The sequence below is a fragment of the Manduca sexta genome, chromosome 17, assembly GCF_014839805.1.
Source record: "Manduca sexta isolate Smith_Timp_Sample1 chromosome 17, JHU_Msex_v1.0, whole genome shotgun sequence".
Classification (NCBI taxonomy): Eukaryota; Metazoa; Arthropoda; class Insecta; order Lepidoptera; family Sphingidae; genus Manduca; species Manduca sexta.
Window position 1 is genome coordinate 14,487,572 of NC_051131.1, and position 498,744 is coordinate 14,986,315.

Consider the following 498,744-nt stretch of genomic DNA (forward strand, 5'->3'; position numbering starts at 1 on the left):
TTAGTATGTTTGTGTCGTGTTGTTCGTTTATAACTAGCCATTGTTTATTGATGGTAGGGTCGACCTTAGGGACTATTATGATATAAATCGTTATTAACGAAATATTATGTATCTTAATACGCAGAAGAGATTGTATTTGTGAACTTGTTATTTTATGAAACTACTACTTGGTTTTTGAAAATTCTTTCACAAATTATAATTATAAGATCTTTCATTATAGAAACAGACTTATATCCGTGCGGAGCTTACACTCATATAGTTTATGTAATATAGAATAGTTTTGAGTCAATGTAGGATTTGAAGTGGTATTTAACGGTACTCTCTAATTCCAGATGCAATAACCGCGATCGCCGCGCAGCGAGGGCGGCTAGTTATCCGCACGATCGCTCTCAAATTGCGGTCACCATTATGTTGAACTATCACTCCATTACGGTGGGCAGGGCTAGGAGCAAGACATTCATTTACAGTTTCTAAATGACACCAGAACTTTACGTAATGTAAGGTTTGCTTATCTAAGTTTTAAATCAGGAATTTCTTTATTATTACCCTTCTAGAGTTAACTCCGAATTTCATGATTTTCGACGTGTATTGTTAACTAATAAGACAACAATAAGCAGTTTTTGACACACATAGAGCTCCTATAGAGTGCGACAGGATACGAACAAGTTGTTCTATTAACCTCGGCTATCAGTACAGATCCTTTGTGTCGTGGTGAGTATACACGACCGTCGAGGAGTGACGCCGCACTACTCATCAACGGAACGCTTGTTGTTGATAACGGGCTCTTGTGTGGAAGCGCTCTACATGTCTGAGTTCCCAGTGGGGCTGTTGTATGAAATTGTTTAAATGTTGGTCTAGTTGCAATTAATTGTGAAACGGGAGCATGCAGTTGAGACAATGTGAGTTTTTCGATCTCTGAGTTGTTACTTACATAGTTGGAACGGAGATAAATTCGGTTTAATGTATTTTAATAGATTATATTTGCACAGAATACAACTTCGAGACTACGCAAGCTAATAACGCGATGGATTTTTATGCTACATAGTGTATATTTAAAATTAAATTGTCTCAGGCCAACAAGAGCGTTCTGATGCCAGTCGTGAGATAGGCCGGTATAGTTATGACAATTATCGAGAGTTGTCGAGCCTCTTAAATTATCGATATTGTATTTAGACCATACTGTATTTATCTAGTACATTGTAGTCACTTCTGTATCAGAATAAAAAGGCATATGTTATAAAAATCTATAACTTATCAATGAGTTTGTTAAGGAAGGTAAGGATCTGTTATGTCGACGTGTTCTACGATCTCATCATTTGCAAATTACCTCGTGATATAATATCGCACCGTCGCTGCTACGTAGGTCAACGACTCTGCTTTCATTCACCACTATTGGAGCTAAGATTTAGAGCCACTCGTGCGCAGCTAATGCGCCGTCGGTAATAGCGCCGAGTTAAATCACTACGCTGACATACTGACTCAAAATCATTTTCTCACGGCAAACGTTCTCACATTAAAACTGGGCCTCAAAGAATAGAAAAGAATACTGAATTTAGTAAGTATTAATTGGATTGAGTAAGGAAACTCTATTGAACCCGAGGGTTAAGAGTATTTACCTATGAGGAGATCATTTTTCGTACAAAAGAGTCCGGCTCTTGCTGGCATCACCGGCTTATCATTTCTTCTGCCAAACAGCAATGTTGTGAGTGAGTTTGTAGGATATTTTAGCTCAGAATAACTCCGAAGAGACTTAACATCTAGTATTGCACGCGTAGTAATTCGATTTAAAATTCTTATGGTAATGCTATTGTTCATGAAAATAATAACGATTATTATCAGACGCGTTACTTCCTCGCATAATAACAGAATAGACATTAACGCGCGGCTTACATTACATAGTATGAATTGTTCGCGCATCGTCCGTGCATTACGTAATGCACGTGTGCAACTTTGCGTTATCGACATGCATACGGAGCATTCGAAAATATATTGCAACTAGGCGACGCTCGCGGTTTCGCCGGCGTGAAAAGCCTTTCCCCCCACGGAAGTTACAAACACACTGTAGTGATTTGGAATGCCACTTGTATAATGCCAGTGACATCTATTTAAAAAATATTATTAAAAAGACGGAAAAGGCTGTAAAATTTCAGTAAATCACTGATAGTTACAGCAAATTGATTTGTCTACATAAATCTTTGAGCGTGACTGAAAAACTTACAAGTGTATTGTATTTTATTGTGTTGGCAGACCGGCACGTTAAGCAATTTATAGCTTCCAATCATTCAAATGTGCCTGTAAACGTCTGCTAAGGCAATTAAATTGGCATCAAATTGGCGTCTACATTCAAAGTATTTTTACTTTTTAATTTTACGGTATTTTTTGTAGAAAAAGTTAACGATGTAATTTATATGCATTTAGAACAATATAAATGCCGCCTGCGCTATAAAAACATTCTGAGGAAAATAGTTCATGTGTTTTACGAGATGATGTAGCCAAAGGTTGCGTTCTTATTTATTATTAAATATAAAAGACAAAAGAAATGAAAAAATGAAAACGTAGACCATATAACTGTACGCGAAAATTCATCCAAATTGATTTAGCCGTTTGTGATTGCTTTAACAAACATGTAAACATGCAATCATTTACACAAACTTTCACATTTGTAATAACAGTGGGATTAAAATATTTATTATAAACCCGAGTGAAGCATTACTTTTTACGAACATTTACAAGTGGCTACCCGCACTTAATGTTCTACATATTTCAACATTGGGATCTCGTTACACTGTTTATACAAGATTTATTTTTGTAATGTTACGTGATGTTTGTGTAGGACAGCGTCTCGATGACCGAATTGCGTATAAAAATACTATGTAGTTTGCTTCCGTAAGCGTTTTGAGCCGTGTAGTTTTGAATGCAGATATAGGGAATATAATTTTGTTTGTTTAATTTTTTTAAAGAGTAAGTCTGGCTTAATGTTAAGTTATTATAACGACCAACGAATATTCACAACGTCAGCGGAATCGTGGGTTGCTGATCAATGACACAATTATAATTATGGTTCCGTTTTGGATAATGACTTGAAATGACACAATCAGGGTATAATAGTTAGCGCTGCGCAGAGACAGAAGCAACAGTGTCGAGATAGCACCACGGCGTTACGCTCTCTCTAACTCATGAGAAATTGGTCTTTAAATACCCAGTACTAGTTACAATATTCTTCACATAAGAAACAATAGGTAGCAGGCGGGCACTGACCTACGCAATATCCACCCAAGTTGACTGCCGCATTCGAGACGTACAACCTAGTGATTTGTACATTTCCATTTTTAATCACCTATTTATAATTTATTTTCCATTGTCTATTCTTTATTGGTTTACTCAATTATTATTAACACAAGTACAGAAGCGCGTCTGTAAAGAGACAAAGGGCGCACTAGTGTGTGATTCATGAGTCATGAGTCCCAGCTACGTGACCGCGGGTTTGTTTAACTGATAATGCAATACGCGACCTCTCTGTCCTCCGGCGAGAACCACGAATTATATTTTACCCTTATGTTTTATGATGTTATTCAATTTCAATATCTTTCTTTTATGAGACTATAGTCGACTCACCCGGCTTCGTCCCGGTAGCTAAGTATATTTATCCCCACAGTAAATATCTACATTTTTTTTCGTATCAGTCTATATAGCTTTCCAATTATTACATTATATGTGACTATTTCTCAAAAATTCAGATGGGTATAGTAAGATTTCACTAAAAGATAGACATATGCCATTGCTGACTTTTCTGCGGACATACATGACCTGAGCTCGTCGGTCATCTGACAGTAAACATTACAAGCATATCTGGTACCTCGCATTTAAATCAGTCTATTAATCTAAGCCGTAAACGGGACTGTTAACTTGCCTTTAGAAGCCGGTATAAATTTTATAAATATTACATAGCGGCGATGTATAAACGAGTCCACCCTTTACGGCCGTGCATGTGACGTGACTCAGAGAGCTGTTTCGTACTCGCTCCTAAATATATAGGGCGAGTAACGTAAACACCAAAAAATAGAATAGTTTTATATTTCAATAGTAATAACCGGACGGGACAGGTCCGGACTGGGAGGCGCTCGCTACCATTCCACATGCACTGAGAACAAAAAGTAAAGTGTGTTAGTGTGGTGCGGTTATGAGTCGTATGTGAAAAATCATTTAGTCTATACTCTAACTCGGAAATATAATTATACATACTTTGTTTTCAAATTAGGGTATAGTACTGGTCAGTGTATATGATTCATTAGCTTTCGTAGAGCGTCATGACTTGCCAATTATGTGGAGTTTTGTTCCAGACTTGGCGATTCACCCTTATTATTTGCCAATTTTTTTTAAAAAAAGTAGTCGAATCAATTGCTTTATTCTTAAAGATAAGATTATAATAATTAAGTATCGATGAGCTAATAATAGAAATCGCCTAAAATTATGGTAATTTGTTTTTAATCCAAAAAATTATCGCGCCCACGAAACTCATCAAATAGGACCTTTTTCAAGAAAACCATAAATTAATATTGTATTGTTTACAATGAATGGACATCCTCGCGTCAGATGGTTACGGCACCAAGATATTATTGTTTTGATATTTCATATTCTGGAAATTGAAATGTCTTCTTCGATGTTATTTTTAAAATGGCATAAGCATATTTCAATTCTATATTCAATCATATTGTACCGACTATTACCATAAATGTGAAAGATTCTAAAGCTGTCCAGATGTTCGTTAGCTAATAACGCATGAATCGCAGAATGTCCTTTAATACAATTAGGCACATATAATAAACATTCAGTCCTGGATTAATAGAGATAGATTACTTCTCATCTTAAAACATAGGTTGTTTAACTGATAATGCAATACGCGACCTCTCTGTCCTCCGGCGAGAACCACGAATTATATTTTACCCTTATGTTTTATGATGTTATTCAATTTCAATATCTTTCTTTTATGAGACTATAGTCGACTCACCCGGCTTCGTCCCGGTAGCTAAGTATATTTATCCCCACAGTAAATATCTACATTTTTTTTCGTATCAGTCTATATAGCTTTCCAATTATTACATTATATGTGACTATTTCTCAAAAATTCAGATGGGTATAGTAAGATTTCACTAAAAGATAGACATATGCCATTGCTGACTTTTCTGCGGACATACATGACCTGAGCTCGTCGGTCATCTGACAGTAAACATTACAAGCATATCTGGTACCTCGCATTTAAATCAGTCTATTAATCTAAGCCGTAAACGGGACTGTTAACTTGCCTTTAGAAGCCGGTATAAATTTTATAAATATTACATAGCGGCGATGTATAAACGAGTCCACCCTTTACGGCCGTGCATGTGACGTGACTCAGAGAGCTGTTTCGTACTCGCTCCTAAATATGTAGGGCGAGTAACGTAAACACCAAAAAATAGAATAGTTTTATATTTCAATAGTAATAACCGGACGGGACAGGTCCGGACTGGGACGCGCTCGCTACCATTCCACATGCACTGAGAACAAAAAGTAAAGTGTGTTAGTGTGGTGCGGTTATGAGTCGTATGTGAAAAATCATTTAGTCTATACTCTAACTCGGAAATATAATTATACATACTTTGTTTTCAAATTAGGGTATAGTACTGGTCAGTGTATATGATTCATTAGCTTTCGTAGAGCGTCATGACTTGCCAATTATATGGAGTTTTGTCCCAGACTTGCCGATTCACCCTTATTATTTTCCAATTTTTTTAAAAAAAAGAAGTCGAATCAATTACTTTATTCTTAAAGATAAGGTTATAATAATTCAGTATCGATGAGCTAATAATAGAAATCGCCTAAAATTATGGTAATTTGTTTTTAATCCAAAAAATTATCGCGTCCACGAAACTCATCAAATAGGACCTTTTTCAAGAAAACCATAAATTAATATTGTATTGTTTAAAATGAATGGACATCCTCGCGTCAGATAGTTACGGCACCAAGATATTATTGTTTTGATATTTCATATTCTGGAAATTGAAATGTCTTCTTCGATGTTATTTTTAAAATGGCATAAGCATATTTCAATTCTATGTTCAATCATATTGTACCGACTATTACCATAAATGTGAAAGATTCTAAAGCTGTCCAGATGTTCGTTAGCTAATAACGCATGAATCGCAGAATGTCCTTTAATACAATTAGGCACATATAATAAACATTCAGTCCTGGATTGATAGAGATAGATTACTTCTCATCTTAAAACATAGGTCGTATAAACATTAGATAATTATAACGGAGTGGAAGTACACAATGACAATGTAATTCAACGTGAAGTTGTGAAGCACAGTTAATGTGATAAACAGCCGAATATGATACTAATGTTTCAGGTCAAGGGCTTTGCAGCGGTGTTTGAAATTGAAAGTTATAGGTGGCGTTTTGTTACCGTCTAATGTCTATGTACCTTCAGCCGAGATTTGCACCGCAATCCTCTATTATAAACTATGAATGGTCGAGCGCAGTGGAATACCAACCAATACTTTGTAATTCAAGTTGTTGGATAGTGTTTCTGCTGTTTATAATATGTATGTACTGAAGTTGTAGTTCAAAACTCCTTGTGAAATGCCTTATTGTTCTCCGTAGATTTGTTTAAAAACAGTTACAAAGCAAATATCGTTGCGAACAGCTCTGACTGCGTCCGCGTGTGCTAGTTGTGCATTCGAGCCGAGGAGCCGAGTGTGTACGAGCGGTACATGTACTACACGTGAACTGTATTTACATATAGTTGTGACATGGACAACGTTCGGACGGTAATGATGGTATGTAGCTCCTATGAATTACTACTTACTACCAGAGTAGTGAGAATATTAAGCACATGTCATTTCATTTCATTTTATTTCAATTAGTTACCGAATTGACAATAATTTGCTAAATAGAAACATTTTGTTGAAAATTACAGTTTGGTTATCTTTTTGGCATTAATCAAATCAATTTACATGTAACACCGACGGGACTGTTAGCTCATTTGTCTGAGAATGTAAAGAGCTGTACCTATCTTAGTAATCCAAAGCAAATCCCTCGCAAAACACCTCAATCATGAAATCAATTAATATAGCGAAGAAAATCACGCCAACCGCAACATCAAAACCCCCTCTGCTGGTTACAAACAATAATGAGAAAGCTTCTAAACCGACGTGTTCCTAGCTCCGACGTTTCAAGTGTTTAATGGTTTCCAATGTAATTATCTGTCGGCGGCTGGGGAACAGCAGGGACGCAAGAGGAGGGGAGTGCCGGGTAGTGGCGGAAAGTGGCGAAGTGGCGAGTGACGAGTGGCGAGTGACGAGTGGCGGAGAGTGGCGGAGCCGGAAGCGAGGTAAGGGCGTTTCGATGAAAGCTACACACGGTCGACGACCCGCCAAGTACACAGCTGCCGAGATATACAGAAGGGTTATAGTAATTTCAATAGGAATGATTATAATTATTACTTTTCTTTGTGAGGATATTGAATAGTTATTGTTTTAGCGAGATAAGTAATGAAAAACTCTACAGCAATTTAATTTTTTCAATGTGTATTAGTACATAATATATTAAAAATAAAACAATGCTATTAAAAATACATATTTTTACATTCATATATAATATATATCTTTGAACAATACGGACTGAGCCCTCTGTCCCACGATGTGTTGTAGTTATCTATCATCACCAGTCCGTATGCACGTAAACACCTCGAGACGAGCTCGCAGCTTCCGCGCCTTTGTGTCGACTGACTGACGAATTGCTCCCAATCGTCCGCCGCACCGGATGGAGACGTCGCTTTTGTAACATTCTCAATGGGGATTACTCTTATGTGTCTTGAATTAGTTTCATAGCGTTTGTTGACTAGTGTGACACAAGGAAAGACAGTATCTAGGCTAGAACTAATAAGTAACATGTGCTGGTACATGATGAAAAATCTGTCAGAGTGGGTCGCTCCGGGTCGCATTCCATGGCCACTTAGTGTACGTTTAGCAAGTCTGGCTTGGCATATTTGGACATGACCGACATTACACTTAAAATACGCAAACTTAAAATAGATAACATCATATAATACCTACATATTTACCAGTAATTCCAAATTTACCAGATATCTTCATATTAACAAACGCCTATTGACGTTACGCCCCATTACCACAGTCCAAGTTAAAGTATCTAATGTTCCCGCAGCCATCCATCAAGCATTTATCAAGGGTATCCGTCATCGCTTGCCACCCGCGTGCGGGCCGATTGCTTTCCACCCTCTTAAAACGTGGGTAAGTTGGACATGATCGATTGGGGACGTGAGTGTGGATATTTTTAAACCATTGCCAACCTCCATACCTCATTTCCCACGTTAGGCCAGTCTTTTAATACCATTATGTTTTAATAACATTTTTTTGATGCGTCAACAAAGTATCTTGTGTACAATTTTTTGTTGTTGTTTTTGTGTATAACATTTAGAACACTAAACCCCGGATGAGGCCGAAAAAGATCACAAAACGTCTTTATGTCCGTAAACGAACTAGACGAACAAACTAACCAGGTACATACATATAAACTAAACTAGACGTCGTAGAAACTAGCTAGAGGGATGGACTGATATATCTTTGCTGTGGCATGGTTTAACTCTGTAGGTTTATTAGGATTTATCACTAGTAAATCACGTACTAACAATTCCTGGGATATTATGCTTGTCCTGCTTGCCCTTAGCTCAATCAGCAATCCAATTTCCGGTCGGCGCAAAACACTTTTCCAAGCATGTTACAGAACCTATTTTGAATAGTGTGTACGCGCCTTCTTTGCCATTATGGAAGTATAAATGCGATGGTGACCACTTTCAATAAAATAATCTGGCTCGTTTCCGATGCCATAAATCTGACCATTACTATTATAAACTGTCTATAAATAGTCGCAACGTCATAGAAAGCAATCGAGTAACAGCTCATAACACGTGTTGGATGTAGAGGCATTTTATGAAGTGCTCACTTGCGGGGTGGTCATTATTTTTGTACAGATAGGCACTTGACGAGTGCGCATGCGTCACGGCGTGACGGCGTCGCGGCGCCGGCGCCCGCGCCACTCCACCGACTCCAAGATACGGGAATCTGGGTTACGCATCTATTGGTTATTGACCTGCTTCTAGCTTACAAAATAGTTGAGTGTTCCCAGAAACTGTCCATTAGGAGGGTTTAAGTGGACATCATGTGCGAGCAACTAGTCGGGGTGCGGCCTCACTTCTAAAACGACCAACATAGATCGTCGAAGGTATTTCACTGCTTAATAAAATTATAAAAATGCAAAAGTTTGTGAAAATGTTACGGTGTTGAGAGATTTGTTAGAAGTAAAGGCAAAAAAAGCAGAACGGATTTGGATTAAATTTGGCATACGGATAGACCTTATCTTGGATTAATACGCAGGCTGCTTTTATCCCGGTAATTTATTCCCGTGGAAAATCATGATAATTTATTATCAGATTTTATAAATAGATAATTAACGTTGACGTTATATTATGTCGTTTTAGTTATTTAGAAAGTTTTGTAGTGGGAATAGATTTTTAAGCGGGGGATACCGCGACTAACTCCTAGTGTGTAATATTTTAAATCTATGACAGATCAAGCCTTTTGTTACAATACTATTTATAGTAGATTTATATGTCATCAATCGTATCAACTGAGTCAATATATTTTATTTGTCCATTGTTTATACTACCTATAAATTTGAATTGTATTTCTTAATCGATAATAACTCTGGATTCATTTAATGGTTACATACATATTTTTTGAAGGAGACATGTATGAGTGTATGGAGTTGATCCGATTAGATGCCACCTCATTGTATATGTAATTCTTGTGCTAAGTAGCACTGTGATGTATTATTGCATTTTGTTAGAAAGGGGATCGCCAGCCTAATTCGTAACTACAAGACCTATCCGATTCCCAGTGCGATGAGGAAAGTTCATTACCACGTAGAACTTCATTACCCAAAGTTCTGTGATGAGCACGGATCCTTGTCATCAAACGAGTTATCTGCTCGTCTCGTCATTCAGTTGTGTAAAATTGAAGTTTACACGAAGTTATCACTCATTTCTTTAGCATATTGCTTGTTCAAGGATCGCATTTTGGAAATCCATTCACAAGTAATCAAGAAAGTTTAACATCAAACAGACATAATATAACGAAATAACAAAGAACGCATGTCAGTATGCGTTCACATGCGTGCACAGTCAAACAAACACTGGATTCGTTCCATAAATATTACAATTATATCCTTTGCTACTCAATTCTTTACGGCAGCACGCAAGAGAACCAAATGGAGACTGAGCTGTCAGGTTCAGCTCAAGGCACACACCTCTCATAAGGTACGATGATATATTTAAATTGAATGTTCGATATAAACTTTAATGGCAAAGGAAAGCTTATTAATGTGCATATCTCCGTACATATTTTAAAGTTATGTTAAATCTACTACCCATCGATGTCCTGCCGGCCTGGGTGGAATATTGTTAACGTGCTAGATGAAAGGCCCGCCATCACAGGACGTTCGTTTGCAGTAGTGGAACAAATTAATAGTGATCTAATATTATTATCACATGATCCTTAACTAAAATATTAAATTTGATATTGTAAGAAAACGATCTCTTTGTTCCAATGATTAGTCGTATTTCGCGTAGGTATAATCGGAGCTGCCTTGAGCCTCGTACCGAATGACTGCGCAGTGAGTCAGCCTGCGGAGTGTGGACCGCCGATAGAACACTGCAGGCACAGTTTTATGTGCGAGTTAATGTTATGATCGCAATAAACCACCACTACTAATAGGAAGCACTTATTATGGTTTATTGGAAATTCAAAGGCAACGTCATGCGTCTGTGGCGTTGTTGCTATTTCTAGGGATCTAGTGTTGAGATTTCGAGTACTGAGCTTAGAAAGTAATCGAAATATATTTAATCGAGGATTCTGGAGGCTCAAACCCTGTCCCTTACCTATTTGATTAATATCATTGCGAAATAAAGGTAGATTACTGTTTCACTTAGATTAGCCGAACTTCATCGCTTGATATCATAAAATGCGTGCCACTGCGGATCCTGGCTTACAGGAGTTGCAGAGACGGGTATGAGGGCGCGATAGTCTCTCAGCCCCTTAACTACTCCCTATCACCTTTCTTTAAGAATCATAACGCATAGATGCTTCTGCTATTGTATGTGGTTATGGTCGGTGGTGATCATTTAATACTAAGTGAAGCACTCACACATTTGTCGGCTGTACTATCAAAAAGATATACAGAAAAGTTAAGCATAAAGGCACATAAAGGTTATGGTTACTGGGCATAACGAGACTTAAAATAAAGTAAAATGTATGAGAATGAAAAACACAGCTATACGATGAAGTATTTTAAATAAACGAAATTTATTGAGGTAAGTAGTTTATAAGAAAATTGGTATCAGACAACAACAGATTAAATGAAATTCATGAGGAAAATCACGTAAAAAGATTGACACTGGACGGGTCAAATTACAATGATATTATACATGTAAATTTATGGCCAGGTTCCCTGAAGTCGTATTGTCAAGCCAATATAAAAATACCCGCTACAGACGTCGTAAAAGGTAAGCGAGTCTCGGTTTTTCCTTGAAACAATAATGGGTGTACGAAAACATTCCACTGTCTGCTTTTAAAAGAGTTTTATCGCTATGTGTCTAGATAACACGTTGTCTTGTGGTTTATCATCAGTTTCATTTAACGAGCTTGTAGTCAACTATGATTTAAGGGCCACAGGTTAGAAGAAAAATTGGATGTAGCCTTTAAAGATGAATTTGTTCCTCACTCAACGGTTGTCTATGACATGTATATGATCGAAATCCCTAATAGATCGGCGGGGGAAGATGGCAAAATGCGCGCCCCCACCTTGTAAATGTTATTTAACACCGAAATGTGCAAGTAACATATTACGTTTCTTTTCATTTTCTTAAGAACGAAATACTTATTTAAATTTTTCTGGTCCTTCATTTTCCTTTCATGTATTCACGTCTTTGTTGTTAAGTTTATATGCTAATCAAATCTAATAATCTGTAGTTTAATAGTTGTCGCTTTCTCTTTGAGCTTCAAACTTTCTATCACAAGGCCTGTAGGTTTACATGTTCAAAAAAAATAATCATAATCATTCTTTGCTTAGCTGTCGTTGGGTAAAAATATACGGCGAAAGAGATTCCTGAGACGTGTTGGAATGAGTCTGAACTCAGTAGTTTGTCTCACAAGTGGTATGTTGGAACAAGTTGTGTTGTCGATAACGGATGTGTTGTCAATGATGTAATGTGGGACAACTCGCGGCGCTTCTCGGAGATTAGGGTTGCCAGTGTTATATTGGATATCTAAAATATTTGTTTAGTTTATTATAGAGAATGTCATCCCTAATAATATAACAGTTTTGTTGTCTATGGCTGACAAATAAAAATATATATGGTTGTTGTCTCTGGATCACGCGTTGAGTACAACGTAGTTTTATTTTAAATAACAGGTTATGGGCCCAGACCCCATAAAAGAATTCGTTTTTAGTAGTGAAGTGTTGAATAATGGCAGGAAATTACTCTGTAAACGTCCCAAAATTAAAGGGGCGTGAGAATTATGATGACTGGGCGTTTGCAGTCGAAAATTTTCTCATCGTGGAAGGAGTCGACTTGTCTAGTGACCAGGAACTAGATGCATTAAGTGACAAAAAAGCCAGAGCAAAGATGGTTTTGACCATCGATCCATCCCTTTACGTCCACATCAAAGGCGAAAACACGGTGAAAAGTACGTGGAATAAACTAAAGTCGTTATTCGATGACACCGGTTACGCACGCAAAATCAGCTTATTGAGGACCCTAATTTCAATTCGCTTAGAAACAAGTGAGTCGATGACGGCATACGTAACGCAATTAGTTGATACGGCACAGAAATTAAAAAGTACCGGTTTCGAAATAAATGAAGAATGGGTCGGCTCATTGCTTTTGGCGGGACTTCCGGAGAAATTTAGCCCAATGATCATGGCCATTGAACACTCAGGCATGAGTATTAGTGCAGATGCTATTAAATCGAAGTTATTGGACATGAGTACAGATTTAGAGGTTAAATCAGAAAAAGCATTTGTGGCTAAAAACTTTCAAAATAGAAATGTTGGCAGCACTAAAACAAGTTCAAAATATCGTGGCAACAATGGCGGCAACATAAGTAACGAAATACAGCCGTCAGTCAGTGTTAACGGAAACGTCAAACAGCATAAATTAATCCGTTGCTACAAATGTAAAAAGATTGGGCATTATAAAAATCAGTGTCCAGAAGAAAATAAGCCGAAAACGAATGCATTTAGTGCAGTGTTTTTGACCAGTGAATTTAGCCAAAGCGATTGGTACGTAGATTCAGGTGCGAGTACTCATTTAGTATCTAATGCAAACATGTTGTCCAATGTTTCGTACGAACCCACAACGAAACAGATTATTGTGGCAAATAAGTCAATCGTGGATGTCATATGTTCTGGTGACTTACAAATTACGACTGCAGTTGGAAATAAGCAGTATGAAATAAGTGTAAACAATGTTTTATGTGTGCCGGTTCTCACCACAAACTTATTGTCAGTGAGCAGAATTATATTGAGTGGCAACAGAGTGGTATTCAATAAGCAAGGATGTTTTATTTACAACTCTAAAAACATCTGTATAGGTGAAGCAAAGTTAGAAAATGAAGTTTACAGATTAAACACAGTGAAGTCTCAACAACTACTAGCAGCAACAGTGACAACTTCAAGTACAATATGGCACAGAAGGCTAGGTCATATCAATGCTAATGACCTAAATAAAATGAAAAATGGATTAGTTGAGGGTATGTCATTTCAAGACAAAATGGACAGACCAGACAAATCCAACTGTACAGTATGCTGCGAGGGCAAACAGGCGAGGCTACCTTTCCCTCTGAGTGCAAGCAAAAGTCAAGAAGTGTTGGAATTGATTCACACTGACTTGTGCGGACCCATGGAGAATAAGTCACTTGGACATAATACATATTTTCTCATATTTGTAGATGACTATAGTAGAATGTGTTTTGTATACTTTCTGCAGTCAAAACACCAGACATTTAAGTGCTTCAGAGAGTTCCAGCAATTAGTTGAAAATCAGCAATCAAAGAAAATAAAAGCTTTGAGGTCGGATAATGGTGGTGAATTCTGTTCTAGTGAAATGGAAAGTCACTTGAAAGGTTATGGTATAGTGCATCAGAAGTCAATTGCGTATACCCCAGAACAAAATGGATTATCCGAAAGATATAATCGTTCAATAATAGAGAAAGCACGCTGCCTTTTATTTGATGCTCAGCTTGATAAAAGTTTTTGGGCAGAGGCAGTGAATACTGCAGTATATCTGAAGAATAGGTTACCAGCATCTGCACTAGGCTGCAATACAACCCCCTATGAAAAATGGACTGGTAAAAAGCCAGATCTAAGTCATTTAAGAATTTTTGGTAGTTCAGCAATGGTACACATCCCAAAGCAAAAGCGCAAAAAGTGGGATAAGAAAGCAACACAAATGTTACTGGTTGGATATTCTGAAAACACTAAAGGTTATCGTTTATATGATCCAGATAGTCAGGAAATAGTTATAGCCAGAGACGTGATCATCATGGAGAAAGTTAATGAAAATTTGACAAAGACAATAACACAGGATAATCAGGAACTGAATCCAGAAATTAGTGTCATTTCAGAGGAAAATCAGTCAAGTAGCACAGATGTTGAGGATGACAGTGTTGAGAGTGATGACATCAATGATGTGACATATGTTCCCAGTGAGTCTGTTAGTGAGAGTGATAGCTTCTATGAGACCGATAATGCAGATGATGTAACACAGGAGACTTTGCAGTTGCCAAAGCGTGTTAGACGTCAACCAGACTATTTTGGTTTTGGTGGTATGGCGTGTATGCAAGATGTTGGTGATCTGACTCTTGAGGAGGCTCTGAGAGGGCGAGAGCGGCAGCAGTGGCTGGTGGCGGTGCAGGAGGAGTTAAGAAGCTTTAATGAAAATGATGCTTGGGAACTTGTAGATGCTCCTGATAATGGAACTATAGTGCAGTGCAAGTGGGTGTTGCGAAAAAAATATGATAGTGACAATAAAGTGCGTTATCGTGCTAGACTTGTAGCTAAGGGCTTTTCTCAAAAAAAGGGTGTAGACTACACTGAGACTTTTTCCCCTGTAGTACGACATACAACCCTCCGATTATTATTTTCATTGTCAGTGAAGTTAAAGCTAACTGTAAGTCATTTAGATGTTAAAACTGCCTTCCTAAATGGCAATTTAGAGGAGACAATTTACATGCAAAAACCAGATTGTTTTGATTGTAATGTAAACAGTAATAAAGTCTTAAAATTGAAAAAGGCCATTTATGGCCTCAAGCAGGCTTCCAGAGCCTGGAATAAAAAGGTTGATGTATGTTTACAAGATAATGGATATAAAAAGTCACAATTAGAACCGTGTATGTATATTAAAAATATTGATAAATGTAAAACCATTGTAACAGTCTACGTTGATGACTTTTTTATATTTTCAAATGATAAAACTGAGGTTAAAAGGCTTAAAGAAGTATTAGCAAGTCAATTTAATATTAAAGATTTAGGAATAGTAAAACAGTGTTTAGGAATGAATGTAAATTTCAGTGAAAAAGAGTGTTCTGTTACTCTAAATCAAGAGAATTATATTGATTTATTGTTAGAAAGATTTCAAATGACAGAGTGTAAAACTATTGATACTCCAATGGATTGTAAATTAAATATAAACAAAGGTACTGATATTAATAACTTACCTTACCAACAGTTGATTGGTAGTCTCATGTATTTATCTGTCTTAACCAGACCAGATATAACATTTTGTGTTAATTATTTAAGTCAGTTTAATACTTGCCATACATATGAGCATTGGGGATATGCAAAAAGAGTGCTTAGGTATTTAAAGAAAACAAAAAGCTTTGGTATTAGTTATTTTAAAGATGGCAATTCAGAAATTAAAGGTTTTGTAGATGCTGACTGGGCTAACAATAAAATTGATAGACGGTCATATACTGGATATTGTTTTGTCTTGTCCAATGGTGTAATTTCTTGGGAATGTAAAAAACAGAAAACTATAGCTTTATCTAGCACTGAAGCTGAATATATGGGAATGTCTGAAGCATGTAAAGAGGCATTATATCTGAGAAATTTACAATTTGAAATTACCAATAATATGTATACTGTTACTTTATATAATGACAACCAGAGTGCCCAAAGATTATCTGAAAATCCATTGTTTCACAAGAATTCTAAACACATAGATGTAAAGTATCACTTCTGTAGAGAATGTGTTGCAAATAAAATTGTTAAGTTTCAGTATATGCAGACATCTGAAATGCCAGCCGATGTTTTCACCAAGGCTTTGTGTGCTAAAAAGCATTACATCTTTATAAAATCATTGGGTTTGAATTCAAGTAGTGTTGTTTAAGAATTTTAAAGTAATTTTAGATATAGTGAGGGTGTTATATTGGATATCTAAAATATTTGTTTAGTTTATTATAGAGAATGTCATCCCTAATAATATAACAGTTTTGTTGTCTATGGCTGACAAATAAAAATATATATGGTTGTTGTCTCTGGATCACGCGTTGAGTACAACGTAGTTTTATTTTAAATAACAGCCAGATGTTCAAAATCGTAGAAATTGCATTGTGTGTTTTATTTATATATATATAAAAATGAATCCCTATTTCCCTTGGTCTAGCCATCACGCGTGAACGGCTGGACCGATTTCACTATTTTTTTTGTTCGTGTTTGTTATCGTCAGGAGAAGGTTCTTAAGAAAGAAAAAATTCAAAAAATTGCGCGGAATAATAGAAAATTTTAGAAACATTAATTTTATATAACTGTCAATTGTTTGAAATAACTGTCAGCGATTGACAGAATGCGCGCTGCAAATTCATAGTTAAAACGGGACAACGTCTGTTGGGTCAGCTAGTAATTAATATACTTAGTTTATTTTATAAAAATACATATTAAAAGAGCAACCAAAAATCATTAGCATAATAAATACCTCTCTCTAATAATTTATCTCTCTAACACCCACGATACAACAATATCGTATCGTGGGTGTTAGGGATACTTTCTATTACAACATCTATAACATATATTTGTTGAATAAAAATGTTTATAGGCTTTAATTTATATCATATATTACACAAACAACCCTTTGCCTCGCTGCAGGAATCGAACCCGCGGCCGTTCGATTCATAGGCGACTGATCCTCTGCACGGAGGTAGTTAGTTATACATTCACATAATTTCTTATGTTAACACGAATATTAGACTTTAAAATAAATCATTTTTACGGACCTTATTTTTAAAATATTAAAAAATTGCAATTAAAATTATCATAAACTGTGTAATTTTATTAACATTATCTGGCAACACTGTTTAATGAGGCGCCTTCCTCGGCGGCGCGTACAGGCGCGCGTCTGTCCGTGTGCCGATAAGGATGTCTACACGCACTCGTAACTGTACTACTGCGATACCGGCGCTACATAAACACGTACATGTTAATAACATATCAGATACATAATTATAAGGTCCGTTTGTAACGGGAAAGTTGAACTGCACCTTTTAGAGTCGTAGGCACGTAATGAATATTTCGTAATGAATATATATATCAGTTATTGAGTTCGCTAGAGCGTTGTTTATATTTTTTATCCCTATTTAAGGAACAGTCGCTGTGCAACTAATGGCAAATACAGCGTATAAACTCCCGTATTGCTATAGAAGCTAAAAGTGTGATGCCACCTTTGAAGAATAGGAAAAGTATTGCGAATTGGGAAAGCACTCGTAGCACTATCAGCTCTTCAGACTGCCACGTTTTAACGTTTATTTTCGCTACGCTTTGAAACGTCAATGAAATATCTTATTTTCTATAGAAAAGAGGTTAATGCTATATTTCGTGAACGAACGATGGATACATTAACATCAGAGCAATATGTTTAGTGAGAAAGCTTCTGGAAAACAATTCCGTATTTTTCCTGTGCATATATTTTCGTAGCGTGTAATGGAACAGTATGTTTTTTGTAACTCGTTGTTCGAGAGTAACGTCTGTTTATTGTACTGAGTTAAAATTCTCGGTGCATTCTCATAGCTCGCTAGATAAGGGTAGTGCATACTGTAGCACGTCCCGTGTGGGATGCGGGATCGGCTCTGAGTGATTTTTGATCGCGAGATGCTATATTGAGTAGTGACGTACTTGTACAGTTAGAGAGTAATTTGCGAACGATATTTTAGTAATTTTCATATTATAGCTTGTTGGTAATATTGGGTTTTCATGAGCTTGGTAGCGATTCAGTATTTTGACTCGTAACACTTCGAGCAAAGAGTCAATCCATAGTCTCTGCCTACTCCAATAGGATAGAGACGATACTATGTAACATTTCATGTCCCGCAACTCGCTCGCGATTCGGCCCGTTTACACATTCCTTACTGTACGTGGTCTCACTGGCGAACAAGTGCCGACACATTGATGTTTTTACTCGCGCGTCGCACCTAATTACATAAATAATATTTACTAGCGACTCTCGCAAACATACGTACGTTATTACAGTTTTAGTTATTAATAATATTATATGTGAAATTCCTAGACAGAGCAGTTAACTTTCGTTATTATATCCTCGAGTTTGTAATGTTGGACTTTCAGTGGAAGATTATTTCACAGAATTGCAATGTTACGGTTTAAAATATGGCAGTTTGTGCCCTCGTTATATGATATTGTATATTTTTTTCTGATAAGATAGCATCTTTTTTCTGCTGTATAGATTTGGTCCAGGTCAGGCCTTTAATTCCAGAATTTAAACCGATATCGTCATTCTGAGACATCAGTTAACTCCATCGGTATTTTGCAACTTTGACTCTCAAATTAGATGTAAGTAAGAAAGTAACAAAACAGTAAATCTAATGTTTTCAGCAGATTAATGCCGTATTAGTAGCTTATGAGAGGTTACATTGCTTCCATGAGGAAATGTAAAGTCTCAGAAGCAATGTTTCTCAGACGGTGTGTATGTTTGGCGCGGCACGTAGCAGCAGCGCGGTGGAGAAACAGACGGTTCATACGTGCCGCTCAACTCCTATCCTAATGCACTTTGTTGAGTAGATGCATGTGGCGCGAGCTACGTGTACTACCCACTCGAGTTATCCGCTAGAGTGACGTAGATGCTAGAGTCTTCGGAGACATTACTGAGCGTTTGCAATACAACACCATTTTACGGATCGCAGTCCCCAGCTCAAACAGTTTACGCTGTAAACAAAATTGTCTATAATGCGCACACTACAAGAAGTTCTAGATATCCGTTCTCTACGTTTACATAAGCCACGGTCTAGACTACGTGGTTATGTAACATACATTTGGCATTTGTGTTGCGTACACTCCGATCCTCAGCCAGTGTCTGACGTCACGGGAGCAATTATCTACCGCTCTCGTCTACACATATTTTACAGAAAACAAATTTATTTCGCGCCTGTTTAGTTTACAAGAGAGTTCTGCGTTTTGTTCGGCGGAGTTTATACAGCGGTCGGTGAAGAACTAATTTGTTGACGAGTTTACTACATTCAACATAAATATAAAATAAATCAGTCGACTGACTGATTGACGGATCGGTTCTTGAATGAAGATGATCTAACTCGGTGAAGTAGCATTTTTGACGAGCAAGTACTAGTCAGACGGTAGGTAACTGTTTGTAAACAGTAACTACGCCTAGAACTTGATAATGGTTTAACGGCTGCCATAAATCCCAGTTACGTTGATTCCATATAATTCTAATTCTATTCTATTAAAATTAATGAAATTTTATAGTGTGCATATTTATTGGTGTATATTAAACATGATAATGAAACCTGCACTGAAATACGTTTATACATTTTTACAAAATGCACAAAGTTATTAATAGACGGATGACAGCCAGATTCTACTGATTTGTTACGCATACTATAGAAGACATGGATTATGAAAGTTGTCCGTATTCGATGGGTCATGAATAAATACGGATGTTTTATTACAAAATAATGTGAAATTATATGCGTCATAGTAGGTAAAAAAGAGATATGGAGACACTCATGTTGCAATGATGCCTAGCGGGTTTTTCCGACGCTTTGTCCAATAATACACCTTATGAAAGTCATTATTTCTCAATATTCATAACTATTATACCATAAACATATTTTAACATGGATTAACTCGGTAGGTAACCCATTTTATCGACTCCACTCAGGATTAACCTTATTATAGGTACGGTTTGATGTAAATTCAGAGGGAATTATTCAAAATCTAAATTGTAAACATGAATAATAAAATAATTTTTATTTTTCTAAATAGTTTGTGGAAACTTTTATGGATAATGTAACTCTATATTTTTTTCTTCATTATTACGAAAATATACATATATCCGAAATTTTAAATATAAAATCATGACATAAATTCACGTCACCTGCGATTCTTTAAAATGTGACATCGGTGACAGTGATCAATTACCATCGTGCGACCCACTTTGCGTACTTTTAGTTGCAAGAAAGCATTTAATATTCACTTTTTAATCAGATACTATTTTTCAAATCAGAATTCCAGTCCGCGTCACAATAATTTATTTGAACTACAAGAAAAATATGTCAGAACATTAAAATGATTAAGATATACACGCGACCATAAATACTTGACGCTACACGTCGCGCGGTAAAAACAACGACATGTGAAATGATTTGTAAAGAGACCGAAATAGCCGCGATGTATCGGCGCGTCAAATCGCACGTTTATTTAACGCTACTGTCGCAGCTGGAATGCGTTCCAGCGTTACGAGTTTGGTATCTTCTATTATCATGAGCGCCATAGAATATGGTAACTTTACCGTCAGCCGGGCGGGTCATCAAAAAGATTTCAGTTCATAAGTACTGAGTCCAACTTCATTGCGATTCCTTTACGTTTGCAGGCAGAAGTCATTTGCCGTTACAGGTAACGCAATAGGACGATGACTGGTGTTATGGGAAATTAATGATATACGAAAATAGTTTTCGTCAAAAAATTTCAAAATCGACTTTGGCATCACGTGTATGAAATTGCTCGCCTAAAGCGAAAAATAAAAATCAGACTGGCGCGCGGCGAAGCGATGGACATTGTTCGATTTTGGCTCCAGAGCACGCGTTTCGTTAATGACGTGTGCATTAACTGGTGCTAAACGTTAGCTCTGGCGCTGAAAATATTGAGAAAACACTAGTACATATCTGAAAGCTCGAGCTCAAAAATTTCGTTTATACTATGGAGTTAAAGGCATGTACTACACGCATTAGTTAGTGTAGAAGATGAGAAGCTTAAACTTAATAGAGAAGAGTCTTATGGCAATAAAACAAGGCTTATATAAGTGTTATTATCAATTGAACATATCGTATTTTATGTAAAAATCTGAAAGAGATATTATTTCTGCATCGTTTATCGCAGGTGTTCGGAAGTCGGCTATAAAACGTTTGTTAATTTTCGCGTTTCAAACACATTTCTGAATCTGAATAAACATGAATACTAATTTCAAAGAATGTTTATTCGGATAGTTTATAACCGAGCGTTTTATTTTTGCAGATTGATTTATGATGTTATTCTTAAGAATTACAAATAACTGTAAACATAAAACCGCGGTTTCGGCTCTTGAGAACAATACTATCCTTCCCAATGATGTATACCATCTATTTCGTACCCCACCATTTCTGAATTAACAGCGACCAATTTATATTTTTAATTCAAAAGATATCAGTATTAAAAATCATATTCCTGAACAAACTCACATCAAGATTGTAGAGACTTGCACTTATAATATATGAACTGATCGTACCCGATTTCGCTGTTGCCCAAGGATGCCATTACGAACGTGATATAAAAGTTTCTCAATAAATTAAAATATATTTTTATTCTACAGTTAGAACAGTATGATAAACAGATAGTATATTTCAGTTTACGTAACATTAAATCGTGTTCCGTAACGATGATAAATGGCATCCAGTGCTGTCCAATCGTCGACGCGCGAACTATTTATACAAATACGCGACACATAGCAGACGCTTTCAAAGTCTTTACCAAGGTCCTCTGTTTGAATCTGTATCTTTTTTTATGTTACAAGATGAGAGCAAGATGTTTCATGTCAAAACTCTTGGCTCGGTGTCCTTGTTATTGGAATAGTGCTTGGATTGTGGTAAAGTACGATAACACCTCAGTACCTTAGTGCGGTATCGTCGTAGCATGATAGTATTACGAGAGACAAAATATGTTTTATTATAAAATAGGTACATTTGATTTTAGGTAGGCACGGCAAAGTGATCACTGCATGTGATTTTAGTTTATAAGTTATAAAATCAACTTTATAATTAATATTGAACCTCCTTCAATGGTACATATGTTAAAACAATCACAGGAGAGTAAAAAATTGCAATTTAGTTTACTAATTACTTGGTTGACATACATATTTCAGTTATTTACCTAACTATTGAACCGCCTGGTAAAAATTCTCCGTGACCAATATGAAAGTATATTTTTTCAAATCGGTTAATAGATCACAGAGTTCTAAAGAAATAAACATTAGAATTGACAAACTCCTCCGTTTTTTGAAGTCGGTTATATGACAGCATCGAGCAGTGTCTCTCGATGGTCGGCAACACTAACCGTCTGTTAATTACTTCTACTCAATGACTCCCGCTTTGAAAAAACCATACGTGTATTAAATAATAGTATTTAAATGTAAACTCAGTAACGTTTGCAATATTGTAGATTCAATACACGAGCGGCGTGGCGGGTAACAACAGTTCGTGCTATGTACATAAGGCTAGCTGTTTCCTAGAATGTGTCCGCGTCGAGTTGCTATACTAGCACTCCGGGAAGGTAACCCGAAGCTAACGGTGTGGCTAACAACCTCGCTTTATGTCCACATCCAACTTAAGACGCCATTGGATGCTTAATAAAATTTTGACGAACTGAGCAGCTATGGAGATTCTAAGACGATTATACTAGCGCGAAGTTATTTGATCTTTATCGTATTAATTGTATTTTTACTTACTATGTAAAAAAAATGTATGCTTCTTTCTTCAGTTGTCCTTGACGCACTTTACTCGGGACTATTCATTTTTCAAGTATTTTGAAGAAAGGTCAGGATTTGGGTTGGTTCTTGCGACCGGCTCCCTAGCTAAATGCAGTGTCTTGACAAATCCTCGCGAGCTAAAACTCGAGCCCACGACTTCCCGATAGAAATACTAATGGACATAAAAATAATGGATTGAGTCACGAATTTCAATTTCTAAACTGACTAATACCTACTACCATGAGTCCTGTAAATGAGCTATGACTGGTTTGTAAAACTGAACCGTATTGTATACACAAACTTTAAGTATTGATATGCAGTGATTACTAGTATTATGGTGAAATATAAAGACATAAATGACATTCCTTAACATCAATAAATCAAGATGTAGGACAACAAATCACCGATTCGCATTAAAAATGATTAGCCGATGAGTTCGGCCTCACAACCGCGCACCATCGACATTACGATGCAATCACGCGTAATCACACTATCATTACGGACAATCAGCGCGGAATTAACACTGGCTTTAACAACGCACTTCCAATATGTATCCGAAGGTATACAGTGTGGCAAGACTTTTTTATTTGGACAATATCTTTTTGATTCCCCTCTATCTAAGGAAGATAGGGTAATTAATCTCCAAAATGGCCTTAGTCTGAACTTTGAAAAACAATTAAGGAACAGGCTGAAATCCAGTGCGATTCTTATAAATCACTATTGTGACGAAGAGAATAATTCTCTGACTGATATTCTTCAATTAATGCCATTAAGCAGATGAACTGCGCGATCTCAAGAGTCCTGCCTAGTGTTCACTGATTTTCCCTGACGAGGTTCCGTGATTCATCTCTCTAAAGTTTATAATTTAACTCATCCTCAAAATAACTTTAACTCAATCTATATTAAAATATTGTTTATCCAAACTAAATATATAGCCAAGGACAACTATCTCTATAAATGATAAGATTGAAGTGTCTGTCTGCGATATAAAATAAATAGTATTACTAGTTGAAACTAACGGAAACTATCACAAGTGTTTTGTATATGGTGTCTTTGGTGAGTTCGTTCAGGCTATTATCTTAAACGGTTCAACCGGTCTAGACTTTCATAGATCGATAGATTATTATTAGAAGATATTTTTTATTCAGGGAAAATTATCGATCCCATGTAAAAAAAATTAAATGCTGATAGAAATTTCCAGGGACTTAAAATACAATACAAAAATATTGATTTACACAACATCGTGACATGAATAAATTACAAGCCAAATAAAGAAATAATAGTAAAAGTACACTCAAACACTAGTACAGTGTACAGATATAAAAACAAAAATAATTATTAATACAAGCAAGAATTGCAGAAGAACTAGTATGCTTGCTATGTATGTTATACTTCAGCATAAGGTGTCGGCGAGCAACGACAGTGCTTTAGTTATATTTACTTTATTATTATATTGCAATACAAATATATTATGTTCTCTTTACATCTGTTTATTAATTAGGGCCAAATATAATACTAATGACAATTATTCCAGTAAATAATTATCAACAGAGTGAGACCGAGAGCAAAAGCTAGTGTATAATGAAAAGTATTTGCGGAACTGTTCCCTCGAGCCTCGAGCGCTAAGGTCAAGCGTGCGTGGAATTAGGCGCAGTACGTGTGAAGGATGGCGACAATACCGCGGAAAATATTGATAACTATGATGTAAACAACTTCAACCTTACGATATACGCTTATGGTGTTATTTAAGGATGAAATTAGAAAACACGTCATGATGGAGCTTGTGTATGGGGGACTAGGTGCAGGATACATTTTGTATCTTGGATTGCTACAATATACGTACTGAAAAGTGCTTGTAACTCATTCTGACGAGGATCGTATGGGGATCGGCTGGTGTTCAGTAAAACTCTTATAAGTAAATAAAAACTAAGTTTAAAAAGGTATAAAACCTTTATTACCTTTATGAATTACCAACTTATATTAAGAAGTTCTTACCTTAATTTTGCCATTTTTGGGTAAGTATCCAGAGATATTTGGAGACAAATGGTTTGAGTGCGGTCGCTTCGCCCGACAAATTAGAAACGCGTCTATAAATAAAGTTCGTAGATAAATCATTAGTATCTGGAGGAACGAGCCCGGCCACAGTGGAAACGTCATAGTTACACAACTCCGCAGATCTGGTCACAAAAACGGTTTAGTTGACTATTAAAGTGTCTGTAAATTTAGTTTTTATAGCACGCCATTATATCCGATATAATATTATGTATCCGATATTTTTTGTACAACAGAGTGACTTGAGAGCTCGCGTAATGGAAGTGCTATGGAAAGAAATAACAATACTATGAACTTTAAATGATGATGCACTAAAGATGTACTGGTCTTTATGTTAATTGTCAAGGCTTTAATCATTTCCTATATTTACGCAAATGTATGACGTTGAAATAGAACTATTTTTCGGGTATATACATCGGATATATTATAATTTTATCCCGACGTTTGAAGACTTTGCAGCCTTCATGGTCACGCAGGGAACAGTTTTATTTCAAGGATTTAAATGTCCAGTAATTATATTGAATGGTGTCACCAATACTCTACAAAACAATAGACTACTGAACTCTACTGTTGGTGGTAAAAATAGTCCAAGCGGTAGTAGTTATGCAGACTGATGTAAAAGAGTAAACATGAGAACTACTATTAACTTGTTAGTTGCTCTTTAGTTAATGCAAACATCACTCGATCTATAATGTAAAAAATCGAATATTATTCCACACATAATTTATTCATATGAACGAAAATGAAACTTGATAAAAATAATATTGTTTTACACTTGTCGGCTCCACCCAGTCTGATCAAAATAAAACAAGTAAAACCATTAATGAATAACATAATGTAAGTGATATGTATTATGTGATTTTAAATGAAGACTAAATGCTGATAATAAATTCGCTCGCATATACGTCACACAAAGAGAATATTAGTCCGTAATCAGGGAACATCTGTCGAGGCGTCGTAAGCACCCGATGATTGGCAAGCGCTTACTTACACGCTTAACGTCTTTAATCCCGTGAAATGTGCCAATAAAACGGGATCAGATCACCGCAACCGGAGCACATCTCAGGACTCACCTATATTAATGGAGGAAATAGGGTTGCCACTTACACTTGTGTCTTTATTGTAAACTGACCTCAGTAGACAATTTTATGATATAAGGGCACAAGAAAATCGTTGAAATTTGAAATTATATTATTTAATGGTTATGTTTAAAGTTTGAAGCTGACGAAAAACCCGGCTGAACTTCCTCTTTCAGAGAAGTTGCGTTTGGGGTTCAGCTGGTTGGTATGCATCAAGTAAAATAAACCAAAATAATTGTCACGATAATAATCCGGTGCAATTTACCCATGAAGACTATGCCCTACATTTAATTTGAAATAAAACTAAACTCAGCAGAAACTACAAGAGAATTCCACGGGCTTTAGCAAACACCTTACACCGCACGCGAGATCCAATAAACGTAGAAATCTTAAATTAACATAAAATCCATTCCATTATTCAGTAAGTAAGGCGCTGAGAGCACTTTTAAAAGTCGAATACAATCAAGTTGGAAATGAATCTACTGGAGTATATAACGATTGGCAGCCCTAACGGCGCGGGGTGAGGCGAGGCGAGATGCGGGAGGTGTGGCGAGACGAGGCAAGGCAATAAATCCCGCGCTCGGATTAAACTAAACTTCGCTACTTATTGATGGCAGACATTTATCTACAGTCTTGTAAACACGTGTGCACACTGCACGTCGTACGCTGCCGACCCACCGCGCGCCATCCATACATCAGCTGGAACAACTTTACCTATTACCGTTGAGATAATAGAGAAAAACCGTTGTTTTATACCCGTAATGCTGTGAGGAGACAAGCTTAGCAAAAGTAAACAAAAATTATTTCACAAAATAAAACTCATCAAGTTCATGAGACCATACTTAAGGTAAGGATTTAGACACAATAGGGGACCGGACAGGTATTACCAAAAAATCTGAAATTCAGTTTGAAGTAAAGTTTGTAATATTAAAAATATTATCTCATATTTGTTTTTGTAAAAGAGTTGTGATTTGTATTTTTAAATCAATAAATAAAATACAATAATTATAATATTTTTAGTCTATTCTTTACGGCAAATGAAACACCAATCACGGCGCATGACGTCACACGTGGGTAAAATGTAAACAAACAGACGTCATCTGGATGTTATACCGCGTTGTGTTATTTTAATGCTTTAAATGTGTTTTTTGACACAGAACTGCTCTAATAATCACTTTGATGTAAGTAAATAAAAATAGTGTTTCGGTTTAAAATAAATCGATGAATATTTCAATTAATTAAATCATTTGTACACCCAGGAGGTTATGGTTATGAGATGTATTTATTTATGTTTTAGCTGCCACATGATATGGAATAGAATATTTATTTATATAGAATTCTGGTTGTTACACAGTAACCTGAGATTGCCTGAGATTAACACGGTCTATGCAGTGTTGCCAGATCATAATTTCTCTTTACCCCAGGATTATTTGGAATTTAAAATTTTACCCTTAAACCAATCATAAATAATTCGGTACTTTTTTTTTCTATATCTTTATCTATGCAGACGCCACTTCTTTCTTCACTTCCACTTCAATAATTATTTATTTAATTATCTCATTTTATTAGGAACAACTAGCTGTACACGAAAATTGTATTGAATAAATAATTATAATTGTTTCATGGCCTACAATTTTTGTAGGAAACATCATTCTCTAAGCTCAATATTTATTACAGTACCGTGAAACAATAGCTTTAATACCTTAACTCGTAGAATTACCCCAAAAATTACCAAAAAAAAATACCCTGCTAATTCAGTTTTCCCCTAAATCTAGGGTAAATAACCCTAATCTGGCATTATTGAATCACTGTTCAAATGACAACACTTGTCAAGTTGCTTTATCCACGTATGACGTCACACGGGACGAAATGACATAATGTAGCGTTTGCGCGGGAATTATAGCTATTTAACATTTAGGCATGGTTTTATGTAGTTTTTAAGCTTTATTTGTGCAAAATACTATTTTTCTTGGCTATTTATATCCACAATGATCAATTTAAAACACCTTCTGAAAATTGGTCCGGTCCCCTATTGCTAAAAAACTAAAATGTGAGTCGACCGCTTAAGGTGTGAAATGATTATTACTTTTTTTCTGTAACTTTTCGCATTTAAATGTAAAGATTGAATATCATCATCACCATCATAATCAGATCCATGAAGCCCACTACAGATTTGGAAATGAACCTATCAAAAGCCACCTGCTTCCAGTGTGTACTTGTAATTTTTATCAAGTCGTCTGTCTAGGTGGATGTCCGACTATGTGTTTTGCAGGTACTACGTAGTCTCCACTCGAGAACCTTTTTCTTTATATTATGGTTTTACGTTTACGAGAAATACTATTTTTATTATGGTTAAATTATTTTCACTCGTTATTATTTTCGACAGTAAAAAATATTATATTCTAAATTGTATAAGTTGCAAAACCACGGCATATCATTATTTTTTGTCACGTTTCGCTTCGAGTACCTACAAATAGTCGCGTAACTACATATTTTTTCCTTCTCATACAAAAATATTTCAAGAACCATTATGAGAAATTGAATAGTCAGCATTGTATTTTTTATTTCGGAAAGAACATGAAGTTTTAAATTTAGAATATATACACTTTGGAACTGACGCATCAATTTGTATGCTATGGGCGGTGTCCATAATGGCAGCAAGAATTAAGACGACAGCTCCGCGAATGCTTAATGAGTGTGGGGGTTCAACTCTCGCGAAGCACATTATCTATTAACTCTGCTTGTTTAAGGCAATTTGCATCTTATCAGCGTTAACTCTAAAAGTAAATTTTATCACAGTCAAGATATTCATACAGACTATAATTGAAAGTGTCTAGACGTGAAAGCATGCGTAGGTGGGTCGCAGGCTAATTTATAGAAAAATGACATTCGGCGTGTCCTATCATGGAAATCGGATAGAACCGATCATAAATAATCAACTTATTTACCTAGAAAGAGAAATCACGCAATTAAAAGCCTAACTCAATATAAATATAAAATAAAAATAATTAAGTCTTTTTTAATTCGCGTTAAAATAAGTGAATGAATGTCTATTTGTTGTAACATTTTTATGTTCCCAACGCTACAATAAATCGCATGAGTTCACCCAGTCAGTGTAGACGTGACCCATGACGAATGGATGATTTGTTTGTTACGCACTAATGACGGTTAATTGTATGTTTGTCAGTAATCGAGTTCGCGGAATGATTGCCGCTACTAACAACGAAATTTATTAATAAACTGGAGATAGGTTAATACTTTTGTCTGAGTGATAATGGCTGGTGCAAAAACAACGCGTTTTGAACAATTATTAGCAATTTTGCAAAGCGTTAAAATTGTAAACAAATTAAAAATTGTTAGGTATTATTTGAATATTTTATTTTTACTATCAGTTAACAATGCTAGTGGAGCGGTGGATAATATGTTGATCATTAGGAAAGGAATGGAAATTGAGAATAGAGGAGAGTGTCACAAGGAACTAAATGCATACATCCATATTGAGCATGTGGCGTCTTTACTCAACGTACGGGCGTGCTTTCTTGAAGTCAGTCCATTACTATCGCCGTAGCGTAATTTCCACACAGTATGTGTTGTTTTTGCGGCTTGTGCCGCTATCCCTTTGAGGATAAACCCGTAAACTAATTTGTTATTGCGGGTATCGGAAAACTCCATCTTTCGTATTGTAACAATTTCAAGGAATGGGAAACGCTTACCTACTGAGCTAGATGTTCTTGTCTCATGTAGTTAGTTCCAGCTTCTCGCCTTTCCAATACGCACTGCGGTCTAGGCCGCGGCAATAAAATGTAATAACTAGCATTTTAACACGTTTCCCGCACGATACAGTTAACTAAACACGGTTATATGGTCAAACGTAACCTCGACACGATCGAACAATAAAATTAGTATGAGGCCGTAAAGTCCAGTTTAAAATACGATTCAATTTGTGTGAAAAAATGACCTTAACATACATAACGGATATAACTTTTTATGAGATCAAAATATGTAAAATATATGGCGTTGTTTAAAGTAGGTACTTTTATACAAACCCAGAATTAGTACGGCTGTTTTTTTATAATGTTACTCACGGAATATGTTATTATTTCGTTAGCTATAACCAGATAATAGTACACTAGATACTGAAACTTAGGTACAAATTCATGATAAACGGCTGAATGATGAAATTAGGTAGTTTGTTTGTTTTTTTGTTTGGATATGGTAAGACGCTGTACTATTTTAAGCATTTTAATATTCGTATTATATACACACGCAGAGATAAGAGAGCCCTAGAGTTCTAACATGCATTATTATGCGGAGTGTTAAAAATACCACATTAAAAAATTTTGCTCTTGGTTAAAAGAAACGAGATCAAAGATTTCTATCGCAATATAAATTAACATCATTCAAACTTAGTTTCAAGTCTGATCGTGAAAAGTCGGTTTGACAAGTTCTTTTTTTATTCAAAGCTGAATATTGTGATAATGGAAACTTATTTCGTTATTCTTTTATATATCCCAAGAGATTTTCTTACACCCACACAGACGTATTTATAAGCTCCATTGTCCCAAATGGGATAGGGATAGACATGTTTATGTTCCGTCGTGATTATTTCCGTCCCGTGATGTTATATGGAACTAAATTATGATTATCACACGAATTCTTATTTCAAGCAAGCAATTCAATTTCAAGCAGGTCTTTTTTATAATTGAGAATCTATCACGGTTCACGTTCCGACAACGTATGAATGCAAACGAATCTTTATCCATTGTGGTCCAAGTTGTAGTTAGTGATTAGACCAATCAAGACATTATCGTGTCCGACTTAATATCTAGGTTTTAAAGCTGCATTCTACATCAACAAGCTAGTTTCACAAGAATGTGGCATGTGCTCTAGTGGTCCAGTTTGAAATCTAAATAAAAATTCCTTTGAAATTTTTCGAATTATAAATGCCAGCGGGCCGCTGTTTACTTTGTTTTATCAATAGACACAAGCTGTGTTTTATCCAGACTAGATAAAGTGTAGTAACAGATCTCTATATGCGATAGTCCGTCGAGATAGATACCAACCCCTATACTTATCATTCACTTCGCCAAGCAGCATCATGTAAGCACTGTAATTGTATTCCCGTTTAAAGGACATTGTATGTAGTGTAATAACTGGACAACAAAAGCTTTAATACATATCTCAAGGTGACGAGCACGGTGCAATGACATGCTTTGTTTTGTTATTTTCAAGTTCAGAAGATGTTATTACTATTATTGTTACCGCCGTACTCTTTACCATCAGACAACCAGTTTTAAACACATACTCTAATTAAATATTTCTGCAGCACATAGTGTATAATAATATTAAATTATAAAATTAATTACTTTCCTTAAGAATCTATTATTCTTGAAGAAAGCAATTAATACAATAGCGTTCATATTTTAGAAATAACACACAAGCTGGAAAATTGGTATCTATTTTAACAACCAAGAGTTTATTTTATGCCCCCATTACGTAATAAACTAATTAATATATAATGCATTGTTATTATATGAACTACCTGAGATGTTAAATAAAATAATCTAACTAGAACGTAAATAATGAATATTAGTTTAAAAATAACTTTAGACTTTAACTGTTTTTCAATCAACCTGAGCCCTAACTCTTTCTCTTTGTCACTCTCGCTACTATAGCCTAGAGAGAGTTAAAAGCTTCTAAAATTAATTTGCTCTAAAAGTATTGTAGTGAGAATGAGTTTGTAATGAAGCCGGCGCGGCGTTACAATACGGCGCAAACAAGAAAATTAAAAAGTAATTGGCAGTTTATTTAGCTTTCTTTAACCGGACGAGATGAGTGTTATTCTTGGCACTGTTAATTAAAATCTGTTTGTTTATTTCGCTATGTTTTCGCCTGCGACTCCAATCGTGTTTTGACATTCGGTCCGAAAACAGAAGTAAACAATTTTTGTTTTTGAGACATTTTTTATTAAAGCTAATGTATTTTGTTTGCTGCCTAGACATGTAGGAAGCTTATAGATGTTTTTTTTTCTTGAGCTAACAGTTTAAATATAACCTAGCGGAAGGGACTGTAAAATTTGATCGCATCACACATTTGAATTTCTGATGTGTGTTCAATGTGGATTAGCTAAATACGAATATCATTATAAAAATAAAAAAAATAGTCGCCTGAGTTTTTTTACAAGCATTTATCAGACCTCCATATCAGTTCTAGGACAAAATAAATGAACTAGACGCGTAACGTCTTTTAATCGTAAAGGTGGACCGTGCTCTGTACCCAGCTCCGAGACGATGTAATATGAATGGCTGTTAATCATAATTTAAATTCTTTATTGTAGCAAGGCTTTTCATAAGCCTGTTATTTTATTTAAGATGTTTTAATTTAACCAGTTCGAAGTAAAGAGGCGTGCAATGTTAACTATTTGTGTGTAACCTTATCCTTATATTTATACTCGATCCCTCTTGTGGATGAGTCAATGAAATTCCCCGAATCGGGTATATTGTGTTGAAGGCCTTAATTGCGTCCCTTTATCGCGACAAATTAGGGGTGAAGTTGCTCGATTGCGCTCCACTAACTAAATTGATTATGACGAAACTTTACCCATCTAAATTACGAAATAAAGTTTGATAACTTTTAATTCTTGTATTGATTTGCTAAGGGAAACACAAACTTATGTTAGAGTAATGAAGAATCACAAATCGCACCTTTATATCCGAACATGTAGGCAGAGGTGCAAGTAGGGCCTCCATTTTTCGCCTCTGAGTTCCGTCCTGTGATGTGGTATCGGACACAAATACAAGACTCCAGGCCTTTGTACCGACTACAGATCCTAACATGGGGACCTCAGAGTGGTGACATATGTTCAAGCAATACAACTACGCCATCGGGTAATTAACAAGTTTTATGTTGTTGTAAATTTAATGGCATTTTTGTATTCCAACTATTCTGATATTTGTTACCGGGTTTTATATAAAGTTCTAGTGTAAGTATTTTAGGAGAAACAACTAAGGTATTTTTTTCTCTAAAAACGCCATCGATTGTATGAATAGCAAGATAGTGACAAGACACTGCGCTTCTCACCTTAAATATAAGCATTAATTTGACATAATAACCGGTAATTCGCTGTATATATCAGCTTTCACATCAGAACATAACGGTGGTTACTCATTGCTACTTGTAACAGATAAAATCAGTAGTGTACCGAGGCGGATTCTGACACATGACATAGTATCAAGTAATAAAATAGTAAATATTATTGACAAACTTATTACCATTTAACACATAATTATATTCTTACTTTGTGTCTATTCCGAGAGCCAAGTATTTCTCCGGGGCCTCGGTAAAAGCCGCTAAGCTGGTTGTAAAACAAATAAAATGTTTTATCTGGGCTCCGAATGTATAGGTATTAATTTGATACCTACATTTTTGTGGTGTTATGCCATCACTTTAATTGGAGATTTTAGAAATGACTCTTTTAACTGACGCAAATTAATCTTTGCCTATTTTATATAAAAAATGATTTTGGATTGGCGTAATGATGCAAATATTCATTTAAACCTTGCGAAGACATTTGCCGCAATCAGAGATCTAATAATTTTATTGTTAACTCTATTGTTAGAATTATAATATTATATACGATTGATGTGTACGTATTTGTTTATTTAATGTTAAATATCAAAGTTTCAAGGAATAATTAAAACTTTTACAAACCTAATGTTATTATATTAATGTACATTAAACAGCGGCGATGAAAATACATCACAGATGTGGACGATAAGAATAACACGACTTGTACCAACAAAATAAAACAGACATCGTTTTATACAACTCAATGAGCAGACGAGGACGTTTGTCTGATTGTGCGATTGCTGAGCAGTACAACACACAAGCCGGCATAATTGTGTCGACTGCCGAGGGGTAATCTCTATCGACAATCGATACTCTGTCTGGACTGTATTCCACGTACCATCAGACACAGTAGGGTCATTTTGGCACGACCGTAATTATACCGAGTCATTTTGACATTGCGTTACTAAATGAAACCACATACTCGTCTTCCTGAAAAGGTGAACCTTTGCTGATATTGTGCCAAAAATCATCCATTAATAACGAATATTTTTACGAAAAATCCTAGTCTTAGTTGTCTGATTTTTTGATCATTTTGTAGTTTAATGCGAATATTACGTGTCCATGGGTGTATTTATGACTGAAAGTATGATGTTGCCACTGCAACGAATTATCTTAGAGTAGTAGTAATGGCTTTAGGGCGCGTAAAATTGAAATTACTTTTTATTTTGTTCGAAACTTACAGGTTTTTTATTTTACATCTACTATCTATTTTGAAATAGATAAGTATGTAGTTTTATTTAGTAATGTGATGTAAAAATGACTCTGCATAAACACCATCACGATGTACTGCACCGCACTCCTCCTGGGATATTAATTGTACAATCTTATTGTGCACGATAATAACACTGGCCACAATTATTTTTAGTATTCTTCTAAGCGGTAAAACCTTGTTGTGGGCACTGTATGAATAGATTAATGTGCGGCCTCACCCAGGGATACCACATTGTAGATAATTCTAAACAAGCAGCTTAGCTGTTGCGCTTCGTGCAGTCAGTGACGTAACTTTTCTTTTTTCCTTTACCCATAAGTACCTCAGTTTATTGTAAATTATGTTGTTCACCACCCAACCAGCCCACAAATGTATGTTTTTCTTTCTTTCTATGTAACTACAGTCCTCATACATTTTCGCTAGTAATCTCTTCACATGTCTTCTACCTCCTCTGTTGGTATCAGTTCGCGCTTGTGATCTATTCATGTGATTTTATTATTTGTTATCTCTTCTCTTATGCTGATTTTCTTTTACATAAAAATATGCTTATACTACGAACGAACTTATTATCAATAAATTCGTCTGAAATTAAATATACTGTAAAATTTTAAATTAACTTTTGTAAAAGACTTCTTTATTCTGTGAGTTAATCATGTATGCATTGAGGCAATAACCTTGCATTAATGCGTTTCACACTAATGTCTATTGATATTGCCATTTTCCAATGGCATCTATTTTTATGCAATTCCTTCAAGATAGTTACCAATATTTAGCACGTATAATGATACAATAGTAGGGTTGTGTACAAATGTACTGAAGTTTATAATAGGTGGTAACTGTTTACCATCAGACGAGTTGCCAGCTCGTTTAATATGCGTGATAAAGGAATAACAAGATAAAACAGATAGATGTGATTTTAATTTTAAATATTTCGCTGCACGAGCACACAGTGCTTTGTCATTTTTATATCTGTGTGACATGGCTACTATTGATGGACACTAGTTGCACATCTGGTCACGTTGACCATTTGCTCAAATTATTATTTAATTATAAAATAATAATAATTTAATCATCATCAAATGTTATTTCCAAGCACAATTAAACAAATAAAAAATGCATTTTGTTCGAAATTGACCTTTCGCCACGCAAATGGATTCCCTGTCGCTAATAAGAAAATTATCATAATGAACTTAATGGAAATAGAAGGCTATTGCTTATAGAACCTTGTACCAGATCGTTAAGGCGCGATTCCGAAAGCGGCTGCAGAGTACACTAAAACTAAACGAGTGCGAAAAGAGTTGTTTAGTAGTAGCTCTCGATGATAAATATTTAATTTAGTAAAGTAGTGACAGTTGTCACATTACTCTCAGGAAAAGAAATGTTTGCTGCAATCGTGTTTAGAATATATTATAAGAAACTTGCATCGCAATTAAGATGCGCATCGCTAAACGTCTCACCCGTATTCCGGGGAATGCATAGTAACTAGACACGAGGAATAGACTCACAAATAATGGACATTCAAATGAGTTTGGACACGGATTGATTGGTTTAATTAGTGGACGCTTAACATATTTCTTATGCAGGCGCCATGATTTGTAATTCATAGTACTGGTGGTATATTTATGGCTTTTAGACTTTCGTGGCGCTTGCTGTTGGGCAAGGGATTACTCTTACCATTGCTTAGCGGCAGCGTACTTTGGTTATGAACCTAGTGATGTCGTGGCCAATAGAAACGATTCGCAAAAAGGCCAGCATCAAGTATACACTTGTGGAATAGAAAAACTAGTTTGTGATTACGATACGTGCGGGATATGATAAAAAGTAAGTTGTTCGATCACGGAGCAACAATGTTCGTTAAGCTCGAGTAGCCGTAGGTGCATTAGTTATTTTGCCTACACCTTCAGAGGATAAAAGCGTGAATGTATGTACGAAGGCACGTAGACATTTACACAAACCAGTTTGTTTGCGAGCTGTGTTTAGTTACAAGTGAACAAAAACACGCTTCTCGGAACATCCATCCATAGTTGAAAACGCAATTCTCCCGGTATAGTCGGACGGGTGTGGGAATGTACCGCGCCGGCCGCGGTCTAGCATCGTAATTATGTACAGGTTTCTGCAGCTTTGTACGATGGTATATAAAACATGTTTTTTTTATCTTAACTAAAAAAAGTAACTACATACATAACACAGTGATGGTACGACGGTCGCCGGAATTTTAACAGCTTATTCTATCAATTACACATCAATTAACTCATCGGAACGGGCTAATAATATGTTTATTTCACCATGATGTGTACGTTCGATGATACATATTTCGTCGGATATAACATAAATGTGGGACGTTGCTACTAGCTCTTACTTCAATTAAAATAAACATAATGTATTTAAAATCAACTGACTCTTTACTTCTTACAATATTATACAATTCAAAGAAGCTGATTACGGTTAGATCTATCGAAATGTCGGGAAAAAATTCAAATATAAGTAAATCGGACTAACTGTACTATTGTTAAACAAATTTCTTTAATAAAGCACGCTTCGTTCTAATAAGCTCCGGCGACCACATCCTGGATATTAGACGGTTCGAACGGAAGCGAAAGATTAAGAGAAGAGAGCACGAGATTAACTCAATTATCAGTAGTAACGGAGCGGGCGGTGAACCCGGTGCGAAGCCTCAGCGAATAGTTAAATCTACAACATCCTCAATTAAGTTGTCTGGAATAACGGTGAGCAGCATCTAGCCACAGAAAACCTGTCTACAGCGCACGCGGAACAGAAAGGTTCGCGGATATTTTCCTTTCAACCTTGAAATTTACTAAATATAATGGAATAAACTGTCACTAACTAGTCAATATCTGCGCTTTTGGTAATCATGTCTCTATAACATTGTACAAAACTACATCAAAAGTAAAAATAAAAAGGAATTATTAAATATATAGTAAGTAGTTCAAATATTTATTTTTGATAAGTGAAAAGTACAAGTCAAAAAATAACATGTCAGAATGAGCAGCTATAGTGAGCTTTCATCGGCCAGTCATCTGTCGAGTACAGAACACGGTCGGAACCTACTCGTACACTCTCACAAGTCAAGATATATTAAAATCAATGTAAATTGCTTGTACTAAACTCCAAAAATATAATCACATTTAGGACTGTCAAAACCAAACCATGTTAAACCTATACGTAAGGGATATTTCGCTGACGTTCGATAAATACCTGTCACAGGCATACTCGAAAACATCCAAGTTTCGTAATATTATAAATAGAAAGTTTGTAAAGACATTGCACAGAGTAAAGTAGGTACGATGACAAAAATTTACAGCCAGTCGGGAATAATTCTAATCATACGTAATGGTCTCAGAACTACAATGCACAAGCTAACGGCGAAATTTAACGTCGCAGTTTCGATTCCCAAATCCCATACCAAGACAATCACAAATATTTCCCGGCTCTGAGGGTTATGAGGCAGAACATTTATTATTTACACGCTAACTCTTTTTATCCTCGAGAAAGTAGTTAGAAACACAACTGCCACCTAATGCACTTAACGTCCAATTTTATATGCAACATGATAGAGAGCTTGCCTATCGCTATATGTTGCGCAAATACCAATCCTGAGAACTCAGAAGTGTCCCTTAAAAGTAATAAAGCCGCCAATATTATACGTAGTAACCCTTCTATAAACAATATATTTTATGTTAAGATTTACCTGTTGTACCAAAGACGGGCTTCCGGTACAGCCGGCATAACCGGCAACACCGGCAACCTCCCGGCCAAACCGATAACTCGTTATCGATACACGGCCGCAATCAAGTTAACTGCACTTAACAGCGGCCCGACTGCGGGGTATTTACGTTAGAGTACTCGGCAGTTAGGCGATAGTTTATGCGTAAGTATTATGGCTAAGCGTTGTGAATGTGTGTAGATTTGTTTTAAACATCATTTGAATACCATTATACATGAACGGGCTGTTGGCTTCGTGTTAAGCGCCGCGCTGAATATAAACAGTGGCAACACTACTCACAACTTCAAAATATTATGATAAATTACTGTGCAGCTTATGAGTAACGTGACTTTTGGTAAATCTAAGCAATGAAGCGCATTTAAATAGTGCATTTATCACCTTGTAAAGTTCGACAAACATTTAGATGTTTTGTACAGCTCTAATTCTAAAAACTTCTTTACTATTAGGAAGCTATTTCACTGAGATGAAAGGCTGCTTTTATTTCAAGAATGAACTTTAACGGATGTGGCGCAGTGTGCAAAGCTATAAAGTATAAAGCCCATAATGATGATAGGCCTGATTAAATTACCTCGTTGATTACATATATGAATGTATGTATGAGCGTTGTTTCTGATTATCATGACTTTGAATAAAATTCCCATAGAGCATAACATTATGCTCTATGAATGATGTATGCTAAATGTATGTTTAATACGCGACTTATTACCTGTACATAAAAACCAATCATAGTGTGGTCATTTACAATAATATACAATGGTAAAGGTTGTTTGTTTGTGGGTTATTGAGGCAGTGTTGTTTTTGAATTATTGGACTGATTCAACGCACGCATAGAGAACTATGTTTCTGGGCAACATCGAAAATCTGCTCTTATTAAATACGTTAATAGGGTGGAACCCGTTAATGTCATTTTTACATAGCAGAACCGCGGGTCAAAACTAGTAACTAATAAAAATACATGTTTACTAAGTGATTAACTAAAATATACTTGTCTAGATACAGCGTTGTTCCATAGAGTCTGTCGACTTTTTCAGCATATTGAGTTACATTATTTACATACGCCGATCTTAATACTTAACTCTGATACATTAAATGTAAAATTTTATAAAACTCAGTAATTGTATTGATTAAAATATCGTTTAAAGTAAAACTCATCAGAATTGAACATAGCAAACGTAGACAATGCGATGTGTCCTCCCAAGACGAACTCTCACCGACGCCAGACCCGCCATCTAGACGAGTATAGTATCGTCAAAGGTAATTATCGATGCGCGACGCCTGGCTTCATTTCCTGTGTTTGAAATATGCGTGCCGCGCGTCTAACAGTAACATAATACTATGGAAATCATATATTAATTAGATGTTCTACAGCGAACCGATCGTGACGGCGTTTAGAAATTATGCACCCTATCAATAAACATGTTTAATCAATGGTTAAGTAATTATATACAAGTCTTTTTATTAATGTTCGCATAAATGATTTCCGCTAGACAGGCTAATGTATATAGCATTCAGTTGATTGTATCCATTTATTTGAGAGAATAGTTGGCAATGTGACTTCGTCTATTGACTGTTTTGGTCGTCTTATATTAGAGAATAAGTAGCTTTCACAAAAAAATTGCGAAACAGGCATTGCTTGTTGTGGCTTTGTCTTGAAATTATTTACCGTAAGAAAGCAAGCGAGTTTATATGCAGAATTTACTTAGGTTTTTCTATAGAACTCGCGTAAAATATAAAGAAAACGACAGGTGTTACTTTATTGGTAATCTACGCGTGTCGCCAGCTTGTAGTGCGGATATTCAAGCTCGTCGGTTATTACTTTCGCGCCGCGAATTCCTCCGTCAGCTATAAGGTGATGACAATTACACTACACGCACATCACAAAAAGGCCATTAAACGAAACGTAGTAAAGGATTAATCGGCATGACGTCACATTGCAGGTCCATTGTTTGTCCGACCGAGCGCTGATTTCACTTTTACTGCCGGCCCCCGCGCTGTGCTGTGATGTAATCACGTTTTATGGTCCCAAGCCATTACGTGGCTACAATGGCTCAATTAATTTTCGGCTTTTATATCACACTAAAAATGAATATCAATATTATACGATTGACGAGAAGGAAACCATTTATCTGGTGGTAAGCGTCAATTTATGACCCTACTGGTCATAAATTGACATCAACAACTTTCATACAACAAGGAGAAAATACATTATAATCAGCATGGAGATAGTTTGTGATCCTGTGAAGGACATAGGCTACTTTCTATCCTGGGAAATATATATATAGCAGGAATTTTATTAACGTAAAATTCTTGCACGCAGGCGAAGCCGCGAGCAAAAGCCGGTGTTGTATTATATACTAAACAAATACATCAGTGTGTGGCTAGAACTTTATGTACTGTTGTGTTATTATAATTCCCTCACTATTCTATAAATTTCGAAGCGACCGCTTGATATGAAATGTAATCAAACCATTGCAGCGTTACTTTGAACTCGGCATGCGACTTCTAATTTTATCGCTTTGACGTCAATAGGGGGCGCCGCGAACCTTGGGACCAGAGGCTGAGTTATTACACTGCCCACCCCCGTTTATATTTAGAGTATTTTATAATCTAGTTTAACTTTTTAAACTGTTTTTTTAAGGAATCAAACACAATTGCTGTTTAACAGTGTCAAACTATTATTTTATTATTGTTTGTTCGTTACAAGTGTACCTGTGAATATTGATACATCTTTATTAGATAAGCACACAAGAACAGTACTATACTAAAAAAACTGAACCAATGTTTGTTATGTGTAAACTGTTAATGTTCCTATGTATAATAAACAAATAAATAAATATATACGTAATGTGGTTTATATCACAAATTAATTTTTCAAATTCTTATCTTACCATCTTAATTACCAATAGATTGTTTATTTTAAATGGGCACAGAGTTATAATACATAGTACATAAGTGTAGGGAGTATAACCACGCATCATTAAACCCGAGGCTTTGTGTTCTTTGACACTTGCCTGAATTACTTGATGGATAACGGGCCACGCTGGTTCGTGTCAAATTAACTAAATAAGTTTTCCTTATTTCGCTGGTAATAATAAATCAGTTACAGTTTTGTGTCATAAAACAAGTTGGAATACCCGCAACCTGATTTAACATTCGAATCCCGTGTGCAATAAATATGTAGGTACTTGCAAACAAAAGCGAGACAATTAGAGTAGTGGGCGTGGCGGGGAGTAGCGGGGTGCAGCGAGCCGGAAACACCATGCATTATTCAGTGCTGCTGAAAGCTGAAATTTGCGCGTTGTCACGGCACTGTGGCAAAGGTTTGGAATAGAGGTGACAATGAAGAATTACAGGTGATACATATTGTTCGTTTGGAGTAAGCAAATATACTAACGACTCATTCATTGCGGACCAATGTAGTGAAGAAATAAGTGCGTGCTCTACGATATTATTAAGCGGAGGAAACATAATTTAGGTATCTACAATTAATATCAATAACCTCATTGTTTCAAAGTGCTCCCCCATACTAATCCCTGACGGAATTGTTTTTTCTTTAATGCCAATGGCGCAGCTATTCTTTTCCCGTGTCATGCTAGTGGCTGTAGATGGTAGACAAATTACTTGACCCAGTTATCTCGTTCGGTTGCTCGTCAAAAAATTAAAAAGGTATTCATTGTATGCTTTATTAAACAGTATCATATTATTTAATGAAATTGTTTGTAAACGTCGCGATGAAACCCCCGCAAGAGCCGGCTTGTCGCATGGACTGCACACTATCACATCGCATATGCAAACCATTAGCATGCATGCACGCTCCATGCTGTGTGTCTGCGGCGCTTCCAACGCCATTGTTATGGGAACATGTAATTAATATTACTAACGGTATGGAGTTAAGGATGTTGGTGGGGGGTAACCTAACAATAATTTATCTGTTTCTATATTATATATTTTTTGTAATTACATTTTTTATTTACTCATATCAATTAAACTACATAAATATGATGAGTGAAATGGAAACATATTTTATAACGTCGTGTAATCCGCATAGTTTTATCACCTTAATGAATTTCGCGTAGTTACTGGACATGTTTTAAATCCACACAAAACTTTGATACAACTATAAATATTAATATGTTGTTGACAAGGAAGATATTAAGTAAATCACCGGATACGTCATGTAGGACATTTTAACTAATTTATTATTGCAGGAAAAAACTATCGGCACTATTCAAAGGTACGTTAAAACAATTACGATTAATTTTGTTTACGTCCCAGCGCCATTAGTATGCCGCATACGAGGTTTGTAGCAGTTTTACGACTAGACACTAATTCTAATCTTCCTTATAGACACTTGTTGACGAAAACACTCGCACCTGGTAAACGGAACTCGATTATAAAAGTATGACATAAATGCGATCTCATAAACATATTTTAATGATAAGAATTTCGAGAACAACTTCGTCTAAAATTGGACCTTATTTATGCAATAGCAACGAAGAATACGAAAATCTTAAGACAAACTGACCAAAGGCAATAATAATCAAACAATAAATAATAAATGCCCCCACAACCTAAATCTGCCCCGCATTTATTTATAAAAGGAAAAATAAAATTTCTCTGCGTACAGTATACTGGCTCGTATGTGGCTCACGTCGGCTGCAGGAAGCGGCGTTAGCATTCAGCTGCCGTGCACTAATTGACCAGGAATATGTGCATTACCACTTAAACAATTTGTTTGCAGTCGTCAATCACTCTGTTTTATTACTGGTATTGTTTTGTTTCCCTTTTATATGTGCAAAGAAAACATAATATATTAATCAGCAAGGACACATTGAGACAGGTTTTGTATCTTCATATGAATGATGAGACAAGAGGTGCCAGTGCTTTGAATTTCTTTAAACCGCCTGGAAAAACTACTAAAATCTAAAGAATAATTTAATATAACAGGTATATACTGTTTACCAATTTCGGAGTCGGTGTCTAATCTACATTAATAAAGCCCAATAACTACACAACGAATAATGCGATTTGAAATTAGCAACTATACTTGTGCACTGCTGATAAATAGGTAACGACAAATCGTCTCGATCTATCTAGATAAGTACGGTACTCCCATAGCAACTATTACTAATGATTGTATAGTGATATTACAGTATACGCAAAATTTACTTGAGCCCGATTTCTTGAAAAACGTTTCCTTGGCAAAATTCCCTTGTAACCTTAGCAGTGCGTAATTCCTTCCCGCCTCCTCAGAACATTACAAAACTACGGCTCTTTGTGGAAGCTATGTCTATCTTATCGAAGAAACTATCAAATAAAACGCTTTGATCCAAGTACAATTACCGGAATAGTTGACGGGCGATTTCGGTTAATGATATTAATTAAATATTACTCAAGGATAATTGGGTCAAAGGATCGAACCTTCATTAAATTAATAGACATCTTTTAGTTATAAGTTGGAAGTGACAGCTTAGCTTGACGTGGTACTCACGACATTATCTCTTCTCCCTTGTGAAGACAGGACTTTTGTTTTAAACGGACAAGGAAAAATGATCCTACTGCATATAATGTGAAGCTAAATACGATGGGATCCAAATAGTGTCGACCGACGAGAGGTGATTATGCCTCGGACGATACGACTATTAAGTTCATTTGTAGATATAAATAATTTTTAGTAACTGATAAATATTTCCTGTGTCTTTCACAGAGAAAAATAAAAGGCAAAGCACGGTTCCAATGAAATTGCGAGGATTGCATCTCTCGATATCGCAGCATGTGCACGTACTGGCATTGCTCACGTAATATAAATCTCTATCCTTCAAGGGGTAGATGCCATTACTTTGTTTATGACTTAATTTCCAGTGTTTTATTATAATGTACTTAATTTATATAGTTTTTTTACAATTTTATTAATAATTAACCTTATCATTGTTATTTTGTAATAAACCCAAATTATAATATGTATGAAGGAAGTAAGTAACATTTTGTAACCGCGCTTAACAACTATTTGTTATTATTTGATAGATATTGTTTAGTAATAGTTTCCTCACTGTTTCGCAGAACGGTTAATAACTAGAAACGATTTCGAAATGGAATTGCTGTGAAATAATGGAATTTGAAATGTGGGAAATGGATATGAATAATATATTTATTTCGGATTGACAAACACAAGTTATAATCGCCAACGGCTCATCACGTAATTGCGATAGACAAAGATAACGCTTTACAACCGTACCTAGCCGAAGATCTCGCTCTTGTGTCCGACGTGCCAAATCAAATGCCTGTACCTGTACTTGTTTTCGAATCAGAAATTCGTAATAATTTTTGTTCGAATCCAGGACACTATGCTTTTACTACCTAATTACTCTGCTACCAGATCACCGGGATGAGCGTTACAAAAAAGTAACAAAAACGTGACGTTACGTATTAAAAGATGCAAGGACCGTGTTCTCTACAAAGTGAAGCAATGGCACGTACCGAGTAGTCCAGATGGCTAAAAATCGGGTAGAAATCTATACTAACCCAGGTTTACCTTCATGTTATTTACTGATACACATTCTCATAAAAGATACATTATAAGTTTGGAATAATCATAAAATATGTAAACTAAAAGCTATGCAGTATGGACTGATCTTTTTTTGTCTTAAATTTTTTCAGATTTGAGACAATATTTTAAATGCATGTCGAATATGGAGTAGCTGGTCTTAAAATTTAGGCCAATCTTTTATGCACCTTGTGTAGAGTTGTCACATTTTGGGCGACATTGCGTTGCAGTGGGAAATGATTGTAACTTTTTTCAAAATAATATATTTGATGCGTAAATCTAAATTCAAGGATATTAATGAACGCCATAATCTGTTGACGAAAAATTTGTGTTCTTTAACAGCTTTAGTTTACAAAATTAATATTACTTGTAACCTACAATTATATTTGTAGGCAAACCAATGTATTGGGACCACTTAAATTATAACAACGATAACTTTAATAGGTTACGCAAATGAAAGGGTAAATAACTATTCCATCAAAATTTGGCTCGAGAGATTCTGTTAAGCCTTAATTAATTTTCACGATATTCTAACAGTCTGCGTTTGATAACGTGTATTCACGTCATTTCAGTGGCATTATTAATTATTAAATTGATTGTAATTTATCTACATACCAATCTCGGCTCGGGTAAAGCGACTCTGCTTCAGTTTGAATATCGACTGACGAGTGGTGTTTATCCCCCACCAGTCAATGCGATTATACCAATCTGTTTGGAACCGAATATATACAAATTTCAGTATTAAACAGACCAAGGTAGACCACAGTTTCGAGTTTTGCACCTTCTGTGTATTTATATCCAGGCGGATATAAATATTCTATCACTGCGAAATCAAAGCTAACAACAATAAACACAAATGTAACCTACAAAAGTTAGAGTTGAGTGTCCTGGTGATCGACCTTCCACTCAATACGTTCATGTCAATAACATAACATAACTGTGGGGATTGGACCTTTCACCTGAAGATAAAGGCAGAGGCCTCACAAGTGCACATTTCGGCAAACTTACATGAATCCCACCATTGGCGGCAAGCCTACTACCATATGCTATACATAGGTTTAACACTCGCAGGCATACACATATTACGCCTTATCTCCAAAGGAGTAAGCAGCTGTGTGACTAGGGCACTTACTTTTCGCCATATGAACCGGAAGGCATGACCCATGAAGTGGTCGGAGCAAGCCTATTGCCATATCGGATACAAATTGGAGACTCTGGGTTGTTACTACGTAAAAAATCCAATATCACTTTATTGAACCCGGGACTTGAGAGGTATCGTACCGCGCACGCAATATACATAACTATGCCACCAAGGTAGTCTACATTTATACCTACATATGAACAATGAGGCCCACTAATAATTCATTAATCTCCTTAAATCAACGTAATAAATAATTGAGCGGTGATGTAACCGGTGATCGATGGGTCACGCACTGAGCGCCATCGGCTGCGGGCCATTGCGGCCGATCGAGCTAATTCGACTTGTATTAATTGTTACATTGCGGAGAGGCACACCGTCTGTCTGCAATGTCATGCTACATTCCAAGGATGAAGGGTATTTAAATTAAGTTGAATGGATATCAATGCTTATCCTGTAGTTTCTATTTATACTATATTATGTAGATAAATTACTTCATCATTTTATGCACTATTTTTGCAGGATTTGAAAACTAAAGTTCTGTCTTATTAAAAAATGTATTTAGTGTTTGAACTTTGAGCCCAACTTTTGCGAGTACCTCCTGATGGTATGTATTACACCTGATAAGAATTCTGAAGCCTTAAATTTCCAATTTGTTATGCCCTTTCTTATAAATCTGCACCACACAAATTATGTTACGGGTGCTCAATGTTCATATACCATTTATTGACCTATTTGTTTGTGATGACCTTGTATAAGACAACAATTTGACGATCTACATTTCACGGCCGAATGAAATGGATTGTTATGCCATTCACATACCTTCGTCATTGTTGGCTGAGTTTTAATTTACATGCGTGCGTGAATCTTGATGCGAACTGAAATTCTTGAAGGCCAATGAACGAGTGATCTGTGTCCAACACCGCTCATGACCACTGCGGAAATATGGTTATATTGATGACACGCTATAAGGAAATTATTTGAAAATATTTTTGGACCTCTTTTATTTGTAACTAGCTTCCGCTCGCAGCTTCGCCCGCGTGGATTTCGGACTTCAAAAATGGAGCCAGTCGCGAACGTTCGAGAATGTTCGTTTTACGAAGTTACTCGCTAGGTGATTCGCTAGCCTCTAGGTGCCAAGCAAGCCGCCTGCCTGTGCGTTCGCGACCTTATATATATACAAAAATAATCCTTATAGCATGATTCACGCATGATGGCTTATTATTAGCGTATTTCATGTATAACTTTGGTGTTTCTATACCGATTTCTATGATTCTTTTTTATGGAATATTTAATTAATAATGTTAACTTTTATAATTAGGGATGACTGAGAGTGTTATAAACGTAAGAGTAGACAAATATAATGAGAATGCTTCGAACTGCTAAGCTATCGGGAGTTACACGTGTTATTGTGAGTCAACCATAAAAGATAGTCATATGCTGTGGTTGGATATTTTTTACATAATTTTAAGGAGAACATTTCCGTCATACATGATTTCTGTGTAGCTTTAACCATTAAGCTTGCACACGCGACGGAAGCTTAAAAAAATGCAGTAACTTCTCCCGTTTTCCCAACATTTCCCTTCACTGCTCTGCTCCTATTAATTGTAGCGTGATGAAAAGTATACTATAACCAGCACAGGAGTATGACAAATAATTGTACCAAGTTTCGTTAAAATCCGTCGAGTAGTTTTTGTTTCTATAACGGTTATACAGACAGACAGACAGACAGACAGACAGACAAAAATTTTACTAATCGCATTTTTGGCATCAGTGTCGATCCCTAATCACCCCCTGATAGTTATTATTTTGGAAATATATTTCATGTACAGAATTGACCTCTCTACAGATTTATTATAAGTATAGATTATTATTTATAGCCAAAGGTAATACAAGGTCGCACTTGATGGCAAGTGCTCACCAACGTGGATGAATTTATAGAACACAATAATGTTGTTATACCCGCATACGAGAAGTACATACTAACAAATGTACAAATGACACCTGAAACCACAATTACCATAAAATACTTATCCTTAATAAGACATTAACAAACATGAAAGATCATTAATACATAAAATGTTTAAGGACCAGCGAGCAATATGAAAGTGCGTGTGTTTGCGTGCGCGTGGTGACGTCGCGTGCGCCAAATGTGGCCTCGCGCTGGCCTTCGCACCGTGTTTATTTGATATTCCTTGAGTTTATTAACAAGTTTCCGTTGGTAGCCCGCGGCTGCTCTTTGGAGCCTACACAAAGGCACGTCTTAAGGTCTGTTTACATCTTTACCCATACTTGACTTACCGAACCGAAAATGTACAGTCAGCCACACAGTTGCTGAACAAATACGAAATTTTAAAACGCTTTTACACATAAACTTCAATGGAAATATTATTTTTTATTTAACTAAAATAATTCACCATTTGATGATTATTTTAGTGAAGAAAAACGATGGTTAAAAAGGACACAAAAGTTTAAAGGCGATTTGAAATTTAGAATTAGTTCAGCTACTTTCGTAGCTGACTGTAAACTTTAAGTTAACAAATAAAACCGGTAGTATATTCTTTCCCTAGTAGAAAGTTTACACAATTTAATTGAAGATAGATTCCTTCAATTAAATCTATTACTCATCCGTAAAGCTCCAATAAAACAGAACAGACAAGAAATTATTATCGTTCATATTAATTTAAAGTGTTGGTAAAATACTCGCCGTGGTCTTATTTTAACAATACATGGGTCCGTCTCGGCCCGGTCCCTGCACGGTAGTGTGAGATCGGATCTTACTAACTTCTCCAGATCGAGCTCGTGCCCAACACTGTCAGTTACACTCACACTAATCTTGGCCGAAATTATGTAAGTCACGTCGTTTCATGTTTAAGCTGTTAGGAAATTGTAAAGGGAATTTTATTTGTAGCTCTATCAGCGCTTGCTTCTAGTTAAATACTTTGTAATATTGAAAAAAGAAAGCCAATTTTTTTTAAATAAAATTACAATATATATTGGCAAATAATTTATTATCATTTAAATTTGATTATAATTTTATAAATCGAAAGTAATATCTAGAGTAATAACAGAATTAACTATTCTGTTTCGTAAGGTTTTCATTAATGCCTTACAGTATATTAGTGCTTTCGCAAAATAAAAGTGCAGAAATTGTAAATATTTCAGGCAATCAACATCATATCACGTGACACACTTACTCCATTACACAGTCTAAGCTATTACTGAATATAGACAGACCTACATAACTATAAAATTCCTTCAGAATCGTGAATGTATGTCGAGTGGAGGCGCGTGGGAGGTGGTGGAGGGTCCTGCACCGGATCTTCAAGTTATCTCGTTATATTTGCTCTTCATCTTTTGTGTGCGGGTAAACGGAACCCGAACTAATAAGAGATCCGCAAAGTGTGGACGGGATTGATTTGATAGAGGACCCGTATAACAACGAATTATTCCGAAATAAAAAAATATTTTTCTGATTTTATCACGGTCAGCCTTTATGGTTAAGGGGCGTTCTGTGAGGGTTGGAATGTCTCCGAAATGTCGAGAGAAAGTCATAATATAAAAACCCGCGATAAGATTTGTAAAATAGTTTTATTTATTTATTTAATTAAAAAAAGTTTTATTTCGATGTCCAATATTCGCGTAAACATAAGAAAACATATTATCTATTATTTAGATATTGTTATAAAAGGTTGCCTTGCACTCGTGACTACACTCAAATGATAGTTCAATAGGGACGTCTTTATATGCGTGCCAAATATTATCAATACAATTATCTGAATATCCATAATTTTCAATTAATATTAGTTCGAAAGAAGGATTCTTATGAAAATTGAAAATGAAAATGTCAATCGGCTAACTATCTATCTACCGAAATACGAGCCCCTAACCAAGCAACGTTTAAAGTTGTAGAGCACGTCCAGCGGGACCCTGAGTCGTGTTTATCCCGTATGTTTGCCTTCGTCCGCGGTACAGGGCCGGGGTCTGTGTGCCCACGATCAAGTGCACGACACACTACGCACCGCGAATTACGTTTTGGGGGGAGCTTTATTTTTTTAAGGTGTTGATTGGACTTAACTTCAGGTGAAACTTGATTGTTGTGTTTACGTTGGTGTATACGAAGTACATTTGCATATGCGATAGTAAATACGTGCGTGCGTGTAGTGCGAAAGATTCGAGTAATCGAGTTTGGGGGCCGATCCGTCCGCTCGTCCCATGTAATCTAATATCGGGAAATACTATCGGAAAGAGACTATTTTTAGTGAATGATAGAGACCATCTGCAAGATTCATTCATAATTTAATGTACGTAAATTCATGTCTTTACTCCCGAAGAGGTAGCTAGATTTGCAAGATACAACGAGTGCCCTAACTATTAGCCCAATCATAAAGTTACTGATTAGACATCAGTGACGTAGACGTCATCCCCATAGCATCACGAAATCAAGACAATTAAAGAAATATGATATTTATGTGGGAATGGAACGTTAGTGTGATGCTTGGAATGAAATGTAAAGTGTGTGAGCGAGAAAAAAGAAGAGGTGTAAATGACAGATGAATGTTGGAAAACTGAAGACGTAAAGGAGAAAAAATATATAAAGAAATGCAATTAATTTAAAAAGCGAAATTTTATTTTGGAACAAATCCCACAATTTTGGGGGATCGTTCTAAAAATTAAAAGGGCAAACGACGAAAAACAGAAGACGTAAACGAAGAAAACCAGAAGACGCAAACTAAGAAACAGAAGACGACGATCACAAAACGGGCTCAATCTGCACAATACCGCGTGTCACTTTAGAAGGCACCATGTCTGAACCAAGAAACGAATCCAGCACGATGTTCCAGCTAGTTGAAGGAAATATTACAAAATCATGCGGCGACGATAAAACATATTCGTCAGGGAAATGGGCACTTGACATTGAAGAGAACGCTGAAATCTTCGGATGGTCTGATCAGCAACGACTTACCATGGCGCGTCGGTCGCTAACGGGAACCGCAGCCTTGTGGTTACGCAGCGAAAAGATACACAAGACATTCGATGAGTTAAAAACTGCAGTATTAAAAGAGTTTCCCGACATTATTAATGTCAAAGAGATGCACGAAATGATGTCTTCACGAAAGAAAAGACGTGATGAGACATATTACCAATATATGTTGACTATGAAGGAACTCGGTAAACGCGCAAAATTCCCCGATTACGTCAGTATTCAATATATAATTGATGGAATAGTTGATAACCCCGTAAATAAGACTATTTTATACGGTGTGACCACATATCCTGCGTTGAAAGAAAAACTTACAATATACGAGAATATAAAAAAAGCTCAGTTATCTATTAATAAAGAATCATCATCAAGATCATCATACACAGCGCAAAAACCGGGAAGCAGCACGCTCAAACGCTTTTATAATTGCGGTGATCTAAGTCATGAAGCTTCTGCCTGTGCTACTGGGATAAAATGCTTCAGATGCAACCAATTTGGCCATATTAGTCAGCACTGTACCCAAAATGGCGGACAAGGAGTCTTTAAGAAAACATTCGTAATTCGTGAACCATCGAGTGCGATCGGTAGACACGAACAACAACGTAATGTTGGCAATAAAGTCGAACTGCAGCGGAAAATGCCGAATGATGTTCCGAAGACTCAATCACGACAAGTTTACTACAACTCGGCTCAAGACGGCGCTACTAACAACATTACTGAGGAAGAAATTTACGTTGCTACGATAAACAACACGATGACAGCGCGATGTTCTGATGTTGAGAGCACTGACAACGAGGCTACGACAATTGGTCGGAACGATGACATGATGTCAAATAAGAATGACACCACATTATTTAATGAGTTTGGCGTTTACGATGTAAACAAACAATCTGGTAAATCTGTGGGACCTGCGAAACCATTTAAGAAGGTGATTTTCTCCGGCAAAACGGGAAATGCTCTTATAGACTCGGGTTGTGATGTGAATTTAATGTCTGATACTTTTTATAATGAACTTGGTATAACAGATTATGATATAAACAATAATATAACATTGACCGGGTTAGGCTCTTCTAAAGTGCAATCATATGGTGCTGTAAAGTTGAATATTGTAATTGACGGTTCTAAATATGCTAATGTTACGTTTTATGTTATCTCTAAGGAAACTATGCCATTTGAAATTATATTAGGTAATGATTTTTTGAAAAACACTGTAATGTTTATGAAAGATTGTTCTGTATGGTTGATGCCCAAAGACGATGAGTGGTGGAGATGTTTAATGAGTCATATACAGAATTCAACTATAAGAAAGAGCGTACAGCATTTGGTGAGTACTTTTTTTTTTTTCGCGGAGTAAGTCCCTTATTACTACCGTTCAGTCTTCGCGGGGGGTGACTGAGCGGTTATGTTGGGGTAACCGTTGCCTTACGACCCGACAATTGAAACAGCCCGGGACCCTCGGGCGGCGGTCGGGCCGAGTCCCTAACCAATGAACCTAACCTAAGTCCCTACGCAACGGCCTACCAACTAAAACTCCGCGTTGACCCTCTTCGGCGCATAAGGGACGACTGCGGGCTTCCCCGAGACAGCAGGTCCGGGTCTTCGTCCGCGGCCGCCCCTGCGCGGTGCCGCCTTGCGGCCCGTCTCCTAAATGTGGGGGCGCCTAAGCCCCTCGCACCGAAGGACGCTCTCAGCGTCAACGGCAGCATGGGGTCAACGCCACACTGCCGTCCATCCCGGGGTCAACCGAAAAATGTGCAAGAAATGCACAAAAATGCACTAGGGCGGACAGCCCCCTGCTGCCCGCCGACGACCCCCTTCGTGGCCCCTATAAGTCGCCTCTTACGACAGGCAGGGGTTTACCGTGGTGGTATTCTCCAAACGCCCCCATTCCACAGGGCGGATTTGGTGAGTACCTACCATCCCCAACAAGTTAAAGAAGCCCCAATTCAAATGAAGATTATTATGAAGGATGATGTCCATGTACGATTTAATCCACGACGGATTTCACGTAGCGAGAAATTAAAAGTTGAGAAACAAGTGCATGAATGGTTAGAAAATGACAATTTACGCAAAGCTCAGGAAAAGGATGTTGCTGTGAGAGCTATCAGTACAATTATAAAAGAAAATCCCTACCAGGACTATTTGATTGATAATGGATAGATGAAAGAGGTTTGATAATATTAGTTTAATTTGTTTCAGGTTTGTTATATTATGAAGTGTTAAGCGTTTATTTAGTTCAGTGATTTTACAAAAAGTTTAAGTTAGGTTTTTACTTTTTGTTTAAATGTTATAATTAGTATAGTTTCTAGAGTTTGAAGTTTATGTTCGAAGTAATAGTGAAGATGTTGATGTTTTATTTAATTTGTATTATAATTTATTTCTTAGTTATAATTTGTAGGTATGCCTGAGGACAGTCATGATGTCAGGACGGCCGAATGTGGGAATGGAACGTTAGTGTGATGCTTGGAATGAAATGTAAAGTGTGTGAGCGAGAAAAAAGAAGAGGTGTAAATGACAGATGAATGTTGGAAAACTGAAGACGTAAAGGAGAAAAAATATATAAAGAAATGCAATTAATTTAAAAAGCGAAATTTTATTTTGGAACAAATCTCACATTTATTACAAAGATTAATTACAATTTTTTAAATAAATATTTACCCTACTTTGTACGAGTTTATAAACATTGAACATCAAACCATTTAAAGGATATACGAAAGTTGGAAAAATTTAAATTACTCCCAAATAGAGATGAAACGAAAGAAAAAATCCAATTACGAAAAATTTACTTCTGTGGAAGCTTTAATGAGTTTCGTAGTAATTCTTGTGTTTAGAAGTCGCGATGGCGAGCGGTCGTTGGAGCCTGCCGTCTGCCACATCGCTCAATTACCGGAAAGTACGTGGACTTCTCTTGAACTAATTTCTTTGTTGTAATGCGGTAACAATCGGAAATTTGAAAGAATTAGGTTTTCAATTCTTTTCACTTGGGCTTTATAAGACTTAAATGTTATATCTCAGGTTGACTAGCGCAGTGGATAGCATTACTTTTTTACCATTCTGTATGGTGTTGCTTCTGTTTTTGCATGGTCTAATAGCTTACCATCAGGTGAGCAGCATGATTGGCTCGTTATTCTACTGCACAACAGAAAAGGTTGTGTCAGGGTACATCATACGCCTGAAACAAAGCTTCGCGTAGAGTGGGTGCAATAGTTCCATCACTTCTTATAGCTGCGGTAAATTTGTATGTTGATACAATTTTCTATTCGAAATATGACTCGTAGGCATTTGCTAAATTTAACTTTGCGATGTCTATTTTCTGCGCAAACTGCATCTAAATGTTTAATTATGCCGTGGTTGTTTACTAAATCAGTCTAGTGTGAAATAATGTGTCGTCTCGCATTATAATACCAGTACGGGCGCATACTTCATCGGAATTTCATAGTGTAGGCGATTATTTTGACACATCATGACCTAATCTAAGATAAATGCCAAGGGAATAGGCATCTCGTCTCTCGCGTATGTCGTCATAATATTATAATGAAGACAATATAATATTTCTCGGCGTCTAGACCTTTTAGAAACAACATGAAAGAGAATGTTCCTATGACTTAAAACATTTCATGATGGTTAGGGATGTTTTATCTTTGAATATCTGTTTTTGAATTAATTCCCTGATTGTTTTAAGCTAGGTTTTATCTAGCTAGGTATTAAGGTCTTCCCAAGTGAGGTGGTAAGACGAACTAGTCTGTTTCTCGCACTAAGCAAAATGTTCAAGAAATTCGTTATCCTGAAGAGGAAAATAAATACTTACTTTTGGATATTTTGAAAATTAGAAACCCAGTAGATGTCGTACTATAATTACATGGCGTTATCAGCCAACACTTAAATCAATAAGCAATTTTTCAAAATTGTTTCTTCATCCTTAAATCCCTGTTATATATTTTCCCTATTTGCCACTAGCAGTGACCTAGTTTCAAGGGTTGTATGAATTTGAATTAGTAATGTACTGGCATTATTTTTTCGTTATGCGCTTTATTTTACGTGGGATAAAATAGAAGCAGGAAATACTACGTTTTTGCATAGAATATAAACATTCCCTCTTATTTTTATAACCTATTCATGACACCGACAGGGTCGTATTTTCGCCTATTATCAGTTCAAAGTGGCGATAGCCTAGTTGGGTGTGGAACGGACTGCCAAGACGAATGTCCGCAGGTTCAAATCCCAAGGGCACACACCTCTGACTTTTCTAAAAAAAAAATCATGTGTGTATTCTTTATGAATTTATCGTTCGCTTTAACGGTGAAGGAAAACATCGTGAGGAAACCTGCACATCTGAGAAGTTTTCTATAGGAATTTCGAAGGTGTGTGAAGTCTACCAATCCGCACTAGGCCAGCGTGGTGGACTAAGGCCTAATCCCTCTCAGTAGTAGAGGAGGCCCGTGCTCAGCAGTGGGCAAGTATATAATACAGGGCTGATATTATTTATTATTATTATCAGTTCAACTGTGCGTTTTTCTGGTGGCCAGAAGCCTGAGAATAACACAAATTATCTGTTAGTGCCACTTTCACACCAGGCTCAAAAGTGTGTTTTTTATACATGTACAAATATTCACAAATATTCCTGTAGAAAGTACATTGTACAGTCCTGTAGCCATCCAACCTTCGATACTACTGCTTTTAATACCCCGAAGCACTACCCCCCCCCCCTCTCCTAGCCCTCTAAACCACTAACTTTAAACTCCTGTCTCTCGTCCAGCTTTGTTGTGCTTTACCTTGATGCTAGTCTAAAATCAGGAATTTTATATAGTGTAATTTATTTATAGTTTTAGATAAAATTCTAGTTATTATGGTAAAACGCATGCAGGTCACGGATATATTTTGTACCCCTATGAATAGCAACTTACATGTGATAATAACCACGTCGCAGTTTCAAAGAAATGCCATTCGGGGTAATCTGGTAGGTCATCAAAAAATTACTTAATGTCTTTAATTGCTTGCCGACTTTTTAACAGGTGTGATGGGCACTTCGCCGAGCCAAGACAAAAAATACTGTACACGTTCAGTAATTTCTCTGTTTTGCAAATTGAGCGGATCTAAGTAGGTTTCACGCTGTTTTAAAAATGTCTAAACCATCAATTCTCTGTAATCTGGGTTACCTTTGTTTTGCTTTATAGCATATTTTGCCAGAACAAACGTAACACAAAACAAATATTTACATTTTAATAACATAAAATTTATATTGATATCAAAACATAATTTATTAAAAACTAACCTATTTACACACACCCGTACACACATAAACTGACGCCGCGCCGTTGCCCGCTATTTCCGAAATGATAGGCAGAGGTGCAAATGGTGCCCGCCATTTGGTACATTTACGTTGTCCCTAGTAATATTTTAAGTCTAACGCAACATCGGGTCGAACTTTTAAACCAGGATTCTTACCGCTTAGATAGGTATATCAGTTTTATCTATTTGTATCACCGATCAGTGCTAATACTATTACATTCATTATTACAGCTTTATGGAGTTGCTGCTCTATGTAAACTGTTCTCAGTTAAAATCTAGCGAACGCTCTACTCGCCAGAATAACAGTTCTATAAAAAATACAAAAATATTTATCAAAAACACTATCCGTTTTTTCCACATTACATCAACAGTTTTTTTCTAACAAATATCTCACAATTTCTAAGAATGTGTTGATAAACGTTATTCCACGACGGATATTCCGACGTCGAGTTAAAATATAATAGTCATAATTGACATAAATACCGACTCGCCATGAGAAACTGGGCTAGTAAACATGCGTGACTGAAAACATTTTTCTCAGGAAGTTTTCAACTGAGAAGCAAATCATTTTTAATCAGGCGTAGGACGAAAATGATCACTTCATTATTATTCTATTCAAGAGTCAGCGTAAAGTGCGATAAGCCCGTCTACTGTATCTCTTTCTACCTGCAAGAGTACATTTAAAAGACAAAATAAGCTAGTACTGAAGTTCGTTATACCCTGAGACTAATATATTAACAAAATAATATTATGCTAGAGAAATATAAGATTTGCACAGCAGATTCTTGTGCAGACAAAATGCTAGGTATCGAACTGTATGCAAAAATGAACTGGTATAATGCTGAAAGATGTAAAAGCTCTAGTTTTTTTACTACTATCGAAAAGCTATAATTAGAGAAAAAACATACTAAATAACAAAAAGATGTTTGTTTTTCCTCTGTTATAAATCTAAGAAAATATTTAGAATATTTATAATATTTTAAATTAACGTGTCTGTTGGTGTAAAACAGTGGATAAATAAATGAGTAGCCGCTAGAGGGTCAGTGATACGGCAGTAACTCACTCGCGACACGTCACCTCACACATTTCATCTCAGAGGCGACTCCACAGAATATATTGTTAGAAAAATATTATAAGTATAATTATTTCCTTAATATTAAGCTTTCCGACATTATTATTTAAAGCTTCCCGAAATATATTATTCACTTCATAGTCAATGATCGGAGGACGTAAATACCCGCACGTAAAGAGTAATAGTTGATGTTTCTAATTAATGTAGAGGAAAAATGGAAATTACTGTTGATCCTTTGTGATCTCTGAAGTGGAGAAATGGAAAAGTAAGTCAGTGTCTCGCGTTTCGGGATCAGCCTGTGTATATTCCGTTTGAAACAGGCTGTCATAATTGAACTATTAACAATGGATAATCATCCCTCGTCACACGTCACCCAATCTGTCCTCCACTGCGCTTACCGTCAGGGGCAGTGGAACCACATTTCCGGACCTGGATAAAAAAAATATACTATAGGTACTAGGCAATGGCAATTCTATTATTACTAGAGCTGTAGGTACTATTTTGCTCATAACGAACACTTTTAAGGTTAAAGTAGTGTTTGTTAGTTAGTTTGTATTATTTCTTTAATACAAAAATTATCTAACAGTTTAGTAACCGAATACCACGATCTCAAAGTAACCTGTCCAAATATACGTAGCTAGTAACACCTTGGTTGTGACGTCACGGTGCCCGCGGTATCGTCTATTCCGGGACGTGTATATTTCGTTTCATTAACTTTATTCGCGCGGGTATTAATCGCCGCGGTTGATACGTGAAATAACAAGAGATGTATCTGTTTTTAATAATGTTAACGTTATATTGATGTCTCTTTTGAATTAATATAAAGGTTCAAGTGTTATGTGTTTATTATATATTCGGGTATGTTACTCAATAAATGTGAACACAGCTAGCTATATTTGAAGATTAGGTAGATTTTTTTGTCTATCCAAAGATAATCTACAGTAGCTGTTAAAATGATTCAGTTGCGACATGTTAATAAACATTGTTTCCTTTATAGGTATTACTAAAGCAAAACAATGTTGATTTATCAAAAGAAAATGAATAAAGAGCCTCGAATATAAACTAGTAATTAATATTGTTTTTATAAAGAAATTTCAGGCGCGTGGGCGCAAACGTGGACTGAAAAAACTAGCCATATTTAATTCCGTGGGAGGAAAAAGGAATTTGTTCTTAATCTAGACCACGCAAAGTTTTATTTAGGCAAATTAATTCTAGACGTAGGAGGCTAGACGGTGTGTTGAGTTTTATTAGCTATTGTTCTTAGCGGAGAGTGATATTATTGACTTAATGTATTTATATTGCGTAGGTATGTAGTTTATGAGGGTTTGTGAATATTATAAATAATGTCAACCAATTACTGAAGATAAAAGAGTCAATTGTATTATCAGCAATCGCCTAGAGAAAGTAAACGGACTGCTCAAACGAAAGGGTAGAATTAGTAACTATTGCATGAGAGTGTTCTACGTTCACCTCTAGTTTAGATGTTACGTCTCATGTCTTATTATATAAATTGCAATGTTTTAAACCTAAACTCATTTGTTCATAACCAATATGCGCTACGTACAATGTCTCTACAGCGATACGCAATAATGCTTACTATCCATATCTTAAAAAAGATAAGACGTTAGCTATACAGTCTGATTGGTTTGTCACCCACCTCTGGCTATAGACATTAAAGAAAACAAAACACTAAATATCGTTCCAGTTAACCATAATTTGTCTCCGAGGTTGGTCGCGGGCTAACGGTGTCGTCACGGAGGTACCCCGCCAGCCAGAGCGTGAACATACTCAGAGTGTGAACTGCAGACGTCGTCAAATCTAGAACGGTGAGTTCAAGGTGATTTTCTGCCAGATGCATCAGAGCATGGCTGTGCAGATGTGATTTAAATCTTTTATTTATACACGTTCACGCCTTTTTATTTTTGAACCGGCAGACCTAGGTGCAACTAGTACCCGTACATTTCGCGGGGCTTGTCTAGCCGCCTTATGTGCATATGAGACACCGTGTATGACGCTATCGAGCAATTCAATTGCATAGTATACTTTATTAACATATTATATAATACATAATTTAGATTTCTTAAGAATTAACCCCAAAAAGTCCAACCATGATACCACTAAACCAATGATCAGACTCTTATATTTTTCATTAAATTTATTCTCCATATAACACGATTATTATAAGCTAACATCTATATTAATCGAGTTAATTAATTGAGTGTAATCTGCGACGCGTCCGGTGCGCAGGCTGGCGCGGCGCGGCGTCCGGCCCGCGATCGTGCGGCTCTCGCGTCTGCCAATTAACCCGGATTAACTCTCATCCACCGGTATTTAGACCTGCAGCCGATGTCCCGTTGATGGGGCGGCTTATATAGATATGTAAAATAAAATGAACAATATAACTTATAATTGACTCTCTTCTTGCTCGAGTGTAAATGTAAGGTTTTGGATTTTAGTTGGTTAGGATTGGAATTAATACCCGATTTACGTCAGCTGGTATCACATCCTAGGAGAGATATTGAAAGGTCTATAATTAGCTCGATTCAATTATCTCACGTGTGAGAATATGTAGACACATATTCTACATCTACTAGTTGCGCCTTAACCCAGTTCTTCGGGGATACAGAGCGATTATCTGAATGCACGTATATAGCTTTCTATTTTCCAAATATGCTAGATTTTATAACGTTTCTAATTTTAATGCACCATTTAAATGTTTATAAGTACTTTGAGTCTTATTACAACCAGCTTCCGTGCGGTTGACAGCAATACAATAACAACTTAACAAAAGAGTTCGCGAGTGACAGCTATTTATCGCTTCTGCCCGCATTGTTATAAAGCTCAGTTTACCAACAGATATATATTAGTTTTAAGTAATGACGTCATAATCTAAGAAATGTAGGATGAGATGGTAATGGTACTATTATGCGCTAAGAGAATTCATCGTAACGGCAACATCCCACTTTTAGTTAGCAATATACTCACACACACGCCACATTCGCACTAAACTACAAAGTGATACAAAAATCATAAAAGTGAAACTGGGATTTTTGGTAAAAATATTCGTTATACATGGATGATTTTTGTCACAATGTTAACAATAAATATGAGTATTTGGTTTAATTTATTAATGCAATGTCAAAATGAGTATAATAGTAATGACTGTCATGAGACTTCAAGTGTTGCGACTGTATTTGGTAAACTTCCTATGTGTACTAAATGTACTTAGCGTTAGATGTCTGACGAAAACTGGGGTCTTTATATTTAATTATTACCCTGTGGGCTATACCGCCAGATACTTATAATGTTACATTAATTATTTAAGGTGGTTTGGGCATTTGGAGAGTATGGATGATAGGAGACTGACAAAGAAGATATTATAAGTCGAATGCGGAGGGAAGTGCCGGTAGAGGTCGACTGCACCGAACATTCGAGTGTCAGATATCTGACATTGTTAGTAAAAGCCAGTTCAAAAGTACCCTGAACCGGCGGGAATGCATGATAAGATTGATGTAGGTGGAGGAAGTGAGAGAAGTATGCCAGAATCGTGCATTCTTTTCTTTTTAAACCAAGTAATTAATAAAATCCGTGAAAAATATAAATGTCTACAGAAAATATTAAAAATAATGACCTAAGTAAAGTCGGATGTACGTCCGCCTTTAAACAGGAATTATTGTGATGGAAACACATAAAAGAGACGTAATGGATATTGGTACTAAAAGATGCGTCGCACAAAGTAGACTGATCGGCGGAAACTCTACCGTCTAACAGATTTCATAAAATAAGAAGATTTATTTCTAACCAACTAACTTTCTCTCGCGGGTCTACCTGCATACGCATTTCCTAAACGAAAAGGTGTTCTAATTGTATGTGATTTTGTTATTGCTAACTTTTGTGAATTAAAAAATATTTATTATCTGTGATTATAATCATTTTGGTTACGTATGATTTTTACTTGTTTTAAGTGTAGAGGAAGGCAGTAATTGACTGCTACTGCTGTGACTGGTAAGTGTCACAGCTGTTAACAGCGCGTAAACAGTAGCTCAGGCAGAAATTTGAATTTTAAATCGATATCGATCGGTACAATTTTAAATCTTACATTGAATGCTTTTACTTTATAATCGTCAATGTTATGACTATGAAACGTGCCATTTACCCGTCTCGTCAATCACAACGTTGCCACAAAATAAAAGGCAGATACAATTAATAACGAAGCCCCCATTGATATTTGATACGAACATCCAGCGCAGTTAACGAGCGCGCCACAGCTCGTCAAAACACATGTGTACAAACGGTCAAGTGGAAAGTAAACATGTGTTGTGACGTCACTTACAATTAATGTGTTCCCTATACACTCTCGAGAACTTGAAAGATACGGCATATCTTTGATTAAGAATGTTATTTACATTAAGATACTAATTTTTGTTCACGACTTCGGCCGCGTGAATAAGATATTCCGGGATAAAAGTCCCAATTTATATCTTCCCGGGGTAAAAAGGTACATACATTTAAAGTTAACCTTTAGCAATTAATTGATAAAATTTGTATTCAAGTGCATGCAGAAGTTTTTGAGTGATGCGAGTGCAACCATGCAAACAAAAATTCTAACAACTGTTGTTGTGAATTCTATTGAAATCTACTCGTTGTGGATTCTGTTGCTCTAATAAGAACCCCTATTAGGTTTTTTGTTACAATTTTATTATATGTAATTTGCAGGGTTGGATAACTGAGATGCAGAAAGCTAATTATTGATAATCTTTGGTAGAATTCGGTAAAGATGTTGTTAGAAGAGGCATCTAATTGAGACGATACAATATATATTTTGGACCCGCATTATTTGGAAAGCTACCATTCGCAGTGTAAAAACCCACCGTAAACATAATATCATGGCTTGTTATGATGAATCTAGTTGGATTCGACCGACATATAACCAGTAAATACCTATGGATCATCATTTTATTTTCTGCTGTTCTATACGCGTCAAATACAGTTAAGTCACTTTGTCTTATAAAGATACCTTCAATATACCCTATTTAATATTGCACTGTTGATCAGAATAATCTATCTGCACATAATGAATTTACAGGACTCCAAATTCTTTTTTAGGAAAATTATACAAACTAAATCCTATTTTTTCATTTTTACATGAGTTATTTATTGCTTAAGTTGGCATGTTTGCGCTAGTTCGTAAATCCTGTAAGCCAATGGTTTTCAAACTTTTCGTCCCCACACTAAAACCTTTTAAATTATTATTTATGTACTAACTACAGTTTAGTTGGTTGATTTTTTTAATGACTGAAATTTAAATGTTTTATCAATTACTAATATTCTGGATTCCATTCCTAACTTACAAAGTATACAAATAGATGTTTAAAGAAAATATGAAAACGTGGCTGCTTGTAATGTATGTATGACTGCTAAGTTAGATTTCCATGTTCGAGCCCCGGAATAAGACCAATATTTGTATCATTCGTAAATATTAAATCGCCAAGTTGCTTGTTAAGCTGATTCGCACGAGACAAGAGGAATAATATAATGTAAAAAATACAATAAGTTATTAAAAATGGCTAATTCGAAAGAATTAGAATATAAGAATTCTTTTATGTATAATAGTCACGACACCTTGAGAACTGCCGACCTAAACCTGAAAGTAATTTGGTTTAAGAAGACGTGCGCAGGGAGCATTCCCGAGGGAATCATTGAGTTATGACAACACAGGGATGTAAAGTTCATTTTATTAACGCTCGCGAGATCGTAATCTACGCATACAAATATCTTTACCTTGTACGATTTTATTTTAAAATTTATTACCTGGTGTGAGACGTGATGCTTGTATTTTTATAGGAGGTCGGCAAACGGGTAAATGGGTCACGTGTTAGATATGATCATCGCACCTCATAAACATTCTCAACACTAGAGGAATCGTGAACGCTTTGCAGGGGCTTGGGGTACGAATAACTTGTTCTATGAGGATCTTAACGATATGTTTATGGTTAACCCAATGCCTAATTTTTATGACTTGCCTTACATGGTCGGACGAGATACTTCTAATAATATATGGCAACTGCCAAGGTAATAGTGTATCTTGTTGGTTATTTTATTTAGATTATTCTTACTGTAATTATGTGTCAGGAAAATTAAAACTTTCTATTTATACATGTACTATATTATATAAAACCGTATAAGTAATATTTGGTTTGTTGGAATCACCGAAATCTCAATACTGATAACATAACCTACAGAGATAAAGTTATCTTGATAACGTCTAGTCGCGTGGGAGATGTACTACGGCGATGTTGCGAATTGCGTGGGTTTTGGTGCTGGTGGTAGTGTGTGATGGGAGTAGGGTGCTGGTGGTGTCTCCTGTGCCGAGCCGCACTCATGCTGTACTTACTGACTCACTGGTGGAGATTCTGCTAAATGCTGGACATGAGGTAGGATTTGGCCACATAAAAATGTGGCCTGGGGAGTGACTGTACCTGGTGGTACAAAATACCGTCCAGGTAGATGGAAGCCAGTGAGAGATGTCGCTTTTCTCTATTTTTTTTACTTAGATCATAATGGGTTCATCTTGGCACTTGACATGGCACATTTTTTATTTCTTAGATAATAGGTGCTAGGTACTTTCCTATTTAGATTACCTTATGAAATATTTTTATAATTCAAGTATGGATATTGTTAACTTAGAATTTGACTATGAATACTTTTAAAGAAAATTTTAAGTATTTTGAAAACAGTAACACCATTCCGGTAAAATATTTTATCTCTAATTTATAGGAAGAAATGAGTTGAATCATCTCAGCTTCAAAGATCGTTAATATTATCTAGTTGAAGATCTGTACGTTTTACATTAATTAATATTCCAACGGACGCACAGCTATCTAGTCTATTCCACACTGATTGACTAACGAAGATAAAGTTCCGATAGCCATGGAATAATTTGTATTTTAATTGTAGAATAGTAAAGAAAATATTATGCAGACGTGTTATACAAATACACTATCTCTTCTCTGATTGCTATTATTTTCTTTGTAAGCCTACAAAGCATCCACATTGGGTAATGTGGGTATTTATGAACGACCAACTTGCATATCCATAAATATATGTTTTAAAATAAACCATCGAAGTCAGATGTATAACACTTTTCAGTGAACATATTTTTCAAACTATAGAATATGACAATTAATATAATAGAATTAAAAACTTGAAGAGGCATTTTTTCCAACATTAATGTTTTATGCGCTCACATCTGCACCCCGAGGGATTAGTTAGAGTGGCAGCTATTGTACCCACGGCTCAACGAGGTTATTTCCCTCTCATTATATAAAACACTATTGTGATTGCCTACCTAGAGATTCAACATAGCACCTCCGCCGCTCCGGTACCTTGGGACCTCACATTTTATACTGCGACTAATAAAGTTTAGCATCATGTGTGCCCATGACATGACAGCAAGCCTATCGGTATATCGGGTAGAATATTTATTCCGAGAAAACCCGTTTTTTTTATAATTAAAACGAATATGTAAACATTAATTTATTTCTATGTAAAATTTCCACAGTTTAACGTTCATTAAACTAAGAAGGCGATGTTATATAAATTTTATAGTCAATGAAAAGGGAATACATTTAAAGTCGACAAAGTGTTCAACAGGAAAATACATTATTAATATCATTGTAATGCCATTACGTCGTTCTTGGAACATTAGGGATCTAAACTGGGAGATATTAAAACAATTTAATTGGGAAGCATCCCCTTTCAAGGTTGTTTAGTACGGAAGTGAAAATGTAAATGGAAAATAAATGCCTATAAGAGTTGAAACGTTCATAGCTGAGAATTTGAATTCATTTCGTTCAAATTATATGAAAGAAAAGAGAATAAAATAAAGAGCAATGAATGAAAGATAGTTAGAAAGGAAGGCGGTATTCAGCCGTCGGCATTCTATATAAAGGAATCTATCGGAGTAGGCATTAGCGGTTTATTTTCAAGGAACTGTTGTGGTCCGGTTGGAAGATTACTGATATTAGTATTATGTTACTGGGCAGCATGTAACTTAACTTTGAAACTCCTATCAAGGTGACGATTGCGGTGCACATAGCAACCCATAGTTTGAATTGTAATATATTATTTAATGATTGCTTATATTTACGCGAATGTTAGAGATCGAAATAAACCTAGTTATCAGATTTTATTGTGGTTATTTGTATTATATTTTTGTCCTGACGTTTCGAAAGCTTACAGACCTCATTGCCACGGAGAGGACTGAAGTATTGGTCGTCCGAAAAGTCAAACTTACAATATCTACCTACATTATACATTTTTTTTTAATATTATACAGTCGTTCGAGACGTCGGGAGAATAACAAAAAAATAAACTATTTTCAAAAACCAAAATATAATTTAACATGACCGATATAACGGGGACTAATTTTGGAGTCAATGACTAATAAATATATGAACGAAAATAATGTTTAATTTTAATTAGCCACCGACACCAAAATAGGTAGCCTGTACATAGGTTGTGTTAAAGTATTTTAGGTTTTTAGGAAAAAATAGCATATCTAAAATATGATCCTTTATTTTATTAAAGGTGACGTATGTATCGAATTACTCTAAGCTGAAGAGTAGCGAACGACTCATTTGCATCAACATCAGCTCAGTGGACCATGAAGATACAGGTAAGACTTTAAGAGAGACTATATAAGTAAATATGTAATGTTTGCCATTTAACAATATTTAAGTGGCCTTCACGTGTGGTCAGAAGAAATATAAATAATGAGGAAATGAAAGGGGATTGACAGTGCGAAACACTACAGCTCAATTGACACTTTACTGTGTTTTTCTGTAAGACCGTGTACCAACCAAATTAAATCAGCTTTCATGCTACAACAAGGTTTGCAGTACATTTCTACAACTTTTTGGCGTATACATGTTGAAGCCCTCAAATTAGGAAAACACTTCTACATACAGTCATTAGCCACACGCCTCCACGTCTCCAGGGTTTTATTGCAACACAAAATTTCCCAATTACACGGCACGTTGGCCCCATACAGCGGACAATACCGCCCATAACAAACTCGGATCGTATTTTAATGATATTCCAGGTGTCCTGTAGGGAGAGAGTTAATTTCGAGAACAAAGCCTTCCACAATCAAGTACCTTTTATTTGCGTTAAATGGATTTTATTGAAAGTTTGGTTTAGGGTGAAATATACCGAAATTGAAATTAATTCCAAGTAAACTATAAACAAAGTCACTTCAATTTATGTTTTTTATTTTATTTTTATATTACAGCTATAAAATTATTACAAATTCTTTTTTTAGATGTAGTGAATTCGGGAACACTAAGTCTGATGCAAGATCAGCCGCCTTATCAATTGCTAGAGGAGGGTGTGGAACACGCACAACGTCTTCTACGTCATCAGTTGGTCCAGAATCTACTGTTAGATACTAACGTTGGTTATGATGCAGTCGTTGCCGAGTGGTACTACAGTGGTCTTTTGGCACCGTGAGTAGAATATTATTATTCTTCGATTTCTTTTTGATTTCTTTATCAAAGTTGAAAAATCTTAGCTCAATAAGATGTTTTGCGTTTTTGACTTTAGGATATTGAATATTGCACTGTAGTACATGGGCTAAACGTTTTATTCCAATTTTTGTCTTCAGGTTAGCAGCTCTATACGAGTGCCCATTAATATGGTACAGCACTTTAGACCCCAACTGGATGACATTGCAGCTGGTGCATGGGCAAACAAATCCGGCATATGCCGTCGACTTCCAAGCAAGGAATGTCGCATCTCCGCCCTATACCATAACTTCAAGATTGCAAAGGCTGGGGCGGCAAATATATATGTCTGCGAGGATGTTGTAAGTTTGAGAGCTTTTAATATCATTTTAATAATAATAATAATAATAATTTATATAGTATTAAAAATTTATTTTAATAATTCAATCTTATACATATATGTTTGGTAGAATAAAAGCAACAACTTTAAAAATTCATTACGTACATCGTACCTCCACAAGAACAAGTACTAGGAGCGTAGGAGGTAAGTATTAACATTCAACAGTTCTTAATAATAAAGTCTGCTATTTAATTCTATTAAATATTTTGGTATCTAATTGTAAACATGCACACACAATGCGAAGCAGCTTTTGTTATATTTTGTTAGTCTCTGCACGTCACTGAATATTAAATTATAGGAATTCTGTCTGCTTCGAGGATTTATATCATCTACTGCTTTAAATAAATGTTTGTACCTAAAAGCGAATATACATGTTTTATAAATATAAATATTCTTGGGAGCTATTTCACAAAAACATTTGTATAAAGGCAGTTTCTGATATTGATGTTCTTTAGATATTTAAGTTTCATCTGAAGTTGTACCTATGTTTTTGTGAGTAGTTTATTTATTTTCAGCTACACAATGCATTATGTAGAAACTCCAATATACGACGAGCTATACCGTCCTCTTTTGAAACTTCATGATCGAATACCATCAGATTATGAGTCGCTCGTCTACAATGGTTCGTTGTTGTTAGTCAACTCGCATCCTCTTGTGGGACAGACCTTGCCATTGCCTGCTAATGTGAAGTATGTTGGTGGACACCACTTAGAGGAACCCACAAAGCCACTCCCACAGGTTTGACTCCTGAAAGTAGCATTTGTATCTATGTTATAGTTATACAATTACTGTGCTGATCATATAAATCAAAATACTCAAACACTTAGTATAATTCAATCTTCAGAAATTGCAAGCCATACTGGACAGCGCCAAACATGGAGTAATACTATTCAGCTTACGATCGCACGCGAGGAGCCAGGACTTGATTCATCACGTAAAATATCAGCTGCTGCAGATGTTCGAGCAACTGGAACAGACCGTCATCTGGACTATTGACAAGAAGCTGGACAACTTGCCCGAGAATGTGTTCACCTTCAGATGGGTGCCGCAAACCAGCATATTGAGTAAGAAAAAAATAGAAAGAAAGAAAATTCGTTTATTTCGGTAACTCACACTAAACATAAATTATAAGTAGTAACAGTAATTATATCTAATTATAGTAATTTAAATTAGGAGACAAAAATTATGATAGACGTATCCGTTTTATTAAAGATCCCATAATTTACTTACTGGTTTAGTATTTTTCTTCATACGGCTACCAGAAAAGTACTTCATTCAAATCACTAGTTTTAAATAATATTTAATGATGTTTTCTCCAGATCACTCGAACACGATACTTTTTATCAACAACGGAGGATTAACTTCTCTCATAGAAGCCACTTACTACGGAGTTCCAGTGATCGGTATCCCACTCGTTGGAGACCAGTTCGTTAATATCGACTTGGCGCAGGCCAGAGACAGGGCTATTATAGTTAATTATTCTGAATACCTGGCCTATACTTTGAAAAGTGCTATCAATGAAATTCTTGGGAATAACAGGTTAGTCGCAAAATTTCATATTTATTGGACGCTTGTCGTTTAACGGTCTTTTATTCTGTCAAAAGATCTTAGGGTTTAAGCATGACTTTACAATGGGCAATGACAAAATATTTTACATATTAAAGGCTCAAATTTGAATCGAAATTGCTGTATATTTTGCATTCACTTTAACTTATTTAACTTTGTTAGAAAACGAATTTGTGAATATTATTTTATTATTGAAACTTTAAATATTGTTAAACCTACCATAAATTATTACTTCTTTTTTTTCTCCTTATTAATGTGTAGTTAATTACTGAACCTATTTTAGTTCAACTATTACATTCCATTCTAGCTACCGGATCAACGCAAAAGCAGGTGCTGAATTATTCCAGAACAGAATAGCAACTCCTCAACAAGAGTTACTCTACTACATCAATCTGGTAATCAGCACGAAAGGAGCCTCTCACCTACGCTCAAGGGCTCTCGAACTCTCTACCGTACAGCGATTGTATCTAGACGTCGTAATATTACTATTATTAGTGCTATGGTTCCTTTCAAAAGTTTTAAAAGTAATTCAAGTCCACATGAAAGCGGAAGATGAAGACAAGAAAAATAACTAGGATAAAATTAACCCAGTCAGTTTTATTTGCAGCACGAAAAACCCGCCTTACCGGCGTTATATTCACAGAGAAATGAAGAATGAAGGAAATTCTAATATGAACTCTATAGTGTGGCGTGAAATTAGTACGATTGTTGAAAGCCTCGATACGTTAATTCTTTTTTTAAAATTTGCAATATTTCTAGCGTTAGATCATTACGGTGACCGCACACACCATCTATCACTTGCGGACTTACTGTTATGAAAATGTTTTAGTTTTATTTCTATATGCGTTGAATGTTTTGAAAGTCTGTCAGCGTGTATTGTAAATAAATAAAATATGAAATTTACTTTATTTCTCTCGAGATGAATGAAGACATAAAACAAAATTACAAACAGTTTGCTGAATGTATACAAGGAAGTTATAAATATTCAACGAAAATATTGATGCAATGTGGTTACACTAACAATGGAGTTACTGAACTTCCAAAATTAACTCCTTTTCTTCGATATGAAGTCATTTATAGCCTAAAGCAAATGCATGTAGTGGTACCGTGATACGCGCTAGTACTAGTTGGCAGGTCTTGTATATAGAAGTCTCTTTGGGAAGATAGTACGTTTTGTCTATTTATGTCGTGATGTGTGATATAAGTACATAATATGTTCCGATTTAAGGAAAAATGTTAAACACTCCTATGAATCAATTTTTCTTTGTAAAAATGGTTATTATTATAAGCGACTTTTAAAGATTTCGTCAGCTCCTATGCTGTTATAATTTATATAATTAAGATCACCCGCTTTTTAACCAATTTGTTAGTGCCCACATTCAAAAGAGATGCCGGCAGACAATATGTCATCTTTCTCAGGAAACATTAAATGAGGAAAACGTTTATTACATGATTTATGTAAAGACTCATTCGAGATTGTTCTCCAAATTATAATTACAAACCCGTTGACAATTTTATGAAGACTAATAACCATAATAACTTATTAATTAAAGTATAGTGTAAAATAACAAATTCCATCTAAGCTCAGTGCATCATTTTAAGTTGTCGTTTATGGTGTCAAATGACAGGTGACAATCAACTTTGGCATCACGTCAGTGCTGTTGGTAAATAAACACGCGTACGAGTGCTGTGCATGCTAATGAAGTGTTTTGGAGCCGAGGCCTTGGTGGCACGCTGCCATATCCTCCACAATCGAAAGTGATACAATATGGTTACGCAACGGCATGCCAAATGGTGTAATAGTAAGTGCCGGATCTATCTAAATTGAGAACGTCATCGTTGAATTTCTTTTATGCGGGTCCGTTGAAGGGACTCCACTACACCTGATGTCTTGTGGAGTGGCGTCCAGTAACGACTAGAACTACAAGGTGTAATATATTTAAATTGCTACATGAAAGAAGGAATTTAATATAATTAGGTACTATATTTTTGATTAAAACAGTTTTTCTAGATCAGTACCAATTTTTTTTATTACAAGTGTTTAGTAGGTAGTAGTAGTTAATATTGATTTTTTGTTTGGTTTCCGATAGCAGCGTGCCCTTCATGAACACACGTGTTCAAGTCAAAAAGCACGAGATGGACAAGCTGAAATAATGTAATTTATAGTTTATGTCGATTCTGGTTAATTTTACGAAAAAGCTTTACCTACCTTCTTATGCAGTCAGATTAAAATAGATCATGTACCAAATCGTGTAGAAATCTACTCTGTATGTATACTAGTTTTTTTCGCAACTCGACTCACGTAACAGTACGAAACCTCAATCCTCACACATCAAAATCTACGTACCCTGTCAATAAACCAACGAAAATAATATTATCTTAAATCAATATTTTCTTCCTTATAGAGAATGAATCACAACAGCAAAACAAATTCGCGGAATAATGCGTATGTGATGAGTTATTAGGAAAGTTGGCGTGTTATTTAACTGCGCCAGGCGAGTCCCACGGGAACTCGCACGCGAGTTTCCTCATACCGGCCGAGTGACCAGCCGTGTCTATGCACTGCACGTACAATGGCCATGCATCTATTTTCTTATGATTGATATTATTGACACCCTGTGACTGCAGCCAGGCAGGAATATTAATAAGTTCTAGTACTTATGTAATAGTAAGTTCTGGTTCTAGAATCTAAATTTAGTTTATTAGTAGGTATGTAAGTTTGTGAAAACGCAGGTTTGTCGGAGTGAACCATCGAGCGGATTTGTATGAAATTTGTCTGTATACGAACATGTCCTGGATCAATATACTTATAGACTGTTTACCTTTAGTAACAACGTCGCACTGCCCCATATGCATTTCATTACAGGACAGAACTTTCACGCAGCTACAAACCAACGCAACATAATAAAATTTTCAAGTGTATACTGCAGACAGCAACAAATAAAAAGTGTAACTTGCCATTTCTCAAACAAGGTCGATGGCATGAAAGAGTGCGAGTGACGTCCGCGCCGGGAGTGAACCCACGCCGAACCAGTGCAAGGTCGGGGCCGCTGTTTAATTGGCGTATTGTTACCGCCGACGAGCCACTCGGATAATTTAGAGTTTATTGACAGTAATGTCTTGGACATTTTTTATTTTGATTGTCGTGGGTGTGTTAAATCTGTAGTGTGTTCATTTAATAACGTCTCTGGAATAAGTATAATACTCCGCGACATACACGAAAAGTTCTCGTTTCAATCGCCTACCTGTTCAGGAGAGTATGTGCGTGTTTCATATTATAATACTATAGTTACTAGACATTCACGTCGCGCGCAACGAATATAAAGCTTAAATATCTATTTTTAAAATAATATAATGTTTAGGGAAGTAAATGTCTCGAAAACTGATGCGCGGTCCGTTCGCTCATAAACATCATACATCAATACGATCTGTACTTGTCATACAAAGATCATTAATGTAAGTGCGTTCGCCACTTAGTACGTTGAATCATAATGTGTAGCATCGTCTTGCCTTCAAGGCATATTATAATGTCAAGTGATAAAAAGCAAATTCAAATAAGAACAAAGCAATGTCTGCTTACAACTTTGAATCGCAAATATCGGCAAGCCGCGGTGCGGTTATTAAACTCGGCTCAAAAAGGCTTAAAAAGAGTAACGTGAGCCCGCTAAACCCTTAATTGTAATTCAATAGGCATTAGAAATTCACGGTAAAGTAGAGACTAATTAGAAACACAAATGGCAGAAAGGCAAAATTATGCTGTATTATGCAAACAAATATATACAACTCCTTTCTACTCCCCTCCACGTCTGAGTATTAACCTCCAGCTGACGATAATAAAAACTTCTGTTCATAATTTAGCTTTCTAGTAGTGTATTTATACACCTTTTCAATTTATGTCATAATATACAAATTTTAAAACTCATCCGCTATAGGTACTAGCACAAAAAGAGGCATTAGATATAGAGGCATCACATATTAGAATATAACGTATATTAATTAGTCTCGCATAAAGGTCATTCCATCAACGAAGACGCGCCGTATGCTGCTCATGGACATTTTAAGCGATTAGGGCAAGTAGCGGGGCGCATCTTCGTGGATGAAATGATCTATACGTAATACATATAACACCATACATAGCTGATTTAACTTGGAACATATTCGCTTACTAAAATATTGCGTTAAAACCTACTTTCATGAATAAAGTTGTTAGGCGGGAAAAATAGTTCTCGAAAGGGACGAGGCTGTCTGTGGCCTAAAAGTTAGCGCAAAGTTAACCATTTGCGTGACACGAAACCAAACGAAGCGTGAAAGTTATAGACCAGTTTATTTATAGCCTCTATAATTTATTCAGCATCCATTAATAGTTTTAGGTTCTATAATGGAATATAGAGAAAATGGTAAAGGGTTTAAAACTTATGACTAAATTATAATATTTTCTGCTTAAATTAGTTTTTTCACTTCCCTTGCAGGGTGAATGACCGAGAAATTAAAACGTATGTAATGTGGGATAAAATATTCCCAGGATAGGAATGAACCTGTTATTATATAAAACATAAATAGGTACAGACTACAGACACACACGTATAAAACTGATAATACCTACCACTTACCTTGTCAACGTGCGGAGTTGCAGGATTCACACTTCATAATCTACATATAGATCAATTCTGCCAGAAAGCGTAAATGGAGGCAAAGGTATAAATTTAGAGGTTATTAAAATATTTACAAAAGTTAACACAGCACAAAAGCAGTCGGATACGCACATATTTAAGCTTAGATGCTCATCAATAAACATAATTAGACAATGTTCTAACTTGTGCCTAATTATTGTTTTATTTTACTATTTTCTTCGAAACGAAATACTTGGAAGTGAAAGGCAAAACACCGTTTAGAGTAATCTCAAATTTAAAATGCTTATTGGTGCGAATCTTTTTGTAAACAGATATGTATATCACCATAACACTCGCTATCAACAGAGTTCACCACAACGTTAATCGTCAAAAAAGGACACGACACACCGAGATAAAAAATGGAATTTAAAAAAGAACAGCGACTGAAGCAAACGTTATGACTCGGTTACTTAACAAAGGTATGAAACTTTTAAAACTGATTTAATGTCTACCTTAATTTTGTTCAATAACTACATAATAAATGTATGTATTTCGCACAAGGAATTTTTATTAACCCTAACTTTTACTAATTCGCGGTTTGCTCACTTTATTCTTACCGACTGGAAAGGCTAAAGAAGTTTAGATCATACAGCCGGTGATTGTTTGGAAAGTAATTTTTATATTAATTTAAAATTATTTAATACGTTTGTACAATAATTAAAATATAATTTTCTGATTCTGTTTTGAAACAAATTACAGTAACTTTATCTACATGTTTTTGACAAAAAAAAAATTGTAGCATTTAACGTGCAATGTGGGGCCGTCGTCGCCGCTGTAACATCATTTCCCTACAGATGCTAAGTGCATGCTTTGCTTAGTAGCAAATTCCTGTATTTAAAATTTTGCGACAAAAAAAACAAACCAGATATTTAACGGGCAATGAAATTCTAATTAAATAGATTTAACTAATATTTGATAGATAAAGTTGCTTACATCCTAATATAAACTTTTGAAAACAATATTTTTCGTAGTGTTAAATGTAGTTTATTGTTACATATTTTTATTGGTACAGTAAACGAGGGTTTTTCTTTATATGCAAAATTTTGTGATTTTCCCATTTTTCAAAAGATAATCAGATTTTTTTTGTATTTCAAACGTGACAGAACGATTTTTTTTTAATTATAGGATAATACCGAAAGTACATTTTCAAAACAAGGTACTATCTAATTACATAATTTTGATTATTATTTGCATTATAATTTTATTTTCCAGTCAATGTTTCCAATAATTTTGAGGTATAATTTTAATTCGGAACTGGCAACACCAGTCCATTGTTTTCATTGGGTCGTTGATAAATTTTATAGTTTTTTTTTGTAAGTGATTTTTGAGTTTAACATTGAAATACAAAAGAGATGAGTGAAATTATGACTTGTGATTGTTTAAAGTGTGTGAAAGTTGTGATTAGCGAGAATAAGGTAAATTTGTGAGTTTATGAAAAATAATAACTTTCAACTACCTGAAGAATGGCCCGATATGTATGCCTGACTTGAAAAAACTTACAAGGTATTTAGACCAGTATCCAAAACTCATTGGCGTGTGAGATGCTCATATGCGAATAAGTACTTATTAAGTTGTATTGTTACTGTTACACGTTTTCTCGAACGAGACAAATGTTTAGAATATTTATAATTAAGGATAATGATTTTTGTAAACAATGGGTGCTATCAAAACATTTTAATTCACAAAAACATATTATGAATGCATTAATTTCTTTTCATAATTTCAGTAAACATCAAATAACCTCATTATTTCATAAATTAAGAAGGTACAGTGAGTATGTGACGAAGTTTCTAAACAAGCCGTGCTTGTTGAAACTATAATAAACGTAATGATTTTATTTTTTATAAGATTAATTGATAATTGATATAGTATAGTGTAGTTTGTCATTTAGCACTAGAAAAACTTCCTTTAAGAGGTGGCAATAGGTCAATTAGTCTTTAAATGAAGGTACCTTATTTGTAAGTTGCATAGTTAGTTGTATTGCGTGTGCGGTACGTCCACCACTCCGAGGCCCGGTGTTGAATCCCTGGACCGGCAAAGTGATATTTTTTTCTAATACACATTTTATGTTTAACGTATTTGCGATATTTTTTTGTACTGCCTTGGCTTGTCCTTATTCACAACAGCACGCCACTGCTTTTTATCCAGGTCATTTATTCTCGTAGATAGGTAGTTTTTGATTTTTAATAGAGATTGCGTTGGCGTCGAACGGATCGTGCTCTGGATCACTACAGTCATAATATAGATTGTTTTCCAACTTTTTATCATGGAATATCACACACTGGTTTCTTTAAACTTGTCGAGTATAAAATATCATTGAATAATATATTTCTGCCAGAAATAACTAAGGTCCTTATATTAATTTGAGTTAATATAACTCGACGTCGGTGAGTTGAGTCGATATTGCGAGAAAAATGTTTTGCGACTACACCTTTCCCAAAACATCATAAAATAATACTTTTTATTGAATAAATCTTCTTACTTTTCATGAATACTATATTGAACAGCATTCGACAGAGACCTAGAAAATTGACTGAGTGTAAAGCGGAGCCCAAACACGTGGAAACGGCGATTGTCAACAATTTGGAGCGACGATCAGTGGCGCTGGTATGCTGCAGCGCTGTATTGTGTGCTCTTAGAAATATCGATAGTTTTTATCGTCTACACCGAATGGAGCAGCTGGTTGGGCGACTAGTATTGTCTCGCAAAAATGAAGTGGGAATTTTTCTATGGCATAACGTACGATCTACAAACTTTTTTAATGACCGAAAACCCACCTGGATTCCTTTATTTATGAGTGAGAAAAAAAGGACACGATTTTTCCGATTTGGTCCTGTTGAAATTTCTAAGCACAGTAGATCATCGCTACAGCGCTTCATGATGCATGTAGTATTGTAAAAGTGCTCAAGAAATGCACATCTTATTCCTTTCAAATCTACGTTAGTAAATTACAGTGGTATAATTACTAAACCGCTATTTGTGATTATTATTTTTTTCATCGGGCCGAGTTATGCTAGGACCACAAGTTTGAAACTAGCTGCAAATAACGAACTATCGCGTTTCTTCAGACTACGCACCAAAGTATAGATGCATTTCAAATCCCAACTCGGAAGCATGAATCACAAAAGTATAATATAAGGCGCATGAAGTAAATACGACGCATGAAATATATAGGGTGTGTAAGGTATACAAGGCATGTGAAACATATAGGTATTAGGTACTTCAGTGAAATCTAAATATGTGCGTATCGAGAAATTGTAATTTGTGAACCGTCCGCAATAAAGTATTGAAAGGTGGTAAGGCGCAAACTTTACTGATTGTACATCGCTGTGACACTTTAGACACTGGAGTTCAGTAGCGCTTAATGATGCTGCAGCGCCGCACAGTTTAGTGACTGCTTCGACGTAGCATGTAAAATGTAAACAATGCAACTGGCGCAGTGGACCGCGAGAGCTTTTACTATTGCCGAGTGGGCTATGTTGAAACAGGCAGCGGTAGTGGAACAAACAAATGCGGAAGTATTTTCAGAAATTGTTAAAATAATTACTTATATTAATTATGTAGCATGTACGGACCGGACGATCAGATGGTATGTATATTGACCTCATACTATTTGGTTTTTCCAAAATCGTTCTAATTGAACCCGGTCTCCCCTACTCATTGCCACTTGCTCAATAGTTTTAGTCTCCTGTAAGAAGATTAAAAGTAATATTGCTCCACCTAATCATTCGTAAAGTCGCTCGCAGCTTCTCACATAATCTGAAGCCAATCTTACGCCGCAGAATTCAAATATTTGCATGATATACGATTAACCACAAACATCGATGCAATATATTTGGATCAAACGAACGATCTGAATTCCATGAAAATATCTGTATCATTGTTTTAAATTATACTATTTAGGATTTGGCAACCGCATGAACGTCCATTTTATATTATATTGAAAATATGTGGGTTTTGGCGCACCATCGACATAGATTTATTCTTATTTGCTAGATTTTGTAGATCTAGATTATACGTGTTTTCTATTATTGCGTATTTGTTTAGATTTGGAATTGAGGAATACGCACGCATTAAAATCTAAATCTCTAAAAGCGTAGATAGGAGTATAGCGTAATTCGTTGAGGATGTTGATGATATACCGCGGATAATGCTCCGAACATCAAAATAAAATCACGTGTTTCTCAAATGATAATCTCTAATCTTGTAGATAAATAGCATATACACAAAAACATCGAAGAAAGGAAAAGCCTCGTAACCTGATATTGTTTCGTAATAGTAGTTCAAAGACTTGGTCGTCACGAGAGTTGCTCAACGATTAATCGTAATTATATGTTTTATTTCGGAACACAAAGAACATATATGATGGTATCGTATTACGCACTGCAATTTATTTTTATATCGTAATGAAATGTTTGAAACGTAAACACATGAAACTTGTGTGACGTCGAAAATATGTTTCAGGCGACATAATTTCTTGGGCTTTATTCGAGACTGTAAAACGGAATATTTCTCCACGCACGACCTATAAAATGTAATTAAATCTGAATCCCACGCATTTTAAGGAACAAGTAAACTAAACTTAACGTGACAGTACAGATACATAGATATAATATTGCGGATGTACACATAAGAAATTACAGATGTTTGTACCAAGTTACGTGAAAAGTATTGTCAGAATTATATGAATATATTGAAATGGCTGCTGAATTGTTTATTAAATAATTAGGTATTTGAATGTTACTAGGAACTCAACTAAAGCTCGATTGCGGTGCAACTGGCTATGAAACGTGCTGTTGTGGGTTGTAAATTGGAGGTGCTCAAGCATTAATTGTCGTCTTCAAATATGTCGAAAGTAATTTAGATATCACTGATAGACGATGAGATTTATATTAGTGAAGAAATTGTGTACCGCAACGCAGCGTCGCGTTATGTTTCGCGTTGGTGGTGTAAACAGAGCAGTATTTATTTTCCATTTTGCTCCCAACGGGCTGAACAACTCCATCATGTTTTTTTAAGCACATTTGAATGCATTTTCTAGCGTGTACACTGGTTTTATAGCCACGTGTATGTGTTTTCAGGGTTGCCTTTATAGCTGTTCTGTATTTCTCCGCATCAGACAGTTGTCGGTTTTTGATGTCGTAATATTATTTGGTTGTGACAAAATTACAATTTAATAAGGTTTTTTTTGAAATATTTAACAGTAAATAATTTGAACACTCGAGTATACAAAGCCCTAGTTAGCTTTAACACCGTGATTTCTTTCTTAGTGTGGGGTCAGGACTATATGTGAGTATTCTTGCTTATTGATGTATATGAACCTATATTAAAAAGTTATGAAATGATGAGAGGGTAACTCAGCGGTAAGCCGTACGCATACAAAACCAATTTTTTTTAATAAATAGCACTACATAATCTTATGTTTATACAGCATCATATCACGAGGCGTAGATCCCGGTGGTTAGCATGCCTTTTCTTAGATAGTAACACGCAGTACTCCGAATTCTTGTTATATGAATACCCGGTGATACACTAGTTACAATGTTCTCAAACCAAACACTGTTTTCACGTAGCTTGGCTAATAAATAGACGAAACAGCGGTAATCAAGAAATAAACTTTCAGCCAAGATACAGTTAATATGTAAGCATATTGCCTCACGAACTTATTGGAAAGGGATAAAAGTTGATAGACTTCACAAAGCAGAATGAAGCTATTACTCGTTTGATCCCGATCCCCGTATAATCTGTGCAATGGGTCGCACATGACATGACGCCTCGTTCCGGGTCACGGAGCGCGCTCACTTTTGACCTACGCTACGCCGCGCCGCGCCGTTAGTGTCGCGAGTGGAGTTTTCAGTCATTCATTCTTCATTCTTAATTACCTATTTATTAAACTGTTTTTAATGCATTACTTTAGATACAGGCTATTGATAATTCGGCGTTTCTATCCCAAAGTAGAATCAGTATAAATTATTTTATTACGTTTTAACGTTTGAATTGATGCGGTGCGTGGTGCGATGCGCGCGGGCCAAATATGAGTCGCTGGGTAGGAAAAGGTGATGTTAACCAGCTTAATCAAAACGGCCTACATTCAGAATTACAGAGATACGATCTAGATTAAGTTTAAAGAATTAATTTGTAAGACCTACATCTGAATTGCCTTTAATAAAAAAGTATTTTTATCCATTGTTAAAAATAAATCGGTATTTAATCCTTTATTTGGCTAATTGCAAAACTTATATTTAGACAGAGGTCTTTACAATTCTAAACCCGTGTTATACTTAATTTAATATCGCCGCCTTGTTGAAACTATACAAAACGCGCGATACATTAAAACGCTTTTCCATATAATATTAGTAGTAAACGCGCGTAGAACATTTATCACTTAAAATGGTCTATAATTGTATAGTACTTTCGCTCACTGCAAACTATAATGTGGCCAATATAGGTGTGAGTTATTTTATTCTTCATATACTTGGAGACGCCGCAAGTACAAACAAACCCATTTGTCTCAAATTATAAAGCACATCAAAGTAATTCGGTAACTGATCCGCGTTCGTGCGACGCAGATTACAGCGTTTTATCGGAGACTGATTTTTACCAAAGTCTTAGAAAGTCTGATTTATATTAAATGTATATTATGAATGTTACATTAGTAGTGAGTTAGTTTGTGTGATTAAGTCTTTATAATCCAAAATTATTGTCTCATTAAGAAAACCGGTAAACAAGGAAATTAATCCTTGAGGAGGCTGATGATAAATGATCATACTCACTTATGGATAGGTCACGAAAACCAGCGGGTGTATGGCTGATTAACAAAATTAATGATGCTTAGGCTCAAGAGGGATTCTTTCATTATAAAATAGTTTTTCTGCGGCACACAGGCATTCACGCCTTTTAACTAAAGTTTGATCGATAGAGCCTAGAGGTAACGAAACCATTAACTCTTCACCAACGTTATATACTGTTCAACGATGTGACGCAGGATATTATTATTTTTACCATAATAGCCATATTGAAGCTGTTGCTTGAACGTGAGCCAATGTTGGCTATTTTTTAGAGCTTCGATAATTTATTTAACGGCCTATGTTCTGTTTCACTGACATTAGTGTTACCGATATATCAGTCGCGTGCAGTAGGCCTTACAGGAGGGGGTCGATGACTCGGCCAACCTTCACGCCGCGCCGCGTGAAGGCCGGCAGAGTTCATTCACACAAGGACCGCAGTCCGTTAACGTTTCCGTAACACGTAAAGGAGACGCGTTTTATGACATTCTTACTTTAGATGAACACATCTTGCTAATAAAATTGAAATTTATTTCACTTCGGCATACAGATCTGATTTTTATTGGATTATTTCCGACCCGAATTTACTCAGTCATAAAGTAGTTTTTGCAAATGCAAATGTATCTCGTATGGGAAAGCTTATATCCATACGTAAAAATTGTCGCTTTGTCGATCACTGAGCAGTTTAGGGCTTACAAATAGTTGTGTAACAGTTTATGATCAGTAGGACAGCGGCAGTGAATTTACAAGACAAACAATATCCAAAAACTCCCAACGTCTCCAATCACATGGTAGTATCGTGGTAATGCAAAGTTCTGGGTAGTATTGCTATTATTTATATCTATAAACTATCTACCGAGAGAAGTATGTCAGAATCGTACAAAGTGGCACTCCATAGTCTCTACTTATTCCTATAAGATAGAGGCGTGATGTATGTATGTAAACTATCAAGTTGTAGAGTTGATACTCTACAACTTGATAGTTGTTGCTAGAATATTTACACAGTATCAGAAAAAAATATTGTGAGGAAATTGCAACAACTGTATTATGGGTACCTATATAAATGTACGTATAATTCGTTACGCAGCCATATTGTTTAGAATCGTGATGGAACTATAACAGAAGGCTGTCGTGTTGTTACGGAGGTATGTGGATGTATGCATGAAGAATAAATTAGACGATCCTGCGGGCGCCGACCGCCTTAAACAGACATCTTTTTATCCAATCCGATTAGGAGTCGAGCTCTTAGTTTGATCAACGTATGTCCATAAACAATAGCAATAAGAATTTAAATAAAAAAAAACTTTACAGTACTGCATTGATCTCGTCAAAACTATCTTTTTTACATTGGCACAGTTACTCTAATGTACCTTATGGTTACTAGAGTGGCGTTTTATATCATTTGTACGGTGTGGTGGTTGCTTTTCGGGCGGATACACGTGTCCTACTAATATTCCATAGTACCTACCTTGTAACTCCTAGGTTTTATGAAACTTTTATACCGCTGCTCTTTTTTATGAATAACTACTCTATTAGTGTGTATAGTGTTAAAAATCATATAATAGATTCAGTATGAACTCGTAACAATTATTTCCCCGAATAAAAACCAGTCCGGAGCATTTAGGTATAATGTAGCATTAATAAAATAATCAGAATCAACCAATTCAGAATCGGGTGCGTGGATAAGCTCCCACATTTAAACTCACAAACTTTACCTTCTAATATAATAACTACCAAATAACGCATAAAATATACATAAAGTCCCCAAACATACTTAAACTGACATCTACCAAAAACACACTCATAAAAGGTATAAATAATTATATATCCTACTTTATCCCCACATAAAGGAAAGGAGGGAATCTAGTTTATACTCCATAAACTCCCGCAACTAAGAATAAAGGTTACGGCTTAGCACTGCGGTTATAAAAACTGAATTAATTTGTTTACGCTAATGAATCGAGATGTCGGAGGCGTGAGAGCAAACAAGACGATAGTAAACGTCGCTACTGATTTATAGCGTCGCGCTTTTGATCTACGCTCTGCGACTGATAGTCGTGCTGGCGTGTTTTTGACGTTGTCGTTTTGTCGCATAATATAATTACGTTAGGTGTTGAAGTGTTACATTATGATAATACTTTTTGTGGGCTTGGCAGTGACTTTATTGCATATGGTGTTAACCGAAGTGAAGCCCAAGGAAGATGTCATCCTGCAAAAGACTAAACTCCCAAGTATCCTTTGACGCTCGGTACAATTATTCCGGCCGGCCTAATTGCGTTTGCACGCATCAATTCTCTGAAAATATACATATACTGACATATAAGTATGCCTTTAACCCCGAAAGGTTAAACAGAGGCTAAACAAGACGTGAGTTTATTAAATTATTGTTCGAATTGGTAAATTAGTTAGCGAACTTTGAAATTGCACTCGAAACCTTACAAATCATACCTCAAGTATTCGAGCACTTACGATAATGAAACAAAAACTTTTAAGCCATCAAATTGAATAGGCAAAACAATCAGTTTAGTTTCAAATTAGGTTTTTTGTTTTCCAAACTAATTGTAATAGTAGTGTAATTCGAGTCGGTCCAGTTTATTTGTTACGAGTACGTGCGGTTTCTCATTTCACAACATCAAATAGTCATTATTCAGCATTGTGCCAGTTCGAAATATTGCATATTCAGACAAATATACTATTTCACGCGTCCGGGTCTGCCTAGAACTTTACTAAATATTTTTCTATGTAGTAAAAAAATAATATGTAATGACGGTAACGTAATTTTCCTATCGATTGCTTATGTTAATGTTATTAAAACATGGATAATAACTACTCTGTAAGATAATGTTGAGCTAGCTAGCTTCGACAGGGATGGTATGTCGTCATCCCAATATAAATGAAAAATTATAGTGCTACAATTGCATGCGATCGCTAAACTTGCTGGAGGTTTATAGCAAGGCGTCCGTGATTCTTTTGAACAATATTTTCTTACCACAAAATATATTTTTGGAATTTCTGTTAATGAAATTAATAATATCATTTTCTAATTTTTGGGTTTTTATTTAAATATTTTGTAATGCCGCCAAAGCTTACATTATGTCGCCCTTATACATTTTTATTTCTCTTTGAAGTTAAACTTCAGAGAGATCAGATGTCGCGGCAAATATCATTTTGGTACCACGGCAACAAGTGTATCGAAGATTTACCTTATTCGAGAATTTACCTTATTTATTTTACTTCGGGCCGATAACATACGAACACTGAGGTCTATAAGGCAAAAGCCGATAGAATAAAAAAGAATATTTTTATTTCACGAGTTTATTTTATTCAAAAATGAGCCAATGTACTCAATGTCTTTATCTTATTCTAAAGTGAGGTTGACGTGTCATATGTATTGCTTAAAATGTGATCAGCTGTTTGTCCATTAACCATGTTTGGACGATCAAATCCAAACTATTTTCGAAAAAAAAACACATAAAACTTTGTCCGATGAGGGCATTGTACACTGGATATTCTAGTCCACTATATACGGAGACGTGTGTGCAGTAAAAGATGGGATATTGAAAAAAATATTATTATTTAAAAACATTCAAAATTTAAATTTGTAATACGGTCAACAGTTTCAGACATTACAATAGGTAAATAATTATTTTTGTTTATTTTAAAATATATGCTTAGCATGAAGTTTAGAAAGCATGAAAGCGAATGTATTTTCGCCAAAACAATGCTGTTTTACTGACCCGGGGGCAGAGAGTGTGACGGCTTCCTGCCACGTTCGCTTTCTAAATACTCGCTAGCGCAGGGCACACGGATCATCGAGCCTAGTCTACTGTTGATATAGTCAGAAGAACGTCATTTTACTATAATAATGTGCTATTGATGATGTTTTCCCAGTCTATTTTGGCCACGGGGACTGTTAGAGATGGACAGGCATATTCAATTCAGCTTAAGACGGGTTATATTTGTTATTATGTTCTTTGATGCACTCTTACTTTACTTTATAGCATATTTATTTATGAAAGAACGCATTTTAGGAACGACGATACCCCCCGACGTAATTATAATTAATGGCCACAAATGTCCTATTACGAGGTGCTTTTACTAAATTGTGCACACACTATCAACAACGTATTTGCTTTAGTCGAAATCTTAAGAAAAAACATACACATATCTGTATCATATGTATTACTTTATGTATTATAACGCGGGTTTGCTAGCTTGTTGGTTTTGTTTAAGCATATATACGTGCACACACACTTACGCCTTTTATTCCCGAAGGCAGAAGTGCAACTGGTGCTGCCATTCTGGCGTGTATATTCCGTCCCATGTTGTTAGATATTTTATAATAATTTTCTTATTGCTATGAAGATAAATGATATTTCGCACGTTCGTCCGCAGTTCCCGTAGCGTCCGTGCGGGAATGTAAACTGCGCTGGGATATCGCCCATACTACTCAGCTCACAATATCCGGTGCCACCGGTGCGTTTCGTGTAAACGGTCACGCGAACTCGTGATGGTCCACTTCCGCAATACGATGTTATGTGATGAGAGGTTTAATTCTTAGTGTGTATGCATGAGATTCTTTAAGGGTGGGGTTTCGACCCTCGTTCGACCCTCATTGATAGTGAATTTGATGTCATGTCAGTTAAACTATGTTATAGATATCTCAGAGCAGGTAAGATAATTATAGAAATATTAATATAAAAGCTAGTACGTATCTCTACATGTATTGAATTATATCATGTCTAACATAGGAAAAGTAATTGTTAAAATAACACGCAGAGAAGAATTATTTTGATTTACATAAAACTGGGTAATATTTTTTACATTATTTCGTTCATTCCTTAAATAGCTATATATGTATAGTCCACACAATTATGCCGCTCAATTCCCTTAATATTAAAATAAACAACTTAGAAGAGAGCTGTTTTCCTCCGTGCGGCGACACAATTAGAACTCGAGAGTGCCTCCAGTGCTTTGAACCCGTTGTTATTACGCGGTTTGTTCCTACTTTTGGATAAATATATTTCTTCAGTATTAACGAATAGGTGCTAATAATGGTAACAGGCCGTACAGAAATAGGAAACGCGATCGTGTTCTACAGTAGAAGCTGCTGTAAAATAGATCAAAATAATATCAAAGAAGGGACGGATTATAGGAGAGGTTCGGGGGCTCGATGAACCCTAACAAAGATTGTGAAAGGTAAAAGATGTCAGACCGTCCACAAATTCTATTACAAAAAAAAGAATGTTCAATTATTTGTACTTATGAATCGAGTAGGTAACTTGCAGACTATGAGTAATCCTTATTATAATATCAACATAATATTATAATATGCAACAAGATTTTTAAACACATTAGAATCTACTTAAAGGTCTTTGGTATAGTTGATAACGATTTCGCTTTCGCATAAAGCTTTCACAAGTTTAACGTCCAAATATGGTACCTACCAGTGTACCAAACTTTCACTATTTGCTTCGCAATTTCTATACTGTGCTGTGAAGGAATGTTAAACTTAAATAAATAACATTCTCATAATATAAGGACATGTAATTTATCTTCTATTTTTATTGTATCATAATGTGAGTGCATACAATTTGAATTCACATAAATCCCTCGTGATTGCTGTAACAATAGATAGTATAAAAGTTAAATTATAGCTTAAAAAAAAAAAATGGAGTAATTTGGGGCGAGTCAGACTATTTAACGGTACATCCATCTGACAATAAGAAAAAGAGACAAATATTTCTTTTCGCCTACTAGAGGTTCATACTTGAGATGACATTATAGCAGTCGCAACTTAATATTATACCTAAAGTTTTATGTGGCTGAGTGTATTTTCCTTTACAGGTCGCATTATTCCCCCCACAATACATTTCAAGTTCGTCCCTGCAATATGTTCCAGTACAAATCATTTCCTGTGTGCTAATTTTACTAGTTCAAAGAACTAATAACAGTGTTTACATTGTGTTATGGGCATGCAGTGTTTCGAAATAGATTAATTGTTTCGACGTTATGTATTTTAGCAAGCCAGTTGTGAAAACATGATAGCAGTCAGCCAATTTCTGATGCGAAACCGACAGAAACTGGGATATGAGAGTTCACTGTTGATTTTGAAAATGTATTACATCCAAAAATTGGGTCTTTCGTGTTTGGGAAAGCACACACACACACACACAGAAAACTCACGCCTTAAACCCCTGAAGAATTAGGCAAAGGCGTATCTTGTACAACCACTTTCCACTATGTGGACCTAAATAAATCTGGCCACATATATATCACTAAATACTAGATAGATAAATTATCTATTTGAGTTTCTAAACAATATGATTTCTTGTATCCCCGTTTGAGGACATTATAGCCAGTGTTTTATTGGGCATTATGAATATCAAATCTGTTTTAGATGTACAGTGTTTTTGCTATGCACAGCTTATAAATAAATACAGATTTGAGTTTTGTTTCAGTACTGTTTACGTATTGAGTATCTTGCAAGTTTTACAATTCAACAATTGAATTAGAAACATCATTCAAATCAGTAATGGTATCAGATAATGTTTGTTTATTGCATCTAGATTTAGGTAATCAGAATTTCCTCTTGGAGCCAACTAAATAACATTTAACAACACGGTTTCATTGCTACAAATACGATTCACAGTTTATTAGTATTATTTCGTGAATAACCTTAGACCATTCTAATTTCCTAATCCATTTATTACTTGATTTATTTTCATTTACTATCTAGATTTCCTGCCTAGCAGGGCTTTGTGCTGGGTGTCATTAAAGCGTTGATCCTGGCTTAGTAGCATTGCAGTGCCGTGTGTGGGCGTGATAATCTGTTTATTCTCTAGCTCGTGGATTTCTTGATGACCTTTGTACCGCAATAGAGAATAAGGCGGCAGTAAAACAAAATGCCGCGAGTTGATTTCATATACAAGATAGATTTAATATACACATTACACATTCGTACGCAAGTGCAAAGTAATTGGTATTGATTTTACTAACGATATATTCATACGATGATTTCTCATTATTTTCATACAAATAGAATTTTAAGAAAAGGTATAAGTATAAAAAATTACAAATCGCTCCTGCTAATGGAACAGTCGCCTAAGCCATAAACTATTTACAGGTAGTTCTCGACTTAAAAGAGTTGTTCCATCGTTTTACATTTTTAGAACAGAAGCTTCGAAGAATTTCTTTCAATTTCACTATTTACGCAAATCAGTAACTAGATTCAGTCACATGCTAACTATGGGGCAATGGGCAGCTCTAAGCGCTCTGACGTCAAACGGATGAATGGGATACAAACATTAGATGGATGGATCTTCTTACATTGTATGGAAGTATTCATTTCGTTTGCACGTTTATATTGGTCAATGTACATTAGATGATATCTGAGTAATTGGTACAGTAGTCAACAATATTTGTATGTATTATAGAATATTAAGTTCAATTAAAGAGTATGTACCATAGCTAAGTCGGTAACACGATGTCCCATAGATAAGGTGACTTTTTCAAAGTCGAAGCTAACCGAATATGATATCTTCTAGTAAATATCACATAATGGTATGATACTTACTGCTGTATATTTTATATCTTTATATAGCTTTATGTGTTATATTAACTGCCGAGTACTGTAATTACGGGTAAACATTTTGAGAACCTGAACGAGAACCTTCTACAGAGAGTTATGTTTTTTTTTAATTAGTTTCACATGATCTTCCTATTATTCCTTTATACTAGTAAGAACGGGCTGTGGTGAACTCAGAAAAAACACAATACGAAATTTGCGTCGTCTTTCGCTGTTTTAGTTCTTAGCTCATAAATTATTCGCGAGTACATGGATTGATAAGTCTGCATAGTTCAAGCAATATGTATCGTCTCGTTAGTCGACAGTTTGGACTACCCAGCTTTTACCACAAAATCCAGTGCAATCATTTTACTGCACTAAAATGTAAAAAAATTACTAAATTCCGGGTGAATACCGACTATAGATTATAATATCAAAGAAAGCTTGATCCGATTACTTTTTTAATGGAAAACCGTGTTGAAATGTTTGGATAAAATATGTTGGAACTAAATGCATAAATAGCCGAATGAAATTTTCTGAAATTTACAACGTAAACTAATTTCTGAATTAACATTAGACATAACCTAATTTTGTTTCCGAAAATGTACATATGGGATATTTATTCTGGAGAGACGTACGCGGACGAAACCGCTAGGATAACTAGCAGGTAATAAAATGTTTAGTTTAGCATTAGAAAGCTAGCACTAACAGAAGTATTACCACACATCACTGTGGCCTAATTAACGACTTCCTGTGCCATAAACATTTTGAGTTACACCGACCTTGCTCAGTGGCGGACGGCGGTTGCAGATCGGATGTGACGTAAAACGTTGCGGATTCAATTTCAACATGTCGGCATATTTAAATATCGTACAATGTTGCTTTAGGTATAAGAATGCTGTAACTATTCATTTATATAGAGTGGTGTTGTGATGGTGTTACCTTTTTGCCTACACTCCACTGAAATGTAGAGCCGCAATACAGTTTTTAACGCTGTGGTAGATTGGACTTGACCTTTATGATGGGCTTGCTTATCTGGCTTATTTCCGTTGAGATCGGATTATTAAAAATAACTATATTAGTACCTCCAAAAATATATTTTTTATCGCTAAATTTAAGTTCAAGGACAACCTTGAGAGGTGTCCTTCGATTAGAATGTCCGTAATGGAAAAAAGATGGATATGCCCCCGTAAGTGGAATAGGGACCCTAACCATATTTTTCTATTACAATGGATATCTACGTAAGGCGTAGGCATAATATCTCGTTTTGTTATTAACCAATAAAGGCCGTCTTCATTCCAGCAATTTTCGGAATAACGACGCATCATTGCAATTATAATATTTGTATTATAATAATTAAGTACTTGCCTACTTCTCCTTGGCTGGATAAAAAAAACGATAGATCCATATGCATGAATATTAGGTCATTATTAAAGATTAAATACATTTTAAAATAAGGATGTTACTGTAAAAAAGGATATGGACTGGATCTATTAGTGAATTATTAACGAATATTTATCCAGTTTTTGCATGGTATTCATAAAAAGTGTGTATTTGGCGTAAAACCAGCCTCAAAAGCCAAAAAGCATAATATAAATCAGCCGAACACGCCATCAAATTTATGTTAAGAGTTTCCCGGCGCGGTTACATTCTTGGTTATATTTTATGCTAATTTTATTTCTTTTGCCGTATGCTGAGGGTAGCCAACACGACGGATGCGTATTAGTTACCTCTAAACATTATTTGGCATGAAATCTTTTTGCAAGTACCAGTGGCGTTACTACACAGCACAGGGCCCGTCGCAAATTAATTAATTGGAGTCCTTCCTACCATGTAAAATCTGTACCGGCGAACTTTTTATATGACGATACGAGCATTTCGCTTGCGTGATACGACTGTCCATAAACAGCAGCAACACCATACTGAACTGAATTACAAAGTGCTGCCTGGCATATCCCTGCTCTCATCCTAAGACGTGGGATGAAGTCTTATAATGCATAAGTTCAGTAATTACACTGGCTACAAAATCCTTCAAATGGGAAAATAATAGCTCATGCCTCCCTCTGCTTGGCGGTAGAGATAGACATTGCAGTAGTACCTACCTAGATTGCCCCTCGCATACGAGAGATCTACCACTACAGCATTAATTGTCTGACTTTGGTCGGTTAGTTTGATTGTATTAAAATTTATTATCGCATAAAGAACTCGCCTGAAATAGGTTACAGCTTTGGTGTTGAATATCATTATAATATGATTACAATATCACCCCTGTGTTATATATTGTCCCACCGCTGGGCACGGGCCTCCTCTACTATTGAGAGGGTTTAGGCCTTATTCAGTTACGCTGGCTTAATGCGGACTGGCAGACTTCAAATATCCGAAATTACTATGGAGAAGTTTTCATGTATGTTTGTTTACCCTCGAGTTTCGAGATTTTCCTTCACCGTTAAAACAAAAGATAATCAATAAAGAATACACACATAACTATAATAAAAAGTTAGAGGTGCGTGCCCTAGTGTTTGAATCTGCTGAAATTAATTTCCATTGCACTCCCAACTAGGCTATCGCCGCTCTCGTTATATATCACAGTTACATATACTTAGTCTGGCCATAAATACTGTTACACTTAATTATAAAAAAATATTACATTTGAATTTCGAATCTGTCATTTTTATACGATTGTTCATTGTGTTTTCTCATTTTGGCGCCAATACATTGTAAAATATTTTGCGATATTAAAATGGTGTGGGGTGATAAAGAGAACCGAATCGCTGTGATAGCATTACACAAAGTAGGTATGGAGCCAAATGCAATTTTTAAAACTCTCCATACACTTGGTATTAGTAAAATGTTTGTGTACCGGGCTATTAATAGGTACAATGAGACCTCCTCTGTTTGTGACAGAAAAGATCTGGCCGTCCACGTAGTGTTCGTACGAAAAAGGTGGTCAAAGCAGTAAGGGAAAGAATTCGAAGAAATCCTGTCCGAAAGCAAAAGATTTTATCTCGGGAAATGAAGATAGCACCTAGAACCATGTCGCGTATTTTAAAAGATGACTTAGGACTTGCAGCCTATAAGAGACGCACTGGCCATTTCTTAACTGATAATTTAAAGAAGAATAGGGTGGTAAAATCGAAACAACTACTGAAGCGGTACGCAAAGGGAGGTCACAGAAAAATTTTGTTTACGGATGAGAAAATTTTTACAATTGAGCAACATTTTAACAAACAAAATGACCGTATTTATGCTCAAAGCTCTAAGGAAGCTTCCCAATTAGTCGACAGAGTGCAACGTGGACATTATCCGACTTCAGTGATGGTTTGGTGGGGTGTTAGCTATGAAGGAGTGACTGAGCCATATTTTTGTGAAAAAGGTATCAAAACATCGGCACAAGTGTATCAAGATACCATTCTTGAGAAGGTAGTTAAGCCCCTTAACATCACCATGTTCAATAACCAAGTATGGTCCTTCCAGCAAGACTCGGCGCCGGGTCATAAAGCTCGGTCCACGCAGTCTTGGTTGGAATCGAACGTTTCGGACTTCATCAGAGCTGAAGACTGGCCGTCGTCTAGTCCCGATCTTAATCCGCTGGATTATGATTTGTGGTCAGTTTTAGAGAGTACAGCTTGCTCTAAACGCCATGATAATTTGGAGTCCCTAAAACAATCTATACGATTGGCAGTGAAGAATTTTCCCATGGAAAGAGTGCGTGCTTCTATTGATAACTGGCCTCATCGTTTAAAGGACTGTATTGCAGCCAATGGAGACCACTTCGAATAAGCTTTTTATATTTTTAATTGTTTTATATTTATGTATTAAACTGACACACTGTAAAAGTAATAAATGTTATTTGCAGTTAACAATTTTCTTTTTTCTTTATTACAATATTTATGGCAAGACTAGGTAATAGTCAACGAAAATACTTTAAAGTCAAAAATAGCCTTTAATAATTTCCATTTTTTTCCGAAAAGTACCTCAAAGTTCAACCACCGTAATTCCTCTGGCATACTGAGCGATTATGATAGATCGCATACCATCAGCCGCTAGTTACCCCGTCAACAGGTCAAAGGCAATTAGCGTGACACGTGACGTCACGGCGCGTGTTTGTAAACACGGGACGCGGACGTGACGGGGCCGTTGTCTGTAACAATAATATTTACACTCGATTGCAGTTGAATGGTGGCATCGTTATGGAAGACATTGGTAATTAGGAGCGTCGTTTATAAACTTTAGAGTTGTATGAAGCATTGGTGCGCATAAATCTACAACTTTTGGTGGATTTCAATAAACGATTCCAATTTGATTCTTGTACCAATCCGGAGAATGAAGTAATCGAAATGAGTCACATGTAAGCATGTTCAAAAAACTTTTCTCTGATTGGTCCATTTTCACGATCGATAGCGCAAAAGAACGATTAGGTTCCTTTATTGAAATCGGCAGTATATTAAATGTAAAAGTTTGTAAAGATTTTTGTGTTTACTCAAAGTTTAAGCGTATAAAGCGTCAATGGATTTGCACCGTTTATACGTCAACCTACACCAGGAACCAAGGAGGAATATTCTTCCAAACACAACCTTCTAAGATTATTTCATTTACTAATCCACATGTGTTCGTATCATGCTCGTGCATCGCTAATCAGATTCTGTGAGATCAGTGGTCAGTATTCAGTAACAACGCTTCCATTCACCGACGCTATAATTGCACTAAACAGCACTCGGATCTTCTCATTATCAACATTATAATTAGATTATCTAACAGAATCTTTTTCTGGTATGTTCAGATTATAAGAGTGCTGAATATGTAGACGACTTTTTATCAAATTATACATTATAATAATATTGTATTGCCAGTAAAATAATTCGGGCACGTAAGTAATATGCCAAATATTGTATATGTATCTTTCTTTGGGATTCATTTCGCTTAACATTAGGTACAGTGAAGCCATTTTGCCGAACCCCAAAAAAACAAAAACATAGTTGGGTCATAAAAATATCGCTAAAAATGGGCACTCGAATAGATAAAACCGATCCTAGCATGTTACACGTGATATTGTTTATTTTATAAATAATGGCACGTTAATCATTAAAGTTCGCCATCCTTGCTCTACAGTAACACCAGATAAATGTAACTGCTTCTGTATCAATAATACCTTACATATCTACTAGCTACTTTACTACATATTTAGATTTTTCTGCTCAGTCTCAGCCCGGAGTCAGGAATTTGTGCCCGATATGGCGATAGGCTCGCCCCCTATCATATCATGGGACGAAACACACTTAGCGAAAAGTGGGTGTCCTGGTTGCGCCTCTGCATACCCCTTCGGGGATAAATGCGTGATGTTGTGTGTGTGTGTGTACTTTACTCCAGCATCCAGAGCCAAAATATTTGCGGTTGATACATATATTTTTGTTCGAAACGATCCTGTGGCTTCGAGCTTTCCTTTCATCAAGAAACTAAATATCGTATAAACATTACATTTTATAATATAACCCGATATTGAGATTGGATCGTCTGTTATTTCAAACTATAGATTTACAATTTATAGAGTATCTCAAGGTTAATTTAAAAAAAAAAACACATACCAGTTATTATTTTATTTAATAGCATAAAGGTAAAAACACTTTATTGTCTCATCTCTGCATCACCCAAAAATCGACTATTAGAAAATATCTCAAGCATTAAGTCCACCTATATACATCTACTGTATATAAAGTTTGAATAAATAGAGGTCAATCGGAGAACGTTGTACTTACAATTACAGGGTATAAAACTGAGATAGGTAGGTACCTACGGGTAGGATACCTTACAGGTACTTACCTATCTCAGTTTTTTAAAGCAAATTTCATCAAAATCCATTCGGCTCTCTCATAAATTTCCACCGCAACTTAACCAACATTTACATGCCCTAAGAAAACATTATGGACTTTATTATATCAATTTAGTTATTAGTGTTACTCATTAGCGTGCCTAACTCTATTATGAGCGGCCCGAGCGCATCCGCTGCGGTCGCCAGCAATTTGCTCACATTATTATATTCAATATACATTTAATGTAATTACTCGAGTTATTAACAGAATGTGCACCTGACAACTTCATTATATTATCTTTTACTATATCCCAAACGACGATATGAAATTGCTTTCCACAATGCAGAAGACAATCAAATTAATATAATAATTATAACTAGAGTTGGTAATTATCGTCTCGATTGCAGTCCAATATTTTGTAATTAAATATTGTGTTTCAGATCTATGTAGTGCGATCAAAGTATCTAGTATTTAATACCTATCGTACCTATAAGATTTGTATCAGTATTGTCGAAATTGTATTCCGTGGTGTACCTATCTATAGAAAAAATATACAGACACTATCAAAAAACTTATTTAAACACGGATAATTTGGAACCGCAAACGTGTCCCATCAATATTTATAAATCAATATCTTGTTCGCGCGAATACGATAATTGAATTAGATATTTAACAAAATTTACTCGTCATTGTAATAAATTATTTCTTTACATGTGGACATCAAAAATAAGTTTTATATTTATAAAAGTAATATAAGCACCTACCTACATACATCAAGTTCTTATTGATATAAATCTTAATACGCTGGTGTACTTTAATACATATGATGAAGTCAGTCTTTATATGCGTAGTTTGTAATTACTCAACGAGGTTGCCTGAGCACTTATACTAATATAATGAATGCCCAAGTTTCGATGTTTGTTACTCAATCTCTTTAAAACAACTGAATGGAACTGGTTGAAATTTGGCAGAATAATAAATTAGAGTATGGGATAGAATATAGGCTACTTTTTGCCCCGAGAAAATGTACTTATTATAACAAAAGTTTATTCCGGAAAATCTTCACTTTGATATTCGAGCACTTCTCGGATAAACTGCTATATAAATGCATTTGGAGGAACTTTATCACACATATAGACCCACTCTTGGATTAGCACATTGTCCCGTTTTTATTCCATAATCACAATTATATTTCTTATTGAAATTAAACTACTTTTTGGATTTTATCGCGGTCTTTTATATTGTAGTTTTCTTCTGACGTTTCAAAGACTTTGCAGCCTTCATGGTCACGGGGGAGTGTCACGGTCAGGTGTTGTTCATCCGCAAAGTCAGTTACAATATCTACCTACATTTTACAATGTCTCTGGCATGAAGAGCGCAACATCATGTTAAACAGTATGCAAATAACATCTGGGGTTGTATACTACATGGACCTTGTTGAGACTAGACGGAATTTCCGTGCTTTCCGGCGTTTTTGCCATGCCTATTGTAATCAAATCTAACAGCTCATGTGATAGGACCCTTTCATTTAATTTTATCCGTGGTGCTTTATAACTAGCTTATCTAGTTGTAAACGTCCCTATCCTTGAGGTTAAATCGCCTCCTTACATCATGATTTTGTCACCCGCATTGCTCTGGAGGGAAGTGGACAATTAATATTTCCAACTCCTCCCTATTTTTTCTATTTGATTAATTTCGTTGCGGGATAATGACATATTAGTTTTCCCTGAGACTCGCCGAGCTTCACTGCTCGGTGTCACAAAATGCGTGCCACTGCTGATCCTGGCTTACAGGAGTTGTAGTGGTGGGTGTGAGGGCGGGAAAGTCTCTACATTTTACAATTATACAACTTTTTAAAATTCTAAATTTATTTATTTGAATATGCGTATTACACCGACATACAAGACTCAGCTGACACTGAACAGAAAATAAAATACGCCTTCAAGATATTTGATATACATTTTGTTCTGAGAATTTCGCATAATTATTATAATAGGACAAGTACACTCGAGGACAGACGTCTCCAAAACTACATCTCAAAACACCTTATTACAAGTTTTCGCCTAAACTGTGATACTTTACGTAAACAGACACCACGAACACGTAAGCTGAAGATAATCGCTCGTTATTAACTTAGTTTGTAAGTTATTCGGCAGACGCTGGAACTCGGAACAACTTTTACTTTGTTCTTCTCAAACGTCTCGATGTAATATTGTTTATGAGGGTTGGAGGTACACAGTAACACACTACACACGCTAGTTGGTATAGTAATTGGCAGTAAATATTTCAGTTTATGGCATAGAGCTAGAAAAGAGAGTCGGCAAATAAAAGGAAACATCATTTTTATAGACGTATTTATAAATGTTATGACTTATAAAGATAACATATAAATCGATTGTGGTATTCTCTGATTAGTAAAGTTTAATTAGAAAGTCTAATAAAAAAAAACTTGTTCACATAGAATTATATTTCTATGAGACAGTGGTTACATTTATGATTCACATTGGTGTTCAATAAAATATTGCAAATGTGTCTTTTGATATTGTTTCCATTAGCCTGTCAATTATTCGCAATTTTATTACAATATGACAAATATATTAGAGTTAACTGGTCGAATTTAACGAAATAAATTTTAAAACCGTCGCGTCAATTCGCCTTGAAGAAAGGACAAGGAAATAATTATGTAAAATAGGGCCTACTTTACGCTCGAACCTTCATTTTTATTTGGCTCGCATCCAATCTGCACCGGCGAGAAAAAATAAATGTTCTAGGAAGTCATTTTAATAATATTGTATGACTAATATCAAATACTTGTATCATTAAGGATAGTGTTTGTTATAGCTTGAGTTGGTCACTACTTACTATTTCCCCAGTTTGCGAGACTCTGTATGTAGACACAGCTATCACTAATTCCTATTTCTCAGCTCTCACGATGACTAAAGTGGTTTATCTATATGCCAAATATCATCTAATGGCCGATTGCATGTAAAGGATCTTAATCACTGCCGACGGGTTTACAGCGATAGTGTACCGATCAGAATAAAGTAATTTTGACATATAGTACGTACTACGTACTCACATAACTTGTTTTGATTGTTTCGTGCAGCGGTTTATGCGTTTATTTTCTACGCAGCACTGCCTATCTATTGCCTAGTCAATTCCGTCAGTAGCAAAAGGCAATCTCCATAGTACACAGCATAGAATCCCAAAGAAGAACACCCGCCTTCTTTAATTCTCACCGCATTTCTGATTAACGTTTTAAAATATATCTAAATTCCCTTTGTTCAATTTCTTTGATGAAACTTTAATTTAACTTAATGCCTTCGGCTTCATTGGTTTCCAATTCATTTATTATGTAATCGAATAACTAACTTACCGACGAAGGAACTCGCTTTACGAAATAAATCTATTGGAAATATTACCCATTATTACATTTGAAATAGCGATTGCTCAAACGAAATCAAGAAACTTTTCTAAGTCGTTCAAAGTATAATGAAACATAATATTTATTGTAATAAGATAACAGAGGTTTCTTTGTTTACAAAACACAGATTTTTATTCTCATTGCCTTTTCAATGTTTAATATGAAATATAAACATTAGTTTGATGTTTTCAATCTCAGGCCACATGGCGATATTCAAAACAAAGGAAGCACCTGTTGCATTAACAAATAGAAACTGTAAACGTGCTGCCATCTAGTGTCCTTACTTTACAAGTTTTACAAGGATGTTTAAAGATGTGTGTTACTACATAGTTTTAACTAAATACGGTAGATGGCGTAGCTAAAGCATTCAAAAGATTATAAAAAAAATCATAAATAAAAATATGAGATAGTGAAATAGTAATTTAGTGTCTTTGTTATATATTAATTTTATCCGAAAAATTAAAGAAGTTATTTGAAAATTCTATTAAAGCGTCATCTGTTGTACTTTTAATTAAACTGTAATATATTTCATAGACTAAGTTTGATATCAAAATATTTTAACACAAAAGCACTAGATGGCGGCACTAGTATATTGTAATGCATTGGGTGAAAGAATATGACAGTAGGTATTAATATTATTTGTTAAAAATATTTATTTCCGTAACTTTGAAATAAAATATTCTCTCGTAAACTTACAATAGCGAAATATTAAATATGTTATCTAGACGGCGTAGGCGGTGTTTAACCAACCTTGACCGAGTGGAATGGTGGGCGTCCATAGAATATGTCAGGAGTGGCAGAATACTGGTTACAAATCATTTTGCCTTTATTATTCTGACCGCTGGAAGAAACAACTTTAAGTAATCAAACAAAAAGATTTCAGATGAAGAGAAAATCAGAAGTTGTCAATATTTACGTTCACTTTAAAGTTTGAATATTATGAACACGTAACAAATAAATTCGCTTTTAGATAAGGCTCATACTCTTTAAATAACAACTTATAAGTAAGAAATTACTCAATAATAAAAACGTAATCCCAGGTAAGTACTTGGGTACTCAATACTTATCTATTTTCAGCCTTCCGCCTACAGGTATCTACTCTGTGGCAAGTTTTCAGTCGTCATGGCGACGCGCGACGACACCGGCCGTTGACCTCGGAGCGCCGCCCAGCGCCGCCCGCCCTGCGATATTTGTAAACAATTAAGCGAAAATGATGTGTTATGTACCCTTAAGTGTTACCAAACATTCCTTCAGTAAAATAATATGAACTTACAGTTATAGTGAATGATGAAAAATGTGCTTCAAGTCAGTATGGTGGTAATTGGATTGTGAAAGTGTGAGGAGGCAGACAGGGGGACTCGCGGTACGTTCATTAATATGATAATCCACGGCAGACGACTTGCTTTTATACTCTTTTTGGATTTATGGTTTATGCGTTGCTCTTTTAGCCGGTGGAAGGTAAGTATTTCGCGAAAGTAAGTTTTCCTTCATTCATAGGGTTTGAAAGACTTTTCATATTGTCCAGATGCGTTATTGTACAGGTTCCGGTTTCCGTACTGTTGTAATGCTGTTTGGATTCCGGATTTCTACTATTTTTAGCTTGGTGGGAATGTTTATAGACCTAGCATAATTATTTTAAAAGTTTGTCATATGAAATCTCCTTTGGTATTAGTAATTTTAGTCTACGAATGATGGTTGAAGATAACAGGAACTTGATCAAATCTGGCTATTTCTGCCGCCAAATTGCAATACGCGTGATGTTGTTTTAGTTTGGAAGACGTTGCAGAATTTTATTATATTATGTGGTTTATTTCTTTTCACATTTTTATTGCTTCGTCAGCCAAATTCCGATCGTAAAAATTAAACCAGATTCTTGCGGCTACGGCGTTGGCAAAGTGTGTTGCACTAATTTCACCGTGTAGGGTAAGGGGGATGAGAAGATAGACATATTGTCTTATGTTACAAGATAAAGAGAGCTCACGGTAGACTGTAGTGGTATTTTATACCTGATTATTTAATTTTAGTACAAGTAATTGCATGTTTTATAGAAAAGCGAGTAAATGGCTCGCCTTCTGGTGAGACATCTCTTCACTCATCTCATTTACAAATCGATAATGCGTAGGGCGAGGTGTAACTATCCAGTATATACAAAAGTGAACTGTGAAATGAAATCTTGCATGATGGGCGACAATATTGCTGTAACTTTGGGCACTTAAGTGTTCTTATAGTTGAAAATATTTTTTTTCGTATTTTAAAATAAAACAAAACAAACACACATCACGCCTTTCTCCCCGATGGGTCAGGCAGGGTTGTAACCAGGGCAACCACGTTCGCCATGTGCTCTATGATCCGATAGGGCCGAGCCTATTGCGATATCTGATATCGGACATATTTTTCGTATTTAATGAGATATTAATTTAGATAATCCATAAGTACACCTCCTGCAAGTAGTGCAATATATTTATAGCCTGGAATTCTCAATAACGTCTAATAATAAAGGAATGTCCCGAAACAGTTTAGTTTCCTTGTTCGTGCGCAGCAATACTAAATAAAGTTTGGTAATAGCCATCCTCCCATGTGACATAAACAGTTTCCACAAGTAGGTATTAAATCTATAAATAATTTTCGCAAAAGCTATGATACAAATTTATATAGATTTTAGTGGAAGCAAACAAGTATGGGTAATAATGATGGAGGATACGAAGTAATAGGACATTCATATGCGACTGCGTCTGGGAAGAAACTAGGTACCAAACTGTCTATTTCTGACGCCAAGCCGCATTGTGCAAGGACTGTTGTATTCAGATTTATATATGTCTTAATGTTTAGGGGTGACGAGCGCAGTACTCGGTTCATACACACACATAGTTCCTTGTATCTCCGAAAGGCAACTGCAACTTATAGAGGCGGAACTGGTGCACCCACATTCTGCCGCGTGTATTCCGCCCCATGATGTGATAGGTGGCGAGTCCATTGCCACATCGGGCACAAATTCCAAACTCCGAGATTATATTGAGTAGGAAAACCCAATATCTCTTCCCGACCCGGGGATAGAACCTAAAAACCCAGCACTGCAGTTGTACCATAATAGAACTACGCCAACGAGGCAGTCTGTTTAACGCAATGCTTTGTAATTCAATTCAAATGATATCGTCAAGATTTCCGCTGTAACTAATTTTGAAATCTTAATATTCTTGTAACTATATAAATTCTTTTAAAAATAACAGACATCGTTGCTTCCATTTCCCAAAAAGCTAGTTTCATCGCTGTTGCTAACGCGTCGGGAGCACATCAAAAGATATATTTTATTATTGTTTCCCGGTAGGCGCGCCTTTCCTCTTATATGGATTAAAGTGTTTTATTAATAGAATATCGTTTATACATCCTACGTTAAAGTATGTTTAATTAAACTTAAATTTACGTGCTGTATTCTAAGATGTATCTAGCGTTTCAACTTGAATGCCCACATTTCGAGAAGCTTACATATTATTGTAACTTATATAATATGTTCCATGATTTAAGATAGTCCGAGCGTGTCGGTCATTATATTATAATATTCAAAATACAATACCGAAGAAGTAACCCTTGTTTTTCTAAACTGAAAATTTACACAAGCAGTCGATAGGACTGACATGTTTAATCAAAAACCTCACAATTCAGAGTTCAAATAACCTGTACAAACTAGACCAATAAACAGTAAATGGCATAAACAACTGACTTTAGCACAAAATATTAATTAATTAATAAGTAGATGTTACGGGCGGTAGTTGGTGATCGATCGGCCGCGCCCGCGCGTCCCCACGGCGTTCGGAGTGAGCACTCGCCACTCGGACAGTGTGTTTAGCGATAACAGCGCGGCTTGACACGCGATGTTTAGTTTGCGAACGACCTTACGCGATCGTGTTGATAAAAAAGACTTTACTTGAGTATGTCTAACTTTGGGACTCCCACAGGTAGAGTTAATTGAATATGTAGTATGTTTATGAATGCAATTAGATAATATATTTACGTAATTACTGACAACTCAATAAAACGCGAGCACTTATGACATCGATTGGCTTTTTCAAACACTGGAATTTTTGCATATTATAATCTTCACATAATTACCTTTTGCTCGCGTCTCCGCGCGCGTTCATCCAGTTCAAAAATAAAAGTATCCTAAAGCATTTAGGAGTGTGTAGCTTTTTATTAGTGAACGAATTCAAAATCGGTTTCTGGTTTATCCATTCCAAACATACAAAGAATCAAATTTATTTTGCATAATATAGTTAAGATAATGTTTGATACATAGAGATGCCTAGAGCGGTTTGTATACTGAATAAATTATTTATATTTGAAAAAAAAACACACACACATGAATTGAGGACCTCTTCCTGCTTTGGAAGTAGGATCAAAAGGTCCGTACGATTATGGATTTTTGTTAAATTCCAGGTAGCAAATTATTCCAAGTTTTTTTATTCGCACGACAAATTGACTTTGTTGCACCTGACGCTAGACACCGCAGTCTAATTGAAATATCGATCGGAGAGGAATCGCCGCAATTGTGCCATTCTGCCTAATTGATACTTCCACTTGCTGAATATCATTTTATTCTCAGTTGCAAGTTTTTCATGATACAATTACTGGTTAGGGGTTTTATAGAATCTATTAGTACTGGGTTTTGTGTAAAGCTGAGAGTTTGTTTATAAGCACTAATGAAGTGTTAGTCTAAATGATCTGAATATTGTTTCAATAATAGGTTTTTATTGTTAAAATAATAAAACTCATTGAGTACTATAAGATAGTTTTTGTTCCTAAAACTTTACTATTGTAGATACGGGTCGCAAGTAAAAATGAATGCTAATATTTATAAAAAAAGTTCACCCAAGGATGATTGTACGTCATAGCGACTGCTTATTCAAAAGACTAAAGAAATTAGTAAGTGCGTTGCAAATATGAAAACGAAAAGGGAGGTTAAAGGTTAGGTAGAGATAAGAGCCTTCTGCAGTCACTGACTATGCAAGACGTAGTTCGTCTGTATAAAAAGGTTTGAGGAAAGCAGCGGTATCATATGGCACATTAATTATACTTTTCCAGAACAATTCACGACGTATGTGTTATTGTTTTCGTAACGTTTTTAAAAATAATATATTTAATAATTACATCTTTTTTAGTCATCATGAAATAACAATTTTCGTATTTACATAGTAAAACGTCTCAAAACGATCGAAATTGACACCAAACCTTTTGTAATAATCTCATCAGTAATATTAACTAGGAAGTTCAGTGTTATAGTAAAATAAACATTCAATCATGTTTTCCTTATTTTTGCTTCACTTTAAGCATATAATATTTAAAATTCACATCACGTTAACAGGACTATGCAGTAGCTGTCAATACTTGAATTCAATTCCCCATAAAGTCGTTCTGGGAGCATTAACATTTTAATAACCTACACACATCGACCCCTGCCTAACAAACCTCTGTTAATTTGTTTGCGCATCACGTAAAAATGTCTTTACTGATTTTGATATAGGCACTTTAATTGTTAGGCGACATGCCAGTAAATGTAATTAAACCTTTTAAATAGGTAGTAAATAGTATGTTACAAACAAGGGCGGATCCAGAGAGGGAGGGGTAGTCATTGAGTTGATCACCCCCCACCCCGGACTGGTATAGGTGAGTACTGATAATTTTTTAATGACTATTTGATACATGTATTTAACAAAATAAATATTTTCTATTAAAGCTAATACACGCGAATAACATAACATGCTAGTATTTAATTTATGTTCACAGGAAAATTTACTGCATTATTGCATTAAAAATATTTATCTTTTAGTAATAACAAAACTATTTCTTTTATAATCACGTTTCTTTTTGTAATAAATTTGCAGTCTGTCGTTACCTCGACTATATGATACCCGCTGATTTTAAAGTGGGATTCGCCCTTGGTTACAAATACTTTTGACGAGTCAAACCGTAAAATTTAACCATACTCGTATATTATTGCATTATTTAGCATAAGGTCGATTTTTAAATACTTATTTGTCGTGGAATACATAAAAACCACGCGGAGGCTTTCACAAGCATAATTACTATATAATATAATAACGGGCATTTCTGTCGCTCGGCTTTAAAAGCATGAATAGTGAACAGGCCCGGCCGGGGCGCGACGCTACTGTTTCATTATACCGACGCGACGTGGAGACTGGAGAGCCTAACTTTGTTATTGCGTTTCACGTGGTTAATGTCGGAGAGCATTCATGCGATGTACGGGTGTATACAGGTTTTATCCTACATCATTACTCTACTGAGCGGATATTACACATATGTATAAATACATTTTAGTACTAACATAATGTCGACGATATATATAGAGGACGTAGCTCGTAGAACTGAGAACAGATGGAGCAAACAATTCTGGAGTTAAGACCACGTACTGCCAAGCTCAGTGTTAGACTAGCACTTATAAGGACAGAGAACAAAAGCTCAAGATCATGATGTTATGATAATGAAATGTTGCGCCTCTTAACGATCGCCAAAATTGTACCGGCCTGTATAACTAGATTTACCCCGTTTTTATTTTATTTGTTTATTAACCGTTATTTGGTACTTTAAAAAGAATAATACAATTTCTTGGTACAAGACAATTCATTAAATCGTTTCGATTCTTGTTCCAGTCGTCTACAATACACCCCTCGTAAGCTGCAGGTAGTCGTCACAAGCAGATAGACAGGTGGTGAAAACAAAAAGCCGAATACAAAAGCAAATACAGATACAGGCTTAATTAGTGCGTATTGTTTAACCATCTGGTAATACTTGTTTAGTTGGTAAAAATAAAAATGTACTTAGTAGGTACATAATATTGTACTGAAACGTAATTATAAATAGTAATAATATCAGACCGCAATTATGTACTGTCCCACTGCTAGGCATGGGCTTCCTCTACTGCTGAGTGGGATTAGGCCTTAGTCGACCACGCTGGCCTAGTGCGGATTGGTAGACTTCAGACAGCCTCAAAATTCCTATATAGAACTCAGGTATACAGGTTTCATTACCGTTAAAGCAAGTGGTAATTCGCAAATAATTGAATTTTAGATAAATCAGATGTGTGTGCCGTTGTTGTTTGAACCTGCAGACATTCGTCTCAGCAGCTCGTTCTACACCCAGTTAGGCTATCGCCGCTCAGCGTTACTGAAACGTGATAAACAAGTTTTATTTTTGCATCTTTACCATGCGATATAAATAAATGGTTCAAGTACGTATTTTAATATAAACAGATATTTTTAACTCATCACTGAGCAGCAACTGGGCTTTTACGCATTTCTACTCAGCATGTAAGGCTCAGATAAGGTCGGTTACGTAAGAGGATAGTTTATCGGCCGGTGTGCTGTCGACTGATAACGATAGCCTTTGTGTTGTGTCTCGTGCTGATGAGGTCAAGTCTACGGCCAACAAGCCCTTTCATTACAAGTTCCGTGCATTGGTATATCATACGATATAAAATACGAACAGTGGTAGACGCTTCCACTGATGAACGGAGAAAAATTTGTGCATTAGCTTTTGCTCGCCGGTCTGAGAGCATGAAAGTTTTCCTATATTTCTATGGGGTAGTGTAAACGGTCGGGCTATTTTATCTTCATGAAATTAGTATGAAATGGTACTGTGGCCTTACCGTTTCTTCCCTATCCTATCTCTCTATCTTGCCTGATATAGTAATTACGTCATGTTGGTGACACAATCACACAAAAACAGCAGTAATACCGCCCAGTACTTTGAATATTAATCCTGATTCTTTTCGGTGTTGATTGAAGTATAGACTACAGTAATTATTATTATGTCGGCTATTGATAGGCTATTGTTATTTTTATTCTACAGTTTGTCTATCTTAAAAGGAATGTTAGAAACAATAGTTTATTTGTTGTTTTTAATCCCTGAATTGTTCTAAGGTTTTACCTTTTTTTGGTGGATTTTTAACTTTACTTTTATATTGCAATTGTTAGAGCAATGGCGTGGTAGTTTAGTATAATATTCGAAGATTTTTTGTTTCTCATGATATCTAGACTAGAGCCCACGCTGATTATAGATCATCAACAAAGTCAAAATTAGTTATCAGCATCCAGAAGACTGGCTTCCTTGTTTTATGATATAAAAACCTAGTATCGGCTTGAAAACCTAGACTCAGTTGTTAATGTGACTGACAGAATGAACTAACAATGGAGCGTTGACCTACATTAATCACACTGCACACACTAGGTACTCGCCCGGCGTGCGTTACAATACATATTATTTTTAGAATTTATTCAAAATACATTAAAATATATATTATAGGTACAAAGTAAATTCACTTACTTTTAAAATGAAAATTTTTTTTCGGATTTGATCGTTTTGTTATATTATAAGTAATTTTTCCCGACGTTTCGAAGACTTTGCAGCCTATGAAGGCTGAGGCTGAACCATGAGGTCACGTGGCGGACTGAGGTTGGTCGTCCGAAAAGTAAATTCGCGTAAAAATAAGACATCGTCACGAATTTTTATCAATTTTTGATTATAAAACTAAACTCAATGTAATAATTATTGGAGAAAGTGTATCACATTCCATCATCACCTACTTTAATTAGTTATAGTCCATTCAAAGATGCCCAGACGCATAGAATACGTACAAATTGAACAGGAGTTAAATAATAAATTATTATCAGAAACTGATGCATGTATTACCGTTCGAAGTTTCAACGCGATCAAACAATATACGATCGAATAAATACGAACGAACAAACATAAGAGTTGTGAAGTGATTTGTGTCCGAGAGATCGCTCACCGCACAGAGAACACGTCGTCGGTTAACCGCAGAACAGCTGGCGGGGTATATCACTATACTGAGCTAATACAATGTAGCGTTCTAAGAAATATGATTATATTGAGGTGGAAGTCATGTTATAAAGATTATTTACAGCCTAAATGAACTGGGGTACTACTGCCTGCCAGAAAATCTAAGTGAAGCGACAGGTTGCTGTTGCGTTTTGTGTGACGGTTAAGATCTGTCCTCTTCAAAAAGGTGTTATTTCCTCAAAATATGAAGTCGGCGGCACATATCCTGAACAATATACCTACTTCCGACAGGCACAGAAATACGCAATGTTTTCCTTTAGTCGTCATATGTTTTAGATAACCTTATTTGTTTTTCTAATATTTGCTTCATCGTAGTAATGTTAGACTAAGAAACAGACGGCTCAAGAAAATGTTAAAAATTATAAAAAGCCGTGTGACACTTTTAACAATGTAACCGAATATTTTTTTAAATACTGCTTGTTTTCCTGTTAAACTATATTATGTACGTGCTATTAGGCACGTGCATCTAAATCCGTGTTGTTTAATCAATGATGCTCAACATCAATGATATTTATGGTACTGGTATTGTCCAGTTTTGCTCGTGGCGAAACTGCGTGAACGTCCTGCGCGGATTAAATATCTGACTATGAACTTTCCGTGAATAACAAACTTATATGTTTATTCGAAACATAGTGATACATTTCATCCAAATACCTACGTTCAACAGTAATAAACACCCAAACTTTAATTAGTAAGGTAAACAATTATTACGAAAAAAACTAGGTGTAATGGTCTTATCATTACTATAATCAAGAATCAATCTGAGTTCGGTGTTTCTGCTCCGATAGCCCTGCATTATAAACAAAAGGGCATGTCATCGTAATACTGCTCGTGTGAGCGATAAGTGATAACGCCAAGGAAACTGGTCAGTCGTATCGCGGCTCTCCGGACGGTAACACCCGCTTTCGTTGAGCGTCGGGCGCGTCTCGCAGTCGGCCCTCGCGCTCGGACACGTGTGGTTAGTGTTTTTATGGCTCGGATTTATCAGGTAACTTATTACCTTATTTGATAACCAGGTATTTATCCTTTTTAGTTTCGTGAATTTCCAGAATCAGTCGATTTTAAGGACAACGGGACATAATATTAACATAGAACTAAAAACATTAAATTAACAAATAAAATTTGCAAATAATTTAAGATAAATTTAATCATAAATTATTTTATTAACAAAACAATGTTTAATTTTTATTGGACATCGACTCCAAATTGGTAACCAGTATATAGGTAAAGTTAAATTATTTTTTGGATTTTAGTGGATTTTGAAGGCGGTTTTATTTTTTGTTATAATGTTTTGATATTTTGCTTTTTTGTGTTAGTAATAATTATGAGACCAAACGGCAAACGCCCTTTCAAACATAAAAAGAATTTACTAAATCAGTTGATGCCTCTTCGAGTAACTCCTTGCTGTTAAGGAGTTGTACCTTCCATCATCAGCTCAGCTATATAACATGATGATTACCATACACAAGTACTTAAGTTACCTCATAACATTTACGAAAAACGATGTGTAGGCCTATAAAATTTGAGGGTTGCCCTCGATTTCTCCAAGATCCAATCATCAGATCCTGACTTGATGACTATGGGACCACTTCAGAAGTATCTCCTTGCGAATAAAAAAGAATTTTGAAAATCGCTCTACAAATGGCGGAGTAATCGCGTAACAAACCCACAAAAATAAAACATCGAATTGAGAACCTCCTCCTTTTTCGCAGTCGGTTAACAAACTTCGGCTTAAACATAAAATATAAAACAATGTTTCTTACGAATTAAATTGTTTAAATGCTACTTAACATCTAGAAACGACAATTTTATAAACATTTTCTATTTTGTAATATTGTTTTTTGTAAATAAAAGGGGTGAATAACTGAAAGCTCGACGTCAACTTATACTAAGTTACCTAAAGATCCGTTGAACCCACCTTTACATGTTCTTAGAAATTAAACATTGGTTTAAACAATAGATAATTTAGACGATGTAGTGCTTAGGATATTCAATTTCCTTTTCTGTTTATTTTTATAATGTAATTAATATTATACCTATTTGTCTCTGTTATTTGTTGTTATAGGTACTGTTAATCAGTCAGTTCTGGAAATTTTATAATGTAAATCGGATTTCCAAAGCCCAGTAATAAAGTACGATAATAATTATGCATGTTGGGTATTTGATAACCGGTGGGTGGTCCCGCTCCGGGCCATGACTTTACATCAAAAACAGATAAATGCGCTTCATCACTGTCATATTATAGACGAAGATGTTTTGAGGGATTTGAATCTGAAGTGTATAAAGATCTCGTGCGCGACAGTTTCTCTGCGTAGGTTATAGTTTTTAACCGACTTCAAAAAAAGGAGGAGGTTATCAATTCGACGTGTTTTTTTCTTTTTTTGTATTAATTATTTAGCAATTTTAATTAGGCACCGACTCCAAAATGTGTATCCAATATATACCTGTTATGTGAAATTATTTTTGGTTTTGAGTGGTTTTTGAAGGCGGTTTAATTTTTTGTTAAAATTATTTTTATTATAAACTAATGGATCACGTAAGAATATACTACTTCGGTCAAGTCGTCCCATGCAGTAGACAAACATGACAGACACGTGTTTCTACTACTTATTTATTGTTTAGAACAGTCAAGCTCTTGGCAAGCACTATTGTGTTGTTGAAGGGTTACAAGTAGAAAAAACGTTGGTCATCATCATCAACACATGATGTCCACTGCTGAACATAAACCTTCCATTAAAATCGGGTAGAGTCAATAGCCAATGATAATAAATGATCTCCGTCCATAATCAACTTATTAAACATAATCAAGGCGTTGCTGACATTTAAGTTTCCTAAAATTTACATAATGCGTAGAAAAGGACTCGTTTTTAAGATAATATTTGTGGTTAGCCAAGAATGTTGATCAAACATTTAGAACGAATCAAAATTTACGTCGTAATGACGTAGTGAAATAACCAGTTTAACAAGTTGTATGTCTAGATTTTAATGTACATATAATTCTCAATAATTAAGATTTAATTACATTGTATTAATATCATATTAATGTTATAGTCCACGCGATAACATAAGATTTGTACAGACAAAAAGCTATCAGCGGTGAATATGTGAAATCGATTATTATATTTTTTTCGGTTAAATGTAGTGAATGAATGAATGAAGTAGTACTATTCTATAGTATTAGTATTTTCGTAAATATTTAAGAGTCTACATACTACTCTCCTAGTTTCAGTAGATTAACTTCAGCATTCTATCAAATCTGTTAACATTAGTATGGTTAGTACCATAGTGGTACTGTACTGCACCACAGTACACGGGGTTTGATTGCTATATTGTCACTTATTTTCCGCGTAAAATAAACTATAATCTGGAACATCGGAAACAACGTTATGTTCAAACCGCAATCCCGACCTGAAACGTAAAAACCAATTACTTAAATAGAGCAGGATCAGGTGCGTAATGATATTGCAGATTACAAAACCACAACATCAATTACAGAGGTAATATCCCACGAGATAATTGTTTTCCTGTAAATTCATTGGGTTGTAACGTCAATTCCTCGTTCGCGATTTCAAATTCCTGTTAATTAATTAATTTTATCTTCAACCTTACCGGTATGCAGAGGTGATGACGACATATCCTGAAACTGGAATTACGTGCGGGGCTTTGTTAAATAATAAATAGGTTACCTGATAGATAAGAACTATACACAATTCCGGATAATCGTGGTTGTGTTGCCGACGTTCAAGGAAAATAGTAGAATTTAGGTCTGTAGGGTTGCTTATGATTTTTGATATCTCTTTTTAAGGAGTCTGGATATCTTAGATCTAAATTATCAAATGAATAGACTGCCTCGATGGCGTAGTTGTTTTACCGTAAAACTGCAGTGAAGTCTTGGATTCGATCCGGGTTAGAAAAATTGATATTAGGTTTTTCCATACAATATTAGCCTGAAGTGTAGAATTTGTACCCGATATGGCGATTTGCTGGCACTCTATTACATTATGGAATGGAATATGTACATGGCTTAAAGTGAATGCACCAGTTGCCAGTCTGCCTACACCTTCGAGGATAAAAAAAAGCCGTGAGTGTGTGAATGTATATCTAAATTAAAATCTAACATTACTTCTATCACAGATCTAAAGATCAAATGGGAGTATTTTACTTCCCAAGAAACTGTGAGAGTAAATTAAAACTAAAATCCGCGCTAAAATTCGAAACATTGTTTTGATTCGATGTCTAATATGCTCTTAAACACAAGACATCATTATCAAATAAAAGTATCAAGACCACAAATTGATTAATCAAATGCAATTTTTATAGTTAACAAACAAATAGCATAGCTTTGTATGTATAACGGGGTTTAATTGTTTACATTATCAGCTGTTTTGCTTATCGTCTTGCTGATAAGGGATTGATAACTCCTAGTACGTGTGCGTTTGAAGAAAAAGGAATTTTAATGCGGTCGATGTTCATTGTAATGAATTATTATTGCCTTTTTAGTTTGTTTTAGTGATACGATTTGTGCTAACTCAAGAGGAGACGTAATATAAAATTTTAGTTCAGTTCAGTCATCTGTTATAAGTATTTTTTTATTATAAGTGCAATGGTATGTGTTAATTTAGAATCGAATATAAGCTTACAGTAAAGGTACACGAAAACGCTTATATAATGAAATTAACAACTAAATAACTTTATGAGCATTACGCGAGGCCTTATTCTCAATGACAGTGTAAACCCGGAACCTCTCAGAGCACTGCATGGCACTGCACATTGCTCGTCACTCCGAGACATTCGATGTTAAAGATAGTTCGGGACAGGCTGCAGACCGCAGCCGCAGGGAGCAGACTCTGCGTCGTACGACTCGGTTTGGGCTCGTAACTTCTGCTTAGTAACTGCACTTAAGCCTTCTGCTTAGTAACTGCAGCGTTTTAACCAAGACCCCAAGCAATTTATGACTCGACTTGTACTTGCACTACCCCGTACTTAGTATATTAAGGCCATTGACCTCACTCATAAATATGACAGTATGTTAAGTAATTAACCAACTAGATAGGGCGTGCGAGACGTCCCGATGGCCTACATAATTATGACAGTTAGTAATCGTTGTAGTTTGTCGTACAGGTCGTACCCCGGCTCCTTTGTACGAATTATATCCTTAATTAGACGAATCGAATGTACGCGCTAATGTGACGGCGAATCATGTTAAATTAAGGACGATGGCAGGAAAAAACATAGGTTTTTAAAGTTTTAGGTTTTCCTGTTTGTTATTTGGGCATACCGATTCTCACGTCCGATTTAAATTCATAATATATAATCGATGTAAATATTGACGCAATTAAATTTCGTAGAAGCATAATGTTATTTGAATGTTATTCATGGTAATTATAAAGTTACGATTAAGTTTCTTTGTAAAATTATTATTTTTTACTGCTTTAGTTGCGTAGTTGCACTGCGGAACAACTGTTGTATTGAGGTTTCAGGTTCAATCCCTATGGCGGGCAAAATCGATTGAAACAATGTTTTCCGACTTAAGGTAATATTATTATAATTTAAGACTTGTCTAGCTGTGTATTTACTTTCATATGATACCATAAAAAGATTTCTGCTTTTACTTTTAACAAACATCCTAGTATTATCACAAACTTTATGATTTTGTAATACATATTGTTAGACTTAAATATTATTTGATACATTTATAAAATACAATTTGTACAGTACTTATGAACTTTTTATCTAAGAAACCTTTTATAATACTCGTTTCTAATCAGCTCAGCCCTGATCTATAAAAGGGTCGTGCAGAACTAGACCTTTGTGGTCAATGATTGCTTTAATGACAAGGAAAAAATATGCAATTAATACATTAAGTATTGTGGCATGTGAGTTTATGTTTGTTAGTAACAATAACCTATTATACACCTTTGTTTTACATATAATTGCGACATGTATTGTCATGTTTGATATGCAAAATTTTATATTATACTAGATGTTGCTCGCGGCTTTGTCCGCAGGTAAAGCATTTTCTGGTACCATAATTAATCCCTTAGACATTAGCCATCCATAGCGTCATTATATTGCATAAATGGGCTAAGCAACGGAGTTCCTTTTGGGCGCCAATTATAATATTTTTTTACGAATTATACCAAAACAAAAATATCCTCAATAAAGAAGGCATAAAACTAAAAACAAACAATATTATCCCAGAATATCACTATTTATGGACACTGCGTGACATCGCGGCGCATCAAGTGTCGCGTGTCCGCGTGACGCACGGGTCAACAACACACTCTATTAACGAGCACAGCGTGGGCACTGTCCCCCGCCGGCCCCCCAGTCCGGTCCCACCACACCACTTAACCTGTTGTTTCATAACGCGATATCAATGACGTGTAATGGTAGCTTTTGGCTTTTAAGGGTTATTTTTCAAACACCAATTTGCACCTGTCCAATAGTGAAGAAAAAACAAAATAAAGTCTACCTGCGTATCTTCTTCTTCTTTGTCGTTTACTCTTGACAGAGCGGTCGTGGTCATCGTTTCATGTGTTGGTGGCAAGCTTCACAATACGCCGCCACTCTATATACATACTAATATAACTGTAATATACATCGCCGTGTATACACTGTAATAAAACCTGCATGTACAAAATACTGCATGGAGTTGCACTACGCTCGTCGAACATTCAACGTTCAGTAATTAGACTGCTTATATTTGCAAACAGAAACACAAGAGCGCTTGTAAACTCCATGGAAGTTGAAAAATCCCAATGTAATCTCATGCATTCGAAATATTTACGATCTAGTAATGGTTACATGATCTAAATAAAACTGTTTGCAGATTTTATCTAGATTTTTATTTAATTATGACGTTTCCAACATTGCACTCTTCATCGTCACTAGTCGGAGTTAGGAGATGGTCGTCGCAAATGTTAGTGTCATATTACCTTCGTTTTAAAATTATAAAAAAACGTAAAACGTGAGACATTGACGGCCGATGTACGGAGATAGATTTGCTTTTGGAGTAAAAATAAAATAAAAAGTGAAAATATCCGCAAAGTATTTTTATTTCAATGAAACATTCAAGTAGATATTAAAATAATTAATGCACACGATATTTAATGCAGTTCATGAATTCCCAAGTTACATGTGAACTAAATTTGATAAATACGGAAGAATGTTACCGAGGCGGCTGAGGACTGGATAATATTGACGCCTATACTTGCATTATTGATTTCCCCCTACGTGAATATACTACTGCAATTTTCAGACAGAAAGAGCATTTTGTCCTTTAGTTATGAAATAGCTCATGCCATACCGATTCATTATAATGGCATGATAATGAATGATTCATGTAATCTTCCAAAACATATATTTTTATGTAGGTGTATATTTTATAAATCAATGATTGAATCTTTCCTCGATTTATCGTAAAACATATTTCTTTAAACATAGATAAGTAATTAATATAAAAAATTACAGTAAGACTACCGCGCTGCGTCCTTGATTCATTAAGTATATATTTTCGATAAAATAATATAACCCAAAATAACTTTTATTATTTAATTGTGCCAAAACAATTGGGCGAGAGACATTCTTAAGTGGTCCTAATATAAACAGGCATGTTAAAATCTCAAACACAAAAGGAATATAGAACCACTGAAGAATGCACCAAATGAAATGTTATAAGGAAGAAGCGACGCGCGCTATGTTATTTATCTCCAGAAATAACTTTACATCTTCCCGTTATAGAGTCGCTATTATCTGTATCTTAGTAAGGTTATAAATGAGAAAGTTTGGAAAGATGTTTCTATATTAAATTAGGATGGTTCTTAGAAGTAAAACCAGAAACCACTGGATGGATTTGGATCAATATTTAATAGGTACTGCCCGCGAGATTGATTTTTCACAGAATAAAGGCCTCTGTACCAACGCGAAATTTGATAAAATACAGCAAACAGAAAGGTATAGTATTGGTCTACCGTTACGCAAAATAAATGCTCACATTTACAATACGTACTAGGATAGCATAATCTTTTGCAATCCACTTTTGAATATCATTGTAATGGTAACCCATAAACATATAAAATGTAAAGACGTACTCGTGACGTTGTGAGAGCACCCGTCGGACGGGAATGCTAAATGGATCAAAAATCTCAAGGTCAAGGTCGAGGCCAGCTGTAGCAATACACTGTTTATGCCCCACTTAGCGAACCATATGCTTGTATTTATAGGTACTCAAACCAATGCTTTACAAACGAAAGGATGTTTGTAATAGGCAAGTAAATGGGCGAGTCGATGAAAGTAGGCAGCTGTTGGTTCTAGTTGGATAGACAATATGGTAATATTAATATAGTATACAATATACCATATAATATAATTTCTTTATCGTAGTAGAATAAGAAATAGGCGTATTGTAATTTGTCAATATTGTTATTAAATGAAAGAATACGGGCTGTAATTCACTATCACTGCATATAATATTTATAGTTCTCCATACTTACTGGTGACACGTGTTATATTTTCCTACATTTAATTTATAGTCGCTATGTATCTGTTACCAACGGTGATGTTACTAGCAAATTACACATGAACACTGGTTTTCCGCGTTAAAAATAGAAATACTATAAATTAATAATAATTTACTTAGTATTTCACTACTAACCACAATACCATAGCTAAGTGAGGATGTTTTGTATTTATAGATCAGGTATAGAATGCAGTAGGTGGTAGATCCTGTGCGGGAGTCAGCGGAATTATCAAATATATTTCAGTGATTTAGTTTCCTAATTTAAAAGGATAAAATATTAGAGTTTTATATCTGCCATCCTGATTCTTTGCCATGATGGAGTTACTAACTCTAACTAATGTCTTAACTATGGCATTAGTCATATAATCCACGCTAAGTTAATTATCCACTTAACGCCACAATATATTAAGGTTTATCATCTCGGTAATATCTGACAATGATAGCGCAATGCTCAGTGTTTTGAGATTTGAAACTAGATGTTTTTTTGCTAGTACCGTAAACATTTTTCATCACTCGACATTGAATAATAAATACGATGACATGAAATTTTGTCTCTATTTGGGATTGGACACTCGGTTTCGTTTTAGTTAATCGCTGACCCCTCTTCCAGTAACGGGGCCACCAGTGTTATAACATTGCAGTCATTCTATAAAAATTAGCCAGTCATTAAAAAAATCTGGTCAGTTTTAGTTTGTGCCGAAAATAGAAATAGTGAGTGCGTGTGGCGCGTGCGTGCTGCGCGCCCCGACGGCGTGCTAATGTAGGTACGAGAGATTTATTACTACTTTATGGAGTTTATTTATGTATATTTTCATTACAATGTATTCATATTAGGTGTGAGGTTTGTTTTATCGGAAGTGGCTTCACTGCACCTGATGTTAAGAGAAGTGAAGCCTTTAGATAGTGCCGACCGGCAAAAGATAAAAGGATCCCCGTGGCGTCGATTTGTGGAGTTTGTTTCTTCTCAAAATGCGATAAGAGCTTTTCGTTGTATCTGCTACAAATTATAATACTTAGAAATATATATTTTTCCGTTCGCAAACTTCAATTTCGCGGAATAGATACCAGTAGTAGTAATGCCATTAAAATAAATGGTCAGATTTACGTATAATTAATGACTCATATATTTACAAACATGCTGACCTTGGCACAACCTTCCGCTGACCGAGTTTCCCTACAAAGGTGATGAGTAACATCCCCCAAGGTCCTCGGATGCACACCACCCCAAAATATAATTCAAATCCTGTTGAATGATTGGCACGCTCGTATCGCGATCATCTCGGCTGACAGACGGCGAGACGGCACCGGCCGTATATAGCGACCCACCACCGCGCATAATAAGCAATGCGTGGGCTAATTACTGATTAATATCCTGGAGCGGAAGAATACCGTTAAGTTACATCATTACACGCTATTTATTCGCGTTATGAATAATGATGCGTGTGTCCAGACAGTTCGACGGCTGTATATGGGTGCTGAGCGTTATTAGTTATAGAACGTATGTACGTACGTTGGGGTTCCGTAGCTTGTAACTATGGGTCGTCTAATACGACGCACGGTCACATGGGGAGCTATGGAGGGTGCTTTGCTTGGTGTTTCTTTACGCGATCAAATTTCAAAAGAGAAGATTCTCAAAAGAAAGTAATTAGCAAGGAAAAGTGGCAGTGAGCGGGGCACGTAGTTCGCAAAACTGACGGCAAATGAGGAAAAAAGTCTCGAGTGAAGACCACGTACTGGCAAGTACAAGTACCGTGTTCATTTGCAAGATGGACAAAGGACTTGATAAAGGTTGTAGGAACACGCCGAATACAGGCGATCAGACTGTGTATATCTGGTTTCAAACAGACTATGTGAAAGATTAGTAATCGATTAAAAAATAATGTCTATGTGTTCCATACCCACATGGCCCTCTCTCTAGTTTCGGTGCTTAGCCATGTAACATGTCTGTACAATAATATAATGGTAATGTGCATGAATCACAATAAACAAATAATAATCAATAAGCCCATCATTATTTTATAGACCGGCACGTTTGTATCGACTGGCGAGTGATAATTATCATTTTCGTCAGTCGTTACTTTGTCTGGCGCCCCCTCTACTTACTATTCTGTCCATTGGGGTTACTTTGCCGCGCCCATATGTAGAAAAACACTGGCATTCAAGTATAGTCTATCTACTAATAAGTCGATGTAAAAAAATCAATGATATCTATTTATGACAAATATTTGTGATGCGAGACAGACAATGGACTGACTTTGTAAGTTCACGTTGCTTTTGGTTGCGGAACTCCAAAAGGTGTGTTATTTTAGGTCGCCTAATAGTCGTGTTTGTGGGTTCATTGACTAATTAATATGTCATCAAGTGTTAAATACACGTTTATAATATGCGAATCAGTTGTCTAGTCTACGCTACACAATGAACTGTTTTATGTTAATTTAGTAAGTCCTAGTGCGGAAAATGAAATGTGCAAGCGAAGTCTGTCAAATAATATCACTATCAGTTTTGAGTGATATATTTTTATTCAAATTTATTTTTATCGTTAAACCAATATTTTTATAACTCTTAATGTTTTGTATCGTACATGTTATTTTGGTGAAACGGAACGTAATGAAAGAACGTGCGATATAACGCATGTTTGCGGAGTTTTGTAGAGTGGTGTATACAGTGACGTCACACGGTGGGTCCGAAAATGGCTGCTGTATAAATAAATCGGTATAGCATTTTTCATAATTTAGTTGAAGACAGTGGCATCACGTGACACTTCATATTTTGTATAATTTAAACAATAAACAATGTATTTATATATGTACTTAATATAATATTTATGTTTCCTATTAGGAATTAGTTAACAGGTTAAACATATTTCCCTGTAATTAGGCTTATTGACGGAGATATAAACTTAATATCAGTCATATAAATTTACTACTACAACCAGCTGCCATCCGAAATTCGGGAAAAGTACCCGGGACCACTCTCATTTAACACTTAAACCTCTGCGTTACGAAGATTCAGAATTCAGAAGCGATAGTCATAGACAATGGATGCATTGATAAGCATCGTTTGACACTTACAAAAGGCGTACGCTTTGAATTGTGTGAGGTGTTGGCACTTGGGTGGCAATATCAACATATCGCACCCTTAGATCTAAAGTGACCTAACTCAAAAGTTATATATTTCCTGATTTTGGTAAAAAACGACATTCCAGAGCATGCTCTATAATCCTATGACGAGATAAAGACAAAAATATATACAATAGAAACATAGATTCTTACTTTCGATGACCGCCCAATTCACTGCCTTCTTAATTGTTTTCAAATCTTTTTTTGTTCCCCCAAATCGTTCTTTTTTAGGTCGTCTTACGTACTAGTTGTATGTACAGTGATGCAATTACGTTTTAATTAGGTCACCATAGTACTAAGGGTGTGATATATACATGTTAAGTTATCGGCTACTCAAGAGTTGCACCACAATCTTACGGACACCCGACGGAAAGCTTTACTACATATTTGAGGGTTTATATTCATTTCCCTGCCCTTGCAAAAGGTCGGCAACGTACTTACGATTTCTCCACCATGAAGAAGGGTCCTTTTAATACTTATTTTATATACACACTCACGTATTATATCAAAATTTCTTGTTATGTCGAGTTGCTCTTACGAGTTCACGTGTATGTGTCAGACGAGGTCCCGTCGATTCGACACGTATTGCACTAGCGTGATGGATTAGGTCTATCAACTATAACATGTGCGTTAAAAAAACCTATATCGAGATAGATTTCGTATAATAAAATAGAAGATAAGTAACAAATTATAGTAAATAATGTTATTTTTATATAAGTAGATCATTGTATAAAGGCAGCTACAGCGATAGGCTCATCACTCATCTTCATTAAATCAAGGGATGGAGTATATAAGCTCGGTAAAATATAGTTGCTAATTCTAACTAATTAACCTTTCGGGAGTAAAGCCGTACCATTTGTTTGTGAAATATCTGTCTGTTATTTCAAAATGGAAGCTATCCATACCTCGTATGTTTATTTCCACGGCATAAAATCTAAATACTCATTCCAGAAGCAACAGAAAGACAGACTTCAAGATAAATTTTAAATCAGGAAATATATTTACGCAGGTAAAATTAAAAGACCTATTTGGCTTACTATAACGCAATGAGTTATAAATAATAAGTAGAGCAGATACGTTTGTCTGTTTTATCATAATAATTATAAACTAGACCACACATCTATTTAATGGGTTTTCCCAGATGTACTATGACAATAGAATTAAGGATAATACTTGTATATATAATGTTATTGTCAAAGGAGGATGTTTAGCCTTCCTGCGGAATGACTAGGCGTCTGCTAGTATCATCCATACTCTATTGTACTTTGAAGAACGAATTTTGGCAAAAAAGTTTATTTCCAGTCTTATGAAGACTTTATTTACGTGTTTCTTTAAGCTTTATTATATAACTTTGAGCTGATATAATTTAAAAAATACATACCACCTAAACTACTGTAGGATAACATTCAAAAACTTTCGATTCTTGGAGGAGTAAGTCCGGGAAGTATAAGAATGGTAGAATATTTAACTTAACAACAACAATACTATAGATGAGCCTCTAATAAGGACAGATAATGCATAAATAATAAACATCCAATTAAATACAAATATAGCCGACAAACAAACAGATACTGCGACAAATGCAGCACGTGCGAGCTTGCATAATACAGTTTTCCGCATGCTATAATTACATAATTTATAATGACCTTCTAACTTTTGGTTTCGATCACTCCAATTGCGACTCGCGAAAGGTAACCATTTCTTATGAATCGACATTCTATATGGACTCTACTCCGCTTACCTTACGGCTTACTCAGGTGTAATGGGACTTCTTTGCGAGTCCGTGTATAACATGTGAAAACAAGTACTTATTCGCCTCCTTACTGTTTTCAATAAACGAATCTAATCGCTTTGTCGACCAATGCGGAATTGGACCAATCGATACAAAGTATTTTGACGTTCTTACAAATTTTGACATGTTTTCTTTTTGGGATTAAGATTAAGATTGAGATCGTTTATTGTAAACGGCCGTGAATCAGTAGCCACCTTTTCGCAAAATATTTTAATGTGGGGTCGGTGCAATATTTTGGGCACTGCAGGAACAATTTTGGCTTAGTTTGTACACAGCTCACGTAATTGAAGAATAATGTGAAGAAACTTTTCGGTAGGTCGGCATAATGGTGACGAGTGTCGACAGTTAGAAGCACCTCTCGTTGGCAGAATCATTCTTGAATTTGACTGCATTCTTGAATTTGACTGCATTCTTCCGTGCTCGAATAAAAGTATCGCTATGAGCTTACGTATCTATCCAAATAAAAAATTTCAATTATATATAAATAAATCTTCAATATTGTTATAAACCGCAGACAATAATCGAACTTCCTTTAATACTGGAATTCCTAATTAAACTGTAGAGGTAAAATAAATTAATATCTTTTCCCGTTGATTCGCTATATAACAGGACACAACTAATATTTCGTCTCACAGTTACAGAAACCATGAGTTTGGATAGGCGATGACAGAGGTCCAATACCATGGCACCTGACGCTGAAGATTGCGAGGCTGCCCTCAACCCTAAGGCTCCCAGTGTACCGGTACATGGCAGTAGGATCCTACCCCAAAGTCCACCCGCCGCTTACGGCTGGACTGAGAATGAGGCTGAACCGAGCAGTCCAGGGGAGAATCGAAGGTTACTCCCGACGGTAGAGACCAAAACCAAACCACGACTCCAAGATGGATTGACTCTGGGAGTGCACGGACATAAGAAGCATACCAAGTGTCCTCAAATACAGAAGAATGTTAAGAAGAAGAAATCGAATTTTCAGAAGAGGAAGGAGAAGTTAGTGGCCTTACTGAAACCACCGCGTTTTATTACCTCCATGATTTTTGTTATGGTAAGTAAGTAATTAAAATAATGTAATTTAAAACAATTTTAGCGTAATATATGGTTTTTTGTCCAGTATCTCTGAACATTCTCTCCTTAATGTTTAAATTTTACTTTTTCTAAGGTTCTCCGCAGACTTTCATCACCATCGCTTTGTTTAGGTTTGATGCTATGTAGTAATGCAGTGTAGGTGAACTCGATTGCATTCCGATTTCAAGGATTATTTAGCGACAGCATTTTTGGAGTTCTTAGCCATATTTAATGTGTCAGAGTATCAAAAGCATCCCATTTATTAGGATTATGTTTGACGCAGATATCGATCCATTTCTTGGCATCCGCGGAGTTCCGTCGGCTACTGGAGTGGTCTCCTGGCTCGTGGTGGAGTGAACCGTGGCGCCTCCTCACATACGGGTTCGTGCACGCTAACAACGGTCACCTGGCGCTCAATGCACTCGTCGCTCTTGCTGTAAGTATATTTTAAGCAAGGTTTTAATTTTAAATTTTAGCTTGTAACTTTGGTATTTTATTATGGACTTATTATTATATCAATCAGAGATGTAGATAATTTGCTATGTTCGAATATAAGTTGCAATATTGTAGTTTCATGTAAGTAGTTATATTTAAATCTTAAATGATAGCGTCCGGGATGCGCAAGCTAGTGGACGGTCCAATTTGTTATGAATGTTTTGTGCGTGTGACCTTTTTTTCTAAATGAGAATGATGGACACCTTAAAGTCTAGGGTTAATGTCTTATAAAACTCACACAATTCGCAATATATTGCGTTTAAGACATGTAGTAGCGACCTCACGTACACTATGTCGTAGTGTGCACTCGAATACTTGGCAACATTGTTACCGAGTGTCTGCCGGCAGGTGGGCTGGCGGCTGGAGAGCGAGCAGGGGTGGTGGCGCGTGGTGTGCGTGTGGGGCGGCGGCGTGGCGGCGGGCGCGCTGGGCGCGGGCGCGCTGCAGCCGAGCGTGCGCGTGGTGGGCGCCTCGGCCGCCGTGTACGCGCTGCTCACCGCGCACCTGCCCAACGTGTGTCTCAGGCATGTACCTATCGTCGACGGGAACTAGACCGTGCTCGCGACTCTGTGAATCTTCCCGGAATACTAAATACAATGTACGATGATTATATTCAAATAATAAATTATTTATAGTTATCGCGTACATATCTGAGAACCATATGTAACAAACCACTCTCTTTCAATTAACTCTATTAAATTGTAATAATTTTCAGTGCGCATAGTCATACTATTCAATTATTGTTTATTGTTGTTGGATTTATTTTTTTTTTCCTTCCCTGAATTAATTATTTATTGATTAAGTGTTATTGTATATTTGTACGAAACGACCTGTATATTACACAAAGCATTGTGTGATCACCTACGGCTTAATCAATAATTTTCTTATTTAAATGACCGATATAAATAAGTACGTAGCATTCATTTTTTTTCTACACAATTTCATATAAACTTTAAAATGTATAGAGAAGTAATATAATCTGATGTGTTTAGATTTGGACACATCCCATTGTGGTGGTTCCGACCGCTGTCGGTGCTGGTGCTGGGCGCGTCGGAGGGGTGCTGGGCGCTGCTGCGCTCGTCGGAGTCCTTCAACAACTCTCTGCCGCGGTCTCACGTGCGCTCGTACGATCACGTCGCGTGGTCGGCGCACTCGCTGGGAGCCGCTGTGGGCATACCGCTTGCGTTCCTCGTTTTCACTGGTGAGTTTTGTATTTAGCGCCATCTGTTATTGATAACTAAAATCTGAACAGCGAAAGTAGAGCCACTTTTAATTTTATTCATAAAAAAAAATTGTACAAAAATTATAGGTAATTTCATAAAAAGGCAATCCAATACGAAAATATTTAATGGCGAATCGTATAAACAAATTTTAATTGAATGAGGTTTTTAGAAATCTAATCAAAATGTTTTTTCTAGGTGAAAACGATGGAAAACGCCACATAGTCTGTTGCCGAGTAGCCTCCGTAATCTTGTTGGCGTCTGGTACGGTGCTGGCACTGGTATACTATACATATCTGTATAACATCATGAAGTATTGACAGACCTGAATATCATCGTCGAAAAAGTCTGAAGTTCTGCAACAAACGCTTACGAGTTAATATAAATAAAAATATAAGTCGTTAAACCAAACCCCAACAACGACATGAAAGTTAGTGAAAGGCATGGGTTTTAGTTTTATAACTTATATTTTTACTTTTAGCTCTTATATATTATAATCGTAATTCTCACGATACCACGCCTAAAATCAAAAGTTAGATTTACCAGGCGATAGCCAATAATAACATAATATTAATACCAAGAAATTTTAAATCTATTTAGCGAAATTGGTATTTTACTAGTGGATTTTTTACTCAAAAGATGTCTCCCAATCTGTAAATAATTATACAAAATGTTTCTTTAGATATTGAAACTACCATGACAATTGACAACGATTATTCTCTAAATATAAGTAATACGAAAAATCTTGTATGTACCAGCTTGTGCATCATTAGTTCTTTTTTTTTATTCAGTCGTATTCATTGTTATTATTCATTGGCGTTATAATAATATCTTGTTCAGTATGCTGTAGGACAAAGCAACTTCAACGATATCTAGACTCAGTAAATTTATCAATCCGATGTAACAAGCTATCAAAATGATATCCTTTTACTGCCGTATGCAAGGAGAGATAATCCTTTTTTGTGTTCTAAATCCCATCCCATGACATCAATAATTGATAACTCAAATGATTTCATGGTTTATTAGCCTGACATTGCGCATGAGGCGCCATCAGCAAGCCTACTATCTAAGTCTAATATAAACCAAAAGTGCAATTGATCGTTTCCGTCCTCCGATCGCGAACGAGTAGCGTATCTTTTGATGGTTTTACACTTTACATCTAGCACTCTATAAGTACAAATGTGATTCACTGTTTTGTACATTAGGATAGGTTTTCGAGAGATACCACAAAGGGATGACATTTGACGTCAAAGCACATTTTGGGCCACAGGTCCTAATTTCTCATTTTTACTATTAAAACTAATGATAACGTAATTAAAAGATCGGTTCTAATACGTACACGTGTAACGAAGAATAGGATTATATTTCAACTCTAACTTAGATTAATTTGATTTCTGTGAAATCGTTTCTTCATGTTTTGTATCAAAACTATTTATTGGCTAGTGACTTACTTTCAACTATGTGTTGTCAATGTGCATTATTACATAATTAGTGACGCAATTTGTACACGATTTAATTGTCATAATATTGTTTCAAAACGTATTCATGATACACCAAAAATTATGTACCTTAATGAATAATGTCCTTTGTTTTCCATCGAACAATTCTGAATTTGAAATGTTCCACTACAAATGGCAGCGAAATGTCAATATTCAGAAAAGGATTTCAAAGCTAGTCACTACTAACGAGGCTGACATGAGGTGCCTAGATCTTTAGATTAGTATACTGCAAAATCTAGCAATCTAGTCATTTTTTATGACAAAAGAACTAGGTTAATGCTAATAGATAACGCTTCATAACTAGATATAAGTTTATGAATAATTATAATATATACTCTCGTACCTAACTGTGTGCCATAGGACTTCTAATCAATATATTTCACAAAAACTTGCAGATGATATAAGTAATATAATATTTTACATAATTTAAGGAGTTAGTAAGTGTTGTGTTAATTTTGAAGGTAATGTGCAAGAGATGGAAATCAAACGCGACATGGATGAGAACCATTATTTAAGTTCTATGGAAATTAATACAAAAGTATATTAAAATAAAAAATGGTGTCTGCAAGTTTCATTGAAAAATACGATTTTTTAACAATAAGTATCAATTTTGTAACGCATATCAGTCTAATGTTGTAAAAAGCGCCATCTATGAATTGTATCTTAAATGACATATTTCTACTTTCAAGACATGAAATTAAATTGTTGTTTTTACTACATTTTGTTTTTTTACGACCTACCTTACATTTATTTAATTTAATGGTGGACAATAAAACAATTAGTATAATATTCCTTACTGTTTATTTTAATAATCTAAAATACGAAATAATATATTATTCATACGGGTAAGTTCTAGGTATTATAATAAGTAAGGATGTAATTGTTTTAAATAAAATTACAAATCTATAAACTTGTCTATGTTGAGTAGCGAGTCTATATTTATTCATGTATGAGATCATATATCTGCTGTTCAGGATTTCAGCAGACAACGGGCTTTTATGTTTTATTCTTTTATTTTGTTATACACTAGACGCCCAGTAAAATTGTCTTCTTAAGTGAGGATCAAATATTCAGAATTGAGGCAGTAGTATTCCATATTGTCTCAGCGCTACATTTATTCACACTTTGAATATAGAGCACTTCTGCATAGTCACCGCTATTTCTTTATAAGCTTTGTTAACTCTGCTTTTTGACAAAACGGAATTGAAACTAAGAAAATGATTGAAATTAATGGCAAAATTCTGGGTCAATTCGAGTACGTTATATAATTCTTGGTAAAGGATAATAACTGGGCCGTTAAAAAAAATCCTCGTCTGCTAAACCCCTTGATAAATATTATATTGTTAGTTTGCATCTGTAAATTCATCAAGTTTATAATAATGCCATCTAGCGGAAAATCGTAGCATAACCTAAAACATATTTATTTTCTAAAATAACTTTACAATCAGACTTTCTCTATGACAATTTAGATTCCTAGATTGTATGTGAGCTTTTGTAGCACACTAATCTCGTTTATTTATGTAATCATTGTAGCATAATTGTCGTAAACAAACAATTCCACGTTCCTTAAATCTTCATGTCCTTCTTATTTTCTAAACTCGGGAATCTATACACTTCATCATAGAGAACTGCCACATGATCTTATTCTATTCTCTACAAGAAATGCTTTAAATCTACGTAACGGCATACAATCACACATTCAAATATGGCTCAGAAGTATCTCAGCATTCTAAACATTTTCTATCATACACACTCTGTACATAAATGCATTGTTTCCAAATACTAGAAAGGGATGGCGAACTATTTGATGATAATAATATTTAGAACCAGAACTCAAATCTGTACTGACATAAATATGTAAAATACATTTGCATGGATCTTAGTTACAATAAAAAAAGTTAAAAATCGTACTTGAAAGTTTATATATGCACGTGGCTATGCTGGTTTTATGGCATTCATTATTCCTAGTTCGGCATTCAAGTGCTAGGGATCCGTTGGCCTAACAGTCTTATCAACTACAACATAATTTACATCGCCGATTATAATCAGTTGAGTTACGTTAACCAATTTTTTCACACAAAACCTATTCACACGTTCCGGAACACTGTCAACATAATCAGTTTTAAAATTTTACATCAGCTATGTAAATTAAATCTAGTTTTAAAGTGACATGTCAATATCGTTTTTTCCACTTAAAATTCATGTTACCTTCAGCACTTTAAAGGTTTGCATTGCACTCCTAATTCCGTACACCAACACTCCTGACATGGAGTTGAAAGCTCAGCTATAATTCGTCCAACCCGATACATCCTTCCGTATATATTGCACCCTGCTAATTTCAGAAGTCCAGCCCCGATACCGAGATTAGGCGGACTGGGCGCTTCCTTAACTTGGTCTATTTGCACCTTGACTTCTGGGATTTTGGTGGGCGCCTGTGTAGTCTTAACAATCGGCCTCATGGTGACTGGTTGCCGAGTAGTTTTGATGGCACTTGTCTCACCAAGAAGAAGATGGTCAATCCTATTAATAGGCACTTTATTGGGAGGAGGAATTAACGGACCTGGTGGTAAAGGTATGAATGGAACCAAAGTTGGTTTCGACGGTCTTCTAGTTGTAGTCGCAATTGGCTTTGTTGGTACCGGTTTGACCGTTGGTTTTATTGTAGCTACGGTAGTTGTTTCGTAGTTGTCGCTTAGAAGTAATTTTAAAACGCTTCCGAAAGAAAATCCTTCATCGTCCTCATCTTCGTCATATTCTTGGGAGTGGTTGAGTGTTTGATTGGATTTCTCAGAAGTTGCTTCTGTAGTTAATGTGAGATTAGTTTCCGATATATTTGTGGTGGTTGACATCGATACGTTTGAAGTTTTGTGAACGTTGTTTTGAACATTAATAGGGTTCTTAGAACCTATTTGTACTTTATCTTCCACTTTAATACTAGGAAGTGTCATATTGATTATAGTTGTGTTATAACTAGGTGTATCCACTTTGAGTGTTAAAGAAATATTTTCCGTCTTCACAACGGTGTTATTTTTGTTGCTTTTTTCTACTGTAGTTGATGCTACTGGCGATGTTTTCGTTACTGAAATGACATTCATAAACATGAAGTTTTATAACTAGCATAGTTTTAATCCTTTGTTTATTTTTATGTTTTATATTATCCAAAAAATCATATTGAAATTATTAAAATTATATTATGATCTTCAAATTCTCAGATAATTACCTTCCTCGCAAATCAGTTCTCCGCAGCACTCATCATTAGCCTGAATAACAGGAGCTCTATGACATCCCTCAGGAGTAGGGCAATCTATGGGCACGCAGAGGAGTCTGCCCCAAGTGCAGTCACAGCGAGTACATCCTACCACTGCATTCTCACCTTCTGCTACGCGCTGCCCGTCTGGTGATACGCACTCACCTGTATATAGTAAAATCTGTTTATAGTTATGATACAAAGGTATAAACCATTTTTTTTTTAGTTGAGGCCTTCGACTCGTTAGACGCCTATAAAATTGTAATGTTGAATAGGAGTATTTAATGCCTAACAGATTCAGAAAAAGAAATATCTATTAGCTTTGTCGCGCATCTAATATGAAATATCTAGAAAAGAAAAATGCATTAACTAAATATTATGATTGGCCTTAGAATTTTAGAATTACATAGTGTACCTTTGACAATATCCAACTGCATAGAAGTTGTAAGATGTGGTACCGCTGGTGCTGGAGGTGTATTTGCGTATACTGCGTAGTAATCATCGATTATGCCAGGGTCTTTAGGCATGAAGCCGCCTGAAATAAAAATAGAACATTTTCTTTTATCATTAGTAAAACATTACTTAACGTTGATTTATTTATGCAGTGACATCTAAGTTAACTTTAATATGAGCTATAAATTTTAACTGCAGGTACTCGATACTAAATAAAATATTTACCCTCAGTTTCAACAGGTGGTGAAAATAAATTAACAGCCGGCATTTCGACACTGAACGTAGTGCTCGTTGTTGGAGGCTTGGTCACCTCTTTCACTTCAGAAACACGGTTTCCTAAGGATGCACCAACAGTGTACTCCAAATCATTATGACTAGCGAACCCAGACGCCATGTCGTGGGTCAAGCTAGGATATTGCGTGTTCTTATTAGAAATGAATACTGGATATTGAGTGGGATCGTAAACACCTTCCCTTCTTGAGGCGTATTGGCTTTCTTTTTGATTTACATTGGGATAGTACACTGGGAATTTGTCTTCTCTTTCTAGTAGAGGATAGGTTAGAGTTTCTTTTGGAGCTTTTTCGTCCACTACAGCGTCGGCGGCCACAAATGGGATGATCCTGAAACATAGTTAGTTTTATTTTATTACTAAAGATATAATGATCTATTCTTACTGGATAGTTTTACTTTTTGAAATAATGATATTATGTTCAAAAAATATTCTAGTCCAGAAGCTAGCAATTACAATTTGTTACTTTTAGCTGTAAGATAAATTATTGTAAGTACAGGGTATCACTTACTTTAAATTAGGCAGGGACGGTGGCAAAGTTGGCTCAGTGTAATCATAATCATAATCTCCTTTCGTCTTCTTCGAAGTGTTGGGAACATCTGCTACAATACCAGGCTTTGAAACAGTGACCAATGGTGGCTTAGTCGACAGACTTGTATTGGTCATCAAAGAACTCGTGACGTTTATAGTAAATGATTCATTTTCATCAAACACATTGATGTTCCTGTCAGTAATTATATCATTGGGAGAGTACGTATGATCTAAATTCTCTATATTAACTATCGGTACTCTTGGTTGAACATCCATTGCTGCTTTTACAGAGTCTTCAAAGCTTATATTCCTTGGTAGAGAAGTAGAGGATATCTCCGCAGTACAATTGATCGTTCCATTTATAATCACTTTCATAGTTTCGTCGGGTTGATCTGTTGCCATTTCCGTTGTCGTTTCTTGTGTCGTAGTTACCCTGGTAGTTGGAGATTGTGTTGTAACATTTTCAATTGGTTTTTGGCTGGAGCTTGGCGGTGGATCGTTCGTCTTCCTTTTCACTTTAGTTGTGGCCACAAGACTATTAGTTAATGAGGTTGTTGGTGTATTTTTAGTTGCTACAATTTGGGTAGTTGTTGTTTCCTGTTTAGTTGATTTCGAGGACTGGAAAGCTCGGTTTTCAATCTTTGTAGTAAATGCATTGTTGTGTTTGTGATAACCAGGACCTGAAATATTTTATATACGAAATTTTTAAACATTATATGGACATTGCTTTTACAATTATTATTATTGTATTATTAGTCAGTCCTGTACATCAACGCGGAGCTAAAGGTTTGTTATTATGTTAAAAAATATGCTTCTAATTTCAAGACGAAATAAAACATGCTTTCAATACCTTCATCATGCTGGCAGCGGTACTGGTGCGGACAGCACTCTCCCGGTCGCAACAGTGGCTCACAGCCCAGCAGTGGAGGAGCACATGCCAGGGGTTGGCACCGCACAGACCCTCGCAGACAGAAGCAACTAGTGCAGTTGGCAGTAGTTGTCTCTGTCACCACTCTATCTCCTTCTGCTACCCATATGCCATTGACTTCGCAATCTGCAATGATTTCAATAGTTTGGTAAATTAGTGTATATTTTCAGTTCATCTTTTTTACCATAACCTCGACAAATAAGCATGTCAATTGACAGTAACTAATCTTCAGTATCCAAGACCATGCGCCATGGACACATTGCCGAAAGCATCATTCAAGGTAGAAGTTCTAATTAATTAACCATGTTACTTTTTTTATCTGACCAAATCAAGTAAAGCTATTTCTTCATAACTATAAAACGATCGTATTACCATGCCGGCGATCGTGCTGCTTCACATCATCATGCCGGCAATAATACCGCGTGGGGCAGCACGCGCCCGGCGCCGCTCGAGCAGTGCACCCTTGCGGCGGCGGCAAGCACTTGGGCGTCACGCACCGCCGTGCCCCTTGGAGACAGAAGCATGCCTCGCAGGCCGACGCGGCTCGCATCGCAGACCCCGCCGCGAACACCGACCCGCCCTCCACGCACGCTGGGAACACTCCAATGCCATCAGCCGTCAGATACGACTCCTCCTTCCACCGACTCTTTAAAAGTAACTTACCATGAGCGATGGACGATGGTGTCGCGATGTCGGATAAGTCTTCTGCAAAACGTACCTTTGCAACGTTGTCTAAAGAATTTATGCCATCTGCAAAAGAAAATTTGCGATTACGGCCTTTTTAAACGATCGATTCAAATCGCTGATATCATTGTGTTTCCGGCCTCAAGTATAGGCTATTCTCGTGATGGCTCATAATTTTTTCACATCAACTCACCAGTACATTGTAATTCTGGACAGCATCCATCCTTTCTGTGCACCACTTGACATCGATCAGGTGGGGGGTCTGGTAGGGGGGCGCAGGCTCGTCGTCGGCAAGATAAGGCGCCGCGCACACACACGCAAAGTAGACATGCCGACCGCGAGCTGGATACCATCTCGCCTTCCGTGTACCAGCGCCCGTCGTACAGGCATCCTGGTGGTAGCGCTGGAGGAGAAATATTTGAGTTTCCAGTTAATTTAGTAACGCAAGAATGGTAGGTGTTAGGTAAGGGAAGAAGATAATATAAACGGGAATGATTATTTAGCAGTTTGTTGTCTTAAATTTCTTATAATATATAAACGTTGACTATATTATTTAGAAATTAAATAGAAACCTCTCAGATAACTAGAGGTATACAAACAAACGTTTGACAGCAAATGCTCCAAGCTTATCGACAGCTTTCATTATTACCATTCAGTGTCTAATCTTATTCTTCTAGTTTCCTTACTATCTAACCCTTACAACTTACCTAACGCTCTAATGCTCCTTCCGTGATGGACAGATTTCAAACTTACACCATTTGACACTCCTGAAAACGTATGGATAATTAGAATATTGACCAAAAGGACAGTAGTAATAATCGACGTTAAACACAAAGGATCACCATAAGTCCAGAACCCTTATTATAACTTACATAAAATTTGTGACAGTTCTGTTTGTATTGCTTTTTATCCTTTGGATAAATGGACCGTAATATTGTTTATCGCTAAAATTAATATTTTTTTCCAAATATTATTTGGATTACAAACTAAAAGTCCGCTAGTTGTTATAAAAATATGACTTAGAGATGTTGAAGGTAATGTCGTCATATTATAACTCAAAATTAATACAATTTTCACAAGTTACTAACGATAGTCGCTGGGGCTGAGATCATCCATAGTATTTAGACCAACGGCTAACCGTCGCGTGGTGACGTCATCCAACCGGTTACTGACAATAAGATCATCTCACAGTTCACTCGCGCGGACACTCAATAAAAACCGACAACGAGATGACAATGGTCTGATAACACCAGGTGATGCGTCACGGGTGATATCTTAGCATTAAAAACTTCTTTGCGTTGAAAGTGCATCAAAACCGCTTGCTTTCCTTATTCTTCTATATACATACTACGATGGAAAAATCGTCCTACGACTGAACCATTGTACTCTCAAGGGGTAGTCTATAAGGAGTATATTTCACAAGCTTTTAAATTACATTTAACAAAATAACAGTGCGCAAGGCTACCATTCATTATAGTAAACAAATTCAAACATAAAAAATCATGTTCAATTTTTTGAGTCAAACATTTGATTCCAATTCGAAAATCGAATCCCGAAATAATGGTTCACGAGTATAGTATCATTAAAGTGAGGAGTGAAGTGGTAGAAGTACTAAAATCCATATAATGTACTTATATAAGCCAATTAGAATAATAACAAATTCATGGATAAAATAAAATCTTATTGTAAAAAACGTAGCGTAAAATTCTTGAAATAAAATAACGCATATTAAAGTAATTAAACCAATAAAAACGGTGTGTTTATAAAAAAATCTACACTTGATTTAAAACTTATTTAACACACTTACACGTCTGTTTAATTATTTTTTGTACAAAGTATTAAGTAACCTTCTCTTTATGGGAACGATTAAAAAATTAACCAGGGTTCAGGCAACGCCTAGAACTTAGAAATATAAAACACTACACACAATTACTTACTTTATCTCTTTCATTCTGCCTTCCTTCATTTGAAAGCTATATAAGAACACAGTTTATTCGAGCCAAAGTCTTTGGACACCGCGCTAATAACGTTTATTACTACTTAATGTTAACAATAGCTGTAACTACATCGATTACCTGATATGCGTTAACAATTAAAATACACATGCATATAAAAACCATCTTGGTACTACAAATCATGTGTTTGGAAACCGAAGTACAATCTCGAGCGGGATCTCAGACGAGACAATGGCGGTTCAGTTCCCCGCGGGGTCATCGCTTGCGCGGCGGAAGTCCATCGATTCCCAGGGTGCCTATTGTCTTCATGTAACTGGACCTGTCGACTAACTGCTGTTCAAGTTTTAAGTCGTTTAATGTTTACTGAGTTTGCTCAAACCAGAGAATTTATTTGTGTAGTTTTTTTTTTTATTATTTCTTCACGACTAATTGCTTACAAAAATTACATTAAACTTATTGATTGATAAATAAATATGTTTAATGTGTTTCAGATAATACAATATCAATGTTGTATCTGTTGCCTCTAGATATTCAATCTGCCTTCTGGGAAGCATACTAACTAAACGTATCGCTCATCATGCATTTATAAGCTTATCTCTATCACGTGAGACAACATTTCTGACAAATTGTGAATATGTTTCACCTCTATCTATCCTTATAAATGGAATGTAGCGTGATGTATGCCTTTGCCTATATATCGTAGTTCATGTTAAAGCTTGTTTTATGTTTATAGGCTTTAAAGGTTTTCTTGTGTGAATTTATTTTATGTGTAACTGTTTAATCTAGGTGTGAATTCCATCGGTAAGCGATCACGTTTAGAGAATAAAGAATTGGCTGTATGTGCTTTGTATAAAATGATGTTGTACATAAACGTCAGTTGTTTTAACAACGCATTGTTTACGTAGCAATGAAGTAAAAAAATAGCACGATGTTTAGTTACTTCTATGTATATGTCTCTCCAATATCAATAATTTGATTTTTTACGTACTGAGTAAAGTGTATCGGCGTGAGTACTGCGAGCGTGTCAGCTTTTGGTAATGTAACTATTCGTACTCGAGCAACATATTTAAGAAAATATTATTGTGTGACCTGTTTACTTAGAGTCCGCATAAAGTAGCCACGCGGCCCGGTCCGGATGCGGAGCGCGATCTGTCATGGCGACCTCTGCTTAAAACATGGTATAACAATTGGTACTCATTGATAATGCTAGTACTGCCTAGCAGGTACGTTATTAGGTATTACTACTTTCAAAAAGCGGTGATATCCAGTTGAGCGTGGAACGGACCGCCAAGACGAATGTCCGCAGGTTCAAATCCCAAGGGCACACACCTCTGACTTTTCTAAAATCATGTGTGTATTCTTTGTGGATTTATCGTTCGCTTTAACGGTGAAGGAAAACATCGTGAGGAAACCTGCACATCTGAGAAGTTCTCTATAGGAATTTCGAAGGTGTGTGTAGTCTACCAATCCGCACTAGGCCCGCGTGGTGGACTAAGGCCCAATCCCTCAGTAGTAGAGGAGGCCCGTGCTCAGCAGTGGGCACGTATATAATACAGGGCTGGTATTATTATTACTTTCTACAATTATAACGTACTAGTAAGTTAAGGATTGCCACCAAGCGTAAATCTTGCTTATCTCTCTGCTCAGATGTAGAGAGGAACTAAAGTGGCTATTTTTAGGCTAAATAAGGTTCATTTTTGCCAACCAGCATACGTCAGCGGGTTCGTCATTAGTCAATTTCCCTCCAAACAAAACGATTTCACGAGCAAATCGTTACTTTTTAATTTCGCATTTCATTGCCAGGTATACGAGAAAGTAGGCAATTAACTTTTTAACATATGTGGGAAGGGGTCAAGTAAACAATGAATTTATGACTCGCTTGGGAAAAATATAAAGAGTTCACGCGGTCACTCGCGTTACAGTAAGCATGTTTAAAAACTGCGAGAGTATCCGTTAAATGGAGGCGACGTGAATTGGTTCAGTGACGTCTCCTTTGTAATATAATTGGCACTCGGCAGAGATAGCAATGAAAGGGGAAATATTGTTCTTAACATACACGGTACAGAATTTTCGAAGATTATTGTCCAAAAAAAAGTTAGATACGTTTTGCGTTACGTTTTAGTTTATCTAGCGATACTTATCACTTTTTAATTATGGAGATATTTTGTCGGTCTTTATTCAAAAATCCCGTATTTTTTTTATCATAGGGAAAACTACCGACTTTTGCATCATGATAAATTTATTATTATATATAATTCGGTGATTTCCTAGAATGTATTCTAAAACTCAGTGATTTGAGATGTATTTATTCAAAGGTCCGCTCCTAATTAGTTCCGAGAGGTATTCTGCATACATCCAGCCCACGCACATTAGCGCCAACGTGACTAGAGGTCAGGGGACCACCCACGCGACCTCAGACCACGACTGTTCACTCATTACTAACTTCACTATACAAATAGCAAAAACAAAGACGATGAGAGTGGTGGTAAGTTCTTTATACTAAATGCATTAAGTTACTGGTGATTGCCTTGGTGGTGTAGTAGTATTGCGTGCGCGGGCTAAGGTCCTGGGTTCACATCCCGGTTCGGGCAAGGTGATATTGGGCGTTTCTACTTAGTATCAGCCCGTAGTCTGAAATATGACCCAGATATTACGATAGGGGATTCATCATAGGATGGACCGCATAGGCGAAACGTGGGTGCCTTAGTGCACCTCTGTCTACCCCTTCGGAGATGAAGGCGTGATACGTGGGCATATATCAAGGTACTTATTGTAAATGTGGATAAATCTCTATTCAGGTGGACAAGTGAAGAATACCCTGATACCTGAATGCATGAGCAGATTAATGAAAGTAGATGAAACAAAATAATACTCTTAGATTCCTCTTCGAACCTTGATATTTTTATTGACAATTTAAATATCGTTACGTCTTTTCTAAGTCATTTTAGCTTATAGTGAAAATCACTGTATTTTATAGTTATCATTGTTTGATAGATACCTATCTATGAGTATAAATCTTTTTTATTTTATTTTATTATTTTGTTTTTCTTTATTTGCTCGTTGCGTTTAAAACTATTATTATATTTGCAACTAACCTAAATTTTTCATTATTCTTAAGTAAATAGTTGTATTGATTAGTTTTAATGCTTTATTACAATCTTTATAATCAAACATCGAAATCGTGCGCAGAAGTAATCCATAGTTTACCTACTTCTATAGGATACAAGCGCCATATTGAATAAGTTTAAAAAATCTTTTCTTCTTTACACACAAGCACAATTTTGTTTTTTTAAACGTCTTAAATCAACTTCTGCTTCTGAGTAGAAGCAATCATACGTAGAAAACTCACACGAGTTATTTCCCACCTGAAATTCGACCCTGACCTCCGCAATCCAGATCAACATGATAGGCAACCATTAGAGTAATCATCGTCCAAGTTGCAAATTCCTCGCCGTCGGGGTGTATCTAATGTATCCCACATTAGCCGCCACATTCCGTGACATCTAACCGTGAGAAACGCAACTAGACTATCGAATGACGCGATGCTCTCGCGGTTTCTACTGTCCGATTCTAATATGTGGTTACATATTTTAATATTGATAATATTAAATTACTTGAAGGAAAGTACTACACGACATCTGTCACTGAACACTATAAATATATAAAAAAAAACTTTTAGGTTCCTGTCTCCAAGATTGATAAAGGCTTTTTCTAAGCTCATATCATATTGCTTTTCATACGTTACGCTTAGGTTTTTTTTGGCGAGTATATTGTATAGGATTTTACTTTCATTGGCATGTGAACTTTTGATAGAATAAAATAAGTTAAATTTTATACTAAAGGCTACTACTAGAGTCAGACAAAATGTAAACTATATTTTGTAGGAGTGTTATTTATAGAAAAGTATTTTAAAAATATGAGAAGTGAGTAAATACCAACGAAAGCAGACGTATGGAGCGACGTAGCCGCAAAAATACGACGAAGGTCCTTAAAAAAGGATTAAAAAAGGACTATTATTGCGCGCTATACTGGGATCTTCTCTCTAAAACAGAGTAAATCATAATGGCCAGTAAATCTACCGACTTCACGCACTTGCACGCTATTGACAAAACACAATATACACAAAAGGCTTCAACCTATAATTCGCAAACCAACTCTTCCAGAGCATACCCAATAGCGAATAAACTATACAATAATCATTTACTATTGATTTAACATTTGATTCACGTCACGTACGTAAAAACTGTCAACATTAAAAACCATTGAAAGTTTTTCTCCGAGTATAAAGGCATTATACTTGGAACAAACGGCACTCGGCACGCATTAGCATTCACGATTCCGGTTCCACGAGCAAACACGAGTCTCTCATTCACCTCCGTACACTGCGCAGCAAATATTCAGCACATAACGCTCGATCAGCGAACATTTTACTACAAAACCTTGTTTGGCTGGTGTATAGCGGGCTTACATTATCATAATATTTAAATATTATAGAGCAAAAGGTTCGATTGACTTTTGACTCGGCTAATAATAGAAACATTATAAACATTTCTTTACTTTACGCGAATGTTAGACATAAAATAAAACTAGTTTTAGAATTTTATCGCGGTTTGTTATATTTTTATTTTTTCCCGACGACAATAAAATCCAAAACATTTTTTTTTTAATGAAAATATTCCTTTTTATGATCAATGCCCTACACAGGAATGTGACTGCAGTACAAAAACCTTTGTTCATTTCTGCCGGCAGTTATGTGCAACTGACGTGTTCCGGTTTGAAGATAATTATAGCTGTTCCACACTGAGCATTATGAGATGTAACATCTGATGACTCGGGCTGATAGAGATCTGCGGTTGCACAAAATGCATTTAAATGGTGTGACTAAGACTAGAGGTATTACCATTACTAATGGGTAGTTATAGTACACACTCACTCTTCTCTCTCTGCAGAAAAACTGCAGACAAATTTAATTCGAAATTTAAAATCAAATGAAATGTTAATTCGGGATCTGAATTTCAAAGCCGATCTGTAGGCGTGCGTCTCGTGTTACGCGGAGACTTTGTCATGGAAATGTCCTGTGTATTGTCACCGCTCCAGTGACACAGTGATGGTGGAAAGTGGCGCTAATGTGGCCTTATTACTTAATGAGGACTGCGTGTGGGCAGATCTGTGAGACAACCTTCAGCTGTTAGAGTCAAAACTAGTTAATAATAATTTGCTTTAATCACTTCCAATCTATTGTGGAGATAGTTGGAAACAGGAAGGTTTTGGGAAAAGTTTTCTGGTTAGATGACTAATAGTTGTGTTGGGTTATCGAATCGATTCGTGTTGGGTTATCAAATCGATTTGACATTTGAGTTCCCTTTTGTTCTGAGAATGTAGCGATTTTTTTTTATTTTGTCATGAGATGGATTTTACATGTGCTTGAAGTGGATGAGGCGCCACACATTTGCTTAATCTTCCGGTAGTAAAGACGCGAGTTTATGATAAAAAATTAAAAGCACTATAAAAAGAAATTACTAATATTAACCACCATTCAACCATCTTAAATAAAAGTAATTCGAAACTTGAATCCGAAACATAATTAATACCTGTCCTGATAATAACTCAAAGATTTTTTGAAAACCAAACCGGCTCTTTGAACAAAGATGGCTGATTTGCACATAATAGACGTAAAGAAGTCATAATTACACATGATTGTACTACGCGACGCTTTTATAGAACTATAGCATACTAATTATTACCCGGCCCTTTGGTCGTGGAGTTTGGTTTATAAAAATAAAAAAAAACGTAGCCTGTGTTCTTTCTTGGAGTTTAAGCTTACTAAGTACCTAATTTCATTAAAAACCTTCAGTGGTTTATCCAATAAAATGCAACAGATCAAATAGTTACTTTCACATTAATTATACTAACATGAAATATGTATAGAAAAAACGAAGCTATTTCTTTTTATAAAGTAAAAAATTATCTCACCCCAATTCAATAAAAAAAATAATAATAATATAGGTTCAAACAAAAGCATTATTATAAAAGAATACTCCCTAAACCTACTTTGTAACTTTTATGTTGATTGTGACATACAGATCTCAAATAATAACCTCGGATACTTTAAGAATACAGTTTATGAATAAGTCAGAATAAACCCGGGTAATATATTGATAGAATATTAGAAACCGTTAGACAAAAGAATATTGTCTAATTAACATAAACTTTACTGATACTTTCAACCAATAGTATTAAAGACATTTTTAAGAAAGAAAACGTTGGCAGCGTGTATCGGCTTTTATGTTACGTGCTTAAAAGAGTTCACGTCTGCGATTCGCATAAGTTCTACAATAATTTTCAATTAACATTTTTGTTAAAGTGGTATTCACGTGATAGTTTATTGTTATATGTTTCAGAGACCCCATATTTAAGTAACTGCTAGAGATGGGTCTGATCGCAGGCGGTTTTTCCACATATGGGCACGCCTTAATAAGAGCAATTATGCGCCATTTTAAATGTTATAAAATTACTTATTTATGCCATTATTAAAAAATGAAGTACCCATTATAAATATCTTTTAAAAGTTAAACTCAATTAAAGTGTGTGTTTTTGCAATAAAGGCTTGACTTTTTATGTTTTACTGGGCTAATTGTCGAAACTTCTGGATCGCTTATGAGAGGACTTTATTTGGTAGTCTACGCGTATTATACTTTAAACTAGTTGTATTTTTATATTGAGATTGGAATTATATAATAAAAATGAGATGTAAAACTAAGAGCCGTGACAGGTACGGTTTAAAATAATTTCAAATTTTCTTCTTCTAAGTGATGTCATCCCACTTGGAGCATTAAAATTTTAAAAAGTGAAACAGAAATGATTTGGCACAATACATACGGCCAACCGCCTTACAGGCTTTATCCGTATCCGGAGGAGTATTGATTCCAAAATAGTTATACTTTTTAGTCATTATTATTTTTATAATTGATATGAATCTTTCCTCCAATATTACAATATTGAATAACATACGCTGTAATTGGTTTCATATTTCGATGTGTTTTAACTCAGTAAAGAACTTCCACACAAGCTCAACCTTTAAACAAAGTTAATACCGGTATATTTATCACGTATTGCATTTAATTTCACGAACCTACAAACCATTGCCGAGGTCAGATGTCAAGATGCATTCATGCGCGCGTTGAACTCTTTTGTTCAAAACTCTACATGACAGAATATAACGTTTATAAGAATATAACGTTTGTGACACAAAAAAGTTAAGTGTTACAGGTTTCAGTCTACCTGCGCGCCAGACGATGAAAAAAGAAAACGGTTAATTGTTAACTCCTTTTGTACTACGAATTGAATCACAACAATAACAAAAGAACAGTGACCCTTCAGTTAACATTACAATAAATATGATAGTTCATTCGTGGTAAAAAAAAGGCAAAATCTTTTTAATTATATTAACCTTGAACTTGTCTTAAAAAACAAGTATTGAAAGATGAAAAATTACGACAGCACGGCTGCGTTTACAGTTAAAGTGGCTCTTTTAAAGTAATAGCTGTTGAAATTACTGAAACAATTAGCGTAATGCGAGCCATTAAAAAAATTCGGCAAAAAGTATTTGTTTAAAGATTGAAAATATTATTATTTATATTTACTATGTAATAATAATATGAATATTGTATTATTGCAAAACTTATAAGTAGAGTATTTACTGAAAATATGCAGGTAAATTAATTTTTGTTGCAAAGTGAAGTTAATTAGGTGTTAAAAAGTGCAAATCTCTGTTGCTAAACCTAAAATTATTTTAGTGCGTCATATTACATTTTGCCTCGAATTTTTTTATTTTAATTGCCTTGCTGCATTGTTTGTTAATTTTTTTTTTCCTTTAAACGCAATATTTTACATATTTAGGTGTATTCCCTAATTAAGTGTGCGAAAATTGTATACAATTTTATGGCTCTATACAGTAGGTGATGTTATAAATCTGTTTTTGAACAAAAACCTTTTATTCAAATTATAATATAAACCGTAAATTGTTTTTATGTAAAGTGTCCTGATGCAATATTTCAAGTTTTGTATGTAAAGTGTCTTGTGAAAAACCCATCATAAACGCTTGTAAATCCTATGTCATAAAAATAAGGCTTTATTCGACATTCATCTACATATAATGAATAAATTATTGTCTATTAGTTATAGTTATACAGTACAGTTACTTGCCCAATAGTTAAATATTTTAAAGCGTACATATAGAATATGTTGTTAGTGATAAGGTTTTATTATAAAAATAACAATATAACGTACATACGTAGTACATATTATTGCAACGTACTACAATATGATCTTATTTTTTAAAAATAGCAGCAGCTAATTACTTCATGACCCTTTAGTTAAAAAATGGAGTTTTGAAAACTTTGCCTTAAAGGGATCAGTTGTCATCGGGCATAAGATTAAATAAATCCATTGACTTAAATCTTTCGATATTCTAAAACATATTTTAAATACCTCAATAGCCTTGAAATCAAAACCCAAAAAAAAACAATACAAACAAAATCGCACAAACGAATCTTCCACAACGAACCAATAAATTCGGTGTTCGGTTTAACAATCCGAAAAGGCAATAAAAATATAATGGACTGTTCGATGATCCTTCGCGAGCAGGCACGGAGCGAGGAACCCATTCGAACTTTAGGCTTAAATAAAGGCAAACCAGTGACTTAAAATAGACTGAAAAAAATAATAGTCTTGTGAATTAATATTTACTTTTAAATAGTTTAAATTAACAAAGATGTAGCTCTATGTGATACGTAGAGCCAATGCAAAAAACGCTTGATACAAATAAAATGCTTATTATACTCTAATTTATTAATTTGCCTATATAAAGCTCCGTTAACTACACTACACAGTTTGAGCTCTGTATATAAGTATATAGAGCGAATTTACAAAATCACTATTTGACGCATGGTCCTAGCTTCGTGCCCGCGGGGTCGTCGACCGAGATTTGCATGGAGGCAGGACCTGCGCGCGCGAGGAGGCACACCGGCAGCACGAGCCAAGCGAGCGCGGGCGACATGTCGCGGCGACGCGCAGCACTGCACTGACGGCACAGCCTGCGTCGGCGACTCTGCATAGAGCTTTGAGAGCGTTTTAGTGCGTGAAAATTTGAGTCAAGTTCAAAAATTGACATTATGTACTTTGTAACGTAGTGTGGCTTCAATACAAACTAAATAAAATTAACTTCGGTGAATAATTTATTTTGTAATCTTCCACCACTAATATAGCGGTGTGGTAGAGATTTATTTGGCTTGACAATTCTCAGGTATTTACCTACTACTATTGTTTAAATGATGTTTCAGTTTATGTAGTCCATTGAAGTTTATGCTTTTTCAAAGTCGCACAGATATTAGCTATCTTAACTACAATGTCAAATAACTACTGCATCGTTATACTAATACAATAATTTTATTTTCAAGTATTAAACAAAATTAATACGTACATTGTCATTTCTACCGATTCTTTAGTCTTGGTTACGCCCAAATCGCCCATCGGCAAACTTGACAAACGAGCTTCCTCGGCGAGCTTTTAGCGCGATTTATCGCTCACGTGCGTCGCGATTGCGATTATCGTATCGGCATCGCACATAAATCAGATGCGGATATGATAACCCTCACCCGCAGAGGTGATAGATTAAGTGCCGTGTTATGTACTGGAGTCAAGCGTTTGGATATTATACAAAACTACCGTATTCCTTTAGGTTGGTTCATTCTCCTGCGTGCTATTATACGGTCTCTCAGATTTGGGTTTTTAAATAGTAACTTTGTTTTTACACCGGAAAACTTTATTATAAACTTTTTACGAAATAGCAAATTTGAAATAGAAAAGGCGAATGTTTAGTCCGGCGGATAGTAAAAGACTGACTGAGCAATCCAATTGGAATGCATGAGAAATACTGAAAGTGCTGATGGATGCAATTGTCAGCGTTGCAACGCATATAACAGTAAGGGTATAACTGCGAATACTCTACACCTGGTTAAGAATATGAAGTCTGTTTATCACATACTTTGGGAATGTAGTCTCTAGCATGATGAACGCAACATCATGTTAAATAGTATTCCAATAACATCCGGGGTTGTATACGACATAGACCTTGTAGAGACTAGATGGAATTCCCGTGCATTCCAGTGTTTTAGCCATGCCTGTTATTTGAATTAAATCTATCAGCTCATATGATAGAGCCCTTTCATTTTATTTTATCTCTGGTGCTTTACGACTAGCTTATCTAGTTGTGAAGGTCCCTATCCTTGAGGTTAAAATGCCTTCTTATTTCATTGTGTCTCCAGCTTTGCTATGGAGGAAAGTGGACAGGTAATATTTCCTACTCCTCCCTATCTTTCTATTTGATTTATTTCGATGCGGGGTAATGACAAATTTGTTTTCCCTGAGACTCGCCGATTTTCACCTTTTGTGTTATAAAAATCGTGCCACTGCTGATCCTGGCTTACAGGAGTTGTAGTGGTGGGTGTGATAAACATCGAGAGCCGCAATATCTATCTGTATTTGGGCAGGATAAGTCTCTCTTTGTCACCCCTGAATAAATAGTAAGCCGACAGATAATTTTATGGGGGTTTTTGTTGTCCAGCTAGTAACATTAAAACTACATACAAATAGAAAATACATACTCATAGTTAAGTTAGGATATAATTTTAACATAAAATATTTCTCGAGCGCAACGTATAATGTTCCGGATACCGATTCCGAATTCATTTAACTACTTTCAATAGTTTACTAAAACGGAGTGTCGTTGTATCAAATCTAAGAGGCTAAATCGCCGCACAGCGATCGTGTTCTGGGCTCTTGTTGTCATATTTCAAACTGGTTTAAGCTGGTCTGCTTATCATAAGAATGTGTGTGAAATGTTTTTTATATTACAGATATATATTATTATGTCATATCTATGAGCTGATGTTTAAATCATCAATAGAGCCTTTAGCTTAAACTATACTAATGTTATAAAGAAAAGTTTATTTTTATATGTTTGTTTACAACGTAGAATAGGGCTCCCTGACCTTACTATAATATATTTTCCTTAACCCTTTGACGACTGAAAAAAATCCACGTTAAGTTGGCTGAACGCGTGGTATTTCCGATGCCATGAGTGTGTAGCACTTAGCACTAGAGCCGACAGTGCGTCTGCCCGCGCGCCAATAAAACAGCGCAATGTAAACGACGTTATTTTGCCTTTTTTGTGCATTTAAGTCCAATGGGTATTTATATTGCATTTTCCTTCTTACCGACTAACCGTTTCTACATTCCACGTACGAATTCATGTATAAGGATTTATTGGTGACTTCATTTATGTCAGGCGTCTTGGAAAACGTAATAAAATGTAAATAAATGGGAAATTATTGTTTTTCAAGGTTTTCTATGTCTGAACGGGTCATTAGTATCTCACATTACCCCGATAAACAATTTATCAATATTATTAAAATATAATTAGAAATTATAATACTTTAATTATTCGTGCAAAGAATGTAATAAAATGTACCAGAACTAAAATTACTTTATTAAAATAATTATCAGTTTGCTTTGTCCCATGTAGGATGGACCTTAGTGATTCAACCCTGTGGTCGGCTGATTACATTAATCTCTCAAGGCGAATTTATGCTGAATCATCGGGTTGGTATTATGTTTATGTATCTTCTGACTCGCCCTTAGTCTTAGATCAATAAACTAATTAATAATTGTATAGTACCCAAGTACTAATTTACCATTATCAAGGCCGAAGAGTCGGACTCTGTCCTACGCTACAGACCTTTCGTCGTATCAGGAACTGCGAAAGACTTCCTCAAAACCCGATACTATTCCAATAACACTAACATCAAACAACACAAAATAAGGAAATTAAGCTTAATAAAGGTCTTTTCACAGCCAGTCTTTATTGAAACTAAAGTAGCTAATGACAAGTGGCAGAGCAGCGCGTTACATTGTTGTGGAGTGAACGACCAGCGCCGCGGCAGCTGTGCCGAACCATGCTCGGTAGTTATCCACCATTTTTGCGCCGCCATCGGTATGTAACAAGCGCGTGCTTAATGCAGACCACGCCGACTACGGACCTCTGGTAAAAACATGCATAAATTACTTAATATTGACTGTATTGATGGGTTGGAAGATAAATGAGCGTGGGCAGTGTAGTTCGATTCTCAGATTGTGCAGTGTGTTCCGAATCAAAAAGCTCGGTGTTGGAATTCACGCGTGAGAAAAAAAATTAAAAATAAATTATAACGATTGGCATGTTTAATATCTGTGGTGCCATGAGGCAGATAAGTTTTGTATAATGTAGGAACTCTAGATAAGTCTCTGTCTAGCACCTAATTTTTCAGGAGTAATTATATATAAATACGATATAAATGAAATGCTCATCCCTTACTTACATAGGAGTCGCTCACTGTAATACGTGTGTGAAAATATTTCTAAGTAGGAACAAAGACTTTGTTTGCCTTTTCTGCCAACACCAACGTATCATATTGTGTTCCGATTTGGAACTTTTACACCCAGATTACTAGGCATTTTACATCTAACTTGACATCTAAAATGTCAAGGAGACGAACGCACTGTAAGAAGAGAGTAAAATTGGTGTTTAATGCAGGCATAGAACTTGGCGCCTCACAATCTTCCCACCATTGTTTACAAATGCCTCACTTTGATCAAGTAGACAATAGGAAATTTTTCTAAAGCTTCCATTACTCGCGGCAGAATCATTCGGAAATGACGTCACTGTACTCATCCGCCTTTCACGTCCGTTTATATTCCCCGAAAGTATATCTGTTTGTCATATGTTTATTAGTTATGAACGCGCGTGCTTTGATGTTGATTTTTAATGTACACGTTAATTTCGAATGTACCATAATTTCACATAGAACATAGGGTTTGTTGTTACCTTCACAACTTGTAATTAAGCTAAGTATTCCAGTGTGTCACAGAATTTTGGAGTCCTTTTTAAGTTTTTCCTTTTTGTGTGGCAATACTAGGTTTAAGCTCAGACCTAGTTTAATTTCTAGGGAAAAATCCAGCCCATTAAAACATCTACATTGCACTGATTCCACGCTTCCTGTGTCGTAGATAACAACTACAAAGGACAGACCCACAAAATTTAGAGCGAAAAAAAATATTTGTGGATTGCATAAATAAATTTCATAGCTAAACAATCTCCATAGAGTAACACCCAGTACACCATTGATATTTCCAAGCAAATTTAAGATTCTAAAAAATAACTGCGTATGTTTTTTTAAATTGAATCGTAATTTAGAATACATGTAACCGTAAACATAAAAAATACAAAAAATATCTTGTATAAAAAGGTGAAAATAAATCAGTAGTGGCCGTGTGTAATTAAGTATGTGTCGATAATTAACTCTGTTCCAGGGAGAAGACGTGGACGCGCGCAGCGGCGCTCTGGACGCGGCAAAAAGCGCGCGCTCCCAGGCACCGGCGACCGGCACCGGACGGCATAGCACGATACATTATAAAAGCGACGTGGGTGGAAATATTTTTGTTTAAACACATCTATATTTTGATATTTACTGGCGGTAGGATATTTGTATCACTAAATAAGTGCCTCGCGTGCTGGGATCACCTGTATATATCCGATTCTAAACATATTGGAATAATTGTATAGGACTGGTGAAGGGACATCTTATCTCTTCAAGCGACATTTTATCTGAAAACTACTTAATTTATAAACAGGAAATAAAATCTTGCCTGCCTCAATAAAGTAGTTTCGAATGTAAACCATTAACTCTTAATAGGTGTGGCTCGATGCTATATTTTAAGGGAAGTTATCGTGTTCTGAAATATATCAGTATATTGTGGAGGTACATTACTACACACTATACTGGGCTGTCTGCAGCATTTTTCTAATTGCCTTAATAGGCAAACGAGCAAGTGGTCCACCTGGTGGTAAGCAGTATCCGTCGCCCCTGGACTAAAGCAATGCCAAAAGATTACTTACCGAGAAATGAGCAATATTTTTATACCTCGTTTGAAGGACAACGCATCATAACGCTCTGGAACCACCGATGCAGGAAATTCATCCCCGGGTATGAGAAATTTCCTCCTAACTGCTGAACTTCGCAATTATTTTCCCCAAGTAACGTCTGTATTGTATCGCACTCGCCGTCAACAATGTAGCAGCGTCAAAATAGTCGAATGCCACGGCGTGTAACCAAACACAATTATATAATTTATAGCAATCAATTCTATTTTGAGACAACGTGGCATACCGCGCTACAATGTTGGAGCTGGCGGAATTTCAGCCCTGCGCGAGGCGTTGGCGGGAATGCGCAATGTAAATACATTTGCAAATTGACTTTTTTTGACATAGTCTTTTGTTGGTGAGAATAACTATTCCCTCGGGTAATGTTTTTGAAAAAGAGTTGTGTTTTTACCCTACATTAAAGAGAAACAGAATTAGTTAAAAAAGGAGGTAAAAATGTGTGATGTTTTCATGATTTACAAACTTATTACGACTTCTAATGTTAAGGAGTAATATAGGAACAGAACCTTATATTAATAGATTAAAAACAATGGTCATTTCACACTCTTTCAATACACTGATTCTACTTTACGATTTTATTTTATGTACTACATAATAGATTTGGTCATTTATTTATGTTTTGATATAATAATACGATATACCAGTAAGCCGCTTGTTAATCGAAGTTCCAGTACGATGTTGTCCAATGTCAAGGGCCCAAATTTTACATGAATACCCTTCAGCCTAAAGGAATAATGTTCGTAAATATATTGGAAGGTCGTATTAATACTGACAATACAAAATGGTAAATCTCTCGTATACGGGGTTCTATATGTTGTAGGTGCTTTGTCTAACTCTGTCCAAGATGTAAGCATCCTTACATCCAAACTGGAACGACATTGATGCGGATGTATAACACTAGTGTTGCCGCTATTGCCCGTCGGAAACCTATGTGATCGGTCACCTGGCACATTGTCTACTCCCCGGTTCAAAATTTATAGATAAGTAAATACATAATTAATTTCGATATTTTTTCTGTTTGTATTCACTGTTTTATTATTTTTCTCGAATATTAATACACATATAGGTACCCAAGACTCGCACAAGATAGAGAAGAGTGGCGTGACAAAGAAGAGGCCTCTACTCAGCAGTGGGTGGATACGGGCTGATTAGATAGATAGATTAGATAGGTACCTACGTATTTCTTATTATACCTATCTATATCGTGTCCGAGTTTTCTGTGGGAAAACAATACACTTTGAAAACGTGATTTTATCCAATGATATTATCCTTACTATCTCCAAGACTGAAGTTGTAATACGTTTACACTATAGAAGTATTTGTGAATTATCGAGGGCATCAGGGCTCCGTACACGAGTGAAAGCGTGTTACCAATAAGTTACGCTAACAGATTAGCGCGTTGTTTGTCATGCGGGTTGTTATGAAGTCTCGTTTAGTTGTTACGCAGTGTGCTTTCAATGTGGAAAAATGCGACACGACTCCGTGTCGTTTTAATGGGATTGGTTGAGAGACTAATACGTGACTGGCTCATTGGTCTCTCGATCAACCATAAATATCAAAATTAAATATAGATGTACGAGTTGCATCTTTTTGGGACATCCTAAAGGGAGAAGTATTTTTTTCTTTTGACTTTCTCATCATTCTAGATGACTTTACATTAATTTTAAAAGGCTAAAGTTTAAAAACAAACACCATAATTCAGACGCCTGATATCATACAAATTGGTATTTAAATCTTACGGCCAACGTAAAACCTGCTACGAGATGCAGAGGTTTAAAATTGATGGTACCATAGATTTTTTTTCTTTTGGTCCGATTTTCGTAGTTACTATTAACCATCGGGCCTCTATGGAAATCTCACATATATTTTCTCAATCCCGGCTCAATGACGGTTCATCCTTAGAGGCTACCACAGTTCTGCATTACCGCAAATTAAATGCTACATAGCGTGTAGTCCCATAATATGTTCATAATTACTGGCCGAACTACCACGAGTTACTTCCCTACCCACCCCTTTCTGTATAAGTGCTTAAGCTAGTGTACGTAAGTTTTTCCATACATCAAATAGTTTGTTATAGATCAGGTTAAATGGCCGACGATTACGGAAATAGTAAACATTTTAAAACGTCATAAAATGTTAACCGTTGAGTGTAACTGCTGCTGCGTTCATGAGTTTACTGTAAAATGGACCCGGTTTATGGGTATAATTAATTTTAAAGTAGTTGTACTAATAAAATAAATTGACGTTCAGTGAATAATTTTAACGCTAAATATTAGAGTGACAGATAGATGATCTTGTCTTAAAAAAATATATTTTACTAGGCTTACGTAGATTTATTATAATACTAGTTTCCGCCCGCAGCTTCGCCCGCGTGGATTTCGGGTTTCAAAAATGGAGAAGGTGCTCAATTTGTCGGGATGTTTTTTTAATTTATGGTGGTATGCAGTTGGTCCGATTGTCCGGTCAGGGTCTGATGATGGGATCCTGGTGAAATCGAAGGAACTTTTAACCATTAAGGTTGCACACGAAATGACGGAAGCTTAAAAATGGAGTAACTTCTCCCGTTTTCCCAACATTTTCCATCACTGCTATGCTCCTATTAATTGTAGCGTGATGAAAAGTATACTATAACCAGCTCAGGAGTATGAAAAATAATTGTACCAAGTTAAGTTAAAATCCGTCGAGTAGTTTTTGTTTCTATAACGGTTATACAGACAGACACAAAAATTTTACTAATTGTATTTTTGGCATCAGTATCGATCCCTAATCACCCCCAGTTATTTTGGAAATATATTTCATGTACAGAATTGACCTCTCTACAGATTTATTATAAGTATAGATATGCAAAAGTAGCTCAAAAATTGTCCATAACGAAAACATGCATTTTAAAGTAAAACAAAAGAAATAATATCGTGAAGTCAACCAAATAACTAATGATATATTAAATTTTGTGACTGTTCAATTTAGTCGGGTCCGCGATATCACTTTTGTTGAGTTTCAGAACGCGACATTACATTATTATATTCTGTGCTCCAACGCACACTGCTTTGATGTTAGGAACACACCTACATTGCTTAGACAACAGTGAACTTTATACAATAGCAATAAAGCTCAAATTGACTCTACGTATTAGTTAGAAAACGTTTGTATGGGAAATAGAAAAATGCTGTTTTGAGGATTTTCCCGGCAATTATTCGAATTTTTCTCACCTTTTAAACCTTCCCTAGACCTCCACGAATAATTCAAGACCAAGATAAGATAAATCCGTTCAGCCGTTCTCGAGTTTTAGCGAGACTAACGAACAGCAATTCATTTTTATATATATAGATTACGCGGTTATTATATGTTGTTGCTGTTAAGCATTGGCTTGCTCCATTACTGGGTGGGCTTAGGTCTATGCACTTTCCACTAATCATCTCAATTAATTTAATACATAAAATAACCTAGCAGATCTCTACAGTACGAGAGCTTTGTCTATTTATTCTTATAAACTATCTGTGTTTACAAGTACCTTATAACTACCATGCAGTACGTTACAGACAAGCGCAACACAAACCACCAATAGCGATCTCGTCTCATTTAGTTTCATAAATAGCCCGCATGACCAAACCATCCTCGCTCTAATCTACGCACGCGAGTGTCAATACTCAAACATACCTCTAGGTTTTTCCGTAAACGTTGGGACGACGTGACAATTAATACCATACGTTTTTATACAAGTTTTTATATAAATTAAGCTCATTACCGGGAGCGTCGGCGAACACCGTTAGTTCCTAGACCGCGACACTGGCGCGAGAATAAGCATTCTAACTGTCAATTAACCAATTAAATGAGGGACAAGAAACGCGCGCCGCTCACCCATCCGCAGTAGGGTTGTCACGTGTTAATAAATATATGTACTCAATAAATTAACCTGACCGATGATTTGGAAGATTTGGAAGGGTTTCACATAACACCTACACCCGGAAATATTTATGATGAACACGTGTTATGTCAGTGCAAGAATCGAATGCGTATTGTTTCATAACGTGCCCGCTGTTATTATGAAAGTATTTCTTAAATATATAGCGCACTCTTAATAAAATAATGACCTATTCCAAAATTGTTAATTTGTGGCAATCGCCAAAAAGCTCATTTCTCTTTACGATCTTTAAGGTTTTACGTTGCTATAAAATTGAATTTATTAAAGATAGTTCAAAAATGAAACCTATAGCATGAAAAAAAGAGGAAAACGTCGCAAACGGAAGTCCACTAAGTCGACATCCGTGTGCTAAAGTCCATCTATACCGTACCGCATAGGCATTGATGTATTGTTATATTCCGCTTGAAACAGTAAACTCACTGAGGATATACAACTCTACATCTAATATGTCAGGGTGCCTGTTTTGTTATATTGCTTCTATATTATAGCCATGCAAAAACATCAGTCGCCATCGAGTTGTGTGACAACCCTACGGTAGTGCGACGTAATTAAACGTCATTTAACATTGCCTCGGCTAGCGATACGCTTACGTAAATTCGCATATTTCACTAAACTGTTTGTTTACTTTAAAATTAAGTGTTTTGGTTTAATCATAATGTTTATTCTGATCGTTAACAGTTATTAGAATGTGAGGTTAATAACTTCACCGAATTAAAATTATTCAAACCCTCAGTAAGGAATCGAAAATTTACTAAAGTAAGTGGGCATATTTAATAATTCAGATGCAAGGTATCATTAATCTCTTCGTTAACATTAACCGTGTTTTTAAAACACCTGGTCAATATCAAACAAAACGGAAACATAAAAAAGTATTATCTAGATATGAATTAATGAACTGATCTTAAATTTAAATTAGATTTTGACCGCGACTCTACTCGTGTCATTTTTGGAAGGAACTTTGCAATCTGTATTTTGTCGAAAAATAGACTGTATTTTAGACCTGAAGACCTAAAGCATTCATATAATAAATTTCTTCTTAACCTATTGGTTTTTGCATATATTCTACAAATGTAAACTTAGATATAGAAATACCGTCCTATGCGTTTACTGATACTAAGGTTAATAAAATTACAAAAGCAAAATAACGAATATAAATTATATAACAATAGTATACATATAATATGTCAAATCTATTAAATAAATACTTTAATATTTAAATATGTATAAACTATGTTAATAAACTATGTTATAATATTATTATTATTTTATTAAAAACAGAAGTAATATCATCTACTAAATATACCTAGGTATTAAGACTTTATGCTCTTATGTATACTATATGATTGCCCTAGCTATTGTTTATATCAAATCTGATTTTCTAGACTTGGCCAATTATAACATCTTATTGAGATGCTTAAATATTTTTTACCTCGAATAACACATCGATACTATTGCCATCTTACAAACATATATGTAAATACATTGCATTTCAATGTACTTCTTTTCCCAAGAAACTTGCCATTCACGTAGTTTAAGTAACGATTAAGAGATGGCGCTAGCTGATCGAATTTAAAAAAAATCATTTATTCATAAATTTAATTGTACGTTTTTTATTAACAACGTGATACATTTACTTTGGTAAATCATTTTTATTCAAACTTTTCTCAGCTTAGCTAACTGTAATACACTAATTGCCCCCTGACTATATTTTTAGTAATTTAAATGTATCTATTTATTTACTAATTAATAATATCTTAGTTGCTCTTAAATTCAAAGTTCCTAGTGCAATTTTTGATGAAATTGCATGACCTCTAACAAAAGTATTAGACTCACAATATGTTACAAATATGTAACAATATCTAATTGTCTTTAGTTTCACAAGGCGAGGCGAAATTCTTAATATTTTGATAATTCAATCCTTCTAGCTGAGAAAAACTTAGCACATTCTTTAACGTACACCTAGATACTAAAATAAAGAAAATTGCAGATTCCATTTCAATTCTCAAGAAATAATTAAAATTAAATTAGGACGTGTGAATGTGTGAATTGAAATAGGTATTATAAAATATAGTTACTCACTGCATGTCGCAAACCGTAATTTATTTTTATATCAGGTAAGGAAAAAGGGAGATTTTAAGTAAGAACTGGACCTTCAGAGAGGGTACATGTCGCGCAGGCATCCGGTCGTAAAATCTGCCAAGTCTTTTTAGTAATGATGTATTGCGACGGCATTAGAATTTCCAATCTAATGATTTATATTTCCACTTTTGCCCTTTTGGATAGATATACTCCATTCTGGATGAAACTGGAATAACCAGTAAAATTCAGATATTATCTCGCTGTTTAACTTGAAGTGACATCTTGGTGCAAAACAAGATTGCAGTTTTATAACAACTGATACCATCCGGAACCGAGACATTTTCTGACAATCTTGTTAATTAAGAGTTTCGCAGAAGTATGTCATTTTTAGAGTGGATTATAATTATTTCTAAAGTTAAATCTCTTTTCTACAATTCTCTGTGGTATTATGCTGAGTAAGAAGAACTGTAAGGCAAGTCTTTGCACGAAGACGAAATATGTTTGGCATGTCTTCTGCCGGCACTTGCACTGATCACAACACGACTAGTAATACCTCTAAAAACTTTTCATCGAACACTAATTTACTTACCCGATAAAGTCGTCTTTCTACTGCACTTATACTCATAGAAATCTTTAAAATATTAAGAAAATCCGTAAATTGTAAAAGCCAAGTAGCATTGTATAAGGTAAACGATAAACATTTCGCCACATATTTTGACACAAACTACTCTTGAAGTGATTATGAAACATTTTTCTTATAAATAAGATATGCACTTTACCGCGAATGTAACAAATAAACATATTTCCTCAAGGTCTCATCTACAGGTATAAATTACGCAGAAATTTATTTTAGTGCCATCTATTAGTGTTTCATAGAATCACTGTAAAGTACAACTTTTAATGTGTTTTAAATTAATTACAAGAGCTTATTTATTTGTTATATTTTGTTAGCATCCGACTAACAACTACTAAAATTGCCACCATAAAGACTTGTTTCGTAAATTCGATTATAAATCTGGTAAGATAGATCTGCCAATCAGCGTAGCAGACATAATTCTTGCGACCAATAAGGGACAAAATATAATACCAGTATTATATTATTTAGGAAATAAATTAATTTACGTAATTTCCTCAGTGTATAACAGATGATATAAATTAATAATTTTAAAGTATTGCGTATATCTAGCCTTGAATCATAATGAGCCCACTGATGCTAGGTCATCCATCCGCACTTAATATTCCTCCAGTGTTCAAGTTCAAATGATTCATAATTTAATTAATTTATTAGTGAAGCAATAATGTCATAATACTGCGGAGGCCTCAAATATTATAGTTTCAAACACGGACGTTCAAGGGGCACCACATTTGTATTTGATTTTTTGCGTATGCTATGAAGGGCCTTAACATACTCAAACCTATATTAATATGTAAAGCTGAAGAGTTTGTTTGTTCGAGCGCGCTGATTTCAGGAATCAATTAACCAATAAAAAAGTCACTAATAGGAAGCTATATTACTCCTGAGCGCTTTAACCTAGCTTTTTATCTTCGGCAAATGGAGTCTTTAAACCAAAAAAATATTTTTCAATCGGGCGATGCTGCGAGCACAGGTTAGTATGTAATAAGTTGTAAGTACATCTGAGGCTTTATTGCTACAAAACTTGCAATGTGACAGAGTATAGTTCGGATAAACGCACTCATTTGTGATGCTCTCCATGTATCTTACACAGGGTTCTAATTAGCTGCGCTATCAATTTAAAGTTGCGGTAGTGATGTTAGGGTTTGCACGTAGGTGTACTTACCATAATGGGAGTAAACCGTTTGGCTGGTCACTCAATATAAAAAAATAAACATATTACGGCTTTATCCCCGAAAAGATAGGTGCAACAAGGGCACCCACTTTCCGCCATGTTTTCTACCCCATGTTGTGACCAGAGGCTATATTAGGCATCAATTACAGACTTAGGGCTGATACTGAGCAGAAAACCCAACATCACTGCCCGACCAAGAATTCGAAGACGGGATCTCAGATCAATGTCGTACCGCGCACACAATATAAATACGCCACTAACACAATCATTAAATATGGCTACAAACAGAAAAATCTTGCTGCCGTGTCTTTTCTTCCATTTGGATACATCGAGCCTGGTCACAATGACAGTTGACCATGACAGAGCGGGCGTCCCTGATCGAGTAGCGTACTTTCTCCCTCGTAATACGCTATAAATTGATTATTCAGGCTGTCGCTGCGCCTGCGCAACGATCGCGTAACACTTGGCCCGTTCTATCACACGTGTCGTAGGATGGATTTAGGTTGGGGGATAAGGGCCCCGTAATGTAAAAAAAATCCACAAAGAAGTCCATGCTTTTTATGCTTTATATTGAGCATTGGAAACCTCTTTCTCTCTTCGTCTGGGTATTGTTGGACATACCTACATACTTTATAATGTCCTTTTTCTCGCCATTTTTATGATAACACTTAGTTATTCTATATATAAATTATAACATATCTTTTGAATAAAAACAAAATTGTTGTAAAATTATTATAAAATAATATCTTTTGTACCAAAAAACACTTGGAACACTGAAAATCAGAGCGGATAATATATCTTTGTATAATATAACCATAAAATATTTTCTGAATCCGTCCGTGACTCGTGTCAGCCCTAAATTTTCGTGAAGTCGATGTATCGATTGTAAACAGTCGATTTTAAAACACTTTATTGCGTGCTAAGAATATATGCATACAAAACTGTAAAATTTCTATATGGTAGTTATGTGTATAGATGTTTTATACTTTTTCGCGAAAGGGGTTTCACAAATGACTTTCTGATTTCGAAATTTATATACCCTGAATAATATAAATGTAGTAATCCGTTTATTGGTTTATCCTTTCACACAGCCTCGTCAGCACAAAAAAAAATCGATTTACTTCCAACGAAATGTTCCTGCCGGAAAATAATATCAGTAAAATTATTTGGTAAAAATAACTTATAACATATTCTCTGCGATTAAAATGGACAACAATACCCGTCTAATTCAAATGTTTCCAAATCTTGGCTTTGAACCCATTTCCATATTTTAAAAATATATCGTTGAAAACCCAAAAACAAGTTTCGAATACAGATAGAATCGAGAATTAATGTTATAAATTGGTCATAAATATTTATGGGAATATATAACGACTGTTACTTTTATGTTCGAGTTCATTGCTTCTTGTTCAAGGAATTGTTTGTCGTTAAAATTGCAATTAATGGCGATCTAAATTGATGAACGCCGTTTAGTATCGTAAAATAGATTTTCCGATAATAGCTCTAGTTTACTCGGGTGAGTAGCAAATATATCCACACTGTGTTGTTATAGCGGAAAATCTGTCAAAATTATCTAAAGTCTCTCGGTGTCTTCTTAGGCGCCGCAAAAAGGTTATAGATAGAATTTCACTACTGTAAACCTTTCATGGCGTCTAATAAGAGGCTGAAATAAGTTCGACGGCTGTTAACAAGACCTCTGATTAGACAACATGATGAGTGGAAACAATATGTTTATTTAATTTAAGATCTTTGTACACTTTAATAATCAGCGGGTCAATTACCAACACAACTTCAATGGAGTGTATAAAACGGTGAAAATTGCTTAATACGTGCATTGTTTCGCGTTTTTTAAACTCAAGAGCATTCATCTTGACACAGTTGCGCGTGACGAAATATTTTAAAATCAACGGCCGAATATGCCGTCTTGAGAGCGCTACTGGGCTCTTTAGCGAGGGCGGAGAGCGGCAGAAGGCATGTTTGTAAACGTAATTACGTCTACTCATGTGTGTAAATATATTTATCTTAAACTGAGGTAGCGTGAAATGTAAGAAGCCTTTAATTTTTCTTGGATGTTTGTATGTGACAAATATGTACATTGTAAATATTTTTTGTTAATGGGGCTTCAATCGATATTTCTACAATTCTCGACCTATTGTAGTGTGTTTAATTGAATTAATTCAATACATAGTAGGAGTTTCTCGAAGAACAAGATTTACCTGGGCCCGATATTGCGTGTGTTGTTTAGCATTTATTGGGTAGGAAATTGGATTAAAAAACGTTTGTTAGCATGTCTCTACCACAATTATTCTTACCAATTAAATCCTACTAATATTATAAACTAAGACAGATTATGAAAAAGCTTCGATATATCTTGAAAATTATCGCTAAATCTCAAAAATTTATGAAATTAATGGTTTAACAAATAAAGTATTTTTTTATCGCGGAAAACGCAATAAAGCGTTTAACACCGATTGTAGACCAAGAGCTAAGCTAATTTAGCTTAGTTCGCATAGCTGAGAAAATTTCACATAGAATCGGTTATTTTACATAGTTTGCGATCACACAAGCATAAAATAAATTTCTGCTATGTGAGCTAACCTACACTGATTGAACTAAGTTTCGACTTGAAACCCATATTATTCCAAGAGGGAACTATCACGTAGGCAAAGTCAAATGCTGAACTTGATAATTAATATAAATAAAGCTGCAAAAAACCATTATCTACAAAAACTACAAGGTCCCATTATGTAAATGAACTCATCCAAAACATATTAAATACGAATATATTCGTTATGTTGACATAGTGTCGCTGTCGAGGACAGGTGGAACCGGATGCTGCCGAAGTCTCGGCTGTTGACCCGCCATGACAGTTTGGCAGTTTTATTCGAATATGGAAAATATTTATCCGAACTGGATAATATGACTATAATGTAGTGGACATTACTCCGAAGGCAAAAAACGGAATATCCAAATCCCATTTTTTTTTTTTGGAGAACCAGTCAAATCATAATCATACTTTCAGTCACAAATATGTACACACTTGCACACGTCATATATACTAAACTACAAAATTATCAAAAAGTAAGAAAACTAAAACCGGGATTTTTGGCGAAAATATTTGATATTTATAAATGATTTAGCAGATGTAGAGACGAAAATATGGTTTAATTTGTGTAATATAAAAATGATCCTCTATAGTTTGCAGGGAGAACTGATGACTTCTATAACATATAGCAGGGGAAGGAAACTCCACGCAAAAACCAAACTTTACAATAACACGACTAGACGTGTGACATAACAATACCTAATAATATATATAAACGCACGTCACGTTCTGTTACGCCATGTTGGATCGTATTTTATAAAGCCGGTGACCCGTGAAACTTGATTTAACGACATTTTTATTTGTTTTAAACTTCTTGAATATTATTTAGAGAATAGTGGCCAGTATTTTTAAAAATTTCTAATTATGAGGATCCATTATATTCTCTTATTCTTAACTAAGTGATGGTGGGGATTTCGTTCCTGTAATTTTTTTGTCAATATATCCATGGGCACCGCCAAGATTAGTTTTAGGGAGGTGCATTTGCATCTACGCACTACACTATATGCATTAAGTTTCTTTTTTTTCTAATTCAAATCGCGCAGGTTTATGAAGATGCTTTATCATAATACAACCTCTGTGATCGATAGTTCCCATTGTTGCCGATTTATTCAGTGACTTATATTTTTTGTTATTTATTTTTGGGTAGGGAGGATGCACGTGCACCTCTTTGCATCTCCCTCTCGGCGACCATGAGTATATCGAATATTCTGTATAGTTCTCTGTCCTAAACACATATAATATTATTATACACGATTTAATGTAAATCTATGTTAAACATCTAAATTCTTTAAGCGTTAAAGCGTTTACTTCTAACAACATCCGTACATTTACTTATCAATAATTTTCATATAATATAAAAAACTCTAGAATAAATTCGTACGAAACAGTATTATAAAAATGTGTTACAAGAGCCGCATCGTTCCACCCTCACGCCAATACAAATATTTGGATGATCTATGAATATTCATGTCTAGATATGATGCATTTACTAAAACAGAAATCGAACTACTCCCCCTACCGCGGCCTACATATCCACGCCACTGCAATGTAATATATTCCCAACTGCGACCAATTTAATAACGGGAAATAGAAACAAAAAGCCACATGAATAAAATATGTATTACCAAACGGAGCACGTGCGTAGTTCCTACGACTGTTTTTGCACAAACCACTTTCATACCCCAGTTCTATGACCTCGGCTTTATAGGAAGTAAGAGGCGATGAACCCGTGCCACAGCCGCCCTTCTGAGTTTCAGAATATCGATACTTATGTAACAAATCTTGCGGTTTTATTGTTATGATTTGTCAGATCTCTGAGGTAACAGTTCATTGTTTATAAAAACCGGCAATGCCTCTATATAATTCGAAGGAACGTGGAAATAATATTCTGAGTTTGTTCAGTGAATCCATTTATTTACAAACTGACATTTCACTATAAAACAAAATATTATCTAAAGAACAACCTGCCAGCCAGTACTATTACAACCTCGAAAGTACTTTTGGATGTTTGTGGTCCTTGATTACTAAAATGGGAATAATCAAATTTGTTTAATAGCGTCTGAGACTTCTAACACTGCCTTGTTTATGCCGCCAAGCAGGGTTTTGCAAACACTATTTTATTCCAATTTGTAGGATTTTGAAGCTAATTGGCAATTACTGTATTTTGAGACTTCAAATCTCAGGGTGATGAACGTAATAGCAGTGTCCTTCATTTATAAAATTTTGAAATTATTGCTTCTGTTTGGTATGACTGCGTCGGCAGCTTAATTGTACAGTGTGAGGTCTCGGGTTCGGACGAAGTGATATTGGGTTTTTCTACACAATATCAGTCTGGATTCTAAAATTTACATGTGTCCGATATAACAAACAGCTCGCCTCCTATCACATAATGGCATGGAAATACGCACGGCGAAAAGTGGAAGCACCAGTTGCACCTCTGCCTATCCCTTAGAGGATAAAAGGCGTGAGTTTGTATGTGCTACTGTTTATAACCAGTAAAAACATTCAAGACGAAGAAACCCATCTAACATATTTAAAGAACGTACTTTTAAAACATCTTTTGCTGTGATAATCGGATTACATACAATATACACGTTACCTCATAATATACAAGTACGTAACACTGTTTCTTTTATTTGATGACCTAGTTGGGTTATTGAAGATGTCCAATCTAGACATTAAACAGTTTTTTAGTGTACGAGACCACATCTAATGGTACTCGTGTCTCAAGTGAATGTCTATTGAGAGAACATCTTTCGACAGTTCATGTTATGCAAATGTTAATATATTTTTATAGTAGTAGCTTTTACTTGTCATACTGCCTGACTGCCTTTTTTATAAAATTAGAGTAATTATAATTTTAATGATAATACTAAGGATCGGATTGCTTTTCATGTGTTAAAACAAATATATAAATCCAAAAAAGTGGCTGTAAAGGTCTTACGTAATTCTAAAAACATTTTAAAATTAACTTTCATATTTGCTATTCAGAATCTATATTGTAGATACGATATTTTTTTATATTTGTAGAAACAAAAATATCCCCAAAGATGATAAAGATACATTTTAACTCGTTGTTAGACCGAGAGCCTATTACAACTTATTAATGAAGAATGTTTCACAATGTCTTAGTAAACAAGAATTGTCGAATAGAATAAAGCGTGACCAAATATAAAAGTCGAACTCTCGAGTAAGTTGTGAGTGCATTCAGCATTAACTGTCTTATTCTTTAACTGGCGGATAAAACTACTTGGATATTGTGTGAATCGAGCTCTTGACCAAATTGCCATCCGCGAGACGGCATAGGAAGATTTCCTATCTAATGCTACAAATGCTCTTATCCCAAATCATAAGACTGCAATCTAATTCAATTCTTTTTTTTTTCGCCAATGTTAAAATACAGTCTCTATCGGCGAAGATCTTTGTTGCGTTTGTTATATATTACGTGTAATCCACAATACTAGAAATGCAGATGTCTTGCAATGATAAGCATAACACTGGATGAGTTTTTACTGAGTTCTGATTGATGTTGATAGAGTTTTTATGCGTGACGACTATCATCATGCAAATAACGGTCTCGGCATTCAGTTATAAAAGCGGGTTATTTATTTCCATCATTGATAAACACAATGTTTTAGGTACCGGAAAATTCACTATTATACGATTTTTACCTTTTTGCTTGATTCATCATTGGGAAGGAAACATTTGCCATATCAAGTAATTTAATAATATAGTTGTCTACTGACTATTCTTTTGTTTATTCGTGGCAAAATCGTGCCTCTTCCACTTTAGAGGAGGGATAGTCGCGCTAGACTCAGCGGCGTTGCGGACCTGTTGTAAAATTACTACTAGCTTAGGTCCGTAAAACCGAACTTTCATTGACGTTCTAAAAATCTGTATATGTTTATACATAGAATACGATCCCGGTAATTCTAATAGATCTGAATTGCTGTCAAAAGTCACGTTTGGGGCACATGAGGTCCCCAAATTTCGTCATACATTAACTTATGTCAACGTAATATGAAAGTGTATGAATATTCAGATCTAATACACGTAACGCATCTAATGTATCATCTTGCAACTCTTGCGCAACACATCTACTTCCCATACAATTCGGTGACGCAACTATACACACAAACAACCGACTTTGTAAAACTGGTATAATTTTAAATAATATTTTATTTACAAAAGTATCAAAATGTTCATTATCACATTCAACTTATTGTACTGCATTAACAATAACTTAACGAATTAGAGCTTGTGAGGCTCAGATTTATAAATACAACTTCGGTCAAATTCCATTAAAAAAGACCGTTCGATTTATATCTGTTTTACGTATTTCTTTTACGAAAGTGACTTCATGGAGTAAAACACTGTTTTCGATTTTCGAAAAAGAACTTCGTAAATTAGATACAATTCATTGTTTTTTGGATTGGAATTAAGGTTTAGTCGAAACGGACTTTATAAAACTGAACCTCAAATTAGCAAGGACAGTAGATCAAGATTTGTTCAAATTTCAATAACAGAAGATACAAAAACTATACAACAGTTAGCTAATATAGCTTCCATTGGATTTAGCTCCTTTATAATCTAACTTCTCTTCTGTTCACATCTTTGCCGCTGCTAACTCTTAACCAAGCTTCTCCCTTAAACTCCATTTAGTGTTTTCCGATCTGGTCAATTTGGCCCTGGAGGTTGTTAATGACCTCTGAAGGGAACTGGTCTCCGAGGATCTCGTACAGGTTGATCCTTTGGTTGGCGGGGATGGACTGGTAGGCGGCTAGCTCGATGCCTTCTTGTACCTGGTGGAAGATATCATTATTGGATTACATTATGAATTATAACAATAATATTGGTATTTATATTCAGGCAATAAAAAAAATATTATTCAATCATTTTACGTGGTCTAATAAATCATAGCGAACACACAAATCTTTTACTAATAGCTAAGGACGATTTTGAACTTTAATAAGTGTGGCAAGTAATTTTTATTATATTTTACGCTTTAGTTTTATAGCTACGCCTAAGATCTCATAATGATTCACAAAAGTGAGTGTTTTATCACGCTTACATACTCGTAATAAAAAAAACGCAATCTAATTATCATTGCCATAGTTATTCAATCAAGCTCTAAGAGTTTAGAAGGTAATAAATCAACAGAAATTTTGATTAGCACCAAAGTCAGAGATATGAAAACCAATTGTGAGAGACGAACCTTCTGGATGACAGCATCCTTGGGGATGAGGTGTGTGTTCTGTGCCTGTTTGATGGCCTCGTTGGTGTAGGCAGCACCTTCACGCTGGGGAGCCGCAGCCACCGCAGCCACCACCACCAAGAAGCACAGTACTGAGGTCTGCATTGTGGTTTATGAGATTCCTGAGAAAAAAGAACATAATTTTAACATCAATATACTTAGGGTTCTCGGAGGAAAGTATTTTTTATTTTCATTAATAAGGTTTGTAGGTTGTGGAGCAATAATATAGATCACGCAGTTCTTAAGACCGTTATTGAAAAGCAGAACGTTGCACTACAAGTTTGACATTGAATTCGCTGCCTTCAGATATTTATTACAAGTTATGCCATGTATTTGTAGCTTAGGATGTAATGAGACACCATATTCTTGGTGTCAATTGTGGTCCTTTCTTCACAAATATATTGAGAAACTAGTTTTGTTATTAGGGATAGGGATAATGATGTTTAGATATGAAAATAATAATTAATCAAACCGCAAAATGTCCAAATTGAAAACTTAAGAGAATAAAAACATCAAACAGCAATAAATATGATATGCAAAATTTTAGGCTGATATTTATATATTCAGTAAATTTAAACAATTGCAGATTTTTTTTATTTTCGTAGTTTATTTCCGAATAAAATAAATTGTTATCGACTTTCAGAATCGCAAGTGACAGAAAAGTACTTATTTGTTATAGACCTCATCCCAAAACTCAGCTGAAAATATCTCAAACATCGATCTGCGCTCAACTGATAATCGTTACTCAATACTATGTTTGTTTTCTAATGTATTAAATAACTAAGCATTAGAATGCCCATTCACATCTTGATACAACGAATTAAATTAGATACAATGTCCCAACCGCGTAAACGTGTAGTTACGTAAACGCGATGGGTATCGTTTCCTATTGCGCTCGAAAGTGCGCTAACGAGATATCACACAAACTCACACATTTCACTTGCAAGGATGTGGATTTTTTACGCAAACAAAACTTGCCCTGTCATAATCAACAAATATCTATTTTTCACGAAAATATTCGAAGTCTTATTTGAAACTGCTATTTCAGCTACGGTTTGGCGCGCTGTTTAAAATTAATTATACATAAGTGTTCGTAAAAATTTATTCACGAAATTAACTTATCGTATTTATCACTTGAGAGATACACACGTAAAATATTGCAAATTTCTTACGAACACTTACGTTACGGCTCGAGACCTTAAATCGGATTGATATCGTTGTGTGAATCACGAATCACTGAACCGTTAAATCTATAAAATCCACTAAAGCAGTACTTACAAGTACTTGCACACACAATCACTCACACGAAGTCACGGGACTCAGGTTGTACCTCACCTGTTAGTATGCGCAGGAGTGTGGCGCGCGGAGCCGAGTGTGCTGATATAGCTACTCCCCCGCCCCGCACCGCGCCACTTTCACCCATGCGCCTGCGCAACCATCCTGACAATCTACGGGCCATGAAACTCACTTATCACTAATTGTTAGCTTTCGTAACTAAGCTTTTGTTAATGTTTTGACCTATGACCGTAAGGTTAAAGTAATATAGTAAAATTTTAGTATAATAGAAATGTTATTAAGCCTTAATGGTTGTTGGCAAATAATATGTCATTGAACAGATTTCATTACTATAAAATGAATTTTGAAAAACATGAGAATGGAACAAGAAACTATAAAAATTACAATATTCAACTCGCACGTACCTAACTCTCAATTTAAAGAGGCAAAGAGAACCGAGAAACCCTTAGGGCCTATTTGATTATTCGGACTAACTCAAAAATACCAACTTTGATAGATCTATGTTTAGGTCTAACCTATCCATAGAAGGATTATGACATCACGCACGAGGAATCACGAAAGACTCGTTACCACACATCCGAATTTTAAAACAAATAGGAATCCGACAATTGTCTCAAATTGTCAATAAAAACATCAAAGAATTTAAACAAAAATCACATTGACGCAACACTGTCCTACTATTACAAAAAGCTGTTTCTTTGACCTCAATTATGAAGTTCTTGTGAATATGCTTTAATAATCTGTCATTTTGATTACTTTCAAATTGTGTAACATGATGACTACTGGGTTAGAGCGATAGTATACATTGAAGAGTTACAAATATACGGGTGAGACATCGATATATATGTACCACGTAGGTTAGATAAAAAAATATATTTAGTCCGCTTCACTGATAACTTTGGCACTGAAAATGCTATAAGGGTAAGTTGCTGCTAATTATAAAAAAATGATTTTCTTTTTTAAGTGATTCTTCCACAATGTCTAGAAAGCCCATGAAACAAAAGTAAATCTTTATTGTAATTCTAGTCAGTCCTATAATGATTTTATATAATTTACTATTTGCTCCATTCGCGTTATAGCTCATCATCAACATAAAACGTTACCAATTCCCCACAAAAAATAATGTAGCGTTTGTTTAGTAATAAAATAATTTTCACATTCTGAGTAAAAATTAGCGAGTTTAAACAAAAAATGCAAACTCTTGAACTTTAGTATAGATTAACTTACCATCTACTTATTCATATTATAAGGAAATCCTAAAAAAAACAAGTAGCATAGGCATACAATACATTATACTCCAAGTAACATATTACGAGCTTAGAGGATTATAAACATCTAATTGCCTTTCTCTCAGCCTCGCTAATTTCGTGGCCACACCAGCAATAGGATTAAATGCCATTCGAAATGACGAGCCATCGTAAAAAAAACCATAGCACACATACGTGAATGATACTTCTAATTCCATAATTAGAGATATTCGTGTATTGACGAAGTCCAAGTCGTTCGCCCGATGTTACATCTCCCCATGAATAGCAGTAATGTCATATAGAACTTTGAATTACAAAGTATTGTTTTATTTACTGCGCTCTTCGCCATATGACATCAGACTCTTATTTAATTATTGATCCTTAATTAAAAAGATCTTTCACAAATCGAGAGTTGGGAATTTTCAATAATTGCCAATCACGATAGCCAGTACGCAAGCCAAAGTTTGGTTTAGTAGGGTTAAATGATAAAGGGTGATTCGGGCTCAATTAAATTTATTAAAATCACCTATTAATTAAGTTTTTATTAAGACTAAGACTTATAACTATAAGGGGTAATTTATGTATAAATTACCCCTTATAGTTATAACGACTTAATCCAAAATGCAGTCTCTTGATTGTAGTACATAATGAGTTAGGATAGCAATCTGCATCGAGCTTAATTAAAATAGAAACATTTTATAACATTTCTAAAGAATATAACAAGATTTCAACAGACGCATAACAAAAATGTACATATAATCTAAAACAATTAATAAATCTATGATTCTGAAGGCATGAATTAATGTAAGTAAAAAAATAAATGAAAGGAAGAATTTATTGCGGTTGATAGATGGAACATGCGTGAGGTATCGAGTGATGCGGATACTGGTGTGTAATTTGATTTACGATGTCACGGTGAAAGGGATAATCATAAAAATATTAGAATTGATGCCACAACGCAATGTGCGAACGTTGCGAAGTTATCTGCGAAGATAGCACAGCAATAAGGAACATAATAAAGAACTAAAATTACATTCACTAAATAAACAACACGTGACTATAGCTCCAGTTACATTAGTAATTACTTGACTGAAACTAATTTAAAGATACATTCGATGTTATAGGGTTAAAGGAAATTGGGCCTAATAAAAGTTTTATGAATTTATTTTAATACGTTACATATGTGATGGTACTAGACAACATTTTAATACTGAGCAATGCAATAAATACGAGATTTGTTTTCCTTATATGCTATCTATTGATGATACGATTTCGATATTCACAGACAAATTTACCTATTGATAATTACACTGAATATGCAATATTAAAAATTGGTACATCTAAATTTGGTTAAATACTGAATTTTTGGTTAAGCGGCGATAGCCCAGTTGGGTGTGGAACGGACTGCCAAGACGAATGTCCGCAGGTTCAAATCCCAACGGCACACACCTCTGACTTTTCTAAAAATCACGTATGTATTCTTTGTGAATTTATCGTTCGCTTTAACGGTGAAGGAAAACATCGTGAGGAAACCTGCACACCTGAGAAGTTCTCTATAGGAATTTCGAAGATGTGTGAAGTCTACCAATCCGCACTAGGCCAGCGTGGTGGACTAAGGCCTAATCCCTCTCAGTAGTAGAGGAGGCCCGTGCTCAGCAGTGGGCAAGTATATAATACAGGGCTGATATTGTTATTATTATTACTGAATTTTAACCCCGATTAATTTAAACAATTAAATGTTGCAAGCTCATGAAAAAACATTTGTCGAATTATTCGTTCCCTGCTTGCGAGGCAAAAATACTCCACAAGGTTTACAGGTTAACCTACTATTCTTATTCCATCCAGAATATTCTAGAATGTCGGTCAGTTCCCACGTTATCTAAGCGATTATGCAAGCGACCCTTATATCATCCTTACGTTGGAACTACAATCTCTTGGCCCGACGAGCCGCTGCAATATTACTTTCATGACGTAAGCTCAGCCGAAATTTAGGTAGTCTAAATCGTTGCTAGCTGCAAGCGTATCTGTTTTTTTATAAGTGTATACTAGCTAAATTATCATCTCTCTACTCTCTGAGATCCTATAAGGTAAGCAGATCACTCTATTCGTTGATAATCGCTGCAAAATCTGAAACTTGGTTTCTTATTCTTGCTGATAGTGCTCCGTTGAAGACTCAAACCAATTGCCTTTCCTGAGTCATTGAAATGTTTATTATTAATGTTTATTCAAAGAAATTTCTAGAGACTTTCCCGTCTTCACACCCACCACTACTACTCCTGTAAGCCAGGTTCAGCAGTGAAGCTCGGCGAGTCTCACTAAAGATGTTTCCCAACCTCTTTGTAAATTTAAAGCACTTGCCACCCTCGCCCCTTCTACTTAAAGGCCCGCATCCCCTGGTAATGCTCATTGAAATTTTGGATCTACAATCATCATCATCATCCTACAAATATTGCTCTGAACGAATCATTACTCCTCAGTTCTATCAGGTAATCAACTAAAGAATGTAATAGGGATTTTGGAATGCCTGATGATAACCAGTTTATCTCGAAGTTAGCCAGGTTAAATCGGATTTCTCTAGAAAATGTGATTTCACGGTCATTAATTAGCTTTAAAATGCGGGGCGCGTCGAAGAAACTTGAATATTTAGTTTCATTCATGAATTTGAGGAAATCAAGACGAACGCGCGACACACAGGCGCCGATATATTTATAGCTTTTATCTGAGTTTTAATAAGTCTATAAAAGTCCTATTACTGGGCAAAACATCTCCCATTTCGTCAACAGCACGTACTTTTTCTTTTATTCTGATACGGCGAAGTGATACAAGTGGACTAGACCTTATGGGAAAGATCTCTACATCCAAACAAAACAATGTCTTTATTGTTCGTAAATTCCGTCAATGAGATAAAATTTTACCAAGCGATGATCTACTATGACTCGAATATAAATTTAAAAAAAATGATTTAGAATGTAACGAGACAAGCTAGCAACTTATTGTACCCAATATTATGCTCGTAACTTCTTGCCCATCTTTTGTTGATTTGAGCAACAGAACTATTCACAAACAATACGCGGGGGTCACGACCCGCCCCCTGGAAATTGAGGAAGACATTACTTCCACGACAACACGTCATAAATATTTACAGATAATGTTCACTTCACATTGCACATACTTAGAATACACAATACTTGTAACACTGAGCCTGAATTCTCTCAAATAAGTATTGTATACTAGTGAGGAAATATGTTTTCAAGAGTTTACAGATTTTTTATTTAGACGGCAAGGATTATAATTTGACATGAACATTTATTTTATTTAGCAAAATACGCCAACAAGCATACTTTTTATTAAGACGGCAAGAATTTGACATGATAAATTATTTTATTTTGCAAAATACGCCAACAAATGTAATAGCATGAGTGCACTGCTAGCCTTGAAGAAAAAGAATAGGTATTAGAGAAGTAGGAGGGGCGTGTTTTAGACTTCAAACATTATGAGTACTACACAGTTAAAATATGATTACAGATCTTAGTCGATGACCACTGACCCTAGAATACAGGCTCGAATCACTGTATCTACGATCACGATGCAATCATATTACTTAAATAAAATAATATCTGTCCAACCAAAAAACAGAATTCGAAAAGTCTACGCACCTCACCCTTCGGATTGCCTAACAAGGATTAAAAGTTAAAAACATTTGCAACACATCCTTATTGAAGTCGTATTATGGAGCAGGTCGAATCCTTCGTACTTTCACACAACTTTCAGACACAACTTGGCGGCGGTCAGTGCAGTATAATTTACCTAACTGACGCCACTTTCAACTTTTTTGCATATTGGATTAATCTATTAGGAATTTATTAAAATTCTATTACGACTTTCATATTGTATTCCTATATTAATGCAATTATGTTTGGTTAATAATCTTGACATCGTGTTATATTGGATAGTTTGACGAACTTTCTTTCTAGCACTGAATAAATTAAACAGTAGAAAAGTTTCCTGTAGAGCAGTTAGTCTTTCTAGGCTGCGGTTTTTATTTCACCGCAATCATTTTTGTTATATCTGAACGATAAACGTTGTTAAATGCAGTATAGGGATTTGAAATATAAAACTATGATATTGCTTTTATTTTTAGACAATCTTCGCGTTTAACACAACACGAGTGCCTTGATGGTCTCATCACGAAGTTTCAATATTCAGCAAAACTAAAAAATATCATGTATCCACGATATCGAATAATATTTTGTAATTTCATATATAACCTTCGAGCAGGTTCTAAACATAAAGTAAACACTGCATCTTGGATTTATTGCAGGCAATGTGCAGGGCAGTTGCATCATCGAGACAGCGTCGCGCGACCTCTGGCCTGACCCCTCCTATTTCACACTAGAAAGGAAGGAACTTTGCGAATTTACACATCAATATTTATGACTATTTGCCTACTATCTGGTGTGCAAATTGCTTGTTATATAGTTGTAAAAAATAGACACATTGTTTCGTAGGCACGAGAAATTTAATTCTTTACGGGACAAAAATTCGGTTCTTTGATTCAAAAGTAGTGTAATGGGACATAGGTAAAATGTTTTGAAATCGATTCCATATTTATTAATATGAGTTATTTCTAAAAACACATATATAAATTGTCCCTGATTGAAAGGTCGCCTTTTTCACATTATAGAGAAGAAAAAGTCGTCGAGTCATGAGTTCACTAGTTGAGTTTCTGCTGCCTCTCTAGAGATAAAAAAAGAAAGATAGATTCTACATATTCTACATATCTATATATGTATATTCTACATATTTTTTATCAATATCGTTAATTAAAGAAACTGAATAAAGTTTATTTTCATTAATAGTAACTAGACTGAATAAGTCAAAGAAGGAATTAAGACAGTAACTACCTATTTATTATTCCATCAGTGCAATATTTTTCGGCAGCATGTGTTGGAGAGAATGCATCAAATTTCCTCATGTTATTGCATCTCACCGCATCATTAAACAAGTGGGCCGATGAATCCGCAATGCAACGATTTGAACTTTAAACATATTTAGATATTAGGGTGTTATTTGTAAATTTTCTGTGCATTCTGAGTAGTCAGAGATACAACTAGACCAGTCATGGTTCGCCGAGTCTGTATTAGTCCCATGGTTGTAATTGTATCAACAATGTTTTATGCACTATGATTTTGTTTGCGTTTCTATCGATAGTGTATTCCGTCATTTATGTTATTTAATTTCAAAATGTATTTATTACACTAAAACAAACCAGTTGGTTCGTTGTCACTAAACACGTCGTAAGTAGAATTCATTAGGTTATTCAGACGCATAGTGCCTACATACAAGTAAATGTTTTCTTTCTTTCTTCTTAGTGTAACGACATATTGGAAACATTCTAATCTGGACAACTGTAAAAATATATTTTTAATCAACTTTATTACTAAAACGACTCCGTACGCAATGATTAATCAACCCGCTTCGAGGCAAACGTCGTGGGTTCTATCCCCGCACATAGACATTCTTTTGAAGTCGTAGTTATGCTGTTCTCACCAAAAACTTAAAATCTTACACATCGTATATCAATGAGTAGTTTAACGAACGATTAACTTACTATGTAGGTCAAGAAGCCCTTATAAGGTCCGACGGTTCGTTGCGACCTCCGCCGGCCTTTTAGGGGACCTAATACGGACCTCTTACAAAACTAAATCGATAGTAGGACTCATCGCAAAGAGAATGCTTAGTCAACTGAATATTATTGCATCTCGAATGATCTACACATAAAACGGTTAATGCTGTTTTTATATTAATTTGTTGATATGAGTTTCAATATTATGTTAGCAAAGCACCGGTAAACATTTATGCGATATAAAGAAAGAAAATATAAGATATTATGACGGGAAGGGTGCAAATAATATTCGGCGTTGAGTAGTCATTGGATTTTTTATATGTCGTCATGGAGATGATTTTTTAAATGGAACGCCAACGCCATCTTATAGCGTTCGACAGAATCTTCGCTACACAGCGCAATGAAGATGTCAGACGGCATCAAGAAGGCCAGAAGCCTAGCAGTAAAATAAAAATAACAAGCCTATGAAAAATTAGCAATTCAGCTGGTTTAGATCAAGTGATCGAATAATATTATTGGATACTAGTTTTGTGGGTGCGTGGAGACTGTCTCGCGTTCCGTATTTTGTGTTGTTGGAACTATAATTATTTTAGGACAAAAACTACAACTACTAAAACCTGACTTCGGTTATTGTGATTCGACATATCCCCACATATGTCCACGATACTTAGTAGTAACAAGCTATGGAGGACTATAACGAACATACACCGTGCCTTCCGTTATATATATGTAGTTCCTAAGCGTAGATAAGTAACTAGTAACTTAAATTGTTATTTTTTATCATTATAATATTGCAACCTTAATTATCCTTTATACAACACTTCCAATCGTCATCAGATGTTACACTGTATAATCATTATTATTTTATTACTTACATTCATTTAATAAATTCACAAAATAAACTAAGTTTATTAAAACTGTGCACTTAAATTTTTTATGACCTGAACAGCGTCTGCTGCATTGAGCGCCATCAGCTATTCATTTTCCTAACTATATTAATTTTCTATCCAAGCAATAGATGGCGCTATATAAAATAACTTTTAGGGTATAAAGAAACCTTAAAATAATTGTGTTTCTTTTTGCACTTTAATAACATGTCGAGCATGGCGCACGCCTTATGGTTAGCGATACGCTCGCCCATAAACATCTTATATTACTTCTTACTCTCAATAATACTATAAATGTAAATGTTTAGAAGATGATATTTGGCACTCCGGAGACCATGTCCTAAATTAACATATTATTATAAGCTATTTTTTCTCGACAATTTACACCCTCGAGAAATATTAAAAATTTTTAAGTAGATGGAGAATCCTTTGTACAAATAGCGATATAATCGCTACAATTAATCAGTGATTATTGTAGATTTTCACATGGAAGTAGCTACGAGACACCCAGTAATATAATAATACGATACCATACAGAACTGAATACATAAATATTGTTTGTGTGAATGTCAACAACGAAGCAGCAACAATGTCGCTTCTACCCTATAAATAGGTGTAAAAGGGAAGCAAATATAATTACTCGATATGATGAGACTTAAAACATCTCAGAAAGACATGCGCAATACAGTGCTACAGCCTTTTGTAATTAAAATTTTGCGTAGAGTTGCTATTGCCCATGCCTTCTACTGCAGTTGTATCGCTTACCATCATAATGGCATTCGCCTTTATGTGCGGCGGTCTATAGACAATAGCGTAGACTGAGTACGGAGCAGACGAACTCTCGCATATAAAAATCCTAAAAGTCATCATCATAGGGATAGTAGTGTGAGTTATTGGCGATGTAATTTGCTTGGAAAATGCCTAAATTACTCGATTGTTCCAAAAAAGAAGTTACGAATGATGTGTTTATCAAATGTTATAATAATACAAGTTAAAGTATTTTATAATAAAGGATAAATTCAATTCAATTTAAAAATTCGCGACTTCATTATACTTATTTATTTAAAAAATTATGTAAATACAATCACCATATCATATTAATGCACTGGTTAGTAAATTTTGTTGCAGACGGGGACTCATAAATAAGAAAACCGTTTATCAGTCTAGGTTTCTTTTATTTGTAAAAAAACAATAATAATAAAATAATACAGTGAGCACATGCGCTTATTGCCCGGGAAAAGAATGCGGTCTTCCGGAGCAATAGGCAGCACCTTACACGAGTCACAACTCAACGAACCGACTGCAGGCAGCTCGAGGCACTGGACCGGAGACGGGGCCAAACCGAAACATAACTCAATACCAAACACGTCACGTGTGCAATAAATAAACTATGTGCAATCACATATATTCTAATCCCACTAGGTCTAAGCGCTTCCTAACGTTCGCATTTCTTAATTACCAAATTCGTTTTTGTACCAATTTTGTTGTCTCTTGCGGCTGTGCGACCGCACGCTGCCGAGTTCTCTCACGGCGACTAAAGGAACTAAACCTATGGAATGTCTACGGCTGCGTTTGTCATGCTCTTGTTAAAAGCTAGCAGTAATGGCAACGTGGCTGAGGAGCGCGAGCGGCCGCCCGCGCCGTCACATGACTAGCTTGGTTGCTTACACCGACCACTTACAAATCTCTCACTAAAATAAATAAACTTACACTAACAAGGGTCTAACCGTAATTTGACACAATGCGACGCGTTGCGCCCTCATATTACTATAAATAATTTGTCCAGCTACTAAATTGAATTCGACCGCGTTGTGTCGGACGTCTACTTACATTACAATATACACTATGCTCGCCGCCGCAGCGGACAATTGACGACGAATACGATATTCAGATAGGGTTCACTAACTAATAGTCTCTAAGTTTAACCTATAGTTTCAAGAACGAAACTTATTATCTAAATGCTGATAGCTGAGGTTCCATCGACAACGTTGCGGGCCGCTCACTTTGTGCTTAGAGTAGCGTTCGCCGGGTTGTCCATTCTCTCTACCTCGAGGGTGGTGACGTCAGGTGCCACCGTCTCTGCTTCGCTTGAGGAAGCATTGCCCTCTGTCGTCATCTCGGCTGAGAACGATATCGGCGTATCTTCAAGCGAGTCCGATATTGGTTTGTCATTGCTCTTCTTCATAACAACCTTGGTTGGTCGGCGGTTGATAGTCGGCACGTAAGACTGGGTGATAATCTCTATATCTTTTTTCTCCGTCTTATTTTCCGGCATATCGTCAGATACGTTGTCGATTATCGGTCTACGTGTCGTTGGCTCAATCTTATCATTGGGAGGTGGAGAGTCTGTAATGTTGTCGGTATCATCGCCATCGCCTTCGATCTCGACTACTTTTTGCTTGTTCACGGCGTTCTTATTTTTTACTGGCACTTCTGTGATAGAGTTCTGGTTTGAATTGCTGTTCTTGCTTTTGTATCCAGCATTCACGGGTATCAACTCTTCAGAATCAGCAATGCTAGTGACGCCAGTAACATGAACTACGCCTGGCGAGTCTGTATGATCGTTTATAGATGCTACATCGCTCACTAAATTGATCAAATCTTTTAGAAGATTGGTTTTATTTTCTTCGGCAGATGCTTCAATAATTGGTGCATGTTTCTCTGAGTCACCGGAAATTTTAATGAGTTCTACGGAATCGGTCGCTGTCTCCATAGATCCTAATGGTGTGAGAATAAACTCGGTAGTCTCAACATTTTCAAACATATTGTTGTCGCCTGAAACGGCTCGAGATACAGTGATAACTTCAGATCCTGTAGGTGATATTCTCGAACTGGTCATCAACGGATCTGTGGTTGACGCACTTTTGTCTTTAACAGCCTCGGTCTCATGAGGTTTCTGGTCACTGGTTTCAATAGGTAAAGAACTGAGTTCGGTCTGAGAGGTCACTTCAGTGGCGATATTGGATTTAGCAATCGAGCTATTTGTCTGTTCCTGATCTGCAATGCTCGATCCGTAGTCAGTAGTCGTAATTAATTTGTGTGTAGTAGTATCAATTTCCGCGGAAGACATAGTAGGTGATTGCTCTTCAGACGCCTGCGTAGGTTTCTCAGTTGCATTATCATCTACTTTCCTACTGTTTTCAGAACCCAGAATCGTCGATATAGACGCAGGTTCATCTGTAGTCGTGTCTAACTCTGATTCTAAATCGTGGGCTATATAAGCGGGAACACCAAGTAATTCAATGGGGATGGCAGATCGTAAATTGAGCATTGGATTATCTTTAGGACTTGTAAATTCTGTACTGTCTACTTTTAACGTGCTGACTTCAGCTGATGTTTCAGGTATTTTTACCGTAGTCACGGTTGTGTCGGGTAGGTCTTTCTGCGTGGTTGATAAAGGTTCTTCCACTTTTGGCTCGGTTGGCACAACATTTGGAATCATCATTTCGTGGGGAGGAATATGATCACTGTCGGCAGAAGGTTCTGGAACGATATCTTCCCCGTGATTACTGAGCACAGAGAAATCATCCGGCAACGGCGGGAAGGCTGGATTGTGGTCGAAAAGCGATGTGTCCTCTTCTTCCATCACTGGAGATTTGGTGGTGGTAGCAACAGGCATAGGGTCGGGTCCCATTGAAGGTACGCCCATAGTTGCAATTATAGGCCCATTTGAAGGATAAATTTCGCTGTTAATGGAATCTTGTGTAGAGAAACTTATTTTTGAAGGGGGCATGTCAGCCAAATCTTTGTTTGAAGTATCTGCTTTAGATTCTTCGAAAGCAGGTGAAGCATGAACTTCAGTAATTGTTGGTGTTTCAATTTTTACTTCACTTTCAGATTTTACGCTTTTCTCAGATGTGGCCTCTCGCGGTATAAGAGGGGATTTAGATGATGAATATTCCGCAACGTCAATACTGGGTGATGGAAGGATCTCTTTGATCTTGACATCGGTGATCACTGGAATTTCAGACACTGGCGTTATTTCCTTGATGGTGATTTCTTGTTTAATGTTCTCTTTTGGTGATTGTACAGGGCTGTTCTTGACTTCATCGGTGGTCGACAAATGTGGAGGTAGCGATGATATACCGGGAAGGACCGTTACACCTGAAATGTTTATTAAAAAGATATTATTACATGTAATATGTAATTAAAGGCATTTGGAAGATTTATATATTAAGGTAGGGTAACAAATCAAAATTAATTATAATCATTCGAAGCGAAGAAATTAAGCACAGCTATTTTTTGACACCACTAATAGCACAACATTTTTTTAAGGAATCTTATACTAATTCACTAAGTGTCCCAAATAAAACCTCACCTCTAACTGGACAGTTGTCATATTCCGGACAGCACCTGCCCGGCACGAGCCTGGGGCTGCAGTCGTCTCGCACGAAGCAGGCGATGGTCCTGCAGACCACCTCCCCTCCCTGGCAGTAGCATACGCGGCAGGGGTCCGCGGGGTCCACCAACTTCTCACCGTTGCTGTACACGCGACCTTCTTGCTCACATTCTGGAAAAGGAATACCACCAGTTGCATTATTTTTTACATTACTTGTCATTTTCCTGTTTTTAGTTATAGTGTAAAATTTTGTTACATGATGTGTAAAGTTGTAATTATTGCTCTATAATTTTGAACCTATTGATATATTTTGTTTAAAAAAGCTATTAAACTGGTCCCTATGATTTGTTTTTGTTAGTAGGTAGGATATAGTTTATATCCGCCCGGATAGCGACCACCGTACACAAGGTGTCGCCGCTATAATGGCCCACGTAAGTGTGTCGCGTTCCGGGATCAACTTGTGTATATTCGATTCCAATAGGCCGGCATAATTGTGTCGACTGTCAAGGGTTAATTATCTCTCATCAGTCGACATTATATTGGAACCGACTCCACCTACCATCAGATGCGGTGGGGTCGCATAGCCGAACCCGAATAAAAAAAATATTAGTAAATCAGCTTTTCCTTTTGTTTCTAAATCGTACATCTTCAATCTAATAAATTATCTTTGTAAAGACTAGGCTATATCTACTAGACCATACTAACTTGTAATTATATGTGGATAAAATCTTTACAAATATAATTACGTCTATTAGTATAATTGGTCCATTGTAGTCTTCCGTCTCTATGTTATATGAAGACTATATATATTTTCTATTTCCCAGTTCAAGAGTATTGGATACATTAAATAGCCGACTACGTAACAAACACGTATCGTATACATATCTCAATATATCTATACATATGTAGCTATATCATGTAAGATAAATCATAATATACCCTTTACCCATCAAAGTTCCGCAGAGAGATAACTGGGGAACCTAATAAGATAATTTTACACTTATTTAGAATAGAGTAAATTCTCTGTACTATGCAACAATGAATTTGTTCACACCTATAAGCAATCTTGTCATTTCTTTTTGCGTCATAACTCTATCCATCTTTTCTATTCTTATCCATCCATTAAATCTGTAAGATCCTATAATTACGAAACTTTTCCTTACCACATTGATAAGTGGGACAGCAGTGATCAGGTCGGTGCAACGCCTTGCAGCCAGGCCTGGGCTCACACTGCTGCTTCTCGCACTGGACTCCGCCGTTGGAACACTTGCATTTCTCGCAAGGGTCCGTGCCTGGGAAGTCGTCTCCGGGGAGGTACACCACGTCCCCGAGAGCACAGCTTCCTGGAAACCAAATCAACATCGATTAGTAGATTCAATACGAACTTTTATATATATTTTTAGATATGTAGCAAGGACGCTAATAGCCAGTATGGGGTTAGCGGATCACCTGATGTCTAGAGGTCTCCACTGGTAATAACTTATTTAAAAAAAACTAATTATTTTCTTAGGTGGACCAATAAGAATTCGATCCATTCTGCCTAATCGTTTGATATGCCTATGTGACTGCCATGATGTGACTGATTCGGATTATAGACAACGAAAACTCTATTAAAGACTTCATTGCTCCTCTATAATGACCTTCCCTTATATACAATTTGAAGGAAAATTTATTTCTTAAAATAAATGTTTTATACACTTCACAAATAGTTTTAGATGATTAGTTAGAATGCGGTCGAATTTATTTGGAGTTAATCCAAAACCATTCTTGAAGGCTATTATTGCCAAATTGCAGATAAATTGCAATAGATACTCGATATAACATTTTGCCTGCAGAACTGGTGTTCATATCCCGGTATCATAAAATACGTGCCACAGCTCATCCTGGCTTACAGGATCTGTAGTGGGAGCTGAAAGAGCGGGAAAATCTGTACCCCAGTAGAAGTTATGGTTCAGAATCCTAATTAATCATTGCTTGGTGCCTTTCTTTTATCTTAAAACAACTTAAAAACAGACACAAATCTGATTAACATAGTCAATTAGTAAAATTGTATTAAACTGTAATGGTTATCAAGCAGTCTATAACTTATCTACTTATTTGCTCACGCATTGTATAACAATAAAAACAGACTTCGATACCTATTCTAGAATAAAGTTAACGGATAGTAGTCAACATCTCTATACTTTTAATATATTAGAGGAAAAATAACACAAAGATATTCTACGCGCACGGAATCACTAGCGATATATAGGAAAGGTTACGATGATATTTTTCGTTGGGAAGTTCAAAGAAATCAATAAATGTACCGTGAGCGGTTATTGCATACTGAATGCGCCAATTTGGAGCGCATCGCGTGTTCAACTATCGTAAATTATGAACGATTTCACCACCACAATACCACGAGCTCCAAGCTCTGCGGCCCCCCTTAAATTGCTATCAGTTTCCTATTTCGTTACGTCACTAGGTTTATTTTAAAGAAAGATTATAGTAGGTAACGTCATCTGAAGCATTGTAAGGATAAAATTTTGTATGATTATTAATATTACTTAAAGGTTTTTAATAAGTTAAATCAAGGAGTTTGAGTATTTTGAAACTTAAAATTAATTCTGAGTAACATAAATGATTAAGTGTGGGGTCAGCCTATTTATCATTAGGCTGTCATTGAAAGAATGAATAAAATAAACTTTATTCCATGCGCATTCAGGTCGCTCTAAAAGGGCTGCTGGCAGCCGCTTGGTAGCTGACGGATAATAAATGTTGTGGACTATCGCCTAAAAATTTACTAATTTCGTTATTAAATTACAATGTTAATATCTAAATATGTGTAGCAAACTCAGTAAACAGTCGGCTGCTTGCTTGATATTTCTATTTGTCTGTACAAATGGTACCACAAAGTTAATAAAACACATTCGCATTTCAACGACGGTTGTACCGCTGTTTCCGCAAAACATTGTTCAGCGAAGTTTGTCTTGATTTAGAAAGGCTCCCCTTTTTTCCCCACCCTCTTTTTCCCTCCCAAACCCCCCGTTTACCTGCCTGCCTACCCGATTCGGTTGTTACGGTTCCAAACAATATTTCGTAATTTATATTTATTATTTATCTTCTAAGTGATGTATGTCGCTTACTAATATTGCTACATGAGAATTGAAAATTGTAAATCTTATTAGTATGAACTATAGAAAAGACAATAAAATACTATAACTGGATAGGTACTGAAACGTTAAACGTAACAAAAAAGCTTTTGTATAGCAACCCATTCAAATAATTAAAGTTATATAATACGTAAACAACATGTTTTTCTTATACAGTTTAAATTATTTACAAATTAAAATGTTTCGATCACATTAATGTTTGTATATCCTAAGATTCCTTTGCCGTCTCTACGTGATAAAAATTTAACTAATATCGACCGCGGCAAAACTAATATTTTAACTAATTCAATATTTAAAAGTACATGTTAATTCTTCCCATATTTTGTTCTTTAAATTCACAAATTCTATTTTATTTTATAATATCTGCTTTTTAAGATTAGTTAATTTATGCATCGTCCAAGACGAAGCAGTTTGTTTTGTTTCAAGAACTTTATTCAGACCGCCTAAGCTGAATCAACCGTCTAAACAAACTGTCTCTTGAGATCCATTGCGACTCACATATTCCAAAGGAGTCCGTCAGCCTTTTCCAGACCATATTTCATAATAAAATCTAGACGATTCCCATCCCAAGGTATATGGATTGGAAATGTCGCAGAAAGTGTTGCAAGGCCTGGGATTCTATTTGAGGACTTTTCAGTTCGTAGCCCATATACACAGCTACTTAGCATAAAAAGGGAGTAATATTAATAAATTAAAATATTAAAAAGGTTACCTTCTTTTAATCCCATGTCGACGCTGGTCACATTCGGGAGAGGTCCCACGGGTCCTGAAACAAACAAAGAGAGGTCAAAAACGGTCCGAATGGTAATTTATTTACACGAGGCGATTTGGAAATGAATAAATTTAAAAATTATTATCCATGAACCCCTTTTTATTCAACAGAATGATGCAAATATCGCTCGTCTGATGGTAAGCATCAGAATATCAACAGCAACAATACTCTAAAATTTAGAAGTACAAAAAGCAGCATGCTACTGTACTGTGCTCGCACTCACCACTTTACTCAATTATTTTATAGTCTTATTGTTATTCCGTGTTTTATCTTGTCGTAGTAATAATAATTTTAGCTATGACAGACGAATACATTATTTAGGTAGTAGATGTTAAGTCTCTCATTCTAATTATACTGCCTCTAACAAGGATTTTCAATTGATTTTAAATCTTAATCCACCCTTTTTAGAACAACGTATAATCAACAACGCAGTATCCGTTTACATCCCTCCCCAAGGCTCGCTTTAAGCGAGGGCCACTCGAGAAGGAGAGGCGAGATGTCGAACTCTACTAATTAATACAGAGGATTTTCGTTCGTTTTTTGCGAGTGTGCCTTTGTAATAAATCGCGCTGTTCATGGCGCGTTTCTTGTGTTTGAGAGTATCGTATTTTTTAACTTTCGATTGGTTGTATATTGATTTTTTTATGTCTAAGGTGATTGTTTTGAATTAGATTTTTATTTTATAGGTAAGTGACTATTCACATGAAAAAAAACCCATAATGGTTCGTATCTTCCTTTAATTGTTCCACTATCAGGCGATGAACTCAGGCCGGTATAATCCTGCTGATCATAGACAAAAGAGTTCTTGCTGGTCTTCATTAAATTATAGCATACCTATCATGATGTTTAATATTCACTTGTATCAACACGAAAACGTTATCAACAATTGTAATCGCTATGCCGGCCGATTCTATTCCCAAGCTGGTACGTGTCTAGTATTATTGACGTACTTACATAACTGCCGCAGTTATCTATAACATTTGCTTCCACTCACAATTTACTTTCATTGCTTTCAAAAACGAGTCACGTCCGACAATTTGTACGACATTCGTTACGACGTCGCAATAAACGTCATTAGACAAATTATAACTAGCGCTGGCAGGTGACATTTTTATTATATAAAATGATGAGTGGAGGATAAAAGACCCATCGCAATTAATTTGCCGGCTTTTTATTCTATAATAGATTTCCAAGTATTTCAAAGACTGAGCTCGCTGGCCTTACGCAGTAATATTCCACATTGTCTATTGATTAGTAAAGACTTCGCTGGTGAAAGACATTCAATGCGTAACTTATCGAGGCAGAAAAGTTTGCAAACATGCAGGTCAATTTAATCACAAACGCCAAACAGCAAATAAAGTAATAGTAGGCGGTTTTACGTCTCTCTCTAATTGGTCAAAATCGAAATACGTTTTTGTGATGTTAGGGAATAAATTGTAAGTTTTAACTATGCCTCCAATTAGACAAATTAATGAATCGCACTTGGAACAAAACATTCGTTTAGTATGAATCACAGAAGTCGTAGCGTGAAGTCCGCGCCTTGTTTGAGGGCCGCCCTACCCAGCATTTCTCTGATTTATATCCAGTTTCAGATCTCGTTAATATTTTTTTACGTATTTCCCTTTTCTGATAGCGTTCTGGCAATTCTTTGTGTAGAGTGTAGCTTTGTAAATTTAAAATTATTAATGTTTTTTGACTTGTTTTTTTCATAAGCCACGATGAGCACACACTTTCTTATCCTGCTCAACGTAGGGTCGGCGCGACACTATTACTTATATAAAGAGAAAATTCGCGAGCTCACTATTACAAGTTTCTATGTTAATTTTAACTTACATGCAAAACTAAAATTATTAATCTTTATGTTGGTAAAAATTTGAAAAAACAAATCACGGTTTTCCTTTTATTTATCTTTCAGGATTATTTTGGAAATTATTACTGAAAATGGCTTATATCATGTGATATATGTAATTCAATTTGCACATCACATGACAAAGAATCTTGTACTATGGATTTGTTTACTTATCTTTTAATATTTCCTTTTGATAGTTTACATTATTAAACCTATCACATAACCGTCCTCTCCATGGTGGAAATTAATTTATTTTGCTCTGTAATGTGTAGCCAATGAGTTACATGCTCGATCAAGCGGTGATATTGGCTTGACGTAGAGGTTACGGATATATAACAAATCATTCCATACGACATACATTTTATTACAATATTATATTGTTATTAAATTTGTCATGGTTGCCATTTTTTATAACGACGCTCACGATATGCTAAGCGTCACGAACACGTCAGGGTCGGATGATTTTATTATTTAGAAAAATATTTTTAACCATTATCGAATACCGAAATTAATGGCATTAGTCTCGCTTTCTATTAAATAATATTTGACATAGCTGGTGCCATGTGGATATGTTACATCTTTGCCTACCCTTGAAAATGTAAAAAGGCGTGGTGCGTGCTTTTTATTTGCTATGTTAATAATCACATCTGGTTAGAAATAAAGACAATGACTTCACGATTTCTAAATATCAACACATATGGAAATCGCACATGAAGGAGGAATGAGTATACAAATCTGCGCTGTGTGCGCGACGCCTCACTGAATAAACACGACACAAACTCGCCCATGATGCTCATGTCTGCTGCATTAGCTATGGTAACTTGGTTTCTTTAATCCAACAACCTTTAATGTCCCTTACTGAAATTGAACGATGAGGAGTACAATAAGGTATCCGACAGCAAAATATGTGGTGCCAGGCTAGGTTTTACAACCCGAAGTTCGCAAAAATTTACGAATAATTATACTCAATAACCTATAAATTATTGTATGATACTAAAAACTGTGTATAAATAATTTTATTTTTAAAAGAAGGTATTGACTTTAATGATTTAAATATCGTTAAATAGTGGCTTAAATGTCAAACACAAAAACTAAAATCAATTATAATCAATAGCGAACCAAACAAACAATACTTAGCTATTGTATCGATCTCACGAACAAACATTAACCGACCTTGCCGTTTCGCTAATATTTGCGTTATGTTTGACAAAGTACCGACCACAAACGCACCGGGCCGTGTTTGTGCCAATATTTGCTCCAATGTTATAAAGTTTCGCGATGGGTGTGTAATTGACGTGTGGGATGTTTTGAAGTGAATGACATTAGATGACAGTTGCAAGGGAGTGTGGTAGTCTCTTGTACCCACCGCGTTATACTGTCCCGGTTTGAACGTTGTAGTTAGGGGATATAGGCTCACAAAATAGAAGTTGAAACGTTTTAAACATTATCAGCAGAAAGCCCGGTTTCTAACAAAGCTCACAATGCGTTTTTGGTATTTTTTGTGTTTGATGCAAAAACGTACTACGATTTTCTATCATTATTATATTTACATCTTACAATGTGGAGTGATATTTTCCAATTTGAATTTTCCGTTTTATTTTATATTATTATAAGTATAGATAATATTTACATGAAACGATTTTATGAAGTTCTAAAAATTATTTGGACTTCAAGGGCTCCGATACCTTACCATGATTAATACAAATCATATTAGTTTCATCCACAATAAGTGCTAATAACTTTATCTACAGGGTTCATAATCTGTTTCCAACCAATTTTGTCTAGTGATTGATGAAAGTAACCCATGGAAGAAACACAGCGGCGGTGAGAGCCCACCGTGGAGTAATGGAATGTAACGACCCGTGACTGATCGATAACCAGCTACTGCGACTCACCGTGAAATCCTAAATCGATGGCGAGAAATAACTGCGCATAATATCAATAAAGTCGGTAGCAATACCCATTATTTACATTGGTAATATGAAAATGTGTTCCACAATTATGTTCTACATATTAAGTGTCAATTAAAGTCAACATTTGCTTGCAGGCATTAGTAACGCAGTTAAATCGAAAACCATACAATTTACACAACATCAAAATCTTATCTTGGCTTTGTTTAATTAAACGACAATACATATTTTGCTTGAATTATAATATTAAAATACTATATAGAGACTACTCGTTCATTTGCTGCAAAGCCTTAGTTTGAAGGAGTCCTACGTCCAGCAGTGGACAAAGATATAGGCTGATGATGATGGTAATGAAGCGCTAGGGCCTAGTGCATACTTTTATCCGAATTTGAAGAACCCTTTACAATGCATCCTATAATGTATGTGCTATATACGATATCTTATGTGTTTGCATGTTTAATTGATAACATGTTTCAACCAACTTATGGTGCAGCCAATTGTTAATTGTTATGTATTTAAAATGTTCATGCTGTGACAGCCTGTAATTGAAACAGCACTGCAGAAATTACTTACCGAATTCTTAAAAAAAAAACTATGTAAAGTGTATGTTTTGTTGGCTGTACAAATAAACCATTGTTGTAACCATTGGGCTAATAACTATCATAATAGTATCACGAAAACCGTGGGCGAGTGTGGTTCTGGGCAGAGGATAATCCTCAACGCGTAAGTTAGTCGAAGCGGTGCTATTGTAAGTCTTAAACAACTCCCACTCAATAATTATTGGTCAATTGAAATTATGAAACTCAAAGTCTCCGAACGACAAGTGCAACAAATTTTTATACGATATTTAGTAAGTCAAACTATTGTTACTGTTTCTAGATAGTCGAGATGTTTAGAATCAAACGAGCCACTAGCTAGTAGCTATAAATCTCCAGTAATCCAATCAGGCAGAAGAATTGTAGTTATCCGTTTGTATAAAAAGTAATAAATCCTCGCAATTGGCGTCATTCCGATTAAAATGAATGCGCAGTTTTATGTCATGTTCGTAAGTATACGCACCTTTAGCATACAAATTGTTCCCATAAATATTTTAAAGAATACCGAGTGCTCATACGTTTTTTTGCCCGAGGAACCTGATTGATTTATTCAGAGGACAATAAGGTGTAAAATATCATACAGCAATGCTATTATATGTGCGACTAGTTTTCAAAACCTTAATGATAAATCCAGCCCCGTATTATTTACTGCCCACTCCTGAGCAGTGAGCACGGACCTCATCTACTACTAAGAGGATTTAGGTCTTAGTCCATCACGCTGGTTTAGTGCGGGCTGGCAGACTACACATACCTTCGAAACTCTTTTTTTGGATAATTCTCAGGAATGCAGGTACGGACTACCATGACCGTTATCCATAAGTTCAAAACCCAAGGCAATATCTGATTTTTTGAATTCAATTATCGCTCGCTTTAACTGTGAAGAAAAACATCGTGAAACCTACCCATCTGAGAAATCAAAATCTTATTCCAGGCAAAATGTGTTAGAAGACTACAATTTTTTTCTCTTAGGATTCAAAGTTAATACCACCCAGTCTAGTATACACACTGTCACTAGATCAAAGATTTTATAATTCTTAGTATTTAAATAAGCTTCCATTAAAATAACGCTCTAACTCTACTAACAATCCCAAATAGGGTCAAATTTAACAATCCAGTTTAAAGGCCTAAATAGCTGTCTAATTAGCACCTAATTACGACGAGGTGAGAGGTGACGACCCCGACCGCGAAGGCTTCGCTAGGCGGTCGACCTGTATGTAGGGCGGGCGGACTTTCCATTTCATTGAACGGATAAAGGTCGATGAACCGCCCAATTTACCTATCCGGGTTATCAGGTTGTACAGGTATTGGGGTTGATAAAGGTTTTGCCTTAATATGTTTTCGACTGTATGATAGTATGCTATAAATAATAAATACTATATTATATAGTTATTTAAGTTATTTTGTCAGTGTTCTTGTTGACCACAAAATAAGAAGAGATTTAATAGTTTGTAGTACTAGCAATTAATCCCTTCTTTCTACATCTTTGACCTTATTATCTTAATAGTAAGGTCATCCATTATATTTATTTTAATTAATCAACGCAATGGGCCACCTGACACAGTTTTCAGTGAATAAATGTCGCGGCAAGAGTGCCGTCCACGAGATTTAATTAGAAGTGGCTCGGAGGCTGCGCGGGTGCGAAGTACCGGCTAATGATCACTCTCAAGACAGAGCTAAAAATAAGCAGCCTTGTGTCGAGGCAGAGATGTGTGGAGTCAGGACATGAATACGTCATTAATAGTGTAGTACACCTACTAAGTTACTATACTTTTAATGACGTGGTTACTAGGTAAGTTACTGGTTCATCATAATAAACCAGATGAGTAAATTGAAGACACTCAGCAGACATACTTCTGCCTAAAATGATAAGTGGTTCCCGTATGAAAGAACAAATGAATATTAAATTTGACTGCAGGAAGAAATTAATTAAATTAATTGAAGCGAAGGTTGTTTGTCAGGATCGTGCGAAGTACCAATCCATAGACTGGGCCATAGAGGTTGCAAATATGACAATAAGTGTGTACATAGAAGAAATTCTATAGTACAGTTTAATGTACATAACTACGATCATTATTGCTTAGCTTTCATCATCATAATCAGCTGCAGGATGTCCATTGTTGAACAGAGGCCTTCTTAGGGCAACTAAGATTTCCAGATCGACCTATCAGAAGCAGCCCGCATCTAGCGACCTCCTGACACATTTATTAGGCCATCTTATATATTATATCAATATAACAATAATTATCTTAAGTATGCTTAGCTTTAGTTAGCTAAAATTCAAAGCACATCTCCGCAAATCACTAATATCGAGACAAAAACAAAACGTTATTGAATATAATTCCAATCTAATTCAAAACATTTTGTCGTATCATAACACGGAACATTCCAATGCACGATGATTAACCCGTTCGGAATGAACTGGAAAGCAAACAGACAGACAGATGCGGAAATATCGTACGTGCCTGTTGAGTGTGGCGCGAGTTGGGAGCGACACGACTATTATTTTAGAATCTATGGGGCCATGTTTGACATGGTATTGGCTTTTTTAATTATTATTCTACCTATATTATAATACTGCTTTACTTTCATTATATTTAACTGACTATAACTATAAATACTGCAGATATAATTTCGACCAAAGAGAAAAATTTCGTTCCATACATTTAAATATTTCATAGAATAAAAAATTTCGTCCCCAGTAAACCTGACCGACAAAGACGTTCTTATATTTTTGATTCTTATACGAAAATTTATTCCTAGGATTAAGTAAAAATGGTTTTGATACGTGCTTATTACTAATGGAATCCTACCGCTGCCAACCTCGAGCGAAGAACTAGACATTAAGAATTAAAACGAGTTAAAGTCCCGATAGATCTTACTAATTATTCAAAACGCAACAGCAAATGTCATTTCTCGTAGGCTTTTTTGTAAAACTCCACCAACTGCGCAAGCCTATCTAAGCTAGAGACAATTAAAGATCTAAAGCGTTGCTCTGCTACTTGAACTCAACGGGTACTAATTCTTAATGTAAACGCATTATGTTATATATTTGTGGCACACACCCTGGTCATTGTTAACATCCAGGGAATGCAAACAATACGCGTGTAGATAGCGACAGCCCGCCAACGTCGGCACAATGTGAGCTCATAGCAAATTATATTGTACAGCTTTTTGATACCGAATACTTCAGATAGGTAATAGAAGAATGATACGCTCAACGCTTATTGTTAAGTGATTCTCATCTTATCTTATATTATATTATAAACGCGAAATTTCGTGTAAATGTTTGCTAGAAGTAATCGCGAAAATAGTTAAACGAATTTATATGTAATTTGGCACACGGATAGACCATGTTTTAGATTAACATATGGACTACATTTTATATTTATATTTTTTTTTTTTATAATTTGCGCCCGTGGAAAACATTTGAAATTTTTTATCTGATTTTTCATTATATACTTATAGCGCTGGCATGACACAGATGGCAGCATGGATTCAGTCTATGTTGTAGTTCTCAGCCCCCCTGACCCTCCCCCCCCCCTGACCACGAAGGCTGTAAAGTCTTCGGAACGTCGGAAGAAAACCAAAATATTAAAACCGCGATAAAATCCGAAAGATAGTTTAATTTTAATGTCTAACATTCGCATTAACATAAGAAATCATGGATCGCTGTACTGATTTAGGAACTTTTATAGAGTGAAAGGCTTAGTATGGGTTTAATTTTTTTATTCCCCTAAAATATTGCAAAGTATATTATTACCGTCCGTGCATAATATCATGGACAGTCAAGAAACCTCGTTAAAGACAGATTATAATTATGAAGAAAAGTTTTGTTAAGCGAAAACCAACAGACAACTTTAACAAAATGATGTAACTTTATCATTGTTATAAAAAGTCACACAATGATGACGATACGATGATTGAACACAAATAGAACAATTAAATGTAATGACTGAATTCTATCAGGTCTTCAGAAGTTTAAGATAAAAACTAAAATGTAAAAGAAAATCCGGTGCCTAACAAGGCCCAACATCTATGTTTTGCTTTTTTTGTATTTCAGTGCAAAAACATATTACTATGGTTTGTCCGTTCTTTTATTAAAAAAAATTATAATAAATGTTGCAATTTAATCAACGATTTTTTATAATTTTTTTAAACAAATCTTAAAATTAGTTCGGCCTTCAATTATTTTGTTACCTTAGTCAAAATCTTATCACCTATATTCAACACCCTGTACATACAGTTTTCGTAGCACTCTACGATAAAAAAATTGAATTCATGGCACTGCTAAAAACTCTAGAATTTTTCCTGCCACAATTACCCAATAGTTTTCATTGATATGACAGATGGCCCGACCTTGCCCACGGAGTTTCCTTCCTCATCCAGCCTTCACCGAGTTACGTTTATAGCCTCGCCGATAAAACTAATCAACGTTTCATAGCCCGTTAATTTAGCTCCATATAATCATATACTTAAGGTCGATATTATTGTTACGATATATCTATACTAATATAATGATGCAGATTTTTTTTGTTTGCCAGGTTAATCTCTGAAATTACTAATCACTTCATAAATGGGATTATAGGAATTGTAAAGCTGTATCTTTGATGAAATGGCTGTACAATGCTTTTATCCTGGAAATAGACTTTAATATAGATGAAGCCACGAGCTGAAGGTAGTTTTAGGTTAATTGGAGAAAAACAATTTAGTGATCACCAGCCACAAAATCTTGAGAACTATTATATCTATAGATCTGTTTTTCGATTCATCATTAAAGATCCCATAAGATATTTCACGGGAAATTAGTCTGAAACGGGTTAAGACTGTCATTTTGAAAATAGGTCACTAGTTAACGCCAAGAACAAATTAAAGAAGTAAAGTTTGTGTATTTCAAAGAGGGTATTTGGTAATCCGATTAAAATTATTTTACTACTCATTAGTTACAGTTCCTGGTAACGATAGCTATATTTGATTTCTTTACTGGGAAAATAAAGATAGAGACCCGCGGTCTAACGCAGACCTAAAGTAAATATACCTATTTTGCAGGCGGAGCAAACAACGGTCGTAGGAAGGGATATGTGTTTTTTCATCGAGCGCAACAAAGTAGCTTCACTGTCAACCAGCGAGAAATAAAAACATCCCCAAGCTAGCTTAGCTATCCAGATTATTAAGTCGGCCTGCTAAATATTCGATTGGACCTTACATCACATACCATCAGGTGCAGTGAGTGCAATTTACCACGTACGTTTAAAAAAATATATATTCTACACACTCCACATGAAGGACCATAATTTGTAGGAAAGAAACTTATACCGGCAAACTATTCCATAGCTTAATGGCGCAACATTAGTACAAGACTTATGGTGTAAAGCATGGAGCAGTCCGAGGAAGGGCTCCGCGTGCCACCGATCGATGAGACACCCTCGCCAGCCGTGCTGCCTCATGCCGCCTTGCACCACTGATAACATTAGCAAAAAAACAAGTTATTAGGTAAAGGTTACCTTGTTGTTTTATGAGTAAATAGAACATACTCATGTATTTGTATTCGAATGGTGAGGAGACATTATTAGTGTATTAAATGTCTATCCGTGATGATAGGGCACAGTTATTGTTATATTTCGATCTACCTGAGAAAGGCTTAACTTTGATTGAATGAAAACTATAACCTACATCGATGCCTCTAAAAGTACAAAATTTGGCATTTGTGGTTTTTACACGTTAGAATTTATTTAAATTGAATCTATAGCTGTAAGTTGAGTAAGAGGAAAAAAAATTAAATAAATCTTCATAAAAGCCACCACCTGGCCATTACCATAATGTTTGATAACCAACAGGATGTGACGGACTTAAAAAGAATTTTTAACGTTTCCGTACAAATTTATGATAATTATTTACTCATAAGCAATAATATTATACAAATATTTGGACCCTTAACCTCTGACACACAGATAGGCACGTGAGGCATTGCCATATCCTATAACGGTATAATCAGAGCTAAAAATAAACTTAATTTCAAACTACATTTTTCATCTTGCATGCTACAGTGGATATATACTAGACTTAAGAACATCGAAGAAGGTTAAGTCGGTTGATAATCACAAAAATGATTACAACTAGTCTTCTTATATGAACACCGGTAGATACCGAAAAGATACGCCGGAATCAATAAAATTCGCGACTTTGACCTATTAAGAACAAAGCACTTCTCTAGTAGAAAGGTACCCCTACTAACTCTCAAAATACCAGGTCAGTATAAACCGTAGCAACACTACCCAGAACATTATTACCAAGCACGTCTGTGCTCTCTGCTAGACATTAACCGTCTCTGGTCCAATAATTACACTTCAATGTCCTTCAGGCCGCAACACCGAGACAAGGACCCAGACACGCGTTCTGTAGACCTAGTAAATTAATCATACAGCCATTACTAGACACGTAAGCGTCATTTGTATCTGCGACACAGTTCTGCGAACGACGTATGTCAATACCCAGCACGAGCGGCTCGCAGATAGTACAAACAGGCAGAATACACGTTTTGCCCATTACGCCGTGTCAAAATACCGAAACGCTAAGTTATGTGCCAGGGAGGGACTGACGATTCATCCTGAGGGCATCGATGTCCCACCTGATTCTTCCTTTCGAATAATAAAATTTATATATCTTTTCAAAGCGATTTCGCATAATGTGCACTTTTTATCTTTAATTATACAGTTATGCTTATTTTTTATTAAAATTTTGTCCCCAAACTTTAAAAGGGCATTCACTGGCAAATAAACATTTTTTATAGTCAGTAATAAAATTTTACGTAAATAACTAAATTTAAACAACATCAAAAGACGCTAAAAACAAAAATAAAATATAAATATCTGTTTTAGACTGTCTTGTGCTATATTTCGCTGTCACTCAGACAACCTTCCATGTACGATTGGAAAATTGTATCACAAAGTAACAAAATAGCCACGTACTAGAAAGCATTTAGTGACAGCACTTTCATTTCATACTCAACTACACTTTCGTTCGCTATAAGGCATGGAGTTCGAGGGACAGTCACGAAACGTTGTCATGGACCCTTATCATATTAAAAGTGAGATCTAACGAAAGACGTTGAATACTTAGTAATTGGGCTTGTTCCTTTTTATTTCTCATCTTGTTTTGTAATATTAATCTAAGTTTACAACAATATCTCTAAATAATAATAATAATAGTTTATTTCAGACCCAAGATCCATCAAGAGTGGATAGTGACGTATTTAAAGTTTGTCGACATTTTTTTCTGCTTCATTAGGCGATAGGGGTGAGAAGTTAGGGTGGCTAGAGCAATATGATTTATAAAAAAAAAGGAAAACTGGAGTATTTTCTAAAACAAACACACTTTAAGATTTTATTAAGATCCCAATCTCACACCCCAAACCCATGCCACCAAAGTAATATTAAATCACGTCAAAAGAATATGAAATATAATTGCAACTTATCAGTTTTGAGTTTTTTATAACAAACTTCGTTACGATTCTTTTTATCTTAAATCGGGGCACGATATCTCTGAATTGTGTACATGTTTGTCTTTTTTTTTCTGCAAACTCTTTTCTTATGTAGCAAATAAAACGTTTTTATAATTTTCCCCCTTTAAACGGCCTGAGTACGTCCCCGGCACGTCGCGGAGCGTCGCAGAAAGCTCTCTGACAAGACGTAGCGATACAGTATTTCACATTTGTACGTTACGCCACCGGGGAATCGCTAATGACTTCCTTATGTATCAGTTTCTTCACAGCTGGTTAAAAGTAGGCGATAATCTTCCTAAGATATTCTAATACCAGTATTAAGGAAAAATAATTAAAGAACTATTCTTACTATTTAATGATTCAAAAAGATTTTACAAACTTCGATTAAAGTTTGAGACAACTCGGTATTTTTTGGAGGAACATAGAGATTAAACGATTCCATTGTTGAGTATGTAATGAATGACAATAATATTTTTTTGTCTATTCTTCAGACTGACGTCAGTGAGATTCGACCTAGATCGCCAAATAATTATATTATTCTATATTGGCTAAAAAGTCCGGCATCATAAAATTTCACCAGGTTTTTTCATCACTATGCAGTAAGTATACAAAAATGTCTTACTATGTAAATGTACCGCATTGTTGTATCAGAATACTGCACGTTACCATAAAATAATAAGATCCCATTCGCTTTTCAAACATTCATCCACACCGCACTAGACCACAAATGAAGTAGTAACTCTAGTCTATGGGTATGCAATTCCCATGGCTACTAGACACCGGCATGGCGGGGAGGGAATGGGAGGGGACGCGCGGGGGGTCGACCGCCGGACGGACAGCATTCCGTGCGTGACTCAGCCGGACGCGCCAATGTATGTAGGGGGCAGTTTGTTCCCGCGGTTTACGCGGATTTAAATTACGAGGTTTCGATATACGCGAATGATACGATTACGGCTGAGATGAACTGGAGTAATTACATATAAAGTATTGCACATCGCATTACAATAATTACAAAGTTTCGTAAGGTATTTATTTACCTTGGCTACAATTTCTTTCAAAGAGGAACACAATAGGTTCAATTCCGTAGATTCATTTTATTTATAAATTGATTATTATCATTATTATGACAACGTTATTCTTTGTCAAAAGTCATTTACTGGCTATAACAATACCTACATAATATGAGACGTTGATACCAATTCTTTGGCATTGAAATAGTTTTGGGTTAGTAGGTAATCTAGTAATCAGTTTATGAATTCATGGCACAATTTAGATTGTTTTTATACTCACCTAAACGAATATTATACAATAGTGATTGTTTGAATTAATACAATAATAATTCTTGGTGTTTGTATAGTATCCATATCTAAGTGCGCATAAATCTCAATTACTCAACTTACAACGGTTTCCTCTTACACCTCCCTTTATTCCCTTTCAATTTTTGCAGAACTATATCATAGTTTCGCCAACCAACTACATAAAAACCTAGAAAATAGGGTAATCCCAACCTCAGAAAGAACCCAAATCCAAACACTACCACTAGACCAAAAAGGCGACAACTGAAACTCCATATTAACTCATACTTTACAGAGATATCAACACTGTCAATAAGTAAATTCCTTGCCAAATATAACGGTAACTGACCGCTACGTACTGCAGCGCGTCCTCGACCCGCACACATCTCGCTATCTTGTGATTGCCTTATCGACACCGATGAATACTCGTCTCACGTTATATCTTGGTTTAATGTGGTGAGGAGCCCAGTGGCGAAGTGTCCACACAATCAGATTCCTACCTTCTCTTTTAGGTTTATTTATGTTTGTCTTAGTTTCTGTGTTCTAGTAAATTGGCAGCCATATGTTAAAGAAAGCAATTTTTTATTCCTTTAGGTTACCTTTTGAAAAATTTCACCCTTCGCCAGTGGAGGAGCCAGAGTTAATGAGTAGGCATTGACACTTTGTACATAGCTTTGATAGTCATGAAACAAGCACATCAAGTTACAAGGAAATTAGTAGACACGCAATATCTAAACATATACTTAATATTTGAAAGTACTGACTAGACCGAGTTGCTGCCACTGTCCTGTAGTATACTAATGTGTAACAGCCGTTTGCTGTTAAGATTTTCGAAGACGCAGACAATGCCTTTTCTCTTGATTTTATTCCTCTTTTTTATCGTCAGCAGTGTATTCATCATTCTTTCATATTATAAGGCAATCCAGTTACTCATTTCCTAGTTCATATTATAAAAAAAAATAACGAATATTAATAATATTTAAAAGCAGTAGACAGAGGCTAACTATTTCTATTTTTCATGATCTCTAAATATTTAAAACTTCATCTATTTCCAATAACTCTTCACACATCCTCGTCAGTTTGGGCAAAAGTACCTAAAAGGAGGTCCAATGGCAAATAATATACCACCAACGACATGATCCAACGTAAATTAAGGTTATGTAAGCACAAGTTCAAATATTTATGCAAGTTGAGTAAAGTATTTTATCACTTCGCGAAATGGAAAGAATATTCCCGAATCAAAATAGTATGACGTCAATACAAAAGGCTTATAAACATATTATTCATTAATAAACATAAGTACTCTACGTTTTTGTAATTTTATATTCATTTAACAGCTAATACACTTGCTGTTTCAAATCATGAAACATCTATAAGCTCGTTGAAACACGGGTAACATATTTTGTCCCAACAGACCGGCATAATTGTGTCGACTGTCGAGGGGTAATCATGTCTCGTCAGTCGACATTCTATTCGACCCCACACCATTTATTGCAGTGGTCCCGGTGAAGTGGTTTCACTTTACCGCACGCTTATAAAAAAACATGGGGGAATTAGTTGAGCGTCTGTCGAAAGCTTAGGTTTTGACAGACGGCGCAATTTTCTCGCCAAAGTTGTCCCATCTAAAAACAATGGCCAGGCAATTCTTGCCCGTATTGGCAAGCGAAACTCGCCTTAAGATGTTCGCCGTAGGAAAGTCGCTCTGTCTAAATAAGATATTGTAGCATAAAAGCTCATGTTATGTACATATGTTTGAAAATATTTGTGAACAAAGAAGTAAAGATTTTATTATTGACTAGCTTCCGCTCGCAGCTTCGCCCGCGTGGATTTCGGACTTCAAAAATGGAGCCGGTCGCGAACGTTCGAGAATGTTCTACTCGCTAGGTGATTCGCTAGCCTCTAGGTGCCAAGCAAGCCGCCTGCCTATGCGTTCGCGACCTTATATATATACAAAAATAATCCTTATAGCATGATTCAGTATTCACGCATGATAGCTTATTATTAGCGTATTTCATGTATAACTTTGGTGTTTCTATACCGATTTCTATGATTCTTTTTTATGGAATATTTAATTAATAATGTTAATTTTTTAATTAGGGATGCCTGAGAGTGTTATAACCGTAAGAGTAGACAAATATAATGAGAAAGCTTCGAACTGCTAAGCTATCGGGAGTTACACGTGTTATTGTGAGTCAACCATAAAAGATAGACATAAGCTGTCGTGGGATATTTTTTACATAATTTTAAGGAGAACATTTCCGTCATACATGATTTCTGTGTAGCTTTAACCATTAAGGTTGCACACACGACGGAAGCTTAAAAAATGGAGTAACTTCTCCCGTTTTCTCAACATTTCCCTTCACTGCTCTGCTCCTATTAATTGTAGCGTGATGAAAAGTATACTATAACCAGCACAGGAGTATGACAAATAATTGTACCAAGTTTCGTTAAAATCCGTCGAGTAGTTTTTGTTTCTGTAACGGTTATACAGACAGACAGACAGACAGACAGACAGACAGACAGACAGACAGATAGACAGACAGACAGACAGACAAAAATTTTACTAATTGCATTTTTGGCATCAGTATCGATCCCTAATCACCCCCTGATAGTTATTTTGGAAATATATTTCATGTACAGAATTGACCTCTCTACAGATTTATTATAAGTATAGATATAGATGTTAGAATATTCATCAGAGTAATTATATTGTACAATTATTATTGCTACACACATTAGGCCTTTATGGCCGTAGGGCTAGGCAAAGATACAACTAATGTGTTATCTATTTTTTAGCCATGTATATTCCGTCCCATGATGTAATAGGGGCGAGTCTATCACCATATCGAGCATTAATTCTAGACTGAAGTAGATACTAAGTAGAAAAATCCATTATCACTACCCGGCCCGGGATTTGAAGGCGAGACTTTACAGCGGTGTCGTACCGCGCATCAAATACAACTCCGTCCTCGAAGCAGTCTATTTAGAATAATTTTTATAGTATAGTTATAAACTGACAAGGTAAACGGTATACGACAAAACTAGTCCATCCTTTAATGTTTTTGTTAAAAGTATAAACTTAATCTAGATGAAAGTATTTTAGTTCAATCTAACTATAAATGCAGAGAAGATTGAACTACTTTTTCTAAATAAATCTTAACATAATTCATCTTAATAAAGATATTATCTTGACATCACAATTACTTGGAGGTAAAATATTGACACGATTGCCTTGAACTTGTGCTGATGAATTACAAACGATCTAGATCTTGAATGTAATTAGATCGATATCAAAACGATGATAGACTTCGGGGTCGAATTACACGGATAATTTTTATTATTGTGAAGTTTATTTATAATCTTTAATACGAGTTCTCCAATTTTAAAAATAGCGTATATGGTCATTTTTGTAGAGCAAATAAAAAAGCACATAGCGAGGCCGCTATTTTTACCTTTTGTTTTCTTTTATGTGATTTAAACATAGATATATATTATGTACTACATAACAGATGTCGCGTTCCGAACACTTTACTTATACACTATTTAAAGCGCTTTAGCGCATAAGTTTTGTTAGACGATGTTTTAGTGCTGCAGCGAACTTTACTTCTAACTCCAGATTTTGAACAAATACTTTATATGACCGTTCGTGTCTATAGAATATAAGGCAATGGTTTTTAAATATTTCTTACGATATAGAGCATAAGTAACATGTTTTGTTTATTTTTTGGTAAGTCCGTATTACGACTTACCGCCATTCTGAATAAACGATCGCTCTTTTCGATCAATTAAAAAAATTGACCAATCAGAATATAACTTTTTGATATGCTTACAAATGAGTAGTTATGATTGGTTCATTGTCGGAATTAGATTGAAGATTGAGTTTGGGATCATTTATTGAAAATGGCTGTTAAATAAATAAACAAGATACTTTATTTATCACGAAGGCGAACAAAACTGCAGTTATGATACGTCAAAACAATTTGTAAAAATAATTATTATTGTTTCTAAATAACACTCAAGATAACTTATATAACAACGGACATTTTAAATTAGGAATAAAATTCATAAGGAATACAAGGCATAAGGTAAAACAAATGAACGAGCTCGTCTTTTCAGCCGGTAACGGATCCAGAATCTATACTATTATATAAAGCTGAAGAGTTTGTTTGTTTGTTTGTTTGTTTGTTTGTTTGAACGCGCTAATCTCAGGAACTACCGATCCAAACCGAAAAATTCTTTTTACGTTGGATAGCCCTTTGTTCGTGGAGTGCTATAGGCTATATATCATCACGCTATACCCAATAGGAGCGGGGCAGTAATGGCTAATCTCAGGAACTACCGGTCCAAACTGAAAAATTCTTTTTGCGTTGGATAGCCCTTTGTTTGTGGAGTGCTATAGGCTATATATCATCACGCTATACCCAATAGGAGCGGAGCAGTAATGGCTAATCTCAGGAACTACCGATCCAAACTGAAAAATTCTTTTTGCGTTGGATAGCCCTTTGTTCGTGGAGTGCTATAGGCTATATATCATCACGCTATACCCAATAGGAGCGGAGCAGTAAAAGCTTATCTCAGGAACTACCGGTCCAAACTGAAAAATTCTTTTTGCGTTGGATAGCTCTTTGTTCGCGGAGTGCTATAGGCTATATATCATCACGCTATACCTAAAAGGAGCGGAGCAGTAATGGCTAATCTCAGAAACTACCGGTTCGAACTAAAAAAATTTTTTTGTGTTGAATAGCCCTTTGTTTTTGGAGTGCTCAAAGTTATATATCATCACGCTATGACCAATAGGAGCGGAGCAGTAATGGCTAATCTCAGGATCTACCGGTTCGAACTAAAAATATTTTTTTGTGTTGAATAGCCCTTTGTTTTTGGAGTGCTCTAAGTTATATATCATCACGCTATGACCAATAGGAGCGGAGCAGTAATGAAACATGTTGCAAACACGGGGACAATTTATTGGTTTTGAGAGCTTCCGTTGCGTGCGCTGCGTAAACGGTTAAAGTTATGCAACAATGATGTATGACGGGATTGTTCCTCTTAAAAAGTTCTATAAAAATATATTATAAAACAAAGTCCCCCGCTGCATCCGTCTGCCTGAACGTCTTAAACTCAAAAACTACCCAACGTATTAAGATGAAATTTGGTATGGAGTCAGTTTGAGACCCTGGGAAGAACATAGGCTCCCGGGAAACCACTACTTTTATAACGGAAAACTTTAGCCTGAAAAACTTTATAACGCGGGCGGAGCCGCGGGCAAAAGCTAGTCTATTATAAATCACACAGACCGACACACTCGTTTACGTTCGTTCCCACATTTAAAGTGAAACATTACATCTAAACAATCCGTGCAACTTATTAGCAAAGAAATGACAATACGACGTGCAAATTTTATCACGAACTTTCTTTCACCGTAACGTTTAGTTTCGACAAGCTCATTGGCACCCAGCGCAGGAACAGAACTCACGACTGCGTTAGAATGTGCGTGTTGCATTAATAACCAATCAATGCTTTACGCTTTACAATATAAAAGAATTTCTCTTACTTAATCAGTTTTCCCACGGTCGTGCGTTTATTGTTGAGTAGGTTTTTCGCGCGGCTCTGCTCGTGAAAGTGTTTTAAAGTAATGAAAGACTCGATGTATTTTCCGGGATGAGAAGATATGGCTATCGATGCGTCTGTACGTGTGGCGAATTTTTAAGGAGAAGCAACGTTGCTCTATAGTTATTTTTTGAACTAAAAAGATGACAGTCAATTCGCACGTAAGAGCTATTATTGTATTTAAACAGAAACGACTTTCTGAAATTTTTAAACGCAATACTATATTTCTTTCTACTCCACATTACCTTATTAGTTAATAATCTATACTAATATTATAAAACTGAAGAATTTGTTTGAATGCCTAAACTTAGAAACTATTTCAATGATTTTGAACATTATTCTCTTATGGGAATCTACATTACTTCTGAGTACTTTAGGCTACTTTTCATCCCCGTAAAATATTTATCCCGGAAAAAGTTTTTCACGTTGGCGGAGCCGCGGGCAAAAGCTAGTACATACAACTAATGCATAATTCTATCAAACATCAAGGGACTTAACGTTTCTTAGTACTTTGACTGTTTATCAGATCCAGTGTCATTGTCAGGACAAATCGGCAGTTATAAACTGCTAAACGATGCTACATGCTATACAATATGCAGCTGCGGTTTCGGGAAGGCCCGAAATAAACCGCTTAGGATTTCAGAGGCGGCCATCTACGTGACGTGCATTTTGTCACTTCCGCGGCGCGCGATGCAGGCTTTGTTGTCGGGCGATGCATTAAGGTCTTCGCACACTGATATAGGCGGTGTATGCTTGCTTTGATGTCGCAACTGCCAGAGGTTCCGTGTTTTGTATAGTTTCGTCAGTGAGTGCGTGTGCGCAGTTATTGTTGATGGCAACTTTAGAATCGTACTTGATGTTTGCCGGCAACTAAACACTGCAATTCAATGACCGTACTGTTCAATGATGATGAATCGACAACGCTATATTTCCCATGCTCGCCTAAATCAACATATAGCGATAAGATGCTATTAAATCTGTAGTGGTGTGCCCCCAACCTTATTCTGATATTATAAAGAATGTAATAAGAGTTATTTGTATAAGCGGTCACATATCTCCATTATTCTCCCGCAATGTGCAATAAACAGCTGGGTACACTTCACTGTTTACTTTGACGTGTCATTAGCATGAGATGTGACTTTATTTATTAAGATGACATAAGCTTACGCCTGTATCTGAACTGATAGGCAGAAGTACAACGAGTTGCTAGCAAATAGAAATGTAGAAACTATTTTCAAATACCGTTTCGATTTATGCCTCATATTTATGAGAGATTTTTAAAGATTTGCTGCCTCGGTGGCATAGTTGTATGGCGTGCATGGTACGACACCGCTCTGGAGTCCTGGGTTCGAATTCTATTTCGGGCAAGTGATATTGAGTTTTCGTACTTAATATGAGCCCGGACTGGAATTTGTGTCCGATATATGGCGATAGGCTCGCTCCGTGTCACATTATGATAGAGTGCACACAGACTAAAAATCGGTGCCCAGGTTGAATCTTTGTCTGCCCCTTCGAGGATAAAGGCGTGATGTGTGTGTATCTTCAAAACTACAAAAACAACACGTACGACTTTGTAGAGTTTATCGAAACTTTGATCTAAACTGATAACACTCATTACCATAATAGGTTAACTATTTCAGGCACTTACAGCTTAAAAATAGCCTCATCAGCTATAAAATTAAGCGCAAATAGACACCATAAAAGTCTTACACACTAATGAAACCGCAATAAAAATAGAGCTCAAGCAAAAACTAGATTTATCGGGTGCCCGATGATCTCACCGACCTTCGATTAGACTGTGAATCACGGTAGAGGAGATGTACCACGTTTTTCCATTTACGCCCGGCATTTACGAGCGCAGACGACCGTTTTTATCGTAATAGAACATCCGGTTTAATAGTCGGTCAGATTTTCTATACGATTTTACGCGGATTGAAAATTTTTCTGGACTTGTCTTTCATACCTGAATGGACGTAATGAGTCTATATGAGGTCATTTGACATTGCTTTAATAAATGAAACCACGTACTCGTCTTCCTCTGCTAACTATGTGCCAAATCATTTTATGAATAGCGAATATTTTCACCATACATACTTGATTCACTTTTCAGATTTTTTTATATGGTATTTCTGACAGTATGTTGCTGCTGCAATGAATTCTCTTAGAGTTGTAGTGTAGGAGAATGGCGAAATTTTCCGAAAGGGGACCTGACACAACATATTTATTTATTTATTATATATTTATTATACATATAGGTACGAATAAGCATAACTGCAGTCTTCAAATCTTTCCAATGATAATTAGATTCTAGAGAAATTCTACATAAAGAAAAGCCGCAAGAGTCGGCTATATGGACCCTGCGCCACTGGTAGGCATTAACCCATCACTTGACTGTCAGCTTTCAAGAGGTTGCAGGTCGCCCTTTCGACAGGACTTTAATGACAAGAAATTAGGTCTCTTTTGTTAATCAATTTAGCAGCCGGACAATCTATGGGCGTGTAAAATAAAATGTAATTTTCTGATATTTATTTTATTCTGTATATGCGTTCTTTTGTAACTTATTTATCACTATAACTTCCTATTCCCATCTTCCATCTCATCATCAAGATTTGATTAATTGGTGTTGACATTTTTGTTGCGTTGATCGTGAATATTTTTTTTCATAGTCAGATTTATGTAATGTAAACTCATTCTTTCCTTCTCCTTTAATATCAGATTAAATTCGCGAAAGTCATTCAATTACCAATTCTTAGCTAATTCTTTCCGATTATGGTCGTTTGCGCGCAACGTGAGCGTTGGACGGCGTGCTAAGAAATGGACTATCTTGAGTCTGAATCGCTCGCCTGTACTTTGAATAAAACATACGTTTTATGGCCGTATTTCCCCTCTTTTAGGGTAATATAAGATCAGGATTTACAGCGTCTCGTTTAAAGAAATGTTGAACGGTTTTGGTAAATTGTTACATTTAAATATTCCTGAGCTCTGGTATTTTAGAAAACTTATCCTATATATTTTTGTTCGAAAAGATATTTTCCGTCCAAATTATACAGTCTTCAGAATTCAAAAACTACTTCGTATCTAAAATCAAGGAATTGTAAAAAAATATTAGCGCACGTAGTTCAAATATAAGTTTCCCAAATTATTCTACCTTATTTTGAATTGGCTCCAGCCTATATAAAGCATCTCGCACTTCATATTTCTCATGTTAAACGATATCTATATAACTATAAATACGTATAATCTATAATCAATCGCGTCACTATTTTTCTAACGGTATTTATGTAAGTACAGAGAGCAGCATAAATAAGATTAAGTTGAGAGTAGAAATGTTTATGCATGCTATGACATCTATTACTACATACATCAGTCTGAATTAATGTCTGTCCGTATCGGGAAAATCCTACACATTTCCATTACATAACATTATGTAAACATCTTACTTAGATTACAATATTTATAGCTTACAGTAGAGGAGCAGGTAGGCCCTGATGGTAAGTGACAAGAACTGCCACAATCTCTGACATTGTAGCCAGTGGAACTATGGGACATAATAAGATTTAACATCTCATATCTCAGGATGGCGAGCGCAGTGGAATACTAATAATACAGATGCAATTGGCATATTAAATCCGTCACTCCTGATTTAATAAAGACTCCTTCCATAACACGTTAGATAAAAAAAATCATTTTCTCCATAATTTCACGGACCTTCCAAGATATAAGCTAGTCCATCGGTGTCTGTAAGGCGTAAATAAGTGCAACGAGTATCCAAAGATCACTAATTAATCCTAATCACATAATATTCTAAAAACGAAAACCGAAATATAATAGACGGTAAATATAAAAATAAAATGCCACGAGAAAACGCTGGTACAAATGGAAAACAAACAAATCACGTTTATAGGTAAAGATGCATCTGTCATTTAGTTTTATTACTTAGTTAGCGCTTCTAAAGAAATGGAGAACAAAAGATGTATGATAATTGAGCAATACGCGGGCCGTAAAATGTATTGAATTGTACGAATAAACGTGTATTGCATTCCGCGCTGTCATTCTGCTTACATTGTATTTTCTAATCAGTTTTATGTACTGACGTATTGTAGCGCATAAGATCACACTTCCGCGCAAAAAGTAAACAGAATAGCAAACCTTTCTATCACATGTATGTACATACATATAAAGGAGCGAGCTCCTAAACAAAACAAGTTAAAAAACAAAAAAAAATGTATAACAAGCTCCCCTCAAAATTATCCCTTAGTAAGGAATAACGTTACGTATTATAATTGACGATTTTAAGAATCAATAAAGTCGATTAAGTTTTCCGGTTAGCGTGTACAAACAAAAATTGATTTACAATATTAGTTAGGTTACGACACATTTGAGGACCCGTCTAATGTTAAAATCGTTTCATAAAAATATGTAAATAAAAACCGTTGACTAAATTAAAACATATCACTACACATTATCATAAAATGTAATAATTACAGAATTTTTAAAAAAATTTAGTATATTTTTACATTGCAATACAAAGAATAAACTACAAACATAGATGCTGGGCCTTGTTAGGAACCAGGCTTCTGCGGTCATACTACCTTGCACGTTAATATTTTTAAAAAAGTACTCACCAGCCCGACACGTCGCGACAAAAAGCGAAGTCGCGAGCGACATCCAGAACGCAGCCGACGCCGCGCCACCTCTATACCTGCAACAAACCAACAACACATTAGCGACACGTGCCGATACGATTACTACAAATATTTCCATACATAAATCTTTGATTTCCTATACAGAAAACTTTAATTAGCATAAAATACTACGTTACGCGCATTCATTATTAGCGAGAGAACGTTTTTAGCGATAAGACGCGTTATAGTACTAATGTTATACTCATTGCATATAGTCAACTTTTGCTGTATTTATTTTAATAATTTAAGTAGAAGATTCTCTGTCGTTATGCCAAGGAGCTATTGTCAACAGTTTGACTTCGTTTTGTCCGACGTTTGGTCCCATCTCAAGTAACGTAAAGTGTGAATTTTTAAAATTAAATTGACTGTTTTCCTGATATGGTGATAGGCCCTCGCTCTATCAAATCTACTTACCTATCATCATCATCATCTACAATCTATAGGATGGTTATGATCCTGCTATTGAGAAGGTATATTATGCCACTTTGATGGTCTTAACGAGTCGCATCGAAATTCGAGCCGCAAAAAAAGAAAAAGCGTGATAAATTTTAGATGCACTAATTTCACCTCAGTGTAACCTCACGTGAATCAGACTTGCATAACAAGTTCTCTAGAATCAATAAATATTTTTGCAAAAACGACTTTCAAACATAATTTCATAATTCAAAAAACAATTAATATAATAAGTATAAAATAAATAAGTAATATAAAAACATAATCAACGTAAAACAAAGAAGCTTTGAATACACGTCGTAATGGCACAGAGTAAAAAACAAAATCATCGCAGAAATAAAACGTGGAGTGCGGCCGATGACCTCAGCATCCCTAGATCAGTCATTTTATAGAAACCAGTTCGGATTCCATCCCGAGGGAACGAAAACAAAAAATATGATGAAATGATTGATCTTTTTATGATGAAAATGACTGCATTGGTTAGCAAAACAAATAAGTTCTAATAATAGACTGCAACAGCGTCTGTAGTGGAGTTTCTTATGCGAGCCTCCTTTTTCTATTTTTGTAAATAATGTGCAACCACTGTCTACACTTTGACGGACGTAATCAATTAGACGTCATAAAGTAACATCTTTTAATTCCATGGTGTTTATCAGCAAGCATCCTTCTTGCACGAACATTTTCATTAACAACTAGAAACTATTCCGCCCCCGGATCCATCCCTACAACTTTGTAGACCAGAATGCATAGCAGCACACTTTTGTAAAACCAAGCGGTGAAGATCAGCGAATCTCTAAAAGAAGATGCAAATGACTAAAAGACAATGATAAATTGATATGAAACCCCGTTCCCGAGGTGAATCTCCGTCACAAAACCAAAAGTAAGACACCGGGTATGTAACCCGAAATTGAATGATAAATGGCAGCGTCCCCGATCTTGGTCATTGAGGAATAATGCCGCAATAAGGGAGTCGCTGGCGGACATTTGGAGCGCGCCGCCACCCGCACCTCCGGCAGTTATTTATCAATCGCCCACCAAACGTACTCAATAGAATAATCGGCACTTACTAGGGTCGCCAATGAGGTTGTGACACGATTGGATTATATTTTCGGATGGTGCACGAGATGGGACACGTGTCTTTCCTAAGCTATTGGACTGTTACATTTATATAACTAAAATCGGCTAACTAGAAAGATCAGGTATTAGTACCGCCATAACTACAGCGTTTTGTTATAACAGAAAAATAGCAAAATAGCAAGAAGAAGGTAAGGGGGTTTCAAGGCTCAAATTACCTGAAGTAAAGTATATTGCGCAGTTATAGGAATTAGGACTAAAGGGAGAATTAGGGTACCAGTAATTGGACCCAAGAAGTTCATGATGGTACCATGACATTGTCAGATAAATATCATACACTAACTGAGAGAAATTTCAAATATTTTCGTATTTGATACACTATTATAAAAGTAAATAATTTATTTAATTTACCAGTACCTATTTGCAAAATCGTCTAAATCCTAACTTAAGTAAGTATGCAATATAACTTCCAATTGTATATTCCAATCAAAATAATCCAGGAAAACAGCACTTAAAACAAAGATTGAAATAAACTCTTATAAAAGTAATCATCCGCCTTTAATAACAAAATGATTCCGTGCAAATACGAACAACTGTAAGCTTCTTATAGCCGACGACAGACTTCCTCTTAATGCTCCGACGGGCAGACAATTCACATTAACGAGCCTTTGTGGGTGAAGTACCAACTCGTAAACTTTTCAATCAAATAAATGCAGACGCAGAAAACAGCCGCGAATCAAGAGCTGGATTCAAACGTTAGAGTATTCATAAGAAGGTTCGTTAATATCGCAATTTGAGTCAGTTAAATAGTAATAAACACGTACAACTAAGTCAAATTAGGGCAAATGTTTCTTAAACTGGTTGTACCTAAATACAACATAAAATGTTTTAAAAGTAAATGTTAAATGATTCAAACAGAAAATAATAACATTAAATATTAGTAATGATAAAAATATCGAGTACAGAAATACTGCATTAATTAAACACTGGGCGAAAGCTTGCCTGAACTTGGTTTGGAATATATCATCATCATCTTCCTGACATGACATCTTCCTGTCTTGACACATAAATTTTACTTCATTGATGGCAAGTGCAATTCCGTACAAATGCCAACGATCGCAATACTTGTAGGTCAGGTTATTGTGACCTCACAGGTGATGTTACAAGCATAAAACTAGGACAACTTAAAATATGTCAATATTTGGATGGTGAGCGCCAACCCTGCTCATCCAGGAGACAGTGGGCCGTGTGAAAGTGCCCTTTGGGCTGGTTCCAAGCATTTCGCGTTGCATGGCGTTCTACATGACTCAGACAATATATTGTTAAGGATACATTACTTAATCCTAATCAGATCCAATTCAGCATATCACGGATATAATATGCTGAGTTGTATTGGCTATACAAATCTGCTCCTATTTCCATAGCACAGTAATTAACATCAGGAAATTCAAATCCAAAAGCCACATCCCACACGCCAAACATTTCTAATTCCCAACGAACAGGATTCTAAATGTAATTAAACACCGATTATTCAATCAACGTCAATTATGATAGATTCTGATAGAATCTAGAAAGTTGAACGACAATATTATTTGACCGGAGAAACGAGGCAACACTTGAGTCGAGAGGAATATTTCCAATGCATGATTTCCAGTCGTCAGAACTGTCATAACTATTTACAAGGACCCGAGGTTAATAAACGCGACAGTTATAATTAATACTGTTGAAGAAAGTGTTGATTAGAGAAGTTATTAATTAATATCAAAACATTTCGAGGAAGTACAACGATTTAACGGTTATTAAATATGAAGAGATAAAGAGGAAAAATTTATCATATTTAGTCCGTAGGGGAAGCAGTCATTCACCTGATGGTAACCGCCGTGACTGCTAATAAACATGAAGAAATTCAATGTCAAACTCACTAAATAAGTTGTCAACACCCGGAATTTCCTTAATAATTCAAAATTATTAAAATTACAAGTTACTTTTAATTATCAAAATCCTGAAGTACTGCGCTGCGCCTCTTGTCTTATCCACTATACGAAGAACCATCGACCATAAATATAGTCTTAAACAATAAATATTAGGCCCAGATCTTCCCTTCCAAATCCATTCACCTTAAATTCCTTTAGTCTAAAATCCCGTTCATTTGTTGAGCTTGTTGAAATTACGATAACAATTGAAGAGGTACTTATGACCAGGTGCTAAGCTCTCCAGCACGTACCTCTACTCTGTGAATGCTTTTTCTAAGGATACTTCATTGAGTCATTGGCATTGAATATCGAAATTTCTTTGATATAACCTTCAAAGTATAAAGTACAATATTTATCTATGACTATTATTAGGTCGCGGTTGCGCCTGCGTGAAAGGTTTTCCGATATTAAAGTCCCGTTATATATTTTCCAATTGCTGTACTAAAAATCACACAATAAAAAAATATTTGATTTATACTTTATATTCATTGATGTAATGATTGATAATTTATGCAAATAATTTAATTCAGACGCCACTTCCAGCCGGATACGAAAGTAAATGACTAACAAAAAACGGCGCCTCTTGCTAATATAAACATAGGAATAAATATTGCGTAATTATATATATATAACGTTATGGTATAGTCTCACAAGTGGCTGGTCGGGCCGACCCGCGAAAGACACGATGCGCACGCAACCATGCCACAACGTTTTTAAACCTCCTGCCGAAAATATTCATATTTCATTAGCCATTTTTAATATAGATTCAAAAAGACTGTTACGAAAATCTTTATGAGGTTATTATCGATTTTAGAAAAGAACATAATCGTTTTACGAAACAGCTATGCGTGACACATACATCCTGACAATTTTTTTACTTTACTTTAGAAATAAGGCAAACTGAAGTGTCATTGCTACTATTACTATATCATTGTTCTTGCTAGTTGTACCCGACGAATTTGTATTTTGGATAATGTGTTTTCGTTTTAGGGTCCTCACTAAAGGCTGTGCCTAGTGTGAGGACCACTAGAAACTTTTAATATTCTTTTATTAATGCTTTTATAAATTGCTGTAATAAAAAAATCAATAAAAAAATATAAAATCTATGACTCGTTGCACATTATCCTGCATTATCAAGTTGCACCTATAATAGCCATAAAATACTTAGAAGTCCTTATAATATCTTTCTCGGTACCCATAGATTTCTTAATAGATACCTTACAGTCTGTATCCTGCGGACGTCATAATATTCTGCTAATTCTAAAAATAGTCTAAGGTGGGTAGCAGCCATTCTGCTACCTTACGAGCTATTTTATCACATTTTAACCGGTAAATAACAAAATACGTTATTATTCACGGTGCAGTGCGCTTGGTGTTGCCAGATGTCCAGTTTTTGGCGGAATTTCCCGTTTTATAATAAGCAGGGCGCGTCTGCACATCCTCGAACGGTTACCAAAACTCAACAATTTATAAGGCATTTAAATATGTAATATTGAATAAAGAACAATAATGATGTGGCCCAGAATATACTTTATTCGACTTCAAATTGAATGCGGATCCTAACCTTTATAGTGTTGTAACAAGTATCTTAATAAATAAGTATAATAGATTACGATTTAGAGAGGATCTAATATACTGATATTTTGGACAGTCTCACTTTTATTGGATTATGTCATTTGGAAAACGACATTTTGCACTTGATAATAATTATGACTTAATTATTATATTGAGACTGCCTCGGTGGCGTAGTTGTATTGCCCGTCCGGTACAATAGCGCTCTGAGGTCCTGGGTTCGAATCCCGGGTCGGGCAAAGTGATATTTGGGTTTTTCTGCTCAGTATCAGCCCGGAGTCTGGAATTTGTGCCCGATATGGCGATAGGCTCGCCCCCTATCACATCATGGGACGGAACATACTTGGCGAAAAGTGGGTGCCCTAGTTGCGCCTCTGCATACCCCTTCGGGGATAAAATGCGTGATGTTATGTATGTATTATGTATGTATGTAATAATTATCAAGACTTTGATTGACCTTGATTTGATTTGAGAAAGACCACTTTAATTTGTTCTCGACAAGTACTATTACTGCATTTTATAAAAATGACTAGATCCCTGCTTATAAAAGTCGGAATGGAGCGTGTAAAACATGATATTCATATATTATTCATATATCTCTGGCAACACTAAGCAATGCTCACGCGCTGCATGATTCATTAGATTTATTGCCCCGCGTCACATTAATGTCAATAAATAGCAGATATCGGTCACCTATTGTTTCAGTTTTTATGATACAGGGGCTTTAAGGTTAATTTTGTATATTGTTTACAATTCAAAAGCATTTTACCGTGCTATAATGTAATACGGATCATAGGGTTTTTTCCTAGCAAATAATTACATCAGATTTAATAGCAAATAACCAGGTACTTCTCTTAGTAATATTTGTTATAAAAGATCATGCTCTTCTTGAAAGGATTATTTCAAGCTGAAAAGCAGTAAATTCTTAGTGTAATGTCGACTGACAACGCATTCATTCCGTTTATAAATAATATCTAATAAATCTATGAAAATATTATCCTCAATAGTGAAAGTGGCGTTATGCGTCCATCAGACCAAAAACACGTAAACAAACAGAACTATTCGATTACGCTTACATTTCGGATTATGCAAATAAATGCATAACTATGCTAATAGGCTCCACTTACCTGGCCATTAACACACGAATATTTTCATTTGTTACAACAAATATATGACAAAAACGATACCGTTAAACTTTTTTTATTGCCTTTCAATTTGTAATCTATATCAGTTGGTTGTTAATGTCTTTATCGATTTCGAATATTCAAATAAGTAGGTATATTTTCATATTGTCGTATTTGTCAATTTCTATATTCATTATTAATTCAAATTATTTCCTTATATATTTAGTATTTTACTAATTAACATATTTATTTAGCCGAAAGGCTTATTTAAAGTGCATATTTAATACGCGAACGTGTTACAAATCTCAGCATCCAGACGCGACATGTCAAACGACAGAATCTCGTCTCAAGATCAGAACAAACAAAAAAACTCAAATGCCGAAATGGTCAGCGACCATCCGAAGCGGTGCAGTGTCGGACGTTGACCCAATAACGAAAGAAAAAAATAATTCCAACAGATAGCGGTTTTGGCGCCAACCAACATAATGGCGGACAAAATGGCGTTTGAAAATACAATTCTGCTTTGACGCGTATTTTACTTGAGTATTGTAATAGATTTTTTTACTATTCAGTGACGAGCAGTTTGCATGACGAGTGCCACACCTCCGAATGGCAACAATTTGTATTGTGTAACTAAAAAGCATGGCACTGCAGCAGCGCATGTCACCTGTGCCATGTTAACTTCTAATACCCAATAATAACGCGAAAATATATAATAGGAATCTAATGACACCATAGACCAAGAAGAGGAAACGAAAGAGATAAACGGTTCATGCTATTAGTGGATAGAGAATGTGTAAACTGTAAACTTATAGAAAAAAATAACATGTATTGGTCTAAATAATTTTGTGTCTTCCCAGAGTGGTGAAATTTCGAGTAATCATAACGTTTAATATCTTTTCTCGAAGCTCTTCTTCGTATACCAAGTATGGGTTTTAAGAATTTGACATGTAAATTACCTCTAAAACTTGACCCAGATAATTAATTAATATCACTAACTGTATGTCGACATTTTATAAACGAACTAAATTCCACTCAATATTAAATTGATCACAGACTGATAAGTCATCTTGTGGGTTTTAAAAGTTGCGTGGTAAGTCGCGCAAGTCTCCTAGTTGATTTAGATTAGTGTTAGCGTATATGCAAAGTCCTAAGTTCCAGTCCCTAGTCAGGAAAGATTTAGTGTTAAATTATATAACACGTTTCGTTCGAGAAATGTTCCCTTAAAGGGAGTGAAGTCAGGCATGAGGCCGGTCATAAACATGAATCAAAAGGCCTCAAACCTTTCTGGAATATGGTTAGCCACGTTGCACCGACAGGCAGAACCGCAAGCAAAAACAAGTTAAATATAATTTAAATAAAATGCATAACTCATTAGGCCCAGTAAATGACGTCAAGAATCCACGATCGTGTACATCCGGCTGCTGATTCAGGAGTTAGTCAGACATTAGCAATCAAAGGATTTAGGCATGAAGCGTGCAAGTAATTGCGATTACATCCATTTTGTTTTTAGCGGGATGTTTCTGGGAAGTAACACCTCGAGATTCGATGAGCACGATTTTTATATTAAATTTATAAAATATTATTTGAATAAGTAATATTACCGCAGCAGATTTTTTGTTCGCATTTATTTGCGACAGGTTCAAGTGATGATTTTAAAATTTAAGGCTCTTTTTCATCTTCAACTTATCCCACTGCATTTTACAGGTACATTATAGGAAGATTTAGCCTTATTTTTACTATCTACGTGCTGCCTCTGTTTGTGGAATTTAATTAATAAGAAAATTATATTATCAATATTGTTACAACTACTCGATCTACGAATCCATCTTAACCCCTTCCAGTCTATATCTCTTGACACGGTGCACCTAGTAATCTAGGTCTATTTGCGATTTGTTTTAAACTCCTTTGCAATCTTCAATTCGAGCCATGAAGGCTCTTAAAAACCCCTGCTACCAGGATAAAGAGCAATATGATTTTATTTTTTTATAGGAACATTAGGCTAACTATTATGTGGGTCACCTAATATAAAGTTTTAACAGATCATAAACAATCACAATACCAGAGGCATTAATTATAATGTGTTGACGGCTTTTGAGGTAGGAAGAACAATCTCTGTTGCTTTTTCATTTCTAAGCATACGATGTCAGTAAAAGAAATTAGTTTCATATTATACATGACGTGGTTTTTATCTTCTTTGTCAGACTATAATTACATATAGTTGTAATATCAAAATATATCCGACCACTTTGCTATGATCCGCCATGTTCGCTTAACACCAGCTATCCAGTCGCAAGCCCTACTGTAAGGATGCGCTCGGGTTTCTAGTTTTTTCTGAGCTAACGAGTTAAACTAGTTCTCAGATATTTGCGCGTTCTCCCTACATGGCCTGCGCTGGTACTATGCTTTATTAAACGTGTTTTACTGCGTGGTTAGATAGTGTCTTATATTTGCTACTTGGATTAATTTCAGGTCTGATTGGTTGAGTGATTAATGTCCGGTGCGATTCTGAGAACGAATATAAAAAATGTGTGCGAATTTGAACACATCTAATTATATTGTCACGCATTCATCCACTGTGCGTGGTAAAATGTCATTATGAGTAATATGTCACTAAAAACACGCGAACTGTTAGATCCTGAATAAAAACCTTCAGCGTCATAAATGACAATTTAAGTGAAATTAAAAAATGAAAAACATTTCTTCCTCAATAATAAGGTCCATACACACATACTATATAAAAATGTAATATGTGGTCTATTACCCATTTACTCGTGTGTCTATATTCTGGCATGCAGCAAAGAATCTAATATCAGGGACGTAATATTAGTAGAACGGATTGGGCAACACATTACGCGGAGTTTCGTCGCACTAGTGACTACAACAATTGGAGCAATACTGAAGCCGATAAATAACTCGCACACGCCGAGTTACTATGTCTTATTGTTTATGCAACTGCACACTTTGCTAGCAAGGAATCGAAAGGGCACACATCTCTGACTTTTCTAATGTTATGTATTCTTTGTGAATTAACGCTTAACAGTGAAGGAAAATATCGCGAGAAAACCTGCATACTTGAGAAGTTCTATAAGAATTTCGACGGTATCTGAAATCAATCCGCACTAAGCCAGCGTGGATCTGCCAATCCTCACTAGGTCAGTGTAATGGACTAAGGCCTAATCCCTTTCTGTAAGAAAGGAAGCAAGTACCCAGCAGCAAGATAGTATATAATATAGGGCTGATATAATCACATTATAATTGATTAAAATATTTATTGACTTGTATAATTTACGTGTACCCTGTCCACCTGTCTTGCTGACAACCTGTTGGTTTGTCATCTCATACGTGCCGCAGACATCGTATCTCGGACCGCATGCGACTATCGCGCGTCGTTGCCTTTCTCTCGTATTTTTAACTGTTATAAATTACAGTAACCATTTCATAACGGATTATACAATATCTGATAAATAACATACATACTAGTTTTTACTCGTGACTACACGCGTTGAAGTCTTTTAATTGAATAAAAAACCAACCACTATTCTTAGATGAAGAGTATCCTAAAGCATTCTGATCATTGTCATATTCTTCCTGTAAACTAAATTTATTCAAAAATAATGTCATTATAATAATCATCTCAAATTTTTTGTAAGATAAATTAATTTAGCCATTATTCCCAAATGGGTAGACAGAGGCACAACCGGTGCATTATATGCGGAAATATTCTTAGCCCAGGTCTCATAACAATAAACCTAATCACGGTTCATACTTTAATTACGTGCATGACCTATGAAACATTGTCATAATATTAACACAAGACGATCACAAAATTCCCCATAACTTCTGTGTACAATCAACCACAAAAGTATCTGAACATATTCAAAACTTCAAATCGCCTGTACAGTAAATTTAATTGACATATTTTTTTTCTTCGTGCGCAATAAAGTAAAAAACAAATTATATTTATAAAAAAAATGTTAAGACCACAAAAATATGAAGTTTTGAATAACTTCAGCTACTTATGGTTGCACGTAATATATTTCTTTATTGAGAATACAATATTTGAACACAATTTATAAATTTGATAATAGACACGATCTAGAGAACTATGATATTATACAAACAAGGATTACATTGCAGTGTTACAAAACATAAAGGAATTTTGCTCGGAGAAAGGTTGTTAACCGTTTGCTTGAAACAATGTTGTTGATTGATATGAGCTAAGTTGCGTGGCGCTAGTGTGCCAGTGAACCAAATATGAAATAACCAAACATAGAATTGTTGATTTAAAAAAACTACAGAAAAGCATTAAGAAATAAATATGAGAATATAACAAAATATAAAACATTGAGAATAAATAATTTTTAACTTAAAAATAAAACAACTCTCATTTTAAAATGTAAAACAGGTACAATTTTTTTTTTGCAATTTGGTGAATATCTGCCACATATATCATAATAATATTATCATAGTATGTAATTTCATTAAAAGTAATTGCGCTATCGCGTTACCTTATAATATATCGTGTTTGAACTATTATAAATCTCTCATATTTAAATCAATGCAAAAATTATTAACAATTAAATAAATAAAGATCGCATTAATATCGAAAATTAATGATAATATTATGTATTAAACGCCTACATGATGATACGTTGTTGATGGCTCCAATAGATGGCGCTGGTCCAATTTGAAACTGGCTATCGTTTCGTTGCAAGCAATGTATGAGATGTTCCTTGCTTCACGATGTATTATGGTCGAAATTTGTTTGTATCCATATCCATCATATATTATTTTCAAGTGGTCGGTCTTCGTTACATAAAGACAAATTTTTGTAAACGCCCCAACCTTATTGGGCTCTGGGGTGTTGAATTCCGGTCAAGCCTTTTTGCGATTCCTCACCTCAAAAAACTTCGGAATCAAATGTTCCCATAGAGTCCATAGGTTATTATAAACAACAGGTTCATTAAATCTGTGAATGCAGTACTTAATATCTCCAAAAAATATGGAGGGTCTAAGTCAGTCTTTACTGTCCCATTTAAAAAATCTAGTGTGTACCTACTGAGTACTGTGACCTTTCAATCGATTTTAAGAAGAGCAGCATTATAGTTTCTAGTTCGTTTTCACGTTTTCTACTTTTATTATACATTTTTGCAGTTCAAAATACAAGTTGTGGAAATTTTAGAAGTAATTTTCATATTTGTCTCTATTAACAACCATAGAGGATAGTCTAAGTTTTAAATGTTTGGCACGGCGTGCGCTGCGATCGCTTTACTATATAAATATATAATAAAGTGCATTTATAAATATATAGTAATGCTCCCCCACCATACAATTCGTAGATAGCCAATACACCAAAACAAACACGAGTAAAGAGCCCAGGTCGCGCCCTCTACCGTTATTGTCAAGCAATGGTGAGGAATTTCGCGCTGACGCTGCATCGTTGCAGCCTGCCCATGCAAGCCTAGGTCGAGGCGTTGCCCTGCCGGCCTTCAGCAATTAGGCGCTATGCATTCCACTATTAATATGAGCTGTTTATGCACGCTATATTAATTCAAAGACGGTTAGTATTTCAGATAATTTTCTTATATAAGACTGGCATCTAAATTAAATACTTACTATGAGAAACTCCTAGGCTATCCACGAACAGTACTAAAACATACAAAACTTGGGATTACAGCACTGTACAAAGCGCTGCGCTACTGTCAAAATATCGACATGAGATGTGATTAGCCACAATATCCTTCCAAACTAACTTCGCTCCAGAAATAAGTGTGTTTATACAATCCTTTTACGACACCATACAGTGATAGTAGGCACCCACCAATACGAACCGTCACAAACGTAAGAGCCACCTTGCAAACATAACGTTGATTGAAACGTATCGGCAAAAAAAGTCCAAAGAGAAGAGATGTTTGATGGCCCTCCCCGAAATGTTAGGATGTAGACACAGGTGTGTGCCAATAACCCAGTTAGTGTACTGTACTACTATAAAAAGTAAACACAACCCAATGGCAACACATATTCCATATATAAATACATGGCTGTTTTCACACATAACGCTCTTATCTCCGAAGGTGTAAGCAGATGTGCAACCAGGGTACTTTTTGCCGTGTATCTCCCGTCTCATAAAGTGATAAGGGGAGAGTTTATTGCCATATCGAGTACAAATTCTAGATTCCGTACTAATACTGAGCTGTAGCTGAGCCCAATATCATGTTGCCCCATTTTTGATAATATAAAATTATTCAAATACTCTATTAATATTATTGGTACTCAAATATTGTAAGATAAATGGACAACCCACTCCACACAAGCAGAACCCGTTCTCAATAATATATTCTTAATAACCTGAATACAAGTCCTTAGATAGTACAGCTAAATAAATAAACATAATGGCACCTTCTAAACAGGCCATATGAAGTCCACTGCGGCACTGTACCACAGGATTTGATTAAATCCTTGTCAATGATCTATTGTATAGACAATAAATGACTTTGTAATTCGCTTACGCGTTGCATCCTTTCGCCACAAGCCTCACCGACCTTGCCTCTCCCCGACTCGAATGCACAATAAGTCGTGAAGTCATCTCTCTATAAAACATAGATGCAGATTAATGCACGAAAAAACGCGGAATCGCGCCGATTCCCACCATTCTGCCGGTGTGGCTCGCTGTCATACTAATGAGCTAGCTTAAATATTTAGTTGGAATTTGCCCGAGTTTGCTCACGTGGCTGTTGTGATAAATTTTAGATGAATATATGGCTTCGAGTATTAATCGTTAACGCTAATAGAAAACCTAAAAAAATTTATAATAATATCAGCCCTGTATTATATACTGTCCACCGACTGAGACGCGCCTCTTTTACTGCTGAGAGGGATTAGGTCTTAGTCCACCACGCTGGCTTAATGCGGGTTGGTAGACTTCACACACACTCTAAATTTCTATAGAGAACTTCTCATGTACGCAGGTTTCCTCACAATGGTTTCCTTCCCCATAGAATACAGACATCATTTAGAAAAGTCAGGGGTGCATGCCCTTGGGTTTTGAACCTGTGGACATTCGTCTCGGCAGTCCGTTCCACAACCTACTAGATATCATCGCTTTTTAATGATTATCCCTCGACAGTCGACACAATTATGCATATTAGGCATATTCGAAATATATTTTCAACTCCTGGCGGAAAGCTATTTAATATATTACTACAGAGTGGACAGCGACCATACGCGATGAACTGCCTCTGAACTATGCATCAGATTTCTTAGAATAACAACCACTGAGCATTATCTTGCAGATTTTTATAATTTTAAATTGAGGGTGACGTACATTTAACATTCAATTGAGGCGTTTGCCATCGTACATAAGGTTCATTGTGTTTAATTATGTTTCAATAAAGTGAAATTAGGTTGAAGGCAGCTGTCGTTATATCGGGCGACGTCGTTTTAAATCAATTGAGTACACTCTCCTTGATGAATTTATCGCTCGTTCTCAAATTTAGCGAGTTAAAGGACAATAACCCAGATTCAGTTTCTTACCAATTAACTTTTTGAAAGAAAGTTTTATTATTGAACACTAACAGTATAACGTGCACATAGTATCATAACAGCGAGAACAAATACATAAAACTAGAAATAAAAAATTATACGCATTGTGCCAACAATGAGAACCCTCAATCATCATCTAGCAGTTTGATACCACAGTGCCGATTTTAAAAACAAAATATAAACGCGAATACAAACAAAACATAAATATCAAGTTCAACTCAGATACAAGAAAAAAAAGCAGCTCGAAATGTGTTTTTATTTGTTGAACTACCATCTATTTTCTTTTCTTATTCTTATTCCTTACATCTAATATTAAAAAGAGACCTTGAGTTGGAGTCCGAGTTTACACAATATATTATGATCCTCTAACACGATTAGAGATAAGACAATGATTAGGTTAATTAATAGATAGCGCATGCGCATAAGCGAGCGTCTTTTTGGCCTCTTGATTCATTACTTCAAAAAAAACTTTGTTATGGACGTTACGTCATTTAATTTGTTTAGTGTTAATTTTCAAGTATTTGTACTTCTTTGTTATTACAACAAATAAAGTGATTTCCTAGTTCACTTTTTTACTAAGGCGGAAACATAATTCCATCAAACATTATTATATTAAGCAACGTAATATGTTAGTAATTATTTACAATAGTATAATTTAATTTTATCCACTAATAAATGCATAAGTTAACTGGTCAAACGTAAGGAAGTTTACTTTTATATGATTGACAAATATTGTTAGATAAATCTATTTTTGAACAAAGTAATGTAATTTATAAGTTAAAATATAATTTACGTTGCCCTATCACAATTCTTACTTGTAATAAAATTATTGGTATTTACAAAAACTTCGCTTCACGTGCTGAAACTTACATTGAAATCCGTTCAGCCATTTTACGGGAAAGAAATTATGAAACTTTATTAAGTTATATATCAAACTATGTTTTATATCATCATCGGCTTTTAACAGTCCATTGCTGGACATAGTTCCATACAATACTCTCCATTTCTCCCTATGTTCAGCTTGTCGCATGTTTATATGGTAACCTATACTATTATATAAACTACTAGCCTTTGCTCGCAGTTTCTCCCGCGTGGAGGAGTTTTCCGAGATAAAAATCTTGTTATATATTTTCCCGGGAGCCTTATAACCTTCCTAGAGTCCTAAACTATATCCATACTAAATTTTATATAAATCCGTTAAGTAGATTTTGAGAAAATCGATAACATACAGACAGACAGAAACGGGGACTTTGTTTTATAATATGTATAGATTATGACAATACAGAATGGTACTACGAAACCTATACAAACCTCAAACGATTCCAAGACCTCAATTAAATTCAAGACTGTAAACAATGAAATTAACTCATCGAGCACGGAAGAGGAAAATACACGAAACATGACAGTCGGTACAGACAGACCGACGAACGGCCTTCGTTCTAAACACTGCGTGAATTACAAATGAGACCAAACTACCGACCGCCATCGGCAGATCGGCGGCGATGACACGAGCCTCAGGAATTTGAGATTTATGATTAAAACACGGAAAATACGTCTTGGATTTTAAATCTTATTAAATTTATGGTCAATTGTTAGATTTTTCGTAGGTTTAGTTTAAAAATGTAAATTTGACTCTCGGTAGAGCAACACGTAAAGCTAAAAAGAAATATATATCCGGTCTATATTTTCGAGATATACACAAATAAAAAAAGAAATGTAAAAATATAACATGAAACATCCATGGTGGTGGATAATATATTGAAAAGATTAACAGATGCCAGACAAGATGTGCTTTGCGCCGATTTTCAACTACTGTCGGGAAGTTACTCGATATACTACTACAGAGTGGACAGCGACCATACGCGATGAACTGCCTCGGACCTCGAAGCAGAACCATGGGCAACAGTATATGTACATAGTATATGTACATATTCCTTCCCTCTGATATTCCATAAACCACTTCACGGGGCTGATTGCGGCGTGCTAACTCGATAAACCGCAGACCGCGACAATTGTCCACCAGACCACGTTCATAACACCAGCTCGCGTTACACACGCTTGTGTAATACAGGAAAGCCTCCTTACATAATAGACAATCATGTTCAAACTTAAACATATTTTATATTTTTTCAAATGGTAAAGTGTGAGTATTGAATTCCCCTCTGACAATTGTTCGTAAAACTAAGTTAGATATAAATTATTGTTGGAGTACAACGAATCCGAAGGTGGTAGTAGAATCTCATGCACCTCAGCACGTTTATCATCACCCTTTTTGCTTACAATATAGCGCTGGAGCTCTATATACGGCAAAAAAAAAGTTAGTGTTTCCTGAGACTCGCCGAGCTTTACCAAGCGGTGTCAAAAAACTGCCACTGGCGGTCCTTGCCTACAGAAGTGACAGTGGCGGGCTTGTTCAAGATAGTCTCATTTGCTATCAAACCACTTTAACTAGTTCAGAACTAATCATTTTGTACAAAAGCCCCACTACAAATGCGCAGTTAGAAATAAAACCCTGAACCTCTCAGTCCTTATACGCTACCGCTAGACCAAGAGGGCAATTAACGACGTTACTAATAGTGCCAAATATTCAGCTGGCATGTAGCAACCATGTTTGACATGCCTCGTGAGCCCGCGCCGTGAGCCGAATACACCACCTTACTCCTTGACGGTTATATAACTTGATTCTATATTCGACACTCGATTCGTTTGCAATCCCTTTTTTCCCTTGCGTCTCGTTAAATCCCGTTTCGAGACATCTTCGGAATGTATAATGAAAATACTGACTCTATTGTTGCAAATACGTAAGCAGGTAAGATAAGTAAATTGGTTAACAATTCAATTGATTAAAATAATTTCATATATTTGACATAATATGAAGTGACCATAAATATTAAGTAAAGAAAAGGCTGAAAAATAATTAAAACTTTACTTAAATTTCGCCCGAGGTATAAAGGTATTTAATAACAAATAGCATATATAACAAAAAGGGAAAAAACGAACAGTATAAGTTTCTAGGAAACTTTATACAAGTGTTATTTCTAGGCTGCACCTCAAAACACCTACGCAAACTAATAAGGCAGCAAGACGAAACTAATATTATAGAATTATAAATTGTGATGATTAATTTATCACACCATAAACAATATAGTCTAACTCCTTTTCTACACGTCTATGTCCATAAGTACAAAATCAAAACATTCCTTTAACTAATTTCAGCAATATCGAGTATTTAATCTTTTTTTATCCTAATACTTCAAAACGCGAAGTTATGTCGTCTAGTTGTTGGCATCCGTCACACTTAAATAAACCTTAAAATACAGTTACAAAATACTACTCTAGAAATTACCATGGACCCCGGCTGATTCCGCCACAAGACTCGAAACAATAGCTCATATTTTGATGGTGCAGACTAAAGTGACAATGGCCGGTTCTTAACCATGAGCTCTATCCATTTAGATGTAAATATCAACCCATCAAACAAGATAATTCTAATATTTAAAGAGGAAAACCCGTTATGAGTCACCGGTGCTCCACGTGACCCACATGCGAAGGTGGTTGTCAACGAATTTCGTTCGTCATCTGTGATGGTTCGCGTGATAAACAGTAATTATCATTCTTAGTGTGTCTCCATTATTCTGAACGGACCGTCCTGATTTTTTGAGCGTCGAAGGTTGTCACACACAGGCCTTGTCCATCGCTAAGATGATCAAACGATGTCAGTAGGTGACGTGGTTTCCACAAAAGTATCAAGTATACGATCAAAGACGACCCTAGAACATCTCATCTTTCGACATAACATAGTTTGCAGGAATGACAGCCAATTAGTGTACTACGAAGGAGATATATTCAGGATAACATATATGATCGAAGTATCAGATTTTCTCAAATATATAATAAGTATTAAAATCCAGTAAATTATGAAGTTTTTGCTCTTTACGTAGCTATTTTTCTCTAAAGTGTCCTGTTATCATGATATATTGATTTATTACTCAAGCTAGGCTCAACAGATTGCGAGCTGTAAGAATGCAAATGATTACAAGCAGAAATGCTTTGCAGGCGCACCCAAATACCTAATCAAATCGGCAGAATTAGTTCATTGTGTCAATCGATTGCCATTTTGTTACATCGATAAATTGTGATTTATCGGTAATATACTGAAATTTCGAAACGTTGCCGCCATCTTGAAAATATGTTCCATCGACCCCGATGCTCGGTTCATAGCATTACATATTTTTACTGTTATTGCTTAGGTTTCCTTTTTTGAAACACTATAAAATTCATCATGCTTTGAGATATGAAGTAACTTATGCATAAAGCTTTTTCGTAAAAGCTTTTATTGATATATAAAATATTTTACTAAAGTATGAAATGGACTCAATCTATAATACATCTTACGTTCATCGTTTTATTTTACTAGTAATAGAAAATAGTGCAGAGATCAACACTTGAGGCCAAACGTAGACGTTTTCCTTTTTAAAGAAATTCGGTGTTACCTATATTTTGTTTTACTTTTATACCTCAACATTTATATCTCTCGTCAAATTGTATATTCTTGTCTTTCATAAATTCATTACTCCAATATAATTTTCTAAACACACTTTTTGGTACCGCTTAACTTTACTCATAAACTAATAGTTAATTACTGTCAACATCGTAAATCAGGCGCAAATTCGATGACATAACCGACAGCACCTAACTGTAATCAAAATTGCCTTGTAACGCAGAGGCTCGCCTTGTCAACATAACACTCATCGGTAAATCATTGGGACGGACCTACTAATTGGCCATTGAAACAACTAGCAATTAGCAACCAGTCGCAGTCGCCGTAACATTTATCTGGGCTCCGCTAAACGTCGCGTAAGAGTTAACAAGATTTCGACCTTCAATCGAGGACTGTGATATAATTTTTCGTTGACACATAATAGTGAATTTTGAGCGAGGGTCAAGGGTAAATGTAACTTGTATTGTTATCAACAATGATGTGCGATTGGTCCGAAATTAAAAATAGTTTCAGGAATAATTGCTTATTATAATATTATTGAAATAATTATTTTTTTGTCTGACATTACCAAACCAATTCCTAACTTCGTCTGTCATCCAGTCTTCTCTCTTTCATCTCGCTCAAACGCTTTACGTTCCATTCTATGTATCTCACTAACGTTTCATTCCTAGAATGATTTATTTAGCATCAAGTAATTGAGGCAGAATTTATTTATATCAATTAAAAAAAATGTCTAACGAGAAGTGGCGGAAACAGATGGAGTCGGTATTTCTCTACTAATGGCAGATCTTAGGTTAGTTTATACTTTATAGATCTAACATACTATCGAGACTCATACGAGAAGCAAAAAAAGATATATCAAAACTCACAAATAATCAATGACCGATTCAGTATCACTATCCTTTTAAAATATCACTGCTGGGTAATTCACAGTCCTCATAACTTTCTATTAGAGCGTTGTTCGTTGTAAAAGTCAATGTTAAATCCAAAAGAAGAACAAATACTCAGTTATCAAATTCTACGAAATGGCCACAAACACACAATATGACTAAATATTTACATAATGAAATAGATGCTAAGAATATTACAAAATGTACATTTAAAACTTCTAAGAAATAATGTTATTCTACGATATGTGGATATTTAAACGCACCATCAAATTTTAAAAAGTTTGAGGAATATGTGACCGTAAAATAAATAGGATATAAAAGCGGTCAACAAATTGTTTGGGATTATGAAGTTAGCTAGTTTTGGCAACAATAAGATATTGTCTATGCCTAGTTATACAGCAAACCGTCACACATCCTCCTGATCTCACACAAACATGAAACTTATGACGCATCAACTACGAAGGACTTCACCGCAACACCCTAACCCGAAACAAATACGAATGGTACAAATATTTATCTTAGCGGGGAACAAAACCGCAGCCACCCATTTCACTTCCCTTCACTTCCCATTTCGCTTCAGAAACTGTCTGTGAAAGGCTTAGAATTTTATTTTAATTCTATTATATTCTTCAAAAGAGAATTGAAAGGTTAAAAAGTTCTTTAGAGATTTTATTGTTACAAAAAGATAAGTATTGCAAATATTGTTTTGAATTCATCTACACCATGGCCTACTCATACCCGAAAAGAAATTTCATTACACTCTCAGCGCAAAAAACCAATATGCACGATAGTAAATAGGCTTCAGATGAAAAACCGTTTGTAGTGCAGTGGGTGACCGAGTTAGTAAAAAGTAATTGGAAAAGATGGCGGTCCCGAGCGAGAGGCTGTGGGCACTTTCACGAGAGGGCAGCCGTCGTCCGCACTGTATTGTATAACGGCATTCCGAATACAGGGTGCTTCTGTTTTGTGGCCGGTTATATAGGCTATATATATACATGGTGTTTATTGTACAAGCCTTCTTCAAGCTTTGTACAGCATTGATATCAGCGGATAAGTCAAGAGTATCATAATGAATCTACTAATAGCAACAGTCCTGCGTCATACTGCACACGCAGTTTATTATAATCAGACGAGCAACCTGTTCAATGTCCATCTCGTTATTCATTATACAAAAAATGCTATTGCTCCAACCGACAAATAATGACTAATCAAAAGGCAAATAAAAACCAAAGACAGATCTGTTGTTTTTTGTGCCGAGTGATTTAACATACCAATTTATTTGCGTCAATCAGTGGCAACACGGCTCATCGTAACGGCATTGTTCTAGATGCGCAATTGTCGGTGGTTTTTTTTGTATTTGAACTGTCGAATGCGTAGTTTAGATCATGTATAACGACATGTTGGGGCGTAGAAGGTCCACACGGCTATGAATTTCAAGAAATTACGTGTCTTTTTAATAGTTTTACATACCAGCAAGATGATTTTTCCGAAACTTTAAATTCTTCCTACTAAATTTGATTTAATCATAACACTAAACCCGGCACTAAGTATAGTGTGGGTAATAGTGGCAAAGGGTGATTTTTTTAAAAAAAAAACCCGAGAGAAAAATATATACGCAGCCACTTTAACAGAAAACAAAAAATAAGGCAAACGTTAATAAAACTAAACGGAAAGCCGGTAGGAATCAGTTGTATGGACACATCGCCACTGGTGGGTAGTTAAAATATAACAACCAACTTGATTCATTGCATCCAACAATCGCCACAATTTATCAGGCCTGTTTTACTAGGTGTGCGTAAATGACAACACGATATTACAGAACTAGCTATTATATATAAGAGAGTTTTTGCAATAAGTATCCAGTAGAGTACAAAATATATCCAGAACTCTCCAACGCGGCTCTTGACGAACAAACCCTCGTCCTGAGAGGTATCTTACAACCGATAACGGTGCGCAACTATTTGTTCCTACACCATGTCTAAATAGTAATTGTGGGGGAACACGTGACGGCTTGTCCGTGACCGACTCGATAATTGCATTGTTTTTATAACGTGCTAATGGTTTTTATAAAGATGCTACGCAGTCTATCGGTATTCGTCTATGTATTCCCCGCGGTTCCAAATAAGAAATCAGCAAGGTTTTTGTAACAGAAAACAGCAGCGAATGGGCCACAAGGGTATGTCTGTCGTTTAGAAACAATCACACGGACAGAATAATTGTGGATGCTTTACCACTTAGAGAAGGATGATTGGAATCCACGTGGAAACGATATTATTGTAGAAAATAAAGCGTTCTCGTGTATAATGTTATAATGATTTATATGGAGTTTGTAGCAAAAAATGTTCTAATCTATTATTTATGTGTTTAACAAGTGATGGGTAAAGCAGGAAATGTTAGCTTGTACATATTTAATTTGTAATAGATTTTTATTCCATTGTATAACGAGACGACAAGCAGTCTTATAATAATGGTAAGAAGTTGTAAACTCAATAAAAAGCCGCAGAACTTTTTAATTTATAATAAATATTATTATAAACATTTTGCTATAAACACATTCATAATAATTTAATAAAAGCATATATCCCTAAAATAGTAGGTAGAGAGGCTATCTACTCGCCGAGATATTTGTTACATATTTCATGTTTAAATGCAAAAAAGTATGAGTAAAGCAGGATAATACAATATGATAGACAATACATTTTGAATTAAGCATGTTAGTTTAATTTTTTAATCCGCTTTATACCTCACTACTGTACAATTAAATGATGAAATGAAAAGATTGCTCGTATGACAAGCTCCATGTTTTTTCTAATGTAATATTTGGTCTTCTCTCTCTTACCAAGTACCTACAATACTAATAAATACAACCCATACCCCTACAATAAATATCCTAATAATATTGACAATATACTTTTCAAGCATTAAATATAAGGGCTAGGATTTTACAAGCGGAAACAATATTAGGAATGGCCCTCAATAATCCTATTATTTGACAAAACCACAATAATGTTTTGGAAAATAGATTAATAGCAGGTGGTTTATATTTTACGCACGAGACTGTCTCGGCAAGGCCTAGGTAGGCTAATCTTATTGCCAAACCTCGGTATGCAAACACTGATATAATATACCGGTTTGAGGCATAATGCTTGACATCTTAACTTGCCTCAGTAGCAAACACAGCGTAAAGCTTGGTAGAATTTAGGATCTACGTATTTAATTCAATGTATCGTGATAATGTAAGACAAGACGGGACGCTACCAAAGGAGCAAGCTACTTATCTTATTCATATAAAAGCAGTCGAACAATTTCGGAGGTCAAATAATAACATACGATTGAAACTGTGTCGTCGGGTCACAGCTGCGCGCGCGCTCCGCGCTGTCTGCCGCCTCACTATAATACGTACACGTCTATTGTATGGAGATTTGGTATTATTAAGTGGTTTGAAATAACTCGTATTTTATTGAAGATTCTTGTAGTGATTGAAAACTGACTTCCATTAAATAAATACACTTCATTTTTATTAATTTTGGAATAAAAAACTAACTTTTTTTGTGTTATATGGAGTTCCGTTACTGGTTTAATCGTCCAGATAAACAAACCAAACATTAGACAAATAAATGTTGTATGTGTTTACAGTTCGATGGGAAGCCTTTGATTTGAAATTGGATACAAAGACAAGTCTGTTTTATTTGTATAAAATTAAAAATAAATTGACAGCTGATCAATAATCTAAAACAGAAAAATGACTAGACAGCGAGTAATGGCGAGTAAAAGTATGTCGTGAGTAATGAGGCAGGAGTAACGGACTAGAGGCTACTGTACAATGGACATAATATAGTGTCTACTACAATGTGAATGTCCATTGCATTCACGAACAGACTGTGAGCCGGTATCGTCGGTTCTGACTCGAGTAATTAACAAATTGCGAAGCTTTCATATCGTAAAACACTGTTTAAATAATACATAATCAACCTTTACTAGTACCTACACCCTTCTTTTAAGGGATTGAGATTGTATTTATGTACAACGATTACTTAATATTATATGATTCATCTCTCTGATTACGAGCTTACAGGATAAAAAAAATAAAATTTATGATATGAAAAATGGTCTAATAGCATATCTGCTTACCTTCAAAACCATAAACTTATGAAGTAAATATTGTTTTACTTAGTAGCGTTTACATATTGTAATAACACACTAAACAGATTTATTGATGGCAATGGTTTGTGTTTGGGCTTACACCTGATAACCTGCCCCGATTCCGCTTTATAGCTACATCGGTCTTTCGAATGTACGATTTAGGCTCTCCAAGCCTTGCTTTAAACGACCACGCTGAGGACGCCACCTAGTGAGGCATGTACCTCAGCTTAGGACAGTTGTTGGGAGAAGACAGACTTCATCAATTAAGGATTTTAATTAAGAGTTATATATTGACGACGTCGGCAATGGCATCGGCTCACGGGCTGGTACTGTCTAGATCGAACCATCGGAGACCGCGACATGGCCTTCGATGGCAAGGATGGTAATGACAATGCTAGCATTTTATAATGTTAGTATAAGAGGCTGAGAGAAGATGGTGATTGTTCTATCGCGAATTCTACCGACCTTATACCCCAGGGACGAAGAAGAAAAGTCTAAACAAGAGGAGATATACGTCCACTAGAGGACTGATTACCTTAAATTAGGTAGATATTACTATAAAACACGAGATCAATAGATATTCATGTATCCACATGGATGTATTTTCAAACACATTCCACCAATTTCTCACGGCTATAATACTATTTCATTCATATTTTCGAATTGTATAAACGTAGTATACATTATATTGTATATATTTGGACTGTATAATTAGCTAAACTGTACACGTACAATAGTTTCTATCATAATATAAATTAAAAAAAAATTGGAGACCGTTTAATATGACCGCTGGCTTAGTGAAGATTGACAGACTTTACATACCCTCAAAATTCTTAAAGAGTACATCTCGGGTATGCAGGTATCTTCACAATGTTTTCCTGCGCCATTTAAGCAATAAATAAAGTGAGAAAAAAAACAAAGTACTTCAAAACACATCCATGTTCGAACCGCGACAACTGTAGATAACAATAACAACAGCCACCATAGAACCATATGTTTATAAACGTTTTTAGTCTGTAATTATTGAATAGACACAAAGAATCTGAGTGTTAGAGGGGACAAATTTATTTGACAGGCTTTTTAAGGAGTTCTCCCGCGTTTAAAGGCTTTAAATACACCGATTTTTTTTTCTGATCACTTGTGCAGGATTCAAAGTGACAGAGAAAGTGTGCTAATTTCCAACAAACATCCTCATAAGAGTCTAAAATTATAATACTAGTAAATTGTATTATGGTTGACAAAACAGAAACCTTACTCTCCTGCTTGCCTTTCGACATAAAAGGCGTGACTTCACGTACCTACATTGCCAGATTTAAAAATGAAGGCACTAAATCCACGAATATGGAAAACAGTTGTAACCGACAAGATGTTTGCTTTACCTCGACGCGTAATGTACGACCGCGTAATGAATTACTGTTATACTTTCTCTTGTGTAACATTATTGCAAAATACAAGATTTGCTATCTGTTCCATCTGCAGTCTGGTAGACGCCACTTGCAGCCTCAGTAGCTGAGGAAACGATTATTTTATCTTGATATGCTAAACGATCTCTTATGCTGAATATAGTAAGTAGTATTTTTATTGACTTTAAGTCAACTAAAAAGTGTATAAATGTTATTCTTTCTAAGTTCTTTCGAGTTATTTTTTTACATAAGCAGCTTTTGGCCGCGTGAAAAAACTTTACTTGTATGTATTTTCCCGGTATAAAAGTAGCCAAAAGTACTCAAGAGTAATGTAGAGTCCTATTAATGAAAGAATTTTACAAAATTATTTCCAAGAATTAACCTATAAACAAACAAACTCATACTTTTCCTCTTTTAAATATTACTATAGATGAACAACAGCGACAACCACTAAACTAGTTTTCGTCCTTTCTCTACTAAAATATAACGTATCCCTTAGTAGTAAAACATTTCACACGACCCTCCCAAATTACTTTCTCAGAGTTACCTTCCTAAATGACATTATATCTTGGAACTCGCTTGCTCTAATTGGATATAACGTAAGTGGGGAATAGTGGAGTACAGTATACTTTACCCGACTGGATAAAGAACCCTGTACATGTGAAAACACTGCCTTAGTGGTTCAACCCACGTCACACTTCGGGGTCAACCGGTGTACAAGAGAAGGCCAACATAATTTTAGCGACTGAGGGACGGCACCCATTAGTAAATTATATTATTTAAACTTTTGAATTGATAGTCTCTGTAGACATACCTTTGTACAGCACGAATAGACAAAACAATGAAGAAGTAACAGTTTACTATGGCATCTCGTATGTTAATTGAAATATCCTGAAGCAAAAATATTCTCCATTATTCTTATTCGTGAAATCTCTACTTATTTTTTGTAGACCATCCATGATTCTTCTAGTATTGTGAAATTGAAATAAATCGGAACCCAAAAGACCAGCTGCCAGACTTCAAGACACAGTAAGCTCATTTAGCGTAGACCGGACCACCGACAGCTAAAATAAAAAAAAACTCTATAATTGTAAAACGTAGATCTAAAAATGAAAAAAAAAATGTATAATCGTAAAACGTAGGTAGATATTGTATTGAATTTTCGGATGACCAACACTTCAGTCTGTGACCATGAAGGCTGCAGTCTTCAAAGCGTCAGAAGAAAATTATAATATAAAAATCGCAATAAAATCCGCAAAACAGTTTTATTTCGATGTCTAACATTCACGTAAACATAAGAAATCATTAGTATTGTGGAATGTGGGTGTTCATATTTTAAGATCATTAGCATCAGGTAAAACGCCAACTTATTTTACGGTAGGCAAAAAAATCTTTATACTTATATACATTCACTATCAGGTACAACCAAGAGTCAGATTTAAACTATGTAATATTAAAGAATAAAGGTGACGCCCCACAACGGCTCGTCTGTCTAATGTTTACGTTACGCGTTAGTCAGTCGTAACGTCACGAAGTTACCGAAACCCGTCTTTGTACAGTGACGCTTGTTAAATATGTAAATTGTTCAGTTTGTTTTGGCGTAAGTCAGACTGGCTCTGAGTTGCGGAGTTTATTTTCTTTTGAGACAAACGAAGCGCTATATTTAAATGAAATTTGAGGTTTAGCATATAAATGCCCAATGATTTTTATGTATACGCAACTGTTACGTGTTTAAATAAAACTATTACGTATTATTCACGATTTTTAGTTTAATGTGGACTTTGGAATTTAGTACTACTACTGGGAATACTTTAGGAGTAAAAATACCTAACCCCATCTTAAAACATTACCTAACTTTATAAAGTCCAGAGCTCATTAATTGTGAAGGAAAGAATGATTACATTGCAGCAGATTTCAAGCCGTATTAGCCCTACAAATAAAATAGCCCATAGTTTGTCGCTTCTGGTAAAATTTAGTTAATTTTGTTTCCATATTAAGGCAGATCACAGGCCTCCGTACCCATCCACCCTAATGAAATACATGTATTAGATTCGTGGCGCATTAGTATTCGTAGATTCGTGAGGCGGTGCGTGGCGTTGCATACATTATTATAGGTTTCGTTATTCTAATGGAGTTTTCGTCGAAAGTGCACCGACGCCTTTATGAAATGAATTATGCTGGTGCGATACTAGACGGTAATAAAAAACGTAACCTTATGCCGACTTCACTTGTGTCTGCTAGGAAAGGACGGTTCCTCCGATATGTGTTATGCAAAAATAGTTCTTAAATGCATCTCCGCTCAAGCGACACTATTTGAGAAGATATTTGAATTCAAAGAAATACTGTAGCTCATAATTAGTAAATCAATTTTTAGAACCGATTGACCGGTTCCAGAATAAAAATAACACAGAATGAAAAAAAAATCTAACCCCTCAAAGACAAGGATATATTCTTAAAGAAAACGCACAATAATTATAATTGCTCGATTTGAGAATCTAACCGAAAACGTAATATCCAAGAATTCTGCTTGTCAATACAAAAGTACTACGAGTTAAGTTACCTCCTTTTCGTAGTCGGTTAAAGTAATAATGATCAATAGCCAAAGTATTCAAAATATTTGTTCATTATACAAGATGTAACTAGCGATCATCGACCTCCGACCTCATCCATCTATACACTGGCATTATCTTCGTAAAAAACATAATAAAACAATTACCTCCACAATTTTTAACATATAACCAATCAATGGTATAACAATAGAAATCTATTTTGTCATTAAATACAATGTCAATCAACAAAAAATACAAATACGGGAATTAAAAACCTCCTATTTTGGAAATCGTTCGAAAATGACGTTAATGCAGATTGTGGGCTTTCTTTGAATAAAAAATATCAATTGAATCACTTCCAACATAGGAATTTTATACGACCCACGTCTACCATAAACTCCAAATGAGACATCCAAGAAACTAAAATCACGTGAACAAGACCCAGAACCCACGTAACACAAGGTCAAAGAAATCTCATCCAACATTTCCGCATAACACCGGCGCCGAAATTTAAGCCTATTAACACGCCCTTGAACTAGATGCTTCTGTTTCATCACGCAACTCCACGAAAGGGTCGCTTAGAATAATACGACTAATGTATTATATAAGTTAATGACGGGACTAGATAATCTTTGGTATCAAGTATCAGCTCGCACTTGTCTTGCTGCAATGGACCTAGAGCCCACTCCACTCACTGTCAGGTGCAGTAGACTTTGCTGTGCTTGTGTACCTAAAAAGGCGTGATATACTATACAGAGTAGTAGTTTTATACACTAAATCAGTCCAACTTTTGAGTATTGGAGCTGTTTCTAGCAGTGTCTATAATCTTTTATTCTTTAGAAAGGCATTACGACATTCAAATGACTACTAAAGTTACATTCATAAATACTTTGTGATATTCGCGTAACTGTCTCAAGATGGAGCCTCGTTGTCGACAGTGAAAAAGTTTATAATACAAGGCTGATATTTGCGATGGTGTATTCGGCAATAGATTCTCATAAACTTTAAGATTTAGAAAGAATACGACACAGTCATTATCTAGATTCTAAATGCTTTTAGAGTACCTTTAGAACGACTTGTATGTATTAAAATTACTTTCCTTTATTCCTAGCAATATATACAGCAAATATCTATCACTTGAAGCTATCACAATGACAACGACGACAATATTGTTAGCGTAATACATCCAATTTAGCTTCTTTCATCACATTAGAACTCAAATTAGTTCCCAATTAAATGCATTAGGAAAATGAAATGAGATGACCAGCTGAATAGAGTAAAAACTAGGTGTTGAGTGACGCAACGTGCCTGGGCCCGAAGTCACTTTCACTAACATGACAATAGCTCCAGATTTTAGAATTCCGCAGCCGGTACAAACGGCGGACACACGGCGCATGGCGTGTTTGTAAACACCGCCATATCGAATGGCAGCGGCTCGAGTACCACTATTCACTCGCTGTATATACGGTAAAACGATTGACGAGTTCATGGTCTTGCCATTTCGGATGTAAAATGTCGTAAAACTTGTGAACTGCGTATTAATATTGATGGCGAACGAATCATTGTTTCTTTTTACAACATTATCGGTAAGGATTTTTTGTAATTCTAGAATTTATAAAAAATAGAACAATAGATTACAGTCTAGACGACCATTGGCTCGACATTGTTTTTCATTTATCATCGTCTTGTGTATACTACACATGTTAAATTATAATTTTATAGCAAGCTACTGCCCGATTTTCAGACACTATGATTAGTCAAATACAAGTCAGTTTTAGTACTTAAACACACACCATTAATATAATAAAAATTTAAACTAACGTGTTTTCATGAATTAAGCCTAAATGTAAACTGTGTGTACATAATTAAATTAGTTCATAAAATATAATTTATAAATATAAAACAAGAAACTACAAAACGCTTATAGAGATTCCCACCAATAAGTTCTTTTTATGAATATGTATTTTCTTTTCTATACGATTCGTGGTAAAAATTAAAATAAAACATTCAAAAATTTAAATATAACCGCGAAACAATGAAAAGCAGCCAGTGACATTATCTAAATAGGTTGTAAATCAACAAACAAAATCTCTTCTGCAAAAAAAAACAGGCGCCAAAATTACAACCGACCAGTCCATTATCAAAACTCCGGTGAACAATAAAAAAAGATAATTGAATTTCGCATTCCATCCTCCTACCCGGCACAGGTAGGACTTTATATTTCGTGAATTGTTGTATTTGCCGGTGTTAATCTCCTTTGCGGGACCCAAATTGGCGTGGGCTTTTATTATTTTTCGCCCAGAAACGGGATTATGTTGTTCACACTAAGAATTCCAAAATGACAGTTATTTTTGGAGTGGAGTCTGTTGAGTAAAGTGTTGATTAAATGCGGTTTATAGTAAGCGTGGGAGAATAATTATGCAATAATACAGTACGTTTATATGATATGATCTAATTGTAATACATAAAGTCAAGTTCAACTTATTTTAGTACCTTCCTATCGTGACTCAGACGTTATGTTCTGCATTATAGATTAAGCGATAAATACCTTTTAACATTATTATTTATATCAATTTAACTTGAAAGTAAGGTGAGTACTGTTCCCTACAATATAGAGATATTCGATATTTTCATAAGTTGGATTTAGGATCGTTAAAACGTAATTCTGGTAGCTATGCTTCTGTCTGCGCCTTTGCTGATTAAAAACGTATTTATAAAGGTAGCAGTTGTATGTCTAAACACCGAACAGCGTGACAACGATGCTAATTTGCATTTACAACATCGAAGCTACTGTTTCCCGTCAACGCGACAATTTTATTTATGAGTAAAATAAATTTCGTGAAACCACATAACAGTACTTTTCAAGTGTAGGTAACCTATGCGTTCTAAGTACCTAACGGACGACCCGTTATTTTAAACATAAAAAAATCCAAAAGCAAGATATTTGGGAACTTCTAAACACACAAATCTAATGACTCATCCCGGGCAGATGAATTGACCGTTTTCACATTTCGTGAATATTGTCTTTTTAAATTGAAGTCATTGTGGTCGACAGTACAACAACCATTGCTAAATCTCTAAATTGACACTTGAATATATATTATTCCTTCATCACTCCCACTGCATCGAATTTGCTAGAAACCCTAGAGCAAGATGTTACTTTAAAGTGGTAAAACATAAAAAGATGCACACCGTACAATAATTGATTTCCGTCCCGAAAACCGCATATAAAAAGAACTTTCGCAACGAGCTGATGAAGATGGACGTTCAGAGGAGGAAGCGACAGTGTTTACACATAACACGCTGCATCCGATTGGACGCGGTCAGCGCTTCCACACATCTCTACTGCGGCTCGACAGCATCACAGATTCATTCTTATTCAATATGTACTAAAATGTAATAATATACCTTCCGAATATTAGCTTAAATAAAAAATAATTAAATCAGGCTATTTCAAAAAAAATTACCTACATGTATTATTGTTCATGCTATTTTCTGCTTTCCTTTGCGACTGTAATGTTTGCGCCGAAGATAGAGATAATTAAACCATGTCGATTAAACAACTGATAAAAAACAATCACGAAAATAAAAGAGATTCATAAAGAAATAACTTTAAAATTGTAATACTAACTTCCACAAATCTTGTTTTTCTATAAAAACAATCCTATTTTTTAAATAATGAAACACAATAGAACAATATTTTGAATTTTAGAACTCATCTCTCGTGAACTGACCAGCGATAAATTACATAGAAATCGATAGTCGGTCATGTACGGCGCGGCGTCTGTTGGACGCGTGCATGAATGAACACGCCGCGCCCGCGCCGAGACCGCGCTGCTTAGCATGCGCGGACCGTTCATCATAGATTATGGGGAAAATCAACGCAACACATGACCAGATCATCACCGTGTAACCGCTGACCACACAGATCGACGTGGAATACTACAAGAGTGCGTGCTGAACGATGGCTAATAAGGTCCACTGACGGCAATGATCATTTAAACTTAACTTTTGTGGTATCCGAAAATTCAATTAGATAATAGCCTTTTTATCAATATAAACACTAAAACGGTGTTCTAAGTTATACACGTCTTAGAGTAACGAGCGCAGTCCATTGCCATTCTTTGCAATTCAGAATTGTAGATGCCGTTGTTACTATGAAGTGGCGCGACTCTTATTATCAGAAGAACAATGCTCGTCTCGGCATTCAGTTGTATAAAAACAAAAACGCTCGGAGCCCAGCGTTGAATCACTACTAGCTAAAATAAACGATTATGCTAGAAAGTACGTAGGAATTCCAATGAGCTGGAAACGAGACAGTTATGTAAAGACAGGCGGCGCGTGGTGTTCCCCTGGCCGGGCGGCGCGCAGGCACCCCGGGCGGCACGACGCGGCCGGCGTCGGCGACACGTACCCGCGTCCGGTGCAGCGTGTTGCTATGCGACGGCCGCGGATGCGATCTGCGATCACAATCGGCGGGCGAAGAGCACCGACCAGCTGATTGCTATTCAACGCGCAGAGAGAGCGACAAGCGCCGCGCTGGTTGCGCCACCGCGCGACATCTCGCGCCGCGTCGCCGCCGGCCGCGCCGCTCGCGCCGCCTGCGCATACACAACGCGGGACGCGGCCGAATTTATTTGGCGCGCGTCGCTCGCCATTCCGCCGGCGCGCCGCCAATTACATTGCGCAAGTATCCGCATACGTACGGTAAATTTGTTATTCGCCACGCGGCTCAATAAACACGCTAATTCAACGTTAATTGCATAAGACGCTCATAAACGTTCGCTAGCGCTGACTCACGCAGTTATTATATTGATTGGAGTTTGAAAAATAACAAGTTTTACATGCACCGGTGGCGGTGTCGTAAACTCATCTGCATACAATTGAAAGATCAAGAACGCATGTCCGCAGCACGCGGCGCGTTGTTTTAGCAATGCGCCGAGAATGAGCAGCGACTCGTAATCGTACCCTACATACGTCGCGCCGTGACGCCGTGACGCCGTGACGCCACGCGTGTCACCGGGCGGTTCGCGCTACACCGCTCGGTGCGTGTGTTGCGCGACGTCGCGAGCTCGGGATGCAGTAATATAAGATCATAAAGCGCCAAGGAAATCGAGTCTGAGTCACAAATCCTCGGATTTTTCCCCCGACGATGATACAACAGTTTGTGCATTGTTTTTGGTATAAAAAAGAGCGAAGCAGAGGTCATTGCGTCACTAATTAAAATTCCACACGCAACACTGGTGCTGAGCCTTCGGCGCCGCTCACAGCGCCGCTGGCGACTGATCCGCGCGGAGATGATACCGTAATTGCCGGCACATCGACACTTGGCTTCTAAATAGCTCACTGTTCAATACACTGTAATTTTTATTTTGTTTATTTAAATGAAATATCACAAATTATTAAACCCAGTTGTTTTTGCAGCGGATTAAGCTCAGAAGTAGACGTATGTCTCCAATAAATTTGAAGAACTGTCTTAGAACGGACTCGTGTCGCGCACTGAGGATTCCTTACGCAAGTTTTTTTTCTATCTTTAATAAGAAGACACATTATTCCTTTGTCCGCGAAGGGTTAAGCAGAGGTGCAACCAGGGCACCCACTTTTCGCCACATATGTTTCGTCCCATGATGTGATAGGGGCGATCTTATGGTCATATCGGACACAAATTCCACACTCTCGGCCGATTCTGAACAGAAAAACTCGAAGTCACTTCGCTCGACCCCGAATTCTCAATCGGGACCTCAGAGAAATATTTTACCGGGTATGCAATACAATTTCGCCACTGAGGCAGTATAATTTGCTGTATCCTCAACAATTAGATATATTATGTGTAAACCCACCCCTTATTCGGATAATAAAGCCCCAATGATTAGTCAGACAAACAGATGTAAGAACTGTAGTATGATACGATAAAAAAAGAACGCATAGAAATATAGTCCGAAAACCGACACGTAACAATAATACTCACATATCATGATCATTAATTGGTAAAAAGAACCTTTTTAAAGATATCACATTTCAAGCTCTTCAGGCGTCGCGTCGGTGGTACTTCTACACTTTTTAGTCGTCCCGGTTTTTATCAAAAGTAAATAACGAAAAACAATTGTTACAAAAAAATATAAATAGTGCAGGTAATAAGTTCAAGGCTTAATCCCCAAACGGTAAGCAGAAGTGCAACTAGTGCACCCACGGTTAGCCTAAAGTATTTTTTATGTTTCATCAATTCAGGACATTTAATATGGCTTCATACTATTTGGATATACGTAATAGTAAAATATGAATAATATGTATTAAAATATTTCAATGAGCATAAATTAATGAATGATATTTTAATAACAAAATATAATACCTAATCGCTGCCTAAACATATATTTAAGTTACTAATTGGTTTAAAAATTACTTATATTTCAATCTTGTTTCGATGCCTTTAAGTATATTTTTTCAGGGAATTTCAAAACAAAGTACATATAGTTAGAGATCGAAGTAAAAAAATTCTAAAAAGTACGCAATTGAGTAAATTTTAAAATGTTTTTCTTAATCATAATATAATCCTTATTATATGGAATTAGATTATATTTATTTCACCCCTAACCGCCTTAATAATTAATTACAGTTCAAATTTGCCGACTCTATTCAGTAATTACATTAGTGTTTTTATGAAAAAAAGCAAAAAGTAACAAACATATTTTTAGGCAAGTTATATAATACCATTTACATTACTTTAATAAAATAATAAATGTAGATCTATTTCAAAATATGATTTTAGTAAACAATACAACTTGTCTCTACTTTTGTTCCATAAAAACGAATTGAGGACAAACAATTAATTACTAGTTTCTAAAACGAGATGTATAAACAAACATAAAACGTAAATAAACAAATCAGGATTATTAAATGATGAATAATCTTTATTAATATGCATAGGTCGGAATGCAAACATTCTTGCCTTATCTCACACGATCGTCGTATCACGTTCGAGATACCGTCACGTTGTGAAACGGCGGGCTAACACTATGCAAAAAAAATACGTGAATCTTGTGAAATTAGGGCGATATTACCGCAAAAATACTACTGAAATATAGACTAAATTTATTGACTACGAAATGTTGAGCTTACTCGTACTTAAAAGCTCTAAGTTACGGATATTTAGTATAGGGATGCTTATTTTTTTTTTTGGGTTTCGAAAGATACATACAATAAAATACAAATAAAAGTCCCATCCCAGACTTCAGTCTCTATGATTGTTCAATACAAGGATTCCAGGACGATTTTTAACAACACGCACATTATGACGGAAAATTTCGAGACGCTATTCGCTTTTCACCCAACCTCCCGTGACCCGGCGCTGGTTTCCGTAGTAAACCAGCTAGTTGTCGCGATGAGTCACAACAATGAATCACGTAGCCTTTATTTCGTGACCTTTTATTCAGCTCTTATTAAAACAAACATACAGGGGAGATAGGGACGCGACGCAAAAAATCCAGAAAATAACAAAGTACTCACCCAGCCATGATGCAGTTGATGTCGATGTTGAAAGTGGGAGTTTCACAGCACTACGGAGCACGTAGTTTTAACACGCGATCGCCATGCCGTCCGAGCGCGGCGGGTGTTGGGACGCGAGTGGCGGGCCGAGTGCCGGCGCCCGACGTCGTCGCCGCGCGTGTCGCCCGCGTCGGAGGCCGCGCGCCGACGCCCGCCGTGACGCGACGCTGCACCCCTGACTCCTACCTCACCAGCCATAAGGATAAAGTTGCCCGCAGAGCTTTTGAATCCTTGTCTGACTAAATTAAACCTGTATCTAGACTTTTTACCTCAAGAGCCGGTTTCAAGTTGCATTCCGTTTATTACCCCCATGACCGACCTTGTCGTGTAAATGACCGGCTGAACTAGAAATCCGGCTTTTTGGTTTCAAGTCTTAGCAATCTTACTGATGACTATCGCAGTGACCACACCGGCCTTTCGGCATCACACATCCTTACTTGTTTGTGGACATACTGGTGGTGTGGTTTTAAGCTTTATCGATATGCATATTTCTTAATGTTGTTTTTAAAAAATTATCGAATCGTTTCATCATCATCATCACTCGCAGGATGTCCAATGTTGAACATGGGCCTACCCCAAAGATTTCCAGATCCCTCTAGGGGAAAGCGGCCCGTATCCAGCGACCTCCTGCGACATTTTATAAGGTCATCTGTCCACCTCGTGGGTGGACCTCCGAGTCCGCCCTTACCGGTTCGTGGCCACCACTCCATACATCTTATTTCAGACAGATAAATATTGACGAAGTTGTAAAAGAAAATTCTGAACCAAGCTACTTTTTGGTCTCATTATCCACTGCTAGGTCTATGCCCAGATATTTGTCTATCAATTAATCATTTGATATATAATTCTAGACATTTTGTGTCTTGTCTTTGAACGAAAAATACAACCGTTAAATTTGATTTTAGAAACAAAATTCAAGGAGATGTAATGTAATTGATTCATGTCGCTGTTTGCTTTCTTACGCAACAGATTAATGTAATGTTACTGGATACCAAATCCAAGGCATTCGCAGATTAAACTCCAACTTTTATTGGCTCTATCCTGTGCTGCGCATTCTTCAAAGTTCCACTAAACCATAATATTAAAAAAAGGTAAATTTAAAAATCGTCTTCAAGATCAAGACAAGATCACAACAGCGATGACATTACGACAAAACTCCGCACTACCTGAAAAAACGCGCCAAAATCCTTGCAAAACATTGCAAGATGGCGGCGTCGCCATCTTGAATAATTTCCCGCTATTTTGCCATCTTAATTCAATGTCACGCGGCAGAACAGATCGATCGGCCGATGGCACCCGGCCGTGAAGGGACAGGGGCACCGCTCAAGCGTGGACTGTCGACCCTCGCCAGCCAACAACCCATTCATGAATCATTATTGGTGAAAAAAGCATATTACATACCATACTATAGCTGATTATCTACAGTATCAATAAGTTACTTCCACCAGGGTGGTACAATTTTCTCCCAGAAAGCAACTTGTCCGATACCTTTCGTTCAGCCAGTACAGATGGAAGCCCAAAAATCTCGTACATGAATAAAGAAACCTCTCGGCCATCACAATTCTATTTTTTTCCCAAAAGTCAGAAACACACCACAAAGCGGGGTGATTACTTAACATCTGATGACTCGTTTACACAGCATTTTTTCATAATACTTATTACTAACTCAAGCTAAAATAGCAATTCATATTTTCTCGTAAATCGAATAGCAGTCAAAATCTGATTCTCTAAAATGATATCAAAGTCTTGATGTTTTAACACAGGCCATTTCCTCTCGACGACACGTTCGTCCCCAGTCTGTGTCACAACGTCCTCTTGGGTGTAAATTGCATGAAGACACGCGCAAATTACACCGGCCAGGCGCTGCGTGGCTAATCCTTCCCATTGTCCTCACAAATTACCTTGTTTGTCTTAAGGCGGCACGCTTTTTTCTTCCTTATAAAAAACTATTCAAATATTTGTAAACAAAATATTTGCGTCAGTCTATATACTTACATTAACATTAATAGGATGAAGTTTGTCTACGTATTAGCCACACCATGCATATATCGATGAATTAAGGGACACAATTTAGAGAAATCCCTAAATGAAAAAAAATGAGAGAGCGATAGTTCCATTATTATAGGAATATATAGTAATAATCAAATGTAAAGTCTTTATTTTATACACGTGCATAAAAACGGCTGAACACATTTCGATATAGATCCTACTATTACGTGTCGCTATACGCTTGTGTAACGCTTTAAACTACTGTGAGTAACCTATAATTTCAGAAATATGGTGATGATATATATGGTGATGATTGGACTCCCCCAATTCATTGAGGAAGCTGTAGCTGGCAGTAATAAAAAAACTTCGTATGACGTAATATTATTTATTTTAAGGTATTAAAATATATCACTAAAGTGAAATATAAATAGTTTCGTTTTATTCCTACAATACCCTTAAAATCCCCGTAACATGCCGTGGCGGACTCCGGCGATTGTTTTTACACAGTATATGAACAGCGGTGAAGACTTTTGAAATAATAAATATATTTAAGATAAAAATTGAAATTTTGGAAATTGCAGACTGTGGCTCTAGTTTCATACTCTTCCTTACCTTAATACATATAACAGTCGCTAGGGTTTATTAAGTTTACACTTGCTACTCAAAAAATTACAGCGCATATTATACTCCCGAGCCTAGTGTCGTCTATCCTAACACTTTTAGTTTTTACGCTATTTATTTTTTAAATATAGCACTAATAACACAGTATACTGCAAAATTTTTGCTCGCAACTCCAGCAGTTTTAAAAATAGAGTTCTTTAAAGGCTAAACTTGCAACCGCACGACGCGGCGTAGGCTTATAAGGGTGCGCTTTTGTAAGAATTCCAAAAATAAATTTCGACAACAAAGCGGAGTTGAGTCACTGCTTACACCTCACCCACAATGACCAACGCGTGTGACACGCCTGTTCGCCTGCTTTTCAATGTAAACACAGATTAGGACATTGTACAGATGACCTAAGGATTGCCTACTGGTTACTTACGTCACTTGATGTGTGTGTTGGTGTCTATATTTTACTTTGAATTGTATATCATGCGTCCATGTATTCTAAAATTGAGTACTGGGAATTTTTCTATAGGAATATTGAGGATATGTGAAGTCTGCTTATCCGCAATAGGCCAACGTGGTGTAATAAGGCCTATTCCCTCTCAGTTATTACTAAAGAGGCCTCTGCCTAGTTGTGGGACTGTATATTTTAAGGTGTTTCGTTGATCGAGATTACTTTAGGCTATGCCGTTTGGTGACATCACGCCTTTTTCAATGAAAGGTAGAAGTGCAAAACACAGCGTCAGTTATGTGTGTACCTCCTTATAAAACCTATCTTTCCCTACCTATACTATCCCATATCACTGGGGCGGGCTTATTCCCATAAATATAGAGAGGTGAATATTTTAATCGACTTAGGGGGCACTTGTATTAAAGTATAAACAGTGGTCCCAGTTACATCAGGCAGCGTGTCGCTTCGTTGTTACGACATACGGCTCACGAGGCTCGCATTACACCGCGCTGGCCGGGTGGCGTGACTCCTGACGAGGCATGCTGACGCTGCCAATACGGTATCTAGCACAGTTGCTATCCGTGTGTTGAGAATTTTGTCTAGCTGTGTCTGTATGTCTGTCTGTTTGACAATTTTGTTTTATTTTTTAATATAAAATTATTTTGTAAATCCTCCTTCCACTATAGAGCGAAGTGAGAGCAACTATTTTTTTTCAAATGTTGCAGCAACAGATTAGTTTATAAGGACCAACCACTTATGGTCTACCCCTTCTGGACGATTTACCCCCGGACAAATTGTGTCGAAAAATCTTCTAATTCCAAGATTTTATTGCCATTAAACTAATACAGCATTAAGTGTCGATAATAAAATAATTATTTTATAACGTTTAATAGCAAACTACGAGCGGGTCATCTAAATACCAGAAAAATCAAAATACTAACCTTAAAAAGAATAAATAAAAGAAACACAAAAACTCATGTGAAGACCTTGTACAGATAATTTGAACAAACAGATCCGCAGGTGAACAAACTGCACTCTCTAACTGCGTCACACGCTTTTTGTAGGGCTTTTTATTATATCAGCAAATAGAAATAGTTTTATAACTGTTTATTGATCTTTCATAGAACGGGAACAAAGAACCAAATCGTATTTTGTACGTATTTGCCTCGTGGTAGCGACGTTTTCTTCCTTCTTTCATCCCTCTCCAAGGTAGAGTCCGCGTTACACACAAATAAAGCTTTAACTAGTTTTTCTTATCGCCGGGAATCCTATTATAAATCCCACAGTAGTCCGAGGAACCGAAGCGGCTATGTCAGAGATACCAGCATGCTATGCACGCATTTCATTTCATTAAAACCCCGCAATAGCCTTCGTCGACGCGTTAGGGGCGGCTCATCAACATCCGAAAATATCGCTTTACCTAGAATCGAATGCTAGTTCTCCTAAACTAAGACAAAGAGAGACAAAATATGGTAACCTATGAGCCCTGATCAATAAGGGAATTGAGAAGTTTCCCAATATATTTAGTACACATACTAGATATTGACCATCGTACATGGTAAAAAATCGCCATATTAGGTCACAGTGGCAAAGGCTCCGTATAATTCCTGCCGGCTTCCCTTTCGTAATTTATGTAAAATCGAATTATAATTATAACGATTTGAAGACCGCATTTATGCTTCACACATTGCTGAACCAAGATAAAAAAATCAGCGCGGCCGGCATAATACTACTCACACTAGAAGATGAACAAACAAATACGATAATGCTTATACCTTCAACTAACATCAGGTGAATTAAAATCCCTTAGCTGCGCTACAATAAGAAAAAATATACCGATAGCACGAGCTCACAAGTACACATATAATGTATATACCTATGTGATATATGTATCAGCAGGGGAAATTAATAACAGGCTTTAATTAGATAAAAGGGATGGAAGCATGCTCAGTGACCCGCGCGCTGAACATTAACGAGATGAGCTCACGGGCCGGGTCAAGGCTGCGCTCTCATGGACCGGAGAGGCTTTTGGAGTGATGAGGTGTGTATTGTCACAAGGTATAGACGGGGTTTTTAGAGATGGAAGTAATGCACCAACAATTCCCAGGTCGGGTAACTATTGTATCCGGGCATGAATTCATGAAAATTCAACGATTGAACACAATGTTCCATAATATTATGTCTAGAGATAAGTTCTCTAATATGTATCAGATCATGAAAAGGTTATTAGCTCGGTCAAGTACAGATGCACTAGTTACACCTCTGTCTGATACCTAAGCTCATGCGAATAACACGATGAGCTTATATTTACTGTACCAAGCATACGACTAATTACAGTCAGTATTAAAAATAAACACACCGTAAAAAATTTAAAAATTCCTCGCGGTTTACCGAGAACGAGGTCCATTATCCTCAACCCGCGTCATCGGATTACTCAGAACCGACCCCAGGGTGCAGACAATTGGCTATTCACAGATAGCGTCACTAGACCGCACTGAGTATCTTTGTTACGCATATAAATACACAATGACCCTTACTCATTACTTGGAGGTAGGTCTCCCGTATACCTTTGACTGGGTACCAATATGTAGGTCTGTCACCAAACAACAGTCTGAAGTGCATGCATGTACTTCAAAGTTCATATATTGTTGTGCGGCGATCGTGACGCTTGCCAACACCTACAAAAGGCTTGCTCAACACGTCATTCAATTGTATATGTTCATTTATTAACCCTAAAAGAGCGATGCAAGTGTTGCGCTGCATGTACAGTCGTATGTAAAAATCGGTCTCATACAAATGAATAAAATCATGGTATCCATTAGCAGATGGTAATGGCATGCTGCATTACTGCAAAGTAATGCAGCATGCCATCACCATCTGCTGTTTGCCGCGTCCTGCGAAATCACATCTTAACACGACAAACTACAGCAGACTTATTACTTTACCATGCCTGGATAAAAATATAATAAGTAGAGAGGAAAATTTCGCTCTACATTACGTGAGAAGAGTGGCAAGACGTAAGGCCGGCGCCTGGCCGGGCGTGCGCGCCGCCGGACAACGGTAATCGCCGCGTTTTATGTGCTCCGTGTAACAGTAACTTTTATTTTGCTCGCGGAACGCTTAACGAGCGTGTTTTCATCTTAGGCTCTGTTTACATTAGCGGTCGGAACGCTGGATTAGTACCTGTTGGAAAATAATGAATTATACGTCAATAACTTCTGCTCAGACATTCACCCGCGTAAATATCTTTTCTTGGAATAAAAATCTCAAACAAACTGAGTTTTGTTTGTTTGAGATTTGTTTTCGTCATAAAAAGTATTCTCCTGTGCATTGACTGCCTTTATGCAATATACATGTTGTTCTGTTCCTCCCTTATAGTGTGAAAAACCACATCAACAAAAATATTCAATGGGTTGTTTTCTATATTATACTAATATTTTTAGGGCGGGTTTCTTTATTGGTTTGGTAGGCAAACGAGTGTGCGGTCTGCCTGATGTTAAGCAGCATCCGCCGCCCATGGACTGAAGCCAAGCCGTTGCCTACCGACAAAGGTTTAGCTAGATATGTCTTAACATCTTCTCAGCCATTTCATGGTCTACTATATCTTTTGCGCCACAGACAGGGTTGATAAAATAAGCTGTTTTGCATTATTTATAAGTACATAATTAAGATAATATTTTGTATGTTTGGTAAGTACGTATTTTTATATAGCATAACCCCACAAACAAGCAATTGTGTTACCTGACGTAAGTGATTTCGGCGGCCAAGCGGCGATAGCTTAGTTGGGAGTGGAACGGACTGCCGAGACGAATGTCCGCAGGTTCAAACCCAAGGGCACGCACCTCTAAGTTATCTAAAGTTATGTGTGCATTCTCTGTAAATTATTGCTTGCTTCAAGGGTGAAGAAAAACATTAAGAGAACATCTAAATATCTGAGAAGAGCTCTATACAAATTTTAAGGGTATGTAAAGTTTACCAACCCGCACCAGGCCAGCTTGATGGACTAAGGCCTAATCGTTCTCAGTAGTAAAACAGGCCCGTACCCAGCATTGTAGGGACAGTATATATTATAATATAGGGCTGATATTATATTATTATTAAGTGATCTGTACAGCCCAAAACATTTATAACGGAGAATCATGGATGCACACCCTTAAGGCGCTCCCCCAAGTTAGACGGCGCGCTAACAAGAAAATCGCTAGAATAAATTAAACAACATATTTGCGCAATGTGTTATCTAAACTTTTTGTTGTTTATTTTTTTTTTATTATGTGGATATTAAACATTTTCGATTCCGCGCAACACCTCCTAAAGTACACAACATATTAACTGGCAACCAAACTATTAGATAGACGGTTTAATGAGGAATTTTTGGTAGTTTAAAATTTTCAAGAAGCCTTAAATTGTGTTTAAGAGATCATTCGCATATGTTTGCATATCCCCGTCCGTAACTCGCGCGCCGTCCCGTATAAAACGAATTGCTAAAGGCTATTTGCCCGGAGAGGGGCTATAAAGGAAAGGGATAAGTATTGCCACAACTGGGATATTTTAGTCACAACCTGCACGCGGCCCTACGCCTGCCTGTCTCACCGCTATAAACTCTGGATGTTTTAATTGCTTTATTTTCGATTTTATGGGACCCTGGCGCTAACAACGGACCCGCACCTCGCTTATCCTGTTTGATAAAAAAATAAGAATGTAATACAACATTTAAAGTGCGAGGTACGTGTCTTAGTTTTTATTCTAGTATGCTTAACTAACTTGTGACATTAATACAATAATTTAACTTATTCCCGTTCTATGGTAGAGATCAGATTTTCATTATGCGCCGTTTTCAATAAACGATCACAATTACTTTCAATCTCTCGCGAAAATGGACCATTCTGAACAAAATATCTTTTACACGCCATAAATGACTTATTTTGATTGGTTTATTCTCGAGATCGGATCGAAGATTGAGATAAGATTCGTTAAATGTTAACGGCGTATATCACTCATAAATTTCTATCTTAAAACCATAGTATTTATTTATTAGGTTTTCCAGCAGACTTAACACTACGATTACGATAATTTAAATATTATAACTTATAGCTATAATGTAAGCCCAAGTTAGGGAAACTCATCATGTGTATAATTGAATCTAAAAGTGACTTAAACGCAGCAAATTAAACACAATATAATTTGGAGACGTTTACGCAATAAGTTAACCTATGCCAGACTATGCAAATCTTGCAGAGAAGTTAAAACATATATTCAAAGAAAATAACTCACATATAAAGAAGCTAAAAATTGTGCAAGCTGTAGCTAAGAATAAGTTTGTTTTCCAACACATATTAACTAGTATTTGCAGAACCTACAAACCTACACATATGTCAATAATATTTTTTGCCTTGAAATCGAACCTCGATCCACAAGCCAGAAGTACTGTCACCAAAACATTGCCTACAACTTCAAGATGAAAACTGAAGGAATCCTTATCACACAGAGGGCAAGAGGTACACTACCATGTATCGATCGGCCCTAGTCCTCCTGCGGCCGCGGCACGCATGTCCTTATGGTCAGCACTCAGCACTCAGCCGGGAATCATAATGAACGGCTTCCAAATTGGCTATTAGACTAAATGACAATTTCATATTTAGCACAAGGACTACGTAATGTTTAACTAACAACTATTGTATGATGTAGTGCATAAGATGCAGACAGGTATGTTTTAGCTAGTGTCATTAATAAGGACAAGGGGCAGGCTACCTTCTTATGATTTGGGAAAAATATAAACACATAACATTGTTGTAATTTCGAAGTTACGACTTCATGGCATTTATGCTAACTTTGGCAAGCTCAGCTATAATATCCCTACAATCAGAAAAAATTGATTACTCACAGCTTAGTAAGAGAAATAGACAAAGCGACACTAAACCAAAGGGACTCTTGTTAGTGTAACTCGCCACATGCAAAGCCTCTCTCTGTGAATAGGCCGCGGCGTTGGCAGTACAATCTGGAAGAACCAAACATCGTCTGTGTTACGTAAACCTAAACGTGTTACCGTGCAGTTTACGCACACGTGTATGATGCATTTTCATTCACTTTTCCGCTAGGGTTGTCAATACGTTTAAAAATTTTATGTATCTATGTAAAAATATTTATTAAAAGGATTTAACTTGTATGCCGTCGGTATAAACTTAACACATTACGGAATGAAAATAATTTCTATATACGTATTTCTATATACAAGTACGTATATCCCTCTTTGGGGATAAAGGCGTTTTTTGATACGCGTACTGTAAAGTGATTCTACTGCGACTGGTAGTAAGTAGAGCAGGTTTATGATCGAATATTAATTGACGGAAGATATGTAGTACTTCTCGACATTTGATACAATTATGGCGGCGTATTTGAATCCGTATCTACAAGTTGACCCCATAACGCGACACGACGACGAGTTTGGGATATTTATATATTGTGTTTTAGTATATAGGTGTAAGTGAAAACGATTCTTAAACTACAGTTTTTTTATTCTAAAAGCATTTAATTTCAGATGGCACATCAAATGGTCGCTTTGTCGCTATATTCCTTATGTAGGCCGGAAAATAAAAATATTCTCATCAAATAATGTATGCTGAAACAAAATGAAATTAGTATAGACATTTGAATAAAACTATGCTTATCCATTATGAACACAAATTATTACAAACAATATTTCTGCCGTATAGTGACAGCCCTGGCGCAACACAGCTGCACACACAGCGCGAATGTTAACGACCTGTGCATTTGTACCATTTCTTTTGTTTACTCTGACATGCGCTAGTTTCGACTACAAATCTTGCATTTTAGTCTCCCACTGGCACCTGTGACTATGGCTATCAAGGTTGTTATGAATCCAAAATAATGCAACTTATCTAATATTAATTTATTTTATTTAGGTATTGCTTTTTTATTTACGAAGCTGAAATCTTTCTCGTTTTGAATTTATATGCAATAATTTCAAAATCATGGTTTTACATTTAAACTTGATACCACCCAGTTGGGCCAAACCGTTCATGCTGAGACTAAATTATTGACAAGACTATACTAATCGTATGCGTTCACTTTACGACTTAAATACAACTAGCAAAAGATTAGCAATAGTGACATATTTGTTAAAAGTAAACACATAATGAATTTGCATAAAATTTAGTATACTTATATACGAAGTCCTAGGAAAATCAAGTTTAGTATTTAACTTTTGTTTTATGACGAAAAAAGATTATCACGCAGACTTTTGGCACGTAGTCATGAATAACATACAACTATTTTTTTACTTTATAACAGACTTCATGCCCCATGTATCTATATGGCGATAGTCTGGACCCCATCACCCAACAAACGAAACATACACAGCGAACATTTGGTGGCCTGATTGTCTGCCTACCCCTTTAGGGACGAAGGTGTGTTGTATGCCCTGACGGTTGATAAGTGATAAGTCAGCCATGAAAGACCGCGTGTTCAATTCTCACACCGACACAAATACTTGTGTCATACGTAAGCTAATCTATCTGTAACTAACATTTGCCATCGACTTCAGCCGTGTGAAAGTAATTTTTCGCAACAACATTTATACAAAACCGTATATTTTTCGAAATAAAAAAGAGCAATCTTGTTCTATGATATAAATATAGCTATGTGTTTCTGGTACTTCAGAAAATGACTTTTATTAATAACTAGCTTTTGCTCGCGGCTTCGCCCGCGTGAAGGTGTTTTCCAGGATAAAATTCCACTGTTTGATAAAAGTCTTGCTACATATTTTCCCGGTACTTATAGGTTCAAACTAATTTTATCCCCAATCTATAATTTCAGTTCAATCAGTCGAAAATCTAAGAACATTTATACAAACTTTCATCCCCTATTTTATCCCCTTAAGGGTAGAATTTATCAAAATCCTTTCTTAGGGGATGCCTACGTCATAGTAGCTTTATGCATGTAAAGTCTTAGCCCGATCCGTCCAATGGTTTGGGCTGTTCCTTGATATATCACTGTCAGTCACCTTTGAGTTATATATTATATATTAACAACTGAAGTTAGCTAAAATTGAGTTTCTCGAAGCCGACCACTATTTATGTACTATGTATTTTGAGACTATGCAATTTTGTCGCGTTCGCGATTCACTTTCACTTTTGTTGAGTTTCAGAACGCGATATTAGATCCTCCAACGCGCACGCGAATTTGAACTTTATGCAGCGGTAATAAATTACAAATTGACTCTCCATTTTATTTAGAAAACGTTTGTATGGGAAATATAAAAATGCTGTTTTGAGGATTTTCCCGGCAATTATTCGAATTTTTCTCACCTTTTAAACCTTCCCTAGACCTCCACAAATAATTCAAGACCAAGATAAGATAAATCCGTTCAGCCGTTCTCGAGTTGTAGCGAGACTAACGAACAGCAATTCATTTTTATATATATAGATATAGATTAGTGAACTGTAGGCGAACGATAAACTCGACTAGTTTCTGCTCGAGGTTCCGCCCGAGTTAATGTCAATTCCCAGTAAGTATAATGGTCACTTTCGGGATGAAAACTAAGCTATAGCATTTAGGAAGAATAATTTTATTTCAAAAAATAATTGTCTAATTAAATAAGTAGTTCCAGAGCTTAACACAAACGAACAAACTTTTCAGATAATTTTATCATAATATAAGCTATAGATGTAGGACAAATACATTATGCACAAATACGCAAGCTAGCCTGTGAAACCTAGCTCAGCACTGGAATGTGCGACGTTGTGATTTTCGGTTATTTCCCGCCGTATGCCGACGCGGCTGTTACGACATCATATCTGATTACAGTTACAATAATATTATGTTGTGCGTCATATCAGGTTTAGTGCCTACTAATTATAATTATTTTTTATTTTATCGCTACTTTAAGTTCCTTAATTTCCTTAATAAGCTTTATTAAGCATTCTAAATGAGCCCACATGGTAAACCTACATACCTACTTAAAAAAAAATCATTATTCGTTAATATTAAACCCTATCAGTAGTACAAGAGGCGCGTACTCAGTAGGTAGTAGACTAATAATAATATAGGGCTGATGTATTTAAGTATCCCTTTATTTTGTTATTTCATTTTTTTACATTTTGATATACAAGATCATTTTGACATTGCGTTACTAAATGAAACGATATACTTACATCTTGGAAATAAAACTTTACAATAACTTACTTGAAACGTAAATGTAAAATATAAATTAAATGTAAATTTTATTCTAACCGTTATGACACGATTATGATTGAGAAAATTCGTCGCAGCGGCAACATCATACTTTCAGTCAGTAACACACTCGCGTATACAACAATATTCGCACTAAACTACAAAAGGATAAAAAAAAAATTAAAATTAAAGCAAAGATTATGACAAAAATATTTGTTATTCATGTATGATTTTTGAAACAATATTCACAGAGGTGAAGACGAGTATATGATTTCATTGATTAATGCAATGTCAAAATGACCCTGAATATGTACAAAAACTTAATGCATATAATAAAAATTAAAAATGAATCATCCTCCGGCGACGAGGCTCAAGACAGGGCTGATACTTTATAAGGTATTTTTATATTGGTAGATACAATGACGCAATAAAGTGTTCAATACACGCTTTTCTATAAAATCTAATGACGAGGAACAAACCAACGCACTACTAGGAACTTTGTTCAATAAACACTACAAGTAACTCCACTCTGCTCGTTGGATAAAAGGCAAATCTCATAATTCTCAGCAGTCACATTGGCTATAATTTCCTGTACTCCTGTAAATCTATCTATACACAATATTATAAAACAAAGTCCCCTTTTCTATTTGTCTGTATATTATCGATATTCTCAAAATCTACTTAACGGATTTTTATGAAATGTATGGAGATAGTTTAAGACCCTGGGAAGGTTAAAGGCCACTTTCTATCCCGGGAAAATATACATATAGCGGGACTTTTACCCGGAACACTCCTTCATGCGGGCAAAGTCGCAAGCAAAAGCTAGTAAACTATAATACTAGCATCTATGCTGTTTCACAGTAAAAATAGTCTTTACGGTGATATCTAATCTGACTCTCGCATATAAAGGATCTACATTAGCACATATGTGAATTTAAGTTAATGTAAGCCTTCTAGTTTATTTTTATTTTTTACCAAAGTGTCATGTTTGTTAAATTTATTATCAAAACAATAACCATTATTCATAAATAAAAGCCCCTGTGCAATACTCATCGCAATAGCACCCAACTACAAAACGTAGGCGTTATCCCAACAGTCCGCAGTAAATCCGCTCCCATACAAACTTACATGCTTGAATTAATGCAAAGAGGCTTTGCTACTGAACTTTATTCGCTTTCCGTTTCAACTGATACTAAATCTGCAGCTTACGATTTCTCGTATTGTGGAAAAATAGTACTTAACCTACTTCCCCCAAAACCTGCAACCGATAAACAATCTTAAAATAACCGAATAAGACTTAAAATAAATCTACCTTTCACTAAACTGTCGGGTCAAAGGGAAAACATGTTTACAAAATTGAACTCTATCACGTAATTTTATGGTTGATTTTCAGTTTAAGTGATCCTGAAGGCACTCAAGGCTTTCAAAAAACTTCCGGGATGTGGCGCGGGTCAACAGCCCAACTTTTCAGTAAAATGAGAAATGTTCTTTGTAAGATTTCTTTCTGAAGCGAAACGTTTTCTGATTATTATACCGATTTGTCGGGCAAGTACTTAAGGCCTTAAATGGCATGAAGTAAGGAGAGAAATATGGCGGAAGTTTGTTAACAACTAATTTAACTTGACTTTCGCTTGACCCTTCTAGGGTTGGCAAACTATTAGTTATTATATCAGGATTGGCAAAGGATTACATGGAACACTAGAGCTTAAGTAATCGGAGTCGCTCAAAAAGGAATATGAGAGGAATTACAACTTTTCCAAACATATTTGGGATCCACCATTCCTGGATGACAATAACTTTGGTAACCATACAGCTACGATAGATACGATTAAAATGCCCGTAATTGCAAAAAGTTTTGTTCGCCCCTGTAGATGGAATAGAATCGCCTAGCATGACCTAACTTACTATATTTCTCAAATCGAAAATATCACATATAATATTTTTGTAGTCTAAATGTTAAATCAGGATTTCAGTTACACAGAACGTTATACCACAAAGCCAGTAAAACCCAAAGGGATAGTTTAACTCTTTTCTGTTTATTTTTTTCTTAAACAAAAGTTATGCCGTGACAACCATGTCGCCATTTGGGCCATTCTCCCATTAATTGGTTGTGGTCACTTCAAAGAATTATAATTACGGGTTTCTATTCTAAGAACGTTTAAAAGTATTTTCAATATTTTTTCCTGTCCTAATATGCAACTAACGTCAATTGGTCATACAAACATAACTGTGTTATGATGACTAGACCACTGCTGACGTCATTGCGGACTTGTTTTGATAGGTCTACGCTTGTGTAACAGAGTGATTAATTTGTAGGTAGAAGAAATTTCGTTTATCTCTGGAAATTGCCTTCATCCTTACATCTGAATGGCGGAACGAGCACGCCAGTCGCTCAGTTGTAACAGCAGTTGCAAACCAAAGTTAACGTAAGAGATATTTTACATAAGTACTTTTATATAAACCGTAAGTTATACAAATCAAGCTATGCACTATGTAATTTTCTCAGCTATGCGAGCTAACCTAATTTAGGTTAGCTTCTGCTCTGCAAACTGTATTAATTCTACAACTGCCCCAAAGAAGTAGAGATACCGCGCTTGTCACTGTCAGGCATTACTTTATAATTATAGCCTAATCAGGAAATTTAAAAAGTTGCCATGTTTTGGTAAATAAGGGACTAATTTCTTGTACTGCCAACGCTAACTTTAAAACGAAAAAGCAATAAAGACGATCCATAAGCGGGATTTTAGGCTATAGCTACAACTATAATGTCCAATTACCCGAAACGTAACATACCTTGTAAAATGCTTAACGGCAGAAATAGATATTGCGACGATACCTATCCAGGCGGAATCTCGTCAACGAAAGACTTTAATAAACTTTAATGAATTTAAAATATGAATGTCTTTGTTGATAAATACTATTTATTCTAAATTCCCACATACCTATTGGGGTTATATAATTAAGTACTCTGTAAGAAACAAATAGGTTTTACCAGAAATATATACCTAATACATTTGTGATTTATTTCGGTCTCCGCCTACCATTTCCGGGATACACGGGTCTGTGGCCATCCGTCCTTATTCCTTCTTTGCTCTTTTAGCGTGCCTTTAGGTGGTGTCTAACAATTTCTAAGTAATGACCGGACGTTTTCTAACTCCGGAAGACACGTATTGACTAATTGATTATCTTGTACACATATGTCATAATCACTATCTTAAATATTCTTTGACACCCACCATCAACATTTTAGGAATCAACGTAAAGTAATACAGTACAAAGTGCTACCTGATTTGGGAATTGAAATGAGCATGACTCGACCTAGAGACCAAGGTGGCTAATGGCAGAATATTTATATATACTGGATAACGTGTACATAAAGTGTAAAACGCGCCATAATGGCCTACGTAAGTGTATCGCGTCCCGGGATCAGCCTGTAAAATATATGGGGTTTCAGCCCAGTATAGTCGTCACTCTATCTGGACTATATTCCGTCAGGTACAGAGGCATCACTTTGCCATGCCCGCTGGACAAAAAGGAGTTAAAAATGATAGATAGCTAGCTCTGGGATTGTAGAGTTTGTCTTCAATAATTTATACTTAGTAGCCGGAAGGCAGAATATATTATCTAATCAATGATCTTACCTTACATTATATTATTGTTTCCTGCTACCATCCGTGCCATAGAGGTACAAAACAAAACTAGCAGTTATTAAAAAATTCAAATCACCTAAACCTTGTGTTCTTAAAGACAATCACTTTTTCTTAAATAAAATAAAGTTTCCAGTGTTATTTTATATTGAATACATAACAAATAATATTTCGATTAATGTTAATATGTAGAAGCATTCTAAAGTTTTAAAAGTATTTTTTTACAGACACGGGAATCGAAATACAAATCACAAATTTCAAGTATTTTTTTGCGATTAATAAAGATTTTATTTCAAATTGCAAATTATGAATTTCATAAAAAAATAATAAGGATATTTAAAATATTTCCCAATGCGTCCTAGTCATTATGCTATGCCTAAACAATAAATTTTAAATCACTTAATACAAATTTTAGAACACAATAATTTGCGAGCAGATATCATATTTTAACCATAGTGCATGAAGTATTTTATCTATGATTTTAACTCATTATTACGTTAAAATAAAAAATAAAAAATATATATCACGAAAAAAACCGCTGAGGACAGGATTCGAACCTGCGCGGGTAGAACCCATTGGATTTCAAGTCCAACTCCTTAACCACTCGGACACCTCAGCTGTGATAACTGTTGCCCAAATTACCTAGCACATTCCCAATACTTATCTATACAATATTTTGGTACATTATGACGTCATTGGTATAGAATTCTGCGCATACACAGAACAAAGACCATAAATTACATTGTTATCAATGTTTATTACCAAATACTAGATACCCTATTTATAATTTTTGATAGGTAAGTATATTTCTAAATACAATGAAGGGTGATAAGGGGCAAGAAGATACTATCGCCATAAATTAAAAAATATTATTGATTATTTCCTTACGTTAACGACTAGTATTTTAATTAAATAGTTAAACATTGGTGTATAATTTTCGTTATAAATGAAGAATTATAGGAATAAAATATAAAATAATGACTGCTAACCATACACGAAACTGTAACTTGCCTCCTGGAATAAAGTCGTTAAAGTTGTATGTGGGCAATCTCTGAAAACGATAATTAAATTATAATTATTTGAATACAAATAACCATAGCCTTAAATAACTTAATCATTCGTATTTTAAGACACCTTACTACGTAGAATTGTGAGGGGAGACGGGACTAGGTCTACCGTAAACCTGACTCTACCATAATAATTTTATTTGCGCTTTTTACATATCTATTATTCTCTTTTATTTAAAATATCTTCGCTTGTTCCCAAAAAAAAAACTACTGCCGCCAAATTAAACTAATTTTACTAGCGATCTGCTTTATAAAAGAAAGTACGTTTTTATGTCCCAATTTTTCTTAAAGAACCTTATTGATTTTGCATCAATTTGCTAAATTGCTTGGGACTATTAATTTACCAGTACCTATCGAGTTACTCGAATTAGGGGTTGCCAGGTTATTTTATAAAATTGTACGGTACATTTTTATTTCAATAAGATGTCATATTTATGCCAATTATTGCTCTAATATGTGTTTACGGAAGTACTGGGTTTAGATAACCGTGGAACTTACGGACTCAATATAACCTATATAAATGCAACAAAAATTTTACAAAAAAACATCATTACTTAATAGATTTCCGAGGGTACCGGAGATGCTATTATACTCTGTGTACTGTGCCAAAAGCCTTATGGGGCACGAATTACAAACACAAAATAAGAACTCAAGAGTTTTTCTATTTTTAAAATTCACATGAATTCTATTTCGTAATTTGATTGAAGCTTATACTTCATTTATAACAAATAATGAAACAATAAGATGATAAAAAGTAAAAAAAATACGTACAATAAAGGTAAGATAATTCTTAGCATTTTGTAAGGATTCCAGTACGTAGAAATCTTCCCACACAAGCAGCGGGCGGGTTAAGTACCCGTTACCTGGCAACCCCGCCGAGATAACGTTTTTCTTTGTGTTCAGCGGATATTTTATTACCCGCCCTTGTCTTTGTGCACTGGAATAGACTTGTTATTGGATCGATGTTACTTTATAAAAGAGATTTTGTATTTACCTAATAATAAAATTGTTTTTGGTCTAGAAAGTTCTATATAAAACTAAGTACCTACTACCTAAGATGTTTTTATTACATAGATACGTTATCCGAGCTCAATACTGGCAAGACGAAAGTAAGGTAACTGCCCGACATTCACTTAGTCAACCTCCAACCACTGTCGCGACTAGTCGGCTTACTAACTTTTGTATTTTTATAAATAAAATGCCTTCCTGTGTTTTTAGACGATGTACACATTATACTCCAACTGTGAATGAAAAACGTTTCATTTTATACGTTAGTAATAAGTATACACTCTTTAACTTATTTTTAAACTAATAAATCCATTTTATTCGACTGTCATGGCGACGGGGCGGCCGACGCTCGGGCCCATTCGGAACCACTCGGGCTCGCTCGGGCCGTATCGATGCGAGCCGCTAGGGCTGTGACTATAGTAAATACTCCGCTGTTTTTATATGCAATTTTGTTAGTGTATGACGCGTCTATTTGTAAAATGTCATTGCCTACTACGATGTTTTTTTTTAATCTAGTTGGCATTATATTTAACTATAATATGCCTCGTCTGAAGTTTTCTATCGTCTCATAGTTCATTCATCGTAAATATTCTTAAATCATGACTGTAGTAAGTGTAGTCACATGAGGACCAGCCGTGACTGCAAGTCATCGAGTTACATTTGCAAATGGCGTCGGTCTCTGAGCTACTACACCGAATGCGCCTCGCTGGAGCGCCCTCGACCGATGCATTCGTTTGAGCGCTCCACAAAGCATGATGGCGGGTACCAAGAGCCCTCGCAACCTCTCGCACACATAGAAGGTTCTCGAAGAGCAGCATTTGTTTCATACAGTACTGAACTTTACCTAGTGCTCAGTTTTTTCTTAGAGGTCATAATTTGTTGGCTTATTTGAGAATAAGACCAGGTCGATAATATGTGCCCATTATTCTAACACCAGTATAAAATCTTTAAATAGTAGGTATTGTGAGATTTAACGTTTTAAGATACTAAGCACAACTTGGTGCCAGTAAAAAGCAGGTAAAACTTCAATTTTTAATGGTTTTCCGTGAGCTTGTTACCACTTTAATTAAACCAGCTCATTGACTTTGCAGGCAAAACTGTCTTCAATGTGGCTTTTCAACATTTTATGAAGAATTATAATCGTATAAGAGACAGGTGGTGTAAAGATGTACAAATGGTAGTGCTTCAAGTTACCTCCTAGTCTACTCCACATTTCCTTTGAACAGCAAATTGGTCACGTTACGAGTACTCTATCAGTATAGGTGGGTGGATCATTACAGGAAAGATAACTATCGATCTATCTAATCTAGGTACGCTATAACAATGTCTGCGTTAGATTAGAAATAATTATAGATAATAATAAATGTAGTGTAACAGATCTACTGTTTTTTATGTCTTTTAAATAACTACGCCCTTGACATATATTTATTTATGTATTACATCGGTAAGCACAGAAAAATTAACAAATAAATATACTGATGTGTGTTACTTACTTAAATTTACAAAACACCAATGAGTTGCCAGAATAGCAATTTACTCCCAGATGCCGATGAACTCTTCCTCGTGACATTGCTAAAAGGAAATGAGCATGATATGCGGGCCCATCAGCCGTATCTCTGCTTACCTTAGATATTATTACATAGAATTGAACTTACTGTTCTGTATGTTATAAAATTGAATTTGGAATGTTGGTACCGAATTCCATAAAAAAAATTCAAGTATTCAAACATCGAGCAGTTGTTTTAAAACTAAGTAGGTAAGTATATCGTGTGATCAATAAATATCGCACTCTTTTGACTGTTATGTCTAGAGGGTGCGTGTAAGTAAGGCTAAGGAAGATTGATGCACGGTCCGACCGTAAAACTAATAAAGGGCAACTTTACAATAGTGCGTAACCTAACAGCCCAACGTCTATCTTATAATAAAATAAACCTACATGATATATACATGCACCACCTCATGCCTTTTTCTCCGAAGTGTCAGAGAGTAGTGCATCTAGTTCATTCATATTTTGCCGAAGAAAATAAATCAGTTCTATGACGTGATAAGCGACGAGCCTATCGTTATATCGAGCACAAACTGCCAATGCCAATCCCGTGCAAACTCTGATATATATTTTTTTTTCTTTCTAAAACCCATACACATGTAAGTTTACCAAGATGGGATTCAAACATAGTTGATTTTAATAAGTATTTACTTTACTTATGAAATTTCAACGCCATTTTCTGTCCTCCGTGGCGAAGCAATCAACAAGAGTTCAAAATCGTCCTCGCGCAGGTGCGCATTATAGGTACAATGGACTCCGTTAGACGCCGCTTTATTTAAACAATGTTATGAATGCCCGTATCCTTAATTGAAAGATGTTTAACATATTGTTTAACCTAGTTACCTTTGTTAATTTCAACAACTGAATAAACTTGTTTAATAGTGCACGCATATTTCGTTAACGTGAATACAGCTGAGGTGTCCGAGTGGTTAAGGAGTTGGACTTGAAATCCAATGGGTTATACCCGCGCAGGTTCGAATCCTGTCCTCAGCGGAACAGGTTTTTGCATGAAATAGCTAGCGAACTTTTTTTTAACTACTTTTTACGGCTATTTAGGAACTTTGAGTGTCGACCTCCTTCTATTCTCCCAACCATTCCCTTCATAAATACTCCTAACGACAACAATTTACGAGGAAGGATTGGGTTTATCACCCATCTATATTACAATAAGTAAGTCTGTTCCATCCCAAGATCTTCCACATATAGTTTTTTTCAGATTTAATATTATACAAACTTAAGACTGTCAATACTCAGAATACTATCTTTTCGCGATTAAAGTAGGCCACTGTGAATGTTTTCTATGTCCGTTTACTTAAGTTTCACATACTTAATACAAGTACGACCAGAACCGAGCTCCTCTTATTACTTATAATTTACGGCAATATACTGATTAAAGTTCCATGTGCGACGTAATACTACTACTACAATACTTAAGTTTGAATCATAGTGAATTAGATAAGCGGAAAGAAGTACTCTTAGTAATTAACATATTTTTTTATACCAAAGAATGTCAAAACGAGCAAGCCACTTGTCTGATTTAAGCCACATGGCTACTCATACTTTTTAATGGCTGACTACTCGAACTTTTATTTACAAAGTATTGCGTAGCTTTATTATCTTTTTATTTTTCCGACAAACAAGCAACAGTCACCAAAGATCACCAACGAGATTCCGCAATTCATACCATAATCTGATGGCACTCTTATTTTTCCTTTGGTGTATGATGGCAACGTCTATTACTTATTGTTAAAGATTGAAAATTATGTGATTCAAATTGTAGATATTATTCGAGAAGGTATAAAATGGTAATTGGTCACCTCAGCCCAATTTCCCCTAGGTAGACATTATGAAAAATACCTACTGTGCGGTAACACAAGCTTAAAACTACTATGAAAACGTATTCCAGTGTGAAAAGAGGATAGCGGCCAATTTCGAAATTTCGTCACGAAGTAACCTAAAGTCGCCCAACCAATTAAAAATAAAAACGAAGGTGCAAAAGCAGATCCTAAAATGACCTCCGTATACATTTTGTGCCCAAAAAGTTTAAAGTTAACTTTAATCGTTAAAACATGACTTTCGAAATGACGACTGGTTGCCATTCAGAATAGCATGAATGACAACCGGTTGCAATTTGAAAATTTTAATCGCTTCGGTACCGTCCGAGGTAGTCTAACTATCAATAAACAATTCCAGTCCAATATATTAAGCTGTCTAAGATTGATAATTCACTCGTTTTTTTTATAAGGCATGCCAATAACCAATCTATAGATTGATTAAGCTATTTCTAAAATGAATCGATCTTTGGGAAAACGGATTACAGATTATAGATTGCCCTATGTTGTGAAATGGCGAAAAATCGCCGTATGACAACACTGACGTAGTCAAAAGCCTTCAAGAAGTATTGCCTGTGTTACGTTCCATTTTCACAGTAAAGATAAATCTAATCTTATGACTGAAATTTTAATAATTTTGGCTAAAAGGTATGTACAAAAAAAATACAAATAATGTAAAGTAAATACGATGTAATTAAAATCTATTGCGTTATAAAAAATAGAATATTTAATATTTACGTTATGATATTTTATTTATCAAATTGTAGCAATTTCTTGTGCTGAGTGTAATGGAACGCCCAAATTTTAATGGCAGATAATTTGTCATTCATATGTTTTGATATCAAAAATTACTTCACAAAAATATCAAATGCGACGTAAATGTGAAAAGTTGTACAAAACAATTAGGTTTTAACAGTGGTATGTGTGAATGAGTGAATAGTTTAATTGGCGGGGGCGCGACACGAAATGCTATGATATTGCGGGGCCGTGTCCGGGATAACAAGATGCCGTGCGAGAGCTGCGCGGTGCAGTTCAGCGTGTTCAGGCGGAAACGGGTGTGCTGCGAATGTGAGCGGTACTACTGCAGCGGCTGCCTGCGGCGCGGCGGCGGTGCCATGTGCGCTCCCTGCCGGGTGCTCTCCACTCGCCCGCTCTTCAGACACACCATCGCCCACCTCAAGGCGCGCGACCTGCAGTGCTTCCTGCAGCGGCAGAATGTCTCCACCAGAGGATGTGTCGGTAGGTACTCACATACACTTTTCTCATATAAGAAATTATTATACAATACATATACAAATTCCCATTGTTCTAGAACAATCTGTTTTGAACTTTGTACTTTTACTTAAACAAAACAGTACTTCAGCTGTGTTTGTTTTATACATTCAAATGTAACCTGAGGATTTTGTGGAATTATAATTCAAACTGCAAAGCACAAAATCTAAATATGCCAATATATCAGTACAAACTGTCATTTCAATACTTGCAGAATATCTGACATGGTTTAACACCCATAGGGGTCTAATTTTCAAAAAAAACCCTTATTAAAGCTCACCTTCTTTATAACATAACAGTTCAAGAGTAAAATGTTGTTGCTGAAGAACCACAGGGTTGTCCTAGCATTACCTATCAGTCAATCAGTGTTAAGAATTTTGATAAGTTTGCAAAATTATTTTTGTGTGCACTACATTAAATAGAACATGTTGTGTGTAAAGTTATGTGAGGAATGTAGAAAGTAATAAATATTATTGGCCAAAAGGTCACCCACTACAATCTTGTTTTCATTGTAACATTGTGTTGTAAATAATCCTTTTTGGCTCCGATGCTAACAAAAAGTTGTTTTGTTTATTATTTAAATGTATTAGCATCTACTCATAGCTTTGTTTCAAAATATCTCAAGTATAACTTCATCTATTAAAATCTTGTAATAATTATACAATAAAACATTATTATGAATATGTACTACTGGCATAAATAATAATAATTTTTATTTGTCCAAATTATAGGTACATAATTCTCTTAAACAGTGGTGTCCACGGTAGACTATCTGTATGGTATTCATCAGGATAAAGGTCTTCTATATTTCGAATGAGGACGTGGTCTTCTGAATTTAATCACAATCTGTTTAGAAATATCTTAATTATCCACATATATACACAAGTAATAAAGTGGTCAGAGCGTGGAATAAACTCCCAGAACATGTGGTTACAGCTGGAAACATAAACCAGTTTAAGAACCAATGACAAATACTTAGGTGTAAATTAAAACCTGTAGTAATGGAGAGAGACGGGTATTATTGGTTGTTTTAACTGCCTGCCGGAAATATAATAATAATATATGGTTATGGGCACCTTTTTCCGCACTTAGCCTGTAAAAAGTCAGGCCATTGTGCGTGATGATAATAATAATAATATAATATTATTATCAGAAGTATATTTTTGGCAACAGGAAATAATAAGCAAAATACCTTATGTTCAATTTAGAAGAAGATTGTGCCCAGTGTAATGACTAGGAAGGAAGAGATAACATTTACTGCTTTAGGATGGCAAGTGTGATGCAGTTCAATGAAAAATCTGCCATTAGCTATGTATGTCAGCCACATCAGTAGCTGAACAAATTCTAAAATTCTTGAAATTGTCTATATGCATTATGTATGAGTGGAATATTTTTTCTTTGTGTAAAGTAAAGGCCTTATATTTTGTTTTTGTTAAAAAAAAAGAGTAAGCTGACAGAAGTGTAGAGTCAATTTATAGTTTTGAATTTTTTCAGCTATTTATGTGACCAACTATACTAGCTTTTGGATGATATTGTTGTTGTGTGTAGACAAGACAGACACTGCTTGTTTTATGCCATTAATTATAGGTGAAGATGATATTATTTTTTTTTCAATAGGATAGATTACATTTGTATGTTTGATTTTGTACATAATTTTACTGTTGATAACACAAAAAATTAGAATAATACAAAAACAACTTTAAAATTAGTTCGAAAATGTAGAACAAAATCCTGTTGAAAAGGTTGCAGAGAATAAAAGTGTTTGCATAGAACCTATGCAACCACTTTTTTCGAATACCTGCATCAAAACAACCATGACCAGTAACATCAAGTCTGTTTATATGTATTTCTTGTTTGTTTTTTTACATTTTCCACTTGCAACTGATTTCAAATCGTTGTTACTTATTTATTTTTCAGTGCATTTTGATAATTCCTTATGCACTATGATTTGAGTATTGTAAATTAATGAAATATGAAAGTTAAAAAAGCACATTACTAATTAAAATCAATTTTAGTTTTAACAAACACAAAAAAAAAATCTACATATTCTCACTACATTTCTGAATCAACTTATGAGTTGTCACTTTGAGATACCCATCTGTACTCTAGTAACATTTATATCAGAGAAAGAAGAGTTGGTTAGCCTGTGCGTGTCGCACGTGAACAGCGCCGCGTACAGGCGACGCGGCTCGCGCGGCGGCTCCAGTCCCTTCAGCTCGCTCAAGGGGCTCACCAACAACATCAACGACTTCATCAACTCCGCCTTCGACCTGCGCGCGCAGCCGCAACCGGCACCGCCGCCACCCTCACGTAAGAGTCACTTCTTTTCTCTTAACTTGATATTTATAGGCAGTCAATGGAAAACATACAGGCATGTTGAAGAGGATTTGATTAGTTTTTTGTGACTGGCCATGACAACTCTTTCTGAGGCATACAATACCAACAAAATCATGAAAAATAAAACCAAGTAAAACACAAAGTGTTACGTTATATGGAAATCAAACTCAATGCCCAGTCCATGTCCTATACACGCTGCGAAGGAGACAATACATTATGCGCCTTTTTGCACACAATAGGAGCAATATAAAATTATGTTGTCTGATATTGCATGTATGGTTACAGGCAGTTGTTACAACACAAGCCACTCGCACGAGCCGTCAGCGGACGCGGGGCCGGCGCCGGCGCCACAATCGCGAACGCGACCTACAGAGCGATTCACCACCACACCTGGTATGTATAACTATTTTAAACACAATAGTCGTGTATACCACTTTGTACCGTCATTGTTCTGCTTCTCTACACAAACTTTTCCTTGATAGACTTTAGAGATAGAGTTTATAAAAAGATCTTTTATCATAATAATTATTAATCTATGTAGCAGTGGTCAATTGTTGCCATCCCTCTCTAAAAATAAAGATTGAAAGATAAGGTACATCACGTGGTTTGTCTAAGGTGGCGAACGCGACATAATAGTCCCCCCACCGGAACCGGCGCCGACGCCGCGGCGAAGCGACTCACTGGAGAGCGCGCACGTTGACTCGGCGGACTGCTTCGAAATTGAGGACCTGGACGATCAGGGCTGGGAGGTAGTCAACAGGCCAGCAGAGCCATTGCCTAATGGTACGGTGCATGCGTTTTGACATTTTAATAACATTATTGCAATCTCCAGAACAGTACTTAAAGCAAATTGAAATCGCTGCACTATAGTGAATTAAGACATATTGGTATCAGCCAGTAGATAGATTATAGCATGTTTATGTTTTATTTCTTGCAAGAATGGAATTATAAACTGACGCTTTTAGTTTCTGTCATTGATGATTGTTACAGATTCAGAAGTATTAATGAGCGCGACAGAGGGCGGCGTCCAACGTGCACCTGAACCTGAACTAGAACGCGAACCACACCGCGAATTACAACGAGAACTGCAACGTGAACTGCACCGCGAGCTGCACCGCGAGTCCCGACGCGAGCCGGCGCAGGCGCTGGAGGACGATTCGCTGTCGCCGCCAGAATCGCCCGACGCGTCCCCACGCGGACCGCAGCGCGCCGCTTCCGAGCTGGAGCTGCGCCGCTCCGAATCCGCCGCCACCGACACGGCCAGTCTGCAAGACGAGCCCATCATGTCGCGGGATCCAGGTTTGTCACTATAGCCAAAGGTCACACATTGTATTTGTACTGTACTGTAAGCTGATACTCACGAGTGTGGTCCGGTGTGCAGAGACGCCGCGCCACATCTCGCTGCAGCAGTTCAAGCACATGTCGGAGCTGGAGGCACTGAACGTGAAGCAGCTGAAGGAGCTGCTGACGCGCAACCGCGTGGAGTTCCGCGGCTGCATCGAGCGCGCCGACCTGCTCGAGCGCGCCAACACGCTGTGGCGCGACCACGCGCGCTACCGGGACGGTACACACACGCTCTACTACTCATTAGCAGCTTTAATACATATCTGAATCAGTTAAATCCAGCCGCCGACATAGATAGCTCTGACCAGTCAGGTGCACTGTAGGCTCTGGTATATTACTTGTCTTTGTTAAATTCATACCCAGATAAATCTGCGAACCGTTTAAGAATGTTTAACAATTTCAATTCAATTGATGCAAATTCTAGATTATAGAATTATAACCATAGAGTATAACAACAGACAATTTACACAAAGATGACACAGGCCAAAAGGCATAAATAACATTATGCCATCAATATTTACTCAGATATTATATTATGTTTAAGCATCTTAAATTTAACTAAAACCACCCGTCCACACGCCACAGAGCTGGAGAACCTGCCGCTGGAGGAGTGCTGCAAGATCTGCATGGCGGCGCCGCTGGAGTGCGTGCTGCTGGAGTGCGGCCACATCGCGGCGTGCACGGCGTGCGCCAAGCAGCTGGCCGAGTGCCCCATCTGCAGGCAGTACGTCGTGCGCGCCGTGCGCTTCTTCAGGTCCTGAGCGCGCCCGGCGCCGCGGTCCCTCGAGGGTCGGCGGTATTGGCTTTACTCCATACTTAAATATTACGTTCGTTATCTTCAAATAGTGCAATGATTTTGTAAAGTCTTTCAGACCCTTAGTCAAACTCAGGCCGAGATAAAAAAAATGCTCGACATTGAACTGATTTAGTGTGATGAATTATATTTAATAGACTAGTGTTTCACAGACTTAAATCGGATCTTAGCATTCAAAATTATAACAATTTATTTAAATGATTTATTTTAATGAATATAATATTGAAAACACGTGTTTCGGCAAAGCGCCACGAAAATCAATTACACTTAAACTTTTATGTTTTTTTCATTGACTAATATCATAATTTATTATTATTATACGCAAACTCAATAGAGTATACTTATATTTCATGTTTTGTTAAGATGATAGCACCGGTATTTCTTTTTATATGGCACGACAAACCTACTGCATGCACGTGATGGCAAGTGGAATGGAGTCCAGAAAATCCTCTCTAAAGAAAGGTATATGTCCTTAGAAAGTACTAGAATCGTAAAAATAAGTATAGATTAAATATTTTTGTTGGAAAGTAAACGCAAAAATTGTTAGCAAGCTGCTAAGGCAACTTTTGTGCAGACTCATAGACTGTAAAACTATGATCTTGTGTAATGTACAGTTTGCCGATGAAACGTACCGTATGCGTCCTATAAACAAAAGGCAGCAATCTATACTTGGACAGATCTTGGAGAATGTATTTTTTTTTATTCTGAAGCTATAATGACTGTTGTTTTGTATTAAATCTATGGGTATTTCTCAAGCACGATAAAACACAGACAATAAAGTAACGGCAATAGAACACCATTCTATTATGTAGTTACGTCGTCGAAAATTTGTCTAAATGCAGATTGCTGGCTTTCATTTAGTACGTCTCATATAATACCTACTGGACAGCGATACACATAAAAAGAGCTTTATCAAACGGGGTATATAGCATTGCCGCCATATTGCTCATGACTGTCAAAGGATGCAACGTCTCATAGCGTCCAACGTGTCCACCACTGTACCATGATAAAAAAATCACTATTCGTACACAACTTAATGGTATAACTCGTAGATGTAAATATTGATAACTCCATGTTACGGGGCTCCAGGGCTGGTCCGAGGGTACTTTTTATTGTGTTGTAGCAACGCCATCTAGGACTTGATGTTACAAGCTGTTTGGCACTGAGCTGCCCTCACCCTAAAGTATTTGATGTTATAATCCCCTGTAACTGGCAATATACCAGCGACAATAGACTTTATGGCTTATCCTGATACATTTATGAGCGAAATTAGGTCTTCATAGATATCTCCTGTTCTATCGCTGGAATGGACCAATCAGAATGAATTTCGCTATCACGATACTTAGTTTGATTGGTTTATTTCAAGACAAGTTTACTGGCGATATCGATAAAAAATCCAAATCTTGGGATCTATCGATATAAATTATTTTGATTAGTTTATTCTAGGAATCGTTAAAGATAGCGACATTGGTATATTGTTATAGCAATCGAGATTGTTCTATTTTATAGAGCAGTATAAAAAGCAATAACAGTCAAGTCTCCCCTCCCCCGCGTAGTCAGTACGACGCCTCTAGGTTTATTCTGTGAATACAGACTATCGTATTGCTAAGTCGCTAACGTGGAATCCGTCTGGCCGCCAACAATACTTTAATTAATTCACAAGTATTCTACTTGGAAAGGAACTGTATTAAAGACGATTCTTATAAACAATCTAACGAAATGGACCAATCAGTGTTTTTAGACAAGGTTACAGATGAGTTTTGATTGGTTCATTGTTACCATTAATGCATGGTAACGATCGGGGTTGTTTATTGGAATCGGCCGTTAAGTATTCAGACATTTTGTCATTAGCGATGTCCACTAAATTAAAGGAAGATGAAGGTTTTTTTGGAAAAATGGTGTAAAGGCTCGCGCACACTTAGTCTTTGTAATTCGGGGGTTTTAGAAATAAAGATTTGATTTTTGGAACCAATGTACTGGATCTTTATAAAAATAGTATTATGTCGCGTCGATAAAATTTTGTGAAAAGGAGCGACATTTATATAGAATTTAAAAGCAACTTAATGTCTGTTACAGTTAAAAACGTAAAAACTAGTTTAGGTTAGCTCGCGTAGCCGAGAATTATTTCGTACTTGTTTAATAACAAAATAAGCTATGATTTATGTGAAATATATATCTACTATCTATACTAGTATAACTAACTTAAATTAGTTCTTGGTTTAGAACCGGCGTAACTGTAATCTAAAATAGATTTTTGTCAAGAATCAATGAAAAAAAGTAAATGATAAATACATTGCTTCACGGATTAATTTTCGGAATAAAGTTTTTCCTTTTCACTCCTTAACTCCTAACGTATACAGTGTGGTCTCTGTGCGTGAGCCTTGATACACTAATATCAGTGGATATATAATTAAGTTGCAACGTTATCTGTCCTGTTTATACGTGCTTGCAATATAGACAATATTAACATGTGTTAGAATTCAATTTTGTACAACCCAGTTGAATGGTAGTATGAGAGGCGGTTGTGATTACGCAGAATAAAATGTAATAATTATTTTGTCTTCCGATCGCGATCGAGACGGTCGGGAGTCTAAGGAGTAGTCAAATTAATATGAAGTAAGAATAAAAGGTGCTTTGGGTATGGAATAAACAATGATGACGTCATGAATTATCTGATATGCCAAATGGTTATGTAAACATTGTAGACGTATTTTCAGTGGAAAGTGTTAATGGTCACTTTTTCTTTTGTGATTTGGGGGCCGTTCAAGTATTACGTAACGCAATTTTTGAAGATTTTTGACCCCCCATGTAACGCGCCGTAACGTTTTCCTGTACGCCCCCGGCATCCCTCCAAAAGTTATGTCACAATTTTTTTTTTTTATATTTACAATTATTTTACGCAAAATACCGGAAAGTCACTATAATACTTTTGTTATTGTTTTAGAATAAAAAAAACAATGTTACATAACGTTTTACAAGTACCCCCTCCCCCCAAATTGCGTTACGTAATATTTGAATGGCCTTAACTGTGAATTGGTGAGGTTGTGGGATCGCCCGCCAGCTCCAGCTGTCTGATTTGGGATTTTGTTGTCTGGGTTTGGTCATTATGGCCGGTAAGCTTGCCTTCTCATCATAATATTACGAGCCTGCCATAGATTTTATATAAATGCATCGATATTGTATTTGGACTGTAAGCTCCTATCTTAGAATTAGACTTTGCCGAAATAAAAAATAGTAATCTGTGGTGAATTTAATGAAATAGATATCTCTTTCGCTCAACTCATCGCTAAACCCGGATTTGTGTGGGTAATATTTGTAAAATAATTAGTTTTATTTATAATAATGTATTTCTATGTAAGCCGGCGCCCGCCATGACCATGGCTAAGAATTTTTAGATAACTTAATTTTGAACCAAATTACAATATGCACAAAGTCGCATTTCGCGTAATCGACGCGGAGGATTTCGATGTTCCTATCCGAGGATATTTAATAACTAATAGCGTTAAATATATTAGAATAAAGTTCAACATTATTTGACCAAAAAACTCTTAGCCATATCTATGGTGAGTGGCCATTGTAAAGCTAAGTTCACACTTTACCATACGGGGGCCGTGCACTGTCACAACCAGATGGAGACATAATAGGACACCACTAGAACAGTGACAAAATATATTGTTAGCTAATTTACATTTTACACTTGTTTGGTCTGTAAATGCCTTTATTTCGAACTTGCTTTTGCCCGTAGTGCTCCGTCTGCGAGAAAAAGTATTTCCGGGATCAAAGTCCCGCTTTATATTTTTCCCGGGTAAATAGTACCACTCAGGAGTGATGCAGCTTCCTATTAGTGAATGAATTTTTAAAATCGATTCAATAGTTCCAGCGATTAGCCCCTACAAACAAATTCTTAAACTTTACTTTTTATAATATTAGTATAAATAATAGTAACGCAGCCACGAATGAAACCTCAGATAACATAATTTGATAATCCCTGCTGTATTGCAATTTGCAATAAGTTAGTTTAAAATGACTTAACGCGGCCCCGGCCACGCACGGCCCCCGTACGTGTGTCCTAAGCTTACATCCTGACTTGCAGCTTGTACTACCATTTGGGACGTTTTTATGTATAATAAATGGAATAGATTGATGTAGTTCTTCCCACTTGTACTTTTGTAATCTGTATTGTCAATGTTGCGTATATTGTATTTAATGTTATGGCTCAAAATTTAAAACGGGGCGAGAGGAATGTTACATTTCCATGGGTTTTAAATACTATATAAATATATTTAAATAAAACTAGTTTTCACATTTTATCGTCGATTTTTTGGACTTTAATTTTCTTCTGATGTTTCGAAGATCCAGCCTTTATAGTCACGGTTGAAGCGAAGGCTGCAGTCTTCGAGAAAAGTAAAATACAAAAAACCGGCTATGAAATCCAAAAACTAATTTTATTTCAATATTTAACATATGCATAGATAAACATAATTCATTAATCATATAATATGGTCATGGGTTTCGTTTAAGTGAGAGGGATTGGAGGTATTGGCAGGTCCTGAAATGTAAAGGGGGAGATATAAATGTATACTGTTTGGGATATCGCGATTTCGAAATACTACGATACCTCGGTATAAATCGTAGATACTTTGATAAATTGGACTCTAAGCGAGCACATGGTGTACATACTTAGAGTTAACTTATGCTAATGAATGAGTGTAGCTTACAATGTCTATCTGAATGTAATGGAAATGTAACGTTCGTTAAATGTAATTTAAGTTTAAATTTGTTTAACAACGCCATGACGGCCGACCGGTGATGATTGTATACACTAGTGTTATTTATTGAATTGTTTTAGGATGCTAGCTGTATCTGGCTGTGTATTGCTTGGAAATTATTTTTGTAGTAATTATATTTTGTATAGAAAGGTACTGATCCCGAAGGCATTCGTTCAATTGGATATCAATAAATTATCATTGTGAAGCGATGTTTGTTTTTTTATTTTTAGTCACATATCATCACTCATCGCGTGTTCAATTTTTTTGTAATAACACTGTAAACGGGTTATTCATCAGTGTCGAGATCAACATCAGATAGATTCGAGCAATATAATGAGAATTGCTGGCGTAATACGATCTTCTGAGAATGTAATCAGCCTGGGACGTTTGTATTATTATGGTTTTAAAAAACGAACTCAACTATTCTGAGTATTACATTATTGATCAACGCTTCACAAATCCCGGAACTTAGCGAATCTAGGATTAATATTTTAAATTTCATTAATCAACCAAAAAAATATTCCGGAATTAAGCGAATCTAGTATTATTTTAAAGAAAATCATGAGGCAATAAAACAATTTTGTTAATATAAGGTAAAAACTTTATTTACACAGCAACTTCACATACGCTCACTTATACAACAAGCAATAATTTGTAACAAAGAGTTATTTAAACGTGTACAAATTCCGAGAAGCGAGGTTAAATGATTTTAATATTACCATTTAGTATTGAGCCCGCATTTAATCTCTGCCGAAGTCGTGCGTGTCGGTGGGCGCGTCGACGCGCACGAGCGCCGCGCCGAGCACGAAGTACCCCTCGTAGTGCGCCCGCGCAGGCGAGGTGTCGTAGTGGTAGTGGCCGCCGTCGCCGTGCGCGCTGAACCCGTGGAAGTGCTGCACGCGCAGGTCCAGGCCCTGGGGGACGGGGAGTGGCTATACTGCACTGTTTTCATTTTTATACAAGAAAATTAATAACGATCTGTGTCACGAATTTTGAGTAAATGTTACTCGTCGAATAAATATATATAATCCGAACTAAATACCAAAGTCACACTTTATACTCCCAAATAAATACATGATCTAGTAGTCGATAAGACATAAATGATATTGGAAATTTAGTTATAGCCACTGGACACCGGACTCTAAAACTAATCCATATGTTTTAAACTTCTTTGCTACTAAGTTTAGACGATTTTAGATAAAATAACTGTGGTGGTGTTAGGCCTACCATGTCGCCGGTGACAAGCGTGCCCAGTACGGTGATGGGCGCGGACATCTCGAAGTAGTGCAGCCACTCGTCCACGTCGGAGTCGGAGCACAGAGGCTTCGTGGAGAACTCCGGCATCACGTGGAACTTCACCGAACCATTCTTCAAAAGGAACATGCCGCCCAGACCTGCAATATTTTATGGATGTAGAGAAGATTGCTTATGATCACTCATGATATATTAAAGATATAAGTTTCTTATTATAGTCATTTTGAAATTGCGTTACTAAATAAAACTACATACTGGTCTTCACCTTTGTTGACATTGTGCCAAAAATCATCCATTAATAACTAATATTTTCAACTAAAATTCTGATTTTTCGATTTTGAAGTTTAATGCGAATATGACGTGTGTGTGAGTATATTTCTGACTGAAAGTATGATGTTGCCGCGGCGCGGCGCCGAATTATCTTAGAGGAGTAGTAGTGGCATTAAGGCGCGTACAATTGAAATTACTTTTTATTAAAATTTATTTTGTTCGAAATTTACTCTTTTTTATGAGTGTGTATTTTCAACAAATTCTCTTTGGCATATGAAATCCTACATAGTTAGGTACTATTATACCTATGATACTCAGATTAAATCCGACTCACCGACTACTTTATCTTTATAGTATTTCTTGAGGCCTTCCCTTATAGCGGTGATGTAGTTGTCGGCTCCCGTGCGGCCCTTTACTTCGACCTTGATCACCTGGAGGTTGGAACATTCAAGTATCATTTCACTACAATATTACATCATTTCTTTTCAGGATTTCTTCAAGTATTTTTGATGTTTTATTTTTTTATTGCTTTGAATGACGAGACGAGCCCACCGTTCGCCTGATGGTAAGCGATACGATCGCCCATAAACAGCAGAAACACCATCCAATACCTTGCATTACAAAGTATTGTTTGGTATTCCACGCGCTGGCCTGAGACATAAGATGTTGTCTTATTATGTCCAGGGCCCTTATTCTGTATGATAGTGTAACCGCGTAACGCGGCCGTGTCATGTTATCTTCGAGAAATGTGTGTGGAATGGTATTCTGTAAGCCAAATTTCTATAGTCCTAAACATGATGCGTTGTGTTACGTGCTTGTTACACACTGTCAAAATTACGTGCGGGATAGAGAATAAGGCCCCAGTAGTTATACTGGCTACAATGTCCTTCAAACTGGAACACAACAACACTGCACACTGTTTGCTTGGCGGCCGCTATAGACATTGCGGTGGTACCAACCCAGGCGGATTCTCTCATATGAGACACCTACCACCACCATTTTTATGTGTTTTGTAATACCTACACGCTATACGCTATTTAGTATAATTGCTATATGGCTCATGTTGTGGTTGCATATAATTAGAGTTGCAATAATTTTTTGTTTGTTATGCATGTGTGATATATTTGTAAATTATCATTGTAAACTCAGTTTGCAATTCTAAATAAATAAATAAATATACAATACCTATACATATAGCAGCAAATGGAAGTCTTTTACACGTTTTTATAAAACTCTCTTGTTTATAATTTTGGTTGTATAAAAGCGAATTAATTAACAACCTTTTATCTCCATTATAAATATTTAAAAATTGATGTTACCTTGCCAGGGTTCCCGTCTGTGACGAGGTAGTTCCCGAGCAGTGCGGAGCGCGTCTCTGTGTCGGGGAGCTGTCGCTGCAGGTAGCCGCTGCTGCCCTTCGCCGCGCCCCTCGGCTCCACCGTGACGATGCGCGAACCCTGACTCACCGTGCCGTTCTTCACCATCAGGTTCACTATACCCTGGACCACAGATATGAACACGTTCGTCAGGTCTGCAACACATTCAGACCTAACTAATCGTTATTTTAGGCTCAAAATAAAGAGAAGTTGGGAAAAAGTTATATCGTATTACTATCATAATGTGATTTTTTTTTAATTTTGAAACTTCATGTTAAAACACTGGCATAATAACAAGTTATAATTAATGGAACTGGATTGCTTATTTCTATAATAAGGAAGAAGTTTGATAATGGTTCTTGCGGATACCTCGCAGTTGACGCCGGCGTAAGGCCAGGGCCCTGCGCCTGCGCCGGCCACGTACGCGCTGTCGCCGCGGCGGAGGTGCTCGACCAAGCCCTTCAGGTCGTACACCTTGTCACGGTTCACGAGCGGCAACAGGTACGGCACCCCGCCCACCTCCACTAGTTTAGGGTTGCCACTTAGACCTGCAAATGGTACAGACAACCTTTTTAAATAGATAGGTGCGTTATTTCCCTAAAATAATGGGCGATGTAGCCAAGGACCTAATACTCTAAGTCATACATTTAAGCATTGTTTAAAACTATTGCTCGCAGGTCATTTAGCGAGAAGACCCTTCCTGATAATATGAAATTCCCACTGTGGCCTTTCTCCAAATAAAAAGTATCGTAATTTATATTGAAACTAACATTTTCGATCAAAAACAGTTGGTCGAAGACGAGCATTCGCCTATAGTTCTGCCCGCGTCAAAAAAAATCTAAGATAAAAAACAACATATAGCAGTCAGGAGTAATGTAGCATCCTATTAGTCTAAAAATTTCAAAATCGGTCTAGTAGTTCTTATGATTAGTGCGTTGGAACTAACAACATCTTAAGATTTATATAAGTATTAGTAGATGGATTATATTTTAAACTTTTTTTTTATTTAACCTATTGTAGTTTAATCATGATATCTAGTGAGGCGGCGTATGAGAAATAACATATACTGTAAGCAACTACGGCGCGTTGTGTAAATAAAAAACACTACTCTTAAACCATGAAGTTCAACTCGAGATAACACCGCGTGGACGATATTTGTTTATTGAGAATGATAACCGAGTTTTCACCAGTAGCGGATCCAGGAATCACTGTGTGAATGATAAATAACAATTCAAAAGCCATCTGCGAATTAATTAGAGACGATAACTTGGTTTGATGCAAGATCGACAACGCCTTCAATTCCATATCAAATTTATATCGACAATCAAAACATTGTCGCAGTGTCGCATTGTAGTATCTCAGACTACGAGACATTTACTCTAGATTTTCGCACTTAATAGGTAAATTCCACACGAATCGTAATTATTTTGTTAAAAAAATATTTTAATGTAACGATCCATTGCGGCATAACGACAAATCAGAGAACTCAATATTAGCGAAGCGTTAAAATAATTTAAATATCGCACCCGACTTTCAGTAGATTGGGGTAAGTACAGTTGGCGTATCGGCTTAGACATGACGAGTGGGGGCTTCGAACCCCCAACCTTCTTCCTAGATACGCTAACGATCATCACTCAGCACTCTGCTACTGTCTGCTATCGCGAGTTTACACTTGATAGCTAATTTAATTATATAATTGTTATAACATTAGATATATTTTATAGAACAAGGTTACTGCAGAAATTAATACATTTTTTACATTTTTATTTGTTTCTCCTGGGTGAGATGACACGCTTGTTAGAATATTAAAATTTTACACTAGAATCAAGAAAGCTCCTCCGATTGTCATACTACTAGCGCCATCTAGTGAATTATTAGTATTTATTTTGCTCCCATTGGTTGTAATTGTTGTTGAAATGCTTGTAATAGTTATGGATACTCACCCGATGCTGTGAGGTAGTAAGGGGGTTTCGTGAGGTCCGGGCACTCCACCACGGACACCTCCACATGTTCGAAATTCTGGCGCAGGGCGTTCGACAACACTGGACCATAAAAACTTTATTAATCATTAATTCATTACCCATAATTGTTGATGTGTCATCCTTTCCCAATGGTCGTCCTGAGCCGAGGTTCGTGACCCGTAAGTGGGTCCCCTCAGCACGGTCACTTATTTTTTAAGGGTTTCGAGTGCCTAAAGCACTCACCCGAAAGTCTGGTGTGTTGTATAAGCCCTGTCAGCCTAACAAACGTATAGTCAGCTACTAAAAAAAACTTATTACCTTACCACCTATACGCACGATAATTTAACCTTTACTGGCATAATTTTTAATAATGTTACTATAATATATTGACTTTATGAAAAAGTCCGTCGGGATACATACTACATCGACTTACAAGTCGCGTTTTTTTGGGACATTTTAGTCGGGCTTTAAACAATTATAACGTTACCAACAACGCTGACTACAAACAAGCTAATATACGGCTTGCATGTGAAGTGATCGCTTACCTTGGACGACCTCGTCCAGCGGCGGTTGGTACAGCTCCTTCTCTACGATGGGCACGCTCGCGTAGTCCACTGAGGACATGCTGCTATATAACAAAAATGAAACAGTTTATAAAAGTATTAGGCCCTTGACAATGCGCGGGATATTGATAGGCTATAGAGAGTTGGGTTGTTTATAGTTACATGCCATATTCTATATAGTGTTAGATTAACAATTTCATAGAAATTCACGGCCATGGCAACATCTTAAATTTATGGACTACCGCCAGTTTACTGAATTAAATCTATGTACACTCACATTGTCTAAAAAGTACGTACAGTGGTTAAAAGATTTAAGTACCTACAATTGCCATTTTTTTTAAATTCAGATAAGAAGATTTTAACCACACCTAATTTTGATTAAGTATAGCCAATTAATGTAATTAGAATATTATTCAACAATATAACCCACACAGAGATACGTAACATCTCATTTGCAGATCAACATATAAATTCGAAAAACGTTTTATTTCAACATCAAATAACTATGCAATAGTAATTTACATGATGGTGTGACACCATCAGAGAGATCATGGGAATCCCAGTCACGAATGCTCTGCGGCAGGCACAAGACCGGATGGAGTGCAACCAGCTCGTCAGCGCCATCACTAAGGCTTTCCGTAGCAGGCACGACATAGAAGAGAGTATGTAATTTACATTGTAAGTGTAGCTTTGTTTCCTATTAAATTACGATAATTATTCTAGCAATAGTTTAGTCAACTTGACAGGTAAGTCGGTCAGGCGAACAAAATTAATATGAGCTTCGTAGTGATTCAGACATAGGTAAGATGTGAGCGCTTGGAATTTGTGCTGGATTTGTATTGATTAAACCCATTTTTCAAAGTTTTTTAGATGTTCTGTCACTATTACAACTTATTAGTGAGGTCGGCTTTTCCTTCAAGCGAATTAACTTTCATCATTATGTACGTTACTAACTTTTGCTCGCGGTTCTGCCCGCTTGAAAAAGTTCTTCCGGGATAAAAACTAACTTATTCACACAGGAGTAATGTAGCTGCTTAATAGTGAAAAAAAATCAAAATCGGTTTAGTAGTTCCTGATATTAGCGCGTTCAAACTCTTCAACTTCATATATTAGTAAAGATATATTTAATACACTTTCTAAATAAGTAAGTATAGAAGCGATGTTATTGACTAACAGCAGTTTTCAATAAACAATCCCAATCTCTATCTTCAATCTTATCCCGACAATGAACGAATCATAATAACTCAGTTAAAAACATGTAAAAAAAAATGATATAATTGTTTCATGTTTGATATAGTTCGGAAAAAGCGATTGGGATCCTTTATTGAAAATGGCGGTTAATAATTCTCTCTGTTAACGATTGGGGATGCAAAGAAGTAAAAACAATTACATTATTTTTATAATATAGCTCGATATAAAATTTTGACATTTAAAGCTGGTAACACTATGACCGTTAACAGCGAGCGACCGGCGCATGCTATTGTCGACGAGGAAAAAACAAAATCCATTCTTGTAGTGAGACCTGTCAAAACGTACAGCCACTACCACGATATTATTTCACACGTCTTCTAACTTTTCTTGGTCAAAAATAAAGTCACTATTGTTGTTAAAATGCACAAGTCTAATAAGTACTGGAAAGTCCGGGACTCAATCACTATATTTCGGATTATACATCATGTTATTACATTTTACCATTTATATGTTTTTTCATAATTTCACAAACTTTTTAATATACGTGAGATTACTACTTCTAGATTGAATCTACATTTTGCGTTTTGAAAAAAGATTCACGCTATTAAGCTATATTCAAATCCAAGAAACACAGCCTTAGCCGCACAGTGAGGCTCAGAAAACTAGAATAAGTATGTACTTGAATGTAAAAATATTGGTTCGTAACTATTTAGAAATAAGTGAGTAGAAACAGCGGGACCACGTCTTATATTATTATATCTCCAATATGATAAATATAGCTCCATTCAAACTTCAAGAAATTCACGACTTTAAATTCGTTGCATTTTTTTTACAAATCCTAAAAGTAATAACACGCCTTCTGGAATTTAATAATTTAGAATATATGCACGTGTTCTTAATTGATAAAGACTATACTATTGTTATTTATCAGTCTTAACTATATGAATTATTAGGAACAGTCATCCACGTAAATAGCTGAACAAGTTCAATATTTCAAACTGCGTATACATTTTAGTGTTGTAACTTCTAACAAACGTTTTTTTATTTAAAAAAAACATAAAGTCTAAGGGATTTTTTTTAATAATATAAATTAAACGTGTACTGGCTAATTGAAATGTTGAATTTGTACAGCTACTGTTGTGGCTAACTGTACATAAATTTACGAATACTCCGTCAACAAAATGTAGTAATTTTTTTTATGAATTAATTTCCAACAGTATCTCTTTACCCTCAACTATTGAACTCACAAATCGATTTTGATATGAAGGGAGAACCAATAGTAGGGGTGTTGTGAATGCAAACTCGACTTACCAGTGAGCGTCCCCCAAGGCCGCGCCGCGCGCCGCCACGACACACACCAACAAAACACATAATTGTAACATTTTAACCACGTACGTACGTTACTAAAGCTGGATAGCAAGTGAGGATCGAAGTGTGGATCGATGTAAGTTGGCTCGGAGGTGTAGCGATGGCTCGGAGGTGCTCGTGGTTGTCGCTGCTTCCGTGCGGGCGGGTCGTCGGCTCTCGACTGTGATTGCGGTTATCGTCGAGAATAATGATATCGCGCCGAGAGTGTCTACTGGAGGTCGTGACACGTTACGTGATGTTACCCGCTATATACGAAAAATTTAGTATGTGTCATTGCCGATATTCAATTTTATATATCGATAGTCAACACTTTATTAATATGCATAGTTATATTTGGCCGTGCAAGTTTATTTCGAACGATTAAGTCAATGTAGACATCCATTTGTTTTTTCAAGAACTAAAACATGATATCATATATATTGTGCAAACTAAAACTATATATTTATATAGCCGACTACAAAAATAAACATTTTTCTAATCATACTAATAAAATGTAAGAATATGTTTATATGTTCGAATATTTTGTACAACTGAAGGTAACTGAATCGACTTGCATACAATTTAACAGAAATTTGCATAGATAGGCAAAGTCGACGCTTCGAAACACACGTAGGACATAGAATATGTTTACGAAAAAGAACTTAAACGCTGATTAAAGTTCGAAAATTCTAGTCACTTAATAGAATATTGTAAAAAAAACCACATGCCGAACATTTTATTATTGTGTAACATATTATTTTTTTCACTTAAACAACTTATGAGTATGCTTGCTGTTATCCTGAGAGTTCCTCCGTTCATTAAAGATGCACCAATTAAATAATCTCGAAAAAGAGTGACTACTCACTTTTCAGAAATTTACAGTAACCCATAGAATTACCTCCGATAAATCAAACTATGGGTAATTGGATGTGTTATATTAATATTTATGAAATTAGGCTGGGGATATTCCATTTAAATAAAAATTAAACAACAAATAATAATGTCAAATTCTTTATTACAAGTGAAAGACAACAGTTAAATAACCAATATCTGCTCCTAAATAATAAATTATACAACACACTCGGACCTTTCGCTCGCACACTTTGGTTACCAGCCTTCTTATAAATACGTACAGACGAACATAAATATAAATGTTTAGTCAATTACGTCATAGTTTTGTCCATATTAAATTAAATAGTATTTCTTGTACAAATGAATGACGGACGCGATCCGCCCGCCCATAAACATAGGCGTATCTAGAGGGTGGTTCAGGCCCACTCTAAAATTTCCCGGTGCCCAGACAAAGCGGTTGAGACGACCTGCTAATATTAAAACCGTCAGCGCAGTTATTTTTTTAGCTGCGACACCGGCTTCTGCAGAAAATGACTCGACCTACGCCCATACTATCAAATATTAACACCACCCAGAAAAAAGTTGAATTTAAAACAGTGTTACACTAATCCTGGGACTAGATGTCGATGCAAAGCCCCAAACTCTGCTCTGCAGTATAAATGCCCAGCATCTACTTACTAGCTGAAAGGGTTAGGGCTCAGTACTGCGTATTAAATTCAGGTGTTAACTATTTAAATAGAACTATCAAAAAGAACCCAAACATTTATATTTTCACGCACACAGTTCAGCAACATCTTTTCAAAAGAAATATCAGAAGATATTTGAAATAAAATAAATCAATTACATGCAAAAAACCTTGCAATATGAAGGAATACTTAAAATTATAAACTCCTTTACCGTATCCACTTTCGAAAAGATATTAAGCTTTTAAAAACAGGCGTCAACAATAAATATAAAATACAAGTAACATATTAATTACCTACAAAATCTAATTATTACTTTGCTTTCAAAGGCTAAAACTAAGACAGTGAGCGATAGTTTCAAATCTAGGCCACTTTAGGATATGACTTCGAAATAAAAAACATCAAATCATTTTTAAATTACTAAAAAATACGAAGGCGTGTCCGTCACGCAACCAAAACCAATTCCATACAAACTATCTCCAATAGTTGAAGCTACGGTATCCTTTGAAGTAATGAGAGTAGAATTAAAGGCCATACATAGCCATGCAGGATATGGACGACAACAAGACTGCAGCAAAACAGGACTCTAATAGTAGCTTTTATGAACCGTCTGTCGTTACATTATATATAAATTGATTATATTTTATATGTAAATCGTAATTTTCGCGAAAATTGAAATTAAAAAAAATATCTTGCGTCCATATTATGTCACGAAGGCCTTTTTTTTATTAGTCTCATAAAAAAGCTTAAATCGACAGCTATATGATGATGTCGGCTCAGTAATGACAAACACCGACTCGCTGATCAAAGTTATGTTAGTATATCGCTAATAAAAGGTAGCATTCGATTTCTACCTAACTTTCCTATACCCAGCATAGCTTTGTATGACCACATTATTCGGGGTAATTATGAACAAATTCTTAATTAATCCACCCTTTTCTCAATCCCTTGCACCACTACGATTCTACGAATAACGACGCAGTGTTAAGTGTAACGTTTTGTGCATATAAAAATATATAGTCACGACGGATGGTGATGTATCGATTACAATAATCGATTATCCTATAAGGAAACACCAGGCGATCAGTTATAACATGCATATAAATCAATATACCTGTCTAGTTTCCCTAACCTATTAATCGATTTGACATAGTTGATTAAATTTCAATCAAATTGAAAATATATAATCGATACACTACTATACTATAATTTTTGTTATACTATACTCATAAATATATTTTATGGCATTAAATGCCTGCTATGATTTATTAATGTTGATAAGCTAAACTAAGCAGGTTTGAGAAAGATTTGCAGTTCGTATTTTTTTGAAAAATATGAAAAAAAAAACACTCATAATATATTAATATTTTACTATGGAAAATAATTCTATACATCTCTAAGCAGTTTAACTGCTCGTGCTACAAGTAATGTGTTAAGCATTTTGGCTTCATACTACTTTGGCAATAGAAATATATATTATAAATAGACGAATATAGCATAATAATTTCAATGATGAATGTTATAACACTTGCAAATAAAGACATTTGTCAATAGGGGACCGGACAAATTTTCAGAAGGTGTTTTAAATTGATCATTGTGGATATAAATAGCCAAGAAAAATAGTATTTTGCACAAATAAAGCTTAAAAAGTACATAAAACCATGCCTAAATGTTAAATAGCTATAATTCCCGCGCAAACGCTACATTATGTCATTTCGTCTCGTGTGACGTCATACGTGGATAAAGCAACTTGACAATTCTTGTCATTTGAACAGTGATTCAATAATGCCAGATTAGGGTTATTTACCCTAGATTTAGGGTAAAACTGAATCAGCAGGGTATTTTTTATATGGTAATTTTTGGGGTAATTCTACGAGTTAAGGTATTAATGCTATTGTTTCACGGTATTGTAATAAATATTGAGCTTAGAGAAAGATGTTTCCTACAAAACTTGTAGGCCATGAAACAATTATAATTTTTTATTCAATACAATTTTCGTGTACAGCTAGTTGTTCCTAATAAAATGAGATAATTAAATTAATAATTATTGAAGTGGAAGTGAAGAAAGAAGTGGCGTCTGCATAAATAAGGATATAGGAAAAAAAAGTACCGAATTATTTATGATTGGTTTAAGGGTAAAATTTTAAATTCCAATTTCGTCGTATTAAATTTTAAAGGCCGAAATATCCATGATTATTAATTATTTTTACGTTTTTCTTTCAACTGCGAGAACTAATCACTAACTCGACGTGAATTTAAATTCTTTACTTGCCAATACTTGTTTAGTTACCCAGATTAAAGGTGAAACAAAATGTATGAAAAATGGACCTTAAGCTATAACCTTAAAGCATTAAAATAACACAACGCGGTATGACATCCAGATGACGTCTGTTTGTTGACATTTTACCCACGTGTGACGTCATGCGCCGTGATTGGTGTTTCATTTGCCGTAAAGAATAGACTAAAAATATTATAATTATTGTATTTTATTTATTGATTTAAAAATACTAATCACAACTCTTTTACAAAAACAAATATGAGATAATATTTTTAATATTACAAACTTTACTTTAAACTGAATTTCAGATTTTTTGGTAATACCTGTCCGGTCCCCTATTCCAATTTATACACGCATTATTATAAATATTGTAATGTAAATACGAAGCATCTTCTTGGCCATTATTAGTATAAACTTCTCTAGTACCGAGAGAGTAATGCGTCATTATTCGTAAACTTTTTACATAAACATCCCAAATGCATACTCGCTGCCCTTCTGTACAACATAGAATTATACACAAAAATATAAGTCACACAGACTTGTCATTTCTCTTCTCTTGTCATATCATTCTATCACAGCCGGGGACGTCTCCGGCACACCCACACAATATACATTAAACAATATGTTTTTGTGACAAAATATATTCTCAAAGTATTCTGATGTTTTATAAATTAATAACTGCTGAATTTTTAGGTAAAATTAAAAAATAAATAACCTGATATAATATAATAAATATATCTTACACTTGTGTTTATAATACATATATTACCATAATATATATAAACAGAATAGTTACTACTATAGGTACCGGCATATATTTTGGCACACACTCAAATTGTCATTTTATTCACATAATATCATTTAACATGGATCTTGTTTAGACTCTGGGGCTTTATTATCTATGACAGTGTAAACTTAAAGTAACACGGCCGTGTTACGGTATTCGTGAAATTAGCGTGGAGTGGTATTCTCTATGCCGATTTTATTGTCTTAAACGCAGTGCATTATATGCTTGTTACACACTGTCATAATAATGTGGGGCATAGAGAATAAGGCTCATGTATAGCGCCTTAAATCAATCAGAAGTAGTATATTCGTGCACGCGCAAACAGTTTTTGCATATTTCTCCAGCGCACAATTTATATGCCGATAACTATCTCTAAAAACACTAGACTAGAAATTTCATATTATCTCTACCAAAGAGGCGTAGACACATCGATATACGGAACCAGTTATCGACATCGATAAATATTGATAGGTCATAGACCATAAACTAACAATAAAATTGTATTTTATAATCATAACAAAATTATTAAATAATAATTTATGTTTCTACTTAAGTATTGATTTTTTAAATTGGTTTCCTAAGAGATAAGATTCGCTAGCTTCAGCTTAGTGCTGTTCACCCATATATAGACTACAAACTAAGCTAGGTTACTACGCCGCAATGTTACAGTAATATGAAAATTGTTCTATTTAGTTTAGACTAGAAATAAAATAAATAATTAACATTGATACTAATTCTCTACACCACGATAGGCATGCGACAGCGGCGTACATACAACATCCACTACATATATACAGATATTATGACAGGAATAAAATTCTACATATTGAAATCGATAAGTTTTGTTATCACTATGTTTACAGTTTTGAAAATGACTCACGTTAAATAAGTCTTGTTACGTATAATCTTAACGATAACTAATCATTTGAATTTATATCGATTACTGAAGAAGAAAATTATCGATTTCAATATATAGAATCGTTGAACTACCCATAAATAATCGCTATATCACATTATAATTATCTACTGGTTACAAGTAGAAATCGATATTTTTTTAAGTTTGGTCCTTAAATTTATTTATTATACGCATCTCGATTAAGATTTTTCAGTGACTACAAGGGATGTACATAATTTTCAAGTTTATATAGAGTTACCGATAAAAATATTGCAACAATGAATGATATACAATACTTATTTCTAAACTTCGTAATTAAATACTTATCGTCAATTATTGTTGACTAAGTCATATATTTACAGACTTAATTATCGACTTACCACAACTTTGTTGGCAGTTAACGGTTCTTATATCGAAAGAGTTCCGATTTCCATAGAAGTTGATTATAAGTTATCTGTTTAAATTGAATGGGTCTCCGAAATGTACTACATTATTTTTTTTTCTAGCCTTTTTAATGTTGAAACCAGAAGGTTTACCTGATAAACGTCACGCCTGTCTATAAACAGCAGCAACACTATAACAATACTCGGCTGTGTTTTAATGCCACGTGCATTTTGGAGTCCATTCTTCAATAGTATTAACGACGTCTCGTAGAATTCACGAAGTATTATACAGAGTGCTAGTCTTTTAAGTCGATATTAATTCAGTCGATTAATCATGTCATTAGTGTATTAAATATTTAGTAAACTAGTGACGGCTATTCCTTATTCGTCAGCTTTTTAAGTAAAGATAGATTTGTTGATAGTGTCGACAAGTTTCAAATGTGCTATATATCGTATGTGTATCAATACATGATAGCAGTCGTATCTTCTATACCATTATTGTCGGTGGTGCGCCGGTGAGTTTACCCGTGTTGTCCCTAGAGGTCAGTGTGCGGGTGCAGCGTGTGCGCATGCTCGTGGTACAGCTGGCGCGCGTAGGCGGCGTGGCGCGCGACCCACGCCGCCAGCTCCTCGCTGTCGCACTGCACGCGCGGCCGCCGCACCGCCTCCGCGGCCCCCGCGCCTCCCGCGCCCCCCGCACCCGCCGCGCTCGCCCCGCCGCCCGCGCCGCCACCGCGCACGCCCAGCTCCACGAAGTACGCGCCGTCCGCACACACCACCGAACAGGATACTAAGTTGCTACAAGTATAATATTTGATTACGACAATTATAGGTTTACGTAATGTTGTTAGTGTAAGTGAACTGTTCAGCGCGTACCTGAGGTGCGTCTCCATGACGACGTGCGGCGTGTCGTGCTTGCAGGTGAAGATGCGCAGGTAGGTGTCGGAGAGCAGCGCGCGGATGTCGTGTGGCGCGTCTCGCACGTTGCGGTGCGCCACAAAGCGCTCGGAGCCACCCGCCAGTGCGCGCAGCAACGCCGCACCGTGCGCATGCGCGCCGCTGTAGCGCGGCACCAGTCCGCCCGCGCCCGCGCACCACCGCGGCCCGCGCACGCGCTCCGGCACCCACTTATCAGACCTGATTACAAATAAGTCTGATTGAAATCAATGCTTATTCATTATAATGTGTTAGAGGTTATTTACATTTCTTATATATTTTTTATTTAAATCTTTCTAAATTACTATTTTCTATTCGTTAGGAAGCTACAATACCACAGACAGACATATAGATACACACATTAAACTTATAACATCACCATGTCTGCACTTCAATAAAACGAGTACAAATTACCTGCGGCTAGTATCTCTGAGTGCGGAGGCGGTCTCGGCGGCGAGGTCGAGCACGCCGATGACGGGCTTGGTGACGGTGCCCACGAGCCCCTTGCCCACGCCGGCGATGAACCCGCCCAACCCCTCCTGCGTCGCGCCTTCGTAGCTGTGCTTCACTAGGGATGTCATGCCGCCTGCACCACACCACATATTTATATATTATAAAAGAATCTGTTCCACCAGGGTGGGTATAGTATTTCATAATAAGTTAACATTAAAAGCTTAGATACTGTGATGGCATTACTTGAAGCCAAGCTCCCAATACTCGTGTCTAAGTTGGCCAAAATGTGGCGCGGCACTCATGACTAAGTTCAGTCCGGTACGGTGAGCGTGATAGTTACCGAGTATGCCGAGGCCGAGGCCGCGGAAGCCGGCCGCGATGTGGTGCCCGCGCGCGGCGCTGCGGATGCGCCGGCGCGTCTCCTCGTGCGCCTCGTCCCATACCACGCGCTCCAGCCCGTCGCCCAGCGACTCTGAACACACAACACCCGTGTCGAATGAAACATCATGGATTCCATTTCCGAACAGAGACATGACGACAACTAATTTGGAAGTCTATTGTCAAAATCATTTTATTAAATCAGGATTTGTAACTAATAATATGCAGTAACTTGACACGAGACAAAATACCGATCTCGTCATACCTGAAACCTTAGCGGCGGAGTTAGAGATGCCGTGAGTGACATTTTTCAGCAGCGCACCAACATTGCCCTCTAACAGGAGTCCGCTGACTCCCTCCGACACATCCGCCACGAATCCCAGCGGGTTGCCGAGGAAATCCACAGAGCCCAAAATCTTGGCCGCCTGCCACTTCAGCTCCTGATAACCAACGTACAAACATAATTATGAGAACATATTTATGAGATCGATAATGTTGAGTGTGTTCACAATTTTTGGTGATCCAAAATATAATTACTTTGAGTATGTCGTATACGACACAGATTCCTGTCTTAGCATAGAGTTAAATCAATAGAAATATGTAATGGCCGTTATTTTACATAATGCTCAATGAAATATGAAGAGCTAAAATACTGACGTCTTTGAAGTGTGCGAGCATCTGCCGTCCGAGGTATGAGGCGGTGTCGAACACGTGCATGCGCACGAACGGCTCGAGCTCGACGGCCGCGTCCTCGAACTTGATCAGCGTCAGCCCGAGCCGACGCTTCAGCGCACTCAGCGAGCTCTCCAGCTTGTTCGCCGTGCACATCGACAGACGAATCTGAGGTATAACAAGTATTAAAACACTTCACATATCCTTATCCTAACGAACTTGTTTAGCAAACAAATAGTTTGGGAGTGAAAATCGAAACTATAAGCCTTTTGCTTTAGAGTCTTGAACGATTACAGTTCTAACGATAAGTATGACAAAAATAGTTACTAAATGGTGTAGACATAGTCAAAGTATGTTGTGTGCGAAATGGTTATAGCAGAGACAAGACGCATAGGATTTTCATACAAAAGCATAAAAGTTGTTCGGAAACATTATAATTAAATGATGTTATCGAATGACAATCGATAAATTGATCACCTAGCAAAAAAAACCATTTTGCTATTGCTTTCATGTTTGTAGCAAAATAATTATGTTGAACGAATCCTTGCAAATGTGAGACCGATACATAAACTGGCAGGCATAAAAAATTAGACAGGCTTAAATAATTGCGGCGAGCGTCAAAAATTGTAACGTTTTAAATTGATGTGTAGTGTTTATCACAATCAAATTGCACGGTAGTAAAACCACAGTACGGTAATCACGTCAAGCCATGCCAAAATTAAAGAACCAGTAGTTGGTTGGTCTTGTCATAGCATAAGGAGCACAATCGCGTTGTTTTGTCGATCCTTCGTAGTATTACGTACACTTTCATAATTTCTTTGTGCTTCAAAAGCACAGGCACATAATTGTACCCATTGACCTCGCAACCTGTACAAAAATCTACAATTAACGATTTTTTGAATCAATTGATATTGAGCCTTATGAACAGGAATTTTGCATAAGCAGGGTACACACAGTAATGAGTAGTAACTAGCCACACAAATAAAAAAACACACACAACGTAAATCTAACCTTTTTGCACGTCAAGAGCTGAACGCATAAAACAAAACGTGTTCGTTAACGGCATGGCAAGTGAGCGAGACAGTGACCCGGCAAACAAGCACTGGCTTCACTTTGACTATAAAAGCTGGCTGAAGAGATCGAACAACAAATAAAACTCAACGTTATATACTACCATTTATGGTCGATATTTCTATGATAAAACGACACAATCCCAGAGACACGTAGTAGCGTGTAATTTTCGATGAATCGTAATCTAGTGACGGTAAGGTTGAGTTTTAATTGTTATTGAATAATATCTTGGCGGCCGCTCTGTGCGTGGACACTGACTAAGCATTCATGCCGCTAAATCAGTATGTGTTTCATCACATCAGTTGTTGTACATACATTAGTAAGGCTTATTTTTTATTAAAATGGTTGTTTTATTTACGACGACTTAGAAATTATGCTTAAGCTAACCGTAACTAAGTAATCCGTGTCCGATACTTCGCTTACATCTAAGAATATGAACAGTATTAGTGATCGATATCAATAATCGAATGCAACTCGCGAAATGACCCTTATTGACCTTTCGTGTTCCAGTTTTCGAGTCACCAATTTCGATCACGCAACTCTAAGATTATACTGAAATGCTCATGGATTACAATTAGAGATGATAAAAACCATTTGAAAGTATCGATAAAAAGTAAAATGATCGACATAGCGTACCTGGCTGGGTATGATCTTGATCAGCGCGAAGTAGTATCTGGTGGCGTGCAGCGCGGTGAGCTCGTCGAGCATGCGCCGCGTCTCGTAGTCCGCCTCGTCCACCTGCTCCTGCGCACTGTCCTCGTCCTCCACCCACGCCCACGCCCACAGCTGCAGGATCAGCCTGCCGACCAGATTGTATAAGTAATTGTTATGTAGTGCATTATAAACTACCGTGGTATATACCGTCAGAGAAACACCTTAGTCTAGTCTCGCAGTTGTATAAATAAAGTATGTTTTTTTTTTCATCTAAATAGTAAACAGATATTAGGCAAAAATTTCAAATGTTAATAGAAGTGTCAGCGTGTATTGAAAAGATTTAACTATCTCGCTCGGACCCCTATATTCTACATGGCGTTACTTTACATGTGGTTAAAGCATTGTGCGTAAATGACCTCTCTTCGAGTCGTATGGCGAGCGGTCGCAGTCCGATGACGAGGTGTCTGAAGAAGTAAGCGTTGTAGCGCGACACCGGAGACTTCTGCAGCTCCACCGCCGCGTGCAGCGCCGGCATCGACGGACTGCCGCCGCCGCGCTCCGGCAGGCAGTACAGCAGCACCGGGCTGGGAGTGTCTACCAGCTGTAACAAGGGATAGTGAAACTTTAAATTTCTTCTACTACTTTACAAAAGCTTTTTATGTTGACGGGTTGGTCACATTTAGGGCGAATAACTCCAATAATTAAAAATATATTAATGTTAGTGGGCATTGAAAAAATTGGCAGTCGTATAGGGGGTTTAAGAATATCAGTAAACACGATGCGGACCTGATTATCCCACTGCATGTTGGTGACGGAGAGCGTGAGCGTGCGGTGCTTGGCGGCGACGGTGAGCGACAGCGCCACTCCCGCGAACAGCGCGTGCACCAGCTCCGCCGGCGGCGACCGCGCCACCAGCGACACCGACAGCCCCGCCACCGCCACGCGCGCCTCCCACTCGCGCCCGGACGACTCCTCCGATTGCTCCTCTTCTGAGTCTTCGATCCACCCAGACTCCTGGATACCAGCATATTATTAAATATTTATATAATAGGTGATTTTTTATTAAAGAAAAAAATGACATTGTTATGTATTATGTGTATACTGACGGGGTCCTGATGGTCGTGTATGGAGACGGTGCGCGTGGGTCCGTCGGCGGCGAGCGCGAGGTGCAGGCGGCCGGAGCCGGGGCGCAGCGTGTGCCACGCCACGGCCTGCTCGGGCGGCGGCACGGGCCCCGCGCAGGCGCGCGCCGGCAGCGCCAGCACGACGCGCGCGCCGGCCGTCAGCGCCAGCAGCGACGTGCCCTCGGGCTGCACGCACAGGTTGCGGTGCGCGCACGCCATGCGGCCCGGCGCCACCACGCGCCACGCCTGCGTCGACGCGCGCCGCGGGTCCGCGCGCCGCAGCACCAGCGGGGACGCGCGGCCCGGCCGCGGCGCTGCCTCCTCTATGTCCAACACCTGCATGACAAGCATTTATGTTAATAACACTAACACTTTTATGGAATTTCCGACCGTATAAACATGTAAAGCAGAAATTATATTTAACTTCAAATACTATCTAAAATTTATTACCATGGCATGAGGCGATAAAGGTGCATCTTCAGAGAGCAACGCGTCTGTAGGTTGTGGCGGCGAGCTGCCCTCGTGGATTAGCTGATTGTTGGGACCTCTTCGCCATAATTGTGACCTGGGTAAATAACATAAATTAAAGTCATCACGTATTGAAGGCGCTAAAGTCAAGCGCTATAAAATATTATAAACGTTGTTTAGCGAGCGACGAGACCATCAAACACTAAATTAGTATTCGTTTATCGTTGATACTGTATTATGCGAATAAATATGATGAAATAAATTGTCATATAAAAAAGTACTAAAATGAAACAGACCTGTCTCCATATCGTTTCCTGCCGAGCACGACGCGGTTGGATCCCATCGGCACCTCGAGCACGAGCGCGTTGTCGTCCGCGTGCGCTGCTTGCGACGTCTGCTTATCCGCACTGGTCACACTGGGATCCCTGTGTGCCCAAATAGTTAGTAATCCGTTAAATTAATTAATAATGATCGATTACATGTGGTCGGATATAAAAACGTAGTCAAGTCATTTCAACAACACGCGTCATCGTATATCGCGACGACCCTAAATTGTAATTAAATGTGATTAGGAAGTTAAAGAGTTGTGTGTACTTTTTCATCGTGGCGGTGAAGACGACATAGATGAAGTTCTGATAGAGCAGCGTGTAGGCGGCGGGCAGCACGTCCAGCGGCAGCGTGGCGCGCGGCCCGCCCGGCGCCCGCAGCGCTAGCGCCGCCGCGCCCTCCGGCTCCGGCAGCGCCCAAGTAACCCGCGCGTGCGCACCCACCGCGCACTCCTCCGCGCAACCCACCTATACCACACAAACATAATGTACTGCGAGACCGTTACTAATCAAAACAATCTTCGAAAGGGAAGTTCTAGTTTAAATATTCTTACCTGGTGGAACATGATGGAGACGGGCGAGTAGTTGTGTATGCGCAGCGGTGGCGGCGCGCACTCCGCGTCCGTCAACACCACGAACAGCGTCGCGCCCTGGCACACCACCTCCGCGCGGATCACCACGAACCGGCCGCCGGGCTCTCTGCAAACACAAAGTCTCACTCCTTATCATCGACTGCAAGCCAAAGCAATCGTTAAGATCCAAATTATGTCTGTGCTAACTTTGAATTTTTTTGGGTATACACTATACATGTAATATTATTAAGGAACGACACATTCAGAGAATTAAATATACTATAAGATAGGTACGGTACCTGCAAGCGAGATGCAACGCTCTAGGCGCATCGATGCGGAAGCCACCGGACCAAGCGGTGAGCGGCGCGGCGCTGGCGCCGCTGGTGGCCAGCACGCGCACGCACAGCAGCTGCTCGCGCTCGTGCCGCGCCCAGTGCCACGGCAGGTAGCACCCCGACACCGCGCACACGTGCGTCGCCGTCGCGCCCGGGTCCGACTGCAACACGACACTCTTACATACTCGTGCACTGAACACTACAATTTACTTATACTGATCACTAGAATACCATGTACGGAAATTATTTCGCAATTGTCCAGAGATACAGTATCTCTCATTGGTCGAAGGTATTCTTGGATTCAATTGCACTGCACTAAGGATAAATGGTTACCTGATAAGAACAGTAATTCAGAGTATACATGTGCAACTTACTAGTGTAGTGGCGGCACACTTCTGCGCAAACTGCAGCGTATGCGAGGTGTTGTTGTGCAGCTGGTAGCGCGGCGCGAGTGTGACGATGTTGGTGTGTCGGTAGCGGCCGCGGCCGGCGCGCACGCGCACGCCCAGCGCCAGCACGCGCTCGCCGCCCTCCGACCGCGACACCACGCGCTTCACGCACACGCCCGGGCCCAGACCGAACGGCGAGCACCACTGCGATAAATACAACTTAATATTTAATGAGGTATGTTGGAACGAACATCCATAACCTTGCACAAATGCTAGAAAGTGGCATTTCTGTGGTAGCACTTTGTATATATTATGACTGTCTGTAAAACGGTACGTCCCGTCAATTGGAAAATCTTATTAATAAAATGAGCTTAAAACATAGCAGCGCACGGTGCAATACCTCTGGATTGCTGCAGAATCCCTTCCCGAGCCTGGCCGCCACGGTGGGCCCGCCGTCGGCCTCCGCGAAGGAGAAGAGCAGCGGCGCCACCATGCGCGCCACCTCGTGCTCGGCGAACTGCCCGGCCGCCTCCTGCGCGCTGCCCTCGGCGCGGAACACCAGCGGCAGCCCCGTGCGGTTCACGAGCCAGTACGCCGCTGATATCGACACCTGCACGCACATCACTTGTATCGCAACAGTTCTTTTAGTGCATTTCTATTGATTAGCTTAACATCAACTCTATGAATGGTTTACATAGACTTTGTATTGTATGAATTATAATTTGTATAAAACACTAATCATATTATTAAGGACCTCACGGACTGTCCGCAACTGGGCCATCATCGGATCCTACAAGAATAATGACAATACCTTGACGCCGTCCGTTTTGCTGATGGAGACCCTGGCGTTGAGGTAGAGTCGGCGGCCGCGCGTGTCGCGTAGCTTGAGCCGCGCGGTGAAGGAGGTGGCGGCTGCGCCCGCGCCGCCCACGCACAGCGCCGTCGACCACATGAAACCTTCCAGCTTCACGCTCACTTCTACGCCTTCTTCGACGTTCACCTAAGACGAATTAGGGTCCATAGATTTTATTATTTAAGAATACACAGTTACAGTGTACAGATAATTTTTTTTAATGTTTAAATGTCGGTAGAAAACATAAAATTAAAATTAATTAACCTTCAAATTATATAATTTATATTTACAGTAACGTCTTCTCACCTCATGGAACGGCCTGGTGTCTCCAGGTGAAACGTTGCCGGTAGCTCGGATGTCTCCTGAGGTAGTAGCCGCACGGTACTGCATCTCCAGCGGCAACAAGTTCTCAAGTCGTAACTCTGGCACCAGAGTCAAAGTGTGACCCGCGATAGGTGGTCCCCGGTCCGGCGGGAACCGCTCGCGAACTATCACGCAGCAGAATCTATTGAAATAGTGTTTGCGTTAGTGTTGGTGGGAAGACTGAATCTAATGATTCAATGTTATGATGTTCTTTACAACAAGACTGGTTAGGATATTTGAAAATAATAGGGGTGGGTGCTGCAGATCACTCAACATTCGGTGACATGTGTACTCATGTACCGACATCATTCAATCAATCAAAGCTTATCGCCATTTACTACGGTACGAAAGCATCACCAGGAGAACACCAGCTAACTCGATCTTGGACATTCCAGTGTTGGGCAGCTCGCATCCATTTCCTACCCTCAGCCTTTTTGACGTGAAATGTGCCGGATGTATATAATAACTAGCTTTTGCCCGCGGCTCCGCCCGCGTTATAAAGTTTTTCAGGCTAAAGTTTTCCGTTATAAAAGTAGTAGTTTCCCGGGAACCTATGTTCTTCCCAAGATCTCAAACTGTCTCCATACCAAAATTCATCTTAATAGGTTGGGTAGTTTTTGAGTGTAACACGTTCAGGCAGACAGATGCAGCGGGGGCCTTTGTTTTATAATATATTTTTTAGAAATTTTTAAGAGAAACAATCCCGTCATACATCGTTGTTGCATAACTTTAACCGTTTACGCAGCGCACGCAACGGAAGCTCTCAAAACAAATATTTTTTCCCCGTTTTTGCAACATGTTTCATTACTGCTCCGCTCCTATTGGTCATAGCGTGATGATATACAGCCTATAGCACTCCACAAATAAAGGGCTATCCAACTCAAAACGAATTTTTCAGTTCAAACTGGTAGTTCCTGAGATTAGCCATTACTGCTTCGCTCCTATTGGTCATAGCTTGATGATATATAACTTAGAGCACTCCACGAACAAAGGGCTATCCAACGCAAAAAGAATTTTTCAGTTTGGACCGGTAGTTCCTGAGATTAGCCATTACTGCTCCGCTCCTATTGGGTATAGCATGATGATATATAGCCTATAGCACTACACGAATAAAGGGCTATCCAACGCAAAAAGAATTTTTCAGTTTGGACCGGTAGTTCCTGAGATTAGCCATTACTGCTCCGCTCCTATTCGGTATAGCGTGATGATATATAGCCTATAGCACTCCACGAACAAAGGGCTATCCAACGCAAAAAGAATTTTTCAGTTTGGACCGGTAGTTCCTGAGATTAGCCATTACTGCTCCGCTCCTATTCGGTATAGCGTGATGATATATAGCCTATAGCACTCCACGAACAAAGGGCTATCCAACGCAAAAAGAATTTTTCAGTTTGGACCGGTAGTTCCTGAGATTAGCCATTACTGCTCCGCTCCTATTCGGTATAGCGTGATGATATATAGCCTATAGCACTCCACGAACAAAGGGCTATCCAACGCAAAAAGAATTTTTCAGTTTGGACTGGTAGTTCCTGAGATTAGCGCGTTCAAACAAACAAACAAACTCTTCAGCTTTATATAATAGTACTAGCCACATTTTAAAAATTGAATTGAATTGATATATTTAATGCTACTGAAGATTTTACACGAATGCTGTTATATGAGTAATAGTAAATGCTGTTGTGCTAATGCAGTTTGTGCTAAATTGGCGCTAACAACATATATTAAGAGGAATTCTACGGACCTTCCATCATAAAATTTGTTGCAAAATCGTTAAGGCATTAACTCAATTTTTTTTTTATTTAGTTAAATAATGTGACGAGGATGCCGTTTATCTGATGATTAACCGTTTACGCAGCGCACGCAACGGAAGCTCTCAAAACTAATAATTTTTCCCCTTTTTTGCAACATGTTTCATTGCTGCTCCGCTCCTATTGGTCATAGCGAGATGATATATAGCCTATAACACTCCGGGATCAAAGGGCTATCCAACACAAAAATAATTTTTCAGTTCAAACCGGTAGTTCGTGAGATTAGCCATTACTGCTCCGCTCCTATTGGCCATAGCGTGATGATATATAACTTAGAGCACTCCACGAACAAAGGGCTATCCAACGCAAAAAGAATTTTTCAGTTTGGACCGGTAGTTCCTGAGATTAGCCATTACTGCTCCGCTCCTATTGGGTATAGCATGATGATATATAGCCTATAGCACTACACGAATAAAGGGCTATCCAACGCAAAAAGAATTTTTCAGTTTGGACCGGTAGTTCCTGAGATTAGCCATTACTGCTCCGCTCCTATTCGGTATAGCGTGATGATATATAGCCTATAGCACTCCACGAACAAAGGGCTATCCAACGCAAAAAGAATTTTTCAGTTTGGACCGGTAGTTCCTGAGATTAGCCATTACTGCTCCGCTCCTATTCGGTATAGCGTGATGATATATAGCCTATAGCACTCCACGAACAAAGGGCTATCCAACGCAAAAAGAATTTTTCAGTTTGGACCGGTAGTTCCTGAGATTAGCCATTACTGCTCCGCTCCTATTCGGTATAGCGTGATGATATATAGCCTATAGCACTCCACGAACAAAGGGCTATCCAACGCAAAAAGAATTTTTCAGTTTGGACCGGTAGTTCCTGAGATTAGCCATTACTGCTCCGCTCCTATTCGGTATAGCGTGATGATATATAGCCTATAGCACTCCACGAACAAAGGGCTATCCAACGCAAAAAGAATTTTTCAGTTTGGACCGGTAGTTCCTGAGATTAGCCATTACTGCTCCGCTCCTATTCGGTATAGCGTGATGATATATAGCCTATAGCACTCCACGAACAAAGGGCTATCCAACGCAAAAGAATTTTTCAGTTTGGACTGGTAGTTCCTGAGATTAGCGCGTTCAAACAAACAAACAAACTCTTCAGCTTTATATAATAGTACTAGCCACATTTTAAAAATTGAATTGAATTGATATATTTAATGCTACTGAAGATTTTACACGAATGCTGTTATATGAGTAATAGTAAATGCTGTTGTGCTAATGCAGTTTGTGCTAAATTGGCGCTAACAACATATATTAAGAGGAATTCTACGGACCTTCCATCATAAAATTTGTTGCAAAATCGTTAAGGCATTAACTCAATTTTTTTTTTATTTAGTTAAATAATGTGACGAGGATGCCGTTTATCTGATGATTAACCATTTACGCAGCGCACGCAACGGAAGCTCTCAAAACTAATAATTTTTCCCCTTTTTTGCAACATGTTTCATTGCTGCTCCGCTCCTATTGGTCATAGCGAGATGATATATAGCCTATAACACTCCGGGATCAAAGGGCTATCCAACACAAAAATAATTTTTCAGTTCAAACCGGTAGTTCGTGAGATTAGCCATTACTGCTCCGCTCCTATTGGCCATAGCGTGATGATATATAGCCTATAGCGCTCCATAAATAAAGGGCTATCCAACACAAAACGAATTTTTCAGTTCAAACTGGTAGTTCCTGAGATTAGCCATTACTGCTCCGCTCCTATTGGTCATAGCGTGATGATATATAGCCTATAGCACTACACTAATAAAGAGCTATCCAACACAAAAATATTTTTTCAGTTCGAACCGGTAGTTCCTGAGATTAGTCATTACTGCTTCGCTCCTATTGGTCATAGCGTGATGATATATAGCCTATAGCACTCCACGAATAAAGGGCTATCCAACACAAAAAGAATTTTTCAGTTTGGACCGGTAATTCCTGAGATTAGCCATTACTGCCCCGCTCCTATTGGGTATAGCGTGATGATATATAGCCTATAGCACTCCACGAACAAAGGGCTATCCAACGCAAAAAGAATTTTTCAATTTGGACTGGTAGTTCCTGAGATTAGCGCGTTCAAACAAACAAACAAACAAACAAACAAACAAACAAACAAACAAACTCTTCAGCTTTATATAATAGTACTAGCTTTTGCTCGCGGCTCCGCCCGCGTTATAAAGTTTTTCAGGCTAAAGTTTTCCGTTATAAAAATAGTAGTTTCCCGGGAGCCTTTGTTCTTCCCAGGGTCTCAAACTGTCTCCATACCAAATTTCATCTTAATACGTTAGGTAGTTTTTGAGTTTAACACGTTAAGGCAGACAGATGCAGCGGGGGCTTTGTTATATTATTTAGAACTTTTTTAAGTGAAACAATCCCGTCATACATCATTGTTGCATAAATTTAACCGTTTACGCAGCGCAGGCAACGGAAGCTCTCAAAACTCATAATTTTCCCCGTTTTTGCAACATGTTTCATTACTGCTCCGCTCCTATTGGTTATAGCATGATGATATATAGCCTAAAGCACTCCAGGAACAAAGGGCTATCCAACACAAAAGATTTTTTCAGTTCAAACCGGTAGTTCCTGAGATTAGCCATTACTGCTCCGCTCCTATTGGTCATAGCGTGATGATATATAACTTTGAGCACTCCACAAACAAAGAACTATTCAACACAAAAATATTTTTTCAGTTCGAATCGGTAGTTCCTGAGATTAGCCATTACTGCTCCGCTCCTATTGAATATAGCGTGATGATATATAGCCTATAGCTCTCCACGAACAAAGGGCTATCCAACGCAAAAAGAATTTTTCAGTTTGGACCGGTAGTTCCTGAGATTAGCCATTACTGCTCCGCTCCTATTCGGTATAGCGTGATGATATATAGCCTATAGCACTCCACGAACAAAGGGCTATCCAACGCAAAAAGAATTTTTCAGTTTGGACCGGTAGTTCCTGAGATTAGCCATTACTGCTCCGCTCCTATTCGGTATAGCGTGATGATATATAGCCTATAGCACTCCACGAACAAAGGGCTATCCAACGCAAAAAGAATTTTTCAGTTTGGACCGGTAGTTCCTGAGATTAGCCATTACTGCTCCGCTCCTATTCGGTATAGCGTGATGATATATAGCCTATAGCACTCCACGAACAAAGGGCTATCCAACGCAAAAAGAATTTTTCAGTTTGGACTGGTAGTTCCTGAGATTAGCGCGTTCAAACAAACAAACAAACTCTTCAGCTTTATATAATAGTACTAGCCACATTTTAAAAATTGAATTGAATTGATATATTTAATGCTACTGAAGATTTTACACGAATGCTGTTATATGAGTAATAGTAAATGCTGTTGTGCTAATGCAGTTTGTGCTAAATTGGCGCTAACAACATATATTAAGAGGAATTCTACGGACCTTCCATCATAAAATTTGTTGCAAAATCGTTAAGGCATTAACTCAATTTTTTTTTTTATTTAGTTAAATAATGTGACGAGGATGCCGTTTATCTGATGATTAACCATTTACGCAGCGCACGCAACGGAAGCTCTCAAAACTAATAATTTTTCCCCTTTTTGCAACATGTTTCATTGCTGCTCCGCTCCTATTGGTCATAGCGAGATGATATATAGCCTATAACACTCCGGGATCAAAGGGCTATCCAACACAAAAATAATTTTTCAGTTCAAACCGGTAGTTCGTGAGATTAGCCATTACTGCTCCGCTCCTATTGGCCATAGCGTGATGATATATAACTTAGAGCACTCCACGAACAAAGGGCTATCCAACGCAAAAAGAATTTTTCAGTTTGGACCGGTAGTTCCTGAGATTAGCCATTACTGCTCCGCTCCTATTGGGTATAGCATGATGATATATAGCCTATAGCACTACACGAATAAAGGGCTATCCAACGCAAAAAGAATTTTTCAGTTCAAACTGGTAGTTCCTGAGATTAGCCATTACTGCTCCGCTCCTATTGGTCATAGCGTGATGATATATAGCCTATAGCACTACACTAATAAAGAGCTATCCAACACAAAAATATTTTTTCAGTTCGAACCGGTAGTTCCTGAGATTAGTCATTACTGCTCCGCTCCTATTGGTCATAGCGTGATGATATATAGCCTATAGCACTCCACGAATAAAGGGCTATCCAACACAAAAAGAATTTTTCAGTTTGGACCGGTAATTCCTGAGATTAGCCATTACTGCCCCGCTCCTATTGGGTATAGCGTGATGATATATAGCCTATAGCACTCCACGAACAAAGGGCTATCCAACGCAAAAAGAATTTTTCAATTTGGACTGGTAGTTCCTGAGATTAGCGCGTTCAAACAAACAAACAAACAAACAAACAAACAAACTCTTCAGCTTTATATAATAGTACTAGCTTTTGCTCGCGGCTCCGCCCGCGTTATAAAGTTTTTCAGGCTAAAGTTTTCCGTTATAAAAATAGTAGTTTCCCGGGAGCCTTTGTTCTTCCCAGGGTCTCAAACTGTCTCCATACCAAATTTCATCTTAATACGTTAGGTAGTTTTTGAGTTTAACACGTTAAGGCAGACAGATGCAGCGGGGGCTTTGTTATATTATTTAGAACTTTTTAAGTGAAACAATCCCGTCATACATCATTGTTGCATAAATTTAACCGTTTACGCAGCGCAGGCAACGGAAGCTCTCAAAACTCATAATTTTCCCCGTTTTTGCAACATGTTTCATTACTGCTCCGCTCCTATTGGTTATAGCATGATGATATATAGCCTAAAGCACTCCAGGAACAAAGGGCTATCCAACACAAAAAGATTTTTTCAGTTCAAACCGGTAGTTCCTGAGATTAGCCATTACTGCTCCGCTCCTATTGGTCATAGCGTGATGATATATAACTTTGAGCACTCCACAAACAAAGAACTATTCAACACAAAAATATTTTTTCAGTTCGAATCGGTAGTTCCTGAGATTAGCCATTACTGCTCCGCTCCTATTGAATATAGCGTGATGATATATAGCCTATAGCTCTCCACGAACAAAGGGCTATCCAACGCAAAAGAATTTTTCAGTTTGGACCGGTAGTTCCTGAGATTAACCATTACTGCCCCGCTCCTATTGGGTATAGCGTGATGATATATAGCCTATAGCACTCCACGAACAAAGGGCTATCCAACGCAAAAAGAATTTTTCAGTTTGGACCGGTAGTTCCTGAGATTAGCCATTACTGCCCCGCTCCTATTGGGTATAGCGTGATGATATATAGCCTATAGCACTCCACGAACAAAGGGCTATCCAACGCAAAAAGAATTTTTCAGTTTGGACCGGTAGTTCCTGAGATTAGCGCGTTCAAACAAACAAACAAACAAACAAACAAACAAACAAACAAACAAACTCTTCAGCTTTATATAATAGTATAGATAGATAGATGTAGATGTAACAACCTGTAGAGATGGTCAGGCGGCGCCCGGCACTCGTAGTGCAGCAGCGCGTGCGTGTTGCAGGCGGCGCGCCAGTCGACCGCGGCGGGCGCGTGCTGCGCGGGCGGCGGGCGCGCGGAGTGGGCGCGCGCGAGCGGGCGCGTCCACAGCGCGGGCGCGTGCGCACTCAGCGGCGCCGCCCAGCGCGCGCCCGCCGCCACCTGCGCACTGCGCGCGCCGCCGCTCCACTGCGCTGCGACACACGCGTACACTAACATACAATATCTCCCCTAATGAGTCTTTCAAATTCAAGGTTTGTCTTTGTATAAGGGCCAAAACTATATTATACGACTAAAAATATACCAACACATTTTACACTTATAATTACAGATTGCTTAAATGAAACTAATGTAAAATTATTTGCTACAAAATAAAATATCCCATAATTATTATTATAAATTAAAGTCCAATGGCACCTGCCACCGCAGCGTTTACATATTAAACATCGATTTTTTTATAATACATAAACTGCTATGATAACTGATCATATGTAAACTAGTGAAATACAAATGAATCTATTCTGCACAGATGTAAAAAGCACAAACGTGAGAGAGGCCAAGCGGAGCCGGCAAAGATGGCGGAGGGTCCGACCCGCGGGAGGGCGGGCACCGCCCGCGCGCGCCACACGCATGCGCACGCCGCGCGCACGCGCTCCGCACGCACACTCGCGCACAACCGCTCTGTACGTGCAGCCGAAAATACTTGCGACATACACATAGAGCTTACTACGATGCTTTTTTCTCATAGCTTTCACCTTAGGTGCAAATACCATATTGGACAAAACAAACAGCATTATGAATTTCGGGATAAAAACCATTATTTTAAGATAGAAATATGTGCCAAATAATGTGATAATCGCAAGGACTGAAAAATCCCTAACAAACACGGATACAAAGCTTCAATCATACAGGTATGCGCAAGTGTAGTACGTGATATTATGTATCAATCAGTTGCGCACACATCATTAGTGAGCATATTTTTATAAACCCTATTGGAGCAGGTGCCATTAAACACCAACATCAAGTTTCGAACGGTCCTTCGAGCTAGAACCTTTATTACAAATCATGTTATCATTAGACCTGAGATTGCGTAACCCAGTACTATATTTTATAAAAAATAGTAGTCACTTACCAGCGGTGGGCGCGTGGCCGACCCTCACTTCAACAGGATGCGGCAACTTGTTGATCAGCTGCAGCGCGGACCGCACCGTCACCAGCTTGCGAGCTGACCCCTCCAGCGATACTTCCAACACTATGCGTGCTTCCGCACCAGATTTCTTTTGAAAAAAGACAATGACACATTTTCAAATGAACACTAAGAGATTATCAAATAAATTTAGTTACATAACCAACCGATACATAAATGGGGTAATCAATAAGATTTCCACACGAATTTAATTTATGTAAAAGAAGCATAAAAATAATATAAATTAAAACATTGGACAAGCTAAAACGATCTGTTATGGAGTTTAAGAGTAATTTATGAAGTAAATCAAGCCCGTACATACATTGTGGGTGAGATGTCTGAAGAACACCCCGACCCTGTCAACGCACACAGGGTCCGGCGGCGTCCAGCCGTCGAGCCGGAGCGCGAGCTGGTGCAGCGCGGCGGCGCCCGCGCCGTCGGCCGGCGTGCGCCCGCGCGCGCGCCCGCGCCGCGACCCGAACGAGAACGGCTCCGTGTCGCCCGCGCGCACCACCACCCACGAGTCGTCCGGAGTCGACCACGACTGCGCCGTGTGGATCCTGCACACGATACAACTTACTACCAGCCTATGCAGTAGAGTAATAGAAAACGTCACAAAATAAGTTCAAATCATTTTTTGAATTTAGATAAGTCAATTTTTTACTCAGTTTTCACCAGAAAATAACGGGCAAGAAAATCTCCTCTTTAAAATCAATTAATGAAATATAGTACAAAAAACTCATTTAGTTTTTTATTTTGCTTAGAGCAGTTGCTTTATTTATTTGCGCCTTTGCATCATTCAATTGAAGAGCGAAACTAAAATCTTATATAAAATATTCAAATATAAGTAACAAATGTAGGTTTGTTTCTACTGACTGGTCAGCGGTGGTGAGCAGCGTGGTGAACCAGAGCGGGTGTCCGGTGTGGTTACGTAGCGCGTACGGCACGAACGGCGCGCGCCGCCGGTGCCCCGCCGGACTGCCCTTCGGCGACGACGACCACTGCACAGTCACGATAACATTTTGCTGAATACTGTTCTATTATATTCTTCTACGCAAGTTATTTTTGACTTGAAGCATGCGTGCGTAACGTTGCCGGGCCTGACCTGCTGTTTGTGCGCGGGCGCGTAGTAGTCGGCGGTCCAGTTGTTGCGCACGAGCTGGCCGAGCTCGATGAGCGCGGACGTGACGGTGGTGCTGAGCGTCTCCGGCGACGTCACCTCCACCTGCAGCCGCCCCGGCGCGAGCTTGCTCGTCAGCGTCTGCTCCCAACGGGTCTCGAACCTGTCCATAAAAATACATTTACAAAACCCATAAGTGATGCATTAATTTGCTTGTTTTCTTTCCATTTTATTTTATAACATTACATCATTAAAATTCACGTCAAATTGACCTGTTATATTATTTCAATCTCGTATCTAATTTGAGCTTTATACGGCGAGACTTCAATAACATTGTTATGTAGTGTGTGGACTTACTTCCACGGCTCGATGACGGGCTCCCAGCCAGACAGCGTGCGGTTGTAGTAGTCGACGCTGAGCACGGCGCCGAGCCGGCCCCCACCGGCACCCGCGCCCGCGCCCAGCGCCGGCCGCCGCTCCGAGCCCGCCGGCGTGCCCGGCGTCACCACCAGCATCGGATCTTCGAACGATTCCTCCACTTTGCGCAGGTCCTGGATACCAGTCAAATTATGATTCGAATTGCAAATTTGGATTACTACAGTATTTACAGTGTTCACAAGGTGAAAACAATATTTTTTATTCTATTTAACGTGTTTTATTTGCATAAATTACGTTTGTACTGCAGTCTGCACTACACTGATAATGATTATACGACATAAGCGCATGCAATTTACCTGTTCAACTTGTAGTTCGCTGAGCGACACCTCGAGCAGCGGCACGTCCGAGTCCATGCAGTCGTCGATCACGCACAGGGTGATGCACTCCGCGCTCACCTGACAATGCATACATCAACTTAATAAAAAAAAAAACAATTCCATCCTATTCTGTAATTTATACACACTACCACTGGTCGATATTATTTAGTTCTTGCCAAATATATTCTTGTAATTTGGGAAACCCAATTTAAGCTGCAAACCAATAATTTAACATTCATATTTTATACTTGAAACGTATATATCTATCTATGGGTTAATTACTAGTCAACATTGCAAAATATAAAAATAATGAACCGCACCTGCACGCCGTGTATTGGTCCTGAGTTTGCGTTTTTAGGCGGCGCCGGAGCAGGCGCGTGGTGTGCGCGGGCCCAGCGCGGCGGGGGCGCCCAGCCGCCTGCGCTGCTACCGTCTGCGCCTGCGCCGGGCTGCGAGTGCGCACGCATGAATACGCTGTTGGCGGGTGCGTCCACTTCAGGATCAGACACTATCGACTTGCCTGATAAACATATTAATATAGACAATGTTAATCAAAATCAGCCTTTAATATTAAAATAAAAATAATAGACGAAGAATAAGAAAAATATAGAAATGCAAATTTCAATGAAACACCGACCTGAAAGAGCCACTCTGAACTGCACAGGCAGCGACTGCAGCATCGATGCGAACATACGCATATCGTGGTATGATAAACGGAGATTCAATGTGCCCATTTGTACCTGCCAAATTAAACAAAATATTTTTTATAATTAAAAAACAAAATATTTTTTATAATTAAAAAACAAAACATTTTGAGAATTTTACTTCCATTACATGCGTTTCATTTATTTAGTTTTATTTTTTTCGTTAACGATATCAATATAATGTTCAGTCAAAAATTCCTTCTTAAATATAATAAAATATCCAGTAATTTGACTTCTTCTGATGTCACAAGAAAATAAAAATCATATTTGATATGCATGCATAGACGTCCGTGTACGTACGTGCAGCAGCCGGTTAGCGTCGAGCGAGACGTGCAGCGCGGCGGGCTCGATGATGGAGAGTGCCGTCTCCTCCTCCAGCCCCAGCACGCACGAGAACACCTCCAGCTCGTTCAGCGAACACGACAGCGGCACCAGCGACACCGCGCGCCGGTACGTCACCACCGTCGTACTCTACAACACACATATTTACTGCTCATACACTAAAACCTTCAAGAAAATCAACAAAATATACCGCTATTAAAAATATGCGTGGCAGTAGCCCACAGATGAGAACAGGAAGAAAGGTCGATAATTCCGATGGAGGGATGAACGAACAGCGCGTGTACCCTGAGTATAACGGCGTTGGTGTCCCACACGGAGGCGTCCTCGACGAGCACGAGCTGCGAGTCGGTGACGTTGAGCTTGAGCTCCACCTGCGGCTCGTCGGGCCCGCCGCCCGCGCCGCGCGCCGCCTCGCTCGGGGCACTACTCGGCGAACGGTACGACAGGCACGCCTCCTCCACGCTACACAACAATTGCACTATATTATATAGTTAAAGCTACGGTTTATTATAATGAGGTAAAGTTTTTTTTTTGGGTAGTTGTACTGTAACTATTGTACACTATGTGCTACTTATTTTATTATCATTTGGTATTTTTATATTCTAGGTAAACTTAACTGGACAGATCCACTAGCAAGAATTAGTTTATAAAAAGCTCGCACTTACAACAAAGGTTGGTCTGGATCCGTGGGCGTCGCCGGAGGCTGCATGATGAATTGGTTGGCCGCCTCCCACCAGTCCAGGATCGCCATCAGGCGCATGTTGTTCACCAGTATCGTATACGCTGAGGACTCGCGACGCAACCTGAAACATGACGAGCGATAGTACCAAACACGCAAAAGTCTACTGTAATAAGATTCTTGCATTCCCAAAAGTAAATATCGTGATTATCCAAAGAAGCTTCTATTTTATTCACAGGCCAGAATGTACACATTTTGAGTGTTGCGACATGTCATCGGAATTAGTTGTCCCAAAGAGTAAAAATTCGACTGGCTTTATTTAGTCTGTTTAGTTTCCACTATATCGACATCGGTGTCAACAGCAAGCTGGTGTACGGACCTGGCGTGCACCTCAGCCTGCACGCTGTGTCGCTGCTCGGCCATGGGCTGCACGATGTGGCTGAACACGTTGCCGCGCCTGTTCGCCGGCTCCTTCGCGTACCGCGTGTCACTCACCAGGATCTCCTGCACACACGATGCGAGCATCGATTATAACATCATTCATTACTGAGTCAGGTGAGTCAACACAATGATTACGTTCACAAAAACGATACAATGCAACCTTACTAAACTTTAACGGGATACAAATAAGTCTAATTATGTCAATTATTAAGTCTAATTATCAGTCTAATTATCAAGCGGCGATAGCCTAGTTGGGTGTGGAACGGACTGCCGAGACGAATGTCCGCAGGTTCAAATCCCAAGGGCACACACCTCTGACTTTTCTAAAATCATGTGTGTATTCTTTGTGAATTTATCGTTCGCTTTAACGGTGAAGGAAAACATCGTGAGGAAACCTGCACATCTGAGAAGTTCTGTATAGAAATTTCGAAGGTGTGTGAAGTCTACCAATCCGCACTAGGCCAGCGTGGTGGACTAAGGCCTAATCCCTCTCAGTAGTAGAGGAGGCCCGTGCTCAGCAGTGGGCAAGTACGTAATACAGGGCTGATATTATTATGTCAATTATACTATGACACCAAGGCTGTCGTATTAAGCACAAAGCAATAAGAATATTCTAGCGACAAAAGAAGATAATCTTGTCAAAAAATATTTATTGATGGTAATATTCGCTAGATATATCAGTATATAAAAAATAATTATAGAGATAAACAGTGCAGCCCACCTGCGACACGAGGTCAATATCCTGGCTGAAGTCCGAATACATCTCGACCAGGAGGTTGGATTTGATGAAGTTGATGCAGGCGAGTGAGGAGACGCCGTGCTCCGGCTCCAGCTTCACCGTTACGTCGTGCAGGTCCAGATTTATCGACAACGTCGTCCACACCTGTAGACACAAACGATGTTACTGGAGATTTCCTCGACGTTCAATACAACACCAACCTGCGCAACTGAGTACTGGTAAACCCGCTGTCACTAGTTTGCCAGTCGCAGCTACGAGGCTACTATGGCGGGTGATGACGATGACTACTTAATTCCCACAAATTTATGAATAACTATTTTAATTAAATTTTGTCAAGTCAGATTTTGTCAGGCCTTCAGACCGGATATCTGATCCGGTCTAGGGCCACGAGTGAGATAACGATTACGCTTTACAAAGAGGGCGACATGACATTCAGAACGATAATGATCGGTTATTGACCTGGTCCGTCTTAGCAGCGGATTGGTGCGGCTGGTGGTGTTGGTGCTGGTGGTGGTCGTCGAGCGGCTCGGCCAGGTTGTGCGCCAACACGCCGCGCACCAGCCGGTACTGCGCCACGTCCAGCGAACATTCAAGCGTCGTCAGTGTGCCTTGCACTGTCATTTCTGGAACTGAAATAACACAATATTTTTTCATATAATATGGTCGGCTTCGTTATATAGTAATATATAAAGCAGTGTAACTCGTAATAAGTAATTATTGGTTGACAAATGGTGTAATTTTCAAGCCATGCATCCATACCGTTGTGGCCGCTGGAGAGGTTGTGTTCGAGTCGTAGGGCGAGGCAAGCGGGCGCGCGCAGTAACGGCGGTCCGCGCGTGCGCACCGTGCCGCCCACCGCCTCCGCCCCCGCCAGCGACACGCCCTCCAGCTCCACCGTGCGCACCTCCAGCAGCTCGCGGGGTTCTGTCACAAGAAAAGGGAAGAATTGTTGATATTGTCTGTCTTATTGATCCATAATGTTGTGAGTAGGCAGCAGCACCTAGTGCAGGGTCGGCGCGCACGCTGACAGTGCCGGCGTCTCCCGCGAGCTGGAAGCAGTTGTGCAGGCGCAGCGCACAGAGCTGAGCCGCGAGCGCGGCGCGTGCGCGGCCCGCCACCGGCAGCACGATCACCGGCGCGTCGCACACCACGCTCAGCCGCCGCCGCTCCACGCGACCCGCCGACTCGAACCCGGACGACGATGACACCTACAATATCAATATACCAGTACAATTATCAAAAACTCATTGCGACGATGACATCTGTTAGCAAACTTTGGACAGAGGTTATATCCGTACCTTAAGCCTGGCTTGCATGATGACGCGGCGCAACAGGCTGAACTCGTTCGCGAACGCGTACAGCTCGTGCACGAACCGCTTGGTGTGCACGTACGTCACCGGACCCATCTCGATGCTCAGGCTCGTGTCGTACCCGGCCGTCGCAGCCTCCAAACTACTCAGTCTATGTATACAAAATTAAAATATCGCTCAAGTGGAGATTTTTTTAAGTAATAATTATTATATATCTATGTTTATGTTATTTTTAGGTTAAATTTATTACTTTATCAACACTGAACTATAATTTCCTGTCAACTTACGTAAATGTATTTTGGCAAAAAGTTGTCAACTACAACACTAATACGATGAATCAATATGATTATAATATTGGTATCGTGATTAGCAATATTTAATTGACGTAAGTATTGATCGAGCACTAAATCGAGCCTCATTATGAAATAAGTGAGTTCACATTACGCATGTGATGGCACGCTCTACCTGCAGTACGTAAAGGCGAGCGCCCGCGGCGGGCGCGTGCGCAGCCGGCGGCGCCACAGCGGCGCGCGCGGCGTGAGGTCGCACACGCGCAGCGCGCCGAGCCGCCCGTGCACCGTGCGCGCGCGGCCCCCCGCTCCCCCCACTCCGCCGGCCCGCACCGTCACGCGCGCGCCCTTGACGCGCACCCGCCAGCGCTCGCGGCCGCGCGCCACGCCCACCACGGACACTGAGCGGATCGACATCTCCGTTTGACGCACGCCTCCTTCTACGGCCGACACCTCGCCCGCTACCGAACAACAAATGTATCACTCTAATTGAATACTTTATAATTTAATACGTATTTCTCTAGATTTCACCCCGTGAAAAAACTTTCGCGCTATATAAAACACTGTCACAATCTATAGCGCCATCTATAACATTATTATACTTCATTTTCATCATAAAGTAAAGTTAAAACAAACAGTAACTTAAAAATAAAACATACTTGTCTCGTGTCTCTCAAGCTCCTGTTCCTCGGGCAGGTCGTCGCCGGCGATGCCGAAAAAATCCAACACCGCCACCCAGCTGTCAATACTCACTATCAGATTCAAACTGTTGAACTCAACTTTCGTCAGCTTACACACCTATAGACAATATATATTCAGATACTAACAGGTATACCTTTAAAGGTTTATTATCATCACTTAATCACTTTATGACAGCAACAACACTTTTCCTAATTCTTTATGTTAGCTTTCTAACATGAAAAGCTTTACGACGTGATAAATTAATCATCCGAGAGAAGAGGTTGATAAAAAACAATCACAAAACTCGTACCTTATTATACTTCTCTTCAAAGAGCGGATGCTTAGGGTCCCTAGTATGTACAGATATCCAGACGAGATTATCGCTAGCGCGTCTGTCGGCATCAGCGTTGGCCTCGGCGTCAGCATCAGCGTCCACATCATCTTCGGGTTCGCCTGCAGAGTCCTGCTCTACACCCTCGGGAGAGCACGGAGGCGTCACGCCACACACGCTGTCACGCTTGCTACGTTTGTCAATACCCTAGACATTATTGTTTTGAATTTATAAATGTGGAATCTTGTCAGACAACAAGAGACGATTTGTTTATAGACTAGATAGGTTTGCACCTCCTTGGCCCTTAAGTTGAGCTGCGCGGGCAGGGAGCTGTCGTGCTTATTGTGGAGCAGGTCGGCCGCCAGCTCCACGCGGCCGCCCGCCAGCTCCGGACACGACTTTGACAGGAATGTGGCGCGCGGCGGCACGCGTGGCGCGTGCGACACCATAAGCAGACGGTGTTTCGAGTCGGGCTCCTTCGTCAGGTCTTCCATAGTGATCGAATGTAGGGATACCTGCCAAACAACAAACAGTCACACGCGTCCTATACTAAGATTTTTTTTTTATCACGTGCAAATTCAATTCGGCGCCCTCTAGCGCCAAATCCGTGTATTGGTCAGCATTCGAATAATGAATAGTCGGCGAACCTGCAGCATGGTCTCGTGCGGATGATCGCGTGTGTACCGCAGCAGGAACTCCCTGAAGGACAGCTCCACCAAGCTGCGCTCGCCCTCGCCCACGTCCGCGCGCAACTCCACGCTGAACGTACACACCTCGAACGTCACTAGAAACATACTCGATATTAATATTGAAGATGTTGTGAATGCGAAAATTTGTTTGGTAATTAATCCTCGTTTTTTCGCATTAAAAGCTACGTAATAGTGCATACCGTGCATATGGCTCGCGGGCGGGTGTTGTTGTTGATGGATGGCGGCGGGAGGTGGCACGGCGAGTACGGCGGCGCGCACCGCCGGGTCCAGCCGCAGCGTAGGCACCGCCGGCTCCACCATAGAGCCCTGCAGTGTCATGGCGTTAACAACTCGCTATCGATTAAACATTTAAGTCCGAAAAAAACAGAGTGAGACATTATGTAGTGTTTTGAACCTGCCTTCGTAACTTACCACATGCACCGGCGCAGCGGCGTCGACCACGTCTGCGGGCGCGTCCGCGGAGCTGGCGATCCAGCTAACAGTCTCTAGCAGCTGCTCGTACTGCTCGCGACACGCGGACACGTGCAGACCGCCCACTATCTTACCGCTGACTTCACACTATATCACAGCAAATAAGAAAATTACAAATTAAAAAATATTTAATACATAACATAACCGAAATTCTTCAACGTATGTATTCTTCAGCAATGTATGTGCGCCAAGGACACAGATAGCGTTTAACGAATCACATGTTATTGACGGGCCGCATGTTTGTTGAGGAACTCCGACCAATTAAAGTGGCTCACTACGCGGGAAATACGTTATGCGACCAATAAAATTAACAAGTAGGGGCAGTTGTTTAGCGCGCGAATTTTAAAATTCATCGAACACATCGTACGCCTAAGGCAATAAACTATCGACAAACAAAAATAATAAACGCGACGAAAATAAAGCATAAAATAATATCTAAGAATTTATGCACTTGGACATGGACTACATGGGGGATACATTTTATACGAAGTAGTCAGCCGACGAAGACTATAAACATTTGCACGCCACGTCGCTGTACCAGTCATAATGCGTAGGTAATGTAATAATTATATGGGTATATAGTTTTGAACGCATGACTTTTACTACAATACTTGGTACCTGATTCATAGTCTCGCCTTCAACCTCGACGTCGTTGTAGTTGACGTTGACGTGCAGCGCGGTGTTGTGCAGCACGGGCTTGCCGCGCGCCACGTCGTACACGTCCTGCATGCTCTCCGACGTCAGCGGGTGCACGCGCAGTTGCTCCGACACGTCCAACTTAAACAATACCTTATGATTGGTTTCATCTATACACACCATGAAATTATTGTCGAAACCTGTATTACATTAAAGTTATTAATGACACGCACGAGTTGTTTCATAATAACAACCGGTTTCTCGAAAATTTTAATACCATAGACGGTCTTAAGTTGAAATAAAAATTTGTTATATTTATCGACTCAAGAATAATAAGTTACACATGTCTGTATGCGTGTGTGTACGTACAGTGACGAGTGAGATGTCGCGCACGCGCACGCTGTAGCGCGCGAGGCGCGGCGGGCCGGGCTGGTTGAGCAGCGACATGCGGCCGAGGTGCGCCACCACCACCTGCGTGCTGGCCGCCGAGCGCGGCACCACCACCACCGGCGACTCCAGCTCCACGCTCACGCTGCACCGCAACACCGCAGAAAATATACAACACGCACGGTATTATAGTCATTCATAGTTATCCGATTTGTTTCCGAAATAATAACGTCATCATATAGATGATGTTTATTTTCTTAACTGTTTTATATTTGAAGCAGTTTGTTACCTGAGCACGATGTTCTCCGAGGCTAGATCGGCTGGATCGTCGATGGAGGTGCCCATGCTGACGGTGCGACGTCGGGGCGACACGCCCTCCGTGGACTGCGACAGCTTCGGGTTCGAGTATATTGACTCGCCTCTGGGGTGAACAAGTCCTATGGCCATATCAGCGGCAGCGGCGCGTATGGACCGCGCCAAGTTCGCCAAGTACTGCTTGAACTCCGTAAGGCACGAGCGCAATTCTCGGAGTAGCGGTCCAGAGTGCGTGTACCACACACTAGCCACGTGCAATGTCACCCGCGCTTCCACCACTGGACGTAGTAAGGATTTAGCATTATTGTACAATTTAACGTAAATTACTCGGATATCGATATTATGTTCTCATTTACGAAGTACAACTCGGTATCATACTCAACATCGGGTATCGAGTAATCAAGAAAAAACATTATTTCGAACAAATTTTAAAGCTGTTTTTGTCAAATAGGCTATAGCTTTGAGGTCATACATCGAATCAAATATCTAATATGGAAACTAAAGTGTCGATAGCTTCACCATGAAACTATAGACAACGTACTACACAGCGGGTGCATACCCACCTCGTGCATTCAGTGCTCTATAAAGGTTCGAACCGACCTTTTACTATAGAGTATAATGTGCCAAACCTGCGGCGTTGCCATCGGTGGGCGCGTTGACCTTCCTGTCGATGGTAAAATGCAGCGCTCGCTCGTCTTCGGCGCCGAGCGGCGCATGGTGCGCCTGCGCATGCGCGTGCCCGTGGTGCGTGGCGCGGCCCGCCGAGAGCACGCGCGTGTGCAACCCGCCGCCCTCGCACAGCGACACCACCGCCACGCCGCCCAGCGACCCCCCCACCTCCACGCGCGACGCGTCTGTTACACACACACGTACACACAAATATTACAGAGCTTTATGGATAAACGTTTCGAGATGAGACGGAGGAATAAGTTATCTTTTTTGATAGCTGACATACAAAATTCTAAATTTATAGTCCACGTTAAAAGGGTTTCCTATTACCCTCATTTCAAACATTCCCCAGTCCGCCTACAAACTGCCTCCACTTATAACAAAAGATTAGTTAAAGTCTCGCATGGAGTTTAACAAACTTATGTACAGATATTCCCTCTAATTGCATCTTTCTCAGAATTACAATAATATCTCACCAACAGTCGCCTGTATCTTGGCCTCGCTGATAGTTGCGGTGGCAATCTTCCTGGCGACCACGTTGCCCTCGTGCATGGCGGCGCGTAGCAACAGTACGCCCAGTCGGTGGAAGTCGAATGTTATCTCCGTACGGACTTCTTTCTGTCAAATAAACAAATTTGAAACAGACATTAATGGGTCGGAGACAATGATGAATAACTAAATAGACATTTGGCTCAAAATCTATGGTTTATACTATGATGATTACTATACTTATTCGTATTGCAAAAACTCGAAACTATACATAATAAATATAATGTACCATTTCATTATAATAATAACGGTAAAAATAATTTTAATTTACAATGAGTGAAGATAGCGTTACTTTATTTTCCGATTCCTCGACGGAAGTCTGCGTCATGGGCGCGGCGGCGTGGCGCTGCCGCAGTGCGTCGGCGTGCTTGTGCGCGGCGCCGGGCCCGAGCACGCGCTGCGTGAACCCGATCAGCTCCACTATAGTCTCTTGATTCGCTGCACACACATCGATAACTCGACACGATTTTCAAAATATAATAAAAATATCAGACCTGAATTATTATGTCCCATTTGCTGGGCACGGACCATCTCTACTACCGAATGGGATAAGTCTTAGTCCACCACGCTGGCCTAGTGCGGATTGGTAAATATCACATGCCCTAAAAATTCTTAGAGAATTTTTCCGGTATACAGGTTTCTTTACGATGTTTTCCTTCCCAGTTTCAAGCAATCAATAATTCACAAGGTATAGACACAAAACTCTACAAAAGCCAGAGGTGCCCTTAGGCTTAAACCTGCGGACATTCGTCTCGTCAATTAGTTCGACTAACAACTGGACTCTCGCCGCTTTTAGCTAGTTTTGGAATAATTAATATGATACTGAAGAAAATACATTTTGCTTTCAAATCTACGATATATTAAGTAATCTTTTTTCTTTTAGGACGTCTAAGCGATATTTATTCTGCTCACGAACTCTCACCAATGATATCCAAATTATTGAACAGTATATTAGCGATCCTCAACTCTTCTGAATCGCCATCTCCCTTCACGATGCAGAGCTCCAGCGCGATGAGAGCCTCGGAGTCGACGAGGCCGGCGGCGCCCCAGCCCGCGGCGGTGCCGGCCCAGGGTGCTCCGTTGCCGTTCCACGCGCCTCCCTGCCCCCAGGTGGCGCTGCCCCAGGTGGTGTTGCCTCCGCAGAGCGTGTTGGTGCCCGTCCAGCTTGCGCTGGTGCCTGTTATCCAGCTCGGAGCTGGGCTCGTGCGGTCAGCTTCCGATGGATCTAATAACAATTAACTCGGGTTTAAATAACATTGGATATAACATTAAATTGGACTAATATGTTATCGACATGAGCTGTAACATCAGACCAAAAATACATATTATCATTATCGATACAATACAATTAATATTATTATGACATCCCTAATGAAAGTAACACGTCAACTTACATTTATTATTCGTCCCGTGATGCAGAGAATACAATGCCTGGTGTATAGCGTGTGGGTGAGGTAGTGACCCGCGACCGTCCGGCGAGCCAGGTGATGTGGGCGACGTGGGCGAAGTAGGCGACGTCGGCTCTGAACCTCGAATGCTGCCTGACGCTGTGTCCATTCTGAACAATTATAAAAAAAAATACACATTTAAAATCTTACAATATGGTTAAGAATTATCCATAGACTGAATTATAAAAGCAGTCAATATATTATGACACATAATGTGGAACACAATTTTGAAATAACATTTTATTAGTCGTTGTTTTTCACTTTTTAACGCACAATAGAAACATACAGACATGTTTAGATTTATACTAAGTTATGTAGGATGAATTTGTCTCACCCGACATGCTTGTGACTGGCGACGAGAAGCTCGAAGTCGGGCCCGTAGGTCTGCAGCGCGTCGACGAGCAGCAGCGAGTCCACCGACAGCGACAGCGACAGGTCGCGCGGCCGCGCCGTCACCGCCGCCTTCACGCCGCACACCTGCACCTCCGCGATGCTGCGCCCGCGCGACTGCACCTACGCCGACACACCACATACGTAGCGTCAACTATAACGATCTTCACCTGGATCGATAATTATCGGTGTCATGATGAAGTATCGTTTACTTTTGAGATTCTTCATAGTTTCAAATAACTTTTTTAAGCTTCTGTCTTAAACGTGTGTATTTTGTTTTTCGTCAACTCGAATTACCGTTTAAAATAAAAAATATCGACGTGTCGTGTAATGATAATGTACCGATGGTTTTTCCGTACTACACATCTAAATATCGATTACTTAGTAAAGATCAAATATCGATATCGCCATTCGCTAAAATATTTGATTGTACAAACCTCTAACGACATCTGGTCGATGGCGAACTGCAGCATGAAGAGCGTGGAGTTGTGGTGCGCGGAGAGTTCGGAGCGCTCCGTCTCGGAGCTCATGCTGCTGTCCTCCGCCTCCGACGCGCTGGGGTGCGGCTGTGGCGGGGACGCGGGCGGCCTGCGAACGTACATTACATAGGAGAACGATGGTTGGATGAGAACGGGCTGAACCTCGATATGACTACCAGTTATAACGAGACAGTAGCGACTAGAATATATATTAAGAAGTTATACAGCACTCAATAAATAAAATATATTTGTTGTTTGTGTAACACATTAGGAAGTGTATTTATAGACACATCAGGAGAGATGTCGGTGCGCGGACCTGTCGCGGGTGAAGAGCGGCAGGTGGTTGAGCACGGCGCGGACGGCGAACAGCTTCTGCTCGCTGAGGTGCACCACCAGCGCCGGCAGCGACCCGCACAGCGTCGCCGTCGGGTACTGCGGGTCGCTCGTCTGCACCACGCGCCGCTCCGCCTGACACAGCAACAATAACACTCACACATACATACAACAAGCGATATTTATAATATTTCTACGGACTACAAGATAATGACGATAGCGTTACTTATTTCCAATAAATATCGATAAACTAATAAATAAAAGTTTTATTTGCTTATCTAAATATATAAATGTAACAATAACAATACCTGCAGCGATATGCTGAACCTGTCGAGCAGATGCAGCGAGGAGGTGGACTTGGTGTGCGCGTACTTCCAGTTGTCCCGCACGCGACCCACTAGGATCTGCAGGTCGCTCAGCTCGATCATGTATCTAGAACGAACAAAAACCATGTGGCAAATATCGATAAACAATGGAACATTCTTACTGCTGCGTAATTGAATGATGGTCAAATGCTCCACAGATTACGATCAAGGATGCCGCTGCTGCCAACTTAAAATATAAAAAATCAAAAAACCTCATCCGATATAGCTTCTCCGAAATTCTTATTCATTCACAAAGTAAATTACAAAAATATTTATAACGTGGTCCAATTTGTAACATTTACTCTTCAAAGAAATATAGCCCAGGGATGGCGAGGTATCACTCGTACCTTTCGTAAATCTTGCTGTGCAAGTTGGCGGCGTCCAGCGCTTGCTGGTGGTGCTTGGGCAGGTCGGGCGGAGAGCTCGGCGACAGCAGGCTACCCGGCGGCGTCGAACACGGAGTCATGAACATTTCTACACAATATCGCCTGCGTTACTAACGATTATACTTCCTAACATGTTTATGTCCTTTAATAATCAATTAACACATAACCGTGGCCGAGAAATATAAAGTTCGTTCTTGATTATTTCTAAATTACATCTAAGAGACTGTATTTAAAGTGCAGAATGCAACTAAATAAGTCTATATTATCCTACATATTAACCTTCGTCATCGAGGATGGGTTCTGGCTGTGGGTCAGGCGCTGTTGCGTTAGCCAACCGCAGCCGCCCGAAATCTACCACTAGTACGGAGGAGTCTCGCGATTGCACTTCCTGTACCAGCAGGATTTGCGGAGCCGAGATGTCGAGCTCCACGTGCCACGACTGACGGTCTCCCTGCGAAAGAACAACTTCTCTAGCCTGATTTGAACAGCCTTAACAATACAGGTTTACTAGAGGACTAGTACTATAATGTAGTATCGCCAGCGACCCGCACGTACCGGCCTGGCCCGCAGCGCGTGCTCCCAGCGGTCCATGAGGCGCGCGGCGGCGGCGGGCGCGGGCAGCGCGGGCAGCGCCGGCGCAGACACCTCGCCGCCGAACCCGCGCAACCAGCGCAGCACCGACACCGACGGCACCACCTCCAGCGACGCCGACTTCACCCACAACCTGCATACACAAAGCACACGCGGTAAACATGATAACAAAAATATTGTTAGCCTTAAGAACTTAAGATAAAATAATTGTTCTTTTTAAGAAAGGGCTTGTTCTGACCCAGACGGCTCATGTCCTGGTGTACAACATGAGGTACAACTACTGACATACTTGTGATCGCAGTTGAGTCCGAAGGGCTTCTTCTCGTAGGTGAGCTGGAACAGTGGGTCCTGCTGCGTGGAGGCGCGCCCCCACGTCGCCGACGCCGCGCTCGACGAGCCCAGACCCTCGCGGATCACGCCCTAGGGTATAACATCCGTTACAACAGTGACCCTACTCTGACGCTCTTACTGGCAATAACACTAACATTGGAACGGGAAGCGGAACAACAACTAGTATCATGAGCTAAGGATCTATTCCATAAAATATTTACTCATGAGTTGGATATTTTTAATTACAATTGTGACGAGGTGTGTTAGAAAATTTATGGAATATTTTTTTTTTTTGCAATAGATTTAAGGTCATGGTACAAATTCGGGTTCCGCTTCCCGTTCCAATACTAGTTTTATTGGCGCTGCTCTGATACTCTAACTGGCGATGTCACTGGTCATTGCCAGTCAGAGTGCCAGAGCAGGGCCAGATACGAAGCTAGGATCGGAGATAGGGCAACAATAGAGATAAGTATCATTCATTCGGACCCATTTGAAATATAAAGACAATGTATATCATAAAAAGCTGAATGTAGTATTGTATGCTTAAAATATAATGCGTACCTGTGGCGCACAAATGATGGGGAAGAGGGTGTGTGGCGTGATGCGCTCGCGCAGCAGCACGGCTCCGAGCGACACGCCCAGCGACAACGACGACGCACGCGCGCGCCACTCCACGCCCGCGCGCACCACCCAGAACTGCAACTCCAACGCGCCGCCATCACCACCGCTCTCCGCCGCCCTGCAACACACATCATCCGGCTCGTAGGACCACTACCATGGCAAAGACAAATTTAAAAATAAATAAGAACATTCATACATTATTATAAAAAGTAATAAACGACATTGTAATTACTATAAAACACTGCAGCACTTAAATATTATATGTTCAGTCTAAATACACTATTTACAATGATTCCTAACACCAAATACAGCAATGAAAATTTACTGCTTGGTGGCAAATATATTCTTTAAGTGGAAAAATATGTCCCCAGACGAACCTTAAGACCGAGCTACAATTACTACTTACTTGTCATCTTCATCGCCCATACTCAGATTGAGCGAGCCGTTGTTCAATATGAACTCGAACTTGGCGAAGACGGTGTCCTTCTTGAGCAGCGTGTTGTCATCGAGCGAGTCCGCGATGGCGCCCAGGATCTCCTCCTCCAGGTCCGCAGGAGCGTGGTCAGAAGGAGCGAGTGCGGGTTCAGGAAGAGCGGCAGTGACAGCTTCCGCGTCAGCTTAGTTAGAAATAGGCTATTATAACCAAAGATTAAGCAAAGGAAAGTATCTTTCTCTCATAACTGTCACAAATTAATGCATCAATTTTAGATTCAATTTTAGAAATCAATTTATATAAACCTGTGACGTCAGGTAACGAAGTTATTTCGTAAGATTCTCCCGATAGACGTATATAAGTACTAGTACATGAACAAGTCTTGATCGCCGCATACCTTGCGCAGGTGTGGAGTACCAGCCCCACCACTGCGGGAACCAGTGCACCAACATACTGCGCCCCGACGAAGGCTTGTCGGGCGTTGTCACTGGACTCGATTTGGGAACTTTTCTCATCGCCACCTGCCAATTACAAAATTAAATGCACTTTGAGTTTAGCGTTTTTTAGAATAGTGATGCTGATGCTGTGGCACTAGTGTGTGCTCAGTGTCGTTTTAATGCGGTGGAATAAAAATTAAGAAGATAAGAACAAAAGCGAACAACGAACACTATTTGTCAAATCCATATTTATCTAGACTAATGTCATATTATATAGCTTTATGAAGGATTTTTAGAAGTTTTTTTTTTAATTTTGCTCTTTTAATTTCCAGAGCTCGCGTGTACCTCTCTAAGCGCCCTGAGTACGTGCAGCGGCGTGCGCCACTCGAACTCGTCTTTGACGAGCTTCTTGTCGGGCGGCAGCGTGGCGGCCGGGTTGTTCAGCAGCTGCAGGTAGATGTCCACGTACTGCAGCGTCTGCCGCGCGCTCTCCAGGCACGACTCCCACGTCGGCCTCGGCTCCGTCCCTTAAACATATTATTATCACTTCAATAAATACTGTTTGAGATATTATTGTTGGTTTGTCAATTATACAATATAATGTTTCAGCGCCAAATAAAAAAGAAAATGTGATTCAATATTGTTAAAACTGAACCTTGAAATGTTAAAATTGACACCACACTAAGTATAACGGGCTAATGAACTGTGAGTTTTGACTGATTGCGAAGATGTAAGAAGTACAGAAGCATCAAGTACAGGAAGTAAGTAAATAAGGAGGTGGAGATTACAGGGGTGGTGCGGGCGGTGGCAGTCGAGCGCGTAGATCCACCAGGCGCGCGCGTGGCCCCGCAGCGGCGCGGCCGGCCGCCGGGCGCGGCGCGCGCGCAGCCGCGACACGCGCGCCAGCCCCGCCACGCACCGCACCGCCTCGCCGTACTGCCGCTACACACGAAACACGCATTCAGAACTCGAGTACATACTCGTGGTCAGCCACGCAAACCAATTTGTCAACATAAAAATAACAAATTCATCTACGAAATTATAGTTCATTACGTACCATACAATTGGTAAAACAACTGAAGAATCAAACCTTATGTTTCATTTCTTTAATATCTGTAATATACCCAAACATTTTAAGTACTTACGGGTGATAGTAACTGACCGTCAAGGTATATACTTATTCACTAAAAAACCAATGAGTATTAACGCACAGAAGTGAGATTGAGCAGCACAGTGTCCAACGTAAGGTGGCAAGTGAACCGCGGACGCGTGCGCGACCGCAGCGGCAGGTGCGTGCGCTCGCGACGAACACGTGCGCATGCGCGACTCGGCGCCGCCAGGTACCGATGTGAACTCTTCCATGTCTGATTCATGCGCTCCTGCACACAAGAAATGAGTTTAGTACGTTTATACACACGCTTCACGCATAAAAATAGAATAATAATGAAATAAATAAAAGAAAAACGTTTTCCTTTTACAACCAGAACAATCAATCTCCAAAAATAATTTATCACTAAGCCCAGTGACTACATCATCAAGACACGTAACTTTATACCGACACATTTCATCTCATTTACAATTTACAAAATACAAAAAAAATAATACCGTAAGCTCAGCGATACTGCAGTCCGCGAACATGCCGCCAGGTACCGGCATAACGTCCCAGTAGACGGCGAGGTTGTGCAGCTCGAGCAGCTTGAAGGAGCAGCCGTCGGGGTCGGGCAGCAGCGTGAACCCGCGCCGCCACTCGCTGTCGCACGAGTCGGCCGCCAGCGACTCCACCGTCAGCCCGCACGCGAACGCGCTCGGCGCACACGTCAGCGCGTCCTCGTAGCGGATGTGCACGTCGTTCAACTTCAACTGAACAAACAGATAACAACTACGTGTAGTATTTACTTCAGTCAAGTCTAACATTATTACTCATTATATTATGTTTCAATCATAATTGACATTCGAATCTCTCGACACAAACGATTTTGACGAAACACTAAGTATGTGCCTATGAGTAGGAATCGAAAATTAAATTTTAGACTAAATTCTGAAAAATAGCCTACGAGACATTGGGATGGATATAAAGTACCAGGGCTGAGGGGTGTTAGGATAAACGTAAGTTTTATTATTTTTGTATAACACTAAAACATACTTGCAAAATTAATTTATCACTTAGATTAAAATATTCACATAAATAAAATTACACATATAATACAACACGCTTGTTTTCAAAAGAATAAAAGTATGCAAAATGTTCCATGCAAGCTGGTTAAATGCTGTTCCTTTTTTAAATATCTTGATACATTTTCGTTTCATCAAGTTTTACATCACAAGGATTCGAAAGAAGCTTCACTTCAAAAATAATATGAGGAGGTCTATGTCCAGCAGTGGACTGTTAAATGCCGATGAAGATGATGATTATTATGAAAATTCACGTCTTTTATCCTCAAATGGGTAGGCGGAGGCGCAACTGGTGCACCTTCTTTCCGCCGTGTGTATTCCGTCCGATGACGTCACAGGCAGCGAGCCTATCGCCATACGTGCAAAAATTCCAGACTCCAAACTGATACTGTGTAAAAAAAACCTAATAGCACTGGCCGAGCCGAGGATCGAACCCGAGACTTTAGCTCTGTAGGTGCACCGTAAAACAACTACGCCACCGAAGCAGCCATCATTATAAGGCGTGTAAATTCATTCATCGATACTCGATAGTAAACAATAATGCTCATTACTGAATGAATGTTATCTGTAATGTGATCAATTAATAACGCATGTAAACAACGTAGATATCATCACTGGATCTGTATTAGTAATACAAATAAACAATTTGCTAACATATAAATTAATACCACATAAAAATATACAAAAATTGTTACAAAATATGTCACTATAGCATTTACATAAATATATAGTCTGAAAAATAATTGAAGGTACAGGTTGTTTTTATTTAACTTTGCTCTATTTGCTACCTCAAATAATTGCTCATATATTAATAAGCATCTCATAAAATATTATATAAGTATCCCATATATTGTATATGGGATCCAAACGCGAGGTAAGGCTCACAGATCCTCCACGGCTTTCAGAATTGTTCCACCTCAGTACGCACCTGCAGGTTCTCCACGATGTTGGCGAGCAGGCCGGTGCCGTAGCTGAGCCAGGAGGAGTAGGAGGTGGCGTAGTAGCCGGCGTCGCTGGCCTCGTGCTCGGCGCGCCACTGCGCCTCCAGCGCGTCCAGCAGCGACATCTTGCGCTCGTGCGCATAGTGCGCCTCCACCGTGCTGTCCCACTGGACACACGCATCACACATACAGAACCCTGGGCCACAACTACTTACAACACTTAGCAGTGAATATACTACGTTGGCTTTAGACAGATAATTATTATTAGTTAGGTTCAAGTTCATAGAAGGTAAGTAAGAAAGAAAAGAGTTTTAGTCTTGACACAACATTCAGTTACAAAAACACATAGCTTGTACAATGTACTACATAGCTTTAATGTTCCGACAATGGGCTACTCATTCAGCTTTATGCTTCTGCAATAAAGCTGCAGCGCTGGTTATATTTTTTTTTAAATCTTTATTTAAGGAGCTTGGTCGTTATTTCGCGACAATGTCGCTCCGTACGTCCACTTTTACCCGTGCCTACAAAATTTTGATGAAATCAAAATATTTTTTTAATAAAGCCTTTTGGCGGTTAGGTTAGAACCTCTTCCGATACAGGAACCGACAAAAAGCTATTTATGCTGCCCACATTAAAGCTCAAAGGCCCACTCCGCACACACTCCGACAAAACATGAAGTACGTCATGTCTTACTCCACAGTCAGATCAGTATGGGGAGTTTCGATAAGAAGCCCAAGTGTGAGGCTGATGTCTAGTCGGTATACAGACTGGAAGCATACATAAAAAGATAAATAAAAAATAAATAACACAAACAAAAAATAACACAGAATGTCGTGTCAGTCGCTCAAGTCTATATGCCGTATTGCCGATACTCTTTGTACAGATTGAGATCTATAATATTTATTGCCGAGGACTGTGCGATACAGTTTCTGTATTGTACAAGCATTTTATACACCTACTCTATTTAATACGTATCGCCTAGTTCAAAATTACCTAATAAGGAATACTTTTATTATAATACTAGCTTCCGCTCGCAGCTTCGCCCGCGTGGATTTCGGACTTCAAAAATGGAGCCGGTCGCGAACGTTCGAGAATGTTCGTTTTACCAAGCTACTCGCTAGGTGATTCGCTAGCCTCTAGGTGCCAAGCTAGCCGCCTGCCTGTGCGTTCGCGACATTATATATATACAAAAATAATCCTTATAGCATGATTCAGTATTCACGCATGATGGCTTATTATTAGCGTATTTCATGTATAACTTTGGTGTTTCTATACCGATTTCTATGATTCTTTTTATGGAATATTTAATAATGTTAACTTTTTTAATTAGGGATGACTGAGAGTGTTATAAACGTAAGAGTAGACAAATATAACACAAGTCGACAAAAAAAAAAAAATCTGTGTTTCTGTTCTAATGCTTGAATTCTGATTCCAAACATCGAAAAACACTCGGATATCCATTTTTAACCCTTAAAGTTTGCTTTTGTCTGATTTATGTTGACAAGTACGTTTTAAAGATTTTAAATGATTCTTATGAGGAATAGGCGGTAGCATTTTGATCATTTTAATTGCAAATTGTGAATTATGTCTGAACGGCAGTAGTGAGTGTTTACTAGTCTATTACTATTTAAAAAAAAGTATATTTGAATTGTAACAACCGACTTTTATGTGGTACTTGGTTGAAAATGGCACCAAGAAAGTGTAAACAGAATGTTGATTAATTCTATTTTATTTGCGGTGAATTTATTAAAGTAAGAAGTAAGAAATTTGCTTCGGCAACGATTTTGAAGCATTGCGAAGCCTATGACGCTTATTATAATCTTAAAATACGGAATCAAGATAAGAAATGGGTGCCTCACGGTGCTTGTGTTAATTTCAAATTGGAAAATATAATGTGAAAGTGAAACCAATAGTAGAGCCTAAATAAATATTGATGCTACCGTTACATATCAAGTTAGGGCTAATGAAGCAATTTCTGTAAGCTCTAGATCATAATTCTGAAGCTATTGAATATTTAAAGAGATTATTTCCCAAATTATCAGAAGCTAAAGTTAAAACTGGTATTTTCGTTGGACCACAAATAAAATAAATAGTGAGCAGCGATGATTTCACAAAATTCCTTATTGCTCACGAAAAATAATCCTGGAAGCGTCTGAAAGCAGTAGTCAATTGTTTTTTTGGAAATCACAGAGTCGACAATTATGAAAAGTTCATTGAAACTATGCTTGAAAGTTTTAAATTGATGGGATGCAGAATGTCCCATAAACTCCATATGCTACATGCTCACCTGGACAAATTTAAAGATAATATGGGTGCCTATTCAGAGGAGCAGGGAGAACGTTTTTACCAAGATGTAATGGACTTTGAACGATATTACCAAGAGCAGTACAACGAGAGTATGATGGGAGATTACATTTGGGGATTAATACGCACACGAACATAAAAGATCCATTAAAAAAAACATTTATGAACATGATTTTTTGTTATTTTCTATTTGTTTGCTATTATTAGTCATAATTCTTGTATAAAAAAAGACTTTGATGTTCAATAAAAACTTTTTTTTATCGTAATTTTAAATAAAATTACAGAGGAAGTATAAAAATTTGTATGTATTTTTGAAACTTAGTAAAATTGCTCTAGTTTCTACAAAAGCAAACTTTGATCGGAACAGTTATTTTTTTATTTATTTGTAACATAGGAGAAACCAAAATTTCACATTCAGGAGCCAGACTCAAAAATCGTGTTGACCGGTGTAATGAGAAAGCTTCGAACTGCTAAGCTATCGGGAATTACACGTGTTATTGTGAGTCAACCATAAAAGATAGACATATGCTGTCGTGGGATATTTTTTACATAATTTTAAGGAGAACATTTCCGTCATACATGATTTCTGTGTAGTTTTAACCATTAAGGTTGCACACGCGACGGAAGCTTAAAAAATGGAGTAACTTCTCCCGTTTTCCCAACATTTCCCTTCACTGCTCTGCTCCTATTAATTGTAGCGTGATGAAAAGTATACTATAACCAGCACAGGAGTATGACAAATAATTGTACCAAGTTTCGTTAAAATCCGTCGAGTAGTTTTTGTTTCTATAACGGTTATACAGACAGACAGACAGACAAAAAATTACTAATTGCATTTTTGGCATCAGTATCGATCCCTAATCACCCCCTGATAGTTATTTTGGGAATATATTTCATGTACAGAATTGACCTCTCTACAGATTTATTATAAGTATAGAATAGAAGATAGAAGATGATTATAATAACAATAGGAAAGTACTTACTATAAGCGTATCTTCTTATTTTAATATGTTGCCTTTCAATTAATGTATGATACAATTATAACATTTCGCGACGGCTTGCGAAAGTCGCGTACCATAAGAGTAGCCTGTAAGCATCGTAATGTAAGATCGGTATATTCATCTTTGAAGCCCACTTATTCCTAACAATTTGTAAACAAGTATTCGTAAAAAGTTAACAGATTGTTTTAATACTGACAAACAATGCTAACAAATTAATACAGTAAGAATGTTTGTCAACATTTTAACGAAAACAAACCGCAACTTTCACTATACATTCCGCACCAAAATTTCTATATTTGCAGTCTTTGAAGAACAGAATATTGTATCTTATCAACATAATAAATATTTGATAGTCTAGAAAGTTCTGTCAGACGAAGGTGAGACGCGTGCGAACGAACGTCCCCGGTGACTCAACTCATCCCGCTATCACTTTATCACTACTGATAGTGACGTTATCTGTGAATGCTATCTACGGACTACGGACTAAAGTCTGAATTAGCATGTCAGCGTGTTACATAACCCAAGTTCCGTTGATAAGATTACGTCGTGTGCCGTACAAATTACTTCAAATATCTTTGCTGTATATTGTTATCAATCTGTAATGCATTGAATTGTAACGGATCCGTGTTTATTTTTGTAGAACTGTATAGTATTTATTGTAATATAATTTATCTAATTAGGAACTTAAAATTCTGATTAGGAACTGGGGTTTAATCATTACTTATCTAATATGAAGTATTACATCCACTCACAAATTGTTTTAAATGATACTTTGGAAGTTGCAAAACACAAGATTACATATATTATCATAATGGAAGTGGAAGGTTATTTTTATTTTGCTGATGCACTCACTGTGTCCCTGCATAAAATGAGTATGACAAAATCAATTCCACAGAAGTTCTAACACATTCTTTACTAATGGGGTGCATCGTCGTATCTGTACAATTGGCTCGCTTAAACAGCGTGAAGAAGCGATTACGAAGACTGACATAGTGGCGAGCAGCGAAAAAATATAACATTTCTGTTGTTATTTTTATCCACTACACTATCTGATTAAGTATAATAGCATTCCAATACGAGGCCAGAAATAAAAAACAAAGATATTAAGAAACGAATTTCACACAAGTATCTCTGTATCCGATAATGTTACTATCAAAATTCTTCCTAATCATAGACACAATTCCCATTTACTGCTCCTGGTGTTTGTAAAGTGACACCCAAGGAAAAAAAAGTCATTCAGCAAATGATACATCCCTTGATGATGGGCCGCCTGTCTCCAATATCAAGGAGGGAATACGTAAGCTCACAAGCAGTTCATGGAGCATACCTCATCTAAATTGACAGGCGCCGCGACGAGGTACAGTTTCTCGATGGCGATGAGCCACGGCGCCGAACGGATCTGGCGCACGGGCACCTGCAGCTGCACCTTGCCGATGAACCCGGCGCGCACCTCCACCGGCAGGCCCAGGTGACGCAGCGCATCCTTCTTCAGTGGTAGATTCTCAAGCTCTACTTTGCCTGATGATAAATGATAAGGTTTATTTAAAAAAGTTAAATAATAAAATTGCTCTAAATTATTATCAATGGGTTTGGGTGCTAAGAGAGCTAGTATTTTCTGAGGCATTTAAGAATCATATTACCTGTAAAATGTTTAAATTTAAATATAAATAACGATGATAGGAGATAGGAGATGAGTAAAGTTAGTTGTTTTTGATGATGTCAGGGATTATTTTACTTGTGTCATGTCTAATGAGTATAGTGTTAGGTTGCATTCATATTGGTATTATACTGACCAAGAAATTGTCTGTCTGAATACATTTGAACTTTTGATGAACTTTTGTACTAAGTAAGCTTTAACCATAAAAAAGAACGTAGGGCTTTAAGCTAGAAAATTACACAGTTAAACTTTAAACTGGAGGAATCATTTTCACATGAAGGAAGCCACAAACACTTAGTTACACATATACATTGTAAATTCTTGTTTAATATTAAGGGAATTTTATCGTTTGGTCTTTTCACTCTTAAAACATTGGAATTAAAGAGGAAAGTAACTGAACAGTTATTAGTTTAAACTTTAACTTTAAGGCAATTGTTATGGTCAGAGAGCTAAATTTACTTATGACCTACAATCAAGGACAATGCCCTAATATTCCCCTTATTATGCGAAAGTATAATTCAAAATGTAATAAACACTCAACAGCCTTGTATAAACACATCATTGTTACCAAACTTTAAAACAATGGCACAAGCTATTACACAATCAAAAGGCACTTCTTTGCCTGCAACACACTGTTACAAAAATAATATGCAATATTATCATCAGGTTTTATAATATCATGCTTTTTTTAATGACATGGCAAGTAAATTGCTTGATTTGCAATAAACATTATAACTTCCTTTAACTGTAGCAACGCCACCCACAATTTATATTTATGAAGTATAACTTGTCATTATAATCTAAAAGATTGGATTATATTCTAAATTATCCAGTAATCACATAAGATATGTTTCTCTAGCATTACAGTTCTGGAACTGTGGAAAATACTACATCGCTTGCAGGGTTCTAATCTGCAGTTAAATTAAACAAAGCAATGGTATCAGTAAGTACAAGGTTTTAGAGCTACAAATGTGAAATTTAAACTCTGTTATTAAATATTCATATTCATATTCAAAATGAATTCTAATGCAATAGAAATAGATGTCACACAAATAATATTATCACCATAAATAAAAAGGGGATGCATACAACATTTGACCTAATATATATATAAATACTTAAAATAATATAAATACTTAATGGATAAAAAAAAGAAATTAACTTTAAAGAAACAAGACATTCTCTTTTACTACATTAAGGTATTTCAAGTTTTACAACATTCTTGTACTTGTATAAATATAGCATAAATTCAAAATACAGACTTCTACACAGCATAAAAGATTTTATGGACTTACAAATAAATACTGCTCCAACATGGGTGAGAAAACTGTTATTATTACAAGATCAGCTAATAGGACAATCAGCCTTCATCAGATCAGCTTACTTTGGTACTCAGACTCAACTTGCACTTTCAGGAAAAAAATATGGCAGTATAATTTTGTTTAAAATTTAAGCTTTACAACCCTAATAATAAAAAATAAAAATATTACAGAAACTTCAGTTTTACAATCATGCGACATTATTTGAACAAATATTTAAATTGCCAACACAATTGAACATCAATTGAGTAGTAATTGATCACATTGTACCATTTGGTATTGTTAACAATGTGAGGCACTTATAAATAACAATTGTATGTGTGTGTATTGTACATGAAAGAGAATCTTGAAACTTTGAACTTCTATCTTACAAATAATATAAAATCTATAATAATAATACGAGGGTTTGTGTAGATCTTAGGATGTTTGATAGATATGCTATGTAAGCCATTTTAATGAATTTTAATGAAGTTTGCACACAATCATAACTAATGGTAGATCGCCATATATGAGAGCCCACCAGGGTAGGTTTCTGCCACTAAGCAGCAGTGTGTAGTCACTGTTGTGTTCAGGTTTGAAAGGTGTTGAATGGTGTTGCTGCTGTATTGACAGTTGTATCACTTACCATCAGGTGAATGGCGGGCTCAACCTTTCCTTCTAAGCAATAAAAAAACGAAATTCTAGATAATTTTTATGTGCAGTGAAAATCTAACATGCGATTCCACCTTATAGATAAAAACACAATCTTAAAAAAAAATTATTGAATAAACAACAAAATATTGACAAGTTTTCACCATAAATATATAAATATTGCATGTCAATCTTATATAATACATCAGTTAAAATCGACTTGGAGAGTGTTATTTTTATACCAGGAAAATCTACACTAGGACTGTCACTTTGAGCAAAGCTTTCATTAATCTGACTCATATGAAAAATGTAGTATTTTTATACTTTTTCCTGTTAGTTCCACACAATATAAATATAATGTTGATGGATATTTGTTTACATTTTAGGTACAAGAATGATGAATCCATTTTAAGTTAATGAGGGGTCAAGCTAATGTGCATAGCTGTAAATACTCACATATTTATTGTTTATTTACCTTCAAAATTCTATATTAACTAGAGTTTATATTACAATATTAAATTTATAAAATTTGTCTGAAGACTTATTTTAATTTCTTTAAATATTAATAACTAAATATTAATACTAAATAATTTCAAAAATTAAATTAAATAAAATTAATAACGAAAACTTCATAAGTATTTGAAACTGAATGGTTCTTACGGGGCACATAATTTTAAAATTCCAAAAATCATACAAATATAATACAAAACTAGGTTTTAACTGCCAAACTAGACAACTTTTATTCAGATATAATATAAGTAGCCTAATACAGATGAAACAACTATAACTAGGTCATTAAAATTGTGTTACAAATTGATGAAACAATGTTTTAAAATTTACAAAACATGCTAATTAAAAAAATCTTTAGCATCACATAATTATGTGTCACTTACAACAACAAAGTAATTCTGAAGATGGTGAAAATTACATGCACCTATCAAAACTGAATTATACTATGTTTCATTCCTACATCCATTAGAATCTAAAATAGCATCTACTACGAACGTAAACACACATTGCAGGGCGCATTGCGCGTTATTTTCGTGCACTTAAATATGCATTTGGCACAGATGATGGTCGGTAGAGCCGATCGCGGCCACTCACTCACCAGACAGCAGCGCTACGCTCAGCTGATCCGTGTTCAAGTTCTCCACATATTTCCCGAGGTAGTTGTTCAAAACCCAAGCCACCAGCCCCTCCAACATGGTGCATGGTGCTCGGAAGTCCCGCTATTATCTCACCACTTCACGCCGGACAAACAGTTTTACCTGCAAAACAGATCACAACACTGACACTCTCACACTGTCAAAACAATACACATTTCAAGTTTTCACACAACAATTTTAAAAGTACTCTGCCGCGGACTTTGTACCGTAATATTAGAATAAATTGCGCAACCTACTCACACATTTAGTGAGTAATATTTGAAATTCGCGTTCCCTTGCGAGCTGGTGATCTCACGGGAATTCGGCAGATAACAAACATGACAGATGACACTTGACAGTATGGTAGCAACTGTCATTTAAAGATGTGTCATTTTTTTATTCGTCCTTAGAGGACAGGCTATAGTCTTTTGACCATACTACCTAGTCTTATATATGCGTGTATGTTTTCTTCAAATATAAATTTGAAGAAAACATATTATTCCCCCGTTTTCACAGCATTTCTCCATCCTTAGATAAAAAATGTCTATGAATAAGGAAAGAAGTGACAGCTGACACGCTAGTGTTGCATAATATAAATTACAAAAAAAAATTAAGATTCCCAACCTACTTTAATGTACATAATAATAATAGTCTCAAAGTCGATTGATGTGAATAGCCTAATTATTATTTTAATCTACTAGGGCCTACGAACTACGGCACGTACAATAATGTTCTGAAACAATAATTATATTACTGAATTGGAACGCTCTTGTCAATCGTAAATTCTGATTTCTGACATTTAGTCTCAGATGAAAATGAAACGGAACGTTGCCGTCGTCGGAATTCAGGAACATTGAAGTGATTTTGTTTATTTTATTTCATTATATCGTCGTAAATACTAAAATATGAAAGCAGTTAGGGTCGTTAGACGGTTTTGTGGACCTTCTACCACCAGTATAGGCATACGTTGCTGTCAAAACGTAGAAAAAATACAAGTAAGACACAGTGCCACTGTAGGACGTGCGAAATATCAGGTATTCGCGCCAGTAACCGTGAACTTTCGGAATTTAGGACTAGGACCAACTTCAAAGGACTTCGAGGAACCAACACAAATATCTGGACCACTTACTAAGGCTTACGCGACAGAGCTCGTTTTACATCTCAACGATGAAGAAAGAAAAATGTTGTTTAGTGCTTTACAGGAGTATGAATCTAACAGAATTAAGGAAGAATTTGAGGGTAATTTCCTTGTTAAATATCGAAAAATATTTTCAAATATTACGATATAATAAAATAATAAATATTATAGATAAGCTAGCTGGTCAGAGATGGAGAAGTAAATTTGGAAGGCCCAGCAAAGTGCCAACACTAGGTGATGTCGACCCCACCGGCAGCTACTGCCCCGTGCCGGAGGACTGGCTCAAGAAAAAGTATGGTGAGAGAATGTTTTAATTATAGCTGTAACTGGTTAGATCTGGTTCAAGCCAGTGTTTACACAGTAATGTCATTAGTACACTGAACTAGGATTGAAGTCTGTTTTTTAATACAAATAGCAAACTACTGCATTTGAGATGTGACTGATGACCTCAAACAAATTGTGGTCAGATTTCTAAGAACTTGTAACATTTGAAGGAAGTTCATTGAACTGTGTATCCTTTCTATTTTAGTACTAGTGATCTGGCTTTGTTCCGAGTATGGAGAATGCTTATAAATATCCATTATAAATGTAAACAATTGTATTTTTATAATGTCATTAATCATATTCAGTACATTATGACCTCTTTAATTAAAGTGCAGTATTTGTTTATTAAGGAAAATTTGCTACAAATATTATTGACTGTTAGATGTTAATAATAGTGCTATGTTATGTTGATGCAATGTATTGTTATCATGTAAATTTATAATATAATTTACTATGAATATCAAGCAAAAAAAATTGTTCATTAAACATAACTACATTTTTTGTACTACTTATTTATTTTTCTATGTAAACATTGCTCTAAGAGGTATAAAATAACCTATCAATAAGTCCATGGTATTTTTTTTCAGCTGCGACAGTCCCAAAACCTACAACCAGGGAACTGCTCCACTGTAAGTCATCATTTATCTTCTTATATATCTAATAATACAATCAAATTAATCATTGTTATCTGTTTGAAACAATAATGGATTATTTACATTGTTTACCTGCAATGCAGTATAATTTTTGAAGTAATTTGCAATTCATAGTAAAAGAAATTGTCCCTGATGAAGTGTTATAGCTAAGATTTTTGGCGATCTAGGTTCAATACAATCTACAATATATTACATATATAAAAAAATTACCCAGATACAGTAATTGCAGAGAAAGTTCCAAGGTATTACAGAACATTACACAACAAAAATACAGCTAGGGTATGAACTGAGCCATATAGAGAGAAACTTATTTTTTTTTTAACAAATTTAAAAAAGAATTGCAGGAAGTTCCTTATTATGTTTGTAATTATTTATGTATCTTGATTACTCCAAGATTTGTGAACCAATTTGCATAATTCCTTTATTTACATTATGTATATTCTATTTTCTCACATTGGACTACACTTTTACAACTAAAAAGTAGGCTATCAATTTTAAATACATATTTATCAGGCCTTTGCTATCAGCCTAGATCTGCAGATATTATTTTGTTACACTATTTCTTTATTGACCACAGTAAGTGATTATGATTTGACAACAGAGATTATTATCTTCATGTGGTTTTTTTAGCTGTAAAGAGTTTGTGAAGAAGATGCCTAGATATAATACAGGCAGTTTTTTTAAAGAAATATTATTTTGTTTATTGTTTATCAAGGACAATTGTTTTATTCCACCATTATGATAAGGGTTGTGTCCGATTTCATCAATAAATAATGGGACACGAAATCAAGGCTAACAAACAGAGTAGTATATAAAATAAAGCTAGCTCTAAAATAAAAATATTGTTCAATTTATGTTTCAGTATCCCTGGTTAACTCAATACCTTTCATTGGGTTTGGTTTTCTGGATAATTTCATCATGATAATAGCTGTGAGTATTGTTTATTTACTAGTTAAAAATTGAGACATCTCAGTCAGATACACAATAAATGTTGTACTATTATTAACCTAATAATATACAGAATATGGATAAAAAAATCTATTAACTCTGGAGAGCAAAACTGTCATACAAAACAATATAAATAAACATGGTGAAAAACTAGCCAGAGTTGTGCTTTTGATGAGTCACATAACAGGGTTTAATCAAATAAGTGATGCTGGCTTTGTGAAGACTGTTGGAGGATATGACCTCACTAGTTATGGTACTACAAGTACAGTACAGTATGATAATGAGATGGATCATAAATAAGTTGGTAGTTGGTGCCGTATGATCACCAGGTAATATGACATAACCTGCTGGTGACATGACTAACACCTAATCGGATTGAGTTTTCGTTCGCAGGGCGACAGCATCGAGAGCAGCATGAGCGCGTACATCACGTTGTCGACGATGGCGGCGGCGGCGCTCGGCAACACGTTCAGCGACGTCATCGGCATCGGCTCGTCGTACTACGTGGAGCGCGCGGCCGCCACGCTGGGGCTCGGCGCGCCCGCGCTGTCGCCCGTGCAGCTCGACATGCCCATCAGCAGGCGCTTCTCCAACGTCGTCAGTACCAGATCACTACCAAACAAACTAACCAAAACTAAATAAACTATAGATACACTAAGATTTTCGGTTTCTACGACATAGATATATGACAATGGCTAATTAATTTATTTACGTAATAAATCTTACAAAATAATCGGAATTATGGAAATTTATAGTGATCTGAATTGTGTTATAAACCCTTGCAGTTGGATTGTTGAAGAGAGTAAAGGTAGGTTAAGTAAAGAAAAATATTTTAGGTTTTATTTTTTCCAGGGTCGTGTGCTCGGCATCACGCTGGGCTGCTTCCTGGGCATGATCCCGCTGCTCTTCAAGGATGACGAAAAGAAACCTGATAAGTAGAACCCTTAAATGCAATGCAACTACGTATTATCTACAACTAATCACCTCGTACTGATATTTTATATCGATTTCTTCTTTGATTCGAAACGATTATTTCGATTTTAGTTTTAGGATTGTTTTTATTTTTTTTTTATATTTTGACTTTTGTTTTATGCCTAAAATTATAGTTTTTATTTTTATTGTGAAAATGATATTCGTATAACACACTAAAGATACTGCATTTTAAAGCATTGTTAATTAATTTAAAAAATCGTGTGGGTCCGTAATCCCCAAAAAATCTGCCTGAATCTGCGCCTGACGTATTTTTATTTTCATATTACTAATTACCTCATTGTAAACAAGAACGATATTTCGAATTTGATTAATTTCCTTTTTTTTATTAAATAAGAAATAATATAAACACCAATATTGCACGAACAAGAGTAAAAATCAACAGATAATGTAAATCATTGTAAAATGAAGATATTTAAATTTATAAAAGATATAAATCAAATTATCCATGTAACTACCTACTTTTATTAGTACTTTTCAATATCTCGCCGAGTCGAATGGAACATATTACGGCGATATACTTAGTTCAATTGTAATTCAACTTGCCATGCATGGGATTACATTGCTAGGATAAACACATGTAGTAAGCCACGTATCGCTGGCTAGAAAAAAATGTGGTATTCATATGTAAAGGTATAAATATAAATTAAATTAGAAAAATTGGAAACTCTTATGAAATATTTGTGCCATCACTTTTTAATGTACATTTGTAGATATCTATGGTACTTAGTTATAGCTATTGCACAAATATACGGCACAATCTTTCACCATAGTACATATTTTATACTTACTGTAAGAATAATTAATCGAAGCACTATAGGAAATATAATAGGAGTCAATGACTTCATATACTGTGTGTTACATAACCTGACGTCTAGATCAATTGATGGATATGCAAAATTGCAATCGGCAAATTTGCAAAATTCGTGCAGCCACGGTTTTCCGGGACTATTTCTATCCTATGATATTATACTTGAGACAATGCGTGACGTTCCCCACGATGGCAGTCTTATACCGCTATAGTATGTGGCTCGCCACATACATATTCACATAGATATAAGGATGGGACAACATGTAGCACTAGTTGCAACTCTGTCTACTCGTTTAGGAACAAATTTGAGCTTATGCAATATATTAAATGTAAGTGATATAAAATGCACCCTACTTTTCCAAAGCACTACCTTCAGAGTCAATACAAAGTTCAGAATAATTAGTATCATTTCTACAGGTATATTAGATAGCCATCTTTTAAAGGCTTTTAAGTTTAATTATTTTATAAATCTTTTTTTTTAATTAAGTACAAAGAGGTATACTGATCCCGCCCTGCACGTCACAATCACAATTATCAATAAATTTTTAACCAAACCATGTTTTATTACTTTCTTATGTGAAATTATAATTTAACAATTTGTGACTAAACATGGATAACATTAATCGTTGACTAAAACTGTGTATAGCTTATGCCAATAATCATATTGTAGAATATAAGTTTGTATCAGATCATACATATTATCTAGTATAAATTGAATATTGTTGTTTTTATAATTAATTGTGATTTATTTTATATTTACAAAAGTACACTGTCTATTACAAGGGTATATCAGCATAGCATCAGAATTCGTTTAACAATTTGTTTATAGTGAAACATATGCCGTTATGCTATATAACTTTTTTTTATCGGGGCTCGGCAAAGTGGCTTCACTGCACCTGATGTTAAGCGTAGTGAAGCCCATAGAAGGTGCAGACTGGCCAAAAATACGAGCATCCCCGGACGGTCGGCACAGTCATGCCGGCCTGTATAATTGCTTCTTCACGCTCTGCTTGAAGGACCTCAAGTTATAGGAAGGGGGAATACGTAATTATTTAATGAAAATGTATTATGCATAAATAATTGAAAGCTTAAAATATTACCGAAATTATTTTAGGGACGATTTTTCAATAGTCTGATATTTTTTTAATAAAACCTTCTGAATTTAACTAGGGTTTCTCCTCTAAAAAAAAACTTAACTATAAAGGGCTTGTTACACTTCTGAGTAAATGCTATTTACCACATGAATGTATATTGTATAGACTGACAAAATATATAAGTTAAACTCTAATCTATGTTCCATAAATAAACGGTAATCAAATGAGAACTATCTACATTAACTGTTGAAAATTTACTTTTACATTGCCAAAACATGCCCTAAATAACAGGATCAGGCCCTAATCTAACGTCCTAAGGTGACATGCGGTACCATATAAATGATAATATTAATGATTTATGATTTTGTGTGATACTGTTTGTGTTTATGAGCAGGAGCTAGGTGTAAGCGAAGTGTTTATTTCGTTAACCGCTATCCAGTTGTAATAAACTAAATCAAATCAGATATTAAAATAGTAGTAAAGGTCTTCAAATGAAAGTATTAATTGGTCATCATCTTAAAATATTAAGTAAAATTAAACATTTTAAATAACGCCTCATTATAAACAATTTTCATTCATAGTTTGTTACTTGTATCCACTCTCTTAACAATCAAATTCATGAATGGTGACGAAAACATGGACAACATGTCAGGAAGGCTGCTACGACCTTGTTTGATGCTTAATTCAATATACGCGATATGCAGCTTCCAGTTTCAAAATCCTAATATTGAACCCCTCGCATCGGAGGCTATCAAGTAACGCGTATATTGATCTTTGAGGATGACTACTATGTATGAATAAAATGTATATTTTCAATGGAATATGTTTAGCTGTCCTGTTTAATGTTCATTGTAACAATAGTTTGTATATAAATGTATTTATAATCATTGTAATGACTTGTGATTGATGTTTGGAATATAGTATTTTATGGAAAGCTGCTGTGGTTTTTTCATTTCTAATACCTTTATATAACAGGCCTTATGTGCATCGGTGTCTTTAGTTGCCTAGGGCGGGGGAAAAGACCTCTTTTGATATAGGTGAATAGATTAGCTGGGGCTTTTCCTATCCTGCACCTCCTCTGGTATACACTACGCCCATGCTTATGAGCGCTGACTTTGAAGGTTTGACTGAGTAAAAGGTAAATCCTAGGAATGGCGCCACGGGCAACTAGCATTCGGAACTGCAGTCATATTCATTCAGTAGATAGTACTCATTTAATTGCCATTTATTTGGGAGCATAGAGCGTGCCTTTTGTATTAAGACGGCTTATATACTTATGTGAAGAGTAGAATTTGCTCAAATGTTGTGAAACAGACCCTTAAGGTTGTCAAATGTAATTTTACCTCATTTTTGGCCATTTACTTTAAAAAGTATGTTCAGGGATAAATAAAAGCACATAGTTCGTATTCATAATCACCATTTAATAGAATTCTCACTTGTTAAGGATATGCGTATTTAAAAGCTGCGTTATATTGTAAAATGCGCTGTAGACGCGTCCAGCGGCCTCCGTACCTACTTACAAAGTACATGTGTCCAAAATTCATTGTACAGCACAGTGAAATATGAACATAATCAGTTCCAACTAAATGAGACATCGCACTCACTGTGCAACAATTTTAATTTGACATTTTACTTTTCAATAATTTTAAGCCATTGTCTTTTTATTATTTGTGGCTTTATCTTGTGGATATTGTAAAAAATAATTATTGTATACATTGTTTTAGAACTATAGTGCGTGCGCAAAATAAAATAGCGCATCTAAGGTTAACATAAAACAGAGCAAACAGCGGTATATGTAGTCAGATTACAAATATGTAGTAAAGATCATATAGAATTCAATTCATATTAAAAATGTCACATTTTCTTGTTTTTCTTTTTCTTATTTTAGATTACACGAAATAAAGGAAATTTACAAGATATTTCATAAAAAAAAATCTAGGCATAATATAAATAAATAGTGTATGAGTTATTCTTTCTGAGAATAATATAACTAGGCACCAGATTATGCAAATTATAAAGTTACCAATATTGTGAATATAAATACATGTAAGTAGAAATCATATTACAATCTACTAAACATTTTTAATGCATTACATTAATAAATCAGTACCTCATTCTTACACAGAAAATATCCGACGTAATCTTACTGTACATTGTTTCTATACATTCGAGGTAAAACAAAAAGCCTTAAAGATTACACGTATATCGCTTCGACAAGAAATAAATAACTAAGAATACAGAAAAACTATAATTTTTTATGACATTTTAATTTACCTACCAATTTCAACTATATCAGAGTATTTTTCAGAATATAAAACTATTCATAAAAAAATTGTGAATTATATTTTTTTCACATCACAATATTTGGAAAACGTCACAACGAAATCTTTTAACCAATTACATTCAATTTGACAAATTACATACGTTTGTCATCGTTTTTGTTGCATTTATATAATTTTGGATAAATTATAGATCCCAAAGGCGAATTATAATTGGATACAGATAGTACAATATGTCCAGCAAGAGCGTGCAAGCTATGCTGGTTATAGCAGTACATAAAGCACCATGAGACTTCTCAAATTCATGTTTTTTTTTCATAGGGTCACGTTAAACTGACCCCAAGAACAAGTGGAGTATGGTCCAAGATGACTACCCCTCGCCAGTCGACACCGTTGTGCCGGCCTGTGTGTATCCGGAACAGCTCCACATAATAATATAATAACGTTATGCAATGCATTGGGATTTAGTGTGCTGGTTGACGTTGCTATTCTTATCGGCAGGCGCCTAGCATCAAGTGAGTCACATTAAAAATATTCTGAACCCAAAATTATTTAAATGCAACTGTTTGCATGTAGGCATTGCAAAGCTGCCAAATTATACCATGTACTTAATTTCTATCAAAATAATCACTTCAGATTCAAAACTCCAATACATTTTAAGACTTGAAGTAATCTACGTTTTTATTCTTATTAGGTCTTTAGATTAATCAATGACTAGATTTTAAAATTATTACAACAATTTAAATACGCAAAATAACATCTATTCCCATGCTACATGAAACTTATTTTGCCAAATGACGATCCGAATGCAAACATAACTTCATTAAGTGAAAGACAAGACTGCCTTACATATGACGTGATATCACGTCACGCGCAAAACTGTCAAAAAATTCCCAACGAAACGCGAAGATATTTGTACATTATTACTATACACTACACGTATTTACAATACCAAAAAAAATCTCTACGCTTATTTCCATAACTCGCTAAGTAACAATGAGATCCACATGAAAACATTGACCGTGCCACTTGACATACAACTACAAAGTACACAATTATGGCAGTAAATATATTCTAATTGTTATCGACTAGCTTTGGCAGACACATCAGTGCAGGATCCGAGCGATGCAACCATTTGATATCAATTTTGTATGGACGTGATTACACGTCAGTCAGCTTCGATGCTAACAACCAGTTACAAGCCAATATTTGTTTATAATGACAGATATGGCACCGTTCGGAGACTGCACTATTGTAGACCGGCCAAACCTAATTGAGTCATATAGCATTTGGTTCTAAATTTAATTGTGTGGGTATATTACGCTACTATGGCTACTTTATTTTTCGTATGCCCTTGCTTTAACGTCTGCGAGGTTAGAGCAAAGGCCTCTTTAACCCTGCTTATACGAGTATACGTTGTCAGGGTTGTGGCTATTCCGAAAATGGAAACAAGGAAATAAAGTTTCCAAAAATATACAAAGCATAGAATAGTCATCCAATTATTATTTTAATATAAATTACTACTAAGATGACGAGACTTCTAGAGAAAGTAAGTATAAAATATGAGTTTAACAAAACGATAAACATTTAAACTTCGACATCACAATAATGAGAAATTTCCTAACTTTTATGCACGATTATTTGTCTTCAAAATAGTTTTACCTGCATTAGAATAACATTATTATAATGACCATGATTTTTACCTTTTGAAAGTTTATTGCTTCGTTTCTATTTTCGGCAGAGCTACCAGGCTGTTGCCTGCATTTATGGAACACGAAGCACCGGTAAGTGCAGTTGGTTATACATTTAAATTATCGCGTGCAATATTCCATCGAGAGTATCGAGCTGCCCTGCATTAAGCATACAAATCATAGCTTATATACACTGCAAGCGAATGGTATAGCAAATGCGTGTTAACCTATATACAAATGCGGCTAAGTATGTATACAGTGTATAGTGTAAAGCGTTTGGTGACACGACAATTAGCACATATTTTAGAAAATAGTCATTCGTGCTTAGAGTTGCTTGTGAGTGACTTATCAGATATCTTACAATTAGTTTGAAAATATTTAAATAATTTTTTGTACTATATTTTAAAGATAAATCATAATCAAGTTTATATATGGACGAAGGAAATTTGTCAGATATAGGTCAAAGAGCGTGAGTACATTTGTTAGTAAATATATTTCATTTGCTTTTGTATTGAATAATATCGTCAAAACTGTAGCGTAGGCGTTTGTAATGTATAAGCGAAGAAAAAACGTATCATTACGTCGTATGCAACTCAGTCACCAACAAAGCTCCGCACGAGCACGCGGGGACGCACACACACGCACGGGCACACGCACACAAACTAACATAATACTTAAATATATCACATTTTACTAAACATAACGTAACTAATTGTATAAATACGAAAACAAATATAAAACGGTCATTGTTCAATGATATTCGATTCACAACCTTTCGGTACAAGCGTGGAATACACTGCCCGGAGGAAATATTTGTGGATACCTATGTATCTGTATTATGTCATCTTGGCCGCAGATACTTCCAAAGGGCAGCAGAATAGCTAACACTAAACTCCAATAAAATATTTTTCAAAGAACTTGTAGACTACGACAGCATTGCTCTTTCAATTTTTAAAAGCTACCAAATTATTTATATATTGTGATTCAGTATAAGATAAAAAGAATTCAAAATTGCATCTATTAAAACTATTATTACTATGAAAGCTGATGGTAATTGATGATAATATTGACCAAAATATGTGCAGCCTACAAGTTTTAATGAAAAATACTGTAGACCAAAACTGTCGCACAGTATTCAGCACTGTCTGGACGTGTATTGACGTTCAACATTCGTGGACAGAGTTGGCCGAGTTATAACGTGTTATATAAAACAAACATTGTCACACAGCAAATAGATTTGCAAACTGCGATCTATATAATCATTTTATTCCATAGATGTTTACAACAGTAATGACAATTATAAAATCTTAAATATCGATATTGTCAATGTTTAACTGTTCACAATAACACCAAACGAATTTATACTGTAACAATAAATTTCGTGTTAATATTAAAAAAAATCTATCCGCTGATGTGACCAAAATAAATTGCATTTTAAAGGAACAAGTTCCATTATAAAATAAATAAATACAATATGTAATGCCGCCTCTATTCTAAACAGAAGCTAATAAAATTGTCTTTAAGGTCTTTTTTATTCCAATATCACACAAACACAAGCCGGGTTCGACACAAAGCATTGTAATTTTAATAAAACAGGGGCGCTGACTACATTATTATTACAAATTGTTCATTTGAACTGGGTATTTTAAAGAAAAATATATGCGAGTATCTTCAAACACAACAAAGATATAAGAACTTTTTGTTAACAAATAGACAGACACACTTTAATGACATCGCCTTCAATCTGCCATCACTCTGATCTATTTCTGTGTTACGCGAAGACAAAACCCACTTACAGATACTTTATAAACAATTCTTTTGAGACTAATAGCTTCATCAATAGGGCAGTTTCCTATGTTTGATTTGGTTTATTATTTTATATGTAACAGAAAATAATATAGAAAATAATAATAAAAAGCAATTCTTCTGTGAAGTCAGCATCAAAATTGGTTGAAAAATAAAGCAATTACTCATATTTGAAATATTGTAGTGAGTAAAAGCGGTGGCGTGGTGCGGTTATCGTTGTACCTCTTTCTCACGCACGCAGCGTCAAGGCCGATGCTACTAGGTGACGTCACAGTTTGCTATTACTGTATATGACAACTAGCCCTTCCACCAAATTTCAAAGCTTTATAACTTATTTATTATTGCATGGATTTTGAGAATTCTTTTTCCATTACATTTTGGATAACATATATTTCTGATGAATGTTTTTTTTTAATATTAAATTACGCTATTGAATTTTAAAAACTTATGATATCCTAAAACCTTGTTTGAATAATTGTCGATATTGATAATTTATTTATTTTGCTAAAATTATATAGCTTTCAGTCAACACCCCTGTGAGAAGATCGATTCGAATTGTACATATACATTAAATGTTAATAAAATTAAAATAAATTAATAATACTATCTACATTCGTCTGTTGAACACAAAAAACAGCTAATAAAGCTGGCGATACGGCAAATATAAATTTGCGTAATAACAGACCCTTCATTTGAGTTTGCCACTAGGCAACATTTAACAGGCAATACAAGTTTGCCAATGTGGTCGTATTGTCGCTTATTATGTACTTGTTCAGTAAAAGACGTTGATTATTGTGTTAATATGTTGCTCACAAATGACGCGCCTCAACTGTTGCCAAGTAAATTAAGTCTTTCGGGTGGGTCATCGGATGCAAACACTTCTTAGTGTGACCAGTATTATAATATGAAATTACTAACCATTTAAGCTAAAAATATACAGTTGTTAAGCCTCATATACACCGTTAAATATTTCTCGTAATACAGAGAAAAAAATCTCGTTTGCCAGAGCGCATCTGGCTTTCTCTTGTTTACTCTTAAATTTGATTAATTGATGAAAGAGGTCTGCCAGTTTCATCATGTAGAAGCACAAAAACATTGGTTACATTCTAAATGACGGGGCTGTCAGACCGCTTGCTAGTGGTGAGGGCCGCGCTGTCGTATAAATAGCGGCAACACTTTTAAATCTTGAAATAACGAAGTAACGCATTGGGTCGAGCTTTTCCCTCTTTATTATAATGCTTTAATGCCTGTCAAAAAGTTTCAAAATGCTCCTTCTTAGATACGAGAATTTTTGCGCCGCTTTGCGAGAAACTCTTGTGTAACATACCTTAAATAGTAATTATTTTAAGTCAAGCTGTGATTTATAACATATTTCAATATAATTTGACTTGTATTTTATTTCACAAAACGTTCTTATAAATATATAATTCCAACTTTGCTTCTTTCGCGAAGTTAGTTAAATAGTGGCGGTTCTTGGAGTTGATTACGATTATAGTAGGAACCCATTTTTGTTTCTCGATTAAGTAGAGTCTACACTGGTGTTTGCAAACGCAAAATCTTTCGTCTCATATAATTCAATATCTACCAAAACGTGATCTCGTTCCTTATTATACTATCGACCCGGTTTGTATATAGACCTGGATTGGAAGTGCGGCAAATATGTAACTATTTCGTTGTTATAAAAAGAGTGGTTCACTTTGTTGACTTGTGTGTCAGAACCGCCACTGAATCATTATAGCTGCCTCGTTCAATTGACTTATTGATTCCAAACACCACCAAACATGGTGTTTCATTTAAACATGTGTACAAAAACTTGTATACATTGCAATATCTATGTGTTTTGATGTTTTTTTTTCAACATTTATGGCCTTTGAATGATATTGATTATGAGTAAATACAAGAAATACTCGAGAGTTCCGCTTCTGATGAGCGCATGTGGGTATCAAGAAATATTTGCGAATTATATAAATATACATCTCGATTTAGAATTCATGCCCACAGTACGCACGCACAGGGGCTGTCCCAAAATATACCTAATAAAAAGCAGATATCTGCTATTTTATTCGGTATTGGATACATACATGTGTAAATAATAATTACAATAAATATTTTGCTCATACTAGTGTGCTGTTGATGTTATCTATGTATATCTACAGACTCAGAATTACAAAATAAATGAGGAATTTATCAAGGATTGTCTGTTAATAAGATTAATAGTACATCATTAATCATAATAATTAGCTACTAACCGTTTTCGGCTAAGCGTATGTACCGAGCGTCAGGTGCGGTCAGCCGTCGGCGCGAGAGCGCTCGGTGTGGTTGGCGGGGGCGGCGGCGGCGGGGGCGGCGGGGGCGGGCTCGCGGCGCCAGTGCGCGCGCCCGCGCTCCGCGTACTGCGCCTCCTCGAACCCAGAGCGCAGCCCCAGCACGATGCTCAGCGCCGACGCGTCCTGTCCGTGGCACCCCGAGTACCGGTACTGCGGCTTCTTGTCGAACTTGCATCCGGCTGACTGCGCACCTGGAACATTAAACATACAACATTCATATAAAGATTTGTATACTTGTGTCAGGCACATCGTTTTATCTGAAGTTTAAATGTAGTAATAAAAAGTAATTTTTTTAGTAATAAGTGTTAAAATATACATTAGTATTGCTTTGTTACTTTGTCGAGTGTATAATTTATTAGAATTATTACGAGTGGTGAATGGAAAGAGAAACATTCGCAAGACTTACCAATGGGCATGATACAGTCCTGCGTGAGTGCGCACTGTATCCAGAGCCGCATGACGTCGCCGACGGCGCTGGAGTTGGCGACGATGAGGTGCTCGGCGTCGATCATCTGCACGAAGAGGAAGTCGTCGATGGCGGCGTGCAGGTAGTGGAACATGCGCGGGTGCGTGAGCGAGGTGACGGCGGCGCGGCGCGGCCACGCGCGCACGCCCAGCGGCGACGCCAGCGCGCGCGCCCACACGCGGCCCAGCGCGCGCGCCGGCCCCGCCCACCGCTGCGACACCTCGCAGAATATCACGCCGCCCACGCGGCTCAGCGCGTGCTGCGATACACGTCAACACTAAATCTCACTAACACTCTTAGTAGGGTATTAATAAATATATTTTACTATTTACTGATAACCACTTATATTTATAAATTGTATGCAAAATTTTGTCGTTTGAAATTCTCAATCTGGGCCGATATCGGATCCACTATAATTATTAGAATTAGGGGTCTTACATCTAATATTTTAATATGATGAGCGCCGTGCATTGCAACTTTAATTATGGATTTAATTATGTACAAAAAACGAATTGCCCGTGTCTCATTATCTGTCGTCGGTGCAGTCAGCCTCAACAGAAACCCTATGATCAATCTTTTTTTCTTCTCTAAAATAATAAAGGGTTTAATATTTGTCTATTTTAGATAAAGAAAACAATATTTCGTTTATATGTATCTAAATGAATAGAAACGTTTTGAATTTGTTCAGCTACTTCCTGACTGACAGCAAATAAACAATGTCATCGTGATATAAAGAGACATAATATAATATTTACAAAATATAATAATCATACTTTGTTTAATTAAAATTATAAGCATATTCAAATAAACAAAAAAATTGTCTCCTCAGCTCAACCCGACGCAATTTTTCCAGTATCACAACATAAAAAAATCTATATCAGACGACAAACAGCTGCTACATGCATCATAAAAAGTCAACATGTCACGCCAAACAAATTACGAAGATTAAACATAACCACACGGCACGCAGTTATAACGCTGAATTCCTTTGATGATCGAGAATAATTGCGGAAATGACGTCAGCAAATAAAAAACATTCTGGCACCAACGTCGTCTGCAGCACTAGCCACGAGACACTAGCTTTAGCCTAGTATTTAACTAAAAACTGAACCCATTATAACGTTTATTAGGGTTGTCCCTAAAACCTATAATAAATTAATTCATTTAAGTATCAAAAGATATTGTTCGGATTTTATCGCTGTTTCTTATATCATAATTTTCTCCCGACGTTTCAAAGTGTGAATGTAACACATTTTTTCATCTATTCTTGCTAAATGCCATAAACATCATCTACGAGTATATAAGCACTAAGGCTAACATAGAGCAAACGCTCCGAGCCACCCGCCTTGAAGTCAGACAGGACAGCCCTCGATAGATCTATCATCAACCTTCTAGTTCCATTAACAGACTCGTAAGGATGGCCATAAGCAATCGTGCTGCATACTTCGCAAGCCAAGTGCGCGAAGATACGGGGCGGTGTCGATCTACGGGTTTGTAGGTCGCCACTCACCACCCAGACGTGCCGACACACCCAAACACACAAATTGACACGCCGACACTCCTGTCAAACATACTATTTGACTCACTGCGGCTGTGGACACTTGCGTAACTACTCGCCATTTATCGATTATGTATTTTCGGAAGTATTAATCGTTATTTCTTTTCTAATTTAGATGTTTGAATTAATTATTCGATTTTTAAAACGTGTCTAAAACTAAATATATTAATTATTTCTTTTTATACCAAACATTGTTCGAATATCCGGTTAATATAATAAGCTTGCCAAACATATTGCAAAAGATAATAATAATAATATCAGCCCTGTAAAATAATAATAATAAGCCCGCAGGGGCGGCTTTGTGACGAGCCGACGGTGAGTGGCGATACCGCGTTCCCTGATTCCGCGGGGGCTAAATGAAACCCCCTGATCCTTGGCTCGCCTTAACTGGCCGGCTAGGGGTGGAAGTCGCAAGAGCTAAAAACCTCAGCTCCAGGGTGGAAGTGCTCAATCTGCGTAATAACGAGGAAACCCGCTCCGGGACGCGACAGCGACCCGCGATGGTGAAATCGGTGCACACCTCTCGAAACCCTTAAGCCACCCACACCGGTGTTGCGTCCTTGGCTTACGCCACTTATGGGATGCCCATCTAGTGGGGGGCAAGTCACCATCTGCCTTGAATACATAAGATTGAGACATTTTACTTGGCAGGCGTCCCGTTGTCTCAATCAATAGCCCAGCAACCAGTCCAGCTAGATCCCATCCATAGACCCAGTATAATTCCCATCTTTTCTGCAATAGTCCCAGCACATTGCAAGCGCTGTCTTTGGCTGTATTTCCTCCATAAGTACAGATAGAGAGAGTACTCGCAAGGTGTAAAAACCCCAACTAGAGTAATGTATCTTAAAGGAGCCTTTACGTGTTGGATCCATGTACGCACGCAAGCCTTCCAAAAGGTCCGGCCTTTATGCCGTGATATCCCGCAGGAAAGATACAACATAATAATAATAAATCAGTATATATACAAGATCACTTGCCCACTGCTGAGCACGGGCCTCCTCTACTACTGAGAGGGATTAGGCCTTAGTCCACCACGCTGGCCTAGTGCGGATTGGTAGACTTCACACACCTTCGAAATTCCTATAGAGAACTTCTCAGATGTGCAGGTTTCCTCACGATGTTTTCCTTCAACGTTAAAGTGAACGATAAATTCACAAAGAATACTAATAATATTGCAGAAGATACGACTTAAATATTAAAACCAGCCGCATGCTTGACTTGACTCCCACAAAAATATGGTATACCAGGCAAATCGCGTTAGAATTACCCATACAGTGTTTCTTAACTTGGCTATAGAAATCTGAACCATCGCTCATGTAATAAAAGGTCCGTCGGTGGTTATACTGTTTATGAAGGTTTTAATATCAAGAGCTGATTACATAACGCAATAACTTATACACGTAAATATTACCTAGAAAAGTTTCAGGTCTTGCCTCAGATAAGATTAACGTTGTGCATATAGTGTGAAAGGAAGTGTCTATAACTTGGATAGACATAGGTACGCTACACATAAGCTCACGCATTTACCCCTGGAGAGTTAAGCAGACACATAAGTAGTGCAGCCTCACTTTACCGAGTTTGTATCCCACAAGATATTGTTATTGGGAGAGCTAGTTTATTGCCATATCCAGTAACCGCCTTGAGGGATGAATTCCAAAACTCTTCGTCAAAAGCTCATAGCACTAGAACCCTCTGCTCTAAATCTTTTATTTGTCAATCATTATTAACAACTTAGTTAAGTCAAAAATTACGATTTACTCCCTTAATATGTGTATATTATTTCGCCAACCAGGCGTTAGTTCCGATAAGGTGTTAATAGACAGGCCGGTAATCAAAGCGTCGAGTGTTCGTACATTATCTGGAGCTCTGGCAGACAAATGGCGCGCTCGGAGCGATACCACGAGCGTATCAACACGAAACAAAATAGATTACGACAATAACTGTACTGTGCAAAGCAACGACTTTCGCAAAATTACATTTCCTACCTAGAACAAAACGTCTGGAGCACTCCAAATAACATACACATAATCTTTTCATGTATAGATACTTATTTAAAATTTTATAAATTTTTTTTAGTACTAAATATTATGATCTTGGGGAAGTGACCGTACTGCACCTTCTAGTAAGCGCGATGGGGTCCAGATACAGTGTTGACTGACGGCAAATGATTTTCTCTCGCCTATCGATACAATCATGCCTTGTCTTTGTATAATGTACTTGTTTCGAGCCAGATATACAAATATAGGGTCTGAGTTCGGAAAGCGACACACTAACGTGGGCAACTATAGGGGTTTTTTACGCCCTACGGTCCCTACCCGGGCGGATACAAAATATATCCTACGACTAGCAAATGTTACAACTGTTTTAGTAGTACGGATGCGACTACAGACCAATAGTAACGCTACAAACGTGATACGACGTATCGTCAATGGCGCTCGATGCAGATAAACGTGTTTGCAGTGAAGCGAGCGTAAGTCTGTGTCAACAACGTGTGTGCCGAGATTAGAGCTTCCTTATGTTTGCCGTTCGCTCCAGTGTACAATGATATTTACACTACGGATTACTACTTGTAATATGTGGCCGAGTGTCTGTAGAAGATTGGGAAACAACGGGATCATCCGATGATAAACCGTTTTTACATATTTATGTACGAACCACGAACCCGTTGTCTCTTATTAACCGACTTCAAAAAAAGGAGGAGGTTATCAATTCGATGTGAATATTTTTTTTTTGTTATTCTATGTTTGTTACCACAGAACTCGCTCATTTATGAACCGATTTGTTTAGCAATACATATCATATACATAGACATATCGAACTGAAAGAAAGAACTCGCATCTTTTTTCACATTTTTCACGGACTCAAACGCGACTATACCACTGCGATTGTCGAATTGTAAAGAACTCCTTCCACTTCCTCGCACCAGTAACCATACTCTGCTAGTAAGTATCTTACCCCGACTCGCCCGAGCACGTCATGTTGCGCTACGCTTCCGACCCGCGTAAATTGCACCCACTTGACCCACGGTTATTTTAACCGGCTATATAATTCAATTAGGTATCATTAGCATTAATTAGCATAGCGATTAACGCGCTAATTACTGCCACGGTGCTACTAAATGCTATGCGAACGTAATAGTGGCATCATGACATTATGTCTCATTTTCCCTTGAGTAACTATAAGGGGGCCTTCAAATCCAATCAGACTGCAGCGTGACCGCGGCTAGGTAAATCCATAACAATTGCCAAAACACAAACGACGCTAAAGTAAAAGACCTAAGGGCGCATTCAACTTGCTAGCAGGAGCACAGACAAGGCACTAAACCAATAAGAGAAAACGTCATAACCCATAGGGATAGATCAAAACATTTCACCGAAGATAATTGCTGGTCATTAAGCTATTTTTTATAACGGTAACGTGTTTAAAACAGATTTAAACCTTGCCTGTTAAAATGGTAAGCGGAATTCCGCTTGGCAGACCCTAAATGCGTAGATATTTCATCGTTTCCAAATCCCCTTGGCTGATGTACGGTCACGCCTGAGCCGCACGTAGCTCCGAATGGGTTTTGGAATAAATATTTAAGTTACAAACAAAAATTTTGTTCATAAATTCCAGTAAAAACGACGTTTTATTGTTGACGCCACGTGCCGCTTACATTTCGAGCGTACTTACTAGGGTTGCCATCATAATATTGAAAACAAAAGCTTATATATTATTGCAAATTGGAATAGGCAATATTTTCACCACAAACGACCCCCAGATTTGAAATTCCTACTTAACCGTCTCTAGAATCCCTCTTATCACCTCCGAAACATGTTTATCTATATTTTTGGCAAGCAATCATAAAACTTTGCCGTCCCTGTCCAACCTAGTAAATCCTCTGCCCCTGCATCTCAAACGTATCACGACTGAATCCCATACATTACACATAATGGACACCCTCATCAGGCGACGCACGCGCAGAGTGCCGACCTCGCACACTCGGCAAACAGGAAGCTACGCGGTCGCGCTGTATTTGGCAGAACGCGTCACTTATTTGTTAACCGGGCTTGTATTTTGGATAGTTTATGGATACTTGGATAAATACGACAGGTTATGCACAAGAACGAACACTGATGTATTGTTTTTAAGACCATGAGGAAAATATTATACCAAATTGTTTTCAAACAACCTGTACCCATTGTGACGCTATTGCCGACAATTACCTAAACCTATATTACGTGTAAATAATACACCTAATACTTAATATTCATTCCCTTCCTATATAAGACGATTCCAGTTGTATCGTGAATCCGTGATAGTCCATGGCAGGTAGTCATTTATTAAATAATCCACAGCGCATTCGCCGGAATGGTCGGTTATTGATGTGTTTTGATATTTCGCCATCACCTTTTTCAGTTGCCTTTTCAATAAGTTGGCAGTACCTGTATGATGAGCGGCCTGAACGCGTGGATGCTCTCGTCGGCCACGTGCGACGGGAACGCCTCCAGGTCGAAGTCGATAATGGCGCACTTGGAGGAGTTGCAGTAGTTTGATACCTGCAAACATACACAATACATGTCGCTGGTTGGCCATTCAAGACATGTTCTGCCTTTCGGTTCACGTATGTGGCTCAATACCTATTAAGCAATTTGGCAGTTATAAGTAGAATGCAAATTGTGAATACTAGAGTTTCTGATACGCAACAAATTCCATCGAATAAATATAATAATGAAATGGAAAGAACAGATGGTTATAGTACAAGTTGCGTCTATAAGCTTCAATTGTCTTCGTGTTTACGTCCGTGTTGTGACTTACCGTCATTTCGGACAATAATCTAGTCTCGAGTAAACATGTCCATTGTATCATAAACATATTTTTGATAGAGGGAATGGATCTGGAGACCTCGACTGTTTACACAGCGGAAGCATTCCGCAATACCAATCTGGCATTCACTTGTTTAAAATATCAGTTACCACCTGTCCAGTCACCACAGACAGGCCATATCAGAACATTTGAGGCAAATAACAATGATATTCATTAGCAGACTTCCATTACCTAACTACGATCATTGTATTTTTTGTGACTGAATCATTAAGTGGTATGTATGACTAATCTTATACAACAACGTAGTAATTTACTATTACTGACTGTATATACATCAACTTATTAAGTAATTGTGGTTGCGTTGTTAATTTTAAAGAGGCGGGATGAGGAGGAAGGAAAATCCTGCGAAGGTTGCGGTTGCATGCATTTGCGCACCCTGCGACCTGCGATATTAGGGAATGAGAGTCGAATGGCGGGGTTTTAGTCGGTAGGACGGTTTATACCGGCGAGTCCGGCAGAAATCCGTAAACGGATTTCCCCGTGTTAAAAAACACAGGGTTCCAGCAAATACACCGAACGTAGTAAAGCCACTTCACTCTGGCTCTCTGTAAGATAATGGTACAGCTCAAGTCGACAGCGTTATTTTAAAAAGTGACCACATTGGCTACTTAATGGCATTATATTAGACGGCTTTTAAGATGCGATTGAATAGCTATATGAGTTTGTCTATTTTCTGCCACGCAATGTCTTCATCTGTGCCAGAAATAGGATAATGAAAATAACAGTGTTTAAAAACTGTGCACTCACCACAGCCAAGGAATACGGTTTTAACCCTATATTGTACAGCAGCAGCGTGTAGGGTAGGTGTGCGGCGGCACGCACAAAGCCGACGGCGGGCGCGTGCGCATCGCCGCGCGCATACGTCACGAGCGCGGGCACGGTGGTGTTGTGCCACGGCTCCGCGCCCGCCAATCCCACCAGCCGCTCGTACCGCTCCTCCTGCACCAGGATGCTCTCCTCCACATCGCGCAGGTTCTCCTGCGCCAGAGACACCTGTTTTGTTTTTATGTATGTTAACATATCTGTTAGTCAATGTAAATATAACAGTGGAAATGGAATTAGCCGGCCAGAAGTTAGTTTCTTCATAATGATTTCTTAAAAAACCGCGATAAAATCCGTTTAAATAGTTTTTAGTTTTTATTTCAATGTTAGTTTCTTCACTTTGTTCTTAGCTACATCGCATCTGAATGAGGCCTGCAGGCCACACTTAGGTTTGAGGCCTATTATGGCGTGAAATAACTTCCGACTGGCCAAATTAAAACCGTAAAAAATATAATGTAAGCGATGATTATCTACTCGAAGTAGGCGCTTAAACCCTTTCAATCCGAACCCTTCACTCTCTCTTCTACACAAAATTATGCAAATAAATTATGGCTGACTTATATGACTACACCGATCATATTATATTCTCATATAAAATCAATTAATAATTGTCATCAAATCAACGGATGAAATCAACTAGTTTTTAAATAAGTTAGTTTTATTGATAGTGTTAAGAAACAGTTTCAATAACGAAAACGACTAGTTTCGGTGTTACAGTGGGCATTCCGAGTGACGCCCAAGGCTCAGATCATAAAAAAGGCGCCAGGGACCCTAGATTGCGCCACGGGCATCGACTTAAACATGACCATCGCAATAAATATTTGCTAACAATTATATTTTTATGACTTTAAAAAAGGAAGGCCGGAAAAGGGGTCTTTTTTGCATGGGGCGAAACCCGAATGGCTAAACCTGGCCCTGATTGTAACGAGAGCAAGTTACCGGAATTAAAATTAGCCAATGTGTCGCGTCAAATATCACCAAAACCTGTTCAACTGTCTCTGAATTTACTGGTAACAAACGTCCAAATAGTTTTCACAAATTTCCACATTTATATTAATAAGAAGTAAGATACAAAGTTTTTCAACATTTTTGGTTATGGGCTCCGATCAAGTGATTTTAATTTGATTACCAGGCGATGTGGCTGGTTAACCCGTCTCCCACCTATTCTCCGCGCCTGCCTCGTGCACACTTAACTCTCAAACCGAGAGTTCCGTGAAATGAACTCTACTCTTCGACCTTAACCCGTCGCCATGCGCTCTTGTTATATGAAACAGTTTTTATGCTTCTCTACGGCCTTGATGTAACGAACATGATTTATGCGTTGTTACACATTTTTTGTCAACAACACGACATGCCGGATTGAACGAGACGTATTTTACGACGATAACCATCGGCGGCCTTGTTCTCACGGTTATAATTTAATTATAACAATGTTAGTAGATAAAATAGTCTGTTCACAATGGCCATATATCCTGGAAAATAGAATGTTGAAATAAAATTACCTTTTCCAGAAGGTAGACTCTACATAAAAGTATATATATCGGCGCAAGATTCCCGTCTGACAGCTCGCATGAAGAAATTCTACTTTTTACAATTATTTGCAAATACGGCGGTAGTCTGATATAAAAATTGCTTACTATAACCTGTGAAAGGGTTGTTTGCTGTCATCGGGAGCATTGCTCATTGCTGACAAAGCTCGACCAGTGAGCATCTCTGCCACCTGGTATTCATAAAAGCCGTAACGCTGACATTATCGCTGTTTGTAAGTAAAATATAAGTTTATTTGATTCGGGAAAATTTAAGTTAAATTTCATACCCCTTATACCGAAATTTAAAGGATTAAATTTTGTTGATTTTTTACAGGATTATAAGCATTATTTATGTGTTAGAATTTATATGACAAATATTTAATATAAGTAAAGAACAAAAATGAATCAAATAGTCTATTCCTATCGTCTAACAAAGGCACAGTTTCAAGGCTTTCCGAAGTTTTAGTCTCTAAAAGGGTAGACAAATAGCTATAGGTAGGTATAAATGGATATCATAATAATGAGTCGCCTTATATGTCACCTCATTGTGACACCTAAGTGAGGCTATTCTAATCTTTATTTTCGACAGATTACCACGTTGATTTTCTGCAAGGCACTACACGGTAGTATTATTGTTAGTGATGAAACTTTAGCCATTAGTCCTAATCTTTCCTCTTTAGTGTATACACATTAATTGTCCAATTCCAGACAATTTTTGCGATTGTGCGGTTGTTACTTGTTAGTTTGTCAGGTTGTTAACCTGTCATGTAACTCATTATTACGAAATTTACTTTTATACAATAATAAAAGCGATTGTGGAAGTAATAATTATATTAAAACAAGTTTTATAAATTAATCAATACATTGACCATGACATTTATTCTGTTATTCTGTTCAGTAAAAACAAATATTAGTATGCATATTGCATACATTTGTGTATATAATAGTACAGTATGGATTTAATTTTTTTTTCATAAAATATTTTGGGTGAGCAAAAAATATTGATTAGACATCTAGGTATTTGGGAGTCATAGTCCAAATTATTCTTGGTTACTGCACTACAAGTAAAGTCTAGACAGACTCAATATACAACTAAGTCAAAAAATGTCTACTACTGTCTTCAAAGTAATGTTACATGGAAATAAAACCAGGGAAGCTGGAAAAAGTAGTTGTGTGCAAATAATTACAAACATATTGGTTTAAAACCTCATAAAGTTAAAAATAACTATCAACTAAACTGAGTGAATTCATTCCCAATAGTTCTACAATAAAAACAGCAATCATTGTGAGTCATTAACTATTGTTATAGAATGGAAATAACAAGTTGATAACAGATTCACACCATTGTATTGTGGCATTCATCAAGATGAATCTTATTGCTCTTAACTTATTACACTGCTTTGTTTTTATTTATCTTCAAGATGGTTTATTGTTACAAATATGTCAGTACATAATTATAATATACATACATCTCAAAGGTAAAAGTTTTTTTACAGTTTATAATGTTTTGGTAACAATGCAGTTGATAAATGATGTATTTTTTTAAATTAAGTTTGGAAAATATTTTTTAAGAAGTAACAAAAATATTGATGGTGTATAAACAGACCAGCCCTCACATTTTCATAATAGGCGATTGTGGAGTTTATTTAAACTTCTACTAATACTCACAATAAACATATAGTGAATGTTGTCTATAAGGGATTTTTGATCTGACATTAAGACATTTTTTGTGACATACAAACATTAACCGTTATGTTAAATGGAAAGAACATGCAACATGTTGTTGCACAACTAATATATTAATAGTTATTAATTAGGTTGATATCACATAACATGTGTTAGATGAACCGTTCCCTTGTGAACTAAGATCAATACATTGAATTATTATAATGTTGTTTCCTTACATTGAGTTACATTAATTATTATTACAACAATAATTTGATACCTAATTAGTTTAAAGCTAAAACTAGTAAAATATATATAAAATATACAATCAACTGATATACAAAATATTTTAATGTATTGGTACAGTACTGATAGTGAATGGTGTCAATGTCCTACACTTACAAAATATTTAAAATGCCACGGCGCATTATTTGGCGCCACTTCTCCGACCGGTGCCAATCCTATTAAACAAGTGTAAATATTTCAAATACAGAAATCAAAATACCTGGAAGTCCTTTATGTGCTGGTGGGTCTGCGAGACGATGCTCTGGATCGACTGCGGCGGCTGAGAGTGGAACACTATCAGGAATATGCTTATTGCAAATACAGATGTTGAGAACACAAGAAAACTTTTTGTTTTCATTTTGTACACATTATCGTAATATCGCACTCACTCCTGACATTATACCACCGCTACAGTCCTAAGCCAAGTGTTACCGGGTCACACTGTTACGCCTACATCATATTTTAATTGTTCTTTCATAAAATAAAAGAAATCAATATCAATGACACGAACATCGCAAGCAACACGCATCCGTCGTTATATACGCATCGTGCCGCGCCGGTAGCGTATATTATTGCTATTAGTATAAAACAATATTTTATTATTAAATCGACAAATACCTTAAAAATGGTATAATTTATTTCATTACTGTATTATTTGAAAATTTATTATCTGGAAACTGAGAACGCGTCCACTTCGATCGTTAATCGTTTTGCGGCTGTTTGACAGTTGTCAACTGTCTGTCAAATGTCAATGTGATAACAGTGATGAATTTACAGGCAAGTGGCAACCACAGACATTTTTCTTGTAGTGAATTTTCCGTACAAGACAACATATCGGGATTTTGCTAAAATTTGTGTCATAGGTTACAATCTTGATAAGAAAACTAATAAACTGTTTTCCAAAACTGTAAATAGAAGGAAGTATAATTATGCTTTAATTAATAGATTTATTGCAGAATATGATTTTTTTTACAGAAACATCAGTAAAAAAATATTTCTTTTATGAGATTTATATATATGAAACTCAACATCTCTCAAAAAGGATGGTGTTGAAAACCACAAGGATATTTTCGATTTCAAACTATTTCGAGTTAAACAATTTCTCGTGTTCACGTCACTAACGTAAACTGTCATTTGTCAATGACTTAGTTTTGACATGTTGTGTTCCGAAATCGAAATTGAATATGAATGTAAATTGTTGCATTAATTTGTTTCTGTTTCACTTTAACTTGTAATTTTTGTAATTAAGTTTTGCGCGATGTTATTCAGTTATGTTAAAAGTGACGTATTCGCAGAAATTGACTCACAATAATATCAGTTTCTTTTCATCTTGGTTCTAGGAGCAAAATTGGCTCCGGTAATGGTATAAATTGTCGTTATAATTGTATTAATACATTATATAACAAAAACAATAATAAACCGGTGCAAATGATGTCCAGTATATCAAAGAGACGGAGGGAAGGTTCGCGGTCCAAGATCAAGGTAAAAAGGGGTCACGTCGTGGCACATAGCTTGGAACTGTGTCAGCGTGACCAAAGAACTGTAATCATAATGAGTTAATAATATAAAAACATAAAACTGCAGTTCGTGCCTCACGTAGGTTTATATAACAGCATTAATGCGTCGGCAGCCAACACCTGTTGCTAGCGGCGCGGACACGGTGCTGTCTCGGCGCGAATACGGCGTGGCTTTGTAGCCCACACGATGCCTTCGATACAGAATTACTCACCAATATTCGAATCCATTATATACCTAACAACATTCAGGATTCAGATAAACAATAAAGGATATTAAACTGTAAACATAGAAAAAATCACAAAGGGCAAAATGTGTCAAGGTCATGTTATCAAAACAAATCCACTACTTATACAATGCACTAATTATACTCATACATACGAAGTTTTAATGTTGTATTCATATTGCCTTTATACATATCATTAATTTGTATGAACAATACTGTCAAGTTAAAAAATACTATAATGAGAATAGGAGTTTGTCAGATGTTTGACATATCTGTCTTACTCGTGAAGGTATACGACTTGTATGGACTATTCTGCCCATTGCGCTTCCTATATCAGTTACTAGAAGAATATATTAGAAAATTTAAAGTTCAGTTCTTACATGTTTTTTGAGAGGGTTGTGCATCCATATAGTAATTAATAATTTATTTATTACTTATTTTGAGAGTATATGAATGAACTGCTCTAAATAACAATAAAAAAACCAATGGTATTTTTTTCTCTGTATCATGTACTGTAGTTTATTATACCTTCAATTGATTTTGATAATAGCGACACCAGAATTTCTTGCTTGTTCTCTGGTGAGCACTGCTTTCTGAACTGTTGATAGAGGTAATTTTGATAGAATCCAAATAATGTATCATATTATTTAGATTAAAATAATCTACTTGGGATTTAAACTAACAAAATGTTAGAGTTGAACATACAAAGAATAGTACATTAAATATAGTGTGAACATGTATCCTTATTAGTGGTAATATTTATCCTTATTTACAAGGATAATCCACAGCCTGTTCACCACAAGAATATTTCAACCACTTACACAATGTTGTGAGTACATCTCCCGAAGAGACAGATTGAGTTTCAATTACCATTTCCGCAATCTTTGCAAATATATATTTATACTTAATTCTTGCCTTTGTATACATTTACGTTATTAAATTTAAAAAATAATACAATAACAATTAACAGATTAATGGTTGTGGTTTACATGGAAGCTTGTTTGTCTAAGCAAACAAAGCAATATAAATTTTATTTTATTTCCAGAGCATGGGTGACCATAAAGAGTTTCTGAGAAGAATTACCAAGACATTGTACTATGGACAGCTGCCGACTTTGCCATGCCTGAGCCTACCTGTTACTGGTATTTATGCCATTACACATATTATGTAGACTGGAAGGATCAAGACCATGATTGACATCTCTAAGTAATTATGATGCATCAGCAATGTTCATGCTTGATTTATTTTTCTGGAATAGGTACTAGACCCAGAGAATGCTGGTGCATTGACACCATAGATAAAAAAATGCGAAATCATTTAAATTATCAACACAAGTTCCTAAAAAATATGTTTTTTATCTCAGAAATTTCGTGCGCGGCGTGGTCGTCGGCGCAGCGCGGGCGATCGTTGCGGCGCCTGCGCGCGGACGCGGCGGCGGGCATCGCGCGCTCGGCGTGCGTGTCGCCGTGCGCGCTGGTGCTGGCGCTGCTGTACCTCGAGCGGCTCAACAGCTGCAACCCTGACTACATCGCCGCTGCCGAACCCGCGGACCTCTTCCTCGTCTCTTTGGTGGGATGATTTGCCTGTGTAGATATAAATAGTGATCATTTGCCACGATTATTTGTCGTACATGTTCAAGGTTTTAATAATTCAAATAATATTACCCAAAATTCTCAGATGATAATTAAATAAACACACATAAGTGAGTACTGAGTAGTGACACAAGATATTTTAAATGGCATAGAAGTAACAATAATCAGTGGGCCTACCATCATCTCTTATTCCGACTCAGTTCAGGACCTAAACTGAACTGGTTCGCTATTTCGTACCATGATGTCAAACACGACCAATATACGTCACCGCCTAATCAAGTTCAATATTGAATCGGAATCTACTATCATTCGTTCTGTGTCGTACCATTATGTACAATTGAACCTAAACTGAGTCGGCTATCTGTCAAAATAAACGATTCAAAACAAGTTAATATTTTTGTGCCTGGATTGGTCTTGTTTGTTATAAAACACAAAAAATGAGCAATATCTGTTTTAAAATGTAATAGTGTTGCAGCATATTGTGTGCTCTTAGAAAGTATAAGTGGCCACTTGTGATTTGCGTTTGGGCAAAAACACTCGAAAATTCTCTAGCTTAGGAAGTTTTGTTGTATACCGTTGCCAATGATTTATTTTGGAATAAATTTTCCCATAATTTCTCCTATTGAGTATAATTAACTCTTCGACGGGACAACTCATTGTAAATTATAAAACAAAGGGCACTTAAATCACCTTATTTCTTAAAGTTATATCTTTAGAATTGTTTTTTTTTTCACAGTTTAATAATTAGTTAAAAATGCATTGGAACTTGCACGCATACTTACGCCATTATTTATTACACAACACAAATGTAAAAAACTTTAATCACAACACAGTTTAACACTCCAATAATTTAAAACATAAACAATAACCGCGCAACTCGACACTTTTGTCAAAAGCGAGAGGTGCGTTTTTAACTCGAAACAGAAATTTAAATTTAGTTTTATAATAATACATACGATAAAATGTTTTCACCTAAATCAAGGTATTAAATTAAGTTTATAGCGAGTTAATACCCGCCTTTCAATTAATTTATTAACAGTATGTATATATTAGTCATTTTTAATTTATTTGCTTTTAACAAAATAAACAGTAACTTATCGGGAAATTACTAACTAAGGTTTCGGAACGCAAAACTCGAAGTATTGAACAAGCGAAACACACTTATACAGTGCGTATAGGGCTATCCCTTTTTAATTTGTTGTGTAGTCAACAGACCAGAGACAAATTTCATTCACTCATCCACCGAGTTCCGACTCAAATGCGATAGTGAGTTAATGACATGATGGTACGAAATTACCCGATTCAGTTTAGGAACCTATATTGAACTGAATCAATACTGAGTCGTTCGATAAAAGATGATGGTAGGCCCTCTGTCATACTTACACTCCTAAAACACACAAACCTAAAATAAATTGCCACTCTCACACAGAAAACTCATGATCCATCTATAAAAAAAAACTATAATTTTTTTTTTTGAAGATGGTTGGGAACAAATTCTTGCAAGATGACGGCGAAGACGACGACGTGTTCTGCTCTGAGTGGGCTGCGTCCGGCGGGATCGAACTCAAACAGCTCAAAAAACTCGAAGTGGAATTTCTTAATGCTATAGTAAGTGTTCATAGAGTCACATTTAACACACAGCTCGAAATATCTGCTGAGTAAATAAATTTTTCAACCATTGATATAGAATATTTTACGAAGAATCCAATGTAAAGTGTAACATTTATGTATACCACATTGAGCATGGAGAAAGAAATTATAACATTGTTTAGATTTACATTTTAAGCCTAATGTACAAATTGGATGTACACATACTAATTTGAATTACTATAATTGTTACAGGACTGGAATGTATTTGTGAGTGATAAATCGTTTGAAGCGGGGCTGGAGTGGCTGGAGCGGCAGGTGGCGTTACGGCAAGCGCGCCTGCGCGGTTTCTTTACGTATTCGGACCTAGCGGCCGCGAGCGACGCCGCGGGACTCGCAGACCTGGCCGCCGCCGTGTCCCGCACTTGGCTCGCGCTCACCGCCGGCTACCTCGTCAGCGTCGTCGCCTTCCTCACCTCCACGCTGCTCATGTCACACGCCTGGCTGCCCGCCTTGCAACTCGTCACCTCCAGAACAACCACTGCCCTCCAAACACATGTCCTAACCCAAGATCACCAGCCCAAGCTGTTTGTGAACACTACCATAGACCCTGCCACAGAACAACTCCTTGAGGACACGTTGGCGATTAGTGCTATCAAATGCTGCTCCAAGTGGACACAGTACCAGGAAGCTACAACCACCAAGCGCAGTTGGAACGACGCGGTAATTGTGCAAGAGTGGAAACTGGAGCCGTGGTGGTCACGAACATCGGTGCTCAATTGGCTATATCAGAGCTCGCTCATCAACCCCATGCAACGGTGGCTGGACAAACTGAACCAGTACGCGGACCTGTTCCGGGGTGAGGTGATGAAGAACTCGTCAGGAGAGCAGGTGTGCGGAGTACGGGGCCGCTGCCACTGGCCGCAGCTCGGCCGGCTCAGCGTGCTCGCCGCCGTGTCCGACCGGTAGGCACGCACCACCTGCTGATAACTGCACATTGGAGAAGTGAAGCAAATGCCTGGACCTTGTAAAACAATAACAAATACTTAAATTCGCACCTCAGCTGCGAACTAAACAGGATAACTTCGTTTTGGTAATGTACTTCTCACATGCGTACTTTGCAGTCTTAGGAAAGAATTTGTATGCTAATATGACACCATCAGGCATGTCAATCACAAAAAAAATATGTTATCGGCAGAAACATCCAAGATAAATGTCTACATATTTTGCCATTGTTAACAGAAACTCATTGGATTATACTTGTTAAATATTTTTAAACCCCTCTTCTTCATGGAAATGAATTTTAAACATAGGCTTTTATGACCAATTTCTTACAACTATTAATGTGATGTCTGAACAAATGTGTATGTGGAATTGCTTTTGAATACATATCAGTATTCCATAATGACAAATAGGAAGTATTTATTGCAAGAATATGTATTATTTAAAACTTCCTGCGCATTTCTTTGGCAAAACTAGCATGTATATCGTATAAACATGCTGACACATGCATATATGACACGACAGTCTAATGTCATGGCACTTATTCGTCATTCACACCTGTGTGGCGTACACGGAGGTATATAAATATTTTTAACAATATCACGGTTAGTTGCCGAGCTATGCTCCGTCGCCTACGCATCAAGATCTTAGACTGAAGGAAGAGATAATGTATGAAAACTTTTGTTTTGAGTTGATACTCTTTTTGTACTTACTGTGGCTGTCCATATAGGTATAATTATTGTAATAATTTATTATCACTTATCAGTGCGGTTGCGGTGACGATCACCGCGATATCTTCCTGCTGTTATACACAATTGTCACATACTATACAAGGGTATTTTAATGTATAAAATGCGACAGGAATTAGATTGGCCTGATTGCCAAAACAAACATATTCAAATAATGATTTATTATTCGAACATTAAACGAATATAATAACATTTCGAATTAACATTTAAAGATTAATTAATAACTGATATGTTTGTGTGTTAGGCCATTCTGATTATTTTTATAATTTCAGTAATTCTCTAGATCTATGTGCCGTCTGTTGGTAGTCCCTGTCGCCAGTTTGTGAATGAGATTACCATCAGACAAGAACTGTGTTAAGGCACACGGACTTTTGAATGTGTGACTCTAAAGTAATAAATGTTTCATCTATTTTTGTATCCACCCTTGGTGTAATAAACGCATGCGCAGAAATGAAACACTTTTTTATGAATTTGAAAATTTATAAAAATATATTTAATACATATGTACTAGATTCCATAATTTCACATCAGAATGCTCCGGGCCTGAAGTTAGTTACGAACAGCACAATGCCGACCAACAACTCCCATTTTCAATACAAAATTACAAATGCACGTAAACGTCACTCCTGCTTTATTTTAGATCAAAACAAAATATCTAGTGATTAAACTACGATATGGGGCAGAGTCGGTCATGTGACTATCTTCACACCAGCTACACATTGGAGACATCTTTAATAAGTCAATCAATGAAAAAATAATCTCATATTACAATTCACAACTATTAATAAATGCAGACACATCTCTAAAAACTTGAGCATACCACATTTGAGCCACTTTGGAACATTGTTACCTATTTACATTTAAAATGTTTGTTACACAGCATAGCATTGAATATAAAATATAGTACAATATTTTAATAGCGCATAATATAACAAAGCAAATTATTCAGATATATTTTATACATAATCTTACGGCAATATCATGTTAGGCTGCGTGTAACTAGTCTACACACCGTTTGTGATTGTGACATTATATTTTCATTGAAAAAATCACAGACGAATCGCTTATAAAACATCAAAACATTTTTTTCCTTGCTCATCTCGATCGAATGGCATGACTTCATTTGTGTGACAGCCGAAACATGAATATTGCAACTTTATAAAAACATAAAAAAAATAATATACAATAAAAAACTATAATTACAAAATGTTGAGCTTAAAATATGTAGTCTCACCGATGACCGAAACGCTATCCTCGGCGGAGACAATGGAGTGAAATAATCGACAGATAACAATATTTGTAAAATTATTATATTCATAATGAAGTTTACAATAAAATGAAATCGGAGGGTAATATAACACGAAATTATTCAAATTCGTTCCAACTACTTATTAATTACATATACATATTTTGAAATCAAATTGGCAGTGTGCAGCCTTCTATGCTTTTCACAAGTGTCAATAGGTCCAGTGATCCACAAACGGACTATTGTCTAGGGCGCTCCTTATATTTCAAGACATGTTTAGAAATCAGAACGTCTTACGTATATTACAATTAAAATCTATAAATGCGGATGTTTATTATAAATGCGAAAGATAGTGTAGGTGTTTGGAAGTTAATGCAGAAACCTGGGATCGCATTTGAATGAAATTTGGCACATAGGTAGACTATGTCCTAGATTAAATATCTAAATTTTATCCTGGGAAATTGCACAATGGGTGTTTTATACCGGGCGCGAGACCTCGGAATCAATCACATTGTGTCTTGGCGGCATCACAGGAGGGTATGTGACTTATATTTGTTCTTTACATTTATCAAATATTTACCTCATATAAAATCATCATATACATTTTCAGAAATACATATAGCCTCTGAATTTGGGTAGAAGGTTAAATGTCAAGAAACGAGAAATGAGGCGCAATACGCCCACGTAACGCGGAAGAATGAGATGGAGCGATATCCCCACTACGCGCCCACTCTTGCACATTGCAATATATGAAATGTGATTGACATTTCTTTACCAATTATAATGCAGTTTTCACTTGTAATGTGCAAATTCAAACATACCCTATTAATATAATTGCAAATATTACATCATTTCTCCATTCAATTCCTGCTGGATACTTCATATTGCTCTAGATAAGGTTAGTTTATCAAAAGGGTATATCCATAAATCACTTATCCACTTACGAGATAATGTATATATGTAGCTTGTTATACGAACCAGAAACCCATAAGCATTTGAAATAAATAATAAAGAAAACTCTACAAGGAACATTATCCTACATTTTATGATATATCTTTCAGCAGCTCAGATCTTCTTAGCATATAAATTAAACTAATTTATTTTTGGAACAGTTCCATTTTATCATTTTTTTTTGTTTGCAATTATATATTTGAGTACTCATTTTTCGTGTCTTCGATGATTACAAGTATTCTAGTAATTGTTCCATCATAGCAACTAGATAATGATAGTTGCAAATGTTTTGGAAGTTGTATTCTGATATCGATACAAGTCTTAAAATTGCACATTCATTCTGATAATGGAAATTCCATCATGAGGGTATTACTATATTGAAAATGTAAATCATAGAAGTTTGACACGCGCTGTCATTGTTGTAAAGCGACATCTGTTGGAGGCAATCGGTACAAGTTATTAAGAACCATATACATACATAAAACGATTTTACAAACATCATACCTGGTTATTGTCACAAAGTATGAAATACAAAACAACAGGACAACTGCCTAACTAATAAAATATTCAGTAACTTAGTTTTGTAAGGAAATCAATTAGACAATCGTCCAAATGCTCAACTTGTAAGGAACCAATATTATTTCATTATAATAAACTGATGTTATTCGGATTTTCATTTAATCTTTAAAAAAAATAGTTCTTGTATAATCGCGTACAAAACCGTGTTTACTATTATTTCATACCTCATTTTTCTATTTCGTTCTTTTTTTTATTTTTTTCATCACCTTATATAAATTTATAATAGTAATTCCTAACCTAACAAGGTGACGAGGAAATTATTCACATTCTCATATAGTAAGAGCCACGAATTCATAAAGATTATCAATAATGCCCGGAAGCTTCAATTTATTACAATGGTGTATCACCTTGAGTGTTCTTAAAATCGGAACACACACAGTACTAGTATACTGGTGCTTGATGGTAAAAGACAAAACTAAGTAAAAAGAAGTTGTGAAGGCCCCCGTATAAGAGGCTAAGTAGTGATGGGTACTTGGGTCCATCTAAAATGCCACATCATATGTACTTGTCTTTACTTCTATCAACCAAATTGGGTGGTTAATGTACACCCAATCTTACTATCATAATTTTTGGTAAGGCAAAACCTCCGAGTATAATTACCATCATACTATTTTTTAATTCTCGTCAATTATTTACTTAATTTATTACAACCTGGAATAAATTTCAATTGTATCTTTTACATGAATCTATAGATTCGTATAATGAATTATAAACGTTGCCACATCTTTCGACGACAGGACGATAGGAGGTCGCCAAAACACAAATATCATTTTGTGTTAAAGACTATCATTTATGCCTAAGACATAGCTTGAGCTAAATCATTGACCTGTGTTGCGCTGCGCTTGGTAGACATCGGCTTAGTGGCGCAGGTCAGCGAACAGGGGCCCGCGGTCATTCGTACAGCCCCGGGTGCAGGTACAACTTCTTGTTGAACCCGCGGCTGTCCACCGACGACGTCTGATGCCGTACTTCTGCTGCAGCCTCTCGTCCACCAACTTGAACAGCTTCTCCACGTGGCAGTTTATGCGCAGACTCCGCGAACACTTCGCACAACACCTGGATGTACCACGAGCTGTCGAACTTGTCGCGGTGCGACACAAAACCTGTGCGATATAATGCGTCAGTTACACTCCTATTAGAGTAGTATGTCTGTGTAACGGTATATGCACGTAAACTTTGGTGGGTGTTGCATGTACGTACCTGGCACGGTGGAGTGCACGACCAGCGTGTCGGAGTAGAGCGGGCGCAGGTCGACGGGCGGCGAGATGGGCGTGGTGGGCGAGGATGTGGCGGCGCCGGGCGGCACGGTGGCCGTGTCCACCGCCACGCGCTGCGGCCGCGGCGCGGACAAGGCGCGCACGTTCACATTTGCGGTCGCATTCACGGTCACGTAGTCTTCCACGACGCCTCTGCACACAATGCGTCATATTATGTGTTATTCATGTTTTGGAATACATATTAAGCGGGTACCAAAATATTCTTATACTTATCCACAATCATTTGCTTCGCTGCGTCGTTAATTGGATTAAATAAGTCAAAAAAATACCACATACAAATAAAACGTACATTATTATTGTTATGCACTAGCGCTCCGTCTCGACTGCGACTTGGGAACAGGAAATCAGGGCATTAAACTTATTGCTCGCGGTTCTATCCGCGAGAAAAGATTTTGTCCGCAATGAAAGGACCGCTTTATATTTTTTCGAGATAATACGCTATGTCCTTCCCAGAGCCTCAAACTATCTCCATACCAAATTCCACGGAAATCTGTTGGGTAGTTTTTGAGTTTATCGCGTTCAGACAAACAGACACACGCGGCAAGTGACTTTGTTTTATAATATGTAAAGATGTATGTTTGAGACGAACCTGCAAACCTGGAATATGAACACCTTGGGCACGCCGAGTAGCTGGGGCATGTTCTTGTGGTTGAAGAACTCAATGATGTTGCCGTCGGTGGTGAGGAGGCCGTCACTGCAGCGGATGGACGTGTTGGCGTCGAGCTTCTGCTCGTACCCGTGCGACGACACCACCGTGAACACCACCTCCGCGCCCACCAGCACACTGCTCAGCGACTTCAGCGTCTCATTCGTCTCCTGCACACGTCACAACCGGCCACACCATTAGCGCACCACTCTTATGTGTCACTGGGCGTCATGAGACTTAACGTGTAACGCCTCAGAGTTACGAACGCAGTGCTATACCACCCAGTTGCATGTAGTTCAAGGTTCAGATGCTGTGGCTACTGTTAATGGGCAGACATGATGTTGGCGAATGGTTTTTATTTCCGTTATTTATATGATCAAAAAAAATGTGAAAAAATACCTGAACACATCGTACATTAACATATTGTTTTTATACAAGATAGAGCGAGCACTCACTTTCAGCGTGAGGTTTATGTAGGTGAGCACTTGGAAGCCCATTTCGGCGAACAGGTACTTGAGGTTCTTGGTGTCGACCTCGACGCCGTGCCGGTACTCGTCGGTGCCGTACGCGAAGTGCACGTACGAGAGCAGCAGCAGCATGCCGCGGTACCGCTCGCGCGTGCGATACAGCTTGATGCCTGGTGATACCATCCTTTGATTTATTTCTCTAGTTTAATGTACTCGATAAAATGTACGAAGCAGTGGCGTACCTTATACAAGAGACTTCACTTTGACAAACATTAACGCTCACCTTTCTTTTCGTCTTCTTGGAAGAAGCCAGCGCTCTTCTTGACATGGAAGTTGGGTATGTCGAGGGAGAGATCGGTAGCGTCGTTGCTGGCTCGTGGCGAGGTCGCCGCAGCGGGCCACGACTGCGGACTGGACGAGGGCGGAGAGCTGACAGGCTGCCGCATATCTGTTTAGACACGTCTCATTTTGACTATACATGGAACATGCTTTTATCCATTTTTTTTTTGCCGAGGTAAACGCGTATCACTTCCACCACTCGGGAGTGGATGGAACAGTTATCTTGGCTTCACCAGTCTTATAGTCCAGTGTCGACGCTCGGGGTATAGCATCATCTGAGCGAACATTAAGCCGAGTTCCTAATACTATATACCCCCTACACTGACCAAAAGCCATGTGGCATTCTTCGGCTCATACGAGATCCGGGGATTCTTGTTGCTAAGATAGCTTCGCGGGACCGTACATGCGTGATGCCGCGTTATGGCCAGTCGTTCTCCATGGGGACTAAAATGCCCCCAAGCTCTAAAGAACGCCCATGGCGTCTACGACAGCAGGTGACTAAGAATTAACGAAATTTATGATTTTAGAATGAGACAGCTAAGCAACGGCTTGATAGATAACGATCTATACATTACTCTTTAAAAATGTTATTAAAATCAAAAACGATCAGCGAAGGCATTATTTGCTAGTCAAATAGAGGTCTGAAGAATCTTGTTGGGTTAGGACAATGCGTAATTTTTTTTCTTTCCATAAGTATATATCTTACTTACTTTTTTGTGCTTCCTGTTTCTTAGTCTTAATGCTAACGAAGTTATTTTCATCGGTTTCTTCTCGAGGACCTGGCGAAAAAAAGCACGTCTACTCAGTGCATTTTTATAATATAATAACTTTTGTTCGCGGCTTCAAAGCTTGAAATAGTTTTTTCAGGATAAAAGTCCAACTATATATTTTCCAAAGAAAAAGGTAGCCCATGTCTTTTCCAGGACCTAAAACTATCTTCATAATTCATACCAAATTTTATCTAGAACTGTTTGGAAGTTTTTAATTCATTGCGTTCAGACAGACGCGGCGGGGAATTTGTTATATAATATGTAAGCATCCTCCAGTTTTGAAACTTTGATATACAAAACACATCAATTCAATTGACATAGGATCCAGTGGAAGTTTTAAAGGAAAGGACGGAGCTTATATAGGGAATAACTGCTCATTGTGTAAGCTTACGGGGCATATTCAGGCGAAGCTCGGGTCTGTTCGAGCGCGGATGCACGGGACTGTTGGGGTCCAGATCCCGCACGAGGTCCCACTGCCCCATCTCCACCAGAGCCTCGGTTAATTTCGCGAAGGCTTCGGGCCCGCGGCGAGTTATGGCGTGGAACAGGTGCCGCTTTCGGTCCAACTGAGATATGTTTTCATTCTGAAATTATTATATTAAATGTATTGTCATTAATATGGAATGTGTTGCACTCAACATTTACATTGATCGGTGGTTGTATACTAGAAACCCACCTATATTGGTAACATAGCTGTATCTATTTTTCTTTTGTGGTCTGGTTTTTGTCAATGCATGCTGTGACACCTTAAAATGTTGTGCATTTAAACCTATCATTACTATTATATTTTATTGGAGCTATTTATAATGTAACAACTACTGGTTGTCCTAATTATAAATAAATAAATCTGAAAACTAAAACCAGGATTTTTCGTGAATATATTCATTATTAATGGATGATTTTTGGCACAATGTCTGCAAAGGTGAAGATGAGTATGTGGTTTCATTTCAATGACAAAATGACCCTGTATACTACATGATTTAATAGTTAGAATTACCTCCAACCTAATGTTACAGGTACAAACATAACTTGAATAATGATTATGTTTAACTATTGGGTTTATCCCTGCAGTAATAATAAGTAACTATGTACATTATCAACTATTGTTAAAGTTGAGTCATTGATAATTATTGTGTTCTTGATTTGGGAAACTAAAAATTTGAATTGTCAATATTTAAGTAAAAAACAATCTAAAAGAGATATCCCATAAATATAATAAAATATAAAGGTATTATTATATCAACACATAATCTTGTTGATAGTATTTGCCACATCACCAGTGCCATGCCATGCCATCTTCAACTAACACAAGATCAGACACAAAGCTGCCTCAATTTGCAATTTGCAACAAGTGTAGTATGACTCATAAACACCCTGTGATTATTTGACAATATGGCACTCGTCTGACGTGTTGGAAGTTCATCGACAGTGATTACAAATCAACAAGTAATCCACTTGCTGGTTTACTCTACCTTTAAATTGACCAAATGTCCATGTATACTTACAAAAAAAAAAAGATGCCATTATCTTAAAAATAATATTGTAACTTAAAATTTCATACATAACATATACATAAGCAGTATAGTGCTATACAGCATGTAATTGCTGTATTATTTTTAGTTTGGATGGTCTTGTCTTGTCTTGTCAAGTGGCATTGTAATTCAGGCAATACTTCTTAAAGAATTAAAATAAACTTTCACTTACTGAATAAGGCTCCAGCATGGCTTCAGAGAACACTCCTTTCTCGTAGAGCGCTGACACCATCATCTTTAAATCTGTGCGGTCCACCAGGGAGCTGAAGTTAAGTTGTATCGCTCTTTTATGTTCTTGTTGCATATTGAAAATTTATTCTCAAAATCACAATTGATACAAAAAAAAAATTACTCTTTTTTCAATAAACTAAATTATTGTTATCTTGTAGAACGGCCAAGCACAAAGTTCAGAGTTACTATGACGAGAACTGAACCCTTGCAAGTAAAGTTGTTTTTAAAGTATGAAAAGTTTGGTAAGAGGACTTTTATCCTGCGATGAAGTACCCCTGGCTTATGTTACAACTATTAAATACTTAATTATCTTTTATCTCATAACACGTGGAAACGGTAAAAAAACTGCAACATTCTGCAACGATTTGCACAGAAACACAAGTATTGACAAGTATATATTATTATCCGTCCAAACTATAACATTTTCACCAGACATTTGACTTTTGTCAACTTGCAACTCGGTACTAATCAATTGGGGATGTCTTAAAGCGTTATCGATTTGATTTCATCTTACAATCGATTAAATTTATAAAGAAGTTTTTATCGAAAAAAAAACTTAAGAAATGTTATATTTGGCATTTTAGGAGCTTTTTCGTTTTTAACGTTAGGGCAATTTTTTTTTAAATTGTGAACCTGGCAAATTATATAGGTAATGCTCCTCAGAAGAATTATTTCCAGTTTCGTCAGAATACAGATAACTTAGCGAATCCAACTCAGACCTCAGAAGTCAGAACTGAGACACCTCGGTGAGACGCTTACTCTATGATCATCTGAAGGAAGCTGCTCAGGGGGTGGACACTTAGAACAATTTATATAATGATGTTTGAGTCAGGGTTTTCTAAGAATTATTATATTTCTTAATTCCGTTACATAGAGTATAGTTTTGGTTGACAAAACTTTACGTTGCGTCTAGTACCAACATAGACCTAAAAACTAGAAAGTATTCGATCGATAATATGATAGCGATAATTTTGTATCTTTAAAAATTACTGACCATAAACTTACACAGGTATAAATTACGATTTAATTTAAAATATGAAAAGTAAAACATCCACAATTTTAAATAATTCCCTTTATTTAATTACAAATGATTTCAAAATACACAATAGCTTTACGCGAATTTCTTATGCACAAATTGTGTACAGTGTTTACTTAATTTAAAAATTCAGTACAGTCCAATTTTCCGTTATATATATCCAATTTTCTATAGAAATGTAACTATATGATACCTTTCAGATAAGATCCTTTCCCGTCCAATCAAAAATTACTATAATTACAATCATTGCAAAGGCAAATTTATAGATTTCGCAAGTGCCTTTTTAACCGACTTCAAAAAAAGGAGGAGGTTATCAATTCGACGTGATTTTTTTTTTTTGTATGTTTGTTACCTCAGAACTCGCTGATTTATGAACCGATTCGGATAATTCTTTTTTTATTCGAAAGAATATCTCTCCATGTAATTTTTTTTCAACATCGCTTCAGTAGTTTGGTTTTAAAACTGAAAAAACTAGAATCATTATGTCGTCCAAGAAAACAAAATCGCGAATTTAGCTTTCCTATGACGTTTTTAATTATGTTTTTGCATTGAGTTCGGTTTTTGCGTTAGGTTTGCTTGAATCTACTTCTTACATACACACACACACACACACGTATATACATATATATAGCATCACACCTTTTCCCCTTTTCGGTGGTACTGTGCAGCGGTGTACGGTGTAACTCCTCATCGCGATAATCGTATCGTGAGCAAAACACAACTACGCCATCGAGACGGTCTATTTTTTACTAAAACAAAAAATTAAACCGCCTTCAAAAACCACTCAAAACCAAAAAATAATTTCATATAACATGTATATATTGGTGGTATCCAATTTGGAGTCGGTGCCTAATTAAATTTTGAAAATTATGTTTTTGTTATATTAAACATTTCGAGTAATGAGATCAGGCTTAGTTAAACTTAAAATAGAATGAATGAAATGAAATAAAGTTTTTCTTCTGGTACGAATCATCTTCGTCCGTTTTCACTTAACACCAAATATTGTTCCATCACGGTTTTAAAACAAAACGTTATAATTAAATAATAAATATATTAAATGTGAGACCAATCAGATTATGTACTAGTACTTAATCTGATTGGTCTATCCTCATCTTCATCTGTTTCAGCTAAAGCATCACGTATGGTTCAATCATACCCCGAACTGGCATATTCTTGATGGTATCTGTTTAGTATTACGTTTTTGTTGCATAGCTCCTGTAAATCTTTGTATTTAGCTGCTGAAATTTTGAGCCCTTCGGCGTATAAAAGTGCACGTCCTTTATGGACGATAGCACTGTTTGCCCTCGATCTGATGATAAAATCCATATCTATTTCGTAATTGTCACTGTTTTCGAAAATCCATATTGAAATTTAACAATAGGAATATTTTTATGAAATTGCACCACTCTTAATGAATTAAAATTAATTTTAAATTTAGCTGGCACTAATGCTTGTGAAAAGATCTTCTAATCCATGAAGTTAGGTTTAAAGAATTTTATTCTCAAAAAAGACAATATAAGTCGCTTACATGACAATGCTTGCTAATTACTTAGGAGTAGATACAATATTGATTGGTATTCGCACAAAGATGCTCTTCCAACACAATCATCGTATTATTGGTATTGAAAACATTAGTATTTGTCTATCACATATTGAGCAAGTTTTACTTTGAATGTGTTGAAATAGTTTACATTTTTTATACAGTAGATGTGGTTTTACAAGAGAATTGTATATTGTATAGCGCAATTTATGTGGAACACACCGAACAATGTGCCGAAGTGATCCCATAAGAGATAAAAGTTTGGATGTGATGTGTTCGATATGTGTGTTCCACGTCAATCCACTATCAATTCGTAGACCTAGGTATTTCTCGTTAGTTTTTTCCTGCAGGGGTAGATTATTTAGTTCTAATTGGTCGTGTGGTGTAATATTTTTATTTTTAGCTTTAAAAATTACATAGCACGTTTTCGATGAATTTATTGTTAAAAGGTTATACCGAAACCAAGAGAATAGCTTGTTTAAATCTTCTTGGGCTTTGCACATTAAGTCCTGAATATTTGATCCGAAGTAAAATAAGGATGTGTCGTCTGCGTAAAGAATTATGTGGCCATGCAAACCTAGTTCTTGTATGTTATTTATGTAGATTGTGAAGAGTAACGGAGCTAATAAGGATCCCTGTGGTAGTCCGCATTTTAAAGGTAGTTTTTGACTTTTCGTGTTTCCTAGTTTTATTACTTGGAATCTGTTGGCTAGGTATGATTGCAATATGTCCAGTGCAGAGCCTTTGATGCCGATGCTTTGCAGTTTTTTGATTAGTAACGTATGACTGACAGTATCAAAGGCCTTTTTCAAGTCAATAAACACGCCAAGAGCAAAAAGTTTGTTGTCCATGCTTGATTTGATTTTAGTTACTAGATCAACCGTGGCTGTTAGAGTACTACTTCTAGGTCGAAAACCGTATTGACGTTCAAAGATGAAGTTGATAGAATAAAGGTGGTTTGCTAGGCGTTTGTATATAATGCGTTCGAACACTTTGGAAATGCATGGCAGAACCGAGATTGGTCTGTAGTTCCCGGGATCCGTTTTAGGCCCTGATTTATGAATAGGCGTTACTTTTGCTATTTTTAATGAGTCTGGAAAGACTCCTGTCACTATCAGTTTGTTGAAGCATTTTGCAAGATTGGTAGCAATTTGGTGCTTTATACTTTTAATAGTTTTGGTACTGATTCCGTCTAAGCCCGCGCTGGATTTTTGGTCAAGATTATTTATTATATCTATAATCTCCACGTCGCTACATGGATTAAAGGTTGTTAGTTCACTGGAATACGTGGTAAGGGGGAGGGCTGAGGTAGGATTTTCATGGTAGTGTTTTGGGATTTCGCTAGCCAAGGAGGAGCCTACAGTAGAGAAGTATCGGTTGAATTCTTCACAGATATCCAGTGTGTCAGTTACTTCCTTGTTATCAATTATTAGTTTCGTGGGAATATGGTTTTGTTTAACTTTGTTCCTTGCTAGGTTATTGACTAGGTTCCACATCTTTTTTGGTTTATTGGTACATTGAGCGAATTCCTTGAGGTAGTAGTTGTTTTTTGTGTCTTGAATTAATTGCCTAACATAGTCTTTAGTGGTTATAAATTCTTTTCGTATCAGTTCATTGTCAGGTTGTAGTTTGAGTTCTGCCCATAGGTGATTTCTTCGGTTGATTCCATGAATTATGTCTTTATTTATCCAGTCTTTTGGGGTGGGTTAAGTATCTTAATTTTTGTTGTTTTACTATTGTTTATATGATAAGTAATGATTTTTTCTAGGGTGCAATAGTCATAGTCTGCTTCGTCTAGACCTATTTCTTCGAGTGATTTGCATAGTATTGTATAATTAATGGCTTCATATTTGGAAACTGGTCTACTAGGTGGCTTAATCTTTTTTAGTTCGACATAAATTTGTTTGTGGTCGGACATAGAGGATTCGATAATTGCCATATGGAAATAATCATTCTTTAAGTTGGTACTGACATGGTCAATTATGGTTTTTCGTGTAGCCGAGTCTCGTGTACTATATTTTGACTCAGTTTTGTTGAGTATTTTATATCCATTTTCGATAAGTAGTTCTTTGTATAGCTTGCTTTTTTTATCTTTCGTTAATAGATCGATGTTGAAGTCACCGAAAACCATCGCCCTTTTTCTTTGTTGTAGTTGAGAATTGTATACTTCAATAAAATTTTTGGGATTAGTATCGCCTGGATTGTAAACAACTCCAACTTCCAGAGCATATCTGTCAAGTCGAATCCAAAGGTAATTATTCCCGTCTGAGTAGCTTGATTCTGATAGAGAGTGTTTTAGGTTATTGTGTACATATGCAGAAACTCCGCCACCTCTGGCATCCGTTCGATAATTATAGTAGTGTGTGTAGTTAGGTAACTGGAGTTCCAAAGCTTGGCTTTCATTTCTGATCCATGTTTCTGTCAGTAGAATGAGATGTATGATCGTAGGTATAGATTTTATAACACATTGCAATTCATCGAACTTTCCTTTTTTTCTAATACTTCGAGCATTTAAGTAGAAGAATGTTAGGCGTGATTTGTTTGTTTGTAGTTGGTCATAATCTGTAATTATTTCATAAGTGTTTGTGCTGATTGTAGCTTCGGTAGTAGTGTTTACTTTAAGGAGTTTTTTGGATTGGTTTTGGTTTTTATTATGCGAGGTATGCCGTTATGAAGTTACCATACTTGAAAACATTTACAATGTAGCTTTTAGGATTCTGTCTAGCATTAGTAATGATAGTTGGCCACTAAGAGGGAATTCACAAGCATCATAGTGTGTCCAGGTAAAAGATAAGTTATCTTTATTTGTGTAATTATTATTGCGGTTTTCAAGAAATTAATTAACGTAGATATCATTGCACGGTTCTTGTTTTGTCCGACACAGCTATCAGAATATAGATTAACCACAGTATGGGTACTTTTTTGGTCTATCATATTCAAATAGGTGGTAGGTCTCTCATATGTGAGAGTCCGCCTGGATAGGTACCACTGCAATGTCTATTTCAGCAGTGTGTAGCAATGGCGAAGCGTCCATACAAGCCGATTCCTACCGGGTTACCTTTTGTAAATTAATTTAAAATATTGAAAAACATAACTATATAACTAGTATAATTATAGTATATTGAAACAAGTCATCCTATACTTATTCAATTAAATCAATACTTCAACGAGTTATCGTTATCGGTAGCTCATATAATTTCGTTAAATCGTAACTCGCGCGCAGTGCTCGCGCCTCATAGTGTTCGAAGTGAACCCGGCCGCACATAGCTTCCCTTGCGATCTTGTTGTCTCTTTCACACGCAGCGCGGTGTCTTTGTCTAATCTTTTGGAAGTGACGTAAAAATACATGTGTGCGTGTGTGTATGTGTACTTCAGGGTAACCCGAGAATTTGCGGCTTAATGTTGGGCCATTGGCGCGAATTTTTTTAATAATTTAGAATGTATAATTAGTGTTTGTGTATAGTGTGGGTTTTTTTTTTTGTTGGGCTCTTTTAGATAAGTATTAAGTACCTATGTTCAAAATATGTGATTATTTGTTAAATTTTAAGGTTTAGACATAATGTTTATGTTAGAAGGAAATTATTATGTATTATGATATTTTACTGATTTTAATTTATTGTGAACAGCGTATTACATGATAATTCTAGAAAAAACTATTTCCTCGGGTTATTCCTTTTGAAAATTTTCACCCTTCGCCACTGGTGTGTAGTCACTGTTGTGTTCCGGTTTGAAAGACATTGTAGCCAGTATAACCACTGATCATATTGAGACTTAGCAGGAGGGCGAGCGCAGTGGAATATAAAACAATACTTTGTGATTCAAGGTGTTGGATGGCGTTTCTACTGTTTATGGGCGGTCGTATCGCTTACCATTAGGCAATCGCAAGCTTGTCTCGTAATTCAAAGCAATAAAGAAAAAAGAAAACTTATACTGAACTGTAACTATTTCATTACATCCCCTTTTTATCTTGGCATTCACGCCCACACGTAACAATATCCATTCTTTGATCCACTTTCGTATATACGTTCAATATAGCGTGCATATTTTTTCGGGTAATATAAGATCATACTTTTACATGAGGTGTATTGAGGACTTTTCTAAATCAAAGCAAACGCATTTAAGGAGTTAGGATCACCTACTTTACTCATTTTTGTGGTCTTCTAAAATCAGTGGCTTGCATTTTTCTTCATCCAGAATGTGATTTTTATATTCAGTGGTTTGTTAAAAAAAAATCTGTTCTCAAGTGATAAGTTTTTGCGTTTCTCACAAAAAGCACATTTGTCTTCTTCAGGCAGATAGAATCCGATATTAAAATCTGTTTTAAATATATAATGAAATACTCTTTTTGATAATACTGATGATCTAGATTGTTTCCTTTCAATTGATCAACATACTGTAGATACAAAAACGAAATGTTCTGAAATTCTAGAGGTAAATATAATTTTGTGCTTTTTTTGCGATAATAGTGGAATGGAACAGCAGGCAACATTTCAATGAATGATTTAAACTGTGCAACTTCTACTTCATCTGATTTATAATAAGGACGACGAGTTCTTCTGCCATCTCGAGTGGTATTCAGAATTTTATTGGCATTTTCGATGGTGTATCTCAAAGATATTTGGGATATGTGGGACACACTTTAATATTCTTTCCATTGTAGTTTATGAAATAATCGTATCCTATTTTGCGAACATTACTACTAGCTCTATTTCTGTGTTTTGTAGTTTTATAAGATAGTTCTGGAATTTACGATCTGTAACTTATAATTCAATCAGAACGATTTTTATCATATAAAAAATTTCGCCAAAATAAACAGGTTTGTTTATAGTAAACGCCTCAAAGTCCATCACCTATGTCGGTTGCGATAACATATAGGGTCGCTTGCGCTACAAATAATCGATTACAAGGCACTTACGACAAAAATGCTTGGTGTCGCTTACGTAATGGCTTTAAAAATATATGTATCCACGATAATTTTAGCACTTGCTATAACTTTATAACGGCTTTATTTTGGGGGGAAACGACCACAGGGTTGGGTCCGTAGTGGCTTGAAATACTACTTAGGATAAAAAACGCATTTTTGACAAAAGTGTCGCTTACGATAATTTGGCGGTAACGGCTCGATATTACTTTCAAGATGTTTAGGTCTATTATATTGGTACCAGATGTACCTTAAAGTTTTGTCACCCAAAACAAAACTCTATATAACAGAGTTAAGATACATAATCATTGTTAGAAAACCCTGTCCCAAATATCATTCCAAAAAAACCCCTCTAACATAGTATATTACTTACTCTATGGGACGCTGCATATAAATTATTTCATTGGACGTGAAAGTTTGTTAAATGTCATAGTTTGTCATTTGTGTGTATCAAAAGTAAATGTAAACTTTGGTTTCCGTTGTCTTTTTGTAATTGGTTTCACTGTCTGCTCATTAAATCAATATGAAGTTTATAATTCTGTTTTGTGCGGTTCTTTCCGTTTGCTTAGCCTACGAAAACTCCGACATTGTATCGGGAAGAATTGAGGTTAGTTTTATTGTAATGAATATGTAACTAAATACGATATTATTGTACATACGCCCAATGTTGTGATTTAGATGCGTGTTCTTCCGAATGTACTTTGTTTTTTCGAAAATGTGAAGGAGACTTTAAATAGTGTAGTAATTACACTCAGCGTAACACCCTGGCCTTACCCTAAAAAGTGTTTAATTTCTGTTTCAAATTATGGTCAATGTACATCATTTAAAATAGTGATGACAGTGACCTTCAATCTGTATAGGTTATTTTATCACATCCGCCCACTGGGTTCGCCCCCTATTAGGGCTCTCATCTCGAGAATACCTTCAAATTGGTCAGGTCGAGTACAGCTCCATGTTGCATCTGAAAACGCCCACACAATGTTGTATCTGTTGATTTAAAGCTAGCCTATTACTGCTTTGTTGTCAAATTCTAATAGAATGCCTATGTTTCAGAGCTGCAGAGGATGTTCATTAAACCGCTTGCCGCAAGTTAAACAATTCGTTATGGATGATGCTCCTAAATACGACAGGCTAGAGGTTAAATTCATCTCCGGGGCACCACCTGAGCTAGTGCTGCTTGGAGATGGAGATCGGGAGCTAGAGCGCCTGCCCCTCTCACAGCTTAACCGCGAGGAATGCAATGAACTCCTGCAGGAGAGGGGTTTCACAAAGAAACCTTCCAAATCTGATTTATAAGTACTTAACTACAATGTACATTCCTGTTACATTTAGCTCATAAGTATATTAGATATTATTTGTGAACAAAATACTTAATAACAATTTAATGTGTATAGTAATGGTGTGTATAATATAAAATGCTTCCTGACAATTGTTTTTCATTTATTATGAATACAAAGTAAAATTATTATGGATAAAAAAATCTGATTGAAGTTGGAAAGATTTTAAGATAGTCAATATCATGTGATTGTTAACTATTGTGCTTTAGTTGTTCCTCTGCCTACTCTTTGAAGAGACAAGAGTGCAAGCTTAGTGAACGTAATTAAGCTTCACGTGGAAAATGTAAATTTTGTGTCAACTTTGCCTAATCTTGCAAATATGTGCATTTGCTGGTTTAGTTATCAAGATAAGGTGATAAATGATAACATTATCAGTCATTACAATTTCACTTACACTTTGATCTTTAATATATACCATAATAATTTTTTATTGATTTAGTAGTTTGGACTACTTTTCTTGTATTAAATATGCATACAATGATTTATAGCGGATAAATAAAGGCACACTAATGGAATGTGAAACCCAACACAACTCTAAGCCTATGCAATCATTAGTATACAATGAAACAAGCAGGAAGGAATCAATACATAGGATGTAGTTTCACTACTTACCAGGTTTAATAAAAAGTAATAACGGTTGACTTATGCTTATTGTGTTTGTTTTCAAACGCACATCCAGAATAGTTGTTAGGTTGAGGACAAAATAATACACAGGCAGTTCCATAAAATTAAATATATATTCTTAAGGAGTAGAGTGGTGCTCAAGTGAGCAGCGTGCAGTCGAGGTCCTCGTCGCGTCCGTCGGAGTGTGCGCGGCGCAGCACGCGCGCCACCACGTCCGCCAGCGCCTCGCGCGCTCCCTCGTCCAGTAGAGACATGCATTGCTGAACAAGATAATCACATTTATAGCTATACTTTACTAAAAAAGTCTGTATAAATCTAAAATAGTTTTTTAGTGTTTAATTACTTTTCTGACACATAAATAAATTTCACATATATTTTCTAATAAACATACATTCGTAAACAATACACTTGTATGTTTAGAGTTATTATAACACGATTACAAAGTAGTACACAACATTTGGCTTGTTACTTTAAATCATTATAAGCCAATGTTAAATCTAATAATAAACAGTAATAAGTAAACTTAAATGTTTAAACTCGATAGATGCTGCATTATGATGCTTAAAGGAAATTATACCTACTCATATAGACTTGCTTACAATACAATTACAATAAAACAGCTCCATAAATAACAGTGACAAAGTAATGTATGACTTCAATTATATTATCAGTATACTTGAAGTGGTCGGTTGATTTGAATCATAACTGCAATAAACGGTTGCGACTTGTTTTTTTTATTATTATTTTTGTGTAAAACAACTGGAGGGCAAGCTGGTTTTGATATACATAAGATATACTAGTAAATAAATTATTTATGGGACAAAGGCACGTGTTAACACTATTAAATACATATTTTACACTATTAATTGTACTTTTTTTGTCACACCATTGATAGTCCAGTTATAAATGCGTTGGAATCGCGCGTCACAGACCTCAGGTAGGCAATAAACGACCCATAAAATTACATTTTGATTATATAAACAACAATAGTCAAGATGAACATATATATCCATAAAATCTCCATAAATTGAATGTATTATAATTTATCGGGTGCTCTGAACGCGACGACCTTGTCGCTAATATCTTACTACACGCTCATCTCAGGTGTTTAGTTTACAACATGCTATTATGTCTTGAGACAAGAACAATTAATTGTAAGTGACGATGCATATTTGTGTCGTCTAACATATTCTAGGATGATAGAAACTAGTGTATTCCAATAGTATACTATATTTATAACTTTGTTTTATCTTGCTAATTCCTCCAAGTCTATCAGAGATAGAGACAAATGGGTATCTGATATATAATACATTTTTCACTAAAAATTATGTGGGTGTGTAATACAAGGAAATGTTTTTTTGTTTGTGTCACATTTTTATCTTATTTCGAAGAATCAGATAAACTTAACGTGACTGAAAGTAATTATATGCATTACCTCTTGTACACTATCGAGAAGTGGCTCTGATGTCCTTGTCCTTTTTGGATTATGAGTAAGGTACCTACCTGGTGGAACTGTTCGTCGTGCGGCAGACGCAGCACGGCGCGCAGTGCGAGTTCGGCGTTGGCGCGCACGTACGTGTTCTTCTCCTTGGTGCCGTTGACGAGCGCGGGCAGCAGCGCCCGCAGCACGTCGCCGCCTGCGCCGCGCTCCAGCCGCGCCTCGCGACCCACTACCGCGCTCGCGCGGGCCATCAGCTGCTTCACCTCGTTACTCGTGTGGTTCATGCTCTGGACAAACATATTGTAATTATAGTGAGAGAGCGAAGGTATTAGAGCACAATAACTATCTGATTACAAGTATAGAGTAAAACCCAGGCATTTAGCATTGTTAACTCACCCTGACAAACTGTGAGAGGATATTTTGCGGTACAGGTTTGTCGTTCTCGAGCAGGTAGCGCATCAGGTACCCGATGCCGCGGATGCCGTTGCACACTATGGGAGTTTTATCACTGGCGAGATACGAGAGTAGCGTCTTCTCCACTTTGTCTTCGTAAGGATCTCTGTACACGTGATCCGGAGTCTCCTTTAGCGCGACGAAGAGCGCACACGACCGACCGTGAATTAACAGCCAGTCTTCGGGCGGGTGTGTGGGGGGATGCGCGGCGGCGAGCACGTGGTGTAGCAGCGCGGCGTCGCGGTGTGCGGCGGGTAGGCAGTGCAACAATGCGCCCAGGCAGCCGCCCACGGCGCCGCGCGGAGGGTCCTCGGGGTGCGCCAGTAGCGCCGGGGTGGTCAGTGTCGACAAGATGGCCAGCGTCAACTGCTCCGACATCTTATCGCCGCCGGCCGTGATTATGCTGCGCAGCGCTTGTAGCATCGTCTCCCGGATGGCGGGGTCTTCTGTGTTCTTGATGCCGTTGTGCATCTCCACGAACAGTGGGTCGGCCCGGGTGTGGATCACCACCAGCTGTGATAATGCCACGCCCGCCTTGATGCGCACCGGCCGACTGGTGTCATTTAATGCCTTCAGGAATGTCGTTTGGAGTTGTGGTAAGAACTGCTTCAGCATCACGCCGACCTGTCGATCATTTCGTTTATTATTACATGACCATTATACTAATGTCATAATATGATTATATCATTATATTACGTGTGTCAAGTTAGAGTTTAAGTTAATATATACCTTAGACAGCAGCAGTGCGAGCGTCTCTAGCACGGCCGCCTTAACGCTCGAGTTGAACCGGTCGCCGAGGATGCGGATGAGGGGGCCGGTGATGTGCACCACCGACGGCTGAATGGAGTCAGGGCTCGTCAACTTGATGATGTCGCCCAGCATCATAGCCGCGTTCTCCTTTTCTTCTGGCAGACCATTCAGAATCGACTCGCGGAACAGCGGCAGGATCGGCGTTAAGCCCTGGTATTGAAAACATTTATTCAATACTATTGTCTAATAAACTTTTTAATACTACTCAGTGATGAAATGATTGACAACTATTACAAATGCCCAAAAACGGTAATAACACCACCAATACATTGAAATTGCAAAGATCTCCATGATGGTTTATATAGATAAGACAAATAGTAACCTTAGGCAGACAGAACCCTGGTAGCAAATCGCCCTTCAGGTCCGCTGTGGCGTAGCGCACGGCTTGCCGGACGTCTGACACGTGCGCTATCTGTCGCTCGACGTCGAGCGTGCGGGTGAGCGCCGACAGTGCGTCCCACGCCATCATCACCACGTCGGGGTCCTCGTCCGCGAACAGCAGCAGCAGGCCGCGCATCAGCTGCGGCACGTGCGGCGCCAGGTCGGCGCGCGTGTGCCCCACGTACGCGCACAGCAGCGCCGCCGCCGCGCGACGCTTCGAGTCCGTGCCCGTGCGCACCGCCTCCAGCAGGCTATCGACGATGCTGTCACAAACAAGAATGACATGAATGTTTTGCTGTAACAAGAGTGTATTGACGTGACAAGTATCGGTGGGTGCGCGTACCATCTGACGCCGGGCGCGTCGGCGACGGGCAGCAGCGCGTCGCGGCAGTGGTCGAGCTCCACGGGCTCCTGGTCGGTGCCGCGCGCGGCGGCGAGCGCGGCGAGCAGCGCGGGCAGCACGCGCGGCAGGTGGCGGCCGAGCGCGCCGCCCGCCGCCGCCGCCAGCGCCGACAGCGCGCGCGTGTCCACGCCGCCGGGGCCGCCCGCGTTCGTCAACACCGGGATCAGGTACGGAAGCACCGCGCGAGACTTTATCGCCATCACCTGGACACCACGCCACACATGCTAATAATTATGGTGCGTTGCATAAATTATTACATGAGTCGGTAATTAACGAGCTTATGTAAGACACTTTACAGTGTAAGATCACCTGGCATGAGCATACAATACCGAAAAAAATGACCTATACAGTATATCGATGAGATTTTAAACAGCACTTTTTGAAGCGTCGGGAAATCATACCAACTTATACAAAACGTAACGCAATTTATGTTACATACACTTCATATAGCAACAACTCATTAAAATGTTCCATAATTTGTACCTGCTTGAGTCCATCTAGTGTAGCATCAGCCACTGCAGGATCTGGATCGTGGAGCTGGTCCAGCATGGGCGGTAGGATATCGTCTAGGGCTTTGTTGCCAATAGTGGCGTGCAGCGAGTCGAAGGTTCTCGCCGCCGCTAGCCGCACCTCCGGTAGAGGGTCGCATAGCGCCGTGCGTACGGTCGGCACCTACACATATCATAAAATAATAAGATATGCAACAAACGAATCTATCAGAATAATTGGCATACGAAACTAAGGTATTTTAATGAAAAATTTATAACAAAATATGTAACAATATCTTTGTTTATGTACAGATCGCACAAAGTTTTTGCAACAGTAGCAAGCCGCTTGCTTTTATGAAACACTTGACTAATTTCTAAGTATTCTCTGTACAAAAACAAACTTAAACCTTTTACTATAACATATAGTGAATAGTATTGTAAAGCCAGTGCTATTCTTACCAGTCCGTCTGCAAAGCTGAGCACGGCGTCCCTGGAGGTGGAGGCGAGGATCTCGCCGAGGCCGATGCAGACGCCCTGGCGCTGGTCGGCGCGCGGCGAGCGCAGGCCGCGCTCCAGGATGGGCACGATCTCCGGCAGCACGCGCTCGCCCAGCTGACACACAATGTACGGGTTACTCATACTGAACCAGGTGAGCTGCCACTTGGCACGTGCAGGGTATGCTTGTGTACTTACATTATGCCAATCGCTCACAGTAATGATAATTTAACACGACATATGTCAGAAAATGTCAACAGTGGACATCAGTGCAAATGATATTAACTTGTCAACATGTTAATCAGCTAACATAGAATATTAAAAATTATAGTGATCTAACCTTTCGGACGAGGTCTCCAAGCGTCCTTGCCGCGACCTGCCTCTTGTCGTAGCTGGTGGAGGCGAGGCAGCCCAGCAGCAGCCCGAATAGCGTCGGCAGGATCTCGCGCAGGGTCTTCGGCGTGTTGGTCACAACCACCTGAACACCAAACCATGGTAAATAACATAATGTCAAGTACAACTTTGTCTAATATTTCGAAAAGTTCTGGTTTGTCGTCAATAAAGTATTCGATATTATCTACTGAGGAACTTTAAAAGTATCAAGCTACACCAAGTTTAATTGCTTTTATAGTTCCGACAAACTTGTTGAGCTTCAAAGCTATGAATCACAAAAATGCGTACTATTCATTATAGGTCCCCGGAACAATAACGTTTGTAAAGGCGGGAATTGGTATAATGTTGAGTACCTTCCAGACGTGCAGCGCGGCCTGGCGCACCATGAGCGCGACGTCGCTGCGGCCCATGTAGAGGCCGGCGAGCACGCGGTTGCGGCGCTCCGGCCCGAGCGCGTTGATGATGGCCTTGTGCGACTGCTCCGTGCCGAAGTTGTCGTCCTCGCACGCCGTCTCCGTCGTCATCTTGCCCGACACGCCCGATATGCGGTACAGCAGGTCACCTGTCAGCGAAACGGGCCATAACGTATAAACTTAAAATCTTCATAGTTGATAGCATCAGGATCTCAAGCTTCGCTATGAAATCATGATATTTGTTAACGTCCATAAAATCGTTTACTAAAAATTATTGTCGCCAATTGAGTTTATAAATTATCGCAGATGGGTCATGGGCGAACCGAATCTAGTAAATCTTTGTAATTGAGACTGCCTCCAATCAGTAGTTTAAACATACAATATATTTATTATTTACTTCAACAGACGTAGACGTTTGCCATGGTAATGTTACAACGCAGCACATGCCAAGCAAAGCCAGCCATGCAGTCACGTGTTAAGCCAAGCCAAAGCCAAAGCCAAAGCCAAAGCCAAAGCCAAAGCCAAAGCCAAAGCCAAAGCCAAAGCCAAAGCCAAAGCCAAAGCCAAAGCCAAAGCCAAAGCCAAAGCCAAAGCCAAAGCCAAAGCCAAAGCCAAAGCCAAAGCCAAAGCCAAAGCCAAAGCCAAAGCCAAAGCCAAAGCCAAAGCCAAAGCCAAAGCCAAAGCCAAAGCCAAAGCCAAAGCCAAAGCCAAAGCCAAAGCCAAAGCCAAAGCCAAAGCCAAAGCCAAAGCCAAAGCCAAAGCCAAAGCCAAAGCCAAAGCCAAAGCCAAAGCCAAAGCCAAAGCCAAAGCCAAAGCCAAAGCCAAAGCCAAAGCCAAAGCCAAAGCCAAAGCCAAAGCCAAAGCCAAAGCCAAAGCCAAAGCCCAAGCCAAAGCCAAAGCCAAAGCCAAAGCCAAAGCCAAAGCCAAAGCCAAAGCCAAAGCCAAAGCCAAAGCCAAAGCCAAAGCCAAAGCCAAAGCCAAAGCCAAAGCCAAAGCCAAAGCCAAAGCCAAAGCCAAAGCCAAAGCCAAAGCCAAAGCCAAAGCCAAAGCCAAAGCCAAAGCCAAAGCCAAAGCCAAAGCCAAAGCCAAAGCCAAAGCCAAAGCCAAAGCCAAAGCCAAAGCCAAAGCCAAAGCCAAAGCCAAAGCCAAAGCCAAAGCCAAAGCCAAAGCCAAAGCCCAAGCCAAAGCCAAAGCCAAAGCCAAAGCCAAAGCCAAAGCCAAAGCCAAAGCCAAAGCCAAAGCCAAAGCCAAAGCCAAAGCCAAAGCCAAAGCCAAAGCCAAGCCAAAGCCAAAGCCACAGCCACAGCCACAGCCACAGCCACAGCCACAGCCACAGCCGCAGCCAATGCCAAAGCTAAAGCCATACTACGGAGGTTGAATGCCGCAACTTCCACTCGAGCCAGCCAGCAGTATCAATATTGCCTATGGTTCGCCGATGATTGTTCGTGACATGACATCCAACTGTTAAATGACGGGTGTGGCGGTACAATTAGTGCATATACCGCCATCTTGTCAACATCGCCGGAACTGCAAGAGGATCGATGCAGTGACACAACTGGAGTGATAATCACACAGCAAGCACGATAGATGGCGACATCGATCCTGAATCACGCTTGCACAATTTGCGCGACGTGCAGCATATATACCACCTCCGAATAGGGACTGTCGGAGGGGCCGCGGCCGGTCAGGCGCAACATCTGCCTGACTGGAAATCTTTCCCTTCCATAGAGGAACGCAACCATCTGTTCCTCTACAGCGGTGTTTACCTTTACGCCGCTAAAGTGGTGACCCCTGACGCTGAACATCATCGCACCGTCATCGACGAGACCAGCCGCACCTGCATCATCGTCGCTTCGCATCACCTCGCCATCCATCACTTCCTTTCCATCCAGCCAGTCAACACTTCGCACAGCCAGCCAGCACTGTCCAGCCATTAAGGTTACCACATGCATGCTGCCAATGCAAGCCTGGTACCTTCAGCACTCCTGCACGGACTTCGGCTCCAACGTCACGGCACAACTGCGCTACAGCCGGACCATCTACGGGCAGCATTCGCCGGTTGTCGTGGTATAGCCACGTGACACACCGAACTCATCGCAGAGGGACGCAGCATCGATTCCGACTCACTGGAATCGAACACCGTCAGCTTCGCTTCAAAGGAGCTGACCACCCGCGCACAGCCCTGACCCACTAGGGCCAATTGCGCACGGTTCCGACTCACTGGGACCACACCCCGACTCAATGGGGGCATCTCACCCCGACTCACTGGGGCATTTCACCCCGACTCACTGGGGCATCTTCACCCCGACTCACTGGGGCATCTTCACCCCGACTCACTGGGGCATCAACACCCTGACTCACTGGGGCATCATCTCTCTGGCACTGGCAAGCTACAATTAGCATCGAAGAAGACTCGACTGAAGACTTTCGACCTCCGGTCTCCGGGGGGGAGTGATGTGGCGGTACAATTAGTGCATATACCGCCATCTTGTCAACATCGCCGGAACTGCAAGAGGATCGATGCAGTGACACAACTGGAGTGATAATCACACAGCAAGCACGATAGATGGCGACATCGATCCTGAATCACGCTTGCACAATTTGCGCGACGTGCAGCATATATACCACCTCCGAATAGGAACTGTCGGAGGGGCCGCGGCCGGTCAGACGCAACATCTGCCTGACTGGAAATCTTCCCCTTCCATAGAGGAACGTAACCATCTGTTCCTCTACAGCGGTGTTTACCTTTACGCCGCTAAACGGGTATAAAAACCCAAGGCATTAATTTCAATGGACATTCAATAGGGGACCGGACAAATTTTCAGAAGGTGTTTTAAATTGATCATTGTGGATATAAATAGCCAAGAAAAATAGTATTTTGCACAAATAAAGCTTAAAAAGTACATAAAACCATGCCTAAATGTTAAATAGCTATAATTCCCGCGCAAACGCTACATTATGTCATTTCGTCTCGTGTGACGTCATACGTGGATAAAGCAACTTGACAAGTCTTGTCATTTAAACACTGATTCAATAATGCCAAATTAGGGGTTATTTACCCCTAGATTTAGGGGTAAAAACTGAATCAGCAGGGTATTTTTTTATGGTAATTTTTGGGGTAATTCTACGAGTTAAGGTATTAAAGCTATTGTTTCACGGTATTGTAATAAATATTGAGCTTAGAGAAAGATGTTTCCTACAAAAATTGTAGGCCATGAAACAATTATAATTGTTTATTCAATACAATTTTCGTGTACAGCTAGTTGTTCCTAATAAAATGAGATAATTAAATTAATAATTATTGAAGTGGAAGTGAAAAAGAAGTGGCGTCTGCATAGATAAGGATATAGAAAAAAGTACCGAATTATTTATGATTGGTTTAAGGGTAAAATTTTAAATTCAAATAATCCTGTGGTAAAGAGAAATTATGATCTGGCAACACTGCATAGACCGTGTTAATCTCAGGCAATCTCAGGTTACTGTGTAACAACCAGAATTCTATATAAATAAATATTCTATTCCATATCATGTGGCAGCTAAAACATAAATAAATACATCTCATAACCATAACCTCCCTGGGTGTACAAATGATTTAATTAATTGAAATATTCATCGATTTATTTTAAACCGAAACACTATTTTTTATTTAGTTACATCAAAGCGATCCCCACAGAACTAAATCGGTGAGTCTGCAGACATTCCGTCGTAGGTTCGTCTTGCTAACTGCAACCACTTTATTCGTATATCTGCTTTTCGTGGTACATCAATAAATAATTTGTTTGGTAAAGATGTAGAAGTATTATTACATTCAGGTACGACGCACCAACGATATTTTTTGCGGTCCATTATGATTAACGATTAAACAATCTGTAAACGTTAAGCTGGAAGATAGTAACAACGTCCCGTATAAATTAATATTAATTATTAGAGCAGTTCTGTGTCAAAAAATACCTTTAAAACATTAAAATAACACAACGCGGTATGACATCCAGATGACGTCTCTTTGTTTACATTTTACCCACGTGTGACGTCATGCGCCGTGATTGGTGTTTCATTTGCCGTAAAGAATAGACTAAAAATATTATAATTATTGTATTTTATTTATTGATTTAAAAATACAAATCACAACTCTTTTACAAAAACAAATATGAGATAACATATGCTGTTGGAACAATATTCCACCGCCGTGTCGATCTAAAAACAGTAAATTTAGTTTTAAATATAATTATAAACAATACTTGTTACACATTCAGAAGCAACAACATATTACACATTAAATAAAATATAGATGTGTTTACTTGCCTTCGAGTTTTTGATCACATGGTGTGATGGAATGTTTGGTCATTCACGGCGTAGTCGCGACAGGTCACCAATATGCATCCCCATTGCCTGTATTCTCTCACCATATTACACTCATTACTATTTGCACTTGTCTTGTGGTGTTTGTGTATTTATTCATTATTATTATTATTATTTTCTTTTTTTTTATTTAAACATTCTCGAAGTATTGAGGATACTTCGGTGGTATAATACAACCCACGGGCCTAGGCCAAGTGTGCTGTATGTTCTGGTATTGTTTGGGTGACGGAATCTTCTTGTAAGAATTTCCTAACTATACGACATGTATTTAATATTGCGGCTTTCTGCATTGTGATATAGGTATTTTCTGGTAGATTTATTACGTTAAGAGAATGTAACAAGTATTTTGGTATGACGCCCGTGCTAGAGAGCACCAACGGCACGATGTAAACTTTATCCATTTTCCAGATTCTATGAACTTCTTCTTTCAGCTCTGTATATTTGTGTATTTTTTCTGTTATAGTCTTTTGTATGTTATGAGTATTTGGTACTGCTATGTCAATTATATATATTTCTTTCTTAACTTTATCTATGAGTGTAATGTCCGGTCTGTTATTATGTATAGTTTTGTCTGTCAATATAGCGCGATCAAAGTACATCCTGTAGTTGGTATTCTCCAGCACTGGTTTTGGTGTGTATTGATAGTATGGCATAAGTTTATTAGGTATTAGTTTGTGTTTTATTGCAAGTTTTTGGTGTATAATGTGAACTACTTGGTTATGTCGGTGGGTATAATCAGTTTGTGTTAGGGTCGGACAGGCACCAGTAATATGTTGAATCGTTTCAGGGTGATGGTGACACTTCCTACATTTATCATTATGGATGTTTGGGTCTTTCATGATATATTTTTTATAGTTTTTGGTATTAATTACTTGGTCTTGAATCGCAATGATGAAACCTTCCGTTTCTGGGAATAAAGACCCCAACTTCAACCACTTTTTTGAGGCTTCCATGTCATTATGAGCCTGTTCCAGGTCGTGCAAGTGTCTACCATGTAACTCCTTCCTACGCCAAGTATTTAATTTTTCCGATTCTGGATTGATTGGTAAGCTATTTTTTATGTCCCTATTATTTAAGTTCAATGGCGTGAAATTTTTATCCGATTCTATTGTAGCTAAGTGAATATTACTATTTTCAGATTTATTGTAAAAAAACTGTCGTAGGTTATTTACCTGACTTTCCCATAATACTTTCAGATCTATGAGTCCCCTCCCGCCTTTTGGCCTTTTTACTGTCATCCTCTCAATTGCCGACTTTGGGTGTAAATTATTATATTTTGTGAGTGTTGTTCTAGTTTTAATTTCTAACTGATTAATGTCTGTTCGGGACCATTTGATTACACCAAAAGAGTATGTTAGGATAGGTATAGCATAAGTGTTTATCGCTTTAAATAGGTTTTTGGAAAATAGAGGTCTTTTACAAATTAAATTAAGTCTACGTTTATATTCTTCGGTTAGTTTCTTTTTTATTAAGGTGTGATTTATAGTACTAGATTGGTGAATGCCTAAATATTTATATGTTTCGTCCGCTTCCATAAGGGTAAAATTAGTTTCTTCAGTATTACTATCACTGTTACCATCAGAATTTACTATTTTGCCTTTATGTATATGAAGTATTTTGCATTTTTCCATTCCAAATGACATGTTAATATCTTTACTGAATTGTGTAGTTTTTTGAATTAGTGTCTGTAAATCCTTTTTAGATTTTGAAAATAGTTTTATGTCATCCATATACATCAGGTGACTTATCTCGGTGTTAGATGTTAATTTATAACCGCAATTTTCATTATTGACGATATGAGATAGTGGATTTAAGGCCAGGCAAAACCATAAAGGACTGAGGGAATCTCCCTGAAAAATGCCATTCTTAATTGCGATTTCATCAGTGGTGATAGTTCGAGAATTATTTGATAAAATAAGCCTAGTCTTCCACTCAGTCATGACATTCTTCAAGAAGGTTATAATTACTGGGCTAACTTTGTAAATATGTAAAATGCGTATAAGCCAGGAATGTGGTACACTGTCAAAAGCCTTTTTATAATCAATATATGCTATATGGATATTTCTATTATGAACTTGGGCATGTTTAAGTACAGTTGAATCAATTGTAAGCTGTTCTTTACATCCTTTATGATGCTGCCTACACCCTTTTTGTTCTTCAGCAAGGATGTTATTCTGAACTAAGTGGTTATTTATTTTAATTGTGATACAAGAGGTAATAATTTTATAAATAGTCGGTAAACATGTGATGGGTCTATATTGAGAGGGATTGGTAGTGTCATTACTTTTCGGGAGCATGTATGTTAATCCTTTTGTGATGAAATTTGGCATTTGTTCTATTCCTTTTAATATATCTGTAATTATTCTTGCAAGAGTATCATGAAGTATTGTAAATTTCTTATACCAGAAGTTATGGACACCATCAAGTCCAGCAGCCTTCCAGTTTTTGTTTTTTTAGTGATTATTTCAATGTCTTCCCCTGTAATATCTGTGAATTCCATTTCGTCTATATGAGACCATCTACCTTCTTCCTCCTTTATCCACTTTGAGCTATCGTTATGTTCTTTTTGTTTCTTCCAGAGTTCAGCCCAGTAGTGTTGGAGTTCTTCAGGCTTAGGCAATTCAAAGTTTTGTTTAGTGCTTTCCCCACGTAATGACCTATAAAAACCTTTCTCGTTATTTACAAACTGTCTGTTATCTATTTTGCGTTGTAATGCTTTTTTATATCTTGTTAATCTTTGTGTCTTTAAAGCCAGCTTTTGTTTAAGTGTGTCTAAATATTCTTCCGGTCGAGTGTTATTTTTTTCATGAGAGGAGTGAACTTTAGTTGAATTAAATATTTTTTCGACTTTCTTAAGTAATTTTTTTGATTTATTATTGTTTATAAATTGCGTTAACCTTCCTATATCTGCCCTAAGCACTTTTATGTCCTTTTCTATTCTAATTTGCCACGCTGGTTTGTCTAATTTATTTTGGTTTCTTCTTATATTATCTGGGTATTCTGATTTAATTTTGTATCCTAAATTTTGACATATAACTAAGGCGCTGCAATAAATAAGAGTATGTATATCTACAATGTTTGAATCTATAGAGTAGAATTTCCCTAATAATTCTTTGTTAAATATGTTAATTAATTTGTACAACTTTTTATTTTCTTTTAATCTAGGTAATTTTGGACGAGTTGTGGGGTCAGTACCTATGTATAACGTTAATGTAGTTTCTAATTGGTGTAAAAGATTTTGAACTGATTCATCTGTATTTTCCGTACATGGCGCACATAAATTCTGATTTTGTGTTCTATTTAAACTGTGTATAATTGGGGTTTGGGTTGATGCATCAAACATTTGGCTAGAAGACATTATGTCAGTCAATGGGAGATTAAAGGATGTACTTTGCATAATACGATTTGTTTGTATTGAAGGTGTTTCGTTAATAGAGGCTGAATGTATAGGCGAGAGTGTTTGTGTATTTGGGTGCATTACTTCTTCTCTACGCAACAGGTCTGAAATTTCTTTTTTGATGTCATTTAAGCATTTGTGTGATAAGAGTTTATTTCGAACAATGACTCGTCTTTGATCAGCAATGCGTTGTGCAGAGACTTTTATCTGAGGATACTCTCGTTGGAATTGATCAAATAGTTTTTTACAATACATGGTCTTGTCCGTTTCTAATTTTGTAACGTGGTAATATGCGCGCATGATGAATATATTTATATCATTATCCCATTTCGTGCGCACTCTGGGTTTTCCGGCTTTGGTGGTCACGGGTTGATTGGCAATCGCCTTCCGTGAAACATCCAATACCGGTATTGGTGTGTCCCTATGATCGGATAAAGATGGTGAAGATTGCCCTGACGGGTTATAAGATGCAGTACTTGGACTATATGGTTCATGGGGGCTATTACTCCTACTGTCGGCTGTAACATTTTCGGGTTGTGAATCCCCGGTGGGAGTCCGCCTGCTCAACTCCTCACCGCTGACGGATCGTATACTGGAGCACCCAGCGTCAGCTCCAGGTGCGCCCCGGCGATCGCCCCCGGGCAGCGGTCCTCTCAATTTTCTTTTATATCGGGTCTCCATATTGATGGGTTCCCAGAGCCACGTTAGCCGCATCAGTAGATACATGTTGCGTTGCCCGCCCCCTACGTAATCAGATGTTCGATTTGGACGTGTGGTTGGATTTAGGGGGCTTATTATTATTATTATTTTTTGTTTTTTTACAAACTTTTCTTATGTACCATTAAGCACTTAATAATATTTGTTATTAGCGCGGCATGCAGTTCGCACGCTTATGGTGGCGAGAGTGATGGCATGCGTTTTTGTCTCGGTCCCCCCTCTTCTGTCGCTCACGGAGTCAGATGCGAGCGACCTAAGATGTTTTTATTACATAGATACGTTGTCCGAGCTCAATACTGGCAAGACGAAAGTAAGGTAATTGCCCGACTCGACGGCCAATAAGCGTGCGGCACTAACGTTGTTACGTAACTGTCGATGTATATATCGACACCAACAATTTATACTAAGCTAACTCAAAAAACCGTACTTTACAGGAGAGGCGTTTAAAGGGAAAAACGTGATAACTTTTTTATTAGTTAAGATACTTATTTGAAATTTGGCACCCTTAATGACTAACTTATTATTTATAATTTCTCATACTTATTTTTCCTTAATTATTTATATTTTTTAAATTAGCGCAAGTTAGCCGTGTATACATGTAATTCCTCAATTAGATTGTACATACTACACACGTCTAACTAATGTTAGCGTAGTGTGTTACGGGAGACCACAGTCCTAAAGATGTGTTATTTTTATTGCGTTGCAGTAAGAAAATTGGAGAATATTATGCATTAAATATAAAATTAGGTTCCTATATATATTCACAAGATATATTATTATGAATTCCTATGCTAAATAAAAAAATATTTAACTTAGCCTTATTTTATCGGGACATGCTTTTCTGGCAGATATCGCATTAAAAGCCGACAAATTATACATAGCGTACTATACATCGAACTGTGCTCTAAGTTAGCGTATCATTTAACATTCTATTGAGCTATAATACACATTGATTTGTATAAATTATAGATGAAATTATGAAGATAATATTATTCTATACAGGTAAATGTATAATGAAAACAAAAATAGTATATTAATCAACTTTTTATTAAAATTACAGGTAAGTACTTTCTTATTAATTTACGATAAGGGATCAAGTCAATCACAGTTCGACTTCGTATATGATATCTATCTCACGATTGCACTTAATATTGTTATTTTTAAAAGAAAACAAAACTTCTAATTAGTAAATATAAATCACATAATTTAAGCAGTAGGTTGTAATCATTGAGTACTTCTAAACATTCAAACCTTATCACTTGCATTCTCCTCGTGTTCAGTTGTTAATAAATTTCTATAAAATGTATGATACTTTTCGGATATAATGTTGTTATCATTCTAATATTTTTAAATCTTTATATTTTAAAATTAAACTATTTTCCGATTTTATCGCGTTTTTATATTTTAATTTTCTGCCGACGTTTTGAAGACTGTATAGCCTTCGTGGTCATGGGTAGTCTTTATATTTTGCTATATTTTATTTTTATTAGGCACCGACTCCAAAATTGGTAACCAGTAAATAGATAATGTTAAATATTTTTTTGGTTTTAGTGGTTCTTGAAGGCGGTATGAAATTATGTAAAAAAGATTTTGGTAAATAGAAACCTATCTTCTAATTAGCGTAAACAATATCTCTATACTGTCTGTACTCTAATATTATAATTATTATCGGCACACAACTCAACATACAACGACATTTTTGTAAAAGTTAAAGTAGGATCTAAGTATTTTTTATTTATACGTTTTCTAACATAGTGAGACTCCACAGGGGTAAAAGAAATAACGTGATCTATGACACTCTGTTTCATTTCACTTGAAATTATATAGATATGGTTTTATGCCGACCTCTATCATCAGAAACACCAGTTAAATCATTGTTTACTTAGATTTTTAATATCAAAAATATTCAAGAACATTGTTTTGCAAACTTTAGGTGATGTGTTACCATTGCCAGAATTTATGGGAAGATGATAATTCTAAGTGTGTGATCGACGACTAGATTCGCTGTCAACATTAGTGGCAGTTTTGTAGCTTTTATGTATCACATATTTGGCAATGATTTTCCACTATTTCGCGTGATTACCCCAGAACTCATCAAGTAGGTCAATACGAACTTCTTGGTTTATATTATTATGACATTGCAGACGATAATTGACGCAAGCGACTTTAATGTTTCTTGGTGCTTTAGTTTTTCCTTTTCAGGTCAGAAAACTTTTGTGTAATAAAGGATTGGAATATACCTTGCAATCCTTTATTACACAAAAGTTTTCTTTTTCTAAGTATCCACTCATCTTCAAGTTTAAGACGTTTGAGACCTACATCATTATTTTTTTTAGATCTACATTTATTGTTTTTGGGGTCGATACTGCTGAATAGTCACTATCATTAAATGCTACAGGCGAAGAAATTGAATTACTGGGAGTAGATATTGTTGATACTGAATCTGTGTTCCCACCCAAGGTCGCTATCCATATAAGAATCGAAAAGACTTTCCTGGGCTGACCTACTGATTTTACGTATGAGTGTTCTATCTTCGGTATCTTCGCAAGTCGGTACCAAAGTATTGTTTAAACTTTGTGAAGATTCCGAAAAATCACAATAGGGTGAAGGTACGGGGGTATTATGTATGCAGGTTCCATACTTGGTGGAGTTAACGTCAATAGAGAAGGTTTTTGGATAGAAGTCAATACCTTTGGTGAATAAATATTATGTGGAACGTGGTTTAAATGTATATCTTATAATCATTTTCGTAATTAACTATATCTTGGCTTGTAGAACTGGATATAGAATAAGCATTCTCTTGAATAGGCTCATCCAACATGATGTGATTATACAAAACCACAAATTCAGGATAATCAACTTCGGCAGGTAATGGCAACGATTATAGAATAATAGGCATAATGTATTGAAATCATATGATTGTTTTATAAAAAAAAAACATATATATGTAAAAAAACAGTCAACATACCACCAATAAACTAATTAATATACATTTTCACATAAGTATTTTAACGTAAAAGTCGCTAAGTCATCCATTTTACAAACATACAAATATAAACGAACGTATTAAAGTACGCTAACTAAGTGTTAGCGTAGTGTTACACGGACATTGAGTTGAGCGGATCAAATTTTCAAAAAAACGTACTGTGTTAATATAAAACATATTTATCTACTTTGACATACATTATAATCTTTAATAACACATTAAACTTACTTTTCTCAACAGTAGGAAGCAGTATCTCCCCATTTTTATCAACAGTGCTCAAAGAATATTCCTCCTTTTAATTAAATCCACTAAATATTTAACTCGTTTTCGTGACATTTTTGTAATAATAAAGTAACACTAACAATATTTTAAATAACTTGTAACAATGAGACTATCAATCATGATTTACTGATAAAGTTTATAAAATCTCGCGATCACATCTAACACAGCGACAAGTGTCGTTAGATTAATATAAACGAACAAGCGGTGCGTCCTCTCCCCGCGTATACTCCGCTAACAATAGTTAGCGTAATTAAAATCGACTGATTTCAAAAGTACCTTTACTTAGCGTTGTATAAAATTTGTAACTTCTTTATTTTTATATATTTCTTCACGATTTTTTTATTACATATAAAACAACATATTTTAAGCAATTTGGCATAAAAAAACGATTTTACCTAAACTTCGAGTTAGCGTAGTATAAATTGTTGGTGTCGATATATCCTTTTCTAACGAATGTATGCTGCATCTTTTTATTCCTTCTTCTAGCCAATTTATAATTATATGTACAGGTACGTGACTATAGCAAATAGTGCGCCGTTTTTATGTGCCATTTTGTTAGTGTATGACGCGTCTGTTTGTAAAACGTCATTGCGAGCAACATTTTCTATAATGCGTGGGTAGTTATGCAACACGCTGGATGAGCATTCATGACTTGTTCTGAATTGTTCGTTTCACTTGTATTTGTTGTTTATGTTATGTTTGTATACGTATTTATATTTTATCTTCACTTGCGTAATACACCTACTTAGTGTCCGTATGTCACCCGGGGTACCTCATTGAAAATCAGCGCTGCAGTATTAGACTGGTACTGCAGCAAGAAGCTGAATGAGGGTTCCCATTGTTGGCACAATAGGTATAATACATTTCTTTTTAATTTTTATGTTTTTATTCTTTATTTGTTTACTATGTGCACGTTATACTGTTTGTGTGCAATAATAAAATCTTTTCTTTCTTTCTATAATATTTTTAATATTACAAACTTTACTTTAAACTGAATTTCAGATTTTTTGGTAATACCTGTCCGGTCCCCTATTGTGTGCACTAGTATAAGGCGAAACGCTGTCCGAATAATAAAACATAATCTCTGAAGTAATTTGCATTTATATTTCTCCCTTCTGTTTTAGTAACTAAAATCTGAGAATCTGGTAATTTTAATTTCGGCATTCAATGATACATCACAGATTTATTCCGATAGTTCTCTTCACATTCGAATTCAATGTAACTTCAAATTATGCATTTGTGTAATCCCACTTCTGAATGTTAAAACGCTCTTTTTACAGTAAACATTATATTAGCAAAATAATTACAGAATACAATTTTAGACATTTTTTTTGACAATGTCCAACCAAAAAGAATAATAGAATAATCGCCGCGTGACATATCTTCCCTTCTGCCAGCCTGCGCGCGCAGCCGAATACTTTCGGAAACGCCCGATGTCATCGGCTAGGATAGCGGCGCGTAACAGTAGTGTAGGTGTTTGGAAGTTAATGCAGAAACCTGGGATCGCATTTCAATGAAATTTGGCACATAGGTAGACTATGTCCTAGATTAAATTTGTAAATGTTATCCTGGGAAATTGCACAATGGGTGTTTTATACCGGGCGCGAGACCTCGGAATCAATCACATCGTGTATTGGCAGCATCACAGGAGGGTGTGTGACATATATTTTGTTCCTTACATTTATCAAATATTTACCTCATATAAAATCATCATATACATTTTCAGAAATACATATAGCGTCTGAATTTGGGTAGAAGGTTAAATGTCAAGAAACGAGAAATGAGGCGCAATACGCCCACGTAACGCGGAAGAATGAGATGGAGCGATATCCCCACTACGCGCCCACTCTTGCACATTGCAATATATGAAATGTGATCGACTGCCACATTTCTATAAAAAAAATAAAAAAAATAAATAAAAATGCTTTATTCATCACGTAGGCGAACATAGTTGCACTTATGATAAGTCAAGGTATATGAGAATATTTAATTATTACTTAATTAAATTAGCTTATATAAAAAAAGACAATTTATATTGAAAATAAAATAAATGAAAAATATACTTAGTAAACAAAGAAGCCAGCTCGGGCTGGCAGGGAAGAAGAAATAAAATGATGTATATATGTATTTTTGAATAAGCAATAAGGGAGAAACGCGTCGCGATCCTCACCGGTGAGGACAATAAAAGCCCTAACCTAGCTAACCTACCAGCCTTTCACTAACTACCTAAGCGATGACAACCCGAAGAAGAAAGGCCATTCTTTTATAATATTGTTATTAAATATATATTTTTTTTAATAAGTCTTTTCTATACAAAGACTGATTATTTATATAAGCTAATACACGCACATCGCCGTAAAAGTGCGGAGAAAACCACATAAAAGTATTTAGCAATAACTAAAAATTAACGAAAAAAAAAAACAATAATACTAAAAAATTTATAAAAACTATGAAACAGTGTACAGCGTGCATACGCCTACATTTACAAACATAATATTTTCATTTCATATTTTGTCATAGATCTCGGTCAATATAATTTAGATTATAAATTTTAAGGCCGATGCAACAAAATGATCGGTCGTTCGTCTATTATACATTGATAATTCAATGAGTCAATATAAAGTAAAATATGTCACGGAAATTTAAAACTGTTACCCAGTAAATGTCAAAATTGTAGAAAGGTACACATGAGACGTTTATGTAGTTAATTTCTAATATTGGCGTTAACATTGGGTTGGACAGGGTGTGCAGGACTGTTTTTCCAAACCGTCTGATCATCGAGGTAATCCTTTACATTATAATACCCCTTTGACATTAACTCGCGCTTAATATGACACTTAAATTTGTAGCCGGGCAGATTGGTTACCAATTATAATGCAGTTTTCACTTGTAATGTGCAAATTCAAACATACCCTATTAATATAATTGCAAATATTACATCATTTCTCCATTCAATTCCTACTGGATACTTCATATTGCTCTAGATAAGGTTAGTTTATCTAAAGGGTATATCCATAAATCACTTATCCACTTACGAGATAATGTATATATGTAGCTTGTTATACGAACCAGAAACCCATAAGCATTTGAAATAAATAATAAAGAAAACTCTACAAGGAACATTATCCTACATTTAATGATACATCTTTCAGCAGCTCAGACCTTCTTAGCATATAAATTAAACTAATTTATTTTTGAAACAGTTCCATTTTATAATTTTTTTTTTTGTTTGCAATCATATATTTGAGCACTCATTTTTCGTGTCTTCGATGATTACAAGTATTCTAGTAATTATTCCAACATAGCAACTAGATAATGATACTTGCAAATGTTTTGGAAGTTGTATTCTGATATCGATACAAGTCTTAAAATTGCACATTCATTCTGATAATGGAAATTCCATCATGAGGGTATTACTATATTGAAAATGTAAATCATAGAAGTTTGACACGCGCTGTCATTGTTGTAAAGCGACATCTGTTGGAGGCAATCGGTACAAGTTATTAAGAACCATATACATACAGAAAACGATTTTAAAAACATCATACCTGGAACGATTTTAAGAACATCATACCTGGTTATTGTAACAAAGTATGACAAAACACGACAACAACGGCCTAACCAATAAAATATTCACTAAATGAGTTTTGTAAGGAAATCAATTAGGCTATCGTCCAAATGATCAACTTGTGAGAAACCAATATTATTTAATTATAATAAACTAATCTAATTCGGATTTTCATTTAATCTTTAAAAATAATTGTTCTTGTATAATCGCGTACAAAACCGTGTTTACTATTATTTCATACCTCATTTTTGTATTTCGTTCCCTTTTTATTTTTTTCATCACTTTATATAAATTTATAATAGTAATTCCTAACCTAACAAGGTGACGAGGAAATTATTCACATTCACATATAGTAAGAGCCACGAATTTATAAAGATTATCAATAATGCCCGGAAGCTTTAATTTATTACAATGGTGTATCACCTTGAGTATTCTTCAAATCGGAACACACACAGTACTTGTATACTGGTGCTTGATGGTAAAAGACAAAACTAAGTAAAAAGAAGTTGTGAAGGCCCCCGTATAAGAAAGAGGCTGAGTAGTGATGGTACTTGGGTCCATCTAAAATGCCACATCATATGTACTTGTCTTTACTTCTATCAACCAAATTGGGTAGTTAATGTACACCCAATCTTACTATCATAATATTTAGTAACGCAAAACATCCGAGTATAAATACCATCATACTATTTTTTAATTCTCGTCAATTATTTACTTAATTTATTACAACCTGGAATAAATTTCAATTGTATCTTTTACATGAATCTATAGATTCGTATAATAAATTATAAACGTTGCGACATCTTTCGACGACAGGACGATAGGAGGTCGCCAAAACACAAATATCATTTTATGTTAAAGACTATCATTTATGCCTAAGACATAGCTTGAGCTAAATCATTGACCTGTGTTGCGCTGCGCTTGGTAGACATCGGCTTAGTGGCGCAGGTCAGCGAACAGGGGCCCGCGGTCATTCGTACAGCCCCGGGTGCAGGTACAACTTCTTGTTGAACCCGCGGCTGTCCACCGACGACGTCTGGATGCCGTACTTCTGCTGCAGCCTCTCGTCCACCAACTTGAACAGCTTCTCCACGTGGCAGTCATGCGCAGACTCCGCGAACACTTCGCACAACACCTGGATGTACCACGAGCCGTCGAACTTGTCGCGGTGCGACACAAAACCTGTGCGATATAATGCGTCAGTTACACTCCTATTAGAGTAGTATGTCTGTGTAACGGTATATGCACGTAAACTTTGGTGGGTGTTGCATGTACGTACCTGGCACGGTGGAGTGCACGACCAGCGTGTCGGAGTAGAGCGGGCGCAGGTCGACGGGCGGCGAGATGGGCGTGGTGGGCGAGGATGTGGCGGCGCCGGGCGGCACGGTGGCCGTGTCCACCGCCACGCGCTGCGGCCGCGGCGCGGACAAGGCGCGCACGTTCACATTTGCGGTCGCATTCACGGTCACGTAGTCTTCCACGACGCCTCTGCACACAATGCGTCATATTATGTGTTATTCATGTTTTGGAATACATATTAAGCGGGTACCAAAATATTCTTATACTTATCCACAATCATTTGCTTCGCTGCGTCGTTAATTGAATTAAATAAGTCAAAAAAATACCACATACAAATAAAACGTACATTATTATTGTTATGCACTAGCGCTCCGTCCCGACTGCGACTTGGGAACAGGAAATCAGGGCATTAAACTTATTGCTCGCGGTTCTATCCGCGAGAAAAGATTTTTTCCGCAATGCTGCTTGGGAGGATACTCAGAATGCTAAATAGGAGTTTTCTGTGATTTATCCAAAGCTTTTGATTGTGTTCACCACGATATTCTTATCAGGAAATTAAGCCACTATGGGGTTAATGGCATTTCCCTTGAATTATTTAAATAATATTTAAGCAATAGGGTACAAATTGTTGATGTCAATGGAAAACAATCTCCTGGTTTTATTGTTACAATAGGAGTTCCACAGGGCTCAATTCTTGGACCTTTTCTTTTTTTTATTTATATAAATGACTTACCTTATTTCATAAGGGACAAATGTGAGGTAGTGTTGTTTGCAGATGATACTTCCTTATTATTTAAAATAAAACGACATGAATTCTTTACGATGTAAATAACACTCTCTCAAAATTAGTGGATTGGTTTAGCGTTAACAATTTATTATTAAATAGTGAAAAAACTAAATGCATAAAATTCGTCACACCTAATGTTAAAGAAGTTAACGCTAACATTTTTATAAATAGTGACGAGGTGAGCCTTGTGGATACAACCAAATTTTTGGGTATCACACTGGACTGTAAACTTCAGTGGGGCCCTCATATATCTGTCCTAGCTAAAACGCTGAGCGCCGCAGTTTTTGCAGTGGGCAGAATACGCCAACTAACTGATATTGAGACAGCTAGATTGGTCTATTTTGCTTTCTTTCATAGTTTGATGAGTTATGGAATTTTACTATGGCGTGGTGCTGCTGACATTAATACTATATTTGTTCTACAAAAAAGAGCGATAAGATCTATATATTTGCTAAGCCCTAGATGTTCGCTACGAGAAATATTTAAAGAAGCAAATATAATGACAGTAGCTATACAATTCAGTTTCGCTAACTTAGTGTATGTCCATAAAAATATAAAAAAAAAATCAAAAAGTTTGCGATATCTATAGTTTAAATACTAGAAACAAAAATAAATTACTTAATCACAAAACGAGGCTCCAAAAGATCAGCAAGTCTTTTAAGGGTTACTGTATACATTTTTATAACAAAGCTCCCACTGAGATCAAATCCTTAAATATTGCGAAATTCGAAGCCACTATTAAGCGCAAATTGTGTAATAAAGCTTATTACAAGATCTCAGAAGACCTAGAGGATATAAATGCCTGGGACTAGGCATTTTTGTGTAACTGTCTGTACCTGCGGCGGCGTCGTGTGACGGGTCGGCCACTTCCCTACAATATGGTTGAGGAGGCCGATGGCTGGCACATGCGTCATACTCGTGAACGGGTGCTGCTTGTGTGGACTGTTCTGCCCATTTCGCTTACAATTTCTAATTTCTAATTGCTAGAGGTGCTGGGAGGAAATAATTATAAGGATAATAGGGAAATTTCATGATTCCTGAGAGGGTTGTGCAGTCACATAAAAATTTAAATTAATTTATTCCTTATTTCACGAGCCCATAAATGAACTGCTCTAAACTTCTTTTTTTTTCTCTTCTCATTTTATCATGTACTGTAATCTTTACCTTAAACTGAATGAAAAGAGCAACACCAGAGTTTCTTGCCCGTTCTTCTCTGGTGAAAACTGCTTTCCGAACTGGCGGTAGAGTTAATATTGACGGAATCTAAATAATGTATATGTCGGAGGAAGCTATGTGTCCGGTTGATTGTTGTTTGCGTGCATAACGCACAATAATTGTTAATCTAATTTTATTAGATTTGTTACATTTTTCTATTACTTAAAACCTTACGCATTAGCCATAATGTAATAGAAGTTTATTTAAAAATTATAATTTACGAAACGACCAATCAGAGCAAGGCACGTGCCTCGAGCGGGGTCGAGGCGCCATCTTTACTATTCAGGTAGGCCATGAGTGCTTTGGACGTTCGTTGGAGGAATCATGATATTGACTGGTCGAGTTGATCGAGTTGGATCGTTGAGAATATTTGTTGGTTAAAGTAAGATCGGTGCCCTGAACCCGCTGCTCGGTCTTAATTGTCCACTTTTCTATCTTCATTATTGTAAAGTGACAAATATTGTTTAATTTGAATTCGAATATAAAAATATCTGTGATCATTGTGTTTTGTGCTCGCATTTTACCCTGATAACGCCCACTAAGTCCGCAACCACTAATGATGATGTCGACGGGAATAATGCTTCTCCGACATATATATAACATTTTACAGATTCAAATAAATCATTTCATTTCAATGAAAGGACCGCTTTATATTTTTTCGAGATAATACGCTATGTCCTTCCCAGAGCCTCAAACTATCTCCATACCAAATTCCACGGAAATCTGTTGGGTAGTTTTTGAGTTTATCGCGTTCAGACAAACAGACACACGCGGCAAGTGACTTTGTTTTATAATATGTAAAGATGTATGTTTGAGACGAACCTGCAAACCTGGAATATGAACACCTTGGGCACGCCGAGTAGCTGGGGCATGTTCTTGTGGTTGAAGAACTCAATGATGTTGCCGTCGGTGGTGAGGAGGCCGTCACTGCAGCGGATGGACGTGTTGGCGTTGAGCTTCTTCTCGTACCCGTGCGACGACACCACCGTGAACACCACCTCCGCGCCCACCAGCACGCTGCTCAGCGACTTCAGCGTCTCATTCGTCTCCTGCACACGTCACAACCGGCCACACCATTAGCGCACCACTCTTATGTGTCACTGGGCGTCATGAGACTTAACGTGTAACGCCTCAGAGTTACGAACGCAGTGCTATACCACCCAGTTGTATGTAGTTCAAGGTTCAGATGCTGTGGCTACTGTCAATGGGCAGACATGATGTTGGCGAATGGTTTTTTATTTCCGTTATTTATATGATCAAAAAAAATGTGAAAAAATACCTGAACACATCGTACATTAACATATTGTTTTTATACAAGATAGAGCGAGCACTCACTTTCAGCGTGAGGTTTATGTAGGTGAGCACTTGGAAGTCCATCTCGGCGAACAGGTACTTGAGGTTCTTGGTGTCGACCTCGACGCCGTGCCGGTACTCGTCGGTGCCGTACGCGAAGTTCACGTACGAGAGCAGCAGTAGCACGCGGCGGTACCGCCCGCGCGTGTGGTACAGCTTGATGCCTGGTGATACCATCCTTTGATTTATTTCTCTAGTTTAATGTACTCGATAAAATGTACGAAGCAGTGGCGTACCTTATACAAGAGACTTCACTTTGACAAACATTAACGCTTACCTTTCTTTTCGTCTTCTTGGAAGAAGCCAGCGCTCTTCTTGACATGGAATTTGGGTATGTCGAGGGAGAGATCGGTAGCATCGTTGCTGGCTCGTGGCGAGGTCGCCGCAGCGGGCCACGACTGCGGACTGAACGAGGACGGAGAGCTGACAGGCTGCCGCATATCTGTTTAGACACGTCTCATTTTGAGTATACATGGAACATGCTTTTATCCTATTTTTTTGGCCGAGGTAAACGCGTATCACTTCCACCACTCGGGGGTGGATGGAACAGTTATCTTGGCTTCACCAGACTTACAGTCCAGTGTCGACGCTCGGGGTATAGCATCATCTGAGCGAACATTAAGCCGAGTTCCTAATACTATATACACCCTACACCGGCAGACTGACCAAAAGCCGTGTGGCCTTCTTCGGCTCATACGAGACCCGGGGATTCTTGTTGCTAAGATAGCTTCGCGGGACCGTACATATGTGATGCCGCGTTTTGGCCCGTCGTTCTCCATGGGGACTAAAATGCCCCCGAGCTCTAAAGAACGCCCATGGCGTCTACGACAGTAGGTGACTTAGAATTAACGAAATTGATGATTTTAGAATGAGACAGCTAAGGCCCCTCACCCACGGCGACGTTGTGCAGCGATGTAGTAGCGATGCTTTCGCGCGTTAAAGTCGCGATGCGGTCGCAAACTGTGTGCCCTCGCCCACAAACCACGATTCAGTCGCGATGCAAACGCGATACAGTCGCGCTTTTGTCGCAATTCAGTAACAGTACAAAAATGCCTGCAATCTGTTACGGGGACCTTTTAAAAACACTTTTTAAAAAAAGACTTTTATTTAATTACACGAATATAGAAAGGTCCGAGAGCAACCGTCGCGTGGAATAATCAATTACAGATTGATGGGCCTGAGGTCCCATCAAATATATATACCTTTTATAAATGCTGACGGTGACAGCATTAGTGCTGTCACAGCCAGAACCCTTACAAAACAGGATTATAACAGATCGCTACAGTTTCAAGATGGACTCAGTTGAGGCAACATTAGTCATATTGTCTTTGGCGGTGCTTTTACGTAAGCAGCCGAAGCGTCGGCAACGAAAGCAGCGTCAATATTGGATACACCCATTTAATGAAGAGAGATCGCTTGGTGGACATTATTTTACAACGTTTAAAATACAAAAAAAACTATGAGCATTCATTCAGAAGTTGTTATAGAATGTCATATTCGACGTTTTGTGATCTGCTTTCCATTGTAAAACCAGAATTGACACCCAGAAATACAATGATTAGACAATGTATATCAGCTGAAGAAAGACTAACAATAACTGTAAGGTAAGAAAAACCAAATATTATGTTAAATTATCTTTTATTGGTTTTTGCACAGTAGTACTGTCTTCGATCGATTCAAAACAAATCCAGTAATCTGTAAGTATTATTGTTAGAACTTATTGTGTATACAAAACGCAAATTATTTTATATTTAACATCGTACGTCAGAAGGACATTCCAATTGTTATATTCTCTCTCTCTCTCTCTCTCTCTCTCTCGTATTTGCTGTATGTCGTGTAATTTGTGCATAAATAAAATCTTGTTGTATCCTACAAAAGTGCATTACTTTTCCCATAATAACCAACAATTATAATCATCGACTGCCTCGGTGGCGTAGTTGTATTGCATGCCCAGTACAATAGCGCTCAGAGGTCCTGGGTTCGAATCCCGGGTCGGGCAAAGTGATATTTGGGTTTTTTCTGCTCAGTATCAGCCCGGAGTCTGGAATTTGTGCCCGATATGGCGATAGGCTCGCCCCCTATCACATCATGGGACGGAATATACTTGGCGAAAAGTGGATGCCCTGGTTGCGCCTCTGCATACCCCTTCGGGGATAAATGCGTGAAGTAATGTATGTAATTATAATCATAACTAGGCACATTGAAGAAATACGTAAGTATAAGTTAAACTGTAATCAACAGGATAATTTCAAGATTAATCATATTAAAGTGTCTGTTATCTCTTTTTTTATTTTATGGCGAATACTTATATGTTTGTGATTATATCAGAATCTTGTGTAGAATCATCATTACAAAAATTATATTCATTATTATTTTGTTGCAATGAACTACCTGCAGTATTGGCATTGGCACGAGAAGCCGTAGGCGGTGTGAGGTACATATTTAGTAGTTGCGACACGCGACTTTCAGTGCTTGTACCAGCAGGTGTTGTGTTGTAGCTTTGGTATCCAGACTGATGCCCATAGTGACTGGTGGATGCAGATGTTGGTACCATACTGTTGTATTTGCAAAGCAAATTTATCATATCAGCTTGCGCATCGAGTTTATATTCTTCCTTTATGCAATTAAACAGTGAAAAAAGGAAAAGAAAAAAATGTTGATCTGGATGTTCAATGCTCGGCGTAAAGTTTTTCGATTTCTCAGTTAGAACTTCGTATAATTTTTTTTGTGCATCATCAACCCCATCATTGCTTTTAGGCTTCTTTGATTTAGGAATACCAAAAGTTTCCAAATAGCCTTCGCTGGCGTATTCCTCAGTATTTGTAGATAGACTTGGCGGTCTCATTTCGGTCAAAGGTGGTAAAAATGACAATAGTGTATAGTAAACATATTGTTTTCTTGGCTTGGCCCCGGACCCACTAGGACAATTTTTTTCCTTTAGCCATTCTCTGTTATAGGAATCTTTTATGCTTTTCCATTTTTTCTGGAGTTCAACAACTGAAAAAAGAAATACAAGTTTAATTTATTTTATTTTTCTTTTCCTTTACAGGTACTTAGCAACTGGACGTAATTTCACAGATTTTCATATGGATTTTAAATGTGGACATACTACTGCACGTAGAATTGTTAAGGAAATTGTGGAAGTAATATAGAATAAATTAAAAGACATCTCCATGCCAGAACCTACAGAAGAATCACATTTAAAAACCTCTGAAGGATTTATGAAACATGCTAATTTTCCTAACGTAATTGGAGCAATAGATGGAAAACATATAAGAATTATAAAACCATGTCATACAGGCTCAGAGTATTACAATTATAAACATTTTTTTTTTCTATCGTATTGCTAGCAATATGTGACGCTAATTACAATTTCATAGATATAGATGTTGGATGCTATGGACAGAGCTTAGATTCAACAATACATGACAGCAGCGAATGGGTGAAAAAGTTACGACAAGGAAATTATATACCTCAATCAAGACCTATATCTAGCAACGGAATACCTATACAGTTTTCGTTTATTGGTGATGAAGGATTTGCCTTATCACAACATTAGCAAAGATTATACGCTACGCTACGTAAATGCTTACCACGAAATAAGAGAATATACAATTACCGCTGGACGCGCGCAAGGAGTTATATTGAATTGTACTTGTTGAATAATTGCGCTGCCAAGCGCGTAAGTCGACACAAGTGGCTTTTTCTTTCTAGTAAATTTAATAAAAAAGGATTTATTTACATTGAGCGTCATTCGATTTCCATAACACCAACTTAAAATACTATTAAGATCGTCTTGAATTAACTTAACATCAAAACCGTTGTGAACTGTTTTATATATTTTAATGTCATCAGCAAACAGAGATATCTTAAAATTTTTTACTTGTTCAGTTACATCATTTATAAATTATAGGAAAAGCACTGGCCCAAGATGCGACCCTTGCGGTACGCCTGATTCGGAGAAGTACACCTCTGATATAGCGTTATTTACTGCCTCTGTTTGAGGCCTTTCGTATAAGTAGGATTCAAACCATTTAAGTAGGGATTCACCAATGCCACAATAACGTAATTTTTGCAATAATATGGAGTGGTCCACTTTATCAAATGCATTACTAAAATCTAGGTAGATTGCATCTACTTCGCGTCCCTTATCAATTTCTAGGGAAATGTCGGACACAAAGCTTGTTAAATTTGTTAGGATTGAACGACCGTGTCGGAAACCATGTTGATATTCAGATAAACTACCATTAATTTGCTTATAAAGTAAAGGGCAAACAAGTGACTCAAATATCTTTGAGAAACAGCTAAGAATAGAGATGGGTCTATAATTCCTGACAGAGGATTGATTTCCTTCCTTAAATACGGGAATAATTCGGGCCTTTTTCCATTCAACAGGAAACACAGAATCCTTAAGAGATCGATTGAAAATCAGAGTCAGGGGGAAAGTTAAAGCTCCAATACACCGTTTTACAAATAGCGGAGGTATGTTGTCAGGGCCGGCACTTTTCTGTTGGTCTAATTTTTTAATGGCTTTGCGGACTTCAGTTTCAGCGAATTCCATTTTAAATAGATCATAGGAAACAAACTGTGCCGGTATTAATACATCAGCAGAAGGAGAGGTCCTGGGTTTAAACACCGATGAAAAATATTTGGCAAATAAGTTGGCTACTTCAGAGTTTGAATTTGCAGATGTATCATCCAATTCCATGATAGCAGGCAATGATGATTTACCACATCTTTTATTTTTAATGTAACTCCAAAAAACCTTAGGATTATTTCGAATACCAGATTCAATTGCATCTTTATAATTATTATAACACTCTTTGTATAAGATATGACAATATTTGCCAAACAACTTGTATTCATATTCATCTCGAGGATTATTGTAAATGAGATATCTATTGTGTAGTTTATCTTTTTCTTTCAAAAGCTTGATTAAAGTTCCAGTAAACCAAGGTGGGTAGCGAGCTTTTTTAAAATAACGTTTGGGGACAAATTTGTTAATCGTTAGGTGTAGTATTTTGTAAAATTCAGACACCATAACATCAACTGATTCGCTATTACTCAGTTTCTCTGACCAGTTCACATTCTTTAATTCCTCAACTATAGCATCATAGTCACCTTTATAATAATTGAAATCATTACGAGGTGTAAGGCGATTAAAAATTATATAATGGTGAGAATATATTAAATTAGGACATATTATTAAATTAGGGTGTTTGTCCTCTAATCTTATTAAACTATCTGGAGGGTTGGAAATCGTAATGTGGTCTAGATTAGTAATAACTAAATCTAACAGTTTATTATCGCTATTAAAAATGGGGTTAATTTGATATAAACAGTTTATAGCCATAAAATCGACAAGGGATTGACCAAGTTTATTATTGCAACAACTAGGCGACATATAGGAACAATCATTTTTCTTGTTCTATTCGATGAATACAAGATTAAAATCTCCTAATATTATAAGGGTGAATATTTGAAAAGGGCATATTACGCGGCTCTAAGTAAATAACTACCTAGACAAATTTTATTTAGTGTTTTTTTTTATTTTTCCTAAAGCTTGGTTCGTGGGTTATATGTGCATGTGAAAAACATATCCGTATTGTAATAAATAGAAAAGCTATCCTCAAAAACATGCCTTAAATCTAATTACCATCCGTGTCACAATTTCCAAATTTTAGCAATCCATGTGCGAAAAGTAGTAAAAACTTTTTGAAGATCGTATTTTTTTTAAACTATTCAGATAATAGAATACATACACTACAAGCTACCCAAATTACAAACTATAAAGATCACTTTAATATTATTTTTAACCACTTTGAAATTTGTCCCGACACATTGTTCTACCTACTATTTGTTGAAATAGTCATAGTGTTAAAACTTAAACGGAACGTATCGGTGCCTGTTTTGTTTATTCTGCGGCTAGAGCTGAGTTTCCTCTCGCGACTCAAGCAGATTACACATCAAGAATTGATTATACGGCAGCTGCAGCTCGTATTTATGGTCGAAAAAAAGCGTTTGTCACAAATTTTTCTCATTTCCGTTTGAGCTTGCTGTGGTAAGTCTGTGTTGCTTATTTACAATTTGGATTAATTATAATTATCGTCATAAAAAACTGTCCTGTTTTATGGTTTCTTAAATTATAAAGTAGTATAAAGAATGTTTTATAAAATAAAATGTAGCAAAAACTACTTACCGTCGTTATAATTACCGTGTTTACCGTTTGAAATTTGGTAAACGGTAATTGGCAATAACAAATTGTAATTAGTATTGCGTAAAGTTGAAGTAAACAAAAATGTATTATTATCGTATTTTATACTTTGTTTATATAAACTTAAGACAATAAACGTTATGTGAACCCTAAAAAGTAAATAATAGTATAAAGAGTTATGCAATTAATGGTTTAATAAATTCTTATATTAGGAGAGTTCACTAATAGTTTATTTTTTATTTTATTAGCTTTGAATGAAGAGACGAGCCCTCCATTCGCCTGATGGTAAGCGATACGACAGCCTATAAACAGCAGAAACACCATCCAACACCTTGAATTACAAAGTATAGTTTGGTATTCCATTGCGCTCGCTATCCTGAGACAAGAGATGTTAAGTCTTAGTATGTCCAGCAGTTACACTGGCTACAATGTCTTTCAAACCGAAACACAACAGTGACTACACACTGCTGCTTGGCGGCAGAAATAGACATTGCCGTGGTCCCGAACCAGGCGGACTCTCACATATGAGAGACCTATCACCAGTCAATAGAAGTTTTAGATAAAACGAAGGTAGCTCTCTTGAGTGTTTATTTCTGCTGCCAGGAGACAGTGTGCACGCACTGTTGTGTGTCGGTTCGAAGAAAATTGTAAACAATGTAATTACAGGGCATCTTGAGACTTAACGCCTTATGATTTCTCAGGATGACAACCGCAGTGAAGTACCACACAGTACGTTGTAATTTAAAATTCCAGGTAGACTTGCTAATGTTTATGGGTGATCGTATCGCTTACCATCTCACTGTTTTTGAGTTTAAAGATGCCTGGGAATAAAAAAATCTAATGAAGAAGTATAAGCAAAAGCCTTAAGAATTGTGCTTAGAAGTAGATACACAAAAATTAAAGCTGATCCTATTATTATACGCCAAGGAAAAACAGAAAGAAAAACAACGATAAAAAAACGAAGAGCACAGAAAAAAATATTATCAGCTTAAGAATTAACACCAAGAGCTAGAAGACTGCAAAGAAAGAAATGTTGAAAAGATTTAAGATCTATCGGAATTGTTATATGAAAAATAAAATCAACTAAAAATAATATTTTGAACAAGTCGCATGTAAATGTATTTCTTAATTAAGGTTATGAGATAAACTGATAAATTATAACATAGGAACTTAAAAGATATTTAAACTTGAATTAGAATCAGATTCATAATATTTTTGAACAACAGGACATACGGGGTCTTCTGACAGATCGTCTAGCACAAGAGTTTCACTAACCCAACTCATCAATAATAGAGTCTTTATTCATAGTATTAGAAGATTCATTTTTGCTATCACATTGTAATTTTCCGACATACTTAGTATGTCTACAATTCATTTCAAACACCCGAAGCAACTAGTCCCTCTGAATATAAGGTGGTCCGTCGACATTCGACATATTGTATCATTTTAGCATTATTTCCTTGAAGAATTAAGTCAAGATCAATGTTTAACGCATTTTTATAATGGATTTTCTCATTTCTGTTGGTTTTATAATACAATATTATTGTAATAATTAAACAAGACTGTTATTTTGTTAGATGTATTTATTTTGCTGATCAAACTTTGTTGATTATTAAGAGCAAAATCGGTTAATCATGTTGCGTTACAATTATTATATATTATAATGGTGGCAATGAGTAGATATGTTTGTTTTCAATCTTTATATATTAGAGACTTATATATAATTCATAAATATAATATATTATATGATTTTAACGGTATTTATTTATTTACTTATTACCTACCAACCACCTACTATAATTACCATTTTTCAAATACTAATTACCATATGTGTCATTTCTCATTGCCATTCGTGAACATTTTCAAATCCAAATTCCGACCTGAATATCGATTTACAGACTGTGCCTTTGATTTAAATAGTATATAATTACGATAAACTTTACATCGAATCGATAAAGATCGCGATTGGGAGCAATATTTGAATTTATTTTAGGAACACCGAATATGTCTATTTTCAAATATTCACCCATAATATCCTGAGTATGATGGAGTACAGATTCAACGGATTCTAAAACACAGTTTAAGGGCTCTAATTTTAACGGGGGTGGCAAGTATGTCACACAGTGCTATATTTTTGACTGTATGATTAATGGTAATACGTAACAGAACCCATAAGTTTTCGTCCGATGTTTCCCACGTGCAAACTCGAGTTGACGGTATGTCTCGTGAAACAGCAATAAGAACCCCACCTCCATCCTTTTTTATGTTGTTACGAAAACACCTGTCTTTACGATATACCGACTATCGTGAATCAAAGATATCATTATCAGAAATGTTAGCATTTAACCACGTCTCTGTAAATACAATTACTTTGCATTACGTTTGACATCAATTGATTAGTTTTAGTGCGTAGTCCTCTTACATTTTGGTAATATATTTGAAGCATTCATAATAAGATATAACGCCAAAATACATACACAAAAAGAAATAATAGTTACAATAAAAATTTATACTAATTTGTTCAGTACATCAAGGTTTCTAATTAATACCGCTTGATTATGTTCATTCTTACGCACGTATATACGTCCATTGCGGATCCACACGAATTTATAAGATAGCTCTTTTGCCTTCCTTCTGGCCGCAGAATGCAAAGATTTGCTGAAAGGACAAACACAGGCCTGCGGGTTCCACCTATGCCTAAATGATGCGAGCTTAATTTTCACATCTTAGTACTTTAGTAAGTAAAATATTTTTTTCTTTTATGAGTGACAATAATTTTAGTAGTTACTATAAATTATTATTATATTATTATGTTTCAGACACAATAGGAAATAAAGCTATTTCTAGGCAAGAAAAGGAAACGCAACAACGCTGAAACTTCGGCTAAAGCAAGAGCTAAAAGGTTGGTGTACTAATGTTATAATATGCGTTTGTAGTTATGATTGTTGCTTTTTTTACTCATTAAACGCCAGAGCAACAGTTACTTAAAGGAAAAAAATGGAACCCTAAGCTAAAAACTCACAAAACGGTATTTATCCGCACCCGCCGCGATTGCGGGCCCGCAATTCCTAAAGCATGCAAATATAATATGTCAAAATTCAATTATCCCATTGAAATGTTACATGAGCTTTGCATTTTTTAGAGGACGCAATAAAATAAAATTGTATTTACTTATAACAATAAATAAAATAAATAAAAAAAATAATTTGTAGCAAATTATATTTCATACAAATATGTTTTTTTTCCCTTTGTCCCCAAATGATAACTCATACCTTTTCTACCTGCATAACATCCTCATGGCAAATAAAAGAGTTAGGAATAAATAAGTAAAGTTGTACGAATTTAACAAAAAAATTGCAGTGTTACTTAAGGCGATACCTCAAGGTCCATTTTCATACATTTTGTTTCGCCTTTAATCTGGGTAACTAAACAAGTATTGGCAAGTAAAGAATTTAAATTCACGTCTAGTTAGTGATTAGTTCTCGCAGTTGAAAGAAAAATGTAAAAATAATTAATAATCATGGATATTTCTGCCTTTAAAATTTCGTCATATTAAATTGTAAACTCTTTGGCAGAAATAAAAGTCATTTCATGTATGATGTACAATATAGTTTTTTTTCTTTTGATATAAGACGAAAGAATTGTTTTATATTTTGAAAATAAAGATTCCTACAATTGGGGGCACGTCCGGGATTTACCTAATAATAATGACTACCGAAAAAGATGTTGCGGCAACGAGCATTTCAACGTGGACGCCGGCCATGATGGCGATGGACGCGGCCTATGGAATAACAAAATTTAGCGGCGAAGATCGAACGTACACTTCCTCTAAATGGGCGGCCGACATTGAAGACAACGCGGAGGTTTTTGGATGGAACGCCCATCAGAAATTAATTATTGCTCGCCGATCACTTATTGTAACTGCCGAGTTATGGCTTCGGTCCGAGAAGGTGTTTAAAAGTTACGAAGATTTAAAAAATGCTCTTCTCAAGGAATTCCCAGACTCTCTGAATTCAAAAGAAATGCACGAGATGATGGCGAGTCGTCGAAAAAGGAAAAGACGAAACATTTTATCAATACATGCTCGCCATGAAAGAGTTAGGCAAGAGAGCAAAATTTCCAGATTACGTCGCCATACAATACATTATAGACGGCATATCTGACTACGAGAGCAATAAGGCGATATTGTACGGCATCACAACGTATGCCGCGTTAAAAGAAAAACTCGCAATTTATGAGACGATGAAATCAAAAATGAATAAAGCCAATATGGGCAGAAGGAGTGGTGTTGGTACGAGCAAAGAGGTCGTTTCCAATAAGCAAAACGCGGCAGCACCCGATCCGAAGAAGTCAGTGATAGGTCGTATATTATGTTATAAGTGTGGTGATAAGAATCACATGTCTAATCAGTGTCCAAACGGCGTAAAATGTTTTAAGTGTAATAAGTTCGGGCATACGAGTAAAGAGTGTACTAATAAAGTTGACGGAGCATCGAAACCGTTTACCAAAAACATTTGCGCAACGGGACATTCAATGTATGTGACCGACGACGTTGACAGCAGCGACATCGTAAGAGCTACAACCGAACCGGACGGACCGGATCGATCAAACGTTTTAAATATCAACGATGTTATGAAAACAAAAAAATCAGTAAAATTAGTCAAACTGTGCGGTGAGATAGTCAATACGTTAATAGATACTGGTTGTGATTATAATTTAATAACTTGTGAATTGTTTTTCGAATTAAACAATGTCTCGTACATCAAAGACAAAGTTATGCTAACTGGGTTAGGTTCAGCAAAAGTGTGCACACTGGGTAAGTTCACAACTTCTATTGAAGTAGATAACCATAGCTTTGAAACTTGTTTATACATTGTTCCATCAGGTGTTATTCCCTATAAATTAATATTAGGTCAAGCTTTTTTGCTAAATGCAACCATTTTATTGGATAGGGGTGCAGTCAGACTCATGCCACATAATGATTACAATCTGTGCATGTTAGGTTTGCCTACAGTTTCTGAAGAACCTATCTTGCAGAACCCAGTGGTTCAGGAGCTTGTTAACAACTACAAACCAAATAAAGTTAAGGAGGCACCCATTGAATTAAAGATGATCATGAAAGATGATATCCCAGTTTCTCAGCGTCCTAGAAGATTAGCTATTAAAGAGGAAGAAGTTGTTAAGCAACAAATTGAGGAGTGGTTAGAAAAAGGAATAATTAGGCCCAGTTATTCTGAGTATGCCAGCCCCTTAGTCCTAGTTAGAAAGAAAGATGGTAGCTATAGAGTTTGTGTAGATTTTAGAAAAATAAACCAAAAGATGGTCAAGGATGAATTCCCATTGCCTATTATAGATGACCACATAGATAAACTTAGCAAGTCTAGAATATATAGTACGCTTGATTTAAAAAATGGGTTTTTCCACTTACCAGTAGATAAGGACTCGGTGAAATATACTGCATTTGTAACCAGTAGTCCAGAAGGACAATACGAGTTTTTAAGAGCACCTTTCGGTTTGTCAATCTGTCCTAAGTACTTCAGTAGGTTCATTAACATAATTTTTAGAGATTTGATTCATGACGGGATAGTTTTAATCTTTATTGACGATATTGTGATTTTAGCTCAGGATGAAAAAGAAGCTCTTGAACATCTCAAATTAGTGTTAAAAGTAGCTTCTGAGTATGGGTTAGAGATAAATTGGAAAAAATGTCAGTTATTACAAAACAAGATAGAATATTTAGGCCACATCATTGAAAATGGTACTATTAAACCATCACCGAGCAAGACTGAGGCTATTTTTAATTTCCCTGAACCAAAGACAACCAAACAGGTTCATAGTTTTGTGGGACTGACTTCATATTTTCGTAAGTATATTGAGAATTATGCAGTAATAGCTAGACCATTAACAGAATTACTTAAAAAAGATAAATTATTTTATTTCGGAGAAGATGAAAGAAGAGCTTTTGAAATTTTAAAAAGTAAACTCTGCGGTGAACCTGTATTAAAGATATTCGAAGTTGGTTTAGACATAGAACTGCATACTGATGCCTCAAAGCATGGATTGGGAGCGATTCTCATGCAAAAAGATAGCAAAGATGGAAAGCTGCATCCCATTCATTACATGAGTAAGAAAACTAGTGCCACTGAACAAAAGTATCACAGTTATGAGCTGGAAGCGTTGGCAGTAGTAGAAGGTGTAAAGAAATTTAGGAAGTATTTGTTCGGAAATCATTTTAAAATAGTGACTGACTGTTCAGCATTTCAGAAGACATTGTATAAAAATGAAATTTCAACAAAGGTGGCTAGATGGGTCTTATTTCTTCAAGATTTTGATTATGAAATAGTACATCGAGCGGGATTGAAAATGCTACATGCAGATTCACTCAGTAGAAACCCTCATGTTTACCTTATCCGATCAGAGTTGCACTCCAGAATATGTAAAGCTCAAAAGGAAGATGAAAGTATAAATGCAATAAGAGAAGTATTAAAAGAGAAAGAATATAAAGACTTTTACATTGCAAATGATTTACTTTATAAAGGAGCTGAGAAGAAGTTAGTTATACCTGAAATTATGGAAACAGAAATTATTAGGAGAGTTCATGAGGGTAGGACATTTTGGGAAGAAAAAGTCAATTGACATTATAGAAAAAGATTATTACATAAAAGACTTAACCAAGAAAGTAGATAAAATTATTTTAGGATGTGTTCCATGCATCTTGGCCAGTAGAAAGGAGGGAAAACAAGAAGGGTTCCTTAACCCTATAGAGAAAGGAGACCTTCCACTGGCGGTGTTGCACTGCGATCATCTCGGCCCATTGGATATTACCAAGAAGTTATATAATTACATCTTGACCGTTGTTGATGCCTACACCAAATTTGTTTGGATTTATCCTACAAAGACTGTAACTGCCAAGGAGACAGTAGAGAAGTTAAGATTGCACCAGAAAGACTATGGAAATCCAGTTCAGATTATTACGAATAAAGGCACAGCCTTTACGGGGAAGGAATTCAAAGAGTATTGTGAAGAAGAAGGCATCAAACATCACACTGTCACTACAGGAATTCCGAGGGGCAATGGTCAGGTGGAACGTATACACCGTGTGATCATTTCAGTACTGACCAAAATGTGTGTAAAAGAACCCACACAGTGGTATAAATGTGTTAGTCAGCTGCAAAGAGCTATAAATAGTACTTATCATCGGTCAATTAATACCTCACCTTTTTACATATTCATTGGTACAAAGATGAGACAGAAGGAGGATATTCAGATTTTAGAATTAATTGAAGAGGAATGCAGACAAGATTATATAGAAAAACGTCATGATTTAAGACAAGAAGCTAAAGCACAGATACTAAAAGTACAAGAAGAAAATAGGAAGTCATTCAATAAAAAGAGAAAAAGAAGAACAATTGTATAAGGAAGGAGATATAGTTGCTATACGTAGAACTCAATTTGGAAATGCGTTAAAGCTGAAACCCAAATTTTTAGGACCCTACAAGGTTGTGAAAGAAGCCGGTAAAGGAAGGTATCATGTGGAAAAGGTGGACCTGAATGTGGAGGGACCACTTAAAACATCAACAGGTGCGGATTTTATGAAAATGTGGCCATGAGTTTGTTTTGTACTTTTTGTCAGTCTGGTAGTTCATTTCATTTTAATCAATAAATAGTCTAGGTATGAGGATGTGTGACCTATATCAAAGTGTCTCAGAGGTATGGTTTTGTCTTTGATGTGCCAGGATATTTTATATTAACCTAAGAAAAAAATATTCTGATAAATAGTTTAAGATTAACTTACTTTGAGATTATCTATAAAATTCCAAAGAAGTATAACTGTGTATTAATTTAACAATTTACTTTGTGTGAATACTGCATTAATGTTGTAGTTTAATAAAATTTTACTTATTTTGTAGTTCAGTATTAAAATCTGATGTCACGGTTTTAAAGTTGAAATAACTTTGTAATATAAAGTTTAAATATGTTTTAGACAATTAGAAAACAGTGATGTTGTAACTCAGTAATTTGGATTTTAAGTACAATTTCTAACTGTTTTGTCTATTACTTATAGATTTAAAATCTAAGAGCAAGTTGTTATTATATGTTAAGTTTGTTAAATGTAACATTCTAGATGTCAAGTATTATTGTCTTGGCATCCCAATCAACTGTAGTACATAATTCATCATCATAGTAGACTTAAATTATAATGTTGATTTGATTTCTTAGTGAAGTGTTATTCTTGATTTCTTAGCATTGTTTTTCATATTTGTGAAGTAGTTCAGTTACATTTAGCGTAGTCTGGGGACAGACTACAAGTCAGTATGGCCGAGTTGTGGGCCATATCCTTAATAAAAAAAAAAAAAAAAAAAAAGATTGATTGTTATCTATGGTAGTATTCTCTTTGGCAGAAATAAAAGTCATTTCATGTATGATGTACAATATAGTTTTTTTTCTTTTGATATAAGACGAAAGAATTGTTTTATATTTTGAAAATAAAGATTCCTACATATATATATATATATATATATATATATATATATATATATATATATATATATTTTAATTTTTAGGTAATCGAGCTTGAAACTACACTCAAAATAAATGAGGTTATTAAAAGCCGCAAAATTATAGATTTTCAATATTTCTTGGATCAAATTAAAACACTAAATAACCACAACAGAGCAACACGTTGTAGTATCGAACATTTACAACTATTGAAAGAGACTAAAGTTTGCTTGCAGTCAACATTTTTAATGAAGTATAATATGTGCAATATGGAATTTAAGCTATTTACCTCTAAGAGATATACTGATAGTATGGACGTATATCGTGGAGCTGTGAATGGAGCTTTGATGACTGGATTTGGTAAATCAAATTTAAACGAACAGTTAGCTTCCATAGATTTACCGATATTAACGCAAAATGTTTACATGAAATGTTACGACGAATAAGCTAAATGATTGAAATCAGCTGCAGAGGACAGGATGCAAGAGGCCGCTAGGGAAGAAACTGATAAAGCTGTTGCCTGTGGCGATGTAAAAGACGGTATTCCCATACTTACAGTCATAGCTGACTACTGTTGGTCGAAAAAAAAGTACAGAACCAACTATTTTGCTTCGTCGAGTGTCGCAAATATTATGCAAAACTATGGATACAAAACTGGTAAAGTGTTATACATGGATGTACGATCGATCGATTGATGATCGATGTCACTGAGAAGCACTACCTATTAAAAAAAAATACTATCCAAAAAATATAACCAACTTTCGAAAAAAGAAGTCTTTTATTTCTCACTTTTTAGTTATACACCTAGAAATGACATCTCATTACATACACCTTCTGACTCAAAATATAAATTCCAATATGTAATTTCTAATGACTTAATTAAAACTTTCAATACGCTAAATATTAAAAACTGCAGATCTATGGAGTAATTATGTGGTCCATTATAAACATCGTAGCACAGTAATTTTCCTCTTCCTTTCCTAAGCACATGGTAATTTTCCTGATTTATTGTCCGATTACGGAGTTCTGAGGGCCTACCATCATCTTTTATCGAGCGACTCAGTATTGATTCAGTTCAATATAGGTTCCTAAACTGAAACGGGCTATTTCGTACCATCATGTCATTAACTCACTATCGCATTTGAGTCGGAACTCGGTGGTCGAGTGAATGAAATTTGTCTCTGGTCTGTTCGCTACACTCAGAATAAGAACAAGCACTACACAACAAATTAAAAAGGGATAGCCCTATACGCACTGTATAAGTGTGTTTCGCTCGTTCAATACTTCGAGTTCTGCGTTCCGAAACCTTAGTTAGTTATTTCCCGATAAGTTACTGTTAATTTTGTTAAAAGCAAATAAATTAAAAATGACTAATATATACGAGCTGTTAATAAGTTAATTGAAAGGCGCGTATTAACTCGCTACAAACTTAATTTAATACCTTGGTTTAGGTGAAAATATTTTATCGTTTGTATTATTATAAAACTAAATTTAGATTTCTGTTTCGAGTTAAAAACGCACCTCTCGCTTTTGACAACAGTGTCGACTTGCGCGGTTATTGTTTATGTTTTAAATTCTTATAGTGTTAAACTGTGTTGTGATTAAAGTTTTTTACATTTGTGTTGTGTAATAAATAATGCGTAAGTATGCGTGCAAGTTCCAATGCATTTTTAACTAATTATTAAACTGTGGAAAAAAATCAATTCTAAAAATATATAACTTTTAAGAAATAAAGTTATTTAAGTGCCCTTTGTTTTATATTTTACAGTGAGTTGTCCCGTCGAAGAGTTAATTATACTCAATAGGAGAAATTATGGGAAATTTTATTCCAAAATAAATCGTTGGCAACGGGATACAACAAAACTTCCCAAGCTATAGAATTTTCGAGTGTTTTTTCCCGAACGCAAGTCAAGTGGCCACTTATACTTTCTAGGAGCACACATGCTGCAACACTGTTACATTTTAAAACTGATATTGCTTATTTTTTGTGTTTAATAACAAATAAGACCAATCCAGGCACAAAAATACTAACTTGTTTTGAATCGCTTATTTTATTTTTTTATTTTTTATTTATTTATTTAAGGTCAGCCAACAGCTGTTTACAAATCTCATTACAAACTTAAATTATTTGGCACCATGAACATGTGCAACAGCCACTTAAAGGCTAACACAACATGCACAAATAACGGTTGGAGTATACATTACAAAATTATGACAAAATTAAAATGTTTTTACAAAATAATTAGCTAAATTAAAAAAAAAAAACGTAAAAAAAAGAAAATACTAAAATTAAATTAATAGAAGCATATATGCGAAGTTATACAATCGAAGTTTAGAAACATTGTAATTAAAATTTTTAAGAAGTGCAAATTAGTTATTAAGTCTAGTAGGGTTGTTTGTTAATATTTTGATGAATTTATTTTTATTTTGTACAGATAACCGACTCAGTTTAGGTTCAATTGTACATAATGGTACGACACAGAACGAATGATAGTAGATTCCGATTAAATATTGAAGTTGATTAGGCGGTGACGTATATTGGTCGTGTTTGACGACATCATGGTACGAAATACCGAACCAGTTTAGTTTAGGTCCTGAACTGAGTCGGAATAAGAGATGATGGTAGGCCCACTGGTGCCATCTTTCGGCTTCATGATGAGCTCCACTTTACTAAAGGGTACTTTCTAAATGCAAATGCTTAAATTTTTTAAGCATTTGCATTTAGAAAGTGAAAATAACAATTTGTAAAATTGCCGTTAAAATTTGTTATAAATGTTTTTTTTTTTATAATTACAAAATGATACATATAAACTATTTCATGAAGAATTCTTATACAGGGTCATTTTGTGACCCTAGACTTAAATGTAACTGCGAGAAAGTCATCTTGAAAGAAGCAGTTTACTATAAGTTACTCTAACCTAAGGTCAAAAACAAAAAAGTAAAATTTTCAAACAAAATAAATATTCAAATAGTCATTTTATTTTTACACACCCTTTTGCCACTACTACTATACTAGAATTCGTCGGAGCGGCAACATCGCACACAGTCATTGATAATATTATGCTCACGCACACGAACAAGTGATGCACACTTGGAGCGCAAGGGTAGTTCGTCGCACCGCGCGCGCCGCGCCGCAACCGAACAGCTGATGTCGGCGCTTTAACTACCTAGGGTTTTGTGTCGTGCCACATCACTCAATAAACAATTAGACCAGCAGCGACAACGCTACGCCGACGTTACAAAAAGACACATACCTAAACATCATTATCATCATCAGCCACATAAAGTCCACTGTTGAACATAAGCCTCCCCTAAAGATTTCCAGACGGACCTGTCGAAAGCTGCCTGCATCCAATGTGTTCCCGCGACGTTTATCAAGTCGTCTGTCCACCTTGCAGGTGGACATCCAACGCCAACATAAACATCACGCACTAATCATCACATTTCATTAGAACAATATTTTCTATGCTCAAACTATCATCATAAGCAAACGACACTAATCAAACAACCACAACTGCATAAGTTAGGTACACATAACACATGATTACCGTAATTTTAAAGTTATTTCATTCTTTTAAATCAAAACACACACATTCTAATGTAGGTAGTTCATCCATTTTAGTAGATAAGTAGGTATAATAAATACGTTCAACGGTTAGTTTTATAACACTCATAACAATAAAATATCATTCTGCAAGTCTGGCAATTCACACGAACAATTAATAACGAAGTTACAATCTTAATAATAATTAGGTAATGTGATAGTTTGAGGTAAAAATGTCGAGCGACGGGATGCGTCACAGCGCGACGCGGCGTCTTAATAGGTATCTAAACATGTACTTAAAATAGTAAATGCGTTTACCAATACCTAATGATGATTTGTAGATTGCTTGTTCCTTTAAAAGTTGTTTCATACTTCAAAGTATTTTTAATACAGTTAATTTGTGACTACCTCGGTGCCGCAGTTGTATTATAGTACGGATGCTTTGCTAAGGTCACGGAATCGAATCCCGGGTCGGACAAAATGATATTGGATTTTTCCATTCAGTACCTATCGCAAATTCATAAATCCACATTAAAATCGTAATGACAGCCTCCGATAGAAACATAATCAATAGATTGTGATTAGTTCAGTTTCGCGTACGCGTCAACGATGCAACTTCGCGATCGTAAAATATTCAAAATGCTAAAAATATTTCTAAATATGGACTCTATTTTATACGTGTTAAGGTCGCATTTAGGGGACTACTTTAAATTTCTTTGTAGTACCTGGCCGACCAACACGCGACACACGAGTTTAGCGAATTCCACAAAGTAGCGGCAAAAGTAGTGTTGCCTGATGTCCCAATTTGCGCGGGACGTCCCGATTTTCAGAGTTCTGGAGACGTGACCCGTTTTGCGCCAATAAAATGATTAAAACCATTAAGTATTATAAAAAAATAAACTACGCATTCATCACTGTGTTGAGTACGACAATGCAACCAAAATAGCACGTATCATCGCACTAGCGCTGAAGGTACAGTTTTGTTTATTGTGCAATATCTTGTTTATTTTATACCCTGTATGCCTATTGAAAATGAATGACTGAATCCAAAATCCCTATTAAACTTTATTACTTAATTATTTTTTTCAAAAATACTAAAATATTGCTGTGTATTATTTTAATTAGGTAGACTTTTCATTTATCATTTCATCATAAATCATTACTTATTTTATTTTGTAATACAATTGTGTGTTAAATCTGTTAGAACATCATGTAATAAAATAAATCTAATATCAGAAAATTTGAAATGCTGTGTCGTTTTAGCAAGCTTTTTGGTAAAAAAGTTTATACTGACAACACTGCGAGTTTAGGCGAGAAAGAGTACGACTATTGTATTGAATAATCGCGCGTTCTTCGGACTCGGTCAAAGGCTCGGACGCATTGCCATAGTGTACCTATCTAGCAAAGAAATGGTACAGAAAGTATAATATGACGTTCGGTAATGTCTACGTAGTCTTCTTTTAGATATTATGACAAACCGAAATATTAATGTTGGAATTAAAATAAATGTCGGAATATCATGGAGAATCTAAAAAATACGATACCAATAGATTTAAATCTTGTAACTTTAGTAATTATGTATGTAACTTTTTTGGTAAGAAAACTATTTTATTAACGAAAATAACGTTTATAATTGACGAAATATTTTTTGTAGTAATTAATTATTGACTCAATGAACTGCTGCAACCAAGCCAGTGAACGTATTGGGAGTTCATTTGTGAGCTGACCTTCTGATCCCTATAGGTTCGGTAATAATATTATCAGCTGTGACGTAGTTCAATCACTTCAGCTAAGCGCGCTAAGAGACAGCGTGATCAAAAAACCATAAATCTAAAATCGGGATTATTGACGTAAATATTCGTTACTTATGAATAATTCTTTGCACGGTGTTAGCAGAGGTCACCACGAACCTGTGGTTTCATTTAGTAACGCAATGTCGAAATGACCCTGTATATTTAATAATAGAATTCTTCATTTATCATAAATTCATAAATCATTCAGTTACATTCCAATTAGATAATTAAAGCGAAAAGATCAAAATTGGTTGGTCTGACTATAAAGATAGCCGACGCGCTAACTCTACGCACACAGCTACACACGGTTCTGTGTGAGTGAATTTTGCGAAGAATTACCTATAGTTGACTTCACGCGCTGCACGTAAACGCTCTTAAAGGTAATTTTGCAAAATGTAAACGGTGTGATAAAAAAATTTCACGGAGAGGAGGTAGCATTACTTCACTGAAACTTCATCTCAAATTAAAACACAGAGGTTTTCTGAACACCCATGTTCCCCAATTAGTTCATCGATAATTATTAACCGTCGATGACGACGAACGATAGTTAGTAATCGTCGCCCTACTGTATTACATAATATTTTTATTTTACTTTAATTTATTATCCTGCCTCCCAAACGTAGTTTTTTTTTTTGCCATATTATTTTGGCCCTTAAGGTGGTCGAGCGGGAACTTTGCTAATTGTACGTTTGGTATATTAAGTAATAAATTTAAAAATTTTAACCGGCCCATAAACGTTAATATCGAATTTGCAACGAATATTGTTAAAGCATGTTGCGTATTGCACAATTTCATACGTAAGCGAGATGGATACAAGTTTGATCACACTTTGAGTATAGTTGGGTTCCATGATCCACCTGCCAGTGATAATTTACCTTTAATTGGAGGACGATAAAGTAACTATAATTGGAGAACTAAGTGGTACTGCAATTCGAAACATTTATACTGATTATTTTACCGGTGAAGGTTCTGTACCGTGGCAAGATTCAAAAATTTGAAATAATCTAACCTAATTCATGACAATATTCAAGAATCAAATAATCAAATTTGCAAAGGAGATAAATTAATGTTCAGAAAAATCAAATAACAACAACTGATTACCTCCTGTTTTGAAATAGCCTAAAAATGCTACAAGGAACTAGAAAAATCTGTAAATTTAACTTGATTCACTCATTCTGGAACATCTACATGTACAATGATAAAATATTTTCATTTCATTAAATTAAATAACTTACCGCAGGCATTCTTTTCTTCATTTGTTTGTTCTCCAAATTCTGAATTAATTATTTCATTTATCTCTTCCCATGCCTTTCTTTTTGCAACCTTATTGGAATATTCAGGAAGGCGCGAGTCCCATATAATAGGACGGTTTTGAATAGCCACAATAAAAGTTTCTGTGTCGAACGACTCCATTTTGCGCACGTGACAAACAATAACTCTCACCATCCGTCTGTGTTGCACTGATTCACGGCGCGGCGGTTCTCCACTCACGCGCTACCCTCCCACCATACTTCTCCCGATATCGTCCGACACGATCTCGCGCTTGCATCGATACAGTCGCGATGCTGTAGCGCGTTAGTAGGGCGTTGGCATCGTTTCTGTAGCGCGCTGCAAATGCGACCAAAGCGCGTCAGTACTCAGTAGTGACGTTGTTACGCGTTTACGAAGCGCGCGACTGCATCACTACAAAAAGTCGTCGTGGGCGAGAGGTCTGAGACGTGGTCCAGTCTGACGCAACTTCATAGTAAAAAATAAATGTATGAAACGGGGCTAAATTTTAATGGCCACTATATTTGTCTCGCTCACTTTCTTAGTGTTCCTCACTCGCTCCCACAATGTCATTCAAATCATTATGTTTGCGCTATGTTTCAATCAAATGTTACCGGCGGTACCACATTTTTTAGGCGAAAATGTGTTGATTTACCATGTGTAGAACTGCAAATAGGTGTTTGAAAATGTTTATTCGGATTTAGTGTTATTCGGGACATTTTATTTATAAGAATGTCTTATAGGAAATGTGAAATATGTGGTTCGAGATCGGAGCGTAAAGATGGCATAAAACGTTATTTTATGGCTAGATTTCCTCTAGATGAACTTCGGCAAGTTGGAATTTCTTTATTTAACAGATCTTTGTTTGGATTTATTTATTTATTTAAATAAGGTTCTCCAACAGTACACACATTTCTTGTTAATAACATAAAAGTAGTAAAGTCACATTCTGATGTGTGTACCAGTTATAGGAGTACACAACACTCACAAATTAGTACGCAATGTTGATATTTTACAAAAAGACAAATTAAAACTAAAATCTACCAACTAATAATTACTAAGCAAACATAACTAGGATATAGATCCTTTTATAAATTTGTACTTACTGCTAATTTATTATGTTTCGATTATTGAGGGTACGCAATGATAGTGGGATTAGTTTAAGTTTTGTTTGAGATGTTCTAATATTTTTTTCTTGTAAATGTTTTGTGAATCATGAAATATGTCTATATTAGGGTTGATTTTATTATTAGAGTTATATGAAATGCATATTCTGGATATGGGCGCTTGTGAACCTAGATTGGTTCTAGACGATGGGGGGCAAAATGTGTTTTTTTGTCGGATATCTAGGTATTTTAGACGGGACTGAAATGTTTATATTGGACAGTAACGAATTGCATTCAACCTCTGAGTTTACTATTTTGTATAAAAATAACAAGTCGTGGAAACTTCTGCGTTGACGAAGCGACATCATTTTAAAGAAAGACATACGTTGACTGTAAGGGCATCTGTTCAAGATTGTATTCCTCGAGAACTATAGGCGACATCTATTATTTGTCGCAGGAATAAGTATTGACGCACAGTACATGTTTTTATCGCGATTGGTGGATTGTTCCCCTCCCTTTTACTCCACGAACGTTGTAACACACTTGATTTGCATTCTTTTGTAACGACTAGGTTAATTTAAAATAGTAAATTCAAGTTCAAATATTCGAAGTTTATTCATTTATCCCACGAGCCAAAGTTCAAAATAAGTCTAAACCAGCATCAAGCCACAACAGCATCTGTGGGAGATATCGGGACTCGCAAAGGCTAAGAACCGTGTGAAAGAGCGTTGTATATTTTCAATTCTTTGAGAATGTATCGCGTAAGTAGGATTCCAAATCACACTGGCGTACTCTAATATACTATGAGCTAGTGCATTAAATAAGGCAACTTTAACGCGAACTTGACGAAATTTTTTTGTATTTCTTTTTATAAATCCTAATATTTTAGCCGATGTTTTAACTATTTTATTGATGTGGGATGTGAATTTAAGTTTGTCGTCAATAATAACGCCTAAATCTCGAATTTCCTTAACTTCCTGTAACGAGTAATCATTAATAGTATATGTTGATAGTATTGGTTTGTTTTTTCTGGTAAATTTTATATGATGGCATTTATTGACATTGAGAGACATATTATTGACATTGCACCACTTCACGATGTTGTTCATGTCGTCTTGTAGTAACTTTGTGTCATTTTCCGTTGCAATAGTTCTATATAATTGTAAGTCGTCTGCGAACAAAAAGAATTTACTGTTGACTATGTTATCAGTTATGTCATTTATGAATAGGGAAAACAAAACTGGCCCAAGATGTGAGCCTTGCGGTACGCCAGATATAGTTTGGTATGACCTTGACACATATCCCTTTACTGCAACCATTTGCAACCTATTTTCAAGATATGATCGAAACCATTGTAAAAGTGGACCATGTATTCCCTGTGCCTCCAACTTGTGCAGTAGAATTTTGTGATTAACCCTGTCGAAGGCGCTACTAAAATCAGTGTAAATTGCATCTACCTGATGACCTTTATCTATTTCTGAGGATATATCAGAAACATAACAAGTTAAGTTTGTTGCCGTAAACCGACGACTTTTAAATCCGTGTTGAAAATCCGAGAAAATCGAGCTGAAGTATTGTGTCATAATTGGACATACTAGTGATTCAAAAACTTTTGAAAAGCAGGATAAAATGGAGATGGGGCGATAATTTAGAACACGGCTGTGATCGATCACCTTTTTTATGAATCGGTATAACTTTGGCGATTTTCCATTCATTTGCAAATTCTCCAGTGCAAAGTGAACAATTTAATATAATACTTAATGGTAAAGCTAGACCCCGTGCACAACGTTGTATGAGAATTGGTGGTACTTGATCTGGACCCGCTCCTTTTGTAATATTAAGACGCTTTAAGTTTTTGAGCACATCGTACTCAGAAAAATATATCCTGCTTAAGGATTTTGATGTTAAGTTGGATGAAAGAACTTTATTGTTTAAGTGTTCTGCAGGCGAACTTGGTTTTACATCAGAGCTAGAGAAGACGGATGAAAAGTGATCGGCAAAAAGATTTGCGATATCTGGGCCGCTGCTTACACTAAAATCGGATATATTTTTTTTTTATTTATTTATTTTATTTAATGTACATTAAAATAGTGGTACAAATTTGAAATAGTCCCTGACTCCCAAACTAGCGTAGCTGTATATCAGGAGTCAGTTACTTCCCATTATGAGGTTGAATTTACTAAGTTTAATGACAATAGAAAGAAAATCTAAAAATATAGGTACTAATAACACATTACAGCATTATCTGCGTGAAAGTGTGTGTGTGTGTGTGTGTGTGTGTGCGTGTGCGTGTGCGTGTGCGTGTGCGTGTGCGTGTGCGTGTGCGTTGCGTGTGCGTGTGCGTGTGCGTGTGCGTGTGCGTGTGCGTGTGCGTGTGCGTGTGCGTGTGCGTTGCGTGTGCGTGTGCGTGTGCGTGTGCGTGTGCGTGTGCGTGTGCGTGTGCGTGTGCGTGTGCGTGTGCGTGTGCGTGTGCGTGTGCGTGTGCGTGTGCGTGTGCGTGTGCGTGTGCGTGTGCGTGTGCGTGTGTGTGTGTGTGTGTGTGTGTGTGTGTGTGTGTGTGTGTCTGTGTGTGTCTGAGTGCGCATGGGTGTATGTGGATGAGTGTGTGTATGTGCGTGTGTGCTATTTTATTATGGCGTCTACATCATCATAATTTAAATCTAATAACCACTCCTGAATTTTGGATTTTAGTTGTTGTATTTTGTATTGTTTTATCTTACTCTTTCTATTTAATTTATTATATAGTGTTGGTGCTAAAAAGAATATTGTCTTTTAGCAAAGGCGCTTCTAGGACGCGGGACTGGACAATAATCTATTCTTTTATTTAAAACGGGTAAAAAAGGAACTGTTACTTTGTGGTACCTTGTAATACAGTTGTAAATATACATTTTTCTTACACTAAGTACTTTAGTTTCTTTATAAACATCTATAGTTGGATATCTAAAAGATAGGAACAAACCAACTTTTAATAGAGCACGTTGAGCTCGTTCAAGTACAAGTAAATGGGTTTTGGCGGCACCTCCCCACGCACAGATACAGTAGTTAATGATGGATTCGCATAGCGCCCTGTACGTGTTGATAACTAAGTTTTGGTCTGCTACATGGCGCAACGTTTTGAATACATAAATTAACTTCCGAATTCTTTTGATTACACTCATTATATGCTCACTCCATTGTAATTTATCATCAATTAACACCCCTAGATATTTAATTACATGAACTCTCATGAGCTTAGTGCAAAGACAAGACTTATGGGCGTTTTCATATTCTAAGTTACATGGGTAAGCATGTGCATATATATTAAATTCGTTGCTGGGGAGAGAGGAATACGTCTGTCCAAAGCATATGTATTTAGTTTTTAATTCATTCAATGTAAGAAGGCTGTTTTCTAGCCATTGTGATACTTTACATAGCCCTTGTTCAGCAGTGATCTTTAGTTTGTCCCAGGACTCAGAGTAGAATAATAACACTGTATCGTCAGCGTTCATTATAATTTTGCCATTATGCAAAACCATCTTATACAATTCGTTAATGTAACAAATAAATAGCGTTGGCCCGAGTGTGCTCCCTTGTGGGACACCGTAAGAACAAGTAAATTCATCACTTACATGTTTAATAACCCGAACACACTGTACTCTATTTGTCAAATAGCTTTCAAACCAATATTAGGCAGTGCCTCTTATTCCTAAATTGTATAATCGTTTCAGCAGAATGGGTAGGGACACAGTGTCGAAAACTTTTTGTAGATCAATAAAGACTCCTAGAGTCTTATATCCTTTATCAATGTATTCGGTAATCGTAGATGTAAGGTCGAGAACAGAATCCTCCGTAGAGCGTTTATTACGAAATCCGTATTGTTGGGTGGATAAAAGATTGTGTCACTAGTCTTATATTAATTGTCTTTTCCAAGATTTTAGAGATAGTACCTAGTAGCGAAACTGGCCGATAATTACTGGGAAGGTGTTTGTCTCCATCTTTGTATATGGGTGTAACTATGGCCTTTTTAAATATATCAGGAAATATACCAGAAGTGATGCTCAGATTACACAGATGAGGAATCGGTTCAGCGAGCAGATGTCGGTGTAATTTTATAATATTATTAGGTATTTTATCATAGCCGGGAGCACTTTTTATTTTGAGGGATGAAATTATCTTGTCGACTTCATTTGTAGCTACTGGTGTGAAAAAGATAGAGTTTAGTGGTCCTGTGTAAGATTGTGCTTTTTTAGCAAGTGAAGTGTCCGTTTCCTTTAAATTGCCTAATGTTCTATTAGCTAGTGTCCGCCCAATTGAAGTAAAATATATATTTACCGTATTTAAAAATGTAGTTTCTGTAACCCCTATGTTAATTATAAATGTAATATTTAGGTATTAAACGTGGCGTGCCGTTTGCTGGAGGGTTGTGTCGGCGCCTGGGGCGAGCGCAGGGTGAGGGGGTAGAAGGCCCGCCCGCGGGTCGGCAGTCTGCGCCGCGCCGCAAGCGCCTATGCAAGCCTCTCGGTCGCGGTTAAAAAAAATTCTTGTCATTTAATTCATCACCAACATTCTTTGGTCATTCGGCCGGATCATCTACTTATTCGAGGTAGATATTGAATGTTCCACACACCACCGCAAACTTCGAAGATGGTGAACACTCGCAGCACCTGTAAAAAAAAAGAGGGATTTAGCGTTAAACCAGAAGAACCTGAAAAACCGGATTGCAACGAGAAAATATTACCTAAGTCTACGAAGAAATCGAGTTCGAATGTACAACTACCTTCAACATTTGAAAATAAATCACTCTCGAAATGTCGATCGAAATCTGCGTCATCATCGCTGGCAAGAAGGAAAAAGTTAGAATTAGCGGCAGCCGAGGCTAAGGCAAGAATAGAGATGGATTTGATAGATAAGCGTTTAGCGGCAGACTTAGCAGAACTGGAGGATAGTTACAGTTCACAATCGGAAGGACATGAAGTTGACACACACGTCGAAGTGGAAAAGTGGCTAGAGCGCAGTCACCAAGGACTGGAAACTCAGGCTCCCGATCAGCATGGTACGATATCGGGTAACCTGGAACGGCCGCCGCCGCCGCCTAACGCATGCGCCGTCGGCACTGATAATGGAACAGTTCAAATGTTGGCTTGCGCACTGAAGGATCTTGCTGCTGGTACCACAGCCAATGGAATGAACGCGAAAATGCTGAGCCGCTTATGTACACCCAGAGACTTACCTGCCTTCTCGGGTGACCCAATGGAATGGTTACAGTTCAAACGGGCGTACGAAGAATCTAGCAAAGTGTGTAACTTCAGCGATCAGGAAAATCTATGGAGATTAAGCAAATGCCTGCATGGAGCAGCAAAGGAAGCAGTCACAGCGCTGCTGATTAGCGCTACGACTCCAGACCTTGTGTTATCTACTCTGGAGCTGCAATTTGGTAACCCAGACATCATTATGTCACGGATTATGCTGGACATAAAAAAGCTTCAAGCAATGTCACAAGAATATCACAAGGACATAGTTACATTTTCTGTAAAAATAAAAAATTATGTTGCTGCAGTGCTGGCTATTGGTCAAGATGAGTACTTGAAAGGAACCAGTATTATGGCTGCAATTCTATCCAAATTACCTACAGTATTAATCTCAAAATGGGCAGACTACAGCTATAAACTCATTAACGAAAATAAGAAGCCGAAACTAATATTATTATCTGAGTTTTTGAACGAGGAGGCCGTGAAGATATCAAAAACTTCAGTAAACATTGCGAATTATAATCCGAGCGATTATAAACGCAAACAAATTGATAGAACGCATACTGTGTTAGCGCAGAACAATACCGTTGAAGATAAGTGTCGTTTTTGCCATACGTCTATTCACAAGTTGGTTGACTGTAAGAAATTTAAAAAAGCGTTACGGAAAGTCAGATGGCAGTTTGTGAAACGTAGCGGATTGTGTTATAAATGCCTAGTTTCACGGCACAAGCGAGAATCCTGCTCCGCACCTGTGTGCGATGTAAATAATTGTGGACAGTCACATCATATGTTATTGCATTACGAAAACACGCATAATGAGTGCAGCCCCATGCATAATGCCGACCCTAACCAACAAGTGGATTTGTTGCCATCGCGTAGTGAAACTATAACGCATATTCTTATGAACAACAACAAAGTGTTGCTAAAAACAGTTCCTGTATGTGTTCACGGACTTAATGGTGTAGTGAATACGGTGGCGTTATTAGACGATGGATCGACCGTATCAATAATAAGTGATAGACTTTTAAAAACATTGGGTGTACGTGGTTATAAACAAACAATGCGCGTACGGGGCGCCTGGAACGGTAGCGAATTAGAGTGCAATAGCGAAATAGTGAATCTTAATGTGTCAAACAAGGACGGCATGTTATTCACGTTGCAAGCGCGTAGTGCCGGTGGACTTAATTTACCTACGCAATTTGTATCATTAAATGAACTGATGTACAGTGAACCTATAAAAAATATAAGACATTTATTGTGTGATGGACAATGTAAACCTGAAATATTAATCGGTCAGGACAACTATCATTTATTAGTGCCTCTTGAAATTACGTATAACAAACCCGCCGGCCCGTATGTGACTCGCACGCCTTTGGGCTGGTGTGTACATGGGCGCATATCTCCTGCGATCGAGAATAAGTCGCATCACACAATCCTAAACATGACGGATCAGAACGGTGACGAAAAACAGTTGGAAATCAGCCGCATTTTGCTTCGGTTACAAGAAGAAGTACGCCGCTCATTTACTATTGATGCAATGGGCATCACGCCGACGTCGTCCAGCCCCCGGCAGAATTCTGAAAATATTAAAGCAATAGATCACTTGGAACGTACCTCTTTCTTGAAGGATGGGCGTTGGTACGTTGGCTTGCCGTGGAAGGACATCACCTGCAAAATGCCCGAGTCCTACAACAATGCCTACAACAGATTAACAGGTGTTCTGAAAAAGTGTAAGGCCAACAAAAATTACGCAGCGAGATACAGTGAGAGAATTGATCACCTGTTGAGAAATAATTATGCTCACGAAATAAAAGATAATAAGGTAACATCGAACATTTGGTACCTTCCACACTTTGGCGTAGACAATCCAAATAAGAAAAAGCTCCGGTTAGTATTTGACGCCGCCGCCAAAAGTAATGGATGCTCACTTAACGACTACCTGATAACGGGACCCGACCTACTTATATCATTGTATGGTATTATGATGAGATTCCGAGAAAATAAAGTAGCCGTCACCGGAGATATACGTGACATGTTCTAACAAATTAAAATCATACCCGAAGATCAAAATGTCTTACGTTTTTTATGGAAAAAAGTCGAGAGCAAAAATGATGAAATCAAAACGTATGCGATGTCATCTTTGATATTCGGAGCAAACTGTTCACCGTTTATTGCTCAATTTATTAAAAATAAAAATGCAAAACGGTATGAATCATCGAAACCAGAGGCGGTAAACGCAATATACAAACAATTCTATATGGATGATTACATTGATAGTTTCGAAGACGCTGCCCCGGCTATACAATTAATACAAGAAATATCCTATATACACAGACACGGAGGTTTCGACATAACTAACTGGATGAGCAACAGTGAAGAGGTGTTAAATAGTTTGCCTAAAGAAACCTTGTGCCCGAGTGCCGTAAAATTTAAAATCGGACAAGACGGAGGCGAACGAACACTGGGATTAATATGGTACCCTAACGAAGACGAGTTAGGATTTGACGTGTCTTTCAAACGAATTCCTGAAAATATAGTTGACGGTCTTAAACGTCCTACAAAGAGAGAGGTGTTACAATTGGTTATGTCGATATTCGATGTGTATGGGTTCTTATCTCCATTTACCATAAAGGTTAAAATATTACTACAAAAATTGTGGAAATCAAACATAGACTGGGACGATGAAATACCGGATGCATTCTGTACGAAATGGTTTAACTGGATAAAATTATTAAAGTGTTTACATAACGTAAGAATACCTCGCTGTTACCATGCGAGTATTCGAGAGAGCGAGACGGCAAATGCACTTAATGCACCGAATAACAGCGAACCTACGCTACGCACCCCGCGCGCCATTGACAAGAGCGCTTCGCCTTCCGCGCGCGCCTCGCTTACGACTAGTTATACAGATTTACAGCTACATATATTTTGCGACGCATCTACGCAAGCGATGTGTGCCGCGGCATATTGGCGTTGGATTAATAATCGCGGAAAAATATAAATAGCATTCATTTCAAGTAAATGCAGAGTGGCGCCGGTTAAACAGATGTCTGTGCCCCGTCTAGAACTACAAGCCGCCCTTTTAGCAGCGAGGCTATCTGATACAATTATAAAGGAACACAAAACTGTACCGTCAGAAAAATATTTCTGGTGTGACTCGTCAACAGTTTTGCACTGGATCAGAAACCACGAGCGTGATTATAAACCATTCGTAGCCCACAGACTGGGAGAAATTGATGAGCTATCATTAACAAAGGAATGGCATTATGTACCTACTAAAATGAACGTCGCTGACATCGCTACCAGAGACACATGTGAGTTAAGTGTCCTACATAAGGAATGGTTATATGGCCCCGAGTTCCTCTATGATGCACAAAATTGTTGGCCCAAGGACATACCTGATGAAGTCTCAGATGATGTACTGGAACGTGTCTCCCTCGTGAGTGAAGTCATTTCACTCCCTGTGCCGAATCCTGAAAAGTTTTCTTCGTGGTTACGCCTATTGAAAACAACATGTATCGTATTGTCTTTCATAGATAAGTGTAAAAAACTTACGGGTGAAGTCAATGGCGACATGATGAGGAGGGCAGAGCGCCTATTGATCGTTTACTCGCAGAGTCAATCATTCGCCGACGACCTGAAGCACCTGAAAAATAAAAAGTCATTAGAACGTACAAGTAAATTACTTACCTTATCTCCCTTGATTGACGAGCACGGAGTTCTTCGGGTCGGCGGCCGCATCGACGCTGCACCTGCAATATCACCTGAAACAAAACATCCGGTTATATTAGATGGGCGTAATTATATAGCCAAGCTATTAGTGAGACACTACCACGTGAAAGCTGCCCATGGTAACCGGGAGAGTGTGGTAAATAATCTGAAACAAAAATATTGGATAATTAGAATGAGACCTACTGTAAAACAAGTAACAGCCGCATGTATGTTTTGCAAGATTAAAAATACTAAACCTCAACCACCCAGAATGGGCGATTTACCTGCGGCCAGAATGGCCCACCATCAGCGACCGTTTACATTTTGTGGCGTGGATTTATTCGGCCCCATGGACGTATCTGTTGGACGTCATAAAGAAAAGCGGTACGGAGTTTTATTTACATGCATGACCATCAGAGCAATACACATAGAAATTGTGACGAAACTTACCACAGACGTATTTATTATGGCACTGCGTCGTATGGCTGCTCGGCGGGGTTGGCCTCAGTACTTGTACTCGGACAACGGTACTAACCTAAGAGGTGCCGACAGTGAGTTGAAAAAATCTGTCATGGAGTTAGATGAAGGCGCGCTGAAAAGGGAGGCTTCAAACTACGGAACAACATGGACATTTTCACCCCCTGCGAGCCCACACTGGGGTGGGGCGTGGGAAAGACTTATACGAAGTGTAAAACAGGCGCTGAAAGTCGTACTGAAGGAACGAGCACCACGGGATGAAGTCCTAAGCACCCTGCTAACAGAGGTCGAACAAATTATTAATAGTCGACCTTTGACTCACGTGAGTGTTGAGCCAGGCAGCGATGAATCTCTGACTCCAAATCACTTCCTTCTTAACTCCTCTTCTAACTTACCCTGCATCGGAGTTTTTGACGACTCGGATACATATCTACGAAAACAGTGGCGCACATCTCAGAGGCTAGCCGACCTATTCTGGAAGCGTTGGGTAAGGGAGGTGCTACCAGACATGCGCCCGATAACGAAATGGCACATGGAAACAAGGCCCTTGCAAGTGGGTGACCTTGTACTGATAGTGGACCCTGATTCACCGCGAGGCATATGGCCGCGAGGTCGCATACAAAGGGTGATGCCCGGAAAGGATGGAAGAGTGCGAGTAGTGGAAGTCAAAACCAAGACCGGTGTATTGCGGAGACCAGCGACGCGTGTTGCGCTTATTACGATGGGTAATGAGTGCTGGGGTGGGGTGTGTTAATTATAAATGTAATATTTAGGTATTAAACGTGGCGTGCCGTTTGCCGGAGGGTTGTGTCGGCGCCTGGGGCGAGCGCAGGGTGAGGGGGTAGAAGGCCCGCCCGCGGGTCGGCAGTCTGCGCCGCGCCGCAAGCGCCTATGCAAGCCTCTCGGTCGCGGTTAAAAAAAGTTCTTGTCATTTAATTCATCACCAACACCCTATATTCAAAAGTTCCTCCCCTATCGTTCGTGACCCTTGGAGGTTGCACACCTCTCGAATGATATTCCACGTAGATTTTGGGTTGCCAATGCTAAGTTTTATTTTCTCGCGATAATAAAAGCGTTTTAAGGATTATATTAATCTATTACACGTATTTCTATACTGCACATAATAAAGTCGAAAATCCTGATCATTTATGTTTTTTCTTTGTTTTTTATGTAGTTTGTCTCGTTTACGAATACACTTAATAACACTTATAGTAATCCATAGCTTAATCGGTCTTTTCCTGTTCGCAGTTCTTTGGCATGTACTGTGAGTCAATATAATGTCTTGCATATTATAAATAAGAAAATTTGCCGCAGCATTCACATCGTCAAGACTGTAAAAATTGTCCCAGGCTATGTCCTTAATCGCTTCGCCTAATTTCTTTGTACAAATTTTTGTTTTATGGTTATTGTTATTAGTGTATTGTTAACTTACATCGGAAGTGTTTAAGAACATTATAATAGGACAATGATCAGTAAAAGGTTCTAGAACATAAGTAAAGGATTGGCAACAACTTTTGATCATAAAATGATCAATGCAACTTTCATGCCTTGTGGGTTTATTAATACCCGGTCTTAGGCCGTGTGCCGCCATAAGATTTAAGTAATCGGACCCATAGTTAGTTATCCGATCTGGTGAAATATCAATATTAAGATCTCCTGTTAGAATAATATGTTTAGTGTGCAGATCTCCAAGGACCTGGTCTAATGAGTCGATAAATGCCGTGGGGTTCCGAAAACAGGGGGGTCTATAGGTGCATACTATCGAATATATTTTATCAATGCAAAGCACTAAACAATTTCCATTGTCTATTTTCGGTTCCGTTACACGTACGCTCTTTAGTGCTGTCCTCACGTAAATGATTACTCCGTCGTTTTTATTAATTGTATTTTTAGTTTTGTAGGATCTATAATTGCAAATCTGAGGTATCACTGAGTTGTCACTGATCCAACACTCAGTAAGGACAATGACGTCTATAAGTTTCTCAAATTGAGAAACGAAAACTAGAAAGGGGTCAATGTTATGATTAACGCTGCGTATGTTAACACAGATGACAGACAACGCATTATCCGGACTCGCATTATTAGAGAGTTTACATTGAGCTGGATCTTTTATGTTTAAATATATAATCTCCCCAGATGAATCTATATCATTATTAATTTCATTTAGATCTAAAATATTGAATTAGAAAAATAGAAATTCAGTGGGCTAACATTAGTGTATACAAAATTTTTACTAATAGATAGTTGTTGTTGTGATGGAGAATTGCAGTTAATTATTAAAGTGAGCGGTAATTTTATTACTATATTAGCGAGATTGCGGATACTTTTTAACGGGTCATGTGTTTGAGTTATTTTATTTTTAGCACGTGTGTGTGTTGGAAGCTGTGGGTAATATGAGTGTATTATTGTGGAGTGTTGAGATTTAATTTTAAAGTATGTTGATAAGCATTTATATATATATTCAAAACTGAAAGTGTGATAATATGTGTAGTGTAACTTAAATAATTTACCATAACATAGTAACACTGTAAAAGTTAAAGTAAAGAAAGTATAGTAATTAAAACTAAATGTAAGTATTAATCTTATTAAAAAATTACAAATATATGGTGATGGGTTGCTCAATAGTCAATCTGAAAATGCTAGTTTTTGCAGGTCTTCTTCATGTGTGATACGAATTGCCGGTTGATCATCTTTCTTTCGCAGGCAAACAACTCCATGATTTGTCCAACAGTACTTAAATGCATTAGTCTTTGCAAATTCACGTGTTATGGCGAACAGCCGTTTAGTTTTGGCCGTTAGTGCTTCAGAGATATATATGGGAAGAGCGGGTCCACTGAGATTTACCAACATCGTATTAAGCGTTCCATTATAGTCTTTTCTGAATTTTTTGCTTGTGTTAATAAAGTTTTCTTTTGTTATAGTTGTAGTAAACTCTACTATAATGGGTTTCGTTTCTGATGATTTCGTTTTTAGTCTAAAAACTTCTTTAATCTCAGAGGTTTGAATTGGGCTCTTGATAACCGTCCCCACACTTTTTATTATTTTTGTAAGATCTTCTTTAGTTTCACTTTTGGAATGTGGTATATTTCTTATCTCCACACTTGTTAAACGACTGTTGCGCTCTAAATTCTCGATTCTATCTTCTAAACTTTTTATATACTTACTTATGGTTGTTTTTTAGTTCCGTTTCATATTTGTCGGTTTTATTTTTCATTTCCTCGTACTTTTCCATTACAAATTCAATAGATTCCTTTAAGTGTTGGTGGTCAACTCTTATTGCTTTGATAGATTCTTGTAATGAATTTAATTTGGTATCTTGTCTCGATAATGAACTTGATATTTTTCTAATTTCATCCAAAATAGAACTGCCAGAATCGTCACGTTGTGCCTTTTTTGGTTTGTTTCGCATTGTGATGTTATGCGAATCATCAAAATCAGAGCGCTCCATTGTGTTATCATTTAATGAATCACCACGAGGCGTTGTACGATCTATAGGCATTTTTTAGCACCGAGGCGCCTGAGTTTATCCACTTTATTTGCGAAGTATGCAATACGGAAGATGTTTTGCGTAGGTCAAACTAATTTGGTCGGTATCGACGTTTACGAACTATTTTCGTGTCCGTCCAGTTACTGTAGAATCCTTTACCGGTTACAATGTGCGAAAAAGATAGTGTACCTTTGTTAGTTGATGCAGGAATGTGACAGATGGCTTTACGCCGCTTTCTTCACAGTTGAAAGCGTATAGCAGCACAATTACTTCTTTATGGATGTTACGCGCCTAGTACTTTTGATTGTTATTAAACTTTGAATTTATTAATTAATTTTGAATAATTCAAAAATAGTCACAGTGCACACGTCTACTCCACTTGGAGGGTCCGGGGGATATGTTTGAAAACATAGTGGAGGGAATGGCGTTGTAGTCTGAACGCTTATCGTTAACAAATTTCCAAATTTTTTTCGGATTTTTTACTAGATTAAGCTCTATTTTGATATGATATTCGTTAAGACATTTGTCATAATAATCTTTACAGCGCTGCCTATGGATATTATACTCAAGCTCATCACGAGGATTTTGATATTTTAAATAGCGTTTCCTAAGCTTTTCTTTTTCAGAAAGCATTCTTATTAAAAGCGGCGATAGCCTAGTTGGGTGTGGAACGGACTGCCAAGACGAATGTCCGCAGGTTCAAATCCCCAAGGGCACACACCTCTGACTTTTCTAAAAATCATGTTTGTATTCTTTGTGAATTTATCGTTCGCTTTAACGGTGAAGGAAAACATCGTGAGGAAACCTGCACATCTGAGAAGTTCTCTATAGGAATTTCGAAGGTGTGTGAAGTCTACCAATTCGCACTAGGCCAGCGTGGTGGACTGATTAGTCCAAGGGATTTGTCCAAGAGGGATTCCTCTCAATAGTAGAGGAGGCCCGTGCTCAGCAGTGGGCAAGTATATAATACAGGGCTGATATTATTATTATTATATTATTCTTATTAAATTTCTATTAAACCATGATGGGTATTTACGTGATTTGGGCTTACGTTTAGGAACTAGTTTTTTTATTATTTCTCTTAGCTTATCATAAAACATGGAAGTCATGTCATTTACATTCAAGGTTGCGGGTAACATATTCCGCCAGTCGATTAATCTTAATTCATCTAAAATTGAGGTGTAATCTGCTTTGTAGTAGTTGTAGTCGCTTCTTAGGGTTGGAATTAAACTTTTATGAGGAAGTGGAGAGAAGTTTAGTGTTAATGCAGGATGCTTCTGGTCTAGCTTAGTAATAACATCTAATGAATGATGTACAGTAGTGTTTGGTAAGGTAGTAAGTATCAAGTCTAGGAGCCTATTATCTTCATTAAATACATTATTTATTTGGTATAAGTTATTGAGAGAGATAAAATCTACCAGTGCGTACCCAAGTGCACAATTATAATTTGAAGGAACTAGTCCTATACTATTTCCTGTCACCGTCCAGTCTATAAAACAAAGATTAAAATCACCAATTATGACAACATTATCAACTTGATTTAGAACGTCATTGAATCTTGTAAGTATTTTTTTCAGAATCTCCAAGCCTACTGGTGGGGGGATATATACACAACGCAGAAAGCAATTTTCTGTATTTTATTTTTGCAGTTTAGTTGAACTGTTACCCACAAGTCCTCACAATCGGATTCCCAATAGTTAACGCGAGCCGATTTCATATTCTTAGACACCGCTATAAGAACCCCACCACCATCTTTCTTGGAGCTTCCAGTTTGGTCACGGTCTTTCCGGTACACGTTATAACGAGAGTCAAAAATTTCTCAGTCTGATATGCCTGAATTAAGCCACGTTTCTGTTAAAATAACTATATCATAATTAGATAAAAGGACATTTTTCAAAAATAATTGCGTTTTTGTCCGTAGACCACGTACGTTTTGGTAGTAGACTTTGTCTGTGTAGGGAATAACTAATATGACTAAGAATTACAGACAATTATCCTTATTAAGGAATACCTATCTATACTATTATATAAAGCTGAAGAGTTTGTTTGTTTGTTTGTTTGTTTGTTTGTTTGTTTGTTTGTTTGTTTGTTTGAACGCGCTAATCTCAGGAACTACCAGTTCAAATTGAAAAATTCTTTTTGCGTTGGATAGCCCTTTGTTCGTGGAGTGATATAGGCTATATATCATCACGCTATGACCAATAGGAGCGGAGCAGTAATGACTAATCTCAGGAACTACCGGTTCGAACTGAAAAAATCTTTTTGTGTTGAATAGCTCTTTATTAGTGTCGTGCTATAGGCTATATATCATCACGCTATGACCAATAGGAGCGGAGCAGTAATGACTAATCTCAGGAACTACCGGTTCGAACTGAAAAATTCTTTTGTGTTGGATAGCTCTTTATTAGTGTAGTGCTATAGGCTATATATCATCACGCTATGACCAATAGGAGCGGAGCAGTAATGGCTAATCTCAGGAACTACCGGTTCAAACTGAAAAAATATTTTTGTGTTGGATAGTTCTTTGTTCGTGGAGTACTATGGGGTATATATCATCACGCTATGACCAATAGGAGCGGAGCAGTAATGGCTAATCTCAGGAACTATCAGATCGAACTGAAAAAATATTTTTGTGTTGGATAGCACTTTGTTCCTGGAGTGCTATAGGCTATATATCATCACGCTATGACTAATAGGAGCGGAGCAGTAATGGCTAATCTCAGGAACTACCGTGTTTGAACTGAAAAAATCCTTTGTGTTGGATAGCCCTTTGTTCCTGGAGTGCTATAGGCTATATATCATCACGCTATGACCAATCGGAGCGGAGCAGTAATGAAACATGTTGCAAAAACGGGGAAAAATTATTAGTTTTGAGAGCTTCCGTTGCGTGCGCTGCGTAAACGGTTAAAGTTATGCAACAATGATGTATGACGGGATTATTCCTCTTAAAAAGTTCTAAAAAATATATTATAAAACAAAGTCCCCCGCTGCATTTGTCTGCCTGAACGTGTTAAACTCAAAAACTACCCAACGTATTAAGATGAAATTTGGTATGGAGACAGTTTGAGAGGCTCCCGGGAAACTACTACTTTTATAACGGAAAACTTTAGCCTGAAAAACTTTATAACGCGGGCGGAGCCGCGGGCAAAAGCTAGTAAGAAAATAATAATAAAATATATATAACAATAAATCTTATTTTAAGAACTTGAGGCTCTCTTCGTTTCGAATTAGTGTAGCTTGGCTGGTCTCATCTTTTCGCGCATAGATGCGACCGTTACGTACCCAAACAAACTTAAATTGCAACTCTTTAGCCCGTTGACGGGTAGCCGCATGCAAGGCTTTGTTGGTTGGAGTTAGGTGTTCAGACACGAAAACAGGAGCGCGCGTGCCACCAATTCCCAAATGGTATGTGTTTAGCTTATGTTGTGAATTCTTCTTGTTGTACTTAGAAACGGCCGCCAGTAAGGAGTCTCTAGTGCGAGGACTTCGCGTCTTGACGACTATAGACCGTGGCACGTTGTTATCCTTATTAATCTTGGCAATTCTAGTGACGTGTAATATGTCACCATCAACTAGAGGACACTCCACCGTCTTAGTTAGTTGCATAACCACGCTGACCAGATTTTCAGAGCGAGATTCTGGTATACCATTCAGCTCCACGTTATTTTCGCGCATGTGCTGCTCTGTCATGCTAAGCCTGCTAGATAAATTATTTACTGTTGCCTTGAGGAAATTGTTGTCCTCTTGTAGAGTCTTGATGATTGCGGTCTTTTCTTCATCCCGTTTCTTCAATGTCTCAAGTTGATCATTCTCAAAATGAAAGCGATTCATGAAAAATATTTATTTTCTCATTTATATTGTTAAGTTTATTTGAAATGGAGTCAAAACGAGAAAGCTCGTTCTTCAAAATCTGATAGAACCTCTCTTCGCTTAAGAATGTCGCGCTACCGCTGCTGAAAGTTCTATTCAGTCCATCTGCACAACATTGACCGTCATCATTGAGATGTTCGTTCTGTGATGAGATCTTTGACTGGTTTGATGTATTAGTTGATGGGTGTTTGTTTCTCAACGTAACGTTATTGGTAGGTGAGGATATTGAGTCTGAAATCGCATGGGATTTTGAGGTAGAATTCTTTGGCGACTTTTGTTTCAGTGTATTTTTTTCAGGACAGCCCTGTGCACATTTCCAAGTTTTACGTCTCTCAATCTCAGCTAAGTTGTAAAAACGTTTCGAAGAAATATTTAGGCATTCAATGTGGTATGAATGTGCGCACAGGCAACACGTAATAAATTCTTTGGTTTTAATGTGTTTGTTACATTTAATACAAATAATGACTTGAGGTGTCATTTTATAGCTGTATAATGATCAGTTTCTTAACACATTGAGTCACAATATTGTTTCACTTATTACAAACACTTTAATGTACACTGAGGGCCAAAATTAACCCTGTACACTATTTTTTATGAATCAAAACTGAGGAGGCAAAGTTTTGCGTGCGTGCGTACTACGTTCCGAATCCGAATCATATTTTCATTCATAAATCTTAATTTTTTCTCTAATAAATCAGTTGTTGAAAGTTTTGAATCACGGAAATAGTGTTGGGAAACAGAATATTTACATTGTCGATATTTTTACTTTCAGATGTAAAGAATGGGTAAAAATGGCAGGAAATGAGGATCTAGCATATTTTCCCATTGAAAAACTTCATCAATTAAAATTCGTTTGTGGAAAGCAAAATAATAATAACGATTTTAAGAAAAAAGGAACACAGCTGACTAAGTTACGTTTGACTGAATAAAAATGTTAATTGTAATCACTTCATTATTTTACCCCATACTAGATTGATCGTCGTGAAACCGCCAATGACAGCAGTACTGTCATAGGCGGTTTGGCGACGACAATAAAATATATTTTATTTTCATTCTGTTGGATATTCTGGATATGCAGATTATTGTCGATTTCGATATTCCTACTAACTGCACATCACTATTTCATTTTTAATCTTATGTTGGTAGCACTTTATGGTGCTCGTTATTGTCGTTATGTTGCCTACGCTAACCAATGACTAAATATAAAGAGGACAGGCCTCAAAAGTTAGCTATATGAACAAGTTATATTTATGGTAGGGAAATCGACGCAGAATTGTCAATATATACATATATATATATATATATATATATATATATAGTTATCTCTACTAGGCATTGTTAGATCCAGCGTTACGTATGATCAGTTTTAAGTTGATCCGCTTGAATTTGTTGATCCATGCTTGATTTGTTGATCCAATACCATATGTACAATCATTTAAAATAGTGACAGTGACCTTCAATCTGAATAGGTTATTTTATCACATCCGCCCACTAGGTACGCCCCCTATTAGGGCTCTCATCTCGAGAATACCTTCAAATTGGTCAGGTCGAGTACAGCTCCATATTGCATCTGAAAACGCCCACACAATGTTGTGTCTGTTGATTTAAAGCTAACCTATTACTGCCCCCCCCCGAGGCAATTCTTGTGCGCTTGGTCTCCACACCAGATGCACGCCCATGCACGGGGGCACATTTGCCGCGACCCTAGGCGCACAGCTCGTGCGTATGCCTCTTGGTTGCTAATTTCACATTGAGGTCTGTCTAAGGGTTCGTGAACATTTCCCTTCCCTTCCTTCCAACCATCCTAGTAACTCCTCTTCCTTCCCCTTCTCTTCCTTCCCTCCATCCCCTCCTTCTTCCTCCCGGGCCCTAAGACCGCTTCGCTGGAGGCTACCGAACCTCCAGTGATGACGGTAGGGCCCACCAACTCATCAGGGGCTGCCGTGGTTGCTAAGCCGGGGGATCGCCTTTACACCGTTAGCGGGGTACCCCCGGTAATAACCACGGCAGTTCCCCAAAAAAAAAAAAAAAAAACCTATTACTGCTTTGTCGTCAAATTCTAATAGAATGCCTATGTTTCAGAGCTGCAGAGGATGTTCATTAAACCGCTTGCCGCAAGTTAAACAATTTGTTATGGATGATGCTCCTAAATACGACAGGCTAGAGGTTAAATTCATCTCCGGGGCACCACCTGAGCTAGTGCTGCTTGGAGATGGAGATCGGGAGCTAGAGCGCCTGCCCCTCTCACAGCTTAACCGCGAGGAATGCAATGAACTGCTGCAGGAGAGGGGTTTCACAAAGAAACCTTCCAAATCTGATTTATAAGTACTTACTGTTAGTAACTACAATGTACATTCCTGTTACATTTAGCTCATAAGTATATTAGATATTATTTGTGAACAAAATACTTAATAACAATTTAATGTGTATAGTAATGGTGTGTATAATATAAAATGCTTCCTGACAATTGTTTTTCATTTATTATGAATACAAAGTAAAATTATTATGGTTAAAAAAATCTGATTGGGAGTTGGAAAGATTTTAAGATAGTCAATATCATGTGATATGGATATATTGTTAACTATTGTGCTTCAGTTGTTCCTCTGCCTACTCTTTGAAGAGACAAGAGTGCAAGCTTAGTGATCGTAATTAAGCTTCACGTGGAAAATGTAAATTTTGTGTCAACTTTGCCTAATCTTGCAAATATGTACCTTTGCTTGTTTAGTTATCAAGATAAGGTGATAAATGATAACATTATCAGTCATCACAATTTCACTTACACTGATCTTTAATATATACCATAATAAATTTTTATTGATTTAGTAGTTTGGACTACTTTTCTTGTATTAAATATGCATACAAAGATTTCTAGTAGATATATAAAGACACACTATTCAATGCCACTGGCTAGTGAATCCCAACACAATTTACGAATATGTCATCATTAGTATACAATGAAATAAGCAGGAAGGAATCAATGCATAGGATGCAGGTTCACTACTTACCAGGATTAACAAAAAGTAATAAAGGTTGACTTACGCTTATTGTGTTTGTTTTCAAATGCACATCCAGAATAGTTGTTAGGTTGAGGTCAAAATAAAACACAGGCAGTTCCATAAAATTAAATATATATTCTTAAGGAGTAGAGTGGTGCTCAAGTGAGCAGCGTGCAGTCGAGGTCCTCGTCGCGTCCGTCGGAGTGTGCGCGGCGCAGCACGCGCGCCACCACGTCCGCCAGCGCCTCGCGCGCTCCCTCGTCCAGTAGAGACATGCATTGCTGAACAAGATAATCACATTTATAGCTACACTTTACTAAAAAAAGTCTGTATAAATCTAAAATAGTTTTTTAGTGTTTAATTACTTTTCTGAGAAATAAATTTCATATATATTTTCTAATAAACATACATTCGTAAAAAATACACTTGTATGTTTAGAGTTATTATAACAGGATTACAAAGTAGTACACAACATTTGGCTTGTTACCTTAAATCATTATAAGCCAATGTTAAATCTAATAATAAATAGTAATAAGTAAACTTAAATGTTTAAACTCGTTAAATGCTGCATTATGATGCTTAAAGGAAATTATACCTACTCATATAGACTTGCTTACAATACAATTACATTAAAACAGTTCCATAAATAACAGTGACAAAATATTGTATGACTTATATTATCAGTATACTTGAAGTGGTCAGTTGATTTGAATCATAACTGCAATAAACGGTTGTGACTTGTTTTTTTTATTATTATTTTTGTGTAAAACAACTGGAGGGCAAGCTAGTTTATGATATACTTAAGATATACTAGTAAATATATTATTTATGGGACAAAGGCACATGTTAAAACTATTAAATGCATATTTTACACTATTAATTGTACTTTTTTTGTCACACCATCGACAGTCCAGTTATAAATTCGTTGGAACCGCGCGTCACAGACCTCAGGTAGGTAATAAACGACCCATAAATTTACATTTTGATTATATAAACAACAATAGTCAAGATGTACATATATATCCATAAAATCTCCATAAAATGAATGTATTATAATTTATCGGGTGCTCTGAACGCGACGACCTTGTCGATAATATCTTACTTCACGCTCATCTCAGGTGTTTAGTTTACAACATGCTATTATGTCTTGAGACAAGAACAATTAATTGTAAGTTACGATGCATATTTGTGTCGTCTAACATATTCTAGGATGATAGAAACAAGTGTATTCCAATAGTATACTATATTTATACCTTTGTTTTAGCTTGCTAATTCCTCCAAGTATATCAGAGATAGAGCCTAATGGGTACCTGATATATAATTATTTTTTCACTGAAAATGATGTAGTGTGGTGTGTAATACAAGGAAATGTTTCTTTGTTTGCGTCACATTTTTATCTAATTTCAAAGAATCAGATAAACTTAACGTGATTGAAAGTAATTATAAGCATGACCTCTTGTACACTATGGAGAAGTGGTTCTGATGTCCTTGTCCTTTTTGGATTATGAGTAAGGTACCTACCTGGTGGAACTGTTCGTCGTGCGGCAGACGCAGCACGGCGCGCAGTGCGAGTTCGGCGTTGGCGCGCACGTACGTGTTCTTCTCCTTGGTGCCGTTGACGAGCGCGGGCAGCAGCGCCCGCAGCACGTCGCCGCCTGCGCCGCGCTCCAGCCGCGCCTCGCGACCCACTACCGCGCTCGCGCGGGCCATCAGCTGCTTCACCTCGTTACTCGTGTGGTTCATGCTCTGCACAAACATATTGTAATTATAGTGAGAGAGCAAAAGAATTCGAGCACAATAACTATCCGATTACAAATATAGAGTAAAAACCAGGCATCTAGCACTTCACTCACCCTGACAAACTGTGAGAGGATATTTTGCGGTACAGGTTTATCGTTTTCGAGCAGGTAGCGCATCAGGTACCCGATGCCGCGGATGCCGTTGCACACTATAGGAGTTTTATCACTGGCGAGATACGAGAGTAGCGTCTTCTCCACTTTGTCTTCATAAGGATCTCTGTACACGTGATCCGGAGTCTCCTTTAGCGCGACGAAGAGCGCACACGATCGACCGTGAATTAACAGCCAGTCTTCGGGCGGGTGTGTGGGGGGATGCGCGGCGGCGAGCACGTGGTGTAGCAGCGCGGCGTCGCGGTGTGCGGCGGGTAGGCAGTGCAACAATGCGCCCAGGCAGCCGCCCACGGCGCCGCGCGGAGGGTCCTCGGGGTGCGCCAGTAGCGCCGGGGTGGTCAGTGTCGACAAGATGGCCAGCGTCAACTGCTCCGACATCTTATCGCCGCCGGCCGTGATTATGCTGCGCAGCGCTTGTAGCATCGTCTCCCGGATGGCGGGGTCCTCTGTGTTCTTGATGCCGTTGTGCATCTCCACGAACAGTGGGTCGGCCCGGGTGTGGATCACCACCAGCTGTGACAATGCCACGCCCGCCTTGATGCGCACCGGCCGACTGGTGTCATTTAATGCCTTCAGGAATGTCGTTTGGAGTTGTGGTAAGAACTGCTTCAGCATCACGCCGACCTGTCGATTATTTCGTTTATTATTACATGATCATTATACTAATTTCATAATATGATTATATCATTATATTATGTGTGTCAAGTTAGAGTTTAAGTTAATATATACCTTAGACAGCAGCAGTGCGAGCGTCTCTAGCACGGCCGCCTTAACGCTCGAGTTGAACCGGTCGCCGAGGATGCGGATGAGGGGGCCGGTGATGTGCACCACCGACGGCTGAATGGAGTCAGGGCTCGTCAACTTGATGATGTCGCCCAGCATCATAGCCGCGTTCTCCTTCTCCTCTGGCAGACCATTCAGAATCGACTCGCGGAACAGCGGCAGGATCGGCGTTAAGCCCTGGTATTGAAAACATTTATTCAATACTATTGTCTAATAAACTTTTTAATATTACTCAGTGATGAAATGATTGACAACTATTACAAATGCTCAAAAACTGTAATAACACCACCAATACATTGGAATTGCAAAGTTCTCCATGACACTATACTTATATTAACATGGTTTATATAGATAGGACAAATAGTAACCTTAGGCAGACAGAACCCTGGTAGCAAATCGCCCTTCAGGTCCGCTGTGGCGTAGCGCACGGCTTGCCGCACGTCGGACACGTGCGCTATCTGTCGCTCGACGTCGAGCGTGCGGGTGAGCGCAGACAGTGCGTCCCACGCCATCATCACCACGTCGGGGTCCTCGTCCGCGAACAGCAGCAGCAGGCCGCGCATCAGCTGCGGCACGTGCGGCGCCAAGTCGGCGCGCGTGTGCCCCACGTACGCGCACAGCAGCGCCGCCGCCGCGCGACGCTTCGAGTCCGTGCCCGTGCGCACCGCCTCCAGCAGGCTATCGACGATGCTGTCACAAACAAGAATGACATGAATGTTTTGCTGTAACAAGAGTGTATTGACGTGACAAGTATCGGTGGGTGCGCGTACCATCTGACGCCGGGCGCGTCGGCGACGGGCAGCAGCGCGTCGCGGCAGTGGTCGAGCTCCACGGGCTCCTGGTCGGTGCCGCGCGCGGCGGCGAGCGCGGCGAGCAGCGCGGGCAGCACGCGCGGCAGGTGGCGGCCGAGCGCGCCGCCCGCCGCCGCCGCCAGCGCCGACAGCGCGCGCGTGTCCACGCCGCCGGGGCCGCCCGCGTTCGTCAACACCGGGATCAGGTACGGAAGCACCGCGCGAGACTTTATCGCCATCACCTGGACACCACGCCACACATGCTAATAATTATGGTGCGTTGCATAAATTATTACATGAGTCGGTAATTAACGAGCTTATGTAAGACACTTTACAGTGTAAGATCACCTGGCATGAGCATACAATACCGAAAAAAATGACCTATACAGTATATCGATGAGATTTTAAACAGCACTTTTTGAAGCGTCGGGAAATCATACCGACTTCAGTTACATATAGCAATTACACATTAAAATGTTCAATAATTTAATAATTGTACCTGCTTGAGTCCATCTAGTGTAGCATCAGCCACTGCAGGATCTGGGTCGTGGAGCTGGTCCAGCATGGGCGGCAGGATATCGTCTAGGGCTTTGTTGCCAATAGTGGCGTGCAGCGAGTCGAAAGTTCTCGCCGCCGCTAGCCGCACCTCCGGCAGAGGGTCGCATAGTGCCGTGCGTACGGTCGGCACCTACACATATCATAAAATAATAAGATATGCAACGAACGAATCTATCAGAATAATCGGCATACGAAACTAAGGTATTTTAATGGAAAATTTATAACAAAATATGTAACAATATCTTTGTTTATGTACAGATCGCACAAAGTTTTTGCAACAGTAGCAAGTCGCTTGCTTTTATGAAACACCTGACTAATTTCTAAGTATTCTCCGTACAAAAACAAACTTAAACCTTTTTCTATAATATATAGCGATTAGTATTGTAAAGCGAGTGCGATGCTTACCAGTCCGTCTGCAAAGCTGAGCACGGCGTCCCTGGAGGTGGAGGCGAGGATCTCGCCGAGGCCGATGCAGACGCCCTGGCGCTGGTCGGCGCGCGGCGAGCGCAGGCCGCGCTCCAGGATGGGCACGATCTCCGGCAGCACGCGCTCGCCCAGCTGACACACAATGTACGGGTTACTCATACTGAACCAGGTGAGCTGCCACTTGGCACGTGCAGGGTATGCTTGTGTACTTACAGTATGCTAATCTCTCACAGTAATGATAATTTAACACGACATATGTCAGAAAATGTCAACAGTGGACGACATCAGTGCAAATTATATTAAAATGTCAACACGTTAATCAGCTAACATAGAATATTAAAAATTATAGTGATCTTACCTTCCGGACGAGGTCTCCAAGCGTCCTTGCCGCGACCTGCCTCTTGTCGTAGCTGGTGGAGGCGAGGCAGCCCAGCAGCAGCCCGAATAGCGTCGGCAGGATCTCGCGCAAGGTCTTCGGCGTGTTGGTCACAACCACCTAAACACCAAACCATGGTAAATAACATAATGTCAAGTACAACTTCGTCTAATATTTCAAGTATTTTTCATAACTTTAAATTTAGTCAAAAAGTTCTGGTTTGTCGTCAATAAAGTATTCGATATTATCTACTGAGGAACTTTAAAAGTATCAAGCTACACCAAGTTTAATTGCTTTTATAGTTCCGACAAACTTGTTGAGCTTCAAAGCTATGAATCCCAAAATTGCGTACTATCCATTATAGGTCCCCGGAACAATAACGTTTGTAAAGGCGGGAATTGGTATAATGTTGAGTACCTTCCAGACGTGCAGCGCGGCCTGGCGCACCATGAGCGCGACGTCGCTGCGGCCCATGTAGAGGCCGGCGAGCACGCGGTTGCGGCGCTCCGGCCCGAGCGCGTTGATGATGGCCTTGTGCGACTGCTCCGTGCCGAAGTTGTCGTCCTCGCACGCCGTCTCCGTCGTCATCTTGCCCGACACGCCCGATATGCGGTACAGCAGGTCACCTGTCAGCAAATCGGGCCATAAAGTCATTGTAAATTTTAAATATATGTACTTTCTTTAGTATAGTTGCGTAGTTGATAGCTTGAGGATCTCTGGCTTCACTATGAAATCGTGATATTTGTTAATTTCCATAATCATTTGCTAGAAATTAATGTTACCAGTTGTTTGTAAAAAAAAACTCTGTGACAAAATTGACGTCATATTCCAGCATCGCAGATGGGTCATGGGCGAACCAAATCTAGTAAAGCTTTGTTATTAAGACTGCCTCCAATCAATTGTCTAAACATACAATATATGTCATATGAGTAAAGAGTGATTACGTCACTACTACTGCTAACTCACCGAGCAATTGCACGGAGCTATACCGGATCCTCCAGTTATCATCAAACAGGCCCTTCTCCAGCTCCGGCAGTAGCAGCGTGATCGCCGACTCTGCGTACAAGTTAACGATCCTCTGTCCTGCCTTCAGCGCCGTCTCGCGCACGTACTCGTTCTCATCTGCCAACGCCTTGAGGATCGGGTTGATGATCTGTCCGATGTACGGCGTGAACTCGTCCGTGAACGCGCCCGGCATGTAGATGAACATCATTATGTAGCCGTCCTTCACGTGCGGCGCGATATCCGTGCGCTCCGCTGTTGCGATTATGTCTGTAACAAGATGCGTGTTAGTATTCTCGAAAGTATTAGATTCTTCAGATCCAAAATCGATAACGACTGTAATCGATATCACAATAAATAACGATAATCAGTATAAAATACCTGGCATGATCTTATGCAGTTTGTGCACTCCGAGTCCGGCAACTACTTCAGACAGACCCTGTGCAGCGCCGGAGCGGTCCACCGAGCTGGTTTCCGAAGTGAGGGTGTGCATGAGCCACGGCAGCAGCTCCTCGAAGCTGCTCTCGCCCATGCCTTTCACCATAGCACCGAGAGCTCGTGCTGAAACGCTTCGCACCTGTAGGTAAAATGATTTTTTAATACCAGCCCATCACATTCGTATCAACAACAATGGACAGAGTGTGGAACCTTATCATAAGTCTTTAAAGTTTAGTTTCCAGTAGCCTTTGAGCTCTAATTACGTTGATGACTCATACTAGAGATATTTAAAAGTAAAAGATTACCTCCGGCACTGGATCCAACAAGGAACTCTTCAAGCCTGGTATGATGTTGGGCAGGTATGGCAGCAAGTCTTTCTGGTCGGTGAGTGAGTACATGTTACCGATGATCTGCGCGGCCATCTTGCGCGTCTCAGTGCTGCGGTCGAGGAACGCGCGCTGCACCACCGGCATGATCAGTGCCAGTGACGGCGCGTCGATGAAGTGCACGAACTTCGTGTCTAACAGCGTTTGGAGACACGCTGACGTCTTGTTCGAGGGATCTTGAAGCGCATTGAGCAGCACCGGTACGATGGCTGGACGAGATATAATGAATTAGTCAGTGAGATCGATAGAGACTTAATAAATAAATCTACTTCCTTTCTCAATTTCCATTCCTCTCCTTTGAATAAACCGCAATCAACATTGATGTGCATCAGTATTTATGAAAGTCAGTGGGCTTTTACTATCGAGTGACCTACCATCTTATTTGTTTAACTTGCAAAAAAATAGCTTAATCTTTACACAAATGTACAATCCACATACCTTGAATCTCGGGGTTCCTGATGACGGAGCCGATAACCTTCAGGGCCTCGGCGCCAGCCTCCTGCACGCGCATGTGCGAGTCGCTCAGCACCTCTATCAGTTTTGGCACGATGGAAGGCAGGCATGACGACAACTGCTTCGGCGCGCAGTACGCCATTGCACCGAGCAACTCGATGGAACCTGATAAAGTTTATTATTAAAATCGTCCTTTGACATGATGTCATTTTCTGAAAGATGTTAAAAGTCTATTCCAATCATTGAGACAAATTCGCAGGACCATAAAGTATGTAACACAAATTGTTTTTAAATGGATCACTTCTCAGGGAACGACATCAGCTCAGTGATCATCCATAATATTTATTTCTCCCTTCCCGCCAGCCCGAGCTGGCTTCTTTGTTTACTTTGTCTTTAATTTATTTTATGTCATATATACAATGTCTGTAGCTACATAAGCTACATAATTAAAGTAATAGTTATAGTGTTGGCACAGACCGGCCTTGGTGCGCCAGTTGTCGTCCTGCAGCGCCTGCAGCAGCGAGGGCAGCACGAGCTTGACGCCGTGCGCGCTGAGGCGGCTCATGATGAGCTTGGCCGTCTCGTCCGCCGCCGAGCGCACGTACTGCGAGCTGTCGCCGAAGCACAGCAGCAGGTGCGGCAGCACGTGCACGATGTACGGCTCGAACAGGCGGCCCAGCTTGTGGCACAGCAGCTCGAAGCCGAACAGCGCGCCTGCCGGACAACACGGTGACCAAACTTATTATAACACAAATGATTTATGAGTTCCAAGTTAATTGATAAAAATAAAGTGTATGGGAATGAGATCTTAGCGATAAGTCATCTGGCCGAAAGCAAAAGAATAGACATGAAAAGAAACTGTAGAAAGAAAATTGAATAAACGTCTGTAACTTATCTAAAGTCTTTGTTGCAGCACTCAAGAAGCAATGTATTATATTGTATGTGTCATAGTTTATTAATATAATTATGGTGTCATAGATAAATAGGAACAAAAAATCTACAATATTTAAAAAAAAAAATGAAAATCAATACCCAGGGAAACACTGTCAGAATTTTATAATTTGAAACTCTAATTGTCTCAAAAAGTCAGACAAATAGGAAAATTATTAGCGACATACGAAACCAGCATGTGTAAATTAGAAAATATAGAAACCTTCTCTGTACTTGTAGTTCTTTTTCTCCTGTATGGCCTCGGTGAGCTTGCCCATCACGTCGAGCTGCTTCAGCGACAGGATGCCGAGCCCCTTGATGATGCCGGCGATGCCGTACGCCGCGCCCTACGCAATACGCATACGTCTTCACTTATAAACATACAACTTATTATTTTTTGTACAGTACCAGTGTCACCAGCAAAAGGTTATTTGTTGTTAGTTATTTTTATATGTCTGACAGGAGTCCCCAAAGCACAGAGTTCATGAATAAAACGGTTTATGTTCTGTGTAAGAGTGCATACGTACCCTCCTGTCGCCATATTTCTCTGCGGTGAGGAGTTGTTTCATCAGCTTGTTCATGATGTTGGGGATCTCTTCCTCGAGCGCCGGCGAGCTCACCAGGTGCGGCAGGCAGTTGCTTACTGCTTCTTGGACCTGGTGGACAGCGATAAGAAGTGATGCACAACATACATGGCAAGATAAGGTTCGCAGGTGATGGAGGAATTTGTTTCCTGAGAACAGTACCTGCTGGCTGGGCGTAGAGAGTGCGGCGACGAGTCGCAGCGTGATGGGTCGGATGCGCGGGTCGGCGGGCTCGAGGTGGCGCGCGAGCGAGCCCATGAGCAGCACGACGGCCTGGCGCACGGCGTCGTAGCCACCAGACTTGGGCGCTTTATCGAGGAACTCCTCGAAAACGGGCAGCTGGCTGCTGATTGTCTCCTTGCCGTGTAGCTCGACGAGTGCCATGGCGGCGTCCAGCATGCGCGCGCGCACGTGCTCACTGCGGTCGGCGAGCGCGTGGTGCACGAAGAACCGCGCGGCGGCCGGCGCAGCACCAGTCGGCAGCAGCGGCGCCAGCGACACCAGCGCCAGCGCCACGCCGCGACGGCACGTCCACGCGTCCAGCGCGGGCTCCACCACGTGTCCGAACTGGTCCAGCTTCTCCGGGATCAGCTGAACATCATTTGTGATATAAGTGAACAAACGAACTTACTAGTGAATCTGCAATATGTAACAAAACATAATACTCTTTACAAACTAGTAAAGTACTCACCGGCAGCTTCTCTTTATAAATGTCTTGCAGCCGTTGCAGCACATCGGTAGGGTCTGCGCCAACGCGTTCTACTAAGTGCGCGAGCGCATGCGCGGCGGATCGCTGCACCGGCTCCGCTGGGTGCTGGATCTCTTGCAGCATTAGCTCTACTAGTACCGGCTCACGACTCCATTGTTGGCCTATTGGCAGCTTCGCCCATAGCTCTTCTGCTAATTTTCTACGCATAACATAAGGGGAAGGTATTAATGTTGAGCGTTCATGTTGTATGCATAGGACTGCGTTGTCAAAGCTCACATATTACATGAATGGCACTCACTTGTTATCCTCCTGTACGTCGAAGGTGGCGACGAGCAGACGCTTGGTGAGCGTGAGAGCGTAGTCTGCGTCCTCGAACAGCGCCGGCAGTCCCTCGGTGAGGCACAGCAGCGCGCGCAACGACGCGTCACGCACCGCCTACAATACACGTGCGAGATTAGACGAGTCAATGATTTACAGACAAAGCAACAAATTACTTTTATAACGCAACGGCACACAAATTGCCCGCTAAAAATAAATTCATTTAAGTTTTAGATTCTAATACAGAGCAGAGTGATATACAATGTAAGAAAAAATCATATATTTAGCACACGTCACACAGTCTACAGATGCGGTAAGGATATTATTAACCTGGTCTGGGCTCTGCAGACCGGCGAGAAGACGGTCCACGTCGGAAACGGCTAGCGGCGCCAGCGCAGCACACGCGGCCGTCTCTAGCAGTGCCACCGTACACGCCACCTGCACCCGCCCAACAGTCTCACCTGCACATACATCAATTACTGGTGTACACTACATAAAATCACTTAGCAGGTAAGTATCAGATATGCATTGAAATTTGTATCTAACTTTATAGGAAACACAATATACAAGCTGAAAAACTCGACACAAGGTGAATGACTCATTCTGAAGATATCCCTGTGTATAACCGTTAACAATAATAACAAATTAGCCTCTTTCTAGTTGGTTGAAGAACCTAAAGTTCCTTTGATCTATCGTCACCGATGTTTATATAAATAAGTACTATAGTCAGAATGAAGGTGCCTCACCAATGAGTTCGATGAGCATGGTGTACATGTGGTCTATGGGGAAGAGCGCGGGGTGCAGCAGGTCGCGGCGCGCGGCGGGGTCTCCGCGCAGCGCCGCGTGCTGCGTGATCACCGCCAGGCCGTTCAGCACGGACTGCTCGTCTTCCTCCGCCAGCGTCGGCGTCAAGCCTGACAGACAACAAATACACTTATTTATTATCGATAAATCATACAACTCATTTTCATTCACTTAATTGTTTGCTTCTCACTTTGATGTTTAATGAGAACAGTTTTATTTTTATTAAAAAAACGGCAAGAAATATTTTTAGGTAAAAGTGAATATAATCTTTAGGAATATTTGCATGTTTGTACTTCTCCCTCCCAACCTTATATCAGATTATACTGGTTCCAATTCCAGGTTAAAACTCACCGAGGCTAAGCAGCGGGAACACATAGCAGAACCCTGGCGCGCTGAAGTGGTTCACCTTGGTGGGGAGCTCGTCGTCATCTGTGTCAGTCTTCATGCCGGCGGTGGCGGCGTACAGCATGTTGATGGCGCGCACCGTGCCCGACTCCAGCGGCTCGTCCTCCCAGCCCGGCTCCAGGTCGCACTGCGGCTTGTGTAGTCTAGGGCACAAAAGAGAATATAAATAGTGATCTTTGAGTGAGAAGTCAAATTAATTTGAAAATGCGGTTTGAATGAAACCATGATTATAATTATTAACATTATACTTGAACATATGTTTAGTGACCGTAGGGCAGTAGTGTATAGACGTACCGGATGGTGAGCCTGGCAACAGTTTCGGCGAGCAGCGCGTGGTCGGGCAGCAGCGCCGTGCGCAGGCGCATGAAGGCGGCGGCGGCGCGCGGCGCGGCGAGCGGGGAGCTCAGCGCGGCGAGCAGCGCGGGCACCACGCGCCGCGCCGCCGCCGCGCCCGCGCCGCCGCCGCCGCGCACCACCGCCGACAGCAGCTCCACGGCCGCCACCACGCGACCGTTCAGCTGCACACACATCACCACTCATTATACTCAACCAACCGATAAACACGACACGAGTGCTCTAGCCGTACAATATAGCAGTATAGCAGCCTTAACCTATATAATATACATTACATAATTTATATGCAGGAGCTAATATTTCCCACATTTTTTTTAGATAATGATGTAGATGTCAAAGGATATAAGTTACTACGACCAAAGTAATATAGTTGATTTTAATTTGAGAACACTCACCACACTGAGCCTCTGTCTGATGGCACTTTCCTTGGCCAGTTGTGCTTTGATGGCGTCTTTTTGTTTCACCGTCAGTTGGACCTGAAACAACACCACAGAGCTATAGTAACATTTTACATTTAATATAAATCATGCTACTCCTCTAATGATTATTTTCTCCAAAATTTCATCATAGTCCAATATGTCTTAGCTCAACTTGCGAACATTTTAAATGACGCGACGTTTTGTTTCATGTCAAAACTATAAACTACACAGTGCCACGAATACGTCACGGACGTCCGAGTTGTTTAATCATGATGATTGTAAATGGTCGAGAGGCTAATTCGTGACATCACAAGTTGCTCTCTGGGACTATGACAATCAAATGACTCTGACAATCGTGTCTCATGCCAAGTACGAGAATCTCTAGGCTGCGTTGCATTGTGAGTGTCAGCTAAGTCATGTGGTTACCTCCTTGAGCTTTCCCTCTCGGCGTCTCTTCTCCTCAAGCTCTCGGCGCAGCTGCAGCTCTTCCAGCTGGTCCTTATAGCTATACGCTTTGCTCTCACGCTTTAGGTTCATCTCTTTGCTGTCATCATTGCTGCATAAAAAAATAAACACATTAAGGTACGTATATATGGTTGAAAATTAAATTAGTAAAATAAGGCAGTGAATTATTTCAACATACACGCCTGTATCTCGGAAGAGGTAGGCAGAAATAAAAATAAATGACAATGACCCAGATTATCTGTCATAGACATCATGATCATCAGCCACAGGATGTGCATTGAAGCCCTGGTTATGTAAGTATGGGTACTGACCCGGGCACGGCGCTCTTGTCGTAGAGCTCTCCGTCGGGCGTGAGGTAGGTGAAGTACTCGTCGCGCGTGACGCGCAGCAGCTCGCCGTCGCACAGCGCGTGCAGCGCGTGCTGCACGGCGCCGCCCGCCACCACCTCCGCGTTCACGCGCACCAGCGTCGACACCACGTTTGACATCGTCTACAACACAGTTATAATGTACTTTACTGATGGTCTCATGTGTGAGAGTCCGCCTGGGTAGGTATCACCGCTATGTCTATTTCTGCCATCAAGCAGCAGTGTGTAGTCACTCTTGTGTTCCGGTTTGAAGGACATTGTATCCAGTGTGAGTACTGGACATAATAAGACTTAAATCTTAAGTTTCAGGATGGCGAGCGCAGTAGAATACCAAACAATACTTTCTAATTCAAGGTGTAGGATGGTGTTTCTACTATTTATGGGCGACCGTATCGCTTACCGTCAGGCGAACGGCAAGCTCATCTCATCATTAAAAACAATAAGAAAGAAAACACTCCAGTTATGTGCATGACCTACGTGAGCCGCAGTGAACGTGTATATATCAATACTGTTGTACAGGGTGCTGACAAAGAAAAATAAGAACTCAAGTTTAAACCTTATCAATACTTTCGTATAAAGACCAAACAAAGTGTTTCGCCTCTATCGTAATAAAAGGAGATAAGGTTCAATTTTAATTGTAATAAAATTCGACGTAATCTCTTCGACATTTTAAAGTACATTTTAATACACTATAATTAAATAACGACAGGTTGCCAACTAACCTCATTAGGGGTGAAATCACTGATGTAAATATTCCTTAGGTTGTTGGCATACATCCCCACCAACTTCTTAGGCTGTAGGCCGAGATATACTACCACTTTGGTCCATGCATGCTTGTTCACTGCCATGGCCAGTGGATGATGGCAGCAGCGCAAAGCCTCTATGGCTAATGGCTCGAGGTCTTCAGTGGGATACTCTGTTGGAATAAATAATTAAATTTATTTGCGAAGTTGTCAAAATAAATATAAGAAACGATAAATGTACCACCACCCTTAGGTTGACTGGGAGAGAATGCCTTTGGCATTAAGTCCGCCGATATACTTATTATGTATATAAAGTGCAAAATAAAATAAAATAAATAAATGTAGACATCAACAAAGAATAAGAATTTAGTTATTTGCTGTATGAATTTTGCGAGAAGATTAGAAGCCACACAACACTTTTTGATATATTTATATTTCCTATCATATGGCTGTTTTGAAGATCAGCAACTTTTCACCACAAATAAGAAGCATCAACTCACGTTTATAAGAGCACAATGCATGCACACAATCCAGTATCATCTTGCCGGTGACTTCCGACGCCTTCTCCTCGGGCGGCGTCTTCTCCTTCACGTTGAACACCTTGCCCTCCTCCAGCACTTCGTTGAGCTTCATCACCAGGTTCTTGGCAATACTGGCTCCCGGAGCCTTGGCCATCATCGCCTTAGTCTCCTCGAGCGCGAGGGACCTGACGCTCTTGGCCGTGGAGAGCAGCATCAGCACCAGCGCTCTGTAAACCGGCGAGTTTTGCTCGCTGGCCACACTTTGGTAGTTTTCCAACACAGTCGTGCATAGCAACACCACCTGCATTAGGACTATAAAGGGGTAAATGTTATAGAGTACCTCGGCTTTTGGCTTGAACACATCGATGAAGCGGACGATGCGCTAAATTATATGAATATGCGACATTACTACTGGGATGGATATCTGCTTTGAGGGAAGGAAGGGAAAGGAATAATATAGTTTGCGTGGTATACCACGATATGATGGAAATTAACTTGATACTGATCTAGAAGAGCAGAAGAAAAAGACATATTATTGTCTTGAATAAGCCGGGATCATGACAAGAAAATGGTGATAAGGTATTATTCATGATGCTAAGTGAATAATAACAAAAATGTGCGAATGAAAGAAAAAAAAAAATGTTTTTGTAATCTATGAATATTTGCTCAAAATTTACAGAAAAAAGCGCGACTTCTATTCCATAAAGTATAGGTCAAAGTATGATAAATCATGCGACCGTGCTATGTGCTTTACGATATTTAACTAAACAGTGGCGTGACTGTATGAGGGTAGTTGTAAATTAAGCATGTTAAAAAGAAATATATACAATAAAAAGAAAAATATGTCTGATAAAAAGAGACTAACTAAAAAAATTGGTCCTTCGAGCCAAACACACTCTGTATATTATTACTAATATTATTAACACCATCACCCAGCCATGCCGCTGAACTCCTACTCCTATGATATCATATTCCTCACCGTCATCGCTGGCGGCGCTGAGCAGGCGGTCCTGCAGCAGCACGTGCTTGTCGGGATGCGCCAGCGTCGTCCACAGCGCGCCGCGGGTCGGCAGCTCGCGGCCCGAGTCCAACAGCACTAAGCCCAGCATTGCGCACACGCCTTCGCTTACTACCAGGTGCTGATGGATAAAACTTTATTGTAAACAGTAATTACTTGAACTCTATCACACAAGTTTCGATGGTGTTAAAAAAAAAAAGTTTTTTAATATATTAATGGTTCACTTTTTATGGTTACTTGCCACCTTAAGATATAGTTTAGTAGGAAGTACCTGCGTGGGCTGCTGCGCCGCCTTCTCAACCGGCTTGGTGAGCAGTGGCGCGAGCGCGGCGGCGTGCGCGGGCGCAGCGATACACGCTCGCAGCGCGCAACTCAGTACGCTCATGTACGCCGTGCGCACCGCCTGCGTCGTGCTCTTAGCAGACAGGTTTTTCTGCACAGCAATGTATTTGTATGTACAATAAGATTATTTCTATCGCATCAAGCGAGCTTATTATGTTTATTACGTAAACAAAGAAAATTATGCTTGTTTCGTTCTATGAAAACAAAGATGTGATAATTTAGTAATAAAATGACATCTATCAAAACCATCACGTTATACCTTGAATATATCGAGCAGGTTCTCCGGCAGCGGTCCGCCGAGCGTGTTGGTCCACTGCTTGAGCACGTCGAGCGCGGCCACGAGCGTGCGCTCGTGCGACTCCGAGTCCAGCACGCGCGACACCTGCGTCGCCGCCTCTGCGTACAACGACACGCGCTCCTCCGCTGTCACTGCGAACTCGCTCAGCGTGCTTAGAGCCTGCGATGAAGGGAAGAGTTATAAATTAGTACCATTCTCATTTTTTTTTCAAGTCCCGAATTGCGAATAAATATTTGTCGTCCAATATAGTCGGTCAATCAATACTCAAGGTACACAGTTTGGGATGAATTTATCTAATATTGATTCGTTCAGTAGTTGGTATGAGTGATGAATGATGTGAGCTATGCGTGTGACGGTGCTGACCTGCAGCACGGCGATTTTATCCTCGCTGGAGGTGAGCTTGCCGGCGGCGCCGTGGTAGTGCGCGGCGGCGTGGCGCAGCAGGTCGCGCGCGGCGGCGACGTCCCGCGTGCGACGCGCCAGGCGGCCCAGCGCCGCCGCCGCTTGTGCACGCACCCACACGTCCTTCGAGTGTACGTTCACTGCGATCACAAAATTATTGACATATCTTTCGCGCTATTAAATTAAAACAAAATATTACCATTGTAAATTCTATGAAGAATTATAATCTATCCTGTTTTCACTAAATAATATATAGTCCATTGAAATGTTACATTTTTTAGGCCTTACCTTGCGTTTTTTAGAGGACGCAATTTTATTTTTTTGAAGTGTAGGGGGTCAGTCTAAAGCTAAAACCAAGTTTGTGGGGTCGCCACCCTTGTCCCACGGCCGCCATCTTGAAAATAGGGGTTGAAATGGTTTTACGGTGTATCTCTTAAACTATTTATCTGACAAAAAAAATGTATAAATATTTTTTGTTGCAAATTAAATTCTTTACAACTTTGGTCTAGTAACTTTTGTCGTAGAACTATAAATAAAAAAGTTATAAGCGAAAATGTTAAGAAATTCAATGTTAAGCAATATCCATTGCAAAGTCATCAGAACGTGTGTTTATAAGGTTCATAATACTTTTTTTGTACTCTCATTTATACCCAAATACCCAAGGGATCATTAGGGAACAAAAGAACATCTGCCTGCTATTATTATTATTATTTCTAACCTCTCTTATTGTAAGAATAGCTGAAAATATTGTATTGAAGTTGTCGTTCAACTTATATCTTTTAGTTGTGCTACATATTTCTGTACGTGCGTTTCTGTTTCTAATTGTGAAGACGATTTTGAATGATTTTAGACACGATTTTAACTTTAGTGAAAACTACTTTTTTTTTATTAGCATTTTGACTTTTAAAAGACTTTTAATAATAATAGCAGGCAGATGTTCTTTTGTTCCCTAATGGTCCCTTGGGTATTTGGGTATTAATGAGAGTACAAAAAAAAGTATTATGAACCTTATAAACACACATTCTGATGACGTTGCAATGGATATTGCTTAACATTGAATTTCTTAACATTTTCGCTTATAACTTTTTTATTTATAATTCTACGACAAAAGTTACTAGACCAAAGTTGTAGAGAATTTAATTTGCAACAAAAAATATCTATACATTTTTTTTGTCAGATAAATAGTTTAAGAGATACATCGTAAAAACCATTTCAACCCCTATTTTCAAGATGGCGGCCGTGGGACAAGGGTGGCGACCCCACAAACTTGGTTTTAGCTTAAGATTGACCCCCCCTATACTTCAAAAAAATAAAATTGCGTCCTCTAAAAAACGCAACCCTAAATGTAACTTTTCAATGGACTAATACCACAGGAAATAATGCATACTGCATAACATCCTCAAACCTTTAAAACAACTGACCAATTAAACTCTTTCCAATTTCAACAGCGATGCCATCCAGGTATATGTCCAGGTTGGCCACCACCTCTCCCACTGCCTGGATGATAGTTTCGGGGCTGCGCAGCATAGCCTTGTGCAGTGCAGGCAGCAGCGTCTCCTGCACCTCGGCTTTGTCCAGCGTTTGCAGTAAGGAGGCGCAGCCGTTGATGTAATTTGCGTTTGGACGACTCTTCACGCTAATCAGGCTCTTTGTAAAGCTTTCGAGCATTTTTGTCTGTAGGAATTACATAAAACATAGTGATTTCTTAAATTCACATTAATGTTAGAAATTAAAAAAAGAAAACTTCGTGTTTTGTTCACAGAGAAGGCTGCAGTCTTCAAAACGTCGGCAGATAAAATAGTTTTATTTAAAAAAAAACCATTGTGTTAACTTATTATAGGTGTCACATATGCACACACATGAATTTATGTATGCATGTTCAAAACAAAATTATGCCTGTTAAATAATTTATATTTGCTTTTTAATACATATTTAGGGTATGATAATATTATGTAGGTATATTGTCTTAGCAGAAGATATTGAACAAGCAAGTAGACTACCTGTTGGTAAGTTATTTTTGTTGTTCATGAAAGCCATGGTCGCTAGAGAAATAAACAAGTTTGTTGATTAGGTCTCAGAATTAGAAGTCAACGCACACACAATAAAAAAAAAAGCAATAATTAAAATGATAATATTAATTTGGTGATTTTGAGTCATTCAACTGCAGTATTAAAAATGTTTAAAGGCATGTTTTAGCTACTATTTCGATGATGCATCTTATTATGATAACTTGAAACATCATGTCAAAATCGAATGTCGGAAAAGCGTAATTCTCTGATGTTCAAACGTATGTCTTGTGACCCCCACAGCTCAAATACTTATATCGAATTTAGCACCCACACACAAACATCAATGTCAATTCAATTAGAGACTGAAATTGCCATTCGCCTTGCATAACCTTACATCAAGCCTTATTTTACTTACTATTTTATTAAGAAAATTATTTGAAATCTTTTGTAATATACACGCGTCAGGTAGTCGTGGTTGGGCGACTTTGTTTTATAAAATGTAAGGATAGAAAACAATATATTAAAACTAAATAAAAATTTGATTGTGTTGATTTCAGTACCAAATAAAAGTATAGTGTCGCGATCATTAAAAAACTAAGGCAGACGAGAAAAGTTCAATACAATTTGTCTTAAGCATTTTGAATAACTATAGGGCATTTTTTTATACACACATGTGCATATTTTTACCTTTCCTTACCTTATGTTTAGTGATGTCATCCTCCTGCGCGGTTTGTCTGTAATGCCTGCAGAGCGCTGAGAAGGCGACGCACACGTGCGGGCCGGAGTCCGGCGCCTGCGCGAGCAACACTTCCATCCACTTTGCGACTTTTTCCTTGCCGATGGTATTCCACGAGTAATGGAGCTGGGAGAAAAAATCGATTGCTTATTATTGGGTTTCTCTACAATAAATAAAGTTCCAATATCTTACAATTTGCTGATATTCTGTACACAGTAACAAATTGATGCTCTTTGCCTCTTCTCTGAACATCAATACTATAGTGTTTATACTCACCATAGAATATGCTTTTTCATTTTTCTTTTTATTTCCATAAGCTGTAACCACTGCGAGAAGATTGGCCTGTGACAACACTAATGTGTTATAGTCATCAATGGTCTGCTCAGGCGCCTTTAAGGTGCACTCCACAAGGACTGTAGACCATCGCAGGGCATATAGACCACTTTGGCATGTGCTCTTACTGTAAGAAAAGAGAAATAACATAGTAATTATGATATGACATTAGCTGCTTAACAAGTTAGTAGTACTGTAGGCATTTGTTTATATAAACTTGTTATTGTAATGTGTAACAAGTTGTTGCTGATTTTTGTGTTTTTAAAGTGGTATAAAAATACTTCCTCTTGGTACTTTTCAGAAAAACAATATTAAATACTTACGAAGTAGCAGTATTCTTCAGCTGTTCAGATATCTCAAGCAACACTGGTAACAGATTCTTCAGTGTCCATTCTCGGTGGTGGGTCGCGAGACACGCAATGAGATCCTTGATATACGACTGTGAGGTGGCATCTCTGTATCGGTGCAGCGTCAATGCCAGCACTCGGCAGACAAACCTAACTACAGGCTCAGTGATACCTGCATTTGAGGGTATTTCTAGTTGTCATGATGTAATAAATATATGCTAGCCTTACATTCAATTTTGTACACATCCATAAACAAAAGACACAATACATCTAATTTTACATTATAAATCAAAACCACAAGGTCCTGTCCTGAGCTTATCATATACTGTGTTGTTAGAATTATGTAATATAAAACTTATATTACTCAGTAATTATGCTGTTTAAAATGTTATTCAAGTTGGAACACTATATTACCTCCATACAAGTGAGCGGAGCAATGCCACTATTCTTTGATGCAATTATACTAGCATATGAGAGGTTATCACTTAATAATTACTGGAACTATCTAGTATTTTTTATTATGCAGAGAAAATGTCAACTTTGAAATGGAACAGGTAATTCCAAATGATAAAATTTTCAATCAGAAACCATAACAGTAAACAATAAATTATTCATGAAAATCTTTTATTCAATAATTCATTAACAGAATGTTGAAAACCAAATCTTGTATGTTTGCTTAGGTATGCATTCAAAGAACTTGCAACCTTTCCCAGGTGACATAGAAGTAGTTTTTGATAATGCATCACTTGTTGAGCAGCAGTCAGTGTAAGTTTATGTTTTTAATATTGTACAATCTATCTATGTACAAACATGTACTTTTTAAAGCTAGGGTAGATGGTTTTTTTTATAATATTTATGTAATCAGTAATTCTAGTATACTCAACATTTGAAAAGAGGTAAATGTTCACTTGTTTTACTAAGTTTTGAATTCAGTGAAGTATGTAAAAGAGGTCTAAAATTAACTTAATTCTGATCTATAACAGCTGATTCAGTAGAAACTTTTCAACAAACAGAATAAAATAACATTTAAAATATAATAAGAAACTAGTGTAGCTGACCACTAGTATCCAATTTAAGATTTAACTTTGTTTCTAGAAATGTCTTCAAAAATAGCATATCATGAAATGACTGACATATATTATGAGAAAACAATAAAGAGCTTTATAATCATTTCATAACACATATTTGTAGTAATGAACATACTATTATTTATGTACTTCTAAGAAGTAAAATTTGAATAACTTGAAGCAAGGCAGGTAACCTAACAATTGTTGAATGTGAGCTGAAATCAATACATCCCAAGCATCAGAGATACATATAGGATGAAAATGTTTGTTTTAGGTACAGACCTGGGGCATTGACATTCGGTGCACACAGGCGCACTAACCATCCCTTCGGCCAATCGCATGCACAACATGCAGCGGCCGGGACCGCGGATCAATACAGCTCTCCCAAACAGCCTAGATAGCTCCCGGGAGTCTGACACCTAACTTGACCTACTTTTGTATTGAACTATAATAGGAAAAATAATCCACAATTACCTGGCGAGGATAATACTTCGCAAATTTCGTTTACAACCTCTCTTCTACCTTTCAAACTTGCGGTTTGGATTTTGAACGGTATATCCTTTAGTTTCTTCAATACCTGTGGATAGACAACTTCGTCACTTATCTGCACACAGTTTGGGATGATGTTTTAGCAAACAGAGACGCAATTTACCTCGGTATCTGCCATTTTCGAAACACATTCACGAATTTCATAAAAATCTAAAAAGACACCACACACACGTCTTGCTATTCAGAGCACAGATTAAAAAGATCTGGGACAGAAATGTCACAATAATGTGTAATGTTTCCCCTGAATAAAATGTGAGTGTGACCAAAAAGTAATAGTAAATATCGACTATCTGCAGCGATTAAAATATCCAGATATGTGCAAGGATTTAACCCCTCTAGTGATTTATTACAAAGTATTTCATTTAATTGGCTTGACACCTCATAAAAATTATCTGTAATACAAATTACAAGATATATATGATTTTTAACTGGTTTAATTAAATACATAATCAACTATTTCTTGCACATTGGTGTGCAAGAAGTAGTCGATTACATTAATTTGATATCCCAACACTATTGCTTATTTATGTCAATGTCAAAATAAGGCAGAAATTTCTGAATTTTATTTTTGTTTATCAATACATTTCAAAAAGAAGCTGCTATTAAAATGAATAAAAGAGAAAGTGATCTAGCGGATATAAAATCATTTATTGCGGAAACCGATAAAGAATTGACTTTACTTTTGCAAAGTCTCCAGTGGGACAGACAACACTTGTTGCAGGTTACTCTTTTCAAATTTTATTATACACCCATTCAGTATTTAGTTTAATATTAGTTGATTGACCTTTTAGGCTGCATTGTTTTCCGATAAGCATGTGCTATAATATTCTTTTTATAACAGGGAAAGAATTCAGTTTATTTTATATAGGCAATAATTTCAGGGTAAACCTTTGGTTCAATGCAAATATGATCCAGGACACAGAATACCTGAGGAAATCAAAGAGAAACATGAGGAACAATGCTTTTATAAGAAAGAAGGTTACAATGAGGATGAACTGCTTCCAGAGCCATTTGATTCCTCTGCAGACACATTAGTTAAACTAAGTAATTATAACACACTTTTAACTTTGTTACATTACATAAGTCTGAGAAAAGTCAACTTCTACACCTTTATATTGCAATCAAATCTTTTGTATAATGTGGAATGAAATTGCTGTACTTTTTAAGTTACTTTACTTTTATTAACTTGTTAGTACTGTCAAGAGTTCATCAAGAACATTATGCTTACTAATCCCTAACGATGAAGAGTTTGTTTGTTTAAACTTTTAACACCTTTAAGTCATATTTGGGACTTTCTGCTCAGTTTCAGAGATAAATGCGTGATGTTGTGTGTGTGTGTGTGCTTTCTTATTATTTCATTATATTGTAGAATACAGGTCACATAACACCATCCAATTAGCTTACTGCTAAGAGGTAATGTATTGTGTTTATATTTCCAGGCAATGCTGAGATACATAAGATGTTATGTGAATCGACAATAGCCGATCAGTATTTAGGAAGAGGTATGTAGTAACTGCATTGTAATATATTGTATGTTATATGTGAACACACTGATTGATGGCATGTTTAATTTTTACAGTTAATATTTACGTTACACGGGCCTGAAATGTGTCAGATTGTATCCTTTACAAGTTTTAGTAATATATTTTTTAAGTTAGTTTGAGTCAATGTGTTGAAACTGTTGGATAAAGCTTTTGTGGAATTAGTTTGTTTATAGTAGCTTTTTTATATTAGTTTGAGGCAATATCCAATTTATTTTTACTTTTGATGTCTCAGTCAATTTTACATTACTCAGTGTCTTATGCATGAGTAACACCACTTTCTAAATAATACCACTGCCAGTATTTTGTAGTATATAATAGAGCTGACAAGCAGTGGTTTGTAAGTTATTTAAAGTTTTCTAAGATATTACTACTTTTGATTGGTAGGCATGTTTTACTTGCTTTTCGCAAGGGATGTGGTCATAATTCAAATTGTTGTTTTATTAGAAAGTATATTCCATAATTACTTACTATGACTATGTCATTCAATTGATCGCATAGAACTACAAATGAATAACAAATGGGTTATATCCAATGTTGATATATTTGAGTTTCCTTGACGCAAGGAGAGGGATGCAAGGGCGTGTTGCCGATGTCGCTGGGTCGGCTGCAGGCGACATACAGCCCGGCCGAGCGGCGCGTGATACACGACGCCGTCGTCGCCGCCGCGCCCGCCTGCCACGACCTCTCAGACTTGACTTTAATCAGGTTCATATTATAATTATACTGCCTACTTGCGAAAATTAGATGAAAATTTCTTCTGTTGTCAGTAGTTTGGGAGATCTGCGCTAATAAACAAACAAAGCGTTCTATTCCGCTGCCATTGAAAGTAACAGATTTTTTTATACGCGTTAATAAGTCTATAGCACATCTTTTTCAGAAGTTCTAAGCTATACCTCATTGATATCATCTAGTAATTGCCTTTTAAATATTCTAAAATTATTTGTATACGTCACACTACGATTGTTTTAAAGTGGTAAAGAAGAGTCTGGCAAGACGTTCCGGATGACCAGGATGGAGATCCTGGCAGAGCTGCGCGACATGAAGCGCCGGCGCATTAAGTACCGCGTCGCTTCCAAGACGCGTAACTACTCAGACGTGCTGCGGGACGTTATTAGATCACAGGTAAATCAACCTGACGCTTGCTGGTTGACAGCTTGAGTGTCGTCCAAGGAGGTATAGCATCTCTTTCCAACAATACAACATTACTTATCATAAAAAGAATATTCCCCCATGTTTAGGCGACCTACTGCGTAAAAAATGACTTCTCTTTCTCTGTTGGTGATTAAGATAAGATGTAAAATATTAAATATGGTAAAATCTAATAATTAAAACACTAAATAATATTACTTACTATAAGAAAAAAAAGACAATATCCGCTTTTACTTTGAGAACGAGTTACTTTTGTAAAATGATTTGAATATTGTTTTACTTTCCCAGATGGAGTTGTACACGGGAGAGGAACCTCAGCCGATGCCAAATGTTATACGAGGCGAAGATCCACACGACAAAACACAAAAAAATGGAAAGAGGACAAAAGAAGTTAGAGTTCCAGACCAAAGAGAAAATGAAAGAAAAAATTGGATGACACGAAATCATAAGTATGGCGATCAAATGAGATACGAAGAGAGAAACAGAAACGAGAATTCATTTGGAAGCGGAGTGTCGAGGCCCAATACTAGTAGAATATATGGACACCACAGGGACGGGAGATACAATACAGAATTTAGAGACTATGGGAACTCATTTAGGGAAAGAGAGCCTATCACAAATGAGAGATATCGCCAAGAAAGGCAAAGAATACATGCTAGGTTACCATATAGTGGAAATTCATCTACAGGTGTTCAAAGAAAGTACAATGCGGTCGGGTATCGTTACGAAAATGAAGTTAGCAATAAAGGAAAATCGTCTAAAACATTAGAAGAAACACGACACAGTGCACACAAAGATTATAAAAAAGAAAAAGAACAGAGATATGAAGATGTAATAACAGGTAGTGGGAATACATCTAGAGAAGGAGAAAGAAAGAGCCAGAGTACAAAAGAAGAACATCGATATGAAAGAGAATGGAAATACGATAGAGAATCTAGAGATACCGGGAATTCGTCTAAAGAAGATGATAAAAGTAAACACAGTACAAGCGAAACATATCTACATAAAAAAGAGAGAAAACACGAAAAGGAATCAAGAGATAAGAGGAAAGAGGGGAAATATGACAAAAATAAAAATTATGAGCCTGGGATACACCATGATGGTAAAGATATAGAAGACAAACGCAATCGACGCGACAGTCGTGATGATCGGCCGCATAATGAAAAACGGAAGCGCGAATTTCAATTCTCATACTAACGTATTATCATTGTCATAAAGTTGGAATTCGATAAACTGGTTGTTCTAATGATTAAAACAGCAGTAGTGCGCGTAGTAGCATACATAATATATAATAATAGATCGCCTAGAACATTTTAGATGTTCTATGCCCGAACTTTAGGATGAAACCTAAAGAAATTTCAAGTCAAAATCGTTATGTAGAGATCGTATTAACTTTGGTCTAATATAAATATGTACCTACCCACCTACCTGTGTAGTTTTCCTTTTATACTATAAGGTGACAATAATGTGTGTAAGAATACACACTTGATTTTAAGAAATGAGAGGAGTGCGTTGTGTTTTGAATTTGTGGATCTACGCTCGGCAGTTCATTCGATTCCTATCCAAGCTATCGCTGCCTCTTTTCTGTCTTAATTATCACTTGCTTTATCGGTGAAGGAAATCATCGTGAGTAAACTTACATCTCTGAAAATTGTAGATACGAATTTCGTAGGTGTGCTAAATCTACCCGCATTAGGCCAGCTTAGTGGACATTCATAGCAATGAGACAATATACTACAGAGTTGGTATTATTATGCGTGAAAGAATAAAGCGACTTATAATGATGTCAAAATACTTCAGTCTTCTAACTATGTACCGGTAAGAATGAGCTAGGTGGTATTCTATTCTGCCGGAAACTTCGCAGTGAATGTTGTATAATGGTGTATGTAAATAATGTACATTTAAGTAAGAAGTCAATAAATATAAGGGACCATATTGTGTTTTAATATTTAAAAATCCGACTACGTAAAATAATGTCTGCATCTGAGTGAAACTAAAATGCCAGATTACTGTTGCAGATCTAAATATTTCCCTACACGAAACATACTCCTAGATAGTCTCTAAACTATCAAAATTAATTTCTTAGCGTCTAACCCCTGGCCTCCGCAATTTATTCCTGTGTAGTAATGCTCTGTCCATTGTCCGTAGACATGGTTAAACATGGATATATATGTACTTCGGTAGAATATACGTCAATGTGGTTAAAGCTCGCACAGCTAACCGTGTACATGAGTCGCGTGTGAACATACATAAGGGTGGGTGCATACATGTCAATCACAGGCTCGTCACCATCTTACCACCTTATTCAAAAGTATTGCTTTCTAGACAGTTTGATATTGTGAATAATATATATTATCTGTAGCACTAACGGTTTTAAGTTTAGTTTGTCGAGCTTGTTTAAACATTTACTATCTAAATGTGTTTATGATTTAGAAACGAAATTGTCGCTATCTATTTTGAATAATTGCTTTTTTTTGTCAAAATATTTACACGCGTACAGTTACTTGCAAAAGCTATTGACACATATTCCTAACAATGTGCCAAAAATCATCTATGAGTAACGAATATTTTCGCCTAAAACCCGGTTTTAATTTTTGACTATTTTGTAGTTTAGTGCGAGTATGGTGTGCCCCGGTATAAATGATGGTTCTACCGTCCGGAGCGTGTGTGACCAGCTCTAGTCGCTAATCAGACCGTTGATGAAATGTAAACTAGAATGTGAGGTGACAGCGAGTGTTTCGCGTCATTTGATACATTACACGCGATACGAGGCGTCATGTGAGCAGGCGCAGGTACGGATACCATCATTGTTTCTAATGATGGACAATTTAAAAAAGCCTGGGTTAAATAGAAAATTTATGATAGCATTAAAAATAATTATATTCACAAAATTAACATAACAAGATCGTGTCTCTAAAGGGGTTTTAGTACACACCAGTCTTGTTAAACTGCTAGAGCCCCTTGTTATGACAATGGACAATACTCATATCGAATACGAATATAATCCTAGATAACACACCCAATTTCCTAAACTTTGATTAGCCGAATACCAACTATTAAAAGAACATCAACGCTCACAAAGAAGAGCTCGTATTGTTAATCATCATTTAAATATTAACTTGTTTGCAAAATCATTTCTTTATTTTACTAGGACATTTTAAATCTCTGACGGTTTCAAATTGGTACAATTCCAGAGAAACTCAGACGGTTGGTTCCTCTACATATAGAGGGCATGTGAAAAGCGCATCACGGCTCAGTAGCCGCGGTCGCGGTTCGACGCCGGCGTGCCCTTACGGACTAGCGCTGCTAATTACTGTTCCGTCTGTGGTTTGACTTAGCTCTACTTCACATTTAATAAACCATATATAATCATGGGGTTTGTTGATTTATTTAATGTCATAAAAAATATATGCTCATGGCTTTTTCACCGGAGGGTTAGTCAGAACCGCAATTAATGCATCCGCACTGCGCGGAGAAATAGGAAAGACAGAAAGATAAACATTTATTCGACATATTTTTTCACAGACAGAAGGAGGCGTGCCTATTTCGATAACAAGTATAAATTTACCTTGATCAACCGGTGTGTTTTGTAATACAAAATCTACTTAGCAATAAGTAGGTGTTCGTTGCTGCCTGGCTTGGTATCGAAGCTAGAACCTCGGAATTCAAACTCGCGTTTTAAAAACCAAAATCGACTACCATTAGCATAATGGGGCGAACTTGAAGTGTCGGAACTTTATGTCCATGCTGCTTTTGTCGCCCCAAAATATACTAGAAATCTATATTTCCCATAAATTAATATGTCCTTCAAAAGAACACCTCTCGTTGCCCTATAGAATGAATTTTAGACGCTGCTCGTGTAAAGCCTGTTATCAGAATCAGGTCTTATGGTACGTTATTCCGCAGAATAGGGTAATTAAAAACATACAATTGGCATGATTCAGAATATAAAGTGCAACGAACCAAGAATGATATACACATTAACACATATAGGTATCTAACGTGTATGTGTTCGCGATAAATCCACGCCACTTCTAATTTGTCATAATACATTTATTTTTGGTAAATTTGTGAAAAACAGTACCTACTATTAAAAACAAAAATAAATATGAAAAACCTTTGCAGGCAGATGTCAGGTAATAATAAATTCAATTTCGCTGCTCATAAACCTAACAAAGCGAAGCGGAGAGGCTAACCAGCGCTTCTAATTACAAAGCCGTCCCAGGACAAAAAATAACTGACTAACCTTTTCAAACTAGAAGCGGCCACCCTTCTGGAAACCTATTGGTCTTGAGACTTAGACCCTGGCGACCACTCCTTCCCCCGACCTTCCTGATTAGCTCACCCTGAGCTTTAAACCTGCCCGATCATCCTTGTAATTACCTGTATTTATAATTAGCTTTTGCCTGCGGATCCGATAGCGTCAAAAGTTTTTTCGGGAAAAATATTTTCCTGGTATAAATAGTAGCCTCTAGCACCCAGGAGTAATATAGCTTTCTATTAGTAAAAAGAAATCAAATTCTGTTTATTAGTTCCTGAGATTAGCGCTTTCAAACAAATAAGAAAATTCTTCAGCTTATATAATATTAATATACTTGTAGACTATTAGGGTAACAAAAGGGTGGCGTGATGCATGCCACAGGTCCCCGATTAGAGACTCGAGATGAAGAGGACCAAAAGCACAATATTTTTGTTAGTGTTTACATTTTTGCCGTAGAGCTTTTTGTGTATCGGGACCTAGATTGAAAAACCTTGCTTTATAACATGAAAATGTTAGGAGGGGCCCTATTCAATGAATTTGCTACGAGCCTTTGGTTGGTATGTGGTGTAGTTACTCTACTGGATTAGACTCTTGGAGAGTCCATTTTTGCAGGTACTATCTTATTATTGACACTCAGGCTAACATTGACTTTATATAGATTACATAAAAATACATTATACAAAGCAGAGGTAAATCACGTATATTTGGAAGTTACGAACCGCGACGAATGCCTGAAGCACCCATTAGTAGATACTATGCTCGCTTTACACAACGACTTATAATTATTACGCGCACAATCGCATCATTACTGCTCAAATATAGTGATACTATTTTAGAAGATTTATTAAGTTATATATGACTTAAACGTGTCTAGGGACTTTTATGTCGAACAGAAATTTTGTAGATAATGTTTTGTGTGTGGAACGTGTACCTGTATCTAATGTCTGTATATATAATACTGTTTCAAGTATTAAATTTACAATTCATTTATATTGTTATTTACATAGATGTTGCTTTATTTATTAGTATAGAAACTTAAATTGACAAAAATATTAACTTTCACTTAACTTTCTGAAGTCAAACAGATTATTTACATAATTAAAATAACAAAAAGTTTCGAAAGAGGAATGGCGTCAATCGTACACTAACTACAAATATAATTGATTCCGGCAGTGATGGGAAGGAAGCCGATAAATACATGCAATGAGTTTTACTACAGGAAATCTACAATTATTGCAAATACTAATAAGTCTACAGTTAACACTATTGATATTTTATTTAATGAAGAAAAAGTTAAATAAAAATGTAATTTTCTGTAAAATTAGATAGTTGTACCTATATTAAGATGTTTTGCCTAAATTATTTTTTTAATAATTAGATATTCATTTCTGAGGTGATGCAATTCTTCGCACAATACTTATTAGCATTTTTGACTGTAGATATAGGTGACAATTCCCCTCTCACTAGAGTTTATATTAGTTGCAAATCACAAGAACAAAGTAATGAATACCTACAAAAAGCTTTGTCTAACGATGGAGGGATCTGCTCATAGTAAAATACACTTACAACACATGGAGCTTTAGTATTAATTAAAACAAAGCCGGGAGACATTAAAACACGCCGTTCTCGCTTCGCTGCACATAAAAAAGAAGGCAAAATTAAAACTCGGCCTGTAATGAGAGAGTGATTTAGAATGGCACTAATTGTAGAAACCAGATACGGAATGGGCTCGCCAGAGCAATGGGGCTGTGACGAACGAGCTGCATACATTGTACCCTCAAACTATGCTCGTTTTCATTAAACAGAACGATAGCCGTTCTCTGCAATAATTTTTCAATATAGGTAGGTACTGTTAATCCTAGTGGTGAAAGATGAAATTTCTCGCAACGGAATCCGACAGCATATAGGTACTAATATGCATAAATGCTGTCTGTAAATTGTTGTAATGATAATTAGAATCTACATGAAGGGAAGCCGGCAGGAAACAGGTTATATGGTCCCTTGGTCACTTGTCTTCTTATTGATTTAGCTGGGTAATAAGAGTGCTATATCCTGGCTAGGAAAATAAAATACCTCCGGTGGGAGCGTTACATGTTTTTTGTTTTTAAGTAAATGTTTTAAGTACAAGAAACAAGTTATTTGATGAAAACATGGTGATGTTATTTTTCATAGTCGATAGAATATATATGTCAACTTGAAAAACAAATAAAAAATCTAAATTAATTCCTAGCAGAACAAATTACCGTGATAAAACATAACGTATAAGCTAATCCATGAAATGGTCTAATTTGTTTCGGTCAACTTCTAACAAACATAAGAGATCAAATGTCGGAACTTAGATTTTGGATATAAGTTATATGGTGTGAGACATAGCATGTGCGATGTCCAATGCCAGAATTCGTAGATACTGAGATAAAACAACTAATATTTCTATACCAGACACGGAGATGGGACCCAGCAACAAAGATAAAAAGCAGCATATATTGTAAATAATAAAGTCTTATATACAGACAAACTGCTATAAAAATAGGTCAATATCTTCTCGTCTTATCTATACTATTATATAAAGCTGAAGAGTTTGTTTGTTTGTTTGTTTGAACGCGCTAATCTCAGGAACTACCCGTCCAAACTGAAAAATTCTTTTTGCGTTGGATAGCCCTTTGTTCGTGGAGTGCTATAGGCTATATATCATCACGCTATACCCAATAGGAGCGGAGCAGTAATGGCTAATCTCAGGAACTACCGGTCCAAACTGAAAAATTCTTTTTGCGTTGGATAGCCCTTTGTTCGTGGATTGCTATAGGCTACATATCATCACGCTATACCAAATAGGAGCGGAGCAGTAATGGCTAATCTCAGGAACTACCGGTCCAAACTGAAAAATTATTTTTGCGTTGGATAGCCCTTTGTTTGTGGAGTGCTATAGGCTATATATCATCACGCTATATCCAATAGGAGCGGAGCAGTAATGGCTGATCTCAGGAACTACCGGTGCAAACTGAAAAATTCTTTTTGCGTTGGATAGCCCTTTGTTCGTGGAGTACTATAGGCTATATATCATCACGCTATACCCAATAGGAGCGGAGCAGTAATGGCTAATCTCAGGAACTACCGATTCGAACTGAAAAAATATTTTTGTGTTGAATAACCTTTGTTTGTGGAGTGCTCTAAGTTATATATCATCACGCTATGACCAATAGGAGCGGAGCAGTAATGGCTAATCTCAGGAACTACCAGTTTGAACTGAAAAATTCGTTTTGTGTTGGATAGCCCTTTATTTGTAGGGTGCTATAGGCTGTATATCATCACGCTATGACCAATAGGAGCGGAGCAGTAATGAAACATGTTGCAAATACGGGGACAATTTATTAGTTTTGAGAGCTTCCGTTGCGTGCGTTGCGTAAACGGTTAAAGTTATGCAACAATGATGTATGACGGGATTGTTCCTCTTAAAAAGTTCTATAAAAATATATTATAAAACAAAGTCCTCCGCTGCATCCGTCTGCCTGAACGTCTTAAACTCAAAAACTACCCAACGTATTAAGATGAAATTTGGTATGGAGACAGTTTGAAACCCTGGGAAGAACATAGGCTCCCGTGAAACTACTACTTTTATAATGGAAAACTTTAGCCTGAAAAACTTTACAACGCGGGCGGAGCCGCGAGCAAAAGCTATCCTACATATAATGAAGAAGATGCTTTTTACATACATACAAACATAATAACCATCACGTTCCCATTCTATAGGGCTAGATAGAATATGGACTGCCACTTTGCCCAATTCCGACACAATTTTTTGACTCCTTCCATTTTCATCAATCTTCTCATTCCCGCCCGTTCAGGGTACTTTTAACCCTCCCTTTACTAATAATATCAAATATCTGACATTCAAACTGCTATTCGAGATGCTCTTGACTGCTAAATACTCAGCAGCCTAAAGCTGTGCGTCCTGCTTTTGTTTTTGCTCATTTTCGACACTTTTGTTTATTTCTTACTAAAAATAGAAACCCACTGAGCGTTTAATTCAATGTTGTTTCCGATTAGAGGTAAATAAAGCAAGAGAACTTGATTTGTGTGCACGAGCTGTGAAATTACCGTGACGAACTCGTTCTAAAATAGACGAATTGTCACAATTAAAAGTAGATTATAATCATGTAATGTTATTTGATGCATCATATATAACGTAGCATCACACTTTTTTCTTTTTAGAGGTAAGCAGAGGTTATCACATCCACATTTCACCGGCTTAATTTACTTTCATGTAATGGAGGTCGAGCTTATTCCCATTTATCGGGTACAATTCCAGACTGTGACTGAGCAAAAAAATTCAATATTATATGATAATATAATTTAAATAATACCCTTATCCAACCTATAATTTCATTTTCCGTGCTTATGAAGATTCCATTCCAGTTCCCTCCCAGAGATCCAGATATCTCCCAAATCTGTTTCCTTCAGGCGTTATGTTTGAGGATGAAAAAACAACAAACGCAAGCGCACCGCGCCTCTTACTGCCAGGCCTCAGGCAATTGTAGAACATTGCGTGCTGGATTTTAAAATTGTACTTTAATGTGAAAACATTAAATTTAAACGTATGGCATAAACGACTGATGCAGATAGCACATTGATTCCCTAAATTAAGTCGTTAAGGAATTTACTACACCACCAGAAGGGGAACTTATCGTGTACATTAATTATTATTTTTCTTCTTTTTTATACTTTAGCTTTTATCTATGTGTGATTTCACCAATGTCGACAAATAATAGCAGACAGAAAAAAATCGAAATGTCAAACGGAAAAACTTGGCGCCATATCAAAAAAAGTTTTTTTATATATTTTAAATCTATTTTATTCAGATTTTGAAATAATTTTTAGTAGCCAGTGCTTAGTGCTAGGTTAATCTTTTTTTTATTTATAATAAGTATTAATAACAGGACCTAAATAAATGTATTTATTATAAGGTAAGTTATATAAAATCCATACCTTAAGCTGGGTTTTGGTGGTGTGATACGCAAAGCTTTTAGACATTCTGAGATAAAGTATCTTGCTATTATGAGAGCATGTTTAGAATTGGTTCAAAACTTGTAGAGATTACCCTCTAGCTTTTACAATCATACAAATTTAATCTGATTGCGGCTACAATATTTCACAAATGGATTTCACATATATACGTACTAGTCTACTGTCTACGAATATCCTAAGTTATACTGTGTATTAATTGTAGCTAAAATAAACTTTATCTATTTATCTCTCTTAACTAATACCATATATCGAGAATTTAAATAAAAACATTTACGATTTTCGATTTTCTTCCAGTATATATAGACTATGCACTTTTTATTATTATTATATTCAGAAAATAGACATAATTTATCAGTGGTACTCGCAAGTTAGGACTTGGCCCCTTGCCCACATAGCGTCATGTCTCCCGTCTGCGGCGCGGACGCGGCCCGACAGTGTGCTCGCGTACTACGATGTGAGTGCTCGTCGCTCCTCGATACTGCAGCGCTAACCTGTTGAATCGTGCGGATTGTGAGTGCGAATGTGTGATTTGTGTATTTGACATAGGATTGCCTTTACTTATTTTATTGGTAAGTTTAAAATTGTTGTTTGTGTTTTTACAAGGACTTGGGGTCAATGGAATTTGGATATCCCTAAAATTATTTTTATATTTCGTTTATTTAATCTAAACATAAAAAAATATTAATAGTAAATTAAGTATAAGTACCTACACAATTTTTTTATCTTTTATCTAGTAAGTCGTCGTCTTTTTTTTCAAAATTCTAATTCATAAACATTAGGTATTTAACAGCCAAGTTATGTAAGAACCTTATAGGCAATGGAGAAAATCACACACAGAAATAATCTCCCATATTCATGTCTTCACAAAAAATTTCGTAATTTTTAAAAAGTTAACGCAATTTTTATTTTAAATTTTAAGTCTAACTAAACAAATAGACTGTTTTTATTTCCACGTTGTTTTGTCCCCATACTATTATAACGCCCTATACATCAAAAACTTTAGACAACTATTAGAGTGTTATTGAACTTGTAGACGTTAACTAAGTAAATAATACAGAAACATCAACCGCCAAACTTGAATATTAATGTAGTACACATCAAAATTATAAATTTGTGTAGATATGATTTTCTTTATTCTAAAAATCATAGATCAAGAAACAAGAAAATTTAACAGAAAATTCCTCTTTTTTAAACAACTTGTATATCTTATTATCATGTGTTAGAACTCATTATAAAGTGTAAAAGGAAATAAGCATTGCTTGAAACATTATAAACGATATTTTTTTTTACATTACAGGCTCTGCGTAAGTTTCCTATAAAATTACGGTAGTCATTTGTACAATTACAAAAAGAAATAAAAGCAAACGTCCATTACTCAACATTGAGAACGACTTAATTCTCTAAGGTTTTATTTGATTTATTGCCCCGAGAACGAGCCACAAACGAGTGAATGTATATGTCACTAATCTATTTCCTGCGGCTCTCTATTGCTGTTGACATTGGTTTCCTGTGTTTTTATAATCGTTAATCGCTAATGAGAACAGAACCGGAATGTACCGAAGTTTCCCAGACAAGCCTACAGATGTAGCATTTGAGTGAGCCCGCCGCGCTGTGTCAAACCTACCTTAGAATTAGCGGACTATTTTTGGATTCTAGAATTATGCTTTACCTACATGTCCATCTTCTGACGTCTTAGTAGAGAACAAGTTTGCAAACGACCAAATATTTGTTTGAATACAACTCCCAGCTTAAAATAACGCAAAAGAACTTATTTACACAGTTGCATTAAAAATAATGCCTGCCATATAAACTTCTAGCCACTGCCGTCCGAGTCCGCATATCGCGACATGATAGTAAACGTACATTTTAATCCTGCGGAATTAATTAGCATTAGGGTCGAAGCGACGGTATCACGACCGGTTTGTCGTCTTCCAACAAATTGTTTGAATAACGACATTGATAGAAAAACCGTAGGGCCTCGCATCGGGTAACGAGTTTGAAATAGTTTAAATGGAGCATTTCACTTAACGTTTATTGCTTTATGAAAGTCGATTTGCAGTCTTGGATATGTCATAAATATTATATCATGTGGAGGTTTGAGATTCGTAGAATCTTCCTACTACATATGCTAGTTTGTGCAGATGTTTGGATCTTTGTTACAAGTAAACAGTAAAACCTATAGATTTGGATGAAAGGCACACAAATAGGCCAAGTCTTAGTTTAAGAACTAAGATTTATCCCAGAAGAATTCACGCATTATAAACGAATTTGAATCATCTAAACTCAACTCCCTTCTTCATAATGGACGGATATCAGTTTAAACTTCTTAAGGTTTTATTTGACTGCCAACTGAAGTGTGTAAAGATACAAAGTTAAATCCATAGCAAAGCATTTAAAAAAATGCATGGCTATAAAATATTTCATTCGAGTTATCATAGTTCATCGCTACACTATAATCAACAGCTTAAAAATAATTTCCAGCCGACAGCCCTGGGCCCGTTCCATTGAATAATTGAATAGATGTTAGATATGGTGAAGATATATTTAAATGTCGGGGAAAGTGGTGCGAGCGCAGCGGACCAAGCCGATCCGTAATCGTATAAACTTGCCTCGGACTTGGGCTTATGTTTTTGTTAATGGGATTTTTAAGGTTGGCCGCGGTTGAATTCTGTTGTTGTAGATTATTATAGAAGTTGCGATGTTACATGTAATTAGGTAGAGTTTTTTTTATTGGAGTTCGAATTTTATACTTTAGAAAATATGTACATCAGTTAAGTCTTGGTCGTCTAAGGCGAATATCAACTACTGCACGCATCGTTATAGAGCTGATTGCCGCCTAAAATAACCAGTTAAATAGATGATTAAGTGCTCAACACACGTAAATCAAACAGTAAAATCTACTTTTGTAAAAGTCAATCAGTAATCTAAGTCAGTTAGTCTATATTTTGCTCTATTTCGTATGACCACAAACATAATTAAAGTTTTTATGACAGCTTTCCAAAATTTATGATGTCGTTTTTGTTTACGCGCAAATGAGTCCGAGGAAGTAGACTAAAAACTTTAATCACATCAAATGTGATACAACCACATCTTGATTATACGAAATATAAGGTCATTAAGGACATATTAATTTTAGACACGTGAAGTACTTTGCGTATTCTGCCATGTCTGTTATTAGCGCTTCATCTATTTCTGACATCTACTGTGTACCTACTGTTTTGTTCTTGTTTGGTTAACTTTGTGCGTTTGCATTTTCTATGACAATTGCAGCCCGCCGTATACTATTAACGGTTTAAAAGATAAAACACTTTAAAGAACAGATAAACCAAAACACAAAGCAACATGTAGGATAATTTGATAACTATAAGCGTTCGCGTTATAAATTACAATAAAAATAAAATTAATGCTTTATTCATCACGTAGGCGAACATAGTTGCAAGTATGATAAGTCAAGGTACATGAGCATATTTAATGATAATTTTACAACAATTATTCCGCTAATTAGGTCGCTTATATACTTAACTACAGACTTTTACATAGTATAGTTGATTAGGAATAAAACCCTCAAATATCGGTGCATTGTTGCCTATCACGCTACTGAGTTCAACACTCGAGTTTACTCATTCTAGCTGTCAGCCACTTAAGTTTAATTCCTATTCTTGACATAATATTTTAATATTCTACTAACTTTGGATCGCGGCTCCGAGCGCGTGAAAAAGCTATTGCGGGATAAAAGTCCCGCCTTATAATTCCCGGGATAAAAAATAACGTATAGCACTTGGGAGTAATGGAGCTTCCTATAAATGAAAAATAAAATAGTTCCTGAGATTAGCGCATTCAAAGAAATAAACAATCTCTAATGCTTTATATAGTAGTATAAATTCATCTGCTTATAAGTATTCAAGTTCATGACAATGTTTGTAAACAAATAATTGTTTGTCCAAACATTGTTGAGTGTTTAGAGAGCAAACTAAAGAGTATTATAGTGGAGTGAGCTGCCGAGTACAAGCAGTACTATTACGTTTGTTTTCTTTGTAGTTGATACTTGAAACATTGTTCTCTTAATCGGGTAGGGAAGTTTATATTTTTTTTATAAAAGCACTACAGCGTGACTTATACCTAATGGTAGTGGGGTCCAGACAGAGTGGTGACTGACAAGATTTGTTTATCCTTCGACAATGGACAGAATTATGCCGGCCTATTTCAAACCAGATACTCAGGCTGAGCCCGGAACGCGACACTTACGTGGGCCACTATGGCAGGTTTTATCACCTTGTGTTCGGTGGTCGCTATGCGCGAGGATATATCCTACCACCACCAAATCTTAATCACTGTAGCTTTATTTTTTCTTATTGCCGTTGTAATTAGCGAATTGCTTTATCTGATTTATAAAACGTTATAATAACCTTACGTTAGTTATTTTATTAAACTTGTGTAAAACAGGTCCCGTTATTCGTAAGTCACTCACCGTGTCGTTACATGAAGCGTTGTCTGATTCATTGCTATTTCGTGGGATTCAAATTATGTAGATTATCAAATGTAAAAAATCTGAAGACATAAGGTCTATATTACCGAGTCTGATATAGAGTGTGAGCCTAGCCTATCTGAGTTATTGTATCAAAAATGTCACACAAATTTTGATCTGTTATCTTAATAGTATGAACCGCAAAGTTACTAGCTTTATATCAGATGTAATTGCCAGTAGATCAATACAACGATACATAAAATAAATTTATATTTCGTATTAAAATTGTGTAATTCGACGGCACGTATGTTTACAATGTAGTAGTGTCTGGGGAAAGTGCTAGGCCTGCCAGCCGACCACAATCCCTCGGGATCGACATCCGATAATTGCAATTGAATGCTGTCAACTGATAGAATCCCGTGGGATAAGCAATCAACCAATTGCATCCCGGAATTCAAGCTAATCAAATACAGTCGCTTGAGAGTTCCGAATCTGCGAGAAAGACGTTTAGCAAATAACTACGTTTCCAGTTTGAGTACATAAATCCTTTTAGTATCTAGATTGCGTTCACATTTCGCAGATACATTAGCAGCTTTAAAATACTTTAGATTATACAGATAATTTTAAGTCATAAATATTTTTTTTTACTTAACTCTATATATTTTTTACAGTAAATAATGACATGATCATGTCTTTATTACCTTATGATCTTCCGATTATTTTTCAAATAAGTTTTTCGCCTAAAATAACTACTTACACAAGCTGAGCCCGGAACACGGCACTTACGTGGGCCACTATGGCAGGTTTATCACCTTGTGTACGGTGGTCGCTATGCGAGAGATAATTTTCCCGTTAATATTATGTTACGAGAGCAAAACAGTAAGTACTTGTTAATAACTTTATATTTTGTTTACTGCATAACAGCTCTTTAATTAGCATATTTACTTTACAAACTAATATGTGCAGATAATTAATGTACCAGGGACCACCAGGGTTTGCCCGTCTGCGCTGAATGATCTGGTGAAACTTGAACGCGTAAATTGCACGTTCCAACCTCCAAGTCACTGCGGGCACGACTTATTTAGACTCATCGTCGATTCATTAATCACCTTCAGTAAGAACCATTGCCGAAACTCTGAGCCCTCTCTTCGTATTCATTATACGTATCGTGTTAATAACACTAAAAACAAAACTGCATGGGAACTGTGTGTTTTGTTGCTATTATTTGTTAAAAAGGTATAAGATGTATTTATTGGAATTACTTTTACATACCAGGGATGTAGAGATTGTAAAAAGTCTGATCTGTTCCAGTATGTGTGACTTAAAAATTAAATAAATCCCTCATATAAGCCAATTTATCACAAAATAAGCACTCGAATCTCTGATCATAAAAGTTGATTCACAGATTATAAAATAGATCTCTCCCACTTCAGAACCCCAAAGCAGTAACATTTAGATCTTTTAACTTTTAGTTAAGGACGTTCGCGAATCTGAACCGTGTAGGGAGTTCGTAGTGGTTTTTATCGCAGTTAAACTGTAGGCGTGTTAAGTGCATTAGTCTCGTTAGTGCCAGCCGCGCTCACGCACGCTCTTGAGTCTTGATCCCCGCATTTAAACAACTTACAAACGCATCAGATGGAACCTGACAAAACTCCGTCTGACGTGCTTTCTTTTTTATCCTTTAATTAAACCGATGCACTGCTCCACGTGTGTCCCCTCTCTTTTTCATTTATGAGATATCTTTAAGTGTGAAAGGGACGCGTGATGGAGTAGAGGGTTTCGTTTTCACCGCGTTCCTTCCACACGGATGCACAAAAACCGTTCTATAGTATTAAGATCGGCAAGCGTGATCGTTATTTTTTTTTAATATTCATTGCAAATGGCGGCGTAATCAAAATTCTTTAACTTTTTTGTATCATGTTTCGGATTTGATGTGCGCGCCGCGTTTTGTTTAATGCTGATTTTGATAATAAATCAAACATATTTTTATTTGTTGATATGTAATTCGTTGAACCGATTTTAGTAGTGTTTCGTGCAAATTCATTAACCTACAATTAAAATATGGCTCTCCATTTATATTAATTTTGTAGTTATATAATTTTTTGACATAAATCAAACAATACCTAATCCCAATACGTAGTTGATAGTGAATTGACGTACCTATTATAAATTTAATTATGTATGTTCTGTAGTTGCATTACGTTAGTACTCGACTCTACACGTCCGAGATACATTCTCTCTAATGAAGTTTTAATTTATTGTGTACATTAGTGAATAGTGTATATTGTAAATTAATGTAATCTATGTAGTGTAGCGGGTGACTATCGGTTCATGGTAATGGAACGCGAGGTCTTAGTTTCGAACTCTTACAAAAATTTCTTGTTTAACGTTTGAATCTTGTAAAACATAAGTTTACTACTGCCCAGTGAAGTCCAGTTGTTAAGTATCATAGGTTGTTTAGAATATAACATTATCGATTTATGTATATTTGTTTACATAAATCGGAACCAGGTAGCCATGATTTAAATTGCAAATTACTAAAGCATGTATTTAATTATCGAGCAAAAAATGTTTCAGTTATAGACATGACAATGTTATACAAAAAGTTGCTTCCTGTTGATAAAAAGTAACCGCATTTTATATTATGTTAGTATGCATGATTAAAAACTTAAAAACCAAGCATAATAACGAAAATACTCAGCCAAATTAAATATAATATGTCTTATCTATACATTATCAACAGTCTGTTCAGACTGGATGGCATTACCACGATTGGAAATTAAAAAGATTAAATTTTTTATTCGGGTCTTTTCTATTCCTTTAGTGGCTGACCATTTCAATGTAGCGGTAATAAAAAGAAAAAGATTGTTTAGTCCCTAGCGAGGCACGGCTGTAAACAATGACCTCTAAGGAAGAACAATAGAAGCGTTGTGCGCAGGCGCAGAGTCCGCGCACCGGCAGCACGGAGTGTTGCCCGCGGCCAGGGCTGCTACTCATGAGATTTAACTAATATTATGTGTATTTATCTATGTTAGCTAATATACTTTATTTGAAGTTCGTTTCCTCCTTTATCTCGCTGCAATGATTCATATATATATTTTGTAATTTATTTCTTTATTAGCACTGCAGTCAATTGTTGAAGTTTATAAAATTTTAATAAACAAGCAGCTGAAACAAAAACTACTTAGAAAAATAGAAAAGATTTAGCCCCCACGACTTCTATAATATGTAGGCAACGCATTTCTTATTCCCCCAGTGTCTATGTGTTAATGGGCCGTTGCGCCTATTTACTGTCAAGTGAGTCACGTGGCAGTCTGATGGTGTTCTTCTAAATAAATTTTCAGTTAATTTATTTCAATTATCCGACCGATTTTAATCAGCGCAGGGCATTAAAGTGATTAAAAAGTAGATCAAAGATAATTTAAACATATAACGCTTGAAGATCTGTGTCGATACAGTTATTAATTACTTCAACGAAAACATTCAACCCTCAATACATTATATCCGACCCAATCGCCAGTAACTTGCAGATCGGAGGAGCACAATGCACAGCGTTCTGCGCACGCGCCGCCCGTTTTGTTTACACAACATCCGATCGCTTTGGTGCTAGAACAATGAGCCGGATCATATTACCAATCATTGTTGCTTCGCTAAATACCATAACGGTTAGACATGGTCAATGGAAATGCCCTGCGGTATTCCAGTCTTTGTATTATTTGAATTAGCCGATTGTTCGATAATAAATACGACTGCCCTGAAACAATTGAATCTCTCAGAGCTTAAATAAGAAATATGGCATGAGGCTGAAATATGCTTGACATCCTTTGCCATTGAATTAAGTTTTATGAAGTTAATAAAATCCAGCTATAATGCCCCCGTAATTGAAATAATGTTGCGGTATTTACCAGATAGACTGCTGCATACGAGAAACCTATCATCAACTTGGCGGGGACACGACAGCTCTTCTTTATAATCAGTTGGATGCGTCACCGACAGTACAGGGCCTGCAGTACCGTCTGCATCAAATGCTTTACATAACCTTCCATTGCTGTACTGTCCACATATACTTATATAAACTATAATCTCAGTTATCACCATGACTAGATACAGACTCAAACACACTATTTGTTATATTTATACTTATATTCATAAAAATATTTATTGGATTAGCCAATATTCTAGTTCATTTACTAAAATAGTGATGAGAGTTATTATTTAAAAAAAAAAAACTAAAGTTTAAAGGAATACATTTCAGAATAATCAATTGTGCGATCTTGTCACACCACTTTTATTATAGCGTCTAGCAAATTTTAAGTAAACATGTTTAGTTAGTTATTAGAGATTCGACCTTACATCTCAATAATTATGTTTTACAAAACATAAATAATAACGTTTCATAAAAAATCACGCCAAACATTCGACAAATGTTTGCACAAATACAGTACATTATAATAATAAAAATATTAGAAATCCCGTTGAATAAATTGTTCAACACAAAAGGTAATCACAAAAGCCGTCTAACAATATTAAAATGGTTGTTCTATTGTGAAACTCTGGTTGAAGGGAGGGGAGTTTGAGTGGCTCGGTTGGAGCCCCTCTGCCAACCCCACGAGTGTGTGAAACGCGAATGCAACATCATTCGACATCAATAAACCAGAGTCGAGCCGTGATATATGGGACACTTCGCATTGTGCAGTATAAGCGATGATTTAATAGCGATTTGGACATGGTTTGCATTAAATATATTCATTAAATATAAATTTTAACCAGTCTAAAGTTAGTATTGGATATCATTGCTATTTCACAGACCAAAGGGTTACATGATGCTTTAAAGTTACGCATGGCGATTATTAAAAGTAGTGGATAATTTGGTTCCTTAGAAGTCCGAATATGAATCGGATTGTATGCTGAGATAATGACTCAAAAAAGCTATCTTACTAGCTTTATATAATAATATAGAGTTATTCAATGAAGTAGATTCACGTAACTAAGCGATTTTGTCACTATTCTTCTTTAAATATATCGCTATATCCCTTACATTGCGCCAAATATAACAACGTCGCCGTGACAATGCATTTGCGACGCATTATTTGTATGAAAGCAATAATCTGATGCGATTGTGGCCGAGAGACATACAATATTGGAGATCGTAAAAATAACGTAACGGTTGTAGAGAATTCCACCCGATTTCCTGATTTTCCCTCGTTCAATAGGAAATGGGCTCGACACCCATAAAAATGAGTGCGCGGGGAAGTAAATCAAAACGTTACGCATTTCATATTATTTGATTTGTCAAAAAGTAATCTACTAAATAATTTATGTCATTTTTTATATTATTGTATTTATTACATAGCTATTATTATTGAAATTTACATATATATAAAACCGCTAAAACAAGCTGCTTTTTTCTTCAAAACAACGAATCAATTAATGTGTGTAATAGCACTTATTTGCTGTTTTACGGCTCAGTAATTGCAGTCTGGCAAGTTGGTGAAATGTGCTTCATAGAATCAGTAGAGCGAATGATGGTAGACGCAGGTGCAAGCTTTAAGCCTAAATAGAGATAGATGAGGCTCGATAGATACCAATTTGCCACTTTCGTTTTTACGCAGCGGAACAGTATTGATAAATGAGGTTTGAATTTCACTTATTTGAACAAAAAGGTGGAAATACACAAATTTATTAAAGTTCTCATAAGATCTTGCTATTTACTCAAAGAGGTAAGGAGAGGAGCAAGAGCTAGTGCATATACTTTTGACTGATTTTTTTTCAACAACTCAACAGCGTTTTCATAAATCACACCGGTCTTTTGGTTGCCAGGCTTTAGAATCAAACCCATAAGTTTGTAGTCTGCGGTATGTATGTGAATATGTATGTATGTATGAAATGTCATATGTTATGTTCTGAATCATACGAAAAGACTAATCCTTTTTTAATCCCGGATACATATTTCAGTGTAAATTTCAGAGTATATAGTATAGTATTAAGCGATATCCGCTGCATGCGCATGCGCAGCTACAACCCGTACATAACTCGGCGCTAACGAAGGCTGCTAAATTATTGATCAACATTGCGGCGCGTTTCCGCCTCTATCCCTTACGAATGTAAACTACGTTATAATTCCTATTTATGTTGACAAATATTATTCTTATTTATTGCAATATTTTTATATCTTCTCTAAGGCATCCCGCAGACGCCGTCAGCTGGTTGTTGAGAAATGCTACGACAACTATACTACAAATTGTAAGTCACTATAGCAAGTAGCAACTGTAAATTTCACAGTAGTGTTGCTCAGAAGCTAGTTGCCAGTGTCGATGCGACACCTAAGTTTACATTAAAACAGTTTGTCGTCTAAGCATTATGTGTAAGAACTGTTATGTTCCAGTATAAAGAACATGTAGTACAATACAGTGCAGTAATTACCGGGTGTAATAAAAAGTTGAGTTAAAATTATAAAGAGCGCAGAACTATATTATAGTTACCATTTACCGATAAGTCGTTTACCATCAAGCAAACAACTAGCCCATCGCCTCATTCAGATATAAATACCAAAACGTAAAGAATATGTAACGGTTACACCAACCCTTACTAATCTATTCAAATGCAAAACTTCCAAAATATTATTTGACAACTTTCCAAATGAGTTTATTAATGTTCTTTGCCCCCGGTACTGTTGCTTGCACGTTAGATTAATGAGTCTATATATTATTGTCGAGCGCGGGGTTACGACAACCGGTTGGTACTCTAATTTAAATGTATTGTGTCGCTTCCGTTGTTTGGTAAATGTTGGGGCGAAGAATAATTTCGGGCTATCGTTTTTCCGTTGAGTAAGTTTGATGTGACGCGTAAATGATCAATGTTATTGGATCAGGTTATATGGCTCTTTAATCAGAGGATAAAAAAATGCATATTTGCCCGGTATTTTTTTATGAATTCTTAATATACGTTTTTTATTATAGATAGTTTTATTATGGAATGAAGATTTCGTCATGGTTGGTGATTAGCACTGCTTATTACTTTTTTTGTTAATGGTACATTGTTATACCATAGTTCATCTCACCACTACGGCATTGTGTATTTCTATCGGTTATTTCTCAGCCGGTATACTGTCTTTTTATTATTTAATTGTAATTGTAATGTACGCTTGTTCAAATCATGTTATTATAACTTCACTTTCGGCACTTAGAAGTGGTTGTCCTGGGGTTTTTATATGGACGGACAAGCTCCAAGTGTTAGCCTTTAAAGGAGTTAGAAAAATAACTAAACGGTGTGTGGCAAGTTATTTATTGCTCTGACTTACGAGTCACTAAGCGTCGGTTTTAGGAAGAGGTAGATACTGCGCATGTCTATTAGATTGTCTATTAGATTTGTTTAGATATATGATTTAAAATATGGGTAATTTTTATCCCAGAAAAATTCTCTGTGGGACATTGTTACCGAAAGGATTCTGCGTGGGCGGAACAGACAGCAAAATCATGGCTACTGGTTAATCTATTTATTTATTTATTTATTTGAGTTTGCTTATGGTTGTAACAATTTTACAAAAAATATAAATCTTACACGCACGGTTAGGATAAGTTGTATAACTAATTACAAGCAAACACAGAATGCAAGAAATACAAAACATAAAAAATAAATTAAGGTAAAAACGGAAAATACAACGTAATTCCAGGAGACCTGGGCACAGGAAGAACGCTTAAAAATCTAATGTAACTTACTTAACATATTTCTACTAAGAAGTGTATAACAAAGTAGATGTGAGGCAGTAGTCTCACATCTAACTTGATATACAGTTTCGCATATTACGCTGAAAGCGGTGGATAGAATCAAAGAATACATCAGCATTACTACTGTATTCGTTAGCTAATTCGCACATCCGTGTTATAGGGGAATGAGAGCCAAAGACGGTTTTTCTCTAATCTAATGTTAAGGATCATCGTCAATAAACAATAAAAGCACCTATGCAGAAATTCGAATCACAAAATTTACTCGTACTGCGCTCATCATACTGAGACACAACATGTTAAGTATCATAATATTTAGTACTCTGGCTATAGTGTTTTTCAAATTGAATTACAAGTTTTTGCAAACTGGCACTTAACGGCTGACATGAAAATATCGGTGATATCAACCCAAATGACTCTTGCGTGCGAGATCAGCTTTAAGAATTTATGTAGTATCCACATATACGTAAACGTATATAGCGTGTGTATAATTAATATCAGTTACTATTAAAAATAATCAACGATAAATTACTGCGTCTCGCGTTACTAGACATCCAACTGACGATAATCAATCTCTAGTAATGTAAAAATAAATACCTCCCAACGCGGACACGACATCTTCACGACCTTAATCCCGCGGAGGCGGGGTCGGCAGACGATAAATTGTGGACTGTTACCGTTATCCGGCCAACTGCTTTCTTGTTGTGAGGTCTTTATCGATATTGATAAGTATTTGGATGTTAGAACGATGCTGCCATTTTCATATAGTTAACTTAGGTACCTACAGGTATCTTCCAATAATGCTGGTCTCATGTGGATTGATGTATCCCTAGGCACTCAATATAAAGGCTGAAGAAGTAGTATAGCTTTTATTTTCTTACGTACTTACTCTTTAATATTGACTAGCCAAAAGATATACAGTTCGACGCATAATCGACCGGTGAAGACCGCTTCAAATTCTATTGCATAAAGAAACTTATACGACCAGAATCTCAGCGTACCGCATGCACTAGTTGCGTCTATAGACCTGGAATGAAACCTTATGTACTCGTATTGAGCGTAGTTCAATGAATCATTATGGGTGTTTGAAGAGGGCGGGTCGCGGTCCGCGGATGATGCTCTCTGCCCTCAGGGCGCGGCGCGTCGGCTGAGCGCGCACCTGTCAGTCACGCATCGTATGTGGGAACACGGAGAATTTCACTAACGTTTAACGATCTACTTAATAAAATGTATTCAAAATATCAAAATGAAATATCTATTAATGTCACCTTCGCTTTAGAATGTGTTATGTCTGTGAAAAAATGGCACTGGTATATAACACAAGTTACATTATGCTATGTTCCAGTAAGTCTGGTGCGAAGTCTAATTCCATTCTATATTATAGGTGTGGGCGTATTGCTCACCGCGCGTAAACTTAAATATTATTATACACACAAGCGTTTTTTCAATTCCAAAAACACACTTTAATTGCTCATCTTTAGAATCCACAACAATATTGGCAGCAGCATTATACGAGATGGTTATACGTCCACATACGGGATGCATATCGTATACACTGTAAAGGAATAAAAATCTTAAATATTTTTATGAAACAACAAACGGATTCCATGCTACGCAATATAATAGCACATAAACGATTGCCCAGCATCCGATAGTAACGCAATTACACAATCTTGGAAGATACTCGCAGCAGGAGATCACCGCTATTACGTCTCCCGTTATTGAAATTGTTAATAGTCCAGCTTATTATATTCATAAAAAGCAAGCGGATCATCTTTCGGGTGAATAGAAATCATTTAGTGTATAAAATTGTGCATTAGTGTATAAAAACGAATCATTTAGTTGTGAAGGCGTGTTTGTATGCAACAGAATGAGCTAGACGAGCGCACCTGTCTCACAGAGAAACTTGTACCATTGTAGCGTTTTATACAGTCTACTACTGAGAGAGTTTTAGGCCTTAGTCCATCATGATGGTCTAATGCGGGCTGGCAGATTTCACATACATATTACATTATAAATTCGTTTTAGAATATAGGTATATAGGTTTTGTCACGATGTCTTGTTTTAAGGCACGGTAGTCATTAGGTAATAATAATAATAATACAATAATAATATAATATAATAATAATATAATACACATTACTTAGAAAAGTCAAATGTGTGCGTTGGCATTTGAACTTGAGGATATCCGTCTTGGCAGACCGTTTCATTCCGAACTAGGTTGCCGTGGACTTATTGCTAAAATATAATTACTAATTGATACTTCACACACTTTTTAGCGTGCAGCCGCTTTTTTTATCCGCTCCGATATCTTCCTTTAACTAATAAATAATAACCACGCATTGACTCCATTTTTAATTGTTTATCTATGATACTTCCGCGCCGTACTCTCACCTAATGAGAAGTGACAGCAGATTGATTTTCTTGACACTGCGAGTATGTAAACTTGTTTGGCCGTAAAAACAAGCTACATTAGAACACTCGCCTTATCTACGAGTTAACATAACCGCTTTTTACTTTCGAACTACTGTCCACTATCTTTTGAGAGATTCTGCGGCGAAGTGTACGTGGTTGTGAAACGATAAAGGTCAGTTCTGCTTCCCAAACTAAGATGAATCTTGTTTATTACGTATTCGTATAAAATTATTTAAAATTTAATCCTAGCATGGAATTCTATGTGGTCATATGATCCGCAAATATTTGTTTCACGTAAGCTTCATTCCACGGGAAGTAGGCTTAAAAACGATATGGAATAAATACCTATACTGGTATAAATGATTCTCTTATACTTAGGCAATCTAATCTAGATCTAGATTTAAGATCTAACCGACATGAGCCTGGATTGATTACGAGAAATGTTAAATAAAAAGTAAATATGTCGTACTTTGTAACTACGATGCGTGGAATTCTAGTGTTGGCACACATGTGAATGCTATGTCGTTTTATTTACTCAACTACGGCGAAGAAAAAGGAGGGTCTTGTTTTGGTAATGGTATTTTTATAGATGACTTCTTGTTAAGTGCGGGGATAGAAAGAGTAGTTACTGGGCATTATATGACAAAATCTAATGTCGTCGAACGACTAGCGGACTCCTGCATGGGGAGCTTGATAAAATGATTTCTTATGTTTACGCGAATGTTAGACATTGAAGTCCCCCCCGTGACCATGAAGGCTGCAAATTCTTCGAAACGTCGGGAAAAAATAAAACACTAATACCGCGATAGAATCCGAAAATTAGTTTAATTTCAAAGCTTGACAAAATGTAAAGTTTGGGTATGTATTGCTATTGCTATTGGCAGTCGTAAATAGTTACAAGAAAGCTAGTTGTATCGACTGTCGAGAGGTAATCATCTCTCATTAGTCGACAATCTATTGGAACGACTCCACTTACTATTAAGTGCAGTGTGGTTACATTCTGTGCCCGCATCAAAAAATGTTCTTGTATTAATTGCTCAGCATAAATGATACATACATAACATCACGCATTTATCCCCGAAGGAGTATGCAGAGGCGCAACTAGGGCACCCACTTTTCGCCAAGTATGTTCCGTCCCATGATGTGATAGGGGGCGAGCCTATCGCCATATCGGGCACAAATTCCAGACTCCGGGATGATACTGAGCAGAAAAACCCAAATATCACTTTTCCCGAACAGGGATTCGAACCAAGGACCTCAGAGCGCTATTGTACCGGACATGCAATACAACTACGCCACCGAGGCAGTCCAGCATAAATGATCCACTGCATAATATTACACAAAGCTTAAAAGAAAACTTCACATGAGCTAAGACTAAAATCCCATGGGCACGGAGAAAATACTAAAACTCTCACGCAGATAGATTAAATGTGAAGGGAAAGTTAAAATAAAACGCGTATAAATTAGAAGGAGCGTCGGACGCGGCAAGGGCGTTGCGCACGTCGCCCGGCGCGGGCTGCACTCAGAGTCCGTGGAGTTTTATACTACTGATGAGATGACCAGGTCGGTGGGCTTCTGCTCAATATAAATTGTCTATGGTTTATATCAGTTACTTTATTTAAGTAATAATTAAATATTCTCATGTAACTTGATTTATCATAAGTGCAACTATGTTCGCCTATGTGATAAATAAAGCATTTTATTATTTATTTATTTTTTACGAACACCCATAAACAATAGCCACATCAACTAGACATGTAAAGGAAAAGTTAAAATTGGTCATTTACTGTAGAATTCCAGAAAACATGGAAATAATATTCTGAGTTTGTACTCCGGAATCCATTTATTTACAAACTGACATTTCTTTGAAACAAAACATTATATTAAGAAAAACGTACCAGCCAGTACACTACACTCCTCCAAACTAAATTAACAAAACACTCAACTCTACAACTTAAAATGATAATACCTCACATTCTATAATCAGGAACGTTTGTTAATCTACACTGCCTAATAGGGCGTTGCCTGGGACGTGGAGTCGTTGGCTCATACGGTAAGGCGTCCTGAAATTCAGGTGATACCGGGGTGGCACTACCCTGAAGTTCCACTAACGGAGACCGCGTCGCGATCGGTCTACTGACCGGAGTATGAATTGCGGAATCGCACACTCTGCCCCTGCACCGATGATAAAGTGGCTGGCTCTGAACCTAGTGCTGACCTTAATCCTGCATTAGGAAGTTGAGACACCCTTTTCATTGGAATCGCTAGGGATAAACTAGCGTTCTCCTTCCTAATTTGGTATTCATTTTATGATACTTCCTTTTAATTTGGTCTATATGCCTGTGAACTAACTCTCCCCGGCTGCCTACAATCTCGTAATCAGTATTCCCTAAACATCTCTGAATTTTGCCTGAGACCCATTTGTCTCCACTCAAATACTGACGGTACCATACCTCTTCACTCTGATCGAAAGATCTGTGTACCCCTTTTCTAGCTCCACTTTGCCGTTGCTGAGCTTTCCTTACAAAATTCTCCCTGTCTGGCCTTAAAACGTCTAACTTCGTCCGTAACCGTCTACCTAACATTAACATTGCAGGGCTTTCTCCCGTAGTCGAATGCGCAGTATTTCTATAGTGTAAAAGATAAGTATAAAGTGCTTTATCAACTTCTTCCTTAGCCTGCACTGCTTTCTTAATAACCCTCTTTAAGGATCGCACTGCATTTTCCGCGAGACCGTTTGAGGAAGGATGATATGGCGCCGAAAAACGTGATCTATACCATTAGATTTAAGGAAACTACCAAACTCATTGCACGTAAACTGGGGCCCATTATCCGTAACGATCTGCTTGGGTAGGCCCCATCTGCTAAAAAGTTCACATAACTTATCTATGACCTTCGGTCCTGTTGTATTACTCATATGGAAAAGTTCCGTCCATTTAGATGTAGCGTCCACTACGATCAAGTATGTTTTCCCAAATACGGGCCCCATGAAATCTAAATGCAGCCTGGTCCATGGATGATTCGGCCACGGCCACATACTCGGAGTTTGCCGCGGCGGAGCATCCGCCTGAGCAGCACATATCTCACAACTACGACACATGCGCTCTATTTCTTCATCAAGTCCGGGCCACCATACGTAACTACGAGCCATAGCCATTGATTTAACTATACCCATATGGGGCTCATGGAGCATCCTCAAAACTTTTTCCCTACACTTCACCGGAATCAATAATCTATGCCCCCACAACACGCAACTCAATTCTTCATAGAGTTCATCTTTCCGATTAAAATAAGGTCTAAACTCTTCGATATCACAGTCTCTTGGCCAACCATCGCGCAAAAAACTCAATATCCTCGATAAAACCGGATCCTTACTAGTCTGTAGTTTTAACTCTTTATAATCTAACAATAAAGCCTGTTGAACAAAATGCAAATAAGTTTGTTCCGGCACAGTGACATCTTGCTTACTATTTATCGGTAAACGCGACAACCCGTCGGCACCATTTCTCTCCGACCTAACATATTCTATTTCAAAATCATAAGCAGATAAAATGATAGCCCACCTTTGCATACGACTAGCTACCATCGTTGGAATTCCTTTATGAGGGCCGAAGATCGATACCAACGGCTTATGGTCCGTTCTCAAGAGAAAATGACGCCCATACAAATACTGGTGAAACTTTTGATCTCAGAATATTATTGCCAACGCTTCACGATGTATTTGAGAGTAATTCTTTTCCGCGTCGGTAAGAGTGCGCGATACATAAGCTATCGGGCGCTCTCCCGTTCCGCTTGCCGCCGGTTGCGATAGCACCGCTCCAACTCCACGCGCACTCGCATCACAAGTCAGAATAAGAGGCTTATTTGGGTCGTAATGCGCTAAAACCTCTGTACTCATCATTAACTGCTTAATTTTACTAAAAGAACGTTCACATTCGGTCGACCAAACCCCAAACCTTGCCCTTTTTGAATAATTCGTAGAGCGGTACTAATATAGTGCTCATATTCTTTACGAATCTCGCGTAAAAGTTAATTAGTCCTACAAAAGCATCGCAACTCCGTAACATTACTCGGTCTAGGTATTTTATCAATCGCCTCCAATTTCGCTGGGTCGGTTTTAATGCCGTCCTTGTGTAAAACGTATCCTAAATACTTTACTTCATCAACTAAGAAAACACATTTTTCGGTTTTCAATTTCATTCCTTTAATATAAAGTCTCTCAAGCACTGCTTCTAAAGCGGCCAAATGCTCCTCCTTATTGCTACCTCCTATTATCACATCGTCTAAAAATACCTCTACATTAGGAATTCCCTTTACTAATTCACACATTATGCGCTGAAAAATGCCCGCACTAGACGCTAGACCATAAACTAATCTATTATACTGAAATAAGCCGCGATGAGTATTTATCACAGTATATTTTTTGTTTCATCTAACTCTATCTGGTTATAGGCCTGGGATAAATCTATCTTAGAAAAATATTTAGCCCCGCCTAGGCGCACCAATAAGTCATCAATTCTCGGTAACGGAAACCTATCTACATATAGCATAGGATTAACAGTAGCCTTATAATCCGCACAGATTCTCAGAGAGCCATCCGCTTTATTTACCGGTACCAGAGGAGACGCCCAGTCGGAACAATCGACTGGCTCGATTATTCCATCGCGCAGCATTCTGTCTAACTCTGCGTCAACACGGTCGCGCAGTGCGTAAGGCAGTGGCCGCGCACGATGGAACACCGGAACCGCCGATTCCCGTAATTTCAACGTCGCCTTACAGCCAGTGAATCGGCCCAAACGTCCATCAAACAGCTTGTTATATCTGTCAAATAATAAGTTTATTTCTTTATTAAAATGAGTCCGATCAACATTACAATGGTTTACATTCATATTGGTAAATAGTGGTATTTTGATATGTAGTTCAGTTAACCACTGCCTTCCTAAGAGTGAGGTAGTACCTCCTTTTACTACAAACAACTCTAATCGTTTAGTTTGTTCCCTGTAACGTACTAGCGGATTAATAACCCCTATGGGTTTTATACTTACACCATTATAAAAATTAAAACTATCTTGTGCGGCTTCAGTTTTAGATGATTAAAATACGCATCATATGTGCTCTTACTAATGCATGACACAGCTGAACCCGTGTCTACTTCCATTTGTATAGTACAACCATCAATGGATATGGGCAAACTCACCGCCTTATAATTATTTAAACATAACTGGTGAAGGTTCTCTTCTACATCCGACTGCTCTTCGGCATTTTCCCGTTGATTGGCTTGGCCGTGGTGTATTCCTGTGCGACCCTGAGATCTTGCCACCGCTGGTATTACACTTGCTCGAGTCTTCGATGCCGCGACAAATCGGCACATTCGCCGTAAGTGACCAACAATTCCGCATCTTCCGCATACGAAGTCGCGGTACCTACAGTCTACATTACCATGATCTATAGAACCGCATCGGCCACAACCTGTGCTGCGGACTCTGTGCCCTGTCCGCGATCCGCTATTTCCGTGAACAAAAAGACCGCCACGAGCCTTCTTTGCACGCTCATGCGACGCGAGTAAGTGCACTTTTCCCTCTGCAGTCGTCGGTGATTCCGTCACTTCCGCACTCAGAACCATCACAGCCGCCGCATCTCTCCGCCGCTTCTAATGAGCTCGCCAACATCACAGCTTCCGGAAAAGACAGAATACCGTTTTCGGCAAATAGACGCTGCCGAATCACCTCGCTTTTAATCCCACAGACAAATTGATCTCTTAAATTTTCGTTCAAATTTGCTCGAAATTCACAATAACGTGACATTTTTTAATTCCGCCACGTAAACGGCAACAGTTTCTTGGCTTTCTTGTCTCCTCTGCCTAAATTTATAGCGCTCCGCTAGAGGCGATGGTGTGGGTTGCAGATGATTCCGCATCTGCTCCACCACTTGTTCGTACTCGGATTCTGAGGGTGTTTTCGGACTGGATAAGTTGACTAATAGTTCATAGGCCTCTTCGCCCATTACAGCAATTAAAGTTGGTAACCTCATGTCTTCTTTCACATTATTTACTTTGAAATACATTTCCAGTCGGTCTATATATGTTGACCACGTACCATTTTGTACGTCGAATTTTGATACCTTTCAATCGACATTTTAACACGCTATACCCTTCCTCCGAGATAACTTACATACAATATGTTCTCAATTTTCCTCGTCGCCACTGTAGAATTCCAGAAAACATGGAAATAATATTCTGAGTTTGGGAATCCATTTTTTACTTAACTGACATTTCAAACAAAACATTATATTAAGAAAAACGTACCAGCCAGTACACTACACTAATGTTTGCAGATATGGATAGCGTAACATCTGATAAACCAGAGTCTAAGAGTCCTTCCAAGGTAGCTTTAGTGCCAGATGAATCAGTCTCCAAGAGTCCTTCTGAGAATATACATTCTGAACCGGATGATCAAATGGACGATAATATTGGGGCTCTTGGGCGGACACTTAGACTGCCCTGTTTTTATATATGTGCTTATGAGGGGAAAAGTATTTAGAGTAATAAACACTTCACTAACATTTAAAAAGAAGTAACATCATCCAGGAATCCAAAAATATTAAAA

General features: G+C 37.2%; 19 protein-coding genes, 2 long non-coding RNA genes and 2 other non-coding genes across 36 annotated transcripts; 12 read left to right on the forward strand and 11 right to left on the reverse strand.

Moving 5' to 3' along the window:
* The first annotated feature begins 59,055 nt into the window (after window positions 1-59,055).
* Window positions 59,056-69,752, forward strand: LOC115448060 (UDP-glucosyltransferase 2). Of its 2 annotated transcripts, none has more exons than XM_030175359.2 (8): window positions 59,056-59,201; window positions 65,965-66,052; window positions 66,698-66,881; window positions 67,040-67,240; window positions 67,794-68,016; window positions 68,123-68,342; window positions 68,598-68,817; window positions 69,152-69,752. In XM_030175359.2, the coding sequence occupies exons 3-8, from the start codon at window positions 66,727-66,729 to the stop codon at window positions 69,417-69,419; spliced, it is 1,287 nt and encodes a 428-aa protein (XP_030031219.1). In that variant the 5' UTR covers window positions 59,056-59,201; window positions 65,965-66,052; window positions 66,698-66,726; the 3' UTR covers window positions 69,420-69,752. The 2 variants fall into 2 exon arrangements, with proteins under 2 accessions (XP_030031219.1, XP_030031217.1); XM_030175357.2 differs by lacking the exon at window positions 59,056-59,201 and adding an exon at window positions 63,624-63,809.
* Window positions 69,753-106,785: 37,033 nt separating this feature from the next.
* Window positions 106,786-124,393, forward strand: LOC115448057 (protein rhomboid). Its single transcript, XM_030175352.2, has 6 exons — window positions 106,786-106,956; window positions 120,036-120,442; window positions 120,746-120,898; window positions 121,306-121,481; window positions 121,950-122,158; window positions 122,376-124,393. The coding sequence occupies exons 2-6, from the start codon at window positions 120,083-120,085 to the stop codon at window positions 122,495-122,497; spliced, it is 1,020 nt and encodes a 339-aa protein (XP_030031212.1). The 5' UTR covers window positions 106,786-106,956; window positions 120,036-120,082; the 3' UTR covers window positions 122,498-124,393.
* Window positions 124,394-124,523: 130 nt separating this feature from the next.
* LOC115448066 lies at window positions 124,524-140,864 on the reverse strand. The gene is made up of 11 exons (XM_030175368.2): window positions 140,767-140,864; window positions 130,516-130,575; window positions 130,002-130,211; window positions 129,788-129,874; window positions 129,497-129,715; window positions 129,047-129,250; window positions 128,177-128,876; window positions 127,602-127,996; window positions 127,339-127,458; window positions 126,897-127,088; window positions 124,524-126,755 (listed from the first exon to the last, which is right to left on the reverse strand). Exons 1-11 carry the CDS (start codon window positions 140,819-140,821, stop codon window positions 125,887-125,889), a joined length of 3,111 nt encoding a protein of 1,036 aa, XP_030031228.1. The 5' UTR covers window positions 140,822-140,864; the 3' UTR covers window positions 124,524-125,886.
* An 18,934-nt stretch (window positions 140,865-159,798) lies between these two features.
* Window positions 159,799-162,858, reverse strand: LOC115448067. Of its 3 annotated transcripts, none has more exons than XM_030175369.1 (3): window positions 162,748-162,858; window positions 161,431-161,591; window positions 159,799-161,017 (listed from the first exon to the last, which is right to left on the reverse strand). In XM_030175369.1, exons 2-3 carry the CDS (start codon window positions 161,572-161,574, stop codon window positions 160,874-160,876), a joined length of 288 nt encoding a protein of 95 aa, XP_030031229.1. In that variant the 5' UTR covers window positions 161,575-161,591; window positions 162,748-162,858; the 3' UTR covers window positions 159,799-160,873. The 3 variants fall into 3 exon arrangements, with proteins under 3 accessions (XP_030031229.1, XP_030031230.1, XP_030031231.1); XM_030175370.2 differs by having other exon boundaries at window positions 162,805-162,823; XM_030175371.1 differs by lacking the exon at window positions 162,748-162,858 and adding an exon at window positions 162,652-162,671.
* An 8,821-nt stretch (window positions 162,859-171,679) lies between these two features.
* Window positions 171,680-237,098, reverse strand: LOC115448055 (mucin-5AC). Its single transcript, XM_030175350.2, has 6 exons — window positions 236,959-237,098; window positions 202,169-202,245; window positions 178,729-178,782; window positions 176,028-176,207; window positions 174,844-175,035; window positions 171,680-174,629 (listed from the first exon to the last, which is right to left on the reverse strand). Exons 1-6 carry the CDS (start codon window positions 236,964-236,966, stop codon window positions 172,525-172,527), a joined length of 2,616 nt encoding a protein of 871 aa, XP_030031210.1. The 5' UTR covers window positions 236,967-237,098; the 3' UTR covers window positions 171,680-172,524.
* A 16,317-nt stretch (window positions 237,099-253,415) lies between these two features.
* Trnas-uga lies at window positions 253,416-253,497 on the reverse strand. Its single transcript has one exon. It is a non-coding gene; the product is annotated as a tRNA-Ser (tRNA).
* A 1,948-nt stretch (window positions 253,498-255,445) lies between these two features.
* LOC115448062 lies at window positions 255,446-256,336 on the forward strand. Of its 3 annotated transcripts, none has more exons than XR_003939070.1 (2): window positions 255,446-255,971; window positions 256,030-256,336. It is a non-coding gene; the product is annotated as an uncharacterized LOC115448062 (long non-coding RNA). The 3 variants fall into 3 exon arrangements; XR_003939071.1 differs by having other exon boundaries at window positions 256,046-256,336; XR_003939072.1 differs by having other exon boundaries at window positions 255,446-255,754; window positions 256,046-256,336.
* Window positions 256,337-257,411: 1,075 nt separating this feature from the next.
* Trnas-uga lies at window positions 257,412-257,493 on the forward strand. Its single transcript has one exon. It is a non-coding gene; the product is annotated as a tRNA-Ser (tRNA).
* Window positions 257,494-259,147: 1,654 nt separating this feature from the next.
* LOC115448056 (E3 ubiquitin-protein ligase rififylin) lies at window positions 259,148-269,077 on the forward strand. Its single transcript, XM_030175351.2, has 7 exons — window positions 259,148-259,571; window positions 261,729-261,914; window positions 262,227-262,334; window positions 262,557-262,724; window positions 262,932-263,240; window positions 263,323-263,505; window positions 263,871-269,077. The coding sequence occupies exons 1-7, from the start codon at window positions 259,304-259,306 to the stop codon at window positions 264,044-264,046; spliced, it is 1,398 nt and encodes a 465-aa protein (XP_030031211.1). The 5' UTR covers window positions 259,148-259,303; the 3' UTR covers window positions 264,047-269,077.
* A 374-nt stretch (window positions 269,078-269,451) lies between these two features.
* LOC115448061 (ester hydrolase C11orf54 homolog) lies at window positions 269,452-277,039 on the reverse strand. 5 transcript variants are annotated; one of them, XM_030175362.2, is made up of 8 exons: window positions 276,883-277,039; window positions 274,275-274,357; window positions 273,712-273,810; window positions 272,138-272,316; window positions 271,712-271,891; window positions 270,727-270,823; window positions 270,096-270,262; window positions 269,452-269,782 (listed from the first exon to the last, which is right to left on the reverse strand). In XM_030175362.2, exons 2-8 carry the CDS (start codon window positions 274,351-274,353, stop codon window positions 269,609-269,611), a joined length of 975 nt encoding a protein of 324 aa, XP_030031222.1. In that variant the 5' UTR covers window positions 274,354-274,357; window positions 276,883-277,039; the 3' UTR covers window positions 269,452-269,608. The 5 variants fall into 5 exon arrangements, with proteins under 5 accessions (XP_030031222.1, XP_030031223.1, XP_037295431.1 ...); XM_030175363.2 differs by having other exon boundaries at window positions 274,275-274,354; window positions 276,883-277,037; XM_037439534.1 differs by having other exon boundaries at window positions 276,879-277,037.
* Window positions 277,040-280,893: 3,854 nt separating this feature from the next.
* On the reverse strand, window positions 280,894-328,200 carry LOC115451990 (vacuolar protein sorting-associated protein 13D). Its single transcript, XM_037439528.1, has 70 exons — window positions 327,827-328,200; window positions 324,440-324,630; window positions 319,795-319,974; window positions 318,300-318,554; window positions 317,906-318,073; window positions 317,483-317,636; window positions 317,040-317,221; window positions 316,655-316,778; window positions 316,231-316,441; window positions 315,765-315,942; window positions 315,163-315,293; window positions 314,838-315,006; window positions 314,562-314,733; window positions 314,244-314,370; window positions 313,840-313,963; window positions 313,515-313,666; window positions 313,157-313,307; window positions 312,664-312,842; window positions 312,276-312,439; window positions 311,804-312,106; window positions 311,174-311,319; window positions 310,809-310,950; window positions 310,293-310,517; window positions 309,638-309,941; window positions 309,331-309,493; window positions 308,944-309,102; window positions 308,266-308,412; window positions 308,034-308,160; window positions 307,792-307,928; window positions 307,438-307,659; window positions 307,124-307,351; window positions 306,792-306,930; window positions 306,308-306,593; window positions 305,831-305,993; window positions 305,533-305,740; window positions 305,292-305,456; window positions 304,992-305,161; window positions 304,515-304,676; window positions 303,732-303,856; window positions 303,339-303,476; window positions 302,958-303,135; window positions 302,632-302,802; window positions 302,265-302,367; window positions 301,948-302,147; window positions 301,607-301,705; window positions 301,230-301,423; window positions 300,858-301,035; window positions 300,629-300,753; window positions 300,075-300,312; window positions 299,699-299,843; window positions 298,532-298,760; window positions 291,246-291,444; window positions 290,898-291,086; window positions 290,487-290,696; window positions 290,072-290,290; window positions 289,662-289,858; window positions 289,345-289,489; window positions 289,059-289,258; window positions 288,761-288,889; window positions 288,447-288,561; window positions 287,979-288,332; window positions 287,659-287,886; window positions 287,289-287,473; window positions 286,855-287,017; window positions 285,133-285,315; window positions 284,741-284,915; window positions 284,438-284,569; window positions 284,059-284,230; window positions 283,585-283,845; window positions 280,894-283,506 (listed from the first exon to the last, which is right to left on the reverse strand). Exons 1-70 carry the CDS (start codon window positions 327,921-327,923, stop codon window positions 283,245-283,247), a joined length of 12,546 nt encoding a protein of 4,181 aa, XP_037295425.1. The 5' UTR covers window positions 327,924-328,200; the 3' UTR covers window positions 280,894-283,244.
* Window positions 328,201-328,657: 457 nt separating this feature from the next.
* Window positions 328,658-334,760, forward strand: LOC115451989. Its single transcript, XM_030180413.2, has 6 exons — window positions 328,658-329,102; window positions 329,173-329,298; window positions 329,913-329,954; window positions 330,841-330,908; window positions 331,320-331,523; window positions 331,779-334,760. Exons 1-6 carry the CDS (start codon window positions 328,769-328,771, stop codon window positions 331,863-331,865), a joined length of 861 nt encoding a protein of 286 aa, XP_030036273.1. The 5' UTR covers window positions 328,658-328,768; the 3' UTR covers window positions 331,866-334,760.
* Window positions 334,761-335,221: 461 nt separating this feature from the next.
* LOC115451988 lies at window positions 335,222-353,857 on the reverse strand. Of its 2 annotated transcripts, none has more exons than XM_037439710.1 (5): window positions 353,336-353,857; window positions 349,562-349,792; window positions 348,373-348,486; window positions 342,331-342,649; window positions 335,222-342,115 (listed from the first exon to the last, which is right to left on the reverse strand). In XM_037439710.1, the coding sequence occupies exons 1-5, from the start codon at window positions 353,471-353,473 to the stop codon at window positions 341,886-341,888; spliced, it is 1,032 nt and encodes a 343-aa protein (XP_037295607.1). In that variant the 5' UTR covers window positions 353,474-353,857; the 3' UTR covers window positions 335,222-341,885. The 2 variants fall into 2 exon arrangements, with proteins under 2 accessions (XP_037295607.1, XP_030036272.2); XM_030180412.2 differs by having other exon boundaries at window positions 349,562-349,807.
* Window positions 351,282-353,454, forward strand: LOC119189582. Its single transcript, XR_005112493.1, has 2 exons — window positions 351,282-351,398; window positions 353,324-353,454. It is a non-coding gene; the product is annotated as an uncharacterized LOC119189582 (long non-coding RNA).
* A 509-nt stretch (window positions 353,858-354,366) lies between the features above and the next one.
* Window positions 354,367-360,242, forward strand: LOC115451993 (protein CNPPD1). Its single transcript, XM_030180416.2, has 5 exons — window positions 354,367-354,597; window positions 355,902-355,998; window positions 356,220-356,425; window positions 357,928-358,056; window positions 358,291-360,242. Exons 1-5 carry the CDS (start codon window positions 354,544-354,546, stop codon window positions 359,002-359,004), a joined length of 1,200 nt encoding a protein of 399 aa, XP_030036276.1. The 5' UTR covers window positions 354,367-354,543; the 3' UTR covers window positions 359,005-360,242.
* Window positions 360,243-360,245: 3 nt separating this feature from the next.
* LOC115451992 (caspase Dronc) lies at window positions 360,246-368,274 on the reverse strand. Its single transcript, XM_037439709.1, is given in 10 exon segments — window positions 360,246-363,524; window positions 363,527-363,584; window positions 363,586-363,665; window positions 363,763-363,971; window positions 364,429-364,655; window positions 364,941-365,122; window positions 365,236-365,400; window positions 366,002-366,070; window positions 366,453-366,645; window positions 367,766-368,274. Coding segments are annotated over 10 exon segments (1,386 nt in total). The 5' UTR covers window positions 367,898-368,274; the 3' UTR covers window positions 360,246-363,453.
* Window positions 368,275-375,670: 7,396 nt separating this feature from the next.
* LOC115451996 (selenoprotein M) lies at window positions 375,671-376,750 on the forward strand. Its single transcript, XM_030180419.2, has 2 exons — window positions 375,671-375,928; window positions 376,375-376,750. Exons 1-2 carry the CDS (start codon window positions 375,845-375,847, stop codon window positions 376,615-376,617), a joined length of 327 nt encoding a protein of 108 aa, XP_030036279.1. The 5' UTR covers window positions 375,671-375,844; the 3' UTR covers window positions 376,618-376,750.
* Window positions 376,751-377,376: 626 nt separating this feature from the next.
* On the reverse strand, window positions 377,377-398,998 carry LOC115451995 (eIF-2-alpha kinase activator GCN1-like). Its single transcript, XM_037439606.1, has 11 exons — window positions 398,774-398,998; window positions 382,500-382,708; window positions 382,094-382,231; window positions 381,718-381,870; window positions 381,254-381,442; window positions 380,711-380,973; window positions 380,309-380,630; window positions 379,906-380,136; window positions 379,120-379,800; window positions 378,786-379,010; window positions 377,377-377,542 (listed from the first exon to the last, which is right to left on the reverse strand). Exons 2-11 carry the CDS (start codon window positions 382,668-382,670, stop codon window positions 377,420-377,422), a joined length of 2,496 nt encoding a protein of 831 aa, XP_037295503.1. The 5' UTR covers window positions 382,671-382,708; window positions 398,774-398,998; the 3' UTR covers window positions 377,377-377,419.
* Window positions 397,418-424,316, reverse strand: LOC115451994 (caspase Dronc-like). 3 transcript variants are annotated; one of them, XM_037439607.1, is made up of 7 exons: window positions 423,808-424,277; window positions 404,914-405,519; window positions 402,800-402,964; window positions 402,505-402,686; window positions 401,992-402,218; window positions 399,148-399,356; window positions 397,418-399,050 (listed from the first exon to the last, which is right to left on the reverse strand). In XM_037439607.1, the coding sequence occupies exons 1-7, from the start codon at window positions 424,016-424,018 to the stop codon at window positions 398,839-398,841; spliced, it is 1,812 nt and encodes a 603-aa protein (XP_037295504.1). In that variant the 5' UTR covers window positions 424,019-424,277; the 3' UTR covers window positions 397,418-398,838. The 3 variants fall into 3 exon arrangements, with proteins under 3 accessions (XP_037295504.1, XP_037295506.1, XP_037295505.1); XM_037439609.1 differs by lacking the exon at window positions 404,914-405,519 and having other exon boundaries at window positions 423,808-424,266; XM_037439608.1 differs by lacking the exons at window positions 397,418-399,050; window positions 399,148-399,356 and adding an exon at window positions 403,414-403,582 and having other exon boundaries at window positions 423,808-424,316.
* Window positions 424,317-425,684: 1,368 nt separating this feature from the next.
* On the forward strand, window positions 425,685-444,187 carry LOC115450674 (selenoprotein M-like). The gene is made up of 2 exons (XM_030178743.1): window positions 425,685-425,708; window positions 443,803-444,187. Exons 1-2 carry the CDS (start codon window positions 425,700-425,702, stop codon window positions 444,043-444,045), a joined length of 252 nt encoding a protein of 83 aa, XP_030034603.1. The 5' UTR covers window positions 425,685-425,699; the 3' UTR covers window positions 444,046-444,187.
* LOC115450673 lies at window positions 432,275-434,126 on the forward strand. Its single transcript, XM_030178742.2, has one exon. The coding sequence runs from the start codon at window positions 432,307-432,309 to the stop codon at window positions 433,174-433,176; it is 870 nt and encodes a 289-aa protein (XP_030034602.1). The 5' UTR covers window positions 432,275-432,306; the 3' UTR covers window positions 433,177-434,126.
* A 644-nt stretch (window positions 444,188-444,831) lies between the features above and the next one.
* Window positions 444,832-465,789, reverse strand: LOC115450675 (eIF-2-alpha kinase activator GCN1). 2 transcript variants are annotated; one of them, XM_037439604.1, is made up of 39 exons: window positions 465,663-465,789; window positions 465,485-465,587; window positions 463,920-464,115; window positions 463,540-463,723; window positions 463,225-463,389; window positions 461,940-462,192; window positions 460,480-460,658; window positions 460,078-460,275; window positions 459,748-459,909; window positions 459,438-459,597; window positions 458,438-458,770; window positions 457,917-458,110; window positions 457,139-457,317; window positions 456,789-456,918; window positions 456,339-456,419; window positions 455,884-456,107; window positions 455,536-455,732; window positions 455,127-455,294; window positions 454,711-454,841; window positions 454,361-454,497; window positions 454,045-454,261; window positions 453,516-453,944; window positions 453,297-453,425; window positions 452,993-453,116; window positions 452,317-452,553; window positions 451,825-452,004; window positions 451,306-451,595; window positions 450,944-451,139; window positions 450,527-450,832; window positions 449,978-450,186; window positions 449,543-449,680; window positions 449,164-449,316; window positions 448,700-448,888; window positions 448,180-448,442; window positions 447,778-448,099; window positions 447,356-447,586; window positions 446,570-447,250; window positions 446,238-446,462; window positions 444,832-444,997 (listed from the first exon to the last, which is right to left on the reverse strand). In XM_037439604.1, exons 1-39 carry the CDS (start codon window positions 465,675-465,677, stop codon window positions 444,875-444,877), a joined length of 8,031 nt encoding a protein of 2,676 aa, XP_037295501.1. In that variant the 5' UTR covers window positions 465,678-465,789; the 3' UTR covers window positions 444,832-444,874. The 2 variants fall into 2 exon arrangements, with proteins under 2 accessions (XP_037295501.1, XP_037295502.1); XM_037439605.1 differs by lacking the exons at window positions 459,748-459,909; window positions 460,078-460,275; window positions 460,480-460,658; ... (4 more) ...; window positions 465,485-465,587; window positions 465,663-465,789 and having other exon boundaries at window positions 458,438-458,759.
* A 285-nt stretch (window positions 465,790-466,074) lies between these two features.
* LOC115450677 (U11/U12 small nuclear ribonucleoprotein 48 kDa protein) lies at window positions 466,075-470,185 on the forward strand. The gene is made up of 6 exons (XM_030178747.2): window positions 466,075-466,280; window positions 466,441-466,603; window positions 466,999-467,061; window positions 467,667-467,808; window positions 468,075-468,225; window positions 468,541-470,185. Exons 1-6 carry the CDS (start codon window positions 466,167-466,169, stop codon window positions 469,447-469,449), a joined length of 1,542 nt encoding a protein of 513 aa, XP_030034607.1. The 5' UTR covers window positions 466,075-466,166; the 3' UTR covers window positions 469,450-470,185.
* Window positions 470,186-498,744: the final 28,559 nt, after the last annotated feature.

Bases quoted from the DNA above. Each gene is read 5' to 3' on its own strand.
- LOC115448060 (XM_030175357.2), top strand. From the start codon at position 63,669: ATGTTGCGAATTGCGTGGGTTTTGGTGCTGGTGGTAGTGTGTGATGGG. The intron at 66,882-67,039 runs GTGAGTAGAATA...TTTTGTCTTCAG, and splicing joins TACAGTGGTCTTTTGGCACC to GTTAGCAGCTCTATACGAGT. The intron at 67,241-67,793 runs GTAAGTTTGAGA...ATTTATTTTCAG, and splicing joins TATATGTCTGCGAGGATGTT to CTACACAATGCATTATGTAG.
- LOC115448057 (XM_030175352.2), top strand. From the start codon at position 120,083: ATGGCACCTGACGCTGAAGATTGCGAGGCTGCCCTCAACCCTAAGGCT. The intron at 120,443-120,745 runs GTAAGTAAGTAA...TGTTTGACGCAG, and splicing joins CCTCCATGATTTTTGTTATG to ATATCGATCCATTTCTTGGC. The intron at 121,482-121,949 runs GCATGTACCTAT...TGATGTGTTTAG, and splicing joins CTGCCCAACGTGTGTCTCAG to ATTTGGACACATCCCATTGT.
- LOC115448066 (XM_030175368.2), bottom strand. From the start codon at position 140,821: ATGTCGCCCGCGCTCGCTTGGCTCGTGCTGCCGGTGTGCCTCCTCGCG. The intron at 129,875-130,001 runs GTGAGTTGATGT...TTTCTTTTGCAG, and splicing joins TCCAGAATTACAATGTACTG to ATGGCATAAATTCTTTAGAC. The intron at 127,089-127,338 runs GTACACTATGTA...TACTATATACAG, and splicing joins GCAGTTGGATATTGTCAAAG to GTGAGTGCGTATCACCAGAC.
- LOC115448067 (XM_030175369.1), bottom strand. From the start codon at position 161,574: ATGCAGACCTCAGTACTGTGCTTCTTGGTGGTGGTGGCTGCGGTGGCT. The intron at 161,018-161,430 runs GTTCGTCTCTCA...ATCTTCCACCAG, and splicing joins AGGATGCTGTCATCCAGAAG to GTACAAGAAGGCATCGAGCT.
- LOC115448055 (XM_030175350.2), bottom strand. The intron at 176,208-178,728 runs GTAACCTTTTTA...TTTGGTTTCCAG, and splicing joins CGACATGGGATTAAAAGAAG to GAAGCTGTGCTCTCGGGGAC. The intron at 175,036-176,027 runs GTAAGGAAAAGT...TTCCTTTTCCAG, and splicing joins CTGTCCCACTTATCAATGTG to AATGTGAGCAAGAAGGTCGC.
- LOC115448056 (XM_030175351.2), top strand. From the start codon at position 259,304: ATGATATTGCGGGGCCGTGTCCGGGATAACAAGATGCCGTGCGAGAGC. The intron at 262,335-262,556 runs GTATGTATAACT...GGTTTGTCTAAG, and splicing joins GCGATTCACCACCACACCTG to GTGGCGAACGCGACATAATA. The intron at 263,506-263,870 runs GTACACACACGC...CACACGCCACAG, and splicing joins CCACGCGCGCTACCGGGACG to AGCTGGAGAACCTGCCGCTG.
- LOC115448061 (XM_030175360.2), bottom strand. From the start codon at position 276,865: ATGTTACAATTATGTGTTTTGTTGGTGTGTGTCGTGGCGGCGCGCGGC. The intron at 272,317-273,711 runs GTGAGTATCCAT...TACCATTTGCAG, and splicing joins TTACTACCTCACAGCATCGG to GTCTAAGTGGCAACCCTAAA. The intron at 270,263-270,726 runs GTGAGTCGGATT...AAAATATTGCAG, and splicing joins CTATAAAGATAAAGTAGTCG to GTCTGGGCGGCATGTTCCTT.
- LOC115451990 (XM_037439528.1), bottom strand. From the start codon at position 327,923: ATGTTGGAGGGGCTGGTGGCTTGGGTTTTGAACAACTACCTCGGGAAA. The intron at 314,371-314,561 runs GTTAATATGTAG...GATATTGTGTAG, and splicing joins ACCCATCCTCGATGACGAAG to AAATGTTCATGACTCCGTGT. The intron at 289,259-289,344 runs GTAAGAATATTT...TGTGTGGTATAG, and splicing joins TCTCCATCATGTTCCACCAG to GTGGGTTGCGCGGAGGAGTG.
- LOC115451989 (XM_030180413.2), top strand. From the start codon at position 328,769: ATGAAAGCAGTTAGGGTCGTTAGACGGTTTTGTGGACCTTCTACCACC. The intron at 329,103-329,172 runs GTAATTTCCTTG...TAAATATTATAG, and splicing joins AATTAAGGAAGAATTTGAGG to ATAAGCTAGCTGGTCAGAGA. The intron at 329,299-329,912 runs GTGAGAGAATGT...ATTTTTTTTCAG, and splicing joins CTGGCTCAAGAAAAAGTATG to CTGCGACAGTCCCAAAACCT.
- LOC115451988 (XM_030180412.2), bottom strand. From the start codon at position 353,473: ATGAAAACAAAAAGTTTTCTTGTGTTCTCAACATCTGTATTTGCAATA. The intron at 349,808-353,335 runs GTATTTTGATTT...AAAACAAAACAG, and splicing joins AGCACATAAAGGACTTCCAG to GTGTCTCTGGCGCAGGAGAA. The intron at 342,116-342,330 runs GTAAGTCTTGCG...TTAATGTTCCAG, and splicing joins GGACTGTATCATGCCCATTG to GTGCGCAGTCAGCCGGATGC.
- LOC115451993 (XM_030180416.2), top strand. From the start codon at position 354,544: ATGATGTCCAGTATATCAAAGAGACGGAGGGAAGGTTCGCGGTCCAAG. The intron at 355,999-356,219 runs GTATTTATGCCA...TTTTTATCTCAG, and splicing joins CCTGAGCCTACCTGTTACTG to AAATTTCGTGCGCGGCGTGG. The intron at 358,057-358,290 runs GTAAGTGTTCAT...TAATTGTTACAG, and splicing joins TGGAATTTCTTAATGCTATA to GACTGGAATGTATTTGTGAG.
- LOC115451996 (XM_030180419.2), top strand. From the start codon at position 375,845: ATGAAGTTTATAATTCTGTTTTGTGCGGTTCTTTCCGTTTGCTTAGCC. The intron at 375,929-376,374 runs GTTAGTTTTATT...CCTATGTTTCAG, and splicing joins TTGTATCGGGAAGAATTGAG to AGCTGCAGAGGATGTTCATT.
- LOC115451995 (XM_037439606.1), bottom strand. From the start codon at position 382,670: ATGACGACGGAGACGGCGTGCGAGGACGACAACTTCGGCACGGAGCAG. The intron at 382,232-382,499 runs GTACTCAACATT...TTTGGTGTTCAG, and splicing joins CCGCGCTGCACGTCTGGAAG to GTGGTTGTGACCAACACGCC. The intron at 381,443-381,717 runs GTAAGAATAGCA...TGATATGTGTAG, and splicing joins TCAGCTTTGCAGACGGACTG to GTGCCGACCGTACGCACGGC.
- LOC115451994 (XM_037439607.1), bottom strand. From the start codon at position 424,018: ATGGTGAGAGTTATTGTTTGTCACGTGCGCAAAATGGAGTCGTTCGAC. The intron at 402,965-404,913 runs GTAGTTCATTGC...GTGTCTAAACAG, and splicing joins TGCCAATGCCAATACTGCAG to ATATGCGGCAGCCTGTCAGC. The intron at 402,219-402,504 runs GTGAGTGCTCGC...TGACGTGTGCAG, and splicing joins ACATAAACCTCACGCTGAAA to GAGACGAATGAGACGCTGAA.
- LOC115450673 (XM_030178742.2), top strand. From the start codon at position 432,307: ATGTCATCTTTGATATTCGGAGCAAACTGTTCACCGTTTATTGCTCAA.
- LOC115450675 (XM_037439604.1), bottom strand. The intron at 456,919-457,138 runs GTCAGTACCCAT...TTTTTTATGCAG, and splicing joins GACAAGAGCGCCGTGCCCGG to CAATGATGACAGCAAAGAGA. The intron at 447,251-447,355 runs GTATATATTAAC...AATAATCGACAG, and splicing joins TCGCACTGCTGCTGTCTAAG to GTCGGCGTGATGCTGAAGCA.
- LOC115450677 (XM_030178747.2), top strand. From the start codon at position 466,167: ATGAATAAAAGAGAAAGTGATCTAGCGGATATAAAATCATTTATTGCG. The intron at 466,281-466,440 runs GTTACTCTTTTC...CAATAATTTCAG, and splicing joins ACAGACAACACTTGTTGCAG to GGTAAACCTTTGGTTCAATG. The intron at 467,062-467,666 runs GTATGTAGTAAC...CCTTGACGCAAG, and splicing joins CGATCAGTATTTAGGAAGAG to GAGAGGGATGCAAGGGCGTG.